Source organism: Apodemus sylvaticus, chromosome 20 (assembly GCF_947179515.1).
Source record: "Apodemus sylvaticus chromosome 20, mApoSyl1.1, whole genome shotgun sequence".
Classification (NCBI taxonomy): domain Eukaryota; kingdom Metazoa; phylum Chordata; class Mammalia; order Rodentia; family Muridae; genus Apodemus; species Apodemus sylvaticus.
This window is the reverse complement of record NC_067491.1, coordinates 4,728,810-5,287,974: the sequence shown is the minus strand read 5'-3', so window position 1 is coordinate 5,287,974 and position 559,165 is coordinate 4,728,810. Positions and strand designations below refer to the sequence as shown.

The window sequence follows — 559,165 nt, the reverse complement described above, 5'->3', positions numbered from 1 at the left end:
TGCCCTGGCTAGTTAAAACCCCTATGCAGCATGGAAGTGTCCCTGCTCTGAAGTCACCTGTGACCATGGTGTGGGGTCTGAGGGGAGTCACTATTAATGCCAGCACTCATGCCCTGGAGTCATGTTGGCAGCTCTGGGTGGGAGGTTCAGTTCCTGGTGGTGAGAATTCAGCAGAGTATGGAGACACCAATTTTTAATTTATTTTGAAGTCATGACTTTTTTTTTTTACTCTTTTTATTTTTAGAGCAAAGTATAAATAAGGTAATTGACTGCACCCTATGATTTTAAACACTGACTTTGCTGGTTGGTTAGTGAGGTTTGAGTCACAGAGTTAAGGGTTGGCCTGAGTCAGGTTTGTATGGGAAGCTGGCTTATCCTTGACTGTCTCAGCCCTTCCAGCCACCAAGGTGGAAACAACTGCTCTCCATTCAAAACTTAACAACAATAAAAAAGGCAGAAGAGTTGCATGCAAGTCCACAAACACAATTTACCTATAGGCCTCAGCTCTGCCACTCCCTCCCTGCAGACTCAGTAAGTGTCCATCTCTTACTGCAGACCCACTAAGTGACCATCCCCCAAGGAAGACCCACTAACTGAACTTCACCTTTTTGCATACTCACTAAGTGATGATAAATTCCCTGCAGAATTACCAAATGACCATCCCTTCCTGCAGACTCAGTACGTGACCATATCTTCCCTGCAGATTCACTAAGTGACTGTATTTTCCCTGTAGATTCAAGAAGTGACCCTTCCTGAAGATCCACTACATGATCATCAATTCCCTGAAGACTAAGTGTCCATACCCTTCCTGCAGACTCACTAAGTGATTATTCCTTCCCTCAGAACCACTAAATGATCATCAATGCCCAATAGTGTCACTAAATTACCATCCCTTCCTGGAGATACACTAAAAGATCATCTCTTCCAGGGAATCCATCGCTTCTTGCAGACTTACTAAGTGACCATGTCTTTCCTTCAGACCCACTAAGTGACCATTCCTTCATTTAAGGGTCACTAACTGACCATCACAGCAAAGCCCTTCTGATTTTCCACCTGTCCTTGTCCCAGGCCACTTCTCATGTCCCCTCCCTCTGTCCCACTGCCACATTCCTCCAGCAGCATGCGGAGAGTGTACCTATCAAGTCTGATTTTCATTTTTATGAACAACATTTTTGCAAAAGAGCAAGGGTAGTCACCTTGCCATGGCCTCTGAGGTCTAACGCTGCCTGCTGCTAGGTTGGTGAATCTCAAGAGCAGGCTGAGCAGGAAAAGCATGTGTAGAGGAGACAGAGAATCCTGGGCTCAGTGCAGACTTGCCCTGGGGGGGGGGGGGGACTTCCATAGATGCCTGACTCCTCGTCTTTAAGTAGAAATGTGGAGGCCAAGGAGCCACAGCAGAAACTTCTAAATAAACAATAATTTATGGATTAATGAAAATAGAAATTCCTCTACCCTTTCATCTCTCTGGTCATTCATTTTACCTATGCTATTTTCAAAGGTTTGTTTTCGGACCTTTGACCATATGTGTGTATGCCTGTGTGTTTCATGTGTGGGAGTTCCCTCAGAGTTAGGAAGGAAGATGAGTGCCACTGGTGTTCACAAGTTTTCAGCCAAACAATGTGGTTGTCAGGATTTGAATTTAAGTTCTCCATAAGAGCAGAAAACACTCTCAATGACTGACTTATTTCTCCAAAACATATATTTATATTTTTGTTTTTATTTGTTTTTTAGATGTCTCACCACATAACAGGTTTACTGTAACCTTGTAATCTCTAGCCCTACTGTCTTCATCATTACAAAAACCACACTGTAGTAATCCAACAGCATCTCTGCACATTGTAGCCTGCGAGGAGGCTGGTCAGGAGGTTAGATCAACCTAAGAACTCTCTAGAGCATCACACTGGCTCCACAGGGGAAAGGGCAGCGCTCAGGACAGATCTACAGCAGAGCCCAGGACAGATCTACAGCAGCGCCCAGGACAGATCTACAGCCCTAAGACTGGGTAGAGGCTCAAGAGCATCATGAGAAAACTAAAAATCGTGTAAGTAGCCAGAAGTGCAGTGTAAAGTGGTTCAAGGCTGCATGCCACAGCCCAGAAGGAGCCCCCTTTCCTCCTCACCCAGGTTTCTTTGTTGGGAGAAGCAGGGGTGCAGAGAGGGACTCAGAGAAACTCCAGTTGCCACAAGAAAAAGTCTCTTTAATGTGTACACGAGGACTACATTATACACAACCCAATCACGTGCCTCCAACTCAAGATATAATATAATTTCTCATTCCCCTGTTAAGACTGAGTAGGAACAGCATGTGGTCAAGTCTAGAAACAGGCTTGACAGTGGGCCTGCTTCCACCCTTTGCAGCACTGACTCTAGGCTCCACCTCTCCTCTTTTTGCATGAAGAAGAAAGGGTGGATTGGGTAGGGTACACTGCCTTTTGGAAGAAAGTGTTTCCCCTTGGGCTGAGCTGGACTCCTGATCCCAGTAAATGGCTCAGTTCCCATCTACCTCAGCAGATCAGAGCAGCCCAGAGAGCAGAGGAGCTTCCTTGTTAAATATTCACAGGGTCGGGTCTGGAATGGGATCAGCCCACCCTACCCAGTACAAGGAAGAGGAGCAGCTGGGTACTGTCATTTGGTGTGTGCAAGAATCTCAGGAGAGATTCATGGACTGAGGGAACCTCCATGAATCAGGGAGGTGTCTCTGAGACTTTCTCTTCAACTCTGTGGCTCCTGCAACACAGTCACATCCCCTTTCCTATTCTCTCTGACTTTATCCAGAAATTTTAAGGCCAGATCTAGATCCTGCTGTGTTCCAGAAGACCTTGATCCAACAAGAGTGCCCATTCCTGTCAGGGGTGATATGGAAGGGACAGTAGGAGAGAGGAAGGGGAAAAGACCATCTGGCTTAGGTCTGAACCCCAGACTAGTGGCGGTGAAGGAGTGGAGAAGGGACAGACCCACAGACACATGCACAGAAAAGATGGCATCCGGTGGCTTGTGTGAGCACTGAGGGTCCTCAGCTCCCTCCCCTGCAACCTCAGTTCCTTATCATGACCAGCAAGGGGGAGGGGCCAGCTAGTCCTGTCTGAGGGCGGCTGTCTCAGGCTGGAAACCTCCAGAAGGGGGGAGCTGCAGTTGCTAGTATTTACACACTGGTCAATCATCCACAAACACCTGAACCTGGTCCAGAGGAAGAAGACTGTGTCAATTCTGAGCCTGAGCCAGATAGAGAAAAGCTTTGTCAGATCCCATGGGTCTGAGGCCTCTACTTTGTCATGGTGGTGCCTGGTCAACAGTACACGTTCACCCAGGACTACTCTCAATCAGGGCTTCCTGTGCCTCTGTGGTGCTTTGTCTTCAGGGATGTATTTGACTCTTTGATACCAGCTTAACATAAACAAGGTGACTTTCTGCTGCAATAAGGTCATTTTTTCGCTTATTTGAAATTTATTTTTGTACAATCATATATATATATATATATATATCACATTATATATATCATATATATATATATATATCACATGTACGCACGCACACACATATATGCTCCTCCCTCTTATCCCCTGCCCCCTCCACCTAACCTCTTGTCTTCTGAACAAGTCCGTGGCCGATTTTCCTGTCCTGTGTGCCCTTGTGTCCCACTGCGTTACACAGGGCTGCCTGTATCAGCATGGGTGGGGAGTTAGTTACTTGAGCCAGGACAACTTAACAGTAACTACTGTTGAGGAATTTGCCTCCCCCTCCCCCAGCAACCATGAAATGCCTGTAGCTCCTTAGGGCAGGGCGGGGCCTTATGAGCCAACACCCCCACCCCCTCACTCCATTAATGGGACGAGCTGATAACATCACTTTTGTAGAAGACACTCTTCCTCACCCAGATCGCAGGAATCCAGCCGCCTTTATTGCTACCCGAGATTACGCTTGTCAGCAAATTCTCCCCGGTACATCACACTCTGTGCCCGCCCCCTGACCTACCTGACCATCTTTTTAGAACTCATAGCACCTTGTTGATTCTCCTATACCTAGGCCACGTTGGTGAAGAACACCAAAACGGGAGTAGCCTGCTTGTCTCCTGTGCCCACACTGAGACCCTAGACCCTCAGGCACTGAGGGTCTGAATGTGGCAGAGACTGTAAAGAGGACTGTAAAGAGAGGCAGGTGTCTCGCAACTCAGGCAGACGCGGGCACCCTTAGCCCTACCTGCTGGGTGCCCTACCCGCTGGAGAGGTGTTAGTGTGGTGTACATGCTGGACAGGCACTATCCTTCAGGAGATAGATCTAAAGAGGAGCCAGAGTGTCGGTCCACACGACTGCCCACGGAGCGCTCCACGGGGAATACGGGACGCCACTTCCCACAACAGTCAGGGGGTGGGGACGAAGAAGCACTAGAAGTTAGGGGAGAGAAAGGACAGAGTAAGCCAGGGTCTACAGCTCTGGACAATTTTAGTTTGCTATCACAGGGTCAAAAGGTGCTCAAAGAAGAGATGGGCTCCACACGACTTCTCTGTGGAAACCAGAGGCTCAGCCATACGCTTGCCCCAGCGAGATGGAAGAGAAAGGCGTGCATCACCTAGCTTTGCCTTCGAGGCTGAGTACTAGGGATCTGAGAGGAGGCGGCTCCACCCAGAGCGGGAGTTTTCATTCCTCAAGGTGGGGCCTTGCCTAGGTCCTCCTCTGCCTCCTGTTCCTCCTCCTGCTCCTCCTCTTCCTGCTCCTCCTCCTTCTGCTGTTCCTCCTCCTTCTCCTCCTTCTCTGCTCCCTCCTGTTCCTCCTCCTGCTCCTCCTCTCCTGCTCCTCCTCCTTTTGCTGTTCCTCCTCCTTCTCCTCCTCTGCTTCCTCCTGTTCCTTATCCTGCTCCTCCTCTTCCTGCTGCTCCTCCTTCTGTTGTTTCTCCTCCTCCTCTACTTCCTCCTGTTCCTCCTGCTACTCCTCTTCCTGTTCCTCCTGCTGCTGCTGCTGCTCCTCCTCCTCCCGCTGCTGCTCCTCCTCCAGGTTCTGCTCCTCCTCCTGCTGCCGCTCTCCCTCCTCCTGATGCTCCTCCTCTTCAGCGTCTTTCTGCACCTCTCTACTTCTTGTTCCTGCTCCTCCTCCTGCTGCTGCTGTTCCTCCTCCTGCTGCGCTTCCTCCTCCTTCTGCTCCTCCTCCAGATGCTGCTTCACCTTCATACCCTGCTCCAACATGTCACTGTCCTCTTCCTCCTCTGGCTCCTGTTCAGGCTCCCGCTTCCACAATAGCCACCTTGACTCTCTCTCATCGTCTTCTTTCAGTGATGAAGGAGAAGGAAGAAAATTGTCTGCAGCCAACAGGACCTAACAATTCTCATCCTTGCCCACATCTATCTAGCAGAAGACCCAAGGGCCTGGGGGCTGGACAAATGGCAGGTGTCATTGCCCCAGCGTCTCTTTGCTCCTTCACCTGAGAATTCCCCGGGCCATCTATTCAGTATCATTTCCTGCTTCTCACACCTACTGTCCTGTCCTTACTAATCCTGACAGGAATGGGGACTCTTGCTGGATCAAGGTCTTCTAGGGACACAGCAGGATCTAGATCTGGCCCTGGAATTTCTGGATAAAGTCAGAGAGAATAGGAAAGGGGATGTGACTCTGTTGCAGGAGCCACACGGCTGAAGAGAAAACTTCAGAGACACCGCCCTGATTCATGGAATTTCCTTCCATGATTCCTGAGATTCTCACACAAGCCAAACAACAGGGACTAGCCAGGGTATGACAGGTCAAGGTACGACAGGCCAGGGTAGGGTGGCCTGGTCCCATTCCAGGACTGACCCTGTGAGTGTCCGATGCTGCAGCTCCTCTGCCCTCTGGGCTGCTCTGACCTGCTGGTGTAGATGGGAACTGAGCCATCTACTGGGATCAGGAGTCCAGCTCAGCCCAGGGCGAGGCACTCTCTCCCAAAGGCAGTGTACCCCACCCAATCCAGCCTTTCTTCTTCATGCAAACGGAAGGGGCGGAGCCTAGAGTCAGTGCTGCAGAGGGTGGAAGCAGGTCCACTGTCAAGCCTGTTTCTTGATTTGACCACATGCGGCCCCTACTCAGTCTTAACTGGGAACCAGAAATGAAGGGACATTTGTGCTCTAATAGCTGAAGGCCTACACTAGTGGTTCTCAGCCTTCCTAGCGCTGCCGCCCTTTAATACAGTTCCTCATGTTGCGGGGACCCCCCAACCATAAAATTATTTTTACTGCTACTGCATAACTGTAATTTGGCTATTTTTGTAATTATATGTGTAGCTGTAATTATGAATCATAATGTAACTATCTGTGTTTTCCAGTGGTCTTAGGCTACCCCTGGGAAAGGGTCATTCACCCACAGGATGAACCCACAGGTTGTGAACCACTGGTTTAGAGGTTGGGACTTAGTAAGGCACACATCACACAGAGGGCCACAACTGCAAAGGAAATAAATAAGGTTGCTTCTTGTAGCAAAGGAAGAGGAGGAGTAAGAGGAAGGGGAGGGGAGGGAGGAGGAGCTGGAGGAGGGTTGCCACCCAGAGTCTGATGTAGAGAGTGGTGGGAACCAGTCAGTGGAGTCACAGGAGGAGGAGGAGGGGGAAAGTCAGGGTGCGATATAGAGGCATATGGAGGGTGGCAGGGACAGGTCAGTGGGGGATCATGGGAGATGAGGAAGGAGAGCAGGGCGCCACCTAGAGGGAGGAGGCCTCCATACACTCTAATCTCGGCTAGCATGTTTTCAGCCTCTGATACTAAACTCTGACTGTCTGGTTCAACACAGCTGTTCTGGCTCAAACCCCTCTCTACACTGACTGATACAATCTGGTGTCTCTGGGCTTCTTCTGAATTGCCGTTTGGCCTCAAACTATCTCTGTCAATCTGTTTCTAATCTTCTGATTCCTCATTCTCCAGCTCATTCTGTTCTGTCTCTGTCTCTCTGTCTCTCTCTCTCTGCAACCTGTCTCTGTACAACTGTCCCAGTAAAACTGCCTCCTCCTCCCTCTCTGTGCTGCCCCCCTCTCCCTCTCAACTCTACTGTGCTGCTCCCCGCGTCTCTACTGTCTTCCTGTTCTGTATTCTCTTCTTCTGTCCGGTCTGTCTCTCCATTAGGCAGCTTCCCTTTCCTCTCTTCTCATGGGAGCTGGGCGGATCCTATTCTGTCAGATCTCTCTGATTAGTCACTTTGTCTGCCACTCATTTAGACATCGCTTTCAAACATGGGTGCTTCCTTCCCACAAACTAACTTTACCTTCATTGTCTGGGATTAATGGTGAGTACTAAAAGGCATGTCTGTATTCTAGCTGGAGAGATTAGCGTGTTTTCTAAGGGCTGAGTCACACACTAACTAGAAACAGGTTCAAATATCCTGTAACACTTAAACTAGATTCGCCGATGATAACTTGATCTCCATTTTCTTTTTTTTAAGAGTATTATTATTATTATTATTATTATTATTTTATGTAACTAACCTGTTGCTGTCTTCAGACACACCAGAAAAGGGCATCAGATCTCATTAAGGATGGTTGTGAGCCACCACGTGGTTGCTGGGATTTGAACTCAGGACCTCTGGAAGAGCAGCCAGTGCTCTTAACTGCTGAGCCATCTCTCCAGCCCCTCTCATTTTCATTCTTTGGGAAGATGCTAGAACATCTGGAGAGGTGGCTCACAATAAATAGCACTTTGGGGTTGAATGCAGGACTCTGCCACTTCCTGGATATGTTTCCTGTGCTTATCCTTTACTTGAGAGAATTACCACAAACCTACAGGCGCACAGAGCAAGGTCTTGGGAAGCCAAGACAAGTCCAGGAGCCTCTCGGTCCCAGCACGGCAAACACTGAGCAGAAAATGAAAGACCCGGATCCAGACACGGCCCTGACTTCTGTTGGACAATGAAAGGCAGTCTGTGTTCTGGCTAGCGAGGCTTAACTTCCAGAGACCTTGTAGATTAATCTACAAGGGATGGACTCCGTTAGCTACACTCCCAGACACTAGACTCCTGACACCACTAGACCCTCAGCTTCATAATTCTGGGTCCATCAGTAACCGGAGCCCTCCCTCCTCCCTCCCATTCTGGCTGGACTCCATCACCACAGTTACCTGGCAACAGCCAGGTAGCACAGCCCACTATAAGAGAGACTGTTTTCCCCCTCCCCTCTCTCTTACTCTCTTGCTCTCTTGTTCTATCTCTTGTCCCTTGCTCCCCCCTCCATTCCCTTCCCCCTCTGTCCACATGGTCATGGCCAATTTCTACTTCTCTACCGGTTCTCTTTCTACTCTTCTACAATAAAGTGCTAAAGGCAATGAATTGCCTCCCAGCAGATCCAGCCACCAGACCAGACTAGACCAGACCAGACCGGACCAGACCAAGAACAGCCCAGCACGCCTTCCCCCAACCCACTTTTCCCCTTCGGCTCTGGGGCTGACCGAGCGCCCCCAGAGCCCTCACTCCATTCTCAGCTCTTCCTTGGTATCCAGTGGCATCCTTCGATGCCCGAGAGCTAGAACCTGTCGTCCCTGGCCTCCATGAGGCCTAGAGACCCGGAGACTGCTCCCTCCCCACCTCCGCAGATTGGGGTCCCATGGCTTCTTGCAGCCAGAAACCCACCCAGCGGCATGGGGGCACACGGCAGTCTCCTGCATTTCTGTCCTGCCAGAGCCAACGAGTTCTGGTGAGACTCAGTCTCCCCCCCCTCCCCTTTTCCCCATGCCGCGGGCCCTACAAGCCATCCGCCAAGGGGCTTCATGAGGGGAGCGGAGGTCAGTGGACATGAAGAGTGATATACAGAAAATTGAGATGGTCGGTTAGTGAGGCCACAGAGAAGGACCTGGGGCCTGCCAGTATCTCCCAGGCGTCTCCTGGATGCCCGTTCTGTTGCTTTATTCTCTGAACCAGGATACTTCAAAATCTTGGGAGGAAAGCAATGTCCTCTATGGTGGGAAGAGCAGTGTGCAGAGGTAACAGTCTGTGCTAGCCCCCCACCCCGGGCAGGGGAGCAGTCGCCTCTCCCCTAACTCTGCCACTCAGTGCTCCAGGCTGCTCATCTAGTTCAAAGCACAGGACACAAGTAATCTTTTCAACTTTTATTCTGAAATGAAAGGAACGCAAAGAAAGCCATGGTTTTGAGACAAATAAAAAGTTGTTGTTGTGTCGTCATTTTCTATGGTAGCCAGATTCTGTCCCACCAGCAAAACCCCCTCCTAACCACAGCCCGCTGCTGTGGCAGTAGGGCATGGAGTGCAGGTGGTGGCCCTCCCACCCGACACCATGGAGAAAAGTGATTTTGAGGTGGTTTCTTTTGATCTTCCACGATAGCACGAGTAGCCAGGTCAGTGCACATCTGTGCACGTCATGAGGAAGGGGCCAGAGGCAAAGAGGTGTTTACAACCTCTGCAGTTCTGGGGATCCTCAGAATAGGCCGTGATGTAGCCTGGAGGAGCTGCCTAATTCACAGGATATATTGCCAGCCCCTTTGGATCACTACCCCTCCGCAATTCTTTGGCTCCTTCCTCTGAACTTTACAGGTTCTGAGTAGTACCGGAAACAGAATTATTTTAACAGGTGTCGTGAACAACATACCCCGTGTCGTTATCTTCCTCCACCCGCCACAAGTCTGCACACACACGCAGATTCACAGAGCTTTCTCAGGCTTTGGAGCCATCCAGTAGACAAGGGCATCCACAAGGAAGGTGGGCAGGTAGCTCAAGGGGAGGTAGAAGAGCTTGGCATCCCAGCCAGCTGAGTATCGGGTGCGAGGGTGACAGGACGTCAGGGCATGCTCCATGCAGTCTGTCGCCACAGACAGGTCCTCTGAGCATGTCTCCCCCAATGACTTCATTGCTTTCACATCTGTGTGGAATGAGAAATTATTCAAGTAGACTCCATATCCCGACACCACTATTACGTGATCAACAGAAGAGGGCTTCTCTAGAATCCATGTCTCCTGCACTCGGAAGCCAAGCCTGAGTCTAGCCTGTCCCAGTTCCTCAGAAAGGGCCACAACCCAAACCAACAGCTTCAAGGAAGAGCCTCGCCCACTCAGCCAACAGCCTGGGTCAGAGAACGATCTGGCAGACTAGCTGGGGGTTCTCTCCTAACAGTGGGAACAAACCCAAGGTCATGGAAAGTGATGGTCTGATACCTCCATCCCTGGCTTTACCTTCATTATTAAGATAATGACAGGTTCAGCTAAAACAGAGTTCTAGAAGCCAGAACCACTTTGTGTGACCAGTTCCATAGGCTACCAAGGAAAGGGAACTAATGAAGAAAAATAGCCTGGGGCAGACTTTGTACCAGTAGCAGAAAAGCAGGGGAGTCTCCGGGTATAGGATGTGACTTTTCCTTGGTTCCTACAGGTCACTTACAGGAGTTCAGAAAATTCTTGTCATAGATCTCCTTGGCCTCGGAGGTGGCCTTATACCACAGCTTCTCTAGGCCCTGTGAGAGCCTCCCGATGTTGGAGACATTGGTCTTGAACCCGCCAGGTTCTATAATAGCCACCTTCACCCCAAAATAGGAGAGCTCCCTCCTGTAAGACAGTAGTCAAAGGTCAAAGACATCAGAGGTCTTTGGGGGAAAACAATACAACTGACAACACAAAGAACCGTAAGAGAGAAAAGTTCAGAACTTTTTGGGATCTGGGATGTGCAGCAGATGGAGTTATCACCCGTGGCAAGGACATCATCTCTGTGCTTTTGAATGTCACTCATGTCACGCAGATGAGGCTCACTGGTCTAAATCTAGATATTCCATTCTGTGATGCAGGTAGCTTGTCCGTATAGAGTACCCATGGGCTCACTACTAGACTTGCCTAAGTCAGTACCCCCTCACTCCTGGACCCTACCTTCAATGACTACTGCTTAAGGAAATCTCAGGTCAGTTCCTTTTTGGCTCCCCCAGATGTCCTCAGGGGCTACTCTGGTACCCCACATTTAGAGACCACTTTGCCTTGCAGCTAGCAGGAAATCTAACTCAGCTTGCTACAGTGGTATATGCAGAGGTACACTGTATACTGTATAATGATATATAATATATAATGTATAAGGTGAAAGGCTACAGATTGGCCTGTCATCAATATGTCATCAATATCTAAACTTTGGCCTGTTTAGAACCTTCAGATTCTCCAAAAAGCCACCCTGTGACAATCTGCCCAGTCCCATGACTGCCAGGGCTGGCCTGCCCTTTTGCTCCAGGATGACACAGCACTAAAGGCACTCTGCAAACAGTCACACTGGGCCCAGGCTGTTAATGTTTTATTACCCAGGATACCCTGTTCACATGTTTAACCCTTACCTCAGACTCCTGCTGCAGAGCCCTCCGGAAATCTGACAAACAATATGGTCACTACTGCTAATAATCTCTCAGTCTCGGTCATACTCTCCTCTCTTCTCTCCTCTTTTGCTCTCTCAGTTGTTGGGATTTTTGTTGTTGCTGCTGTTGGGTTTTTTGTTTGTTTGTTTGTTTATTAGGGCCACAAAAAAAAATCTCTTTGTCATGCCAGAGTGTGGGAATTGTGGACTCTCAACAAGAGCTTGACAAGGACCAGGCAGTGGGCTGATGCTCACACCCTCAGGGCATTCCCAACCTGAACATCAAAGAAGGTGAGGAACTGGGCTGGAGTGACGGTTCTGTGGGTAAGAGTCTCAAATGCCCTGAGTTCAAATCCCAACAACCATATGGTGGCTCACAACCATCCATAATAAGATCTGACACCCTCTTCTCCATAAATAAATCTTTAAGCTGGAGCAAGCAGGGTCGACCAGATGGAGCAAGTGGGGCCAACCAGAGTGAGCAGAGGTCCTGAGTTCAAATCCCAGCAACCACATGATGGCTCACAGCCATCAGTACAGCTATTCTGTACTCATATACATAAAATAAATAAGTCTTAAAAAAAAAAGGTGAGGAACTATATACTTTTGGCCAGGTCCAGTGACGCCTCAGGTGCTTCCATGAGGCAGGCCTCCAGAGCAGGACGAGTTTAAGTGAACTCAGGCCTCAGTCATCAGACAAGCATGGAGAGTGGTTTCCCAGTGAGTGAGTACCTCACTCCAGAGAGGAGAAGGTAAGAGAGTCTTCCAAACCAGAAAGAAAAGACTATTTGTGAGGGGCATTCAAAGGTTGTGATTAAAATAAAACAGCTCACTGAAGGGTCCCCACAGGACCTCATCACCATCTAATAATACCTGAGTGAGTCTGAGAAGGCCTCTACACCATACTTGGAGATAGAGTAACCACCACCAATAAGAGACACTCGGCCCATGGAGCTGGAGATGTTGACCACACGGCCCCTCGCCTTCCTCACTAAGGGCAGCATGTTCAAAGTCACGTCGATCAAGCCCAACAGGTTCACATCCAGGACACTTGCAAAGTCCTGTTTCTTCAGCCACTCATTGACAGCAAAGATACAGATGCCAGCGTTGTTGACCAGGCCCCAGAGTCCTGGAAAGGGTGGGAAGAAGAAAGAATCATGGGTCGAGCTTTGACTAAAACTCACATCCCACCAGGTACGGTGAGACCATTCAGACAGGCTTTGGACGGAGACTGGGGGACAAAATTAAAACAGCATATTTTCAACAGGATTGGTGTGTCCCATCCCGGAAGAAATGGCTTACAGCACAGATACTTTCTTCTTCTTTTGATTCTCACCTACTACCCGAGAACAACCCACCTCATGTTTGCTGAGAGCAAGAACGGAAGTCCAAGGCGTGTATGCCTCTGTTAATCCGGACACATGGGAAGTACATTTACATCTTAGAGATTAATAATATCCTTGCAGATGAGGAAGCGGAGGAAAACAAGGGGCGGGGGACATAAAAGGCGAAAGACAAAGCTAATATTCTGATGGAATTTGAGACACATCAACTAACGCTCCTGGCTGGGGATGATTTTGGAAAGCCGTGCTGCATTTGTTCTTTGAAGAGAGTTGGCCTTAGGCTCAGCAGCAGCACTGAATGGTTTATCAAACTTGATGCATTATGTTCTAAAAAGAAGGTGAGAAGTAGGGAGAAGGGTGTGAAAGAAGGGTGATGAAGGAACAAGAAAGGAGAAGGCGGGGCTATGGAGAAGAAGGCAGGGGGGAGAAGGCGGGGCTGGGAGAAGGCGGGGCTGGGGAGAAGGCGGGGTTGGGAGAAGGCGGGGCTGGGGAGAAGAAGGCAGGTTTGGGGAGAAGGCGGGGCTGGGGAGAAGAAGGCAGGGTTGGGGAGAAGGCAGGGTTGGGGAGAAGAAGGCAGGGTTGGGGAGAAGAAGGCAGGGTTGGGGAGAAGGCAGGGTTGGGGAGAAGGCAGGGTTGGGGAGAAGAAGGCAGGGTTGGGGAGAAGGCAGGGTTGGGGAGAAGAAGGCAGGGTTGGGGAGAAGAAGGCAGGGTTGGGGAGAAGGCGGGGTTGGGGAGAAGAAGGCAGGGTTGGGGAGAAGGCAGGGTTGGGGAGAAGAAGGCAGGGTTGGGGAGAAGGCAGGGTTGGGGAGAAGAAGGCAGGGTTGGGGAGAAGAAGGCAGGGTTGGGGAGAAGAAGGCAGGGTTGGGGAGAAGGCAGGGTTGGGGAGAAGAAGGCAGGGTTGGGGAGAAGGCAGGGTTGGGGAGAAGAAGGCAGGGTTGGGGAGAAGGCGGGGTTGGGAGAAGGCAGGGTTGGGTGGTTGTAACACAGATACTTTGTACTTGTGTATGAAATTAACAAAAATTAAATACAAAGTTTAAAAAACATATTGAGCAACTTTCCTGAGATGCTTACAAAACACAAAGACAGGACAATGGGGGGGGGGTTGGAGGGGGAGACAAAAAAGGAAGAATGTGCCAAGGATTTGGGGACGCAGCCCCAAGATACAGTCTTGAAGGTTTGTTAAGTATCATTTTTGCTGAGTAGGTTTTCATTATTTGAAGAAATGTTCTTGAGATAGTAAAATTGATCCTTTTTTTTTTTAGTGAGAAGAATTCACATATTTTAGCCCTGTATAGAATCAAAATGTTTACAGGTTTTATGTCAGGATAGTGAGAATATAGGTTAATTTTGTTTTAAATTTATGTTTTCCAGTGTTTTGAACAATAATAATATTTTCAATTTATTCTTTAGATTTCTTTTAAACCAAGGTTCTTCTTTTGCCCCCATAATAATTAATGAAGAAATAGCAACCCCCTTCCTAGTATTTAGTCCCCCAAGTCAGCCCTTAAGCTGGTCTGGCCTGCTCTGTACACAGACCAATCATGTCTCCCTTCACAGCTGACAGGTAAGAGCAGGTATGCTGCTGACTCAGGAGAGCCCCACATCCCCCACCCCCTCCCCACCCCAGCGTGGCTCCAGATGTCTTGCACACACAGCCCAGGACCAAGTCCCATCCTCTGCTCCAGGAGGTACCCTGCTCTAACCTGGCACGAGGCACCCAGCAATCTGGATTTTCTGCATAGAAAAGATGACAGAGCAGAGACAGGGATGTGAGAGGGTGAGTCCTCACCAGGGCACCTTCTTACCAAGACCAGAGCACTCGGGAGACAGAAGGTAGGGGCTGGAGAGAGAAGAGAGAGTGCTCAGGTGATGTGCTGGGTTAGTTCAGGGCCCCCGACCCCCCTCGGGAATCTGACCAGGGAACACAAAGGGGAATTCCCCCTTCAAACAGGGAGACAAAGAAACAGCACAGACAGGGCTCTCCATGGTACCTCTGCTCCCAACACGCTCCTGCACCCACTGAGTGGCTGCCACAATGCTCTCTGTCTTGGTGACATCCAGGATCACTGTCTCCAGCCTGTCAGATGTCTTGCTCCTCAGCTGCTCGGCTCCCTCCTCCGTCAGACACGCAGCCAGGACCCTCATGCCTCTCCTGTCCAGCTGTCTGGCCAGCAGGTTCCCAAAGCCCGAGTCACAGCCCGTGATGAAGACATACTTGTCCTGGAGATGGCTCACCACCTGCCTCTCCCTGAACAAGCGCAGGAGCTTCCAGAGGCCCACCAGTGCCACCAGGTACAGCCACATGGCTTGTAGAAGACAAGCAGAGAGAGATACTCTTTGTCACAGTGAGCCTGGAAGCCTCACACAGGATATGAGCCCCGAGGATGGCGGGCTACTATCATGCTCCTCTCTAACCACTATTTCTTGTTTTTCTGATATCTCAGTGCCCTTTGCCTCTCCAGAGCTTGCTGCCAAAGAAAACACCACTGACTGTTCAACAACACAGGTCTATTCCCTTGAGATCTTTGCTTCCTGGACTCATGTAGGATGCATGTGTGTGTCATTGCACACGGCCCAGGGTCCAGCCCCAGGTTCACCTTGTGTCTCTGCATCTTGCACTCCGGAACTACAAACCAAGACATTGTGAACATAATGAGCATGCATTGGTACCCTGCACTTAGACTCAGGACAACTTACAGGAGAAGACAGGGAGAGCTGGTGCCCTCCTAATACAGCAGCTCCTGGGAAGGTAGAAGGGCCAGCCCCGAACATGGAAGGCTGCCCTCAAAGAAACACAGGGTGATGGGGCTGGGACCCCAGACAGAGCATGACTTGCAGAGAAGACTGGGAGAGTGCCACGGACCACCCCAGTTGGGTATGGGGGTCACTGGGATGAGGGTCCTCGAAGGCCAGGTGGGTAAGGATTCAGCGGTGACAAACAGAAACAAACATAGAGGCAGTTTGGACCTGAGTGTATTTTGTGACTCTCAAGCAAGGGTTTTTGTTTTTATTTAACTTTATTTTTTTAAATATTATTTTAAGATTTATTTATTACTATATGTTAGCACACATGTTTTAAGATTTATTTATTATTATATGTTAGTACACTGTAGCTGTCTTCAGACACTCCAGAAGAGGGTGACTGATCTCATTGAGGATGGCTGTGAGCCACCATGTGGTTGCTGGGATTTGAACTCAGGACCCTCAGAAGAGCAGTTAGTGCTCATAACCGCTGAGCCATCTCTCCAGTCCCGAGCAAGGGTTTTTATACATAAAAAAAAAAACAAACAAACAAATATTACAACTCTTAGAAGATGTATACAGTGAAGCAATCACAAATACCATCACTATCATTTCGCACAGTAAAGCACAAAAATCTTGCAAACAACTCTGAAAAGATGTTCTCAGTGGATCACAAACAGAACAGGTAGCATCATTATTATTTGGCACAATAGAAGTCGTCCAAGTATTACAACTCTGAAAGGATGTATGCGGTGCGACAGTCATCCAAGGCTAGTGACATATTTCCAAGAGCAGGTTAATAAATCTTTAAAGTCAATTATTGTTTAACATCTAATGCCTGATTTTTAATAAATCTTTAACGTCTAAACTTAAACTATTTAATTCTTTTTATTTGAGGTTTTCTTTACCATATACCAAAGCCCACCTCCGATGACACATGTGCAGCCATAAGAAATTTTATTGTTGGGAAAGTTTTTATCTCTCATAATGCTATTATATAATTCTGTAAATTATTTATAAAGCAAAGCATTGGTTTCCCCAGAGAAACCAATCTCTTAAGCAAGACTTCTCGCTTCAGACCTTGGCCTAGGCTGCCAGGAACATGTTGTAAATAAGAAGAGGAATAAAAGAAAATAAAACAGATAAATTGTCATGAGAACTATGGCTCAATATGTTGTTCTGGGCAAGACTTCCACAACCGGTTCCAGGAGGCCTCCTACTTTTGAAATTTTTGCCTCAGTCTGTGGAACTTGTCACACAGATTCTGCCAGGGTCGGTGTGGCAGGGAAGGAGGTGACTTTCTCTGCGTTAGTTGTTACTGCTGTTTGTGCTTGTTAGCTGACTTACATGAGGATCAAATGGGAAGAACCTCACTGCTTCCATTGCATTACCTGTAGGCCATGCATCCATGGGGCCATTTTCTTGATTACTAATGGATAGAGAAGGGTCCAGTCCCCTATGTGGGAATAGGTCACCCCTGGACAGGTGACCCTGGGCCTAAAACAGCTACAGAGGCCCACAGGCAAACATCGGACAGAGCTTGGGGACTCTTATGGAAGAATTGGGGGAAGGATCAACAGGGCAACCCCAGAGCGGATAGGAACCCCACAGGAAGACTAACAGAGTCTTTGCTTCCTGGACCCTTGGGGCCTCACAGAGACTAAAACACCAACCAAAGAGCATCCTTGGGCTGGATGTAGGTCCCTACACATGTGATGGCCACCACTTCGTAACCCAGCTGGCGTGAATCAAAGTAGTCTTGTTACTCTCAAGTCCTGACAGGGACTTTATGTGCCGGGGGGGGGGGGGGGGGGGGAGGAAGAGGGAGGGGGCAATTTAGATGTAAAGTTAATTAGTTAACTGCAGAAAAAAGGTGGGTTGTAGTGATAATATGCATTTAATAAATTCCCGTACGGGGTTGCTTCCCACCTCAATGTTCCCCAATGAAAGACAGACAGACAGACAGACAGACAGACACACACACACACCTTATACTTTTTTTTTATTTTCTTCTTCTTTTTTGAGACAGGGTTTCTCTGTGTAGCCCTGGCTGTCCTGGAACTCACTCTGTAGACCAGGCTGGCCTCGAACTCACTAATCTGCCTGCCACTGCCTCCCAAGTGCTAGGGATGGGCTTCAAGGTTACTAAAGACTCCCTCTACTCAAGTCAGCTGTCCCCTCCCCTCCCCCCCCACACCTCCCACTCCCCACCCCAGCCCCGCTTCCTTCAGATTTGAGCTCATGGCTGCATCAGCTGTCTACCTCCATGCCTGGGCTCAGCATCATAGACTCTAACCCACCAGAACCTGAGCCCAATTAAATACTTCTTAAAATAAGTTATCTTGTTCATGGAGTTTGATAACACCAGTAGAAAAGTAACTCCTGTATCCGGTACACCCTGCAACTGTTCCAACCCCGAATCCTTGAGTGGCCTGCACCCTACATAGTGAACACTAGACAAAGGGAGATGGAGGGTATATCTTTCTGCAGTGAACCCCTGTCCCTTCAACAATCAATCCACTTACTGTCAAAAGCCTCTCCTCACACGTACTGCGTCTCCCACTCTTTCTGACCACAGGATGTGCACTCTCCTTGGTGTTGGGGCTTTGAGAACTCTGAAGGATTAAGGAGTTCAGGGGATTTCTGGATAAAGTCAGAGAGACTAGGAAAGTGGATGTGACTTTGTCGACAGAACCACAGGGCTGAAGAGAAAGCCTCAGAGACAGCTCCCTGATCCACGGAGGTTCCCTCAGTCCATCCTTCCCTCCTGAGATTCTCCCACAAGCCACATGACAGTGTCCAGCTGCTCCTCTTCCCTGTCCTGGGTTGGGTGGGCTGGTCCCATTCCAGGCCGGACCCTGTCAGTGTCCAACACTGCAGCTCTTGTGATCTCTGGGCTGCTCTGATCTGCTGAAGTAGATGGGAACTGAGCCATCTACTGGGGTCGGGACTCCAATTCATCCCACCCTTTCTTCTTAACGCAAAAAGAGGAGAGTTGAGGACAAGAGTCAGTGCTGCAGAGGGTGGAAGCGGACCACTGCCAAGCCTGCTTCTGACTTGACCACATGCCGCCCCTACTCAGTCTTAACTGGGAACCAGAAATGAAAGACTAGTGTGTTCTAATGGGTGAGGACTAGTGTGTTCTAATGGGTGAGGATCTAGGGTTGGCGGCATGGGAGTTTATTGGACACAGCGCAGTCTTCATGCATGACTGAGTGAGACAACCTCTTGTAGCAGCTGTAGTTCCTCTGAGTCCCTCTGAGTACACTGGCTTCTCCCAGCAAAGAAACCTGGCTGAGGAGGAAAGGGGGCTCCTCCAGGGATGTGACACGCAGCCCTGGACCACTTTACAGGGTGCTTCCTGCTAATTACACGTGGTTCAGTCTCATCATGATGCTCTTGAGACTTAGGGCTGTAGATCTGTCCTGGGTGCCGCTGTAGATCTGTCCTGGGTGCTGCTGTAGATCTGTCCTGGGTGCTGCTGTAGATCTGTCCTGGGTGCTCCCCCTTCCCCTGTGGAGCCAGTGTGATGATGCTCCAGAGAGGACTGACCAGCTCCTCACAGGCTGTAGGGTTCCCGAAGTGTGATTTGTGTGTGAAGGTGTGAGTGATTATGTGTGTGCATGAGTGTCTGCTGAGTAAATGTGTGTGAGAGTGCATGTATGTCGGAGCAACTGTGTGTGTATGTGTATGTGAACGTATTTGCTTTTAGTGTGTGAATGTATATATGTGTGTATGAAAGAGTGTGTGAATGTGTGTGCACATGTGTGTAAATGTGTCTTTCTCTCTTCCCTCCAATTTCTGCCTCTTTCTCTCTCATAATCCAGAACCTCATGTTTAGTAGTCCAGGTTTGCACTGAGTTCGCAGCGGTCCACCTGCCTCAGCTTTCAGAATTCCTCGGTTGCAGGCGTGAGCTGCCACGAACAGCTCTTGCTCTGGTTGAAAGGAGGACATGGAAAATGTTCTTGGCATGGACTGCACAGGAGACTCTTAGCGCCTTTACGTCTCTTCTTGGTCATCCTGTTCCATTACGACTCCAATGCTGGACCTAACACCCATTGTGGGTTTACTTGAATTACTTGAAGTGTTGATGGTATTCCGTTATCATCTGTAATATTAGCGTTTGTATATAATGTTCAAATAAAAAAGGTGACAGCAGGGCCTGATGACACGCCCTCATGATGCCAGCGCTGGAGACACTGAAGCAACATTGGGAAGGAAGAAACCCTGCCTGAGAGTAGTCCTGGGTGAATGTGTACTGTTGACCAGGCACCACCATGACAAGGTAGAGGCCTCAGACCCATGGGATCTGACAAAGCTTTTCTCTATCTGGCTCAGGCTCAGAATTGACACAGCCTTCTTCCTCTGGACCAGGTTCAGGTGTTTGTGGATGATTGACCAGTGTGTAAATACTAGCAACTGCAGCTCCCCCCTTCTGGAGGTTTCCAGCCTGAGACAGCCGCCCTCAGACAGGACTAGCTGGCCCCTCCCCTTGCTGGTCATGATAAGGAGCTGAGGTTGTAGGGGAGGGAGCTGAGGACCCTCAGTGCTCACACAAGCCACTGAGTGTCTGTCCCTCCCTTCTCCACTCCCTCACCTCCACTAGTCAGCTTCAAGGTGCCAAGTCTGTCATAGCAGGGAACAGTTTCCCAAACTCCATTTAATAATTTTGTTTTCTGGGAATCTGTGTTAAAAAAAAAAATCTGACTAGGTCAGTCAGCTTTTTTTGTTTTGTTTTGTTTTGTTGGGTTTTTTGGGAGTTTTTTGTTTTTGTTTGTTTGTTTGGTTGGTTGGTTTGGTTTTTTTGGATTTGATTTTCTTGAGACAGGGTTTCTCCATATAGCCCTGGCTGTCCTGGAACTCACTCTGTAGACCAGGCTGGCCTCGAACTCAGAAATCCGTCTGCCTCTGCCTCCCAGAGTGCTAGGATTAAAGGCGAGCGCCACCACCTCCCGGCTCAGCTTTTTTTTTTTTTAAAGATCTATTTATTTATTTTATGTAAGTACACTGTAGCTGTCTTCAAACACCCCAGAAGAGAGTGTCAGATCTCCTTACGGATGGTTGTGAGCCACCATGTGATTGCTGGGATTTGAACTCAGGACCTTCGGAAGAGCAGTCAGTGCTCTTAACCGCTGAGCCATCCCTCCAGCCCCCCATTCCTTCACCCTTTAGAGACTACAGCCATGCTCTGTGGCTTGTTGATTTCCAGGACCACAGTCTCCAGTATGTCTGAGGTCCTTTTCCTCCCCGCACTGCTCAGCTCCTTTCTCTATCAGAGTAGATGTTCACCCAGCATCCTCATGTAGTTGTCTGGCCAGCAGATCGCAGAGCCAGGTCCCAGCCCACGATGAAGGCTTGCTTGTTTCGGCACCAACACCTGCCTCTCCCTGTGCGAATTCCACGGGCCCACTATGGCCACCAGCTACAGCCAGAGGAGTTCAAAGAGAACAGGCATCAAACTGAATCAAAATGCGCCCGACTGCTGCTCAGACTGAAAGACTGTGGGCAGCAAGGGCTGTGGCCCGCAGGGCGCCCTGTAGGCTTTGGCCCTGGGGTCCTCAGTTTCCTCCCCAATGCCTGGCCTTCTGGGAGTTATTTCTGTTCCACCTCGGTTCTTCGAATTGTTTTCCTATTCTGATAGACAAATGTTCTCGGCTGTTTCCTGTCCTGCCCCTGAAGGAAACACAGCTCATTACTCAGCAAAACCTTCTCCATGTCTGGCACCTCCTCCGCCCACCCCAGAATCCATACATACATATTTCACAAGTTCTCCACCCTAACCGAGTTACAGGCTCCGACGAACGTCTCGGAGCTAGCGAGCGGCTTTGAACGGGGACTTTCTGAACAATGGCAGTTTCTATTAATAACCAGGACGTGGCATAAAAACACATTTGCAGCCACCTGTGCCTAGTTGGGGGGCACACCTGTAATGTGAGCCACTTCAGAGAACCAGCCTGTAGGACAGCAGGACCTTGATGCTCAATGAAGGTTGTTTCTTACTTTCTCTTCTAGAAATCTGGTGATATAGCTCATCAGTGACTTCCTAGGCTCAGTTCCCAGTTCCCTCTCCCCCTCCTTCCCCCCAAACTCAAATTTAAGAGAAAAAAAAGTCCCCTCTGAATCTAGATTTTTCTCATTAGGCTTAGACTCCTTCACAGAAAACCATCATTTTTCCCTCGAACTGCAGCGAGAGACTAAGGAGAAGGAATTGGTGACCTAGACGCAGAATAACTTCATAGAAAGAGGAAGCGGGTCTCCACACAGGAAGTCTGACTCCAAGGAAAGAGAAAGGGAAGAATTGAGACTTCCGCCATCTCAAGATGCCCTTTCCCTGTCTGTGTAGATTCAGATTGTCATAGCTACAGCCATCTTGAGTTGTAATCACCATTAAAAAAAAGCTGACTGATGGCTCAGGGGTTAAGAGCATTGACTGCTCTTCTCAAGGTCCTGAGTTCAAATCCCAGCAACCACACGGTGGCTCACAACCATCTGTAATGAGATCTGACGCCCTCTTCTGGGGTGTCTGAAGACAGCTACAGTGTACTTACATGTAATAAATAAATCTTCTCTCTGTGTGAAGGAAACAATCTCTTTACTGGCAAGATTCTTCAAAGATCTGGGAAGGTTTTTGGGGGTGGGGGGGGCAAAAATAAATAAACAAAATAAAGACAACTGCTAGCTTCCTTTCCTTACAAGCTGTTATGAGGCTGGAGGTGCGGAGTCTGGGCAGGTGGGCAGAGTTTGGGGCCCAGCTGAGAACTGAAGAGCCTTTCCTGCTGAGGAAGGAAAAGGTGTGAGGAAGTATCACTGTGGTTTTCAGACCCAGGGGCCGCACTTCCGCCCGGGACTTTCTCATTGACCCAGGTCCTGCCTTCCGTGTGGAGCAGATTTTGTTTCTTCTTCTGAATTCTCTATAATGCCTCCCTTTGCTCATGTACACCACAGGACAGAACTCTCCCTTTGGAGTACATTAGTGTTGACTGTAATGGAGCCTGGCTTCTTCAAAAAGGACATAACCAACACGCAGGGACCTTCCAGGGTGCAGGGGAAAGGGTCAGCCCAGAAGCCAAGGCATCTCTGGGAGAAGTTTCTGGCATTTGTGACTGAGCCACACACAGCAGGAAGAGAAAGAGATCTCTGTCCAGAGTTCTGTCCACTGTCATCTTCATCTTTACAGCCGTCCATCCTTCCGGCTCTGCTTGTGTCCACAAAACATGGTCATGGTCGCTTCTTAAAAATGTTCAAGTATATCGGACGACAAGATGCTTGTTTTCACTTCTTTTTTTTTAATGTTAGAATTATGACTTGGGTTCTATTTTCACCCTTTATTTGGAAAACAGGGTAACATCAAGTTTCAGATTTTTTTTTTTAAAGATTTTATTTACTTATTATATGTAAGTACACTGTAGCTGTCTTCAGACACTCCAGACGAAGGCGTCAGATCTCATTACAGATGGTTGTGAGCCACCATGTGGTTGCTGGGATTTGAACTCAGGACCTTGGGAAGAACAGTCAGTGCTCTTAACCACTGAGCCATCTCTCCAGCCCCAAGTTTTAGATTTTTTTTTAAAAGAATTAACATGGTAATAAAAGTACAGCCTGAATTTGGAGAGTAAGTGGTTTTCCAGTTTGGGGGTAGAAGGTGAAAGGTCATTTCCAAAGGAGAAGAAAACACATTCTCAGTGAGCCGCCAAAGGGTTTGTCCTCCACTCTCTGAGGGCAGGCAGTGCAGTCCAGGCTGAACATACTCGATCTTTGCCACCGCGAGTCAGAGTCTCCAGTTGTTCAAAGTAATGGTAGGTACGAGAGAGAAAGCAATGTAGCAGAGGAAGGCCTTGTCAGGCATCAGTGGGAGGAGTGGTCCTTGGTCAGGTGAAGGCTCAACAGATGCCCCAACAAAGGGAAATCGAGGGTGGGGGGAGATGGGAGTGGGTCGTGTGGAGGGGCAGATACTTAGAGGCAGGGGACGGGAGGAGGGGCTGGGGGCTTTTGGGGAGGGGGAACCAGGAAAGGCTTTAGCATTTGAAATGTTAATGAAGATTATATTCAATTAATGATGATGGTGATGATGATGATGATGAAAGACAGAAGACAATTCCAGACCGACTCACTAATTGATCTGGATGACTACGGAGTGTGCCCCATTCCTGAGTGGCAGAAATCTTCAGAGTGACCGCTGGAGCAGGGAAACTTTCATGCGTTCCCAGTTGTTCTTCAGTGCATAGAGACTGGTGAGCGTCGGTCCTGCCAGGCCACCGCGGTGCTATCCCTCGAAGACCACGACATTCCCGTTGTGGTTCCAGCTGCTACTGTGTGGCAGTCATCTTCTGCACTCCATGTTTTCTCGGTGATAGCACCAAAAGCACTCTGGAGCAAAAGCCAGGGAGCCTACAGTATTAGCCCAAAGTGCCCCTTGCCTAGTCACCACATTCAAGATCTGTACATTTCTTGGTTTGGACCAGGCCATGCTCTGGGTCTCCTTCAATCCTAGACGGAGACCGCTCATTGCCCCAAATGCAGCCCCCGTCATGCAACATCCCCCAAAGGTACAGAAAGCTAATTCAAATCTGCCTCCGGGTTTATTAACTCCAGTTGGCAAAATAAACTTGTCAGTATCCTGATGGAGATAGCGTAGATCCACATTTAAATAAGGAGACAGGGGGTTCATACCAGTCAGCGGGACGACGCTGGACAAATCAGCATTCGAGTAGCCCGCTCCGAAGAAGCCAGCTAACCTGCTAGTGAATTTGTTGCTACTTCCTCCGCCACCCTCCACGAGGTCGCAGCAAACGGCGGTGGACTTCCCACCACCACCTCAGTCCTGGGTGTTGTGCTCGGCTGTGCCCCACTCCCACCCCTGACAGCAACAGCGGGAAGACCCGAGTTTTCACTTCTGTAAACAAGGTTGGTTGCTCCAGCTGTACCGGATGTGCTTGATCCCACGTGGGCGGGAGGGATGTCAGAATGTATGCTCGCCCGGAATTGGACCAAGGTGGGAAGTATATAACCGTGTGGATTTTGCCTTTGCAAGCAGCTAAGGTAATTCATGGCCGGTCTCCGGGAAACACAGGAGTCAACCTAGACATTGTTATCGTCCTGGCCAGTATTTAATAAAATGTCCTTCAAATTTGGCTCAAAAATTATAGTACTTATTCTCACCCAGGGGGATTAACAGTTTGATGTGATACTCTTTACCTGCCTTTGTTGGCACAAAGACGCACCCGTTGCTCCCCCTCTTTAGGGGAACTTCTGCGCCTGTTTTGTGTATCAGACCCTCTAAACAAGCACGAGGGCAGCTAGTGACCTTTCTCATCCTGATGGCCCTGGATGCCCGAGAAAGCTCCCAGCATTACCAGCTCCCAGCAATTTACACAATGCTGGGCGTGGCCCCTCGAGACTCACACCCAGCTGATTTCCATCTTTCATTTGCTTCAGCAGCACTGGGGCCTGGCTGTCTGAGAGCTCTCTGCTCTGTAATCGCTCTCTGTAAGTGCTGCCCCTGATACTTTCCAAGCCTTGGCCTCGCTCTCCCTACAAGTCCAAGTCCCTTGGACCCAGGACTCTGCCCAAGCTCTTCCCATAGTTTCAATGAGTTCATTGTCCAACCTCCTCCGGTCTGGCTGCCTGTCAGTCTCAGAGAATCTCGATACTGTCTTAGCTCCTGGTTTCTCTTGCCATCATCTGTTCCGTCTGTCCTTGGCCCCATACCTTCTAATCGGTTCAACTTCTGCTCCCCTCTCCTCTTGTATATCCAGCTAAGCACAGTATCACACGGCATGTTTGTCTCTCCCTTGCTCTGCCACCTTTCCTGCCTTCAGTGTCTCCAGCTCATCGAGCCACCTAAAACATGCCTGGTCCTTGGGATTGAAGGAGAGGAACCTTGCCCGAGAGCCCTTTCCTCAGGAAGCCGATGAGCCCTCAGTACTGGGCTCTTACAATGGCCAGGTCACCAGCCGGATGGTGTAATACTGGGTTAGTTTTCAATATGGAGGTTTCTTGCTGGTAACATGAGGATCACCGGCACTCCCACCACCAAGGTTCTGGTTGGTTTGGGGTGTTTTGTTTGTTTGAGACAGGATCTCATATATCCCAGATTGGCCTCTGGCTAGATATGTAGCTGAGGATGACCTTTGAACTCCGGATCCTCCCACTTCTACCTCCCAAGCGCTGAAACAAACGCATGGAACCACACCCAACTCTTTGAGCCACTCTACTTTTTAAAAGTTGAAACTCATACCTCCAGCCTCCCTAGAGAGACTCTGAAGTCAGCACAGTGGGATCACACCCAACCTGGGAAAACCCTGTGGGTTTTTTTTTTTTTTTTTTTTTTTAATCATCTCTCATGATGGAGACTCACCATTTGCAGAAAACACAGTCATGGTGGCGCCTGCCTGAAATCACAGCACCTAGTAGAGGCTAGATGACTGTCACCTGTTTTAAGTCAACTTGGATAGTTCAGGCTAGGCCAGCCAGGGCTGTTAGGGAGACTGTTTCAACAACTAAACTAAATAAATTAAAGATCACAAACGGCTGATGAGCTGGTGTTCATTCCTACTGGAACTCAGTACTCAAAACTCAGTTTGCTTTGTATTAATGATTTTGTCTTCTTTTTTTTTTTCAGATAATAAAAATTAAATTTGTTGATATGCCTGAATGCATGGAAGATGGTTTTGATTCCTAGGCAGGAGGTAAAACTGGAGAGAGATTTTCTTAAGAGAGATCAGGTCAGATCTGAGCCTTTCTTTGCCTCCTGTGCCCCTTCCCAGAATGCACTTGAGTTCCCACAACTATAAATCTCCCCCTTTTTGGATCCCTCCCCGGAAGGTCGAGAGGAGATGGAGAGGCCAGGGCAGTGGCTCTGTCAGTGACACACTGCAGGTTGGACTTGAATTTCTTGCATCTGAACTAATTGCTGTGGCAGTGCAGCCACCTATAAAATTACAGAGTGGCTCACCCAGATGCCCATGTCTGTTGCAAGTCTCAGAAGCTCTCCTTTCCTGCGGGTTCCGGCAGGCTGCCTGCTGGGCTCCGGGGATCAGCCTATCCTACCGTCTCCCGGGTCCATCCTCAGACATCAGCTCCAATGGCGGCCCTCACAGACTTTGCTTTTATGTACCGCTGGTTCAAAAATTGCAATCTGGTTAAAAACCTCTCTGAGAAGTACGTCTTCATCACTGGCTGTGACTCCGGCTTTGGGAACCTGTTGGCCAGACAACTGGTTGATAGGGGCATGAAAGTGCTCGCTGCCTGCCTTACTGAGGAGGGGGCTCAGAAACTCCTGCAGGACACCTCCTACCAGCTGCAGGTCTTCCTCCTGGATGTCACCAAGTCGGAGAGCATCAAGGCAGCAGCCCAGTGGGTGAGGGACCAAGTGGGCGAGCAAGGTGGGGTGAGCTGTATTCTCCAACATTCTCTCCTCCCCTCCCCCTCTCCCCCTCTCTCTCCCTCTCCCCCCTCTCTCTCCCTCTCCCCCCTCTCTCTCCCTTTCCCACCTCTCTCTCTCCCTCTCTCCCTTTCTCCCCCTCCCCCTCTCCCTTCCCCTCCTCCTCCCTTCCCCTTCTCCCCCCCCCCCCCCGCCCCCTTTCTCTCTCTGGCATCCTGATGTCCAAATGGAGTTGGAAAGATGAAGTGGGAGCAGCCTGGGAGGCTCTGGTCCAATAGAATCTGGAATCCCTGCATGGTTTGGCCAGCTGACGTGAGGAAGAAACATCCTGAGGAAATTTCCTCCCTCTGAGGCAGCAGCTGGAACGTTCTAAATACCCAAATCTCTAAAGTGGTTTAGAGACTTCAGGAGTCCCACTGTTGCCTCCATGTTTCTTGGCGGGCTCAGGCTAGGGACCTTCATAAAGGGGCAAAAGGTGGAATTCTGTGGGTGGGATAGGCTGGTCTCTTCTGTACCTCATCATAGCTGTCTTCAGCAGGAGCTTGTTCCCATGGGGAAGTGAGCCTGTGCTGGGGGCTGTAGCAAGAATGTGTGGGGACTTGCATGCAGGGTGTGGACACAAGATTGCTTACGTATGAGTACAGAAACTGAGAGAAGTATTGATTCCCGAAGAGTGGAGGCTAGACCTTTGCCCAGGTCTGGCCAACAACTCTACCTCTTCGCTGATTTTCTCTTTAGCCCTACCTAGTACATAACACATTTTACTTTTAAAAAATATATGTTGTTATTGCTATGATCGGTGTGTGTGTGTGTGTGTGTGTGTGTGTGTGTGTGTGTGTGTGCCATGCATGAGGGGGTCAGATCTGGTTCTGTGGATCTGGAATCACAGAAAAAGAAAAACTGGGATGAAAACTGTGTGTGTGAACCCGAAGAGAACCTTTGGAAGTTACCATGTGAGCCCTGGGGATGGGACTCAGGTCTTCAGGCCTGTGCTGCAGGGCTGTCTGCAGAGCTGACCCTCTCTCCCTTTACCCTGTTGTCTCTGCTGAGGTAAAGCCTCCCAAGGGCAGGCTTTGTGTCTTTTTCACTCACCCCGTGTCCTAAACCGAGCACCTAGGTGCTCGCAGATATTTCCTGAATGAGTTAGTTAATGAATAATTCAGCAGGGGTGAGTCTCTACCACCTAGCCTTCCCAGCCTGTTTCCTTAACCTCCTCCTGCCTTTTGTGTTCATTACTCATTGGGTGTATCGGTCTCCTGTTGCTAATGCAACGAATTCATGCAAATGAATAGGTTAAACAACGCACATCTATTACCTCATAATTCCTGAGGAAATAAATCCAAAGTGGTTCTCAACACTCAAGGTTGCAGTAGAGCTTTGCTCATCTGGGGGGAATCTAGGACAGAACTCACATCCAACAGAGGAGAAACTGAGGCTCAGATCCTTGACACATCAGTGGTCTACACTCTAGAGAGGACCACGGACCACTAGCGCCTCCTAAAGTGGGCCGGAGAAGCACAGTATCATTCCTTAGCACATGCTTCACTCATTCCCTCTTCCAGCAAGCTTGGGGCACATTCTCTTAAAGGTTTTTCATTTCTCTAGTTCTTTGGATCCTGCGTTCTTTCTCTGCTTAGGTGTCCTGTAGTTATGTGGGTTAACCCAGTGAACTTGGGATGATGTCTCCCAGCTCAAGGTCAGATGATTGGCTGCCTTCCTTCCTCCTATAGCTCTTTCCCATACAGTCTAACAAATTCCCAGGTTCTGGGAAGGTGACATCTTTGGAGGACCATTAGTCTTCATGTGCTACCCTGCAACGTCTTCTGTGTAAGAAGCACAAGGGATGGTGTAGAGCTCTGACTAATATCTAGGTATTTTTTATAGGGAAACTAACAAAGATAATACATTCCACTTCCCCAGCACATTGTCATGGGCACTGGTGGTATGTGGCCCTCTCTGGAGCACAGACCACTGACGGGTTAGGCTCTGAGGCCCAGGAGCCTCATTTTCCCTTCTTTAAGGCAAGAAAGAGTTCCCTTAGCTGGGAAGGTTCTAAGTCCTACCAGCCTGTGATCCCCCTGAAGTCTCTCTAATTTGAAGAAGGGATAAGATGGGGAGAGGCATGGCTTAGAACTAGGGGAAAGACAGGTGAGAGTTGAAGCATGCATCCTGATCTGCCCTTAGGAGAAGAGGAGATCTCTCTAGAGTGCAGTGGCAGCAAGAGTATCTGTGTTAATCAATGGGGCTGCACCAGGGAAAGGAATGGAGAGATCAGAGGACGGGATCATGGGATCCCTGAGGAAGGAAGAAGCAGCCACTGTCTTTACCACAATCTCACCTGGTAGAATTTCACTCAGAAGCTCAATACATAAAACAAGCAAAGGGAACCTTCCCCACAGCCCCCTCCCCTAGCAGGCTTGGGGGAGTAACTGTGTTAGCGTTGTCTGATAAGGGAGCCGAGGCCAAGGGAGAGAAGGAGTCTATCCGAGGCTGGAACTAAAACCAGACCTAGAGCCTGAAGCTCTTCAACCCTGAGGTTCTGCAAGAGCTGGGGAACCACACTATTTTCCTCCAGCCCTGTCTACCTAATTTAAAGATATAACACTTTCTACAAGTAGTTATTAAATACTCTTTTGCATTTATCTATAAATATTCCTATCACTCTTTTCTCTTTAGAGTCTGAGCTCCTGGAGGTGTAAGAGCCCAACTTATTCATTCTGTGTCTCCTTTGCTTAGTAACTGGCCCAGAGCAGACACATGAATGAATGAATGAATGAATGAGTGAGTGAGTGAATAAAGTTTGCAGGATGAATGCACAGATGGACTGATTTGGTAATAGTGAACTGTAACTTGTTTCTACATAGAAGAATAGAGAAAAGGCCGGGCGGTGGTGGCACACACCTTTAACCCTAGCACTTGGGAGGCAGAGGCAGGAGGATTTCTGAGTTCGAAACCAGGTCTACAGAGTGAGTTCCAGGACAGCTAGGGCTATACAGAGAAACCCTGTCCAAAAAACAAAAAAACAAAACAACAAAAAAAAGCAAAAACAAAAACAGACAAACAAACAAACAAGACTAGAGAAAAGAATGCATGGTGAGATAATTCAAGCATGAACCGGTTCATATGAAAATGGTGTCTCTCTTGCTCCGTATCCCACATGTTCCGTGAGACTGTCTGCACAGCCTGGGTTTCAGCTGCTACAGAGCCCAGTTTAGTTGGCAGATCATAAGAATCAGGAAAGGGGGACACATTGACCTCCAGTTTGCCATAGATCCCATGGCTGTCCCAAGCCATGGCACCGTTGAGCGAATCCGCTCACTGTCCTTGTGTGCTGTCCACCTGCTCAGCCGTCCTTGGGCACTGAGCTGTCGGATAGTGGCCCCTGGAACTTTCTCAGATTTTGCTGATTCCTGTGTGATTCTGTCTACTTATCTCTCTTACCCTAGGCCTCTGGGCTCTGGTGAACAACGCTGGAGTAGGCCTGCCCAGTGGTCCCAACGAATGGTTGACCAAGGAAGACTTTGTGAAAGTCATCAACATAAACCTGGTGGGGCTGATTGATGTCACCCTGAACATGCTGCCGATGATCAAGAAAGCCCGGGGCAGGGTGGTCAACATGTCCAGCTCCGGTGGCCGTGTGGCTATCATTGGTGGCGGTTACTGTGTCTCCAAGTTTGGCGTTGAAGCCTTCTCTGATAGCATCAGGTGACTGGTCCTGGTACTAACCCAGCTGGGGATCTGGGGTTTTACTGCAGTAACAGAGGCCCGAGAGTAACAGTGTGTGGTCAGGGTAGTCCTGGGGGAAGAAGCCCAAACAGCAGCTGGTGCCTTCTCCAAGGACCAAGAGAAGAAGTGAGGAGGAAACTGTGTGGGGTGAGGACAGGAGACACTGAGTGGGTCTTCCCTTGGGCAGACCCAGAGTGAGGAAAACCCTGATAGGCCTGTAAGGGAGAGAGGAGTGGGGAGGGAGGGAAGGAAGGAGAAAAAAGGGGAGGGAAGGAGAGAGAAAGGGAAGGAAGGAGAGGGGGAAGGAGAGAGAGGGGAAGAGAGACAGAGGGGGAAGGAGAGAGGAGAGGGAAGGAAGGAGAGCGAACAAGAGAACGAGAGGGAGGAAGTGAGAGAAGGAGAGAGAGAAGGAAAGAAGGGGAGAGGGAGAGAGATAGAGGAGAAGGAGAGAGAGGGAAGGAAGGAGGGAGAGAGGGGGAAGGAGAGAAGGGGAAGGAGAGAGAGGGAGAGAGGAAGGGAGGGAGAGAACAAGGAAAAGATGGAGAGAAAAGGAGAGAGGAGGGAAAGAGGGAGAGGAAAGAGGAAGAGAGAGAGAAGAAGGAAGAGAGAGGGGAGGAGGGAGAAAGAGAAGGAGGGAGAGAGAAAGAGGGAGGGACAGACAGACTGACTGACTTTCCAAACAGAGGAAGGCCTAGAGCAGAGGTGCATCTGGAAGCCCTCAGAAGATGCAGGCCTTGTACCTATTGTGCCCTGTTCCTTGTGTCACGTGGGTGACATAGGGCTGAGCAGGACGAACCCTAGAGGAGGCCCTGGCCTAGATTCTTCACCGACTTCCTGATGTTTGTACCTAATGCAAATTGCCACCAACTACTGAATCGGTCGGGAAAGGACTGAAGCCCTAAGGAAGGCTTACTTGCATGAAGGCAATGTTGAAATTAGCTTTTATGGTAGGATGAACACTTCCAGGTTCCCGGAGAGACAGATTCTTCCAATTGCGTCTCTGATGTTTGTCGTTATGAGGCTAAACCGAACTCAACTCTTAATCTCACAGGCGTGAACTTCATTTCTTCGGGGTGAAGGTCAGTATCATCGAGCCAGGGAACTACAAGACGTCCATTCTGGGCCAAGAAGCTCTGGAGACGCGCATGAAGAAGCTGTGGGATCGGCTACCGCAGGAGACTCGGGATAGCTACGGAGAGGAGTATTATCAAACCTGTGAGTCTCCAGGCAGAAGTGGGCTGTCTGAGGAAGTAGGGTGTATGGAGGGATAGCACCTGCTGCTGGCACTTGTCCTGTAAACATCAGGTACAGGTAGATCTTGCACTGTGAAGAGAATTAGCAAAGTGGCAAAGAGCAGGTGTGCCCATCTCCGGGCCGTCCGAAGCCAGAGCCAGACTGCCTGCTTGCAGGCTGTGTTAAAACTCATAGGTATGTAGCTCAGGATGTCCCTGAACTCTGGACCTGTCTACCTCTGCTTCCCAAATGCTGTAATCACAGGGGTGTACCACCAGGCTCTGCTCCATTGGTCATCTTATGCCTCAGTTTTTCATCTCTACATAGAGCCTTTGGGATTGAGAAGATGTCCCAGTCAGTACGATGCTTATTGGGGACCTGAGTTTGTACCCTGACACTCATGTAAATGTATGACACGGTAGCACATAATTCAAATCCCAGAAAGCAGAGAAGGATCCACAGGATCTGCTGGCCAACCAGTAACCTCCAGGTCCAATAAGAACCTGCCTTTAAAAACAAAGACTTGAGGAAACCACTGGGCACGTCACTCCAGGCAGACCTCCACATGCCTTTCCCTCAGGATGCTGGGAGTGTTGCTATGCAGACATAGCTTGCTAAAGAGAATGAGCAGCGTGTGGAGCTGAGCCTAGGCGACTCCCATTCTCTCGCCAAGTCCAAGGCGGCTGTGACCTTTGGAGCCTGGAAGGTGGCAGAAGGCAATCCCAGCATGCCACGGGTGTAAGGACATATGAACCAGTGGGCGTGGTAAAGGGGCAGTGGAGGAAGAATTGCCAGTGGCAGACATATCCAAGTAGGAGAGAGCGAGCCAGTCTGAGGATGAGGTTCCCAGATGTCCCCTTGGAGCATACTGAAGCGGTGATTTCAAAAGGGGGAGGCTCCAGGAGACTTCCTTCTGTGGTATCTCCTTGTTGCAACTCCCAGGGCCTTGGGGAAGAAGTCTCCTGGGAGCCTCCTCCATAACTGCCTTTTGTGAGGGCAACTCTTGATGACAGAAACACACCGTGACACAGTTAGCTGGCGCGAGTCCTCTGGTTGCCTGCCAAGGAAGGCAGAGCTGGCTCTACGCATGCTCTTGAGGGAAGCAGTCACATGCCCAGCCATATTCCGCTGCCTCTGGGTGTCAGCAGCTTGGCTCCCTGTGGCTGAGAAGCAATTTCAGTGCTGTTTAGGTCAAATCTAAGCCATCCAGGTGCAGGTTGCAACTGTCTGCTGGAAAGTTAGTTAGACTCTCAGATTTCTCATTTGTAATGAGTTATGGTGAGAATTCAGTTCACACACACATACACATAGCCACATACACATACATACATACATACACACACACACAGAAGACACACAGAGACACACATATACATATACATATACACAGACACACACACAGACACACACACAGACATACATAAATGTACACACAGACACATACACCCAGACACACATAGAAGACATACACACAGACATACTTATACACAGACACACAGAGACATAGACACATACACACAGAGACATACATATACACAGAAACACAGAGATATACACACGCAGACATACATATAACTACACACAGACACAAACATACACACAGACACACACACATATACACACACACATACATTTGTAGCAACACCTGGTCCCTGTAAGAACAATCTAAATTCAAACTTTGTAGTTGTTGTTGTCTTCTTCCTTTAGATTGAATACAGCCTTCTTTCTGCCATTATGCTGGTAATGTAATGTACCTACACGCTCTAGGTTTTTATCTTATAAAGAGAGAACCTTAAAGCGTCATTATTCAGCCAGGTGGTGGTGGCACACACCTTTAAAGTCCATGCTCAGGGAGGCAGAGGCAGGTGGATCTCTGTGAGTTTGACACCAACATGATCTATAGTGTGAGTTTTAGGACAAAGAAACCCTCTCTCAAAAAATAACAATAGAATATTCAAAGGTGCAGGTGGTACAAGCCAGCACTCCCAGTACACAGAAGGCTAAAGAAACAGACCACCCTGAGCTACATAGTGAATTTGAGGCCACTCTGGGCTACAAAGTGAAACTTTGTCTCAAAAAAATAAACAAAAATGACCCCAAACCCAAAAGGACAGGTTTGTAAAGTATAATATTCAAAAGTGTCTGAGGTGTTGGTTTTCTGCTCCTGCGACAAATCACTGAGATGATCAACAGAAAAAGAAAAGGTTTACATGCCCTGCAGTTTTGAGCATTTTTCATCCATGATTAGTTGACCTTATTGTTGCTTTGGGCCTGCTCGCAGCAGCGCAAAAGGCTTCATCTTGTGGCTGGGAGGCAAAAGAGAGAAACGAGCGCCCGGGGCCTCTGGGTATCCACTTCAAAGGCTCCTAGAGATCTAAAGGCCTCTTACCTCCCTTCTAATAGCACTGCCTAATAGCACCAAGCTGGGGCCCAAGCCTTTAATGCGTAGGTCTTTGGAGCATACCTAAGATCCAAACTACAACAACGTCTGTCAATCTGTCAGTCAGTCATTCCATGGTAGGTCTGAAACTGCCCAGGAGTGTTAGCAACTCAGTGACACGGTTTTGTTTTGTTTTGTTTTCCCCAGAGCAGGCTCCCAATTTCTTGGCGTTAGTTTTAGCCATATCTGGGGTAGAACCATTTAAAGTGGCACACAATCACCAGAACAGGCCAGCGAGCAGAGGACTATGTCCTTACACTGATGGATCAATCCCAGGATGAACTGCAGCCACGTGGGTTAAAGGAGGATCTGAGGAGGGGCAGGCTAGTAACGGGGCTTCTTGTCTCATATTCACCCTGCTGGGAAGCCGTCAAAAGTTCCCCCTTTTAGATCCTCCTTAGCGAGTTGTTGCAGGAACAACTATTTAACAATATTGAAAAGGGAGTTCCCGCGAACTCTCCGCGGGTTCAGAACAGGCTTCCATGATCTTGCCAACCCACTAACTGCCAGGCGGTCTGCAGAGCTCATGCCAGGACTCAGGACTCCTGCCCCGTACAGTCTCACTCACTGGTCCCTCTGTCCGCCATCTCTCTGGCAGGGACCCCAAGCTCCTGTCACTTCTACGCAGTGCCCACACACCCACGATCTGCTATCTCACCACCCAATTACCCAGTAGAAGCATGACTCTTAAAGCTTAATAGTTAACCAATTAGATTTATGTATCAATAAAAATCACAATTTACAAGATGCCAATAAATAATTTTAGAGCCAATTGATAATGATAAAGCTTTATCCCAATTATTCTAACCTTTTGATAACATCAATTGACCTCCATTCCTCCCCTCTCCTCCTTCCGTATCTCTTTCTCTCTCTCTCTCCTCTGACTCCCATAGCTCTGCTCCTCCTCTCAAGCCCCCCACCCCCCACTGCCTCAATGTGATCGGACAGGGAAAATCCTGTAACAGGGAGTATGTACTTGAAGCGCAAGAGAAGAGAACAGAAAGTTGAGTGTTAGGGCCAAAGTGGGACCATCAAGCGCGGATACTTCCTAGAGAGCTGTGTCTCCTGATGGAAACTCTTTCTCAAGAACCCAAATCCAAATCCTATGTTCTCCATCACCATCTAGAAGAGCAGAGGGCTGGGCAGGAATCTGTCTCATGGGAATTCCACACAAAACTGGAGCTAACAAATATGTCAGAAAGCAGTATACGAGCCTACCACCTCTGTATCTGGACACCTCCTTCCACTCGTCCCTGAGGACCTTTGCTGCCTTCCGAGGTCCAGCCCCCATCTTCCCTCAGCCCGCATGGGCTCTCTGTCCCTAAGGGAGGGAGTGTGCAGAACTCGCTGGTGGATCGCTGGTGGGTCCAGTGCCCAGGCTTCGCTGGTGGGAGATTCATGCCAGGTGCAATGTTGGACATGTCCAAGAACCACATCACTAAAAAGACAGCCTGCCTTGTAAGAGTGAGCGTGGCTCTTTGAGGGCTTGGGGCAGCACATGTAGCTGGAGTTTTCTATGGTTTTCTCTGCAGGAAGCTCTTTAGAGGCTGGCTAAGGACTCTGGAGTGCCACTGTCCAGGCCCACCCGCTATCTCCAAGCATCCTGGCCGAGAGCTGATGGATGGTTTATTTACCGGCCTCAAGCAGGTCATGTCAGGACGGCTTTGCTACTGACTCCCAGCTTCAATGCTCTGCCAGGGAGTCCTACCCTCAAGCCTGTTTTCTCTGGGGTCCTTTCTCTTGCTGAAGTTTGAATCCCACCCCACCCGCATTCTACACACCTACCTCTGTCCCGGAGTCCGGGAGGAGGGCATGGTGAGGTGCCTGAGGTCTGTCTGCGTCTACATCATGAGCCCCAACAGGCCTGAACTACTTAACCACCCATCTGTGGCTCCACGCCTGTGTGCAGAATCACTGATTTTAATACCTTTTTCCCAGATGTTTTTGTAGACGACATAGAACTCACAGAAGAAAAATTAACAGCAATAACTAGGCATCCCACTAGCCAATAGTTTCACTTAGTTTCAATTTGTGTGTGTATGTATGTATATATGTATATGTGTGTATGTGTTTGTGTGTATTTATGTGTGTGTTTGTATGTGTGTATGTATGTGTGTGTTTGTATGTATGTATGTATGTGTGTATGTGTGTATATGTGTGCATGTGTATATATGTGTGTATGTGTGTACATGTATGTATATATATGTGTGTGTGTATATATATGCATATGTGTGTATTTGTGTGTATGTGTTTGTGTATGTGTGAATATGTGTGTATATATATATGTGTGTATATATATATGTGTGTGTATGTTGGTATATGTGTGCATGTGTGTATATATGTATGTATATATGTGTGTATGTGTTTGTATGTATGTGTGTATATGTATGTACATGTATGTGTGTATGTATATATATATATGTATTTGTGTATGTATTTGTGTGTATGTATGTGTGTATATGTATGTGTGTTTGTGAATATATATATGTGTGTGTGTGTGCATGTGTGTGTGAGAGAGACTATGCACCTCTTTCATTCTGTCCTTCTATATCATCTACTCTGCTTTTAATCACTGTTAAGGTTTGAACTGGAAATGGCTTCCGAAAGTTCACATGCCAAAGGCTGGGTCCCCAAGACAGTATTCAGAAGTGGGACCTTCTGGGAGGCATTGAATCACAAGGGCTGTGATGTTATCAATGGATCAAGCCTGCTGGGCTATAGTTCAGTGGTAGAATACCCTGCCTAGTGTAGTGTCTCTGGGATTCTGTACTCAATCCCCAGAACCACACACACATACACACACACACACACATACACACACACCACATGTGAACCAGGAAAGATTGGGGAAGACAGGTATGAAGGCTCACACTTATAATTCCAGTATTTGAAAGACTAAGGCAAGAGGATTGCTATGAGTTTTGAGGTCATCCTGGGCTATATAGTGAATTCTAGGCCAGCTTAGAATACAGAGTGAGGCTTTGTCCTCAAAACAAAACCAACCAGCCAAAGGACTAATCTACTGATGGTTCATACGTCCCCAGCCTGTGGGAGATAATGCGGACTTTATCTGGGCCCTAGCTGAAACAGTGGTGTGTCCTTAGGGACACACATTTGGGGACTGTATTTTGCCCTTGTCCCCATTCCCTCTGTCCCTCCTTCCTTCCCTCCTTCTCCACGTCTTTTCCATCCCTCGCTCCTCCTTGGACACCATGAGGAGAGCATTTTCACGCTACCCCCTGATGTTTGGCTTCATGGCAGGCCCAGAACAGCAGGACTGGGTCAAAATAACTCTCAGGGACAGAAAGGTGACAATCACCTTTGCTATTCTCTAGGGTCCATGTTATTTACAGATAACAAAGCTTATGCTCCAGGTCAGGCAATTACTAAGTGATTTATTGTAGAAGAATTGGGTGAGATTTTTTTGTTGATCATCTAATAAAACAGTGAGATTTCAGGACACAATTCTAGTGTTTAGAGAGAGAAAATGAAATATTATAATGATCAGGTAAATGGGAATTTAGTTACAGGATACTGTGAATCATGTTGGAGACATACTTTAAATGCTGAATCTCTGCTAGATAGAGACCTTGGATAGAATTCAGGGGGGAGGGAAAGCACATTGAAAAAAATAATACCAAAGGCTTTTGTTCTGTCTTCCTTTCTCCCCCAATGTTTCAGATACTGAAAGGTTGGTTAACTTGATGCACACAGCAGAGCCAAGAATCAGCGATGTCACCAACAGCATGGAGCACGCCATTGTCTCCCGGAGCCCCCGCATCCGCTACAACCCTGGCCTGGATGTCAAACTTCTCTATATCCCCCTGGCCAAGCTGCCCACCCCTGTGACAGATTTCATCCTTAGCAGATACTTGCCCAGGCCAGCAGACAGCGTTTGAGCTATGGAGCTCAAGGGGCAGCCAGTGGGGCATAGGGGAGAGGGCACAAGGACTGTGGGGATCGCGAGAGATGTTATCATCTCCTTCGTGGGCAGAGGACAGCATGCTTGCCTCACTCCTGCTGCAGGCTGACGGCTCCTCCCGTCTGCTGGGGTCTCCAGAAACCTGATGTGACCCCTGCTGATTTAGAGAGTTTCATCATAGGCCCCAAGACACCTCTCACCAAAGCAGGTACTAGTGGACCTGACCCTGGAAAGGTCAAGGAGAAGAAAGCTGGCTTCTATTGAACGACAAGCTGTCACCATCTCTGTAAAACACCCTGGGACAATCCAGCCCACAGGAGAATCTCAGCCCCCTCCCCACAGCTCTCTAAGCAGACGCTGGTTTGTGTATATATGAAATATGTAACATGGCAGCAAGAACTGCCAGAGCGTAGTCAGAGAAAGTTTAAAATAATTTTCATTTATTTTGCATTTGTTTGCATTTCTCTATCTGTAGGTGACTGGGGATCCATATAACACTCGCTTCTTTAATCATTGATGAATGAATGTTTCAAGTATTTATTGAGCACTTACTGCCTACCAGCACCAAAGCTCTGGGGGTATGTGAGGATGATGAAATCATGAACTGATTTTTTTATTATTGTTTATCTTGTGTTTTACTTTGTTACAATAGCTAGCAGCAGAGATAGGACAGTGACCAAAGGGACGAAAATCAGAAAAAGGAAATGTGAAGGACCCTGGAGTTCAATAGTTCCAAAACGCCAATGTTTATCAGGGTCCCTCAGTTACTTAAGAAGCTGGAGAGATGGCTCAAGGGTGAGGTGCATTTGTGTCTCACAGACTCTGGGCTAGATTCCCAGTATACACACAGTGTCTCACAGCCTCCGCAATTCCAGTTCCAGGGGATCTGATGCCCTTTCCTGACCTCCACAGGTACCAAGCATACATGTAATCTGTAGTGATACATGCAGGCAAAAACACACATACACATAAAATAAGATAAATCTTTAAAAAGTGAATGCATACGGAAGCTGGGCATGGTGTCTCATTCCCGTAATCCTAACACTTATGGGGCTGACACAGGAGGATTTTTGTGAGATGAGATTACAAAATGAGACACTGTCTCAAGAAACAAACCCCAGGAAACAAACAAAAATAGGAAGCCCAATGTTAGAAAATCATGATTCAGTAGACCTAAAGCAGAGCCCAGAACTATGAATTGTGTACCAAGGACCTAAATGCTCCTGTGCACCTGGGAGCCAGTGATAGTTCTGCAGGAGAAGCAACCACCAGGCTCAGAAAGAGACTATTTTGGGACATCATTTTCCCAAAGGCCAAACAAACAGATCCCTTTTCCAGCAGCAGGAGATGAACTGTTTGTAACATCTTCAAATAAGTCATAGAACTAAAATAATTCATATCTTAAAAATAGCTACAAACTTCTGGGCTATATGAGATTTTGATGAAAAAGTACTTTTTCGATCAGGTTGGTATTCTGAGTATCGAACCCAGAGCCTGAGGATTCTAGGCAGGCACTCACCACTGAGCTATCTGCCCCACCCTTAGATTTTCATTTAACTTACTCAGAAGCTCAGGCTGGCCTTGAACTTGCTATAATTTTCAATATTCCCTCAAACTCATGATTCTCCTGCCTCTGCACCCACGGTGCTATGACTACAAACATGTGCCACCTGTCCTGACAATAACAGTGATTAAATAAGTAACTAGAATGTTTAAAATGTTGCTACCTGTTTGTGCAATAAAGGTCAAATATGATTATTTAAAAATCAAAATGACTTTAATTTGTGTTTCATCAGCTTCTGACTGAGGTTGAAGATAGTTGTTTCTACAAACTCTTTGCAAATAAGGCAACTGCCAAGGTTTCTAGGAATTGTCATGAAGATACACCTGGGCCAGGAAAGGGACATGCTATATAATCCACTACAGTCTGCTAACTTCTATTCCTAGCACCAAATTCAGGCCTGGGTAATGGTGCAGACCTTTCATCACAGCTCTGAGAAGGTAGAGACAAGAGGAACTGGAGTTTTAAGTCACCTCTGTTACATGTGTTTGAGGCCAGCTTGGATCACATGAGACCCTGTTGCAAATGACACAAAAAAAATTGCACTGTAAGGAAACTGTTAGGCAATAATGTGAGATGTTCGTGTATAGACTCACCCAGACTCCTTTCCATTCCCCCACTCAAGTACACAGCTAAAGTGAGACTTTACTTAGGGAGAGATATTTGACAGAACACAGAGATTCCCTTCCTCCGCTTTTATTTTCCCCAGCTCTGAGGTTGTTAGAGAAAATATAGACTTTGGAAAATGAAGTACACATAATGTTACTTCTGGGCAAGTCCTTATCTCCATGAAGCTGTCCTTCCTCCAAAGACATGGCTGGTAAGAGAAGAGGGTTAAGGCTTCTGGGGGAGTTTCTGAAAGCACTTTGGGAAGTGCCCAGCCTAGAGAGAATCACCACTTGCTGAATGCACCTGTTCAGGTATGTGGCAGCCTGGGTAACGTCGGAAAATATTCCTATGTCCCACTCTACACTGCAGGAAGGCAGCAGGAGTGACCCAGCAGAGGAAATATGCACAGCTGCAGCCAACATCTGGGCACCTTGTGTAGGTGGGAGGGAGATTTCATTGTAGAAGCTGAGGATGTAGCTTAGTGGTAGAGCACCTGCCTAGCGTGCAAGCAATCCAGGGCTCAATCTCAAGCACTTGAGCAAGAAAAAAAAAAAAAAAAAAAAAAAAAAAAAACAGTTCAGTGTTTTGGTTTAAGAGCTAGCTACCCCTCTGTGGGGATCAGAGGATGCCTCCAATGAATGTGAAAGGTGTGGACGACGTCCCAGGTGAACATGCATAATTGATGGGGACCAATGCCTAAGAGCCGTGGGACTAGGAAAAGCCTTACTCTGGTCCACATGGATATTGAAAGCTTGTGCAAAATCTAGGGACCTCAGCTTCCCTCTCCCGAGGTTTACAGTCTGAGACTGCTCCCCTACAAAGATGTCCATCCAGACGAGCTAACAGCTAGCTCCCTGTGCTCTACAAAGTAAATGGCTTCCATTCTGGAGTTGCTACATAGTTGCAGGTGCCACTCCCGTCCAACACCAGCTTTTCTGTACTTCTGTCTCTGTCCCTTTTCTTCTTTCTCATGCCCCACACAAGTTCTCAGGACCAAGCAGTGCTGGAAAAGAGACCTATCCACCTCATAGTAGTTGAAGTATTTTTTTGAGTTTGTGAACTTTGTGACACTTGCCTGCTTCAATGTTATATTTACTTCCTCTCACGTTAGGACTATGATCTTTTTTGTAGCTATTTTTCTAGTTTTAAGTAGTCGCCTTTCTTCTTCCTGGTGGTTAGTATAACTTTTATTAATTGTTAAATCAGAATACAAAATAACAGGCTTTGTCTATTTAAAAAATTATTTCTTTTAAACATTTTTTTAGTCTAGGTATAGTGGCCCAGGCTTCATGTATTTAGTCCTAAAAAGTCAGAAGTCAGAGGCTGGTAGCTCTCTGGGAGTTCAAGGCTAGCCTGGTCTACATAGTGAATATAGAACAGACAGCTACATTGTGAGGCCCTGTCTCTGAAAAAATTAATGTTTTTATCTACTCCTTGAGAATGTCATACAATGTATTTCTACCATACTCACCTTATCCCTCGGTTCCTCCCAGATCATCCCTGTCCATCTCCCTACCCAACTTCATATTCTTTCTCTATCTTAAAACAAAGCATGAATTCAGTTTGTGTTGGCAGACTACTCGTGGGATAGGACTTGCCCTGGAGACTGGCCAATATACCAGATGTCACTCCTTGAAGGAAACTGACTCTGTCCCAGCAGTGATCAGATGCCAACAGTTCCTCAGCGAGTCACGCCCACTTCCCCTCCCCCCACATTCGTCTGGCTTGAGCTTGTGCAGGTCTTGTGCCCACTCTCACAAGCTCTGTTAGTTCATATGTGCACCTACCCTGCTCTCTAGAAAGGTTTCTCGAAGTTGTCTACACCTCTGGCTCTTAAAACTTTCTGCCTTCCCTTCCTTCCCTGAGCCTTGGAGGGCTGAGCATTTCAATGTCTTTTCTCTGTATATTGACCAGTTGTGAGTTTCTGTTAATTGTCTTCTCCTGAAGGAAGACAGGGATTGAATGATGCACTGATTTATGATCATCGCAATAAGTTCTTAAGAGATGCTTTATTGCCTTTATTCACTTAGCAGAATAGTAGTAGCAGATTTCCCCTAGGGGCCATGACCTATCTAGTCACAGATAAGTGGTCTCATTGACAGTGCCAGATATGCAGGCCTTCAAGCCCGTTTGAAAATGACATTTGTGCCACGATTTCATCAGGGGGCATATCTCACCAGGCAGGCTGTTATAACCTGTAGTGCTCAGAGATGGGTGAGATTTGGTGCTGACTCTTCTCCCCTGGTCACCTGCACAGCCCTTTCCATCACTGTGAATGCTAGCCAACAGGTACCACATAGATTTCTCCATGTTCTGTGACTCAAGTAGGTGGTGTATTCAGCAACAGGGTCTTGCCATCAGGTTCTGGAGGTGACCAATAGCATTGCCACTAGCTTGTAATGTTTGGGGAGGGGTTCTGTGGGAACCTACTGGCCAACAACTCAAAAAGTGATAACCCATACTGGATACTGGAGGTTTTATTTGGTAATGTCTAGTGTCTAGTTGAGGCATTGTCCTCTGTCTTAGGGTTTTATTGCTGTGAAGAAACACCATGACCAAGGCAACTCCTTAGAAGGACAGTATTTAATTGGGGCTGGCTTATAGGTCCAGAGGTTCAGTTCTTTAACATCAGGACGGGAGCATGGCAGCATCCAGGCAGGCATGGTGCAGGAGGAACTGAGAGTTCTACATCTTCATCTAGAGGCTGCTAGAAAAAGACTCACTTCCAGGCAGCTAGGATGAGGGTCTTAAAGCCCACACCCACAGTGACACACCCACTCCAACAAGACTGCACTTCCTAATAGTGTCACTCCCTGGGCCAAGCATATACAAACCTGTGGGTTAAGAGTGGTGGCCCACGTCTGGCCAGGGCTCTGGCCACTGGGCAAAGATGGACGCAAGGAGTTGGACTAAACACACACACACACACACACACACCACTGCTGCCGGGTGGGCATCGGGGTGTGAGAAGCCACAGGACCCTGCTCCAGGGTGTGGAAGGGCAGTCTGGGATCCCCAGGGAACCAGCAGAGCCAAGCTCATGAATCCCCGGGCCTCACAGAGGTTGAGGACACAGGCTCTCACTCCTGAACACCACAGACACCGCTGGATGTCAAGGAGGGGCTAAGAACAAGGTGGAGGCATGCGGGGCTGGATCTCACCCGGGGTCAACGGGGAGAGACGGGAAGGAGAAGCTCTGGCTGGTTCCTTCAGGGATGAGTGTCCTTAGCTTGTCTGGGGTGGCACCTTGGCTGGGCAGTGACCATGGCTGGAGGAACAGAGAGGTTTCCCTCCAGGAGATTAGATGTGTCTTTGGAGAGGAAGACCTGCTCCACTGCTCCAGCCCAGCGGGTCCAGATGAGAAGAGGCAGTCCATGGCCTTAAAGCATCTATTGTTGGCAGAGAGTTGTGATGAGTGAAAAGTAGAGGCCGGCCATGGTCATGTGGAGAGATGGAGGTGGGGGGAGGGGCACGGGGAGGGAGAGAATGGGGGGGGGAGGAGGCACAAGAGAATAAGAGAGAACAAGAGAGGGAGGAGGGGACAAACAGCCTCTTTTATAGGGGGCCAGCCTACCTGGCTATTGCCAGATAACCATGGGGAGGAGCATACCTGCTGTTGCTAGGTCACCATGGGGAGGAGCATACCTGGTTGTTGCTAGGTAACCATGGGGGTGGAGTCCAGACAGAATACTAGGAGCTTGGGGCATTGCCCTAAGTGACTGATGGCCAAAGAATTATGGAGTTTGAGGGCCTCGTATCAGGAGCCTGGTGCTTGAGAGCATGGCAAACTGGCCTTCTGTCCCTTCCAGAATTATCTGGTGGGGCTCTGGGGTTTAAACCTAGCTCTATCAGAAAACAGGCTGCCTTTCACAGTCCCACACAAACCATTACATTCTCCCCATATAAAGTAACTTCACTTAAAGGCTTTTGATTATATATAATACAATAAATATTATAAATGTATATTAAGAAGCATTTACAGCAGTAGGATTCCATATGGCTTTTTCAAAGGCCCTTAGTGCTAGTTAACCCTTCCTCAGACTTTTTACTAATTACCAATTTACTCAGTTTTTACTAATTAACTTTGTTCTTTGACATTTTCACACGTGTTTGAAGTGCATTTTACGTCATTCTCACCCGCTATCCTTACTCCTCCCTATAAGTGCTCCTCTGTGTTCCTGTCTTAAAAGTTCACTTACGTTGGGTGGCGGTGGCACACGCCTGTAATCCCAGCACTCTGGGAGGCAGAAGCAGGCAGATTTCTGAGTTCGAGGCCAGCCTGGTCTACAGAGTGAGTTCCAGGACAGCCAGGGCTACACAGAGAAACCCTGTCTTGAAAAAAACCAAAAAAAAAAAAAAAGAGTTCACTTACTCAGCATTTTCGAGACTTACTCAGCACTTTCCTCTCTTACTCAGCGCTTTCCTCTCTTACTCAGCACTTTCCTCTCTTACTCAGCGCTTTCCTCTCTTACTCAGCACTTTCCTCCCTTACTCGGCACTTTCCTCTCTTACTCAGCACTTTCCTCTCTTACTCAGCACTTTCCTCCCTTACTCGGCACTTTCCTCCCTTACTCAGCGCTTTCCTCTCTTACTCAGCACTTTCCTCCCTTACTCGGCACTTTCCTCCCTTACTCAGCGCTTTCCTCTCTTACTCGGCACTTTCCTCTCTTACTCGGCACTTTTCATCACAGCATTCTCATCACTGCACCTCCCAATCTTTTAAAGCAGGGAGTAATGTAATCTTATTTACATTTTGTATATTTAAATTAATTTATCTATTTCCCTTGATTTGTTGTGCAACATAATAGGTTTCACTGTGACATTTTCATACAAAACATTCCACACAGAAAAATAATTACATACAAACAAATATATTCATTTAAGTATACAATTTAGTGAGGATTTAGGGGGTTTGATGTTGTTTGGGTTTTTTGGGGGTTTTGTTAGTCCTGGGGATCAAATCCAGAGCCTTGCACTCATGTTCCAGCACTGAGCTACACCCCAGGACCCAAGTCTTGCAATATAAAAACACTTAGCGACAGCACCTATGGGGATGCAGGCTGATTCTGTCATTCTAGAAGATTCCCTTGTCCCCCTGGGGCACTGATCCTTCCTCCGTAGTCCTTCCACGTTTGCTTTGTGCCTGCTCACCCTCAGGAAGCAGGTCACTTTCTACACAGAGTGGATGAGTTGGAATAACCTAGGGAGATGAGCATGTCCAGAGCTAATAAGAGACATGCCACAATTAGAGAATTAAATAATAATTAGCATTTGTTGGACAGAGACTGTCTCAAGCACCAAGTTGTTTTTCACACAACCCATGTTAAAAAAAAAAAATTTTTTTTTTAAAATCTCTGCAACAAGTACCAGGGCGTTGGTCCTAACTTACAGAGGAGGAAACCAAGGCTCGGGGTTGTTAAGAGACCGGCATGTGTTTACAGAGTTGATGAGTGTAGTGAGCCCTCTAGCCCTGTGGAGACTGAAGTCCTGACACTCTACAACAGCAAGTCCTCCCAGAGTCCTCACCTCCCGCCAGGAGGGGTTAATGATCTAGCTTTGATGACAAAGAGCCTAGGCCCAGAGAGTATCATTAGCTACCCTACAAGCAGGAGCAGAGCAGACTCTGAGTTCTAGAGCACCGTTCTCTACCACACACCCTGCTTTATTTCTTCATTGTCCAACCATTTAAGGCCAGCAGGGAGTAATGGGCTCACTTCCGTTCCCACAATGCCTCCCCTCATAACTTTTCTTGAGTCCTTCTTCCAGCTCATTCCTTAGGAGCCCCTGCCCCTCCAGGGCCTTCTCTTTCCTGGGGATTATGAGGCCCCTTGGAAACCTCAGCAGATTCCCAGACTCTCCCCAACCTCAAGGTGGAAGGAAAAAGTGAGAGCCCGGGTGCCCCAAAGCGGCCGCTCCTGCCTGGCCAGCTTGTGAGAGACTTCTGCACACGGGCAGACTGCTCATTGCCTCTGCGCTCAAACACAGGGTATTCCTGGCAAACTCGCAATGGCAAGCAAAATGTTCCCTTTGGAATTTCTCATGTGGTTCAGGAGTGAAAATGGGCTGCAAATAATTTCGGAGGCAGAACTGAGACCCTAGTGACAACCTATCAGAAGGCTTTGTACATGAGGAACTGACAGCCTATCAGAGGGCTTTGTACATGCAGAGCTGACTGACAGCCTATCAGAGGGCTTTGTACATGCAGAGCTGACTGACAGCCTATCAGAGGGCTTTGTACATGAGGAACTGACTGACAGCTTATCAGAGGGCTTTGTACATGCAGAGCTAACTGACAGCTTATCAGAGGGCTATGTATGAGGCGCCGACAACCTATCAGAAGGCTTTGTACATGAGGGACTGACAACCTATCAAAGGACTTTGTACATGAGGAGCTGACTGACAGACTATCAGAAGGCTTTGTACATGCAGAGCTAACTGGCAGCCTATCAGAGGAGCTGACAACCTATCAAAAGGCTTTGTACATGAGGCGCTGACAATCCACCAGAAGACTTCGTACATGAGGAGCGGTGACAAATCTTTCTGATAGTAATTCTTTTTAATTTTGCTGGAAAGGAAAGATCTAAATTTTTTATCTTTACTTCCTTAAAATTAAAAACAATTTATTTATTGGGTATGCTTACACGCATGTGTACATGTGCACACGCACACATACTGGGGCACTCTCGGGGGCCAGAAGATAACTTCCAGGCATCAGTTTTCTCCTTCTATCATGTGGGTCTCAGATATTAAACCCAGATCTGAATGTTTGGTGGAAATGCATTTACCCACTGAGCAGCCTCACCGGCCCATTTGTGGATCTCATAGTGATGGAGAAACAGCCCAAAATGGCAGTCTAGCGCATTGGGTGTCGAGATGTTGAGGCAGGTGCCTGAGAGCCATCTCGGAGACGCTGATGATTTAATGGTGAGATGCAACCCAGCCTTTGGGACCCTGCTGGACAGACGCCTGAATGGGTAAGGCTTGGAGCTGCCGGCTGTGAGGTGGTTACTGTGAATGCCACCAAGACAATGAAAGCAAGCACTGTAGCTGTCCAGAGACCGAAGCCCAACTGAGAGAACTAGATATAATGTTGCTTTATTTTCTCCTAATCTGCATGCCCCGCCCCTGTATTCCAAACAGCCCCTCAAGGAGAAGGCACCAATGTTCCTAATAACAAAGAGGTGTCAAATAGTAATTTGGCTCCTGCCCTGGACTTAGTGTTGAACCTCGCACCTTGCACATGACGGAAAAGTTTTCTATCACCGAGCTATAACCTCTGCCCACGAGTTTTGCTCTTATTGTGTGTTAAGAGAACCGTGCTTTGGATCCAGGAAGAGATGTAATTGTATTTAGTTGTTCTCTGTGGGATGTGGCTGCGACTATGTGCTGTATATAAGTATGAGCTGTCCTGTGTTATATATTATATGCGTTACAGAGCATCATAGCTTAATCAAGCCTTCATATACAGCATCCATGTCTTATTGAAGAAATTGATTTCACACTAGATCTTTTTGGTAGTCTGCTGTTTGTTTTATGAGACAGAGTCTCACTCTGTAGCCCATGCTAGCCTGAAACTCACTGTGTAACCCAGGCTGGCCTCAACCCTAAGGCAAACCTCCTGCCTTGGCCTCCCAGGTGCTATGATTATAGGTGTGAGTTGCCACACCCAGTTAATTTGAGTGCTTTTTAATGGATCTTACCTCCCTGTTCCAGGACTTTGCTCATAACTCTGACACATGCTGTTGCAATCAGATATGAGAGTTGAAATCCAGAAACCTGCGTCAAGATTCTGTGTGCTCTTGGTCAAGTTATTAATTCCTCCTGAGACAGTGCTTTTCCCAGCGAAATAGGAATAGCAGTGTCTCCCCAGCAGGCGATGGTAGAGTGCACGTGCTACAATACATCACAGAAAAACTTTGTAAAAGAAGAGGGGAGACAGCTCAGTTTAGGCAGGTGCATAAGCCTGAATTCAGACCCTCCACGCCCACATCAAAAGCTGGATAGGGCTGCATGCCTAGGTCTGTAACCTAAACTCGGGTGGACAGGAACAGGCAGCTCTCCAGAGCTCCAGGCAATCCAGTGAGTGCCCTGGTCCAGTGAGAAACTCTATTTCAAATGAGTAATGAAAGAAGATAGTGGACATCAACCTTTGGACTCCACATGTATGTGCACGTGTGCGTACACACAGACAGAGAGAGAGACAGACAGACAGACAGAGACAGAGAGACAACGAGAGAGACAGACAGAGACAGAGAGAATGGGACTGGAACTCACAGTCCAGGATTAGCACCTTCTCTTCTGTACAATATGGAGCCAGTTTATGGGGAGAGGAAACTGTTGTCCTTTCCCACACACAACACAATTTCCCTTGCCCTTGCTAAAGTCATCTGATGCCTGGGCCAGCATCCAGCATGTTAGTCGGGTATTTAGAGAAGGAAGTAGGCTGAGAGCAGTGGTGAAGAGAGTGGAGCTCAGACATCACAGGAGGCGGGAGTGAGAGGCAATTAGGAAGGATTACATGACTAAACACTTGCAACCACTTCTGCAGAGCAAGCCACACTCGCCTGTCAAGGGAGACCTTAACATTACAGTCACGGAAGAAGACTTCCTGGGGTTAAGTCTCTCTGTCATTTATTCACTGTGACCTTGAGCAGAGTATTAACCGCTCTGCGCTTCATTTTTCTCTCACAGAAATCAAGGGTAATAACAGTATCAATTTCACGGGGTTATTATAAAGATTAAAAGAGTTAATAATGAGTAAAGTACACAGAACAGGGCATAGCCTGCAGTCGATGATGTTATACGATCAGCACTCTTACCCTGAAGTGCCGCTTGTATTATTACCTCAGGGTGGCTGAGAAGACACTGAAGAGGGTTGTGGTGGACAGGACCTCCCCTCAGTGACACAAATACCACGATGAACTAGGTCGGTCCTACTGTACCCCTTACTTCTGCCCAGCCGAAGCCCCATTCTTCATCTCTTCTCATCATTAGATCCTCTCTGTCCTGTGTCCCTCGTTCTTGCCCATCCCCCACCCCCACAGGTGTGAGATCTGGAGCTCCTGAGAATCGAGAGCTCCCTCAAGGAAGTCTGCTCTGACTAAAAACAGAGAAGTAGAGTCAAGAGAATCCACCCACCAGGGCTGAGGAGCTGATGCTGCCTGTGAAGTACTTGTTTGGACAGCAAGAGGACCCAAGTTCAAACTCCAGAACCCAAAGTTTAAAAAGCTGGGTGAACCAGGCATAGTGGCACTCACCTTTAACTCCAGTACTCAGGAGGCAGAGGCAGGTGGGTCTCTGTGAGTTCAAGGCTAGCCTGGTCTGCATGGTGATTCCTGGACAGCCAGGGCTGTGCAGAGAGACCCTGTCTTGAAAAAAAAATTAATTAAAAATCTGGGTGTGGGGCTGGAGAGATGGCCTAGCAGTTAGGAGCACTGACTGCTCTTCTGAAGGTCCTGAGTTCAAATCCCAGCAACCACATGGTGGCTCACAACCATCTGTGATGAGATCTGACGCCCTCTTTTGGTGTGTCTGAAGACAGCTACAGTGTACTTAGGGTAATAAATCAATCTTTGAGTGGGGGTAAGCGGGGCTGGAGGAAGCAGGCCAGAGCAAGCAGAGGTCCTGAATTCAATTCCCCACAACCACATGATGGCTCACAACCATCAGTGCAGTGACAGTATACTCATATACATAAAATAAATAAATTAAAAAAAAAAAACCTCTGGGTGTGATAGCTCATGCTCATGAGCCCAGTGCTGGCGAGGGGGTGACAGGTGACTACCTGGGGCTTACTGGTCAGCACACTTGATGAGCTCCAGGCCAATATAAGACACAGAAACGCTGGGTAGTGGTGGTGCACGCCTGTAATCCCAGCACTCTGGGAGGCAGGGGCAGGCGGATTTCTGAGTTCAAGGCCAGCCTGGTCTACAGAGTGAGTTCCAGGACAACCAGGGCTATACAGAGAAACCCTGTCTGGAGAAAGCCAAACCCCAAAATCAAAAAAAAAAAAAAAAAAAAGAGAGAGAGAGAGAGAGAGACAGAAACATTGTTTCAAAAGAAAGGGTAGATGGTTCCTGAGGAACAACGCTCAAAGTTGTCTTCTCCCCTCCACTCATGTTTACATGCACACACAAACATGCAGAACAGACGTGTGAGAGAGTCTGAGAGACAGGAAGGGTGACGGATGGATGGATGGACAATGGACGGACGGGCAGAGGCAGAGGCAGAGAGTCCATTATTGCAAAAAAGGTGAGAAAACACTTGAGTAGAAAACAATGTCACAGGTGAGAACTTCTAGCTACTGCCCACCTTTAACCTCCTTCTCAGACTGCCTGCCTCTCTTGCACCCCTCACTGTGAAGATCAGGTTCCATGTTTATCCATTGTCTGTTGCTAACAACAAAATCATTGTCCTACTTGGTTTGGTTTGGTTTGGGTTTGGTTTTTGTCAACTTGGCATGAGCTAGAGTTATTTAGGAAAAGGAACCTCAATTGAGAAAAAAAATCAAATTGCCTGTAGGCAGATCTGTAGGGCATTTTCTTGATTAATGATTGGTAAGGGAGGGCCCAGCTGTGTGTGGTGCTGCCCCTTGGCAGGTCATCCTGGGGTAAACAAGGAAGCCCTTGCCAAGCTCTAGCTGTAGGAGGGGGCATGGGGATCATACAAAGTAAGTAAGGAGGCGCCCATATCGTGGATCATACAAAGCAGACTGCCGGCAAATCCCCCGGTGGTAATGCATCCAAGAAACAACTGGCTACAAAAGCTGCTCACAAGAGTGCGCCCTCTACTGGAGGGGTGAAGAAACTTCATCGTTTTGTTTTTCCATGTATTTTTTTTAATTGTATATCATCTTCATTTACATTGCCATGGTAAAACCTTTCCCAATTTCCCCCTTCCCCAAAGACCCTCAACCCCTCCTCCCTCCCCCGCCTCCATGTATATGCCCCTCCACCCGACACACTCCCACCTTCCCCCCTTGGTTTCCCTTTGTTGGAGCCTCTGTTGAGCCTTTACCTGACCAAGGACCATTCCTCCCACTGATGCCCAACAAGGCTTTCCTCTGCCACATTTTTACCTGGAACCATGTGTGCCCCTTGGTTGATGGTTCAGTCCCTGGGAGTCTTGGGGCGTCTGGGTGACTGAAATCATTGTTCTTCCCATGGGGCTGTAAACCCCTTCAGCTCCTCTGGACCATCCTCCAGCTCCTCCATTGGGGACCCCATGCCAAGTCCAATAATTGGTTGCTAGCATCTGCATCTGTATTTGTAAGGCTCTGGCAGGGCCCCTCTGGAGACAACCATGGAATGCTCCTTTTGGTATACACTTCTTGTTGTTCATAGTAGTGTCCGGGTTTGGTGACTGTTTATAGGATGAATTCCCAGGTAGGGCAGTCTCTGGGTGGTCTTTACTTCAGTCTCTGCTTCACACTTTGTCTCCCTTGTTGCTCCTGTGAGCATTTTGTTCCCTTTCTCAGAGGAACCAAAGCACCCTCACTTAATCCTCCTCCTTCTTGAGCTTCCTGTGCTGGGTGAATTGTAACTTGTTTGTTTTGAGCTTTTGTGAGGGCATACCTAGTGTGATCTTTTGTGATTGGGTTGCCTCACTCAGGATGACACTTTCTAGTTCCATCCATTTGCCTAAGAATTTCATAAATTCATTGTTTTTAATAGCTGAATAGTACTCCATTGTGTAAATATACCACAGTTTCTGTATACATTCCTCTGTTGAGGGACATCTGGGTTCTTTCCGGCTTCTGGCTATTATAAATAAGGCAGCAATGAACATAGTGGAGCATGTGTCCTTATTACATGTAGGAGCATCTTCTGGGTATATGCCCAGGAGTGGTATAGCTGGGTCCTCAGGTAGTACTATGTCTAATTTTCTGAGGAATCGCCAAACTGATTTCCAGAGTGGTTTTACCAGCCTGCAGTCCCACCAACAATGGAGAAGTGTTCCTTTTTCCCACATCCTCTCCAGCATCTGCTGTCCCCTGAGTTTTTCATCTTAGTCATTCTGACTGGTATAAGGTGGAATCTCAGTGTTGTTTTGATTTGCATTCCCCTAATAACTAAGGATGCTGAACATTTCTTTAGGTGCTTTAGGGTTACAGGCCTGGTACTGTGACGCTCCGTGAAATCAGGCTGTCAGAGTCCACTGAACTTCTGATTCGCACGCTCCCCTTTCAGCGTCTGGTGCGAGAAATTGCTCGGGACTTCAAAACAGATCTGCGCTTCCATAGTGCAGCTACTGGCGCTTTGCATGAGGCAAGTGAGGCCTGTCTGGTGGGCCTTTTTGAAGATACCAACCTGTGTGTTATCCATGCCAAACGTGTAACAATTATGACAAAAAATATCCAGCTAGCATGCCACATACATGGAGAATATGCTAAGAGTCCACTATGAGGGGAAACATTTCATCCCCCCCCCAAAAAAATCCTCGTCTTCCTGTTATCAGCAGATCTGAATGTTAGATATTTTTTCCATGGCGTCCAAGGTACCTAAGTATATGATTGCAAGTAGAAACATAGAGGACAGAATCGGGCATTGGCATTTTCTCCACATTCATTTGTGAACCTGATCACTAACCAAACTAGTTTTAGTAGCAGGCCCACTTTCCAGGTAACCCAATCAATCATTCATCCATCACCCATTAGTCACTGGATGGATCAACACACTCAGGAGAGCAGAGCACGCGTCACCAAGAAGGGGTTTCCTTGTGAGTTTTTTATATAAATGCAAGATGTAAAGCATAAATGCAAGCAAAATGTGTCAGTGAACACATCTCAACAGTTCAACTCTATAACAATTATAAATAAACCGATTATAATTTTCTGGACAATGCCAGCATTTGGATTTTTTAAAAAATAAGTAAATTTCTTATTGGCAATAACTAAATGGTGTTCGTAGCATTTTTATCTTTCAGTAGATTCCACTATACTTTTCTAACTGAGTTGTTCTGCGTGCAAGTACATGTTTTTGATGTTGTCTGTCTTCTGTGTTATTCCTGTAAATTTGCTATTAAAATGCATTAAACTAAAAAAGAAAGAAAAGAAAAGAAAAAGAAGGAAAGCAAGTTGGGCAAGCCATTTAACAATCCCCCTTCATGTCTTCGACTTCAGTCTCTGCCTCCAGTATCCTCCTGTCTTGAGTTCCTGCCCTGATTTCTCCCAGTGATAGACTTAACTGGAAGTAGAAGCAGAAATAAACCCTCTCCTTCTCGAGTTGCTTTTGGTCATGGTGTTTTATCACAGCAGGAGAACCCCTAACTACGGCAATCAAAGCCTGGGTAAGTTACAAAGAAAGAAGTTTATTTTGGTTCACAGTTCCAATCCGACTGAGGTCAAAGGGTAGCATTGCTGATGGCCTCAGAGTCCTGAGGCCGTGCGGTGCCTGACATGGCAAGAGACTAACTAAACTGGTTTTAGTAGCAGGCCCACTTTCTAGGTAGGCCATTCAATCATCCATCCACTCACCCATTAGTCACTGGATGGATCAACCCATTTGTGCAAGAGCACAAGTCACCAAGAAGGGGTTTCCTTGTCTGACCTCATAGTGTTTCATAAGGGAAAATCCAACAGGAGGCTCAGGGTGGGGCAATCCACAGCAGTTTGCAGCTCAAACCTCAGAACGTTCATCACACTGGAGCCCAGACCTGCCCCATTAGAACCAAGCGCTCTCTCTCTCTCTCTCTCTCTCTCTCTATATATATATATATATATATATATATATGTATATATGTATGTATGTATATGTATATGTATATGTATGTATATATATATATATGTAATTTTGTGTCAATACATGAAGCCATTGATCCTGATCAATACACAGTAGTTCGGGACCCCCCAGGACTGGCCTTGCCTGGGCTAGAAACTGGTTCCTGATTAATCACTTCTGGTTAAGAGCAGATGGAATCTCCAAACTGACAGCATCTACCACTTAGACCATGTGGTAAGAGACTGTCCCAGAAAGACAGACAGGGATACAATGGTGTCTCCAGCCTACAGTGCAAAGTGTGAGGGTCCCACGTTGCATGTTACGGCACCAAAACAACCAACGAAAACATGTATGACAATCGTTTCTTCTTTCACTTGAAAAATAGAAAAAATTTTCTATGCATCTGCCAGAGGGCCTGATGTCTTGTCTTTTCTCTCTGCCATTCCATGGTCTAGGATGGCACCAGTCAGCTAGAAGAGGAGATGGAGGATCGGTTTCTGCTCCTGTAGGGCACTGCACGGTTTGCACAACTCACTTGCACTCTCCTGGACTGGCCGGACCTCAGTCACACCTTGAGAAAGGCTAAAGCTGGTCTGCCTTCTAGGCAGTCACGTTCTCAACTAGAAGTTGCGTTGTTACAGGGAAGAGGGTGGCAGTCTCTGCCCCAGAGAGGATACCAGGCCTTTGGGTATGTGGTCAGGAAAGATATCTTCCTCCATAACTAAATCCTTGCCGGTTCTTTGGTTTCTTTTTTTAGTAGTCTCGTTGAGGTATAATTTTTGTACCATTAAATTCTCTGAATTTGATGCAAGTGTTTAGTTTGATGATTTTAACTAAACTTGTGCAATTGGATAACTGCACCTAAATCTAAATCTACTGTGTCTAAATAAACTTCTATGTCAGGAGCATCCACTGCTGGAAAATTCATATAAACATATCCGCTATAGGTAGCCCTTTATGTCTAGCTTTTTACTTAGTATCTGGGGATTTATTTCATAGGTTTTTGATGGTTATCTTCTCTTAGCTGCTGAGCTATCTCCCGTGACATGGCAATATCACTTTGTGCTTACTTATTTGCCAGGCATGAGCATCCACCTGTTTCTAGCTTAGAACTCCTATATGTGCTGTTACTAAAACCACGATCCCAGCTTTGATCTTGGTGTAGTGACACACAGCTGTAAGCCCAACACTTGGGAAGTGGATATAAAAAGATTAGTAGTCCAAGGCTATCCTTAGCCAAATTGCAAGTTTAAGGCCATCCTGGGCTACATGAGAGCCCATATAACACACACACACACACATATTATATAGATATATAATCTATCACAGATATATATGTCTGTGTGTGTGTGTCTCTGTGTGTGTGTGTGTGTGTGCTATCTCTGTGTGAACACAGCTTTCATTTCTCTAAAGTAGGTACCCAGAAGCTACATAACTGGATCATGGAGTGTCCCTATCTTCTTAAGAAACTTTCCAGTTGAATTTTACATTCCCACTAACAACGTGTGCCGGTTCTCCCTTCTCTATGTCCTCACCAGCCCTGGGCATTGTTAATCTCTTGGATTACTGTCATCCTATGATGGTTTTAATTTGCATTTCCCTACTAATAAACAATGCTGAACACATAGCAAGCTGTGAAATCCCATTGAAGCACTGCTTTGGTTTCAGCTAAACAAATTATTATGTGTCATGTTTTCATTTCTATTCAATTCATTTCCTGATTTTATGTGTGCGTGTGTCTTTGTATGTGCCTGTGTGTCTCTCTCTATGTGTCTGTGTCTGTGTGTGTGTGTGTGTGTGTGTGCACATGCGCACATGTCTAGGTGTGTGTCTAGGTGTGTAAGTGTGTGAGTATGCCTGTATGTGTGTCTGTGTCTCTATGTGTATCTCTCTGTGCGTCCATGTGTGTATGCACTAAACATGCCTATGTGCATACACAGGTGTGCTGGCAATTTACTTTTTTTTTTTTTTAAGACAGGGTTTCTCTGTATAGCCCTGGAACTCACTCTGTAGACCAGGCTGGCCTCGAACTCAGACATCCGCCTGCCTCTGCCTCCCAAGTGCTGGGATTAAAGGTGTCACCACCACCTGGTGGCAATTTACTTTCTAAAGCAATCCATCTCTAGCTTCTGTGACCAGTAACCCATATCGGAGGTGCTCCAGTGAAGGCTCTAGATGGACCTACTGAAAATATTCTCCATGTCAAAAATTAGAAACCATTCCATACTCGATCATTCATCAGACTTACGTGGCAACATCTGGCAGGAGCCAGCAGCCTGCTCAGGGCTGGGGACGTGTGCTGACCATGCCACAGCTCTCACACTGGAGAAACTTGGGATACCAAGGAAGGACGTGGTTGAATGAGCAGTTACTCACGCGGTAAGTACCACGGAACAAAGCGAACAGGCTGTTACAGGGACTGGCGCGCAGCAGGGACAAGTAGTCTAGACTGGGATCAAAGGACTCTTGGAAGAATCACAGTCTGGACTGAGACTGAGGGGCTTCAGTACTGACCAGAAGGCTGGCAGGCTTGCCCTGCATATTAACGACGGCTATTCAAAGCCAAGAGGGTTCAGCTCGACCCCTCACCTACTCGTCCCTCCTTCCCTCAGCTTCCTCACCTCCCACCTGGTGTGGCCCTCTAGAAACAATGGCTCATCATTGGTTTGTTTTCTACAGCCCAAGCTGGCCTCAGTAACTATGTAACTCAGTAACTATGTAACTCAGTAACTTTGTAACTCAGTAACTATGTAACTATGTAACAGAGGAAGCTCCTGCCTACACTCTGGATTACAGACCTGAGCGGCCATCCCTGGCTCATTTTCAGATTTGTTTGATCCAGATGGAGTTAGACAGTTGGGCATGTGGAAACACCAGTAACACCAGACCTGATGGTGGAAGCAAGCCCTGAGATTCCTGGCAGTTTCCAAGTGTAACGTGTTAAACCAGTCGTCTGGGTTTCTCTAGATAAGCATCAAGCACCTCATAGGACTGGATTTAGATTCCTAACTTCTAGTCCCTGGTCAAACTACTGAGTAAAAAAGGCAAATTCTGTCTCTGTTTCATGTCTTGTTAATAGCGGCAGTAGTGGCAAAGAGGGGTACACTAGCCAGCAATTGTGTCTTTCCTCTAGTCTGATAAAAGGAATCTTTTTTTTTTTTAATTCAAGACCAAGTGGAAGTGATTCTTGAATGGGAGGTGCCACAGATCCTTGCTAAAATGAATGAGACTTTATAAAACATGCCAGTCCCCCCCAAACTCACTAAATATTTGAGAGCGACCTCGATAATGACTGCTTTTTCTGGCCTCTGTGTCCCGAGTACTGGAATCACAGGCATGTGCCACCATGCTTTGCTCTTGGGCAGAGTTTAGGAGTAGAGCTGGAGTTCCGGCCTCTCAGGAATCCTCTCAGGCTTACTCTAGCCTCTCTCATAGGTCTCTTTCATCCGCGTGGCTAAAGAAAGCATTCTGAGCATCCAGCAATCCACTCACAAGTACTACTGACTGAAGCAAGGCAGATTTGTCCCTAGCAAGGGGCACTTATTGACTGTGGGATATCCCACACTTCTTCCCTCCTCTGCAGAATTATGAAATAGGACTCTAATGAGTGGGATTATTTTATATGGTTTAAATTTTTTTGTCAGCTGCCAAATGACCTTAAATACTGTAAGGGTGACACCTTCCCTGCCTATTATAAAGGTCATAGCTGACATCCCTATAACAAAAGACAGGTTCACAACTATGACAATAGACAAAAAGGAGCCTGTAGATTGAAGACCCAAAAACTTACAAGCTGAATGGTGTTTTACTGCTTGGGGTCAACAGAGCAGACACAGTCACATATATGTATATGTGCCACTGAAGACAGCTGGAGGGGACCCTGCAAGGCACATTTGTTCCAATTCTTCTTGGCCCCTTCTTGCAGCATCTTAGGAGTGCAGGGTTTCATCTCTTTCTGGTCAACCCATCAGCAGGAAGGCAGAGATTTTAAGGCCAGCCCTGGAGAAAGACAAAGTTCAGGTTTTCTTTCTTTCTCTCTTTCTTTCTCTCTCTCTTTCTTTCTTTCTTTCTTTCTTTCTTTCTTGTTTGTTTGTTGTTTTGTTTTGTTTTGTTTTGTTTTTTCGAGACAGGGTTTCTCTGTGTAGTCCTGGCTGTCCTAGAACTCACTCTGTAGACTAGGCTGGCCTCGAACTCAGAAATCCACCTGCCTCTGCCTCCCAGAGTGCTGGGATTACAGGCGTGTGCCACCACCGCCCAGTCAGTATTTAAAACAAAACAAATTGGTTAAGTTTTGGATGCTATGTTTTTGTGCTTCCTATATATTCAGGTAATATTTAATTCATTCTTGGATCTCTGATGGGATTGAAGACTAGTTACAGTCTCATAATCAAACTTAAGTTGTTTAGTATTGAGGAAGATGATGGAGATTTGAAAGGATGGTTTCCAGATGGTAGTCTAAGTTAAAATCACAACATAATTCAGTTATAGAATTGTAAACTCTTTTGTTGTTGTTGTTGTTGTTGTTTTGCTTTTTGTTTTGTTTTTTTTTTAATTTTTATTTTTTTGAGACAGGGTTTCTCTGTGTAGCCCTGGCTGTCCTAGAACTCATTCTGTAGACCAGGCTGGCCTCAAACTCAGAAATCTGCCTGCCTCTGCCTCCCAGAGTGCTGGGATTATAGGCGTGCACTACCACTGCCCGGCTAAAGTTCAGGTTTTGATGACAGCCTGGAAGAAGACACACTGTCATTTTGGTGGCTTGCCTTGGGAGAGAACAAGGGATGGGAGAGACAAGAGGGTGGGAGAGGGTCAGGGAGAAACCTTGCTTTGGAGCCCTTCACTCTGGGGTGTCAGAGTCTGAACATCAGCACTCTCTAATCTGAAATCTATTCCCCTACCCCCTTAAGCCAACATTGGACCGAATTCCCCAGAACAGGCCAGTATAGTCACCCAATCGATAGCTGCATGTCTCCTTTCAGGGCACTGGGTACAGATGGCTCCATCAGGAAGACACCTCTGCAGGGCTCAAGCCACCAGATCTCCAATTTTGTTTCTAAAGACACAAAAGAAAACAAGGAGCAAAGACAAACCGTGATCTTGGTTTTTCAGACATAGACTTCTGGTAGAGAAGTTCCTATTTGGGTTCCAGCATGTTCAGCTATAATGTTTTGTGTCAAAGGATGATGTCAGAGCCATTCCTGGGAAGCAACATGAAGGACAGAAAAGCTCAAGGTTATTTCTTTTAAGTCTTCATCCTATCACCAACCAGCTTACAGGGCTTCAGAACATGACAGATTTGACATCGGTGATTCTGAGCTAGGAGAGGGAAGAAACTCACTATCGTAGTTCCTGACACTGGAGGGAAGGACAATAATTGACTCTAAATTAAAATGGCGAAGCATCTCTTTAATCCCAGCACTTAGGAGGCTGAAGCGGGTAGATCTCTCTGAGTTGGAGGCTAGCCTGGTCTACATAGGGAGCTCCAGTCCAGCCAGAGCTACATGATGAGACCTTGTCTCAAAAAGAGGCAGTGCTGATAGGGTCAGGGTTTGAGGGGGTTGAAGGGTGGGGTGTCTAGCCCAGGTAGACACAACACTTCAAAACCAATGAAGCAGAGACTAAAAACAAATGCAATATAAGTTTATTTTTAAACAATTTTTCTTTCTTCAGTCACCCCATTTGCAGAGATAATAGCAGTAAGGCTGACTAATCCACAAAATATGTTCAACCTCGGTCTGATGATTTATGACAGCCATGCAAGCAGTGACTGATTGCATGGCTGTTCAAGCTCACATTGTGTGCAGCAATTGTGATGAATGGGTTCTGAGCTACAATTAGAAACAAGAAGATACAGGGTACCAGTGCAGAATGGCTACAATTTATAACAATAATGTGTGAAAAGTGGTCACTGCAAAGAACCACTGAAGAGATAAATATAGTTAGTCTGATTCAAACGTTATACAATATAATCAGTGTGTCAAGCATGACATGATATCCTATTAATATATTCTATTTTTATGCTTTTATGGATCAATTAAAAATAAAAAGCATACTGGGGATGGTGGTATAGACCTTTAGCCCCAGCACATGGGAGACAGAGGCAGGCAGATTGCTGTGAGTTGAGAACTAGTTTGGTTTACATAGTGAGTTCCGGGACAGCCAGGGCTACATAGATAGATACTGTCTCAACTGCCTGCTGTGAAGGCCAAAGGGCCAGAGTTCAGATCCCCAGCGTTCACATAAAAGCTGGGGGACAAAGACAAGTGCAACCTCCCAGCTAGCCAATCGGTGAGCTCTCCTATTAGTGAGGATAATAAGGACGTGAGTGTCTGAGGATGACATCTGATGTGGCTTCTGGCCTCCACATGGATGTACACATATGTGCATGTGTACACACGTGTACACATACACAAATATGCATAGCATACACGATAGTGAGCTAATTAATTATAATAATGAAGCTGGGTGGTGGTGGTGCATGCTTTAATCCCAGCACTTGGGAGGCAGAGGCAGGCAGATTTCTGAGTTCAAGGCCAGCCTGGTCTACAGAGTGAGTTCCAAGACAGCCAGGGCTACACAGAGAAACCCTGTCTCAAAAAACAAAAAACAAAACAAACAGAAAAAAACAAAAACAAACAAAAAAACAAACAAAAAAAAACCCTACAAGGCCTTGACTCAAAGCACTGAGATAGATAGATAGATAGATAGATAGATAGATAGATAGATAGATGATAGAGATAGATAGATAGATAGATAGATAGATAGATGATAGAGATAGATAGATAGATAGATAGATAGATGGATAGATAGATAGATAGACAGACAATATGGATAGATCAATAGATATATAAATGATAGATAGATAGTAGATGATAGATAGATAGATAGATAGATAGATAGATAGATAGATAGATAGATGATATGGATAGATCAATAGATATATAAATGATAGATGGATAGATAAATAGATGGTAGATGATAGATAGATCAATAGATAGATGATAGGTAGATGATAGATGGGCAAATAAATAAGTGTGCAGTGTGTGCACTTTGCATGAGAATCTTGTGCCACTTTTGGATTTGATATCTTGTTTGTTTCGAGACAGGGCCTTGTGTAACCCAAGCCAACTTTGAAATCACTTTGTACCTGAGGATCAGTTTAAACGTTTGATACGCTAAGACTCAGACACATGCCACCATGCCTGGCCTTTAGATTAGACTTGTAAAAAACCTCCCCAAGCTAGGAAGCCAAAGACTGGACATTGGACTGTGCCTCTGGTTCCTGTACCATGGGATGAAAGCCTCTCTCATCAAGGGCCCCCAAATGCTGAGGTTTCTGGGCCAGCCAGAAAGTGAAGTCCTTTACTTATTGATGACCAGAGCCCTTAAGTGCACCACAGAAGCCAGGTAACATGTCAGTTTTCCAATGAGGAGCTTTTGCGGACCTGGGCATTATCTCAGTTCCTTAATGCAGGCAGTCACGCGTGGCAATGTGACATTCCAGTCACAGCTCGAGAAGCGTGAGCTCACCATTTCTATTACAAAGAGCACAGGTTCTTAATGAACGTACATATAGAACAATAAAGTGAAACAACCAGCACATATTGCCATTAAAATAAGCACATTACCAGGCACAGCAGTGCACGTCTTTAATCCCAGCACTCGGGCGGTGGGGTCTCTAGGAGTCTCCAAGCCAGCCAGAACTATACAACGAGACCCTGTCTGTAAAGAAAGGAAAAAAAAAGGGAGGATGGGGAGGAGGAAGGAAAGAAGAAGGAGGGAGGGAGGGAGAGAGAGAGAGAGAGAGAGAGAGAGAGAGAGAGAGAGAGAAAGGAAAGAAAGAAAAAGAAAAGAAAGAAAGAAAGAAAGAAAGAAAGAAAGAAAGAAAGAAAGAAAGAAAGAAAGAAAGAAAGAAAGAAAGAAAGAAAGGAGGAAAGAAGGAAAGAAGGAAAGAAGGAAATAGAAAGAAAGAAAGGGTCTGGGAAATGACTCATTGGGTAAAGCATTTGACATACAAGTGCGAGGACCTGAGTTGTATTCCCCAGAGCACACATATGCACACTAACACACACACACAAAGACTATACACACACACACTAACACACACACTAGCACACACATACATACACACTAACACACACATACATACATACTCACACACATATACACCCACATTCACACATACATACATACTAACACATACATACCTACATGCTTACACACATAAACACACATGTTCACACACACATGCATAATGCTCACAAACCTATGGACACATTCGCACATACACACACAAACACACACACTCATACACACATATAGCAAATAAAGGTTTTTTTTATTAATATATAGTTTTAGAATTTCAGAGGAAAGCCAGGCAGTGGTGGTGCATGCCTTTAATCCCAGCACTTGGGAGGCAGAAGCAGGTAAATTTCTGAGTTCAAGACCAGCCTGGTCTACAGAGTGAGTTCCAGAACAGCCTGGGCTATACAGAGAAACTCTGTCTCAAAACAAAAACAAAACAAAACAAAACAAAAAATTAAAAAAAAAGAATTTCAGAGGACTCATGTAAGGAGAAAAGTAAGTTCTTCAATTTTGCTCACAAAAATCTCAACAGGTTATAGTTGTCTGAGAAGAAAGAAAAGGTCCCATTAAATCTGAAAATATAGTGACTGAGCAATGTCATAAAAATGACCATAAAAATGGCCGTCCTGCGTCAGCTCATACCCATGCAACCATTTCTCAGTCTCCGCATGGCAGAGTAATGATTTGATGAGCTCATTTCTTCCTAAGAGTTCTGGGAAACTCTATTTGGTTATATAATTTCAGGATGAAAGAAACTTGCCTTTGGTAATATAGGTCGGGTTACTCTGTCCCTTATAACTGCTTATCAGAAGAAACTTCCAGAAAAGTAACTTATTGTGACTTAGAATTGAAGTTCTGATAAGATAACAATAATATAACATACTAACCAAAGATATGACTGACAATATGCTGGACCTAACCACCTCAGACAAGGTTTCAATACCTACAGCAGGCCACTCCTCTGGGGAGATTTCAACAAAACTCACCCCGCTGTACTCAAAGGAGGCTAAACATCATTTCTTGTTTAACAATGCCCCCCTCTTAAAGTCAACTTTTTTTTCAGTGTGGACAAAACATTTTGATATTACTTACCATGATGTTTTAAACTTTCGAAGTCTTTTCAACAGAAGAAAATAGCTGCACACATTTAAGTGTTTTTTCATAAAACACAATAAAAACTTTAATGATTGGTCTTTATGGTTCCTGATAGTAAGTCCTGTCTTATTTTTGCATACTATAAATCATATTCTTATGCTGAGTTAAGACACAGTAGTTCTTAAACAAGGATACCAAATGGCCACATAAATTATGCAAGCGGCAAAGGCAACCCATCTTTATAGTGAACTTTCACCTCATTGAAGTTGAAGCTGCTTTCTTCTGGATATTTCCACTTCAGTGTGAAGTAGATTGTTAGAATTTCATTGATGGTTTTATTACGTGGCTTTTTAAAAGAAAAATATTGGTTTTATTTCTTCCACGGTTCTCGGATCTCAGGAGAGACATACTTCTGGAAATCATATAATACAGCGCTGTCTGAATAACCAAATACTCTTTAGAAGATGAAATCTCTCAATGAACCTGTAATAGATAAGCATCTACATCCTTAGCTATATTACCAGTATATGCTGGAACCAAAGTAAGATGGTTTTCCTGTTCCCATAATCCATTCAACTGTTGCTTTAACATATTAATATTTCCATCGCTTATGATTTCTGATTTAGATGAGAGATCTGACCACCACCTTTTAAATTACTGCTTGAGGCCAGTTTAAGCCAACAATTACATATTCTTCAAACCTGCTTTGAAGTAAAGACTTTACTAGAGGAAATCTACACAGCAGCCAAGTGGGATATGTTGCTTTTCTTCCTGTAAACTATTGTTTAGAACAGGAAGGCAATGTACCACATCCCGATGGTCTTCTATCCTCACTAAATAAGCCACAAGTTCATTTATAGTACTTTCTCCAGAAAGTCTAAGCTACATTGGATCTCAAATTCCTGCTGAATAAAACCTGTCCATTGTCTCGCGGTCCTGAGGAACCTCAGAAAAGAAACCACTTTATTTTGATGATGGGTTTTCTGTCTGTGAATCCCCAGAATCACTGGTGTTGATGACAAATATCCGACCGTCAGGTGGTGTAAATTTTCGGGTAGATGACCTGCACAAGCCAGTTTGTTTTCTTTGTTTACCATGTCACAGCCCCCACTTTTAGGGGACTGCTGAGGTCCCTAACAAGGATTTGGGAAGGAATGATGAACTAACTTTCTGTGGTAGAGCACCTTGCACAATTTATCTGGGCTTTGCGCTGTGTGTCCAACTGTTCCGCTTACGTAAGCAGCCAACTGTTTTGGAGATCTCTTAACCTCCTTCATGTTCTTACTGGTGAAATTAGTTATCCTCTTTCTAGGAAGATCAATACTATCAGAGAAATTCCATTTTTTTAACATGGTGTGAGTATCAAACGCCATAATCTCTTAAGTGCTGGTGCCTCATGGAACCGCTGCGCCTGAGCCCAGCCACTGTGCTGAGGAACCGCGCCCGACAACTCAGAGCGTCCTTCAGATCCCCAGCCAGGCCGGCCCCACACGCAGTCATTCAAACCTAAAGTCGGCTTTTTAAATCTTGAGAGTTTTCTCATATATCAAAGGTTTAAAAATCTTGTTCATGCCAGGCGGTGGTGGCTCACGCCTGTAATCCCAGCACTCTGGGAGGCAGAGGCAGGCGGATTTCTGAGTTTGAGACCAGCCTGGTCTACTGAATGAGTTCCAGAACAGTCAGGGCTACACAGAGAAACCCTGTCTCAAAAATAAAACCAAATCAAAAAAAAAAAAAATCTTGTTCAAACTAAGATCATTAGGGGCTGGAGAGATGGCTCAGCAGTTAAGAACTCTTGCTAAGCCAGGCATGGTGGCATATGTCTTTAGGTGCAGCAATCGGGAGGCAGAAGCAAGTGGATCTCTGTGAGTTCGAAGCCAACCTGGTCTACAAAGAGTTCCAAAAAAGCCAAGATTATTACACAGAGAAAACTGTCTTGAAATACAATAAACAAACAAACAAACAAACCTTGCTGCTCTTTCGGAGGATCTGCGTTCAATTCTTAGCACCCACATGGTGATCCACAGGCCAGCAGACTTGATACCCTCTTCCAGCCCCCATTGGTACTAGGCACACAAGTAATACACACACACATGCAGGTAAGTAAAACACTCATTTTACATAAAATAAAAAATTGTAACTGAAAAAATGTAAGCTCATGAAACATTGGAAATAAGTCATTCATTTAATCGGAGCAAAATAAAAGAAAATAAAGGCAGTTATCAAAACAAAACAAACAGAAGAGACTCATTTTTCCACTAAGAAAGACAGTTTGAGGCATAAAATCTAATCTATTTCTTCCAGTCTGTGTTTTCTTTTTCTGTAATTCCAGGTCAGTCATCAGTCTAGAGGCGGTGGGACCCAGGAGAACGGAGCTAATAAATGGAGGTGCACCGAGTCTCATGCAGTGACTGACTTTATTCAGATTATCTGACAATTTACACCCAAGGAAAGTTCTCAAGGGTTCAGGCTGCATACAATCACAAGGAAAAGCTACATATGGAAAAAAATGTTTTTTCACAGAGGCATATAAAGATAGTTTAAACATTGACTATTGGCAGCAAACAATAAAGAGTGATCTGAAGCTAGCTCACTCCACTACACCTGTGAGGAGCATGCGAACGCATTCCAAGAACACTTCTGTGTATTGATGAAACCGAGGTCACAAGATGCTGGTTTTCTTGGAGTGTTCTCACAGCGCTCAGAATTCTCCCACGACTCCATTCCTGGACTTGTGTTCTGATAGCACAGACCCACAGAATCAATGTCCTCTTCTGACATCCACATGTACTGCATACACTCACACACATGCATACACACACATGCACACACACACAAGTGCACACACACACTCACACACATGTGCACACACGTGCACATGTGCACACACATACATGCATGCACACATGCACACATACATGCACACATACACACTCACACATGTGCACACACTCACACGCACATGTGCACCCACACATGCACACACATACACATACACTCACACAATCGAAAACAAAATTTTAATTTAAAAATATGAAGAAAAATATTTTATTATCATTTATCAAAATTATAAGTAAACAAGAAAAGTAAACTATACATTTGATGTGTTTTGGGTATTGGTTCATTAGAAAAGCTTACATATAATTTCAATTTAATTTTAGTGAGCCTGATCACACTCAAATTTTCTTTGCTGTTGTTATTGTTTTGTTTCGTTGTTTTGTTTTTCTTAGGACATGTATCCCAGAGTAAATTATATTCCGTATTACTGGTTGAGCAACACCTGGAGGCTGTCTGTCTCCAAAGGCTTGTCCAGGTGCCTGGCCTTGATCTTCTTAAACTGTCCCCACCCACTCAGAGCCCTTTTCATCAGAGAAATCATTGTAACACTCTAGCTCCGATGTTGTAAAGAGACGCCATGACCACAGCCACTCTCATGAGGGAAACCATGTCATTGGGTGTGGCTTACAGTTCTGAGGTTTGGTTTATTGTTGTCATGACAGAAAGCATAGTGACGCACAGGCAGACTCGGTGCTAGAGGAGGGGCTGAGAGTTCTACATCTGGATTTGCAGGCATCAGAGAGAGAGCAACACTGGGCCTGCCTTGAGCATCTGAAACCTCAAAGCCCAGCCCCGGTCACACATTTTCTCCAACAAGCCCACACATCCTAACAGTGCCGCTCCCTATGAGCCTATGGGGGCCATTTTCAAACCACCACACAAACGTACACTGATGTAATTCCTAAAGAAACTTATGTTATAAGTCATTAGGTTTGAATGCTAGTAATATAGATACACTTATTTATTTTCACATAAAAATTTTGAATTTCAGTTATACTGCAGATGAAAGACATCTTCAACATTTTTTCAGCGTTGACCAATATTTTTATTTTATAATTATCAATGCTCAGACTATTGAGTCATTCCAGTTGTGGCAAGGTCGCCAGTGGGCAAAAATTGCCCTAATTCATCTACAGACAAAAATACTGTCCAGGAAAGGTAACACAGTGAGGAATAGTCCACAGCTTCGCTCTGCCAAGACAGAGTAAGCTAGCCCTTCATAATTCCTGCTACGCTTAAGAGCTGTCAGACGGTTCTGAGCCAGAAGGCTGAAGACAGATGCTCCAACATTATAAGGAATATAGGGGACTGTCCAGATATCAGATGTCACTACAAACTGGTTAAGTTTTGGATGCTATGTTTTTGTGCTTCCTATATATTCAGGTAATATTTAATTCATTCTTGGATCTCTGATGAGATTGAAGACTAGTTACAGTCTCATAATCAAACTTAAGTTGTTTAGTATTGAGGAAGATGATGGAGATTTGAAAGGATGGTTTCCAGATGGTAGTCTAAGTTAAAATCACAACATAATTCAGGTATAGAATTGTAAACTCTTTTTTGTTGTTGTTGTTTTGCTTTTTTTTTATTTTTATTTTTTCGAGACAGGGTTTCTCTGTGTAGCCCTGGCTGTCCTGGAACTCACTCTGTAGACCAGGCTGGCCTCAAACTCAGAAATCCACCTGCCTCTGCCTCCCAGAGTGCTGGGCTTACAGGCGTGCGCCACCACCACCCGGCTAAAGTTCAGGTTTTGATGACAGCCTGGAAGAAGACACACTGTCATTTTGGTGGCTTGCCTTGGAAGAGAACAAGGGATGGGAGAGACAAGAGGGCGGGAGAGGGTGAGGGAGAAACCTTGCTTTGGAGCCCTTCACTCTGGGGTGTCAGTGTCTGAACATCAACACTCTCTAATCTGAAATCTATTCCCCTACCCCCTTAAGTCAACATTGGACCGAATTCCCCAAAACAGGCCACCATTGCCCAGCTGAATTGTAAACTCTTTAAGTTAGAATAGATGTTAGAGTAATGTACTGAAATTGATAAAATTGATGGACTGGACTTTATTAGTGTAAAGTAGACCTTGTAGTTATATATAGTAATAACTATGTTCATTGTGTATCTGAGAGAAAAGGCCTTTTTAATGGATGAGAAGGTGAAGTGTTGTGGATTTGGTTTATTGCTTATATTATGTTTACTGGGTCCCCAAATTACCTAGGAATTCGCACATCTGTGTGGGAGATGCTGAAGGTCCCTGCCCCCAGCTGGTTCTAACTGGTAAATTACGTTGCCATTGACCAGTAGCTAGGCAGAGAGACAGAAGTGGAACTTGAGATTTCCTGGACAAGAGAACTTTAGCTCTCCAGGGTAAGGGAGAAGAAGGATTTAGAACCGCCACATCGGGGAAGCAGGAAGACAGGGTGTGAGAGCAGAATGGGTACGTACAGCCATGTAAGAGAGGGCCCCACTTGGGACTAGGGTAGCAACAAATAGATTTTAGATTTAGTAAATAATAATTCAGGAGTATCAGAGGGAAGGCGTTAGCATCGCGGAAGGTTGGGAGTGGCCCAACTGTTGACGTGCTTAGGGTATATTTAAAAATAAATAAAGCGCCCTCTCTCTCTCTCTCTCTGTGTGTGTGTGTGTGTGTGTGTGTGTGTGTCTTTCATTCGAGAATCCAGAGCATTTTGGCGGGTGGTGAGGAACTCAAGGCAGCTGCTGGTAGAGCAGAGCAATTTGGAGTAGCGTCAGTTAACTTGTGCAACAGTAACCCTCCAGCCCGGCTGACCCAGCGAGAGGGGCGTGGCATAAATGCAAAACTTGCAACAGTCAGCAGATCGGGGAATTCAGTTCAAAAGAGTGGAGGAGATTCGACCCAAAAGGAGCCCCAACCCATTCATCCTTGGCATCTGAACCAAAGAGGGGGATCTGTGGCTCTTCTAATGGTGCCTAACTCACACGAGAACCAAGTCAAGTGGAAAGACTGGGTCAGAGATGGCCAGTCTGGGGAGAGAGATTTTAGAGTTTTCAAAGAGGCCATATTATCTTTGGCAAAATCATGTCAACAAGAAAAGGAAGTCAACAGAGGGCTGAGCATGGGGTTGGCAACACTAGAAGAAAGAAAAAGCGCATCTGTTGACGGAGGAATTTTCAGGGGCGGGCGGGGGAGGGGCGGCCGAAGCACGAATGGAACAGATAGGGTTGAAAAACATAGAAGCCAGTCTTTTAACTAAGCTGACTGCAGACTCTACTGCTCACTGAGAAATGAAATAGCCAGTTTCAAATCACGTCCTGGCTCTTTTTATTTTCCCCAAAAGTACTCTCTCGGAATGGCTGAGACCGGAAACACGTAAGAAGCTGGGCATCGTGGTACACACGTGCCTGTAATCTCACCATCTGGGAGGACGAAGGAGAATCCTGAGACTGGGCCCAGACTGGGCTGCATAGTGACACCATGTCCCCAAACAATAACAACTACAAAACCAAAATGCTTCCCCGGCGAAGGACGTGCCAAGGACGGCGCGCAGCTGCAGCCCCCTGGAGACGCACCCACCCACCGCTATCCCTACACAGCTGAGGGCGACCCCGCCCACAGTCTGTGAGCACCAGGTCTTTGAGGTCTTGCCAGGCCTGGACACTTGAGCTGACAAAGCAAACAGCCCCTTGATTATTGCAAATTCGATCTTGTTTTACTTGGCATTTCCTTAGTCAGTGGAGCGACCACATTTCATTTATTTACTGATATTTCTCTTTTGTAAAATGAATATACCAGTCTTGTGTGGTTTTCTAATTGAGCAGTGGAGTTCCCTACCCCCAAAAAGCCATTACGACTTTATTAACCAAGGCCTATAACCTTGATTCTCTCCAAACAGACTCTCTTTGGGGCTTCTTGCATAAGGCTGGACACCTCCCAGTGACTTGCGGTGGTATATAGAGATATTGCTCACAATGCCCACTAGTGACTGTACAAATACATTTTTGTAATTTAAATTTTTCTAGTTCTAGGATAAAGGCAAAAAAAAAGTTTATTTTATAAAACTTAGACCTGTATACTGGGTGCCGTTATACAATTGGAAAGCGGCAGAAAAAAATAAGTTAGTGTTTTTGGATTTTTGTTTTTTCGAGACAGGGTTTCTCTGTGTAGCCCTGGCTGTCCTGGAACTCACTCTGTAGACCAGGCTGGCCTCAAACTCAGAAATCCGCCTGCCTCTGCCTCTCAGAGTGCTGGGATTACAGGCGTGCGCCACCACCGCCCGGTCAGTATTTAAATATTGCCCTGATGAGGTGTGAATCGTACTTTGCTGTTCAGGTCTCCCACTGTTTGGCCTTCTGTATGCCAGTGAGGGCCTTGATGGAAAAGCTTGGGCTTTCTAAGTGGAGACTTTGACAGAAGGAAAGATTCATCTACAGTTCAGTTTCACCCAGATGGGAATTTAGAGGTTTTCATTTTCATTTTTTCCGTGTGCATACGTGCATGTGGCGGACCGATGTTCATGGGTGGTGTGTGCGTGACAGGCTTGTGGAGGCCCGACGGTGACGTCTTCTTGGATGACAGTTTGCTGACACCAGCTAGTGTGGCTTGCTGTCTTGCCCCAGGGATCCCTCGTCTCCAACTTCCAAGTCCTGAATTACAGGCGTCGACACCCACATGGCATTTATGTAGATTCTGGGAATGGCAGATCTGAACCCTGATGATAATGTTTGTGTGGCAAGGGCTTTATCCACTGAGCCATCTCTCCAGATCATTATTTATATACTTAGTCCCGTGTACATGTGTGAGTGTATCTGTACCACGCACAGCAAGCCTGTGCAGGTCACAGGACACTTCCTGGAATCATATTTCTCCTCCCACCATGTGGGTTCCAGCGATTGACCTCTGGTCATCAGGTTAGGCACAAGCTCCTGTTTGTGTTCTTTTGCTTAAGACAGGGTCATGAGCAACCCAGGCTAGCCAAGAACTTGCTACATGGCCAAGGCTGTCCCCAGTGCCGTCTGCATCTGCCTCTAAGTGCCGGGGTTACAGGCATGTGCCAGCATGCCCAGCTGGCACTCGGGTTGTTTTAGCATTCTTACTTATAGTTCTAGATAGATTTCCTGCCCGGTAATTGCTTTTTTTTTTTTTTCTTAATTTAACCTATTTCTGGTTATTTGTCCTAGTTGGCTTTCTTTTTATTTTAAAGAAATATTTATTTATTTTATGTATATGAATACACTGTAGCTGCCTTCAGACACACCAGAAGAGGGCGTCAAATCCCATTACAGATGCTTATGAGCCACCATGGGGTTGCTGGGAATCGAACTCTGGAAGAGCAGACAGTGCTCTCCAGCGCCCCCTAGTAGGCTTTCTATTGATGTGGGGGAAAAAATGCCTGGAGAGGAAAGGGTTTGTTTCATCTTTTTCTTACAGTATGTCATGAAGGGAAGTCAGGACAAGAACTCTAGGCAAAAACCTGAAGCAAGGTTTCTCTAGGGCCCTAGAGAAACACAGTTTCCTGGCTTACCGTTCATGCTTGCTTGCTAAGCATGCTTTATTATATAGCCGGGGAGGGGAGGGGACGCTGCCTGCCGGGGAGGGGACCACCCTGCCGTGAGCTCAGCTCTTCCACTTCAATCATTAATCAAGAAAATGCCCCCAACACACAGGCTTGCCTACAGGCCAATCCCGTGGGGGAATTTCTCAAGTGAGATTCCCTCTTCTCAACTATGTCTAACATGTGTCAAGCTGACAAAAAACAAAAACAAAAACAAAAAACAAAAACAAAAAAAAAAAAAAACATTGATACCAGGTTTGGGGTCACACTTTTGTTCACAAAGATAAAAGAAATGAAAGGATGGCATTTAAATGGGAAATAAAATATAATTTCAGCACTTCAAAGGCAGAGGCAGAAGGATCACAAGTTTGAGGTTATCCTAGGCTATGGGGGAAGTGCAAGGTCAACATGGGCTACGCATTGAAACTCTGTTTCAAAAAAGCCGAGAGCTGGGACTCTAACTGAACTAAAGCCTGTTTGTCCACCAGTTGTCTTAGTCCCGTTTCTTTTGCTGTGAGGAGGCGCCTTGACCAAGGTAACTTACAGAAGAAAGAGTTTATTGGGAATTTGCTAATGGTTTCAGAGAGTTGAGTCCATAACCACCACGGTGGCAAGCAGGCACTGGAGCAGTGGCTGAGAATTTACCTGTGCTGCTCTAAAATGTACATAATTTAATGTTCTTCAGGTCGGTCCTTCAAAGACAAGATCCTCTGTTTAGCCCAGTCTGATTTCAAACTGACAAGCCTCCTGCATCAGTTTTCCAAGTGATGGGAACTCAGATTGTACCGCCATGCTCAGCCTATAATTTAATTTTTATTATTTAGGATTATAAAATTGCAAGACACTGGTCATCTGGTAGTCATCCAGCAACTCTACTGCCCTCTAGTTTTATTCTGAAGCCATGACTAGGCTTAACTCAAGCAAAGTCAAGGCCTGCAGTCGCTTGTGACAAACATATACCAAGAATTAAACTTGATAGACTACTGGTTAGGCTGTGTCTATTTCTTTTGGAAAGTATATTACTGGCCTTGGCAGTTTCCCACTACTTCTGAAGCCGCAAGGACAAGCTCAATGGATACAATATTGGCTTGTTAATAATATTGGCCTATAATCCCAGCACTCTGGGAGGCAGAGGCAGGCGGATTTCTGAGTTCGAGGCCAGCCTGGTCTACAGAGTGAGTTCCAGGACAGCCAGGGCTATACAGAGAAATCCTGTCTCGAAAAACCAAAATCCAAAAAAACCCAAAAATAAATAAATAAATAAATAAATAAATAAAAGAATTGCATGTGGCCTGGAGAAATGACTCACTGTGTAAAGACACTTGCTACTGGCAGCCAGGCTGGACAACCTGATTCCATTACCTGAGCCCACATGGTGGAAGGAGAAATCTGACTTCCACAAGCTATGCTCTGGCCTTTACACACACACCATGGTACCCTGGTTTTCCCCCTTCCCTTTCTCCCTCTTGCTCCCGCCCTGATCACTGTAGCCATGGGTTCTTTCTCCTTACAGATGGTGTGAGCCACCATGTGGTTGCTGGGATTTGAACTCATAACCTCCGGAAGAGCAGTTGGTGCTCTTAGACCCCATCTCACCAGCCCAACAAATATAATTTTTAAGAAATCAATGCAAAGATGTCTCAAGGCAATCAACAAATGTTGCTATTGCTTCTCTGTGGTAAGTCTAAGCTGTAAGAGGGAAAGGTCAGGGCTGAGTCTCGTTCTTAGAACCTAACACTGCAGTTGGGCATAGTGCCCAGCATGGGCTAATTGAGTGTAACTGAATCTTGAGCTGCAAAAGAAATGAACTGGGTTAGGTACGGGAGGAAACATTCTGAGCTGCAGTCGTACAAGCAATTATCTTTAGGGAGTGAGGTACTTGCTGTTCTTGTCTGCATTATACTTCTGGCGTTTTCCCCAAACCACGACTCCAAGGGCTGCAGCGTGAGATTGCTTCTAGAAAACGATGAAACCCTTCTCTCTCATTCTGTTTGAAAGTGTGGTTTTTACAGACACCATGGGGCCCACACAGACAGCCTAACACCGCTGCGTGGTGCAGTCAACCAATGACAGACCGCATAGAGGGCCGTGTTCCGTAAGATGACGTCACCTCACGATGTCACGGCCATCTAAGTCCATATAATACACTACACAACTTTAGTACAAGGATGGCAGCCACTGGCACATTCTCTGAATGTGTTTCCATAACCGAGTGGCATATGTCTGTAGTTCTATACAGACACTGAGGCAGCCCCAAGCAAGACTGGCTTCCTTCCCTCTCCGTTTCCCACTCCACACGGGGCGTCTTCCAACTCACTATTTTTATTTACTGCCACATTTCCAAGCAACATATTCGTGTGGCTTGTTTTCGGTGTGGGTCTCATTTTCTATTGATTCTTCCTGTGGACTATGAGACTCCATCAGTTCCATTGATCGGCTCCTCCCCTTCCAAAGTATCAAGGGTAAACACACTGAACAGACAGATGTGAAGTGTTACAGCATAAGGATTGTGCAATCATTTCCAAGCCATTTCGATTTCCCTGGAGTTGATAACTGTTTTTATTTGCTTAGTTTTGGGTGTCCCTGTCACTTAACTTGAGCTTCCTGGCTTTGTTTATTGGTCTTCTAGAACAGAAACAATCTTAGCCATCTTGCTGGGAACCAAATCAGAAAAGAAATAATTGCGTCCTAGGATAATCTCCAAGACCTGGAGGAAATGATAGCCGGATAAATTCATGAAATTAACAGAAAGTAGAACAGTCTAATTCCTTGCCTTTACTAACGCTTTGACCTCAAAAAGTTAAAAGGAAGGGGCTGGAGATGGCTCAGCAGTTAGGAGCCTTCCATGCTGTTGCACAGGACCTGGGTTCAGTTCCCAGAAACCACATAGCAGCAAAAAAAAAAAAAGAAAGAAAGAAAAAAAAAAATTGTCTGCAGCTCCAATTCCAGGGGCTCTGATGCCCTCTTCTGGTCAGTTCAGGCACTGCATGAACAAACGTACAAACAGACATAAGAGAGTAAAGGTACGTGCTTGCACACGGATGGATCCTAAGGAGCTAAGTACAAAGGCCAAATATTATTTTGAATATCTAAGAGAGCTTAACTCTCCCTAAGGATCCTAAGGATATTTGACTAGGAGTAGAGTGTTGTTTGTGGCAGCTAAAGAAATTCCATTTTAAACTAGGTAGTCATCTTGTCTCTGATTGAAAGTTCCTGAAAAATAAGTTCCTGGTAACTCTGATTTAGTGACCCCAGACCCAAAAATGTACAGCTGTGACCATACACTTGTTATTATATGTTATATGATAGTTATGATAGTTATATGATATATGGTATATGGCATATGATATATATAATGATGTATGATATAGTGTATAATATATAACGTGATATATAGTATATGATACATAATGCATACAATATAATAATATACAATATATAATATATAATGCACAACAATTATATACATATATATAATATTATATGTATATGTGTATTGTATTATATGCATATAATATGTGTTCTGTATTATATAGTAGATGTTATGTGTTATATGTTATATGTCATATATCATATTATATATTAAATATTATAGGCATGTGTTATGTATATATATATATACATATATATATATATATATCTTCTATAAAGATATCAAAGATTGTTTTGAGTCACCTTAACCACTTAACTTGGCAGAACAGGCCAGTTTTTTCTTGTTTTCATAGATATTGGATGTCTTCTTGTGGTTTTCACCTTCAAAGTGTCTTCCCTCAACCCCCTTCTCATGGAAACTTAAATTTTGGCCCATAAATTGTTCATCTTGCTAGCAGCTAATCAATAAAACTGTTCATTATAGTTGGACTGAGTCACCAGGTGGTGGTGGCACACACCTTTGAGTTCAACACTCAGGAGGCAGAGGCAGGCAGATTTCTGAGTTCAAGGCCAGCCTGGTCTACAGAGTGAGTTCTAGGACAGCCAGGGCTACACAGAGAAACCATGTCTCGAAAAAAAAACAAATCCAAAATAAATAAATAAATAAATAAACAAACAAACAAATGAAAGACCCTGTCTCAAAAAAAAGAAAGAAAGAAAAGAAAGAAAAGAAGAAGAAAAAAAGAAAAAACAGTTAACATTATTGTCTTTCCTGTAATTACCCTTTAATGTTTTCTTTTCCCGTGACTGAGCTAAGCTGTTGCTGGGTCCACAGCTATTAGAGCCTAGCAGCTGCTACACTGTCCTTGAAGCGCCTTCAGACAGCCTGAGGCAAGTGTATTCCAGCTGATCACTCCAGACAGCTTGGTTAGGAGGCCTCCACCTAGCAGTGACTAGAACTTTAAATGACCCCGTACCCCTGTGGCTATTCTCCATCATGACAGAAGGTGGCGCACTTCCCCTGTGATTCAGCAAAAAAAAAAAAAAAAAAAAAAAGCTTATGGTTGGTCCGGTACTAGTCTAGAATCCACTGGTAAACTTACCCTGAGGCTAGTCCATATGCAAAGCCTGTAAGGGTAGAAAGGGGTGCCGGTGCAGGGCTGAGTCCACACACAAGCCTCCCACCTCCTTCCCCTGACTAAATGCAGAGTCCTTCTCAGAGCAGTTTGCCGCGATTTCCAGGTGGGTCTGGGAGGCCTCCCCCGGGAGGCCTATTTACTATTTACTACCTCCATCCAGTGTTGCAAAATGTTGCTCAGCAGTCTCCCAAATGGTCTTTGTGTTTCTGATCTTTATTGTGAGTTGAACTGGAGAGTTACAAAGGACAGACAGGACTCGGGCTTCCAGTTCGGGTGGAGGTAACAATGTTAACACTGTAGCTGAGTTACGGAGAGCCTAGGGTCTCTACACTGAAATCTCAGAACTCTAACACCAGCCTGCCCACCAAGCATAGGAAAGACGCAAGCAAGCGGGTCATCTTTGGCTATATAGCCAGTTCAAGCCAGTTTTATGAGAGTCTGCCCCATTCCCCCAAAATAACTGTAACTCTAAATTGCCACCAAAGAACTCCGGAGACAACCAAGAATAAACACTACAAGTTGCCAAACTTGGTGGCCGACTCCTATAATCCCAGCACTTGGCAGGAGGATCTGTGAGTCTGAGGTCAGCCTTTTCTACACATCGAGTTCCAAGACAGCCATAGCTAGAGTGAGACAGGGTCTTCAAAACAAAACAAAAACACTAAAAGGAGGTTAAAAAAAATATAAAGAGTGATTGAGTATTCAGAATGGGAATAGCGGGGCTGGAGAGATGGCTCAGTGGTTGAGAGCACTGACTGCTCTTCCAGAAGTCCTGAGTTCAAATCCCAGCAACCACGTGGTGGCTTACCATCCCATCCCCGTAATGGGATCCAATGCCTTCTTCTGGTGTGTCTGAAGACAGCTACTGTGTACTCATATACACAAAATAAATAAATATTATTAAAAAAGAAAGAAAGGAAGGAAGAGAGAGAGAAAGAAAGAAAGAGAGAGAGAGAAAGAAAGAAAGAAAGAAAGAAAGAAAGAAAGAAAGAAAGAAAGAAAGAAAGAAAGAGAGAAAGAGAGAGAGAGAAAGGGAAAGAAATCTTGAGACATAGACCTCTAGTACTGGGTTTGGAAGCCCACTTTGTGAGTTCCTGTGACTCAGGGCCATCAGCTTTAGGAATACTTGCTCTTTGCCATTCCAGAATTTCTGTCCAGACAGAGCAAAGAATTTCCCCTACCTGTTTGTGTTTCTCAATTATATGGTACCTTGGTGCCTTGGCAACATAATCACAGAAACTAGACTCTAGATTCATTGTTGCCTAGAGCTGACAGGAATATGGACGCTGATGGGTGCACAGTCCTTTCTGTTTGTTTTGCTTTTCAGGATTTTATTTATTTCATCTATGAGTACACTGCAGCTGTCTTCAGACACACAGAAGAGGGCATCAGATCCCATTACATGTGACCATGTGGTTGCTGGGAATTGAACTCAGGACCTCTGGAAGAGCAGTCAGTGCTCTTGACCGCTGAGCCATCTCTTCAGCAGCTTTTTTGGGATCTTAATACAGTCCAGTCCAGAGGAAGACCTCTGGTTCATTTTAGCCCCTTCATTGCCAAACCAGGGGGGAAGGAGTCCCTCAGCTGCTTTGCCTTCTTCCTGTCGGAGAGGACCAGGTAGTGAGGGAGCTGCTGCCATGAATCTCGAACTTCTCATGATCCTGTTCTTCTAGATCCCGAGAGCCTTGACGTTCCTTTTGCCTGGTTGTGAGCAGAAAGTCCTTCCTTAAGCCTGGCATAGTGGGCTATGCTTTTAATCCTAGCACTGTGGGGCAGAGGCAGTCATGAGTTCCAAGTCTACATAGACAGCTTCAGAGCATCCAGGGTTATTTAGTGAAACAGTTTCAAAACATTAGGAAGAAAGAAAAAGAAGGGGGGGAGGGAGGGAGGGAGGGAGGGAGGGAGGGAGGAAGGAAGGAAGGAAGGAAGGAAGGAAGGAAGGAAGGAAGGAAGGAAGGAAGGAAGGAAGGTCTTTCACCACCTCCCCTTGATTCGCTGAGGCATGTTGATGGGACTGTTGGCGCTGTGAGGAACAAACAGTCCAAAGAGCCTACAGCAACCCTTTAAGAGCAGATAGAATGTTCTGGAGCTAGATGGTTTAGACGGTGATGGCGGTTGCATACCCTTTCAGATTTGCTAAAACCATGGATTGCATACCTTAAAGGATGGGGCTTATGGAGTGTGAAATAAATATCAATTCTAAAAAGTAAAACTACAACAATAACAACAACAAAATAAACGGGCTGGCGATGTGACCCTGGTAAAGCATTTGTTCAGCATGAATGTAACTCTAAGCTTAATCTCCAACATCACTGAAAAAATAAAGGAGAAAAAAACCCATGATGAACTTAGCAATAATGACCCAGGCTGTGAGCCTTGCACTCGGGAGGTGGAGTCAGGACTGTGATATTGGACCAGCCTGGCCTGCACAAGGAGGCCTTGCCTTCAACAGGGAAAAAAAAAAAATAGCTGCTTGCTTTAGAAATAAAATTAAAAAAATAGTAAGACTTGGAACCCATACCTCTTAATATTATAAAATTCCAGATTTTCAAGGGGAAATGGCTTGATTTTTCACACCAATAAATATAATGAGCTAATGGATACATAGTGTCAAATACCTGCTATAATAATTCTTGGCAGTTATGTAGAGAAGAGACTGAACTATAAAACAGACATTTTCAGTACATGTGTGCATTTTAATGACAACCATAGTTCTGCTGTCTGGCAATGTTGTGAGATATCCCTCAGAGAAGACCCTCAGACACGGGTTCAAACCAACAGGAAGTCTTTATTGGCCGGCTGGTGACTGCACCGGGTGGCTGGGACCTGAGTGCAGTCCTGTGCCTTCCTCGGGGTGAGCTTTTACGCTCACTCTGCATCCTGGGTTGGTGCACCTGAGTTGTCAGGCTGAAAAGCAAAGTTAGTGCAGTTGGGGACTTTGCTAGAAATATGGACTTTGACAAATCAGGTCTTTGTTTTGGCAAGTGTCGCTGTGTATGCGCTAGGTTTCAAGGTCTTAACGACACCTCCATCATCGTGTCAGTTGGGCCAAGGTTTGGCAGCCTACTACGGTCTGGGAGTCTGTTTGTAGCAATAGTTTGACAAAGCCATTCCAAATGGAATGAGTGGGAGCCAAACCACTAGTACTCTTTCGGACTGAATCCGTGTCTCTGACCACAAGGGGGCGTGCATTCCTTCCTTCCAGGGCTCTGGAGTAAAAACTGTCCTTAGTTTTGTTAGCCGGCAATTTAACAGAGCTTAGGCAAAGGCACTTGGACAAAGAGTGAATGGAAATCTATTTCCTTACCTGAAGCACCATACATTCAATACGAAGACGTCTTTTCATTGTGGAAAACAAGAGAAAATAGGTATTAATGTCTGTCCCACCGCACCCCTGACTGGTTCAGGCTTAGGTGGTGGTAAAGCAGACCAATGGGCGTCTGGGCTTTATGCCGTGATGTCTGGGGACTCACTACTGGCCAACATGACAGGGGCTAAACTGAGAATGATATTGACCCAGGATAAGTAGAGACCGGGAAGAGGGACACTGTCCTAATGTCCTCCGTCACCTTGGGCATTTTCTTCTTTAAATGTTTTGTCTCTGAAAGTAAAGTTGTACACTGAGATGCTGAACCTCTGTCTCCATCCAGCCTCCTTCTGGGTTCTCTGCGTCTTTCCTGACTCCACTGGAATGGCCCCAGAGCTGGGAAGGAGGATTTGAATCGCTACCTCGAAACTGTGTAATGGACAATTCAGTGACACTGGGTCTCCTCCCGTGGGACTGCAAAGTGGCTTGTGCCCATGCTGCTTACTTTGTGGCTCTGGGTAGGTGGCCCTGACTGCTGACCTACACGTGTGTTCTGTGGCACACATACCCGCTCTGCCCTACCTATCCCGTACCTGAACCTACTTATTATCTGAACAAAGACTGTTGGCCTATGCCACTTTGGGCTTGATTTTTGTCAGTCCCAAACAAAGCTCGATCAAGGAGAATCTCTTTAGTCTCCACGGCCTTTCCTAGAATGGAGGGTAAACATTTAAATGTGTGTTCTTTTTCCTTTGGGAAGGTACATGTAAACTCGAAGTTATTATTTGTTACATTTGTGTGTGTGCACGAAGGGTTTGCAAACACACGTGTGTGCATGAAGATCAGAGGACCACTTTCGAGAGTCCTTGCTGAAGCAGGTCAACCTTGTTTCTACCTCTGCACTGTGTACTCTAGACCTGCAGCTGCTATTCCAGGCGAGTCTCCCCACCCCCGTGGTAGTGCTAAGGTTACAAGCTGCCCCATCAGGCTTGTTGCATGATTTCCAGGAACTGAACTCTGATTCTCAGGCTTGTTGGCCTGAGCGTTTATCCATTGAGCCACCTCCCCACCCCTGAATTTGTTTTATTAAGGTTTATGAATATAACTTCACATTATCAGAAGGTATCCATGAGGGGCAGGGGGCAGAACTCAAAGCACTGGGCACTTGGGGCCCAAAACACTTTATGATCCATCTGTATATGATAGAGTATGCAGGACAAAAGCAAAAGTAATTATAAAAAAAAGAAGTGTTAATTTAACTTTGTTTTCCCTAACTGAATGTGTGATGTATCGGTGGGCATAACGGCAGGATGAGGGACTCAGGAACACAGAGCCCACCATTTATCCAGGACAGCACAGTTGGGGACGTTTGCCCCCCTCCCCCCCCAAACAACCACCCAGAATGAGCTGCGTCTCGCCTTGTCATCTTAGGTTCTGTTCTGCTGCAGTGAAGAGATACCATGACCACGGCAACTCTTTTTTTTTTCTTTCTTTTTTATTAGGTATTTTATTTATTTACATTTCAAATGTTATCCCCTTTCCTGGTTTCCCCTCCAAAACCACCCAATCCCATACACCCTCCCCAACCCACCCACTCCCACTTCCCTGTCCTGGCATTCCCCTATACTGGGGCATCAAGCCTTCTCAGGACCAAGGGCCTCTCCTCCCTTTGATGACCAACAAGGCCACCCTCTGCTTGAGCTTCATTTGGTCTGTGAATTTTATCATGGGGCAACTCTTACAAAAGAAATCATTTAATTAAGGGCTTGCTTGCTGTTTCAGAGATTTAGTCCATTATCAAGGAAGGACACATGGTGGCGTGGAAGGACACATGGTGGCGTGGAAGGACACATGGTGACGTGGAAGGACACATGGTGACGTGGAAGGACGCATGGTGGCGTGCAGGCAGACGCTGGAACAGTAGCTAAGAATATACATCCTGATCAGTAAGCGCAGAGAGAGACGCTAGGTTTGGCAAGGACTTTTGAAACCTCAAAGCCCACCCCAGTGACACACTTCCTCCAACAAGGCCATGCCTCCTAATCTTTCTAATCTTTTCAAAGAGTAGTCACTCCCCGGAGACTAGCTTTCAGATATGTGAACCTCCAGGGGCCATCGCTATTCAAACCACCACACATGTCTTTTAAGTCATCTGCATTCATTTGGTTAAACCCACTTCTCTGAAATGTGGCTTTTCTAGTGTCAGGGAACTTGAACTTGGTTCTGGACAAGGCGTCAATCTGCAACACTTGTTCTGCAACTTGAGGCAGTTGGGCGTGAGGATATAGCAGTTATGAGCTCTGGGGCGTTACACCCTGCACACCTGTCTGCGCTTGGGGCACCCTTGAGACATCAAAAAGCCATCGGAAAACTGGTCCAGGTTCCAATGGAAAAGGAAGCTTGTCAACTTACTGGGGTGCAGAAGGAACTTTAATATATATATATATATATGACAGTGTCTATAAATTACATGCAAATACCACCTTGCTTTCTGTGAGGTGCTGGGATACCTGCAGACTCAGGTACTTTGTTTGTTTGTTTGTTTGTTTATTATATGTAAATGCACTGTAGCTGTCTTCAGACACTCCAGAAGAGAGCATCAGGTCTCATTACGGATGGTTGTGAGCCACCATGTGGTTGCTGGGATTCAAACTCAGGACCTTCAGAAGAGCAGTCAGTGCTCTTAACTGCTGAGCCATCTCTCCAGTCCCCGCAGACAGAACTTATAGTTTTATGTGTCATCTTCCTACTTTATCTTTAAAAGATTTATTTATTTATTTTATGTACATGAGTACACTGTGGCTGTGTTCAGAAACAGCAGAAGGCATCGGATCCCATTAGAGATGGTTGTGAGCCACCATGTGCTGGGATTTGAACTCAGGACCTCCGAAAAGGCAGTCAGTGCTCTTATCCACTGAACCATCTCTCCAGCCCCATGTTCCAACTTTAAACATATTTTTGAAATATTGTTTCAAGCCAGGCAGTAGTGACATATGCCTATAATCCCAGCACTCTGGGAGGCAGAGGCAGGAGGATTTCTGAGTTTGAGGTCAGCCTGGTTTACAGAGTGAGTGCCAGGACAGCCAGGGCTATGCAGAGAAAAAAACAAATCCAAAAAACAAAACAAAACAAAAAAAAAAAAAGAAAAAAGAAAAAGAAATATTGTTTCAAATTAGTAATAAAATAACTTTGGCTGGCTGGCTGGCTGGCTGGCTGTCTCTCTCTCTCTCTCTCTCTCTCTCTCTCGCTCTCGCTCTGTGTGTGTGTGTGTGTGTGTGTGTGTGCCATGGCATATATATGGAGGTCAGAGGGTGATGGTTCTCTCTCTTCACTGTGGGTCCCAGAGATTAAACTCGTGTCATCAGGATTTATTTATGCAGCAAGTGCTGTTACTTGCTGAGCCATCTGGCCTATAATCACGTGTTTACGGAAAGCATGCGGCTCATAGCGGATCCCAGCACCCAGGCAGTTGAATCATCTCCGTGTCAACGCCCGGCTGGGCTTACAGTGAGTTGAAAGCCAGTTTGAACTGCATGGAGAGATGGCTGCCTCAGCAGCAGCAATAAAGGAAACACGTTTATAACTTTAGAATCTAAATCAAAGAATTTTAAGAAAAAATATAACTTTTAAGAAATGACAGTAAAAGCTGGGCGGTGGTGGCTGAGAGCATGCCTTTCATCCCAGAACTTGGGAGGCAGAGGCAGGAGGATTTCTGAGTTCGAGGCCAGCCTGGTCTACGAAGTGAGTTCCAGGACAGCCAGGGCTACACAGAGAAACCCTGTCTCGAAAAATACCACCCCCCCCCAAAAAAAAGAAAGAAAAGAAATGACAGTAAAAACATGCCCACCCCACCCTGATCCCTGTCCAGAGTTAGAAGCCTTTTCACACTCCCACTCTTGGAAGTTCCTCCCTTTCCCTACTCAAAATGTGTTCCTCCTGGGGGTGCGAATTGTGTGTCATATGATCTTTGTCTTTCCGGTCCCTGTTAATTGAGCCAGAGATAAGACCCAAAAAGATAAGATCAAAAGACTGTCAAAGCCCACAAGTTTCTTTACCCTGACTAGTACAGCCTGGGTCCCAGAAACCTGACTGGGATGTTAAAGGAACAAAGCCAGGCACTGACGGGATCAGAAGTTCAAGACCAACCTGAGCAGAATAGTGATGGCCTGCCTTAAAATAAGCAAAGACCGAAACCTTCGTGGCTACGGTGTGATTGTGAAATGGCCCCACCCCAGTTCATGTCCTTGAATGCTTGCTGTTTGGGAGACTGCAGAAACCCTAGGCTGAGCCTTGCTGGAAGAAATGACTCACTGGGAGTGTGAGCCTTACAACTCTGCTCTGCTTCTCGGAGTCTCAACCCGCCCCGATGTGAGCATGTCCTCACTGCTGTGGGCTGCCCACCACGACGGGCTGTACTCTCTCCATCTGTAAGTCAAGCTGACATATTCCCCCATTGGCTCCAGTTTTGTTTATTTGTTTTTATAGAGAAGACTTTCAAGAAGCCCAGCTTGCTCTTGAACGCATAATATCCAGGTCTGACCTGGATCTGAACTCCGATTTTCCCTGTCTCCACCTTCTAAGAGCTGAGGTTACAAGCTTTGGACACCACACCCAGCTTTTTGTTCATTTGTTTGTTTGTTTGCTTTGCTTTGTTTTTTCCACACAGGATTTCTCTGTGTAGCTCTGACCGTCCTGGAACTCACTCTGTAGACCAGGCTGGCCTCGAACTCAGAAATCTGCCTGCCTCTGCCTCCCAAGTGCTGGGATTAAAGCGTGCGTCATCACTGCCTGGCCACACCCAGCTTTTAAATTGCTTTTGTCTGGTATATTCTGTCAGAGCCAAGAGAACAGAAACTAATACACCGAACAGCTGCCAATGAGGCAGGATGGGTGGCTCACAGGGTGGGCCTGAGAGGGTGCAGGTTAGTAACCAAAAGACGGAAGGCATGGCTGAGAGGAAAGATCCTTGGGACCTGAGCCTATCTCCCTGGCTGGATTTACACGTTGCTGTGGCTTGGAGAGTTCTTTTTAACCTTCTGTTCTTCAACCTTTCCCTGGCTTTGAACTGTAATGTCCATAATTACAGTCCTAAAGACACACCTCTACTGTGTTCCGGGAACACATAGCTCCTTTGTTTAATCTCACAATAGGAGTTAGGTTGTGCCCAGATTTCTCTCCACTTTCTGGTGCTGATTCCAGTCCTCCAACGTGAGGGTTCAGCTGCGTCTGGACTTCCAGACTCACTGCTGCTTCCTTCCTTCCTTCCACCCCCCTCTTGGCTTCAGTCCTTCTGCAGGACGGAATTCCTGGACACCAGGGAACCATCATCTGACCCCACCCCTCCTGTGCTTTCAGTATCCTGCCGACTCTGCACCTTCTACAGCCTCTCCAGGAAGCGGCTGGTCCTCCCGGATAAAAACCACAACCACCTAGTACTTCGGTGCCACACAAACTCACTGGCGGTGCTCTTAACCGCTGAGCCATCTCTCCAGTCCTCGTTTCTGTTTCTTGCTGGCTGAGAGATAGTGTTCATTTTCCTGAAAGCATCTCAAAACGGGGTGTTGAAAGGCAACAGGTGGATTCTGCTTACTTAGTGGCCTTACATCATTCACGATAGCACCCCCTCTTCTCATGCTTACATCTGAGCCGTGCAAAGTTGTAAAACCACCTCATAGAACCAAGCCCTCTGCGATGCAGCTGAGGCCCCACAGGAAGGACTACATACCCAGTACTATAAAGCTAGTCAAACCATATGGGAGTTCCAAAGCCCTAGGGCAGAGCCTCACGTGCTTGCTTTGCTAAGTAGACACGGTGTATCTGTCAGCTTACCTCCTAAATACTTGGTTATGACTACAGATCAGAACTACTGTCATGTCTGGCCAGAGAATCTTCTTTTAGCCATGAGCAGTGGTAACTGCAGATTCCTAACTGCTAAACCGGCTGAGAATAAGTGACTATCCTCAGATATAAATGTGGCCTCTCTGTTGTCCTTCACTGCCTAGTTTTATATGAACTTGACACAAACTGGAGTCATTTTGGATGGGGAATTTCATTTGAGAAAATGTTCTCACTAGATTGGCCTGTGAGCAAGCCTGTGGTACTTTTCCTTGATTAATTGATTGACTGGTTGATTGGTTGATTGATCATTGAATGATTGATGATTGACTGAATGACTGATGCAGGAAGGTCCAGCTCACTATGGGTGGCACCTTCCCTGGTGCTGGGTGCTATAAGAAAGCAGGCTGAGAGGCTCTGCCTGTGAGGTACAGTTCGTTTTCTCAATGTTGGAGATAAACTTGGAGATAGAACTTCAAGTCTGCACCTAATATTCCCACCACTTCTCTGCATCCTGTGGAGAAAATCTGAAGAGAAAAGGCATACAGGAAAGATTAAAAATAGAGAGGAGAGGATAAGAGAGGAGAGGATAAGAGAGAGGAGAAGAGAGGAGAAGAGAGATGGGAGAGGAGAGGAGAGAGGAGAGGAGAGGAGAGAGGAGAAGAGAGGACAGAGAGGAGAGGAGAGGAGAGAGGAGAAGAGAGGAGAGGAGAGGAGAGGAGAGGAGAGGAGAGGAGAGGAGAGGGGAGGAGAGGGGAGGAGAGGGGAGGAGAGGAGAGGAGAAAAAGCAGGCTGAGCAAGCCTTGAGAAACGCTCCAGGAAGCAGAGGCCTTCCATGGCCTCCTCATCAGCTCTGCCCCCAGGTTCCTACCCTGACTCTTGTCTGTGACAATGTGCTGTGGAAATGTAAGGGAAATAAACCCTTTCCAAGTTGCTGGTGGGCATAATGTTTCATCACAGCAATAGAAACCCTAACTAAGACACGCCTCACTCCAAAGCTGAAGGAAGACTGCAGAAGGACGCAGAAACCAGAGAAGTAGACTTCTGGGCTCCACTCACGCTGCTCCCACTCTCGCCCTCACAGCAGCTGTGACCCCTGCTGTGTAAGGAAGGGTTAGGGTCTCATGGCCTCACCTGTCTCCTCAGGTCCTGTGTCCATCTTCTGCCTTGAGTTCCTGCCCTGACTTCACTCCATGGTGGACTGTAAACTCTGAGAGGAAAGTGCCTCATAGACCAAATCCCATAGAGGCAATTCCTCAGCGGAGGCTCCTCCTGCCAGGTGGCTCTAATTTGAATCAACAGGCAAAACAAAACAAGTCCTGTGGTGCTAATCCTAGCATGCAGGAGGCAGACACAGGAGAATTCCTAGTTCAAGCCCAGCCTATTCTATACAGCAAGCTCTTATGTCAAAGATATACAGACACGCGCAGATTTTACTGTTAAGCTGAACCAACCAGAAAAATAATTTCCCATAGTCAACTTAGAACTATGTTGCATTTCTATATTTAGAATACCCGACAGTGTAGGAATTTGGCTTGAGCTTGAGCTACAATTTTACCTGCTGTAGATCATTTGGATAGAAGTCACACTACATTTAGTAGCTAAGGGTAGAGTAGGTGACATTAAATTAAAGGCAGCCAGGAGCTATGCCTCTAACTCTGGCAAATTCATTCTCGGGCTTGTGAAGTCTAGATGTTACTTCTCAAAGAAAGTGACTAATCCCTGATGCATGACTCTACTTAGCACCCCTTAGAAGACTTTACTACTTTTTGTACAAGTACCAAAGAAGCAAGTAGTGAATCATCTGCAAGACAAGGCCTGGGCTCCAACTTACTGGACAGACAGCTAGACAGACACTTGGGGGGGGGGGCGGAGGCCGAGATGGTGGTAGCTGCTCAGTGGAGGAAGGAAGACGTTCCTGGTGGACATATTTTAGCTATGAACATGCCAAAAGTCAGTTCATCAGACAGACTACTTTGTCTCTGATGAGCTGAGATAGTCAAATAATACTCCAGGGACTTAGATTGGGAATAAATTGGAGATGTGTTTTATAACTGAAAAATATTCATTAGGTACAGTGATTGAGTTCAATTCCCAGCAACCACATGGCGACTTATAACCATCTGTAATGGGATCGGATACCTTCTTCTGGTGTGCCTGAAGACAATGTACTCATATAAATAAAAATTAATAAAAAATAAAATAAAATTCATTTAAAAAATAAAAACACATTTTAAATAAAAGAAAAATATGCATAACCTAATAAGCCAATTAGTAATCGAGCAATGCTTACATCTGTCATTCTTCTTTAAAAAAAAAAAAACTTCTTCACAAAAATATACTTAGCCACTGCCATCCTGTGATCCTGTGATTTGAACCCCCAACCCAAGGTGCACGTGTTGGAAAGGTGTCAATGTGGGAAGGTGGGACCTAGTGAGGGCTGTTCTAGAGGATTAAAGGCTTTCTCTGGGAACTTCAGCCCTTTATATCTCCCTTTTAGACACTCGGTTGACCTTCCGTGTTCTGCTGTGCAGTGAAGAAACCCGAGACACTCACCAAAAGCCAAGCGGAGGCACTGCCATGCTTTAGCTGGCCAGTCGCCACAACCACGGACCAAAACGAGGCTCCACGCCGCATGGAAATTATTCGGTGTCGGGGATTCTGTTACAGAAACAGAAAACAGACCGGTTTCATTTTTTAAAACAAGAGGCAATTACACGGCCTCTTGTTTGATTTTGTGTTAATCAAGCTGGGAATCACTTGCATCAATAAGTGTTTCCTTAATTTGCCTGCTCATGAAGCCAGAAAACCTAATTTTAACCTAAGGATGGATATCCGTTAGACATTTTTCTGTTTAGAAAGTGTCCCAAGTTAGTCTTATGAGCAGTTAAGTGAGACTTATCTTCCGATCCCTACGCCATAGACTGAGTCTTTCTGGGTGGTCTTTCCTATCCACTACTTGTAAACACAAAGTTTTCTACAGCTCAGAGTATAAGCAAAGTCTTCGTGAACCTAACCAAAGATTTTATTGAGAAACTCCTAAGCAGACCCCTTGAAGTCCTCTGAGACATGCCTAATAGAAGCAGCTGAAGATGGGGGCTGACTGCTGGGGACACAAAAGTCCTTGTCCCCACAGATCACAAGGGAAACCAGGTGATCTGGTATCTAGGGAACCACACACTGTGCCCTTTCCCAACCCCTCCAGGGCAAGTGGGTAGCTTTATTCTACCAGATGTTTCCCATGATGCTCTGCCTTGCCTCAGATCTAAAGGCAACAGACCCAAACTAGAACCATGAGCCAAAATAAATCTTCCACCAATCTTCCTGGATGAGAGGCTGGACCCTGAAGGTCTCTTATCCCCGTTATTTTGAAGCCACCAGACAAAAGGTGATATCTAACAAAGTCACCAGAATGGAGCCCACACCTTAAGGCGCCATGGGACATCTCGCTAAACAAAAAAAAAAAAAAAAAAAAGGAAGAATTATAGGTTCTAGGAGGCAACAATCTGACAGGCTTTGGACAAGGGGCTGTGTAAAATGAGTCTCAGGCATAGACTGCAAAATGAGTCTTGGGGTCCTCTGTTTCCTGGGGAAGACCCACTGAGAAAAATGCCCGTGGTTTCTGCCATCCTTCACACTGAGAAAAATGCCCGTGGTTTCTGCCATCCTTCAGTTGCATCTTGGGGCTGGTCCCAAAGGAAGGAATCGGCTATGTCTTCCTACATAAGCTTACACGCCGCCGTAACTGAAACACTATGGCTACCGATGGCCTTAGGAGAGGCAGCGTCCGTTTTCTTCAGGGACTTGGCTCCTAGTATATCAGTCAGGCTCCCAAGGATGATGGCCCTCGGAACAGCACAAATCAGATCCGACAATTCTAAGAAAAAAAGAAAGAAAAATGAAGGGACTCAAAATGGAAGCAGGCAGGGTAGGGAGTGCGAGTCTGTCGTAGAGGAGTCAGGATCAGGAGTGGGGAGTAAGATTTTAGGAGTTTCGTGAGCTGATAATGTAGCTTGGGGCTAGGTTTCCTGCAGAGTTCGTGTGAGGCCCCGGGGCCTGGAATGGATCCCCAGCAAGTGTGTGTGAGAAAGATAAGAAATTACACCACACTTTGATTCCCTGGGCCCTATCAGAAAGACCTTCGGACGGGGAACATTCGAATTCTCCATTTAGAGTTAATATTTATTTTCTGTACAAGGCACGCCACGCACAAGCCTGTGATTACTATAAGAAATAAATTCTGATGTTCAGGGTTTTGTTTTGTTTTGTTTTGTTTTGTTGTAAAGGGGCCTCCGACCAGCATTGGCCTAGTAACGACTGAACGGAAAACACTAATAATGCTACCAGCCTATTTCCCCTCAGCGCACACTAACCTAAACTCCACGAAGTTACCCCTACGGCCGAGCTAGGAATTTAGAGCAGAAAACTACTGACAGCTGGTCTTGCCGACAAAATCATGTGACCGATAAGCTTTAAAATAAGAAGATGTAAGATGTAGGGACAAGCCCATGTCCCGTTGAGAAAAGGAATGACAGAGAAAATAATAAGCCCCGGGTAATATGCAGGGCTGTGTGCCCTTCTGGTTACATGGCGGATGTAGAAAGCAGGGAGGGGCTTGTTTGTGTTAAGACTTAAAACTGTCCTCTGTGTTCAGATATCAGCCTTTAGTGCTCAGTCATGAGGTAACAACAGTTTTGTTTCTCCTGGCTCGCTGCAGGCCGGGGATACAGCTAAATCGTAGGTTTCTCTGTAACTCAACCTGCCCGGCTTCCCGATTACCCATACCCGTCCTGTTGCCAATTTCAAAATTCAGATGGAATTAATATTACTTGCTATTTCTTGTAGGCTTCCCAACTCCAGTTACCCTGGGCCCCAGGCACGACTAAAGAAAGGAAGTGCTTTAGTCGTGGGGCTGTTTCTGTTTGGAGAGAGTGAAATTTCGTCCTCTGGGAATTTGAACAAGCAAAACCTTTTTGTGACTTTCCGTAGGAGCGCAGATCTGTAGTTCAAACTTATGCTTACGACGTGGAGACCTTTAATTGATTCCTCTTAGGCTACTTGACAAGAGACTCAGCCCCGAGAGAGAGAGAGAGAGAGAGAGAGAGAGAGAGAGAGAGAGAGAAACAAATGGTATCCTAACTATTCTTATTGCAGCCCAGATGTCTCACTCTCTACGTCTATCAAACACCCAGAAATCTTCCCAGCATCACACGAAAAACTGGGTAATGGTTTAAAAAAAAGTAAAACTATTAATTCATTGAAAATTTGTTCACTACTAATCTACCTAAGCTGGTAATTACTAAACTGCTCCATCTTATGGGTTCAGTAATTCAGTTAAAGTCACAACAAAGTCATTTGTTTTCCATCTCTCTCTCTCAAAAATATTTATTTTATGCATATGATGCTCTATCTGCATGTACACCTGTGTGCCATAAGAGGGTGTCAGATCCCATTACAGATAGTTAAGAGGATTGGGTTTGTTTGGGGTTTTTTTGGTTTTTTGGATTTGGTTTTTTTTGAGACAGGGTTTCTCTGTGTAGCCCTGGCTGTCCTGGAACTCACTCTGTAGACCAGGCTGGCCTCGAACTCAGAAACCTGCCTGCCTCTGCCTCCCAGAGTGCTGGGATTACAGGCATGTGCCACCACCACCTGGCTGAGGATTGTGTTTGTTGGGGATTAAACTCAAGACCTCTGGAAGAACAGACAGTGCTGTAACCACTGAGCCATCTCTCCAGCCCCATGATTCTGTCTTAAATCTTAAAAATACATTAGTCAGGACTGGAGAGATGCCCAGCAGTTAAGCCACCTGCTGTTCTTGCAGAGTTCAGGGCCCAGCATCCACATGGCACCTCACAGTTATCTGTCACTCCAGTTCCAGGGATCAGACACCTTTTTCTGAGCTCCATGGGTGTTATTTGGTATGTGCACACATGTGCAGACGAAACATGGATATATATAAAGTTAATAAATAATAATTTTTTAGGATACCTTAGTCTTAATGTTGATACCCTCAGCTTTGAAGAGGGGGAGAACGATTGGATGACTCTGAGGATAACAAGCCTTGTGTATCAGTTTGAAACAAACATTTCTCTTTCTGCTGCTGTTTTTGTTTCAAGACAGAGTTTCTCTGTGTAGACTAGGTTACTTTAAACTGCAGAGCTATCCCTGCCCCTGAATGTGTTACCACACCCAGCCAGACATATCTGATGAAATTGCTTACTGCAGATTGAGAGGGAATCTAAGCCACAGGCTAAGGTACAAACCGATAAACTGTGTGAACTCTAAGTTAATTATATGAACTTTGAAAGAGTTGTTTAAGGTCTCACTGTGTATGTTGACTTTTCCTGAACTAGAAAGCCATCTGCCTCTGCCTCTAGAAGCTGGAATCACAGGTCTGTGTGTCGTGCCCAGAAAAATTCAGCACTTTTTAAACTCACCTAACAGCAGTTTTCAGTCAGCGACAGTAACATACTGGTGAGAAAAGACCCCTACCGGGAGCAGAGCTAGGCAGAAGATGGCAAATGCCTAAAAGCCAAGATTATTTCCATGGGGCTGGAGAGATGGCTCAGTGGTTAAGAGCGCACACTGCTTTTGCAGATAACCTGAGTTCTGTCCTCTGCACCCATGTGAGGCAGCCCTTAACACCAGTTCTAGGGAATGCAACACTGTTTTAGAGGCAAACAGTTGTTCTTTTGTTGGTGGTGGTGGTGGTGGTGGGTTTGTTTGGGTTTTATTTGTTTTTTGTTGTTGTTGTTGTTTTTGGTTTTTTGGTTTTTTGGAGACAGGGTTTCTCTGTGTAGCCCTGGCTGTCCTGGAACTCACTCTGTAGACCAGGCTGGCCTCGAACTCAGAAATCCCCCTGCCTCTGCCTCCCAAGTGCTGGGACTAAAGGCGTGCGGCACCACAGCCCTCACCCCCACCCCACCCCCCGGTTGTTCTTATGTACACACAGACACACATATAATTAAAAATTACATTTTTTCTGTATATACAATGTCAATATCAACAGACCTACTAACAAAGGGGAAAACTTATGCAGGGTCTCCCTGGGTAAGGAACTGGAGGCAGCTGACAGCTGCTAAGAAAGAGAGAGTCAACCATCCCAGGGATGAACCCACTAAATGGTTGTCTACTACAAAGTGGTCAGCCCTGAAACCATATGAACACAAGCAACAGAATAGGCTCAACAGGTTGAATTTATACATGCATGCATGTGTATGTGTGTGTATATGTGTGATGCATGTGTGTGTATGTGTGTGTATATGTGTGATGCATGTGTGGTGTATGTGTGAGAGTGTGCGTGTGCATGTGTGTTTGTATATGTGTGATGTATGTGTGTGTGAGAGAGAAAGAGACAGAGAACAGAGAGAGGCAATAATAGTCAGGGGAGAGGCTAACAAAGTGAGAACTGGGGACATAGAAAGACGTGGAGGGAAGGGACTTGGAGGAACTAAAGGGAGAAAGAATAGGGAACAAGGAAAGAGATGTAACTGCATTTTAATGAAAATGTTTTTTAAAACTGCTTTAATAATTACATCTTTTTAAAAAAAAAGATTATTTTATGCTAAGCAAGGTGGCACAGGCCTGGCGGTGTCTCTCTGAGTTCCAGGTAAGTCAGAGTTTATCCTGGCCTGGCGGCGGTGGCACACGCCTTTAATCCTAGCACTTGGGAGGCAGAGGCAGGCAGATTTCTGAGTTCGAGGCCAGCCTGGTCTACAGAGTGAGTTCCAGGACAGCCAGGGCTACACAGAGAAACCCTGTCTTGAAAAAAGCAAATCCCAAAAAAAAAAAAAAAAAAAAAAAAAAAGAGCACTCAGTGTTCTTCCAGAGGACCCAAATTCAGTTCCCAACATCCATATCCTAGAACTCATAACTCCTGGAACTCCAGCTCCAGGAATTGCATAGCCCTGACTTAATAAAGGGCCACTACTGCTCCTGTTGGTGGCTGCACATGACACACATTCTCTCTCTCTCTCTCTCTCTCTCACACACACACACACACCCCTCTCTCTCTCTCTCTCTCTCTCTCTCTCTCTCTCTCTCTCAGACACACACACACACATTTTTTTTAATTTTTGAAAGGTACATTATTTACCTATCTCAGCAATTGTTAGTTATATGGATATAAGAAAATTGGGTCTTGAATTAATGAACTAGTTTGTGTCTTGGATATCTTTTATTTTAATCTTCCATTCTTGTTTCTTTTTAAAATTATTTATTTATTTATTTATTTATTATGTATACAGCAGGCTAGAAGAGGGCATCAGATCCCATTACAGATGGTTGTGAGCTACACTGTGTGGTTTCTGGGAATTGAACTCAGGACTCCTGGAAGAGCAGCCAGTGCTCTTAACCGCTGAGCCATCTTTCCAGCCCTTGGATATCTTTATAGGCAGTAGTATATATTTTGAGTGAGTCTATAACCCTCATTTGTAAGTAAAATACTTTTTTGTTGTTTTTGTTTTTTTTTTTTGTTTGTTTGTTTGTTTTTTCGAGACAGGGGTTCTCTGTGTAGCCCTGGCTGTCCTGGAACTCACTCTGTAGACCAGGCTGGCCTCGAACTCAGAAATCTGCCTGCCTCTGCCTCCCAAAGTGCTGGGATTACAGGCGTGCACCACCACTGACCAGCTTTAAACTTATTTTTAATGATGGTTTTAACCTACCTTTTAGCCTATCATCCACCTGTATTGGAAAAGACAGGATATGGGGGAAGTGGACCTGTTTAGAAATGGTTCTTTAGAACAACTCCCATCTGTGTTGACTGAAAATTGACAGTTCAGTTCACAGGTCATCAAGGACAGCTCAGTCCACTCCATGGATAAACCAGCAGTCCAGTTTGGTAGAGTCTGAATAACAAACACAAATCAATAGTGGTAGCACTAAATACCTAGCAGAGACAGCCAGGCCTCAGATTTGACACCAGTCAACAGGAGGGACCCAGAGGAATGCCAGAAGTTCTCAGCAGCAAGTCAACTTGGGTACAAGCTGACAGCTCTGAGTTCTGCACCAGATGGCTCTACAGATACCTCATCAAGAACAGCTCAGCCCAGTCTCTTATTTCCATAGCAAGTCAGTCATTACCCCAGCTTCCCTTTGATTATCCCTTGAAGCATTTATGACCTTAGCCCTTTGATTCTTAGAAAGAACAGCAAGTACATATTTTTTGACATAGCAAATTAATTCAGAGATATGCCTGCCTTTGTAAGCACAAACAATAAGCTAACTAGGTGCTTAGCCAGGCAGTGGTGGCGCACACCTTTAATCCCAGCACTTGGGAGGCAGAAGCAGGCAGATCGCTGGGTTCAAGGCCAGCCTGGTCTACAGAGTGAGTTCCTGGACAGCCAGGGTTATACAGAAAAACCCTGTCTATAATAATAATAATAATAATAATAATAATCTAGGTGGGATCCAGCTCTCAGGTCACTATCCCCACCATGACTAGACCTAAATTCACTCCATCCTAAATTCACTCAGATATCCACCTGCCTTTGTATCTTTCCGGCACACTGGCTCATTAGTGCAGCTGCCTTTCTTCTTTTAGGTCTGTGAAGGTCCTCATACCATTTATATTTCATCCTTATATTTTGCCTAGTTGAGAAATTATATATTCTTGAACTCATGTTTTCAGAGTTCTTTTCCACAGCCCTAAGGGCTGTCCTGAAGGTTGTAGCATTACCATTTTTCTGAGGAACACATTCTCATTTCCTGGATCCATACTGTTTCTAATTATACAAATAAGCTTCATGCCCAACAACCTCAACACTCATGAAAGCCCACACCCTGCTGGCTCTGCTCCAGGGGTGGGAAGCGACGTCGCTCCAGCTCTCCCATGGCCATGCAGGATATACCTGTCCCCATCCTAACCTGTCTCTAATTGATAACCACTCAAAAATGAAAAATTGTCTCCAAGGGAGTCTCAGTGGGGAAACAAGCCACTCTTTTTTTTTTTCACATTCAAAATACTGATTTACTTTGGTAGCAAATAGTGTCCTCTGAAGATTCTGAACGGGGACAAACTCCATCAAAGTGGGCTAATTATAATACTCAATACTTCATATGAGAATTTTTATGAGCAAAGTGTCTGTACCCACTGATAGAGAAGCAGTACTAGCATATAATGGCCCAACACAAAATGAAATGCCTGTAGGAAATGTTTATTTTAACCTTATCTAAATTTGCTCTCAGTCAATAGTCCAGTAACATTGTCTTCTCAGTCCAGTACTCCCTCTCTGTAAGGCTGTTCCAGGGAGCCAAACAGTCAGATCACGAGGGGAGAAGTCGGGAGAGGAACTGCTTTCTTTCAGGTTGAAGTAGACAATAACTTTTTGGCTTCCCTCTTTTTTTTAATATTTATTTATTTATTATACGTAAGTACACTGTAGCTGTCTTCAGATGCCAGAAGAGGGTGTCAGATCTCATTATGGATGGTTGTGAGCCACCATGTGGATGCTGGGATTTGAACTCATGACCCTTGGAAGAGCAGTCAGTGCTCTTACCCACTGAGCCATCTCTCCAGCCCCTTGGCTTCCCTCTTAATGTGCTAATAGTTGTATCTAAAAAAATATGCAATTCTTAGAAAGGTACAACTTCTGATTTCTTTATTATCTGTAACCCTTGGGAACTAATCATGTGAAACTACAAAATTAGCAAATGTCTTGAAATCTGTATATAAAACATAAATTACCTCTAATTGCAAACTCTCATTTATTAGTGTACCACTCAATCTTTAAAAAAAAGAAAGGAGGGGGGAAAAAGCTACTCTTACACCATTCTTTACAAAAAGGAGACTGCTCCTTCTAACTGCACCCGCCCACAGCCCGGTCTCAGAACACTTCACTTAACTGTCTTGGTCGTGGACATTTCCGAGATGAGATTTTATATTTCGCCCCCACAGCTTCTGGTTATCGGAAAGGCCATGCTTTCCTTTAATAAAGGAGTTCGGTCCGGCCGAGGTGGGTGTGTCCCTGCCAATGTTCTCCATCCTCGTCTTTGCTTCTGGAGGCATTTCCTTTGTCTCACTGTCTTCATCTTCATAGAAAGCGGCTGCTACTAAAAGTGTTTTTGGAGCAAGAGTTGGAACTGTCTCCTTAGGTTTACTTGCTCCAAATCTAATGGAGATGGCGGATGCGTTCCTTGCCGTCTGACTACCTATGGCAAATCCAAACTTGGACATCTTTGTAGGCTTTGCTGGGAGGTCTGCAACTTCGTCTTCAGCTGATCGCTTTTCAGCGCTGCGACTGGAACTTTCCCCTCCATTACTGGAAGAAACAGTCTTAGTTTTCACAGGTTTTTCTGCTTCTTCTCCAGGTCCTCCGGTGGCTCTGGCTCGCTGAGGCTTCTCAGGCTTCTCTCCTGCCTAACCGGCCGCCATCTTCCCCGCCGCGCCCCAAACCACTCTTAAGGATAGGCCTCCATGCCCAGCAATAGATGGCCTACACCTCAATCCAAAAAGAGGGGGATGGTGTTAAAATGTAAGAGTGAGGGGCTGGAGAGATGGATCAGAAGCTAACAGTACTGGCTGTTTGTTCAAGAGGACCTGGGTTCAATTCTCAGCACCCATGTGGCAGATCATAATCACCTGTAACTTCTTTTTCAGGGATTTGATGGTTTCTTCTGGCCTCTGGGACACCAGGGATAAATGTGGCACATAGACATGTGTATGGGCAAAATACTTATACATATAAAATGATCATTTAAAACACTGAGGAAGAAAGGGGACATGTAGTCAAGTATAAAACAACCAAACTAAACAGTTCGGAAGAAGGCTTGGCTCTAGACCAGTGACCACAGCCAGCTGTTGTCCCTTCCCAAACCACTGAGGAAAGTTTCTATTGTCCTTCATATAACCTTGTATCCAATGACGCTAACTGTAACAAACTAAACTCTAAGGATAACAGCTAACAAGAAACCTACTCCTATTTCGGAAAAGAAACTCCAACTAAGATACAAATACATCTATTTCTTGCCAGCTGCAAGAACAAGAGAGCTCAGTAGAGCTAATGGTGTTTGAGACTCTTGCAAGGTCTGATTGGAAAGCCTTCCTACTTGAAGAGTGTCTTTCGCTTTCCCTCACTTTCACACTTACCAGTAGGTCTTCGTAATAACGCTTGCTTTGGCTTTGCTCAGTCCAAGCTTGAATATTCACTGCCCTAAGGCAATGGACTCTGACCCCTATCCCAGGTCAATTTTTGGTGACTTGGATGTCTGGCACCCTCAAATCACATCGTAATCAAAACCTATACAACAATCTCCCCATTTCTCTCAAGGAACTCCATTCAAAGCCCTTTTGAAATAAAGCACAGAAGGACCTTGTAGTGGTTTAAATAAGAATGTCCCCCTAGGCTCAGATATTTGAATACTTAGAAATCAAGAAGCAGAACTATTTGAGAAGGATTGGTTTTCTTTCTTTCTTTTTTTGTTTATTTGTTTGTTTTTGTTTTTGTTTTTGTTTTTGAGACAGGGTTTCTCTGTATAGTCCTGGCTGTCCTGGAACTCACTCTGTAGACCAGGCTGGCCTCGAACTCAGAAATCCCCCTGCCTCTGCCTCCCAAGTGCTGGGATTAAAGGTGTGGGACACCACTGCCCAGCAGGATTGGTTTTCAAAGCCCATGGTATGCCCAGTCCTCTCTCTCAGCCTGCTGGTAGGATGTAGTTCTCACAGCTTTAACCTCATAGGTGCTGCCATGCTCCCCACCATGATAACAGACTAAACCTCTGAAACTGTAAGCCAGCCCCAACTAAATGCTTCCCTTTATAAAAGCTGCCTTGGACATGGGGACTCTCGATGGCAGTAATGAGTCAGGTAGCCTTTAGGATTTTTTTTTTCAGGCTTTCTACGATGTCATGAAATATAACACAGTGCTTGGTGAGGGGCTATCCTTGGCTGGAACACACCCAGGTGTACCCCTTGAGAAATTATGTCATGAAACAGATCTTGTGTGAATCAGGAGAGGAATAAGGCTTGGAGAAGTAGAGGCAGAGGAGCGGACATGCAGGCAGGCAGACAGACAAACAGATGGAAACAGAGAGGGAGAGAGGGAGGTCCTGCAATGAGGACAGAGAGAAATCTGGGGTGGGTGCACACACCTGGTGCACTTGGCGGCGGCCACAGGTCATGGCATAAGCAGCTGTTAGGTCCCGAGGGCAGCCCAAAGGAATTGCCCATACACTAACATAGGATCCTAAATTATTAAATCTCAGCTTCCTTCCACCAAACTGCAAATAAACTCCTGCCAAAGTCCTCCTCAAAGTTACACCTCTCAAAATCCATCCAGGAAGTGAGTCTAGTTAAAAACCACCTGGTCCTCCTCACCATCCCTACCGCTGCTAAGATCTCAGTTCTGGGATTCGTTTTCCAGGTTAAAGCTGCAGAGGCAACACACCCCACACTTAATCCAGGCAGGGTTCAGCTCTCTACCCTATCTCAGAGGAGGGAGACTCCAGAAGAGTCTCCCCACAGCCTGCCCCTGTAACATCCTGGGGACCTCAAACTCTTACATAAAAACAACACAACCAGATGAGATTACTGGTTCCATGGTGTCCTCCTGCCTCCAGTGCCCCATATCAGATTCCGAGGTGGATAATCCTCCCTTAAGACTCTCTGTGGTAACAAAGGCCAAGTTTTGAAATTCCTGCTCTACTGGAATTCATGTCTACGGTTAGGGGAAACTCAGATTTCACACCACTGCACCTGTAATCTGCTTTGATTGACAATTTTCCATCCTCAGCTTTCTTTTATTGGCTTCACTTTGTCTAGTTAGCCTCAATTCCAACAGTTATCTCCGATCACCCAGCGCATGCTCTCTGTCTTAACCCTCCACTTAATAATCCTGACTTCCTCTCTTCATCCGCACAGTGCCGTCCCTGCCCTGAAGAGCACAGATAGAAGTTGAACCAAATCCTTTATGTGAAAAAATATTTTTTAAGGATTTATTTATTTATTTATTTATTTATTTATTTATTTATTTATTTTATGTGTGAGTACACTGTCGCTGCACAGATGGTTGTGAGCCTTCGTGTAGTTGCTAGGGATTGAATTTATGATCTGGTAGGCCCTGTTCCCTCCAGTCAACCCCACTAACTCAGTTTCTGCTTGCTCTGGCCCAAAGATTTTATTTATTATCGTTATATTTAAGTACACTGTAGCTGTCTTTAGACACACCAGAAGAGGGTGTCAGATCTCATTGCGCATGGTTGTGAGGCAAACTTTTGGTTGCTGGGATTTGAACTCAGGACCTTTGGGAGAGCAGTCAGTGCTTTTACCCACTGAGCCATCTCCCCAGCCCAAAATATTCTTTTTTTATACATATACAATAGTCTAGAAAAAAAGTCTACTTTTCTCAAAAGAGGTCAACTAGTGAGGTGTAGATAAATGTATCAGTCCATATTCTTGTTAATTGTCCGCCTGTCTTCCCATGCAGGTAAGGATCCCTACGTTCTTTCTGTTCATCCCCACCCAACCCAGTCTCCCACAGCTCATTTAAACAAGTCTCACGGCTCTGCATTTATTCAAGATTAGGCAAAATGTTCCCCAACTTACCATCAAGTCTTGGTTTTTGTCAAAGAAACACAATTGTGTTTCTGTTAGAAGCCTGTTGCCCTCCTGCCTGCCCAGGTCTCTTCAACAGGAATGAGTTTCTTAGATTTGTTGGTATCTGCAATTACAGAAAACTCTGGAAACTGGTAAGATCTGGAACCAGCACCCGCTGAATATGGCGGGTGGCAGGACTCGGCGGGTTTATGTTTTAAACCTGGGACAAGTAACTAAGCGGCCTGTTCAACGTATGGAAGCCAACCTGGCCTCCATGTTCTCCCAGAATCCCTCAGTGTAGCATTGGACTCCATGTTCTCCCAGCATCCCTCAGTGTAGCATTGGCCTCCATGTTCTCCCAGCATCCCTCAGTGTAGCATTGGCCTCCATGTTCTCCCTGCATGCCTCAGTGTAGCATTGGCCTCCATGTTCTCCCGGCATCCCTCAGTGTAGCATTGGCCTCCATGTTCTCCCTGCATGCCTCAGTGTAGCACTGGACTCATGTTCTCCCAGCATCCCTCAGTGTAGCATTGGCCTCCATGTTCTCCCAGCATCCCTCAGTGTAGCATTGGCCTCTATGTTCTCCCTGCCTGCCTCAGTGTAACATTGGCCTCCATGTTCTCCCTGCATCCCTCAGTGTAGCACTGGCCTCCATGTTCTCCCAGCATTCCTCAGTGTAGCACTGGCCTCCATGTTCTCCCTGACATCCCTCAGTATAGCATTGGCCTCCATGTTCTCCCGGCATCCCTCAGTGTAGCATCTCTCGTGTGTGTCTGTCTCCTAACAGTATCTTCTCTGGCTCAGCTGGCCTCTCGCTCTGCTAGCCCAGTTCACCCCAACCGCCTCCTATGTCTGCTTTGCTCATCTCTTCTCTTTCCTAGCCCTATTCGATCTTTCTTCCAGCACCAACTGTCTTCTCCTCCAATCCTACTCAACCTCTCTCAGCTTCTGCTGGCTTTTTATACCCTCTCCTGTTCCCGGGAGTCTTGAGAGGCAACTGACACAGAAGGTCATAGGGTCAAGCAGTTCTAGGCTAAGTACTCCCAAAGAGTCAGTTGACCAGCCCTCCCCGGGGATCCTTTAAAGGTCCAGGCACACAAAATAAATCATACTCCACCTCAGTCCCTACCTGCTATAGGGCGTGGTTCACACCCGCTCCTCAACCCTGAACTCTCCAGCCCAGGGGCTGGGCTGCCTACCCCCAGAGGCTTTTCCCTATAGAATCCAGACATTTTGGTTCCCTCCTCTCCCTTCCTCTCCCTTCCCCTCCCCCTCTCCTCACATGGTTCATGGTCATGACCATTCTGGACTCTCCCAGATGTGTCTGCCTCTGGCTATGTCTCCCTCACATCTGCAATAAACTTTCTCCTCCACCATACCCAGGAGTACTCATGTTCTGTGGGACAGTTGACCATGCCAGGAAACTTAGAAAGGTAGAGCGGGTCTGAGACCCTGGTACCCAGGTACATGCCTAAGACGGTGCCTCCCTGCTCCCTACTAGATTCCTGACCTGGAGCACAAGTCCACTGCCCATATCGGTCACATGATCCAAAACAGTTTTCCATGCTAATGAGTTATCTAAAGGCCCTGAGAGATTAGCCAATAAGCTTCCCTTCTCAGACATTCCTCCCTACAGAAGGTATTTAATCTCTGGTCCACCCTGAGGAGTGGGTATGCACTCCATTTTCCATGATGAACAGTCAATAAATGGTATGGATAAACATGGACTGTCTCTTTCATCAAGAACCACTGTGGGGAGCATGGAGAAAACCTTCCATTACCAAGCCACTGCCTAAGTCTCCCACAGAAGGCCTCATCCTGCAGGCCCCCAATTCTGTTCCCAAGTCTTCAAAACCCAGCAGTGCCTGCATGTCCAGGAGTTTGGGAACACCTAGTCAGGGCCAACTATGATGCCTGGGAGTCAGGGAACCCCAACTTTAGCCTGCCACAGCTTAGACTGTTCTCCCAACCCCACGAGCAGTGCCTCAGCAGTTCCCCAATGGCAGCAGCCAGGATAAATGCACTCCAACATCTCTGCATGGGTGCTTCCCATGCCCCTACAGCAAGACAAAACAAGGATCTACAGTGTTCTTTTCTTTCCTTTTTCTTTTCTTCATTCATCTGGGGCTGGAACCCGGGAGAAGCTAAAATGCACTCACCAAGCTGCTGACGCTGATTTGACTTTCCTAGGTATCATTTGTTTCTGTTGGCTTTTCCACCCACCAAATTTGATTTTAGAATCAGCCTCTGTTTTTTTTTAAAGATTTATTTATTTATTATATGTAAGTACACTGTTGCTGTTTTCAGACACACCAGAAGAGGGCATCAGATCTCATTACAGATGGTTGTGAGCCACCATGTGGTTGCTGGGCTTTGAACTCAGGACCCTCAGAAGAGCAGTCAGTGCTCTTAACCCCTGAGCCATCTCTCCAGCCCAGAATCCGAATCTTTAAGCCACTTTTCCCTCCCTTACCTAACCACCCATCTCTACTCAGCTACTCGGGAAGTCCTCTCACAGCTCCGCCCTTCTTGTCTGCCTACCATGTGAGCAATCTCCCTTCTACACCCTTCGGGCACCACCACATAGGCAATTATACTTACTAAGACACTTGCAACTCTCCACTGTTCTCTCGTCTACCTGCTCCAACCACTCGTCTCTCCCCTTCTAGTGGTCAAGTGTCACCACAGAGCACTCTGCTTTGTTTACTACAAAAGCCACTTCAGTGTGCCAGGAAGCTTCCTTGCCCTACCAGGCCCCCATCATGTGGAAAGGTACGCCTCTCCTCTGAGATTTGGGACATTTCTCTCTGACTAGTCTCTCAGTCCTCTTGGGGATGCCTATCACTTTCATTTTTTTCAAAGGGTACTTTTAATAATGGTTCTTAAACACTTTGGCCTCTCTTGTAACCCATCACCCACCAGAGGCAGTGGAAAGGAAAGGATGTGGGGAAAGTGGATCTGTTTAGAAAGGTTCTATGGAGCAACTCCTGTCTGTGTTGTCTGGAAATCAGCAGTTCAGTTCACAGGTCAGCGGCGGCAGCAGCTCAGTCCGCTCTCAAACACTTCAGATACACCAGCAGTCCAGTGCAGTAGAGTCAGGATAGCAAACACGAATCAGCAGCAGTGGCACTACCTAGCAGAGACAGCCAGGCCTCAGCCTCCGCTTGAGTCAGCAGGAGGGACCCAGAGGGACGCCAAGAGAAATTCTTGCCTGTGCCTCTCTCAGGGAAGCAAAGATCAATGAAGATTTGAGACCCACAGCTGCTGTACGGCTATAAACAAGCCAAGCTCAGCCTCTATCACTGTCCATCCAGTCCTATTTATACTCTCCAAATATCACATGTCCTCCACAGGTCTTGCTCAGCACATATGTCTGTCTCAGATGACATCACTCTGCCAATCAGCCCGAGTCCACAGAAGCGGCCAGAAACTGCAGCACACTACCAGAAGTCTTTTGGTGCATTTCTCTCTATGGAGTCCCAGCAAATGCAGCTCAACCACACAATACAATACATGCATGTTGTTAGCAAGCCCTCCTTCGTCATGTGTCCTTTCATGAGCTTGCTTTAGCAGAACATCCTTTCTCCTGTGTCTGCTTCAGCTAAACATTCCTTCACGAGTCCGCCTTAGCCTTTCACCTGTGTCCCCTTCAATGAAATGTTCCTTCATGTGTTGGCCCCAGCAAATCACCATCCAACATGACTGACTCTCCAAAGAACCCTTTAAGTTTCCACCTCAGACGCCCCAGATTGAAGTTCTTGTTGCCATGACAGTTAACCCCCTCTACTGCCTCATGGCTCCTCTCAGCTCCTTCCTGGAACCTCCTCACCTCCCCCAGGAACTGCCTAAGTCCAGCAGATTCCCAGTGCCCCTGTGTCTTCTGTGATATTGGGACCCTCCCTCTGGTGAAGTGCCTCTGTGCCTCTTCACCCCTGAAGGTTGCACACTTCTGTCTCTTGGCTGCCTCACTCTCTAGGAGGGTGTCTTTTCACCTCCTTTTCTGCTTCTCTCCTTGGACTCAATTCCTCTCTTGGACTCACAGATTTTTTTTTTTAATCTCACTATCTGGCCTCAGCATAACATGATGGCCAAAGACAGTACAATCAATTCCACATTCTCGCAGATTGAAAAAGTTTCTGCCACCACACAAGCAAATGGTCCCTATCTCTCTCTAAGTTTCTACAGCTTTCCATTCTTAAATCTTTTATCTCCATGATTTCTCTGCTCTCAAGAAATCTAAGGCTATTGAGTAAACAGTCTTTATCTTAGCATTGATTTTGTAAATTCACTGGGTATGGTTAAAAAATCCATAAAATGAGCTGGGCGGTGGTGGCGCAAGCCTGTAATCCCAGCACTCTGGGAGGCAGAGGCAGGTGGATTTCTGAGTTTGAAGCCAGCCTGGTATACAGAGTGAGTTCCAGGACAGCCAGGGCTACACAGAGAAACCCTGTCTTGGAAAAAAATAAAAAATAAAAAAAAATCCATAAAATGTGTAACAAAACTTGGCTTTACACTTGTAACTAAGGATGGGTTTCTCAGATTAACAGCAGCAGACAAGGCTTCAACTGTGTTCTGAGTTCTCTTCATATCATGCTTCAGGGCTCAGTCTCCAAAACCTCCGGCTGCCAAAGACAGTTTACCTTGCTACCAGACTCTTACTAAAAAGAGATAAACTCACAAAAACCATTTCAATGTAACATTTAGTATTCATTCACTTAGTTACTGTTCCCAGTAACCAACCACCTGCTTCTGTTGGTGAATAATTGGATAGAAAAACACTGTAACATTTATGTAAGCTCTGAGGATGTAAAAAGAAAATGTTCCAGGGTCTAAGAAGGTGATTTACAGTTGGTAAATGCAAGTTATGAAGGTTGGAGGACAGGAAAGCTCCTGAGTCTCCAAGGCAACTTCAGGCTTACAGCTTCTCGTTTCAATGTTACAGTTTCTCGTTTCAATGTTACAGCTTCTTGTTTCAATGTCTGGCACCCACACATGATCTTCTGGGCTCCTCCACAAGGCTTGGGTCACTTGTCCAGCTCTGCCCTCTGTAATACTCTAGGCTCTGGTTGACTTCACTCCACTACCGCTGCTGTTCCTAGTAGTCATCCCTTGGGACTCACATCTCCCACATGCGAGGATTTCTCACTGCAACTAGGCTTCAGCAATATGGTGCCAAACCTAACTTCTCTGCATGGCCCCTTCAGCCCTGAGCTGTCAACTGCAACTAAGGTTGCACCTTCATCAGTGGCCTTCTCTGGCCTCCCACAGTGCCAACCCTCATATTCTCCACGACCCTTCATGCCTTCAAAACCAGGACCACATGGGTGACCCTTCTTACACATGACTAAGTCCAGATGCAACATGAGGTACAACCTTGGCTATCTCTGGAACACAGCTTCTTTGTGCTCTGAGAAAACACAGATTTTACCTGATAAAAACTGACGATTTTACCTCAGTGATGCTGTTCTCTTCTTAATCACTGATAATTTCTTAGCTCCAGCTAACCAGCATCAATTGTCCCAGTAATCTCTTGTATTCTTGACTCTAAAGCCAGATCACATGGCAAAGCTGCAGAGTTCTGCTGCTTATCAGAGCTGGAACATGGCTTCCTTCTTCTCTTACATTATCATCAGATTTCTGTCTTCTAACTCCTTTATTGCCTAAGCGTGGCTGTTCTGGAACCTGCTCTGTAAACTCACCTTGAACTCAGAAATCTACATGCCTCTGTTTCTTGGGATTAAAGGTATGTGTCACCATGCCTGGGCCTAAGCTTTTCATATCCACTGTTCCTGAAGATCTGGATCAAAAGTCCATGCCTGGGCCGGAGAGATGGTCAGTGGTTAAGAGCACTGACTGCTCTTCCAGAGGTCCTGAGTTCAATTCCCAGCAACCACATAGTGGCTCACAACCTTCTGTAATGGGATCCGATGCTCTCTACTGGTGTGTCTGAAGAGAGCAATAGTTTACTCACATACATAAAATAAATAAATCTTAAAAAAAAAAAATCCTGTGCCTTCCAGCCTCAAGATCTGAATCACAAGTGTGTCCTCCAATTCTGGATTGTAGTTCATTTCAGATTAAAAATCCAAATGAAAACAATAAGCAAGTCCCTATTCAATGGCAAAAGCATAAACAATAACATGCTTAGCAGGATGGGATCTTGCTTTTAGATCAACTCCCTTAATCTGTTCATCTTCTTGAACATAGGATTCAACTCCATTCTACTTCCTGGTGCCCCTTTATTCTTTGAACCATACATTTTGTATTTTTTTTTCTTTTTAAGCTTGCTACCCTTGATCAAAACAGTCTTTGTGAGACTAAACCAGAGAACAAAATCTCTGGTGGGCTTTTTTGAAAATTCCTTGTCAATAAAATTAACATAAATCTCTTTACTTTCACCTCAGTTAGATTGCAAAAAGCAGCCACTTTCTTCACCAAAATACCACGGAAACAGTCTCTAGGCCACGTACTGAAATTCTTCTCCACTGAAACCTCTAGAGCCAGGCTTCCACAGTTCACATCACCCTCAGCAACAAAGTCTTCCATATTCCTAGTAGGATGTCCCATTAAGCCCCCGTTAAAGCATTCCACTGCTTTCCAAACAAAAGCATGGTCCCAAAATCCACATTCTCCCAAACAAAAGCATGGTCAGGCCTATCACAGGACAGGTGACACCCCAGTCCTCGTACTAGTTTCTTAGGTAGGGTTTCATTGCTGTGAGGAAACTCCATGACCGAGGCAAGTCTTATAAAGGACAACATTTCATTGGCACCCACTTGGCTAGGAGGAGGTTCTTAAAACCCACCTCCACAGAGATACACTTCCTCCCACAAGGCCTCACACCCACTCCAACAAAACCACACCCACTCCAAGCAGGCCACGCCTCCTCGTAGTGCTGCACCCTGGGTCAAGCACGTTCAAGCCACCACAATTGGTGATAAGAAAATGATTTAAAGTATATAATAAAATATAATAAAATAAAGTATATAATAAAGTGAAAAATGCTTCAGATTTTTTCCCTCACTGTGCTATCAGTATACTAAGACTTCAGAAGTTCAGAGTTTTAACATCAGTCAATGCAGTTCTAATGAGCTATTAATCTAGCTCTGGTAAAGCACTGGCTGCTATTATCACAGTCACAAGCACAAGATTTTAAATTCCCTTTGGTTTGTAAGTAAATATAGACGTAAATGTACTTCTCATTGTGCTAAAAAAAAAAAAAAGTATCTGTATACACCCAGTCTCCTAGATAGAGGACAGAGTATTAATGCTTTTAGCCAAAATTATTTTTAAATATTTATTTATTTATTATATATATATGAATACATTATAGCTGTCTTCAGACACACCAGAAGAGGTTATTGGATCCAATTACAGATGGTTGTGAGCCACCATGTAGTTGCTGGGAATTGAACTCAGGACCTCTGGAAGAGCAGTCAATGCTCTTAACCACTGAGCCATCTTTCCAGCCCTTAACCAAAATTATTTTACCATAGCTTTTACTATGGCTCAAAGATGTGAGTCTACTGCCATTTTTATAATGTGGATTTCAGGACAGAAACTAGTAATACTAACATATCTAAGATGTATCTCTTTTGTAAATTTAAAAAGAATTCTTACAAGATTCAGGGAATCTATTCGGATCCACCTCTCGCAGGTCAGATGGACTGTAGAGAAGTATTGTCACTCACGGCCTGTTTCCTCATCTACCTATTCATTCCTGAGAGCGGACTCTCTTCCCCTTCCCTGGTCCTGGGACTCCCTTCCCCCAACTACGGAGACCATGGGACTAAAAATTTCAAATGTATACCTAAGAAAAAAATTCCCCCAAAGGCCTTAACTTTCTTTACCTTCTGCTCCTAACATTTATCTGCTCCAGCTCTGAACAAAACTGACCCTAGGGGCAAGGAATGGGTGGCACAGGTGAGCCAACCCTGGCATGGGTGTGTGGTGATTCTCTCTCTCTCTCTCTCTCTCTCTCTCTCTCTCTCTCTCTCTCTCTCTCTCTCTCTCCCTCTCTTTCCCTCTCTCTCTCTCATATACTTTTTGAGACAGGATAACTCTGTGCAGCCCTGGCTGTCCTGGAACTCACTCTGTAGACCACACTAGTCTCAAACTCACAGACCTGCCTGCTTCTGCCTCCCAAGGGTTGGGATTAAAGATGAGTCACACACACACACACACACACACACTTACTGTATAAATCTTAGTATTTCTTTGGTAATAATTTTAAATAACTTTGTGGGGTTTTTTGGGTTTTTTTGTTTTTGTTATTTTGGGGTTTTTTTTGTTTGTTTGTTTGTTTGTTTTGGTTTTTCAAGACAGGGTTTCTCTGTGTAGCCCTGGCTGTCCTGAACTCACTCTGTAGACTAGGCTGGCCTCAAACTCAGTAATCCGCCTGCCTCTGCCTCCCGAGTGCTGGGATTAAAGGTGTGTGCCACCACACCTGGCAACTTTGTATTTTTAATTGATTTTTAGAAAAAGTCCCTAGGGAGAAGCCCTGCCACCCACTGGTGCCCTTTAGTAGAAGAGCAAGGAGACTGACTTCTTATCAAGAAATGAAAGATTCCTAGCTCTGCTTTGAGGGTGGAAAGATGTGCCAGGAACATCAGCAGACATGGCTACCAGAACCAGCATATAGAAAATCTATAGACATAGGTTAGTCTACAAACTCAGCCCTTTGAGAGTGGAATATACAGGGTGACCAATCACCCTGTCTCAGCTTTAATCCTCGCCCCATGTCAAGACATGTGATACAGGGCTGAAGAGATGGCTCAGTGGTTAAGAACACTGATTGCTCTTCCAGAGGTCCTGAGTTCAATTCCCAACCATCTGCAATAGGGTCTGATTCCCTCTTCTGTGTAAGGAGAGCAATGGTGAATACATTGATAAAAGACACGTGATGCATACTGCGTTCCATGGGAAACAACAAGAAATACACTTGGGTTGGGAGAGGAAATGAGGGCTTAGAGTGGAGCTGGGAACGACACCCGGTTGGTGCACTGCTTGCCCAGCAAGGGTGAAGCACCGGGTCAAATCCCCAGTACTGCATAAATGCAGAGTGGTGGCTCACACCTGCAATCCTGGCACACAGGCAAGAAGCTTAGCAGCTCAAGATTGTCCTCAGCTACAAACCAGGTTTCGAGACACATAAGAGCCTCTCTCCAAAAAATAAACAGTAAAATTTAAAAGGAAAGTCTTAAGCCGGGCAGTGGTGGTACACGCCCTTAATCGCTTTCCCTCAGGAATCAGGACCTCAGCACCTGGGCCTCTTATATTTCACAGCTTAACTCTGTGCTTGCCTCGCCTTAGATCTGTTCCAAGCTCTGAGATTTGGCCTCGGCACCCACGGCAGCCTCCAGGAAGGCAGTTGCCGGGGTTGCCTGGTGGAGTCCAGGGCAGGCAGAAACAGGTCAACTCCCACAAGGAACTTACTCCAACCTTGTTGGGTTCCATAGCTGCCTGCAGCTATTACGAAGTGGGTTTCTGGAACAGAAGCTGAGGGATGGATAGGGAAGGGGCGAAAAGAAAAACGAAACAATATTCACTGATCAAAGCCGGAAACTTTAATGGCGCCAGACCTTTTAACAGTTTGGGCAAACCCTTCCCCTCAGACTCCAGGCTGAGTTCCGGTGGAAGTTGTCTAGCTTCTCTTGGAGGTCCTTGTCTCGACTTCTCCGGCAGCTGGGCAGGTCACCTGCTTAATTCAGGAATTCCTAGACCTGGAGGAACTATGAACTTAACCTTTACTTCGCGCACCCCACCCTAGGCGGAGCAGGATCCTGGCTACCTGGGAGAAGTTAACCTCAACCGTAGTCAAGTACACTCTTTACACTCCACCTAAGGATAAAAATTCCTGCTTTAACCTACTTCCCTATTATGTCCTAAAGGCAGATTCCTGCCTGAAGCCAGGGATTGTCCTTGACCAAAGTCAAACTCCGACCAAGTGCTGGACTGCCAAAATGTGGCTCTGTACACAACCTCTAACTTAGAATCATTTACACATCAAAAGAATTACGTAGAGTGCGCACTCGGTAAGTTTGGAAGCGGATTCGCTAAACAGCCACAAACTTTCCAGCAGTCAGAGTACTAGAATGCGGCAGACATTGCCGATGCCCCAAGTCTCCTTACTAGCCTGAGCTGTTGCTTACCACTTAGCAACCAGGCCATGCTAAATTCTTTTCATCTCTCCTGCCTGTCTGTCTGTCTCTTGCTCCCTTTCTTTCTGAGAGTGAAGGCGGCTCTGAAATCAGTGAGACCGAAGTAGTCACTCTCAGAATCCCTTCCCTGGCGCGATGTAAGCAAGGCCTACTTTCCACAGGCTTCAACCCAAACTAGGAGTTCAATTTCACAGAAGTTCCACCTGAGGAATTGCAGAGGATGGTAAGGGGTTTCTTACAGAAGTACCGGTAACCCCTGCATGGCTGACAGCTTCCCTGCAGCCACAAAAAAAATAAAAAATGGAATTTACCTCTCCAGCTAATCTTTCTCTGTAACAAATGTACTGTTAGTTTTAAAATAAAATGTAACATAAAAGCAAAGGTGAAGAAGGAAGTGTTCGGGAGACACTATATTTCCTCGGGTCTAGACTGCAGTTGTCTCAGTTCCGGGTAGCTTCATTATATAATCACATCCAAAGTCGTGTGGGGAACTGTCTAATTCAGTTGCCTGTGAGTCCTGGATGTACCACATAAACCCATCTTCCTCTTACCACCCACACCAGAAACTTGAAGCACATCCCAGTGAGCAAATCTTTCATGTTGGCACGAATCGAATCGTAAATGAGGACCTCTGCTTTCAAATCCAATGAATATTTATTAAGTACCTTTTCTGTTCAAAAAACAATCTCTTTTGGAGTCCCCTTGAGACCCGCTTGCAAGAGACAAATAATGACCCAATTGTAACTGCACCGCCAGACGCTGAATCACGAAGGCTGAGGAGCAGCCAGTTTTACTTCTTTTGTGACTGGTGCGTCTAAAATCATTACAACCCGTCCCAGCCTTCCCTGTGCCTTTTATACTTTTTATAACTTGAGTTGTCACCATGATACACAAAATCTAGAAAAAAAAAAAACTTTTTAAAATCAGGTCCCTAAAATTGAGGAAGACTTGGTCCTTCTTGATAACTCGTACTCCTAAGAGGAGCAAACGCTGTTCATGAGAATCCACGTCCTCAGAGCCCAGACGGCTTTGTTCTTGTAACAAAGTATATTGTTCTTCCTGATACTGAACTGTGCAGAAGTGAGAGTTTGTTTCAAACTTGATGAAACTGGTTTTAAGTAGATAAGCAGGTGAGGATGCCGTGGAGAGACCTGGGAATGTGGCTCAGGTGATCTCCTTAAAGGGACTTAGACGCGGTGTTACGAGATGGGTAGAAATGTATGAAGGGCTAGAGACGGGCCCCATCAGTAAAGAGTTTACTGAACAAACATGAAGACCTAAGTTTGGATCCCCAGAACCCACATAAAAATCAGGGTAGGGCAGTGCATACCCGTGATCCCAGCATGAGGCTGTGGAAACCCAACGAGGCCATATGCTGTGTTCCTCCAGTCAGGCTAGCTAAAGCAGTGAGCTTCGGGTCCCAAGGCCCAGTGTTAGTTTCGTTTTGTTTGTTTGTTTGTTGTTTGGGAAGCAGGTTCTCTCTACATAGCCCTGGATGTCCTAGAACTCACTATGTAGACCAGACCAGCCTCTAACTCACAGAGATCCAACTGCCTCAGTCTCCTAAGTGCTAGGACTAAAGGTGTGTGTGTCACTATTTCCAGCTTTTGCTTTAGGTTTCAATCCCAGTACACAAAAGGAGAAAACTTGCTCATCTGTCAGATTCATTACTAAGTACTTCCTACTTATGTGAATCTGTGACAGTTTTGAAGTTCCTAGGATGGATGAGGCCTAAAATTCACTCCAGAATAATCTAGGCTGAACTTCAGGTCTATGACAATGCTTGATACACACGAAAACGTAAACCAACAGCCAATGGAACAAGGAGCAAATCACTGAAGGTAACAAAGGAGTCTGGCCGTGGTTTGAAAGAAAGAACTTAAAACACAGTGACTGGAAAAGGAAAGGAACTGACCTTCAAAAGAAGGATTTGACTATTTTTGTCTAAGATCAGAACTACAATATGGAACTCTGTCAGGTTTGCTCTCTGTAATGGCATTTTTACAGGAATTCTCATACGAAGCCCACAGTGAAACAAATGGTTTGTGTGACATAATTTAATACAGTGAGATGCACCAAGATACCTAGGGCACTGCTGGTCTATAGCTGGCATCTCTCTATAAGCTATTCATAATGGTTGGCTTCTCTTCCAAAAGTGTCCCAATTCAGGTAATAATTGTACTGTCTATGTTCACTCTATATAGAGAAAATGCATGGGGTTTTCTAAGATATCTTTAACATTCCTTATAGATGATAGAGGTAGATGCTGTACTGTTACCTTCTCCTCTATTATACTGGTTGCTATAGCTTCAATGAAATACCACGACCAAAAGCAACTTGGAAGGAAAGGATTTGTTTAGTTATACTTCCACAATCACTGTTTATCACTGAAGGAAGTCAGGACAGGAACTCAAACAAAGCAGGAACCTGGAGGCAGGAGCTGATGCAGAGACCATGGAGGGGTGCTGCTTACTGGCTTGCTTCCCCTGGCTTGCTCAGCCTGCTTTCTTTTAGAATCCAGGACCACCAGCCCAGGGATGGCACCACCCACAGTGAAGCTGGGAGCTCCCCATCAATCACTATTTTAGAAAATGCCTTACAGATAGATCTTATGGAGTTATTTTCTCAATTGAGGTTCCTTCCTGACTATCGTTTGTATCTAGTTGATGTAAAGCTAGCCAGCACACTGTTAATGCCTTGAAAATGTCTGTAATGTCCCACTGTATTGAGGTGACATGCTGAAGGAAAAGGTTAGAAGTCACACACACATTAACCGTGCCATAGACAAGCCATCCACTAACTTGTTACTTAGGAAAGCAAACCCTTATGTTTGAGGTAGTGAGTCTTTTGGTTTTGGTTTTGGTTTGGGTTTGGGTTTGATTTGGTTTGGGTTTGGGTTTGGTTTGGTTTGGTTTGGTTTGGTTTGGTTTAGTTTGACACAGAGTCTCACTGCTGTTGCCCAGGCTGTCCCAGAACTGGCTGTCTAGCCTCAGCCTACGTATTCTAACATTCAGTCATGTATCATCGGGCCCATCTTAAGAAAACAGGTTTTCCTTCAAGTCAAGCCACTGCCCGAAGCAAACTGTCTCACTTGTCCAACCCTCTCTGTTCTCATCTGACTGCTGCCCCAGGAACTCTCAGGCTTCTCTCCTAAAGTATGATCCATGCTGAGTCCCCAGCACGCACGTCTTTAATCCCGACACTTGGAGGGCTAGAGGTTTCCAGGGCAGCCAAGGCTAACATAGAGACCCTGTCTCAAATACTTATATTTCCTTCTTTGGAGATTTATAATTACATTGTTTCTTCTTTCCCTTTCTCCTGTCAACCCCCCATAAGCCAATACCTCCTTGTTCTCTTAAAAAATGTTCTTCCATTTCCTTTTGTTACATGCATATATGTACACACACACACACACACACACACATGTATATACATATACATTCCTAATATAACCTGCTCAGCCTGTGACATGTCACTCTTATTGTCAGGGCTGATCATTTGGTACTGGATAGCCAGTGGGTGTGCTCTTCCCTGGGGAAGGCTGTTTCTCCCACTCTCCGGATTCCTTAGTTGCCTGTAGTTCTCTGTGTAGGGTTGAGACCGGTTGGGCCTTCCCCGTCCACGTTAGCGTATTTACTGTTGTCATGGTTCATCTCCTGTTAGGTGGCCATGTTGGTGAGACATGGTGTAGCTTCTGATATTACTAGGAGACACAGTTTTCCATCAAACTTCCTGATCCTCTGGCTCTTAAGGTCTTTCTGCTTCCCCTTCAGCAATGATCCCAGAGTCTTAATTCTTTTTTTTTGTTTATATCAATGCAGTAATTACATCCAAGGAAGTTTTAAAACGTTACTATAGCCTAGCATGGTGGTATTCACCTTTAATCCCAGCATTCAGGGGGGCAGAGGAAGGTAAATCTCTCTGAGTTTGGAGCTAACTTAGTGTATATACAGCAAGTTCCAGGACAGCCTAGGTTATATAGTGAAATTCTGTCTTTTAACAACAAACAAACAGACAAAAAGGTTACTAGAGCAGTTAAGAGCACTGGCCGCTCTTCCAGAGGTCCTGAGTTCTATTCCCAGCACCCACACGGTGGCTCACAACCTTCTGTAATTGGATCTGACGCCCTCTTCTGTGTGTCTGAAGGCAGCTATTCACATACATAAAATAAATCTAATTTTAAAAAAGTTACTCTAAATATGTCTAAACAATAAACATTATTCATATGTTTAATGCCAATGCAAATAATATCAATAAAAAATATGATAAACCTATACTAGAAACAGAAGGACAAAGGTAAAATGTAAAAACAGCTTTCATTTTCACAACATCCCATAACAGGAAATAAACAAGAATATCTAAAGTCAGTGTACTGGCTGGTTTTGTGGGTCAACTTGACACAGGCTAGAGTTATCACAGAGAACGGAGCCTCCCTTGAGGAAATGCCTCCATGAGATACAGCTGTAAGGCATTTTCTCAATTAGTGATCAAGGCGGGAGGGTCCATTGTGGGTGGTGCCATCCTGGGCTGGTGGTCCTGGGTTCTATAAGAGAGCAGGCTGAGCAAGCCAGAGGAAGCAAGCCAGTAAGAAACATCCCTCCATGGCCTCTGCATCAGCTCCTGCCTCCAGGTTCCTGCCCTGCTTGAGTTCCAGTCCTGACCTCCTTTGGTGATCAACAGCAGTGTGGAAGTGTAAGCTGAATAAACCCTTTCCTCCCCAACTTGCTTCTTGGTCATGGTGGTTTTGTGTAGGAATAGAAACCCTGACTAACACAGTTGGCAAATAAAGAAATCCACTGTCATAGCTGGGCATGTTGGCACTAGCCCAGAATCCTTCCAGTAGACAGAGACGGCTTATACACATGGTCAGACATTTGTATGCATGGAGCGCGGTGTTTGGTCAGAGCACAGCTTCCACGAATTTGTTCTCTTCCTTCCACCGTGGGTTCTGAGGGTCTAAGGCAGATCCTCAGACCTGTGTACAGGGAAGCCTTCTTACCTGCCGAGCCATCTTACTAGACCAGCTTTTGGGTATTCATTGACTTTTTAAAGTGTGTGCACATGTTATTGTGATTAAAACTTTAAAAAGCACTTCTTTTTAAATAAGGAAGAAATATGTTGATGAAAATGGTAGCTGTTAAAAAGGGGGAGAGGGGGATAAAGAAAAATTCAGCCAGGCAGTGGTGGCGCACACCTTTAATCCCAGCACTTGGGAGGCAGAGGCAGGTGGATTTCTGAGTTCAAGGCCAGCCTGGTCTAGGGTGAGTTCCAGGACAGCCAGGGCTACACAGAGAAACCCTGTCTTGAAAAAAAAACCAAATAAATAAATAAATAAATAAATAAATAAATCAGACTCAGTTGAGGACTGGAGATGGCTCAGTGGTTAAAGCACTTGCTGCTTTTTTTTTTTTTTTTTTTTTTTGCAGAGGACCAGGGTTCAAGTCCCAGCACCCACTTAGGGAAGCTCACAACTGCCTCTGTTCTATCACTTTTGACCTCCTCAGGCACCGACACTCCCATGAACATCCCCCGACAAAGACACATGCAAGCGCACATAGTTAAAAAATAAGTCTAAGGGAAAAAAAACAAGGTAAATCATTTTTACATGGCTCTGTTTAATAGGACAAGAAAGAATGATACACTGTGGAAATATTCCCAGGGCAAGGTGGTTAAGATAGTAATAGATTTTGCAGACCTGGAATGCGAACACCTTGATTAAGAGAGAGACAGGCAGATTTCTATGAGTTCGCTGCCAGCTAGGGTTATAGACTGAGACGAACCAGGGGTTTGTGGGAGTGGGGAGAAAGGAAAAGACAGTGGGATAAGTGGTTATCGGCGCCGGAGATAACTGAGTCATTTCTTCCTTCCAAGAGCCACTGATCTGGGATCCTTCAGGCTGCCTGAGCTGGCTTGCCCCTAGATAGGGCAAATAAGTAGTCTACCAGTGATGTAGGCAAATAAGATAAAGGGAGGAAGATAAACCTGGCATCCCAGCCAGCCAAGTACCGGGTGCGAGGATGCGTGGAGGTCAGAGCGTGCTCCATGCAGTCCGTGACTAGGCTCAGGTTAGTGCTACACTTCATCAACTCGCGTTTGGTGGTGCTGCAAACTGAAGAGGCAGAGGAAGGGGGGTCAGCCAGCTCTTCTCCGGATTGTTTTTAAATTATCGTAGCACGTGGTCACAGGCTTCTAACTACAGCTAACTTCCGGGAAGACCAGGCTGCCAGCACGTAGTCACAGGCTTCTAACTACAGCTAACTTCCGGGAAGACCAGGCTGCCAGCCTGTGCTTCCCAACATGATCATCGCAAGCATAAAGGTCAAACCTGTGCTTTTATTTAATTCTAAAAAACAAAAACTTTATTTTTGGCTGTTTGTTTGTTTGTTTGTTTGTTTGTTTGAGTATGGGTCTCTATATGTAATTTTGCCTGGCCTGGAACGTTCTACACAGACCAGGCTGGATTCAAATTCACAGAGATCTGTCTGCCTCTGCCTCCCAAATGCTGGGATTCAAAGTGTGTGCCACACCCTCCCTTAGTAAACTTTATTTTTTAAAAAGATTTATTTATTTATTATATGTAAGTACACTGTAGCTATATCTTCAGACACCACAGAAGAGGGCATCAGATCTCATTACAGATGGTTGTGAGCCACCATGTGGTTGTTGGGATTTAAACTCAGGACCTCTGGAAGAGCAGTTGGTGCTCTTAACCGCTGAGCCATCACTCCAGCCCCAGAAAACTTTACTTTTAAAACTCACTTTCACAGCTTGTTCACTATAAGGACACGAATCTCCTTTTTCAATTGGAAATTTTATTATTTATTTATTGAATGCCTATTTATATGTGTGTGTGCATTGCACACCACATATGTGGAGGGCAGAAGACAGCCTTGTGGGGTTGGCTCTCTCCTACACCTTTATTTGGGTCCTAGGATTGATCTCAGGTCACCAGGCTTAGATAGCAAATATCTTTCCCAGCTAAAGTATCTTGCTGGCCCTCAGTTGTAAATCTGTGCATTTTTGTTATGACTTGTATTATAAAATCTAGCCAGTTAAAGTATACAAACCCTTGATTTTTAGTGTACTTAGAGTTGTATGATCACCCTCACATTTGAACTTTAGGACATTTCCTTCAGTCCTAAATGTGGGTCAAAGGAAGGGTTCTTGCCTAGAACATGTATTGTCCTAGGAATGATCACCACATGACATTACATGCATATACACACACATACATATATGCACACACAAAGATTCATATGTAAAACACATACATACAGGCTGGAGAGATAGATCAGTGGTTAAGAGCACTGGCTGCTCTTCTAGAGGTCCTGAGTTAAATTCCCAGCAACCACATGGTGGATCACAGCCCTCAGTAATGGGATCGATACCCTCTTCTGGTGTGTCTGAAGATAGCTACAGTGTACTCACATACATAAAATAAATAAATCTTTAAAAAAGAACACATACAAATGTACACAGTTAAAACATAAACACACGAGGCTGGAGATTGCTCAGTGGTTAAGAGCACTGAGCAGTCTTCCAATGGTCCTGAGTTCAAATCCCAGCAACCACATGGTGACTCACAACTGTCTGTAATGAGCTCTGACACCTTCTTCTGGGGTGTCTGAAGAGAGCTACATTGTTCTCACATATAATAAATAAATAAATCTTTTTAAAAAACATAAACACACATATATACACAAACACACACATGTAAACACATACAAACACACATGTATTCACATAAATGCATAAGCAAATATGCATTCAAACATATAATCCCAAAGCCACTCTTTTTTCTCCAATCCAAAGAACCCAAGGCAACATCTAATGTGTTGGTGTCTATGGATTTGTGTGGGCCTTTCATATGAATATAATCATGAATTGTATTCCTTATATATGTGTTTGTGTGTAGTATGTGGCACACAACAGACAGTGTTTGTAGAGGCCTTCTGTCTTCTTTTTTCTTATGCAAACATACCCATTTTCTCTATAATCTCTATCAAAAATATCCAAAAAACAAAAAACAACAACAAACAACAACAAAAAAAAACCTGGGGTGGGGGACACTGCAGGTAAAAACACTGCATTTGTCTGCTGACCATTCCTTGAGTTAGATCCCCAGAATCCAGGCCATGGCTTTAACCCCAGTGTACTGGCTGGTTTTGTGTCAACTTGACACAGGCTGAAGTTATCACAGAGAAAGGAGACTCCCTTGAGGAAATGCCTCCATGAGATCCAGCTGTGGGGCATTTTCTCAGTTGGTGATAAAGGGGGGAGGGTCCCTTGTGGGTGGTGCCAACCCTGGGCTGGTAGTCCTGGGTTCTATAAGAAAGAAGGCTGAGCAAGTCAGGGGAAGTAAGCCAGTAAGCAATCTCCAGCCTCGTGTGTTTATGTTTTAACTGTGTACATTTGTATGTGTTCTTTTTTAAAGATTTATTTATTTTATGTATGTGAGTACACTGTAGCTACTCCATGGCCTCTGCATCAGCTCCTGCTTCCTGAACTGCTTGAGTTCCAGTCCTGACTTCCTTTGGTGATGAACAGCAATGCAGAAGTGTAAGCTCAATAAACCCTTTCCTCCCCAACTTGCTTCTTGGTCATGATGTCTGTGCAGAGCTCTAAGACACCCAGGATAGAGAAGGAGATCCTGGGACTTCCCAACCAGCCGGTCAACACCGAAATAATGAGTAGCAAGCTTGGTGAGAGACCTTGTCTCAAAAACTACAGTGGGGAGGGATCCCAGCAGAGGTAGGCAGATCTCTGTGAGTTTGAGGCCAGCTTGGTCTACAGAGCAAGTTTCGAGGACAGCCAGGGCTACACAGAGAAACCCCATCTGGGGGGGGGGGGGATCTAAGGTGGAGAGTGAGAGATGACACCCAAAGTCTACCTCTGCTCTCCACATGTGCAGGGAAATACACCCCCCAACACACACACACACACACACACACACAGAACTTACAGTCGTCAAAAAACCGCTGTCCGTAGGACTCCTTGACGTGCTCAGGGGCCGCTTCCCAGGCTATCTTGGTTCTCTCAATACTTAACTCTGGATCCGTCATTCCTGTGCTGAAGCTCCCAGGTTCAATTATGCTGACTTTCACCCCGAAATCTTTAATCTCACGCCTGAAACCAAACTATTTAAGTTACCACCTTTGATGAAAACAATCACCATTACCACCTTTGATGAAAACAATCACCATTTTAGCTCCTTCCCCACTTCTCTCTCTCTCCCTCTCTCTCTCTCTCCCTCTTTCTCTCTCTCTCTCTCTCACACACACATACACACACACACACACACACACACACACACACACACACACACGTCTTACTGCAGATTTTAAAGGACAGAGAGGTGGTACACATCTTGAATCCAAGCACTTAGGAGGCAGAGGCAAATGGATCCCTTTGAGTTCCAGGCCAGCCTGGTCTACATAGCGAATTCTGGGCCAGCCAGGGCTACACAGTGAGACACTGTCTCACAAACATAAAATAAAGAACAAAAAAAAAAAAGGAAAAAAAACAGTAATTTAAACATTCCTAGATCCAATAATGGGAACATAATTACACCAACTCCTCTAACCATTCATCTGTTCTGCTCTTTTGCTTTGTTTAGATTTTATTTTGTATGTTTTTTTGTGTGTGCATGTGTGTGCACATGTGTATGCATATAAATATGTGTATGTATGTATATGTGTACATATGTGTATGAGTATATCTGTATATTTATGTATGTGTGTGTGCTTGCATGCATGAGTGTGTGTGTGTGTGTGTGTGTGTGTGTGTGTGTGTTTGCTTATCACATCACACTTCTTGGAGGTCAGAGTTCAACTGGCAGGAGTCAGTTCTCTCCCTCCTGCATGCAGGAGTCCCAGAGACGGAACTTGGACCATCAGATTTGGTGGCACATAGCTTTGCCCTCTGATCCACCTCACCAGCTTCTTCTACAAAAGCACATGCTACTCTTTCAGAAGACCAAGGTTGGTTTCCCAGCACCCATATGGCAGCTTATAACAACCATTACTCCGGTTCCAGGGCATCTGACACAGTTTTCTGACCTGGACAAACACGCAGTACACACACCTGCATGCAGACAAACACTCACACACATAAAATAAAAATAAATAGTTTTAAAGCATTAGGTACCCGGGAGGGGAAAGGAAAAGAAGTAATAGAGGAAATAGCATTGATTATGAAGGTGCTGTGCTAAGTGCTTATATGTATGAAGGTGCTGTGCTAAGTGCTTATATGTATGAACTGAGTATAGATGAGCTCCTCACCTCAAAAATCTCACAGTGGGGCTGGAGAGATGGCTCAGCAGTCAAGAGTGCTGACCGCTCTTCCAAAAGTCCTGAGTTCAAATCCCAGCAATCACATGGTAGCTCACAACCATCTGTAATGGGATCTGATGCTCTCTTCTGGGGTGTCTGAAGACAGCTACTATGTACTTACATATAATAAATAAATAAATATTTTTTTAAAAAAATCTCACAGTGAGTAAGGTCTGCAGGCAACCAGGAAGAGGTAAGTGACACAGCCTCCCCAGGTCCTCAGGAAGTACGAGGTCCTGTCACTGACCTTGATTTCAGATTTTTGACTCTGAAGAAAAATGAAGGGATATAACCACATTGTTTTAAAACACCATAAACTTTAAACAACTTTTGGTAATGTGCTATACCCATGAGAAGCTAATGGCTACCACAAGGTCATAGTCGAGTCTCATTTCCCAAGATCAACTTCTGCTGAAGAGAGTCTGTACAGAAATATTCTGTGCCAAGTGACTTCACATGGTCTTATGCCCACAGATGATTGGATGAGAGTACTCACTTGACTGGAAGAGAGCCAGTCTTAGGTCTAGACAGTGACCCTGCCTGCTACTACCCATGACACAGGCAAATATTTAACCCCCTCTCTGCAGTCCCACAGAAGAGAGAAGACAGTATCTTAAACAAATTGGGTGTCAGAGATTGAGAGTTTACCTCATACATAAGGGCCCAGAACCACAAGAAATGATTTAATAAAAATTCTTACAGTATGGCCTGACAAATAATAGGCATATAACATCATCCCGCAGTGTGGCGTCGGTGACAAACAAGATATGTGAATTCAGGGGCTGGAGAGATGGTTCAGTGGTTAAGAGTACCAACTACTCTTCCAGACACCCCAGGCTCAATTCCCAGCAACTATATGGTGGCACACGACCATCTGTAATGGGATCTGATGCCCTCTTATGGTGTGTCTGAAGACAGCTAGAGTGTACTCACATACGTAAAACAAATAAATAGATTTAAAAAAAGAAACAGGAAAGGGCATGTGCCTTAGTGGTCAAATGATTGCCTAGTATGTATAGAACCCAGAGTTTGATCAATAGTAGCAAACACACACGAAGCTAAAGGCCTTGGGCCAGAGCACCATCCTGCCAAATCTTGACTTACAGATAAATTTGGTGGTAGTGGGGGATTGAATTTTGATCTTAGTTTCCAAGAACTGTAACAATATCCACATATAGGCTTTTTGAACCAGACAGGGTTGTAGTGTACACTTTTAATTCCAGCACTTGCGAGGCAAAGCCAACAGATTTCTTTGAGTTGAGAGGCCAGCCAGGGGGTACATAATTAGATCCTGCCTAAAAAAGTTTTGTTTTGTTTTGTTTTGATTTGATTTTTAGCTAAACAATAGCATACACCTGTAACCCCAGCCCTTGGAATGTTAGAGCAGTATGATTAGGAGTTCAAGGCCAAGCCAGGCTGTGATAGTGTTGGTGGTGGTGGCCTGTAATCCCAGCATTCTGGGAGGCGGAGGCAGGCAAATTTCTGAGTTCAAGGCCAGCCTGGTCTACAGCGTGAGTTCCAGGACAGCCAGGGCTACACAGAGAAACCCTGTCCAAATCCAAAAAACCAAAAAAGAAAGAGAGAAAGAAAGAAAGAAAGAAAGAAAGAAAGAAAGAAAGAAAGAAAGAAAGAAAGAAAGGAAGGAAGGAAGGAAGGAAGGAAGGAAGGAAGGAAGGAAGGAAGGAAGGAAGGAAGGAAGGAAGGAAGGAAGGAAGGAAGAAAGAAAGAAAAGAAAGAAAGAAAAGGAGTTCAAGGCCAGCCTCTGCTACCTGAAATTAAGGTACTTACCACCCTGTTTCAAAACAACAAAGGACTTTAGGTAGTACATTTTTGTAATTTTTGGCATGCAGACAGCCAGGTCAGGAGGAATGCCTACTCTTGAGGCCAACAAGAGCTGTATAGTGAGATTCAGTGAGACTGGCTTACAGAGTGAGACCTGTGTCAAACAACAGAATAGATGTGGGGAGCACGGAAACGAGGTGGTGCATGGGGAGCACGGAGCACAAGGTTTGCAGCAGCGACGGACGCGGCACCACCGTTACCTTAGCACATCTGAAAAGGCCTCAACGCCATACTTGGAGCAACTGTAGAACCCGCTAAACAACGCGACTCTTCCCAAAACACTGGAGACGTTGACGATCCTGCCCCGAGCCTTCTTGACCAGGAAAAGCATGCTCAGAGTCACCTGGGTCAAACCAATGAGGTTCACATGGAGGATAGACGTGTAGTCCTCTGGTCTGTACCACTCAAGGTAGGCAAATGGTTGTAGGACACCTGCGTTGTTAACCAGACCCCAGAGTCCTAAAGCGACAAAACACACGTCAATACTCAGATTTCTCATAAAAACAACTACTATGTTGACAAATTTTCCTTAATAAACAGCTAAAAATGCTAGAGAAAAGACAAAAAACAAAATTGAGACTAGATTTCTCTCCATAGGACAGGATGACCGGAAACTAATGACCCTCTTCCATCAACCTCCCAAATGCTGAGATTACGACTGTCAACTATCAGAGAGAGAGAGAGAGAGAGAGAGAGAGAGAGAGCGCTCTTAAATATAGCAGTAGAAAAAAGGGTTTGATTCTTGGTTTTTGGTTTTTTGGGGTTTGGGATTTTGGTTTTGGTTTTGGTTTGGGTTTGGGTTTTGGGTTTTGGTTTTTGGAGACAAGGTTTCTCTGTGTAGCCCTGGCTGTCCTGGAACTCACTCTGTAGACCAGGCTGTCCTCGAACTCAGAAATCCTCCTGCCTCTGCCTCCCAAGCGCTGGGATTAAGCCATGAGAGTTCTTCAAGTGACAAAGCTAGTGTTTTAAACCCTGTTTCTTGGCATATATACATTATACAACTTTGCATATTCCTGCCTAAACAAATTAAAAGTGAAACTATTTCTTTGTACCTTTGTCTCCAACACGCTCCTTCACCCACTGAGTGGCTGCCACAATGCTCTCTGTCTTGGTGACATCAAGGATCACTGTCTCCAGCCTGTCAGATGTCTTGTTCCTCAGCTGCTCGGCTCCCTCCTCCGTCAGACACGCAGCCAGGACCCTCATGCCTCTCCTGTCCAGCTGTCTGGCCAGCAGGTTCCCAAAGCCCGAGTCACAGCCCGTGATGAAGACATACTTGTCCTGGAGATGGCTCACCACCTGCCTCTCCCTGAACAAGCGCAGGAGCTTCCAGAGGCCCACCAGTGCCACCAGGTACAGCCACATTGTGAGGGAATGTCCTTGAATAGAAAAGGAATAGATTTTGTCACACACAAGAGTTTGGATATGGTTTAGTCAAAGACCACTTGTACCAGCCCGGGTCTTGAGTGCTGGTAAGAGAAACAAAAAGAAGGCAGTGAGGTTGTGACAGACCTCACTTAACAGGAGTTATATACACAGTTACACAGTGCCAGGTGTTGTGGCAAGAATGTCTAAGATTCCAGTGCCAGGAAGAGGGAAGTCAGAGAGTCAGCCTTATGTCAAGATGGTATCTAAAAAAAAAGAAGAAAAGTTACATATGCTACAAAGAAACATTCCTAGCTTTGTCTCAAAAAAGCATGGGAGAGGAGCTGGAAAGGTGGCTCAGCAGTTAAGAACAATGGTTGTTCTTCCAGTGATCCCAGATTCACACCAGCACCCACATGTCAGCTCACAACCATTTGTAACTCAATCCCATGGGATCTGACTCCCTCTTCTGGTCACTGTGGGCACTGCATCACATGGCACACATACATGCAAGCAACGCATCTATACACGTAAAGGTTAAAAAAAAAGTTTGAGGATACAATAGACAAGAAATTGTTGGTGGGGAATCAGCTAGAAGACTCAATAATTTGAGTGAAATAATACAAGCAAGCGATCTGTAAATATAGACCAGCCTGAAGGGCTATTGAAATTCATCCCATTGGCCGTGAGGTTTATCAATTGGTCCAGTGCACACTTAGCATGCATCTCAACTACCACATAGGACGTCTGAGGTTACATGAGACCCTGTCTCCAAAAGGGTAATGGAACCCATGTGACATGAAAATAGAAGCTTTTCAGGGAGACAGAGGACCAGTGAAAAGTGGTAAGAAAAGTGGGGACAAATAATGAAGTGTAACGATATGTGTGCATCAAAAGGCAAATGCTGTGCAGTAGCCCACAGGTTCTCAGGCTAACTACAAAACAATTTTAACAAGAAAAGGAGAGGTTAGTGTTCACAGTTGCCTGTCTCTGTCCAGAGCTCCTGAGAACTGCTCTCCATCTTTTGTAGTCTTTAAGTGCTGGCTACTATATAGTCACTATGAGTAAAGGTCAAGATAAGGGGAGAGGTAATGAGATAAACACCTTTAGAGGCCTTCCCACAATGCCTGCAAGACCAAAATCTACACAGTTCAGATTCCTTGATCATCATGAAGGCTTTCCCAGTGCCAGCACCTAACCTCCTTTCTCTTAATTTGTTCTCTTTTTAATTTTTTTTTCCTTAGGACAGGGTCTTGCTATATAGCCCTGGCTGGCCTAGAACTCACTATGTAGATCAGGCTGGCTTCAAACTCACAGAGAACTGCCTACCTCTGTCTCCTGAATACTAGTATTAAAGACATGCTATACCACATCTGGCTTTACCATATTCTTTCTTATAGCTTAAACTCTTTAATCCTAGCAGGCAGTTTTCAGTATACCCCAGAAGACAAGTTTTTCTGGTTTTTCTGACATTACCATGTTGCCTGGGCTGACCTTGAACACCTGAGCTCAAATGATTGTTAGCCTCCCTTGTAGCTGGCACAAAAGACTGGCCACTGTATCCAGAAATACAGCTTTTGCATTACCTCTGCATTTGCTTCAGTACATCTTTCTTTTCTCCCCAACCTTTATCCACTTAGAAAATAATATATATTATCACATATCACACATCATATTTCACATAATATGATATATTATATATCATATTTCATATAATAATTATATTATATGCTATATATTATATATTGTATATTATTTATTATGAGAGTCAGGTCAAATATCATTTTTATTCAACAAATAATTTCTCTGGTCAGACATTTAGAAACTGAGGTGCTGACATACAACCACCAACAGAACAGTCCATTTGAGCTAGGTATAGTAGCATATTGCCTATAAACCTTGCACTAGACAGGCTAAGGCAGGAGGATTACAACAAGTTCAATGATAACCAGGGCTACAAAACAAGATGCTACCCCCAAACAACCAAAAACAACAAATTAACAAACTCACAGTCTATTTTCTACTGAATTTTCAGTCTTATTGTGAAAACCGATGGGGCCCCGGTACTAGGTGTCAATAATTCCCACCCATGCTAGTGCAAGCACCCTCATGACACTCAGAAGGTCCCTCACTGGCGAGACAGCAGAGAGAGAGCTTGTTATGGAAAGGGGTTCCACGGGAGGGGAGTAAAAAGGTAAATGGAGGGGGATATGATCAAACTTCGTTATATATGCACATACTAAGGTTCTCTAGAGGAAAAGAATCGGTAGATTGATAGTATATTACAAAGGGGGTGTTTAGATCGGCTTACACAATACTCACTGTCTGTGATGACAACACACTCACTAGACAGACTCAGTGCCAATCCCTCAACAATCTCAGTCTGTCCTGGAAGGCCTCGAGGATTCCTGGAGAGCCTCAGTCTTCCTTCAGTCTATGCTGGCCAAGAGAGCAGAGTTCCAAGTTAGCAGGGGGATAGCCAACAGTCCCTCCCTCAGACTTGGGTCTGGATCTCCACCAGAAGGCGCCACTCGCTCTGGGGGAGGGGCTTCCTTCCTCCTCCACTAACCCCTTACAGACCAGCCCAGAGGCATTTTTCATGGTTTCCAGATCTGATCAGGTTGTCGACCTGAAGAATTAACTACCAAATTTCCACTCTTGATCAGCCCGACACCCCATTGGCCGCACTCATTTTGTGCCTAATTTCCAAATGAAGACAATAGTGTCATAATTCCACCTATCTTATATAGAACTAGAAATGCACTATTTGGGTTTTTGGAGTTTTTTTGTTTGTTTGTTTGTTTGTTTGTTTGTTTGTTTGTTTTTTGGTTTTTTCAAGACAGGGTTTCTCTGTATAGTCCTGGCTGTCCTGGAACTCACTCTGTAGACCAGGCTGGCCTCGAACTCAGAAATCCACCTGCCTCTGCCTCCCAAGTGCTGGGATTAAAGGCCTGCGCCATCACAGCCCGGCTTTTTTTTTTTTTTTTTAAACAAGGTTTCACTGTGTATCTCTGACTGTCCTAGAACTCATTATATAGACCAGGCTGGCTTTGAACTCACAGAGATCTGCCTATCTCTCTGCCTCCAAAGTGCTGGGATTAAATGTGTGCACCAACACACTTGGCTACTGTTCTTTTCAAAATGATATTGTCACTAGGTCTTTGAGAATTTCACACATGCATACTGTGTGTTCTAGTCACATTCATGCCTCACCCCTCCCCCAACTCCTCCCCAGAGCCTCCCCTACCTCCTGACCCTTCTCCATATACATATATATATGGAGAGAGAGAGAGATGCTCTCTGGCTGCTCTCCAAAGGACCTGGGTTTAATTCCCTGTACTCACATGGGGGTTCACAACTGTCTGTAACTCTCTCTCTCTCTCTCTCTCTCTCTCTCTCTCTCCAGCACTCCCCTTTCCAAATAACCCCTAACTAACCCCCAGATTTGAATTAATGCTGCATACACTGGAGGACAGTCCACATACCCCTAAAGAAAATTGCTCTTTCTCCCTTAACAGCCATCAACTATCAGTAGCTCTTTGACTATGGGTGGGAGCTCGTGACCCCCCATGGCTCCAGGCTGGAATGTTGACGGCTGTAGAGTCTTAGTGAGGTGCCATGCCACCGGTCAGGAACTTGATATTGATCATGTGTGAAGTTCCTCTCCCAGCCTTTGAGTGGGAACTCCTGTGTCAGCCATAATCCCCTCCACCTAGGGTGGAGTGCTCAGACCAAGGTGAAGCCATTGTACTTCAAAGACCTGTACTCTCCTGAGAAACACTAGCCACTTGTGGAGCAACTGGACTGATTCTGCTGAGAAGCTTCCAGACTTCCCCCCCCCCGCATATATATATATATACATATATATATGTATATATATATGTATATATATATATATAGAGAGAGAGAGAGAGAGAGAGAGAGAGAGTTCTTCATTAAATTTTGAAACCTTGAATAGCAGGTGTTATCTCAGTCTCTGTCTCTTTTTTGCCGCCTCCCTGCCAGGGAACCCGTTCAGTGTAACCGCGGCCACTTACAGATGCCCATGAGTCTGTGCGTGTCTCACACAGGCAACCACAGAAGTGTTAAGCTCCCGAGTGCAGTTGTCCTGTCACGTCCAGATGGCACTGTTTGGTCAGGGATTTCAACAGCTCTTGCTCCCACAACCTTTCAGCCTCCTCTTCCAAGATATTCCCTGACTCTAGGCAAGGAGGTCTCACACACATGTCTCATCTATGCCTGAGAACTCCACAGACACCTTTTTCTGTGCACTGTGACCAGTTATGAGTTTCTGGAACTGTATTATTCTTAACAAAACATAAGTGTTCACAGTAATGACACGTCTCATTTCTGCGATGGGTCGTGTGGCCTTAACTGGTGTTATAACATTCTGCATGTGTTTTCCTCTTCTTTCAGCAAGAACTCCAGCAGGTCTCAGTTCTTTACCTGAAGGGAGAATGTGTATCTTCTTTCCTGAAATGTTTATGATCCTTCCTGGATGGTGGTGTGTAGTTTCCCACTGACTTTAATTACAGGATGTGGTAACACCAAGAGATGTCCTCAAGAACCCTCTGCCCTCCAGATCTATCCACATACTTCTTCCCCAAATGCCTTTCTCTTTCTCCAATCACGCTCTTCTCACATGCCACTTAGCTCCTCCTACATGCCATTTAGCTCCTCCCACATGCCATTTGGCTCCTCCCATATGCCATTTGGCTCCTCCCACATGACCAGCCATTAAGCCATACCATTGGCCACAGCCCATTAATTGGTATATAATTGCACATTTGGCCATTTTTCCTTCAAAGCAAAATTCACAACTTAATGTACTGCCTCAAGTTCTGCCCAATCTGAAGATCTACCTTCCCTGGGTATCCTCGAGGACTGTCTCAGAAAGAAGCTGTATTACTGTAACTGTCCACTTCGGGGTGGTACTTGCATAGTGTGCAGAGTTACCCACAAACTAGGTCCTAGGCGCCTCTCATCTTCAATCAATCACAGGTCACACCCCTTGAATCCTCTTCCTCAGTCAATCAATCACAGGCCACACCCCCATGAAGCCTCTATTCCTTGATCAATCACAAGCCACACCCCCATGAATCTTCTCTTCCTCAGTCAATGAATCACAGGCCATGCCCCTTGAATCCTCTTCCCCAATCAATCAATCACAGGCCAAACCTCTATGAATCTTCTCTTCCTCAGTCAATCAATCACAGGCCACACCCCCATGAATCCTATCTTCCTCAATCAATCACAGGTCACACCCCATGAATCTTCTCTTCCTCATCAGTCAATCACAGGCCACACCCCATGAAGCCAAAGGTACATGTTTGGGGCAGGTGACATTATAATATGTGAAAGACCCATGTACATCTGGGCGACTTCTTCACGTAACTGACCTGTGCTCCGGGCCCAATCACACATATGCCACGTCCATTTGATGATGGATTGTTGCTGTTCACATCCAACTTTGCAGCTGGGTGTATCAGATCACACTCAGGTCATATTGGACAGCTCAGGTAGCGTGGTAGCAGCTGGGTGTATCAGATCACACTCAGGTCATATTGGACAGCTCAGGTAGCGTGGTAGCTGGGTGGCCCATTATCAAATATTCAATTCCTATTAAGGCCCAAGGGCAGACCAAGAAGCTGTCTCTCCAAAGGACAATAGTTGCTGGGTGTGGGGACATACAACTTTAATCCCAGCAGAACAGATACAGGACAGTTTCTGAGTTGGAGACCAACCTGTTCTACAGAACAAGTTCCAGGACAGCCAGGGCTACACAAAGAAACCCTGTCTAAAAGAAAGAAAGAAAGAAAGAAAGAAAGAAAGAAAGAAAGAAAGAAAGAAAGAAAGAAAGAAAGAAAGAAAGAAAGAAAGAAAGAAAGAAAGAAAGAAAAAAAAAGAAAGAAAGAAGGAAGGAAGGAAGGAAGGAAGGAAGGAAGGAAGGAAGGAAGGAAGGAAGGAAAGAGTGAGAGAGAGAGAGAGAAAAGGAAGGAAGGAAAGAAAAAGAGAGGGGGGAGAGAGAGAAAGCGAGAAAGAGAAAAGGGAGAAGAGTTGTCTGCATATGACAGCAGATCCTTGCTCAAAAATCCCAGTCTCGCTGCTTTGATCCAGACATGAGGGGCTGTCAAAGGCTCCAAGCAGCACCCCCATCTGCCACTGACCCCTAATATACCATCGGGTTCACTGGATAATGTGCTGAGATAGGCAAAGCGGCCTGCACCTGTTGAAAGCTTTCTCCTGTTCAGGTCCAATTCACAACTAGAGCATTTTGGGTCACTTGGTGTACCAGTCAGGGGAACGCACTGCCTACAAAATCCAAACAGGCCCCCTAAGCGTCCTGCTGCTTTCTGGGTGGTAGGAGGGGCCAGGTGTAATAACTCATCCTTTACCTTAGAAGGTCTGTCTCTGCATGCCCCACGTGACTGGACTCCTAGGACTTTTAGTAAGGTAGAAGGCCCTTGGATTTTGGTTACAAGGAGGGAGTCACAAAGTCCTGCCCCCACCTGAGGATCCCCTGGCAATCAGTGGCTGCGGAGGGAAGCAGAGTCAATGTCCTGCATGGTGTGGACCCAGGCTCCAGCGGAGAGTCCTTCATCCATGTACATACATGCAGGCAGCGCAGAGCCAGCCCAATGGGGTTTTAAAGAAGAGCACATGAACTTGGAGAGAAAACATGGCAGTGGAACCCTAGAGGAGAGAACATGACAGTGGATTTGATCAAAACGCACTATATGCACATATAAAATTCTCAAACAGCCAGGGGGGGGGGGGTGGCGCACGCCTGTAATCCCAGCACTCTGGGAGGCAGAGGCAGGCGGATTTCTGAGTTCGAGGCCAGCCTGGTCTAGAGAGTGAGGTCCAGGAGAGCCAGGGCTATACAGAGAAACCCTGTCTCGGAAAAAAAAAAAAAAAAGATTACAAGAAAATTTTCAAACAATAAGAAGAAAAAAATTTCAAAACTATAACAACGTCCTTCTTCAAGCAGACCTGGTCTCTTCTTCATTTGAAGAGTGTTGGGTCTTCAAACCAGCTCAGGTCTGGAAATTAGTGGAGGGGCCTTAATTCTCTGCTGTTATGACTTCAGGGTAGCCTTTCGTTAACTTGTTCTAGAAATTTTCTGCATGTACAGTCAGAGAGCTTTCTAGCTATTTCATTTCTGGGAACACCGTGCCCAGTGAGCCAAAGGTCTACGCAGATCATTGTAAACACTGCTTCAGGTACACTTTGCGCTATAGCAGACCTGGCCTCTCATACTGCCACATGCCCCGGGACACTCTGTGATCCATGATCAGTTAGACCCACTGCACTCGAGTCAGTGAGACGTCACAGTTCCCACAGTAAACTCTGGCACAGAGAAGAGCAATAACAAAACTCTTCAAGTAGGATGAGCTCCTTTCACCAATCCGTTATCTCACAGTCTCTACGGAGGGCAAGTCTTCTGGGTCCTCCCACACATATCATGATGCGTACATGGCCAATAGACACACACAGACACACAGACACACATACAGACACACACACAGACATATAGACACGCACAGAGACACACATACAGACACACACTGATACCACACACACACACACACACACACACACACACACACACAGAGGTAATCTGGCACAGAACAGTTAGAAAAAACAAGAAAATAGGTAACAGGCCTGCCTGCTGATCTTACATCTCACTTTACAAGCTTTCTGTCCCAACCATTCCATAAAACAGATCTAGCAAAGATCATTAATGACTCCCTACTTGCCCTAACTGATGGACACGTTCATACCTCTCTCCTCTCTTAGCTCCTGTGACATCATTCTTAGCTCTCCTGTTCATTGATTTCTCTGGCCCTTACTGACTTGTCCTCCACTGCTCTTTTTACATGAATATCTTTAACAGAACTATCCTGCTGGGCAGTGGTGATGCATGCTTTTGATCCCAGCACTTGGGAGGCAGAGGCAGGAGGATTTCTGAGTTTGAGGCCAGCCTGGTCTACAAAGTGAGTTCCAGGACAGCCAGGGCTACACAGAGAAACCCTGTCTCGAAAAAACAAACAACAAAACAAAACAAAAGAACTATCCTGTTCCTCTTTCTCTTCTCATATACACATTCTTATCTGGTGATCTCAGTCATTATCCTGACCTCGATTCGAGTGAACCCAAATCTCTGATTTCAGCCCAGATCTCTCTCCTGGTATCTAGCCTCTGATCTCCAATTGCCTGTTGTGCACCTGGGTCCATCTAACATCTGTAAACTAAGAGCCCTTGCTTTATAAGCATGCCCCGAACGAGCTACTAAAAATATCAGAGGCCAATAACGTAGACATGTTATCTGAACTCTTAGGATTTAAGTCTTTGTTTTCTGTGGGGGGTGGGGAGTGGGGTGTTTGTCTAAGTGCTGGGCTCAAACGTGAGACCTCACACATGCTAAGCACTACCACTGAGCTGCAACCCAGCCCTAGAATTCATAGAATATTAGCATACAATGAGCACCAAAATGCAGCATACATAAATACTTTGCATCGCTGCACACTGTGTGAGGGAGGATTAGGAAAAAAGCCTGACACAGTGATACCTTGAACTCAACCTGTTCGGAATGAAATCATCATGCTTTATGGCTGGCTGTCCTTCCTCTCGTACATGAATTCCCAACCTACATCTAGTCGATAAATATTGAACACACTTATCAGCACCTACGAAGGTTCAAGAAAGCTCCCTTCTACCCAGTGACCAGAGTCCACATTGCAGTCATTATTTTAATCTCTTTCCTCCTCCCCTCCCCCACATAGGCATTCTTAATACTGCCTCCTCGAGTTACCGGGCCCATCCCACCCTTCCCTCCTCAGTAATTCAGGTCATGAGTTTCCACTATCTGCTTCAAGCCTCAGCATCTAAAACTGCCTGTTGCTTGTTCCCCTCCTACCTGAGGGCCTGTGGCTCTAGAAATTTCCTAAAGCACAGTTCTGGTTATGTCATTAGAGAATGATTAAACCCAGCGGTAAAGTGCCAAGCACCACCCTAGACCCTCAGGAGGCTGTGAACACAGTGAGAAAATGGCATTGCTCCTTGCCGTCTTCAGATAATTCCAAGTTTCTATGAAAGAGTAGGTTTTGGTTCTCTGATTTGGTGTAAGTCTGATAACAAGGCCTGGTGGAAGAGGTCTGTATTCAAAGCCTAGGTAGCATTATGAATAACAAGAAAATGCATGCAAGAAGACAATGAAAGTCTAGTAGGTTAATTTGTAAGTAAACTTTAAAATTTTCAATTTTCTAGACCAAACCGTGACATATAGCTTAATGAACACTTGCAATGTTCTATAGTGGATATTACCTTCATGGATACTTTGTTTGCTTTCATGGTCATCCCTTACTTAAAGGAAATAATCTTGTGGGGTTAAGATAAAACGTTCTCGTTAAACAAATTCAGTCTTCATAAATAAGCTCTGCTACTTTTCTGTGTTTTTTTAAAAATAATACTATCAAACTTAAGCTGAAATGTGCCTTGAAACATCGAGGTTTTATGATCCTGTGTCAATAAGAACGAGTTCTCCTATCTTCTCCTCCTTATCTTACATAAGAGGAAATCAACTAGCACACAAGTACTTCAAGCCTTCAAAGAACGTGCTCGTTTCCATAGTATTTGCACTCCCCAAATTTCTCATCAAATATCGCCACGTTGGGTTGGCATTTTCATTTCATCACTCTGATGAAGCTGAAGAAAAGAGAAGGATAGATTCCATTTACCATCATGCCCCTCAGCTTGGCCCACCGGGCTTGCCCCACGCTGCCTTTTAGACTGACTTCTCAGTGGAGCTAGTTATATGGAGAGCTATCAGCAGATTCCCAAACACACCATGCCCTTTATATTTCTGTGTCTGTATTTCTGTGACAGTTTCATTATCTTAAGCCAGGCAGTGGTGGCGCACACCTTTAATCCCAGCACTTGGGAGGCAGAGGCAGGCAGATTTCTGAGTTCGAGGCCAGCCTGGTCTACAGAGTGAGTTCCAGGACAGCCAGGGCTACACAGAGAAACCCTGTCTCGAAAAAAAAAACAAAAACAAAACAAAACAAAACAAAAAATCATTATTATCTTAAGGAGCTGAGGCCATGGAAGGTTGGGACTGTGGCTGAGGGGCTAGGAGTACTTGTTGCCCTTCCAGAGGACCCAGGTTCAGATCCCAGCACACACGCAGCAGCTCACACCTGCCTGGAACTTGAGTTCCAGAGGATCTGATGACCTCTTCAGGCCTCTGTAGATATCCAAACATAAGTGGCAGACACGCAAATCCATACACATAAATTTAGCAGAAGTTTTACAATTTCTAACTGCACCTATAACATTTTATTACCCTTGTTTGTATCTGTTGTCCTTTCTGGAAACCCCTGCCTTAGGAACAGAATCCATATCACTAATTTTCTTCTCCCTAGAGCCTATCTTTGTACCCAATATTGATTGTGTTAGTATTAGCCAGAGAGACAGAATTTACAGGCTAAACAGATATATATATATGAAAGGGAATTACTGGGGGCATTGGCTCACATAATTGTAGAGGCTGAGAAGTCTCACGACAGGCTGTAATTGAGGTCTCAGTCCAAGTCCAGGTCTTCGGATCCAGGGAAGCTGATCACATAACCCTCAGAGTAAGGCCAAAGGAAGGATTCAGGGAGACACGGGTTGAGTTCTAGATTGCTGGGAGTCTATCACTCTGCCCTTGGGGACAGAATTATAGTGTTCCAGGCTTAGGAAAGAGGAACTCACCTTTCTTCTGCCCTGTTTGTTCTTTCTGGTCCCCTAGCTGATTGGACGGTGCCTGCCCACACGGAAGGCGGATCCTCCCATTCAGATTAGCAGTTCATTCACCAACACCCCCTGTATGCATTCACACCCAGAAACAATATCTTACTAGTCAATATTCTGGGTGTGCTTTTATTGAGTCTAGGTGACATACAAGTCTAAGTGTTATACATTTAGCCTGTAATTATTTGCAGACTAATAGAATAAATGAAAGTCTAACTTGACATGGTGGCCCACTCTTGAAATGTCAAGTTTAGGAACTGAAGCAGTAAGATGCAAGTCTGGGACTGACCCTAGGCAATGTAACAGATCTCCTTCCCCTCACCTCCAAAATATTAATAATTTTTAAACTATGTAATATATAAAATAAAGATTTAAAAAGTCATATTCCCAAAGTAAAGTACTCTTTTAGCTGCTAAGAACATGCAAAATAATGCTAGAAACTAAACTAAAAAGAAATCCCAAAACAATTGGTATCTCAAGTCTGCTGAGTTTGGAGAAACAGCCTGAGACTTACTAGATATCAGCTCTAAAAAAGAGTGACGCTGTCTGACAGTGTAAGGCTTGAAGGAGAAATGACTCCCAGCGGGTTAAGGGGCTGTACAGTTGGACAGCATAAGGCTGAAAGGCAAAAGATTTTACTTCTGTGGATGAAAGCTCAAAGGAAACAAAAGAAATGACAATGCTGCCACCCAGTGGCAATTGGCAGAAAAGCCTCTACCCGTGGTTTCCTTTTAAGATTTCACAGTTTCTGTGTGGAATGCAATGTGGTCTATGATCGTCCTCTTTCATTCTTTCCTTTCTAAAGATTTGTTTGTTTGTTTGCTTGCTTGCTTGCTTGCTTGGTTGATTGTTTTTTTGTTCGTTCATTCATTTTATATGAGTACACTGTCTTTTGTTTGGTTGTTTGGTTCTTGGAGATCTGACGCACTCTTCTGGTGTGTCTGAAGACAACTACAGTGTACTTACATATAATAATAAATAAATCTTTTTTTAAAAATGCAAGGAACACAGTAGCCCAGGCCTATAATCTTAGCATACAGGAAGCTGATACAAGAAGACTGGCTACACAGCCCAGGCAAGGAGTGTGCCCCAAAGACCACCAGTACAGCGCTTTAAAGTCCCTAGCGGGAGACCACCCCCAGGATGACCCTGCCAGGTTCCAAGCTTCCAGGGCAGGGTCAGCCTGAGACAAGACTCCCTCAGCCTTGGGCTGTGACACTGGGAGGAGGTTTAAGCCCGAGAGGACCACCAGTCTGGCCCTGTGCAGGCCCAACTATGCCCAAGATGACCTCTGGCCAGTGCCACACTGCACAGGTGGGCAGAGCACTCCTGAGACCACTTCTGAGATGACCCCGGACACTCAGAGACCCAGGGCATCACTAAGAGGAGCAAGTAAGTGGTGGAGAAATGGAAGAGAAGCAGAAGGGTGTGGGCACTGTGAAGACAGGCAGAACCGGAGACTCGAGGGTAGTGAGGGGCACCCTGATGTGAACAGCCAGTTATGCCACCTGGGGCCATGGCGGGGTCCTGGCCTGTGCTGCCACCAAGAACCAGGAGGGAAGGAAGGAATAAAGGAAGAAAGAAAGAAAGAAAGAAAGAAAGAAAGAAAGAAAGAAAGAAAGAAAGAAATGAAGGAACGAAGGAAGGAGAGGGGAGGAGAGAAAGAAAGGCTGGAGAGGTGTTCAGCCTTTAAGAGTACTTGCTGCTCTGGCAGAGAACTTGGGTGCAGTCCCCAGCATCACATCTATAGTTGTAATTCCTGGGGATTCAACACCCTCTTCAGGCCTCCGAGGTCCTAGGCATGCTTGCAATTCACAGACATACTTGCGAACAAAACACCCATACACATAAAGATAAATATATACAATATTAATACATTTAAATACTCCTACTTAAGTTCTGGTGTTCTATAGTATCAAACTATTACGCAGCATCCAAATATTACTTTATGTGTAAGAACGATTGCCGCATAAATCCGTTCCATCCCTAGAAACTACACAGGAAAGCAGAAGGAGAAGGCCATCTCTGCAAACCTGTCATCGAGCACCCACACGCTGTGTGCTGAGCACACACAAAAACACATAAGAATTGTTAAGGGGGCTGGAGAGCTGGCTCAGCGGTTAAGAGCATTGACTGCTCTTCCAAAGGTCCTGAGTTCAATTCCCAGCAACTACACGATGGCTCACAACCATCTATACTTGGATCTGATGCCCTCTTCTGGAGTGTCTGAAGACAGATATGATGTACTCATATAAATGAAATAAATCTTTAAAAAAAAATTAAATCTCACTGAAGGGAACTGAAATGTATCACAGTAAGAAAGGCAACCCAGGCTTATAAACACAAATGCTACATAGTGTCTCTCATGTACAGATCCTGACTTTGAATTTTTAGGTTTGTATGTTTAACTTTGTATCTCAGGAAGAAAGGATCCATGTGGGAGGGGACTAAGAGGTGAGAGGGAGTAAAGGTTTTAAATGAAGCTAAGGGCGGGTCAAACGGGAGAGGAGCAGGTGAGGGCTGAGTGGAGTCTCTTACGGAAACCCACTATTTGTAAGCTGATTTTAAGGCATGCGTGTGTATGTGTGTGGTATGTGTGTGAGTGTGTATGAGTGTATGAGCGTGTGTGCGAGTATGGAGTATATGTGTGAGTGTGTGTAAGTGTGTGTGTGTGACTGTGTGGTATGTGTGTGGGTGTATGAGTGTGTGTGTGAGTGTGGAGTATGTGTGTGAGTGTGTTTGTGTGAGTGTGTGTGTGAGTGAGTGTGTGAGTGAGTGTGTGTGTGTGTGTGTGTGTGTGTGACACATTAGAGCTTGAACATGGGTACCTTTGTGTGGACAATACTTCCCCCATAAGACATGAGCTATTAAATGAATATCTCAGTTCCAGGTGTTGGATATCTTCTTCTGAGTTACTGGTCAGATAGACTTCAGAGTCCTGAAGAGACCATGCTGATAGCCGTTGCTCATCAGAACCAGATGGTAAGACCCTGCTGCTGCTGATACGGCTGTAGGCAGGAGACCTGTGTACAACCAGCAACAAGATCTGTTAACATTGTAACAGACTCACTAATTAGACCCAGTGGGTCACAATAAACAACAAAAAGAGAAACATGAATGGGAAAGAGGTATGTTGTGAGAACCTGGGGGAATGGGAGAGAAGAGTTGGGGTGCCTACAGTCACAATACATGGTCTGGAGACTAGAGAGGTAGTTCAGTTATCAAGAGCACTGACTGCTCTTCTGGGGGACCCTGCTTCAATTCCCAGTACCCACATTGTGACTACATGATTTATAACTCCAATCCCAGGGAATCTGATACCCTCTTCTGGTCTCCTTTGGTACCAGGCCTGTAAGTGGTATACAGACACATATGCAGGCAAAATACCCATAAACATATAAGTAAATATTTTTAAAGATGCATTGTTTGCATGTATGCAATTGACAAAGAATAAGCAAAAGATATTCTATCAAAAATAAAACTGGGGTTGGAGAAATAGCTCAGCAGCTAAAAGCACTGGCTGTTCTTCCAAGACCCAGGTTCAATTCCCAGCACCCACACAGTGGCGCTCACAACCATCTGTAACTCCAGTTCCAGGGGCTCTGATATCCTCTTCTGTGAGTACTGCATGCACATAATGCACAAACATACATGCAGGAAAAATAAATCCTGAAAAAATTGAAAACGCACTATAGCCCAGAAATAGGTATAATACTGTATGTTATTTTTAAGTAAAAATAATAACTAACCTGGTGGCATACACTTATGATTTCAGCACTTGAAACAGAGGCACTGGGCAGTGGTGGCGCACACCTTTAATCCCAGCACTTGGGAGGCAAAGGCAGGTGGATCTCTGAGTTTGAGGCCTGCCTGGTCTACAGAGTGAGTTCCAGGACAGCCAGGGCTACACAGAGAAACCCTGTCAAAGAAAGAAAGAAAGAAAGAAAAAGAAAGAAAGAAAGAAAGAAAGAAAGAAAGAAAGAAAGAAAGAAAGAAAGAAAGAAAGAAAGGCAGGAGACTCTGCTTTTTTAAAAAAAAAATTGGATATTTTATTTATTTACATTTCAAATGTAAACCTTCCAGGTTTTCCCTCTGCAAAGCCCCTATCCCATTCCCCCTCCCCCTGCTTCTATGAGGGTGCTCCCCCACCCACCCACTCCGCCTCACCACCCTAGCATTCCCCCACACTGGGACATCAAGCTTTCACAGGACCAAGGGCCACCTCTCCCATTGATGGCTGGCAAGGCCATTCTCTGTTACATATGCAGCCGAAGCCTCTGTGCTCTTTGGTTGGTGGTTTAGTCCCTGGGAGCTTTGAGAGGTCTGGTTGGATGATATTGTTCTTCCTGTGGGCTTGCAAACCCTTTCAGCGCCTTCAGTCCCTCCCCTGACTCCTCCATTGAGGTCCCCGTGCTCAGTCTGAGGGTTGGCTGTGAGCATCCACCTCTGTATTGGTCAGGCTCTGGCGGAGCCTCTCAGGATACAGCTCTATCAGGCTCCTGTCAGCATGCACTTCTTGGCATCAGCAATAGTGTCTGGGTAAGGCTCTGCCTTTTAAAATTACATATTTAAAATAGTAAGACACAAAAATGTCAACGCAAAATTAAATAAACAGACAAAAGAATTCTGAGTTATCCTTGTAACCATTGTTCAGAAAATTACATTATGTTTTGTTTTGTTTTTCGAGACAGGGTTTCTCTGTGTAGCCCTGGCTGTCCTGGAACTTACTCTGTAGACCAGGCTGGTCTCGAACTCAGAAATCTGCTTGCCTCTGCCTCCCAAGTGCTGGGATTACAGGCGTGCTCCACCACTGCCTGGAGAAAACTAAGTTCTTACATATAATTTTACAAATGGTGCAAGAAATAAACCTCTATCTGACAGTTTTGCAGAAAACCAAACTGTTCTTCCCAGTGATGGTCTGGTTTAAATAACAAACCCTGAAATACGGGTTCAAAACAGCAATTCACTCTTAGCCAACAACTTCTCTAATTTTATTCCAATTTTGGTCCAACAACAGAAAGTAAAATGTGTCTCCTCACTTCTTGTTAGATGTAGCCTTCTTACACCTCTCACAAACGAACAGACTCCAATCAGAACCACTAGACACCGGCTCTTTTCCCTGGTACCCCCAAGCCCCAAGCCCCAACTCCTACTCCTGTCCCTTTTTATTATTTATTTTCTATGAAGTTCCCACATTCCTGTGAGCCTTTGTATCTGTACCAAAAGTGTAAATGTAAAATGGTGTTTGACTTAATTGCCATAGAATACTTAGACTAAATAGCCTTTGATTTTTCTCACGTGGTCTTCATTTAGAATACCGAATACAGTAACTCTATAACAATTTTCCAAACCCTCTTTATGAGATATTGTCTCTAATAATATTCATCTTTTGCACAGGACTTTTTTTTTTTTTTTTTTGTTTTTTTGTTTTGTTTTTCGAGACAAGGTTTTTCTGTGTAGCCCTGGCTGTCCTGGAACTCACTCTGTAGACCAGGCTGGCCTCGAACTCAGAAATCTTCCTGCCTCTGCCTCCCAAGTGCTGGGATTAAAGGTGTGCGCCACCACTGCCCGGCTTGCACAGGACTTTTTAAAACCCTATTATTAATAATCTAAGTCAATATGCTAATGGTCTCTCCCCGGGGACAACCCTGTTGCTAAATGGGTAAGTTTTCCTGAGCTGAGCCGGAAGATGCAGGTTAACTCCAGAAGTAGCAATCGAGTTCGCCTCACTTGAGAGACCTGCCAGAACTACAATTCCCAGCGGTCTCTGCGGCGGCGCGGGCCCATACGTGCGCAATGATGGGGTCCGGTCTTGTTCCCGCCAATTCTCGTGTAAGTCTTGTCCGGGTCCAGTTCTTTACTTCATGGAGCCATTTGATCCCGCGGAGCTGCCGGAACTACTCAAGCTTTATTATCGAAGGCTCTTTCCCTACTCCCAGTACTATCGCTGGCTCAACTATGGCGGAGGTGATGGAGGCTGGAACGGGATGGGTTGCGGGGCTGGGAGCGGTGTGTGAAGATATTCTGGGCGGGATGTCATTATATACTGTATAAAGGCCCCCAGTGCCGACCTGAGTCCCTCCTGCACTATCCCCATCCGTCCCACCACCTGTAAGGTACAAAAAGACAGGCGAACCCAATGGCCTTACTGTGTAAATGAAAGAAAGAAAGCAAGCTAGGAGTTGTGACCTGCAACCAGGTCCTAGGAAGAAGGTACCTTCTTCACCGATGACAGGCATTTCGTCCTGAAATATTTACATCTCCTGTTTATTGTTCCCTAGCAAATGTGAAATTGTTTGCCCTTCAGATTACAGGCTATCTAGAACAGAGTTAGGCACAGGGCACTCATTAAAAATATTCCAGAGAGCCTAATAACTCATACCTGTAATCCTTTCATTCTGGAGGTTGGGCATGTGGATTTTCATGGGTTCAAGGCCAGCCTGGGCTACATAGTGAGTGCTATGGCAACATAGTCTACACAATAAGACCTTGTCATTTAAAAATATATGTCTTCCCATTTGTTAAGGTTGTATTATGCCCCAAACTGAAATTAAAACTATTTTGCAGTGACAAAGAATTACTTTCAACACCGTGAATTTTCATTCACACTGAAAGATGATATTTACATACGCTACCAGTCCTTCAACAATCAGAGTGATCTGGAAAAGGAGATGCAGAAAATGAATCCATATAAGATTGATATCGGCGCGGTATATTCTCACAGGGTAAGGAATCTTTTTTTTTTTTCCGTATTTGTTTCATAAGCCAGAGGGAGTTGGTGCCCCCAAGTTTTGGAGGTAATGTTTTAGCCGGGCAGTGGTGGCGCACGCCTGTAATCCCAGCACTCTGGGAGGCAGAGGCAGGCGGATTTCTGAGTTCGAGGCCAGCCTGGTCTACAGAGTGAGTTCCAGGACAGCCAGGGCTACACAGAGAAACCCTGTTTTGGAAAAAAAAAAGAAGGTAATGTTTTAGAGTTTATTATAGTTGATGAAACACACCTTTTTTTCAAGTAAATTTTAATCTTGTTTAACACTCTACTGACTAAAAATCACGTGGCGGTTAATACCTTGCCTTCTTACTAGGTTTAGAAGAAAAGATGGGCGTTGAGCAGGACTGTAGCTCAGCAGATAAGAGTGCTTGTCTGGTATTCATGAACATTTAGATTCCCTTCCTAAGAACACATAAGCCAAGTGTAATGTGCATTATCTGTAACCCCGGCTCAAAGGAGGCAGAGACCAGTTTGAAATACATGAGACCCTGTCTTTAAAAAGGAAAAAACAAAGTCTTGCTGGGGTCCTGGCATACTCCTTTAATCCCAGAGGCAGGCAGATCTGTGAGTTGACATTTGAGACCAGCCTCATCCACAGAATGATTACCAGGACAGGCAGGGCTGCAAGAGACATGAGGGCAGCGAGTACAACTCTGATTTGGTTGGTTGGAAGCCAAAATAAAACAAATTTATGTTCAAAAGCAGTAAGTCCGAGGCTGGGGAGACAATTCCGTTGCAAAAGTGCTTGAGGACCTCAGTTGGAAATCTCCAGTACCCTTATAAAAAGCCCTCAAAGCAGGGACCAAAAAAAAAGAAAATCCCTGGAGTTTGCTGGCCAGACAGACTAGCTGAACCTGGGAGCTCCAGGATTGGGGAGAGACGAGAGGCCCTGTCTCAGTAAGTAGAGAAAATACCCAACCTCAACCTCTGGCATACACATATGCATCTGCACATGGGCACACCCACAGACACACATAAGTATAAAAGATGTTGCTAGATTGCTCAGAAAAGGAGCTGGAATGTATATTAGTCATAGAATATGTATGGTGTGGGTTGTGAGACCCTGCATTTGCCGATCAGGCTTGTGTCCTGTGAGACCTTTGATCCCTGTGGTTCCAGGGTGTAGGGAACTAATGCCATTCTAGTTCTCCTTACTGCATGAGACCTGGAAGCTCTTAGGATTTTCTGTCCATCTTTTCTCTCCCTAGCTCTAAAACTATACAACTGGGCACCATGGTATTTGCCCTTTTTTTTTTAAAGATTCATTTTATTTATATGAGTGCACTGTAGCAGTCTTCAGATACACCAGAAGAGGGCATCAGATCTTATTACAGATGGTTGTGAGCCACCATGTGGTTGCTGGGAATTGAACTCAGGACCTCTGGAAGAGCAGTCAGTGCTCTTAACCGCTGAGCCATCGCTCCAGCACTGGAATGTGCCTTTTATTGTTTGTCCTGATAGGTATCGATGGACCCTTACAATACCCCTGGTCTTCAATTGTTGGGGGAAGCTATAGTTTTTTTTCTAAATAGCCAGTCTTTTTTTTTTTTTTTAATGTTATTTCCAAGAATTTCAATGATAGTTCATTAAACTCTCTTTGCAGTCTTAACCCGTTCACACTTACACACACACCCATTTATAATCTTCCTGCTTCTTCTGCCTCCCAAGTAGCCAGAGTTGTAGTTGTGTACCAAAGTACTCCCCAATGAATGTGATGTTTTACTCAGAAGCGATTTGGCTGAGCCATATTCCAAGGGACTCTCTGAGCAGAGTTCTCCTCGATCTTTGTCAGGATAAAATCTCCACTAACAGAGACCTTAGTTTAGTTACTGACCTATCCCTAGAACCTAGAATGGTGCCCGACACATCTGGTCAGATTCTTCTTAAAGGGATCTAGTCTCCTGCCTGGGTTATCAGTGGAAGCCAACAGACGTGAGGAGAAAGGCCTGAGTCCCTGGATAAAGAGATGATGGCTCAACAGGAAAAGCATGTGGTTTGGCCCTGAGTTCAAACCTCCAGCATCCACGTCAAAGCTGCACCTATAACATGTGCATATGGGGCAGAGGCAGGAGGACACCGGGGCTTGCTGGTAATCAAGGGTAGCTTGGGCTACATGAGACCCTGTCTCAAAAGCAACAACAGAGACTAATTTGAGGAGGTAATTTTTTAATATGTTGAAGGGATCTAAAATAAGCATATATGTGTTATTTATATGTACCATAACAAGGAAAGATTTGTAAAATACCCTGTAATAGGAATTATTTGTATAGACATTTACTTATTAGAAACCTGACACAGCTTTGTCATCTCTATCAAGCAGCATATACTTAGAGTTAATTCATTATACCTTATTTTAAGTCGGTTAAAAATAAAACTATCGATTCAGATTGTATGAGATCCAAAGTATCTAAAGTGTCACGGGCGTGGTGTTGTACAGCATCTTTGACTCACTTGCCCTGTGGGTAAACATGGCAGCTCTTGCAGAAGCTGATGGAGTTCTGTATTCATAGCCCAGTCAACACAATACAGTGAGGCTGGGAGCTTTCCAGGCCCAGGAGAAAGAGCTGGTCTTTGATATCGACATGACAGACTACGACGACGTGAGGAGATGCTGTAGGTAAGCAGGCGCCTTCCTGCTGGGGTAGGTGACATCACTGGCAGTGGGTAATGATGGCTGTGTTCCAGTTCTGCAGACATATGTCCCAAGTGCTGGACTCTCATGACAATGGCCATGCGCATCATAGACCGGGCGTTGAAGGGTATGTGTCCATGTGTCCTTTGTGTCCGTGTGTCATGGTGTCAGTGCATCATGTCAGTGTGTCTGTCGTGTGTGTCAGTATGTTGTATGTGTCAGTGTGTCATATATGTCAGTGTGGTGTAGGTGTCAGTGTGTCCGTCATATGTGTCAGTATGTTGTGTCAGTGTCATGTGTTATATGGTGTGTTGTGTATGTCTTGTGCTATATGTTTCAGTGTGTCACATATATCAGTGTGTCATATGTGTCAGTGTGTCATGTGTGTTAGTGTGCTGCGTGTCAGTGGGTTGTGTGTGTCAGTGTCTGTATGTGTCTGTGTGTCATGTGTATCGGTATGTTATATGTGTCAATATGTGGGTGTCGGTGTGGTGTGTGTCAGTGTGTTGTATGCGTTAGTGTGATATGTGTGTTAGTGTGTGATGTATCGGTGTGGTGTGTGTCTCAGTGTGTCAATGTATTGTGTCAGAGTGGTGTGTCTGTCAGTGTGTTATGTGTGCCAGTGTGGTGTGTGTCTCAGTGTGTCAATGTGTTGTGCCAGTGTGGTGTGTGTCTGTCAGTGTGTTATATGTGCCAGTGTGGTATGTGTGTGTCAGTGTGTTGAATGTGTTAGTGTGTCATGCGTGTCAGTGTGTTGTATCTCAGTGTATTGGGTGTCTTAGTGTGTCAGTGTGTTATATGTGTCAGTGCCAGTGCGGTGTATATGTGTGTCAGTGTGGTGTGTGTCAGTGTGGTGTGTGTGTCAGTGTGTTATCCCCTCAGTTCTGTATCTCATTATCAGATCTCATACATTTCTAATATTTTCCCCTGAAACATAAGAGGAAAAAGAAAAGAGAAAAAAAAATAGTATTGAAAACATTGATACAGCTGTTGAACAGACTAGTGTACTTTCCCCCAGTACAGTCCACTGTGGAACAACTCTGCATGCTAGGTACTATTCTCCATAAGAGACATGAAAAGTTAACAGATCAGTCTTACCCAAGCTGGTTTTAAACTTGCTGTATTGCCAAGGATAACCTTGACCTCCTGATCCTCCTCCCTAATCAAATCACAGGACCCCTGAGCTGGGTCCCAGCTGCTGTGTGGACTGCCTCTCAGCCACCCCTAATTCTAGCTCCAAGGGATCCAATACCATCCTTCGGGTCTCTGCAGGCAACATCACATACACAGACATACACTCATATACACATAAATATTAATGAAAATAAGTCAAGGAAGAAATAAATCCTTGTTAGGAAGACGGTGGTGGGTAAGAAAGGCCAGCACTCCAGTCACAGAGAGCACTCTGTGGAGACGCGGTTCCAGAGGCTCGCCCAGCCGGCCTGTCTGGCTGAGTCAGTGACCTCCATGTGCAGTAAGAGACCTCAGAAAATATGGTGGGTGGCACCTGGCGTCAGTCAGCCTCTGAGCTCCCACAGGCATACACACCCTGATATGTCATAACCACAAAATAAAAAGTAAAACTTGAGAAACCCCACTCTGCTGGTGCTTGCGAGTAATTTCAAGGTCTGGAGTAGGAAGATCAGGAGTTCAAGGTCACCCTTTGCAGTAGAACAAGTTTAAGACCAAGCTGGTTACCTGGAAGGTGGCAGTGCACGCTTTTAATTTTGCCCTCAAGAGGCAGAGGCAGGCTGATAGACGCTGGTCTATAGGCAGCCAGGGCTACACAGAGAAACGAAAAGCCATCCTGGGTAACAAAAGACCTGTCTCAGAATGCATCACCAGTACCCACCCTGCCTGGGAAGGGGCAGGGTGAAAGATGAGAGTGCTTGTGAAAAATGTGAGAGTTGGATAAGCAAAAGCTACGGTGTAGGATTGTCCCAAAGCCTGCTGTTTCTGTCCCTCAGAGGACTTTGGATTTAAGCACCGCCTCTGGGTGTATTCAGGAAGGAGAGGTGTGCACTGTTGGGTCTGCGATGAGTCCGTTCGGAAGCTGTCCTCTGCTGTACGTTCCGGGATCGTGGAGTACTTGAGTCTTGTGAAGGTAATGGTCTGTTAATTAACAGTCTCCATGTCTTTCTCTAGTAAGTATTACCCAGAACTAAAATAAATTTATTTATTTTATGTATATGACTACCCTGTTGCTGTCTTCAGACACCCCAGAAGAGGGCATCAGATCCCATTACAGATGGCTGTGAGCCACCATGTGGTTGCTGGGAATTGAACTCAGGACCTCTGGAAGAAGAGTCAGTGCTTTTTTTTTTTTTTTTTTTTTTTTAATATTTATTTATTTACTATATGTAAGTACACTGTAGCTGTCTTCAGACACCAGAATAGGGTGTCAGATCTCTTTACTGATGGTTGTGAGCCATTATGTGGATGCTGGGATTTGAACTCATGACCTTTGGAAGAGCAGTCGGTACTCTTACCCGCTGAGCCATCTCTCCAGCCCATCAGTGCTCTTAACTACTAAGCCATCTCTCCAGCCCCCTACCCAGAACTTTTAGTAACACAGAAAATATATCTTTTTTTATAGCATTCATATCCTAGATTAAGTAAACTTTACAATGATCATTTAAAGTCATGATAGCTACTTTTAAAAGGTACTTGCACACACATACACACACACACACACATGGTTCTCAGGTAACATTGGAAGATGTTCTGGACGTAAGTACACTTGGATATGCTCACTGTAGCTGTGGTTATCAGTACACGTCCTTCCAGCGATGGGGACCATCAACAGTTCATTTCTCATGGATGGAAGGCGCCCCTCCCCCAGGCCCCACTCCATCATGTGGGGCTCCTGAGGAAGGGCGTGTCATTCTCATGAGTGCTAATATGTGGCTCTTGCTCTGGGAATAACCTCTCAGCCACACTGGGGCAAGAAACTTGAGTTACAGTCAGTGAGGCTCGTACACAAAGGAGAGCAGAAAGTGGGAGGAGGCCCTGGAAGAAGGGCTTCAGCAGGGAGGGTGGGCGGTGAAGAACTAAAATCCATTGTCTAAATATGTGAAACACAAACACTAAATAAACTATATATTTATATTTTAAATACGTGTGGCATCTCATGCCCATAATTCTAGTATTTGGGAACTGAAGCAGGAAGATGGTCTCTGGCCTCAAGGTTCAGATCAGCCTGGGCTGTAGAATGAGACCTTATCATCTCCAACAGCTGCAACTACGAAAAGATACTAAATGTTTTGTTGCTTAGTATCCTTCTTTGTAACAAAAGGAATCTTATTCAAGGAAGTTGGAGGTGTTGAGATCCTGGGCTGGAGAGACGGCTCAGTGTTTAAAAGCACTTTCTACTCTTGCAGTTCCAGGGTCTGACCCAGTCTTATGGCCTTTTTATCCCTTTTATCCACACTCTTGTCATGCACATACATATACTCAAACACATACATGTACTCAAGCACACACATACACAAAAGATAAAATAAATTATCTTTTGGATATATTTAAGATAATAAATAGATAATAAAGATAATCTAAGGTAATAAGATAATAAAACAGTATCCAAGCTTCTGTACCTCAGAATCTAGCCACTGACTTCGGTTTTATATAGCTTTAAATGGAATAATAGAATGTATTAAAGATGTTTTTTTAATAACTAATTTATGCTTTATAGTATACATAAAATTCTTTTTTGGTGGTTAATTTTTCAGGGCGGTCAAGACGTTAAAAAGAAAGTTCACCTAAATGAGAAGGTTCACCCTTTTGTCAGGTCTGTTGGGAAACCCCTGAGGCCTCCGGTGTGCCTGGCGTGCTTGTGGTCTCTTGCTGCACTGCGGTTTGCCTGGCGTGCTTGTGGTCTCTTGCTGCACTGCGGTGTGCCTGGCGTGCTTGTGGTCTCTTGCTGCACTGGCACTTGCTCCCCCCAGAGTAGTGTTTGCAGTAACAGTCACAGCTGACAGCCTCCAACTTTAGCCCTGTTCCAGTGTCGCTACTGTCATTTTCAGTAACCTTCAGGACTGTCAAGAGAAACATGACAGTACTTCCACTTAAAGATAAGTGGGTATTAGAGAACTATGTGGTTTGATTGACATCACACAAGCACACAGGTCTTGGTCTACTTAATTCTAGCACCCATGCTGTTTGTGCCTGGTTTCACCCTGTGACCTTGATAAATGCTGGAGTCATCACCTGTGTAAATGATGTAGGGACTTTGTGAGCTGCACCCGACTCCAGGGTGATGGCAAAGACAAAAGACACAAGACACAGTGTATTTGCAAACTGCAGACTCGGGGAGTGGTGTGGAGGGATTGGGGGTTGGGGGGGTTCAAGACAGGGTTTCTCTGTGCTGTCCTGGCACCCTATCTGGATTTCTACCACTGTTGCATGTCCTATGATGTTAGTAACATTATAGATTACAAGATCTAAGAAGTAATCATTTAGGCCAGGCATGGTGTGGCACACGCCTTTATTTAATTCCAATACCAGGGAGGCAGAGACAGGCAGATCTCTACAGAGGCCGGCTTGGTCTACAGAGTGAGTTCCAAGACTTACACAGTGAGACCCTGTCTCAAAGTAAGATAATTTTGTTTAAGAGCCAAGTTTCCCAAGTACTTACCAACCCTGCGACAGGTACATGCTAGGCTATTTCCATTTTAAGTGTCTAGTTTTAACTTAATTAACACAAAAAGGTGTCATTCCATTTATCTAGTTCTAGAAATTTAGGAAAAATAAGCAGTGACCTCACCTAGTAGGAGAGTGCTTGAGTATCCCGGGTCTTGCTAATGCTGTTGTTACTGTCATTCCTACAGAAAATCTATAAACATAATTAAAAAGTACTTTGAAGAATATGCCTTAGTTGACCAAGATATTCTTGAAAATAAAGAAAACTGGGATAAGATTTTAGCCCTTGTTCCTGAGAATATCCTTTCCTGGAGTTACATTGTAAGCCAGTTGTGTCGGGTCTGTGACATTATAGATGTATTTACATAGTCTCTGTGACATTATAGATATGTGTGTCTACATAGTCTCTGTGACATTATAGATGTGTGCATTTACAAAGTCTCTGTGACATTATAGATGTGTGCATTTACAAAGTCTCTGTGACATTATAGATGTGTGCATTTATAGTCTCTGTGACATTATAGATGTATGCATTTACAAAGTCTCTGTGACATTATAGATGTGTATATTTATAAAGTCTCTGACATTATAAATGTGTGCATTTATACAGTCTCTGTGACATTATACATGTGTGTGTCTATATAGTCTCTGTGACATTATACATATGTGTGTCTACAAAGTCTCTGACATTATACATGTGTACTGCCTACATAGTCTCTGACATACATGTGAACTGCCTGCATAGTCTCTTTAGATGTTTAATCTTTTGTTTTATGCAAGTATCTCCTGCATGTCTGCATTTTTTTTATCACTCGGCTACAGTAAGAAATGGGACCATTCTCTAAAATCATTTCCTCACTTTATAAATTGTTCCTAGAATTAGTGGTTAAAGAATGGGGAATCACTTTGTCTAGATTTGATGTCATAAGCACCCTCTAACTGCGTTAGCATTCTTTCTGCCGGATCACTACTATAGCTGTACAAGGGAATCTTTAATTCTGTAAGTGCTGAGCACTTGTGTCGTAGGAATCGTTAATAGTTCCTGAACGTGTGAAGCTTCAACATTCTTGTAATAATCCGTGCTAAAGACTTACTCGTTGAGGTACCCCAACTGAGCACGCTCCTTAACGAAGCACCACCAATTCATGATGAGCTGCAAAGAGGGTTTCAGAAATTCCAAAGTTCACCTCAGCGCTGGGAACACCTGAAGAAAGTGGCCAACTCACCTCAGGTACCCACCTCTGGGATCCACATTTACCAATATCAACGCATCTCCTAACTGAGTGATGACTGTGCTTTAAAGACAGTTTAAGTTCCTTCTGATCCTCATGCAGTCTCACGTCTGCTTTTAGAATATCAAGAATGAGAAGTGCAGCCCCTGGCTGGAGTGGGAGATTATGCTCCAGTACTGTTTCCCACGCCTGGATATCAACGTCAGCAAAGGGGTCAACCATTTACTGAAAAGTCCTTTTAGTGTTCATCCTAAGACAGGTACGGTGCAAACAAAGTAGGGAAAACTGAAGGAAAAACATTAGTCTTGTCTTGTGAGACAAGGTCTCAAGATGTAGCCCTGGCTGCCATGAGACTCACTGTGCAGATCAAGCCTCACCCACAGAGACCTGCCCGTCTGTGCTGGGATTAAAGGCACGTGCCACCCTGGCTGGCTCGTTACCTGTTAGCGAGGATGTCATTGGTTGTAAATACATGTGTCTGCAAAGTGAAAAGTTGAAGAGTCAACTCGTAGGCTACTATCTACCTACATTCCCTTTGTCAGTTAAGGAGCTCCTGGGGGAATTGCTACTATATAAAGGTTTTAGGGTTGGGAGGCATGAGGCTCAATCTGTAGAGCCCTTGCCTGGCATACCCAAAGCCCTGGACCTCATCGCCAGCAACCATAAAACTGTGTGATGGCACAGGCCTATAATCCCACTAATTAGGAGGAGGACACAGGAGGATCAGAAATTTAAAGTCATCGTCAGCAGTGTGGAGACTGAGGCTAGCCTCAGCTATCTGAGAGCCTTGTTATAAGAGAGGGGAGGGGGAGAGAGAGAGAGAGAGAAAGATTTTACACATTTGTGTTTCCAGCACACAGAAGGTAGAAGCAAGAGAGTTAGGAATCTGGGCGGCGGAAAGAAGGTCAGAGTCATCCTTGGCTACATAACAAGTTTTAAGCCAGCCAGGGTTCCATAGTTGTATCCTCAGCTCCTAGATACGAATTGTATGTATTTCCTCGGGCCTGGATTTATAAGATAATGCTGTCAAAGGTCATGGGTCACCTAACAACATTACCTTTAGAGAAATATCATTTATTTTATTGCCAAGCAGACATCAGTCAATTTTTATGCAAACTTGGTATACAGCTGGCTGCTGTTGGATACCATTGTCTGTGCAGTCTCATTATGGCCACATGACTGTATTTCCAAAGTATTTTGTAAAGATGTACAGTGTGGGACTGCTGAGATGGCGTAGTGGGTAAAAGGCACTGGCCACATGTACTGCTCTTCCAGAGGACCTGAGTTCAAATCCTAACAGCCATGTCACACAGCTCACAGCAGCCTATAAACCCAGCCCCAAGGGAATCTGATGCCTCTGGAATCTGTCATAGAACACACACACATATTAAACTTAAGATGTCCATTGTGGTCAAGTGTAGCAGTGCATACATATAGTCTCAGCACTCAGGAGGTTCAGAAGTTCAAGGCCAGGTCTGCCTACATAGTGAGGCCATAGTTCAAAACAACCTTAGTGTGATAGCTTATGCATCAAATCCATCCCAATACTCAGGCAGAGACAGGAAAATTGTTGAAAATTCAAAGCCAGCCTTCTCTGCATAGCAGTGCTTCAAGGACAACCAGAACTGTACAGTGGGACTCCGGCTCCCAAAACTGTATTTAAAACCCCTTATAATAGTAAAGGTTTTGGGGGGAAAAATTGCCGTGAGAGTGTGTGTGTGTGTGTGTGTGTGTGTGTGTGTGATGTTAAGGATTGAACCCAGGACCTTAAGCATGCAAGTCACTAAACTATATCCTGAGAATTTTGTCCAATTTTAACCAAAAATAATTCAGAGACACAACAACTGACAGTCATGCATTTACAATTTCTGGTTCTTAACAGGTCGGATTTCTGTGCCCATTGACTTTCAGAAAGTCGATCAGTTTGATCCATTTACTGTTCCAACTATAAGGTATGTTCCCAATCAGTGATCACTCCTTACTTGTGACTTTTTTTGAATTTTAAATAGATTACACTTGATCAGTAGACAGAGAAGTAGTGACATGCCATGATCCAGAGGCAGAGGCAGGAGGATCCCAAGCTCTAGTGTAGCTTAGTTGGATGGAGTGTATAACAGCAGGTGTTGTGGTATATACCTATAATCTCAGGCCTCAGAACGGAGGGCCGTCCTTGACTGTAACAAGTTTGAGGCCGCCCTGGAATACACGAGACCCTATTGAGCTGGCAGGTTGTTTGCTTGCATGTTGTTCAGAACCAGCAGTGCCAGGGCCTTCTACATATGCAGACTGCACCTCGACACATGGTACCTGTGCAGACAGTCGCTCTAGCTGTACCTTAGGCACATGGTACCTGTGCAGACAGTGGCTCTAGCTGTACCGCTGAGCTGTACCTCAGGCACATGGTACCTGTGCAGACAGTGGCTCTAGCTGTACCTCAGGCACATGGTACCTGTGCAGACAGTGGCTCTAGCTGTACCACTGAGCTGTACCTTAGGCACATGGTACCTGTGCAGACAGTGGCTCTAGCTGTACCGCTGAGGTGTACCTGAGGCACATGGTACCTGTGCAGACAGTGGCTCTAGCTGTACCTCAGGCACATGGTACCTGTGCAGACAGTGACTCTAGCTGTACCTCAGGCACATGGTACCTGTGCAGACAGTGACTCTAGCTGTACCTCAGGCACATGGTACCTGTGCAGACAGTGGCTCTAGCTGTACCACTGAGCTGTACCTCAGGCACATGGTACCTGTGCAGACAGTGACTCTAGCTGTACCTCAGGCACATGGTACCTGTGCAGACAGTGGCTCTAGCTGTACCTTAGGCACATGGTACCTGTGCAGACAGTGGCTTTAGCTGTACCTCAGGCACATGGTACCTGTGCAGACAGTGGCTCTAGCTGTACCACTGAGCTGTACCTCAGGTACATGGTACCTGTGCAGACAGTGGTTCTAGCTGTACCTCAGGCACATGGTACCTGTGCAGACAGTGGCTCTAGCTGTACCTCAGGCACATGGTACCTGTGCAGACAGTGGCTTTAGCTGTACCTCAGGCACATGGTACCTGTGCAGACAGTGGCTCTAGCTGTACCTCAGGCACATGGTACCTGTGCAGACAGTGGCTCTAGCTGTACCTCAGGCACATGGTACCTGTGCAGACAGTGGCTCTAGCTGTAACACTGAGCTGTGCCTCAGGCACATGGTACCTCTGCAGACAGTGGCTCTAGCTGTACCGCTGAGCTGTACCTCAGGCACATGGTACCTGTTCAGAGAGTGGCTCTAGCTGTACCACTGAGCTGTACCTCAGGCACATGGTACCTGTGCAGACAGTGGTTCTAGCTGTACCTTAGGCACATGGTACCTGTGCAGACAGTGGCTCTAGCTGTACCGCTGAGGTGTACCTCAGGCACATGGTACCTGTGCAGACAGTGGCTCTAGCTGTACCTTAGGCACATGGTACCTGTGCAGACAGTGGCTCTAGCTGTACCTCAGGCACATGGTACCTGTGCAGACAGTGGCTCTAGCTGTACCTCAGGCACATGGTACCTGTGCAGACAGTGGCTCTAGCTGTACCTCAGGCACATGGTACCTGTGCAGACAGTGGCTCTAGCTGGGGCACGTGGTTTTCACAGACTTTGAGCTCCCAATGCTAGTTTGCCCCAGGGTGTTGTGCGTCCAGGAACAGACCTCAACGTTCTCCTCTTCTGTTGCTTGCAGTGCCATCTGCCGGGAATTGGATATGGTTTCCACTAATGAGAAAGAAAAGGCGGAGAATGAAGCTGACGGCAGACCTGACAGCAGACCCAGAGTCAGAGGTAAGCTTCGGGGCTGAAGTTCTTACCTGTCTGCACTCCTCAGAAGCAGTCCTAAAACCAGCACCGTGGTGAATTCTGTTGCAGAGTGCTTTCTCTAGTTAGATATATTCCCAAGCACCTCGTCTTCTGGTTTTAGAATCATTTTAAATGGGATATTTGGGGCTGGAGAGATGGCCCAGTGGTTAAGAGCACTGACTGTTCTTCCAAAGGACCCCAGTTCAATTCTCAGTACCCACATGGCAACTCACAGCTGTCTATACCTCCAATCCTAGGGGATCCAACATCCTCACACAGACATGCATTGCAGGCAAAACCCCAATGTGCCAAAAGTAAATAAAACAAAACCAAAAAAGTTAAATGGGATATTTTTCCTAATTTCTTTCTCTGAGAATACATTACTGGTTTATATACAGGCTGATTTTGTACCCTGCAAGTTTTTTAGGATATTCTATAGAGTCTTTAAAGAATCATGTTGAGGCCAGGCAGTGGTGGCGCACACCTTCAATCCTAGCACTTGGGAGGCAGAAGCAGGTGGATTTCTGAGTTCTAAGCCAGCCTTGTCTACAAAGTGAGTTCCAGGACAGCCAGGGCTACACAGAGAAACCCTGTCTCGAAAAGACAAAAAACCCAAAACAAAACAAAAGTAATAATAATTAATAAATAAATCTTTAAAAACAAAAATAAGAGGGAAGGTGGGCGTTGTTTTCTTGTTCTTAGTCTGTCTCCATTTTTCATAACGTTGTCTATAGGTTTGTTGTATATGACCTTTATCATTTCGAGGACTGCTCCAACTATAAAGTCTCTAGAACTTTGATCATGAGGACATATCGAACTTTGTCAAATGCCTTTTCAACATCAACAGAAACACTGTGTGGTTCTGTCTTAAGTTTATTCATATGACATATTACATTTATTGATGTACATATGTTGAACCAAACTTGCCTCTCTGGCACGAAGCCTACTTGTTCACAGTGTATAATCTTAGTGTGTTCCTGATTCAGTTTGCAAGTATTTTGTTGGGAATTTTTACATCTATGCTCATCAAAAAAATTGGTCTGTAGTGTTTTGCTTGTGTGTGTGTGTGTGTGTGTGTGTGTGTGTGTGTGTGTGTGTGTGTGTGTGTGTGTGTTGTGTCCTTATTTGGTTTTGCTACCAGGATAATATTGCCTTCATAGAATGAATCTGGTGGTGTTCCTCCTTTTCTGTTTGTACAACAAACTTTTTAAAAATTGGTATGAGGTAGTCCTTGAATGTTGGATAGGTCAAGCATGGTGGCACATGCCTTTGATCCTAGTACTTGGAAGGCAGAAGCAGGAGAGCGGCTGCGAGTTCAAGGCCAGCCTGGTCTACAGAGTGAGTTCAGGACAGTTGGGACTACACAGAGAAATTCTGTTTCAAAAAAAGAAAAACAACAAACTAGAAGAGTAGGACATCAGTGGCTCTGTCCAGCTTCCATTTGTGGTGTGAATGTCTCCTGGACTTAATTTTGGTATGTGATGTGTATCTAGGAATCCTTCTATTTCTCAGTATAAGTTTTCGTAGTAATCACTACCATGGCTCAGTATTTCCGCGGAATGTGTCAGAATAACACCTTCTGTTCTCTGATACATTTATATCTCCTGTTGGGTTGACTAAAGGTTTGTCAATCTTACTTCTTCAAAGAACTAACTCTGTTTGGTTGTTCTAAACTATTCATGTTCTTTCTGTCAGCTTGCTTGTTCTAATGTTCATGTCTTATGATTTAGATTATAAGAAGACCAGTCTAGCACCATATGTGAAAGTATTCGAACAGTTTCTTGAAAACCTGGATAAATCCCGGAAAGGAGAACTCCTGAAGAAGAGTGGTAAGATGAGCCTGCCCTAGTCTTTGTAAAGCTAATCTTTGTCTAATCTAGTTAAAAAAAAAAAATACTAGCCAGGCAGTGTTGGCGCACGCCTGTAATCCCAGCACTCTGGGAGGCAGAGGCTGGCAGATTTCTGAGTTCGAGGCCAGCCTGGTCTACAGAGTGAGTTCCAAGACAGCCAGGGCTATACAGAGAAACCCTGGATTTTTTTTGTTATTGTTGTTTTACATTTATTTAGTTGTGTGTGTGTATGTGTGTGTGTGTACACATTCACCACAGAATGTCGATCTCAGAAGACAACTTGGAGGGGGGGGGCTTGTTTTTTGTTTTGTTTTGTTTTGTTTTTTCCGAGACAAGGTTTCTCTGTGTAGCCCTGGCTGTCCTGGAACCCTGTAGACCAGACTAGCCTCGAACTCAGAAATCCTTCTGCCTCTGCCTCCCAAGTGGTCAGAAGACAAGTTGTAGTGGCTATTTCTCTCCATCCACTCATGTAGGTCCTGGGACTTGAACTCAGGTCTTTAGGCTTAGCAGCAAGCACCCACACCCAATGAGCAGTCTTGCCAACCAAGGCCTCTGTATTCTCATTGTGTCCTGGATCAACCTATAATTTGGGCTTCAACAAGTGTGAATACATACCTTTATATATGGTGTGAATTAATAGAAGCTTGAAACAAAGCAGAATATGGAAATAAATGGTTTCATTTTCCTTTACTAATTCTTTCACTTGAAACATTTTTATTTTTAAAATTTTGTTTTCTATTTTGTTTTAGATTTACAAAAAGATTTCTGAAGAAAACAACTCCCATCAAGCCAACGTGAATACCTTTCACCTTCAACCATGGAACATTTAATAAATACAGTAGCATCATCGATGTGCCTTAATCCTTAGAGCAGAACTTTTGAGAAAAAATTTATGTCTAAGAGACCTGGTTTCTAGCCAGGCAGTGGTGGCGCACGCCTTTAATCCCAGCACTTGAGAGGCAGAGGCAGGCAGATTTCTGAGTTCGAGGCCAGCCTGGTCTACAGAGTGAGTTCCAGGACAGCCGGGGCTACACAGAGAAACCCTGTCTGGAAAAAAAAAACAAAAAAACAAACAAAAAAAAAGAGTGAGAGAGAGACCTGGTTTCTGAAACCAAAGAAGGCGTCAAGGGCCCTGAAAGAAACAATAAATCAAGGAAAAGGTGAACTGCAGAAGTTTGTAAAATGTATTATACGAAGACAATCCTTAGGCTTCCGATGCACAGGTCCTACCCGTTACTGTGCAGAGTCGTAAGTGAGCAGGAGCTTGCCCAGAACTTCCGTTTTAGCACTCTGGAGTCCTCCTTCACCTTCATGGTTTTATATAAATGACGTCTGGCCTCGGCCTTCAGCAGTGTAAGTTAGTCATGACTCACAGCTGCAATCCCAGCACCTAGCAGTCTGAGGCAGAAGGATTGCCACAAATTCAGGGCCAGTCTGAGCTACACCACAATCAAATCGTCAGGGTTCTTTAGAGCAACAGAGCATGTGTGTTGTCAGTGAGGGACAGCCTTGCTCATGAGAGGAAAGACCTTCCTTCCTCCATGCCCTTTATAGAGCTGCCATCAGAAGGTATGTCCAGAGTTAGGGTGCATCTTACCACCTCAAAATAGCCAAATAGATTTAGATTTGAGAGATGGGGGTCAACTCTAGACCAAGCTGGCCTCGAACCTGTGGCAGTCCAACTGTGTCAGCCTCCTGGGTGCTAGGGTTACAAGCCTCAACCACCATGTCCAGTTTTTTCCTTTCTCTTTTTCTTTTTTTAATAGATTTCTCTTTATTTATTTTTAAGATTTATTTATTTATATTTATATGAGTACACTGTAGCTGTCTTCAGACACACACCAGAAGAGTGCATTGGATCCCAATACAGATGGCTGTGAGCCACCATGTGGTTGCTGGATTTGAACTCGGGACCTTCAGAGGAGCAGTCAGTGCTCTTAAGCGGTGACACTTTCCTTCTGTTATCCTGACATATCATACACGCATTTGTATCATTACACTTCCTTCCTCATCTCTCCCTTTTTTCCCCAAACGGCCCTCCCTTTTTCTTTCATGTCAAATATTTTCTTTGTCTCTCTTGTTCCTCCTTAAAATTATTTTTAAACAAATAACTAAACCTACCAAAACTTCCAAAGATGAACAATATTAGGGCTTAATAGGATGATCTTTATCAAGCATTTTCGGTTTCACTGCCTTTCCCCTCAGCAACTGGATGAATTCATCACAAAGAAGCAGCTTAAAAATGGAATGAACTTGGGCTGGAAGAGGTGGCTCAGTGCTTAAGAGCATTGACTGCTCTTCCAGAGGACCTGGGTTCTATTCCCAGCACCCACTTGGCAGCTCACAACTGTCTGTAGCTCCAAGTCCAGGGGATCTGACACCTTCACATAGTGAAGGGGACAAAACACCCAATGCACATAAAAAAAAAAATAATAATAAAAAGGAATCATCAAAAATGTAACCAACTTAACCAAAACAAAAAAGCTATTGTAAGGGGAGAGGACATAATGGACCCCGACTTTCATCCCAGCACAGGCAGGTAGATCTCTGAGTCTGAGGCAACCTGGTCTACATGCCAAGTTCCATGCCCGCAGAGTCAAGAGTTATGTTTAGGAGACCCGGTCTCAAAAACATTTGTTTTTGTCAAAACACTTGACCTCCTTACCTCTTAAGGGAAAAATATTAAAAGCCACTTTGCAAAACTCCTTATTTAAGTTTCTGTATACTGTGGATTATTTAGTCTTCAGCTTCTAAGAGAGGGTCAATTAAAGCTTCTATAATCTAGAATTATAATTATATAATTGTATTATGCCGAGCAGTGGTGATGCATGCCTTTAATCCCAGCACTCTGGGAGGCAGAGGCAGGTGGATTTCTGAGTTCGAGGCCAGCCTGGTCTACAGAGTGAGTTCCAGGACAGCCAGGGCTACACAGAGAAACACTATCTCAAAAAAACAAACAAACAAACAAACAAACAAAAAAAAAACTATTATAATAGTTACTGGAGCTACAGAGATGATGGCTCAAAGCTGCTGGCTTTTTGGGGCACTGCACAAATGTGATTCAGAGACATGCATTCAAACAAAATACCCATACAAATAAAATATAGAATTTTTTTTGTTTGTTTTTTTGTTTTGTTTTGTTTTGAGACAGGGTTTCTCTGTATAGCCCTGGCTGTCCTGGAACTCACTCTGTAGACCAGGCTGGCCTCGAGAAAATCTTTAAAAAATAATTTCTGGGCTGGAGAGATGGCTCAGTGGTGGTGCGTATCTGTGAGTTCAAGGCCAGCCTGGTCTACAAAGCAAGCTATTATACAGAGAAACTGCCTCAAAAAAAGGGAAGAAATACTCATTGGTTTTTTTTTTGGGGGGGGGGGGCAGTGGGAAGGGGTTGTGATTAGTGACAGGATTTCTCTGTGTAGCCCTGGCTGTCCTAGAACTCTTTTTGTAGACCCGGGTTGGCCTCCAACTCAAATGTTTTTTTAAAGTAATAATTGTAAAGCTGGGCAGTGGTGGTGCACATCTGTAATCCCAGCACTCTGGGAGGCAGAGGCAGGCGGATTTCTGAGTTTGAGGCCAGCCTGGTCTACAGAGTGTGTTCCAGGACAGCCAGGGCTATACAGAGAAACCCTGTCTCAAAAAATCCAAATCCAAAAAAACAAAAACAAAAAATTGTATAGCTCTTGAACAGAACCACCCAAAAGTAATTTCCCTTTTCCTTGATTTGCCAAGACACTGATAGACACAGAAACAAGCTGTGTGTGATAGTGCACAGCTGTAATCCTAGTGCTTGGGAGGCAGAGGCAGAAGGGTTTCTAGGTCATCCTTGGCTACATAGTTCTAAGACAACCTGGCCTATACAAGACCCTATCTGAAAGGAAAAAAAGAATTGGGGCAGGAGCAAAGGACACAAAATCTGACACCAAATTGGAGTTTCAAACTTTGGTCAATGTGTAAGGAAACCCAAAGAATAAATTACAGGCTGGATAAATGATAAAGAGAAAAAACACTTGTTACACAGCATGAAAACGGTTTCCGATCTCTAGAACTGTGTAAACCCTGGATGCAGTAGCATGAATCTGTGAGTCCAACAGCTAAGGAGAAATAGACGAGAACATCCCTGAAGCAAAAGGACCCGCTGGTCTGGTCATACAGGTGAGCAAAAGACCCTGTCCCAAACAAGGCTGAAAATGAAGGCCAATATTCAAGATTGTCCTCTGACCTTCGGGTGTGTGTGTGTGTGTGTGTACATGTGTGTGTGTGCACATAATAGACCTCTTCGTAGGCTAGACTTAGCAACAGAGTTAGAAATTGTCCATGAGCCCAAGTAGCCTCAACCCTGCGGTCCTGGTTGGAGGAACTGGCATCTACTCCTCTGTTGTGTATTCCAGGAAGGCCCAGTCTGAGAAGAAGAATCAACGGATAAATCCAAGGTTGATTTAAGAAACTGGCCGTGTTGAACACAAGCTTTTAGGCCCAGCACTCAGGAGGCAAAGGCAGTCGGATCTCTGAGTTGGGAGGCCAGCCTGGTCTACATAGTGAGTTCCAGGACTGCCAGGGATACACAGAGAAACCTTGTCAAAGAAGAGGAAGAGGAGGAAATAAACAAGGAAAAGAAACTTGAGTGTGAGGAAGCACCACTCCTCTTCCCTCACTCAATTTCAGAACTGAGAATTCCAAATTAGTTACTCATGAATAGAAGTAGAGAGACCTCCAACTCTCCATACTCCTGCCCAAGTAGATGTAACTACACATGGGCCACAGAGCCTGGTTTAGGTACACTCTTTTTGTTTTGTTTTTCTTTTGTTTTTTTCGAGACAGGGTTTCTCTGTGTAGACCTGACTGTCCTGGAACTCACTTTGTAGACCAGGCTGGCCTCGAACTCAGAAATCTGCCTGCCTCTGCCTCTCAGAGTGCTGGGATTATAGGTGTGCGCCGCCACCGCCCGGCTAGCTATGCTTTTAATAGTAATAAACACTAAGTCTGGCTGGAGAGATGGTTCAGTCATTAAAACCATTGACCAGTCTTGCAGAGGTCCTGAGTTCAGTTTCCAGCAACCACATGGTGGCTTACAACCATCTGTAAGGGGATCTGATGCCCTCTTCTAGTGTGTCTGAAGACAGACACAGTGTACTCATATAAAGACAATAAATCTAAAAAAACGTTTAAAAAATAAGACTGTCAGCTGGGCGGTGGTGGCGCACTCCTGTAATCCCAGCACTCTGGGAGGCAGAGGCAGGCAGATTTCTGATTTCGAGGCCAGCCTGGTCTACAGAGTGAGTTCCAAGACAGCCAGGGCTACAGAGAAACCCTGTCTCGAAAAAACCAAATCCAGCAACAACAACAAAATAAGCTGTCATGTTCATAGATCACCTGCTGCCTTCCTAGCAACCCTACAGAGCAGTAGCAGGCATCCCCATTTTACAGACGAAGGCAATAATAGGCTAAGTAGCCTAAATGATCCACAAGAGAGTCAAAGAAGACTACAAAACAGTGTTTATAAGGATGGAGGGTTGGCCTTATTTAGCCCAGGCTGGCCTCAAACTTTAATGTAGCCTAGGATAACCTCCATGTCCCAAGTGCTGGCATTACAAGCTTCCATCATCATGCCTGATTTATGAAGTACTGGGCGGGGAACGGTGCCTTCACATATGCTGCAAACGTGTAGCAACTGAGCTAGTCCCAGATCCACATCTCTTCCTTGTCACTGGCAGACTCTCCTATATGAGGGCGATTTTTCTGGAGAATTCCCCAGACCTTGTAAAGGTCTGCTACTCCAATTATTCCTGAATTGCTTGTCCTAATTCTCATTCATTATACTCAAAGTCTCAAAACCCCTATTTTTTTTCTTTTCTTTCCGCTTTTATGAGTATGGCTGTAGCGTTGCCTGTGGATATGTCTGTGCACCCTGTGCATTCAGTGCCCCCAGAGCCCGGAAGAGGGCTTGGAATTCTCCAGGAGTTGTAGTTACAGACAGAAGTGCTGTAGACTCTGGGAATCAAACCTCTGCCTTCTGAAACTGCAGCAAGTGCAAGTAACCCTTGATTCTTATCTTCAGCCCCGATTTTGATAAGGTTAAGTTTCAAACCAGGGACAAAAGGCTGAGATGCCTAATTAGCATATCAAAGTGGACATGGCCTCCAGGCTCTCCCAGAATCCCTTAGTCCTCCCCCCTCCTCGTGACTGCGTCTGGCTGACCCACTCTGCCCTCTACCTGAACTCTCTAGCCTAAGGGCTGGTCTACTTCCCCCCCCCCCCCCCACACACACACACACACTCCGACAGAGAAGCTTCCCCGTGTAATCCAGACGTTTTGATTACCTTCTTTATGTGCCTCTGGGTTCCAGGCTGCTGCACCTGGCTCCCTCTCTCCCTCTCCTTTCCCCTCCCCCTACATGGGCGAGCTCAGTCTGGTTACGGCTTCCAGACTGAGAATCCCTCTGTCTCTGGCTATGTTCTCCTACACATCTATAAGGAACTTTCTCCTCCTCCATACCTAGGGGCAGTCATATCCTTTCCTTATTTCTTTTCCATTCTTTATGTCTACTTGGTATGTACTTGGTGGAGTCTGTTCTCTTCCACCTTTCCCAGGGCTTCAAGGATGGAACGTCGCCAGACCTGCACAAGTGCCTAAACCGGCTGAACCAGATGACCAGCCCAATCAGGGCCTTAAGGTACCTTTCAGATGTTTAACTTTCTCAATGCTTCCTAGAAAACACAGCCAACCTAATCAAGTAAGTGTTAAGTTAGCCAAATATGGTGGTGTCCAGCTGTAATCTCAACACTTTTGAGGATTACAGAAAGTTTGAGACTAGCCTGGACCTACAGAGAGCTTGCTTTAAAAACAAAGAACAATGGATGAGCTAATTCAGATTCCAAATTGTTGAGTCCTTTTGTGGATGGAGTTAAGTCAGTAACTATCTGACAAAATATTGGTTTTATAGTATATTCTACTTTCAAAGAGTATGAGCTTTTGTTTGTTTTGAGACAAGCTCTCAATATGTAGCCCAGGCTGGCTCCAAAATTGCTAGATTCAGAGGCAGGTGGGTCTCTTAAGGTCAGTCTGCTCTACAGTTAAGACCTTGTCTCAAAAACACAAAGCAAGAGCCAGGCTTAATAGGCTCGCACCACTTGCGACTTTACATGGTGCTGTGGATGGTACCCAGGGCTTCTTGCATGCTAGGCAATCACTCTACCAACCGAGCCACATTCCCAAGCTCAGGTGTGGCTTCTTAATGTATGTGCCCCTAAAGAACGGGTAAACTTCAGAATATCCGAGAAGTGACCTGGGTATCAGGCGAAGCGAGTTGTGTTTATGCTGTGTGTTTGAGGTTTTCCCTGGAGAGAACCGGGCTTTTGCTGTCCTAAAATCTATTTCCAAAATTTAAACCTAGGTCACTTCTCTCCAATGGTGCGAACGCAGGCTCTATGACGTTCACGGTTGACTTGCAACTCGTTCTCTTAAAGTGGAAACTCGGACGCCGTCTTAAACAGCTGTCGCGATTTCGCATACGGTCTTGGCGCGTCCCTCGAGGTCAAGGCCATGGCCGGGAGGCCCCTGCAGCTCCAGCCAGGCCCTCACGTCCTCTCAGGAATTCTTAGCCTTATTTAGACCGCGCCACCACGGTGCCCGGAGAACAGCTGCTCCGCTCGCCACAGGAAGTGGAGTGGAGGCCCGCGCGCCTGACCCGGAACCGCATGTTGGTCCCGCCCTCTTGGTGCCCGGCTTCCTTCTGCAACAGGCGTGGGTCACGGGCTCGCTCGCTCGCTCTCTTTCCGCCGCCATCTTGGTTCCGTGTTCTCCGCACAGTAAGTGCTGCTTGCGCCTCTACTTTCCATCCGTAGCCATCCTCGCCTGTTGCGAGCTCTGCGGCCCCGGGCATTTAGTTAAGGAGCGCTGGCGGCTCTGCGGGGCTCAGAGTTCTTAACTCGCCTCCGCGCCTGCGGACAAAATGGGGTCTGCGCTTTGGGTCCCAGCAAAAGCAGGACAGAAGGGCCACGGGTCCGGTTCGGGGATTTGGGCGTGGAAACGTGGAAACCATTGGGATGTGGCAGGAGAGGCTGGGCGCGTCTGCAGTTGGGAAGGGCGCCACGGGGATCTGGAGGAGGTTAAGGGGGCCTTGGAACGTCGTTCGTCCTGTGGCAAGGGATCGCCAGGTCTTGGGACACCCCGTATTCTTGCTCTGCGAAGTGATCGATCATTAGAGAGTCCGGGGGTCCCAGGCTCAGCGGCGTGAATGCTAGGACCGGAGGGGGCCCAAGGTAGCGCCTGAAATCTCAGGGTTAGGAGCCAGACCTTGGGACCGCTGCCCTTGTGGGATCGGAAGACTGAAAACAAGGTCCTGGCCAGTGCGAAGTCAGCACTCCGCTAAGTGAAGCGGCTCCATGAGGTCAGATCCCTTTAAGCAGACCTCTGAGGGTCGTGGCATAGTTTCACCCCGTTTCCAGTCGCTTCGGGGAGGTCGTCCGGACCCTTCTTAATGGGCCTTATGCGACTTATTTCGGACTGCTTGGCGAGGCAGGTGAATTCACCCTAGTTAATTCCGGCCCTCCGTTTTATTCCCTTCAGAAATGCCTGGTGAAGCCACAGAAACCGTCCCTGCTACAGAGCAGGAGTTGCCACAACCTCAGGCTGAGACAGGTAGGTGCCCGTAGCTCTTTTGCTGTTAGTGAAAGTTGATCCTAAAGTCATTTGGTGGGTGATACTTTCTGCCTTTTGTAGTTTACTGCTGTTTAAGGGAAAATTTTAAATGGGATTGTAACTTTAGTACACAAATCTAATTGTTATCTTGCCTGGGAAAGGGGACTCTTTAGGGGAAGAAAGTAAAAGATGTGTCTTTGAGATTTATACACGGGTTCCCTCGCCTGCTTTGTGAGTACACCAGCTGCCTGAAAAGCTTTTCTGTGGAATCTACATATAGGAAACCTGAGTACGGAAGGGGCTGGGTGGTTCTGGTCTGTTGTAGCTGGCACAGGCAGGCCAAGGAGACCTGAGCTTCGGTGAGGTTCTGGCCGGCAAGTTAGGTCGAGGTTTTAGATAGCCTTGATTGGCACCGAGCCTTTCATCACATGTCTGGATGAGCATGTCCTACCTAAGCCTCGGCCTGGGTTAGTGAACTCATAGGGGCTGATAATGCTAGCGTAGTTCTGTTCCATAAGACTGAAGTAATTGTTGGGGTTTTCCAACTGAAATGGACTGTAGGCTTGAATGCTGGCTAACACAGTTTGATAGGGAACTTACAAGAGAGATTCTGAAAAGAACATGAATGGTTTTGTTTGCTGAGTCGGCTCCATAGAACTAAATTAAGGGTATCTTAAGGATAGCCATAAGATAAAGGCTGGGCAGTAGTGCCTGCCTTTAATCTCCGCACTTGGGAGGCGTAGGCACAAATCTCTTGAATTTGAGGCCAGCCTGGTCTACAGAGTGAGTTCCAGGACAGCCAGAGCTACACAGGGCCCTGTTGAAGGGAAGAAAGGAAGAAGATATGCCCTCCACTTTTTTTGGTAGAATTTTTGTTGTTACTCATGGGAGTTTGTGTTTTCTTTTGGAATTAAAGTTACTTATATTTAAAAGCATTAAAGTCTTCCCTCCCCACCTGTCTGATTTTTAGCAGCCGAAGGGATTAATCCAGCTGCTAGACCAAAAAGGAGTAGGACCCTGAGCTGGGAAATGGGCAGCGTGGAGAAGGAATGACTTCTGCAGCTTCAGAGCTCAACAAGAGTTAAACTGTTTTACAGATGTGGAGTCTGAAAGTGGATTTAGAATATCCTGATCTAAAGCAGTCCTTAATGTTGCTGAAGATATCCTAATTAGTCTGAACTTGCACTTGTATTAAGGGGATACCTATGAAGTCTGGAATTAATTGTTCTTAGTGAAATGAATGAAAACAATCAGTATATTAGTTATAAAAGTAAGAAATATGGGCATGTTTTTAAATTCCAGTTAATATGTGTACAAGAAGTATTTGGGTTATAATTAGAAGACTTTGACTTACCAATTCTCCAGAAAGACTGGTCCAGCCACCTCTTTGTCCTGTAATCTCTGCTATATGAATTTGAGAACACGCTGGCTGAGTGGGCATTTTAATGATTCACACCCTTCTGGGTATTGTTTGCTAACTCTGATTTAGTCCAGTGTTGTCTCTTGAATGGGAGAATAGTGCTCCTTCAGACTAGACGGGGCAGCATGCTTATCTAGGTTGAGTAGGGAGCATATATTTCTAAAGTATGTCTTAATAATTTGGGTTTAGTTTCATGATATAATTCCCACCTTGTCCTCCTTTGAGCCCTAACTGAGTTAAAGAGTGAAGAGCCAAACCTGTGAAGAGATAGAGTGGTGTTGGGGTGAGCTTCAGTGTTTGGTGCCGAACATTGGGAGCGTCAGCTTTAGAACTGAGTTAGGCTAGCTGCATCCTGTAAAATGTGTCCAACATAATTGAATTCTCACTTTCCATATCCCACCCGACCCCCAGAAGTCTAAAAGTATGGCCAGAAAAGTGCTGGGTGAAGTGTGGTCACACTCCTTCAATCCAGTCAGAGAGAGAGACAACCCTGAGTTACTGGGGCTACAGTCAGACCATGTCTAAAGAAATAAAACATTGGAAATAGTGTCCGTTTTGTGAAGGAGGAGGAAATTGGTGGCTAGTGCCATAGGGTGTTAGGAGCCAAGAATTGAAAATTCAAGGCTGGTCTAAGAAATTGGTAGGACTGCCCCAAAAAGAGGGCTAAGGTTTTTTTTATTTAGATATATAATCTTAGTAGTGGAGCTCTTGCATAGTGTGTGTAAAGAAAGTCCTAGGCTTAATCAGTAACAGGGTGTGTGAGCCTGTGCTCCTCATTTAGAAATGAGCTAGTCTTGGACTGTTTGCCCCACCTTAAAATAGTTGGCTCATTTTGAAGGATATAGTCCACTTAATCACTGAAATATGCACAGGCAAAGTTGATATTGCTTGTCCCCTGTTTCTAATCCCCTGTAGTGACCGTCATTCTCAAATTTGAAACTTAATTGTTTCCTTGGGCTGCACAACTCACCTTTTCCCCCCTCCCTTTATCTCCTTTTTGTTTTGTTTTGGTTTTTATTTTATTTTATTTTTGCTTTTCTCCAGCTGTGCTTCCTATGTCTTCAGCCTTGAATGTTACTGCTGCTCTAGGGCAGCCTGGACCTCCCCCTCCTTCCTCCCTGGGCCCCCAGCAAAGCCCTCTAGTAACTGCTCTTCAGCCTTCTCCACTCCCTTCTAGTGTTGCGTCTACCCCCTTTGAAGTTCCTTTTGCCCAGCCCATAACAGCTGAAGCTGCTCTGCCCTCAGGAACCGCCCCTCCTACCCCGACTTTCCTGCCACACCTGATAGGGCCTCCCATCTCCCCAGCTGCCTTAGCCTTGGCCTCTCCCATGATAGGTCCAGCTCAGAAAGGTGCCCGCTCCTCCTCAGCTCCCTTGTCTCTGGTCGCCTTAGCGCCTCACACAGTTCCAAGGAGCTCTGTGTGTCCCCCTCACCCTCTCACCTCGCCTCCACCAGCTGCTGGAGCAGAGTCAGGGACATTGATATCTGTGACAGCTTCCATCCCTCCCTTAGAACCAAAGGCTTCTAGCAGTCAAGTCCCCTCTCAGGGAACCCCAAATCTACAAGGCACTAGCCCACGCCCTCCAGATGTGGCCGGTGCTTTCCCTTCCCGCCCTGAAACCCCCCTAGCCCCCATTCCGCCTGGTTTACTGTCGTGTCCTCAAACACTGTCCAGCACCTCCCCAGTGAAAGGTGTCCCCATTTCCTCGGCTGTGACACAGAGTCTGCTAAGCCTTAACCTAAAGGGACCTATTAGTTCCCCTGCTCAGACCCCTACAGCTGCCAGCACCCCCCCAGCACCCTCCACTTCTCTGGGCTCTCCTCTTCCGCTTCTGCAACGCAGTTCTTTGGATTCTCCTATCCGGCCTCCAGGTCAGTCAGGTCTTACAGTGAGTAGTGCCATTTCTGTAGCTCATTCTTCTATTGCAGCCTCTTACCCACCCGAGTGCTCTGTAGTTTCTACCCTTCCTTCCAGACAGGAGCTGGCTGCTGAGTCTGCGGCAGCTCCATCTGTTGACAGAGGCTCCTCTGTTCTTACTAATGAGATTTGCAGCCCTCCTGGCTCTTCAAATGTAGCTGGCACTTCATTGTCTCCTACAGCTGCTCTCATTCCCAAAGGTTCTAATGCTGCTGCTCTGCAGCCTTTGGTGACTCAAGTTCAGGCTTCTCAAAAAACTGGCTTAAAAGAAACTCCTGTTTCCTGTATTGGAGCCATCCGCCCTGCGCTGGGTAACTCTTCTACCGTTTCTGTAGCACCTACCACTCACATGTCTACTCCAGCTTCTTCAGGTCGTGTAAGTAGTGAAGACCCAGCTTCCCCTGTTACTTCACTTGTATCTGCTACTCACAAGCAGTTTCCTGCTCCTTCAGTATCAGCTACTCTAGGGGTAGCAGGGTCTCCTCTGCCAGCTGCTGAAGGCCTTAAAAATCTTCCCATCTTGGTAAATGTAGGAGCCCCTGTTTCTCCAGCCCAGGCAGGACTCCCTACCAGGAAAGACACTACTCTGCAGCCCTTGGCCCCTGTAGCACTGAAAGGGTCTCCCTCTTCTCCAAATGCATCATCTTTGGAGGCACCTTCTGAAGGCACTGTAACAAAGACTACTACTGGAGGGCCTGCCCCTGCAGTGCAGCCAGCTGTTGCTGCTACTACTACCCTGCATGCCGACTCTCCGCCTACCGTCCTCAGGGCAGATTCTTCTGTTAGTCAACCTCTCAAAAGTTCCTTTGATGCCCCAGCAATGGCTCCGTTTCTTTCAGAAGCTTGTGATTCTAAAGGGCTGGCTCCTAGAACTGCCAAAGATACCTTTCCTTCTTCCACTTCATCTCTGGTTCCTTTAGCCTCCGAAGGCTGTCCTGTGACGCCATCTATGGCTTTGTCCTCCCAGAATGCTTCTGTTTCCGTGACTACTTTGGCATTGTCCCCTGAAATTCCCAAGTCTGTACCCTTTCCTGATTCCTCATCTTCAGACACTAGTGTGTCTGCTCAGACTACGCAGCCTGTATGCAGGAAGGGCTCTGCTCTCCCAGATGTTTCTCCTGGCAATGTTTCATCTCCTCCTTGTCCACTTGAGGCTTCTTTCCTTCCAGAGGCAGGTCTGTCTTTTCAAGGCTCTAAAGGCTCACTTATGCTTTCTCCCATTCCTCCGTCCTCCAAAGGGGCCCCTCTTCCTTCAACTGTGGCTCCTCCCTCTGCTAAAGGGGCCCCTACTGTTCCAACAGAAACTTCTGTGTCCTCCAAAAAGGTCCCAGCAGAAATTCTTCTTTCCCCCCAAAAGACCCCAGAAGTTACAGCTTCCACACTGATCTCAGCAGTCCAGTCTCCTAAAGTAGACCCTGTTGTATCAGGTGTGACTCCTGCCTCTCCCAAAAAGATGCCAGCAACCCTGTCTCTCAAAAGTGTCCCAGCTGTGACTTCTCTGTCTCCTCCAAAGACTCCTGCAGCCCCATCTCCTAATGAAGCCCCCATTGCTCCTACTGAGGTTCCCACCTCCCTCAAAAATGCTCTAGCATCTGTAACCCTTAAAGAGACTTTAGCAACCTCAACCCCCAAAGGTGCCTCTACTGCCCTAGCTGTGACTTCTCCTTCCCCACAAAAAACTCCAAAATCCACATCCCCTAAGGGTATCCCAGCAATGACCTCTAAAAAGGCGACAGAAATTGCAGCCTTTAAAGAAGTCTCAACATCCCAGTTTCCCAAAGAGGTACCTCTTCTACCACAAGTGGCTCCTACTTCCCCACCAAATGACGCACTTAGTGGGGCTCTAACAAGCCCATCCCCCAAAGGTGCCCCTGCCACCCTAGCTGAGGGTCCTACTTGTCATAAAAAGTCCCCCAAAACTGCAGCCCCCAAAGAAATTCCAGCGACTCCATCTCCTGAAGGGGCCACAGCTGTACCACTGGAGATTCCTCCTTGCACTAAAAAGGCAAAGGCCCCCAAAACTGCAGCCCCCCCAAAAATTCCAGTGACTCCATCTCCTGAAGGGGTCACAGCTGTACCACTAGAGAGTCCTCCTTGCACCAAAAAGGCAAAGGCCCCCAAAACTGCAGCCCCCCCAAAAATTCCAGTGACTCCATCTCCTGAAGGGGTCACAGCTGTACCACTAGAGAGTCCTCCTTGCACTAAAAAGGCAAAGGCCCCCAAAACTGCAGCCCCTAAAGAAACTCCAGCGACTCCATCTTCTGAAGGGGCCACAGCTGTACCTCTAGAGATTCCTCCTTGCACCAAAAAGGCCCCCAAAACTGCAGCCCCCAAAGAAAGTTCAGCGACTCCATCTTCTGAAGGGGTCACAGCTGTACTGCTGGAGAGTCCTCCTTGCACCAAAAAGGCAAAGGCACCCAAAACTGCAACCTCCAAAGAAAGTTCAGCAACCTCATCTTCCAAAGGGACCTCTAAAACTACAGTTTCCAAAGAAAGTCCTTCTAAAGGGGTCGCAGATGTGCCATTAGAGATTTCTCTGCCTCTAAAGGAGACCTCCAAAAGTGCAACTCCTCCTGAAAATTCAGCCTCATCTCCTAAAAGGTCTCCCAAAACTGTTCCTCCCAAAGAAATCCCACCTGAAGGGGTCACAGCTGCCCTGGAGATTTCTCTGCCTCCAAAAGAGGTGCCCCAAAATGCAACCCCTAATGAAAAATCAGCAGCCTCATCCCAAAAGGCCCCCAAAACTGCAGGCCCCAAACAGGTTCCTGTAACCCCATCTCCCAAAGATGACTTTACTACCCTAGCTGAAAGTCCTCTCTCTCCCAAAAAGGCATCCAAAACTGCAGCCCCCAAAGAAGCTCCAGCAACCCCATCTGTGGGGGTCACAGCTTTATCAGAGGTTTCTCCCTCCCCCAAAAAGACCTCAAAAACTGTAGCCCCCAAAGAGAATTCAACCTCATCCCAAAAAAGATCTCCCAAAACTGCAACCCCCAAAGAAAATTTGACTTCATCCCCCAAAAGGTCCCCCAAAACTGCAGCCTCCAAAGAAACTCCAACCATATCCTCTGAGGGGGTTACAGCTCTGCCACTGGAGATTCCTCCTTCACCCCCAACTCCAGCCTCCAAACGGGTTCCTGTGGCCCCATCTCCCAAAGGGGCCCCTAATACCCTAGCTGAGAGTCCAGTCTCCTCTAAAAAGGCCCCTAAAACTGCAGCCCCCAAAGAAACCTCAACTGCATCCCCCCAAGAAATTCCCAAAATGACAGGTCCCAAAGAGACTCCAGCAACCCCTTCCAAAAAGACCCCCAAAACTGCAGCCACCAAAGAAACTTCAGCACCTTCTGAGGGGGTCACAGCTGTACCACTGAAGAATCCTCCATGTCCCAAAAAGGCCCCCAAAACTGCAGCCCCCAAAGAAACTCCAGCCCCATCTCCTGAAGGGGAAACCACTGCACCAGTGCAGATTCCTCCCTCCCCCAGGAAGGGTTCTAAGACAGCAGGCTCCAAAGAAACACCCACAAGCCCATCTCCTGAAGGGGTCACAGCTGTGCCACTAGAGATTCCCTTATCTTCCAAAAAGACCCCCAAAACGGCAAGTCCCAAAGAAAGGCTAGTAACCCCATCTTCCAAAAAGCTCGCCCAGACTGCAGGCCCCAAAGAAACTCCATCTGAAGGGGTCACAGCAGTACCAGTGGAGATTCCTCCTTCCCCTAAAAAGGCCCCCAAAACTGTAGATCCTAAGCAGGTTCCTCTAACCCCATCTCCTAAAGATGCCCCTACTACTCTAGCTGAAAGTCCTCCCTCTCCCAAAAAGGCACCCAGAACTGCAGCCTCACCCTCTGAAAAGGTCACCACTGCACCACCAGAGAAACCTGCCACCCCACAGAAGGCCTCAGCAACTGCAGCCTCCAAAGCTCATGTCCCTGCTGAGACACAGGAAGTTGCTGACTCCCCTAGAGAGACTCCAGTAACTCCAGCTGCACCCCCAGTCAAGAATCCTTCCTCCCATAAAAAGACCCCAAAGACTGTAGATCTCAAAGAAGCTCCAGCAACCCTCCCTCCCTCCCCCACAAAGAGCCCCAAAATTCCATCATCCAAAAAGGCACCAAGAACTTCAGCCCCTAAAGAGTCTCCAGCGAGCCCTTCCATTAAAGCTGTCACCACCTCACTGGCACAGACAGCTCCCTGTCTGCAAAAGGCCTCATCAACTACAGTCCCCAAGGAAAATTTAGCTGCCCCAGCTGTTACTCCTGTCTCCAATGAAAGCCCAGCAGCCCCAACACCTGCAAATGCTCCCACTGCCCTAGCAGTCACTGCCACTGCCCCTTCCCCAGCTCCCCCAGTCAAGAGCTCTCCATCCAAAAAGATCCCAGCTACTGCAGCTCCTCAAACAACTCCACAAGAGGCCACAACAGTCCCATCTTGTAAAAAGGCTCCAGCCACTGAGACCTCCAGTGAGACTTCAACAGCCCCAGCTCTGAAAGGGACCCCCAAGGCGATCTCAGAAACTCCAGTGTCCAAAGGAGTTCTCACACCCACAGTCAGCTCTTCCCCTCCTAAAAAGACCCCGTCCTCCAAAAGGGCCTCTGCTCCCCCAGCCACGCCTCTCTCCTCTCTCAAAGAGGCCTCTGTTCTGTTACCCATCACCACTTCTTCGGCAAAAGACTCCCATACTTCCCCAGTGTCTGATGCTTGTAGCACAGGAACCCCTCAGGCATCTGAAAAGCTCTCAGCAGAGAAAGATCCTACAGCTCTCACAGAAGTGCTTGCTGCACCTGCTCCAGGGAGTTCTTTGGTCACCACTGCTCCCATTCAGAAAGGCCCAGGAGCCAAGAGCAATTCTGCTTTGCCTCCTAAGTGCCCAGATCCCTCTACTAAGGATGCAAAGGGCCTCCTTTCTGCAGTAGCTCTAGCCCCTCAGACAGTACCTGTTGAGAAAGAGTCTTCAAAAACTACAGAAGCTCTGCCTGTTTGCCCTGCAAAAGGCAGTGATTGTCTTCCTTTCCCAAAGGGTCCCATGGAGTCTCAGGTAGCTGTTCCTCCAGCAGCATTTACCTCTGACAAAGTCCTTCCAGAAGCTGTATCTGCGCCTGTGACTCCAAAGCCTATCCCAGCAGCTTCCCTGACTCTTGCTCCCTCCCCAGTTCCCCCTCTGCCTCCTAAACAGCCATCTCTTCAGTCTGCACCTGGGTCAGTGCTGGAATCACCCTCTAAGCTCCCAGTCCCTGCTGATGAGGATGAGCTGCCGCCTCTGATTCCCCCGGAAGCAGTCTCTGGGGGAGAGCCTTTCCAGCCGATCCTCGTCAACATGCCCACCCCTAAACCTGCTGGGATCCCTGCCCCAGCCCCCTCTGCCAAGCAGCCTGTTCTGAAGAACAACAAGGGTATTTGCCTTGGTTTGCTGTGTGCATGGTGTGTTGCCCACACCCCTCTTGGGGGCTACCCACCAGTACTAACTAGGACGCGTCGCTTTGTACAGTATGTCTGCTTGAGTTTGGGCATAGTGCATAAAATGGTAACTTTAAATGTAGAAGCTCTAGGAATATGAACTAAATCTTGGTTTCTGTCATCTCAGGTAATACATTGTGCCTGTCCAGGCTAAGTAAGCTCTGAATCTAGCATCCTTATTAACCTGAGCTGATACTGAAAACCACAACCTACCTGGCCTTCGCTGTACTCTAATTCTTGTCACATCACTAACCTTGTCCCTGGGCCTGGAATTTGCTTTTGTAAAAAAATAATTAAAATGGAAAAACAAAAACAAAACAAAAACCTTGAAGCTATTCCTTTTCTTCTTAGACTTAGTAACTACCAGTTGCCCAGGGACTTCCTTTTCTTAAGAAAGTAGAGAACTGTTTTTCCTGACCTGAGAATGGTGTGGGTGTATGCTTTCCTCTCCTTCAGTAGACTTTACTGATGCTTGGCTGGTCAATTGAAGGAAAATTAAGATGTGTTGGTTGTGTTTGGGAGTGGGGGAGTCATGGGGTCTGTATCTAGGAGAGGTGAGAAGTGATGGGGCTTAACAATATGGAGGTTATCCAGTGCCTGGTTAGAACTCTTTCCAGGAGTGGTTTGAAAGGCAGGACATATATATGTGCACAACTGCCTCTGACCTTCCAACCCTATTTAAAAGGTTTTCACTTAATTGTATTTAAAGATGCCTCCTGTCTATTTCTGGGATGGGGATAAATGGAAACTCATGGATGCTTGGTGTTTGTGCCAAGAAGTAAAGACCTTAAGAGGAGACGGTTACAGAACAATTACAGCATATAAGGCAGTTCCAGCATATAAGCTGCTTAGCTGTAGCTACTGTCCCACAGCTCTGAGGAAAGGTCTTCAGTGGATTCCTGTAAGTTGGAGGCCTTGGGCTGCGTCACAGATGCCAATTAATTGATTTGCATTTAGCTTTGTAAGACCTTGCACAAAGCAGTGACAGCTAGTTCAGGCAGGCCATGATGGGGGTACCACCTCTTAAAACTCTACTGTTGAAGATAATAAAAGTTACCTGTCCCCCTCCCCCCCCCCAGGGTCAGGAACAGAGTCTGACAGTGATGAATCCGTGCCAGAGCTCGAGGAACAGGACTCCACACAGACAGCCACACAACAAGCCCAGGTGCGTGATCTCTTAATAACTTACATTGAGTCGAGAAAGTACTAGCAGACAGTCTGGAGGCCAGTTCCTGCTGGGGCAGAAGCTGAAAGTCAGCCCGGCACAGTGAGAACAGGCCTCAAGAAAAGAACATTGGTTGACGGTCTGCAACCAAGAGTCACTGGAGAGGATTTAGCTGTTTGAACTGTGAATCTTTTTTGTAAAGCAAAACCACATGCAAGCAAGTGTCCAGAGCACTGACTGTTCAGGGGGCAGGAAGATCTCTAAGTTTGAGGACAGCCAGGGCTGCACAGAGTAGTAGCCCTGTCACAAAACAAAACATGTGTCTTGTCAGCTGGCAGCCGCGGCCGAAATCGATGAAGAACCTGTCAGTAAAGCTAAGCAGAGTCGGAGTGAGAAGAAGGCGAGGAAGGTAAGATGGTGCCATGTGTGGGTCAGGGCGTGGGTGTGCGTGCGTGCGTGCGTGCGTGCGTGTGTGTGTGTGTCTGTGTGTGTGTACGCGCGTGCGCGCCTGTGTGTGTGTGTGCGCGCGCGTGCGTGCAACAGCAGGATGGTTAGGAATTAGGAGGTGGCTGCTGTGTAGCAAGTCAGAGTCAGCTTACGGTACCTGCCACACTGAGCCTTTCCTTACCCAGGAAGAGTCTGCTGTGGGTGTTAAATGTGGGACTCTTTGTTGTTTGGTTTTTGTCTTTTTAAAGCTGCTCCTAAAGTTAGGAACTTAGTTTAATGTTCGTTTCTCTTCTTCAGGCCATGTCCAAACTGGGTCTTCGACAGGTCACAGGGGTCACGAGAGTCACTATTCGGAAATCTAAAAATATCCTCTTTGTCATCACAAAGCCAGATGTCTACAAGAGCCCAGCTTCAGATACCTACATAGTGTTTGGGGAGGCCAAGGTGAGTACAATTTCAGGTGCATTGCTCCAGACCAATGTTGCTGCTGCAGAGGTTAAACCCCAATTGTGATATCAAAAAGCAAAAAAACTAAAACAAGCAAAAAAACTGTCTAGCGCTGAGTTGCCTGAGATGTACTTTCACATCCACCCGTGCCTCTATCTTCTGCCCTGTAGATTGAAGATTTGTCTCAGCAAGCACAGTTAGCGGCAGCTGAGAAATTCAAAGTTCAAGGGGAAGCTGTTTCAAACATTCAAGAAAACACCCAGACTCCAACCGTCCAAGAGGAGAGTGAAGAGGAGGAGGTAATCCAGGCTCTTAGGATTTTAATCTGTTCTGCTTCAGAACACTGTGGAAGTTAGTTATTCTTATCTTCAGAGTTATTAAGACTCTGCCCTCCCCCACTTTTAGGTTGATGAAACTGGTGTGGAAGTTAAAGACATAGAATTGGTCATGTCACAAGCAAATGTATCAAGAGCAAAGGCTGTCCGAGCCCTGAAAAACAACAGTAACGATATCGTAAATGCTATTATGGTGAGTGGCCCTTCAATTCCAAAGCCTGAACTGCCTTAGATTTTAATGACCTGAATTCTCTGTCTATAAATGCCTCTAATTATCTTTTTTTTTTCTTTTTTACAGGAATTAACAATGTAACTGACAGCAAGGACACACACACCCTCCTCTTTCCCCCCTTTTTGGTGTTTGAAAAGTGGAACTACAGCTTGGTTTAAAATTTGTACTGTTTCTATCACTAATAAAGTTGTGGCTTCTTGTTGGATGGACTCAGTAGGTGCTAGATCTTTTCCCAGAAACTATATGGACGGTGTTTTAAGACCACCTTCAAGCAGCCCCGCTCTCTCCCCCTCTCCCCTATATCATCTCCTCCTCCCCCTCCCTATCCCTCTCTTGTTTGTGTATGCAGACACTATCTGAGGAAAATCCTTTTGGTTTTTTTGGATTTTTTTTTTTTTTTTTTTTTCTCTCGAGACAGGGTTTCCCTGGCTGTCCTGGAACTCACTCTGTAGACCAGGCTGGCCTTGAACTCAGAGATCCGCCTGCCTCTGCCTCCCAGAGTGCTGGGATTACAGGTGTAAGCCACCACCACCTGGCGGGAAAATCCTTTTTAAAAACTTTATTGCCTTGCTGGACATAGTGGCCTACAATTTTTTTTGAGGGGGGGAGTGGGTTTTTTTTTTTTTTTTTTTTTTTTTTTTTTGAGACAGGGTTTCTCTGTGTAGCCCTGGCTGTCCTGGAGCTCACTCTGTAGACCAGGCTAGCCTCGAACTCAGAAATCCACCTGGCTCTGCCTCCCAGAGTGCTGGGATTACAGGCCGCAGCATGCGTGCTCCACCACCACCCAGCTAGCCTACAGCTTTATTAATTCCAGCATTTGGAAGGCAGAGGCTGAAGAACCTCTCTGAATTTGAAGTCAGCCTGGTCTGCATAGTGAGTTCCAGAACTATATCATAAAGGGACCTTGTCTGAAAAACATTTTTTCTTCTTTTTTTAAAGTCTAGGTGACACAATATCATCAGTAAACTTTTGTTGTTGAGACAGGATCTCAAGCTGTAGCTCAGAAGAACTCAAATTCATAGCTATTCTCCTGCCTCAACCTCCTCAGTTGCTGATTTTCCAGCAACTACATAGTGGTTCACTATTGTCTGCTGTGAGTTCCAGGGAATCTGATGCCCTCTAAAATTTGGGCACCAGGTACACATATCATAAGACAGATAAGTCTTTTAAAGAATGACTGCATTTGTGTGTTGGGAAGGGTGGGGGCTGCATCAGTGCCACAGTACCACAAAAGTAAAAAGAAACCTTGCGGGACCCGTTCTCATTCCACCTCGGACTGGAACTCAGGCTGTAAGTCTTGGTAGCCGACTTCCTCATCCCCTGAGCCATGGTCTCTACATATCCCTGACTGGTATGGACGTCCCTAGGTAGACCAGGCTTTCCTCAGACTCAGAAGGTCTGCTTCTCAATCACTGGATTAACGAGTGCACAACCTGTCACCATTCTTGAGACCTACAGTGTGCTAAGAAACTTTATCCACATCACGGCAAGAACTGTCTTCCTTGCTCTTGTAATGTCATGATCTGAAACCCCAGTCCCCTGTGCTGAAGGAGAGGATCATAAGTTCAAGACCAGCCTAGATCACATAAACCAACCTAGGCTACAAAGGAGGAGCCTGTCTCAAAAACTGACTATAAAAACATTTCCTTAGGCTAGTGAGCATTCTGTTGCTGTAACAAACAGCTGAGGAAAACCAGCTTAATGCCTATCATGGTGTCTGTCATGTGCCCATAATAGCACTTGAGATGTGGAGGCCAAGGATCAGATGCTTGATTCTCCTTGCCAACACGCCGAGTTTGGAACCAGCCTACAAGAGACCATGTCGGAAAAAAAAGGGTATACCAAAACAAAATTTTGTATTTTGTTTCAGAAGCTTAAAATACACAATTATGAGCATGAAGGCCAGGAGCAAGGGGACTGGCAAAACTGTTGCCTAATGGAGGACAGGACAGAAGGGGAAAGAAAGGAGGTGGTACCAGAAAGACTTAGGCTCTCAACATGTGGGCTGTTAGGAGACAATTAGGATTGATTTAAACTCGGGCTTGGTGCAAGAGGCAGGAGGATCTGATTTTGAGGCCAACCTGGACTACATATCAAGTTTCCAGGTTAGCCATGGTCTTAAGAACAAAAGGGAATGGTGGGGGGCGGGGGACTGGCTTTTTCTAGAACTAAATTAAATACCTTGACTAGGTGTATAATGCTTCCCACATCAGCCTTGAACAAATCTCCAACCTTCTCTCCATCCTCCTCCCTATGACACTTGTCTCCTAAGTGTTTGCCTGCATGCAGTGCCTGGGGAAGGTTAGAGTATCGGATCCCCTGGAACTGGAGGTGCAGATGGCTGTTAACCTATGTGCTATGGTTGCTGGCAATCTACCACGGGTCATCTCAAAGAGCAGTCTGGTCTTCCTCACTGAGCCATGGTTAGCCCCTATGGTTTCTTGAAATTTTGCTTTATACATTTTGTAGTGCTCTTCCGGGTTTATGAGGCTTGCTTCAAACTCTGTGATGTCTTCACATGTACAGCTCTCCCTCTGCATTCAGTGGTTTCTTTAATCCCTTTGTAACCGTTCTGTAACATTCCATGGTGAGTGACCTGAGTTAATATTAAGATTAAAGGAGCAGGGCAGTGATTGTGCATGCCTTTGATCCTAGCACTTTGGGAGGCTGAGAGGCAGGTGGTTTGGACCGCACCTGCCTAGTGTGCAGGGTGAATTCCAGGATAGCCAGGGTTATGTAAATACCGTGTGTTGGGGGGGGGGGGAGATGCACAGAAAAATGCCTGGCACATTGTAGCCAACTAATTCTGCATAGCTTCTGAGCGTGTTACTTAGCAAGACCCGACAATGAAGACAAAAGCTAGTTTCTGGCATAAAAGGGTGCCATCAACTTTTCGGTTATGTAAGATGTCAACTTTTAAAAGGAGAGTGGTCTGTCTAAATTTCTTGAGTGTTAATGCATGCTAATCGGGTACATGTCAGGTACCCAGCGAGGGCAGGAAAGGACACTGAATTTGCTGTATTAACATTATGAAGTGTGGCAAACATGGGTTCTCTGCAGGAGCAGCAAATGGTTTCGCCAGTTGCACCATCTCTTTAGCCCTTGCTTCTGACGCAGGCTTTCATTGCTGTCTTCAATGTTCTGCTCTCCTGCGCCCTCAGACTCAGTTCTCCCACTTCAGCCTTCAAAGTACGAGGACTGCCGGCTTAGCCACGTACCCAACAGGTTTGTAGCCCAGGCTGGCCTCCGACTCCCAGCAATCCTGCTTCAGCTTGGCCTGAGCCATCAACCTGTCGTGCTCTTTGCGATCTCTGTAAGTGTGTATTTGTGTGCATTCACCAAGTGCTAGTGCCAGATTCATATTCTGGAAGTCAGTGTTAAATACCTTCTCTGGTTCTCCAACTCATCTTTTGTTTTTAAGGTGGGTTCCCACTTTGTAGCCTTGGCTGGCCTGAAAGTCTCCATGTAGACCAGGCTGACCTCAGTAGCCTGTCTTGTGCTTCACTATGTCAGATGGGGTTTTTGTTTTTCTGAAATGGGGTTTCTCTATGTAATCTTCTAAACTCTGACATCTGACTACCTCTGCCTCCCAAGTGTTGAGATTAAAGGTGTGTGCCACTATCTCTTAGCATAGTGGTTTGAAACAGGTTATCTCACCAAACTTAAACATGAATTTGGCTAGAACAGCTGGCCAGCAAGCCCCAGAAACCCTGGTCACTGCCTCCCCAGGTACAGATAGACATGGCTTCCTTAAACTCACAGAGATGCACCTGCCTCTGCCTACCAAGAGCTAGGATTAAAGAGGCACCACCATGCCCAGTGAGTATGTATGTTCTTAAAGGTGATTATTTTAGGTATGGGTATTTTGAGAACAATTTAAAAAGTAAGAGTCAGCCAGGTGGTGGTGGCGCACGCCTGTAATCCCAGCACTCTGGGAGGCAGAGGCAGGCGGATTTCTGAGTTCAAGGCCAGCCTGGTCTACAGAGTGAGTTCCAGGACAGCCAGGGCTACACAGAGAAACCCTGTCTCGAAAGAAAGAAAAAAAAAAAAAAAAGTCAGAGTCTCTAATAACAATTATGTGTGGAATTAAGGAAAGAACCAAAAACTAGACCTGACTGGAATTCTCTACTTTCCCCAAGTCTCACATTGTACTGTGGCTTTTTGTATGCATCTCTACCTGAAGTTTTGAGAATCGGTATATGGCAAAGGGATATGCTCTCTTTTTCTAAGATTTATTCATTTTATGTATAAGAGTACACAGTTGCTCTCTTCAGAACACCAGAAGAGGGCATCAGATCCCATTACAGATGGTTATGAACCACCATGTGGTTGCTGGGAATTGAACTCAGGACCTTTGGGAGAGCAGTCAGTGTTCTTAACCGCTGAGCCATCTCTCCAGCTCCCATGCACTTAGTGCTCTTAACTGCTGGGATATGCTCTTCTTTTTATTGAACAGCCCAGGAAGTATCACATGAGGTAGGATGCTTTTCACAGATATCTTTAACATCATTTGACTTGGGATCGAATAACTGACTCCCAACTGACCAAGATACCAAACCCTATGAAGCAATATACTGTTTTAAAAAACGAAAACACCTGCCATTTGGTTTTACCAAACAAAGACTCAGGAGCCAGTTGCTGTGGTAAAAGCCTGCTAGCCCAGAGTGGCAGAGGAGGCACCAAGCCTGACCTCCCCTCCATCATCCCAGAAGGGAGAAAGGTTTCTTCAAGTTGTCTAAAATAATTTCTAACTCAGTGTCCCTTTCTGTTTATTTAGGTTGACTCCTGGTCAGCTGGTGGTCAGCTGGTGGTCAGCTGGTTACTCGCTCCTCCTTTTGGACCTATGGTTGTCTTTATTTAGCTCTTGAGTTAAAGGCTAAGCTACACACAAGGTTTTTCTAGTTCACAATCTTGGGGTTCTCAGTGTGATCAAATATCCTGCAACAATATATGAATAATGATTTCAGCTTGTGGGGATATTCATTTTACAAAGTAGCTTTAAGTCAGTTTGCTTTTTTTTTTCAGCAAATGATGACTATGACAACATATACACATCAGTTTCTCATAGGTCAGAAGATAATTATTGTAGTTATGTATTTCTTAGGTTGTAAAAGGCAAGCAAGGTTGGTTGCTGCATTGTTCTAAATGCAGGTTGAACAGGCAAAGTATAGTAGGACAGCAGTTAAGTGACCTCAAAGTATATTAAGTATGGCTGTGAGGGCCAACAAAAGTTCCATCCTCTTAGGATAATTTTATTATGCATTGCCAGAGGTAGAAGAGAGGTTTTGTTTCATTTTTTTCACTAGTTTTCATTAGTGTTTAATATAAACTTTTTAAAAAAGATTTATTTATATGTATATGAATACACTGTAGCTGTCTTCAGACACACCAGAAGAGGGCGTCAGATCCCATACAGATGGTTGTGAGCCACCATGTGGTTGTTGGGATTTGAACTCAGGACCTCTGAATGAGCAGTCAATGTTAACCGCTGAGCCATCTCTTCAGCCCATAATATAAACTTTTTTTTGTTGTTGTTGTTTTTTTGTTTTTCGAGACAGGGTTTCTCTGTGTAGCCCTGGCTGTCCTGAACTCACTTTATAGACCAGGCTGGCCTCGAACTCAGAAATCCACCTGCCTCTGCCTCCCAAGTGCTGGGATTAAAGGCGTGTGCCACCACCGCCCGGCTAATAAAGAGGCTTTTTAAAGCCTCTTCCTTACTCTAGAAATATTGTTAGGTGGTGGTGGTGATGAGCCTTTAATCCCAGCCCTCAGAGGCAGGTGTGTAGCTGTGTTCAAGGCCAGCCTAGTCTACAGAATGAGTTGCTGTCAAGGGCTAGAAATTCTTGCTAATGTGGGCCCATAGCTAGAGACCTTAGAACTTAATGCAAACCTCAGACTATGAAAAAGCTCTACCTTTCTATTACTGTCAAACTGGAGTTTCTAAACTGAGATGAGGCACAAAAGAGAATGTGACTTTTTTGTTTTGGGTTGGGTTTTTTTTTTTTTTTGGTTTTTGAGACAGGATTTCTCTGTATAGCCCTGTCTGTCCAGGAACTCACTCTGTAGACTAGGCTGGCCTCAAACTCAGAAATTGGCCTGCCTCTGCCTCCTGAGTGCTGGGATTAAAGGCATGCACCACCACTGTCCGGCAACTCTTGTGTTTTAATCTAGAGCTTGTCCCAACCAAAAACTGGATTTGTAAGTTTGCCAAACAAACTTATTAAAACTTGGGTCATATCAGCTAATGGTTGAGGTCATAGTTAAAAGGCATGAATACAGTCTAAAGTGAAATCCGTTGAAACAGCTTTAGGAAAGACAGAAGTAACTAAAGGAATAGAGGTGTTGGAGAATGGTTGATTATAAATTGCCATGCAGGGGAACTGAATCTATAAGTGTCTCATGAATGACAATTGTTTCAAAAGAATTTTTGATAAGGGAAGTCCATGGTCATTTCAGGTTGGAGTCTAAATGTTCTCTTCCAGTCTGTTCCTTTATTTTCAATTCATCTCATTTGTTCCAAGTTAATCTTTCTAGAACATTTTTCAAACTTCAATAGCATCCCATTGTCAGAGAAATCAAGTACAATTAGCCTAACGTCAACACCGCCATTGTTCTGCCTCCTTAACCCTTGTTGTGTATGGTATTGGGGAGTAAACCCAGGAGCCTTTTTGAGAGGGTCTATCTTGTAAGATGCACAGGCTAAATTTTCCCTTGCTAGTCAGCCCTGGCGGACCCTGAACATGAGATTTCTCTGGCCTCAGCTTGTGATTACAAACCTATGCTATCTGGACTGACCTTCTTACATTTTTACTTAGTCTCACATAGCCCAGTCTGGCCTCAAAATTCACAGTGGCTGAGGATGACCTTGAATGCCTGATCCACCTCCCACAGTTATGGGCACCTCCCATGTTCCTCTCCCTTTTTTTCTTTTTCTTTTTTTTTTTTTGGATTTGGTTTTTCCAAGACAGGGTTTCTCTGTATAGCCCTGGCTGTCCTGGCGAACTCAGAAATCCACCTGCCTCTGCCTCCCAGAGTGCTAGGATTATAGGCGTGTACCACCACCGCCTGGCTCCTCTCACTTCATAAGCTTAATGAGTGATTTCCCTACACTCTGGGGTCCATATGCAAGCCAGACTACTCCTTACAGACCTAATCTAGCTCACCTGCCTGCCGTCAGATTTTACCCAATATGAGAGTAATTGAGTAATTAGTACTTATATATATATTTTAAAGTTTTATTATATGTAAGTACACTGTAGCTGTCTTCAGACAGTCCAGAAGAAGGCGTCAGATCTCATCTTACAGATGGTTGTAAGCCACCATGTGGTTGCTGGAATTTGAACTCAGGACCTTCGGAAGAGCAGTCTGTGCTCTTAACCACTGAGCCATTTCTCCAGTCACCTACTTTGTATGTCGTTGGGAAGTTAGGTATAGTAAATCATGCTTGAAATCTCAGCACTTGGGAGGTAGAAGTAGGCAGGTTTTGAGTTCCAGGACAGCCAGGGCTAGAGATACCCTGTCTCAAAAAAACAAAACACAAAACCTAGAATACAACTCAGATGGTGTTTGCTTGGCGTGTGCAAATTCTATGTTCAATACCTAGTACTAAAAATAGTGTATTCCAAGCTGGGGGTGTTTGGCTCAGTAATAGAATGTTTGGCTCAGTAATAGAATGTTTGCCTAGCATGCACAAGAACCTTGGTTGGTTGTGGATTTTAGTTAAGCAGTAGAAAGCTGCTGATATTTGTATTCTGATAGTAGGAAAGTATTTTGTTTTCCATAATTAAGCTCGTATAATAACTGAAAACTTCTGCGTTACGGTAAATGACACTGCAGTCTTATTACATGCAGTAGTCTCAAGCCCAAGCTGAAGTAATTCCAGGGTACTTGTTGACATCTCGTATCATGAAGGCACTGACAGTGCAAAGTGTGTTGTGCTGTGTGCTCAGAGCAGCTGAGCTCTGTGCGAGGGCAAACTGCTTCCAGAAGCACTTTTCAGTACACAGTTGATGCTGGATTGATTTTCAGTCCTTGGGAAGCTCAGGAACCTTTCACCGTTGCCAGTGTTTTCAAAACCCTTCTTCCAGGGGTTGCCTTGGCTCCTAGAGAATAATCCTGGAACAAGGTCAAAATGGGGACGGGTGAAGGACTCAGGAGGCACTGGACTCAATCCCTAGCACTTTGACAAAGGCAGGCTAAACAAGTATTATGAACTGAAAGCTTGGCTTTCCACTCTATTTTCATTATTTATGTGCATTGGTGGTTCCCCTATATTTTTATATAAAAATAAATGAATGTATGACTTGGAATTCTGAGGGAGCTGGAGAGAATGCTTCAGTCAGAACAGTGGGTGCTCGCTCTTAGACACAGGTTCTATTTCCAGAACCTACATGGTTCACATGATCCTTAACTCATTCCAAAGGATCTCATGCCCTCTCTTTTGACCTCTGTGGGCATCAGGCATACACACACACACAGTACATATACATACATGTTGACACAGTACTTCAGGGGGTAAAATGGAAATCTGAAGCAGGGAAGTTGCCCAGACTACCTGAAAGCTGTCCCAGCTCCTTCAGCTAAGGTTACAAGCCTGTGACACTACACCAGACCAATTTTCATTTTCCTGATGGTGGTAAAGTTCTTAAAATCAGGCAAGAGTATCTGTCCTATACAGCCAACATCACCAATTAATCTGCACTGACATCAATATTAAAAAAGAAAAAAAGACTGTAATACCAGCATACAAAGACTAAAGCAGGATTACCCTAAACTTGAAGGCAGCCTGAACTACAAAAAGACAAGTTTTTGCATCTCCCTTTAGCCATATTTGAGCTAGGGTGCCCATTTTGCAAATCTGAACACAGCTTTCATTGCACAGCTCTCCTTCAAGCTATCACTCTTCCCGAACATTTTACATTTCCCTAAAACCTGTTGTCCTAATAGTGGCTCATTGTTCTACCTCCGGCCTAATCCGTCAGTTTTTGACAAGCAAAGATTGTTCTTGGTTACTAACCTCACTAAACCTTAACCCAGGGCATTGTATACAAAACCATTTAAAGGATTTTCAAAGAGATCCTTAACCTCATCTGAACTCACGCATGGAGACAAGAGATTTAGTCTAGAAACTCTTCCATCCTCTCATCCCCCAGGGCGCCAATGTCTCCAAGCAGGGGGTAAGGTGCGGCCCTAAAAGCAAACTCTCAAAAGCAGCTCCTCAGCTAAAGGAGCGGGATGGGATTCCGACACTCAGAAAAATAGGGGGTAGTACAGGCTTTTTTGACAACGAAGCCGTTTTTCCACGGATGCAACCGGCGCGGCCAGACATGGTGCCTTTGGCCTGGATGCGATCCTAGCACTCGGGCTAGTCCAACCTGGGCTTGCGTGCGGCACCCTGTCTTAAGACAAAACGACCCCTACACATGGCCTCAGGGCCCGCTTTACACGCAGCGGCGTCCCGCCGCCTTCCTGGGCGGCCCAGCCGTCTCTCGGGGAGGTCGCCCGCGCGCGTGCTCAGACAGTTGGCGGCCAACGGCTCGCTAACGCGAGAGGGGAGCCCGGGAAGACAGGCGGGAACCGGGCAGCCGGAGGGGCCAGGGGAGGAGCGGGCACGGGAAGCATCGCGAAGGAGCCAGGAGTCCCCGCCCCTTCCGTAGAGATCTCTAGAAAACCGCGCAGAGCCTGGAAGCAGCCACTGCGCACGCGCGGCGGCCAGGCCCGGGCATTTTGCTGCGTCACCAGCCGCCGCCCGGCCTCACCACCCCTCGCGCGCACGCACGCTCCTTCTCCGTCCTCGCGCCCCTTTTCCTACACTTTCCTTCTCTCCCGGGTTGAGGGAGCCGCTCTCCGCGCAGTGCATTCTGGGCATCGAGGCCGAGCCCGCCGCCGCCGCCGCCTAAGAAGAGCCAGGAGAGGCCGCGACCGGGCAGAGACCGCCGGAGTCGCCGCCGGAGAGCAGTCGACTCGCCAGCCGCTGCCAGCGAGGCCCGCCCACCCGTTCGTCTGGCCCTCTGCCCCGTTCACCATGTGAGTGCGACATCCCGCCGACGGAAGGTCGTCCCGGAGCGTAGCGAGGCCGCGCCGGGAGCCCGGCTGCCGGGAAACGGCTCCTCGCCCTCCCCCCACTCGCGGCCCTTCGCCTTTCTCCCCCGTGCTGGTGGCAGCCCTGCCGCGGGGCGGGAGGGCCTGCATCCTTGTTCCTGTTACCGTTGGAGGACATTTTTCCTCCAGATGTCCGTTTCCCCCCACCTCCAGCCCGTCCCCCGGATTCCTCGTGCCAGAAATCCCACTTTTCTCCCCTAGACGGCCTGGCTCACTCGGAACTCTGGGAACTTAAGCCTTAGGCCCTAAACTCGTGTGTGAGCTTTCCGCCATGAGGCCGCCCGGAGCGGCGGAGCCCTGCGGCTCGGTGCTGATGCTCGCACCAGGCAGGACCAGGCTGAGAGCACTCGTGGGTGCCGCCGTAAGCCGGTGCTGCCGGTAGGGCACCACGCGGCCCTCGGCGGCAGGCACTGCTAGGCAACTGGAGGGGGGCCATGCCGTCACCACAACGAAACTTCCCGTCCCCACATGTCGGGTCTCTTGAAAAGGGTGAACGTTAGCAAATCCGGCCACCTCCCAGGCAGCGAGTAGTAGTTACTATGGAGCAGGTAATTCTGCACGTGTCTAGTAACAAGATACTTGTGGATTTTTTTCTGTGTTCCTCAAACTTTGGGTGGCCTTTCGCCATGCTCTTTCCATGCGAAGGTGAAACAGGTCTGAAGTGACCATCTTATTGGCCTGAAGACCTTAATTTGTTTATATGGAGGTTACATATCCTTTTAACCTAAAAATTTTTGCCCTTATTTTTCAGAAAAACTTGCAGATAGGAGAGGATTGAATTGCGGTTATTTGAGGGTGTTGTGGGTAGGTGCTATGCAAGGCACTAAAAGTTATGGATAGTAATTGAAATAAATTTTAAAGTTTAAGGATTGTACAAGTTTTAAGTTTTAAGTACTTGCTTGAGTGGCTAAAAATCTGAATGGTTAGAAGATGCCCTAAAGCCAATTAGTGGCTGAGAAACAGATCCTAGAAGAAGACTGTAGTGCTAGAAAATGTGTAAAGAAACTTGGAGTCCTCCATAAAAACCAAGACATGTAACCGTTTTTACATTTAAGTGTTTTATTATAGTAATTTTACTCGTGTGCCCTCCTTTCCTGGAGGTAAGACTGTGGGAAAGTCTGTGGGGATACAACGTAGGTTGTCAGGTACAGCAACAAAGAGCCTCCACTTGCTCAGCCATCTCACCAGCATGGATTTACATTTTACCTTTGAGAAGTTAAGGATAGAACCTCATGTTAAGAAAAGGCTCTTGTGCTGGGCAGTGGTTAGGCATGCCTTTGATCCCAGCACTTGGGAGGCAGAGGCAGGTGGATTTCTGAGGTCAAGACCAGCCTGATCTACAGAGTGAGTTCCAGGATAACCAGGGCTACACAAACCCTGTCTCCAAAACCAAAAAAAAAAAAAAAGGAGAAAAGAAAAGGCTCTGAAAAGGTTCTCCTGCTTTACTGGGCGATATTCTGATGTCACGTTGACTTTTTATGCCGAGTTTATGTAAAACTTATTTCTCTTTTGATATTTAATTTTCCAAACTGTAGAGAAAATTAATTACTAGGTAAAACATAATCAATTTAGTAGATAAACATAGCCAAACAAAACATCTTTTCATCCAGAAGTACCAATTTAGGAGGTAGAGAGATTGTTAATAGCACTGGCTACCCTTGCAGAGGACCAGAGTTCTATTACCAGTACCAACGTTGTCTGCTGAGAGCAGAGGTGCTAGATCTGAATCTGGAGTTAGAGGCAGTTGTGAGCCACCCAACTTGGGTGCTTGGGTTTCTGCAAGAGCAGTGGCATGTGTATATTTTGCCTGCATATATGTTTGTGTATCACTTGCACAAAGAACTTCTAGATGCCAGAAGAGAAAGTTGAATCCCCTGGAGCTAGAGGGTTGTGAATCACCATGTGGGTGCTGGGGAGCAGGCCGTGCATTTAACCATTGAGCCATCTTACCAACCTCTATTGTTTGTTTGATTTTTGTTTTGGGGGTGGAGATTTGCTTGTTTGTTTGTTTGTTTGTTTGTTTTTAGAGACAAGTTCTCACTGTGGAGCTCTAGCTGCCTGGAACTTGAGCTGGAGATACACCTGCCTCTGCCTCCCTGAGTGCTAGGGATTGTTTATTGAGACAGGATCTCTGCTGCCCAAGGTAGCCTTGGGCACCACCCAATTGGGGATCACCCAATACATGAGAGGATCCCCTTCAATTCCTACTCTTTTTTTTCCCTCTACGTACACTGGGTATAGAAGCAATGTCCTTATATACCTGAAGGCAAAAAAACATGTACAATAAATAGGAACAACTCCTTAAAAGATAAAAATGTTCAATATATATCATTTTGTAAACATTAAGTCATTTATGTAACCATTGACTTAGAATTCTAAAGTGAAATTGGAAGAATGTGGTTGGTAGTGTTCAGTTTTTAATGTTTGCTGTAAACAGGCTTTTTCTTTGAGACTAGGATAGGGTCTTATTGCATAGCCCTGGCCATATAGCCTCACGTATGGTCCTGGAACTCATGTAGACCAGGGTGGACTTGAATTCAAGATCAGAATGCCTCTGCCTTCCAAGTACTGGGATTAAAAGTTAAATTCCACAATGCCTGGCCTGTTTGTTGAATTTTTCTCTCCAGAATTTCCAAAATAATTGTATTTTAAATTAGCAATAGGAGGCCGGGTGGTGGTGGCTCACTCCTCTAATCCCAGCACTTGGGAGGCAGAGGCAGCTGGATTTCTGAGTTCAAGACCAGCCTGGTCTATAGAGTGAGTTCCAGGACAGCCAGGACCACACAGAGAAACCCTGTCTCAAACAACAACAACAAAATTAGCAATAGGAGTAACCTACAATCCAGCAAATTCAGTCACTTTGTTTCTATGCCTTTTAGTTAAAGTCTAACTCAGCAGGAAAAAGGGAAAACCAGTTGCCAGGTTACAGTGGTTAGGAAATCAACATTGAACAAAGGCCATCATCAGATACTCTTTTCAAACTTGAGAACCATATACCACCACATGCTTATTGAAAGTTTGAAAAGCTGAAGATTTATTTTCTGTTTTAAAGATCTAGAAGACAAAATATCATTTGGGATCTTAAGTAGTTACTGATATTTCCTCCTTCACACCAGGTAGACAATATAAAATAGATGGGGGGGTTGGTAGTTTGGGGTTTTTAGGTAGGTCTCACTATGTATGCCAGGTTGACATGGAACTTAGAGTCAGTCCCACCACTCAAATGGTGAGATTACAAGCATGTGCCATCATGCTCAGCTTTGTCTAGATTCTCAAATGTAGAATTGTATTTAAAATCTTGCTGCCAAGGTAGACCCAAGGTTTCATTCACACAAGTGAGAGTGGTGGGGGGTGGTTGAGACAGGGTCTCACTGTGTAAACCTCACTATCCTTGAACTCAGATCCCCAGCCCTGCCTCCTGAGGGATTAAAGGTGTATACCACCTCCTCTCCTCTAACCCTCTTTTTAAAATCAGTCACAGAAACTATTGAAAACCCAGCTTTGAGAAGCTAAAACAATATAGGGTGTAATACAGCTGAATCTCTTCAAATTAATGTGTGTATTTAGATTATTTCTCTTGATCTTGAACTATGTGTGTATCATTGAATTGCTCTGTGATGTAAAATATCTTGTGACTTTCCTCCATGGTGCCCTAATGTTATCTTGGCACATAATTTGAGAAACTAAGAACTCCCATATTAGTTGGAGCATGGCCTTTAGATTGCACAGAGAATGTAGACCAGGATGACCTGAAACTTGCAGTAATGCTCCTACCTTAGATTGCACAAAGCACCACTCCTGGCTCAAGGAAGAGCTGGGATTTTCCTCTCCAGTTATATCTCTAGCACAGTACAACCTTCTAGTAAACATTTAATGATGTTCGACCTCTCTAAGGTGCTTTCTATGGCATTGATGGTTACTCTAGCAGATCTTAAAGTTGAACTATGTTTCATGTTAAAGCAGATTAAAAAGTAAAGTAGTTGGTAATGCTGGAAGATGGTCCCAGTACTTAAAAGTTGGGTATGGTGATGCCAGCTTTTAATCCCAGTGCCTGGGAGGTAGAGCCAGGCAGTTCTCTTCGGTTGGAGGCCAGAGCCTAACCTACATAGTTCCAAGAAAGCTACGTAGAGAGATCCTATCTGAAAAAGACCAAAAGCACATATCTTTTATTGAAGAAACCTGAGAGGTTTCCAAAACCCTCATGCACACAACCCTTAACAAAAAATAAAGTTGGTGGTTTTGGTTGGTTGGTTTTTAAGAAAATGTTCAAGCCAGTATCACCTGCATATAAAGGACCTTTGACATGTGAGTCTCTGGTCAGAAACCTCTTTTAGCTGGGGTTTAACACTATAGGGTCCCCCTTGAACAGACTCTACCTCTCTGCTCACCCAGTACTTGATAGAGATTGACTTTTCGCTTGGTTCCTTTTTTAACTACTGTGTGTGCATGCGAGTGTTTTCCAGTGTGTGGATTTCTGAGGGGTGCCATAGAGTGTCCAGTCCTTTGGAGCTGGCTTTATGGTCTACATGAGGCACCTTTACGTAGCTGTAGGTGCTGAGAACTGAACCCCAGTCCTTTTGTTTTTGTTAGTTGGTTTGGTTTTGGTGTTTTAGTTAGTACAGCTTTCTCTGGGTAGTTGGCAGCTGTCCTGGAACTCACTGTGTGCAGCAGGCTGGCCTCAAACTCTTATGCCTTTGTCTCCTGAGTGCTGGGATTAAAGGTGTGTGTACCGCTCCCTGACTTTATTTACGTTCTAGATATGCGAAGCCATCTCTTCACCCAGCATCCTAAATCTTATTTTCCCCCGCAATTATTTCAAGTAAAACCCAAGTATTTACTTGAAATATATAGCATAGCATATATATTTTGTTTGTTTGCTTTGGTTTTTCAGGGTGGGGTTCCTCTGAAGCCTTGGTTAGAATGCTGAGGTGTGTGCGCGCGCGTGCACCATATATATGGGACTTGATTTGTAAAGAACCTTATAGATGCAGCCGGGCGTGGTTGCACTCGTCTGTAATCCCAGCACTTGGGAGGCAGAGGCAGGCGGATTTCTGAGTTTGAGGCCGGCCTGGTCTATAGAGTGAGTTCCAGGACAGCCAGGGCTATACAGAGAAACCCTGTCTCAAAAAACCAAAAAAAAAAAAAAAAAAAAAAAAAGATGCTACTGTAAGGCAGATTTGGGGCCAGCCTAGACTGCTATGAGACCTTGTCATTAAACAGTTACTCTTTCATTTAAGAGATGCCAGCCATGTCTTCTCATTTGCATCCTCATCTCCCCTTATTATAAGGGCGCCAGTCATATTGGAGGTTTTAGGATTACACTTTGACTTACTTTCCCTTTAAGAGCCCTGTTTCCAAATAAAACTCTCATTCTGGGGTATTAGTTTTACAGACTTTAACTTAAAAGATCAGACAGAAAGCAGTTCAGCACATAACATTGATTATTTAATGTGAATCTAAAGAAATAAGTTGAATGTCTTTTCTGGTTCTCCCCACACCCCACCGCACCAGACAAGATTTCTCTGCAGACCAGGCTGCATCCATCTCCAGAGTTCTGGAATTGAAGGCTTGTGCCACCGCTGCCCAGCTAGGTTCCCATGTCTAATGAGTGAACAACAAAGGGAAAGCTTATGTTGTTAAACCATGTCACTGTAAGTGCATACTGATTGTAGATCAGTACAGCCTGGTATATATACAGTATAGCAGGTGGATCTCTAAGTTCAAGTACAGCCTGCTCTATATAGTGAGTGAGTTCTAGGACAGTATCATTAGATTATATGTCTATAAAAAAGTAGTTGGCGTGGTATCTAGTAGTTAAATAGGTGCTTGCTGCTGAGTCATGAGACCTGAGTTTGATGCTTGGAATCTGCCTTTTAGACTCCCACAAGATGTCCTCTGACTTTTAATATGTGCACACAATCAATAAATGTAATTTTAAAAAATATTAAGTAGCTAGAATTTTATGCAGATGTCTTTCCATTTCAAATAATTTGAGCAAGAAAAGAGTGCTTTTTAGTTGATTTAGAGTCCATTTAAGTTCACAACCAAGATTATTTGGGTAGGGTTTATTTTAGCTATCAATTGAGTGGATTTCATTTCCAATTTATACATTGTTTGAAAAACTTAGAAACTCTAGGTGCCTGGTCTGAAGTTTAGTCTGGGAGAGTGCATGATGTGTGTATGTGTGTGAACATATGTGTGAAGGAAAGTCTGTTTCCATCTTTGTGAGTTCTGGGAATTGAAGTCGGGTTGCCAGGCTTGGCTTGTGTGGTGAATACCTTTAGTTACCTGCTGAGCCATCTCACCAACAAAAGATTGGCTTCTTTGTTTTCTTTTAAATAGCATATCTTATATATTTTGCTTGGTTGGTAAGTTTGGTTTTTCAGGGTAGGATTTCGCTGAAGCCCTGGTTGTCTTAGAACTCACTCTGTAGACCAGGCTGGCCTGGAACTCAGAGATGTGCCTCTTTCTGTAATTAAAGGTGTGTGTGTCGGGTCTGCCTGGCTCATGGATATTTTTTTTGTATGGATGATTTTGGTTTGATGATGGTTTGTTTTCAAAGCCTACTTTTTGTCCTATAATGACACTAGAAAGATAAATGGCGTTGTGTGAGTAGGCAGGAAAGGATCAGGTATGCAAGGCCAATGTGGGCTACTTGAGAACCCTGCCTCATGCATACATACCCTCATCTCCCAAAATATAATCCCTAGTAGGAAAGTTTTTAAGTCTTCCTGAAGTTGCTTTGTTGGAGCCTTTGGAATGTAGGATAAATAAATGTAAAGTGAATTTTAAACTGTGATGGGGAGGAGAAATACATTACTATGTTAAATATGAAGTTATAAATAAATGATTCCTTCTTGAATTTATCATTTTCTCTTATAGGCAGCCTGCTTCTGCAAAGTGGTACGATCGAAGGGACTATGTATTCATTGAATTTTGTGTTGAAGACAGTAAAGATGTTAATGTAAACTTTGAAAAGTCCAAACTTACTTTCAGGTAATTTGCCTTTTGTTTTATTTAAGGTGGCTATTATTACTGTGATGGATCACCATGACCTTGCGTGGAAGTGGATTATTGGGCTTATTGATCTACTGGTAATCATCAAAGGAACATGGAGGCAGGACAGGAGGCCATGGTGGAGTGCTGCTTACTGGCTTGCCCAGCCTTCTTATAGAATCCAGGGGTGGCAGCACCGACAATGGGCTGGGCCCTTCCCTATCAATCACTAAGAAATGTATTATAGCCTTCTTCCAGCCTGATCTTTTGGGAGTATTTTCTCATTTGAGACTCCCGTCTCTAGGATTGTGTAAAATTGACATAAAACTAGCCAGCACATCTTTTTACATAAGTGTTACTTAGTATGATTGATTGGCTTTTTAATTTCTCTTTCTCTGTCTCATTTTTTTTTCAGTTGTCTTGGAGGAAGTGATAATTTTAAGCATTTAAATGAAATTGATCTTTTTCATTGTATTGATCCAAATGTGAGTATGATTGGTGCTTTTTTTTTTTTTAATTTAAATTATGAGAAACTGGGCATGCTGCTAGTTATCTTAGGGTTTTATTGCTTTGAGGAAACCATGACCATTGCAATTTTTATAAAGGGAAATTATTGGGGCTGGCTTACAGCTGGGAAGTTCAGTCGATTGTAGTTCCTTGTAGAGAGAAGCATGATGGCATATAGGCAGATAATAGTACCAGAGAGGTAACTAAAGGTTCTACACCTGGGGGACAGGAAGAGACTAGGCCTGGTGAGAGGTTCAGAGACATCAAAGGCCACCTGCAGAGTCACTTCTCACAATAGTGCCACCCTTCCCAACAATGCCAGTCCCTATGAGCCTGTGGAACCACTTTCATTCAAACTATCACAATAATAAGCATTAAATCTTACATCTATGTAGTCTAACAGTTCAGAAACTATATTGGCAACATCTCTTCCTACACATTTTTTATTGTCAATGACCAAATGACAGTACCTTTGAAATCTTTCTATCTTACATTAGAAAAGTTTTAGTGGCCAAACAGTTTGTTCTTCCAGTTTAGAAAAAATACAGGGAAAGAAACGAAAAACAATCCAGGCTTGTACCTATAAACTGAGCTTGTAGGAAGTCGAAGCAGGACAGAAAGCTTTGCCTACATAGAAAAACCATATCGGAGGAAAGAGACAAAACTTAGTGTATAGGGTCCCTCGAAACACTCAGAGTTAGTGGGCTAACTGTGGGGGGGGTCTTGGGTTCAATACTGAACTGGATGGTAATAGCCAAGTTGGTGGAGGTGCAGCTCTGTCACAGAGTACTTTCCTAGCCTGTTTCAAGGTCCTAGTGTGTGTGTGTGTGGGTGTGTCACATGAAAATGGATAAGTAGAAAGAAGGGACAGGCTGTTTTTATCATAACAGCAATGAGATAAAAGTGGTATGGTGCTTTTGTTGTAGGATTCCAAGCATAAAAGAACGGACAGATCGATTCTATGTTGTTTGCGAAAAGGAGAATCTGGCCAGTCATGGCCTAGGTTAACAAAGGAAAGGGCAAAGGTAGGTTTTCTTTTTTTTTTTTTTCTGTTTGAGTGTTTAATGTTTTAAGAATTAAAAATTGGGCTGGGCGGTGGTGGCGCACGCCTGTAATCCCAGCACTTGGGAGGCAGAGGCAGGCGGATTTCTCAGTTCAAGGCCAGCCTGGTCTACAGAGTGAGTTCCAGGACAGCCAGGGCTATACCTGTGGCGGGGGGGGGGGGGGGGGGATTAAAAATTAGGCTAGCGAGATGACTAAGAGGTTAAGAGCACTGTCTGCACTTCAGAGGTCCTGAGTTCAATTCCCATCAACGTGGTGCCTCATAACCATCTATAACAAGATCTAGTGCCCTCTTATGGCCATTTGAAGCAACTTGGGAAGGAAAGAGTTCATTTATATGGCTTATGCTTCATATTCTTAATCCATCATAGCAGAGCAAGAACCTGGAGGCAGGAGCTGATGGAGAGGCCATGGGGGGTGCTACTTGCTTCTCATGGCTTGTTCAGCCTGCTTTTGTTATAGAACCCAGGACTCTCACCCCCCCCCCATGGGCTCAGCCCTTCAATCGCTAATTAAGAAAATGCCTTACATCTAGATCTTTCTCAAATGGGTTCTCTTCTCTCAGAGGGCTGTAACCAGTGTTTTTTTGTTGTTGTTGTGTTGCTTTTTTTGTTTTTTTGGATTTTTTTGGTTTTTTCGAGACAGGGTTTCTCTGTGTAGCCCTGACTGTCCTGGAACTCACTCTGTAGACCAGGCTGGCCTCGAACTCAGAGATCCGCCTGCCTCTGCCTCTGCCTCCCAGAGTGCTGGGAGTACAGGCGTGCACCACCACTGCCCGGCTGTAACCAGTGTTGAAATGACAAAATTAGCATACTGAAATAAGTTACTTGGTTATCGTAGGGGAGCAATTCCGGTGACATTCAAGATTTGAGCAACTGAGAATAGGTTGGCAGGGTGCCTTCCTTACTTAATAGGTAAAGGTGATTACTGCAAAACCTGAAGGCCTGCATTCTGATCACAAGAACTCACCATGATAGAAGGAGAGAGTAGGGCTGGAGAGATGGCTCAGTGGTTAAGGGCACCGACTGCTCTTCCAAAGGTCATGAGTTCAAATCCCAGCAACCATATGGTGGCTCACAGCCATCTCTAACAAGATCTGAGGCCCTCTTCTGGGGTGTCTGAAGACAGCTACAGTGTACTTACATATATTAAAGAAATAAAAAAAAAATTTAAAAAAAAAGGAGAGAGTATGTTAGTATTTCTTTGAATTTGAGGCCAGCCAGGGCTTCATAGTAAGAATGGAAACAGTGGCATTGTGGTAGCTCAGTTGACAAATGCCTACTATGCACAAAACTATAGGTTGCATGCAGCCTGATAGTATAACTTAAAATCCTAATAGTTGAAGCCTTTGTAAATTGGATTAATTCCAGGTATCAGACAATACTTACTTACCAGTGGATGTTTCTGTATGAAAGGTTAATCTGAAAAGACAAATTTATTACTGTTCTTGTTTTCTTGTGGATTCTCTTTTGAGCTAATTTTATGTCCCATTAATAGTTATGAGTAACATGGAGGTGATATTTTTGTTGATCTTCAGCTTAATTGGCTTAGTGTGGACTTCAATAATTGGAAAGACTGGGAGGATGACTCAGATGAAGACATGTCTAATTTTGACCGTTTCTCTGAGGTAAGTTCTTTTTTTTTTTTTTTTTTTTTTTTTTTTTTTTTTGAGACAGGGTTTCTCTATGTAGCCCTGGCTGTCCTGGACTTACTCTGTAGACCAGGCTGGCCTCGAACTCAGAAATCCGCCTGCCTCTGCCTCCCAAGTGCTGGGATTATAGGCGTGCGCCACCACCGCCCGGCTCTGAGGTAAGTTCTTATAATGGCATTTTCTACCCTGTTCCCGTAATATATTCATTCTATATATAGTCATTTTAATCCCTTATCTCTTTTTCCATTTTAATGTGTATGGGTAGTTTTTGTCTGCATTTGTGTGTCTAAGCACCACTTGGGAACCTGGCCCCAAGATGGACAGAGTCTGAAGATGGTGTCAGAGTCCCAGGAAATGGAATTATAGGGGTTACAGACGCTATGTGATTAGTAGAAATCAAACCCTTCTTCTGCTAGGGTAACAAGCGCCCTCAACCACCCCCTTAGTTACCCTTTTTGGTTTTTCTAGACAGAAGCTCGTGTAGTCAGGACAGGTTACAGCTGCTTATGACTATATTTCTAGAGAATCTGGTAGACCTTATCATGTCTTGTCTATTCAGGCACCAGGCCTATATGTGATGGACAAACAAAACATCTAAAGAGATGGTCTTAGGGTGAAGAGTTCATTTGGAGATAGTGTTTCTATGTGTATCTGGCTGTTGTGCAACTCACTCTAGACCAAGTGGATCTCTTGAGTTCTAGGACAGCCAGGGCTACACAGAGAAACCCTAACTTGGGGGATGGGAAGGGGAACGGTTCTTTAAAGTGGTGTTCCTAACACTGCACCATCTCTTCAACTCCCCTAAAAAGAATTTAAAAAACAAAAAAAAAACCAGAATCATCATATGTTCTTAACACTGAAATGTATGCAAAATCAAGACAGGGGAGGAAAGTGTTAAGGTAGTCTATGCCTGTGATCCCAGTACTAGGAAAGCAGAGGGGAAAAGATCTCTGAGTTCAAGTCCAGCCTGGTCAACATAGTGAGTTCCAGGATAGCCAGGGATACACAGTGAGACCTTGTCTGTAAAAAATAAGAGCAAGATGAGTGAACAGAGGACCATTATGCTGTTTTGTAAATGTCAGAAATCTGTTACTCTGACCAAAGTGGGAAAATACTTGTTAGCTGTAGTGTAAGTTAAGGTGTGATGTCATTCAGTTGGTGAGTGCTTGCATGAAGCCCTAATTCATTCTCAATTCCCAGGATTTTTGTTTGTTTGTTTGTTTTTTGAGACAGGGTTTCTTTCTCTGTGTAGCTCCAGCTGCCCTGGAACTCACTCTGTAGACCAGGCTGGCCTCAAACTCAGAAATCTGCCTGCCTCTGCCTCCCAGAGTGCTGGGATTACAGGCGTGGCCACCACATATGAATTATTTTAAAGCTGATTTTTATTCTTAAATAGATGATGGATCACATGGGTGGTGATGAGGATGTAGATTTACCCGAAGTAGATGGCGCAGATGATGTAAGTATGCGTGCCCCTTTTCTGTTAACTAATAATAAAAGGCAGTTAACTTGAGATGGTCCTATATACTCACTGTTCCCCCTCAAGGGGACAGCCCTCCCTACTCTTATTCTACCCCTGTCTTGTTTCTTAACATATTAAAAGATTTTACCTACTAGGGAAATTGTATTTGTGAGCCATTAAGGATCATATTTTAACAAATCATTGCGTAAAGGTAAGAGTTAAAAGATAATTATTTAACTGGGATAGAAATGGGATTTAAAAGCACATCAGGGACTATAGTAATAAAAGGATATGAATGCATTGAGGAAGGTGTACTCTACTGCTTTAGACATTACTTCCCCCATCAATCTGTTAATATATTAACATAAATTTATATAGCTGGGAGAATTCTCAGCTTTAGTATTTAGAATTCATTGGCTTCTGTGTATTCAAGTAATTTTTCCTTTCATTGAATGCCAAGAGAGAATGACAAGATTGGGGGAGAACTTAGAGAAAGACGGATCTTCTGTTACAAGGCCATTCACTTGAGGAAAATAGGCCTTGAGTTTAGATGAATCATTAAATTCCTAGGTTCTGTGTAACTATTTTACTACTATGGTCAAAATTACGATATTTAGGATTTTTAAAGTACACTATTCTGTAAGAAGATATATGTATGGTCAACTTGGTAACTTTTTAAAATTTTCTTCTACAGGATTCACAAGACAGTGATGATGAAAGTAAGTGTTTTGGGATTTTTATTTGTTTTAATGTTTCTGCTGCAGTGGTTGTCCACACTGAGACCAACTTTCATAGCAGACACCACCTAGGTTTTCTTTTTAAGCACTAGGATAATTTAGATTAAAAGAGTGGTAGAGTACAAGTTAGGTGAAGAATGGAGGGAAACTGATTATTGCTGTGTTTTACCTGCATATGTGTCTGCACTATATGTACCTGGTGCCTGGGAGGGCAGAGAGGCTGTCTATCTTAGGAGAGGCTATGTGTAGGTGCTGGGAATTGAGCATAGGTGCTTCTCTAGCAAAGTAACTAGAGCTTTTAACTGCTGAGCTGTGTCTTGCCTCAAATAAGGCATGGACTAGAATTAGCTTATTGAGAAAGAAGAGGCCATTTCCGGGGATGGAAACGTGCTATTGAACTTAGAACCAAAAAAGTTTTGTCATATTCTTAGAAAGGGTTTATTCTTTAAGGTGTGGTTACATGTTTAGTTTGTATGCATTCACACATGATTACTAGGGATTTCTCACTTTTGTTGTGTCCATTTATGTTTGATTCTATTGTAGTTTCCTTGTAGACTTTGCTAACTGTTTCTAAAATTCTTTCAGAAATGCCAGATCTGGAGTAAGGAGTGTTGTCGTCATCGCCTGGATTTTTGAGGAAGAAAAATAACTCCTGCAAGATTTCCTAATTGAGAAAGTCCCTGAGTTGATAGCTCTAAAGGCAGATATGCTCTACTTGCCTCCTTTAACCCATTTTTCAACCTTTTTTTTTTCCCAAAGGCTTCACTAAGGGTTGATTATGTACCATTGTATGGGGCGATTTTAAGTCAGCTAAGGCAATATCCTTATGCATGAACACTTCCCAGGATTCCATGAGGCAGTTGAAATCCTAGGCAACTGCTACAGCAGCTCTGATGAATAATTGCATTTCATCTAAGTCTTTCATCATAACATAATTACTTACACATTAGGAAATCTCTCAGCTTAGGGAAACAAAGATTTTAGATCCTAGACCATGGACTTAAAGGAGGCGGAAATAAATTGGCTAATATCTTAAACTGATACCCTGCCATTTTTCCAGGATACCTTTCAGAATTATTCCACTAAAGTTTATTTTTCAAAAAAAAAAATGTACTTTACATCATTGTATGTGATCACTCGTCAGTGTTCAGGTGTATTTTAGCTAAAACTAGTGGATGCCCTAACTTAGATGGTTTTTGAAGCCTATACATTTGGTATTGTTTGGCCCTTAAGCTTTTACATCTCTTAGCATGGAGGACAAAGAAAGCTGTACATTGTTGCTTGAGAGTATGTACATTTTAGACCAGATTTGTATTTGCACTGTCAGTATGGCAAATGAGTGGAAAATGTTAATACACTATTGGATTTTTTTTTTTATTTCCTGTTTTGATTTCAGCTTATGCCCTGGCTGGAAAACCTCAATTTATGTTCATGACAGTGGGGATTTTTTTAAATGTCTACATTCTTTCTAATAAACTGTTGGAAGATTTCTTGGCTGTCCTTCTAAGTGTCTGTTTGCTGTAATTTCATGTATTTACCCCTTACTGGAATGGAGTTTGTTTTTTTGAGGGAAAATTTGGGTCCGGTCCTGTTTGAACAAAGGCTTGCTGTACTGTCACAGGAAACCCTGTAAAGTGTGTCTGTAATAGGAGGCGCTGTGGGTACTTTGCAGCAGCTGGACAAGTTTTGTGACTTGACTGAAATAAAACTGAATGTGTTGTCCTCCTGTACATTTTCACTCCTGCATATTAGCAGTGTCATCTTGTTTACAGCTTTGATCCAGATTCAGAACCACTGATTTAAGATTATGTTTCTGTGCTCTAAAACTAAGATAATGAACACACCAAACTCAATAGTTTGAAGGAGATAATAGGGAAGGCTTTTAGGAGGGAGGATTTAGGGAGTTTTGCTGTTTGGTTTTGGGGGTTGTGTGTGTACATGTTTTGTCTATATGTCCCGAGAATACTGGGGATTGAACCTGTGTCCTCTAGATGTGCAGACAATGCTCAGAACTGCTGAGCTGTTTTTCCAGCTCCCTGCTTCTGGTTTTTTGTTTTGTTTTTTCTTGAGACGGGGGTTTCTCTGTGTAGCCCTGGCTGTCCTGGAACTCACTCTGTAACCCAGGCTGGCCTTAAACTCGGAAATCCGCCTGCCTCTGCCTCCCAGGTGCTGGGAATGTGGTTGCTGGGATTTGAACTCAGGACCTCTGGAAGAACAGAGGTCTCTTAACCACTGAGCCATCTCTCCAGCCCTGTTTTCTGTTTTTTGATTTGTTCCTGCTTCCACCCCAAGTGTTAGATTGTAAATGTTGCACCAGTGTGCTCAGTTCTTGATGGTGTTTGTTCAGGTGTATTCTTGGTTCTCTTGTGTCAGGAAGAACTCTATTTCTGGGTTATAATGTCAAATTCTGTTCTAGGTAAAAATTGGGTTTCAGGGCTGGAGAGATGACTCATAAATTAAGAGTGATGATTGCTCTGCCAGAGGACCCAGATTCAGTTTTTAGCACCCAAAAGGCAGCTCACAACTATCTCTTAGCTCTGTTCTAGGTGGTCTGACTCCATATGTGCAGGCAAAACACCAATGTAATAAAATGAGAAAATTTTAAATTGGGTTTCAAGGTGATTAAGTTGTGAATGACTGTGGGAGTAGGTTCAGTAAATCTAGATCCCAACCTTAGTTAATAGTGCCCTAACAAAGCCATGGCTTTCTCCCAGCTCAGCTCATCTAGGCAGTGGGCACCTTGCATCTTAGGGATACTGATGGATTTTGAGGAAAACCATTTTCCTATAACAAAGTTACTGTGGTCCAGGCACGTGGCACAGTGAGCAACATTTCGTTCATGGGTTTAATCATGAACCCTGAAAAAATAATTGTTAGTGCCTAATATATAGGTTAAGCTTTACCATAGATAGACATTTACATACAGAGCTAATGTGGGTTAGCATACAAAGTTGCAGACATCTGCTGGGGTCCTGGAATGTGTTCCTCATGGGTGATGAAAACTATAATGGGCTGGAGAGATGGCTCAGTGGTTAAGAGCATTGACTGCTCTTCCGGAGGTCCTGAGTTCAAATCCCTGCAACCACATGGTGGCTCACAGCAATCTATGAGATCTGATGGCCTCTTCTGGGGTGTCTGAAGACAGCAACAGTGTACTTACATACATATAATAAAAAATAAATCTTTAAAAAAAACTATAATGGTATTTTGTTTTCAAGAATTATAAGGGCTGCCAGGTGCACAGAGTGAGTTCCAGGACAGCCAGGGCTACACAGAAAAACCCTGTCTCAGGGAAAAAATAAAAAAGGGAAACAACTGATTAGTCTTCATTGAGATAGCACTAATTGGCTTTCTGAACAAACTCTAAATTTCTGGCACTATTATTTCTTAGTTGATAACCACATTATCCAAGTGATATTTGGCTGTGAAATGCAAGTTTTCAGTCAGGTCTAGTTGGCTCACATTTGTATTCACAAGTGGCTGTTCTGAAGTTCATAACTGGGAGCATCAACAATTTTATGAAAATTACCAGCTGGGCAGTGGTGGCGCACACCTGGTCTACAAAGTGAGTTCCAGGACAGCCAGGGCTATACAGAGAAACCCTATCTCGAAAAAAACCAAATCCAAAAAAAGATAAAAACGTTTTATTCCCTGAATATAAGTGTCTTTACTTGCCTGTATGTCCACCACATACATGCCTGGATTCAGAGATGGCCATATCCCTTGTGTGATGGTTTGTATATGGTCAGCCCAGGAGGTGGCACTATTAGAACCTGAGGCCTTGTTCAGGTAGGCGTGTCACTGGCTTTAAGAACCTCATCCTAGCTCCCTGGAAGTCAGTATTCTGTTAAGAGCCTTCAGGTGAAAATGTAGAAGTATTCAGTTCCTCCTACCTGGATGCCGCCATGTCCCTGCCTTGATAATGGACTGAGCTTCTGAACATGTAAGCCAGCCACAATTAAATGTCTTTATAAGACTTGCCTTGGTCATGGTGTCTGTTTGCAGGAGTAAAACCCTGCCTAAGAAACCTTGGTACTGGGGACTGGAGATGGCTCAACTGTTATGCTCACAACCATGTGTAATGGGATCTGATGCACTCTTCTGGTGTGTCTGAAAACAGCTACAGTGTACTCATAAGTAAATCTTAGAAAAAAAGAAAGAGAAGAAAGAAAAAGAAGGAAAGAAAGAAAACGATACTGAAGTCACAGTTGTAAGTTTCCCTACTGGCACTGGAAACCAAACTCTGAGCCTCTGCATGAGCAGCCCGCTAGCTCCCAACCAACCACTGAGCCATCCAGCCCCCGAGCCTCTATATAAAGTAACTACCTCTAGATGGCTCAGCACTTCAGAGTACTGGTACAGGTTCAATTCCTTGCACTATATAACTAACTCCAGTCCCAGTGAATCTCACTGACATCCTTTGCTGATTTCAGAGAGGATGGACTACATGCAGACAAAACAGCCATATGCATAATTTTAAAAATACTCTGTTTAAACTGGGCGGTGGTGGCGCACGCCTGTAATCCCAGCACTCTGGGAGGCAGAGGCAGGCGGATTTCTGAGTTTGAGGCCAGCCTGGTCTACAGAGTGAGTTCCAAGACGGCCAGGGCTACACAGAAAAACCCTGTCTGGGGGGGGGGGGGGAAACAAACCAAAAACAAAAAAAACAAACAAACAAACAAAAAATCTGTTTAATGCTTAGAACAGCCCAGTGAGATTACTGGCCCCATTATTGTCCCTTTCATAAATCAACTAATACAGAAATTACTTGTCTGATAATAACTAGCAAATAATAAGATCAAGGTTCTGCCCTGGTCTGGCCTCTGTTTTCTTTATGTATTTTAGCTGAATACCTCATACTTCAGCTCCAGATATGAAGAGTCACATGCATGACAGTCTCAACTAAAGAGCTTGCTTGGGGTTGGAGCAATGACTCAGCACTTCAATCCCGCAGTTCAATGGAGGACCAGAGTTCAATCCCAGCACGGCTCACAACTGTCTGTAAATTCCAGGGGATCTGTAGTGGATAGTCCTGGTTGTCAACTATATCTGGAATGAACTACAATCCAGAATTGGAAGGTTCAAATGTGATCCTAATCTGGAGGCTGAGAGATACAAGTTTTTTACCTAGATCTTGGCATGGAGATCTTGAAGCACAGTGACTATGAATTCCAAAAGGTTAAAACAAGGAGATCTCAGAGTTCAAGGTCATCTGGGATTAAAGGCGTGGAGGGGTTGGTTGCATATGCCTTTAATCTGGGCTACACCCTCTGCTGGAGACCTACTTAAGGACAATGGAAGAAGGAAAACTCATTCCTTGTTCTTTGCCTGCTTGCCACGTGGGACTGAAGGATTGGATCCTTGGACTTCCATCCACAGCTGCTGCTCACCATTGTTGGGGAGTTGGACTACAGACTGTAAGTCATCAACAAATTCCCTAACTGTATAGAGACTGCCCATATGTTCTGTGACTCTAGAGAACCCTGACTAATACAGGATCCAACACACTCACAAAGATATATACAGGCAAAACATGCACATAAAATTTAAAAAAAAAAAAAAAAAAGCGCTTGTGAGGCAGAGGCCTGCTGAAGCCTGTGAATTTAAAACCAGCCTGGTCTATATAGCAAGTTACACAGTGAGACTCTGTCTCTACAAAGAAAAAAGGTTTTTTTTTTGTTTTGTTTTGTTTGGTTTGCTTTGGTTTGGTTTTTGTTTTTGAGACAGGGTTTCTCTGTAGCCCTGACTGTCCTGGAAAAAAAAAAAAACAGAATGTTCGCCCACTGTCATGACAGGAAGCAGGCAGGCATAGTGCTGGAAAAGTAGCTGAGAGCCTCTGAACCCACCCCTGGTGACAACTATGCCATCCCTACTTGGACAGGACCTTGGTTCCTAATCCTTCTCAAACCTCTCCGCTCTCTGGGAACTAAGCATTCAAATGCCTCAAAGTGGGGGAAGTAGAGGACTAGAGCGGCAGCTCAGGAGTTGAGAGCACTTGCTCTTGCAGGGTTCCAGCCCAGACATCTGTGTGAGGTGGCACAAAACCATCTGTAATGCTTGTTCTGGGAGACCCAATACTATCTTTTGACCTGCTAGGCCAAAACACTCAGTACCCATACACATTAAAAAACAGAAGCGGGGTAGCCGGGCGGTGGTGGACACGCCTGTAATCCCAGCACTCTGGGAGGCAGAGGCAGGCAGATTTCTGAGTTCAAGGCCAGCCTGGTCTACAGAGTGAGTTCCAGAACAGCCAGGATTACACAGAGAAACCCTGTCTTGAAAAACCAACCAATCAAACAAACAAACAAAAACAAACAAACAAAAAAACCCCCACCAAAACCAGAAAGGGTTAAAATGTAGCTCCTCAGCCAGGCGGCGAATCCAAAAAAAAAAAAAAAAGAAACCAAAAAAAAAAAATGTAGCTCCCATTTTTTTCCTTCAGGGTACCCTTGTATATTCTTGTTATTACAGCATATGTGATAGTGGACAGAGGCAGGGGAAATCTTACATTTACAGTCAACGTGGGTGCCAGAAACTGTCCCCAAAAGTGGATGTAGCTAGAGAAATCGCTCAGTGTCCAGTGCTTGTCTAACACGTGTGAAGCCCCAGAATCACAAATGCTCAATGTCCTATGCTTAGATGCAGACCATTCAACTTATTTCCCACATGGAATGAGTTCCAACCTGTTAAACTCAAATGGATTTAGACATTCTATGTGACTTGTGAAATTCTTGATATTAGTAATTTACTAATTTTGAGACAAAGTTTTGCTATGAGCCTTGAGTGGTCTGAGTTCCCTATATAGATAGAAATGGTGGGGGGCTGTCTGAATAACTGTGTGCCGCTCTGCCTGGCTCTTTGTTTGTTTTAGATGGGGGTCTCTTGTAGCCAGGATGACCTTGAGTTTATGATCTTCCTACTTTTACAAGTACTTCCATTTATTTGGAGGAAGGCAGGCACGAAGTAAGAGGAAAGTACACAGGACTTGTTTCTTCTCTCCTACCACAGGAGATCTTGGGATGGAGTTCAGATCATCAGCTTTGCTAAGGCTATTAGTGCACTGGCTGGTTTTGAGTGACAACTTGACACAGGCTGGAGTCAGAGAAGGATCTTCACTTGGGGAAGTGCCTCCATGAGATCCAGCTGTGGGGCATTTTCTCAATTAGTGATCAAGGGGGGAGGGCTCACTGTGGGTGGTGCCATCCCTGGGCTGGTAGTCCTGGGTTCTATAAGAGAGCAGACTGAGCAAGCCAGGGGAAGCAAGCCAGTAAGGAGCATCTCTCCATGGCCTCTGCATCAGCTCCTGCTTCCTGATCTGCATGAGTTCCAGTCCTGACCTCCTTTAGGGATGAAAACAGCAGTGTGGAAGTGTAAGTGGAATAAACCCTTTCCTCCGCAACTTGCTTCTGGTCATGAAGTCTGTGCAAGAATAGAAACCCTAACTAGCCGGGCCGTGGTGGCTCACGCCTGTAATCCCAGCACTCTGGGAGGCAGAGGCAGGCAGATTTCTGAGTTTGAGGCCAGTCTGGTCTACAGAGTGAGTTCCAGGACAGCCAGGGCTACACAGAGAAACCCTGTCTTGAAAAAAAAACAAATTCAAAAAAAAAAAAAAAAAAAAAAGAAAGAAAGAAAGAAAAAGAAAAGAAAGAAGAAACCCTAACTAAGACACCCAGCTTCCTGGGTCCTATTCTCACTGCTCCGGTGCTGGAATTATAGGCACCTGTCACATACCTGGTTTTATGAGGTTCAGTGCTATACTTGCAAAGTTATATCTCAAACCCCAAGTATTGACCAAACTGCCCCTGTCATCTTAATTTTTTATTTTGGAGGTGAAGGGCCATGCTAGTGGTGACCAAACCGAGGAAAGCAGAGAGGAAGATCATGGAATCTTTCTGACAGGCACTCTGACAGGAACAGTAAGCTCCAGGTTCATTGAAAAGACTCTGTCTTAAAACATAACCTGGGGTGTGGAGGCATACATCATTAATACCAAGATTTAGGATCCTGGGGCTGGTAGATCCCTGGGAGTTCGAGGCCAGTCTGGTCTATGCTGAGAGTTCCAGGGGTTATATAGAGTGGTCCTGTCTCCAAAATACCAAAATATACAAGAATTATTTATCGAAAAAACCAAAAAAAAAGATTTATTTATTATATGTAAGTATACTGTAGCTGTCTTCAGACACCGCAGAAGAGAGCATCAGGTCTCATTACGGATGGTTGTGAGCTACCATGTGGTTGCTGGGATTTGAACTCAGGACCTTTGGAAGAGCAGTCAGTGCTCTTAACTGCTGAGCCATCTCTCCAGCCCACCAAAAGATAATAGAAAATAAATAAGGTGGAGGAGGGCTGGAGAGATGTCTTAGTGGTTAAGAGCACTGGCTATATTTTAAAAGGACCCAGATTCTATTCCCAGTGCAGAGAGGAGAATCACAACTGTTTGTAACTTTAGGATTTAAATGCCCTCTTCTGGCCTCAGAGGGTAACACACATCCACATGATGCATGAAATACATGACGGCAAAACAGCCATATACATTTATATAAAGAAACAGCCATATACATTTATATAAAGAAACATCCATATGCATTTATTTAAAGAAACAGCCATATACATTTATATAAAGAAACAGCCATATGCATTTATATAAAGAAACAGCCATATGCATTTATATAAAGAAACAGCCATATGCATTTATATAAAGAAACAGCCATATGCATTTATATAAAGAAACAGCCATATACATTTTATAAAGAAACAGCCATATGCATTTATATAAAGAAACAGCCATATACATTTATATAAAGAAACAGCCATATACATTTATATAAAGAAACAGCCATATACATTTATATAAAGAAACAGCCATATACATTTATATAAAGAAACGGCCATATGCATTTATATAAAGAAACAGCCATATACATTTATATAAAGAAACAGCCATATACATTTATATAAAGAAACAGCCATATGCATTTATATAAAGAAACAGCCATATGCATTTATATAAAGAAACAGCCATATACATTTATATAAAGAAACAGCCATATACATTTATATAAAGAAACAGCCATATGCATTTATATAAAGAAACAGCCATATGCATTTATATAAAGAAACAGCCATATGCATTTATATAAACAGCCATATACATTTATATAAAGAAACAGCCATATGCATTTATATAAAGAAACAGCCATATACATTTATATAAAGAAACAGCCATATACATTTATATAAAGAAACAGCTATATACATTTATATAAAGAAACAGCCATATACATTTATATAAAGAAACAAGTTGAAGAGTGAGTGAAGACAACCCCAGAAATCAACCTCTGCATTCCAAGGTTTCTCTGGGTAGTCCTGGCTGTCCTGGAACTCTCTCTGTAGACCAGGCTGGCCTCAAACTCAGAAACCTGCTTGCCTCTGCTTCCTAAGTGCTGAGATTAAAGGCATGTGCCACCACTCCCCAGCTCAGCACCCACATTGGTCTATACCCTTATCTCATTCTCTATTGGGACAGTTTCTCACTACATATCCCTGATTTTTGATTCAAGTTGATTTGTGTGCGTGTGTGTCAGTGTTTTGCCTGCATGCATTGTTTTCGTAGCGCCCATGAGTCCAGAGAGCACATGACTGCAGTGTTTCTAGAGGCCAGGAGATGGTGTTGGATTCCTGGAATTACAGCAGTTGCCAGCTGCACAATATGCATACTGGGAACTGAATTGCTGACCTCTTTGAGAGCAGTATATGTTTTTATCCACTGAGAGTCTCACCAGACCAGCCTCTTAATTCTTTATATTATATCCTTGGATCCTATTATTCTTCTGTCCCATATTTCTTTCTTCTACTTGCTAATCATATATTGATTTTTTTCTGTTTGTTTTTTGTTTTTCTGAGACAGGGTTTCTCTGTATAGTCCTGGCTATCCTGGAACTCACTCTGTAGACCAGGCTGGCCTTGAACTCAGAAATCCACCTGCTCTGCCTCCCAAGTGCTGGGATTAAAGGTGTGCAGCACCACTGCCAGGCTCAGCCTCCACTTACATTCAAAAGTCCTTTGAGACCCGGCTCAGGGAGAACCCTATAGGGTCATTTTTTTTCACCTTATCTATAACCAAACCGAAGGAATGTGGTTTCAGGCAAACGTTCGTTTAGCATATTCTTCCTTTCTACTTTACTTTATGGATTTCTGCACACATATCATAGCCAAGGTCTATTACTTCTGACCTTCCGTTTTGTGTTTGAGACAGGGTCTCAGGGGCTAAAGTTGGCTGCTAGAACTCTTGACCCTGTACCACCTGTTCTGGAATTACAGGGTTCTGTCAGCCGGTCTGCTTAGGGCAATTTCTTTACATGATTAGGTGACTCAAAATTACCCCTCGAGAGTTACAAATAACCTTGTCTCCTCGATGCAGAACATCTGTTGAAGGATGGGTTGCTTTAATTTCTCTCGGTTGCACGGATTTAAATAATAAATAGACTCCAGGTTTTGGACCTGCTGGGCCTCCTGGAAACTTCCACCCTCACTACTGTGGAAGAAACTCCACGTTTTGGAACCACAGATGGCCCCTGACTTTCAGGGCGCCACCACTCAACCTGCGCAGCTGTCTCCTAATTCAAGGTCCAAGGACAGTCAAAGACGGCCTAGTGTACTCGTAGAACGGAACCCCGCCCCTTTATTTCAACGTAATTCCGCCAAAAACTCTTCCCTACTGACTTTCCTATGGCCCAATTAGGTTTCGAGGCTTAGAGGAAGGCTACTCCAATTAAAAAAGGGGTTTTCAGATTGGCACCAGTTTTGACCAATAGATGATGAGCCCCGAGTTTTTTACCCTATAGAAGCGTCAGTGATGATGACGAACAGCAATATCATTCAATGACTGTGCCTATAGCGGAGGCTGCCCCGCCCCAGCTGCAGGACCCTTGGTGGGGACCCGCTGCAGTGCTCAGTCTCCACCCGGACTCCGCCATGTTGAGTCTTGTGGGGCGTGTGGCCTCGGCCTCGGCCTCCGGGGCCTTGCGGGGACTCAGCCCTTCGGTGGCGCTGCCACAGGCGCAGCTTCTACTGCGAGCAGCTCCCGCCGGGGTCCATCCTGGTAAGCGCCTTCCTGGAAGAGGGAGCGAGGTTCTTCTCCCCGTGACCTTGAGCTTGGGCCTAACGTATCGGTTCTCCATAAAGATCTCGGGTCAGCGGACTACTGTCCAGCCGCGGACTGCAAGGACAGTCGCCCGTGGGAGGGAGCGTTGATCGAACCTGCAGTGCCCTATTTTGTGACGCTAAAGTGGCGGGCAGCTGCCTTGACCTTGAGGTTTTGATGGTGATACCAAACTCAAGGATAATGGCGGTTTTGTGCACGAGGTTGGGAAAGCAGTGCGGGCGGGTTCCCGATTGTAGCGTTGCTTTCACGCGGCTCCTTATCGTGCAGGAGACTTAGTCTGGGCGCAACTAGCTTTCCCTTGTGGGATAAATCGGGGATTCCGGTGACCTTAAGCTGTCCTAACACCAGCGCCTTCCAATATCTTTTTGTCTGCTAGCCAGAGACTATGCGGCGCAGGCGTCTGCGGCCCCGAAGGCAGGCGGCGCCACTGGGCGAATCGTGGCAGTCATCGGCGCCGTGGTGGACGTCCAGTTCGATGAGGGATTACCACCCATCCTGAATGCCCTGGAAGTGCAAGGCAGGGATAGCAGACTGGTTTTGGAGGTGGCCCAGCATTTAGGTAAGTAGGACGTTTTAGGTGGTGGCAAAGAGCTTGATAAGCTTAAATATCACAAGATCCGTGCCATTGCCCTTCTGTGATGACTTTACCCAAATGACTTTCGTTCTTCTGAGTTTGCTGAAGCCACACTCAGGTACTGAGAGAGGGAGGCTTGTGCGCTCTTGATTACCCTTCCTTACAAACTGTTAGGTGCTTATAACGTCTTAATGGTGTTTGACAGGGGAGAGCACGGTCAGAACTATTGCTATGGACGGCACTGAAGGCTTGGTTAGAGGCCAGAAAGTACTGGATTCAGGTGCACCAATCAAAATTCCTGTGGGTCCTGAGACCTTGGGCAGAATCATGAATGTCATTGGAGAACCTATTGATGAGAGAGGCCCCATCAAAACCAAACAGTAAGTTTCTCATTGCATTTGTGAACATAGGGACTTTTTCTTGCAGTTTTACAGAATAGGGTAATAACTGGTAGTCAAGCAAAGTATTCCTACAGTACTACTTCAATTTCTGCTGTATTCAGTTATCGAAAATAAAGATACAGAAGTTTGGATTGTTGAAAGCTTGCCACACAGAACCCCTCATTAATTATATAAAGATTGTTCAGCCGGGTGGTGGTGGCGCATGCCTGTAATCCCAAGACTTGGGGAGGCAGAGGCAGGCGGATTTCTGAGTTCAAGGCCAGCCTGGTCTACAGAGTGAGTTCCAGGACAGCCAGGGCTATACAGAGAAATCCTGTCTTGAAAAAACCAACCCCCCCCCCCAAAAAAAAAAAGCTGTGTTCATGGCTTACATTATGGATTCTCTAAAATGTACAGATTTTTTTTTAATTGGTACATAAAGAAATTTTATTATATTAAGTTCGGTAAAAGGAAAATATTGGGGCTAGAGAGATAGATGGCTTAGTGGTTAAGAGCACTGACTGCTGAGTTCAAATCCCAGCAAGCACATGGTGGCTCACAACCATCTGTAACAAGATCTGACTCCCTCTTCTGGAGTGTCTGAAGACAGCTACAGTGTACTTAGATATAATAAATAAATAAATCTTTAAAAAAAAAAGGAAAATATCAGGAAAGAAGATTAAATAAGCAAAATTCTTGATTGCAGAGAGTTAGACGTCGTATGTCAGCTTGCTTGGACCAGATTAGCCGTGACGGTTAGCGGTGACTTTCCAGCATGGTGGCTCGCTGCTGGTTGCTGATCCTTCTCTCCCTGACCGCACAGGTTCGCCCCCATCCACGCTGAGGCTCCTGAGTTCGTAGAGATGAGTGTTGAGCAGGAGATCCTGGTGACTGGGATAAAGGTTGTGGATCTGCTGGCCCCATACGCCAAGGGGGGGAAGATCGGTACGTCGGGTTTTGGTCCATATGTTCCAATTAGAGTAAAGATCAGAAACAGCATCTTTTGAATGTGCTTTGAAAGCCTTCTTTGATGATCAGCTTCTGACTTTCGTTCTTCTGAATTTGCTGAAGCCAGATGCCGTTCCTGAGAAGGAAGATGGACAGAACTGAACATTTTTTGAAGTTTAATTTGGGCATGCAGAGATCTGAAATATTTCTTCTTAACCTAGGACTCTTTGGAGGTGCTGGTGTGGGAAAGACAGTACTGATCATGGAGTTAATCAACAATGTTGCCAAAGCCCATGGTGGTTACTCTGTATTTGCTGGTGTTGGTGAGAGGACCCGTGAGGGTAATGATTTATACCATGAAATGATTGAATCTGGTGTTATCAACCTAAAAGATGCCACTTCCAAGGTGAGCTCTATTCAGAAACCTAGTGTGTTATATTTGATGTGGTGTGCCCCAAGTCATGTAAACAGAATACTTGTCTTTCCTACCACCATTTTCCAGAATACCAGTGTACATTTTTCTCTGGTTTAAGAGCTGATTTGAGGGTGTAGAATGGAAGTTGCTCACATAAGTCTTATTTTTAGTTCAGAAATTATTTTAAGTGTTTTGAATTTCCTGAAGTTTGCAAACCGAGACATTGGCATCTAGTAGGAGACTCCATTGGTGGTCTCTGTCTGACTGGGAATCCTGGGTTCCTTATTGCTCTGCCGGCTTTTCTGACTTGTGTGTGTTTACAGGTTTCGCTGGTGTATGGACAAATGAATGAACCACCTGGTGCTCGTGCCCGGGTAGCTCTGACGGGTCTGACCGTTGCTGAATACTTCAGAGACCAGGAAGGCCAAGATGTCCTGCTGTTTATTGACAACATCTTCCGCTTCACCCAGGCTGGCTCAGAGGTATGGTTTGTTGAACCAGTTGAGCGTATTAGAAGAAAGATGTAGACAGCCCAAGACCCATGTTGTTTACTTTTGTCTTTCAGGTATCTGCCTTATTGGGCAGAATCCCTTCTGCTGTGGGCTACCAGCCTACCCTAGCCACTGACATGGGTACAATGCAGGAAAGAATCACCACCACCAAGAAGGGATCTATCACCTCCGTGCAGGTAAGAAAAATTAAGTGGAGATAATAAAACCGTATTATACTTGGAGTTGGAAAGATGATTCACAGTTATGAATGCCTTTAGCTCTTTGGGTTGGCAGTCCCCATGTCAGATGGTTTACCATCTGTAACGCCAGCTCAGGAGATCTGGTGCCCTCTTAGCTTCCACAGGTACCTGCACACACAGTAAACATGTTCAGTCTGTGGTGGGAAGACAGAAAAAAACCATGTATGTGCTGGGTGAAGTGGCACTTAACTTTAATCCCATTACTTAGGAGGCAGAGGCAGGTGGATCTCTGTGAGATTGAAACCAGCCTGCCCTGTGTAGAGTTCTAAAACAACCGATGGTTCTAAGAAATAAAAGAACTCTTGCTACATCTCCATAGGGGCTTTATTTATTTATTGGAGGGGGCTGTTTGAGAAGAGTCTCATTATTTTGTAGCCTTGGAGTGTTTATTTGTTTTGCCTTGGAACTTTTTGATATATAAACCAGGCTGCCCTCTTATCTTAGAGATATATCTACCTGTCAAGGATTGGGATTAAATGCATGCATACTCCAAGGGGAATTTTAATTAGGAAGAGTTAATCAGTTAAAATAATGGTAAAATTATGTATTTCCATGCTAGATTGTAAAGGTTAAATTAGAAACAAATGCTTATTAGCTAGGCCTGTTATTACATACATAAACCTGGGATCTTAGCACCCGGGAAATATGCTGAAGGATCAGGAACTCAAGACTATTTCTATCTACATAGTGAATTCCTGGCTAACTTGACTGCATGACACTGTCTCAAACCAGAAAATGGGACATTCCTTAAGTAATTCTAAGGTAGTATGGCTGGAGAGATGGCTCAATAGTTAGAAGTGCTGTTTGTAGGCAGTTGGTGGTAGCCCACAGGAAGCAGAGGCAGGAAGATCTCACTGGTCTAGGGCAAATTCCAAGACAACCAGGGCTACATAGAAAAACCCTGTCTTGAAGAAGCAAACAACAAGTAAAGTACTTTCTGGAATTCTATTCCCAATACCTAATGGTGGCTCACAACCACCTGTAATTCCAGTTCCAGAGGACCTGATACCCTCTGGTACGTTGTATAGGTTCATTCATGCATATGGTGCACAATGAAAATACTTCGGTGGGGTTTTTGACATTCAGTTTGCTTGTGTGCAGATTTAGCTGGCCTGGTGCTCACTTTCTATTCTGCTTAGTTTCCCAACTCATAGCAGTCCTCCTGCCTCTGCGTCCTGAGAGTTGGGATTTAAGGCAGGAGCTGCTACATCTAGCTTTCATTGTTATCTTGCTTGTATGTTGTATATTCTGAGGCACACAACGAGCAAGCAACAACACATGAGCAAGATAACAGTGCTAAACAGACCTTATCAGGCATCCTCATGGTCATATTCACTGAGCTATTGCAGTGCAGGAACATTTTTTAAGAGCAAAACTTAAATAAAAGTTGGTACCATTAAAATAAAGTGTTAGCATAGTATGCTGACCCAGATAGGGAAAGGGACAGGCTTAAGCGGGAAGGAGTTGAGTTGCTGCTTATCTCCTGGGTTCTTTTTTTTTTTTTTTTTGACTTGCTTTAGGCTATCTATGTGCCCGCTGATGACCTGACTGACCCTGCCCCTGCAACTACCTTTGCCCATTTGGATGCCACCACTGTGCTGTCCCGGGCTATTGCTGAGTTGGGTATCTACCCAGCTGTGGACCCGTTGGACTCCACCTCTCGCATTATGGATCCCAACATTGTTGGCAATGAGCATTACGATGTCGCCCGAGGGGTGCAGAAAATCCTGCAGGTGAGTGTCTTTCTCTGTGGGGTCAGTGGCCATCAAACTCTAAGGAATTTGAGAACTAGTTTTTTTTTTCTAGTCATTTGTGTGAGCAAGGAAAATTGAGAATGCTGATGAGGTGTGCCCAGTTTCAGGGTAATGTACTTCACCCTTAGAATCCAGTTGTCAGCCTGGCAATAGTGGTGCACACCTTTAATCCCAACACGAGGAGGCAGAGACCAGCCTGGTCTACAGGGATAGTTCTAGGATAGCCAAGGCTACACAAAGAAACTGTCTCAAAAAAAAATCAGTTGTTCTCTAATGTAATTGAATAGGCAGAATAAAACACTCACCTTGTCTGCCGCCACCTGGAACTTCAGCAGTGTGCACGTAACTCTCCTGTCATCTTGCCTGCCTTTAGGACTACAAATCTCTCCAGGACATCATTGCCATCTTGGGTATGGATGAACTTTCTGAGGAAGATAAATTGACTGTGTCCCGGGCAAGGAAGATACAGCGCTTCTTGTCCCAGCCATTCCAGGTTGCTGAGGTCTTCACAGGTCACATGGGAAAACTGGTGCCTCTGAAGGAGACCATTAAAGGATTTCAGCAGATTTTAGCAGGTGAGGGTTGTTTTTTGTTTTTGTTTTTTTTTAAATCCTACCTATGAAGATGAGAGAAAACTAAAGTCTTCTCAATCTAACATGATAGATTGTATATATGGTCTACCTTTCTTAAAGAGGCCATCATCCTGCCTTCCATTTAACTGTCCCATGTCACTGAGTTCAAAGTGAGAATTTTAACTCAGGTGCTCTAAACTATGGGTTTTTCTGGGTAGAACCAGCTGTCCTGGTACTGTGTAGATCAAGTGTTTTGTTTGTTTGTTTTTTGTTATCTTTAAGTGCTTGTGTGTCTGAATGCATGTATATGCATACATGATCCCATGAGGGGTTAGATTCCCCCAGGAACAGCCAGTGGGGAGGTAAGAAGAGGTGTCAGGTCACTGGAGTTAGAGGTGCTAGAGCAGTAGTCAGGGTTAAGCTACCACTCCAGCCCCAAACTTATATTCTTGATCTATTACACCTTGTCTTAAATGACACATACACTGGCATGAAGGCAGAACACTGTATACATAATACATCTTTAAAAACATTTACACTTGGATGGGGGTGGTTATGATGCACACCGTTAGTGCCAGTACTCCTAAATAGATCTCTAGCAGCTTGAGCTCCAGGCCAGCCAGAAACACACCCCGACCCCCCAGAAACCCCAAAAGTAAATTTCATTTGGAAGTTTAAGAAAAGTTCCCTTGCATGAAAAGAACAGTGGGCTCAAGTGGTGAGTGCACACTTTGCAGAACGCTGTAGTGCTGACTACGCTCTTCCTCTATGTAGGTGACTATGACCATCTCCCAGAACAAGCCTTCTACATGGTGGGACCCATTGAAGAAGCTGTGGCAAAAGCTGATAAGCTGGCAGAAGAGCATGGGTCGTGAGCAGCCAGACCTTCAGCCAAACGCAGCACTGCACTGACCTCTCCATGCGGATGGATAGCTCAGTTTTCCATGTAGGCCACACAAGAAAGAGCCTTGATTGAAGATGTGATGTTCTCTCTGAAGAGTATTTAAAGTTTTCAATAAAGTACATACATACCCCTCATTTATGTCTGTTTATCTTGCTTCTGAAACAGCTTACAATTGAGCTCACGGTGAGAGGCTGCGTTTAGGAAGTCATGTACGTTAGAAACAGGATTATCAAAAAGATCGATTAATGAGATTCTATGGGCCTTGTGTTGTTTCATAATAGGCTCAGCTTTGGTTCTTAGGAAAATTTTTGTTTTTGCTTCAAGTATCAGTAAACTTTTCCTGGGGAAAACAGATGGACTTACTCAAGACTAAGTTTTTAGGAAATGTTGAATCTCGGTCACAATTGAGGGTCTTGGCTCTCATACTTCAGAAAGTTCCTAATAAATTGCCAGATATTTGGACAAGCCTACCTGTGCATGTTTGTGTTTGAGTCTGCAGGGCAAAACAAAAAACATAATGTCTGCTAAGATCCCTTATGAAATTTTGGAAGATATAATGGTGTTATGAAAAGTAATTTTTATAGTGTTGCCATTGGGCTTTTGAAAAGCAGTACTTCTTCATAAAATGTGTACCTTACTGCACACTATGCTAGGATGTATTTTGTGCCTACAACGTGTCTGAGCCCAGCTAGTGGCCTCTTGTGGAAGCATTTGAGACTACAAGAACTGCAATCTCACCATTTTGAAATCTATTAAAGGCTATTTGCAAGGAGGTACTAATGTCACTTAATGACTATTTACAAACCAGTTGAAGTTGGCCTGGGGCGGAGCCTACATCTATAAGCTCCACCTTGCAAGTGCTCCTGACAGCTGAACTCCCAATTCAACCTGAAGGGCTCTGGGAGAGAGGTTCCATCTGTCTGTGACGTCCTTGGCTCCAGTCCCTCCTGTGTCATGATCGGGACAGAAGGTGGCGCCCCTGAGTTGCCTGTTGTCGGTAGTTTGCTCTCGGAGCTTGGGTTGGGGGGAATGCTGTTGTGAGGGGACACCTCCAGATCCTGTCTGAAGTGGGCAAAAAGCTGGGGAAGACCTAAGAGTACAGGTCACCTCTTTCTGCTTTGTCACCCAAATACAGACTTGAAAACATATTTTAAAGGTCATTTGCGTCCCGGTGTTCGTGTTCTCTAACATTTATAGAGAACCTTTCTTTCTCGCTAGCTACAACTCTTTGTTTCCGTCATCCTTTACTGTCCCCTTCAGCCACAGTCCTAAAGTATTAATATAGTTCTAACCTTCCTCCATATTTCTCCTGGTCGGCCCTGTCCTCGCCTCCTCCCTCTCTCCACCCAATGAAAGCCCCGCCCTTCCCTCCTCCCTCCCACCCCTAGTCTGTCATACAGGGACATCACCCTACAGCAGTTCAGGCTGTGTGGTTCGCAGGAAGTATACATTTGGCTTTTTTGGTTTTTCGAGTTCCCAGTCCATAGTTGGGCAGGATCTAACAGTAGCCTTCAACTGAAGCGAGACCCAAGAACAGTGAGAAGCTGGGTCCGAATCCGGAGTCCTGCCCGCCTGACATGGGTAAGTATGATAGCCGCCCCTGGGAAAGGCCAGAGGGATGCCTAGCTCCCTCCCTGGCTGACTCAGCAGGGGTGGGGCCTAACCTTTGCTCTTTTGGGGGGTGAAGGAGGGGAAATGGACTGTGGGGGATTCGGGCTTAGCTGGTGAGCTGCTGAGCAGGAGATCTAGCGTTGGCAAGCTCCAGCTCTAAGGAAGAGCCTGGGGTTGTATCTTAGGTTGGGGCTTCCTTCCTCACCCTTGAACCCCCTCTCCAATGTAAGCGCAGAGATTCAAATAGTATTTTACTGTATTCGTTACTAGTCCAGTCTTAGTCTTGTAAGAGATGCTTCCCCTCCCCCTAGTTTCGCTCAGTGTTTCTTCCTCCGCCCCCCCCCCCTTTAACCCACTACCAGGTCGGGGCTGCACTGAGCAGCTGCTTCCTGTTGCCCCAGAGGTTGCTGCAAGGATGGTGGTGGTGGCGGCGGCTGGGGCCAAAGCGAGCAATGAATAAAGCCGATTCTTAGCCCTGCATCAGCCTCTACCCTGTTACGGATGCCTCCACAATATCCAGAGGGTTGACAGGACAGGGAGCGGTTTGCCTTTGTGCTTTCCTGATTCCAGATCTGTACAGCTGTAGCACCGAGAGGGCGCGGAGAAGCATGTTTACCTAGCAGGGCGCTGTGCGTGACCCCGACATGCTCGGCCTTGAGTTCCCTCTCCTGCTCCCCTAGGCCTCCTTGAATCTTGGTGGCTCCCAAGCCTCCTTTGTGAATTAAGTATTAGCTGGCGCCCCGTGCCGGCAAAGAGAACTCTTCAAGTACTCCAGTTCAGACCCACCGCGGTCCCCAACTACGTCGTAGAAGTTTCTGTCTTTTCCTGCCTCTGGGATCCTTCCTGGTTCTGGCCCCTAGGAGACGCCACCCGCTGTCCCCTCCCCCAGCGGAGCCTTCGCGACAGCCGTCCCTGAGCGCTCGTCCTCACCCGGGTGGCTCCTGCCCCTTTAAGCGCCACCTCCACCCCCCACCCCCCTCCGCCGCCGGCCTCGGGCTGGGGGAGGAGGCGCCGCCGCCGCCCGGCTCGGCCACCTGCGCCGCCGCCGCCGCCGCCGCCCGGCCCGGCCCTGCTTCAGGTGAGGCCCGGCATCCGCGTCCAGGCCCGGGGTCCAGAGCAGGGCGTCCCCGCGGCCGCATCGTCCCCTGGGATCCGGGCTCTGACCTTCCCTGCGCCGGCTGCCCTTGCTCTCGCTCGCTCTCTCCCCCGCACTGCCTCCTCGCCCGTTCCTCCCCTGTCCTCTGCGTCCGGGATCCGGAGGCTTCTCACGCCGGTCCGCCGTCCTCTCCCGGGAACCCCTCCTATTCCGGCCCCGGATCTCCCCTCCCCCGAGCCTCCCTCGCCCCGAAAGCTCTCCCGCGGTCTGGGTTTCGCCTCCTCGTCTCTGGAACTAGCGCTTTCCCACGCCTTGCTAACCCGGGAGGGAGGGGGGATAACCGCCACCCCAACCCCTCTCCGGGCCGTGCGGGGGGCGGGTTGGCGGGGGCAGACGGCGCACGCTACGGGCGCTGTCCGCCCGGCTCCGCTTACTCTCCAAGTTCGGCTAAGTCCCACCTAAAGCTTTCCCGGCGGAGTTTGGGGTCGGGCCGGAGCACCGCCCCCTGGCCTGGGTGGGAAGGGCCCTCGCCCTGCTGGAGCTGGCCCCTCCCCCGGGTCGGGCGCCGGGGGCCGCGGCGCTGCGGGAACCTTGTGATCCTCCGCTTGAGCGGCTGTTGCGGCAGAGCAGACTGGGGCTAAGTCTCTAAGGGATTTGGGGTGCTGGGTAAGGCAAAGGAAGCCCGACCTTCTCTATTTCAGAAGAAAAAACCCCCCACAAAACCCAAACAAAACCGAGATGTCCCTGTCTTATACGCCTACCGTGGAGCTGTCCATTGGGGGGATCTGGAGACTAAATCTGAAGGGGGGCGCACAGACTCACTTGGAGAAGGGGAGGGGTTATGTTCCTTTTGGCAAATTATGAGAGAACCTCACCTTGCCCAAAATACGGTTGAGATTGTCTTGTCCGAACCTGAATGCCGAAAAGGTAGCGATGGGAATTGCTTACAGGGCCGAGAGAGCAGTGGCTAATGCAGGATCCGTTCCGTCAGCGAGTGGAGGGCCTTAGAATTACCTTCCAGAGGGAGTCCTCCCTCCCTCCCTCCGCCAACTCCGGCTGAGCCCCGAGCGAGCTGCTCCTCTAGCGCCCCTGCCTCCAGAATTATGAGAATGGGTGTCAGGATTTGTCTTATACTATTCCGAGTCACAGCTAAAGGTGCTGGGAGGGGTACTGTGTGTGTGTGTGTGTGTCTGTCTGTCTGGAAGCGGTAAGGGAAGGTACAGCTAGGATGCACACCACCATCTCATGGCCCCAGCCATCTGGCTCCAGAGCGGCTGGCACAAAGACAGCTGACCCAGAGTCAGGGAGGTGCGGCAGGAACATGGAGGGTGAGAAGGCGGTGGCGGGTGTTTATCCCCACTTCATTTCTTATCCTCCTCGGGCTCGTTTCAAGGGAAGGTTCAGTCTGTTCCCCAGATACTCTTCTCACAGGTTTCTCATAAAATGACCGTTGGCCCCTTTCTCTTTGGAGTGGCTTCTTGGAGGAAGGCTTGTTGGCTAGCCAGCCACATTGTGCGGGGACTGACAAATGTTTGGGGACATGTGGAGTCAAGTCCGCCTTTTCTTGTTCAGATTTGGCTTGGGGAGGGGGGTGTCACAAGTGTTGTATGTCAAAGCACCTGGCGAAAAGTAAAAAAGCTTTGGGGCGTATTCCCAGCCCATCCTTATCCAGGGAGCAGGGAAGATCCCAGCCTAGGTGGGATAAAGCGATGGAAGCCCTTCTGTACCGGATGGGGAAAACCTATTATGCCCTGTTTGTCTCTTCTAATCCCTGGTGGTCTTCTATCCTACACTTTTCTTTACTGGCTCAGGGCTGGGTTTGGGCCTAAAAGTGGCCTAGGAGGATAGGCCTGGGGCTCGGAAGGGGTGGGGACAGTGGGGCACAGGAGTAACCGGCTCTTCCGGAGCCAGCAGTGGGTGTGTGTGGGTGTGTAGTGGTGAAGCGAAGGGGCGTGGTCACGGACGTCTGACTGGCGCAGGCTCCTCCTCTGGGTGCCCTGTCTCAAACTGGTTAGCTCCGGGTGGGAGGTAGGAAGATTCCTCTGCCCTGGAAAAGGAAGAGAAAAGAAAACAGATTGCAGCTTCTCTCTAAACCTGTCTCTTGTCTTCCTTCCCTCTCCTCACCGAGGAGGGCCAGTTCCGACCTAAGCTTTTTATTTCATTTTATTTTTTTTTTTGTGGTGGTGGGGTTACACTTTTTTATTTATTTATTTTTTTACATAAGTTTACTTCTCCTTTCTCCAGGGCATTGAGGTTAGTGGGCATTGGAAGGATGAGGTGTATCCCCCAGGCAACCTATAAATGTCCTTTTGTTTTTACCAAAGTCTCACTCTGTAGTCCTGACTAGTCTGGAACTCCATTTGAGCTCACTGGGCCATCCTGTCTAGGCCTCTTCAGTGCAGGAGTGTATTACAGGCGTAGGCTGCCATGACTGACTTTATAAACTCATTTTGACAGGGAAGAGAGATTTTATTTTTGCCTGTCTCCTCCTTCCCTTGGTAATCTACTTACCTCACTTGAGGGAGAGGAACCCTCCGCGGGCCCACATTGTTGGCTTATCTAAAAGTGATCTTCCTTTTGAAGCCTATCTGAACTATTTATAATGATGGGTGGGTTATGTCTCCCGCACTCAGAATCCCTCTTGGGGTAAGAAATCCACGTTAGACTGCTGATTTGACTCAATCATACTCTGTCCACACCCGGCTTTCCAATCTCTTGGGATCCCCCCAAGAGAAAAAGTTATTTGTTGACACCTCTAAACCAGCTGGAATCTCATCATCCTGTTTCTGTCCATCGCTCTTCCTAAGTATTCAGACTCAGTGTAGCATAGTTTAGGCAATTACTTACATTTCATTGATTTGAATGGGAATTATATAAAGCCAGAAGTCTTGAATTGGAAGAAAGGGAATGAAGTTCCCTTCTAGTTGTATTCTATTTAATGTATGACTTTGAGCAAGCCAGTGAGCTTCTCTGGGTCTTTTTTTTTTTTTTTTCCCTTAGACAGGGTTTCTCTGTGTAGCCCTGGCTGTCCTGGAACTCACTCTGTAGACCAGGCTGGCCTTGAATTCAGAAATCCGCTTGTCTCTGCCTCCCAGAGTGCTGGGATTACAGGTGTGCGCCACCACCACCCGGCACTTCTGTGGTTCTTAATTTCTTCATCTAGTAATGGAGAAATTGGAATTGAAAAAAAAAAATGAGCTGTAACTTACAACCCTGTTTCCTACCTTGGGTCCCTGCAATACACATTTAGGTGAAAGCTAAGCTATAATTCCTTTCTAGATCTCCAGTTTCCCCCAAAGAACACAGCTGTGTAGCCTTGTTAGAAAAGTTATGGGATTTTTTGTTTGTTTGTTTTTTGTGTTTTTCAAGACAGGGTTTCTCTGACTGTTCTGGAACTCACTCTGTAGACTAGGCTGGCCTCAAACTGAGAAATCCGCCTGCCTCTGCCTCCCAAGTGCTGGGATTAAAGGCGTGCACCACCCCCGCCCGGCAGTTTTGGGATATTTTGTTGATTATCTTACTACTTATCTTCTACCCTTTGGCCACACTTAGGCTAGACTAAGGTCTCGACTGTACCAGAACCAAGTCTCCTTTCCTCTTGTGCAGGAATCTTCCCAACGACCAAGGCCCTGCAGATGACACCAGGAAAGCAGTGATCCAGGCAGGACCAGTTTGTCCCTACAGGACATAGGTGAGTTGACTTATGCTTCTCTCCATCCCTTAAAATCGCTCATTAAATATCAACTTCCAGTTTTTCACTACCCTGCTGAGGAAATAAACAGCCGGCCCCTCACAGTTAGGAAAGCAGCAACTGCCTTTGGCTCTAGAAATGTGCTCTAGCCGTTCAGGTTAACCCTGGGATATGGTTCACCTCCCAGTTTAACCTGGGTGAAGCAAGACTCCAACCCTCAATGAGATGCGGGTTAAGTTGGGGACTTTGGGCGCTAGGACCCAGATCGGGATCTGAGACTACGGATCTGGGCTCTAGGACCCAGCGGCCGCGGCAGTGGTGGGCGGCGCCGTCGGCCCGGTTTCCCCGCCCCCTCCGGTTCACTCCTCCCCCGCCGGCCATGTTGGCTCCGCTCAGGCCCCGCGGTTGAACCGCGACCCCCTTCCCCCTCCCAGACCCCGTACCCTGCACCCCTCTCCCGCGGGCGTCTCCTCCCTCCTGGCGCCCGGAGCCTGGCCATGTGAACCGCCCGTCCCCCGGGGAGAAGCGAGCCCCGACCCGGCCGGACGCTGTCGCCTCAGGTTTGTGGGGTGTGCGGCCCGGGGACCTGAGGGCCGGGCCGGCGTTCTGCGGGAGTTCCTCAGGAGGCAGCCGGTGCGCCCCAGGTGACTGGGACTTCTCCCCGCCGGGATGCGCCGGGGCGCTGGGGGACCCCGGCCGGGCGCGGGTGGCGGCTGACGAGGCCCCCCTGCGGTGGCGGCGGCGGCCGAGCTCGGCTGGGGTGGAGACGCATCCACTCGCGGCGGAATCCCCGAGAGGGCTCCACCTCCCGGGGCGGCGGCGGGGTTGCCCGAGTGCAGGGGAAGGACGCGGGGCTTCCCGCGGTGGGCTACACCTGAGGCTCGTGCGGATGGGGGTTTCGGCCGCGGGGAGTCGGGGGCAGACAGTGACTCCCCGGAGAGCCTCGGGTTTCTGTTCTACCGGTCGTGGGGAGGGAGGGCCTGGCTGTCGGTTGTGCTCGCCCGGCTTGGGGCCCTGGAGTCCCGGAGAATCCCCGGCTCTTGAGATGGGGCTTGATACAGCTATACCTGGCGTCTGGGTTTGAGTGGGGCCGAAAACTGAGGGGAAGAATAAAAAGGGATTCCTTTCCAAGGAAATCCTCTCCAAAGGGGATCCCCGTTTCCGTGGAGAGACGGTGCGGTGCTCTCGCATCATCCCTTTCTTTCCCGGCGTTCCCGACTTCCAGAAGTCAATGCCAATAGCAGGCATCCTTTGTGGAGCTTACTGGAGTTAGGGACTTGTATCCTTCGGCGGAGTGGTGTTGGTGGGGGCCATAGCTTCCACCACCTCCATCTGTACACAAACTGCCCCTCCCCCAGCCTCCCGCAGGAAGTGGCCGGGAAATGGCAGCTGTGCGTTCGATGCTGCGTCTCTTGTTGTTTTGAAATGACCATTTTAATTTGATTTGGTTTCATTTTCTGAAGCCTTCTGGGCAAGCTTGGATCTGCCAAACGTTATACTTTTTTTACTGTGGCATTCATTTGTCATCTAGTAGTCAACTGTAGTTGACCCACTGGTCTTGGACCTCCTTTGTACCCTGACTCTTCTGGACCCCACTGCTGCCCCAAGGTAAAGGTCATAGAGAATCAAAGTGGTTATCGCGAGCAGTGATCACTATTCAGAAGGAGCAATGCAGATTCAGCGAAGCAAGCTGCCAAGCGTGTTTGAGGTCTTTATGGAATTTGAGTGGCTTTCTTGATCTTTGTTAATATTTTTAAGCATGACAGTTTTCTTTATTGTCGAGCATCTGAGCAAATAAGCTTGTGGAGAGAAGGGCGCTTATGAGAGAGACATGAAGGAAGTGGGCAGGGAGGTGTGTGCATGCGATTTGTATATAGGAATGGGGACTGATTATTGTTAAGGACAGTGTTAAGCTTCTTCAGTGGTGATTCCAGTCTAGTCCTAACCTCTTCGTTGACTTGGGAACCTGGAAGATCCTTTTACAGAAATAATTAGGGGAATTTGCTATCATGACTTAACTTTCATCTATAAAAGACCCTTCTTTTCTTTTCTTTCCTCCCCCACTCCCTCCGGAGACAGGGTTTCTCTGTATAGCTAGCCCTGGCTGTCCTGGAACTCACTCTGTAGACCAGGCTGGCCTTGAACTCAGAAATCCACTTGCCTTTGCCTCCCAAGTGCTGGGATCATAGGCGTGCGCCACCACCGCCCAGCATTCCTTTTCTTTTTAACATTTATGTTTACAAGGACACTGCCAGTGTCTTAAGACACACCAGAAGAGGGCATCAGACTCCTTACAGTTGGTTGCGAACCACCATGTGGTTGCTGGGAATTGAACTTAGGACTTTGAGCAAAGCAGCCAGTGCTCTTAACCACTGAGCCTTCTCTCCCGTCCTCAAAAGAACATTTCTTGAAATATAGGGTGTTTTCTTTTTCCTTTAAATTTTGTTGTTGTTGTTCTCCTTTACATGTATGGCTCTTTTTGCCTGCATGTGTGCCTGTGCACCACCGGTGTGCTAGAGCCAGCCCACAGAGGCCTGATGCAGGCTTTGGGTTGCTGCAATTGGGGTAACAGAATAGTTGTGAACTGTCATGTGAATGTTAGGACTGAACTCCTGTCCTCTGGAAGAGCAGCTCTTAACTGAGGAGCCATCTATCTCAGAATAACGTGTTTTTGTTATTTTAAACTGTTGGTATGCAGGAGCTGGGGAGGTGGTTCAGCGGATGAAAGCACTGGCTGCTTATCAGAGGACTAGGGAGGGTTCAACTCTCAGCTCCCTCGAGGCAGTTCACAACTGCCTGCAGCCCTGTCTACCAGTTCTAGGGGAGTTGACACCTTCACACAGGCATTCATAGCAAAACTCCAATGCACATAAAATAATAATGAACTGTATTAAATAATTATGGTGGGGACTGGAGAGATGGCACAGTGGTTAAGAGCACTGACTGCTCTTCTGAAGGTCCTGAGTTCAGATCCCAGCAACCACATGGTGGCTCACAACCATCTGTAATGAGACCTGATGCCCTCTTCTGGTGTGTCTGTAGACAGCTACAGTGTACTTACATACAACAATAAAAAAAACTTTAAAAAAATTATGGATGTGTATTGGGATATGTGCTTGGGTGGGTGTGCTCCTGGAGGTCAGAGGGTGCTGAACCAAAGTGGAAGATCTTTTTGTTGTTGTTTTGTTTTTGTTTTTCGAGACAGGGTTTCTTTGTGTAGCTCTGGCTGTTCTGGAACTTGCTTTAAAGATCAGACTGGCTTCAAACTTATATTCTCCTGCCTCTGCCTCCTGAGTGCTGGGATTAAAGACATGTACCACTATCGTTCGGCTGAAATATTTTTTTAAGTCAATTTTTTTTTCTTTTTTTTTTTTGGTTTTGTTTTGTTATTTTCGAGACAGGGTTTCTCTGTGTGTCCTGGAACTCACTTTGTAGACCAGGCTGGCCTCGAACTCAGAAATCCTCCCAAGTGCTGGTTTTTGGTTTGTCTACCCCCCCCCCCCCCCCAGGGCTTCTCTGTATAGCCCTGGCTGTCCTGGAACTCACTCTGTAGACCAGGCTGGCCTCGAACTCAGAAATCCTCCCAGAGTGCTGGGATTACAGGCGTGCGCCACCACCGCCCAGCAAACACTGAGAATTTAACTCAAGGTCTCACACATGTTATGCCTTACTATTTTAGTATTTAAAAGGTACATACATGTATTTGGTGTGGTTATGTTTGTCACAGGTGTGGGTAAAGATCAGAGAACAACTTTCAAGAGTCAGTTCTATCCTACCATGTAGGCTGTGGGGATCAAATTCAGGTTTGGCAGCAGTTGCCTTTAACACTGAGCCTCCTCATCAACCCTACCACATTGAATAACTTCTGTGTTTATCCTTTAGAAATTGATTTTACTTGTTGGAATTAAAAGAGGGAAAAGATATGGAAATAAGAGTTTAGTAGTTAGAAAACTTTTTTGTTTCTTTTTTGTTTTTCAAGACATGGTTTCTCTGTGTAGCTCTGGCTGTCTTGTAACTGTATAGACCAGGCTGGCTACAAACTCCTCTGCCTTGCAAGCACTGGGATTAAAGGTGTGCACCACCACCTGGTTCACCTCTTCTTTTTGTCTTTGGTCTATACACTTAAGTCACCTTTTGCTTTTTACTTATTTTTGATATTTTGATACAAGATCTCTCTGTAGCCTTGGCTGTCCTTGAACTCACAGTATCTCCCTGCCTCTGACTCCTCAGTGCTGGGATTAAAGGAGTGTACTACCATCCTATTCCCATGCTTCTATGGTTGGGGTAGCCCTGGCTGTCCTGGAACTCACTCTGCAGACTAGACTGGCCTCAAGCTCAGAGATCCACTTGCCTTGCTTCCAAAACACTGGTATTAAAGGTGTGTACCACCACCATCCTACTTGTGTTCTGGTTTTAAGCTTCTCTCTATCTGGGCTGGAGAGATGGCTCAGCGGTTAAGAGCACCAACTGCTCTTCCAGAGGTCCTGAGTTTAATTCCCAGCAACCACATGGTGGCTCACAACCCTCTGTAATGGGGTCTGGTGCTTTCTTCTGGTGTGTCTGAAGAGAGCAGTGGTGGTGTACTGATATGCATATAATCTCTCTCTTTTTAAAAAGCCTGTATCTGAAAAGAAATATTGGTTTAAATAAAGTCAGATGGGCTAACCTCAACCTCTCATTAGTCTAGAGGACTGGAGTCAGGAGCAACCAAAACAGAACCAAGCATCTTCCTGGTAGTAACTAACCTTTTTTATTCTTGTACTCTTATAGTGATGTAAAGTCATTAAATGGTGTAGTGTGTGATCTTGTCTGTGATATTGAAGTGAGACAGTAAAGTGAGTTTTTGTATTTTATGACATAGAGGGATTTTGTGGTTTTTTTCCCTCCCTCTCCCATCTTTTTTCCCCCTTATTTCTGCAATAGGCTTTCAGGTAGGTCAGGCTGGATTTGTTTTTTATTATATTTGTGAGACAGGGTTTTTCTATGTAGCCCTGGCTGTCCTGAAACTCTATGTAGAGCAGGCTGGCCTTGAAGGCGGGGAGAACTATCTCTCTGCCTCTTACCTAGTGTGTAGAGGTCCTTAGGTTCAGTCCACAGCACTGTAGGAAAGGAGAAATCAAGAGATTTGCTGGGCAGTGCCTTTAATCCTAGCACTTGGGAAGCAGAGGCAGGCCGATTTCTGAGTTCAAAGCCAGCCTGGTCTACAGAGAGAGTTCCAGGATAGCCAGGGCTGTACAGAGAAACCCTGCCTTAAAAAACCAACAAAGTGGCCGGGCGTTGGTGGCGCACGCCTGTAATCCCAGCACTCTGGGAGGCAGAGGCAGGCGGATTTCTGAGTTCGAGGCCAGCCTGGTCTACAGAGTGAGTTCCAGGACAGCCAGGGCTACACAGAGAAACCCTGTCTCGAAAAAACCAAATCCAAAAAACCAAAAAAAAAAAAAAACAACAACAAAGTGGAGGGGGCTTTGAACTCCTGTGGCCCAAGCAGGCAGTCCTTCTGCCTTGGTTTCCTATTTGGTGTTGTGCTACAAGACCTTGTACATGGTAGGGAAGGGCAAAGTGTGTGTGTGTGTGTGTGTGTGTGTGTGTGTGTGTGTATGTATACATATATATAATTAGGTTTTTTCGAGACAGGGTTTCTCTGTGTAGCCCTGGCTGTCCTGGAACTCACTCTGTAGACCAGGCTGGCCTCGAACTCAGAGATCCACCTGCCTCTGCCTCCCAGAGTGCTGGGATTAAAGGCGTGCGCCACCACTGCCTGGCACAAGTATAAAACTATCTCTTTGAAAAACTGGCTGTGAGTGGTGGCACACACCTTTAATCTCAGCATTTAAGATGCAGAGTTAGGTGGATCTTTGTGAGTTCGAGTCCAGCCTAGTCTACATATAGGTGTTCTGCCACAGCCAGGGTATATATAGAGTCTGTTTCTGAAAAAAGAAAGGAAGCAAGAAAGAAAAGAAAGGAACTTAATATATTTCTCTGAAAATAAGCTTACACTAATCTTCTAGTGGCAATAACAAAACCCTGAGCCACACATTCAGCAGTAAATCATCTGGCTCTTTCTCTACTTTAGTATTAAATTAAATATTGGAAACATGATGGTGGGACTTGAGATCCTGGTGATAGGAGAGAACCTGCCTGGACATGGCAGTTTTCTTTGAGTAGTACTTTCCTACCTCCATGTAAAATTTCACCACCTTCCTTTACCTCATTTAGAGTTCTAGTTTGAAATGGAGGTTAAAGAAAGGGCATATTGGGGCTGGAGAGGTCGCTCAGCAGTTAAGAGCACTGACTGCTCTTCCAAAGGTCCTGAGTTCAAATCCCAGCAACCACATGGTGGCTCACAACCATCGGTAATGAAATCTGACACGCCCTCTTCTGGAGTGTCTGAAGATAGCTACAGAGTACTAACATATGACAAATAAATGAATCTTTAAAAAAAGTTTAAAAAAAAAAGAAAGGGCAAGCTGGGCGGTGGTGGCGCACGCCTGTAATCCCAGCACTCTGGGAGGCAGAGGCAGGCGGATTTCTGAATTCGAGGCCAGCCTGGTCTACAGAGTGAGTTCCAGGATAGCCAGGGCTATACAGAGAAACCCTGTCTCGAAAAAACCAAATCCAAAAAAAAAAAAAGGGCATATTGAAAGAGATTGAGCCTCAGTCAGAACATGTTTTAGTTGGTTTGAATCTGAGTTCCAAGAGAAGTTTGAGTAGATTAGATAAGAGGGCAATGGATTTGGCACCTGGAACTCTAGAGAAACAAGCTGACCTTGGCAAGGAGGAGGAGTTTTCAAGGTATGAAATTTAAAGGTCACTGTCTCCAGTGTCAGGAACTGGGAGTAGAAAGCTTGGGGCTTCCCAAGATGTGTGGGGCAGAGTGGGGACGAACTTTAGTTTCTTGACCTTGATGTTGTACATTGGGTCACTTGTATCACTGTGTCCTCAATGGTTAGTTCTTACTAACCATTTAAGAGCTCAATGGTTAGCTCTTAAAGAGGACCTGGGTTCTATTTCCAGTATCACATGATGGCTCATAGCTGTCTGTAATTCTAGTACCAGGGATCTTGCTCCTCTTCTGACCTCTGAGGGCTCCTGCCTGTGTGTGGTGTACATACACATGTGCACTTAAGTGCACACATGTAGATATCGTTAGGGTTTTTTAAAATGCTTAGAAACAAGATGGCATGTCAATATGCACCTGTAATCCCACCATTTTCCAGGGTCTTACTATGTAGCCCTAGATGGCCTTGAACTAGCTAAGTAGACCAAGTTGCCCTCAAACTCAGAGATCCACGTGCTTGTGCCTTCCAAATTGAGATCAAAGGCACTTGCTACCATGCCTGTCCTTTTCTTGTACTCTTATATTGTGTCATCTGAAACTAGGAGTTAAGGTGTTTTTTGTTTTTTTTGTTTTTTTCGAAACAGGGTTTCTCTGTGTAGTCCTGGCTGTCCTAGAACTCACTCTGTAGACCAGGCTGCCTCGAACTCAGAAATCTGCCTGCCTCTGCCTCCCAAGTGCTGGGACTAAAGGTGTGTGCCACCACGCCCGACTTTTTTTTTTTTTTTTCTTTTTCTTTTCTCCTGTATTTAAGTACATTAAGTTCCTACCTTCGGACAGACCAGAAGAGGGCATCACATCCCATTACAGATGGTTGTGAGCTACTATGTGGTTACTGGGAATTGAACTCAGGACCTCTGGAAGAGCAGTCTGAGCCATCTCGCCAGCCTAGGAGTTAAGTTTTATATATTAAGTCTGGCTACATCATCTCTCTTGTAGTATCTCCCATACTATAAGTTTTAAAAACATGCCTTTTAAAGGCCAGGCTTGGTGGTACATGCCTTTAGTGCCAGCACTGGGAGGCAGAAGCAGGTGGATGGATCTCTTGAGTTTGAGGCCAGCCTGGTCTACAGGACCAGGACAGTCAGGGTTACACTGAGAAACCTATCTCAAAAAGCTTGTATGTGTGTGTCATGTATGTACCTTTTAAGCTAGGCATTGATTCTCAGGCCTTTGGTCCCAGCAGTTAGAAGGCAGAGACAAGGGTCTCTGAGTTTGAGGCCAGCCTGCTCTACAGAATAAGTTCTAGGATATCCAAAGCTATACAGAGAAACCCTGTTTGGAAAAAAAAATTTTCTGAAAAAAATTTTATATATTTTTGTGTGTTATATATCTACATAAATATATAATGCATATGCACACACACACACAAAAGATAATTATTCTATTTACTCTTTGTCTAATAAGAAAAAATTACGTGGTTGGGCATTATGGACATACCTTTAACCCCATCACTTAGGGTTTGTGGCAGGGAACATCTCTGCATCCTGGGGATTCTTATAATCACCAGGGGCTATATAATGTGATCCTGTAATAAGCTAAACATAACTTATTTTTTTCCTTCGAGACCGGGTTTCTTTGTGTAGCCCTGGCTGTCCTGGAACTCACTCTGTAGACCAGACTGGCCTCTAACTCAGAAATCCCGCCTGCGTTTGCCTCTCAAGTGCTGAAATTAAAAGTGTGCGCCACCACTGCCCAGCTTAAACCTAACATTTAATACAGGGCCTTTATATAAATTTTCTTGTTTAAACCACACAAGCTGTAGACATACATAATATTTTTTTTTCTGAATAATTTGTCTAAGGTCAAAGAAGCCAGTGTAGAGCTAAGGCTTGAACATGTAGTCTGTCCTTATGGTCACGGACTGTACAGCACATAGCAAGTATTTAGGGACGGAATGAATGAGATAGCTATGGTGAGATGGACTTAATTTGAAAAATCGGATCTGCTATTTTCTCAGAGTAATAGAATGGATAAGCTCACTAGTTTCTTTGTATATTCAACAACAAAACAAAAAATAAATTGTGACTCATCTTTGAGGGTATACTGTTCCTGGGTGATATGTGACTGCCTAAGACTGGAGGAAAAGGGGGAAGTGCAGGTCAAATGGAATTGGCTCTTCTTTCCAGGACTTCTGACGCTAGCTATTGCATGTTCTCTTTGCTTTGCATGTGGCTTAGGCTTTGGAAGTAGTCCAGCCTAAAACAAGAATTTAGTGTTATTGTTTTGTGTGTTTCACTCAGGATTATTAATCTCTTGTTACTTACTTTTGGATTCATGTTCTGAAGAATGGGCTTTCCTTGTAATGGGGACATCCTGGATGACTGCAGTCTTTTCATGGGTGCTTAGCAGGTTGAAGCCTACTGCTTACTTACGCTTGATCTTAGCCAAAAAGCTAAGAAGTGGTGTGTGTGTGTGTGTGTGTGTGTGTGCGCGCGCGTGCGCGCGCATACATACATGCATGCGTGTGTGTGCATGCGTGTGCGCGCGCGCGTGTATGCGTATGCTCGTGCATGCAAAGGAGTAATTAGCCTCTCTTTCAACCATGTGGGTTCCAGGGATTAGCTGCAAACATTTGCCTGCTGGGCAGCTTGCCAGCCCTTACTGTAATTATAGAATGAAGCTGGGATTTTCTACATGAGAGTACAGAAAACTTTTCCTGAGTTGGGCCTTGTGGCAAGTGTCTGTAATCTCGACCCTTAGAAAGCTGAGGCCCAGGTTATGGGCATATTTTCTTGTCTTGCTATGAGTTGAGGCTACTCTAGGATGCATGAGACACACTCAAGAAATAAGCAAACAAACCCATTCTCTCCACCTTGCTGCTCTCTTAAATAAAATACAAGTTGCTTTTATTGCTTTTACTAGACTTAAGGTACTGGTTGTAATGGTATTTAAACTATAAAATCTTAGAATTACTATGCAGTAATACACAAGATTTATATTTAGACTCAAAATTGTGTTCTGGAGGCTGATTGAGATGTTTGAGTAAAGTTTTCTGCTGCCAGGCCTGAGGACTGAGTTCAGTCCCTGGAACATGGTAGAAGGAGAGACCGATTTTCCCAAATTATCCTCTAACTTCTGCACACATACCATGGCAAGTATGCCAACACTCACATAAGCAGTTTGTGTGTTTGGTATATATACATTTGTGTGTGCGTGCATTGTGTGTATTTATGTAGTGTGCCTAGACTGTTCACACGTATACCTAATGATGTTTAATTTTCAGTATGTAGCATAGTTATAAACTGATTGCTTGTTTTGGAGGAGGATCTTACTATGTTCTCCAGTCTGTCCTTGAGCTTTGATCCTGTTGCCTTGGCCTCTTGAGCTGGGCTTGTAAGCATGTGTCAGTAGGTCTGCCTGATACACACACACACACACACACCTCTCTACCTACCTCTTAGAGATGTTGGCCAATGGTCATATATTTTCTTTTTTGGTTTTTTTTTCCTTTTCTTTTTCTTTTTTTTTTTTTTTGTTTTGTTTTTGTTTTGTTTTGTTTTTGTTTTTGTTTTTTCAAGACAGGGCTTCTCTGGGTAGCCCTGGCTGTCCTGGAACTTACTCTGTAGACCAGGCTGGCCTCGAACTTAGAAATCTGCCTGTCTCTGCCTCCCAGAGTGCTGGGATTATTACAGGCATGCACCACCACCGCCCGGCTGGTCATATATTTTCATAACTAACTTATTTATCCTTTTAAGCAGATAATTAAAATATTACCTAGGCCTGCTTTGTTGCTTCAATTTTAGGAACTTGATAAAGCTTTCTAATTACCCAGCATGGGTACATGCCTTCTCCATCTCAGTACTCTTGAGGCAGAGGCAGGCAGATCTCTGAGTTCAAGGCCAGCCTGGTCTGCAGAGTGAGTTACAGGACAGAGAAACCTTGTCTCAGGGAAAAGAAAAAACGAAAGTTTTCAATGTAAATGTTTATGCCCTCCAAAAGTTATTAGCATAAACCAAGGGCTTTTGGGTTTTTTGTTTGTATAAAAACAACCTCTCTGCCAGGCGGTGGTGGTGCATATGCCTGTAATCCCAGCACTCTGGGAGGCAGAGGCAGGCGGATTTCTGAGTTCGAGGCCAGCCTGGTCTACAGAGTGAGTTCCAGGACAGCCAGGGCTATATAGAGAAACCCTGTCTCGAAAAAAAAAAGTAAAAAAAAACCCAAAACCAAAAAACAATCTCTCACATGTTAGATTAATGCCCATTAGTACATCACAAATGTCTGACAGGTTGGACTTTCCCAAGAGTTCTTAGTTCTACTCTCATCTCTCTTAGACAGATCTATCAAGAGTTACGTTCATTTTCACCAAGGGCTTCATTTCCTACCATTCCTAGTGCTGAGTTTATAGTTGTTATACAATGCTTGACTTAAAGTTGGGTCTTTGCTCAGGTTAAGGGCATATTTTCTTGTCTCTCCACTTGCCTCTTCTCGTAATACCTACATTGAGGTGTATGCATGTAAAGGGAGGGAGGCGCAGTCTCTAGGTGATCACATAACCTTGTTTAACCACAGATATTTCCCTTTTCTCCTTCTTACAGAAATGGAGGCAAACGACCATTTTAACTTTACTGGCCTTCCTCCTGCACCAGCTGCCTCAGGACTGAAACCCTCTCCTTCCTCAGGGGAGGGCCTCTACACTAACGGGTCTCCCATGAACTTCCCACAGCAAGGGAAAAGTAAGTATGGAGGCCATAGACCTGGGGAGGGAATGGGCATCATCAGATCATGTTGGTAAGAGGAGACTGAGGTCTGTCTTGGGCTACCTACCCCACAACAACTCTCTGTTGGCATATAGTGACAGAATAAATCCATAGAACTTACTACTAGCCAGAGAGAACTCAAGCTTCTGAGAACAAGTTTTAGGGCCCTAAGGAAGCTTTTTTTTTTTCTGTGTTGGATCTAGATTAGAAAAGACACACTAGTGTTTTTATCTTAGCTTGCTCTTTTGTTGGTCCTGTTCCTGGCTACTGACAGAAAAGGAGGTAGCTACTGCTGCTAAAGATGAGGGTTGGGGGGTCTATACAGAGTAATACCCTCTGGAAAGTTGTTTTTAGGAATGAAGAGGGTGGGTGAAGGTCATGGTAAAGTGTCTGTAGCTTGTGCGGGAGTGTTGGAGCTGCCTCTTGTCCTTGTGCACAAGGGTAGGATGGGCAGGGCCTTCCCTAGAAATTTATCATTCCATATGAAAGTGTTGCTGTTGAGATTATTTTCTTTATCTGTTTTTATTTAGGGGTAATGGCTTTTTCTAGCCCAGGATGGCTTAGAACTGGTGACAGTCTTCCTGCCTCAGTTCGTCTATCAATTAACATTCTAAACTTGCCTGGATTTCAAATCATTTTGCTTAGAAGTCGAATTTCAAGTGCTTTCCCCTTCTTGCAGTAGAACAGTTCTGGCTTGTACTTGCTCTCCTCCTGTCATTTATAGGACACTTGCAGATAAACACAAGTCCCTCTATTTCATCGGAATTTCCACACAAAAATACCCACCTACCTGATGTAGTATTCCCCCTGACATAGTCACCTGCTCGCAGATTCTTTAGATTCTTAGTCCCTTTTATTCATTGTTGTCTTTTGCAAACTCAAAGATAGCCGTTTTTAGAGCTGGATTCTTTCTATAGCACTGGTCATGCAAAGATTTTTACCTACTGCATATTATGCCCCTCCCCCATGGGGAGGGGCTAACCCCACCAGCCTTCTGAGCTGGAATCTTGTCACTGTGGTGACTGCAAATTCTATTCTTAGCTCAGCACAAAGTGCTGGATCTGCATGTGGCAGTGAGGTGGAGGCTGTCTCTTTGGGGGCCACTGTTGGGCCAAGTAGGCACTAAGGAAAGAGGTGGGTGGGGACTGGAGAATTCAGTCAGGCCCTCCAAGGAAAGAATTCCCATTAGGAATGAGAGTGGGGAAGAATGCAATCATTGTAGGAAATCTATGTGCAGCTTTATGTAGTGAAAAGTTTGCAACAGCAATAACAGCTGCTGCCTCCAGCTCCTGTGGCACACCTAGACCACAGCCTCAGCAACAGCTACTAAGTGTACACAGGAGCATCCAGGTTTAGTGTCCCCTTGAGAGGTAGAAGATACAGGTAGCAGGGGAGTCCCCCTTGCTTGTATCTTCAGCATTATCAATTTGAAGTTTATTTGGTAGCATTAAGTGTATGTTCATAGCCAAACCTTTTCTGTTTTCTGTTTTGTTTTTTTTTCCTGCCAGGTTTGAATGGGGATGTGAATGTTAATGGCTTATCTACTGTATCTCACACTACTACTTCAGGGATTTTGAACTCTGCTCCCCACTCCTCTAGCACCTCACACCTCCATCACCCTAATGTGGCCTACGACTGTCTTTGGAACTACTCACAGTACCCATCTGCCAATCCTGGCAGCAACCTCAAGGACCCACCCCTTCTTTCTCAGTTCCCTGGGGGACAATACCCGCTCAACGGTATCCTTGGGGGCAGCCGACAACCTTCATCCCCAAGTCACAACACTAATCTTCGAGCTGGGAGCCAAGAGTTCTGGGCCAATGGTACCCAGAGTCCGATGGGGCTTAACTTCGACTCACAGGAGCTGTATGATTCTTTTCCTGACCAGAATTTTGAGGTGATGCCCAATGGACCCCCAAGTTTTTTCACCTCGCCACAGACTTCTCCAATGTTGGGGTCTAGTATCCAGACCTTTGCACCTTCCCAGGATGTAAGCAGTAACATCCATCCTGATGAGACAGGAGAAAAGGAACTGACTTCAGTTGTAGCAGAAAACGGCACTGGCTTGGTAGGCAGCCTGGAGCTGGAGGAAGAACAGCCAGGTATGACTGGTCTGTGAGCTGGGTGTGGAGGGGGGAAGTGGGGCTCTGGGAGACAGTGGCTTTTTGAAGTGAGGAAAACTTGTCTTTCCAGCTCTCTGCAGTGGAGACTGATTTGCATGTTGGTATTAGTAGAGCCAAACGGCCGGTGTTTTTGTTCAAGAGTGGGAGTGCAAATTATTCTAAGCTCAGGCAGAGCTGCTGGCCTGGAGAGGGCAGGTGGGCGCTGGGTAAGCCCGAAGTAGCCAGGCAGACTGCATCAAGAGCGGCTTCTGGGGGGGAGCCCAGGGTGTAGCCCAGTGGGCAGTATGCTGTGTGCATGCGTGCATGCATGTGTGAGTGGGGCCGTGATTTCCACTGTGGCAGATGCTGCAATCTCAGCCCTTGGGGTGGATGTAGGAGTTCAAGGTCAACCGGACACAAGACCTGGTCTCCAGAAAGGGTAGGGCAGGGCTTCCCTTTACATAGATGAAATGGATGGCTACAACATAAACAGCAGTGAAGCCACGAAGCTGTCTTAGTTGGGGCAGGAATAGGTACTGCTTGGAAGAGTTGCCTGAACACCTGACATAACCACCTGATACAGCTAAATCAAAGGCATCAATCTTGACTTCATCCATAGGAGTGACTGGCTTATGAATTTGAGAAGAAAATAATCAGAGTGCACCATTGCTTGTCTATTAAGCTCCCTTTCTTTTTTCTTTTATTTGTTTATATTAATATATGACAATCTTTCATATTATTTATTTCCCTAAAAATAGAGTCTTTGTAGTTCATATTCAGTGTAAGGGTAGCTACCCTATTTTAACTAAAGAAATATTTTCTGTGTTCCACTTGTTGGAAATATTAAGTATATGGTAGATTTCTTATCTCAGGCCTTACTCTTCCTCTTTGCATGATGTATAATTGGTTTTAGGAATATATCGGGATAGAATCAGTTCCTAGCATAGAGCTAGAAATAAAGGTTGATTGGATTGAATGAACATCTTATTTTTATAGCAAAGTTAGAGTTTTGTTTTTTTTTTAAGATTTATTTATTTGTTTTATGTGAGTACACTGTAGCTATCTTCAGACACTCCAGAAGAGGATGTCAGATCTCATTACGGATGGTTGTGAGCCACCATGTGGTTGTTGGGATTTGAACTTAGGACCTTCGGAAGAGCAGTCAGTGGCTCTTAACTGCTGAGCCATCTCTCCAGCCCCAAAGTTAGAGTTCATTAAGAGAATGTTTGATATATTTGAGTACCAATGTGGCTAGAAGAGAGCCATTTAGAAAAAAGCAGTCCATACCATGTACATATGTGGGCTTCATTAAAGAGTTGCCTGGACACTAACTATAACACCTAACGTAGCTGAAGTGAAGGCTTCAGCTTTGGCTTTCCTCTCTCCTGGGATTGCCTAGAACTGAAGATGTGTGGCTACAATGGTTCTGTCTCCTCTGTGGAGTCTTTACACCAAGAAGTCTCCGTCCTGGTCCCTGATCCCACAGTGAGCTGTCTAGATGATCCTTCACATCTTCCTGATCAACTGGAAGACACTCCAATCCTCAGTGAAGACTCTCTCGAGCCTTTTGACTCTCTGGCAACAGGTGGGCTCTTCAGGGGTTTCCCTTTGTGCTGACCTGAACCAGCCTGTTACTTGGAAAAATTAGAAAACCAAGAAATGTTTTAAGGAATCTGGGGTATTGGGCTTGTTGGCAAACCTATGGCAAGCCATAGTCTATCTATACTGCCTGGGCCACCCTTATTCAGATGCATTGGTCCACTTCCCAGGCTCTTTCTGTCTTCCAGTTAGTTGGCCAAGAGCCCTTGGCTACAATAATTCACTGAATAGGCTGTAACTACCACACAGTTGGGTTATTTGGGTTTTAACTAAATAGAGAAGTTTGCCAATTAAATATAAAAACAAGCCCTATTTATGATAAATATTAGGTTTCTACAAGGATCTATGGGGTAGATACACAGTATTTTTTTTTCCCCCAAGGCAGGGTTTCTCTGTGTAGCCCTGGCTGTCCTGGAACTCACTTTGTAGACCAGGCTGGCCTAGAACTCAGAAATCCACCCGCCTTTGCCTCTCAAATGCTGGGATTAAAGGTGTGTGCCACCACAGCCCGTTGATAACACAGTATTCTTGCCTTCATTTTCACAGTCTCCTGACTTTGCTTTAAGAGGGCTGTATGTTTCCCCTAATTTATAGTAGTGTATTGGCGGTAGGGTAGCTGACATAGCAGGGTTGTGATTTTGACATGATCCTGAACTACATAGCAAGTTTCGAGTTAGTCTGAGCTAGAGACTCTTTCTTGTTTGCTTTTCCACTTCCCAGTTCAAACACTAGAAACTAGAATATTTGGGGGGGGGGTCTTAGAAAAATCTGACTTTCTAACTTACTTAATATTCAGCTTTTAAATTTTCTTTTACCCCCATAAACAGAGCCAGTCAGTGGCGGGCTTTACGGTATGGACGACACAGAGCTGATGGGTGCAGAAGACAAGCTGCCACTGGAGGGCAACCCTGTGATCTCGGCCCTCGATTGCCCTTCTCTCAGTAATGCTAATGCCTTCAGTCTCCTGGCTGACGACAGCCAGACATCAGCCTCCATCTTTGTCAGCCCCACCTCCCCACCCGTCTTAGGGGATTCTGTCTTGCAAGGTAAGTAAAGAGAGGTAGGACACGTAAAGTTCTCACCTGCAAAAGCAGAGAATGGGCTCCATATTAGCCCTTAAACCGGGAAGTATGGGGCAGTGCCTTGCTGACAAGACTGTGAGATGTGTCTTGTGGGAATAAAAAGGAGTTTACCATAGTATGATTTGCCCTGTGTAGAACTTGAGAGACTTGAAAGTTGTCAGGGAAAAGGGCCAGAGGCCTTTCTAGCTTCAGGAAAAGCTACTGGGATAAGGAAAGAGCCAGCCCTGCTTTTTTAAAACTTAATTTTGTATGTATAAGTGTTCCTATGTCTATATATCTTTGTGCATCATGTTTCTGGTGCCCTGGGAGACCACAAGAGGGAGGGTGTCTCCAGCCAGGCCCATTGGGACTGGAGTTCCAGAAGGTTGTGAGTCACCTACTTATGTGGGTGCTGTCTTTTCTCACCAAAAGACCTTAAAATAACCATGTTTACCATAGTGCTGGTTTGATTGTATAAATTCATTTACCTGAGACATATTCTTTTATTTACACTGTCATTTGCATTATAGATAACAGCTTTGGACTTAACAGTGGCAGTGACTCTGAACAGGAAGAAATGGAGACCCAGTCTTCAAACTTCCAACGTCCCCTGACTGAGCCAGCCCCTGACCAGCCACCTAGTATTCAACTACATCCAGCAGTCTCACCAACAGCCTCCCCAGTAGCCTCCTTGACAGCATCTGCAGAAATCTCTCCAGCTGTCTCTCCAGTAGCATCCTCGCCTGTCCCTCCTGAAGTCTTTGCAGCAGTCTCTCCAGCTTCCTCACCTGCTCTCCCAACTATCTCTTTGGAAGCTTCTATGACAACTCCAGTAACTTCTTCTCAAGGTTCCCCTGAACCTGCTCCAGCAGCTGCCTTCCAGACAGTCTCCCCAGGAAGTAAAGATGTCAGCAATGCCCCTGAAGCTTGTGCTGATCGGGAAGAGATGACTGGAGACGTAGTCGCAGTCTCTGGTAGTGGTAAGTGTCCACAATCTGCTCCCACTTGTTTGGTCTCTACAAACAAAGCTCATATCACATATGGCGTCCATCCTTTCATACTAACCTGTACTAACCGGTAACTTTGTTGTTTTTTTTTTTAAATATTTTTGTTTTTTGAGACGGTCTCAGTATGTAGACTTGACTGGCCTGGAACTTAACATGTAGACCAAGCTGGCTACCAATTCAAAGAGATGTGCCTGCCTCTGCCTCCAAGTGCTCTATCTGGTAACTTTGCTTGACTTCTTATCTCGATGTCTCTGATCTTATCCTCTAGGGGATGTACTGAAGAGACGTATTGCTACCCCAGAAGAAGTTCGTCTTCCCCTCCAGCATGGGTAAATGCTCTAGATGGCTACACACATTGACCTCAAGAAGCTCATGGATGATAGGAAGAGAGCAGCTCCTCTCTTCATCTTGGTGGGAGAGGACTGGGCTGGACAGGAGTAGTCTACAGGACAGTGCAGAGAGTGTGAGACCCCTGGTACTGGAGTCACAGGCTGTTGTGGATGTTGGGATCTGAAATCAGGATTCCTGGAAGAGCAGCAAATGCTCTAAAACTGCTGGACTATTGCTCCAGACCAGTTCTCTTGGGGTCTGTCTCCCTCACATATTCTTTGTTCATTTGCTGGCTACTTGGTCTTGATCCTTTTTCAGACTAAGGCTCAAGTATCCGAAGGCACTAGATAGAACCGTAGAGAGGGACAGCAGTGAAGGGGAGAGTCTTCTTACAGTGAGCTGGGTGGTTCTGTGGCAGTGATTTCTGTTTTAATGCTCTCTGGAGAGTTAAGGTCTAGAATAGTAACTTTACTTAATGACCAACCCAGCTGTTGTCAGAGGCCTAGATTTTCTGGGCTACTTGATGCTACCAAGTCTGAGTGCAACTGCAATATTTAAGACAGAAATAAGCTGAGTTTTATAATGTACTGCTCGGATCATAGTCACTAACTAAGACCTAGCCTACTGAGTTATTTCATGACATCAGCCTCCAAGCTTACTCTTTCACTTTGTTCTGCCTGAGCCAGGGCAGTTAGGAGTTTCCAGCTGCTCATTTCAGTAGCTTTATAAGAAGGAGGGTGGGAATCTTTGTACATATTTGCTGTTTAGTGCAGTGTTTTCTCCTGAAACAGGCTTTGGCTCAAGCCCCGAGTGCCTGTTTATCAAACTTATGTGCTGTGCTGGTTGTGTGTGTAGGACTGTGTAAGACTGTCTGCATGCAGGGCTCGTGAGACAGCTGGAGAGGGAGTCTGCTCAGTGGGCTTGGCTCCTGGGTGGCATGGGAGTGGGTAGGGGTGTGACCTGGTGGCAGGGCCCATGTGCTTCTCTGGCAGGTGGCGAAGAGAAGTACGCATCAAGAAGGGCAGCCATCGGTGGCAGGGGGAGACTTGGTATTATGGCCCCTGTGGGAAGAGAATGAAGCAATTTCCAGAAGTTATCAAGGTAACAGCATTCATTGGTAGCCTTGTTTTTTTTAAGGGCTTTTTCTTGGGTCCCAGGAGAGCAGAGTAGCATTGTCTCCTCTGGGGCCTATTCTGCATGTACTTTTGCTGCCAAAGCCGTGAAATGGCTATGACTTTACTAATGCCATTCACTTTTCCTCTCAGTACCTGAGCCGAAATGTGGTGCACAGTGTCCGCCGTGAGCACTTCAGCTTCAGTCCCCGCATGCCTGTTGGAGATTTCTTTGAAGAAAGAGATACACCAGAGGTGCTGGCCTAAGGATTAAAATAGTTGGGAAAAAGTTAAAGCTTCCTTTTGTGGAATTAGGTGGCTCAAGGAGTCTGGGATACTTCAGAAGGCTTGGTGGCCCTTAGACCACTATCTCCTCACAGCTCAGTGTCGCTGTTCCTTTAGGGTGTGCAGTGGGTCCGGTTATCAGCAGAGGAGATTCCTTCCAGAATTCAAGCAATCACTGGCAAACGAGGCCGACCTCGGAACAATGAGAAGGCTAAGAGCAAGGAAGTTCCCAAAGTGAAGCGGGGCCGAGGTCGGCCTCCTAAGATCAAAATGCCTGAGCAGACGAATAAAGCAGATAGCCGGCTTCCAAAGAAACTGGAAACCCAAGGTACGGGGTATCTGTAGCTCAGATTCTGCTCTCTGCAGGAGGTGTTGCTGAATGGCTGATGCCTGGTTTTCCCAGGAAGGACTGACACCTGGACAGATGAACCTAAATCTATTCTTGCCCCATAGAAGGCATGAATAGAACCTCAGCTCTGCTGCTTTTTTTTTCTCCAGGCAATTTCTTCCTTTTGAGTTGGGTTTACTAGAAAACTAAGTTGTGGGTTTTTCCCACCTATAGAAATGGCCAAAGGAGAAGGTTGCCATTGTCTTTAAGCTCCTTGCATAGACTGAGCTTGTTCATAAAATTTCTGTGATTTTTACTGTAGAGACTTCAATTCACACCTGAATCCTAAAGATTATTGGGACACTACTTTATTGGGATAGATAAATGGGGAAATGTCTGATTTTTTTAAAATAAGCATTACTTAAAAATGCTTACACTGTGCAGAATATGAAATAGTCTTCTTAGTTCCTTTCACAGTTCTAGCTCTGCTATCTGGCTGCATCTTTTTTTCTCTCCCATATTGGGGACCAATCCTAGGACTTTGAACATTCATCTAGCAAGTCCTCTACAAATACTAAAACCCCAACCTCAGAATATTTCATTTTTTTCAAAAGGTTTTTGTATATAAATGTTTTACATGTAGGCACTCCCTGGGAACCAGCGAAGGCCGTAAGCAGGTGTCAGATCCCCTAGAACTAGAGTTGAGATTGGTTGTGAGTCGCCACATGAGCTGGGAGCTGAGTCCATGTTCTGTGCAAGAGCAGAAAGAGCTCTTCACTGCTGAGCATCTTTCCAGCCACAGGGTTTCTCTGTGTAGCCCTGGCTGTCCTGGATCTCACCCTGTAGACCAGGGTGGCCTCGAACTCAGAGATCTGCCTGCCCCTGCCTACCAAGCACTGGGATTAAAGGTGTATGCCACCTCTGCCTGGATTAATAAAACCTTTAATTGATTTATTTGCCCATAATATTTTAGAAGGTCCCTGTAAAAATGTATGATGATGTTTATGTATCAGAAATGAAAGAATAGGTACTGTTGGGTCAAAATGTCATAAGAGAATTATTTGCAGATTTACACTTTGACTCAGATCTCTGAGTAGACTGAGCTGTGAAGCTCTGACAGTGGTGAGCCAATTCTTTGACAGAGTCCATTGTCTTCTTAGAGTACACTAGCATGTCAGTGCAATAAGACATAGCACCCTCTCTCCCTGACAGTGTAGATTCCTGGTTCTTTTCTCAGCTCTCTTTGCACTAACGCCAGGCTGTGTGCACCACTCTGCATTGCTGTCCTTGCTGCAGAGCGGGGGAAAGCGACAGATTATAAAGGTATTCTGTAGTTGTAGCCTCCTTTCCACTGCACTTCCAGAGCAGTTCAGTTGGCATCAGTCTGTGGCTCCTGAGCTGGCGGTGCTGTTTGAGCACTTCGTACAATTGCCTCAGCAGATGCCTCTCTCATCTATATCTCTAAAATGTTTAATTATGTCCACTTAAAAAAAAAAAGTTATTCAAGGAGCTACATGAGAAGCCAGCTTTGTCATAGGCATGTGCTGCCATGGGTGCCAAGCATGTTTTCTACCTCACTTTCTTTCTTTTTTTGGTTTTTTGGATTTTGGTTTTTTCTGAGACAGGGTTTCTCTGTGTAGCCCTGGCTGTCCTGGAACTCACTCTGTAGACCAGGCTGACCACGAACTCAGAAATCCGCCTGCCTCTGCCTCCCAGAGTGCTGGGCTTACAGGTGTGTACCACCCGGCTCTACCTCACTTTCAATTTCCCTCCTGCCGTCACAGAAATACTGAGTGAGGAGGATAAAGCAAAAATGACTAAAAGCAAAAAGAAGATGAAGCAGAAGGGACAGCGTGGAGAGAGTCAGACTCCTGTCCAAGGGCAGGTAAGGGCATCAGTGGGCTGACTTACAACCTGCTTCATATCCGTCTCCCACATTTCCACCCACAATACAGTAGCACACGTTCACTAAGTGGAATTCCTCAAGCTAGATTTAGAATGGACTTGATCAAGAACAATATGGGTGCCTCTAGGGTGAGAATGTAGCCATTGCCAGTTCCTCATCCTCCCGTGTCACCTCTCCTCCCCAGCACCCTTTTCTGTTTTTGAATCCTAGCACAAGCAGAGGTGCTTTCAGAGTCATTTGAGGAGAAATGACTTCCCTTATGGTTTACAGGCCAGAAACAAGAGGAAGCAAGACACCAAGAACTTAAAGCAGAAGGACACTAAGAAGAAATTCAAGGTATATACACACGAATGCATGTCCCAAGCGTTGTTTCTTTTTCCAGGATACATTGTGCATGCTAGACAGACAAGCACTCTACCGCAGAGCTAAATTCTCATCTCTTAAGTCTGATTGTCAAGCACCACAGATTGTCTAAACATACCATGTCAGTGTTACAGTTACATTTTGGACTCTAGTTTGTGAGAACTAGGATCAGGCATGGCTAGACAGGTGCCCTTCGCACTTAATTGTTCCTTTCTCCCTGGATGGGCAGGCTGAGAAAGAGAAGATGAAGACAAAGCAGGAGAAGCCAAAGGAAAAGGTAAAGAGGGAAAAGAAGGAAAAAGTAAAAGTGAAGGGAAAGGAAGAGCCCAGAGCCAGGCCGTCCTGTCGAACCGCTGCACAGAGGCGGCTGGAGGAGCAGCAGAGGCAGCAGGCTATCTTGGAGGAGATGAAGAAGCCCACAGAGGATATGTGTCTGGCTGACCACCAGGTATTAAGGGTCATGGAAGGGCCAGGTCTGAGGACATTTCTGTTACCAGAAGGACCCTCTGACTATCTAGAGAGTACCTCATGGTAAGTCTAACAGGATATCTGTCTATGTGCTTTTCTCTCTCCAGCCCCTGCCCGACTTCACACGCATCCCTGGTTTAACACTGTCCAGTAGGGCTTTCTCAGACTGCTTGACCATCGTGGAGTTCCTGCACAGTTTTGGCAAAGTGCTGGGCTTTGACCTTACCAAAGACATTCCTAGTCTAGGAGTGCTGCAGGAGGGACTCTTATGTCAAGGCGACAGCTTGGACAAAGTGCAAGACCTGCTGGTGCGGCTCCTGAAGGCTGCACTCCATGATCCTGGCCTGCCTCCCTACTGTCAGGTGAGCCTTCCTGGGCCTGTGTTACAGTTTTGCTCTCTCTTTGAGAACACTTAAAAGCTTCCCCCTAAAGTAACCACAGAAGTAAGGGAAATGCAGTTGGCTTCCTGTTTGTAGCTTTTATATGCCGTTTTCTTCGCAAGGCTTCATTTGTTCATTTTCTCTTTTTCTTACTTTGCAGTTTCTCTTTGTAGTCTTTCACTTTTTTGTAGTAACTTTTTTCCTTAATTTTTAAATTTTATTTTATGTGTAGACATGTTTTGCCTGTCTGTTTGTATACCACATGTATGACTGGTTCTACACTGACCAAAAAATGATGTTGGATACCCTAAAATCAAGAGTTACAGACTGGGCTGGAGAGATGACTCAATGGTTAAGAGCACCGACTGCTCTTCTGAAGGTCCTGAGTTCAAATCCCAGCAACCACATGATGGCTATCAGCCATGCGTAATGAGAACTGATGCCCTTTTCTGGTGTGTCTGAAGACAGCTACAGTGTGCTCACATATAAGAAAATAAATCTTTAAAAAAAAAAGTTAGAGACAGCTGTGAGCTGCCATATGGATGCTGGCAATTCACGCCAGGTGCTGTGGAAGAGTAGTCACTGCTCCTAACTGCTGAGCCATGTCCCAACTTTCATTCTTTTTCTTTCTTTTCCACAAAAATTTGTTATAGCTGTCTATTGCAGTGCACACCTTTGGCCTTTGGGAGGCAGAGGCAGGCGGGCCTTTTTGAGCCTGTTCTGCATAGCAATATCCAGGCCAGCCCGAGCTACATAATAAGACCCTGGCCAAAAAAGAGGGAGGGAGAGTTAAAATTGTTTTTTGTTAAGATTTAGTTTTGGCCAGGCTGTGGTGGTGCACGCCTGTGATCCCAGCACTTGGGAGGCAGAGGCAGGTGGATTTCTGAGTTCGAGGCCAGCCTGGTCTACAGAGTGAGTTCCAGGACAGCCAGGGCTATACAGAGAAACCCTGTCTCAGAAAACCACGAAGATAGATAGATAGATAGATAGATAGATAGATAGATAGATAGATAGATAGATAGATAGATAAAAAGGATTTGGTTTTGTTTTATGTAGCTGAGTGACGAGTGTTTGTCTGCATGCACATGTGTGTCGTGTGTGCTTGGTGCCCCTGCAGGCACCCCAGAAGACAAGGTTGGATCCCCTGTAACTGCTTTGTGGATAGTTGAGAACTGCCATATAGGTGTTGAAAACCAATCTGTGTCCTTTCCAGAGAAATAGCTCTCTCCAACCCAAAATTGTTTAAAATTATGTTTATTTGTGTGTGTTTACATGTATGTATGTGTATAGTCAGAGACAACTTGTAGGGAATCAGTTGTTCTTCCATCAAGTGGGTCTGGGAATTAAAGATATTTATATCAGACTCAGTAGCAAATTTCATGACTATCCCGCGCCATCTTGCTGACCAAGTCCTTACCTGCTACAGTTTTATCTTAACCCTGAAGCTCTTCCAGGCTCCCCCAACTTGAGTTGTTTCTATTTCCCTCTCATTTCCATTTTGCTTTCTTCTAAACAGTCCCTGAAAATCTTGGGGGAGAAGGTGTCGGAGATCCCGTTGACCAGAGACAATGTGTCTGAGATCCTGCGCTGCTTCCTCATGGCATACAGAGTGGAGCCATCCTTCTGCGACAGCCTGCGTACCCAGCCTTTCCAGGCCCAGCCCCCTCAACAGAAGGCTGCGATTCTCGCCTTCCTTGTGCATGAGCTCAACGGTTCCACCATTATCATCAAGTGAGGGCTTGGGTGGGAATGGTCAGTCCTGTGTCTTATGTAGGGGAGGGACTTAGCTGTCCAGAAGTCCCCAGGTGGTGTGTGTCTGCTGCTCTTGGCTGGGATGCCGGAGTGATTCACTGTAGACTCACTGTGAGCCTTCCTTTGTCTCCATCCTGTGTGAACTAGACTGAAATCCCTACAGCTCCTTAACGCTTAATCTTTCTTTTCTTTTTGCTCTGCTACTTCCCACTCAAAAATCACCCCATGTTCCCCTGCAGTGAGATTGACAAGACTCTGGAGAATATGTCCAGCTACAGGAAAAACAAATGGATTGTTGAAGGCCGACTCCGGAGGTAGGGACAGGACAGAGTAGAGCCCAGAGGGAGGGTGAGGCATACCCAAAGCTCTGGAAGTGTAAGTTTCAAGTGTTCGCTTTTTGGCATTATATTATTCACCAGCGTCTTCCCCTAATCTATTTCTTAAGACTGAAAACTGCTCTGGCCAAGAGAACTGGGCGGCCTGAGGTTTTGATGGAAGGGGCAGAAGATGGCCTGGGACGGAGGCGCAGCTCTCGGATCATGGAGGAAACCAGTGGCATAGAAGAGGAGGAAGAGGAGGAAAGTACGGCAGCGATCCATGGTCGCAGGGGTCGAAGAGATGGAGAGGTATAGACCGAAGTCAAAGGAAAGGGGGCTAGAGGGTTTCATCTTTTTTGGATCCAGTAGCTCTCCTTTTCTCAATGTCTGCTTGTTTCTGTGCAGGTTGATGTTGTGGCATCCAGCATTCCAGAGCTAGAGCGCCATATAGAAAAACTCAGTAAGGTACCTACCGTGTTTTTAATCTCATAAAAGTCAGAGATGTGGGTTGAACAAGAATTGGTCCCCCCTTCTTCAGATTTTATCAGTTTTATAGGGAAGTTGATAAGCTTCAGTTCTCTCCTGGATACTAAAATTCATCATGCCATGATGGAAATGTTTTTTATTCCTTTTCCACTTCCTACCCAGCGTCAGCTCTTCTTTAGAAAAAAGCTGCTTCACTCATCACAGATGCTTCGGGCAGTGTCCTTGGGTCAAGACCGCTATAGACGCCATTACTGGGTATTACCATGTCTTGCTGGTATCTTTGTGGAAGGATCGGAGGGGAGCACAGGTAGGTGCAACTGTGGAAGCTTGGGGTGAAGTCCAAACAAAAGTGAGCTCTCCCTTCCTCTGCCTGTTTGTGTTGGGCTTTTCCTCTGTGACATGGTAGACTCGAGAGTCAAGCGACTCACCTACCTCTGCTGTCACACACCAGCCACAAGCTTCAGTTTCTTCATCTGTAGACTGCGTGTGGCCACAGTGGTGTAGATGTGCTTCCTAAGGAAGTGGGGACTGGGACTGGAGAGGACACAGGGTAAGAGCATGCGCTGCTCTTCAGAGGATTGCGTTAGGCCCCCAGCACCACACATCTCACAACCACCTGTATGTAACCTCAAGGGTCCAGGGCCTGGCCTCCACAGCACTGTGCACACGTACACAAGACTACAAAAAATTAAAATGGGTTTCCACTCTTAAGTGATTAACAGACCTTAGGTGTGGCTCCATGCCAGGTGCTAACACAATATTCTGTGGTTGATCCCTGACACAGAAAAGCAAATTTTAAAAAGCAAGCATGTTCTGTTTATAGATCTCATTCTTTTCCATTATACAAGAGTGTATCTTAAGCTCTGTGTTTCTCTTTACAGATACTGAAGATGAAATAAAGCAAGAAACTGAGTCCTTGATGGAAGCAGTCACTTCAACACCCCGCTCTGCCCGAGTCTCTGTAAAGAGGGAGTCAGTTGGCTCTAACACCTCTACTTCTCCGGGCCGGTCCCGAGGCCGGCCTCGAAAACCTAAGCCTGGGTCTGTGCAGCCTCAGCACCTTATGTCCACCATCGGGGAACATGATTCAGAACAAGCCCAGACTCAAGCTCACCCTGGACCTCAGCCTCAGCCTCAGGCCCCTACCCAGCCCCATCTTCAGTCCAGTAGCGGGTTCCTAGAGCCAGAAGGTTCCCCTTTCTCTCTGGGTCAGAGCCAGCATGACCTCAGCCAGTCTGCCTTCCTGTCTTGGCTGAGCCAGACTCAGAGCCACAATTCCCTACTGAGTAGCTCAGTCCTCACGCCTGATAGCAGCCCAGGAAAATTAGACTCTGCTCCATCTCAGTCCCTGGAGGAGCCAGAGCCTGATGAGGCACAATCCTGCCGTGGGCCTCAAGGTCCCTGGTTCAACTTCTCAGCCCAGATACCCTGTGATGCTGCTCCTACACCACCCCCTGCAGTTTCTGAAGACCAACCTACTCCCTCCCTCCAGCTGCCTGCCTCCTCTAAACCAGTAAGTAGCCAAATCAGTCTGCACTTTATTTTGCCCCAGGCTCCCATGTCTGGCTGTGAGACTGAAGCCTGAAGTAGGAAATATGGAAACTCCTTCGTGTCTTCTTCTTTATAGATGAACACACCTGGTGCTGCCAATCCTTGTTCCCCAGTGCAGCTCTCTTCCACCCACTTGCCTGGAGGGGCCCCTAAGAGGCTATCAGGGGACTCTGAAGAAATGCCACAGAGTCCCACAGGGCTGGGACAACTAAAGCGGAGAGGGAGACCTCCTAGCAAGTTCTTCAAGCAGGTGGAGCAGCATTACTTAACCCAGCTGACAGCCCAGCCTATCCCCCCTGGTGAGCAAGCTTGGCTAGGACAGGGCAAGCATGGAGGTAATTGCAGTTTCCATTGTGGGCAGTGTGGTTCATGCCTGGTTCCCATCCCTTGGCCCATATGCATACCCTCTGTACGCAGACATGTGCTCAGGCTGGTGGTGGATCCGAGATCCTGAGACACTGGATGTCCTGCTCAAGGCACTGCATCCCCGAGGCATCCGGGAGAAGGCTCTTCACAAACATCTCAGCAAGCACAAGGACTTTTTGCAGGAAGTTTGTTTACAGCCCTTAACTGGTAAATGAGAGGACTTGACCCAGCCTGATCAAGAGTAGCTGCTGTGCAGTCATTTATGGTCCGCGCTCTCTTCCCAGATCCCATCTTTGAGCCTAATCAGCTGCCTGCCTTGGAAGAAGGAATTATGAGCTGGTCCCCCAAAGAGAAAACTTACGAAACAGACCTGGCTGTGCTTCAGTGGGTGGAGGAGCTAGAACAACGGGTTGTCCTCTCGGATCTACAGATCCGGGTACCTGGGGTTGGCCTTGGAAAGGGAATTGTTTTGGGGAGGGAGTTGGTTTTGTTTAATTTTGGTTTTGGTTTATTTTTATGTATGTGGATGTTTTGCCTGCATGTATGTCTATATATAGTACACATGTGCAGTGTCCTCAGAAGCCAGAAGTGTCAGATCCTCTCACATTGACTTTAGAGACAGTTGTGAACCCCATGATGTGTGTTCCGAGAATTGAACCTAGATCCCTGTCTCAGCCTTCCAGTTGTTGAGATTGCAGACATAAGCCATCACACCTGGCTGGGGGAGGGTGCCAGGATAAGCCCTTGGTTCCTTCTTCCTGGGTGATCTAGCATGACATGAAATGTTTCCCTTTATAATGTGTTCTGCTTCTTTTTTCCATTGGAAGGGCTGGACATGCCCTAGCCCAGACTCCACCAGAGAAGACTTGACCTACTGTGAGCATCTGCCTGATTCCCAGGAGGATATCCCTTGGAGGGGTCGGGGCAGGGAAGGAACAGTACCTCAGCGGCAGAACACCAACCCTCTGGACCTGGCTGTGATGCGATTGGCTGTTCTGGAGCAAAATGTAGAGCGGCGGTACTTGCGGGAGCCCCTCTGGGCGGCCCATGAGGTGGTAGTGGAGAAGGCCCTACTGAGCACGCCCAATGGTGCCCCTGACAGCACCTCAACTGAGATGTGAGTGACTCCTGCTACCTGTCTCTTGGCCTGGGAGAGGTAAGACAAAAGCCTTCTGTTCCTCACACGAGGATCACTGCTTTCTCTCCAGATCCTATGAGATCACCCCTCGTGTCCGAGTCTGGCGGCAGACACTTGAGAGGTGCCGTAGTGCAGCCCAAGTGTGCTTGTGTGTGGGCCAGCTGGAAAGGTCCATCGCGTGGGAGAAGTCTGTCAACAAGGTGGTAAGTCTGGAAATACTTCCGGAGACACACCGGCAAGAGTGGGGTCGGTGATAGCAGGGGTTAAGGACTTACTCTGCCTTCTCATGTTGGTCCAGACCTGCCTGGTCTGCCGGAAGGGTGACAATGATGAGTTTCTCCTGCTTTGTGATGGGTGTGACCGAGGCTGCCACATTTATTGTCATCGGCCCAAGATGGAGGCTGTTCCAGAAGGAGACTGGTTCTGTGCTGTCTGTCTGGCCCAGGTAAGGCTTCTCCATTCTCAAACAAGACTCAGAGATGTCATCTTTCTTTAAGCAACAGTCCCACAGACGTCCCTGACCCTCAGGTGCTGCTCCTAGGGAGGAGCCTGTGACAGCATGTGTGGGTGTAGTCTTTGTTTCAATACGTTGTCTATAGTCTTTAAGCCGCAGTTATTTCCTCTATAAAATAGCAGTAATCACCATTCATTTTACCGACCTTCCCATTGATTATCTGAATGAATTCACATGCTATCTTGTATGTGAAGGTTTGAAGCCACAGTCGTGGGCAGGTAAGACTGACGAACAGGAGGGTGCGCAGTGTGGCCCAACACTGCTGCTCACCTGGGTCTCTCCTCAGCAGGTGGAGGAAGAATACACTCGGAGGCCTGGTTTTCCAAAACGAGGCCAAAAGCGGAAAAGTAGTTTTCCACTGACCTTCACAGAAGGTGACAGCCCGCGCCGGCGGCGACGGATGTTGTCAAGGAGCCGAGAAAGCCCAGCAGTGCCTCGGTACCCAGAAGACAGGCTGTCTCCCTCCAAAAGACGGCGACATTCAATGAGAAGCCACCACAGTGATCTCACATTTTGCGAGTGAGTTAGTGGACTCTAGGACTAGCTTTCTATCTCTGTGCCAGAGAGGCTGCAGGAGGAGTCAGTGTGTGCTTTCTGTACTGATAGGAGTATCCTGATGGAGATGGAGTCCCACGATGCAGCCTGGCCTTTCCTGGAGCCTGTGAACCCTCGCTTGGTGAGTGGATACCGACGTGTCATCAAGAACCCTATGGATTTTTCCACCATGCGAGAACGCCTGCTCCGTGGAGGGTAAGATGATCTCTCCCTTGGTTCACCCTTTCTTTCTCTCCGCTCACAGCCCCATCCACCCTGCCCAGGTGCACTAGCTCAGAGCTAACAGCTCACAGCCCTGTCTTCCCCTGCCCAGGTACACTAGCTCAGAAGAGTTTGCAGCTGATGCCCTGCTGGTTTTTGACAACTGCCAGACCTTCAATGAGGATGACTCTGAAGTGGGCAAGGCTGGGCACATCATGCGCCGCTTCTTTGAGAGTCGCTGGGAGGAATTTTATCAGGGAAAACAGGCCAATCTGTGAGGCAAGGAAGGTGGGAGTCACCTTATGGCATCTCCTCCAACCTTCCAAACAAAAGCCTGCCGTTCTCACCTGCTGATGGCTGCCCTGGGTGGACTCAAGTCAGGCAGTGCTGATTTTTGATTCTGCCCTTGGCAGCACCCACACCCTCTTGTTCCTAATCCCTTTTCTCCTTTCCTCCTCTTGCTCCTCAAATAAGAGATGCAGAGATGAGGTCCTTCTGGATGGAAAGCCAAAAAAGAAAGAATTTTCCTGGTTTTTTCCCCAAATTAAAATGGAGAGAGACAAAGAAGTCCTCCCTCCCCTTCCCAGTTTCCTCCCCTCCCTGTACACGCCTCAGCATCCTGGGGCTACTTAACAATAGCAATAGTTCTAGTGAATGTGTGAAACCGAGAAACACTCTGTACTGTGTGCGGACCCGCAGTGACGGCCAGTAAAGTGGACTTAACTCCCGAGTGTGTCGAGCCGACACCGGGCCCTGAACATGCTGCTTCCATGTTCAGTCCCTCCCTGCTTCTCCCCTCCTCTCGCTCATTCTTTTCTAACTCCTCCTCCCTATTTTTAAGGTTTTGTCCTACCCAGTAATGTAAAACTATCGTGTACGGGTTCTTCCTCCCCAGTCTTTCTCCCTTATGTGGAAAACAAAGTTCCCTGTCTTTCTGTCCTCATCTTCTGCCGATAGTTAACCCTCTACGGTGTTGGTTCCTCCTCCCATGCTGAGTTTCTGTGAGTCTCTAGCCTTTTCTGAAGCTCAGTGGCTGGGGAGTGGGCAGGCAGGCAGCGCCCTTCCCCTGCTTCCCAGACCTCCCTCTTGGGAACTCCTCAGGGACAACTACTGCTGAGTTTGAGTGCTCCTCCGAGATGGGGACCAGGTAGCAATTGACTGGCCTCGGAGAGAGGAGAGAGAGGTGGGTGCGTGTGTGTGTGTGTGTGTGTGTGTGTGTGTGTGTGCGCGCGCGTGTGCGCGCGCGCGCGCGCGCGCATGAGAATTGTAATTGTGATCCTGTAGTGTGATGGGACCCATTGTTCCCCACATGTGTTCACTCCTGCCTTCCCATTGTTCCACACCATCACCTTTTGTCTTTGGGAAAACACAGGAACTATTTGGGGACAAGGCTGTCTCTCCTCATGGTCATTTCTTTTCCAGCCTCTTCAAAGTGTGCAATCTTTTCAGCAGGAACTCTCTCTCTCCTCTCACTAGCTTTGAGTCTTGAGTTTTTGCTGGGAGAGGGGTAGAACTGGATCTTTACTAAACCATGAGTATCTGGGTTTGGCTGTGTTTTCCTTCATCATACCTACTTCATATCCCAGGACCCCTTTCTTCCCCAGCAGCAGAGACCCTGGAGCACAGGATGGGCAGAGAGGAGTATCTGGGTCTACCACTGCCCTGTGTGTGACTAAGCCAGGTTAGCCCGCAGCATGAGAGGACAGCTGCTAACTCCGAGCTGTAGCCATGGGCCACTGGCCCTGCTCTCCTGCTCAGCCGAGCCCCTCCCATCAGAAATTACGGGTACTTGCACTGGGGAGGTGGCTGCTAGCTGGCCTGCGCAGAGAGCTGAGGCATCCAAGCAATGTGGTGGGTGGGTGGAGGGTGCCAGGTGAGGTGTAGCATTCCTTGTACTCCAGCAGTACTGAAGGGTGGGGCAGCGCAGGTTCCTGGGCAGCCCTGACCCCTCAACCCACCCTCACCGCACTCCTGTTGCCTATTTCTAAAGTCGCCTTTTCTGTCGATGAACCTCAAAACTTAATTTTATTTGAGATTTTTTTCTTTTAAATAAGAGGTGGATTGAAGAATATTTGAATTGACTTTATATTATGCATAAATATTTATATTTTATCTAAATAACTGCGCTGTAACAAACTATGTGTTAGTCAGATGTTTGGAACTGTTTCCCCTGGCATAAAATGTACTGGAGTCATTCGTTATTGGAGGTGAGGCAGGAGGGAGAGTGGAGCCTCGGCCCTGCCTTGTGCTCCTCTCCCGGCCCACCTCTGCCCCTGGGGACCAGGCGCTCTGAAGGAGGAGGTCCCAGACTTGATTTGAAGAAATGGGGGCAGAAGGGATTGTGGGGCAGGACGTGATCAAAGGGGCCATTTCTTTCTTTTCTTTCCTCATCTTCACCGCCCCTTGAGCTAGGTGGATTTTTCTCTTGTTGACAAAGAGTATTTGGTAGGGAAAGCAGGTTAAAAATAAAGACAGCCCTCCCTTGCCCTTTGTGTCCCCTCCCCGGTGACAGCAAGAAACCAGTTTCCATGTTCCTTTTACAACAAAAGGGACTTTTTATATAACCAAATGTGGTGTTTTAGTGACTTTTTGATAATGTACAGTTTTTTGTGAATTTAAATTTATTTCTTTCTATATTTTTAGGACCAATCTCATTTTTAATAAGGTTTAAAAAAAAGGAAAAAAAATCTAGAGAAAAAAAACTCGTTTTTTGCCATGTGATGTTCCACAGGTGCAGCTGTAGAAAAGTGCTTGTCATGGAATAAAAACCACATTTGATAAAGACTCAAGATTGTGTGTTTCTCTCCTGAAGCATAGGTTGACGTCCCCAAGAGAATGAGTGTGGTAGGTTGGCCTGCTCTCTGCATCTTCTGCTGGTGTGCAGGAACACGGCGCTCCTCCCCGTCAGCTGTGGGGCAGGAGTGGGCAAGTCACCACGAACAAGACGCTAAGACAGGAGACTTTTGTGTTTTATTTAAAAAAGAGGTTCATGTTAGCAAAGAAAGCTCTTCCAAGTCACAGGAAGGAAATGGGACCAGAAGTCAGCCACGGAGAGTGAGCGAGAGGTAGTGTTGGTGCAGACATACATGGGAGAGTATAAAACTACAGGTTTCTGGGTAAAGGGGAAATGTACAAAATGCATCTTAAGTATAAATTAACTTCTCTCCAGGGTAACGAGTGCATCTAGAAGTCATTACCCGACCCACCCAGAGGGGCAGGAGCAGAGACGTCCACTCCATCCCTCTCAGACTGCACAGCACCACTCAGTTCTTACTCTAGGGCCTAGCTTGTTACACAGGGAGAGTGCAGGAAGACGAAGGCGAGTAGGTGCTTGTGTGCCTTGAGTTGTGAGACTGAGGTAGTTGAGTAATGAGGATGAGGAAGTTTGGGGATTTGCTCAGACAAGAAATGCTTATTTTGAACAATCAGAGCAGAGCTCTCGCATCACCGCCACTTGGAGACCACCTCCAGGGAGGTTCAGCAGGGTCTCCTGCAGACCCTGAATCTACTACTGGGATCTCCTGGTGCTCCAAGGCACTTGTAGAGTGGTTGGCTTGCTTGGCATTGGGAAGAATCGGTCTAACAAGCACAGATTGTATAGACGTCTAGACTCACCTTATCCTCTGAATTCAGGTCTAGAAAACGCTAGGAGAATTTGGGCCTGCCACCTACTCAACTGTATTGCTCTTGGCATCACTTGACTGGGAAGGATGGGAACAAAAACTACAAACTAAAGCCCTCAGAGCAAATAAAGCCCACTTTCATCATGGAGTTCCTCACAAGCTTGGTCCCCATCATTGTTCCCATATATCCCTAAGTAATATCAGGACCTGTCTGAAAGTCCAGTCCATCTGTAGTCTGAACCAACAAGCCTGAGAGATGTCAGTGAGAGGCCAGCTGTGGCTCTAGTGCGCTCTCTAATGGCAGTGCAGAGCGATCTGGCCGCCATGCCAACAGGGTCCGGATAGAGAGGTGGCTTACAGCTCACCCCTGCATCCTACTTCCCGTCTCCAGTCACTACCTTCCTAAGTAATGAGCTAATGAGGAAAACAGAGTGGATGGAAATCAAGCAGAAATTACACACTGCCATTAACCACTATAAAAACAAAATTACAGGTTGCCCTTGGTTCCCATGCTCATACCTGCTCAACCAGAAACACTAGAATCTAACCAGTACACTCAAAAGGTAATTTCAAATTTTAAAACTGTCAGCCATTCAAAATGCTTTAGAACTACATACAGAAAAAGAAACAAGTCTTTGCCGGGCAGTGGTGGCGCACGCCTGTAATCCCAGCACTCTGAGAGGCAGAGGCAGGCGGATTTCTGAGTTCGAGGCCAGCCTGGTCTACAGAGTGAGTTCCAGGACAGCCAGGACTACACAGAGAAACCCTGTCTCAGAAAAACCAAAAAAGGAAAAAAAAAAAGAAAGAAAGAAAGAAGTCTTTATAGACAGGGCTTCCCTAGTCCGCAGGACAGAGCTCTGGGTTTGCTGGTCTGTCACCTAGGGCTAGAGATCGCTAACTGGGTATGACCTTCCTGAGGTTGAGCACCAATGAGAAAACCGGTCATTTTGTACTTTATGCTCTCTACTGTCCTCAGCCCCTTCCTCTGGAATGCACAGCAGCAGATTCCCAATTCTGTAGCACGCGCAGCTGCCGAGCCTCTTGTTCACTGCCACCACACTTTTGTCTGCCCTTCCCCTTCACACTGGCCTCCAGACACACCTCCCCATCTCCCTTACTTCGTCTACTGGAGGTGTGCCTGTGAAGGGATGTGGTCGAACAAGTCACATCGCAGAAGGCAACAGTTAAGGACAGGCATGTTTAAAAGTCCCTCCTGACCTTTGTGGGCCAGGGAGCGGTGAGTCTTGCCTTTTTCTATCCTAGCACCCTGTTGTCCGTCCACAAGAAGGGAAATGATTCCTGATGTTCTGGTTCCCGGGGAAGGGGTCCAAACACACCAGGGCTGGGCTGGGCACTCTGCAGAGAGCTCAGTCCATTCTCAAGCATGCACAGTACACACAACAGTTCTTGCTTTCATACCTTCAAACTGTGTGCACTTGGCATGTACGTACAACAAGGATGAGCCCTGCTAAGATGGCTCCTGCTGAATTAAGTGATTCAGCTAAGTACCACTGAGCACAGCCATGTGCAGCTGGGATGAGAGGCCCTGAGAACCCAGGCAGAAAAGGTTCTCCAGGAAGCAGAGTCAGTGATGCCACTGCTGGCCAGTTACGTGAACAGGCTCCATGTTGAGGGCTGAGCTGGGGTTTAGTCTGCACCAGATAACTGCCAGGGGGTAAGGGATGGAGGAGTGGGGTTGGGGTCTACTGTCAGGTGGAGCATCCTTAGTCTGCAACAAATAGTTGCCAAGCACACATGATATTCCTCAGGCTTGGCAATCAAGGATGATGGACAGGACAGTAGGACAGATGGAGGGCAGAACTTCCTCAGCAGGGGCGGGGGCTGAGACCTGGGGTAGGATGAAGACCCTGCAGGAGGCAGAACAGGTGTCCCAGAATGCTGAAGCTGGGTGACACTTCTCAGTGGCACTCGCCACCAGATTTGGTTGAAAGTGGCTTCCAAAGGCTGCACAGTTATCACAAGTCTGCTTCCTGAAGTAAAAGTCTAATCTTTGCTAGGACAGGAGAGCAGAGGGGAAGCCATCTCCACTGTCCACACTTCTTTACCTATGCGTTGTTCTCCCTTCCCCCAATTCCACATGAAATCAAATTCATAAAATCAAAAATTGTAAAAAGGCAAAGTAGGCAGGCTCAGCTAAATGGACAAGAGAAATAAATGTGGAGAAGTTTAAAAAAAAATTACTAGGTAGGGTGGTGCACACAGAGTGGGGAGGATCTCTGTGAGTTCAAAGCCAGCATGGTCTACGTTGTCAGTCATCCAGGACTGCACTAATGAGACCCTGCCTAAAAGTGTGTGTGTGTGTGTGTGTGTGTGTGTACAAAGTGTGTGCTGAGAGCTTTGCAAAACAAAAAATTTAAGCCTGCATATTTAAAAGACAAATTGAAAATAGTCCCAGAACTGAACTTGGTGAGCAGGGCTCCTTCCCTGACTTTTCAGCACTCTGCTTGTTCATTTTAAAAGCCTTTCTAAGCAATTCCAACCCAAACCTCTTGAAGACGAGAAGCAGCTCAACTGGTGTCTCTGGGGTAAGAGAAAGATTCGCTGCAATTATATACAAAGCAAGAAACTTCTTTTGCAAAAGAAAAAAGTCTTTTTGATCTTGAATGTAGCACATTCGAAAACAACGTGATTCCTCAGGTTCCATCAGCAGTGGGGAAAATGGCCGGCGGAGGAGTGCGTGGGCTTCTTCCCCCATGGACCTGTGCGGGGATGACAGCCAGTGTTAGTGCTCCGCACAGTCTGCAGCTAGGCTTGTAACTTGCTAAACCTTCCTTCTGGGAGCATCTCCAAGAGTTCATTTCTGTTTAACAAAGATGGTGTAAAGGATCCTGAAGGAGGTATAAGCTGGAGACCAAGCTGCAAGCAGCCCTCTCCGGCTCAGCATAGCATAGCAGCATACCCCACCATAAAGGTCTTACCTCATTACTTGCTGAACTGGAAAGGATAGACCCCATGGTCTGAGGGGGGCTCCACTGCCAGTTGATTCTGCTGACCATTGTTCTCCTGTGTCACAGCCAAGGAAGGTTACTGCAGCATTCCTACACTCACCTCCCACTAAAGCCTCCCCAAGTCTGCCACCCCTCAAACGAGAGTGTGCACCCAGCATCCAGGCTGCCGGGAAGGGGGCAAAGCGGTCCAGCTGCCTGGGACATTCAGCCATTGCTCATTTTCAGAGTATAGCGGCAACTGAAGCCAGCATCCCTGTCTAAGCTGAACTGAGCAGGCTGGCTAAACGCCAGCGAAGTCACCTGCACTCCACACACCCACCAGTGAGCAGGCAGCAGTGTTGGAGAGAGAGGAGTACACAGCACAGAGATCTGCCCTTGATGTGTCCTGGCCTCACAGCAAAGAAACAAAGCTCCTACCTCAACAGAAACACTGGAAGAAGGCACAGCTGGGTACTGGGAGATGTAAGCTCCTTGCATAGCAGCAGCTGTTGGCATGAACTGGAAGGAAAACAATGGTTCTCAGTTTAAAGCCCTTGGGAGCTTTGGAGAACACAGAGACCTTTATTGTTGTAGGTGCTTCTTAAAAATGTTCCTGGGGTACCCAAAGACACCAGCTATAGACACCTTGACCTCCCTCCCTCGCTACCTTCTGTCTCTTCCTCCACACCCTCGATTTGCTGCCACCAGCTTTCCTAAACCAGTCAGACCTAAAAGAACCCTGAGCTTCATCCCTTTCAGTGTTCTGATGAGTTGTTCTAGGAAATATGCACTGGCACCTAAGCAAACCCACAGATGTTTAGACCACATTTAGTTCCATGCCTGGGAAGCAGAGGTAGGCAGAAAGGCAGGGCAGCTCTATCCCCAGTTTACAGATTTTTTTCTGTTTATCAAGGCCTTGAACTTCTTAAAGATTTACTAATTTATTTACATGAGTACACTGTAGCTGTCTTCAGACACACCAGAAGAGGCATCAGATCCCATTACAGATGGGTGTGGGCCACCATGTGGTTGCTGGGAATTGAACTTAGGACCTCTGGAAGAGCAGTCAGTGCTCTTATCCACTGAACCATCCCTCCAGCTAGGCCTTGAACTTTTTTTTTTTTAAAGATTTTATTTATTTTACGTATATGATGAGTACTCTATAGCTGTCTTCAGACACACCAGAAAAGGGCGTCAGATCTCATTAGGGATGGTTGTGAGCCACCATGTGGTTGCTGGGATTTGAACTCAGGACCTCTAGAAGAACAGTCGGTGCTCTTAACCACTGAGCCATCTCTCCAGCCCCGGGCCTTGAACTTTTAATAGTCTTCTTGCCTCAGCCTCCTGAGTACAAGGATTAGAGGCATTTACTCCAGTTCTGAGTATGACTTCGCTGACCCTGAAACCAGTGCGTCCTTCACTGCTGGTGCCAAGGAGCGTTTGCATACTTCTTATCCTGCAGGGGTTAATAACTACAGACAATCTTTTACCGTGCCCAGGCTGTTGAGTGACAGGTGACCCAGTTGCTGGGTAAGAGGTCCCATCATGGAGGCGGGCTGGAGAGAAAGGGGGTGGTCCATCCCTGGTGTCAGAACCGAGCCCTGGAGGAGCAATGAAGGGACGGGTTAGGCAGCAGCCTCCTGTAGAGACACCTGAGGCAAGGTGACAAGGATGCCAAGCAGGGCCACCAAGGTTCTGGGTTCGTTTTGTTTTGTGTGTGTGTGTGTGTGTGTGTGTTTTGACAGGTTTAACTCTGTGTAGCCCTTGTTGCCCCAGAACTCACTCTGTACACCACGGTAGCCTTGAATTCACAGATCCACCTGCTGCTGCCTCCCAAATGCTGGGTTTAAAGGCATGTGTCTCTACACCCAGACTTTTATTTGCTTTTTAAGAATAGTTTATTAACTATTAAACCACACAGGAACTAGAATACCGTCTGCTGACATTTCCAAGTCCTGAGTATTAACCCGAGCAGTAACCCAGCTCTGCCACAGGAACAGCAGCACGCTCACCTTTCCTCTGCAGGGACCTATGTCTAAGAATAACAAACCCACAGAGTCAAGGTTCTGCTGGTTTGCATAATGCACTGAGCCGAGACTCACACCCACACATCCTGCCATCACAGCCCTTAGCTTCTCTTTACATCAGATTGTCTCCTTTGCTTCTGCCCAGTTCTGATCACTCACTGAGGGCTGCATGAGGTACGACTGCTGCTGCATCCAAGATGGGTTAGGTACTTGTAGAGGAGATGTCTGAGTCACTCTCTGATATAAGCAAAAACAAATACAAATGTTAACTAATATTAACTGCCTAGGCTCAGTGACTGAGAATGTTCAGCAACCCCACACACACACTGACATGTCCCTACACCATCAGAAGACAAGCTGCTCAGCGGGCTGTGGCGGTGCACACCTTCAATCCCAGTACCCAGGAGGCAGAGGCAGGCGGATCTGTGAATTTGAAGCCAGTCTGGCCTACAGATAGAGTTCCAGACTTGCCAGGGCTACATAGTGAGACCCTGTCTCAAAAACTTTAAAAGTTAAAAAGGACATGCTAGCCAGGCAGTGGTGGTGCACGCCTTTAATCCCAGCAGAGGCAGACGGATTTCTGAGTTTGAGGCCAGCCTGATCTACAGAGTGAGTTCCAGGACAGCTGGGGCTATATACCCTGTCTCGAAAAAAAAAACAAATCCAAAAAACCAAAATAAATAAATAAATAAATAAACAAATAAACAAACAAATAAAATAAAATAAAAAGGACATGCTGTTAACAAGTACTAGCAACTTATAACTTGGGTAACCCAGTTAAAAACAGGCTAAGGGCAAATGAAATATCTCAGCAGGTAGAGGCATTTGCTACCAAGTCTGAAGACCTGAATTAGATACCCAGAACCCACAGGATAGATGGAGAGAACCTTCCACAAATTGCCTTCTGACCTTTACACACACACACACACACACACACACACACACACACACACACACACACACACACGCGCGCGCGCGTGGGGGGGGGGGGCATTGACTGGGGGGATGGGAGGCGGCTCAGCATCTAAGACCAAGTTCTGCTCTCCCAGAGGAAACACTCATAGATATAAAGTAAAACAAGACTGTTAAAAATGTTGTGAGAATAACAAAATATATTAAATATGGTTACATTTTTATCAAGGCCCCATACACATATATCTACTCCATAAGAGTGATCTACAATGAGGGTAAAAAGAGAAGCAAGATGATGGTGTGTGTGTGTGTGTGTGTGTGTGTACTTTAAACAGGGCTCACTTATATAGCCTTGGTTGTCCTGGAACCTGCTATGTAGCCCAGGCTGGCCTCAAACTTACAGAGATCCAACTGCCTCTGCCTCCCAAGTGCTGGGATTAAAGGTGTGTGCTGTGATGCCCAGCTCAAGAGGATGTCTCTAAAAGTGTTTATATATTACTTACAATGTATGCATGGGCATATATGTATATACATTACAGGAATGCATGCTATTTATATAAATGCATACATTATATAAATCACACGTTATGCTCCAACATACCATTCCTTTGTGTGTGCTATATAGAAAAGTTTTATATTCGTTCACTTAACACACACAGTAGGAAAAGCCTCACACCTTACCTGATAGGAAGACATGGGAGATGGAAGATACGGGGCTAGTGCAGACTGGGCAAGCATCCTGCTGTGGGCGATGCTGTAAGGAGCTGCGTAGAACCTGTAGGAAAGGCTTTGTTCAGTGAGAAGTCTCAGGAGACCACAGCCAACTTCACTAACTGCTATTTTTTTGGGGGGGGGAGGGATGGGTTTCGAGACAGGGTTTCTCTGTGTAGCCCTGGCTGTCCTGGAACTCATTCTATTATAGACCAGGCTGGCCTTGAACTCAGAAATCTGCCTGCCTCTGCCTCCCACGTGCTGGGATTAAAGGCATGCGCCTCCACTGCCCGGCATTACTAACTGCTATTTGTGAATCAAAATGAGACACCCTTACCCATTCTGAAGAGCTGTGGTGGGGTCATAGGTCAAGGCCATACCACCCTGTAGGAAAGAATGCAGCGTCCATATTGCCGGCCCAGAGTACCCACATGTCCCACCACAGGTCTTGCGGACTGCACTGAAGAGCCAGGGCTCAGCCACGCATCTTGCTCTCAAGCCTCCCACCTACAGGCACGGAAAAAAAGGCTGCACCATTTCCAACCTAATACTTTGTGCTTCCTCAGAGATCTTTTTTTACCATGTCTCCATTCCTTGGCCAGGCCCGTCCATTTTGCACAAATTTTCCTTGGTTCTGTCGTTTCTTTGGCCCACCATCAGCAAATTTGCAAAGCAAGGGGTCAGAAGGAGCTGGTGAGAGAAAACGCACACGGTTGATGGGCCGCGCGTGCGCGGTGCGGTGCCCACGCCTCCAGTGGCTCCCAGCCCGAGTCCCAGAGGCCTCACCTGCTACTCCAGGGGGCGTCTTTATATACTTTCCATTAAAGTGGGTGATGATGGCTTCACACTTCTCTGTGGACTCCATCCTAAGACGCACATGAGGAGTAAGGCCATCTGTCCGAGATATGTGTCCTACACATATCCAGTGAGAAAACCCAGGCTCCTGGCCCCACAAATGCTTGAGGACGTTTCTGTCATACACGTTCATTTTGAGACACCTAGCTTTCCTTTTTATTTTTATTATACACATATACATATACATATATATATGTATGTATGTATATCCACCATTGTTCTCTTCAGACACACCAGAAGAGGACATCAGATCTCATTACAGATGGTGTGAGCCATCATGTGGTTGCTGGGATTTGAACTCATGTCCTCTGAAGAACAGTCGGTGCTCTTAGCCGCTGAGCCATCTCGCCATCCCCCCCCCCCCTTTTTTTTAAGAAAGACTATCTGAATGTATATACCTCCACCTGGCCTCAAACCCTCTCTCTGAGGATGGCTTTGATCTGATTCTCCTGCCTCAGTGTTACAATTGCAGAGAAGTTGTACCATGTCTGACTGGAAATTGCCGTGCGGGCTGAGGCAGCACTTGCTGACTGAGAAGGCCCTAACGGTGCTGATGAGGTGCTTCAGTGGATTCAGTGGATGAAGCCATTTGTCAGCAGTCCCAGAGACTCGACCTCCACCCCTGGAACCCACATGCTATAAGGAGAGAGCCAAGTCCTGATAGCTATCCTCTGACCGCCACACATGCACGGTACCGCACAGACGTGTACATCTGTACATAGGAAACAAATAAATGTAAAGTTTGTTCAGTGGTTACCGAATTATTTTTTTTAAAACATTCCTAACGATGTCAGCATGGCAGGCCGCGCCTTTGATCTCAGTGTTCAAGAAGCAGAGGCTGGCGCATCTCTTAGAGTTGGCGGCCAGCCCGGGTCTTCTTACCAAGTTCCAGGCCAGTTGGGGCTACAAATGACATTTTGTCTCCAAAAAAAAAAAAAACAGAAGGAGTGAGGTGAAGTGGGAAATGGCTCAGTGGGTAAGAGAACTATCGCTCTTGGAGGACCCAGATTCTGGTGCAAGCACTCACACGATGCCTCACGACGACGTGTAATGACTCACGGGGACCTGATGCTCTCATCTGACCTCAGGAGGCAACAGGCTCACACTTGGTGCACATAAATACATGTAGGCAGAGACTCTTACACATAAAAGTAAATATTAAAAGCCAAGAACTGACTCCGGTGAGCTGTCCTCGGGCCACTACAGAAATGCTATAGCAAAGCCGGGCGGTGGTGGCGCATGCCTGTGATCCCAGCACTCTGGGAGACAGAGGCAGGTGGATTTCTGAGTTTGAGGCCAGCCTGGTCTACAGAGTGTGTTCCAGGACAGGCAGGGCTACACAGAGAAACCCTGTCTCAAAAAAAAAAAAAAAAAAAAAAAAAAAAAAAAAAAAAGAAATGCTATAGCACACTCATTCTCTGCCCATGAATTGATAAATGCCTTTTTTTTTCAAGACAGGGTTTCTCTGTGTAGCCCTGGCTGTCCTGGAACTCACTTTGCAGACGAGGCTGGCCTGGAATTAAGAGATCCACCTGCCTCTGCCTCCTGAGTGCTGGGATTAAAGGTGCATACCACCACTGCCTGTCATAAATAAACACTTTTTAAGGGTGTGAGGGCTCTTGTCCCACATGTGATACTAAGGTGTGGGCACCAGGGACAAAGGTTCTGTAAATCAGAGCACTCAGGAAAACTGACCGCATCCACGTCTATACCCCACACACAGCCTCCTTCCAAGGCACAGGCCGCTGAGCCATTCCTGCTTGTTTCTCATTTTCTGAAATGGGAATCTTGTTGTACAGCCCGTGTTAGCTCTAAACGGGAGATCCCCCTGTCTCAGTGTTGACATGCTGGGATTTCAGCAGCTCTATACTTGGGCTGGCAAGATGGCTCAGCAGTTCAAGGAGCTTGCTGCTAAGTCTAATGACATGAGTTTGATCCCTGGAACCAACGTGGTAAAAGAGGAAAACTGATTCCTAAAAGTTGTCCTCTGACTATCCACTCCTGCTATGGCACATCCACACACACACACACACACACACACACTCACGAGCTCACAAATTAACATAAAATGTAATGGAAACACAAATAAACAAAACACAGTTATTTAATCCCAGCTGCTAGTGAGCTGGCAGCCACAGACTTGTGCAAGCACACAGCATACTAAAGCTCTTCCATAAACAAGCAAGAAAACCCACCCCAAATTGTTTGACCATTTGATTAATTAATGTGCTAGATATCCTCTTAGCATAGAAGGGGGAAAGAACTACGATAACTAAGGGTTTCCATAAACTGGGAAAGCAGAGAATATCTTCCCAAAAGTGTAAGGGCTAGCTCAGCACAATGGCCCAAGTAATGGCAGCATTCAGGAGGCTGAGCAGAGATGGTCTCCAAGTCAGCCTGAGCTTCAGATCGAGAACAGATCACATCTCAAATTAAAATAAATAAATAAATAAAAATAAATGTTAAAAAGCTGAGAGCCAGGTGGTGGCGGCACACACCTTTAATGCCAGCCCTTGGGAAACAGAGGATGGCAGATCTCTCTGAGTTCGAGGCCAGCCTGGTTTACAAAGTGAGTTTCAGGACAACCAGGACGACACAGAGAAAGCCTAGTTCGGAAAGCAAACAGTGTGGGAGCCAAAAGTTGACACAAGTCTAGTTACTCTTCCTCTTGTATTACCTATGGTTGTCATTAGGTGGCGCTACGCAGCCTGAGCCTCTGCAGAACATTTTTTTTTTTTTTACTAGCCACAGACACTATTTTACTGAAGAGGCTGTTCTTTGAGACAGTGTATCATGTAGTCCAAGGGCTCCTCATTCTCTTGCCTTTATCTCCAAAATGTTAGGATCACAGGGTGGGTCAAAATAACCCACTTCATTCCCAGTCTGAGCAGGTTAAGAGACTGAGACACAAGACTCAGACCTTTAAGGTAAAACTGATTAACAACAGAATCTCCTTTCAAGTGAAACTCACTTATTTGATTTTTTTAAAAGTTATTTATTTATTTATTTATTTATTTATTGAGCTAGGGTCTCACTCTTGATTCGGCTGGTCTTGAATTCCAAGGGATCCCTTCCATCTGAGCTACAGATGAGGCCTTGATTAGTTTTGGGTTTTTTGTTTGTTTGCTTGCTTGCTTGTTTGAGAGAAGAGTTTCTCTGTGTAACAGAGCCTTGGCTGGCCTGGAACTTGATCTATAGACCAGGCTGGCTCTGAACACACTCAGCTGTAGGTGTACAGAATCAGAGGAACAGAATCTAGGTTAGCAGAGGCAGAGGGGAAAGGATGCTGAGGGATAGCTGTAAGGTGAGGTGTGGCAGAGCATGCCTCGAATCCCGGCATCTGGGAGGCAGAGGCAGGAGGATTGCAGCCAGTTCAAGTTATGTGCTAGGCCGTTAGTTCATATTACACACACACACAGTTGATTTACTACCAAGGGTTTAGACAACTTATACTGCACTTATGTATGTACTATGTATGTGCAGAAGCCATAGCACATGTGAAGGTTAGAGGCCCACCTCCTGGGTTCCAGGAATCAACCTCAGAGCATCAGGAGTCAGGCACCTGACGTGCTGAGTCACTTTGCTGACTATTAGGTATTTTTGACCATTATTTTGGTCCAGTTGGGGGAAGGGCACTTTGTGTTCATGTGTGTGTGCTTATGTGTCTATGTGTGAATCTCTGTGTGTATCTATATATGTATTAGTGTGTCTGTGTGTGCACCTGTGTATGTGTATGTGTGATTGTGTGTGTGTATCTATGTGTGTCTGTATGTGCATCTGTGTGTATGTCTATGTGTACATCTGTGTGTGCATCTGTATGTGTCTGTGTGTGCATCTGTGTGTGTCTGTGTGTGCATCTGTGTGTGCATCTGTGTGTGTCTGTGTGTGCATCTGTGTGTCTATGTGTGCATCTGTGTGCCTATGTGTACATCTGTGTGTGTGTCATCTGTGTGCATCTGTGCGTGTCTATGTGTGATTCTCTGTGTGTGTCTGTGTGATTCCGTGCGTATATGTGGTGTTTCCTAAGTTAGTTCTTGTTAGCCACTCTCAACCATGCCTTACCTTGCAAAGCCGACCCCTCTGCTGGCCCCACTGGTGTCTCGAAGGATCCGGGTGGAGATGACCTGGCCAAAGGGCTTCAGCATCCCCTCCAGCTCTCGCTCATCCATTGACAGAGGGAGGTTGGAGATGTATAGGTTTGTAGGGTCTTGCTCCTGTTGCTATGAACATGAAGGTGAAGACCGAGGCTCACATCTTACTCCCCATCCCATCCGCAGCCCGCGTGGACAGAATAACATTTGAGAAGAGAAGCATTAAGGCTCCAAACCAAGAGAATCTTCTGCTTGTAATACCCAGAACCATCACCATGCACTACACATCTAGTCCAGAAAGAAAAATGACAACATCTACCACATCTACTGCTGTACAATCCAGCAACACACGCCACCAACCCAGCTGTCTCTTTAAGAAGCAGGCAGAACAAGTTTTCCTCTTGCCCTGCAGCCTGGCCCCGAGGTTAGATTCCTTTCTCCTGACTTGTCACCTCCATAATTCAGAAGGATTTCTCTCCCTCTCTTCTGCCACAGCTAAGAGGGAAGACCTGGTCACTCGCGGACGGACGGGAAGCAGGAAGAGGGAGAAGGAAACAGAAGGGCAGGGTGCAGTGCTCAACGGTTTAGCCCCAAGGTGTTTGGGGGCCCAGGGGGGAGGCTGCACTAGGGGCAGGGTGGGGTCTCCTAGAGGGCCGAATGCTGCTCACAGGCAGCCCTGCCCAAGGCTTGAGTTTTGAATTCTCTGTCTCCTCCTCCCACGTGCTGGGATCACAAGCGTGCACACCACCTGCTCCAGAGTTGTTTTCAAGCCTATCAGTCATTGCTCTGCTGTAGTCAGTAGTTTCCAGCAACCTTAATCCCAGGGTTTTTTTTTTATAATCTCACTTTCAACTTAACATTTCTTTCCCCCTCTTTTTCCCCTAAAATTTATTTTTTACTTTACATCTATGGGTAGTTTTTTTGTTTTGTTTTGTTTTGTTTTGTTTTTTGTTTTTGCCTGCATATGTCTGTGTATGATGTGCAAATAGCGTCCAGGAAGGCCAGAAGAGGGCACTGGCTCCCCTTCCCTGATGCCTTTAAGGTACTGGGTGTGTGCTGGGCACTGACCCCAGGACCTTTGGAAGAGCAGCCAGTGTACTCTCTCCAACCCACCCACCTCTCCTTTCCTCTCCCTCTTTCTCCTCCTCCTCCTCCTCCTCCTTTCTTTCTCTTTTTTTCTGTTGAGACAAGGTCTTACTCTGCAGCCCAGGCTGGCCTAAAGCACACTCTCACTACCCTTTGCCTCCCAAGTGCTGGGATGCCCTGAGACATCACACCCAGACTCATTTCCCTTTAACTATTACAGAAAAGAATGGCTATGTTGGGGCTGGAGCGATGGCTCAGTGGTTAAGAGCACTGGCTGCTCCTTCAGAGGTCCTGAGTTCAATTCCCAGCACCTACACAGTGACATAAAACCCACTGTAACTCTAGTTCCGAAATGGCTGCCCTTATCAGCCTCTTCGGAGTAGTCAAGGTGCCTCAGCACGGTTGAAGGGGTGTCAGAAAGGCTCCCAGGGATTTGTGGGGCAGCGTGAGCATACAACATTTTCAGATCCAGGGAGACCAGAGCAGAGGTACAGTTCTCTTCCTTTCTTGCTGTAGCTTCCTTCCTTTCCCCAGCCCCACTTCACTCCCTGCCCCACGGGAGCAGCGGCAGGCCATGAGAGCATTCTTCAGAACCTGAGTTGCACAACTGGCCTCTTCAGAGAATGTTGCAAAACTATAACCATCTGTCCTAGGAAAGTGGGGCCAGGGTGACGTGCCGAGTGAGCGAGAGGCCTGGCTCTCCTGCCTGCCACACACAGCCCAGTTTTCTCTGGCAGCTCAGGTGGACCCTGGCCTGTCATGTCTGTGTCCAGTCCAGATGCTACCAGAAAGCACTGCAGAGGGTGAGAGGCAGCGAGGGCCCAAGTCCAGTTATATCAGGTGGCTCCACACTGCGAGTGCACATCAACACACACCTGCACGTGCACATACACACACACACACACACACACACCATATACATGGACACACACACACACTCGTGCATGCACACACACAACATACACACCCACACCATATACATGGACACACACACTCGTGCGTGCACACACCCAACATACATACCACACACATGCACACACACGCGTGTGCACTCACACACACATATGCACACACATACATACCACACATATACATGCACACACACACAAACACTATATATACACAAGTACACACCACACACACACATTACACACACACAAATACCACATATACACACACATGCACGCACACAGACACATCACACACATGCACACACATGCATACCACACATATACATGCACGAACACACACATGCACACATACACAAACACCATATAACACACGCACACACATGCACACACCACACACACACATCACACACACACAAATACTACATACACACACAAACACACACATGCATACACCACACACACACACATCACACACACACACAAATACCACATACACACAAACACACACATGCATACACCACACACACACACACACACACACTCTTTTGCGCATCAATCCTTGCTCATCAATTTCACTTCCCTAAGCACTCTGGCACTCTTTGGTGCTGACTCTAACCCCTGGAGAGGCAGAGGGGTGGTGGAGGGGTGGGCACTCCCCTACCTTTGCCATTTGTGCCTGCACACCGCTGGCCTTCAGTGCAGTTACAGCCTTCTGTGCTGAGGATGGACTGTCAAAGTCCACAAAGCCATAGCCTGGAATGGAAACAGCATCACGGGAGGTGGGAGGTGGGAGGTGGGAGGTGGGAGGTGGGAGGTGGGAGGTGGGAGAGGTGGGAGGTGGGAGAGGTGGGAGGTGGGAGGTGGGAGGTGGGAGGTGGGAGAGGTGGGAGGTGGGAGGTGGGAGGTGGGAGGTGGGAGAGGTAGGAGAGGTGGGAGGTGGGAGGTGGGAGGTGGGAGGTAGGAGAGGTGGGAGAGGTGGGAGGCCCAGGCTTCTCAGGAGACAGAGGCGTGATGGATCATAGAAATCATAGAGTGAGGGAAAGAGAGGGATTGAGAGTTTTCAGGGGACTGCCCATGCGAGCCCTCACCAGAGCTCAGGCGTACTCTGTGGCTAAGAATGCCCGTGGGAATGAGAATACCTTGTGGTATTCTGCCTTTCTTCTCATCAAGAACCTCGAGCTTCAGACCTGAGGTGCTAAAGCCTAGATTCCATGCACGTCTAAAGACCCTCCATGTCGTCTCCAGACAGCCCCCAGGAATGCTCGGACGGAGTAAGACAGCAGAGCAAGCAGGTGCCAGATGGAAGCTACCCGTCCTCAGAAATGTTCAAACCTCTCCACAACTATTCGGCATTGGAAAACAACACCTACTCCGCTGTTCTCCCAACTCCGTGAAAAGGTGTTTACATAGACAATGAGAAACTGCTCCCTGCACCTTCCCACCCAGGAAGACCGTTGACCCAGGGGGAGCTGAGCGCACTCACGCCACTCACGGGAACACAGGCCACGCGGCCCTCTGCCAGCACGGACCCCACGGCATTTTCAGCTCTTGTTCTCTGCTTACCAATGTGTCTGAATATCTGTTGGTCTTTAAGGCCCCAAACCTCCCAGTTCCCAGCAGGAGCCAGGGCCACAGAGAGCAGCTGGTCTCACTCTCACCTTTGCACTTGTTTGTGGTCTTGTCCAAGATGGCCTTAGTGGAGACAATCTTGCCATACCTGAGGGAAAGGAGAACAAGGTGAGGATGTGCTAGGGCACAGGGATTATGCGCTGCACGGAGAAGAGCCCTGTGTGGCGGCACACACCTTTGAACCCAGCACTCAGGAGGCAGAGGCAAAGGCAGAGGCAGAATCTGTGTGACTCAGAGGCAAACCTGGTCTACAGAGTGAGTTCCAGGACAGCCAGGACAAAGAGTAAGACATTTAGAATACTCCAAGCCCTTTCTTGAGTTTCTACTCATCATATGGAAACAAAGTAAAAACCCAAAACTAAGTCAATTTAAAATGCTACTTGTGCAGTAGTGTTGGGCGCCTTTGATCCCAGCGTTCAAGAGCAGAGGCGTAGATCTCTGTGAGTTAGAGGATAGCCTGGTCTTTAGAATGAGTTCTAGAAAAATAAGGTCTATATAGCTTTGTCTAAAAAAACCAAACAGCCAGGCAGTGGTGGCGCACACCTTTAATCCCAGCAGAGGCAGAGGCAGGTGGATTTCTGAGTTCGAGGCCAGCCTGGTCTACAGAGTGAGTTCCAGGACAGCCAGGGCTATACAGAGAAACCCTACCTTGAAAAAAACCAAAAACCAAACAAACAAACAAAACAAAACAAAAAACTACTGTGTAAATCTTTTATCCCTGCCTCAAATAAACACTTTTCATTATGGCTCATAGTTTCAGTTCATGGTTTCAGTCCAGCATGGCGGAGAGGATGAAGTACAGCTCCCAGCATAGGGAAGGGAGGGACGGGGGAGGGAAAGGGGGAGGGAAAGGGGGAGGGAGGGAGGAGGGAGGGAGGGGGGAGGGAGGGGGGGAGGGAGGGAGGGGGAGGGAGGGGGAGGGAAAGGGGGAGGGAGGGAGGGAGGAGGGAGGGAGGGGGGAGGGAGGGGGGAGGGAGGGGGGAGGGAGGGAGGGGGGGAGGGAGGGGGGAGGGGAGAGAGGAGGGAGGGAGGGGGGAGGGGAGGGGGGGAGGGAGGGAGGGGGGAGGGAGGGGGAAGGGAGGGAGGGAAGGAGAGAGGGAGAGAGGGAGGGAGAATATAAACAGCTATTTCCCCCTCTCTTCCGGCCTATATTCACGGAGGATTTCCCTGCTTCCTTTTATCGACCCTAGCGAACCCATATGTGTTCTTTAGTAATCTCAGGGGCTGGTGTGGTTGTGATTGGAAATGTCTCCATAGGTCCTGTGGCTGAGGACTGGTCCCCAGCTGCTGACATCGTTTTAAGGGGTAGAGCCTCATGGAGGGAACAGGTTACTGGGATTTTACAGCCCAGCCCTCCCTGTGCCCTTTCCTTTGCTGACATCAGTGCATCCAGCTCCTGCCACAGATCCTACCAGCCATGATGGTCTTGTCCCTGCAAACGGTAGCTAACACAGACCCTTCTTCTCTGAAACTGCTGTTTGTCGGGGATGCTGTCCTCACAAAGGGAAAAGTCATTGTGGCACTTTCGGTCTCCCTTCATCAATAAGGTCAGCTGTCACAGTGTCCTTAATATAACTCTAAGCCCACAGAGGTACCACCTGACAGAGTGGCCACAGCTCTTACAACACCAGCACATTTGTTCACCGGGGGAGGGGGTGGAGAGATGGCTCAGCGGTTAAGAGTTAAGCAGTTAAGACTGCTCTTCCGGAGGTAATGAGTTCAAATCCCAGCAACCACATGGTGGCTCACAACCATTTGTAATGAGATCTGATGCCCTCTTCTGGAGTGTCTGAAGACAGCTACAGTGTGCTCACATATAATAAATAAATAAATCTAAAAGAAAAGATACTTCTGGGGGAAAAAGACTTGGCCACGCCCACACAAAGCATGTGCCCAAAGGCTGAGCTCTGTTGGGATTCCTTGAGGAACAGAAATAACCCTTTCTTCTTCCTTCCTTTCCTTTTCTTTTTCCTTCAGTTTTTCAAGACAGGGTTTTCCTAGCTGTCCTGAAACTCACTTTGTAGGCCAGGATAGCCTCAAACTCCCAGAGATACAGCTGCCTCTGCTGGGACTAAAGGCATGCGTCACCACCACCACCAGCACCACCACCACCCACCTAGTAAAAATAATTCTTGATTCCTCTTTTCTTTTAGACAAACACCATTTATCCTATTGAAAATAATAAAAATAACTCCAAAGAGATGACTCAGCAGGTAAGAACACTGGGACCTGGGTTTGATTTTCAGTATCCACATGGTGGCTCATAACTGTCTGTGGGCACCATGCATGCATGCACACAGTGCACCAGACATACATGCTGACAAAACATCGATACACATTTAAGATAATGAGGGGCTACAGATGGTTCAGTGGTTAAGAGCACTGACTGCTCTTCTGTCCTAATTCTCAGCAACCACATAGTGGCTCACAACCATCTGTAATGGGATCCAGTGCCCTCTTCTGGTGCGTCTGAAGACAGCTACAGTGTACTCATATAAATAAATAAATCTTTGAAAAATAACAACAACAATAATAAACATGGTTCCCATGATCCCCTACTCCCAAGACTCTCCTGATCCCTGAGGCCAGCTTGATCCAAACGTCTTTGGCTCAAATCCTAATAACTCTGCTACTTTGTAGTATGACTGATCTCCGACAAGTCCTGTGATCTCCTATGTCCCAGCCTCACCGCGGCAACCTTATCCCAACATTAGAGTGCCAAGAAACAACTCCTAGTGAGTGCTCTTTGACCTGGTTTTTCCATCTCGTCACCTTTATGAATGAGTTAAATTAGTCTGTGACATGTTTTCACTCTGTACTTTATGAGATTTGTGTTTTCCAGCTTTTTGGAAAACCCTGTTAGCAGCAGGGGCCTGAACAGCTGGCAGCTCTGTAGTCACGAAGTAGTGCAGATCTTGGGTTCAGTCAGAAGCATCCTACTAGGAAAAAGCTGCTACATTGTATTCCAGAAGTGTGAAAATGTCAGTGACAGAACAGCAGCCATGAACAAAGTCAGAAATTCAAGGGCTGAAGAGAAACAGTTGGCAGAAACTAAATTTGAGATTAATACTCAAATGCCAAACAAGCATTAAAAAAAATCTATCCTCTTATTCCTAAAGAACATGGATGCCTGATTAGTTCGTTTTTCTCCCTACTCCCACCCTCCAGCTTTTTCAGTGCAGCTTCTAGGACCCAAAAGATTAGACAAAATAAACTAGGGGATGCCCTGAAGGTTGAGGAAGAAAGGAGGTGGGGACCAGTGGTCCTTGGGTCTTTTGAGGCAAGGAGTCCTAAGGGATGACTGCCGGCCAGAGGACACTCAGGCTGCTCTCCCCATCAAGGCCCCGGGGTGGAGCCTGCTGTGGCCCAGCAGCCCGACTGAGCTAGAGTTTCCACTGCAGCTGGCAACAGCTGGGTCTGTGCTGCTTCCTCCTCCACAGAAGGAGCCCCTTCGAGAGAACCAGAAGTTCCAGTCCCAGGCCACACCTCTCCTTCCGGCCCACCAGAGTTTGTAGTCCTGCAACCCAGGAAGAGATCCCTGGGACACTGGCAGGAAGTCCTTCCGGGCAGGAGAGGCCTGCCCTTCTTAGAGAGGCTGGGTCCCTCTTCCCCTCCATCAGGCTCCAGCTAACCCATTCCTTCTTCCTGGACTTCGACATTTTGTTTGACTGATTTGTTTCTTCCTTTATTTTATTTCTAAGATTGGGTTCCTCTGTGTAGCCCTGGCTGCTCAGGAACTCCATCTGTAGACCAGGCTGGCCTGGAACTCAGAGATCCACCTGTCTTCTCTGCTTCCCAAGTGCTGGGATTAAAGTTGTGCGCCACTATAGCCCCGCTGTTTGATTGATTTTTTACACAGGCACGCACGCACGCCAAGGGGTAAGTTTCCAGCATACAATTTGCATTCATAATAACCATAATCTGGTAACAAGGCAAATACTTTCAACAACAGAATGGGCGACTCTCTAAACAAACAAGAACAGATGGAGAGATGGCTCAGCAGTAAAGAGAACTCCCTGGCTGCTCTTCCAGATGACCTGGGTTCGACTCCCAGCATCCACATTAAGTGGCTCACACCTGCTTGTAACTCTAGTTCCAGAGCATCTGATGCCTTCTGACTTCAGATACATCTGGTACACATAAACTCACACAAGCACATAAACATACATAATTGTAAAGATGGATAAAAATTAAAGTAAGTAAGTAAAATAAAAAGCTGGTATACCAGGTCTGCTGGGAAATGCCTTTAACCCCAGAGGTAGACACAGGAGGATAAGGAGTTCAAGTCCAACTTAGACTACATGATACCCTGTTTAAAAAAAAAATCCTGCTGGGTGTGGTGGCGCATGCCTGTAATCCCAGCACTTGGGAGGCAGAGGCAGGATCTTTGAGTTCGAGGCCAGCCTGGTCTACAGAGTAAGTTCCAGGGCTACACAGAGAAACCCTGTCTCGAAAAACAAAAAAACAAAACAAACAAAAAAATCCATTCACCCCATGGAGATTAAGTGGATATTTCAACTGTGTAAGCGTCAGTGTTTATTGTCAATTTGACAGAATCTGAGGTCACCAGGAGACAGGCACCTAGCATGCCTTTGAGGACCTTAACCTCTGTGGTACTGAAGTCCTGTACTGGGAGCTAAACTGCCTCAAGCAGCCATTTCCCTTTCAGGATTTTATGGGACCAGCTGCCTCAAGCTCCTTCGCCTGAACTCCTCAGCCTACCAGACTGTAGGTCACGCTCTGAGCCCAAAGAAACCCCTTCTCCCTTATGATGACCTAGTTTGAAACCAGCCTAGGATCCATGAGACACTGTCTCAAAACAATAAAACCCAAAAATGCAGCATGTGAGTGTCCTGGTATGTGCCGAGATACCAGGTTGTGGGGTAGAAGCGTAATGCTATTGCAATTCACGCTAAGAGCCTGTGGCAAGAAGCCAGCGACTGGGAATCTGTGTTATCCCTGGAAGCCTCTGCACTGGGGCTGCAACTCACGGCTGGCAGAGCTTGACAAGGTCCTGGTCAGTGGTGCCTGGCTGCAGTCCTCGGATATACAGGTTGGTTTTGCTCAGCTGGTCGCTCCCGCCATTCCCGCCTCCGCCGCCGCCACCCCCACTGTTAGGAGTGCTGTTCCTTGGACTCGGGGGTGCCATCTGCTGAGCCACATATAGCTGCAAGGATACACGAAGATCAGAAGGTCAGAAAGATTGTGTGTTTATGGGGGAAACTGAGGAAGACTCCCTGGAAATAGACACAAAACATTAACAGCAATGAACTTGAAGGGGAATAAACAGTTAAAAAGGATATTAAGATAGTCCATCTCGGGCTGGAGAGATGGCTCAGTGATTAAGAGCACCGACTGCTCTTTCAAAGGTCCTGAGTTCAATTCCCAGCAACCACATGGTGGCTCACAACCATCTGTAATGGGATCCTGTGCTCTCTTCTGGTGTGTCTGAAGACAGCTACAGTGTACTCATATACACAAAATAAATAAATAATTCTTTAAAAAACAAAAAAAAAGATAGTCCATCTCACTGGTTCAGTGCATAAAGTGGTTATTACCAAATGTAATAAGCAGAGTTTGGTGCACATGGAGGTAAAGATCAGACTCCTGGGCTGGAGAGATGGCTCAGAGGTTAAGAGCACCGACTGCTCTTCCAGAGGTCCTGAGTTCAAATCCCAGCAACCATATGGTGACTCACAACCATCTGTAATGGCATCTGATGCCCTCTTCTGGTGTCAGCGACAGTGTGCTCATATACATGAAATAAATAAATGAATATTTTTAAAAAAAAGAAGAAAAAGAACAGATTCCTAGAAGTTGTCCTCTGACCACCACATGTCACTGTGCGTGCCGACACACGCACACATGTGCACACACTTGCATGCACAAATGCACACAATAAATATATAAAATATACTATACAAGCAGGGCAGTGGTGGTGCCTTTAATCCCAGCTCTAATCCCAGCCCTTGTAAGGCAAAGGGAAGTGGATTTCTGTGAGTTCGAAGCCAGCCTGGTCTACAGAGAGAGTTCCAGGAAAGCCAAGGGCACACAGAGAAACCCTGGTTTGAAAACAAACAAAATTAAATAATTTTAAAAACCATAAGAATTCCTCTACTATAAAAGAATAGAATACACAGGTATCTTACCTATCAACCAGGAATAAGAAGAATGAAATAAACCTGTTTGGGAGAAGAGTACTCTGTATTATAGCGAGATGTTTGTAATCATAAATAGGTTTGCAGAACATGATTAATTTAATGTCTGCCTCTCAAGTCTAGAACTTATGAGATCATAAAGGATAAAAATAATTTTTTAAAGATTTATTTATTATTATATATAAGTACACTGTAGCTGTCTTCAGACATACCAGGTGTCAGACCTCATTACGGATGGTTGTGAGCCACCATGTGGTTGCTAGGATTTGAACTCAAGACCTTTGGAAGAGCAGTCAGTGCTCTTAACTGCTGAGTGGTCTCTCCAGTCCAGGATAGAAATAATTTAAACACAAAAATATTCAAGCAGTAACAGAAAAGAGTCCCACATAATACTTGTAGAAAGTTGAACATTGTTGCAAACTTGGACAATAACAAGAAATGTTGGGGCTGGGGAGATGGCAGGGTTATAAAGGGCGAGTCTTCTACGCAGGAGGACCTGAGCTCAGACCCTTAGCAACCATGCAGAAAGCTGGGTGACGCACATCTGTAATTCCAGCACTAGAAAGATAGACACAGCCAGCCTAGCCAAACCCAGGCCCAGGCTCTAGGTTCAGGGAGAGACCCCATCTCAAACAAACAAATAAACAAAGGAAACAAAGCAAAACAAAACAAACAAACCCCAGGGGTCGTGTCACATGCCTTTAATACCAGTACTTTGGAGGCAGAGGCAGGAGGATCTCTGAGTCTCAGGACAGCCTGGAGCTCCAGGCCGGTCAAGGCTACACAGTAAAGAGCAAATGGTAAAAGAGTCCAAGAGAGAAAACACTGATGAGAGAGAAAGAGAGAGAGAGAGAGAGAGAGACAGAGACAGAGACAGACAGAGACAGAGACAGAGAGAAATTGCTCTCCTGGACCTCACTCTGTAGACTAGGCTGGCCTCGAACTCAGAAATTCACCTGCCTCTGCCTCCCAAGTGCTGGGATTAAAGGTGTGCACCATCACCTGGCTATAAATCTTTTCAAAAAAAGAGAAAAGGGCGACACAAACCAAGTATGTTCACCTGGTGGGTAAGAGAACAGGAGACTGCATGTGTGAGCGCCTGGGAAACTCAGTGCTTGTAGTGGAAGACGGAAGAACACCAAGGGGCTTTGGTTTGCTCGACGCCCCAAACTAACCCGCTATGACTCAAAAATCCTTTGTGCTGTTTCCTGTTTGAGATAGGATCCCATAGATCCCAGGCTAGTGTTAAATTCCTCTGGCTTCGTTTCCTCAGGGCTGAGGTTGCTTATGTGTGCAACCACACCCGGGCTACAATTCAAAGTTCAGGAAGCCACTCATCTGCCACCAAATTCATCCTCGACCTGGAGCCCGTCACTTCATTACTAACCGCTAGGGCAAGAGAACAGCCTTCCCAGATGTGAAGCCACCAGTCCGGTGCACAGGAGGCATAGGTATTTGTGAAGATGAGAGAAATCAACTTACAGGATATACGTTTATCACATTCTTAGAACCTGCAGTCTCACACATTCACCCAGTGATCTGACTTTATAATTATGACGGCAACCTGCATATGAATGACCCATACAATATGTCCTGAAGCTAGTGGCCTCTAGGTTGTATAACATAAATGAAGAATTTTTTTTTTTTTTTTTGGCTTGGGTTCCAGTCATAATACTTCCAAATAAGGGAGGGTCCACATTCTCTGTGCAGTAATGGATTCTCCACTAGTTGCTCATGAGACCCTCTGGGATATTTCAGCCATTCAGTGAACTCTTAAAGTACCCACTCCATATAAGTACTGACTAATCCTGTAAGGAATCATTAATAGAATGGGTGGGATGGCCGGGCAGTGATGGCGCACACCTGTAATCCCAGCACTCGGGAGGTAGAGGCAGGAGGATTTCTGAGTTCGAGGCCAGCCTGGTCTACAGAGTGAGTTCCAGGACAGCCAGGGCTACACAGAGAAACCCTGTCTCAAAAAACCAAATAAATAAATAAATAAATAAATAAATAAATAAATAAATAAATAAATAAATAAGTAGGGTTGGATATCTCACAATGCCTTTTAATTTATGTGGTGCTGGGAACTGAATGCAGACCTTGACTGTATGTTAAGCAAGGGCTACATCTTCAGTCTTTTTTTTTAAGATTTATTATATGTAAGTACATGGTAGCTGTTTTCAGACACACAAGAAGAGGGCATGAGATATCATTATGGATGGTTGTGAGCCACCATGTGGTTGCTGGGAATTGAACTCAGTACCTTTGAAAGAGCAATCAGTGTTCGTATCCGCTGAGCCATCTCTCCAGCCCCAATCTTCAGTCCTTTTTACTTTTTATCTTGAAGCATGAGACATGTTGCCCAGGCAAGTCTTCAACTCTCAAAATCTGACTTGGTAAACCAGTGGGTTTATTGGGGTTGCAGGCAGCAGAAGTGTGAGCGGCTACTTAGGGAAGCAGAAATGACTCAGGGACAGACATCGCCCCAGCAGAGCCTTCCAGAAGCTGGACACTTGAGGCACACAGCTCAGTGCGTTGGGGAGTGTCTTTTCCAGGCAGATGGGTTGGCCTGAGCCTCTTGAGGGCATCTCTGCTTGTTTGAGTGTCTTTGTAGTCCGTACTGCTCATATTAGCCCGTGTGAGCTATCTCAGGGTGACCTCAGACTCCTCCTGGGTCAGCCTCACTGGCCAAGTGCCCAACTATGTCTGCCCATAATGTACTGACATACTCTCCCACAAGGTGTTTTCAAGCTGGAGCTCACAATCTAGAAAACCATCAGAATGAGAAGTGTGTGACGGGGTTGGAGAGATGGCTCTGTGGTTAAGAGCACTGATTGCTCTTCTAGAGGACCCGAGTTCAATTCCCAGCACCCACATGGCAACTGACAACGGTCTGTAACTCCAGTTCCAGGGGAACCGACACCCTCACGCAGACACGCATGCAGGCAAAACATCAATGCATATGAAATAAAAACAGATGAAAGAAAGAAAGAAAAGTCTGTGCTAGTGAGGATCCAAGCAAAGTGGCTGAAAGCACATGAAGCAACAAGCAGTCCCTGGGAGAGGCTTGGAGAAGACATCTACGTTTTCCCTTGAAAGGACAAGAACAGAGTTCAGAAGAGGGTAAATGTTGGCGGCTAGTGTAGATGTTTTCTTCAGTAGGATACCCACGGGTAAAGTGCACATGCTTCTGTAGACAAACTCCCCACCCACACTCTTGTCAATGACCCTGGTGAAGCTCAGTGGGACACACAAAATTAGAAAGGGGGACAGCTGAGAGGGGAGGGACTGGCGGTGACAGACGGTGTGTGGGATGGAAGTACATCACACAGATGTACAAAATGTCACAGAGCCAGGTACAAAATGTCACAGAGCCAGGGGCCAGAACTCGGGACGCAGAGGTTGGCGGATTGCTGAGTTCAATGCTGGCTTGGTCTGCAGAGTGAGTTCCCGGACAGCCAGAACTGCCAGGCAGACAGACGACATACAGACAGAGAAACACTGTCTTAAAAAAAAAAGTTAAGGGCTGGAGAGATGGCTCAATGGTTAAAAGCACTGACTGCTCTTCCAGAGGGCCTGAGTTCAATTCCCAGCAATCACATGGTGGCTCATGATTATCCATTATGTGACCTGATGCCCTCTTCTGGTGTGTCTGAAGACAGCGACGGTATACTCATAAACATAAAAAATAAATTTAAAAAAGTAAAAATGAGTAAAAATGAAATTCTTATGTATAATTAATATATTCTCTTAGGAACAACTAAGTAAAATGCTGAATCAGGCTGGGGAGATGGTCCAGCACGTAAGGACACTCACTACACACCCCGGCAACCCGAGTTCAAACCCAAATAAAGGCAGGTGGAGAGAGCATTTGTCCTCTGATCTCCACATGCATACTGTGGCATTTGTATGCCTCTTCATGGTACATGCGTACAATTAAAACTTAAAACCTATGATAGAATACTAAGATACTAAATCCTACCTCATGATCCTTCTGCTTCAACCTCCCGAGGGCTAGGAATACACACACATGTGTCATCCAGCCCTGCTTTATCATCTTAAGTTTTTATTTATTTATCTATTTATTTACTTAGTTATTCAAGACAGGGTCGCTTGGCGGTGGTGGCACACGCCTGTAATCCCAGCACTCTGGGAGGCAGAGGCAGGTGGATTTCTGAGTTCGAGGCCAGCCTGGTCTACAGAGTGAGTTCCAGGACAGCCAGGGCTACACAGAGAAACCCTGTCTCGAAAAAACCAAAAAACCAAAAAATCAAAAAAAAAAAAATAAAAAAAAACCCAACAACCCATAGTACCCCTATTCTCACATATATTATTCTTTAATTTTATGAAATACATAATTATCAGAGTAAAAAAAAAAAATCCAGCTGTCCCATGGTCTTGTGTTCTGTTCTTATATTGCTTTTTCTGCTTTTAGGTTCTGCTTTTAATTTAGCTTTTGACAGAGGTCAGAGGGCGACCTAGGGAGCTGGTTCTTTCCTTCTGCACTGTAGATCCTGGGGATCACATGTGGTTCCCTGGCCTTGCCAGCACCTACGCCGGCTGAGCCACTCGCTGGCCCTCTGCCTTTTTTTAAAAAATTTGAGATGTTCCCACAGTACATGCCAGGCTGGCCTCAATCCTGCTGTGATGGTTTGTATATGCGTGGCTCTGGGAGTAGCACTATTATGGGTGTGGCCTTGTGGGAGTAGGTGTGACCTTGTTGAAGTAGGTGTGGCCTTGTTGGAGTAGGTGTGTCACTCTGGGCGTGGGCTATAAGACCCTCATCCTAGCTGTCTGGAAGTCAGTCTTCCACTAGCAGCCTTCAGATGAAGATGTAGAACTCTCAGCTCCTCCTGCACCATGCCTGCCTGGATGCTGCCCTGCTCCCACCTTAAGGATAATGGACTGAGCCTCTGAACCTGTGAGCCAGCCCCAATTAAATGCTGTCCTTATAAGGGGCTAGAGAGATGGTTCAGAGGTTAAGAGCACTGACTGCTCTTCCAGAGGTCCTGAGTTCAGCTTCCAGCAACCACATGGTGGCTCACAACCATCTGTAAAGGGATCTGATATCCTCTTCTGGGGTGTCTGAAGACAGCTGCCGTGTACTCATATATCTAAAATAAATAATTTTTTTTAATGTCATGGTGTCTGGTCACAGCAGTAAAACCCTAACTAAGGCACCTCCTTTAGCCTCAAATTCACAGTCGATGTTGAGTATTGTGAGGATGTAGGTGTGCATGCACACATGCTGAGTATGGGTACTAATGTGCCTTAAGTGCCTTTTCCTGTATGTGCAGGTCAGAGGACAACCTCAGGGGTGGGGCCTCACCATTCTTGAGGCGGGGTCTCTTCTTGTTCCCTGCCTCACACGCCAGGCCAGCGTGGAGCCCTGGGATTGCAAAGAGCTGGAGAGCCCAGCTGATTTGGGTTCTGGGTCCTCACACTTGCATGACAAGTGTTTTAGCTATGGAGACCCAAGGCCCAGACTCTTAATTCTGACTTTGGTCACATGGCTCCCAAGTCTATACTTGTCCCCTGCTGTCCCTCTAACCTGGAGCTGTCAATGACTTTCACCAACTACAAGCCTCTATTTATAAAATAAGGAGTCTATTTCTAAAACGTGCTTAAACCCAGTCTTGAATAAGATTTAAAAATAGGCAAAGAGCAGGAATGCTGATTTACACCTATAATCCTAACACTTGGGAGTCAAAGGCAGGAGGATCAGAAGTTCAAACTTGCCTGGCTTACATGTGACCCCATCTCAATAAATAAATAAATATTTAGAAAGTAGGTGAAAAACTTAGAATAATAAACCATTCCTTGTCTTCTGCCCGCTCCCTTTAATGGCTGGAGATTTAGTTCAGTCGCAGAGAACTTACCTGAAGAGAGCTGTGCAAGGTCCTGGGGTCAGGCTTCCGCCCTGGGGTCAGGCTTCCGTACCATCCGTGTGCCCCGCCCCCACCAAACAGGCAAGGAGTTCTGTCCTATTCATTAAAAACACCTACTAGGTTTAGGAATTGGTCCAATATTCACAAAGAAGCCAAATTAAATGAAGCCTGTTGTCATTGTTAGATTGCAAAACACTTAATTCTCTCTCTAACCCCAGAGGGACACCCTGCTTCAGTGTCTTTATTTATTTATTAACTAATTAATGTATTTTTTGATTTGGTTTTTTCGAGACAGGGTTTCTCTGTGTAGCCCTGGCTGTCCTGGAACTCACTCTGTAGACCAGGCTGGCCTCGAACTCAGAAATCCACCTGCGTCTGCCTCCCAGAGTGCTGGGATCACAGGCGTGCGCCACCACCGCCTGGCTCCAGTCAGTGTCTTTAAAGCAGCAGCACAGACAGCAGCAGCACAGACAGCAGCAGCACAGACAGCAGCAGCACAGACAGCAGCAGCACAGACAGCAGCAGCACAGACAGCAGCAGCACAGACAGCAGCAGCACAGACAGCAGCAGCACAGACAGCAGCAACACAGGCCTCTCATCCTGGGCAGGCTGAGGGGGCCTGGGCAGAGTGAGACACCAGAAGAAGAGAAGAACAGGGAGGGAGAGGAGGGAGAGACCCAGGCAGGCAGGCAGGCAGCACAACTCCCCTCTCTGAATGTGAGACCCGACAGCCAGCAAGGTGCCCACACTCAGTTTAGGCAGTGCAAATTGGAGGTTTCACAGGGGCAGATAAGTTCCCATAGAGAAAGTCTACAGGCTTTTGTTTGTGAGAAAAGTAAGTATAGAACAAGTAAAGCCCATGACTACTCTCAGGTACTTTCTCAGGAGGAGAAAGTTTATTGTAGATAAAGAGAGAGCATAGCCGGAGGCAGAGACATCTCAGAGAGTGCTGAGTGGACGGGAGCAGACTGAGCTGCCCTGTGGGAGAGGGAGGGAGATAAAGAGAAGGGGAAGAGGGGAGAATGGGTGCAGGAGCCAGGAGCCCAGAAGGTAACCAAAATGGCTGGGATATAGAGGGAGGCAGCCCAGTCCCCTGGGCTGGATAGGTCAGAGTAAGGAGAGGACCTGTACGCCAGGAGGACCCTGTAACAGGGAGGGGCTGAGGGATGCTGGGAGAACCTGGTTTAATAGAATATGTTCAATAGGTACCTCAGCCATTTGTCCCAGGGTTTGGTTTTTTTGTTTTGTTTTGTTTTGGTTTGGTTTTTTAGATTTGGTTTTCTTGAGACAGGGTTTCTCTGTGTAGCCCTGGCTGTCCTGGAACTCACTCTGTAGACCAGGCTGGCCTCGAACTCAGAAATCCACCTGCCTCTGCCTCCCAAGTGCTGGGATTACAGGCGTGCGCCACCACTTCCTGGCTCCAGGGTTTGATACTTAGTTTTATGGTATCTTGGGAGATGAATCTGTCTGGTTCAAGATTTACCATTAGAACATCCAGAGGCCTGGAGATGTAAACTGTCTGTTGTTGTTGTTGTTGTTGGGATATAGACCTCTTGTAACCCAAGCTGGTTTTAGACTCCAGACCCTCCAGCATCCTGATCTAGGATTACAGGAGTAAGCCAGCTGGTCTAAACTGATAAAGGATCTTTTTTGAAGATTTTTTTTTGTTGGGGTTTTTGTTTGTTTGTTTTTGTTTTTGTTTCTGTTTTTTGGATTTGGTTTTTTTCAACACAGGGTTTCTCTGTGTGGCCCTGGCTGTCCTGGAGCTCACTCTGTAGACCAGGCTGGCCTCAAATTCAGAAATCCACCTGCCTCTGCCTCCCAGAGTTCTGGGATTACAGGCGTGCACCACCACTGCCTGGCTTATTTTTTTCTTATTAATACTAAAATATCCACTTTCATTTCTACTCATTACTTTTTTCTTATTTTTTTTTCCCTCATGAATGAAGGAAGGAAAATGCTTCTTCTGATCAAAACCTTCAAACCTCAGCAAGTCTTAAAGGCTGGGAAAGACTCTGGTGGTTGACATGGTAGGATAAATGTTAAAGCGTAGCCTTGCCGGTGTTGCAGATCCTGTTTCTGTAAACAGAATTTTAGGCAGGAGTGCTTGGTAATCTGTACCTATAATCCTGACACTCAGACCCCAGCTTCTCCCTGGGTTGCTTTGGTCATCGTGGTTCATCACAGCTATGGCAACCTGAACTAAGACAGTGGCCAAAAATGACCTTGAACTTCTGTTCCTTCCAACTCTACCCCCTGGATGCTGAAGGGTGTTACACACATACATCACATAATCAGTTTTTTGTAGTACTGGGGGCAGAGGCACTGGAGAGACGGCTCAGCAGTTAAGAGCACTGACTGCTCTTCCGAAGGTCCTGAGTTCAAATCCCAGCAACCACACGGTGGCTCATAACCATCTATAATGAAATCTGACTCCCTCTTCTGGAGTGTCTGAAGATAGCTACAGTGTACTATAACACCTACTAGGTGTTACATATGATAACATATAGTACATATGATAAATACTTCTTTAAAAAAAGAAGTAGGGGCTGGAGAGATGGCTCAGTGGTTAAGAGCACTGACTGTTCTTACGAAAGGTCCTGAGTTCAAATCCCAGAAACCACATGGTGGCTCACAACCATCCGTAATGAGATCTGATGCCTCTTCTGGAGTGTCTGAAGACAGCTACAGTGTACTCACATATAATAAATAAATAAATTTTTAAAAAAAGAAAAAATAGACTATGTGGGAATGGGTCTTAGGGTCACACGCTGTAGCAGTGAAGCTACATCCCCAAGACACCATAAGGTCTTCATTTTCAGACAAGAAAAGAATAATTTTGTAATTTAATACGATTAATTTCTGCATAATTACTCAGCTGTCAATTATTCATCCAGCAGTAGAATGGACAATGCTTCCATATCTTATACATTTTTTTCAAAAGTATATATTCTTAACTTTAGCGGGCATTTAATTAATACAGTTAATTAAACCACAGGCTGTGGATCTAACTCCCTTGGAGCCCTCCCCTCTCAGGAGTTCTTATTTTCCTTTAGAAATCTGTGGAGATCAAGCAAACAAACAGCAACGTAGGCTCACGACTCACAGGAAAAGAAAAAGAACAGAGCCAGGCATGGTGGCACATTCACACTTGAGGGACAGAGGCAGAAAGAGTTCAAGGTCACCCTTAACCAGGCCAGCCTAAGTCATGGGAGACCCAACACAACAGATCTAGGGACAGGGCTGCGACCTATTACTTTTATCAGGCTCTTCTGAAAGGTGACTTCAAACTTTAAATAAGACTCTAAAACCAAGGGGGAGAACCTAGTTATAAAGAGAGCCAGAGAAGAGGGTCATTCCTTAATCCCAGCACTCAGGGACTGGGCTTGGCTTCCCCTAGAAGCTCCTCCCTATATAATCCAGACATTTTGGTCCCCTCTTCTCTCTCTCTCCCTAGGCTCTTTCCCTCTCTCTTCCCCCCTCCTCCATGTCTCCCTCCCCCTGGTGACTTCCCTGGACTCCTTCCTTGGGACCCCAAGAACAGCTTCCCAATAAACCTGCCTTTCTATACTTTAATCTGGCTTGAATTGGCTCATTTCCTCAGCGGAGAATAACTTATCAGTTCCCAGGTCTGTTTTGAAGCAACAATGCTCACAGTGAGATGGGTGTTGGAGGTTAGCTCACTGGCGGGCGATTGCTTAGCACACACTAGAGTTCAGTCTCTAGTGTGTACACACACAAAACAGTATAATCCGAGACAAAGAAGGGCTGCAAGGAGGGCCTACTGACCGCTGCTTTTGAGACAGGGTCTTACTACAGATCTTTGGCTGGTCTGGAATTGACCTGCCTCTACCTCCTGAGTGCAGGGTATCAAAGGTGTACACCACCACACTTTGTGCTCTTACACAAAGTAAGAGCCTTTGTGCCTTTGGTTTCCAGTGCCCACATCCAGTGGTTTACAACCTATAACCACCTATAACCTCCAGTTCCAGGAGGATCTGATGCCTCTGGTCTCTGTGGGTACCTGCGTGCCCACAATTAAAATAATTTTATAACTTATTTTTATTTTGAGCACATTGGTGTTCTGCCTGCATGTGTGAGGGGGTCAGCTCTCCTGGAACTGGAGCTACAGACAGCTGTGAGCTGCCAGGTGGGTGTCGTGAACATAACCCAGGTTTTCTGGAAGAGCAACCAGCGCTCCCAACCACTGAGCCATCTCTCCAGCTCTTAAAATTATTTTAAAGAGACAAGAATATATCCCAGACCAGAGAGATGGTGATAGAGGTGAAATCTGATCTATAGTAGTAAACAACTTGCTTATAGAAGGCGAACGTTCTACAGCTCCAATTTCTAGTTTTGGGATTTTTTTTTAAAGACAAGGTCTTGGTAATGGCCAAACTGGCCTCAAAGTTGCTATGTAGCCACTGCTGACTTTTTTTTTTACACCTCCCAAGTGATGGGATTGCAACTGTGTCCCATCATGACCAGCTATTATTTATATCACCCTGTAGCCCAGGCTAGCATGGAATTATGTATCCAAGCCCGGCCTTGACTTTGTAGCAGTCTTCTTGTTTCAGCCTCATGGGTGCTGAGAATATAGGCAAGACTAAACTTGTTAGAACCGGCTTAGTCTCTGAGGAGAGTGCAGAGATTCTGCATTCATAATCACCAAGCACAGCTAGACAGGATTAAGTGCCAAGCCCAGAACAAGTCTCCAGTTCTCTCTCTCTCTCTCTCTCTCTCTCTCTCTCTCTCTCTCTCTCTCTCTCTCTCTCTCTCTTCTCTCTCTCTCTCTTCTCTCTCTCTCTCTTCTCTCTCTCTCTCTCTCTCTCTCTCTCTCTCTCTCTCGATCTGAAAACCTAACACACCCAACAAAGATGCCCAGCACACGGCAACCCTCAGTGCTCCCTCCCGCTCCAGCCTGATTACTTTACAATCAAGCCCACTATTTCCCATGCCAAGAATGCTTCCATCTGGTCTTTCAATGCCTTCCACTTAAACAGCCCCAAACCATGAGACATAATTAGAAGAAATCCTATGAAGTCAGAAACCAAAGCAAAAAGAAGATCAAAAAAGGAACTCAGAGGAAAAAGAGCACAGGGAAGGAAACACGGGAACATGAGGAAAGAGTTGTGAGAGGTCTAAACAAAAGTAATCCCTTCTACGAAGCAAAAGCAGAATTCAGCAAGGGAATGTGCAGCAGCCTGGTACTCAGCAGAAAGGCTGGGGAGGGGGGGGGGGGTCCAGAATTCTGAGACTGGGGCTAGAGTGAGACCTTATCTCAACAGAACCAAACAAACAGGAATACACAGAAATGGTGAGGACAACACCTGTTCAAAGAAATATGATTTTAGATTTCAAAAATGTGGATACGCTAGACAGTGGTGGCGCACACCTTTAATCCCAGCACTTGGGAGGCAGAGGCAGGTGGATTTCTGAGTTTGAGGCCAGCCTGGTCTGCAGAGTGAGTTCCAGGACAGCCAGAGCTATATAGAGAAACCCCGTCTCGGAAAACAAAACAAAATAAAACATAACAAAAAAAATAAAAATATGGATGCTAGGGCTGGAAGATAGGCTAGGGGGAACCACCCAGAAAGTAGAAGAAAAATAAAATAATAAAATAAAATAAAATAAAATAAAATAAAAAATAAGCAGATAGAGCCGGGGGGTGGTGGTGGTGGTGCACACCTTTAATTGCAGCACTTGGGAGGCAGAGGCAGGTGGATTTCTGAGTTCGAGGCCAGCCTGGTCTACAGAGTGAGTTCCAGGACAGCCAGGGCTACACAGAGAAACCCTGTCTCAGAAAAAAAAAAAAAAAAAAAAAAACTCATGTTTGAGTGCTCTCATCTGCATGTACACCTGTATGCCAGAAGAGGGCATCGGATCCCACTACAGATAGTTGTGAACCACCATGTGGTTGCTGGGATTTGAACTCAGGACCTCTGGAAGAGTAGCCAGTGCTCTTAACTGCTGAGCCATATCTCTAGCCTCCCTAAGAACATAGGATCAGGGCTGGAGAGATGGCTCAGCGGGTAGGAGCACTGACTGCTCTTCCAAAGGTCATGAGTTCGAATCCCAGCATCCACATGGTGGCTCACAACCATCCATAAAGAGATCTGACACCTACAGTGTACTTACATATAATAAATAAATAAATATTTAAAAATAAACATAGGATCAGTAACCAAATTAGCAAGAGTCAGCAACACTATAAGTCAGAGGATAACAAAATAATGACTCAACTACCGATTATACATTCAAGCAGCTGTCTATGAAGCATTACACTAGGAAACTTTTTCATACTTACAAGTTAAAACAAAACAACACCCTTTTGCCCATGGTGACCCTCCACTTGTCTTAGGTTTCAACTGTTGTGACAAAACACCTTGACCAAAATGCAAGTTGAGGAGAAAAGCTTACACTTCCACATTGCTGTTCATCACCAAAGGAAGTCAGAACAGGAAACAGGGCAGGAACCTGGAGGCAGGAGCTGATGCAGAGGCCATGGAGGAGGATGCTTGCTGGCTTGCTCCCCATGGCTGGGTCAGCCTTCTTTCTTATAGAACCCAGGACCACCATCCCAGGGATGGCTCCACCCACCATGGGTTGGGCCCTCCCCTCTTGATCACTAATTGAGAAAATGCCTTACAGCTGGATCTCATGGAGGCATTTCTTCAACCGAGGCTCCTTCCTCTCTGACAACTCTAGTTTGTGTCAAGTTGACACATTAAACCAGCAAGTACAACTGACCTCTTGTAAAGTTGACCCTTCCTTTCTTATTCATCCCCGAGATTTCACATAAAAGCATAAATAACAGGCAAGCACCAATCCCTGACACTATTGATTCTTGGCAGGAGCCTAGCATAACTGTCCTCTGAGCTGACTAAAACAGATGCAGAGGCCACAGCCAAACATTGGTTGGAGCTCAGAGACTCTTCGGGAAGAGTTGGGAGAAGGATTGAGGGCCCTGAAGGGGACAGGAACACCACAGGAAAACCAACAGAGTCAACTAACCTGGACCCTTGGGGGCTCTCTCTGAGACTGAACCACCAACCAAAGAACATACACAGGCTGGACCTAGGACCCCTACATATATGCAGCAGAGATGCAGCTCAATCTTTATGTGGGTCTGGAACAACTGGTGCAGGGGCTATCCCTAAAGCTCTTGCTTGTCTGTGGAATACACTTCCCTAACTGGACAGCCTTGTCTGGCCCAGTGGAAGAGGATGTGCCTAACCCTGCAGAGACTTGATGTACCGGAAGGGAGGAAAGGTTACCCAAGGGAGTCCCCACCCTCTCAGAGGAGAAGGGGAGGGTGACATAAGGTAGGGACTAGGAGAGTGGGCAGCAATAGGTATGTAAAGGGAATAAATAAATTGAAAAAAATAATAAAATAAAATAAGTTTCAGTCTTTACAAACACATTAAAATTTAAGTTTCTTTAAAATATCCAGTCTCCTGGGTGGTAGTGGCACACACACACCTTTGATCCCAGCACTTGGGAGCCAGAGGCAGGTGGATATCTGTGAGCTCCAGGCCAGCCTGGTCTACAGAGAGTTCCAGAATAGCCAATGCTACACCGAGAGACTCTGTGTCTCAAACAAAACACAACAACAATCTAATCTCTCTAAAAATCCAAAATCTCTTTTAAAAGTTCAAAGTTTTTCAACTGTGGGCTCCTCTAAAAGTCAAAATCAAATACCTTCTTCAAGAGGGAAGAGCCAGGGTAGTCATAATCTGAACCAAGCAAAACCAAACTCAAACAATATAAATAACTTAGTGTCCAATGTCTGGGATGCACTCATGATCTTCTGGGCTTCTCCAAGGGCTTGGGTCACTTCTCCAGCTCTGCCCTCTGCAGCACACAGTGTGTCTTCCACGGTTCTCGCAGGTTCTATTCCACAGCTGCTAATGTTCTTGGGGGCCATCCTGTGGTCCTGGCATCTCCAAAATGCTGGGTCTTCTATTACAGCTGGGCTTCACGTTCATCAACAGCCTCTCATAGGCTCACTTCATGATGCCAAGCCTCGAGTTCTTTGTATGACCCCTTCAGTACTGGGGTTTTCACTGCCACTGAGGCTGCACCTTCACCAAATGACCTCTCCTGGCCTCACAGTGCTAAGCATCAGCTGCTCTCAGTAACCCCTTCATGCCTTCAAAACCAGCACCACCTGGATCATTCTTACACATTACCAAGTACAGCTGAAGCCCCCTCTGGAACACAGCTTCTCTTTGCTCTAAGGAAACACTCCCCCCCAGAATACCTCAGTGATGCCGGTCTCTTCTTAATCACTGCTAATTTCTTAGCTAATTTCTGAGCAGCATCAATTGTCCTGGTCATGCAAAGGTCTCACTTTAGTGGCGCTGGCCTCTTATTAATTGCAACTGATGCTTCAGCCCCATCTGACAAGAATGGCAGAATCTCAATTCAAAACAGCAAGTGCCACTAAGAGTCTTCAAACTTCCCCCTGAAACTCCACAAGCCAGGCTCCGCCTTCCGCACCAGTATTCTTATCCTCCAAGCTCCCCCAGATCGTCCCACTGAGGTCGCAACACTCAATGGCTTTTCTAGCCCAAAGTTCCAAAGTCCTTCTACAATTTCCCCAAAGACAAGGTCAGGTCTGTCACAGGGCACCCCACTATACTGTTAACAATTTGTCTTAACTAGGGTTTCTATTGCTGCAATGAAACATCATAACCAAAAAGTAAGTTGGAGAGGAAAGGGTTTATTCAGCTTACACTTCCATATCACCATTCATCATCAAAGGAAGTGAGGGCAGGAGCTGATGCAGGGGCCATGGAGGGATGGTGTTTACTGGCTTGCTTCTCCTGGCTTACTCAGCCTGCTTTCTTATTGAACCCAGGACCCCCAGCCCAGGGATGGCACCACCCACAAAGGCGTGCACCACTACCCCTGGCTTAAGACGTTGAATAATCACCAAAGCACCAGTTTGGACTAAAATGGAAGACAGACAGAGAGAAAGAGAGAGGGAGGACTGGGGGGGGGGGGGGAAGCTCTAAAGATCTCTGGCCTGGTAAGCCCTCGACCATATAAACACCAAACCGTGGGAGAGAAGAGGTTTCTGCACTGTTGCAAACAGATCATTTCTCACTCAAGAGGAAGAGGACATGATAGCAGGTAAGAGAGGCAAGGGTTATGACCGTTGCCCTAGGAGCCAGGAGAGATTAAAGACTCCTCCCCCAGAGCAGAATCAGGCCCAACTGTGGAAGTCTATGTGGCCTGAGACACAAGTGGAGCAGGAAATAAGATTATTTTTTCTTTTGAGACACATTTTAGCCTCGGGTGGCCTTGACCTAAGAACACAGCTGAGACTACTCTTAACTCACAGCCCTCTTGCCTGGACCTCCCCAAGTGCTTGAATTATGTATGAGTGTCACCATGAGCAAAATCTATGGGGAAGGTAAATTATCTCAAATCAAAAACAGTCCCATGCCAGGCAGTGTGATGCTTGCCTAGAACCCCAGGATCAGGAGATAAGGACAGGGGGTTACCCTCAGTTCAGGGCTAGCCTGGGCTACAGAGAGCCCCGTCTCAAACACTGCACACACAGCTGGGAGACAGCTCATCAGGTAAAGAAATTTGCCAAGCACTTGTGAATGCCACAAATCCCAGGTGGGCTTCTGAGCTACCTGTGACTCCAGGCTCCAGAAGTGACGTGGGACCCCCGGGGCCGGCTGGCGAGCCCGGCTGGCGAGCTAGAGTCTGCAAGGCTGAGCTCTGCTGTGACTGGCAGACCTTGCCTCAATAAGTGAGGTAAAGATTGCCGCCCGCCCTCAGCTTGATGCACACACCTACCTCACACAGATGCATGGGGGTTGGGGGTAAGAAAAACTATGAAAGTAGCCTCTTTTCTTTATCCTGACGGAAATGTTTGTTGCTGTGAGGGGTTAAGTTTAACAACAGACTGCCAGGGAGATGATGTCGAGGAAAACGTGGTTAGAAGCCTCACAAGTTCCGATCCCTTTATCTCCAGATATTCCCTGCCCTACGCACCTATCTCCCTTCTGCTAACTTGAAGGCACAGTCTGGGGACCTACAACTACCCTTTCTTCCTTTGTATTTATCTAACACTCAAGGCCATTAGCTTTTTTTAAAGTATAATAATATCTTTAAATATCTTGTAGAAGCCTTTTTGAAATCCACACTTTTCCATTTTGTAACTACACCCCCCTTGGTATTTTGAGGCCCTGGCTGTCCTGGAACTCTCTCTGTAGACCAGGCTGGCCTCAAACTCACAGAGATCTGTCTGCCTCTGTCCCCAAGTGCTAGGCCTGGGCCATTTTGTAACTTTATATTTACTCACAGCTCCGTCCCTCCTCCCCTCCTCCCCTCCATCCCTTCCTCTCTCCTCCCCTCCATCCCTTCCTCCCTCCATCCCTCCCTTCCTTCCTTCCTCCCTTCCTTCTTCCCTCCCTCTCTTCCTTCCCTCTTTAAGACAGAGCCTTGCTCTACTGGCCTGAAATTTGCTCTGAGAACAGGCTGGCTGACCTCAAACTCCATGTAGTTATTCTGTTTCTGTTTCTACAATGCCAGCATTCCAAGCAAATGCTGACAAGCTTGCTTCTCCTTTGTAGCTATTTTAATTCCAATGCGTGGAAATGTAACACTACATCCCAAGAAAGAAGATTGCATTTATTAGCTGACTTTAGTTTTTATTTGTCAATTTATGTTTTTAGTACTAGGGATCGAAGCCAGAGCCTTGAGTAAGCTAAGTAAGTGTTTTAACATAGACCTACAGGGCTGGAGAGATGGCTCAGTGCTTAAGAACACTGACTGCTCTTCTGAAGGTCCTGAGTTCAGATCCCAACAGCCACCCATAATGAGATCTGATGCCCTCTTCTGGGATATATGAAGACAGCTTCAGCACACTTACATATAATGAATAAATCTTAAAAACAAAAAACAAAACCTGTCTCGAAAAACAAAAAAAAAACAAAAAACAAAAAAAACCCAAAGACCTACAACCCCACTGGGGGGAGGGGGAGGAAGAGGGAGGGAGGGAGGGGAGAGAGAGAGAGAGAGAGAGAGAGAGAGAGAGAGAGAATAAGGAAACTGTGACTTCCAGCCAGATGTGGTGCCACATGAAATAATCCCAGGACTTGAGAGGTAGAGGAGGATCACGAGTTCAAAGCCAGCCTTAGAGCTACTTCATCAAGGCTGAGGCCAGCCTGAGCTACTCGAGAACTGTCTCTAAACATAAGTAAAAAAAAGAAAATTATCACTGTCACGAACTACTCATGAGAAATCTTTCCTTGGTAAGTAAAATATATGAGACAATTCAAAACAAGATAATCCTAGTTCCATCTGTGTTTTCTTTTGATTGTTTGCTGTTGTTTTTCTGAGTCAGGGTCCCACGTCGCCCAGGTTGGCTTTAGAGTCACTTTGTAGCCAGGGCTGGTCTTGTGACCCTTAGCCTCCTGCCCTGCTTGCTGGGGATCATAGGGACAGGCCACCTAACTCAGCCTAATCCTACTTGGTGGTGGTATTGGAGTTACACATTGTTTTTTATGTGTGGGTGCTTTGCCTGCAAGAATGGATGTGTACCATGTATATGCCTGGTGCCCAAGGATCCCCTGGAACCAGAAATTTGGATGTTTGTGAACTATTATATAGATGCTTGGAAATAAATCCAGGTCCTCTGGATAAGAGCACAGTGTTCTCTGTATTTTGTTTTTATTTTTTAAAATTCACTTTTATCGCTGGGTGGTGGTGGCGCACGCCTGTAATCCCAGCACTCTGGGAGGCAGAGGCAGGCAGATTTCTGAGTTCGAGGTCAGCTTGGTCTACAGAGTGAGTTCCAGGACAGCCAGGGCTATACAGAGAAACCCTGTCTCCAAAAGACCAAAATCCAAAAAACCAAAAAAAAAAAAAAAAAAGATTCACTTTTATCTGTATGAGCATTTTGCTTGCATGCAGATATTCACCTCTTGCGTTGTCTGGTTGCATCAGATCCTCTGAAACAGTATTTATAGATAATTGTGAGCCATCATGTGGGTGCTGGGAATAAAATCCAGGTCCCCTGGAAGAGGCAGCCAATGTTCTTAACCACTGAGACACCTCTCCAACCCCTGTTTGTTTCTTGTTGAGCTGTTTTAGTTTGCTTAGTTTTACAAGATTTTGTTTTGGTTGGTTGGCTTTTGGACACCAGGCTTCTCTGTGTAGCCCTGGATATCCTGGAACTCGCTCTGCAGACCAGGCTAGATGTGAACTCTGAGAGATTCTTCTGCAGCTGTTTCCCAGTGGGGGACTTAAGGGCTTGTGCTACCACATCAGGCTGTTGCTGTCTTAAGGCAGACAGAGTCTCACTATGGAGCATTTAACTCAGAGACCTACCTGCCTCTGCCTCCCAAATACTGGGATTAAAACACACAAACACAGCCAGTCTTTCTGTTTTATGGAGACAGGATTTGGGTATCGAAAGTTGTCTATGTAACCCAGGATGACCACGGACCTTCCACGTGCTGGGACTACAGGTCTGCACCACACTAGAGTATGCTATGATGGAGTTATTCCGGGATGGAGCCAGAGCTTCAGGGATGCTAGCCAAGCAGTCTGCTAGTAAGCTCCCTTTAAATTTTCAATTATATATTTATTGTGTGTGAGCATGCCACTGTGTGTGTGTGTGTGTGTGTGTGTGTGTGTGTGTGTGTGTGTAGGTCAGAGGTTAACCAATCACAGGAGACAGATCTCTCCTCCAGCCTCAAGGCAGGGTCTTATTACTTCTGCCTCTGTATCCACCAGGAGAGCTGGCCCGAGAACCTCCAGGCTGTTCAGCCATCTTGCCATAGGAGCGCTGGGGCTGCAGATTTGCACCACCTCTCCACCTCATTCAGCCTTTCTTACGTGGACTCTAGGGCCTGAACTCAGATCCTCAGGCTGCGTGGTAAGCACACACTGAGTCACCTTGCAGGTTCTTATAAGTAATTTTTTTTTCTAGAAACTAGAACTAATAACTATAAACAGCAGTAAACAATAATATAAATTTTTTCCTTATAGAAAGAAACATATATATTTCATTTCATGGCTATTTTGGCGTGGGGGAGGCTATGGTTCAAAACCAGGGCCTTATTTTTTAGCTTTATTGTTCTTATGAGACAGGGTCTTACTGTATAGCCCTGGACTGGCGTAGAGATCACTATGTAGATCAGGCTGGTCTCAAACTTGTGGCCTTTGAGGGTGAGGATTTCGGGCTTCTGCCATTTAGACCTGATTGTTTTTTGTTGTTGTTGTTTTGTTTTTTAAAGATTTACTTATTATTATATATAAGTACACTGTAGCTGTCTTCAGACACACCAGAAGAGGGCATCAGATCTCATTACAGATGGTTGTGAGCCACCATGTGGTTGCTGGGATTTGAACTCAGGACCTCTGGAAGAACAGTCAATGCTCTTAACCACTGAGCCATCTCTCCAGCTCCATTTAGACCTGTTTATGTGGTGCTGGGAGCAAGAATTCTACCAAATGAGCTACATTTCTTTTTTTTTTTTCCCCTCCCCCCCACTCCCGAGACAGGGTTTCTCTGTGTAGCCCTGGATGTCCTGGAACTCACTCTGTAGACCAGGCTGGCCTCAAACTCAGAAATCCACCTGCCTCTGCCTCCCAAGTGCTGGGACTAAAGACATGCGCCATCACCACCCGGCCTATGAGCTACATTTCTTTTCTTTTTTGTTTGAGGAATGGCCCTCATGCAACTGAACTCAAACTCACTATGTAGCTTAGGATGACCTTGAACTTCTTGTCCTCCTGCCTCAACCTCCCCATCGTTGGTTCAACAGAACATCTGATTGCAGGGCATGTCACTTGGCTTTTTGTATTACACTGAGCCATGCTGTGTAACCCTAGTTAGCCTGGGATTTGGAGCAATCTTCCAGCCTCTGCCTCCCAAGTTCTGAGATCACTGGTGTGGGCCACCACACCTACATTAACACTGTCACAGCAGGAAGGAATGCCTGGAAGAACATTGCACAGCAAATTAATGTTACTCTTTTTCCTCCAGGAGTCGGATTTGAGTAAGAAACTACAGGGCTTTGACAAATCTCCTTCTTTTTAATTTTAAAAAGTGTACATTTTAGATTTATCACTAAAAAATAAGGAAAGATCATTTTGGTGTTTCAAGACAGGGTTTCTCTGCATAGCCCTGGCTGTCCTAAAACTCACTCTGTAGACCAGGCTGTCCTAGAACTCAAAGACCCTGCGTCTGCCTCCCTTAGCTAGGATCAAAGGTGTGCGACACTTGTCCAGGCTGCTTGCTTGTTTTCCTTGAGATATGTAAACCAGGCTGGCCTCAAAGTCATAGAAGGCCATCATGCCCAGCCTGGGATCTTTAAAACGTTTAATTTTGGGTTAAAAAGTGCACAGATTGGGCTGGAGCGATGGCTCAGCAGTTAAGAGCACTGGCTACTCTTTCAGAGCATGCAGGTTGGGTTCCCATCAAGCAACTCACTACTGTCTGTAACTCCAGTTTCATGGATTTAACAGCCTTTCTAGCCTCCAAGGGCACCAGGCACATATGTGGTATGCAGACACATCTTTGGACAAAACACCCATATGCATAAAAAAAATTGCATAAATTGCTTTGCATGGTGATTCTAGCCTTTAATCCTGAGAAAATGGAGACTGAAGCAGGAAGATTGATCTGTTTGGCCGGGCGGTGGTGGCGCACACCTGTAATCCCAGCACTCTGGGAGGCAGAGGCAGGTGGATTTCTGAGTTCGAGGCCAGCCTGGTCTACAGAGTGAGTTCCAGGACAGCCAGGGCTACACAGAGAAACCCTGTCTTGATAAAACCAAATCCAAAAAACCAAAAAACCAAAAAACCAAACCAAACAAAACAACAACAACAACAACAAAAAGATTGATCTGTTTGAGCACAGCTTGGACTACACAGCTACAGAGTATGTTTCAAGCCAACCAGGGATACATAGAATGAAAAATGCACCAAACCAACCCCAACAAGCCCCTCCCCCACGCACAGATTTATATGAGAAAATACATTGAAACACTTTTCTGAAACAAGAACAAATGCACCAAACTCTATGTATCAACAGCAAGATGAAAAGCAGCACAGCAGTCTCAGTTCATACACCCTAAATTCACAAGCCCACATACACACACAGAGTCAGTCTCATGCACAGCCACAACATGCAGGATGTGCAAATATTGCTTTCTTAGATGTTTCAGAACATTGGCTTGTAAGAAGCCAAAGAATGCTTTCTCCACTTAACACTTTAATTTATTGTGTGCGTGCAGAGGTCAAAGGACAACCTGTGGGAATCTCCTACCTAACGTAGGTCCTGAGATAGGACTCAGGCTTGAAGGCATCTGAATCATCCTGACAGACCCTAAAGGCTTTTTTTAATTACTTATTTTTTTAAGTATTATATAATTAAAATATATATATATATAGTGTTATATCCATGTGTGTCTGTGAGTATACATGCCACACTCTGTGTGTGCAGATGGAAGGACACATTTCAGGAAGGGAGTGATTCTCTCCTTCAACCATGGGACAACCGGCAATCGCTATCACCCACAGGGCCATCCCACCATCCCCAAGGTCTTCTTGGCAAATACAATTAGTGACTCTGCGGCTGTTCCCACTCCCACCCTATCCACTGCCAGTATTTCCTGAACTGTTTCCCAGACCTTATAAATTATCAGGAAGAGATATGAGATTAAATTGAAATCTGCAGTCCTATCTCTTGCTCCGAGTTCTCCTACACTTATAATCTAAACATCTGGCTGTTGGCTTAGTGGCCACGTGCATGTGCAAGGCCACAAGTTCCATCCCCAGCATCAGCACCAACAAAAAACAAAAAGAAAAAAAAAAGGAATCTAAATCGTAGACATTTCCCATACTCCAAAGGGAAAGGGGAGCTGAGAAAGGTATTTTAGATGTATTCAAATACACACACACCTGAAAGAGAACATCCGTTTCCTTTTATTTTAATGGGTATCCTGAGAAACTTGGAAGGGAAAAAGAGTCAGAAAAGAGCTGTGTAGTAACAGGCTGAGCCGGGAGGATTACAAGTTTGAGGATCAGTTGGGCTACATAATAAAACCAGATGAGAAAGAGAGACAGAGAGACAGAGAGAGACAGAGATAAAGAGAGAGATGGAGATAGAAACAGAGAGAGAGAGAGAGAGAGGGGGGGGGGGGAAAGATAAGCTGCAGTGGCTCATTCATGCGTGTGATCCTGTGACCAGCCTGGGCTACAGAGTGAGTTCTAGACAAACTTGGAGTAAAGAGGGAGACCATGTCTCAAAACCCAAAAACTTAGAAAAAAAGAAGATGAAACTTTTATACAGTACTATACAGAGTTGAGGAGAATAAAGACAGGTGGAATGTTCCCTTTCAAACACACGTACATATAAAGTGACACACACACACACATATGGACATCAGTTAATACATTATACCTATTGAAACATATATATGTGTGTATGTGTATGTGTATGTGTATATGTATATGTGTACGTATATATGTGTGTTTTTATGTGTATATGTGTGTATGTGTGTATGTATATGTGTGTGTATATATGTATATGTGTGTATATGTATATGTGTGTATGTATGTGTGCATGTGTGTGTATGTGTATGTGCGTATGTGTATGTATGTGTATGTGTGTATATGTGTATGTGTGTATGTGTATATATGTGTATGTATGTATATGTATGTATGTGTGCATGTATGTGTATATGTGTATGTGTATGTATGTGTGTATGTATGTGTATGTATGTGTGTATGTGTATTTATGTGTATGTATGTGTGTATGTGTATGTATGTATATGCATGTGTATGTGTATGTGTGTGTGTATGTATATGTATGTGTGTGCATGTGTATTTGTGTGTATGTGTGTGTATATATATGTGTGTGTATGTGTGTGTATGTGTGTGTATGTATATGTGTGTGTATGTATATGTGTATGTATGTGTGTGTATGTGTGTATGTATATGTGTGTATATGTGTATGTGTGTATGTATATGTGTGTGTATGTGTGTATGTGTGTATGTATATGTGTGTGTATATGTGTATGTGTGTATGTGTGTATGTGTGTGTATGTGTGAGTATGTGTATTTGTGTGTATGTATGTGTATGTGTGTGTATGTGTGTATGTATATGTATGTGTATGTGTGTATGTATATGTATGTGTATGTGTGTATGTGTGTAATCAAAAATATGCATAGAGCTTCATCTCATCTCTTTTTTTAGGTTTTGTTTTCGTTTGTGTGTTTTTTGAGACAGGGTTTCTCTCTGTCGCTCTGGCTGTCCTGGAACTTGCCTTGCAGACCAGGCTGGTGTTGAACTAGAAATCAGACTGCTTCTGCTCCCTGTGCTAGGATTAAAGGCTTGCACCACCACCTGGATGCAGAGCTTTTTTTCTTAAGCACATAAACAGAATGAAAGCCACGTACGTCCACTGAACCCGCTGGGCTACTGCCCGGATGAGATCCTAGTGTTCGAGTCTTGGAAATGGTCTTTTCAGGTCCAAGAGGATAGGACTCTCCCCACCTCCAACATTCCATCAAACAAGCACAGATCTCTGCACCACGTGTTTTCTTAAAGAACAGCTGTAATGATCAGAGAACCCAAAGTCTCCCTGCTATGTCTCAAAGCTCCTCCTCCAACATACCACGAAATGCCAAGAAACTGCCGAGGATACTCTCCGGCAACGGTGGGCAGGCCGGTCGGTCTCTCGCCAGGCTGCTCATTCAGTCAGTCGGACCTTAACTCCGCAGGCAGCCAGGGGTTAATCATAGACTCCAGGGATCCTCGCTAAGCCCGGCTATCTGCAGGGTTCCAAGTATCCTCTCAAAAGGCATGACCCAAAGAATCACAGAGCTTTCGGCCTTAATCCCAAAGCATGTTATCTCCCCAAATTCCTCTGCCAGGATGGGTGGGGTCGGGCAGGGTCTCGAAGCACACCCTTAACACTCGACGAGCCTTGAGACTTCTCAGACTACCTGTAATCTCAGCTGTCTGGTGGGTTGGGTAAAGAGCGAAGCGAGGCGGAGGGTAAGGGTGGATGCAATTAAACCAAAATGATAAAATAATCTAGCGGGGAGTGAGCCTCGGGACACGGTCTGAGTTGTCAGGCTATCCCCGGGACCACAGGCGCAGCAGCAGACAGTCAGACTAACTTCTTTTCAGAAGATACAAACTTGCAAAGTTGGTTGTTTTCATTCCGCTGCCTCCTCCAGCCTCACAAACCTCTGCTCTAAATTTCTTTAACTCCAGAACCAGGTGCAAAAAGGCAGGAAAGACGCGGTGGAAGGAGAGGCGCTGAAGGGGGAGAGAGGAATCCAGTGCCCCTCTTAAAGGAGAATTCTAAAACCAAGGGCGCTACCGGATCCCTAGGAAAGGAAGTAGCTGGATTCCCCAAAAGCACTTTTTCCTACCTTCTTGTTGTTCTTGTTATAGCCAAAAGTCGAAATCCCAGGCCTGGAAGTCACTGATAGCAGCATTTTTTCCTTACTGTTACGGAGCTGAGAGAGAGAAAGAAGAGAGTGAAGGAAAGGGAGGGAGAAAAAGGGAGGGAGGAGGGGAGGGGAAAGGAGAGGGAGAGAGGAAGGGAGGGAAAGAGGGAGGGAAGGGAGAAGGGAGGGGGAGGAGAAAGAGGAGAAAAGGAGCAAGCAAGAGAGAGGGAGTGAGGGGGTGGGGGGGCCTGCGGGGAAGAATGAGCTAGGTCTGCTCCTTACGTCACTGAGAGAAGTTAACCCAAAGTCAGGACAAGCCGCTTCCACTGGGTCCTAATGCCCGCGGTGTTCCGTTCTGGTTTGTTTTTCATAGGCTTAGTTGAAGCTAGAAAGAAGAGTTCTTGGGTCTAATCCTTTTCAAATGTATCCCTATTTTCCCACGAACAAGTTCTGATTATTACAAAAAGACAATTACCCTATTATGAATGAAAAGACAATGGTTTTTTGTTGTTGTTTTGTTTTGATTTGCTTTCTTTCCCTAAGATCTCAGCTACAAGATTTCAAACTTGGCCTGCAAAATGACTTAGGTTGCCGGCCCTAAGTTAGGTCCCCCCCAGATGTACATGGTAGCAGGAGAGAACCAGCTACCAAAAACTGTTCTCCCAGGCCCCAGCACCCAATGTGGCATGCCCACACTTGCACATACAAAAATAAATGAAATATTTTTTAAAAGAATTCAAGCTTGATGGAAAAGAAGCCTCTTGACTCTGCCTTCCAGAGCACGCCAAGAAGACTGTGCTGAGGAACGTGAGCGAAAGCTCGGAGCTCAGACTGGTTGGTGTGTAGGGTGATCTTGATGCAGTAAGAAAGATGACAGAGGCTGCAGAGCTGGCCCAGCCATCACCAGCACTGCTGCGACTCCAGGAGAGCACAGCTGATTCCCAGCACCCACATCCGGTGACCACAGCCATCTCTACGGCCACTAGCTTCATGGGTACCAATATCCTCATACATGTGCACATGCTCGCTCCCTCTTTCATATATGCATACGCACATACACGCTTACATACACACACAATTTTTTTTTTAATTTTTATTTTTTGAGACAGGGTTCTTCTGTATAGCCTTGGATGTTCTGGAGCTCACTCTGTAGACCAGGCTAGCCTCTACCTACCCCTGCCTCCCAAGTGCTGGGATTAGAGTGCGCCACCACTGCCCGGCAGCACAAAAAACATTTTTAACATAAAAAAATGGATCTTAAAAAGATAATAATAAGGAAAAAGGAAGAGCACGGCCTAGGTAGAATGATACACTGTTTAAAGTTGTAGCTCCAGGGAGCATAACGAAGGATTACCAAAAACTTAAGGTCAGCCAAGGCCACAGACTGACCGTAGGATCTATCCACTACGGAGGTTGAGGCGAGAGGCTAGCCTAGGCTATACTTTTTTTTCAGATGATGGTTCATCAGGTAAAGGTGCTGAAAGAGCTGGATTCAATTCCTGGGACCCATGGGGTACAAGGAAGAATCTACTCCTGAAATTTGTCCTCTGACCACCATATGTGCTATAGTATATACTCCCCTACACACACACACACACACACACACACACACACGCAAACTCAAAAAATGTTTAAGTGTAATAAAAGAGGACAAAGGTATTTGTATATGTCAAAAACATATACAGATTAAGTATACAATGGAAATAATTTCAGAGCCTTTGTTCTGTTCTGCCTGGGGCGACTGTTCCAGCACAGCACGAAGGCATCATCCATAGGACAACCCCATGAACCTCAGTGCTTTATCATATTTTTTTGAATAAGTGGAAGCTTTACGTCTTATTATTATTTATTTATATATATTTATATATTATTTATATACTTATCTATTTTCGGTGGTCTGAGGAATCAAAACCGAAGACTCCAGCATGCTAAGCAAGGGTTCTCCCAGTCACTAAGCCAAGCCTTCAGCCCAAGTGGCAGCTTTCTTACTTAACTTTATGATTTATTTAATTACTTGTTTATGTAAGATAGGGTCTCACTCTGTGGTGTGTGCACTGACCTCAAACTCGATATCTCCCTGTCTCCTTAGTGATATTACCATATGCACATGAACAGTCACCCCCGTTTTGTTTGGTTGCTTTAGTCTTGGCTTCTTGTTTGACTGCGCTAGATGATCAAGCTGTCTGTCACAGAGACACAGTCCCACCCTCCCTGCGTACGCTTCATTCTTTTTTTACAAGTTAATGAATTTAATCGTTTATGAGTATCGTGTACCACATGTGTTCCTGGTGGTAAGAACTACTTCACATGTCTGAAACCACTAAAAAAATTATATTTATTTATTTGTTTCTTTGTTTTTACCACAGGGTTTCTCTGTGTAGGAACACAGATAGGAAGTCTGAAGTGGACATCAGACTCCCTAAAACTACAGACACAGATGCTTGTGAGCCACCATGCGGGTGCTGAAAATCAAGTCTGGGTCCTCCTTAATAGCTCTTAACCGTTAAATCAACTCTACAGCCCCTGTGGTACTCTCTTCCAGACAAGATCTCTCAGTCGCCCAGGCTGGCATTGATTCCCTCCTAACCCGCACGCTGCTTTCCTGAGTGATGAGTTTCCTGCACCATCTTGCCCAGCTGTTGGAGTTTTTAACCTACTATTTCTTAGTCCTTAAGACCCACAAAGCTTAAACAAGGATAAAAACTCACCACGTGTGGAATTTACAGCCCAGCTGAATGACGTCCGCAGAGTTAGGCTGTTGTCTCTGAGCTGTCAAACAGACAAATCACAACTCTTTTTAAAAAGTATGTCTCACAAAGAAGGGAAGCAAGAAGAATATAATTCAAGTGTTAAGAATCTCTCACAGCTGCCGTAATACTCACCTCCAATATGCCCTCGAAGGAGGCGTTGTAACAAGAAAAGAAAACTTAAGAGTGATACCGAGGAAGCCTACCCATCCACCTAGAACAGGGAGGGAGACTGACTGCCTTCAGAGCCCCTCCTCAGGCCTCCCACTGCCGCCACACACATTCTCCAGAAGTAAATTAACTCCGTCTTTGTCACAACAGACATTAAGCCCAGACTCTCTCTAAAACAAAGCTCTGCTCTCTGTTTTTCCTGCTGCGGCTGCTTTGCTGTGATAACAGAACAGACAGTGCGGGCATGCTGCAGAATAAATACGTGCACGGCTACCCCCAACTCCTAACTTTCATTTCCAACAGGACAGGAAGTGCCTGCTCAACTCAAGGGACACAGGAAGGGTGGGAACAGCCTCAGTGTGGGAATTGCAACTGAGAATGGAAATGGCAGCCCAATGCAATAAATAAGTAAATAACAGCATCTCTCAGGGACACGGAATCTTTCAGGAACTTCCCTTTCCCCTCTTAGAAGCTTTTATTCATAATATCCCAACTCCTTCCGGTTGTTTCCGAACAACCATAAGGATATAAGTAGTTATCTCAGTATAGCCAGTACCAGAACAGCTAGAGCTACTTAGGGAGACCTTATCTCAACAAACAAACAAACAAACAAACAAACAAACAAACACAAAGGCTGAGTGTGGTTAACTTCAGGACTCAGGAGGCAAAGGCGGGTGAATCTCTGAGTTTGAGGCCAGCCTGGTCTACAAGTTTCAGGAAACCCTGCCTGGAAAAACCAAAAAGAAAAAGAAAAAATAAAGGAAAAGAAAAGAAGCGAGCAAAAAACAAATAAAGGGAAAGGAAAGAAAAAATGAAGAAAAAAATTTTTAAATAAAATTGTTCTGTTTTTTTTGTTTTGTTTTGTTTTGTTTTTTTGTTTTTTGGATTTGGCTTTTTCGAGACAGGGGGGTCTCTGTGTAGCCCTGGCTGTCCTGGAACTCACTCTGTAGACCAGGCTGGCCTCAAACTCAGAGATCCGCCTGCCTCTGCCTCCCAGAGTGCTGGGATTACAGGCATGCGCCACCACCGCCCAGTGTTCTGTTTTATTTTGAGTCAGAGTCTCACTCTGTAGCCCAGGCTGGCCTCAAACTCAATCCTGCTAAGTTTTCCTATTGAATGATAGACAAAAGCTACTATACCCAGCTTTAATTAGCAGCTGATACATAAAAGCATAAAACACATAGTAACAATTATCAGTCAATGTTTTTACATATGTATACATTGTATAATATTTAGATTAGGTTAAAGGTCTCTCCCTTTAAACATTTATTTGTGATGAAAACATTAAAGCTTTTTTTTCTTTCCCGAGGCAAGGTGTTGTTAACATTCTAGTCTAGTCCCTAACTCACAAGCTAAGAAAACCATTTCACATTCACATGTCTGAAACCTTTAAAAAGATTATATATAAAAAGAAAAACAAAAACAAAAAAAGCTGGTTAGTGATGATGCACGCCTTTAATCCCAGCACTTGGGAGGCAAAGGCAGGTAGATTTCTGAGTAGGAGGCCAGCCTGGTCTAGAAAGTGAGTTCCAGGACAGCCAGGGCTACACAGAGAAACACTGTCTTGAAAACAAAAAACAAAAAACAAAACAAAAAAAAGAGTATGTATATATATATACATACTCTTTGTTTTTTAATAATATATATAATATATTATATATATGCTATATATATACATATATGTACTCCAGAAGAGGGCATCAGATCTCATTACAGATTGTTGTGAACCACCATGTGGTTGCTGGGATTTGAACTCAAGACCTTCAGAAGAGCAGTCAGTGCTCTCAACTGCTGAGCCATCTCTCCAGCTCCCCCCAACTACTTTTTATCTCTTTAGATGGTGTCTCAAATCCTAAGCAGGATTCCTCCTCACTGTGGACATTCTCAGTTTTATTCTGATAACTATCACCACATTACAGCTGCTTACGGACCTCCACTGATGGATCTGCCTGCTATCTTGGACCCTGACTTAAAAGACATAACTTTTTTCTTCCTTCCACCTCCCTCTTCCCAATCTCTGCCCGCCTGCCTGCCTGCCTGCCCTGTTGTTTTCCTCTCAAATTCTGATAAAAATGGTCCTGGAGAAGAGAAACAAAGAGAAACAAAGTTTTTAAAGAAAAAAAGAGTTTAAAACAGGCATGATGACACACACCTGTGATCTCAGCACTCCGGAGGTAGAAGCAGGAGGATCAGAAGTTCAAGGTTATCCTCAGCTAAGTGCAGAGTTTGAAATCAGTGTGGGCCACAGAAATGTCTCAGAAAAAGGAGGAGAGATGGCGGTTAAGACTTGATATGCATAAAAATCATCCTTCCCCCTAAATATGATACTAGCTTCTATAGTCTGCCCAGTATATTTAGGACTGCAAAAGTAAAGTGACCCAGATATACAAACTGATACAAAGTTAGGTCAAAGGCATAAACCACACTCACCGGAAACTGCAGTTCTGATGAGTACACACACACACACACACACACACACACACACGTTTACGTTGCTGGATGTCAAACCCAGATCCAACATCGAGCATCTATCTGTGAGCTTCATCCCAGTAGACTTTTATTTATTTATTTATTTTAGATTTATTTATTTATTATATGTAAGCACACTGTAACTGTCTTTAGACACCAGAGGAGTGTGTCGGATCTCATTACAGATGGTTGTGAGCCACCATATGGTGGCTGGGATTTGAACTCAGGACCTTTGGAAGAGCGGTCAGTGCTCTTAACTGCTGAGCCATCGTGCCAGGTCCAATTTTTATAATTTTTTAAAGGGAGGAGCTGGGGAAGGGAGCAGGGTTCTGGGGTTCCGCTTGGGAAGTATATGGGGGGGGGAGAATTCCAACCTCTGGTGTGTGTGCTCTGACCCCTTCCGATTTCTCCTTCTGTTACTCTCGTTTTTGTACATTTAATCAGTTTCTAATTCTTAGTCATCAGGAGCCCAGCGCTGGCATCCCTTCCTCATTGTTTCCTTTTGCTTGGTTTTCCTTGCGGGGTGCTCTCTCTGTGTTGATCAGTCTGACTCCCATCTTTAAGTCCTAATTACCCTCCAAGTAGGCAGGATTGTAGGCAGTATCACCTATGACCAGGCTAAGAGTTGTTTTGAAGAGGGGAGTAGAAATTATTTGTGATAATGGTGGTTAGGAAAAGAGAATTTATCCCACCTGATTCAGTACAGCCAAGTTTGTGATGTCTCTAGAACATGTGCTGGAAAAAAATTATTTTTACTGGGTGTGGTAGCACACACACTCCTGGCTCGGGGGAGGCAGAGGCAGGTGGATTTCTGAGTTCGAGGCCAGCTTGGTCTACAGAGTGAGTTCCAGGATAGCCAGGGCTACACAGAGAAACCCTGTCTCGAGGAAAAAAAAAAAAAAAGAATATGAGGCTAGCCTGGTCTACATAGTGAGTTCCAAGACTGCCAGGGCTAAAAGGAGAGACACTGTCTCAAACAAAAACAAATAAACAAAAACAACCACACAAAGTATTTTTTGTTGTTTTGTTTTGTTTGTTTCTTGTGGCTATGTGCCTGCCAAAACTAGAAGAGGGGCTTGGATCCCTGCAGCTGGAGTTACAAGCAGCTGTGTGACGTACGTCAGGTATGGGCGCTGGAAATCATACTCAGGTCCTCCGGAAAAGCAGCAAGCACTCTTGCCTTGTGAGTCACCCTCTCTCCAGCACATTTTCTTTTTTTTTTTAATACGCAGTCTCACAAAGTTGCCCAAACTGGCCTGGAGGTCATTTTGTGAAGAAAGTAACACTGTGGTGGGCGTGGCTTCACAGGTCTGGAATCCCAGCCCTGGGATACAGACCCAAAAGGGCTCAGAGCCTGAGAACAGTCTCCATTACGTAAGGACTCTAAGGCCAACCTGGGCTACATCACACACACACACACACACACACACACACACACACACTCCTTTACTGTGGGTAACAGCACCCATGAATGTTCCCACTACTCAGGAAGCAGAAGCATGAGCTCTTCTGGGCTACACAGCAAGATCCTGTTTCAAAACAAAACAGAACAAAAACAAATAAAAACAAAAATACACTTTTAAATAAGAATCACAAGTAAAAAATTTGGAGGTAGGTGGACTGGATCTGCCTGATGAAAGATGACTGTGATGTCACTATTGGCCCCTCCAGATCAGGGTGGAGAACAGAGACGGGTGTATTACCTGCAGATGTGCTGGACTCTAGACAGATTCAGGCCGGTTCACATGTGCTTGAAAGTAGGGAGGTTGGCCAGAGTGCTGGTGAAGGTCTCAATACACTTCTGAGGCCAGGGAACAAACCTTATGCCAAAGACACTTACCACCCCACCCCACCCTCTTATACCCCCATCTACAACTTTATAAAAAGCTCCTTGGGCTGGAGAGATGGCTCAGCCGTTAAGAGCACTGCCTGCTCTTCCAAAGGTCCTGAGTTCAAATCCCAGCAATCACATGGTGGCTCACAACCATCTGTAATGAGATCTGACACCCTCTTCTGGGGTGTCTGAAGACAGATACAGTGTACTTTTAAATAAATCTTTTAAAAAATAAAAATAAAAATAAATCTCAAAAAAGCAAATAAATAAATAAAATAAATAAAAATTAAAAAATAAGAGCCAGGCAGTGGTAGCGCACGCCTGTAATCCCAGCACTCTGGGAGGCAGAGGCAGGCAGATTTCTGAGTTCGAGGCCAGCTTGGTCTACAGAGTGAGTTCCAGGACAGCCAGGGCTACACAGAGAAACCCTGTCTCAAAAGAACCAAAATCCCAAAAAATAAAAAAAATAAAAAAAAATTAAAAAATAAAAAAAGTTCTTCTTACTCATTAACGTGTCTGCCCCAAGTACTCTGTACTGGAGGTTATCTAAAAAGTTGGATTTATCTCCTTGTAAAGAGTTATGAAAAGCAAGGTTAGAAAGAACTGGAACTCCTGAGTTCAGTTCCCAGAAATCATGTGGTGGCTCACAACCATCTGTAATGGGGTCAGACACACTCTTTTGGTGTGTGTCTGAATACAGCTACAGTGTACACATGTAAATAAAAAATAATAAATTTTTAAAAGAGACAGACAGACAGATATCAGAAGAGCGGATGTGGAAGAGTGACCTGAGAAAAGGCTTTTGCTCTGAGTCCGAGTCCAGACTGACCTCTGACTCATGTTTATCTTGTGGCTGGAGATAGGGCTCAGCAGCTAAGAGCTTGTTGCTACCACAGGGAATTGGAGTTTAGGTTACCAGCACGTATTTAAGGTGGTCAGTTAACCACCACCTGTAACTCCAGTTCCATGGGGTCTGGCGCCCTCTTGTGGTCTCTATGGGTACTGCATGAAAGTGGTGCATGTTACATGCAGCAAAACTCCCTTAGCGTCCAGACCACTGGAATCACAGGGGTATGCATCCGTGCCAGCTAGGAATCTGGATTTTTTCTGACCCTTGATTCTATCCTATTTTTTTATGATAGGCGTGTGCCGCAACATCTTGCTTCCCACCCCATCCCCCCTTTAAAGACAGGATCTTATACAGTCCTGCCAGGACTGTTCAGGATGAACCTTGAACTCTGACCCTGCCTCTGGCCCAAATGCAGGCATTCCAGGAATGAGGTACCTACCTCACACTCATTGACTTTTAACAGGTTCACACCCACCTCTTTTACATTGAATCTTGTTGTATAGTTTTTTGTGACAATGTGTCACTGTATAGCCAGGCTGGGATACGATTCAGTGCCTCACCTCAGCCTCCTCAGAACTCAGACTATTTGTGACAAAATCAGGAACTTGGGGTATCAAAGGGCTTACTGGGCTTACCCTTCCATGTCACCGGCCCTCATTAAGGTCTGAAGCCGAGGATAGATTGCTGTTCTCGGTCTTCTCTTGCCCCAGGGCCATCTGCCTAGGGATGGTGCTGCCCACAGTGGAGCCATCCAAAGAAGCCTCCAAAGACTTGCTAACAGGACAGCCTCTTCAACAAAGGTCCTCTCTCCCTCCCCAGGTGTGTCAAGTTGACCAGTGACATCAGACTTCTCCTCCTACACGGAGCTCTACCTAATTGTTTTTCAGTTCTCAAGAGCAAATCTTGCTAGACAAGAATTCCAGTGCTGCGATGCAGCCCAGCCCCAGATTGTAACCACCTGTAAAGTAGGGACTCATTTTGTCAATATTTTTGGTTTATTTCGTTTTGAGACAGGGTTTCTCTGTGTAATCCGAGCTTTTTTTTTTTTTTTTTTTTGTCAAGACAGGGTTTCTCTGTATAGTCTTGGCTGTCCTGGAACTCACTCTGTAGACCAGGCTGGTCTCGAACTCAGAAATCCGCCTGCCTCTGCCTCCCAGAGTGCTGGGATTACAGGTGTGCGCCACCACCGCCTGGCAAAGAGCATTAGATCCTAATGTAGATGGTTGTGAGCCACCATGTGGTTGCTGGGAATCGAATTCAGGACCTCTGGAAGAGTAGTCAGTGCTCTTAACCACCGAGCCTTCTCTCCAGCCTTTTTTTTAAAAAAAGATTTATTTGTTATTTATATGTAAGTACACTGTAGCTATGTTCAGACACACCAGAAGAGGGCATCGGATCCCATTACAGATGTGTGAGCCACCAGGTGGTTGCTGGGATTTGAACTCAGGACCTCTGGAAGAGCAGTCAGTGCTCTTAACTGCTGAGCCATCTCTCTTGGCTTTCTGTTGCTGTGATAAAACACCATTACCAAAGCAACAGTGGTGGGAAAGACTTTACTTCAATGTCTATGCCCCGTCACAGTTTATCATGAAGGGAAGTCAGATTCTCACATGTTGGGAAGCAGGGGTCAGGGAGAAATGCGGCTTACTGCCTTGCACACCTGCCTTCTCATACAGCCCAGGATCACCTGAGAAGGGGCAGAACCACCTACGGTGGGCTGGGCCCTCGCACGTCAGTTATTAAGAAATCCCCCCTCCCCCAACCCCAATGCCCTACAGACATGTCTGCAGGCTCTTCTGATTGAGGTATTTTCTCAAGTGAGGTTCCCTTTCCTCATCTTATGTCAAGCTTGAAAAAAAAAAACCAACAACCAGGACACTATCCAAATATAATTTAGATTCAAGAATACTTGCTGACAGAATATAATTTTCATGCTTTTTAGACTGTCTCCTTGAGAAAGCGAACCCCTTGAATACTGGGAGAAACACTGCCATCTTCTGGGCAGAGCGGGTCATGCTTCCTTTGAGAACCAGTCTAAGGCAGACGGGAAGTTGGAGGGGGAGAGGTGATTTTTTTATTTTGGGGCCTGAGTACTTGTGTGAGTCGGAGAACTACACCGTGGGGTCGTTTCTCCCCTTTCATTTTACGTGGGTTCCAGAGATCAAACTCAGGCTGCGGGGTCCAGATCTGAGCAGCAAGTGTTTTACTCACTGAGCCCTCGCGGTGGCCCCAAGGTTTGCTGCTGCTTGTTCTGAGGCTGAGTTTTGAAGTGGGGCTCACTGTGTGGTAGAGGCTGGCTTTGAACTGTTCATCCTTCAGTCTCTACCTCAAAAGACCCAAATGCACCTGGGGCTACTTCTAGAAGCAAATCTTTGCCCAGTCAGCTCCAATTAAAAGGGAAAAAATGCAACAAAGCAAAAACTCACTACTGGCCGGGCAGTGGTGGCACATGCCTTTAATCCCAGCACTTTGGGAGGCAAAGACAGGCAGATTTCTGAGTTCGAAGCCAGCCTGGTCTACAGAGTGAGTTCCAGGACAGCCAGGGCTATACAGAAAAACCCTGTCTAGAAACAAACAAACAAAGAAAACAAAAAACAATTTTAAAAACAGACTAGGTAGAGATCCATTGAGAGAGATGCCTGAGGCTCACCCTTTGTTCTCCATATATGCACAAGAGCTCTGTCTCTGTCTCTCTCTCTCACACACACACACACACACAAAACTAAGGTTGAATTGTTTATACTGAGTGTTTGAGAGTCTTAATTGAATCGGGCATGGTGTCACAGGTGTGTGTAATCTCAGCCTCAGGAGACAGGAGGCAGCAAATCTGAGACTAGCAATGTAAGTCCCCATCTCGTAAGCACTGGGCACAGTGCTTACCTAGCACGCAAGAATCCTTTGGCTCAGTCCCTAGCCTGGAGTGAAGCTGGGCAAGGTGACTTAGGTCTCTAAAGCCTGCCCTGGAGGTAGAAGCCGAAGGGCATCCCGGGATAGCAAGTTCGAGGGCACTCCAGGAGACACCCTATTTGAGAAGCAGAAAGTATGCTTTGGGGGCAAAGTCAGGAGCGGGGCAGCTAACGGCCGACATTGAATTAGAGGAAGTGCTCTGGATAAGACAGCAGATAAGCAGTATAGGGAACAGCTGACAGAAGGAAAAACAAACAGAAGGTCTGTCCAGTTTCAGACTAAACACGCCCTCCACACTGTAAGCCTGCAGCTCTAGTACAGACAGAAGCATGGCTTCCATGTTTATTTTCCCATGGTTACACTTTATGGCAAGGACTCCTTGCCACGAGGCACAGCCTCGCTTAGCTTGCACTCCTCTTCTGACTGAACTTCTCAGATGTTGGGACCCGCAAGGAGCATACTGCCACCACTCCTGGTCCAGATCTTGGTCACTTAAATTCAAAAAATAAAATTAAAGCTTTGTAGTGTAGCCTGGGCATCTCGAGAGACAGCTGCTCCTAGTACTACCTCGTAGCATAGAATACCTCTTTTAGGAGTGAGGTAGCTAATTCAGGGCTAACTCAATTGTCAATTTAGGAGGAGGCTGAGTGAAGGAGAAAGCTTGTAACCAGAGATTTCTGCCTAATTTCTGGCTCTGGGTTATCTTATGCAAATAGTCTTAACTTTGTTTTGAATAAAACATTTTTATCTTAAAAAATATATTTATCAGGATGTGTGTGTGTGGGGGGGGGGATTCAGGAGCACCATCACCTGAGTCTCCTACTACGTGGGCTCCAGAGGTTGGATCCAGGGAGCAAGCGCCTTTGCCCAATTAGATGACTCGGATCTAATTTGGTTTCCTTCCTTGAAACCAAGCCTAGTGTCTGCTTCATGCCCTACTGCTAGGGAGAGATAAATAGGTTGGCATACCATACACACTCAATAATAGCAGTTAATATAATTCCTACTAAGCCAAAGTGTGGTGACGGGGCTGTGGTCACGTGAGCAGTGAAAGCTTTCTTTCGCAGCCCAGCCCTTGCTGGCCTTGGACTCTGCCATAGATGACCTTGAACTACTGACCCGCCTGTCTGTCTCCACATCCGGGGGTGGGGGGGAGGCTCGCTGGGACCCCCGGAGAGCTGACCACCACACCTTTAATTCTCCTACATTTTGTGCATTTTCTTCACCCAGGAGAACCAGAGAGGTCAGAGAGCAAAACAGACTGCAAAACAGCCCCACACCTTTAATCCCAGCACTGAGTCCAGGAGACATGGAGAGACAGTCTTAAAAATAAGTAAAATTGGGGAGGTGGACGTGCATGTTTTGTGTTTCTTTGCCTTTTTTTTTGTCCCGTGTATGTGTGCGTGTGGTATGTGCTGCATACACCTGCAATCCTAGCATTTGAGAAGTTGAGGTAGAAACTTGGCCACGAATTCAAGGCCAACACGGGCTATATCCCACCGGCTATATCCCAACAAGGGCTATATCCCAAAGCCCTGTCTCTACACTTGATCTTAGCCAAAAGGCAGAGAAGCGATCAAAGCCCTGTCTCTAAAACAATAAAAAAAGGTTTCGAGTTCACTGGCTTACTGTAATGCGTGAACTTTAGAGAGAGACTATAAGTCCTCTGTAGTCACCAAGTGACCTAAGAACCTGGGCTCCGCGACGCCCAGCTTCGAAGCGCGGCGGGCCGTTTCTGGACGGGCTTTCTGCCCACTCACCACCATCGCGCGTCCGTGACTAGGGTGTTTGCAGGCCGCACAGCCTCTAAGTGTGCACCGGCCACCCCTGGCCTTCGAACGTGGAAGGTCACTACGTGGCTCCCGCATCCCGCTCGCTCTCATCTTTCCCCTCCCGAGTAGCGTTTTCATCTGCACCAGAGCGCGCCATCGTCCCCAGCCCTGGCGCGTTTCCACGAACTCCGACTGCGCAGAGGTAGGTCCTCTCCCCGCCAAGGCGCTGACGCGCGCGGGTGTCTTGACTGTCCCCGCCTCCCACGCCTTTCCCCGCCTCTTAGCGTTCGTCCTCCTCAGTGATTGGATGCGGTCCCTGTTCATTTTGACTCCTGACCACGCCCCTCCCCGCCCAGCCGCCTTCGGCTTCTCCTCAATCGAACCGGTGGCGTGCCTGGCTGGAGGCCGTGAAAGGGCTATGGGTGCACCTGCGGGGTCGGAGTCGCCCCCGTCCTGGCCCCTCCCCGGGCCCCAGCCCCTCCCTCCGGGCCGGTCCTCCCTCCGGCAGGCTCGGCTGGCCCCGGGACTGCTCTGGGGCTCCTAGTCTCGCCCGCCACTCTTCCGCCCCTCCCTCCTCGCCGCCGCTCGCACGTCTGGAGCGCCCGGGCCGAGCGGGCGGCGCGCCGGGGGCATGCGCTCCATGAGGGTTCTGCAGAACGCGCTGAGCCGCGCGGGCAGCCACGGTCGGCGGGGAGACTGGGGTCACCCGAGCCGGGGCCCGCTCCTGGGCGGGGGCGTCCGGTACTACCTCGGTGAGGCCGCGGCGCAGGGCAGGGGGACGCCGCGCAGCCACCAGCCGCAGCACTTGGATCAGTAAGGCTCGCGGGACAGGGGCAGGGGACAGGCTGGCTCCCACTCCCACTGTCGTGCTCGCTAGCTCCCTGGGAGTCCCCTTCCCCGGAGAGCGAGCGCATCTCATCTCATCTCTCCGCGCTCACTAGCCTGCGATGCCTTTTCCTTTAGATGTGGGGCTTTGGGTCCGCCGCGCTCGGGCGGTCAGGTGCTGTCCGCCCGGGAGGGCGTTTGGGCAGGTCGGTCTTCGAGATGATGCCTGTCCAAGGTGCGTACTTATTTGGGAACGCAGATGGGCGCGGAGTGTTGCTTGGTGCACGTGTCTGAGTGCAGGGCCGAGTGCACACCTGCCCATCCCCAGCCTCTCTTTCTTCTCTGGCCCCGGTATTTTAGGGGATATTGTGGATGTGGAACAGCTTCCTGCCCCAGGTCCAAGTGTGCCTGGCTCTGACTGTGGTGTTTCTTGTTTCTGCGTGTCGTCAGTGGGTAATGTGTGGTGTGCGTCATTGCTGATGCTCACGTATGTGCGTATGTGTCCGGAGTGTTTTTGTAGCAGAGCTTAACCGTGGAATTATCTATCGTACGTGCACTGATAGCAAGTTTCCAACTTGGTCGTGGAATGTGCTTTTTCATAAATGAGAAAATCGTGAGACAGTTTCTAAACCAGTCAGAGCTATTATGTTGCTCAGTCTCTCTGAATTGAAGAGTTTTCCCCGCTTTGGGTTCATCTTCAACCCAGGAAGGAAATCGATCCCCTCAACCCCAACACACACACTGCCCAGGAATGCTTGGTGGTTGTGTGCTTTCTCCTCACGCCCAAGATGTGTTTTCTGAGCACAGGAAATCTTGTTATCGTTAGACATCCAGCTAGACCTTGTCCTGGTAGCTCATGCCCCATTATAGCAGAATAGGAAATGGACCATTTTCGCTATCACATCTACTTAATGATACTTAGAAACATATGCACACCATCATTAAATGAGCCAGACTGACTCAGCAAACTACCTTACCACCAATACGATGGGATAAGCAAACACCATAACCCCCCTCCCCCCGTACAGTTTTTGGGGTGGGAAGTCAGAGGCATCCCTGAGTCCCCTGTACACATCACAATTTACTGCAGTAGGTGACAGAATTGTTTGTGTGGTTTTTTTTTTCAAGATAGGCTTTCTCTGTGTAGCTCTGGCTGTCCTGGAACTCACTCTGTAGCCCAGGCTGGCCTCTAACTCAGAGGTCTACCTGTCCCCACCTCCCAAGTGCTGGGATTTAAAGGCATACAGCACTCCCACCTCGCTGTGACAGAATATTTTTAGGAGACCTAGTTTTCTGTGACTGCTTGTGTCTCAGGGAACTTATTGGTGAAGGTCTTGAACCTTGGCTCCCTGGGTAGAAGGGTTAACAGGGAGAGAGGTTTCTGTGTTTGGAGAGTAAAGGAGGTGGGCAAAAAGGAAATGCATTGTAATTCTGATTATTTAAAAATATATAGTGTAGGGCTCGAGAGGTGACTCAGTCAGAGTACTTGTCACTCTGGCAGAGGACCTGGTTTGATTTCCAGCACACCGTGTGATGGCTCCCAACCATCTGTAAATCCCAGGCACTCCTGTGGGCATTCATACACAGGACTCAGGAAACAGTTAAAATAGTGTGAAAGGTGCTAGAGAGATGGCTCAGAAGTTAAGAGCACTTGATACTTTTTGTATCTTTTCTTTTCTTTTCTTTTTTCTTTTCTTTCCTTTCTTTCTTTCTTTCTTTCTTTCTTTCTTTCTTTCTTTCTTTCTTTCTTTCTTTCTTTCTTTCTTTCTTTTTTGAGACAAGGTTTCTTTTTGTAACCCTGGCTGTCCTGAAACTCCCTCAGTAGTAGACTGTCCTCAAACTGACAAATATCCTCTTGCCTCTGCTTCCCAGTGCTGAGGTGTGTCTGCAGTTGCCACCACCACCCACCACCCTGCTCCCTTTATGAATTTTTTTTTAAAACGTATGTGGATGTTTTCTGTACAAGTACCACATGCAAACCTGCTGAGGTCAGAGGAGGTGTTGAATCCAGAACCATCTGGAGATACAGATGGTTCTGAGCCACTATGTGGGTAGTAGGAATTGAACCCAGGTGCTCTTTGAGAACAACTGCTCTTAACCACTGAGCCAGCTCTTCAGCCCTTTGATACTCTTGAAGAGGGCCCATGCTCAGTTCCCAGCACCCTCTTGGTGGTTAGCGCAACTGCCCCTAACTCTAGTACTAGAGTATCTGGTTTGTTTTGACCTCTCAGGGCACTAGGCTGGGTGTGGTGGCAAACACCTTTAGTCCCACTACTCAGGAGGCAGAGGCAGGCAGATTTCTGTGAGTTTGAGGACAGCCTAAACTACATAGTAAGTTCTAGGACAGCCAGGCCTACATAGAGAGACCTTGTCTTAGAACATCAATGACTACAACAACACAACAACAACAACAAAACCCTAGATAAATCAAAGATGAGAAGTAAAATCCCAGTATTAGAGATTAGTCAATGCGGTGATATATCAGGGCAGGAGAGATGGCTCAACGATTAAGAGTACTGACTGCTCTTCCGAAGTCCTGAGTTCAAATCCCAGCAACCACATGGTGGCTCACAACCATCAGTAATGAAATCTGGTGCCTTCTCCTGGTGTGTCTGAAGACAGTTACAGTGTACTTACATATAATAAATCTTTAAAGAAAAATACTGATATATGTGTCATATATGTTATATATGTATATGCTTATGATTTAACAAATAAAATTATATTTATATTATTTGGTAAGCTATATTTTCCATTTATGAAGTTATTTTTTAGCTGATCTTTAATTAGTGTTTGTATCTGAGTCCCAGTGTGCCACATGTGCATGTGGAGGTCAGTGGACACTTTTGTGAAGCTGTCTCTCTCCTCCCACCATTATGTGGCTTCTGGGGCTTCGTGGGTCAAACTCACATTGCCACAGTTGCATAGCAAGCACTTTTTTTCCGTTAAGCCATCTTGCTTACCCTATATTCCGTTTTTTAAAGTTTTATTTTATGTTTATCTTGTGTGTATGGATATTTTGTCTGTGAACCACTCGTGTGTGCCTTGTGCCCTGGGGAGGCCAGAAGAGAATGTCAGGTCCCCTGCAGCTAGAATTAGAGACAGTTTTGATCTGGATTCTGGAAATCCAACCAGTTTTTGTGTTTATTTTTTTTAAGAGTCTCATATAGCCTAAACTGGCCTAAAATGATGTGTGTGGGACCCTGAACTCTCCTCCACTTTCTGAAGAGCTAGGATTACAGGCATCTCTCTATTTGTTTTGAGACGGGGTTCCAGTAGTAGCATTGCTTGGCCTAGAACTTCTCTGAAGACCTAGTTGGCTTGGGGTCTTTGTTGATCTTCCTACATCTGCCTCCCAAGAGCTCTGGGATTACTGGGAGAGGCTCCCAGTCTAGACCTGTCTTACAAGGCAGTGGACATCTGAGAAAATGTTACTTTTTACACCTGAATAGTTCTAGCACTGGAGATGTTGGTAGTTCAAGATGATATGTAGCTATATATCAAGTTCAAATCCAGCCTGGGCTAAATGGAGCCTTCTTAAACACTGTCTCAGCACCCAAGAGGCAGAGGCAGACAGGAGGCTGGTGATCGGCTGACTTTCTGTCGGGCAGTTTATCATGGAGTAAGGTCTTAGTTAGGCCTCATACCCCCTGTGTGAGGTGGCCATTTCTATCTTTATTCCACAGATAGGTGATATTAAGTGGCCTACCTCAGGTCATATGGCAATTGGGAGCAAAGAAGGGCTCTTCCCGGCACACTGCAGGAGAGAAGCAGGGTGGATTTGAGAGAAAATAGGAAGATGGATTTGTCCAGTGTTAGTCACCAATTCAGTGTAGATGCAGTGTGGGAACAGTCAGACTGATTCTGTGTTTCCGTCTGTACTGTGGGAAACACGAGGAAAGATGCAAACCAGGCTGGACGCGCCATGTTTCCAGTGTTTGCTGGACACGTGGAAGTGGAAGGGTTTAGAAGGCTGCTCCAGTAGGGCCGGAGAGGCAGCCAGGAGGTTAGGTGTTCTCCCAGGGGGATGGCGGGAGGGCTGAGTTCAGTTCTCAGCACTCAGGTTGGCAGCGCTCGACCACCCTCCAAAGGTCCTATACCTCTGGGCTCCTCAGCACACATACTCACACAGGCCCATCACATACAGACAATTCAGAAAGGCAAAGTAAAAGATAGTGTATCTTTAATAATCTCTCTCTCTCTTTTTTTTTTTTTTTTTTTTGGATTTGTTTTTTTCGAGACAGGGTTTCTCTGTACAGCCCTGGCTGTCCTGAACTCACTCTGTAGACCAGGCTGGCCTTGAACTCAGAAATCTGCCTGCCTCTGCCTCCCAGAGTGCTGGGATTACAGGCGTGCGCCACCACCGCCCGGCCAAGATAGTGTATCTTACTTAATAGAAGGGCACTCAAAAGAAAGGACTGAAAGGTTCAGAGTGCCTTTTCAAAGAGACCAGAGAGTAAGATTAACAACGTCTCACGCTGGAGTGAAGGTTAGGATCAGAGAATCTGCCAGGTGGCTCAAAGCCTAGGATGACACCCCATGACAGGTCCACGTTCTAGGAGGAGAAGGAGGGAGTATCCTCAGGCTCCTGCCTTCCCGTCTCTTCCCCCAAACAGTGACACCTCAAACAGTGGCATGCTGCCTCGACTTGGTGATCTGCTTTTCTACACCATTGCAGAGGGACAGGAACGTATCCCCATCCACAAGTTCACCACGGTAAGTGGCTGTCTGCCTGTTCCGAGAGCCCTGGTTCCTTAGGGTCTCTGGGACCTGTGAAGACGATGGTTGAACGGTGCACGGTCACTAAAGGCTGCCACCAAGGGATGGCAGATACAGAGGGCTAGTGGCTGCCTGGGCTAAAGAGCCAGTGTCATCCCTCCTCCAAGTCCAGAGGAGAACACCTTTCATGAGATGTGGCAAGAGACTTGCTAGCCTTCAAAGTCCCAAAGCCACTTTGTTCTACCAGTTGTAATTGGGGTGGAGTGACTTGAGTATCTATTGGGAAAGACTGAGGCATGGATTGCTGTCCTTGGCTGACCTAGCCAGACCTCTTCTTTCCCCCAAAGGCCCTGAAGGCCACTGGACTGCAGACGTCAGACCCGCGGCTCCAGGACTGCATGAGCAAGATGCAACGCATGGTCCAAGAGTCCAGCAGCGGTGGCCTCTTGGACCGAGAGCTCTTCCAAAAGTGAGAGCCCCAGAGATGAGCATTGCCCCCAGAACAGTTCTGTAGGAGGAAAGGCCTTGGGAATTAAACAGTTCAACCCTTCATTTTGTTAGCAGCTTCTAGAAGATGTTCTGCATGTCCTCATACATATATATGTCTGTATATATTAGGATTTCTCAATACTAAAGCCCATAGCTATGGTTATTCTGATTTTAATATTTTTCTCAGACTGTCTTGAGATATCTTCCCATGTCTTTAGAACATGTCATTTTAGAGGTTAGGAAATTTAAATCTAGGGAGAAAAAGTGATATGCCAAAAGTCACATAGCTGCTAGTCCAAAACCAGATGAACGCTTCAACCTTCTTTACCCACAACTTCCGCGGCCCCCATGGAAGCCCCAGCTGTGTGATTCCCAGCTGTGAGCCCCAGGTGCGTGAGCCCCAGCTGTGTCTCTCCAGCTCCTAACACACTCACTCGTATCTGGGATCCAGGTGCGTGAGCAGCAACATTGTGCTCCTGACTCAGGCATTCCGGAAGAAGTTTGTCATCCCTGATTTTGAGGAGTTCACGGGCCACGTGGATCGCATATTTGAGGATGCCAAAGAGCCCACCGGAGGCCAAGTGAGGGCCAAGGGAGCGAGGGAGGGGTGGGGGAGGGGGCCCTGGCCAGATGCACAGTGCTTCTCAGAGGCTTCTTGGGGCTGTGGATTCAGTGATGGATAAGCAGTGCCTCTGAAGTTGAGAACATGGTTTCGTTGTCGTCACGTGTGATTCTAACAGCGTGTGGCTCAGGACTTTGTGGGCATGGATGGCAGAAGCTAGGGTTTGGTGGGACAGGCCTTTAGACCCAGCTCTGGTTAGGCTAGGACAGATTCAGAAGTTTGAGGTCAGTATTGGTTACATAGGGAGACCCTGTCTTGGAGTAAAGAGATTCAGTCCAGCCTTCAGGGAGACTGACAGGGACAGAACCTGAGAACCCAGTCCTAGAATTGCCATTTTTTATTTTGTGGGCTCTACTGTTTGGATTACAGAGATGTAAGGTTGCCGGGGACTAAAGGCTTGGTTGTTTCCAGAAGCAGTATGCAAAAGGGAATCCGTTTCCCATGCAGGGGACAGATTTTAACTTTTCCCTGAGGGTTTCTGACCCCGAGTACAGATGTGTTGTTCTCCGCAGTCACCTGTCCCCCTTTTCTCTACCCATTTATGCTCAGGTTGCAGCCTACATCCCTCACCTGGCCAAGTCAAACCCAGACCTTTGGGGCGTCTCCCTGTGCACCGTGGATGGGCAGCGGTAAGATGCTGGGTGATGCCGGGCCTTGTAGCGCACGCCTTTAATCTCAGTACTGAGGAGGCAAAGGCTGGAGGATATTGTGAGTATGAGGCCAGCCTGGTATCATACTGAGTCTTAGACAGCCAGGGCTCTGCCGATAGACCCTGTCTCACAAACAAACAAATAAAGATGCTGGGTGAGAGGCAGGACCTGCAGGGCGCATGCGCTGAACAAAGCCCGCCCCTTTCCTGGTACCTGTCTGTCTCCAGGCACTCTGTGGGCCACACGAAGATCCCCTTCTGCCTGCAGTCCTGTGTCAAGCCCCTCACTTACGCCATCTCCGTGAGCACCTTAGGCACTGACTACGTGCACAAGTTTGTGGGCAAGGAACCCAGCGGTCTGCGCTATAACAAACTCTCCCTCAACGAGGAAGGTGAGCATCTCGGGGGCTCAAGTTCATACCTGCCTTCTCCTGAGCCCCGCGCCTCACTGCCTCCTTTGTGTGTCAGCCTTTGCTCTCATCCATCAGCCCCAATTAGTTTCAGAGTGGGAACAGTGTAGAGTTGGCTTTCGTTAGTGACTGGCAAGACTGAGCAGTTTGTATTTCCCCAGGAATCCCCCATAACCCCATGGTCAATGCTGGTGCCATTGTGGTCAGCTCCCTGATCAAGGTCAGTGCCCTTCTAACCTTCTGAAAGGTAATGCTCTCCAGCTCCCTGTATCCCTTCGTCCCGGTATCTGTTCAGCTCTCCAAGCAGATTGGGGGGGGGGGGGGTCCTGAATCATTTGAGAGTTAATGAGAGGTATGGGAAAATGCATCAGGAAGTCCTGTGCTATAAGCTGTGGATGACAGTGACAACTGCCACATCCCTTCCCTTGCCCCATATGCTCCCTGCCCCCTCCCAGAGTTCTATGAGCAGGACGTGACCTCTGCCTAGGACCAAGAGACAAATGCCAAAGGCAGGGGGAGGACAACACCATCAGGCATTGATTGGCCACTCCTGGGTGAGAGATATGCTGACAGAAGGGTGAATGGCCAGTCCAGGGCAGTCATTCACGTCACCTGGAGCTGTGAGTTGGCCTTGAGCAAGGGGTGTCTGACAGGCCCATCAGCTGCAGGTCTCCCAGGGCTTGAGCAAGAACTCAGGAGCAGTGTGGGCAGCGACTGCTCTGGGGCCAATCACGGCCCCTCCTGAGGAAGGTGGTGTTAGGAACCCTTCCCCCTAGAATTCAGGTGTCAGAGTCCTGGAGCATTGACTTCCATAGCTGATCCAAAGTGAGCCTGGTGTGTGTGGGTGTTTGTATGCGCACACACCGCTAAGGCGAGCATACCTCCCTGTTGTGGAGAGTCCTGTCTGCAGCCCTCTTGGGACCTGCCTCGTCTCATTTTCTTCTAAGTCAACTAAAACTCTTTAGCTCCAGAATTGGGGATGAAGAATATTTGGGTAGAACATTTGCTCTACCATGTACTTCAATCTCTGGCACTGCTAAAAAGAAATCGTTCTTTTGTTTCTTATCAATCTTTCTGGGGATCAAGATGAGGAGCAGAGAGAGCATTTGACCGGCATACCTGAGGTCTTAGTTTCAATCCTGGTAGTAGAAAGAAAAATCATGGGCTGGAGAGGTGGCTCAGCAGTTAAGAACACCAACTGCTTTTCCAGAGGTCCTGAATTCAAATCCCAGCAACCACATGGTGGCTCACAACCATCTGTAATGGGTTCTGATACCCTCTTCTGGTGTGTCAGAAAGCAGCTACTGCCGGGCGGTGGTGGCGCACGCCTGTAATCCCAGCACTTGGGAGGCAGAGACAGGTGGATTTCTGAGTTCGAGGCCAGCCTGGTCTACAGAGTGAGTTCCAGGACAGCCAGAACTACACAGAGAAACCCTGTCTCGAAAAAAAAAAAACAACAACAAAAAAAAAAAACAAAAAAAAAAAAACAGAAAGCAGCTACAGTGTGCTCATATACATAAAAACAAAAAATAAAAAATGTCAGAAGTTCAAGGCTAGCTGAGATATGGGAGACCTCTATTTAAAAGTAAATAAGTAAATCAAATGGATAGTAGTAATCATAGATAAGGTAGAACTTAGAGACAGAATTGGAGACAGAAGGGGTGAGCCTGGAGAGAGGAGAGGCAGATAGATGGGGTGAGGTTATCTGCATTCTCATTCCTTGATAATTTACATTTTGTTCCAACAGTCCTCCTGCCTCAACCGCCCGAGAGCTCTGATTATAGGTGTGCATCGCCGCACAGGCTAGTGGTCTGGGTTTCTCTACCACTAGACTACACAAACCTGCATGCAAAAAAGTCTCAGCTGCTTAAACAAGAAGGGTTCCAGGCTTATAGCATCAGCTACTCCAAGGCAGAGGAACACTCAGCCACAGTTCTTGGACTGCCTGGACAACCCAGGCCTGTCTCAGAGCAAACAAAAGGCTTTGTAAAATGTAACATTCTGGGCTGACGAGGTGGCTCAGCAGTTAAGAGCTCCAGCTGTCCTTCCAAAGGTCCTGAGTTCAAATCCCAGCAACCACATGATAGACCACAATCATCCATAACAAGATCTGATGCCCTCTTCTGGAGAGTCTGAAGACAGCTACAGTGTACTTACATATAATAAATAAATCTTAAAAACAACAGCACACGCCTGTAATCCCAGCACTCTGGGTGGCAGAGGCAGGGGGACTTCTGAGTTCGAGGCCAGCCTGGTCTACAGAGTGAGTTCCAGGACAGCCAGGGCTACACAGAGAAACCCTGTCTCGAAAAAAACAAATCCAAAAAACCAAAAACCAACCAACCAACCAAAAATAAATAAATAAAAAAATAAAAACAAAAACAAAATGTAACATTCCCAGTCACAAGGCTTGGCTACGCCCTCCAGCCCTCCTGCCCCTCCCCATCCTCCCAGGATTGGGATACTGATTACTTCCCTTTCCTTCCATGCAGATGGACTGTAACAAAGCCGAGAAGTTCGATTTTGTAAGTTCACGAGGGCAGAGGGGTTCTGAGGGCCGAATCAGCCTGGGTGTGTTTGCTAAGGGACCTTAGTATAAAGATGTCTTTCTTGCCCCCTCTTCTCTTCCAGGTGTTACAGTATCTGAACAAGATGGCTGGGAATGAATTCATGGGGTTCAGCAATGCCACGTAAGACTCTGATTAGGGAATTGGCTGAGTAGGATGAACTGTTGAGTATGTGTGTGCCTGGGGAGGAAGGCGAGGAGGGAAGGGAAACAGGAATATATATCATTGTAGGAAGAAATTTGAGGGGAAATTCTCCAATACAATAGCTTCCTCCGAGTTTCTTCGTTGACATTTATTTACTTGGAGGAATAGCGTCCCGTGTCAATTACCACGCAATGAGAAGGGCAGCTTGCTGGCTTGTGCTGAGGCCCTCAACAAGGCTCAGAGCCAAACACCTCGCCAGGTTTCCTAGACAGAGCCACCAGACGGCTCTGGGTGGGTTTTGTTTCTCTTTGTTTACATTAACTAGGTATTTGCTCAGGTTCAGAAGTTCCCACTAGTGCTCTGTGAGACTCTGAAGGCACTGCTTTCAGTCTGACACAGGCAATGGAATTCTGTATCCTAGGAAAGGTACACTCCCTCTTCCCCCCTGCCCACCCCCTTAAGCTTCAAGCACTAAATTTGGTGTTTGCTTCAGATTCCAGTCAGAGAAGGAGACTGGGGATCGGAATTACGCCATTGGCTATTACCTCAAGGAGAAGAAGGTAAGTGGGACCTTCTTCTGAGTGACCCCGAGAGTTCCACTGCCGGGTCAAGGGCAGGTGGTCGGGCTGTGTGAGCCCCTCACCCCCGCCCCTGACAGTGTGAGATTACGTCCTGAAGAGATGCTTCACCCTGTTCTTCTTTGCAGTGCTTCCCTAAGGGAGTAGACATGATGTCTGCCCTTGATCTCTATTTCCAGGTAAGCAAACACTCCCCGGGTCAAGGGAACGGGACAGGGTACCCTCCTGTTACACGGTAGACACCCCTTTCCCGTGGTTCTGTGGGAACGTGCTGAAAGATCTACCTGTCGAGAACGTTATTCTGCGTTACTGTGTTCGAGTCCACGCCGCCCTTTGACCTCTCTTGTCTCTGTAGCTGTGCTCTGTGGAGGTGACCTGCGAGTCGGGCAGCGTCATGGCGGCCACCCTGGCCAATGGCGGCATCTGCCCCATCACGGGGGAGAGTGTGCTGAGCGCTGAAGCCGTGCGCAACACCCTCAGCCTCATGCATTCCTGTGGCATGTATGACTTCTCTGGCCAGTTTGCCTTCCATGTGAGTGTTCCTGGCCCTGCTGTCTGTCTGCCATGATCCCAGTGTCAGCAGGAGGGGGTTGGGGTGAGGCTGACTCTTGTCTCCTTTATAAAACAGCTAGCCAGGCAAATAGGCTAAGAATCCTTGGGGGGAGGCTGGAGAGATGGCTGAGCGGGCAAGAGCGCTCTTCCAAAGGTCCTGAGCTCAATTCCCAGCAACCACAACCATCTGTAATGAGATCTGATGCCCTCTGGTGTGTCTGAAGATAGCTACAGTATACTTACTTATAATAATAAATAATTATAAAAAAATAAAAACCCGGGCAGTGGTGGTGCACGCCTTTAATCCCAGCACTTGGGAGGCAGAGGCAGAGGCAGAAGCAGAGGCAGAGGCAGAGGCAGAGAGGCAGAGGCAGAGGCAGATGGATTTCTGAGTTCGAGGCCAACCTGGCTTACAGAGTGAGTTCCAGGACAGCCAGGACTATACAGAGAAACTCTCTCAAAACAAAACAAAACAGAACAAATATAAATAAAAAATAAATAAAAATGTGTAAGCCTATGACATTCTTTAAAAAAGAAAAAGAATCTTTAGGGGATTTCGTCAAATGCATCACATTGCTCAGATATAGAGTCCCTTTACACAGCTGGCTCCCATCTTAGATCCAGCTCCAAGGAGAGGCTTGGCTGACTTCCCCCTCTGTTCCCCCTTGACAGGCTCTCACTGTGCAGCTGAGGTAGCCTCAGAGTCAGTGATCCTCCTGCCTCATCCTCTCAAGTACTGGAATGACAGTCACGCACTTAGCCTGGTCTTTCTTCTTCTTTGATTTGGCATTGGGGATCCAACCCACCTTGGGCAAGTGCTGTACCACAATAAACCTCATCCCCAGCCCTGGAGACTTTTCTGGTTGCTCTATCTCAAACAAAAGTACCTCCACCCTGGTCCTTTTTCCTTTTCTGTGCTTGCTGTAATTGCTTGTGTATTTATAAAGATTTGTTTTTATTATTGGAAGGGGTTTGTACAGGGTGTGGAGGTGTTGGACCACACACACACTGGAGTTACTGGTGGTTGTGGGCCTGCCAGGTCTGGTGCTTGGAATTGAACTTGGGTCCTTTGCAAAAACTTATTGAGCCAATTCTCCAGGTCCCCCCTCATTTAAAAAAAAGTATATATATATATTCCAGTGCCTGGGAGGAAGAGGCAGGACAATCTCTGGTTTGAGGAACACTGTCTCAGAAAAACTTTTATTCCTTTTTAAGTTATGTGTATGTGTGTTTTGTTCATGTCCCATGTGCATGCAGTGGAACTGACAGACAGTTGTGATCTGCCATGCAGGTATTCTGAACCAAACCCTGGTCTCCCACTGAGCCATCTCTCCCGGCCCCCAGGTCCCATTTTTAAACTTTAAAAGTGTATTTATCATGAGTGTATATGTGCATGATGGTGCATCTGTGGAGGTCAGAGGACAACTTTGTAAAGGTTTTTCTCTCCACCCACCTTTACATGGGGTCTGGGGAACAAACTCGTGTTGCTAGACTTGTACAGCTAGCACCTTCACCTGATAAGCCATCTTGAAAGCCCCTGCTTATCTTTTTGTCTGTCTTCAACCACCGGAATAGAAGGTGACTGAGAGGCCATTCCCTGGGGCTGGAGAGATAGATGGCTGTGTTTTAGAGAAAAGCTCCTGCTGCTTTTGGAGAGGACCTGGGCTCAGCTCACCCACAAGGTGCTCACAACCATCTGTAGCTTCAGCTTCACAGGATCCATTGCCCTCTTCTGGCCTCCCTGGGCAGTAGGCACACATGTGGTACACATACATACACTCCTATACATAAAGTTAAAAAGTAATTTTTCTTTTTAAAGGGAAGGTTGGAGAGCACTTCCTGGTTTGAGCACAACACCCAGCAGAATGCTGTTGGTGTCTCAGCAAGCATTCCCTAACTGTACTGATGCACACGGTAGAAGACAGTAGTAGGTAGAAGACAGTAGTCGGAGGCAGATAAATAATCTAAGAGGCTGAGGTGGGTGTGGCTTTGCCCTTGCAATCCCTTGACTCATCTACCTTGTTCCTCAGGTGGGCCTGCCAGCCAAGTCAGCTGTGTCAGGAGCCATCCTCCTGGTTGTACCCAATGTCATGGGGATGATGTGTCTGTCACCGCCCTTAGACAAGCTGGGGAACAGCCAGAGGGGCATCAATTTCTGCCAGGTGAGTTGTTCTGCATACAGCACTTAATACTGTTTGATCGAGAATGAGTCAGTGGTGAGCACTATAGTCAGAGCAACTGTGAGCTCCCGGGAAAGGCAAGGAAGGGATAAGTCGACAATTCTTCTGCTTCTCCTTCTAGAAGCTGGTGTCTCTCTTTAACTTCCACAACTACGACAACCTGCGGCACTGTGCTCGGAAGTTAGACCCACGGAGGGAGGGAGGAGAAGTTCGGGTAAGGAAGGCCCCGGGGAGCCTAAAGGATATTTTAAAAGGTATCAAACCTTCCACGACACTTCAGCAGTGGCCTTGGTAAAGAGTCCATGGAGGAGGGTCACGGGGTAGAGCTGGGTGTGGATGGATTCACAGCCACAGTTGGTCTCAGGTGGGTGCAATGTGTGTTTCAGAACAAGACCGTGGTGAACCTGTTATTTGCTGCATATAGTGGAGATGTCTCAGCCCTGCGAAGGTAATTCTATTATGACTAAGTAAATGTAATGAAATACTCCCAGTCAGACATCTTACTAGGATACAGTGTCGCAAACTGCTAAATGCTCCAGTGTACACAAGCTACATTTAAGTAAGTGTCTGCATGGTCATGTGTGTACACATGCCTCTGTTTCCCCAGTTGCACATTTTTATATGTGCCTGTGGCAGCCAGAGAACAATTTCAGGTGTCACAGCCTTTCAAGCCCCAAGGACTTACAGGGGGCTAAGCGGTTAAGAGCACTGACTGCTCTTCCAAAGGTCATGAGTTCAATTCCCAGCAACCACATAGTGGCTCACAACCATCTGTAATGTCATGCAATTCCTTTTTCTGGTGTGTCTGAAGACAGCTACAGTGTACTCATATACATGAAATAAATAAATCTTAAAAAAAATTCATCAGCCAGGCATGGTGGCATACGCCTGTAATCCCAGTACTCTGGGAGGCAGAGGCAGGCAGATTTCTGAGTTCGAGGCCAGCCTGGTCTACAGAGTGAGTTTCAGGACAGCCAGGGCTATACAGAGAAACCGTGTCTCGATAAAACCAAAATCCAAAAAAACAAAACAACAACAATAAAAAAAATTCATCAACTCATGGCAGGCACTGTGACAAGCGTAGTCCTTGGAAGTAGGGAACTTGGCCTCAAGTGGATAACTTCCACTTAACAGTGAATGCTATCGAGTGACTCTAGACTGCCGTAGGTAACCCACGCAACTTCCCACTACCCTCAGGTTTGCTCTGTCAGCCATGGATATGGAACAGAAGGACTATGATTCCCGCACGGCCTTACATGTTGCTGCAGCTGAAGGTATTTTTTTGGTTTGGGTTGTTTGTTTGTTTGTTTTTCAAGACAGGGTTTCTCTGTGTGGCCCTGGCTGTCCTGGAACCTGCTCTGTAGACCAGGCTTGATTCACACTCTGCCTCCCAAGTGCTGGGATTAACGTGTGTGCCAGCACTGCCCGGCTCAGCTGAAGGTATTCAAAGGGTTAGAGAGGAAAAGCAGAGAGGAGGGTCCTTTCTCATCTACCAAGGGTACCCCTATCACTGTGCCCACAAAGGGCGATGGCCAGTTTTGTCTACAGGCCCTTCAGCTGACAGGGACACTGTAACTAGGCGCTGGCAAGAGCAAATGTATGGACTTTTCTCCTCCCCTCTTGGTACAGACTCCCGGCTACCGAGGGTCTACCCCAAACGGTGCAGAACCCGCCTGCACCCTCTCATTTTTTCCTCCTACCCGTATTCCTAGGGCACATTGAAGTTGTCAAATTTCTGATAGAGGCTTGCAAAGTGAATCCTTTTGTCAAGGACAGGTGAGTAGGATTAGTTCCGATTCGCCCTCCGCCACTGCGCATGCGCGTGCTACAGTAGCTCTCTCTCGTGTCCTCTTTGCCTAACCGTGATCCCTGTTCCTCACAGATGGGGCAACATTCCCCTGGACGATGCGGTGCAGTTCAATCACCTGGAGGTGGTCAAACTGCTTCAGGATTACCATGACTCCTACGTGCTCTCTGAGCCGCAAGCTGAGGCGGCCGCCGAGACTCTGTCCAAGGAGAATTTAGAGAGCATGGTGTGAGCGCAGGCCAGGGCAGGCCCTGCTCCAGAAAGAAACATGAGCGGGCCACACATTTAACCCGCAGCCACCAAAAATACTGTGGCAAGCTGCTTCCATGGGGATCAACAAGGCCATTTGGTGACACCGGCCAGTGTGTTCTATGAGAATCAAAACGCCGCATTCCCTCAGTGAAAACAGCACAGGGAAAAGCCTCAGGAGACAGCTGAGCGGAGCTTGTCACAGAGACCTTAAGGTACAGCTTAAATGGCTTCCTCCACTGGAAAGCAGCCCCGGCTGGCTCTTTACCCAGGTCCCCTTTTCCTCTCTGAAGAAATCATCATTCGAACAAGCAGCTTCCTTGGAGAGCCTCTCGCTACATGCATTATGTATCTGCCACAGAGCAAGAGAAACGGGGGAGCCTAATTGCCTGCTTTAGAAGTCTGCAGAGATCTGTCCATCATAGCCAGGACATGCTGCGACTGCTGACAGCAATTTTATATATAGACAACGTATTTTGTGTTCAAATAAACTTTAATTACGTGAATTGTCTTTTTTTTTTTTTTTTTGCTAAATCTAGTTAATCTCTTTCTCCCCTTCGGACATCATCAGGTTCACCACCATCATAGCAAGCAGAATAAGACAGAGACATTGAGTCAGACAAGTCCAAACTCTATATTTCGCATACATATTCAACTGTTCCACCAGCTTTTCCTCAAACCAAAATACTGCTTTTATTAAGTACATTCTGTGGCCAAGATGGGAGATGGGAGTTGTGGGTCTGAACAGGCTCCAAAATGGGTGGTGTAAAACTGCTGTTTTTTCTCTGGAGCTTTAAAGTGGGGCAGATATGCAGAAGGAACTTATCGAGGGTAACGTTTCTGGCACCCTAGCCCTACATGTCTCCCTAGGATCTCTTTCCCTTTGTCACATAACTGGCACAATGGTTATGGCAAACTGCCTAGGTATCAGGTGTCCAGCAGACAGATGGACTCGGAGTGGGGATAGCTGCATCTGGGTTGGACTGACATCTCTAATGCTGAGGTACTTACTACTGAGGGAGCCAGAACCCAAGAATCTGAGGTGTATCAGAGAAAAGGCCAAGTCTGTGGCTGCCATTCCTCCAGCCAGAGGTAGAGATCATTTACTCTAGAGAATCTGGTGAACCCCCAAAACAAGTCACATGTGGATAAGGGAAAGAGATGTAGTGGCTGAGAGACAGGACCCCAGGGCTGAACAGTCTAAGATAGTGGCCTGAGGAGGAAATTCCCCTGATGATCTAGGAAACTGGCAAAGTTTGTCTGTACTCTGTAACAGAGTACGGACCAGGGGAAGATGGCTACAATATTGCACGAAGGATCCCAACCGAGTTGTGAGAGTTACCAGTTGCTTAAGACAAAATAAAATAGCTTTAGACACTAAGAACAGAAAGCTGACCAGAAGCATGATTCAGGGTCTTGGCCACATTAAAGACCCTTGGGTACTTCGAGTCCTGAGTGGGTTAGCAGCTCTCCATCCCAAAGAGCAAAAGCAGGTGCCACTGGGCCCCGGAAATCCGTCTGTAGTGTGTGGACCACAGAGATCTGACTCACATCCACCAGGCTCAACTTCTTCGCCTCATAGTCCAGCAGCAGCCCCACCTTCTCTGGTTGCCCAATACCCTTAATCGGGGCTTTTTCGTTGGCCAACATGCTGTGCCACTTGCGCTGGGCAAAGGAGAACACCCAGGAACGATCATCTGCACCGACGCAGCTATCCCGGGACATGTCCACATCTGCCACTCCTATCCGGAACTGCTGGGAGCGCTTCACTGTTACCTCCCAGTAGTGTCTGCCACTGGTGACCGTGGTGTCTGCGAGCACCACTGCCCACTCCCGGAAGCGCTCCAAATTCAGGGCCACCTTGGTGGGTTCCAGTCCCACCAAGCCATATTTGACACCCGTGTCACCTCTGAAGAGCGCCAGGCTGCTGTGGGCTGTTTTTTCTTCCAGTTTGAAACTGATGCCTGAGGGCAGAGCAAAAGAACAACCGGTAACCCTAGGGCTGGGTTTGATCCGAAGCAGTCCGGGCGATGACGGGACAGCGGGAAAAGTCAAATGTATACTATACTTAACTTGCTTTAGTATAGCAGCCCCGGCAGCCGCAAATCACTGACGGGGGAGCCAGAAACCGGTGCCCCAGGTTTGGAATCTTGCAAGACCAACGCAGATGGGAGAGAGGGGAAGTGAGGAGTGGGGCTCTCTGATCCCGCTCTGGGAATGACGCCTTGACTACTTTGGAGCGAGAGAGTAAAAAGAAACACGCCTACCTCTCCGGGATCCGCCGGCGGAGACCCCCCATCGTTTGGTCCCCCAGCGGTACAAGTTCCAACAACGTGCAAAGGGCAGCGCCATCTTGTGCCATAGAAGCACGGGGCACGCCCCCCGGGGGAAACCGACCAATCGTTGGTGCGCGCCCTGAGCACGTGGTGCGAGACGCGCGTGTCGTGAGAAATTGCGCTCTCGCTGATATCTAATCTGGGGAGCTAGATCAATATGTGGAGAGACGGTATTGATTATATCTCAACTCAGTAGGACCCCCTCCCCCGAGAGCCTGTGTAAACAGAGTTTCTGGTTTGTTTGGTTTTGAAACAGGGTCTCCTGTAGCCTGGGTTGGCCTGGAACTCACTACGTAGACCCGGCTGGCCTCAATCTCATAAAACCCTACCTGCCTCTGCTTCTGCCTCTGCCTCCCAAGTGCTGAAACTAACGTGTGGGGCACCAAGCCTGGAAAGATAAAAAGAAATATTTTTTAAGTAGTTTAAGGGGGGGGGGTTGGGTAGGGGGGGGAGTGGCACACACCTTTAATCGCAGCCCTCAGGAGGCAAAGGGAGAGGCAGGCAGGTAGGTTTCTATGAGTTCAAGGTCAGCTTGTTCTACATACCAAGTAACAGGACACCCAGAGCAACACACATTAAAAAAAAAAAAAAGCATAAATCTATTTCCCAGAGCCTCAGTATTCTCTTTAGACAGAATATGTCTGCATACAAGCTTACTTGTTTTCAGGTCTTTTGAGACAGAGTTACTATGTAACCTTTGCAGGCCTCAAACTCTAGATCTTGCCTCAATTTCCCAAGTGCCAGGTTATGCTTGTGTTTTTTATTATTATTGTTTGAGGCAGGGTCTATTCACAAAGATCGGTCTGCCTCAGCCCGCGGAGTGCTGGGGTTAACGACATGGCTTGTGCTCATTATTTTTTTTAATGTATAAACGGGATTGAAAGTGTCAGGGGTTAGGGTTGGGGTTGGGGTTGGGGGCGGTGTGTGGCTGCAGTGACTCATTCTGTCCACCAGGGTTCAGTCAGACTCAGCCTTTTCAGTCACGTAACTCTAGAGATGGATATCCGAGAGAAAGGAAGCACCAAGGGACGCGCGGGCATGGCAAAGAAAAGAAACTGTAGCACGGTGGGAAAGGCTCTGGCGCGTAGGCAAAGACCAAGAGGGTTGTTCATGAAGCCCTTCTCCTTTAGGAGCAAAAATGTTGAGGGGATTTCCTCTGGAGAGGTTCTGCCCTGTTCTGCTAATGCTTCGGGTTTGGATAATGAAGGGAGAACGGTTTCAGGACTGGGTTTCTCTAGGATTCCTGGTCCATCCTGGCTTGAGAGCTGAAGCACTTAAGCTTAGACTTAAGCTTCCTTATTCCCACCTCTCCTCGCCCTTTTAAGATACGGTTGTGTGTTTGTTTTCATTTGTAGTCAAGGTCTCACCAAGTTGTCCCAAGTTGGCCTTGAAGCTCACACTGTAGCAGTAGGGCAGCATTTGAACTGTGGGTCTTTCTGACAGAGCCACCTGAGTGGCAGGGAAGATAGGTACGTATCACCAGAGGATATACCTCCATTATTTTATACTCATTCAGAGAATAGCGTCATCTGTCATTTCTTATTTTGCTTTTACCATCAAATAAACTTTCCTTCATAATTAAGATGATTTATGTCTTTTTTTTAAAAAAGATTTATTTCTTTGGCTGGGCCGTGGTGGCACATGCCTTTAATCCCAGGAGTTGGGAGGCAGAGGCAGGTGGATTTCTGAGTTCAAGGCCAGCCTGGTCTTCGGAGTGAGTTCTAGGACAGCCAGGGCTACACAGAGAAATCCTGTCGGGGGTGGGGTGGGGGGAAGGGGTGTGTAAGACCCCAAAAACCGAGGGTGCCCCAGCACCCCACACCCTGGAAGGCGACACCCAAATCACTCGCGAGAAACGGTCTCGATGCAATAGCATGAGGATTTCTTTATTCCAGAATTCTGGGTTACATAACTGTGCACCACACAGGGTCAGAGGACTATGGACCCCGAGTGCCAAATTGAGACAGCTTTTATAAGTTTATGACAAAGCCTGCGAATCACAAACCAATCATTTCTTAGCATGGAGAGCCCGCGAAATGGGAGCCAATTGATTTGTACCACTCCATAGTTTTTAGGCCAATCAGTTTAAATTATCGGAGCCCCTGCTCAGTGAACCAATTAGTTATCTATAATGTCTACAGCTGTGTGAACTCCTGCTTAGGGGTAATGACGTAAGTTTACAGAAGCAAGATAAGCTTAGCCCATTTCCAGTTACCCTATGGAGCCAGGATCACCTATTCAAGGCCTTTCTGCTAGGTCTAAACAAAGGGCGGGCTCTGGAATGTGACCTTTTACCTAGTTTCTAACAAAGCAAGATAGCATTTTAAACTCCTGATTTCCTGAGGTCACCAGAGTCAGGCCGTATTTTCCATCCCTTCAGGTGTAGATTTATTTCTTTGTTTATTATAAGAACACTGTAGCTGTCTTTAGACACACCAGAAGAGGACATCAGAACTCACTACAGATGGTTGTGAGCCACCATGTAGTTGCCAGTTTTTGAACTCAGGACCTCTGGAACCATCTCTCCAGCCCTTAAGATTTATTTTATTTTAATTATGTGTATGTGTGTATGCGTGTGTGTGTGTGTGTGTGTGTGTGTGTGTGATATATACATAAGTACAGGTGTCCTTGGAAACTGAAGACAGTACCAGATCCCCTGAGCTGGAGTTGTAGGTGGTTGTGAGTCCTGGGAACTGAACTCAGGCTCAGGAACAAGCACTGAGCCGTCTCTCCAGTCCACCTGCCTTATTGTTAATAAACAATACTTAATATTTCCATGCATCCTAGTGGGCAAATGATAGAATTGGGCTTGACAAACAGAAGAGGGAAAGATTTGAGGTAGCGTGGGAGCTTAAGCACAAACTGTAGGTTAGAAACAGGACGGAGAATTTCGGGAACCATAAGTGTACTGGCTGGTTTTGTGTGTCAACTTGACATAGGCTGGAGTTATCACAGAGGAAGGAGTTTCAGTTGGGAAGTGCCTCCATGAGATACAGCTGTAAGGCGTTTTCTCAATTAGTGATCCAGGGAGGAGGACCCCTTGTGGGTGGTGCCATCCCTGGGCTGGTGGTCCTGGGTTCTATAAGAGAACAGGCTGAGCAAGCCAGGGGAAGCAAGCCAGTAAGAAACATCCCTCCATGGCCTCTGCATCAGCTCCTGCTTCCTGACCTGCTTGAGTTCCAGTCCTGACTTCCTTTAGTGATGAACTGCAACTTGGAAGTGTAAGCTCAATAAACCCTCTCCTCCCCAACTTGCTTCTTGGTCTTGGTTGTGATGTGTGTGCAGGAATAGAAACCCTGACTAAGACAGTGAGGAACACAGTGTTGTAGAGGGTTACACAGAGAGGATGGGAACACCCTTGAAAAGTTGAGACTTAATCATAAACAATCATGTATGCTCCGAGGACATCTACACCGCCCTTTCAGATATCCAGGAGCTGTTTAGGGCAATGTGGGGTTGACAAATTAGATTCTTATGCAAAGGCAAAGTTGGAAGCATCAAGCATCGTGGAGCATTAGTTGAAGGGAGGGAAATGAGAAGCAGAAAAGGCACAGAAGCAGGGTCTTACGCCTCCGGAGTTCTGAGAGAAGCCGTGGTATGACCCAGCTGTGTAAGAGGAAGATGGCTGATGAGTTGGGGCAGGAAGGAAGGTGATCTATAAGTTTCTTCCTTAGAGGACATAGAAGCATGTTGAGAGTAGAGGAAAGTAATCAAGTTTAGAGAAGCTAGGTTTGAGATGTGTATGGGACAACCACATGGAAATGTTCTATAGGTATAGGGATATAATTTAATTTATTCTTTGATAATTTCATATATGTAAATAATGTATCTTGGTCATATGCACTTCAAAATTTCCCCTCTTCTTCCCCCCTACAACCCTCAACATATCTGCCTTCCCCTCTCATTTCTCCCTCCTCCTTATCTTCTTTTATAACCCACTGAGTCTGATTGCTGCTGCCTGTTGAAATGCTAACTGTGCAGGTCTTGTGTAGGTAACTGTAGCTGCAATGAGTTCATTGGCAGCAAGACTATGTCATGTTCACAAGATGGTGTAACACTCCTTCCAGACTCCAGCTCTTATATCCTGTGTGTGTGTGTGTGTGTGTGTGTTCTGTTTTCATGCACACCAGAAGAGGGAATCAAAGCCCATTTTGGTCCTGCTGGGAATTGAACTCAGGACCTCTGGAAGAGCAGCCAGTGCTCTTAACTGCTGAGCCATCTCTTCAGCCCCAGATCTTACACTCTTTCTGCGTCCTCTTCCATGGTGTTCCCTGGTGGTGAGGTACTGAACCTGGCAAGGTTGAAGGTGGTAATATGAGTGTAAACAGAAATATTTCAATATTTCAACAAGCCCTTTTTTGCAAGACAACAGTTGTAGTATTTTCCCTGCTGGTGTCTTTTACCTCTTCAGCCATGGAGATTTTGACCTGGTTAACAAATCCAGGCATGGCTTTTCTCCTGTGAAGCAGGCCTCAATTCTACTTTAAAAGTAGTTTGTAGCCTCACCACATTCATGCCGCCATTATGCCTGTGGGTGCACCATGCCTGGAAGGTCAGGAATGTAGCATGCAGAGTCCTCCAATAGAGAACATCATCGATAGTCTCTTGCAAAGCATTTCTGGAACTATGGTATCTAGTCAGTAAGAGGACGCTTTCAGGTCAGCTCTACCTAGATTTCTTTAGGTCCTTGGGATGAAACGTTCAGCAATAGAATCTTACCAGATACTTCTAGTCAGCAACTGAAAGCAATGGCAACAGCCTGGGTTGTTTTGGGCGACTCTGGGCACTCACTAAGTGATAACTCACAGGGAGGCCATGCATTAAGATTTCCATTTAAGCTGGGCATAGTGGCGCACGCCTGTAATCCCAGCACTCTGGGAAGCAGAGGCAGGTGGATTTCTGAGTTCAAGGCCAGCCTGGTCTACAGAGTGAGTTCCAGGACAGCCAGGGCTACACAGAGAAACCCTGTCTCGAAAAACAAAACAAAACAACCAAACAACCAAACAACCAAAAAAGATTTCCATTTAATTACCCATGTCTTTGGAAAAGCATTGTCTACCAAACAACGCATCCCTTTTTAGTGGTTTTTTTGTTTTTGTTTTTTTGGGTTTGTTTTGTTTTGTTTTTGGGGATTTCTTTTTTTTCGAGACAGGGTTTCTCTGTATAGCCCTAGTTGTCCTGGAACTCACTGTGTAGATCAGGCTGGTCTCGAACTCAGAAATCTGCCTGCCTCTGCCTCTCCCAAGTGCTGGGATTACAGGCATGTGCCACCACTGCCTGGCACTTTTTATTTTTTGAGTCAAGGTTTCTTTGTATAGCCCAGGCTGTCCTGGAACTTGCTCTGTAGACCAGTGTCTGTCTGTCTGTCTCTGTATATGTGTGTATGTGTGTATGTGTGTGTGTATATATGTATGTATGTATATATATATATATATATATATATATATATATATATATATATATATATATATATATATTTCAAAGAGTGAGATGTATATAGATGAGGGCATCCAAGGAGATTAGGTAGGAAAACTACAAAGGTGCAGCCCTAGAGGGTTGCAACACATATGTGAAGCGCACACAGGGAGTATTTCTCTGACCTACAGGGAGCATAGGTGTGTCTTGTCATAGAAAGCCAAGCAGGAAGAAGATGGACTGATGATAATCTTCATTATTTCGTATCTTGACTTACATGTTGGACTTCAAAATACGGAAGGTCCTGGTCTGACCCAAGCGTTCACTGGGGCCTTTTTACTATGGCTGGGAGAGGGATGATGACCTGGGAGCTTGGTGATTGTTCTAGACTATGCCGGGAGTCAGCAGTCAGCAAAGCGTAACCAGAGAAAGCGAGAGAAGGGGGGTGGCCTCAGGCAGGAGCTAGCCAAAGGGGCTGCTGGGCTGGCTGCCGTTGTGTTGGGGCCTTTGTCCTACTGGAACTGTCCACACAATGGGGCTGTGTTACATGCTGACATGGCATTCTGAATGTGGAGCTAGGATAGAGAGTCTACGTGATGGGAACAGAAATGGATGGTCACCTGTCCCCAAGGACCATGTCTCAATTCGTGAATATTGAAATCATTGGAGAGGAGGTTTAATGCGTGATAATAAAAATTGTGTTAATGTATGGTAATTCATGAATCAATTAATTAATTTATACTTTGATTTAAGAGAGCTAACTTAATATACGCATAGTAGGTTGGAGATGTTGCTGGGTTAGTAGACTTGCTTGCCTGTCGTGCACCAAGCTATGTGTTCAATCACCTGCATGAACTGTGTATGGAAGGAAGGAAGTATTCACCTGAAATCCCAATACTCAAGAGGTGTAAATAGAGGATCACACTTCAAAATTGTTCTCAGATGCATGTTAAGTTTGGTGCCGGCCTGGATGTACTGGCTGGTTCTGTGTGTCCACTTGACACAGGCTGGAGTGATCACAGAGAAAGGAGCTTCAGTTGGGGAAGTGCCTCCATGAGATCCAGCTGTGGGGCATTTTCTCAATTAGTGATCAAGGTGGGAGGGCCACTTGTGGGTGGTGTCAACTGTGGCCTGGTAGTCTTGGATTCTATAAGAAATCAAGCTGAGGCTGGGCAGTGGTGGCACACGCCTGTAATCCCAGCACTCTGGGAGGCAGAGGCAGGCAGATTTTTTAGTTTGAGGCCAGCCTGGTCTACAGAGTGAGTTCCAGGACAGCCAGGGCTATACAGAGAAACCCTGTCTCAAAAAAAAAAACAAATAAAAAAAAAAAGAGCAAGCCAGTAAGAAACATCCCTCCGTGGCCTCTGCATCAGTTCCTGTTTCCTGACTTGCTTGAGTTCTAGTCCTGACTTCCTTTGGTGATGAACAGCAATGTGGAAGTGCAAGCTGAATAAACACTTTCCTCCCCAACTTGCTTCTTGGTCATGATGTTTGTGCAGGAATAGAAACCCTGACTAAGACACTGGGATACACGACATATTGTCTCAATGTTGTTTAGGCAAATCACATTGAATCTCCACACCCCTTATCTGCCACAAATCTACAAAAGACCTGGTTACATTTACTAAAGACAACAGACGACTAGAGGGTGCCTACAGGAGGCTGGTACGTCATGGACCAACTCAGGGGTAGCTATGACAACTACACAGACCCCACTATGAAGGAATGAAGACTAATAGCTTTGCCTGAAGAGTCCTTGAGCAGTGCATAGCTACCCTTTCCCTATTAGTATAAACAGTGCTTTTGTAACAGTCTGCGGAACTGAGACATGAACTTTCATTCTTGCACAGAGGAGTAGACTTGTGATGACCAGCCCAGCCATAGCCAGCTTTAGAAAGGTCAGTGACTATTCACCAAGGATAACTCAGGTAAATGGAGAGACAGATCTGACTACAAGATGCTTACCATTAGTGCTACAAGGCACTAATATTTCTAATAAAAGCCAAGCATAGTAGTGCATACCTTTAACCCAGCCTCTAGAGACAGAGGCAGGTGGATCTCAATGAGTTCAAGGCCGGCCTAGTGTATGGAGAAAGTTTCAGGACACCTAGGGTTTACACAGAACCTGACTTTTAAAAATGTCACGATAAAAGCCAGGCATGTTAGTGGGAAGCAGAGGTAGGAGGATCATGAGTTTGAGGCTAGCTTCAGCTACATAGCAAGTCTGAGGTAAGTGTGATCTACATAAAAAGGCCTTGTTTCAAACGGTGACTGGAGATCCGGTATGGCTCAGTGGTTAAGAGCCTCTGCTGCTCTTCCAGAGGACCTGAGTTCAGGTCCCAGCAGCCATGTCGGGCAGCTCACTACTGCCAGGCACTCCAGCTCCAGGAGATAGAGGCCTCTGCGTTCCCAGGATAACTATGCTTTCTTGCACATGAAGCCACACACACACACACACACACACACACCCCTACACACTTAAAAATAATAAAAACAGATCTTTAAAACAAATGTAAACGTCTAAGACTAAATGGAGTGGTGCCTCTGCCTAGGAGGTAGAGGGAAGTGGCTTAAGAAGTCTAGGCTCGTTCTGGCTACATAGACATCCTGTCTCAAAAAATAGATAAGAAACATGGGTCAGTGAAGACACCTGCCACCTGGTCATGCGAGTCTGACAATTGAGCAGTTTAGTTTAACCCATGGAACCCATATAAAGACGGAAGAAGAAATACATGTTACATGTGTACATGCATGTGCACGCTCAAGCTTGAAACTTCCCAATTATCTTACAAATCCTTTCTCCTCCTCCTCCTCCTCCTCCTCCTCCTCCTCCTCCTCCTCCTCTTCTTCTTCTTCTTCTTCTTCTTCTTCTTCTTCTTCTTCTTCTTCTTCTTCAGTTTCTTTGTTTTTTTTTCGAGACAGGGTTTGTCTCTGTAGCCCTGGCTGTCCTGGAATTCACTCTGTAGACCAGGCTAACCTCAAACTCAGAAATCCTCCTGCCTCTGCCTCCCAGAGTGCTGGGATTACAGGCATGCGCCACCACCACCCTGTGACTGCCCAACATTCTTCTATAGTTTCTATTGAAAGGAACACTTGAGGGGCTTGATATGTAGTGTGGTTGGTAGAATGTTTATCAACACCCATGAAGCCCTTGGTCCAAGACCCTGTACCACATAAACTGGGTGTAGTAGTTGCATATCAAGTTGGAAGTGGCATGAGCTATAGGGAGAAAAAAGGAAAGAAAAAAGAAAAGAGAACTAATTGGTGACACCCTGGAGAGAAGAGGGTACAATCTATAGTTTTCACTTTCAAAAGAGCTAGCTCCAGTGAGACAGCTCAGTGGTAAACATGTGCTGTGCAGTTGGAGAGCCTGAGTTTGCGTCCCCAGAACCCATGTGACAGCTGGGCCTGGTGGCTTGATGACCCCAGCACTCCTGTAAGGGGAGGGCAGGCACAGACAGGCATATCCATGGGTGAACCAGGAAGAGTTTGCCTCAAACAAGGTGGACTATGAGGAACAAGATACACTAGGTGGTGGTGGTGCACACTTGATCCCAGCACTCAGGAGGCAGAGGCAGTGTCTGTGAGTTTGAAACCAGCCTGGTGTACAGTGATAGTTCCAGGATAGCCAGGACTACACAGAGAAACCCCTTTGAGGGGGGGGGTAGCAGGGCTATGGTGGCGCACACCTGTAATCCCAGCACTCTGGGAGGCAGAGGCAGAGGCAGAGGCAGAGGCAGAGGCAGAGGCAGAGGCAGAGGCAGAGGCAGAGGCAGAGGCAGAGGCAGAGGCAGAGGCAGAGGCAGGTGGATTTTTGAGTTTGAGGCCAGCCTGGTCTACAGAGTGAGTTCCAGGACAGCCAGAGCTATACAGAGAAACCCTGTCTCAAAAAAAACCAAATCCAAAAAACAAAAAAACAAAAAAACAAAAAAAGGGGGGTGCCATGGCATGCACACACATGCACTCATATATAAACATATGCATGTACTCATATGTAGACATATATGAATTCGTATGTAGACACAAACATGCACGCATATGTAAACATACACATGCACTCATGTAAACACACAAATGCACTCATATATAAACATACATACATTAATATGTAGACATGAATGTGCAATCACATGTAAACATACATGCCCTCATACATAAACATGAAATACTCATATATAAACATATCCATGTAGACATATACATGTACTCATATGTAGACATATACATGTACTCATATGTAAACATATACATATACATGTATTCATATATAAACATACACATGTACTCATATGTAGACATATACATGCACTCATACATAAACATGCAGTCATATATAAACATACACATACATACACATGCAAACATGTGCACACACATGATTTAAAAATATTTTTTAAAAGATTACAGAACAGGAGGTAGTAGAGCATGTGTTTGGTTTACAAAAGGGTCTAAGTTCAACCCCCAGCATTGCCAAAATCAACAAACAACAGGCCTGTTCAATTGTCGAGAAATGATGTCCCAGCATTCGAGGTGAAGGCAGAGAGAGACAGGAGGACCTCTGTGAGTTCAAGGCTTGCCTGGTCTACACAGTGAGTTCCAGGACAGCCAGGGCTACAAAAGAAAACCCTGTCTCATAAACAAACAAATACACAAACAACCAAATAGGGCAAAAGTCTGGTTACTAGTTCTGTTTTATGGTGTTAAGGACTAAACCTGGAGCTTCTGCATGCTATGCAAGTGTGCTCTCCAAAGAGCTACACACCCAGCTCTCCCCTTCCACCTGTTGAGATTCATATGGGGAAAGAGAGTAGGGGGCAGACGGTGTGTGTGTGTGGGGGAAGAGAGTAAGGAAAGCGGGATGGGGGAGGGTGGAAAGAAAGGCGGATACCAGCAGCCAGGACAGCAAGCCTGGTCTGGCTCTACCCCTTGTCTGATGACCTGCAGAGATGGTGCGCATTTTCGTTTGGTTTAGTTCTCAGTTTTTAATATATTATTTAAAAATAAATAACGGGGAAGGTACTCTTGTGGAGGCCAGAGGACAGCTTGCTGGAGTCAGTTCTCTTCCTCCACCAGATGAACCCAGGTCAGCAGGCTTGGAAGCCAGTGTGTCCAAACACTGAGTCGTCTTGAAGGCCCAGAGGATCTTGGTAGACGCAGTCTGTGAAGACCTGAGCCCCAGTGGCAGCCACACGCCGAGCACAGTCTCTTGCCCGGTGTAGCCAGCCTTGACTTTGAGGGCTGCTGTGGCACACCTGGCACAGATGTTTGGTGGGGTCAGCCAGGCACAGACAAGTCTAGCTCTGGCTCTGCCGTACCCCTGTGCAGCACACAGGAGCCATCCTGGCCTAGTTAGTTCCTTTACACCTGCCACTGCTCCAAGTGGCTGCAGTGAGCTGCTTACCCAGGGAAGCAGCTGTCCCTGCCCTGAATAGGACAATGACATGGCTCGAATACTGAGCTAGTTGTTTGATAGGGCTCTAAGGACAAGAGAGAGAGGGAGGACTATGACTGGGCCCATCTCTCCGTAAGCCACGTTCACTGTGAAGCAGGTGTGCCCACTGTATAAGACTCAACGGTTCAGGATTTAGTGACTTGCTTCAGATCTCTCTCTCTCTTTTTTTTTAAGATTTATTTTTTTTTATGTGTATGAGTACACTGTAGCTGTACAGATGTGTGAGCCATTATGTGGTTGCTGGGAATTGAACTCAGGATCTCTGCTTGCTCCAGCCCTGTTCCCTCCAGGCAAAAGATTTATTTATTATTATATGTGAGTACACTGTAGCTGTCTTCAGACACACCAGAAGAGGGCATCAGATCCCATTATGGATGGTTGTGAGCCACCATGTGGTTTCTGGGATTCGAACTCAGGGCCTTCAGAAGAGCAGTCAGTGCTCTTGCCAGCTGAGCCATCTCTCCAGCCCCAGATCTATCTCTTACACCCCCTTAGGTGGGCTGTATTAGTCAACTGCCTGTCATTATAAGAGAAAACCTCCAGACAATTAACTTATGAAGGGGAAAATCTTTACTTCAGTGTTTCTAAAGGTTCCAGTCCAAACCTGAGTGACTCCATGGTCAGGCCTCCGGCAAGTGTGACACACGGACAGGTGAAAATGTCAGCTTTCATTGTGAGCCAGGAAGCACAGCAAGAGAGAAGGAGGAGGAAGGGGAGGAAGAGGAGAGGAAGAGGAAACCAGTGCTGGGCACCCCCCTTTGAGGGCACTCCTCCTTGACCTGTAGGCCTCACTCCAGGGCAGTTTCCTCCAGGCTCTTCCCTTGACACCACCCTGGGAAACAGGCTGTTTAGCACACTGACCACTGGAGAACAGTTTTTATTCAAGCCATTGCCTGGGCAGAGGGTAGAACTCAGGGCAGCGAGAGGAATAATATTGTGTCCTCCCACCCCTGGTCCTACAGGTGCGCAGGACTCGCCATGGAGACCGGGATGTGAGCATGTTCCCCATCCCCACGCGGCTTCCAGCCGTGACCCGGGAGCGGATGAGCTGGCCGAGTCTCCCTGAAGGCTGCAGTAGTAGCAGCAGTGTGATTTCCTGCTCATTCCAAGCAAGGACTTGGGCGAGGTCAGACTCATTTCTCAAGGAAAACACAAGATGCTCTCCCCTCCCCCCAGACAGGGTTTCTCTGTGTAGCCCTGGCTGTCCTGGGACTCACTCTAGACTGGGCTAGCCTCGTGCTTTTTTTCTTTTTAAAGTCTTAGTTAAGGCTGGGTGAAGTGGCATGCACCTAAAATCCTTAGAGCCTTTGGTAGGATTGTGAATTCAAGGCCAGCCTGGTCTATACAGTGGAGTCCTGCCTCAAAAATAAACAAACTAACTAAGGTAATAGAAACCAACTAATATGCTAATTACATCAATATATGTGAGGCTTAAGACACTTTTATGAACTCATCGCCAGTTGGGGTTTTGTTTAATTAAATTTATTTATTACTTACTGTGTGCATGCTGGGGCATGTGTGTGGAGGTCAGTGGACAACCTGAGACAATTGTTCTCTCCTTCCAGTGTGTGGGTCTGAGGACTCAAACTCAGGTCTTCAAGCTTGGTAGCAAGCCCCTTAACTCACGGAGCCACACCAGTGGCCCCTCCTCGTGTTTAAAGACACTGGCATTTAAGTAAATGAGGACCCTGTGTGAAGGGAAAGGACCTGGGGTTCAGTTGTCCACAGAGTTATCAGTAAGTTTTGTTTGTCTTTTGAGAAAAGGTTTCCTTTATAGTCCAAGAAGGTTTCAAATTCATATGTAGCCCAGGCTGGCCTCAAACTGAATGCAAGGGTTACTGTTACCATGACTGCTCTTTGTCAGTCTGGGGTCACAGAACACCCTTTGTTCATGCCCTCTCTCATTGACTTATATATAGTCCTTCCTGTTTATTTTTAAACTTCTCAAAAAAGATTTATTTTTAATTTATGTGTATTGGCTAGTTTTGTGTCAACTTGACACAAGTTAGAGTCATCATAGAGAAAGGAGCCTTCAGGTGAGGAAATGCCTCCATGAGACCCAGCTGTGGGGCATCTTCTCAGTTAGTGACCAAGGGAGGAGGGTCTCTTGTGGGTGATACCATCTCGGGACTGGTAGTCTTGGGTTCTATAAGAAAGCAAGCTAAGCAAGCCAGTAAGTAACATCCCTCCATGGCCTCTGCATCAGCTCCTGCTTCCTGACCTGCTTGAGTTCCAGTCCTGACTTTCTTTGGTGATGAACAGCAATGTGGAAGTGTAAGCTGAATAAACCCTTTCTACCCCAACTTGCTTCTTGGTCATGATGTTTTGTGCAGGAATAGAAACCCCTGACTAGCTGGGTGGTGGTGGCGCATGCCTGTAATCCCAGCACTTGGGAGGCAGAGGCAGGCAGATTTCTGAGTTCAAGGTTAGCCTCGTCTACAGAGTGAGTTCCAGGACAGCCAGGGCTATACAGAGAAACCCTGTCTCGAAAAAAACAAATCCAAAAAACCAAAAAAAGAAACCCCTGACTAGGACATTATGCATGTGAATGTTTGGCTGTATGTACACATGTATGAACATATATATGGAGGAATGCATGCATGTATGTATGTATGTGCATCACATACGCTCTTGGTCCCCACAGAGGTCACAAGACCGTGTTAGATTTCCTAGAAAAGGAGTTATAAATGGCTGTGAACCACCATGAGGGTCCTGGGAACCTAACCTGGGTCCTCCGGAAGAGCAGCAGGTGCTCATTTTATCTGCTGGGACATCTCTCCAGCAACTGCTCTTATTTCTTGAAGCGAGGTCTCACTGTGTATCCTTGGGACTCTGAATTCAAAATCCTCCTGCCTCTACCTGCCAGCGCTACAGACAAGACAGTGCCATGCTCTCCTCTTTGCGCGGCTTCATTTCGTCTGGATGTATTCTGAAAGACGTATTTTTAATTTTACTTTGGTTGAACCCAAGTCTCCTACCGGATTGGTAAACACTGCACCTCCCAGACTACATCTCATCCAGTCAGCTCCCCCACCCCCTTTTTTTTTTACATTTATAAAAAGATTATCACAGCATATACATATTTTTTTCTCTTTTAGTTTTAATGTGTATGAACATTTTGCTTGTGGGTGTGTTTGTGTGCCTGGTGCCTGTGAGGACGTCACAGAGGACATCACTTGGAACTGGAGTTATGGATGCTTTTGAGCCACCATCCGGGTGCTGGGATTGAACCCCCAACCTCTGCAAGACAATACATGCTCTTGCCTTCTGAACCTTCTCTCCAGTCCCTGGAGTTTTGATTTTGCTTTTTTTTTTTTTTTTTTTTTTTGGATTCTAATTTCTTTTTTTTTTATTCGATATAATTTATTTACATTTCAAATGATTTCCCCTTTTCTAGCACCCCCACTCCCCGATAGTCCCGTAAGCCCCCTTCTCTTCCCCTGTCCTCCCTCCCACCCCTTCCCACTTCCCCGTTCTGGTTTTGCCAAATACTGTTTCACTGAGTCTTTCCAGAACCAGGGACCACTCCTCCTTTCTTCTTGTATCTCATTTGATGTGTGGATTATGTTTTGGGTATTCCAGTTTTCTAGGTTAATAACCACTTATTAGTGAGTGCATGCCATGATTCACCTTTTGAGTCTGGGTTACCTCACTTAGTATGATATTCTCTAGCTCCATCCATTTGCCTAAGAATTTCATGAATTCATTGTTTCTAATGGCTGAATAGTACTCCATTGTGTATATATACCACATTTTTTGCATCCACTCTTCTGTTAAGGGATACCTGGGTTCTTTCCAGCATCTGGCAATTATAAATAGGGCTGCTATGAACATAGTAGAGCATGTATCCTTATTAAGCTTGATTTTGCTTTTGTTTTGCCCGTTTTGAGACAGTCTTCCTATATAGCCCTGGGCAGTCTGGTACTTTTTATGCAGTCTAGGGTAGCCATGAGCTTGCTGCTTGAGGCTTGGAGACTTGGGCACTGTCACTCTGATCTTGGTAGAGGTGGTCCTCCATGCCCTATATCCCAGGGGAAGCCTTGTGCCAGCCAAGAGACTCTCATCCTATGTGACTAACCCTGGCTCTGAGTGTGGGTGGGGAGAGCCTGGCACAGATACTGTGTGTGAAGTCCTCCCTCCCACCTTAACCTCCACAGTTCTTCCTCTTCTTCGTCAGATCTTATTATAGATGGCTGTAAGCCACCATGTAGTTGCTGGGATTTGAACTCAGGACCTTTAGAAGAGCAGTCAGGGCTCTTAACTGCTGAGCCATCTCTCAGCCCCAACCTCCATATCCCTCATTATTGAGTATCACTGATGGTATCAACCCATGTTGACTGTTGAGTAATATTCCTTTTGCTATGACTGTACCACTACATGTCATCATTTCTCTTTTCTGTTGATGAAAGCCTGGGTTATTTTGAGTTTTTTTTTTTAAAGATTTATTTATTTTATATATATGAGCACACTGTCGCTGTCTTCAGACACACCAGAGGAGGGCATCAGATCCCATTACAGATGGTTGTGAGCCACCATGTGGTTGCTGGGAATTGAACTCAGGACCTCTGGAAGAGCAGTCCAGTGCTCTTAACCACTGAACCATCTCTCCAGTCCTACTTTCATTTTTTTGGCACTGTGAACAGCTGCTCTAAACATTCCTCTACAGAGGAATTTCTCTTGAATATTTATTTTTTGAAACAAGGTGCTTTTGAAAAGAAAGAGCAATTCTTGGGTCAGAAAATAAGTATTTGATCATTTTGCATGTGGTGCTGAATTATGTATCAAAGGGTCTGTCCTAACTTACTTTCCAGCTGGCACAGTTCTGTCACTTTGTATCCTCTCGCACACCTGCCCCAGCACACGCTCCAAGGGTCTTTATTGTTACCTATGATGTGCTAACCTTGCTCATGTCTGAAGCTGTTTTCTGCAGGCAGCACAAACCCTGCATTGTCTGGGGTTGATGGAGGTGACTGGGATCTGGGTGCATCACGGGGTGAGATGCTAGGAAGGTTACAGGACCAGAAGTGAGGAGTCTTGAGGTGCTCCTGGGATGTGACAGGGTCCACGGATGTTACTGTTTCTCTTCATCAGTCCCTTTGAGTGGCCCTGGTCTCAGCAACTTCCCAGGCTGTTCTGTGGGTAAGAGGGGCCTCCACAGTCACTGCACTGTCTCCACCATCCAACCCCAAGTTGCACATCGCAGGACAGAAACACGACTCCCTAATCTGTTCCTTCTCAGTCCACACTGGAAGAGAGGCACTGGCTAAGCCATGCCTGCAGGGTCTGCTCGGGGCTTCCCATGACTGGCCAGGTGGGGTAATCTGTCTCACCACCCCATTTTTCCTTCTCTACTCATATAGCCCCCCTCTCCTAGGTCCCATGTCCCTCTCTGAAGATGAACAAAGATGAACCTCTTTCCCCAGTTCTCTTTGACCCAGATCCTTCTGTGTCTGGACTGAGGCTGAGCACTCCAGTCTTTTCTTCTTCTTCTTCTTCTTCTTCTTCTTCTTCTTCTTCTTCTTCTTCTTCTTCTTCTTCTTCTTCTTCTAACTGAATATAATCTTCATTTACATTTCAAATGGTAAATCCTTTCCTGGTTCCCCCCTCCCCCAAAGCCCCCCAACCCCTCCTCCCACCCCCTGCCTCCATGTATAAGTCCCCCCATCCCACCTCCCCCCTCCTCAATTTCCCTTTGTTGGGGCATCAATCTAGCCTTCACCTGAGCCAAGGTTGTCTCCGGAGGGGCCCTGCCAGAGCCTTACACATACAGAGGCAGATGCTATCAGCCAACCATTGGTCTGGGAGTGGGGTCCCCAATGGAGGAGTTGGAGGGTGGTCCGGAGAAGCTGAAGGGGTTTACAGCCCCATGGGAAGAACAACGATGTTGGACACCCAGAAGCCCCAGGACTCCCAGGAACTAAACCATCAACCAAGGGGTACACATGGTTCCAGCCAAAAATGTGGCAGAGGAATGCCTTGTCGGGCATCAGTGGGAGTACTCCAGTTTTGATCTTGGCTGTCCTGGAGAACAGACTGAGTTGCTTTGCCAAATGACTGTCTCTTGGCATCCACCACTTCCTGCTACCTCACATGGGTTAGGTAAAGGCACAATATGACAAGAAAGTGGAAAGGACCGCTTTTCCTTCTTCTGGGACCCCAAACACCCCACTTTCAGGTTATGCTCTCTCTCTCTCTCTCTCTCTCTCTCTCTCTCTCTCTCTCTCTCTCTCTGGTTTAAAAGGGCAGGCTGATGGTTTGGAAAGGGAGGTGCTGGCATGGGCAGGGGGTAGGGAACCCTGGGATCTGAGAAAGCCAGACACAGCAGAACTATTCTGTTCCAGAGCTGCAGGGTCCACAGATTCCAGTCCAAACCAGCCAATGGGAGAAGGTCCCCTAATCCCAGGGAACTAAAGAATTCTCTTCAGTTATTCAATTCCCCTGCTGCACCCCACTCCTTACCCCCTCCCCCACCCTTAACCCCCATAGATTCAAAGGAGCCAGAGACCCCCATGAGTGAGCCCAGCCTATATCAGAGGAAGTGAACTCAACCTTCCAAGAAATTTGAGGCATGCTCTGAAGCAGGTGTCAGCCAGGACTCTACTGGGAACCTCAGCTTTGACACAGACAGACAAACTGTTCCAGCTCTCCATCCATGGACCCCCATACTTCTGGCTCCTGGGCTCATCTCCGCCCCTCCCTCTACTGAGGAGAGAAAGTGAATCCAGCCTCTTTATCACAAGTTAGATCCAGGCCTCCACAGCTGTGAAGGGGTTAAGAGGCAGAGCCAAATACCTCAACCTGCCCCTCCCAGGGATTAAGAGTCCTCTATAAAGGGGACTGTCAACCCAGCCAGGTCCAGGGGGTTATTAGGGACCCAGGCACTGTATTCACCCCCACTGCCATGTGGGAACTTCGGTCTGCCTCCTTTTGGAGGGCCATATTTGCTGAGTTCTTTGCCACCCTCTTCTATGTCTTCTTTGGGCTGGGAGCCTCGCTACGGTGGGCCCCCGGACCCCTACATGTCCTGCAAGTGGCTTTGGCCTTTGGCCTGGCCCTGGCTACATTGGTGCAGACTGTGGGTCACATCAGTGGAGCCCATGTCAACCCTGCGGTCACCTTTGCCTTCCTGGTGGGCTCCCAGATGTCCTTGCTCCGTGCTTTCTGTTATATAGCAGCCCAGCTTCTGGGAGCCGTGGCTGGAGCGGCCGTGCTGTACAGTGTCACCCCACCAGCTGTCCGAGGAAACCTAGCGCTCAACACGGTAAGGGCTGGCAAAGGGTGTGTGTGTGGGGGGGGGGGAGACAGTGTCCTGACTGTTGGCCTCACATGCTTGCTCATGTATGCACATATACTTTCCTCTGTGTGTGTGTGTGTGTGTGTGTATGTGCCGTAAGTGCTTTGGAGGGGAAAGGAAAGCACAGAGCCAGCCCTCCATGGAGAATACAGAAAGTTGAGTTCAGAGCCCCCTCTCCTTCTAACTCTTTTGTTGTTCTTTTTCTGCTGTGAGGTGGGGGGACTCTAGTTCTGGCCTTCCTATGTAGTCAGTCCTCCTGCCTCTTCCCCCCACCAAGTGCTGCGATTTCAGGTACACCCAAACACATCCAGCTTATGCAGTGCTGGGAATGGAACCAGGGTCTCATGCATGCTAGGAGGCAAGTCACGTCAAATGAGCTGCACACCCAGCTGGCTTTTCAGGTTTTCTTTTCTTTACTTTTTCTCTCCCCCTCCTCCCGCCCCCTTAAGACACGGTTTCTCTATGTAGCCCTGGCTGTCCTGGAAACTCTGTAGACCAGGTTGACCTCAAACTCACAGAGATCTGCCTGCCTCTGCCTCCCGAAGGCTGGGATTGCAGACATGCTACCACTGCCAGGCCAGAGTCTTAGATTTATTTTACTTTATAAAAGCTCAGTTTCCCGTCCTGTGTGAGTAAATGCAATCGTTTCTATAACAAAGAAGCTCCGTTAGGATAGAAATACTGGCTTGGGGGGGGGGGTGCTGCACATTCTTCCTCTCCTGGGAACTGAACTGTAAGGAGTGCCTGCCTGAAGTGGGAACGGCATGGCAGTGCTAACGCTTGCATCTGCTTCTGTTCCCTTTGGCCAGCTGCATGCTGGGGTCAGCGTGGGCCAGGCCACCACTGTGGAGATCTTCCTGACGCTACAGTTCGTGCTGTGCATCTTTGCTACGTACGATGAGAGGCGGAATGGCCGCATGGGCTCTGTGGCCCTAGCTGTTGGCTTCTCCCTCACCCTGGGGCACCTCTTTGGGGTAAGCAAGAGAGGTGGGAAACTTCTTAGATGGATTCCAGGGACCCCAAAGTATTACCAACTTATAAGGGTTCTTTCCTTCCTACTTCACCTTTAATCTAAGCATTATACACCCTATTCAGTACCAGTTGGCACAAAGGGATAAACTTTTTTATAACTACTGCATCTAATCCTTCTTGACTTTAGGATGGGAAACTGCATGTGAATAGAATTGTTCTTCTGGGTCTGTACGTCTGTCCCTGGGTGGAGTATCAGTGCTACTCTCTACTCTGGGGATGTGTAGAGCTGGCATTAACCCATTTTCTGCTGGCTGGAGACAAGACAGTAGCTCTCACTGGCCGTGGGGGCTGTAAAGAAGAGAGGCTGGGAGGGCCTGGTGGAGTGTCTCAGTTGCAACTGTGTCTTTTGCAGATGTATTACACTGGTGCGGGGATGAACCCCGCCCGCTCCTTTGCCCCTGCCATCCTCACCCGGAACTTCAGCAACCACTGGGTAAGTGAGAGTACAGGGTAAGTCACAGAGCGCTTTTGGGTGGGGCTGGACTGCAGCCTGCATTCCATCCGTGTCCTGCCAGCATGCAGCTACAGAGGCTGGATTAGACCTCAGCATGCTTACTAACTGTGCACATTGCATTACTTTGCTAACAGGAGAAGCTCTTAGCTGGGTATGGTGATATATGCCTGTAGTGCCAGCACTTGAGCAGCTGATGCAGGAGTATTTGAACCCAGAAAGTTGGGGTCAGCATGGATGACCATAGCAAGACCTCATTTCTAAAACAAACTGACAGGGAGCTCTTATAGGGAACTTCTCTTGTTAGCTGGAGCTTTTTACTGAGAATTCACTATGAGAACTAGAGGCTATTAGATAGTCAATACATCTAAGACAAAACATCTGGTTCCAGAGGTCAGAATGTATGCACAGGGCCCAGGTAGTACCTTAGCTTTAAGACTTACTAGTCTTGGGCTGGAGAGATGGCTCGGCAGGTAAGAGCACTGACTGCTCTTCTGAAGGTCCTGAGTTCAAATCCCAGCAACCACATGGTGGCTCACAACCATCCGTAATGAAATCTGAAGCTCTTTTCTGGGCTGCTGAAGACAGCTACAGTGTACTTACATATAATAAATAAGTAAATCTTTAAAAAAAAAAGACTTACTAGTCTTATATGCGATTCTGATTAGTACCTCATTCTTTGCCTCTATCCATCAGTTATAAAATAGGGTATTATAAAAAAAGCAAATGTGAAAGTTATCTGTATAGTGGTGCTTCTGGCACAGACTCTGGCATGGAGTAACTGTGAATTAATAATGGTAATGCTTGATTGCTTGGGCATGTCAAGATAAACATGAAAATAATTTAAAAGTATCTGTGAAAATGAACAGCCATTTCCACAGCAGCATTAGTTACAAGAGCCAAGAGTAAAAGCAACCCTAATTCTCCTTGCTAGAAAGGGGAAAAATCAAACGTGGACTGTGTGTGCATGGACTATTATTCTGCCATAGAGAAACAGTAGAAATTCTGAGACGCTGTGGAATGAGCCCCTAGGACATTACACTAAGTGAAATGAACTGTCATCAAACAATAGCTCTTACATAGTTCTACTTACATGCAAGGACAGCAAATGCCTCTGAGCCATCTCTGCATCCCCAGAGTCTAGAATTTTAAAACTAACCAACCAAGAGGGCCGGTGTTCTGTTCAGGGCTAGCCCACATGCTTCAGGTGAAGAGCCCCAAATCCAGCAGCAACAAGAAAAAGCGACTTTAACTTTCACTAGATAGAGCAGGATAGGTTGGTTGTCCTGAAGCCTGAGCAAGCCTTCTCTCTCCCCGTCCGCAGGTGTACTGGGTGGGCCCGATCATCGGAGGGGGCCTGGGCAGCCTCCTCTATGACTTTCTCCTCTTCCCCCGGCTCAAGAGTGTTTCTGAGAGACTGTCTATCCTCAAGGGAGCCAGACCCAGTGACTCCAATGGACAGCCAGAGGGTACAGGGGAACCTGTCGAACTGAAGACTCAGGCCCTGTAAAAGCTCCAGGTGGAGAGAGAAGTAGGAAGCCGCTGGGTTGCGGGGAGGGCCAAGCCAGCCCTCGGATGAAGAAAGAGACTGTGGGGAGGGGCATGTACTTCTTTGTTTTTTAACTTACGTTTTTTTCTTTTTTTTTTTTTTTCCTTTTGCTGTGTGAAATCTTTCAAGCTGCATTCACGACTGGTTGGTGCAAACTTACCTTCCTCCCCGCTCCAGCTACCTTCGCCGTGTGTGCGTGACTGTTCATATGAATGTGGGTGCGTGTGGCCCTGTCTGAGTTTGCGGGCACAGAAGCTAGGGAAGAGGAAAGAGGTGTCAACATGTATGTTCCCCCACCCCCACCCCGGTGTGGCGAGCACAGGGAACCCAAGACCTGTTTCCCAGTCAAGTATATGCACCTTGATTTTTGAGTAGTCACAGGAAAGGGATTCCTCTCAGAAAGCAGACAGAAAGGAGGCAAGGCCTTCTAGGGGTTGGGAGTTCTGGTAGGAGAGGAATTCATTTTCTTTCCAGATCACTACTACTAAGTTTTGAGGGAGTTAATGGGAGACTATAGCCTACTGATCTCAGGAATGCTTGTCCCAGAGACTGGGGGGGAAGATCTGAGAAAAGTAAACATGGGGCTTGAGTTGTTCTGTAAAAACCACATAAGCCTGCCTACATCCACCTGGTGGGCTGCGTGTTCATTCAGAAGTCTTGGACCACGGACTTTACAACAGAAATAGGGGTCAGGCAAGCCTAGAGTCTAGAAAAATGAAGTGGTTTAAAAAGCCCTGCCTAATAGCCCCGGACAAACAGTACTGAAGCCCAGAATTGCTCTATGAGGCTAAAACAGGAAATCTGGTGTCTGAAGCAAATTTACAGGAGGTGAGGGGCAAGACGGGGGGGGGGGGGTATATTCATTTAGAGCGAACCGAAGTTTTCAAATGGTATCTCTGTACTTTAATCACTAGCTCCATAGTCTTTTATTTTTGTATGTCTTTTCACTTTTCTCCGACCTATCCTTTCTCCCTCATGGCCCAGATATCGATCTCCTCTATCTAAATGCTTAATTCGGAGATGACTTTTTTTTTTTGAGCCCTATCTTGTTTTTGTTGGTAAAACAGCGTCGTCTCAACTGGGGCGCAGGTGACCCTGAATGAACAAGAAATATTTATTGCAGATCTTTCTATTCTGAGCCTCCTGTATATACTTTGCAAGCTTCAAAACATATGCGTATAAGAAGACAGACAACCCCAAACTCCATCCCAAACACCAAACAACCCCAATTCGTCCCAAATAAAACACATCTTTTCTAACTAGCCATTTAAGACTTTGGAATAGTCCAATTGACTGGAAGGGGAAGAACGTCTGTAAATTCTCCCTTAATTCGATCTTGATTCTTATTATAATTCAGTAGAAAACCCATAGCGTTTTGGTTTTTACTTTAGCGCAGATGCCCGACTCATATAAAAAAGACCTTTTGGGTTTCCCTGCTTATCCACTCTTCCTCCTTTCGTCCGGAGTCCTGTGGCTCTGCCCCGCTCGCCCCGCCCAGGCCCCGCCCAGGCCCCGCCCAGGCCCCGCCCAGGCCCCGCCCAGGCCCCGCCTGCGCAGGCGCAGACTGGTCGCTCCCAGCCGAGTGGCGGGAAAGGCTGCGACCCCGCACCTCAGAGCCGCTGGCTCTGCGAGGCTTCAGAGGACTCGCGGAGAGCGGGTGAGTGTGGCGGAAGGAACCAGAGCTGACAGCGGGCATCTCCGAGGCGGTGGGGCGCCGAGCAGTGGGGCAGCGAGCGGCCGACCACCTTCCCGCCGCGCGGTTGAAGGGTGGGGGCGAGGCTCCTGGCGCGCACGCGCATTCTGACTCTGCTCCTGGGCGAGCGCGCCGAGGATCAGCCGTGTTTTCGCGGGTCTCTGCACACTCCGAGCTCGGGGTAGGGAAGGGACCGTGAGGCCAGGATTTTCGAGTTCGAAGAGCAGAGCAGAAGCCTTCCGAGGGTTGTCATGCAGTCCAGATCCGAAGACAACAGTGGCCTGGAGGTCGTCAGGCGCTGGGTTCACAAGGCTTTGGGGTCTTCATAGGCTAGATTCAGTCCTAAGGACACAACCTCTGGGGATGTTAGCTAGGACAAGAGCCATTAGTTTAACTTCTTTCCTGGAGTGTCATTTCTTTGTCTTTGATGCTGTCACTAGAACCATGTTTTGGAAAAAAACAAAACAAAAAACTGAAGCCCTTGGTTTTACATTTACTTTGAACCCCATTTTGGTCGCTTACGGTTTTGATTACTCAGGTGGGTGTGTTTGCGCCCCTGACATCTTTCTCATCCAGTTTGACTTCTAACATCTGGGAAAGGGATGTGTTTGCTTCGCGTTCATTCATACTTCAAGGTACCTGAAACTCCCTCTGCTGGAGAGTTCTTGTCACTTAAGTGCAGTGACCCCAAAATCCAGTAATTCGATTTATCCAGCCCTCCAAGCTGGTCACTCCACAGAAGCCTCAGCAGGTTGGGTTGCTTGTTGCCAGCCTGAGGATTTGAACGAAGCCCTAGGGGCCCACATGGTGGAAGGAGGGAACTGAATCCTGCACAGTGATGTCTGAATGGGAACACACACAGAGATGAGTCATGACATCTCTCAGTATTAGTTCTGGCTGGGCTGGAATTCTCTGTGTAGAGCAGGCTAGCTTCAGACTCACAGATGTTCACTAGCTTCTGCCTCCCTAGTACTGGCCACTCCCTGCTTTGTGTTCCTGATGTAGCTTTATTATCAGTGCCCAAAAAACAAAGTTTATTGAGCACACTAATATTGTAGTGTGCATGGTGCTCAATGCCAAGAGATGAGAGTAGAGTTCCTGTGAAACGTTTTTCTCTTCTATCTTCTCATAGTGAGATGTTTTGTTTTGTTTTTGTTTTTCAAGACAGGGTTTCTCTGTATAGCTCTGGCTATCCTGGAACTCACTCAGTAGACCAGGCTGGCTTCGAACTCAGAAATCCGCCTGCCTTTGCCTCCCAAGTGCTGGGATTATAGGCGTGCGCCACCATGCCCAGCAGTGAGAATTGAACCAACAGCCCACCACACCAAGCCCTGACACTATGTTCTAGTTCCCCTTCCCTGCCTTATTTAAATGTAGAAACTCCCTGAGTTTCCCAAATTGGTCTCCATTTTGAGAACAACCTGCCTTGGGCTCCTGGGGCTGGGGTTTCACATGCTCCCCCACCCCCCACCCAGTATAAGCAGTGATGGGAGTGGGACCCAGGAATCCTGCATCCTTGGCAAGCCAGCTGAACTCCACCTCCTTCTGTCTTCAGAAAAGGTGACGCACACCTTTAATCCTAACACTTGGGGGGCAGAGGCAGGAGGATTTCTGAGTTCGAGGCCAGCCTGGTCTACAGAGTGAGTTCCAGGACAGTCAGGGCTACACAGAGAAACCCTGTCTCAAAAAACCAAAAAACAAACAAAACAAAACAAAAAAACAGTCAGTAGTTAGTAGAGAAAGAGGATTGTCCCGGGTACCCTGACATAGACAGCACGGGTGCTGGAGTGAGAACAACTTGTGTAGACTGCTCAGACTTCCATCCCTGACCTGCAGGTGGTCATGGAAAAGCTCACGGAGGAATGGTGTGTGGACTGCATCTCGAAGGTCACGTAGGCTTGGAACTGTGGGAAATCACAGAAGCAGAGGAGACCTCCAAGATGGAGGGAATAAACCGTGAGGAGCTTCATAGGTTGGGACATGAATGCGTGTGTCCTAAGAGAAGGTCTAACTGCCAGAGAAAGCAAACAGCCCACGGGTCTGAGCCTTGTGGTTAGGACTGGCTACCTAGGAGAGATGAGACCAGACAGACTGAGCAAACAGGCTGTTAAGTGAATGAAGAGAAAAATAAAATGCTCTTGCCTCTGAATTAACAAAGCAAAGAAGGAAAAGGGGAGGGCGAACTTTTAAATTTTTCTGTCCCCACCATCCACCCAACCTTCCAGTCCAAGGCAGTCTTTCTTGTTTACGTTGCTGCATTGTTTATTCCCAGCACAGCAGGCCGCCCTTGGTGTGCATCCTTGGGCTCTAAACGCAGGTCTTTTAGTTTCTGTGGAAGTTTCCTTACCTACCGCACCATTTAGCTGGCCTCCTCTTTGTCTGTGGCTGTCATGACATTTGGTAGAGGAGAAAGAGAAGAAACAATTCTGTCAGATAAGGGCCGGCGGGAGGTTATGTAAGAGAGCCAGGACTTCCATTCCTAATCCCCTGTGGTTGTTTTGAATGGAGAGGCCGTGTAAAGGAAAAGTAGGTCGGAGACTAGGAGGCTCAGGAACCCCACAGCCTGACAGTCACTCCCTGGAACTGGGGGGAAGGAGCTTGCAGTAGGGATTTCAGCCCTTCATGGTCACACAGGCAGACCCAGGCATGGTGGAGCACACCTGAGTTTGAGGCCAGCCTGGTCTACATACTGACTTCTAGGACAGTCAGGAGCACGTAGAATAACTTTGCCCCAAAATGGGGGAAAACATAAATAAATACAAAGTTTCTGTTTAATTTTTGTGTGTGTGATGGTGCAAATACTGGCTGTTGACAGCGCTCTTCGACTGCAGCAGCGCTTTCGTCTTCTCTTGCCAGCTTCTTGGGCCCAGCCTTGGAAGCGACAGACAGAAAAGGCCTTTGCTCTGCTATGGATGTGTGTGGGCTTGCACATACACACTTTGCTTTTTTTTTTTTTTTTTGGTTTTTTTTTTTTTTTTTTTTTTTGACACAGCGTTTCTCTGTATAGCCCTGACTGTCCTGGAACACACTCTGTAGACCAGGCTGGCCTTGAACTCAGAGATCCGCCTACCTCTGCCCCCCAGAGTGCTGGGATTACAGGCGTGCGCCACCACCGCCCGGCACACATACACACTTAAGCAAGCACATCACACACCAGTGGTCTCCCTGGAAAAGCTGAGTGTCTTTGAGCAGAGTCGGACTGCATGTACAGAAGCTACCTCTGCTTCTGAGACCAGGCCAAAAAAAAAAAAAAAAAAAAGGCTCCTTCCAGTCCTGTCACTCAGTGAGTGTTTCACTGGTTCCTTAGACTTAGTCCTGCACAAACATCATGACCAAGCAGCAAATGGGGAGGAAAAGGTTTATTCAGCTTCCACATTGCTGTTCATCACCACAGGACGTCAGGACTGGAACTCAAGCAGGTCAGGAAGCAGGAGCTGATGCAGAGGCCATGGAGGGATGTTACCTACTGGCTTGCTTCCTCTGGCTTGCTCAGCCTGCTCTCTTATAGAACCCAGGACTACCAGCCCAGAGATGATGGCACCACCCACAAGGGGCCCTCCCACCCTTGATCACTAATTGAGAAAATGCCCCACAGCTGGATCTCATGGAAGCATTTCCTCAAGAGAGGCTTCTTTCTCTGTGATAACTCCAGCCTGTGTCAAGTTGACACACAGAACCAGCCAGTACAGTCCTCATATTCCTGGGCTTTGCAGTTCGGAAGTAGGTTGGCAGTGGGGGTGGCAGCGGGGTTGTGGGACAGCGGTCAGTGTGAAGAAGTAGACCAGTTATATAAGAAGAGCTGAGTGCCGGGAGATAGCATCAGCTTGTACATCTGGGCCTTTGGAGACTCATTATCTGTTTCCCGTAGGGGTGGAGTCAGGGCTTAAAAGCCAGGGACTGCAGCCAGGAAAGGTCTTTTTAGAGGATGCTTCCAACCTAGAACAGGGTGCGGCTGAAGATGCCCAGGGAGAAGATTGACAAATATTCCTGATCTTCCACGGGAGTGGGTAAAGATGCAGTGTTTGCGTGTATGCGTGCATGTGCACGTGTGTGTGTGTGTGTGTGTTATTAATGTCAGGTTCCAGTCACTCAGGATTCTGGGCTTGTGCTATCTGCTGCTGCGGGCACAGGGATCTGGATAATTGGGGATGTGCCCCAGAGAGGAATCTGCCACGTCTGAGGCAGAGGCAGGGAGGTTATTTCTCCTGCTTGCGGCCTTTACTTCAGGTTCTGTCGGGGCTGATTTCCACTGAAATTACAGGATGACAGGGAAAGAACTTTCTTTACAAATGTCAGTGCCTCAGAAGCTGGGGAGATCGTAGGGGGTGTCGAGTCCCACACAGCAGCCTGAGGAGACCGCTCATTTGATGAAAGTACAAGCAGCGACCTGGGTTCAAGCCCCAGCACTCATAGAGAACCAGGCTCGTGGTTTGCGATTGACCTGTGGCTTTCTCACACACAGACAGACAGACAGACACTTCTGGACTCCCAGTTCCTACATTTGTAAATACTATATAAAATCACTGCGTGGCTGGGACTGGAATTTTTTTCTTCTTTTGCAGGGAGGGGAACGTGTAGGCAGGACAACTTGCTGGAGTCAGTTCCCTCCTACCGTGTAGGTTCTGTGGTAACTCAGGTTACCAACCTCAGTGGCAAGCATCCTTACCACTGAGCTATCTCGTCAGCCCAAAGCTAGGACTTCCAACTCCTGTGGTACATCCAGACTAGGAGGGCTGCATGAGGAAACTGTAGAAGATGGAGGAGGCCGTCTGACCCCTCCCAAGGCTGCAGAGGTCTCTGAGGTGAATATCTCAGCATTGATCCCAGTTTACCTGCATGGTTGTCTTAGGTCTGAAACATGTTCGTGTGGTTTCAGGATCCGGCTGTAGTATGGGCCAGGCCTTAATTCACAAACTGGAGTTTCTTTGGTTTCTAGTCAGCTTGAAAGAAGCTCTAACAAAAAAGCCTTCCCTGGGGCCAGCAGAAGCAGCTCAGTGCTAGAACATGTGCCCACCATGCACAGGAACCTTCCTGAATTTGATTCCCGTGCATCACAGTTGATTCATTTAAAAAAAAAAGTTTTCCCTGGGAGCAGCACTTTTAGTTCTGACAGAAGTGAAGCGGTTAAGGGTCTTGCCCGGAATATTCCCTAGTGTGAGTGCAGCTTGTTAAGTTTCCTTACCACGGACATCCCTCTCCTAGTCCCACAGGCCTCCCCGTTTCCATCTGCCATCCCCACTGCCCGTTCCGCTAGTTGGGCCTCTGGTGTATGGACTTGTACATGATGAACTGCGAACTTCTAGCCACTTGTAGCGCCCTTGGGTACTTGGAAGGAGGCACTTACCACAAAGAGCCGGATTGCCTGGGTGAGTAGTCTGTCGAGGAATCAGGAGGAAAAAAAAAAAACCAAACCTCACCATATTGAGGGCTGGTGAATTCCTCCGGCTGGGGGTACAAACAGAGCGTGGGCCCGGACAGCTTCACCTGGGTTCCGGGTAAGTATTTTACCCTGTCTCTAAAGAGAGTGTGAAGGATCTGATCCGGTACCTGCGGCATGAGGACGACACCCGAGACGTGCGGCAGCAGCTGGGAGCTGCGCAGATCCTGCAGAGTGACCTCCTGCCGATCCTCACGCAGCACCGCCAGGACAAGCCTCTCTTCGATGCTGTGATCAGGTTCGCTCCTCAGCCCTCCCCCTTTTGCGTGCCTGCCAGCCTGCCTGCACGCGTGCGCAGAGTCTGTGTTGGCAAGGAAACCTAACCACGCCTCCTTCACTGTCTCCCCAGGCTGATGGTAAATTTGACTCAGCCAGCCTTGCTCTGTTTTGGCAGCGTGCCTAAGGACCCCAGCGTCCGACACCATTTTCTGCAGGTTCTAACCTACCTGCAGGCCTACAAAGAGGTGAGAAGCCTTTCTCCAGAGGTATTAGGTCGCCGTTTGCAGAGGGGGAAAGGAGTAGGTAGGAGCTACCTACGGACTGTTCCCTGTTCCACAGGCCTTTGCCAGTGAGAAGGCATTTGGAGTCCTCAGCGAGACCTTGTATGAGCTGCTGCAGCTGGTGAGTGGGTCTGCATTGCACACATCCCACGGGCCGTCAGTGCTTCCACCCGGCTGTGCCCTTAGAGATACGGTAGCCTACTCTGGGGTTTCTAGTCACCACGTTTCTTATCTTGACCCCCTTCCCACCCCCAGCTTCCTTTCTCTGCTCCCCTCTTTCTCCTTTCTTTTTAATTAAATCATTTTATATGTATGTATGTGCACCCTGTGCGTCCGGTGCCCTTGGAGGTCAGAAGAGTTGTTGGCGCCCCTAGAACGAGTTATGGATGCTATGAACTGCTGTGCACATGCCGGGAACTGAACACGGGGTCTCTGCAAGAGCAATAAGTGTTCTTCACCACTGAGCTTTGCTCCAGCCCCCACCCCCCTCTTTTTTTTTTTTTTCTTTTCTTCCAGATTGGGTCTCATGTAGCCCAGGCTAGCTTTACACTTAAGTTTACTATGTAACTAAAGCTGGCTGTGAAGTCAGGACTCTCCTGCCTCTTCCTCCCAAAGATTATAGCCACACTACTGTACTCTGGGTGGTGTCCTGTCTCATCTGTGCATGCTAAACTCTACCACTCAAGTGTGTCTCTGGCTTTTTGTTGTTGTAGTTGCTTGTTTTTGAGGCAAAGTCTCAGTACACTGCCAGAATGACCTTGAACTCACTCTGTGATTTAGGCAGGCCTTGAACTTGAAGTCCTTCTGCCTCAGTCTCCTGAGACGCTGCGGTTAGAGGCCTGTGCTACCAGGCTTGGCTCACTCTTATTTTGCTTTTTTTTTTTTTTTTTTTTTTTTTTTTTTTGAGACACTCACTTTGTAGCCCAGGCTAGCCTAGATCTAAGAAATGGTCCTTCTGCCTCTGCCTCCTGAGAGCTGGGATTAAAGAATTGTGCCACCATGTCTGCTTTTTATTTCTAGTTTTTATTTTTAGAAATTTATCTAATAGTGTGTATGTGTGTGTGTGTGTGTACATGTGCACATAGAAGCCATAAAAAAAAATGACAGGTGTTTTTCTAGACACCTGGCTTGTTGCGTGTGTGCTGGGGTCTGAATTCCAGTCATCACGATTGTGTTGAGAGCGTTGTTAAGCACTGAGCCATCTCTCCGTACCTTTTCTTTCTTTTTTTTTTTTTTAAACTTTCTTTTTCTTTCTTTCTTTCTTTCTTTTTTATTTTAAAGATTTATTTATTTATTATATGTAAGTACACTGTAGCTGTTTTCAGACACTCCAGAAGGAGTCAGATCTTGTTACGGATGGTTGTGAGCCACCATGTGGTTGCTGGGATTTGAACTCAGGACCTTCGGAAGAGCAGACAGTGCTCTTAACCACTGAGCCATCTCTCCAGCCCCCTTTTCTTTCTTTTTAGTCCCATTTCTCAGGGCTTAGTCTTACAGCCAGTCTTTTCTCCTTTTGCCCAGGGCTGGGAGGATCGGCAAGAAGAAGACAACTTGCTGATTGAACGGATCCTTCTGCTGGTCAGAAATATTCTCCACGTCCCAGCCAACCCTGAGCAGGAGAAGGTGAGGAGAGTTTGGGGGCACCCGAGTTCTTGCACTGGTTAAGGTATACCCCAGTCTCTTAGGCTTTCTGTCTTCTCCGAGTCTGGGGGCTAGCCTTAGCCACACAGTGAGGTGGGGACTCCGGGAGCTGAGTGTGTCCTCCCTTCCTCTCCGCTGCCTGCTCAGAGGATCGACGATGACGCCAGCGTCCACGACCGGCTTCTTTGGGCAATTCACCTCAGCGGCATGGACGACTTGCTCCTCTTCCTGTCCAGCTCGTCCGCTGAGCAGCAGTGGAGCCTCCACGTGCTGGAGATTGTCTCCCTCATGTTCCGAGACCAGGTGAGACCTTACCACAGTCTCCCAGTCCCCGCCACATGCTTCTGCCGCGGGGCCCGAGGAGCCCTGCTGGTGATGGGAGTTCCCTGAGGAGGGGAGGTGATGCTCACCCTGGCTGTGACCTCCATCCAAGGCCCAGCAAGTGTTGTCACTGTTTGTGCTTCCCCTTCCGAGAAGGAGTGAACTAAGGCTAGAAGATGGCTGTCCTGGCTGAGCCTTCCCTCTTTGTCCCACACCCAGAACCCTGAGCAGCTAGCCGGCGTAGGGCAGGGACGCTTGGCTCAGGAGCGAAGCACGGACGTGGCAGAACTGGAGGTGCTGCGCCAGCGGGAGATGGCGGAGAAGAGAGCTCGGGCCCTCCAGCGAGGAAACAGGTGGGTGGCAGGCTGTGATCTGACTTGCAGCGGTCCGAGGCTGGGTAATATTTTAAAACTGACTCTCACAGAGCCGCTGATGATGGAGAAGGCCTGATACTTGGGGAGACCCGAGGAGTCATTTTGGAACCCCCTTTCTTCCTTTGCCTGAAGGCACTCTCGATTCGGGGGCTCCTACATTGTCCAGGGGTTGAAATCTATTGGGGAGAGGGACGTCGTCTTTCACAAAGGCCTGCACAACGTGAGTATGCATCCGTAAGTGGCAGAAACTTTGGAGTCGCAGGGCCTGAGAGGGGTGGCCCTCTCTGGAGTTCTAGCTGCTGTGTTTCTGGCTTAGAATGTGTGTGAAAACTCAGGTATTGACCATATCGTGTCCACTGATGGCCTCGCCGCCACCAGAGGCAGACGTCCCCCTAGGCGTCTTTTCTAAGAAAATCTCGGAACCGTGGCTATAGAAAGAACTGCAAAGCGTGGGGGTAGCCAGGACTTAATCTAACGCCTCAGTCCATGTTCTCAGCTCCAGAACTACAGCTCGGATCTGGGAAAGCAGCCCCGGAGGGTGCCGAAGCGGCGACAGGCTGCCCAGGAACTGTCCGTCCATCGCCGCTCGGTCCTGAATGTGAGGCTCTTCCTCAGAGACTTCTGCTCTGAGTTCCTGGAGAACTGTTACAACCCGCTCATGGGCGCAGTCAAGGTGAGAGAGAGCTCAGGGACGACATGTAGGCAGTTAGGGGCAGAGCAGAGAGAGGCTAGCCTGAGCCACACTGTGGCCGGTGAAGGGCAGCCTGCCAAGGAGCCCAGGGAAAGCTGACCTTGGACTGGGGACCCCACAGGGAGAGGGACCCCGACAGAGTGGAGATTCTGAGGAGAGGGTTATTATTAGCAAGACTAAAAAAATAGTTCTAGGTGGGACTGGGAGATAGTTCAGCAGTTAAGAGCACTTCCTGCAGAAAGTTTGATTCTGCTGCCCAAGTTGGCTTGCTCAAAGCTGCCTGTAACTAATCAGCCCTGATTCCCTGCCCTGGCCTCCAGGGACATCCACACCCCTGTATGCAAACCCACACAGAGACATGTATGTTAATTAGAAATAAAGTGGTTGTTGGTTTTTTTAAATGAGAAAGGCTCTGGAATAGTTTCCCCAGAGTACAGAGAGGGGGATATGAACAGACCTGGGGAGAGCTGGGGGAGACTGAGCTGAGGACTCTGGAAAATACTGTGTTAGCGTCCAGGGTCCAACCCCTCATCACAGGCCACAAAGGCTGGCGGCCATCCTCGGTGGTCTCTTGATAGGATCACCTGCTTCGGGAGAGAGCTCAGCAGCACGATGAGACCTACTACATGTGGGCGATGGCTTTCTTCATGGCCTTCAACCGAGCCGCCGCCTTCCGCCCCAGCTTTGTCTCGGAGACCCTCAGTGTCCGCACCTTTCACTTTGTGGAGCAGAACCTCACCAACTACTATGAGATGATGCTGACGGACCGCAAGGAGGCCGCCTCCTGGGCACGCAGGTGAGGGGGACAGCGGTGGGGGTTACGGGGCGCCTTGTCTGAGTCCGAACACCAGAATCTTGGGTAATATTTCCCTTGCTCATGGTCGAAGTGGTGTGGGGACCTGGTGGGAGGTAGCCTTGAGGGGAGGTGTCGGCATTTACGACTGACAGAGCCTTCAGCTGCCTCCTCTCCATTTCACCCTCTGCTGTCCACTCTGGCAGGATGCACCTGGCCCTGAAGGCCTACCAGGAGCTGCTGGCCACGGTGAACGAGATGGACGCGTGCCCAGATGAGGCTGTGAGGGAGAGCAGTCGCATCATCAAAAGTGAGGCCCCGGCCTGGGCTCTGATCCCGCCTTCCATTTCTTGCTTAAGATATCTCATTCTTCCAGGTCCTAAGTCATCTCTCCGTTCCGAGCCCTCTCATTCCGTTCTTGTTCCCACCCCCAGACAACATCTTCTATATGATGGAGTACCGGGAACTATTTCTGGCACTCTTTCGAAAGTTTGATGAGAGATACCATCCACGCTCTTTCCTTCGTGACCTGGTAGAAACCACGCACCTCTTCCTCAAAATGCTGGAGCGCTTTTGTCGGAACCGTGGGAACCTGATGGTGCAGGTACAGGGCAGCCCCAGGGTGTGGGAACAGCTATAGGGGAGGGCAGAGGACAGAGGCTTGTGGCATTGCCAGTGTGGAATGGCCCATTGAGTTTACGTTCCCTTCTCAAAAGGGAAGGAAGAAGGTGGAGGGCATGCCAGCTCTGCCATGCGTGTGACTTACAGGTACACATGCACACACACACATGCACACATACACACACAGGCTCACACATACTATAGACACACAAAGTAAGTAGGTCAGGCTAGTCCTGTATCAATTACTGTTAGAATACACTCAAGCAACCCATGTCAGCCTCCAAGTCACTAACCTGAGATTGTGTTCAAAACTTGGAAGTAGAAGAAAAGCCAAAGACAAAACTCCATGGAGGGCTGGAGGGATGGCTCAGTGGTTAAGAGCACTGTTTGTACTTCCAGAGGTCCTGAGTTCAAATCCCAGAAACCATCTTGGTGGCTCACAACCATCTGTAGTGTGATCTCATGCCCTCTTCTGGCACCAAGGCGTATATGCAGATAGAGCACTCAAAATATATAAATAAATCTTTAAAAAACAAAACGAAACAACATCCAAGGAATTTCTATCTTAGAGATACAGATTCTGCTTTGCAAAACCATGTTTGTTTTTGGTATGGGGCTAGCAAGATAGATCAGTAGGTAAAGGCATTTCCTTCTGAGCCTGGCGATTGAGGGCAGCCTGGTGAGTTTCAGGATAACCAAGGCTACATGTCTCAACCCCATCCCACCCCAGAAAAGGCAATTAGGATGGACAGATGGATGGGGAATTCCTGAGGGTGATGTTTGATTAAAGGACTTCATAATCAAACACATCAAAGGCAAACTCTTACTCCAAGAGATAAACGTTTTCTGTTTGTCTGCATCAGTTCTTACCCACTGAAATGGCACCTTCCCCTGACTTGCCTGTTTGTCCTGGAGGGCAAGGAAATACAGTGTCGATTGCTTCTGCCTGTCCCCCTCTGCCTCCTCTCCACCCCACGGCTGCTCTCCGTCCTCCTCTGCCTCCTCTCCACCCCACGGCTGCTCTCCATCCTCCTCTGCCTCCTCTCCACCCCACGGCTGCTCTCCATCCCCCTCTGCCTCCTCTCCACCCCACGGCTGCTCTCCGTCCCCCTCTGCCTCCTCTCCACCCCACGGCTGCTCTCCGTCCCCCTCTGCCTCCTCTCCACCCCACGGCTGCTCTCCGTCCTCCTCTGCCTCCTCTCCACCCCACGGCTGCTCTCCGTCCTCCTCTGCCTACACTGCACTAACCTGCTGTGGCTCTGCTGCCTCTACCATACAGTGCTTTCCCCACAGAACAAAAGAAAAAAGCGAAAAAAGAAAAAGAAGGTTCAGGACCAGGGTGTTGCTTTCTCACATAGCCCTGAGGAACTGGAGGCCCTGTGGCCAGCCCTGGAAGAGCAGCTTCTGCAGTGCGCCCAGGTAGGTGGCTGGAGAATTGTACCCTTTTTAGGACAGCATTCTTGTAGACAGTCCAGGTTTCTCCCACTCTGCTCCCATGGCTGCGTCTGTCTGTAGGACCCCGAGCTCAGTGTGGACACCATTGTTCCCTTCGATGCGGCCTCAGAGGTGCCAGTGGAGGAGCAGCGCGTAGAAGCCATGGTGAAGATCCAAGACTGCCTTAGGACCGGCCAGGCCCCGCAAGCCCTGGCCCTCCTGCGGTCTGCCCGGTAAGAGTCCTGGGCTCTGAGGGAATGGGGAGGCCTTCACTGGGGTCCAGGGTCCTCAGAATTTAGAAAAGAAGAGACTTAACAGGCTGTGGATCTCTGTAAGCAATACTAACTCTTCGTAAGCTCTGATCACTGGTTGGAGTATTTTATATTTGTCAGAAAACACAGCTAACTAAAGAAAGAAAGAAATACAGTTCTACCAGCCAATGTTAACCATGGTTCACATGTTGACAAACCTTTCAGTTTCATCTGTGTAGAGATACCATGTGCCTGCCTACAGACACAGGATACGGCATTCCCCACTTGAGGGTTATTTTTATTTCTATATATACATGTAGGTAGGTTAGACTTATTTTCCATGTAGGAGAATTTTGCCTGAATATATATGTATGCACACGCACCACATGTGCCTGTTTGCCTGTGGATTTCAAATCCTTTGGAACTGGGGTTCCAGGCAGTTATGAGCTGCTATGTGAGTGATGAGATTGAGCCCGGGTCTTCTGCAAGAGCAGTGTGCCTTGTGAGAAGAATTCCCAAGGCTCCTTCTGTGCCTTGTGAGAAGAATTCCTAGCTTGTTTCGTCTCTGAGGTGACGGTTCCCACTCTTCCTTTCAGTTGACAAGGAACTAGTTTTTCCTTCTAGTCCTAACTGCAACTCCAGTTTCCTGTGATTAAAGCCTTTTCTGTCTATCTCCAGGGAAGTGTGGCCTGAAGGAAATGTGTTTGGCTCTCCAGTCATTTCCCCAGGGGAAGAAATGCAGTTGCTGAAACAGATCCTGTCCGCGCCCCTTCCCCGTGAGTCTCTGCTCTCTCCCGTCTCTTTTCCCACGCCTCGCTACGCTGCTCTACGCCAGCACAGCAGACACCCAGCAACCCTCACTCTGCACAGGGCAGCAGGAGCCGGTGGAAGGAGATGCAGAGGAGGAGGAGGAAGAGGAGGAGGAGGAGGAGTTACAGGTGGTCCAGGTGTCCGAGAAGGAGTTTAGCTTTTTGGACTACCTGAAACGGTACGGGCTGAGAGGGCTGACCTCAGGCCCCTGCGGGCATGAGCAGCCTCCGTCCGGTGCTGAGTAATTTCCCTCCGTGATTCCATGCAGCTTCGCATGCTCGACCATCGTGCGGGCCTACGCACTCCTCCTGCGGAGCTACCGGCAGAACAGTGCGCACACCAACCACTGCATCACCAAGATGCTGCACCGGCTGGCCCACGACCTGGGGATGGAAGCCTTGCTTTTCCAGCTCTCCCTGTTCTGCCTCTTCAATCAGCTGCTTAGCGACCCGGCTGCTGCAGCCTACAAAGTGAGGGGCTGCCACGAAGGGCGCCTGGCGGGCGGTGGGGGATTCAACATAACTGTCTTCAGCCACACCAGAAGAGGGCACAGATCCCATTACAGAGTGTGAGCCGCCATGTAGTTGCTGGGCATTAAACTCAGGACCTCTGGAGGAGCAGTCAGTGGTCTTATCCGCCGAGCCATCTGTCCAGCCCCCGTGGGGATTCTTAAGAGACAGGAAGGTTAAGGCTTTAGGTCAGAGATGAGGATGCAGTGGGGCTGTCAGCAGGCAGTTCTGCATGGAGGATAGAAGAGATGCGGCGAGCGAGGTAGAGGCAAGCTGCGGACAGGCAGGTCTGAATTTATTTGAGCTAAAGTGCCATGTCGTTTTTCTTTCTTACAGGAGCTAGTGACGTTTGCCAAATACATCATTGGCAAGTTCTTTGCATTGGCTGCAGTGAACCAGAAAGCGTTTGTGGAGCTGCTGTTCTGGAAGAACACCGCAGTGGTTCGGGAAATGACCCAGGGATATGGCTCCCTCGACAGTGGGTAAGCTCAGGGCTGGGGACGGGTAGGAGACGAGGACAGTGCAGTCACAGGGCCACATGCGGAACATTCCACCTAATGTTTCTTTTCCTTTCTGAGACAAGGGAGTAGCCTCATGAGGTGAGACACCTTTCCTGAGGTTACCCAGAACAGGAAGGAGACTGGGCTAAGCCTTCCGCTACCTTTAGTTTCCTTCTCTGTCACCGGCCTTCACAGAGGCGGCCCCTGGTGACAGTGGGCCAGGACCCACAGTTTCTGTGTGCTTCCCTAAAATGTGCTCAAGGTCAAGCTGTGGCAATGCCTCTGCTCCCAGCGTAGCAGACAGGCAGGCAGGCAGGTCAGAGTTAAAGAGCTACAGGACTACAAAGCAAATATAATGCCGCCCTGAGTTACAGGAGGCCTTTCTAAAATAAGATAGGCTTCACATAGCTGTTTGTTGTCCTCTGGGGTCGGTCTCTCTCTCTCTCTCTCTCTCTCTCTCTCTCTCTCTCTCTCTCACACTCACACACACGCGCACGCACACACACACACACACAGCATCTTCCCTCTGGTCTCCTCTCTCTCTCGCTGCTCTTTTTCCCATTTTTCTTAGTCCTTGGACTGTCCAGTTCTGTAAGCCAAGATCAAAAAAATCTCCTGGCCAGGCAGTGGTGGTGACACCTTTAATCCCAGCACTTGGGAGGCAGAGGCAGGCAGATTTCTGAGTTCGAGGCCAGCCTGGTCTACAGAGTGAGTTCCAGGACAGCCAGGGCTACACAGAGAAACCCTGTCTCGGAAAAAAAACAAATCCAAAAATCAAAAAAAAAAAAAAAAAAAAATCTCCTGGTTTGGGCTCTGGAGTTCTTCAGTTGAGAATAAAGTAAGAGGCTTTTCTTGGGTCTCTGCTGAGTTTCCTGCTCCGCCCTTGGTCTGGCATGACGGAGCGAGCTTTGCCTTGTCTTTGTAAACCAGTGGCCTCCTTACACCTGTTCCTCTTTCGCCGTTCAGGTCTTCCAGCCACAGAGCCCCTGCGTGGAGCCCTGAGGAAGAGGCCCAACTTCAGGAACTATACCTCGCCCACAAGGATGTGGAAGGTGTGAGGTTTGAGATCTCAAGAGGTTGCGAGGAGGGCGGTCTGCGCCCCAAACTCCTCCTCACTGCCCATTCCCTCTCCACCACAGGTCAGGATGTAGTGGAAACCATCTTGGCGCACCTGAAAGTGGTTCCTCGAACACGCAAACAGGTCATCAACCATCTGGTTCGGATGGGCCTGGCCGACAGTGTCAAGGACTTCCAGAGGTAAAGGCGTAGGCTCTGGAGGGAGCTGGGGTACAGAGACCTCACTTTGCTCCAGACCTCCCCAGGCACTAACCTTGACCCCTGTTCGAATAGGAAAGGGACCCAGATCGTCTTGTGGACAGAGGACCAGGAGCTGGAGTTACAGCGGCTCTTTGAGGAGTTCCGGGACTCCGATGGTGAGTGAGGCTCTGCGGAGGTGAGAGCCGGTCGGGCCCTCACTCCACGCCTCACTTCCCACCTTCTGTTCACTTGCTGCATTCGTGTCACTCGGGGTGAGCTGAGTTCTGGTTTCCATCCCTCCCTCAAAACACTCTCTTCAGATGTCCTTGGTCGTATCATGAAGAATATCACAGCCAAACGCTCACGGGCTCGAGTTGTGGATAAACTGTTGGCCCTGGGGTTGGTGTCTGAGCGGAGGCAGCTATACAAGAAAAGGAGAAAGAAGCCGGCGCCTTCTTGCACGGTAACCATCTTATCTTGGCTCTTGCAGCCTGGGCCTCACCCCACAAAGCACTGTAGAACTCCTCCCGCCTCAGGGTGTTCAGACCGGGCCCTCGTGGGTGCAGAAGCCAGGAGCCCCCTGAGGCCCCCAGAGGCCATTTTCTCATTCCTGTGTCTGCAATGAATCTCAGCAGAATGGAGCAGAGTCCCAGAAAGACTCTTGGCAGGACGATCCAGAAGAGGAAGAACACTTGTCAGAGGGCGAGAGTGAAGATGAGGAGAGCGAGGACGGCTTGTCAGCAGGACAGGTTCAGGGTGGCTCCTCTCTCTCTGCCAAAAACCTCGGTCAGAGCCTGCGCCAGGAAGGTAAGGACTTCGGCTGGGAGAGATGTCAGAGGTGGAGGGTTAGGAAGGGAAGGGAGCCAAGTAGAGTTTCCCCTCTTCGCCCAGGCCTCTCTGCTCCCCTCCTGTGGCTCCAGAGCTCCCTGATTCGTGCAGCAAATGACCGAGAAGAGGATGGTAAGTGTTGGGCCCTGGGCAACCTGGGCCTGGTGTGACCCAGAGCACTCCCTGTGCCACATTGTCACCATGCACCGCCGGCCCTGTCTGCACCACATCTGCAGGCTGCTCCCAGGCCATCCCTCTGGTGCCTCTGACAGAGGAAAATGAGGAAGCAATGGAGAACGAACAGTTTCAGCATCTGCTGCGCAAGCTAGGGATCCGGCCGCCCAGCTCAGGCCAGGCAAGTATGGGGGGAGGGGTGTCAGCCAGGGATCTCTGCTCCTGTCTCAGAGTATGCTCTGCCTCCCAAGATTCCAGCCTCCCCTTCCCTAAATTGTGTTCCACACTGCCTCCTGCCTGTCTGGAGCACTGATGGCTCTGTGTGCTGCAGCCTCCGGGAGGCGTGCCTGGCTCTGTGTGGCCATTCCACCCACTTTCCACCGCGCACGCGCTCGGTCTGTTCATGCATAACCACTTGATCTCCCCAGTCCTGCTGGAAGGCTGCAGCCACACATCAAGGCCCCCACACATAGACATGTGCGCACCCCAACATACAGAACCCCCCCCACACACCTTCCTGTTGACCCTCAACCAGCCTTCAAGGGTCAGCTCAGCACTTCCTCAGAGAGGCAATCTTACTTGACCCGGATCCTTTCCTGTGTTCATTGCTAACAGCTGTATTTACAGTGAATGCTACCTGGTGTGGCACTGAGGTAGATGCTGGGTCCATATTGTGAGTAGTAGGTTGACAACTCCCGTGGGTCATTCCTGAGGAGAGTCATGCTGGTTCCATGAATAGTGGCCAGAGAGGCTGGTCCTCCCCGGCAGCGGCTTCACCTGCTGTGTACCTGCAGGAAACCTTCTGGCGAATTCCAGCCAAACTGAGCTCCACCCAGCTCCGGAAAGTGGCTGCTTCTTTGAGTCAGCGAGAAAACGAGGAGGAAAGAGAAGAGGAGCCAGAGCCAAATCCAGGACAGCAGCGTCCCCGTGAGCAGAGTCCTCGTGAGCAGAGTCCTCGTGAGCAGAGTCCTCGTGAGCAGAGTCCCCGTGAGCAGAGTCCCCGTGAGCAGAGTCCTCGTGAGCAGAGTCCTCGTGAGCAGAGTCCCCGTGAGCAGCACCGAGCCGGCGCCCTGAGAGCCCTCTTGTCAGCCCGTAAGAGGAAAGCAGGCCTGGTGTCTGCAGAAGGTAAAATGCCATGGTCACCTCCTGGTGACTTACTCTGTGCCGCCGTGCGGGCGTGAGTGCCAGTTCCCTAACTGTCTTACATCACTTCAGAGGCGGCCCCTGGGGAGGAAGACTGGAAATCAGTGCCTAAGAAGCGGCAGCTGCTGGACAGCGACGAAGAGGACGACAATGAGGGGGACAGACAAGGTAGGCCTTCCTCCAGGGGAGACACGGTCATTTGCCTTACCTTCTACATGCTGAGATGTCCGTTTCCGTCTCTTACCCGCCATTCCCACAGCAGCAGTGTCAGGAACTCCAAGAATCCACAAGAAGAAACGGATTCAGATTGAGGATGACGATGAGGATGACTGAAAGCCAGACGCCTTTGACCACACGAGTGGAAGGCACAGGAGCTACTTTGCCTGGGCTGAAAGCAATCTTCTCAATCTTCTCAACGTTTTGGGTGGAGTCTTTGCAGTAAGCCAGTGTGCACAGCTGGTCTCTGGATCCGTCTGTAGCAAATAAGAGTGGTGAAACGTTGAAGGCGGCCTGGACTACTCTCTGGACTGCTCCTGGCTTCCTTCAGACGGGGAGCTCTGTGACATAGGACCTGAGTGTTCCTACCGCCCTCACAAGGCCCTGGATTCCTGCCATGGACTTCCCAGTGGTTGATCCCAGGACACATGATTGAGCCCGTTTCTGCAGTTGAGGTACAGTTGTGATGCACTGCCCTCAGGCTTGACTTGTGTTTCATATTAAACATGTAAACTTAACAGTTGCTGATCTCAGAGCGACCAGCCAGTCATCTGTTGTCTTTGGAAGAACTTTAAGAGCAAAGTTAAAAGACGTTTCCTGAACTGAGCGTGGTAGCGTAAGCTTTTGATCCCAGCATGTGGGGGATAGAGGCAGGAGGATTGCCACGAGGGAGAGGGAAGAGAGTGGCCCACACCTGGGACAGTAAATGTAATTTTTTTTTAAAAAAAAATTCAGCCTGACAATAAATGTACTTTTAAAAAGAGAGATTTTTCTTTTGTCGTCTTCTTCTCCAGTAGACACAACGGCAGTGTCACACCCTGATGCTTCATCTTGTTGGCCATGGGGTGCGTGCCTGCTGGCCACGCCAGCCCCTCAGGAGGCTTTGGTAAGATTTGAAATCCGAGGCCATTCTGGACAAGTTAGTCAAACTCTACCTTAAGGAAAACAAACAAACAGAAAACACTGAGAATAGATTATGTGTGTGTTTCTAAGTGTACACCAGGTGTGTGCGGGTGCCCACAGCGGCCAGAGGAAGGCCTGGATCCTCCTCCGGAGCTAGATACAAGCGGTTGTGAACTGCTGGATGTGGGTGCTGGGAACCGAACAAACACAGTGCTCTGGAAAAGCTGCAAGCACTCTTGGGGGGGGGGGGGGGAGCCGTCACTCCAGCCTGCAAGGCGGATCTTCCTGTCTGTGGACTGGGGAGAAGCAGAAGCTGCAAAGAGTTTAAAACAGTTATCCCTTTGTAATCCGGCTGTGCTCCCTTTTGACTGTTGCCCTCAGAGCTCAGACCTTCAGGGGAGTTATGAAACATATTATAGGGGCTGGAGAGATGGTTCAGTAGTTAAGAGTACTGACTGCATTTCCAAAGGTCCTGAGTTCAATTCCCAGCAACCACAGCCATCCACAGTGTGATCTGATGCCCTCTTCTGGTATGTCTGAAAACAGCTACACTGTGCTCAAACACATTAAATAAATAAATTACTTAATTAATTAATCTTTAAAAGGAAAGATATATATTACATAAGCACAATTGGTTAAAATCATGGACCGCTGCTTTATCAGTTGCCCCTCTTACTTTGTGAAGTCAAGGGTAGAGCAGAGAATTCTCTCTTCTCATCACATGGTTGGTTCCCCTGGCAACAATCACCAGCCTTCCTGGCATGCCTCACATCACAAATCATAAGGATTTCAGAAGAGATTGGGAAGCAGGATTAAAGCCAAATACTTATTTTATAATACCCTAGTCCTTCTCACTCAAAGGACATCACTACACTGGTCATTTCTCCAGTCTACTCTTTAGCTAGGGATGGTGGCTTACACCTGTAACCCAGTGCTTAGGAGATGGCAGCAGGATAAACAGAAATTCAAGGCCAGCCTTGACAAAGCTTGAGTAAACCCTGTCTCAAAAAAAAAAAAAAAAAAAAAGAAAAAAAAGAAAGAAAGAGAAGAGAAGAAAGGTCTACTATCCTTTAGGTTATATTAATATAGACCCTCCCTTTTCTACAAATTCTTCATAAGCTGCCTCTTAAAAGTTAGTCATGGGAGTCTGGAGGGATGGCTCAGTGGTTAAGAGCACTGGTCGCCCTTCCAGAGGACCTGGGTTCCTCTGCACACACATGGTGGTACCTCACAACCGTCTGCAACTCTGGTTCCAGGGGATTTGATGCCTTCTGGTTTTGCTGGGCACTGAATGCACACGGTATACACACATGCATGCAGTACCTATACAGATAATATGTCAGGAGCCATCTGAGACGGGCTGAGGCTAGCAAATAGATAGCCTTCCTGGACGTGGCCCACCTTTTCCCATGAACTAAGATGGGTCTGCTCTGAGATGCAAGGCTCTGAGAGACTTCATCTCAGGATTGCTTCCTGCAGTTGATACACCTTTCCAGTCATTACTAAATTAATATAACGATCCCCCGGGCACTAGCTCACCCTGCTGAGCTGATTTCCTGCAGACAAACATAATGATGAACTTTCATGAATTAATGCTGTTTCAATGAATCAATAACTTTATAGAGTTCCTGATTTAATTCAAATAATCTTAGGAAAAAAGTTTTAAGAGATGGTTGTTTTGCTAGAAAGATGTAACAAAGTTAGAATCAAGAATAGAGTGTGCCTACTCCTCATAATAGTAAGTAAAGGCTGCATAATAAGAAATACAAGGAGCTTTCATAATCACACTAAGAAGAGAAATAAGCTTGGGACAGATTTGTGATCAAGGAAAAACATCTAGGTCCAAGGATGAAGCCACACGTGTGCACTATGCTAGAGCAAGGCTGCGAGAAACCGTTGCCTTGAACGTATTAATGAGTTTACAGTCTGAAACATTGCTTTGAACTTATCTCCACCATCCTTCTTTGACTGCCTTCTTGTGTAACATTTTATCTCTGAGGTAATTTTCTAAGAACTTTTGTCTATAAAAAAACCAGGGAAAAGAAATAAAGGTGATGGTTTGGCTCGGGAGGCTCTGTGGCATCCGTGTAGCATCTTTCCTCTCCTTTTTCTCTCTGTTTCAGAGTTAACGAGCTTCCCGGCCTAGGCAGGAAAAGGAGCATTAGAAATAAATCCTCAACTGAAATCCCCAATGCTATACAGCATATGTTAATTGCCAGAGAATTATATAGTAAGTTTATAAAGTAAATAAAATTACATTTTCCAGTATTTACTGAAGCACAGAACAGTTAAAACAGAAAATGAAAAAGTCAGAGATCATTCATCAGTCTTTTGACCTGCGTCCGATGCTGTGCCCCACTTCAACCCTTCCCAGCCAGGCAGGCTCCTGGAATTAACCGAAATTTATTATTATTATTATTATTTTGGAAATGTCTGTAATATGTTTTCAGAGTCTGTATCTATTCCCTGGGTTCTGGTGACTGAACTCATATTGTCAGGCTTGTTCTGAAAAATTCTTTTACCCACGTGTCTGAGACCCTGTCTTGAAACAAAACAGGTATAGTGGCTCATCCCTATAATCCCAGCACTCTGGAGGCTAAAGCAAGATTACCTAGACTACATAGGAAGTTAGACCAGCTTGGGCTATAAAATGTACAAAAAAAAAAAAAAAAAAAATGGCAGCCAGGTGAGGTGGTAGTGGTTCACACCTTTAATCTCAGTACTTGGAGGCAGAGGCAGGAAGATCTCTGTGAGTTCAAGGCCAGCCTGGTCTACCTAGCTCCAGGACAGCCAGGACTATCTCAAACAGCAACAAAAAAGTAAATAGAGCCTGGAGAGGTGGCTCAGTGGTTAAGAGCATGTAAGACTCCCTCCAAAGGACTAGAATGCTGAGTCCTCACAACCATGTCAGGTGGCTTACAACTGCTAGTAACTCCAGCTCATCTGTGGGCCTCTAATCCCAGCACTGGAAGGCAGACGCAGGCATATCTCTTGAGTTCGAGGCCAACCTGGTCTACAGATTGACTTTCAGGACAATCAGGGCTAGACAGAGAAACCTTGTCTCGAAACAACAACAGCAACAACAAAAACCCTACCAAACAACAAACAAAAAAACAAAAGTGAAAACCCAAAAGACTGCTCTGATATAAACTTGATTTGCTGAAGGTTCTATTTTTCAAAACTTTTGATTGGTAAGTCTTTAAGCGTGATTCATGGACTGGGAATGTAGCCCAGTTGGTAATGTGTTTGCTTAACACGTGTGAATTCTCGGATTTGATTCCCAGTACCACAGCAACTACACGTGATGCAAGATTCCTGTAAATCCCAGTACTGGGGCTGTGTGGCAGAAGGATCAGAATCCAAGGTCATCCTTGGCTAGGTAGTTGAATTCCAAACCAGCTAGTGTCACTCTCAAAAGAGAACAAATTTTCCATTGCTTAGAGGATACAGAGATTCGCCTGGTTTGGCTTAGGTCTGTATAACTAGGGTGACTGGACGATGGCCTAGGTCACACAGCTGAACCACAAAGGAGGCACCTGTGTGTCCATATGGGGCAATAGCTGGTCGGACAAAGTCTAGCCCAGAAAGAGGTGGTAAATATTTGTTTTCAGGCATCAACTATAAGAAGTTAAGATCTGGAAGGTAGCCACTCCAACTAGGGGCGAGCTGAGACAGAGGACCACCTCATTTCTCTGCTGCTTTTCAAACAGGTGAGGGTAAGAGACAGCCTCTAAGAAGGGGTAAAAGTAAAAACGTCCAGGGAAATTGAAATTTCCAGTGACCAGGACTCTACCACCCAGCTCTGACCGTTCTCGGTGTCTCTTCTCCTTGAATATTTCCCCCCCTCCTCACCTGAGCTCTGCTCCCCCCAACAGGGCTGCTCTGCGGACCCACCATGATCCAGGCTGCATTGTTCCTTGGCTGTATCTTACTGTCCTCGGTGACCGCCTTTCCGCAGAAGACTCAGGAAGGCGGCCTGCCAGCTGCCACAGAAACTGAGCCTCCCTCCAGCGAGACCCCTCCTCCAACCCCCAGCATCTGCCAGAACCTCCTGTCTGTGGTGCCCTCCATAGCTCCCCAGTCTGAGTACTTGTCCCTCTTAGCGCTCAGAGTCGTCCTGGAGAACACTGGGTGCCCTGCTGAGGCCTACGCCGTGCTGCAGCTCAGTGCATCGGGAGGAAAAGACAGCACCGAAACCCCGAATCAACAGCATAGCCAGGAGGAAAGGCTTGGCAATACCGAAGTCATCCTAAGGCATCTGGTGCCAGCGCCCAGGGGGATGAAGAGGGTCCAGCGCTCCGTTGCCCTGCCTGAGGTCTGTACCTCTCAGCCGGGGTGGACATTCCACGAGATGGCTCAGCTGATGCTTGAGACGGCAGAAAGGCTCCCTTCCACTGACCTGGTGAGAGAGTTCAAGGCTTCTGCAGTCAATGCCACCCAGGAGTGTACCTTGGAGTCTTGGGAACGTGTGAATGAAGTAGCCATGAGGCTGATGAGAAGCCCAGAAATTGAAGCTGCCGAGATTCCCATAGAAGATCAAGTGTACATGTTTTCTCAACTCACAGTCTTTATGAATCGTGTTTTCGTGAACCTTCTGTGGGAATATTTTTGGACCTATTTTGGATAAAGGCCTCCTAGGCACCTTTAGTAGGTGTGCACACAGCAGCTGTCCATGGTGTATAGCAAGACTCCGGCTGCATTTTACTATCAAGATACATTATCTTCCTTTGATCCTAATGCGTGAAGACACTGATATGGCTAAAGTCTTTTAGTTTTTAAATGCTATAGGAATTGCAATTTCCCTTTTTACCTACTTAACACGTTCTAATTCCCCAGCTGAATTCTGTGCCTTGGTTGTATTCATCTTCATTTGTTTTGGGATATTAATGGAAGGAAGGTTTGTTTTGGTTTTGAGACAGGATCTGACCAGGCAACCGTTGCTGGCCTGGAACTCAGAGATCCACCTGCCTTTGCCTCCAAGTGCTGAGATTAAAAGGTGTGCACCACCATGTCTGGATTTGTCCTGGTATTTTGAGATTGTCTTGTTTCATGACTATTGCTATTGCTGTGTAGCCCAGGCTAGCCTCAAATCTCTTGCTATGTAGCCCAGGCAGATTTATGGGACTCCTACTTCAGCTTTCCAAGTGCTAGGATTATAGACCTGTGCCCTCACATCTGTTTTCATAGTGTTGGGGTTGAACCTAGGGCCTCAGGAATACTAGACAAGCAGTCTACTTCTGTTAATTCTTAAACTGATAAGACAAATAAAAAGCTGTGTCTATATTGGAATCACTGATTTGGGAGCTCTAAGGGAGTTTAATATAAATTCATAGCTCCAGCTGACCCAGAACTCAGTACAAAGTTCATGCTGGCCTTGAGATTGGAGTGGCCTTGCCTCAGGCTGAAAAGTTCTTGCCTGGCTTCAAGGCTTTCTTGACTTTGGGTTTCTGTGGCTCCTTCTGTAACCTAGAGAGGGTTGTGCGGGAACATGGAGTACATTCCAATGTCTTGAGGCCAAAGGTTTGAGCAGTGAGTGTGAATGGGCAGATACTTGTAGAGAAGCAACTATTTCCCCTGTTCATGGGGCAGGGAGCTGTGAGGGTCCACACCTCCCAGAGTTGTCTCAGCTCACACCAGCGGGACCACACAGGACTTTGGGGTTCCTGTCAGGGTATGGAAGTGGACCGGTCTAGTGATGGACAGACACCAAGTTGAGCAGTTGTCATTCCTTTTTAAATTGTTTGTTGTGTTTATATTAACAGTGTGTGTGTTACAGTGTGTGTGAGCGTGTGGGTGCGCTAGGGGCACTATCATGCCACAGCACATGAGGAGGCCAGATGTGTGTGCAAGTCAGAGGACAGCAGTCATGAGCCGCTGCTCTCGTTCCCTGTGGGTTCTGGTGATAACACGTCTGTCCCCAGGTGTGATGGGAACACTTTTCCCTACTGAGTCATCTTGCCACCCCCAACTCTCATTTCTTGGGCCCAGCTTAAAAGGAACAAAAGCCCAGGGTTGATGCTTGAGATGTTGTACCAGACTACCCTCTGAAGCCAACTGCTGCAGACCCTGCTTGCAAAGGACCACTGTAGCTGGATTTGTTGACCTCTGACCTTTCCTGACAGGAGGGACAGAGAAGGTCACAGACCTTCATCTGAATATCCAGCCCCTCCTCCCAGCCAATTACAGGTAATTCTGCCCTAATTGTACATAGCCTCACGGTTTCAGGGACAGGCTAGAAAGTATAAACTGGGAGCAATGGAAGAGTTGGGGGCAAGGTGGAGAACCAATCATTCATGCTGGGGCCACTGCTTTAGGGCCACCCATGCTCTAAGTAACCCTAATAAACTCATTTATCTCCCGGGGTCAACTTTGGTGGAATGGGAGTTTGGTTTGTCACTGGGACTTTGGGAGGACAGATGCTGCTTCAACTGAGCCCTAGGCGCTCTTCAGCCTAAGGGAAGCAGTTAGAGAGCTATTGTCCAACTGCAAGGCCTAATCCTGCTAGGCCTCAACTAAGACTCCTAGCTTGCAGCCACCGCCTCCTGTGTATTTATTGCCATTTCTTACAGACCCAAATTAAGACATGGTGTCTCCCACCACCACCACCACCTCCCCCCCTACCCCCACTTCTGGGGTTCTTAAACCGGATCCTGCTCCCAAAAGTCTTGCTCAACCACGGCCTTTTCTCTGCTCCTCCCCCACCCCAGCCTAAGTGTCACCTGCAGGCTGTGGGACAAAAGGCATGCAGGCTGTTTTCTTCAACCAGATAGGACAGCTAGCCACTTAGACTGGGCCTTTCCAGGGCCTGTCCTGGTCGCTCTCCGGCAGCTCTTAGGAAGAGTTCACGGTGGGCAAGTACGTCTTCCTCACCATACTGTGTACAGGCAGAAGCAGAGTGTTAAAAGACTCCAGCTCTTGCCCAGAGTGGGACTCTACTGTACTCACGCACAGCTCTGCACCCCACGGCTCAGATCCACTCTGTCAAACCCATGGGGAAAGGCTGAGATGAGGCCATAGACATTGAATGTCACTCTCTAACCATGTTAAAATTGTCAGATTAGGGGCTGGAGAGATGGCTCAGTGGTTAAGAGCACTCAGCGGTTAAGGTCCTGAGTTCAATTCCCAGCAACCACATTGGCACTCACAACCATCTATAATGTGAGCTGATGTCCTCTTCTGACAGCAGAAAGAGCACTCACATACATAAAATACATTAATAAATCTTTTAAAAATAATTTTTAAAAATGAAGATGAAACAATATTTTAAGACAGGATGTCGCTGGGCAGTAGTGGCGCACGCCTGTAATCTCAGCACTTGGGAGGTGGATTTCTGAGTTCGAGGCCAGCCTGGTCTACAGAGTGAGTTCCAAGACAGCCAGGGCTATACAGAGAAACCCTGTCTCAAGAAAAAACAAAACAAAACAAAAAGACAGGATGTCTACAAGGAGGCGAAAACTCCATCTGGAGGGAATGTCCTTGAGACAGAAGGTCAACAAGCCAAAGTAGCTTCAGGAAGTCCCTGAAACTGAGTAAATCCACTAGGTATCCCTTCCCAACAATAGAGCTGTGAAGACTGCTAAGAGTTACCCTCTGGTAAACTGAGGCTGTCTAAGGACTCAGGGAGGAGGAGTCAACTAGCAGAGACGCAGAGACCAGCAGAGCTGCCTAGAAGACTCTCAGAGAAGCTAAGCGGCTTGGAAGAGACTGTGGACGAAGCAGTCTGGAAGAGTCTTAGATTAGCTGAGCCACAGGGAGAGCCACCCGAGCTGTTGAGCGGCCTGCAGGCTGTGCAGTGCTCTGGGTGCAGCTTTGTGCGCTGTCACCCTTGCTGTGTGGGCTTCCATGATGCAGCTGTCTTTAAGTCACTTCTGCTCCTCTAAGTAACTACCCAGCCAAACGCATGGTTCCACCAGGTTAGGCTATCGTCAATCGTCTCTCTCGGGAGAGTAGTAGTTTGTCCCTATCTCCCCAGGAATTGTACTCACAATGGGGATTCTGGGGAGTCAGCCCAGTTGGCAAACTGCCTGCTGTGTAAGCATGAAAATCTGAGTCTGGATTTCTGTAACCACTTAAAATCTCGGGTAGGAGTGAGGTTGGAATCTGTTTTTGGTTTGGTTTTTTGCCTTTTTTTTTTAAAGATGTATTTATTATTATAAATAAGTACACTGCAGCTGTCTTCAGACACACCAGAAGAGGGTGTCAGATCCCATTACAGATGTCGTGAACCACCATACAGTTGCTGGGATTTGAACTCAGGACCTTAGGAAGAGCAGTTAGTGCTCTTAACTGCTGAGCTATCTCTCCAGCATTGAACTCATGATCCTCCTGCCTCTGCCTCCTTCAGCAAATCCTACCGGGGTGCGCCACCACAGACGCATGTGGTGCCTTTAACAATGGAGTCTTTCCATCCATTATTATATCCACCTTGTGGTTTTGTTTTGTTTTGTTTTGTTTTGTTTTGTTTTGTTTTGTTTTGTTTTGTTTTGTGAGACAGGATCCCCGTGAACCTGAAGTGCACTGATTGTCTAGATTGGCTGTCCAATGATCTCCACAAGCCTCCATCTCTATCCTTTCTCTGCATTATAGATTCTAACCTTGCTGGGCGGTGGTGGCCCACGCCTGTAATCCCAGCACTCTGGGAGGCAGAGGCAGGCAGATTTCTGAGTTCGAGGCCAGCCTGGTCTACAGAGTGAGTTCCAGGACAGCCAGGGCTACACAGAGAAACCCTGTCTTAAAAAAACCAAATCCAAAAAAAAAAAAAAAAAAAAAGCGGGATGTCCCTTTTTCCCCTCCAAAGTTCAGAGCTCATTACAGAAAGAAGGCAGACAGGGCCTGCAAGACAGACAGATGGGAAAGGCTGTGAGATCTGTCTTATGGGTACGGCTTGTCTGTGGCATTCGCTAGCTCAGAGCAGCTCTGATTGCCTGTACACGACCCACAGGAGATGGCGGACAGTGAACAATCCTAGACGGGGAAGGGCTCCCTTCTTGCCCCCTTCTCCTCTGCCGCCCCTCCCCTACCCCCTGCGTCTGATCACATCCATCCCCCTTCTCCCTCTCCCTCCCCCCACCCCCACCCCGTTCTGGTCACACTCATGCCCCCTCCCCCACCCTTTCTGGTCACATTCATCCCCCTTCCTTCCCCTCCCTCTTTCTGGTCACATTCATATCTCCTCTTTCCCTCCCCCTTTCTGGTCACATCCGTCCCTCTCTCCCCCTCCCCTTATGGTCACATTCAGTCCTCCTCTTATCCCCCCACCTCTGGTCTCGAGGGGGAAAAAAGTTTCTTTTGGGGTTTTGTTTGTTTGTTTGTTTGTTTGTTTGTTTTTAATAGAAGTTTATTAGAGCAACTGGAAAGATAGTTTAGCAGTTAAGAGCATTGGCTTCTCTTCCAGAGGACTTGGGTTTAATTCCCAGCACCCACATGGCAGCTCACAACTGTCTGTAACAGTGTGGGACTATTTATACCATGGTGCCTGTACGGAGGTCTGCGGACAATTTTGTAGAGTTGGTTCTCTCTCCCCATCTTTATGTGGGCTCCAGGGATTGAATTCAGATCCCCTGGAACTCCCTTCTTCAGGCCTCTGCGGACAGAAGCCAGAAAGTGTGGAGTGAAGATATTTATGAAGGCAAAATTCTCATAACACATAAAATAAAAAAATAATGAAGGCTGGAGAGATGGCTCAGCAGTTAAGAGCACTGACTGTTCTTCCAGAGGTCTTGAGTTCAGTTCCCAGCAACCACATGGTGGCTCACAGCCATCTGTTATGAGATCCAATACCCTCTTCTGGTGTGTCTGAAGACAGCTACAGTGAACTCATTTATATGTAGAATAAATAAATCTTTTTACTTTTTTCTTTTCTTTTCTTTTCTTTTTCCTTTTTTTTTTTTTTTTTTTTTTTTTTGGATTATTGGATTTGTTTTTCCAGACAGGGTTTCTCTGTGTAGCCCTGGCTGTCCTGGAACTCACTCTGTAGACCAGGCTGGCCTCGAACTCAGAAATCTGCCTGCCTCTGCCTCCCAGAGTGCTGAGATTACAGGCGTGCACCACCACTTCCCGGCACAAATAAATCTTTTTTTTAAAAATAGGTAAAAAGCGTGTTAGTGGAGTTATTGATGCTTCTGATATGAAAGCACCCCAATCCTTTGAAAGGTATAAAGAGAGACTCCAACTTCTGCCACCAGGGCCCAGAGTTTCTCTCTTCAGAGTCTCTGCTGAGCTATCTCTCTGGTCCTGGAGGCTGAAATCTTTTCAGAATTCCCATCATGTTGTTGTCTGTCCGTGACCTTAATAACTCCGCTAGTAAAACTTTCTCTGTGTCCCTCAAACTTCACATCTGTGACCTTTCCATGGGCAGACAGACAGACAGACAGACACCAGAATGGCAGGAGCTCTGTTGAGGGTTCAGACCCATGTGGCAGAGTCTCTTGTATCAGTCCCTTGACTTGGCATAAGCTAGAGTCATCAGAGAGGAGGGGGCCTCAAGTGAGCAGATGCCTCCAGATATCAGACTGCAGGCCAGCCTACGGGGGAATTTCATAATTAATGGTTGATGGGGAAAGGCCCAGCCATTGTGGGTAGTGCCATCCCTGGGCTGGTGGTCCTGCATCCTATAAGAAATCAGGCTGTGTAAGCCATGAGGACCAAACCAGCCCCTGCAGCAGCTCCTGCTTCCAGGTTCCTTCCCTGCCTGAGTTCCTGCCCTCGCTGATCTTGATCATGAACTGTTACACGGAAGTGTGAGTGAAATAATACCTTTCCTCCCCAGATTGCTTTCGGTCACGGTGTTTCATCACAACGATAGCAGCCCCAAGATAGTCTCAGAAAAATGGGGGAGATTTCAGGTAATTGGTGATCCAGGAGGGTAGCGAATTCCTCCGGAGAGACATGGGGGGTGAGGGACAGTTAGTTACAGGGTGAGAGGGGGTATGCTGCCGTCAGTAGTCCTCTGAATCCCCGGTCAGGCCATGTGAGGTCTGTAAACTTACTTGAGGAAGTGAGAAATCGGGGCGGGGTGTGTGTGTGTGTGTGTGTGTGCATGGTGTGGCTTGAGCTGCATATATGAGAAAGAGTTAAGTGTGGGTGCTCAGGGCAAAATCCCAGCACTGCAGAGAGTCTGGGCTGCAGAGAGTCTGCCCTCCATAGAGCCTGTTATGAAGAGGAGGAAGGGGAAGAAACATTAGCATCTTCCGTCCCAAGAGACAGGAGCCAACCCTCTGCAGGCTGAGGAATGAGCCTGAGGAGACGCCATGTGTTCTCAGTGTGACAAGAAAACATAGAACAACGGGTCCCAGGGTGTCACACGTTGTAGGCAAGGGTAGAAGCCATACAGATGATGTCTTGATTTTGTACAAACCTCAAAAAGGTGTGAGAAGTAAATCTCCACCGTGAGAACCACCCACTTTGTGGATGCCAGCTTTATATCCTTGGTGGGTTTCTTCTTCTGGCCTTGAAGCTCTATACAATCTGAAATTCTACTTCTTCATTCTAAGAAAAACTCTTACGATTAATTTTTTTCTCACTTCCTTTTTTTTTTTTTTTTACTTTTGGAAACCCAGGGTCTGTGTTGACAGCTGCTAGGGTGGTTAAAACATCTTGACACCCCTCCGTATGGCTTCTCAGTACACAGAGAAAAGATATTTAGCCATATTTCTATTTATTTATTTGTTTTTTTGTTTGTTTATCGGTTTTTCAAGACAGGGTTTCCCTGTGTAGTTCTGTCTGTCCTGGACCTCACTCTGTAGGCCAGGCTGGCCTTGAACCCAGAAATCCACCTGCCTTTGCCTCCCAAGCGCTGGCATTACAGGCGTGCACCACCATGCCTGGCTCACTCAATTTTTATTTTAAAACAGTAGCAGACTTGTCTCTCTTGGGTGCAGGTGTGCTGCAGAGAGACAAGGTCTGAGATTGATATTTGAGCATCATTTTCTTTCTTTTATTTTTTAAATTTTTGTGGGGGGTTGTTTATTTAAGTATTTACTTATTTTATGTATATGAGTACACTAGCTGGGCAGTGGTGGCGCACGCCTGTAATCAATCCCAGCACTTGGGAGGCAGAGGCAGGTGGATTTCTGAGTTTGAGGCCAGCCTGGTCTATGTAGTTCTAGGACTGCCAGGGCTATACAGAGAAACCCTGTCTTGAAAAACAAAAACAACAACAAAAATAAAATAAAATGAGTACACTATTGCTCTCTTCAGACACATCAGAAGAGGGCGTTGGATCCCATTACAGATGGTTGTGAGCCACCCTGTGGTTGCTGGGAATTGAACTCAGATCCTCTGGAAGAGCAGTCAGTGCTCCTAACCTCTGAGCCCTAAAATGTATTTTCTTATTTTATTTGTATGGGAGTTTTGTTTGCATATGTCTGTGCACCATATGTGTGCCTGAGGAGGCCAGAAGAGAGTGTCAGATACCCCGAAAGTGGAGTCATGTATAGTTGTGACCCAGGTCCTCTGGAAGAGCAGCCAATACACTTAAGCAGGGGACCATCCCCTCAGCCCCATGAAAACTATACAGACTTAAGTCCCATGTTTGGGGCCAGGTATGCACACACCTTTAATCCCAGCACTCAGGAGGCAAAGGCAGGCAGATCTCTGTGCATTAAAAGCCAGCCTGAAAAAAATCAACCAAAAAAAGACAAAAAATAAAAACAAAACAACAACAACAGCAACTAAAAAAAAACAAAACAAAACAGAAAACATGGCTGAAGAGATGTCTCCGTCTCCTTGGCTTTGCTTTTTTTTTTTTTTACTTTTCTTCTGTGAAGGCCAGTTGTGAAGGTCATCAGGACTCACTTGGGATGAGAGGAACCTCTGGCTTTTACCAGCTGTCCCATCTTTGTGAGGATTAAATCAAAGGCCTTGTCTAACTAGGGCTTCTCTCAGAAGCATGGAGGAATCCCCCCTCTGTGTTGACAGCCCTCTTTGTAGATTGGACATTGGCTAGAATTTACCAAATGGAATCTCATTTCCATAGTCTCCCTGAACAAGAGAACAGTTACAGAGCATCTGAAGAGATGTGCCACACTCCCGGAGGCCAAGTTGACCTTGCAGGGGGAAATATTCCCTCTGACCGCATCACATAGCGGATGTGCAAGGATAGCTACTGCACATTCAGAAGGACAGTTTTACCAGTCTGCTACTAGGAACTGCTGTGATATTTATATAAGGATTGAACAAAACCCAAACACTTTCCGTTTTTGTTGTTGTTTTGTTTGACTCAGAGGTTAAGAGCTTGTGTCTGCTCTTCAGAGGACCTGAGTTCAGTTCCCAGCACCCAGGGCTGGGGAGATAGGAGATAAAGAAAGGGGTTCAGAGATGCTTGTAACTCCAGCTGTAGGAAATGGTACACCCTCATCTAGCTGCCATGGGCACCCAGATGCAAATGGTAGACACTGGTACACACACACATGCACAAACACTCACACACTCTCTCACACACACAGACTTATATGCATACCCACACACACATACACACAGATACAGACACACAAACCATGTGAACTCAAACACATATGGTAGACACATACACACACACATATACACATGCACACACACATATACATACTCATTTATAGAGATACACACATATACACACTCACACATTCACACACATACACATACATACACATACACTCTCACACACACATACATACACAGACACACATACCATGGGCACCCAAACACACATGGTAGACACTCACACACACACACATAGCCACATACACACATTCACACACACATACATACACATATACACACTCTCACACATTCACACTCATACTCACATATACACACTCATACAAACACAATTCAAAACAAAATAAGTGTAAAAATAAAAATAGAGGATGGGTGTAAGTAGAACCTCTGTACTTGAAAATAATAATAACAGGGGTCTGGAGAGATGGCTCAGTGGTTAAGAGCCCTGGCTGCTCTTCCAGAGGTCCTGAGTTCAATTCCCAGCAACCACATGGTGGCTCACAACCATCTGTAATGGGATCTGATGCCCTCTTTTGGTGTGTCTGAAGAAAGCAACTGAGACAGCATTCTCACATACATAAATTAAAAATAAAATCTTAAGCCGGGCAGTGGTGGCACATGCTTTATTCCCAGCACTTGGGAGGCAGAGGCAGGAGGATTTCTGAGTTTGAGGCCAGCCTGGTCTACAGAGTGAGTTCCAGGACAGCCAGGGCTACACAGAGAAACCCTGTCTCGAAAAAACAAATAAAATAAAATAAATAAATAAATAAAATCTTTAAAAAAGAGAGAGAGCTTATTGAAAATAATAACAATAGCTAACTGAGGGCGTTGAGATGGCGGCTCAGTAGGTAAGGACATTTGCCTCCAAGCCTGGTGGCCTGAGTTCCATCCCTGGGACCCATACAGTGGACAGAGGGAAAAACTCTGGCAGCAGGTTGTCCTGTGAGCTCTGCACAGTGCCCCAGACAGACAGACAGACAGACAGACAGACAAACAAATGCAAAAAAAGAAGCCCAGACACTACACCTACCCAAAGAATTTGAAATAATACTAAGGTCAACAACAGTGCTTTCAGGGGGGCAGGTCCTCTCACTCAGAGGTGGGAGTCAAGTGAATCTATGTGTGTTGGTCTGTGTTGACACAGAAGTGTTTCTCACCCTGATCAACACCACCACAGGAGTCACTAAAGACCTGCTGACAGAGGTTTCTTTGGATTGGCAAATACCGTGCACAACAACACACCTGCCTATGTTTCTGAGCTAGCACGAAAGATGAACCAAGTTTAAGAATCAAAAGGAGGGCCAATTAGGAGCTCAGTGCTCCTACAGAGGACAGGAGTTCAGTTCCCAGGACCTGCGCAGGGGCCAACAACTTGCCTGTCGCTTTGTTCCAAGCCACACCCTCGTGGTAATCCCCCAGCCAGCCCCCCCCCCCCACCCAGTGGTGAGATTACAGGCCGGTGCTTCAGCTCCTTTATTGGTTGATTTGGAGTTGATGGAATCTTAACTCAGAATTTCGGTTGCTTCATGGTTGCAGCTGGTTGGTGGGTTATGTGCCTTCTGAAGTTTTGTGCAGGTCGTCCGGCAAACAGTTGTTTAATTAACAAATTAGAGTTTAATAAATAAGAGTATTTATAATACTCTTATAATCCTTGTAGTGGTGGTGGTGGTGGGGAGAGTTAAGCCCAGGCTGACCTTGAACTCACTATATAGCTCAGAGCAGCGTCAAACTTTCAGCCATGCTCCTGCCTCAGACTTCAGTATGGAAGAATGCAGGCACGAGCCACTAGGCCTGGCTTTCTTATAATCTTTCTAATTTCAGTTAAATAGATAATAATATCCCTGCTTTCATTCTGATTTAAGTCATTTAAGTCCCTCCCTCTCCCTCTCCTCGCTCTCCTCTCTCCTCCTCCATCTCCCTCTCCTCCTTTTTCTCCCTCCCCTTCTTCTCTCCCCCCTCCCCTCCCCCTCTTTTCTCTCCCTCCCCTCCCCCTTCTCTTCCCTTCCCCCCTTCCCCCTTCCTGGTCATGTAAATAACAATGTGTTAATTTTGTTCAACTTTTTCAAAGAACAAGCTTTTGGTTTCGATGATTTTTATCGATTGTTTTCTGCCCTCCATCTCTACCCTAGTATTACTTCCTTCCTCGTACTGCTTGTGGGTAAAATCCTTCCTGGGTATTTCATGTCTTCTTTTGTTTTGTTTTTGAGACAGGATCTCACTCGCAGTCCAGACTGGCCTCGGATTTCTGCAGAATCACTGTGGCTGGACCCTTCACGGACACACTAACATCCTTTCTTGTTCTTTCTTTTGGGAATCGTGTAATTTTTTTTTTTTAACCACAAAAGAGCCCTTAAGCTTAATTTAAAGAAAATAATCATGGGGCTGGAGCGATGGCTCAGCTTTTAAGATCCCTGAATACTCTTCCAGAGGACCCAGGTTCAATTACCAGCAACCACATGGTGGCTCACAACCGTATGTAACTCTAAAAGATTTGACACCCTCACCCAGACATATATGCAGGCAAAACACCAGTGCACACAGAATAAAAATAAATGTCATTTATTTTAAAAAAGAAAGGATATAATCATAAATTGTCGGTAAGAAACAGAAACAGTGCCTGCCTGACTGCAATGCTTGAACACAGAAGGAAGACACAGGAGGTCACCACAGCCGGGCAAGGTCACCACAGCCGGGCAAGGTCACCTTGGACTGCAGAGGAAGACCTTGTCTCTAGATGATCACAACAATGAAGAGGCAGTTGAGGAGAGGAGGAAGGGAGAGATGAAAAGGAGAGAAAAATTATAAGGATGATGGCACACCTTTAATCCGGTCTCTCTCTCCCAGGTGCTGGGACTCTGGCTGTGTGCTACCATGTGTATGTAGTGTAGGACTCAAATACAGAGTCTCAGCATGCTAAGCAAGCACTCCACCAACACTACACTGCCAGCTGTGCGTGCGTGCGTGCGTGTGTGTGTGTGTGTGTGTGTGTGTGTGTATGTGTGAGTGAGTGCGTGCGTGTGTGTGTGTGTGTGTGTGTGTGTGTGTGTGTATGTGTTTTGGTTTTTGGTGTTGATTGATTGACTGCTTTTCAAGACAGGGTTTCTCTGTGTAACAAGCTCTAGTTCTCCTGGACTTGCTTTGTAAAACAGGCTGGCCTGGAACTCACAGAGATCCTCCTGCCTCTGCTTGCGCCACCACCACCCTGCTGCCCTGGAACCTTCTAAGATGACCAGGCCTGGGGTTAAACTTGTGGTACCCCTCCCCTCTGAGTGCCATGTGTGCCACCAAGTCCAATTTTTATTTATATTTTTATACCGATGTTTAGTTTTTGTACCTTCATAAATTTGTTAGTTTTCCTCTCATTTTTTGTTTGACTAAGATTTTATTCTTAGAATATTTTAAAATAAATACTGTTCTAAGTTTTTGTTGCCAGCTTATGCCACTTTTTAAAATTATTTTTCATCATCTTAGAACCTACCATTTAAAAGCAATTCTCCCTCTCCTCTCTCCCTCCTTCCCTCTCTCCCTCCCTCCCCCTCCCCCCCCCCCCCCCGGCATGTACGTGTGCACACGCATGCAGCCTATGTCAGGGCACAGATGTGGAAGTCAGAGGGGAATGCATGGGAAGAAATGTGTTCTCCTTGCCTCTATCAGCAGGTGAGCTTCAGGGACCAAACAGGTTGTCAGGCTTGGCAACAAGTGCTCTTCCCCTTCTGAGTCATCTCAGGGGAGCAGACACTCTTACTTCTAACAGATTTAAAGAGAAACAACTTAAATAGCATGTCCGTCATGTGTACAGAGATAGCAAGGTCCTAGGTTTTTGAGTCTCGTGGCCTGAGGGATCGTGGGCTCTTCTGCAAACAGCTCTTGCTACTTTGACTTTTAGCTGTGCATCCAGGAGACTTACACCTCCAGTTTGCTCTGTAATCTCTCTCAGGGGCTAAGGGCATGTCTGGGAACACAGAGCAGTGACACTCAAAAAATGTAGGTGCCTGGTCGCTGTCCTCCAGCCTGCCAGAAGTGAGAATTATTCCAGAGAAAACTTTATCCCATAATCATAGTTTAGAACCTGTGATACTTTTATTTTTTTTTATTTTGAGTCAGAGTCTTGTGGTACAGCATGGGCTACACATAACCTTGAACTCACTATCCTCCTGCCTCAGCCTCCCAAGTGCTGAGATGTAGGCCAGCATCCTCACACCTGGCTGTGCCAGACTTAGGAAACAATAGTGTGTTCTTCCTCTAATTTGGGAACTAACATTATGAGTAAATCCAAGAAGGAGCCCGGTTCTTGGTTATGGTTAGACTCAGGGCGTGTCTGAGCATGTTTTATGTGCTCCAGGGCATGTCTGAACGTGTTTTATGTGCTTCTGTTGAGCTCAGGAAAAACGAAACACAGAAGTTGCTGAGAGTCTGACGTCAGTCCGGCTGTGTCCGTGTAGCACAGTTCAGAGGTTTCCTACCGGAGACTGCCAGCAAAACTGTTAACCTTCTCCAGAGGTTAATACTGAAAACCTTTCTCATTTCATCTATAGGTGTAGGGCAAAAACGTTAGGTCAAGGAGATATGGCAGAATGATCCGGAACCAGAGGGGGAAATACAATGTGTCAGCATGGGCACAGGTGAGAAGCACAGATCATGGTCCAGAAGATTGGGAAATATTTTTTTTTAACGATTTATTTATTATTATATCTAAGTACACTGTAGCTGTACCAGAAGATGTACCAGTAGCTCTTCAGACACACCAGAAGAGGGCATCAGATCTCTTTTATGGATGGTTGTGAGCCACCATGTGGTTGCTGGGATTTGAACTCAGGACCTTTGGAAGAGCACTCAGTGCTCTTAACCCCGGGGCCATCTCTCCAGCCCAGGGAAATATTTGTAAACACCAGACGCCTACTGTTGTAAGCCATAGCTTCCTGGCTTCTGAATGATGTGGTTGGGAGAGTGGGACTGAAGCAACATTTATTCAGAACATGAAAACACCAACGCAAATGAGATATTCACACTGCTCACATCAAACCTTCCCTCCTCAAACTAGTGAGATCTTGCATATCATTTATTCGCAATATCTATTGTTAAGCCGGGCGGTGGTGGCGCATGCCTTTAATCCCAGAACTTGGGAGGCAGAGGCAGGCGGATTTCTGAATTCGAGGCCAGCCTAGTCTACAGAGTGAGTTCCAGGGCAGCCTGGAACTACACAGAGAAACCCTGTCTCAAAACAAAACAAAACAAAACAAAACAAAACAAAACAAAACAAAACATCTATTTTTAAAATTTTTTGATAGCATATTATAATTATATCACTTCCCCTTCCCCCCTTCCAAACACCCTTCCTTGCTTTCTTTCAAATTCATAGCCTCTTTTAAAAAAATAATTATTGTTCTATACATATATGTATATGTGTATACATATATATTCCTAAATATAACCTGCTCGGTCCGTATAACCTCATTTGTACATATGTTTTCAGGGCTGTCGAGTTGGTGGCAGAAAACCCATTGGTGCTTATCCTCGAAAAAGGCGATTTCTCCTGATATCGAGATTCCTTCCTACCTGGTTCTTTATCTCCAGCTGAAGTGTCAAGAGCTTTCTCCCTTCCCCACTAGCGTGTCTTTTGGTGTCCTTGTTCAGTTCATGCTTAGGATTGTTGTGTTGGTGAGACTTTATTGGGTGCAACTTTTGACATTTCTAGGAGACCCAATCTCACAGCAAACTTGCTGACCATGTGGCCCTTAAGATCTTTCCAACTCCCCACACCCCAGCCCCCCAGCCCCACCAACTCCCCCAACCCCTTTTGCAATGTTCCCTGAGCCTTAGGAGTGTTTTGCAGATGTATCCATGGAGATTGGATTCCACAACTGTGCCTTTTAATCCACTGCAGTTTTCTGTAGTCCTTTGTTCTTCATCTGTTGCAAAATCTCCTTGATGAGGGGTGAGAACTACGGGCACCTGTCCATTTAAGGATGACTATTTAGAACATCCCTAGAGACTATGTTGTGTAGCCATGGGCTGCACATAGATTTCCCTTCCAGATCTATACCGCAGTAGCTCTATGCAATTGGCTAGATTTTCCTATTAAGCGTGACTGCCCTCTTGTTGAGTGGCCTCACAACTTTTTGTTTGTTTGTTTTTCAGAACAGGGTTTCTCTGTGTAGTCCTGGCTGTCCTGGAATTTGCTTTGTGAACCAGGTTGAGTAGGCCTCAAATTCAAAAGATCTGCATCTGCTTCCTGGGTGCTGGGACTCAAGGTGTGTGGCCACCACCAGCCAGTTCCACAACTTTTAAAAACTATGGGTGAAAGGGCCGGAGAGCTGCGTTAGCGGTTAAGAGCACTGGCTGCTCTTCCACGTGACCCAGGTTCAATTCCTAGCACCCACAGAGCAGCTTACAACCCTCTGTGACTCCAGTTCCGGGAATCCAACCCTCTTTAAGCCTCCTTGGGCACTGGGCACCTGGAGTGCACTTACTAGAAAAACACTCACACACAAAATAACAACCAACAAATCTTCACAAAAGGCAAAACAAAAATATGGGTGAAGATATGCCAGTAGATTTGAAGTCTCCAAAGACCATCTGGTGAGTATCGATATAGCCTGTCAGTCACCATGTGGCAGTCCTCAGTAGACTCTGTCCTTGTCCCAAATGAAGGCCGGGTGACCTTCATGGAGGATAAGACCAATGCCCTCACTGTTGAACCTTTCTGTCCCAGCTTATTTGCAAAGGCCCTGGCCAATGTCAACATTAGGAGCCTCGTCTGCACCATGGGGCTGATGGGTTTGCTCTAGCAGTCAGTCCAGCTGTTTTCCCCTCAGCAACCCCAAATATCTCCTCTATTCATGGGACAGAGAGCGGGACAGAACAGGAAGAGGACTGAGGAGCTACCGAAGCTACCCAGGGGCTCTTACTTCTCAATGGCTGGACTATATGGTAATCTGGGTCCCCCCTAAGTGGGTGGGCATTAAACGGGGAGGTCCCTCTGACCTAGAAATGACAGAAATTGTGTCGCATTTCCCATATCCTACCTCTTTACTAAAAAGAACATCAGCTTGGAGTAGGTGAGGGGATCCCCCGAATCTTGGGATTCTTTCAGACTCTAACCTTCGGAGACAGGGTCTGCATGTTTTGGGGTTCTCCCTTTTTCCAGGGTGCTCAGTTCCTGACATGCATAGCCCCCGACTCATTGCGATGTCAGTGACAATGCTTTGCTATCTCCTGCTGTGTCCTGTGGATGGCACTTCACCTAGAGAGCCAACGACTGTCATCTCTACGATGCTCCCTTCCTCGAAGCTGGGATACCAGATGCCGACCTCAGACCTCTTGTCCTGCCAGGTGCTGCTCCCACAGTCCCTGCCTGGTTTCTCTCAAATGCCCCCCGTCTCCAAATTCCTGGTAGGTCTGGCTCTAAGGACTGCTCTGGAAGAAGCCGGCTGCCAGGCTGATGCCCGGGCTCTGCAGCTCCAGCTTTACCGGTTAGGAGGTGTGGAGGCTACACAAGCCCTCACCCACCACCTTCAAGAGCTCCAGAATGGCGGGCACACAGACTGGAAAGTGTCCGTGGATGCCCTGTCCTCTGCTCTACAGCGCTCAGCCTGGAAGCAGCCGGGTCCAAAGCGGGCCAGGCGCTGGATTTCTAACACAGACTGTGAGAATGAGCAGGAACAGAGTGTGCACAATGTGGTTGACCAGCTACCAGGAGTAGGCACCTACTACAACCTAGGCACGGCTTTGTACTACGCCTTTAAGAACTGCTCTGACAAGGCCAAGGAACGAGGTCGAGACGGGGCCATAGACCTGGGTTATGATCTTTTGATGGCCATGGTGGGTGCGTCAGGGGGGCCGGCTGGTGCGGTGATCACTGCTGCTCTTAGGCCAGCGATGAAGATGGGGGTTCAGCGGCTGATCCAATATTATTATGATGAGAAAGAGGGGATCACCCCTCAGCCAGAGGTAACCACCCCTCAGCCAGAAACCGGGAAGGATACCACCATATATAGCAGTGACGTGGAAGAAACAACCATGCCCAATTTTGTGTCAGGAGTTGAAAGTACAAGTTCTATCTGGGTGTGGCCTTTATTAAAGAACTATGGTGTCTTGGCATACAAGAGATAGTAACAGAACAACAAATAAGTGGGAAATTCTGACAAGAGGAGTGTAAATGTCTGGATGGGTGGATAGTTTGGGATACTGTCATCACTTGCCAGTAATTTCCTTCTTGAAACTCAGTTTTACACTCTAATGGGGCAAACTTTCACCTGAACAAGTGATTATAGAAATTAAAAAGTGATATCATGAACCCACAGTATTTATCATTTATATCCTCAAAAAAACCTTATTTCCTCAGCTCTTCCCTCCCTATCCTAAAGCGTAGGGACGCAGGTCCCACCCTTTTTTAATCCTGCACCCTGGTTTCAGTTTCCTTTCCCTAGTAGGCTCGGTTCGGGTAAATCAGCTGCTAGAATTCCTGGCGAAGACCTTAGTTGGGCTCCGCCCCACTCAGGGACGGGGGCGGGCACTAATATCTCTCCACCAATCACTGAAGTCGGCGGTGTGGTTACAAGCAGCTTGTCCCTCCCAGCGCTGGGTGGGGTTGTGTCTCAGCCAATGACAGTGCCACACGGGAAGGGTGTGGCCAAGCCTCCATTCGCCCCACAGAGCCCGGAACGCCGAGAGTCCACAGCCGGGTGACCCATTCTGCCCTACGCGATCTGGGTCCGCCAGAGTCGGGGAAGGGTGGGAAACGGGTCCTTGAGCCGCTTGGAGGATTGGAAGTTGCAACGGGAGCACTGGAAGGAGCAGCACTGGACCCTCAGAAGGTACAGGCCCCGAAGGGCTGTGCGGAGCGGGACGGAGGTGCCAGCCTGTTCCCGGGAAGGGCTGCTGCCCCGGGTGCAGGTTTCTTCTCTCTGGCTGAAGTCGAACACCCTGCAGGATGCTGCACCGCTGCATAGCTCTACTTCTCAACCCGGTCAACTTCCTTTCAAAACTCCCCCGCAACCCTTGCAGCTGCTATATGTACCCGTTTGTTCCTTGTCATAAGCCAACGCTTTAACCTCTGCTCTGCGAAATCTGTTTATTTATTTGTTTGCTTCCTTATTTTTTTTTAAATGTGTGTGTATGTCGTATCTGTGTAATACATGCATGTCTGAATTAGCCAGAGTTAGATGGTTGTGAGCAGCCATATGGGGGCTGGGAATCGAACCCAGGTCCTCTGGAAGGACAGCCAGCGCTTTTAATCACGGAGCCATCTCTCCAGGTCCTTTGCATAATTTTTGGTCCTTGCCCAAATAAATAAATAAATAAATAAATAAATAAATAAATAAATAAATAAATAAGGCATCCTTAATTGTTATGTATGTGTGTATAATATATTCGTATGTATTACATATAAAGCCCTGGAAGGTGAGACTGCTTGCTTAAGGTTACACACAAAGTCTAGTTTATTTCAGAAAAGCTTATGCAGTGCAAAACTTATGTCTGAGTTGAAGCTAACTAAAGGAAGTACTGCTGGGCGGTGGTGGCGCACGCCTGTAATCCCAGCACTCTGGGAGGCAGAGGCAGGCGGATTTCTGAGTTCGAGGCCAGCCTGGTCTACAGAGTGTGCTCCAGGACAGCCAGGGCTACACAGAGAAACCATGTCTCCAAAAACCAAAAAAACAAAACAAAAACAAAACCAAAAAGAGTAAGGTTTTTATTTTTTCTTTTGATTTATTCTTCTCTCATACAATACATCCTGACCACATCTTCCCTTCCCTCTACTTCTCCCAGTGCTCCCCACCTCTCCCCAGATCCACTGCTCCTCTCCTGTCAGCAAAGAGAAGGTCTCCCAGGGGTTACACCCAAACGCTGTGTGGCACAAACCTTCAGATCAAGGCTGGCCAAGGTAACCCAGAGCAAGAAGGGTCCCAAGAACAGCCAAAGGAGTCAGAGACACTCCCCTCCCACTTTAGGGCTTCCACAAAAGCCCCCAAGCTAAACAACCATGACATATTTGCCGAGGACCCATCTCAGAGTGTTGCAGGCTCCGTGACTGCTGCTTCAGACTCTGTGAGCCCCGATGGCCCCTGCCTCGTTGATTGTGTGTTCTCCTGGTGTCCTCACCCCGTCTGCCTCCTACCATCCCTCCTCCCCCTCTTCTGCGGGGTTTTCCCCTCCCCCAACCCCAAATCAGTTAAATGGTTCCTAACGATATTCTGGTATCGGTGCCTACCGGCTTCTGTGGCAGCTGATGAGAGCAAGATAAAGAAGTATTTATGTAATGTATGTGAGCACACTGTAGCTGTCTACAGACTCACCAGAAGAGGGCGCCCGATCCCACAACAGATGGTCGTGAGCCACCATGTGGTTGCTGAGAATTGAACTGAGGACCTGGAAGAGCAGTCAGTGCTCTTAACCAGCCCCCTCCCTTTTTTCGTTTGAGGCAGGGTCTTATGTAGTCTTGGCTGACCTCAAATTCATTAGGTATCTAAGGCCGCCCCCAGTACTCATGTTTCCAAGGGCCAAGTGTTGGTAATATAGGCATATAACACAGGACTTAGCTACTAACACTTTTGTGTGTTTCAAAGTTACCACTAAAATAAAAAGTACCACCTGTTACAACTATTAAATAGTATTCCCTAGAAAAACTGCAGTGAATTATAACAACAATTACTTTTTGGAGAGAAAGCACAAAGGCCAAGATTGGGAGTAGGGCCAATGTAAACTGGTATTTTCTATATTAAAAAAAATTATTTTAGCTCTCTGCCCCTTCTTTCCTTTCTCCCTCTCTCCCTCTCTCCACATGTTCCTGGCCGGCCTCTCTTTTTTCCTCCCCTCCCTCTTTCTCTCTCTCTCTCTCTCTCCCTCTTCTCAACTCCCTTTCCCATGCCCTAAAAACTATTCTATACTAAAAATTAAAAATATTTTATAGCTGCGCAGTAGAGGCACCGCCTTTAATCCCAGCACTCGGGAGGCAGAGGCAGGTGGATCTCAGAATTTTAAGACAGCTTGATCTATAGAGCTATTTCTAGGAAAGCCAAGGCTACACAGAGAAACCCTGTTTCAAAAATAAAAAAAAAATTTTTTATGTGTATGTCTTAGATGAAGTGGAAGTTTCTGGCTGTGTCACATGTTGTGTACACTCACATGTTTTTTGGTGAGTCTGCATCACCTGTTCTGCTTAAGTTTTTTTTTTTTTTTTAAGACTTATTTATTTATTGTATGTAAGTACGCTGTAGCAGTCTTCAGACACACCAGAAGAGGGCATCAGATCTCATTATGGATGGTGTGAGCCACCATGTGGTTGTTGGGATTTGAACTCAGGACCTTCAGAAGAGCAGTCAGGGCTCTTACCCGCTGAGCCATCTCTCCAGCCCCCTACTTCACTTTATTAGGGCTTCTGTTGCTGTGAAGAGATACCATGATCTCAGCAACTCTAATAAAGGAAAATATCTAATTGGGTTTGGCCTACAGTTTCAGAGATTTTGTCCTTTATCTTCATGGTGGGTAATAGGGCAATGTCCAGGCAGACATGCTCCTGAAGGAGAGTTCTACATCTTGATCCAAAGGCAGTGGGAGACTGTGTGCCACCCTGGGCAGAACCTGAGCATATAAGACCTCAGAGCCCGCCCCCATAGAGACATACTTCCTCCAGCAAGGCCACACCTCCTAATAGTGCCGTCCCTATTGGCCGATGGGGGCCAGTTACACTCAAACTACCTCGGTTTATGAGTTTTGCCTATGTGTATTTAGGCAAATACCTGATGGCCTCAGAGGTCAGAAGAGGATACAGATAGATCCCTTGGGACTGGGGTGTAAACAGTTGTGAGTCACCAGGTGAGCACTAGGAATCAAATCTGGTCCTTTAGAACAAGTGCTCTTAAACACTGAGCCAACTCTCCAGACCCTTTTATCTATCTTTTAACCATATAATTGAAACATTTTAAATAAGAACAAAAATCATGGGGCTGGAGAGATGGCTCAGCAGTTAAGAACACTGGCAGCTCTTCCAGAGGTCCTAAGTTCAAATCCCAGCAACCACATGGTGGCTCACAACCATCTGTAATGGGATCTGATGCTCTCTTCTAGTGTGTCTGAAGACAACTACAGTGTACTCATACACACACACACACACACACCACACACACACACACACACATATGGCAGGATCACTTTGACTTCCAGTCCAGCTGGGTTACTGAGACTGTGGATTTGTTTGTGTTTGTGTGGTTTTTATTTATTTATTTATTTATTTATTTTACGATTTATTTATTTATTGCATGTACGTGAGCACACTGTTCCTGGTGTTCTTCAGACACACCAGAAGAGGGCATCAGATCCTATTACAGATGGTTGTGAGCCACCATGTGGTTGCTGGGATTTGAACTCAGGACCTGGAGAAGAGCAGTCAGAGCTCTTAACCGCTGAGCCATCTCTCCAGCCCTGTTTGTGTGTTTTATAAACCAAACAATAAATAAATAAACCATTAGACTGTAGATGATTTGGTTCAGTAAATCGTCCAGCAGAGAACGGTTGTCTTTTCCATTCAGAGCCCAAATGGCGCAGTGGGAGATGTTACAGAACCTTGACAGCCCGTTCTTGGACCAGTTACACCAGATCTACTCACAGAGTATCCTGCCAATGGATGTCAGACAGCACTTGGCCGCCTGGATTGAAGACCAGAACTGGTGAGGGAGGGCTTGGGCATTCAGTTGGCTCCTTCTGAGCACAGCGGGACCTAGAGATGTCCTGGGAGGGGTGGGAGATATCAGAGCAGCAGGTAGTTAGTTCACAGAGCCCCTGTCCCGCGGTCCTCAGGAGTGAAGCTGTGCTAGGCAATGACGATTCCAAGGCCAACATGCTGTATTTCAACATCCTGGACCAGCTGAACCAGTGGAACCACTACAGCTTAGACTCCGATTACTTGTTACTGCAGCATAACTTGCGGAAATTCAACCGGGACATTCAGGTACTTTGGAAGAGCTGGGAATAGTCATGTGGGACTGGTCTTTGAGGATAGGCTGGGCTGCAGAGTCTGGACTTGGGGTCCAGAGGAGTAAAGGACTGAATCTAGATTCGGGGACTGTGAAGGAGGAAAATTACTGGAGACACTGAAGACAGGGTCTGGATTGGCAGGCAGGTTATTAAGGTGGTTAAATGGAACCATGCCTCTGTTTTTCCCTACTTAGACCTTTCCTAATGGCCCTACCCAGTTGGCTGAGATGATCTTTAATCTTCTTCTGGAAGAGAAAAGTATTCTGAATCAGGCCCAAAGAGCTCAAGAGGTAAGGTCAATGTGACACTGACATTTGAAAGCCCCCTGGGACAGCAAGGCACCTGGAGGAGAGTTAAGACTCCTCTCAGACCAGGATCTCCCCCACACTCTGCAGTAAAATTTCAGGGATGGAGACTCTAGAGTTCAGGTGGGAGTGGCGGGATGTGGCCCACACTGATAATTCCAGCACTTGGGCCAGAGAGGCAGGTGGATCTCTGTGAATTTGAGCTCAGGTTGGTCTGCGTAGTGAGTTCCAGAACAGCCAGGGCTATACGCAGAGAAACCCTGTCTTGAAAAACAAAACAAAACCAGATGAACAACCAAACAAAAAAACAAGTCAGAGTTCAAACACGTCCAGAACCTCTTACTTCAGGTGCAGCCCAGGCCAGTCCCCGAAGCAGCAGTGGAGAGCCAGCATCTTGAGATCGAAACTCGCATCCTGGATTTACAGACTGTGGTTGAGGTTGGTGGATGTGGCAAGTGCTGGGCAGGGAGGACTCAGCTTCTCCGCCCTCAGAAGCAGCCTCACGGGGGTCCCATCTCCTTTACAGATGTTGGTGAGATCCATCAGGCAGCTGAAGGACGAGCAGGATGTCTTCACCTTCAGATACACCATTCTCAACCAGAGTAGGTCCACTCAAAGCGGGACAAGGGCAGGGGACGAGCAGTGGCCACCTACAGCCAGCCAGCAGCAGGTGGCACGGCATCAGTAGTCCTGTCATATGTAAGGCGGACAGAGGTGTCGGGTGTGGAGGGTGGACTAGAGATGTAACTGAGGGATGGTGAGCAAGCAAGACAGGGATTGCCTAGAAACTGCTTAGCAGGTTGAGTGGGCTTCTGATCCGTCCAGAGTTTGCCTGTGTCCTTCAGGTACCTGTACTTGGCCTGGTTCTTCCTTCCTCCCCATCCAGCATTTTCTGTTTCTAACTGAGACCCCCAGGGGCAGAAAAGAGCAGAAGGAACCTGCGGTCTGAGTTTTGGTCTCGCTTTTCAGAGAAGACATCGTCTTTGGATCCCCATCAGAGCCAACAGGAGCAGCTTGTGCAGGCGACAATCAACAAAGTGGACAGAATGAGAAAGGTAGGGGCAGGGCACAGAGGGGGGCAGCAGGGAACTGGGGGGGGAGGGGAGCAGCAGGGAACTGGGGGAGAGTGGGGGCAGCAGGGAACTGGGGGGCAGCAGGGAACTGGGGGGAGAGGGGAGCAGCAGGGAACTGGGGGAGAGTGGGGGCAGCAGGGAACTGGGGGGGGAGGGGAGGTGGGGTCAGGGGCAGCAGGGAACTGGGGGGGGCAGCAGGGAACTGGGGGAGGCAGCAGGGAACTGGGGGGGTGGGGAGGTGGGGTCAGGGGCAGCAGGTAACTGGGGGGGCAGCAGGGAACTGGGGGGAGGGGAGGTGGGGTCTGCGGGCAGTAGAGAACTGAGGGGTAGCAGTGGGGTGTCGGGGGCAGCAGGGAAGTGTGGGAGAGTAGGGTCAGGGGCAGCAGAAACCTGGGGGGGGGGAAGGGGTTCAGGGGGCAGTAGGGAACTAGGGTCCAGCAGAGTGGGATCTGGAGACATCAGGGAACTGAGGGGCAGCAGTGGGGGGTCGAGGGCAACAGGGAACTGTGGGAGGGGGGAGGTGGCAGCAGGAAAGGGGGGGAGGTGGCAGCAGGGAACTGGGGCAGCAGAGGGGGGTGAGGGGGACAGCTGGATGATGGGGTTGGTAAGAGGTACTTAGCCCTCATGAGTTCTCTTTCCTAGGAGGTACTGGACGTCTCCAAAGGACTGATTGGCCGATTAACCACCCTGGTCGACCTCCTGCTGCCCAAAGTGGACGAGTGGAAGGTGCAGCAGCAGAAGTCCTGCATTGGAGCCCCGCCACCCGAGCTGCAGCTGGAACAGCTGGAACAGTGGTAAGAAGAAAGACAGATAGATGATGCTTTTCCCCCCCAAACTCATGTACACGGTGCTCCTCCTATACACACAAGTCCCGTATTGACTGTCAGCACAGAAGGGGAACGGAAGGGCAGGAAGGGGAAGGGGAGTAGCAGCAGGTGACGCCCCGGTCTCTTCTGCTGTCCTCCGGCGTGACTGACCGCGCTATTTCTTTTGTCTTCTCAACTCACGGAGGCCTGAGTCCAGCCTGTGCTCTGGTGAAGGAGCAATGGAAAATAATGGGTTAATCCACAGCCACAATCTACCCTCTGTTTTGTTTGCTTTTGAGACAAGGTCTCACTATGTAGCTTTTGGATAGCCCGGAACTCACTGCGTTGACCAGGCTGGCTTTGAACTGACCAGTTCTCCAGCCTCTGTCTCCTCAGTGTTAGGATTAAAGGCATGGACTACCATGCCCACTTAATAAAATAAATCCTTAAGAAAATAAGTAGATTATTATAAAATGTACATTGAAATGACGCCATTTATTTATTTATCTATTTATCTATCTATCTATCTATCTATCTATTTATTTATTTATTTTGGTTTTCTTGAGACAGGGTTTCTCTGTGTAGCCCTGGTTGTCCTGGAACTCACTCTGTAGACCAGGCTGGCCTTGAACTCCACCTGCCTCTGCCTCCCAAGTGCTGAATTACATTGAAATGTTTCTTAATGATTTATTTTTTATTTAGTAGCTGTACAGATGGTTGGGAGCCATCATGTGGTTGTTGGGAATTGAATTCAGGACCTCTGCTCACTCTGGTCAGCCTCGTTCAGTCCGGCTCTGCTTGCTCTGGCCCAAAGATTTTTATTTATTGTTATATCTAAGTACACCGTCACTGTCTTCAGATGCACCAGAAGAGGGCATCAGATCTCATTACGCGGATGGTTGTGAGCCACCATGTGGTTTCTGGGATTTGAACTCAGGACCTTCGGAAGAGCAGTCAGTGCTCTTAACCACTGAGCCATCTCTCCAGCCCTTAATGATTTATTTTTACTTACAGTGGGGTTTTGCCTGCATGTATGATGGTACTGGATCCCCTGGAACTAAAGTTACAGACAGTTGTGAGCTACCATGTAGGTGCTGGGAACTGAACCCAGATTCTCTTACAGAGCAGCCAGTGCTCTTAACCACCGAGCCATCTCTTCTGACACCGTTTCTTTACATTTTCTACCACTGCGTGTGTCTGTATGATGGGGAGGGCACACGTGTGTGTGGCGTGTGTATGGAGCTCAGAGGAGAACTTTGTGGGGTTCTCCACTGCCATCTTTATATGGGTTCCAGGGACACAACCCAGGTGGCCAAGCTTTCCAGTCGAGTACTTTTACCCACTGTGGGATGTTTCAGGCTGCCGGCTTTACGAAAGATGGTTCTGAGTTGAATGTGGTGCTGGAGTCTAGTAATCCAAGTCCTAGAGCAGCTAACACGTGAAAACCAAAAGTTCTCACGTGTTCTGGCTAGTCTGGAGTATGTAGTTGGACCCTGTCTTGAACACACACACACACACACACACACACACACACAAAACCTGGGTGTGAGGAAATTGCTCCATCAGGAACCTGCTTGCTATGCAAGCACAGCACAGGACCCAATATCTCCAGCAGCCACTTAAAAGCTAAGCTAGGCACAATACCAGGAATGCATAACCCCACACCAGTGGGCGGAAATAGGCAGATGCCAGGGTTTGCTGGCCAGCCGCTTAAGCCAAATGGTGAGGCCCAGGTTCAGTGAGAGAGATTGTCTCAGAAGAGGTGAAGAGCAGACAGGCAGTGGTGGCGCACGCCTGTAATCCCAGCACTTAGGAGGCAGAGGCAGGCTGATCTCTGAGTTCGAGGCCAGCCTGGTCTACAGTAAGTTTCAGGATACCCAGGGCTACACAGAGAAACCCTGTCTTGGGTGGAAAAAAAAAAAAGAGGTGAAGAAGAATAGATGAAGAGACTCAGTTCTAGGCTCTATGCACACATGCACGGGTATGTGTCCCTGCACATGCGTGTGTATAAAATAAAATATCATTATGTTAGTAAAACTTGTGTATCAAAGTGGTTTTGCGTTTAATCTTTTAGAGTAAATATTGTTTTGAATACGCTGCTGTGTGCTTCCTGAATTCTGTTTGTTTGTGGCGGGGGTCTCTTGTGTCCCAAGCTGGCCTTGAACTCACTATACAGCTGAGAATGAACTAGTTTTCTTGCCTTCGCCTCCTCAGAGTTGGAAATCCCTGCCCAGGTGATACAGTGTTGGAGATCAGATCTAGGGATTTGTACTTGTCCCACCAAGTGAGCTACATCAATAACCCCTTATGTTTACTTGTTTATTTCTGAGACTGGATCACAGTAGATAACCCAGGCCAGCCTTGAACTCTCAACCCTCCTACTTCTACCTCGAGAGCTCAGTGTTCACAAGGGTGAAGTCACACCCGGGGCTCAAGTCAGTTTCCGACTCTCCTCACCCAAGCCTCTGTGGGGCCCCCGGAACCCTGAACGCGTCTCTCTCCCTGGACTCTGTCGCCCAGGTTGACGGCTGGAGCGAAGTTCTTGTTCCACCTTCGTCAGCTCCTGCAGCAGCTGAAGGAACTCAGTCACGAGCTTCGGTATGAAGGTTACATGTTTGGCCAAGGGGTGGATCTGCAGAATGCACAAGTCATGGAGTTACTTCAGCGTCTGCTCCAAAGGTCTGGTGGCCCGGGAGGCTTCTGTGGAGGAGAAACAAGGGAGGAGAAACACAGGGAGATGGTTGTTACATAACGCAGCAGCAGCTGTTATCTTCCTTCCCACCTCTTCCCTTAGGTCCTTCGTAGTGGAGACCCAGCCCTGCATGACCCAGACTCTCCATCGACCCCTCATCCTGAAGACCGGGAGCAAGTTCACAGTCCGGACAAGGTTGTGTTTGCGAGCTCCTGCCTCATTTCCCCTCCACTGCTGTTGTGCCTTTTCTGAGTGTGCAGAACCTTACTCTCGTGAAGACTTACTCCCCCCCCTTCTAGTTCACCTTCCCCCCCCCGCGCCCCCTTTTTTCCACACCTCTGGCAGTATCCAATCACCTGTCACCCGTTCCCCCCACAGACTGCTGGTGAGACTCCAGGAAGGCAACAAATCACTCAGAGCAGAAGTCTCCGTTGACAGGTGAGCTGAGGTCACTGAGGGATGTGACTAAAACAGCCAGTGGGACAGGCAGGAGGCAGAGGTACCCACTGCACGCACAGCAGGGTTCCCGGTGCTGCCTTCTGTCCATCCATCCATCCATCCCAACTCCCACACCAAGCCCGACCCGGTGCTGCCCAGACTAGTTTCTTTGTCTTTCTTCCTTCCTTCCTTTCTTTCTTTCTTTCTTTCTTTCTTTCTTTCTTTCTTTCTTTCTTTCTTTCTTTCTTTCTTTCTTTCTTTCTTTCTTTCTCTCTCTCTCTCTTTCTTCCTTCCTTCTTTCCTTCCTTCCTTCCTTCCTTCCTTCCTTCCTTCCTTCCTTCTTTCCTTTCTTCTCTCTCCCCCCCCCACCTTTCTCTCTTTCTTTCTTTCGAGACAGTGTTTCACAGTGTTTTGCTGTGCAGCCCTGGCTGTTCTGGAACTCACTCTGTAAACCAGGCTGGACTGGAACTCAGAGATCCGCCTGCCTCTGCCTCTCAAGCAGACTAGTTTCATTGTATCACAGCACCACCAGCCAGGCATGGCCAATGCATCAGACAAACACAGACAGGAACTCAAGAGATTCTGTGTCTCTTCCGCCAGGCCATGCCACGTCTACATGAGCTCAAGAAGGCGGTGTGAACCTAGGTCTGTCTGAACACTTTTACCTCCCAGTGACCCTTTTTTTTTTTCCTCTTTCTTTCCAGGAATTCAGACTTACCAGGGTAAGTGCCTGATGAGGACGTGTACATCCGTGTGACCCGCACAATCACATGTGGGAGTTCACGGGAGACAGTCCCAAATTAAACCTTGTCTCTGGCCCTCCCCAGGGGCTCGTGGACAAAGGGAGAGGGCGAAATCTGAAGTGAAGTGGAATTTTGGTTTACTGCTAAGTCGTATTTATTTTAGTTTTTCTTTTTACACTTTGCTTAGAGAGAGAGAGAGAGAGTGTGTGTGTGTGTGTGTGTGTGTGTGTGTGTGTGTATATATACATTCATAATCAAGAGGGAAAAATATGAAAGTGTGTAAGTCAGAGGACCTCTAGTGGGCTTGTTCTGTCCTTCCCTGCACCACATGGGTCCTTGGGATCAAATTCAAGTCCTCAGACTTGTCCCCAAGCTGAGTCATCCCACTGTCCCTTTTCTGCTGTTTTTAAAACTAACTCTGGGCAGGGCGGTGGTGGCGCACGCCTGTAATCAATCTCAGCACTTGGGAGACAGAGGCAGGCGGATTTCTGAGTTTGAGGCCAGCCTGGTCTACAGAGTGAGTTCCAGGACAGCAAGGGCTACACAGAGAAACCCTGTCCTGGGGAAAAAAAGGAAAAAAACAAAAAAAAAAAAACAAATCCCAAAACAACAACAACAACAAAACCAAATACAATAAAAATAAAAATAACTCTGAGCAAGCCATGGTGGAATACACCTTACGTTTCAGTACTTAGGAGCATGGGGCAAGAGAATCACTGAAAATACAAGGCCAGCCTGGGCTACACAAAGAAGTGAGAGAGAGCAAAAGAAAGAAAGATACTTTTCTCTCTCTTTTTTTTTTTCTTCTTTTTCTGTTTTTCAAGACAGGGTTTCTCTGTGTAGCCCTGGCTGTTCTGGAATTCTCTCTGTAGACCAGGCTGGCCTCAAACTCAGAAACCCACCTTTGCCTCCCAAGCGCTGGGATTAAAGGCGCGCCCGCCACCACTGCCCCGGCTGAGAGAAAGATACTAACGCTGCTCTTTATCTCCCTGTATCCTCTTCCTGGAACAGCTTCCGGAAGTTCAACATTCTGACCTCAAACCAAAAAACCTTGACTCCTGAGGAGGGCCAGAGACAAGGCTTAATTTGGGACTTCGGCTTCTTGGTAAGAAGGGCTGACAGAATCGGTGTCTAGTCTGGAGGAGCGGGAGCTGGGGCATTTCCAGGCCGTGGCCTCTGGGTTCCTTCCTTGGCATTGTTTTTTTTTTTTTATTAATTTCCAGACGCTGGTGGAGCAACGCTCTGTGGGTGCAGGAAAGGGCAACAACAAGGTAAGGCTGGTGGTCCCGGAGCAGTGAGCGAGCAGTGAGCGAGGGACTCACCAAGGGAAGCGAGTCTGATCACTGTGACCCAGCAGGGGCCGCTGGCCGTGACCGAGGAGTTACACATCATCAGCTTCATGGTGGAGTACGTGTACCAGGGTCTGACGATGAAGCTGCAGGTGAGTGAAGGGAAGGGGGGGGGTCGGAGGGTGGGGGATAGGGGGTGGGGACGAAAGGGGCCGCGGATGTCTGCAGTTACAAACATCCCGGTTCTCCACCATGACTCCTGTCTTCCTCCCAGACCGACACGCTCCCCGTGGTGATTATTTCTAACATGAGCCAACTCTCCATTGCCTGGGCATCCATTCTCTGGTTCAACATGCTCAGCTCAAATCCCATGGTAGGAGGAGGAGGGGGGGGAGGAGGAAGGGGAGGAGGAAGGGGAGGACGGGGAGGAGGAGGAGGCGGGCGGTCGAGCAGGGGCGGGGGCAGAGAGGAAGGGAGGCTTGGCCAGAAGGGCTGCTTCTGAGCCGGCTCACCCCCAACCCTGCAGAACCAGCAGTTCTTCTGCCAAGCCCCGAAAGCCCCCTGGAGTTTGCTGGGGCCTGTGCTCAGCTGGCAGTTCTCCTCTTACGTCGGCCGAGGCCTGGATTCTAAGCAGCTGGGCATGCTGAGGAACAAGCTGTTGGGTACAGTTTTCTTTCGGCCTTGGCTTGCCCCTGCCCCGAGTCCTCGGCGTGGCCTTGGCCTCCTTCAGTCATCTGTCTGTGACTCTGGTCCACAGGAAAGAACTGCAAGGATGCACTGCTGTCCTGGGGAGACTTCAGCAAGGTAGCAGCCTGCAGCCTGTGTCCCGCTAGTCCCCGGTCCAAGCACTGGCCCACCTCCACCCCTCCCCACACCAAGGGCAGCTGCGCATCCCTTCCTGCCTCTCTGTTCCCCTTTCAGCGAGAGAGCCCCCCTGGCAAGATCCCTTTCTGGACCTGGCTGGACAAAATTCTGGAGCTGGTACATGACCACCTGAAGGATCTCTGGAAAGATGGGTAAGGCCTGGCTTTGTTTTCCTCGACTGGGCTCAGGACTGAACTTCGAGCGCCTCCTGGTGGCCAAAGGGAGAGACAAGCCACAAAAACAATGCAAGGCCCCATGGGTAATTGCAGTTGTGCTCGGTATTTGTCAAGCATCCACTGTGTTGCCGAGCCTGCCGGGTGCTTCCGTTCATGCAGTCCTTACGACCACACTGAGTGCGGAGTACTTCCACCTTCAGTTCCATGAGGAGACCCAGACTTAGAAATTGGGAACTAGATCAATGGGCAGAATTGGGGAGAGGGGACAGGGCGGGGAAAGGTGTGTCAGTCTGTCTGTGTTTGTCCTGTGGCTCTGGCTGGCGGTCCTAGAACTTGCTGAGTAGACCACACTGGTCTGTCTGCCCTTGCCTGTCTGCCTCCCAAGCGCAGGAATTAAAGGCATTCGCGCCTATGCCCAGCTCTATTTTATTTCTGTGTATTTATTTTGTGTGCAAGTGTGCGTGCGTGTGGAGATCAGAGTATAGCTTACAGGGGTAGGTTCTCTCCTTCCGCCACGTGGGTCCTAGAGATTGAACTCTCAGGCTGGCCGGAGGGACCTCTAGCTGCTGAGCCATCGCCTCACCCTTCACCGGTGCTTTTCTCCAGTCTGTCCACCGAGTCCTCGAGGACCCGGACTTGGGTCTGACGGACTTTGTCTGCTCCAGGCGCATCATGGGCTTTGTGAGCCGCAGCCAGGAACACCGACTGCTGAAGAAGATGATGTCTGGCACCTTCCTGCTGCGCTTCAGTGAAACGTCTGAAGGGGGCATTACTTGCTCTTGGGTGGAGCACCAGGATGACGGTCCGTACCCTCCCGTACCATTCTTGCAATCTGCTTTCTGCCAGGCACCCCACACACACTCCCACCCTTTTGGCTTGAGGGGTGTTGTCTGTATGGGAGCCTAAAAGGGGGCGGAGCCTAAAGGGGGCGGAGCCTAAAAGGGGGCGGAGCCTTAAGGGGCGGGGCCTAAAAGGAGGCGGAGCCTAAAAGGGGGCGGAGCCTAAAAGGGGGCGGAGCCTAAAAGGGGCGGAGCCTAAAGGGGGCGGAGCCTAAAAGGGGCGGAGCCTAAAAGGGGGCGGAGCCTAAAAGGGGGCGGAGCCTAAAAGGGGGCGGAGCCTAAAAGGGGGCGGAGCCTAAAAGGGGCGGAGCCTAAAAGGGGCGGAGCCTAAAAGGGGGCGGAGCCTAAAAGGGGGCGGAGCCTAAAAGGGGCGGAGCCTAAAAGGGGGGCGGAGCCTAAAAGGGGCGGAGCCTAAAAGGGGGCGGAGCCTAAAAGGGGGCGGAGCCTAAAAGGGGGCGGAGCCTAAAAGGGGGCGGAGCCTAAAAGGGGGCGGAGCCTAAAAGGGGGCGGAGCCTAAAAGGGGGCGGAGCCTAAAAGGGGGCGGAGCCTAAAAGGGGGCGGAGCCTAAAAGGGGGCGGAGCCTAAAAGGGGGCGGAGCCTAAAAGGGGGCGGAGCCTAAAAGGGGGCGGAGGAAAGCCCGGGCTAGACTCACTTCTTGTCCACAATATGTCCTTCAGATAAAGCCCACGTCCGCTCCGTGCAGCCTTTCACCAAGGAAGTGCTGCAGTCACTCCCTCTGACGGAAATCATCCGCCACTACCAGGTTCTTGCCGAAGAGAACATCCCTGAGAACCCACTCCGCTTCCTCTATCCCAGAATCCCTCGGGACGAAGCTTTTGGGTGCTACTACCAGGAAAAAGGTTGGGGTTGTTGACATACAACCTTTCTATAATCAAAATTTTCTCGGATATTGATAGATCAGGCTCCCTCCTTTCACACACAGGGCATGTTTGTGTACAGTGCGCGCTCGTTAATAAGGAGGTAACCTTGTCAGGACCGTCTTGCGCTAGGGCGACTTTGACCTGTGTGACCAACTCATTGATCTCTCCCATCTCCTGTCTGTATCCCCACAGTTAATTTTGAAGAACAGAGGAAATATTTGAAACATAGACTCATTGTGATCTCTAACAGGTGAGACACAAACCCTTCACTGGGAATCCGTAATTCCAGTCCCTTCCCTCTTCTCCCCGCTCCCTAACTCACCAACCTCTAGTGTTTTCCCCTTCGATTGCTCCTCTCCCATGGTTTCCTGCTGCCATCTTTTCCTCTGTCTCCCTGATAGTGATGATCACAACCGTTCCTGTTCACAGGACCCTTCCTGATGACAGAGTACTAGATTGTCTGAAAAAAAATCTGTTGAGTCCTTGTGAGGACTCAGTGGAGTAGGTAACAACAATGGTGGCCATTCTTATTAGAAGCGTGTTATTTGCTGGGTACTGGATTGCCTGTTAATTCAGGTGATTGTTGTTTTTGCTGTGAACTTTCTTAGTTTGATTTATTTAATTGCAGTTGATCTGGTTTCTGCTTTTATTTTGTATGCTTTCAGGGCTACGTTATTGTCTATACCACTGTTGCAAGATTTTCCCTTTCTTTTAAGATTTATTTTATTTTAATTATACATATGTGTCTGTGTGTCTGTGTGTGTGGGGGGTGCAGAACAGGATTTTCTATCTCCAGGATCTGGAGTTACAGGCAATTGCGCGCTGTCCAGTGTAGGTGCTTGGAATTGAACTTAGGACTTCTGCAAGAGCAGAATTCTCCTCAAGGTTTGCTTTTAGAATTTTATTTTTTAAGTTGTTGTTTGGTAGATACCTTTTTTTAAAAGAAAGATTTATTTGGGGGCTGGAGAGATGGCTCAGCAGTTAAGAGCACTGACTGCTTTTTTGAAGGTCCTGAGTTCAAATCTTAGCAACCACAGGGTGGTTCACAACCATCTGTAATGAGATCTGACGCCCTCTTCTGGTGTGTCTTGAGACAACTACATTGTACTTAGGTATAATAAATAAATAAATCTTAAAAAAAAAAAAGAAAAAAGATTTATTTGTTTAATTTATATGAATACACAGTTGTTCTCAGACACAACAGAAGAGGGCATCGGATCCCATTACAGATGGTTGTGAGCCACCATATAGTTGCTAGGAATTGAACCCAGGACCTCTGGAAGAGCAGTCAGTGCTCTTAACAGCTGACCCATCTCTCCAACCCTCTTTTAGAATTTTATAATTTCAAGTTTTATGTTTAGGTCTTTGATCTCTTATGTGTAAGGTTTTTTTTTTCTTTAAGGGTTTTTGTTTGTTTCTTGGTTTTTTTCCTCAGGGCAGAGACAGGTTTCTCTGTGTATGCCTGGCTGCCTTGAACTCTCTCTGTAGACCAGGCTGGTCTCCAACCCACAGAGATCTGCCTGCCTCTGTCTCCCAAGTGCTGAGATTAAAAGTGTGCACCATGATGTGCTGCTTAAAATGTATTTTTATTATTTGTAATTGTGGCTATGTGTGTGCATGGGTACGTACTTCTGTGTGTAGGCACCTGTGGGACCAGAGTCCTCTGCTCTGAGAGGGCCGGAGCCCTGGAGTGGACTTACAGGCAGTTGTGAACCACCTTACAGGGGTGCTGGGAACTGAACATGGATCTTCTACATTTCCATTCAGCGGTATGCACCCTTCTCTCAAGCCCCCTGTGTTGATTTTAAATCGTATTTATTTCTGTATGTGAGTATGTGCGTGTGCACATGTGTATGCATGCCACAGCCCATGTATAGAGGTCACTGAACAATTTGCAAGAGTTGGTTCCTTCTTTCTACTGTGGGTCATGGGATTGGACTCAAATTGTTAGGTTTAGTAGTAGGTGCCTTTACCTGCTGAGCTATTTTTTTCTGGCTTCATGATTTTTGTATGTGGTAGAGGATACAAATCTAGTTTAATTCTTCTGTAAATGGATTTCCAGTATATTGAGGAGGCTGTACGGTGTGTGTGTGTGTGTGTGTGTGTACTTGGCACCTTCATAAAAAACTAGTTAGCTCTAGTTCATGGATTTATTTCTGGGTCTGCATTCTGTTTCCTTGGCCACATGTCTGATTTTATGTTGGTACCATGCTATTTTGGTTACTATATCTTAGTATTATTTTATTATGTGAGCTGTTGTTTTAAAACAGGGTCTCATGTACCTCAAACATACTATACAGCTATGGCTGGCTGCTTCTCCTGCCTCTGCCTCCCAAGGACTGGTATGACAGGCAGGTATCGCCATGCCTAACCTCCAGCTGTACTAAGGGTTTTTTGTGAGTGCATATAAAGTGTGTTTCTGAGGAGAGTGGCATTTGGTAGAAGTTGAATTAAATTTATAAATCATTTTGGGTGATACCTAGAATCCTCTTGCCTCTGTTTTTATTTTTTTTAAGATTTATTTATTTATTTTATACATATCAGTACACTGCCATTGCTCTCTCCAGACTTGCCAGAAGAGGGCGTCAGATCTCATTACAGATGGTTGTGAGCCACCATGTGGTTGCTAGGAATTGAACTCAGGACCTCTAGAAAAGCAGTCGGTGCTCTTAACTGCTGAGCCATTTTTCCAGCCCCCTCTTGCCTCTATTACGTGCCGTCGTTCCCACTTCTGAGGGCCAGAGAGGCAGCTCAGCAGTTAAGAGCAGCTGGCTGTTCTTGTATAGCACCTGGGTTCAGTACTTAGCACCCACAAGGTAGCTTACAACCATTCAGCATCGGGGGCTCTCTTCTGGCCTCCACATATACCAGGCATGCGTGGTATACATACGCACAAGCAAAATACTTGTACACAGAAAATAAAAAATAAAGTTCAAAAACTGTAAATGATAACCTGAGATTTACCCAATCAGTAAGTGAGAGGATTCAAATCCTAAGAAGCCTGATTTCAAGGCCAGATGCCTCTAATGCCAGTGCTTGGGAAGTAGAAGGCAGAAGTTCCAGTCTAGCCTTGGCTAGGTAGAGATTTGAAGGCTAGCCTGTGCTACATGAGACTCTGTCTCCTAAAATCTTACGATAACCCCCCCCCTTTTTTTAACCACTTTGCACCCCACCACCACAACCAAGTCAGAGAATCTCACTGTGTAGATTAGTTTCTTTTCTTTTCTTTCTTTCTTTCTTTCTTTCTTTCTTTCTTTCTTTCTTTCTTTCTTTCTTTCTTTCTTTCTTTCTTTCTTTTCTTTCTTTCTTTCTTTCTTCCTTTCTCTCTCTCTCTCTTTTTTTTTTTTTTGTTCTTTGGATTTGGTTTTTTTCGAGACAGGGTTTCTCTGTATACCCATGGCTGTCCTGGAACTCACTCTGTAGACCAGGCTAGCCTCGAACTCAGAAATCCGCCTGCCTCTGCCTCCCAGAGTTTGAGTTTCAAACTCAAAGAGATCTGCCTGCCTCATCCTCCTGAGTTCGGGATTAAAGGCGTGCACAAGTGCACCCGGCTCTCTACCACTTTCTCAGGGTAGACGCGCAACCTCTGCTTGCTCTGTGACCCTGACTTTATGTCACCCACTGAGTCTTGTCCCGCTGTCTGTCCTGGCACACCTAGACAGGACGAGCTGCAGCAGCCTCCAGAGCTCAAACAGGATCCAGAGTTGTTAGAGCTGGATGCAGAGCTCATGTCGGCGATGGAGTTAGCACAAGACCTGGAGCTGGGCTCGATGCTGCAGACAGGGCTGGACCTGGGCACAGAGCTGAAGCTAGAGCCCACACTGAATGCAGCCCCACAAATCATGCTGGAGCCAGACCCAACACATGCACTGCTGCAGTTGCCAGAGCCAGATCTGCCTCAGGACCTGCAGCAGCTGAACATGGCTGATATGGCAAGTAAGTGATCTCTCACCATTGCCAAAAGGTGAGCTTCAAGTTCCTCATTCGTTTCCTGGTGATTCCTTTTGTTAGGAAATGCAAGGGCCTCCCCAGTCCTACCCTGGTCCTCCATTTCCCCAGAGCCCCATCAGCCCCAGAGTGTACCTTTCCTGCCAAAGTCGGGATCAGAAGAACTTGGGATCAAGGCCTGATGTTTCTCTCTCTGTCCTCTAGTCTTCAGAAATAACATAAATATTGAAGACATCATGCCCAACGGTGACCCGCTCTTGGCTGGCCAGAGCACCATAGAGGAGTCTTACATGTCCTGCCCCAGCCATTTTGACGTGGATGGACCCTTGATAACTTCTGAGGACTAGGAGCTACGTTTCCGTTTTGTCCCTCCTAGCTCCCACATCAGGAAGTTGCTTCCAAAAATGAGAAATGAGGTCTGCTAAGCTGGGTTAGCCACGAACTTTGGAGTAAGAGGTAAAAGCCTAACATGGTTTCAAAGGCGCACCAAAGAGTCAGAGTAGACCCTGGCCATGGTCTCTCTAGGATCCCGAGGCTGCGTGCCACGCTGGAAGACGCAGGAGTCTTGGGGGCCGGTCAGGACATTTGGGAGGTCCTTAGCGGGTCTGAGGCAGTGGTGTCTTTCCAGGTTGGAACGACTTTAATGTTTTGATAATTGGCTAAGTTGGTGGGAAGCAACATGGGGTCTTTGTGGGGAGCTCAGACATGGATGGAATTTTGTCCTTCCTCCTCCATTGCTACGATGGGTCCTGTGGAACCCAGACCCTTGCCAGGCAACCACGGTGACACTGAGCACAGCCGAGTCCTTCAGTTCTCTCTTCCAGTTACCTCAGAGACCTGCCTGAGGTAACCTACCTTTGCTCCCGACTCCAGTTCTAAATTTCCTTCTCTTCCTGTAGAGGCTGAGAGCTGTCTGCTTCAGCCCACCATGTGAAACAGAAGAACTGCTAGCTGGGCCCTTGCCGTGCTCAATCCCCGCCCCACCCCCAATGTAATCCTGACACTCTAATGAAGATGTGAAGCTTTGCTGCTTTAGGCCATCTCTGCCTCCCCCAGCACTTGAGAGGGAACACCCCTGGAGGTTCGAGTGGTTTCTGAGCACTTGGGAATTACTCCTTATAGTATTCAGTAGAGCTCAGAGTTTGAAGAGAACTTAGCTATTTAATAAGAGGGCATCGCTTTTTTTTGGTACAGTGTTTTGTTAACATGAAAGAAAAAAAATAACTTTTTTTTCTATCCCTCAGGGGTGACCTGGGCAAGGACCAGGTTCCTTAGTGTCAGAGCCTTGAAGGTTTATGAGACATTTTTATGTCTTAGCCATTATCAGGGAGCCCAGGGGGCAGTTGCCGCCGCTTTAAGGTGTGCTTGTGGTACAACTTGTGGCAAATGAATGTGAGGACTTGTGCTATAACTGTTTTCTTATCTGCTGCATCAGAACAGTTCAGGAAGGGGTTAGTAATAACTCGGGGGGGGGGGGGGCAGTGCCACGCCCAGCAGGAGCCAACCAAGAACCGAGGAGGAAGATGCACACAGGAGCAGAAGCTCAAGGAGCCAAAACCAAAAGTGGTGAGAAAAAGGGACCCAGCCAATGGTGAAATTAAGAAATCCAGCAAAGGGGGCTGGAAAGATGGCTCAATGGGTAAGAGCACTGACTGTTCTTCCAAAGGTTATGAGTTCAAATCCCAGCATCCACATGGTGGCTCACAACCATCTCTTTATGGATATAAAGAGATCTAATGCCCTCTTCTGGTGTCTGAAGACAGCTAATAAATCTTTAAAAAAAAAGAAAGAAAGAAAGAAAGAAAGCAATCCAGCAAAGGGCTGGAGAGACGGCTCAGTGGTCAAGAGCACCAACTGCTCTTCCAGAGGTCCTGAGTTCAAATCCCAGCAACCGCAGGGTGGCTCACGACCATCTGTGATGGGATCCAATGTCCTCTTCTGGTGTGTCTGAAGACAGCAATGATGTACTCATACAAACAAGGGCACAGTGCATTGCGGGACCACGAGAATGGTACTGTGTCTTTCTGCTCCTTTGGAAGTCCCCTGGGCTCTCTGCTGGGCCGTCTCCCACTGCCCACGGCTCTCACCGCCCACGCCCACGCTCCAAATAGTTAGAGTGAACTGTTGTTCTGGAGTCCTTCGTACAACGTAATAAATTTTTGTTAAAACAACAACAAAAATATTGTGGAAGTGTCTCTTCTCTAAACTTTCGGAGTTTCTGTTCCCGAAAGCCGTTCCTCAGAGACAGAGAGGCAGGCAATGTACAGGCATTAGTCATCAACTGTGGCTTCCCTCAACCCCACTCCAGGACATTTCTGTTGTCTGTCCTTCCTTCCTTCCTTCCTGCCTTCCTGCCTTCCTTCCTTCCTTCCTCTGTTTGACACAGTGATTTATGTCCCTTGGACTGTCTAGAGAAGGGACAGGCATATAGCTTCCATTATTACTGAGTTTGGTAGCAAAGTCAAGACGTAAACCTGGACCTGCCCAGGCCGGTGCCTGTAATCCCAGCATTTGGGAGGTAGAGGCAGGATCAGGAATTTAAGGCTCAGCCTAGGTTACATATTGAGTTCCAGAACAGTCTCAGATGCAAGAGTCCATGTCTCTAAAATAAAAAATAAACATGATCCAGGCATGGTTTAATCCTAGCACTTAAGAGGCACAGGCAGGGAGATCTCTATCAGTCCGAGGCCAGCCTGGTCTACAAAGCAAGTTTCGGGACTGTTAGGGCTATTACACAGAGAAGCCCTGTCTTTAAAAAACAAACAAACAAAAAAGCCCTGACTCTGACTCCATGCCCCATGTACACCTTTCTTTTGTTTCCCCCCCCCCCCCCCAGGCAGGGTTTCTCTGTTTATCCCTGGCTGTCCTGGAACTCATTCTGTAGACCAGGCTGGCCTCAAACTCAGAAATCTGCCTGCTTCTGCCTCCTAAGTGCTGGGATTGAAGGCGTGTGCCACCACCCCCACCTGGCTCAATTCTTGTTTTGTTTTGTTTCGACAAGATTTTCTCTATGCAATCATTGATGGCCTGTGACTTATATAGAGTAGGCTAGCCTTGAATTCACAGTACTGTTTCTCTCTTTGGAACTGGCATTACAGGTATATACCACCACAGTTAGAGCTCTGGTTGATGGCTTTTGTACCCAGGATTCCACTATATGGTACAGGTTACAACAAGCTCAAGATCTACCTGCCTCAGTCACCTGAGCGCTGGGATACAGGTGTAACCCACTAGCAAAATGTATGTCCTCTGATGTCCAGGCCAAGGAAAAATGAAGGAAAGAAACAGGATATGGCAGCAAACACCTGTAATCCCAGTGCTTGGGAGAATGAGCTAGGTGGATGGCCATGAGGACTACATAGTGTGTTCTAAAATAGCTAGAGATACAAAAAGAAGCCCTGTCTCAAACAAACAAACGAAAACAACAAAACCAAACTAGCTCCTTTCACTATTTTTTGAGATCATGATATTATTACGTCATTTTCCCTTATCCTTCCTCCCTCCAAGTGCTCCCATGTGCTCCTCCTTGCTCTCTTCCAAATCCAGGACCTCTTTTTTTTTTTAAATACCCCTCCCTTTTTAATCTTCCATTCCTCCCCCCCCTCTTTTCCCTTTAGAACGGGCTTTCACTTTGCCACTCTGGCTGTCCTGGATCCACTGTGTAGACCAGGCTGCCCTTGAACTCAGAGCTGTCGCCCTAGCTTAGGACTTCAGTTTTGAGCAGGTCAAGCATTACAGGAAGATGAAGGTAATTCCCAGGGCCTGTGATTCTCCCTTAAGGATCTCTGTAAACTCCTCCAGAAGGAAGATTGCTTAGTACTCAAGTTAAAACTTTAGCCTCGGGGGCTGGAGAGATGGCTCAGCAGTTAAGAGCACTGACTGCTCTTCCAGAGGTCCTGAGTTCAAATCCCAGCAACCACATGGTGGCTCACAACCATCCTTAACAAGATCTGACGCCCTCTTCTGGAGTGTCTGAAGACAGCTACAGTGTACTTACATATAATAAATAAATAAATCTTTAAAACAACAACAACAACAAAAAAACCCTTTAGCCTCAAAAGTAAAGAAGGGCAGGAGAGATGGCTCAGCAGTTAAGAGCACTGACTCTTCTTCTGAAGGTCCCGAGTTCAAATCCCAGCAACCACATGGTGGCTCACAACTGTCTGTAATGAGATCTGATGCCCTCTTCTTGTGTGTCTGAAGACAGCGACCGTGTACTCACATATAATAAATAAATAATTCTAATAAATAAATCTTTTTTAAAAGTGAAGAAGAACGAGAAGGAAGAAAAGAGGAGGAAGGGATTGGGAGGAGAAAAGGTGTGAAGATGAGAGGTGGAAAAAAGGAGAATAGAACGCTTGTCTAACAAACCTGAGGCCTTGGGTTCAAGCCCCAGCCCTAGGAAAAAACTGAATTCTCCCTCGAATCTGTAATGAGTTGGGTTCCTGTCTTTAGTTTAGATAGATAGATAGATAGATAGATAGATAGATAGATAGAAACACACACACACACAGCCATGAAGACAAGGAAGAAAGCTACAGAGGTACTGCCTGATTCCTGACCTGGATCCCATGTAATCTCTGCTTAGCCTTCAAAGAAGCAATACTGATAGACAAAGCCTACTTGTCTTAGACTATCCTGCAGAAACTAGGTGGGGTAGCTCTGAGAAGTCAAAACATTTACCAGGCTTGGTGGCACGCCTGTGATCCTGAAGTAAGGGGATTGCTCTGAACTGGACACCATCCTGGTCCATGTATCAAGGAGTTGCAAGACTACGTAGAAATCCCCCATTTCAAAAAACAAACACCAAAAATTTAAGCCATCTGTGACACTGCACTGAGGCAGGAAAACTGCCATGAATTCTGGACAGACCGGTGTGAAACCATATTTTAAAGCCCAAGTCGGGGAAGTTGTGGAGATGGTTTAGTGGGTAAAGCCCTTGCCAGGCAAATGTGAAGACTGGAGAAATGTGGAGATTGGAACTCCATTACCTTCATAAATAAGAGATGGGGCTCGTTCCACATATAATTCCAGCCCTTGGGAGGCAGAGACAGGATCTCTGGCCCAAGCTGGCAAGGTAGATTAGTCCAGTCAATCTGCTAAGCTAGGTTCAAGTGGCCTTGGCACAAAGCTGGGAGAGGTGTCACGTGCCTGTAAACCCAGCCTTAAAGAGACAGAGGTGGGCAGATCTGTGTTGAGTTCAATGCCAGCCAAGACTACATAGTGAGACGGGGTGTGTGTGTGTGTGTGTGTGTGTACACTCAACATTAACTTCTGGTCTCTGCAATGCATGTGCACACAAAAGTGAACCTATATATACATACATGAACATCCCACATACATGTCAAAAAAGACTGAGCAGTGGAGAAACCATATCGTCAACGGGGTTCATGTTGTTACCCCTTGGCTCTACTTTTTTTAAAAAGATTTATTTATTTATTATTTGTAAGTACACTGTAGCTGTCTTCAGACCCCAGAAGAGGGAGCCAGATCTCATTACAGATGGTTGTGAGCCACCATGTGGTTGCTGGGATTTGAACTCAGGACCTCTGGAAGAGCAGTCAGTGCTCTTAACTGCTGAGCCATCTCTCCAGCACCCACTTTTTTTTTTTTTTTTTTTTTTTTTGAGACAGGGTTTCTCTGTGTAGCCCTGGCTGTCCTGAAACTCACTCTGTAGACCAGGCTGGCCTCGAACTCATAAATCTGCCTGCCTCTGCCTCCCAAGTGCTGAGATTAAAGCGTGCGCCACCACTGCCCGGCTAGCCCTACTTTTCCCATCTCTTTTCTCTCCCGACTATGCTCAGCAATTAGACCCAGAGAGCCACATAAATAAATCTTTATTGAAAAAAAATACATAATTCCTCATAAATAGAATAAATAACAATCCCCTAAACTGTTACAAGTATAAATAATATCAAAACTTCCCTTCCCACTTAATAAATATGCAGCTTTGTCACAGGTCATATTAGTAGTATTTGTCAATCCGCATTGGTCGTTCTGTTATTTCTTAGTGACTAGATTCTGTTAGAACTAAGGGACTAAGCAGGCAGTTACAGACCTTCTGTCTGGAGCACAGTGAGTCTGCACACTTCCCCAAGTCACTCGGAAAAGTAAAACATTCCCTTTTTCTTGTTTTCCTTAAAGACACTGGCCATAGCCTGGGTTGTCTCACAGCCTCTCTGACGCCACCGCCCCCTTTGCCGCGGCCATGCAGCTGCTTGTCAGCTTCCAAGGCCCAGAGCCTGGCTTTACTCCTCTTCTCCGACTCTGTCCTCTGGTGAGCTGCCTGCTTTGGGGTTTGTTGTTTTTCTTTTTAAAAATGGTGTCCTTGCCCTTCACACAAAACAAACAAAACAAGAACCACACAATTCCTAATGGGTTAATTAGCTTGTAGGTGTCTGGGTGGATAGATTGATTAATCTTATCTTTGCAGCCGTGGGAACCTGGGCACCATCCTTAAGCTATTGGCACTAAGGGCTCTCAGTCAGAGTTGCTGCTCCGTGGGCAAAGACCCGGGCAGCTATGGCCACAAAGGCCTGGAGGTTTCGAAGGATCTTGGACCGGAGAAGGGGGCGCTGCCACTGCTGGCTGGGACCCAGGCTAGGCATCTGTTGAGTCTCCCAGTGCTGCTCCTCTGGCTGAAGGACACAAGACACAGTCAGAAAGGATGCCAGACACTAAGCTCCCAGCGTCTTTTCCAGACACCGGCTAGCCCCATCTTCCGGATCCCTGGCTCGTACCTGGAGGAGCTGGCTGAGGCCCCGTAGGGAGGTGTGGAGCTGCTCCACGGGGCTATCAGGGAGTAGAGCAGGCTCGCCGGAGAAGATGTCTGAGTCCAGCAGGTGCTTATAAAACGCCAGACCTTGGCGGATCCTTCGCAAGCAGAACTGGAAAAGAAGAAAGCAATCGAGGCATACCATTCTTCCCTAGTGCCCTGCTTTTCCTTTTCCTTTCTTTAGACAGCAGTCCACTACCTTAGGCTTTGGCCTTAGACTTACTCCCCACAGCTCCGGCTGGCTTCGAGCCCACTGTGGCTCCTCAGTGTCATCTCAGGCATAGCTAAGCGGTCGCGATGAAGCTCAGATTCCTTTAGCCTCCCCTCTCCTAGATACACCAACATCGGCTTAGTGGTACCTGGCTGTTGTCCTTGAGTCCCTGCGGGTCACAACCATCTCCACACTGGATACGGGGCACATTATTTTTAGTCTCTTCATCCTCTTCTTCTCTTAGTAGATCCTGGAATGGGGGGAGTGGGAGCAGTGAGGCCAGGGGAGGGCTTTGCATTCCACTCAACCACGGGCCTGCCAATCTCCCAGAAGCCCCAGTCTTCTGTCCTCTCTCACTCCGTGATGACCTTCAACCCCGGACCACAGCTTACATTAAGCCTTGGAGGACTTGGGAAGGTTTTCTGCGAGGTTCCAGGAGCTGACACTTACCACAGGTCCCGCTGGTGCATGCGCATTCCAGGCTAGTGCACAGAGATTCCGAGAGAGCTGCTGGCACTGAGCCCAGTCGGGACTGCTACTCCTCGGCACAGCCAGGCCCCAAGTGGCCCAGGGCAACAGCCATAGCAGTCTCACCACTCTGCAGTCCGGCATCTTGTTGTCTGCTTCTCGGATCTGGCTGGCTCTGTGCTCTGCACCAGGCCTCTGGACCCTCTACCCTCCTTTCGCTCTGAGTCTTAACTCTGTAGTCCGACTTCTAAGCTGCTTCCTGATTTCTTCCTTTTGTCTCGCAGTCTCTTTTTAAGGTCCTGCACTGTAAGGCCCGCCCTTTACACTAGCAGGTGACTCAGAGCAGGTGGGATTCCCCTCTCTGCATCATCTCCCTCTTTGGAGAGCCCAGGTATGCCGCCTCAGTTCCAGGGGAAATGAGTGGTGAGGTTGTTGTGGCTAGAGGCCTAGGTTGGGACACATGTGTCATGCTCTCCAGGAACACAGATGGCTGCAGAAGGGGCAGGGAAGGAATGGACATTTAAATGAATATCTCCAGTTCCTTCCTGTGTAATCTCTCAGATGTAATTTTTTTTTTTTTGGCCTCTCAAGGCTTTATTCTTACCCAACCCCACTCGGGTTTCCTCACTTCCTCTTGCCCGAGGGAAAACCAAAACAGCACTCATTCATCTACAAATCCCATGGTGAGCTCAGATTCGAAGTTTGGTTCCCATGTGATGCCTTCTATGTAAGACTAAGGCATTTCCTTCTCTCCATGTTCTATTCACCCAGACAGCCCTGGTTTTAAAGGTGACAGTAGCCACCATCTGAGATCACCTTCTGTGATCTGAGAAGCCGTATAGGGGCAGTGAGAAATTACTGCCCCGCCCCTGCCCCGCCCCTGCCCCCCCCCACGCCCCTGTCAGGCCTCTACCTAAAGGGCATTCTCCCAGCTAAGAGCCTCTCCTTTACGTCTCAGCCTGCTTAGCCTACGGCTGTCATCGGTTCTGCAGGATTTAAAAGGTAATGATTTTTCAGGGAGTCGGAACTTAAACGTTGCAGCTCCCTGCTCCCATCCCATAGCTAGAAAGCGTAGACAGACGTTCTGGGTGGCTGAAAGTACCCGTGCTGGCCTTTCAGTCTATTGCATCCATGGGTAAAATCCACTGATGGCTGATTGATTTCATCACCGTCCATGATGTAACACCAGGGAAGCAGCTGTGAGAGTGGGGTTGGATGTGGGAGGGGACGGTGGTCTGAAGCTGGGACTCCCCCAGCCCTAGCGGAGGGTCCCCGCACAATCTGGACGTCAGAGTGAGGCCGCAGATGACCACACGGCAGGCTCTGAGAGACAAGTTCTTAATGGGGGGGGGGGTCCCTTTCACTTAGGAGTCTTGTTTGGTTTTGGAGGCAGAGGTTTCTCTGTGTACCCCTGGCTGTCCTCAAAGATATCAGACAGATTACACAGGAAGGAACTAGAGGTGATATTAAGATGTAGACCAGGTTGGCCTCCAATTCAGAGATCCCCCTGCCTCTGCCTCCTGAGTGCTGGGATTAAAGCTGTGTACCACCTCTGTCTGAACACTTTTTTTTTTCTTTGCTTTTTTGAGACAGGGTTTCTCTGTGTAGCCCTGGCTGTCCTAGAACTCACTCTGTAGACCAGGTTGGCCTCAAACTCAAGAAATCCGCCTGCCTCTGCCTCCCAAGTGCTAGGATTAAAGGCGTGTGTCACTACCGCCCGGCTGAAGACTTTTATTTAAGATTTATTTATTATTATATACAAGTACACTGTTGCTGTCTTCAGACACCCCACAAGAGGGTCATGGATCTCATCACAGATGGCTGGGAGCCACCATGTAGTTGCTGGGATTTGAACTCAGGACCTTCGGAAGAGCAGTCAGTGCTCTTAACTGCTGAACCATCTCACCAGCCCCAAGACTTTTTTTTATTATAAAATTCTTTGTGGATTTGCATTTCATCTTTGCACAGAGGCCATGCTAATTTTCCCTGTATCCTTCCAGTTTTAGTAAGGTGCTGCTGAAGCAACTTAGGACTATTTTAACTGCCCGGATGAAGCCTCTGGTTCTAATATTGTTAGGATTCTGTGATGAGTCTGCCTACCTTTTGATGAGACATTTCCAGCATCGGAGAATTAGCTCAGCTCGGGGGAGAAATGATTTGTCTGTCTACACAGGACAGATACAAATGGATACAGGGATTGGGAGGAGGATGCGTAAGGGGGTGTGCTTTACTTTGTGCAACGTCTCATATTCTTTTGCTATGTCTGATCACAGCCCTGAGAGTCCTCACAGGTAGGAGATAAAAGGTGAGGAGAAAGATAAGGAAACAACGGAGGTGGGAAGAGACTGACCGGGTGAGTCGGGTGAGTCGGAGGCACAGGGCCTCAGCCGTTTCACTTCCTGGTGCTTTAGCAGTTGAGTAGGAAGCGGGGTTGGTGGGGCGACTCCACAATGGAACCACTTGGAAGGCTGCAGCTGACCTAGAACTTCAAGAAGTGCTTGACGTCACCAGGCCCTCAACCGTTATGCAAATCGCGTTCAGAAGACACTCCTAGACAGGCCTTTCCAGACGGACTCTCAGACTCCAAATCCAGTTGAAATTCCCCCAGGTGGTTAATGACTATAGCTAATAATGATAGCTAATTTGTATCTAACTCTCACTTTGTGACGTGTCTAAGCACCTGGTCTAAGCACTTTATGAGCATTAACCTAAGTCTCGATAAATTCTATGTAGTACATGTTATATCATGGATTTACTAAGGAGAATGAGAAGCAAAGATACGTCATTTAGCTCGGCAGTGGTGGCGCATACCTTTAATTCCAACACTTGGGAGGCAGAGGCAGGCAGTTGGATCTCTGAGTTCAAGGCCAGCCTGGTCTACAGAGTGAGTTCCAGGATAGTCAGGACTACACAGAGAAACCCTGTCTCAAAAAAAAAAAAAAAAAAAAAAAAAAAAAGGGAAGAAAGAAAATAAAAGTCGTTTGGCAAAGGCTGCAGAGTTGAGAAACGGCTAGCTGCTGTGCCGAACACAAAAATCTATTCTGTGTGTGCAGGTGCATGTGTGCCTCGGGATGCCTGCGGACATCAGGACAGCTCTGTCCAGACAGCCCTCTCCTTGCACCTCAGTGTAGGTTCTAGGAATTGATCCCAGGTTGCTCGGCTTCCAACCTGGCTTTGTGCTCCTCACAAGCTGGGCAAATGTTCTCCCAGCCCCAGGGATAAAGGCATGAGCACTTCCACACCTAGTTTATCTTCACATTTCTAGTCTTCTAGCTTAGCTTTAGTAGCAAGGATTACAGACCTGTGATAGGGTCAACTCACTGCAGTTTAGTTCCTTGTTTGTTTTTTTGAGACAGTTTCTTTTAGCCCAGACTGGCTTTGGATTTCTCTGTGATGAGAATGACCTTGACTGAGCTCCTGATCCTCCTGCTGTCACTTCCCAGGTGATGGGGTGTCAGATACGCTCTCCCATACTGTGTCGTTATATTGGATACTGGGAGGAAACTCAAATGGAAGTAGATTTTGATTCATAAAGTAGATTATTGAGTGTAGTGTGGTGGCACCTTTCTGTATACCCAGTTCTGGAGCTAATAAGAAGGGAGGATTACAAGTTCAAGGCTAGTTTGGGCTCCCTAGTGAGAATTTAGCTCAACAAATCAAAAAGGAACAGATTTACTCCAAGTATCTCAAGCCCCTTAACTCCCATGGTCTGTGAGGTCTCTTTCAATTATGAGCCTTCAATATGGAGATTTCTGGGTAGGGACCATTTAGGTCTCTCAGCACCTAGGTTCTTGTGTGAAAACTTAAATCTAAGGACCTGTGAAGCCAGGGATCCTTTGAGTTAGGCGTTCTCTATTTTGGTGTAGGATTCCTTGGTGTGAGGAATACCCAAGTGCCTATGTCCCCCTGCCCACCCCATTACTGTCTTCTTTTTCTCCTCCTCCTTCTCCTTCTTCTTTTTTGGTTTTTTCCAGACAGGGTTTCTCTGTGTAGCCCTGACTGTCTTGGAACTCACTCTGTAGACCAGGCTGGCCTTGAACTCAGACATCTGCCTGCCTCTGCCTCCTAAGTGCTGGGATTAAAGGCGTGCACCACCACTGCCCGGCTGTTTTGTTTTTTAGATAGAATTTCAGGTAGTCCAGGTTAGCCTGGAATTCACCATGCTGCAGAGGATCCACAGTTGAACTCCTGATCCGTCTCGTCTGCCTCGAGGCTCTTTCATGAAGTTCTGCTTGCTTGCCTTTATTGAGAGAGAAATCACACACACACACACACACACACACACACAGAGAGAGAGAGAGAGAGAGAGAGAGAGAGAGAGAGCAATGGAGAGCTAGAGAGACAAAAAGGAAGACAGAGAGATAGAGACACTTAAATTTATTTTTTATGTATGTGTGCCACAGTATGTATGTGGAGACAACCATGTGAATTCCAGGGATGGAACTCAGATCCTCACAGTTGGTAGCAGGACCCTTACCTGCTGTGCCATCTTAAAACTTCTTTTATGCTGGGTGGTGGTGGTGCACACCTGTAATCCCAGCACTTGGGAGGCAGAGGCAGGCAGATTTCTGAGTTCAAGGCCAGCCTGGTCTACAGAGTGAGTTCCAGGACAGCCAGGGCTACACAGAGAAACCCTGTCTCGGGGAAAAAAAAAAAAGAAAGAAAGAAAGAAAAGAAAGACATTTTTATTTGGATGGAGCAGTTGGATGGGGGGAGACAGGATCTCACTGAGTAGCCTTGGCTGGCCTAGAAGTCACTACATAGACCAGGCTGTCCTCAAACTCACAGTAATCCTCCTGAGTGGTGGGATTGCCATCCCACGTAGCCTGGTTTTTGTTTGAAACAGGGTCTCATGCAACCTGACTAGCCTGGGGTTTTCTATATAGAAGAGGCTAACTTTGAACCCTAACCCTCCAGCCTATCCCTCAGGATTACTGCCATTACAAATACACCTCCACTATGCCTGGCCCATGAAATGTTTTAAACGTTTATGATTGGTGAGGACTTTCTTCCGCAGGCTCCCCACAATATGGTCTTTATGCTATATGCTGCTGAAAGGGACAGTCACCGTGTAGCCATAGCAAGCCTGGTCTGTACTCTGAAGCCTAGGCTGGCCTTGGGTTTGTAAGGGACTCCTGTCTGTGCTTTAAGAATGCAGGAATTGCAGGTACCCCAGAATCTGTTAGAATCGGTGATGCACTCACAGGAGAGGCAGAGGCAGTAGGATCTCTGAGTTGGAGGCTAATTAAGAATTCCTCAGACTGACTGACAGCTGCAGCTCAGTTGACTCAGTTTACTGTTTATCTCTCTCTGAGGGTCAATGTCCAGCTCTACCTACGGTCTAGGGGAATTTTGACAGTCTAGGAGACTTGATCCTTGGGGAAACTAGGGGACCTCTGGGGACGATACAAACATGGATGGGAATTTCAGTTGGATGCCTTTAGACATAGAGAAAAGGTGGCCACTTGGGCCACACTAGGAATCAGGCTCCCGCTTCCTTTTTCTTCCCCAGATCTAGAAGTCATAGGAAATGCCAGTGAGTTTCGGGGGCACAGGGTCAGAGGTATTGGAATGGCTCACAGGCACAGCGAGATGAAGGTCTATTCGCCGGGAAGGATGAAGGCCACGCTGGGAATACCCACCCGGCGAGTCCCAGTGCTTAGCCTCTGGCGCCCCTTGGTATAGTTCCTATTCAGGGAGCGTAAAAGCTTGGCTTCCAAGTCTAAAGTTAATTTTAACTTAACAAAGTTTAAGAGTGAAGGGATTACTTTTCATAACACCAAATAGGTCCGCGCCTGACTCAGTTTGTCCCCCGTGGCATTCCGTAACCTTGTTTTGGCGGAGCTTACGTCACACGCCTGCTCCCGGAGCTGCCTGTACCTGGCTCCTTCTGATTGGCTGAGATGAGCCCGTGGCCCCTGCTGATTGGAAGCGATGTCTGCCAATCCGCCGTCCGTCTTGCCTGGGTTAGGTTGAGCTAGAGGCGGGGGAGTAGTAGGGAAACTGGAATTTCCCGCGGAGCTGACGGCGCTTTCTCTACCCCCCTACTCGTTTGAATTCCACGCGCTCCAAAATATCCGCCATGGAGAAATCTTGGTAATGACCCATTCCCCGTAAGCATCCCAGGAACACGTCTTGACCTTTGCCCTAATCCTTCCCCTCCCGTCCCCTGCGCTGGGGGAGAATTCTGGGTAACCAGTTTCTCTGGTTCGCTCAAAGAATTCTGGGTAGCTATCCGTTTCCATTACTTCCCCCTTACCCCCGCCCCGTTTGTGGGTAACTGGCCGTTCTTGTTACCCACCCCCTGGAGAATGCTGGGTAACCACTGTAAAGGATTCTGGGAAACTGACTTGTCTTGCTCCCTTCCCTGCCCAGCCCCTTTGTCTCATGGCCAGTTCTAGGAAACAAGCGTCTCGGAGCTCTCCACCAAACTCAAGCCCCAATCATATCCGCTCCCTTCACCTTGTGGTTCAGGAGAAAGGGAAGTCAAGAATTAGATCATTTGGTGGGGGTGGCAGGGAACTTAGAAAGTGTAGAGGTGCAGAGTAAGGGACACTGTTGTGCCACGCACTGTACTGCAACATCCCCTTCCTGCATGCTTCCTTCTTTGCCCGACAGTCTCATCCCTTCTGCCTGCCTCATTGTTCTGTCCACGTAGAAGATACTTCAGTACCTAGGCCTATCCCTGACTGAGCTGCCTCTTTCCCTTGCAGGCCAGGATGTCCAGCCTAGGCTCACCGGTGCTGTCCTGCTGAAGGCTGGGTCAGGTGTCTATAGGAACCGTGGCAAGGGAGGGTGTGCCTCAGGTCTGACCAGCGGCCACTATCGTCATGAACTTTGAGGGTCTGGATCCTGGACTGGCCGAATTTTCCCCAGCTATGCATTCTACCCTGGACCCAGTCCTGGATGCCCACCTGAATCCAAGTTTGCTACAGAATGTGGAGCTGGACCCAGAGGGAGTGGCCTTGGAGGCTCTTCCCGTCCAGGAGTCAGTGCACATAATGGAAGGTGTCTACTCTGAGTTGCACAGCGTGGTGGCTGAAGTGGGAGTGCCTGTGTCTGTCTCCCACTTTGATTTACATGAGGAGATGCTGTGGGTGGGGAGCCATGGGGTAAGAACTATCGCCCTTTCTGAAGGCTGAAAGGGTGTGTTAGAAATCTTTATCTGGTCTTTGCCCAAGGACAGCTCTTTGCAGGGACTTAAAACTGAGCTGAAGTGATGAGAGTTGGCCGGGTTTCTCAAACAAGAAGGGAATGGAGAAGGAATTGGGGAATCGAAGCTCCGGGGATTAACTCCATATTTGTTCTCATAAGGCATTTCACTCTTGTCAGTTCTCCCATCACTTACTCTATAGTCCAGGCTGACCTAGAACTCACAGCAATCCTCATGCCTCGCCTCCGAAGTGCTGAGTTTGCTTGTGTGCAACCATATCTGACTATTGCTTATGCAGATGGGGTCTCCTCCAAGGATGGTCTTGAATTTCTCATCCCTCCCTCTGTCTCCTGAGTGCTGGGGATACAGACACCAAACCCATTTTCAGTGTATGATGTGCTGGGATACAAACCTAGGGCTCTGCACACAGCGGGCAAGCACTGCACTCCTACAGGTCTAATCCTGTTTTTGTTTTACGACAGGGTTTTGCTATGTAACCCAGACTGGCCTCCGACTCACAATCGTACCGTCATTCCCAGAGTGCTGAGAGTATAGGCGTATCACCAGCTGGGCTCAGCCCATGCTTTGATTAACTGCTCATCCCTTGGTTTATAGCCATCCATTCGCAATCTTTAGGGGTTTTTTGGGTTTTTTTTTTTTTTTACCCAATTTAAAATTGGGAGTGCGGTTGGGGTTTGAAACAGAGTCTCACTATGTAGTACCTTCTGATCTAGGACTTACTATGCAGCCCGGGGTGGCTTTGAACTAGGGGCAGCCTTATCTCCACCTCAAAGTGCTGGTGTTTCAGGACTGTATCACACTGGGTTTATCATTGCAGAGTGTTTTTTGTTGTTGTTTTTTTTTTTTGGTTTTGGTTTTTTGGATTTGGTTTTTTCAAGACAGGGTTTCTCTGTATAGCCCTGGCTGTCCTGGAACGCACTCTGTAGACCAGGCCTTGAACTCAGAAATCCACCTGCCTCTGTAATCCCACAAGATTACAGGCGTGCACCACCACCGCCCACCCAGCTATAATTGCAGAATGTTTAATGAATGTTTTTGGATACCTATTGGAATTATTTTGTCTTCTCTTTCTGATGTTAGTCTTAGCAGTTATCAGTGTTAACTTTCAAATGTGTATTAATATATGGTATGAAACCAAATAGTTTCTGTAAGACCTTGGTTTACTTATTTATGATTTCATGGGGATATGAATTGTTTTTCCATTAGGAGAAATGAACTTTTTCATTGATGAATTCAGTTCAGTAAGTTAGGCATGTCTCCTGCTGAGCTGGGCACAGGGAACAGAACTGAATACAACGTAGACCATAGAACAGGTGTGATTGGTCACACCCTATAACTCTGACTTGGAGGTTGAGGCAGAAGGATGGTCAGTTCTAGGCCAGCATGGATTACCATAGTAAGACCATGTTTCAAAAACCAACTGCCATCACCAAGACAAAGATCTGCCTGCCTTCATGTTCTCAGTGCTGAGATTTGAGATCTGTACTACTATGCCTAGCTTTGTACTGTAAACAAAGTGCATCGGGGAGAAGCTGAAAGGTAGGCACTTACTCATTCAACCTCTTTCCTTTGTCAGCAGAATGAAGAGCACATGAAATGAGATGGGGGTGTGAATCATTGATAAGAACTTGCCTGGAATACAAGAGGCCCTAGGATCCAACCTTAGTACCCACTACAGACCCTGGGATCCAACCTTAGTACCTCCCCACAGGCCCGGGGATCCAACCTTAGTATCCTCTTACCCCCAGGCCCTGGGATCCTTTAGTCCATATGCTGAAAGCATGGGAAAATTCAGCTTTTCCAGTGCTTGAATATTAAGGCCAGGACCTTACACACACAAGGCAAGTGCTTTACAACTGAGCTATATCCCAACCAGTAAGCCAGCTGCTAGGTACCAGAACTTGATTGTAAGGCTCAGGTTTGGAATGAGCAGTTAAAAAACAAACCGCAGCAATCCATGCTCAAGGCTGGGTATGGTAGTCCACACCTTTAATCCCAGCACTTGGAAGGCTGAGGCAAGTGGATTTCTGTGAGTTTGAAGCCAGCCTGGTCTGCAAAGTGGGTTCCAGGACAGCCAGGGCTGTCTCAAAAGTAAATAAACAAACAAATTTTTAAAAAAGAAATGGGATTAAAGGTGTTTGCATGCCTGTAATCTCAATGCTCAAGAAACCAAGGCAGATCACATAAGGTCCAGACCAGCAAGTACTATGTAGCAAGAGCCTATTAAAGTTAAAAAGGCTGGGGACCTATCTTAGCTGTGTGGCCTAGCATATGTGAGCCCTTAGGTTTGATTACTTGTACTGAGTAAATCAAAAGAAAAACTCAAGTACAAATGTAATTAAAACCTCTTGAGAGCAAATGAGGTTTAAGTATCCATAGAAGGGAAGCCATGGGTGGTGGCCACAGATTTAAACCCACTCTGGACGCAGAGGCAGGAAAGCCATGGCTGCACAGTATGACCCTCTCCACAACAGAGCAAAGAAGACATGCCCGTGAGGAGTCAGGAAGTCAAGTTCCTAGTGGACGACGTGCCTGCTGGGGGTGGGTGGGGGTGGGGGGGGCTCGCAGTCCCGGCCTTGTGTTCTGGCCTGTGACCATTGGCTCAGTATGGGTTGCTCACGTGCTGTAGAGGTTGAGATTTAAACAGACAGGACTCCAGAGGCAAATGCAGGAAGGCCTCTGAGTTTGAAGCCAACCCGGTCTTTATAGCAGATTCCAGGACAGCCAAGGAGACATAGACGTTGTCTCAAAAAGCAACAACAAAAAAGATTTAGCCATGAAGCAAGGTCTGATAGCAGCAGCACTTGGGGGCTCAGGCAGGAGGATTGTGTGGCTTTGAGGTCATCCTGGTCCACACGGCATTTGCCAAGCCACCCTGGACTATATGAGACTTTTTTTTTTTTTTAAATAAAAAAGACCAAGAACCGAACAAACACCCTAAAACTTGACCATGGAACAAGTGGCCAGTGGCCTTCTGAAGAAACAAATCTCTAATTAACCAAAGCATTACCTATCATTACGGTTATAGTGAGAATAAAATGAGGACTTATATTAGTATTCTGCACTGGGTGAACAAAATAATTTGAGGCTGGAGGAACAGCTCTGGTTGGTTAAGATTACCTGTTGTCTTCCAGAGGATCTGGGTTAGAGCCTCAGCACCCATGAGGCAGTTCACAGTTGCCTGTAACTCCAGAGGATCTGGAGCCCTCTTCCTGCCTCTCTGGAACACACACACACACACACACACACACACACAGATTTAAAAAAAAACATTAAAAAATTACTTATATAAAAACCATTTTATTTTCACTATGACCGTAATGATAGGTAATGCTTCAGTTAATAACTAATAATAATAATAATTTGCATTAATGTAAGGTAGAGTAATATTGCTTTATCACTAAGATTGACTGGTCCCTAGCCTCATGCCTCTGTTGTCTAGACAGAAAGGGAATCTGAGGCACGCTCCATCCTTGGCAAGTATCTGGCCTGCCCCTACCTCACCCAGGCTTGTGTGTTTTCCAGGGCCACGCCACGTCCTTCTTCGGTCCAGCTCTGGAGCGCTACTCATCCTTTCAGGTCAACGGCAGTGATGACATTCGGCAGATCCAGAGCCTGGAGAACGGTATCCTTTTCCTCACCAAGAACAACCTCAAGTACGTGGCCCGAGGGGGCCTCATTATATTTGACTACTTGTAAGTAGCCCTTCATTTCAGCTGGGAGAGCGGGAAAATTACAGGAGGGCCATGGGATCGGCAGCTGGCGAGACCCTGGCACGTTGGCTCTTGTCACGCAGGCTGGATGAGAGCGAGGATCTGCACAGTCTCCTCCTGACGGACAACAACACACTGCTTGTTGGCGGGCTGCAGAACCACATTCTGGAGCTCGACTTGAATACTGTCCAGGAGACTCAAAAGGTATGAACTTGGGTCATGTCCGGGAAATCCCACGTGGGACCTGAGGTCATGGTGGGCTGTGCTTGGGTTGTAGTGTGCTGAGACGTGGATGTGACTTCTTTGTCTCTCAGTCATGGGAAATGGTCTCATGGGCTTCTCTCTCCAGTATGCAGTTGAGACCCCTGGAGTCACCATCATGAGACAGACAAATCGCTTCTTCTTCTGCGGCCACACGTCTGGCAAGGTAACCAGATTCTGTCTCTCCCCACCGTAGGCGCTGTTTTAGTAGATACTGGGGTCTGCTTTCCCTGCAGGTGAGAGATGAGGGCTCTGGGATTATCTACAGCTGGGCGCCTTGGAGGCACAAGGATAAATGAGTTCTCTGGGTCGTCCCTTTCTGCTCTCGGCCTCTCTTTCTGCCTCTCTTTGCTCTGACAGCATCCTAGAACCGTGGTCTTCTTTGGCAGGGATCTCTCAGGGTTAGGTAGGTGGCAGGGTCTCTTCCCTGACACAGAGGTGGCCAATAACAGGACTTTTTTCCTTCAGGTTTCCCTGCGAGACCTCCGTAGTTTTAAAGTGGAGCATGAATTTGATGCCTTCTCAGGGAGTCTGTCAGATTTTGATGTTCATGGCAATCTGCTAGCTGCCTGTGGCTTCTCCAGCCGCCTCACCGGCCTGGCCTGTGACCGTTTCCTCAAGGTGTACGACCTGCGCATGATGCGTGCCATCACGCCGCTTCAAGTGCACGTGGATCCAGCCTTCTTGCGATTCATCCCCACGTACACTTCCCGCCTTGCTATCATCTCCCAGTCAGGTATGATGAGAGCAGCCCTGGGTAGGACAGGTCAGCCCTGGGTGGGACAGAGCAGCACTGGGTGGGACAGGTCAGCCCTGGGTGGGACAGGTCAGCCCTGGGTGGGACAGAGCAGCACTGGGTGGGACAGGTCAGCCCTGGGTGGGACAGGTCAGCACTGAGTAGGACAGGTCAGCCCTGGGTGGGACAGAGCAGCACTGGGTGGGACAGGTCAGCCCTGGGTGGGACAGGTCAGCACTGAGTAGGACAGGTCAGCCCTGGGTGGGACAGAGCAGCACTGGGTGGGACAGGTCAGCCCTGGGTGGGACAGGTGCAGCACTGGGTGGGACAGGTCAGCCCTGGGTGGGACAGGTCAGCCCTGGGTGGGACAGAGCAGCACTGGGTGGGACAGGTCAGCCCTGGGTGGGACAGGTCAGCACTGAGTAGGACAGGTCAGCCCTGGGTGGGACAGAGCAGCACTGGGTGGGACAGGTCAGCCCTGGGTGGGACAGGTCAGCACTGAGTAGGACAGGTCAGCCCTGGGTGGGACAGGTGCAGCACTGGGTGGGACAGGTCAGCCCTGGGTGGGACAGGTGCAGCACTGGGTAGGACAGGCGCAGCCCCGGGTAGGACAGGCCCATGAGCAGAGACCCCGATCAGCAAGAGTAACCGCATATACCTCTCTGTTGGAGAAAAAGTAATGGTCCACCAGGCTCCCATGGCCTCACACCTAGGCTTGCTTAGAATGGGCCTAAGGAGCACAGAAGACAGTGAAGATCACGGGCCTGGGATCCCAGCTGCTTGAAAGGTTGAAACAGGAAGATGGCGAACTCAAGTCCACAACATAATGATGCCTTATCTTAAGAAAGAAAAACAGGGCAAGTCTGGGCTGCAGCCAAATGACAGAGTGATTGTCCATAAGCTGCCATGTTCTGTACACCGGATAGTATCTCCTGTGCACCCTATCAATCTCCTGTGCACCAAAAAGTGAATAAAGACAAAAAAAAAACGGGGACTGAGAAAATGGCTCAGTATTCAAGAGTATTTTGTAGAGAACCTGAGTTTAGTTCCCAACACCTACAGTAGGAAGTCTCAGTGGATCTCATGTCCTCTTCTGGGCTCTGCAGGCACCTGCAATGGTGTGTTATCCCAACACAGAGGCACACACCTTAGCTGGGTGTGGTGGCACACACCTTTTTTTTGTTGTTGTTGTTGTTTGGGTTTTTTTTGGTTTTTGGTTTTTGGTATTTTTTGAGACAGGGTTTCTCTGTGTAGCCCTGGCTGTCACTTTGTAGACCAGGCTGGCCTCGAACTCAGAAATCCCCCTGCCTCTGCCTCCCAAGTGCTGGGATTAAAGGCGTGTACCAACACCGGCCCGGCTGGCACATACCTTTAATAGCAGCACACTGGAGGCAGAGGCAGGTGGATCTCTGAGTTCAAGGCTAGCCGTATCCACAGAGTTCAGGACAGCCTGATCTACACAGAGAGACCCGTCTTTAAGGGTCTAAGTGGAGTGACTGGAGACATCCGTTTGCTGGGAGTGAGGTGCCTGTGTCACTCCTCTGACTGTATCTCCTGACATTAGAAGAGGGTAAAGGGGTTTTCCCTTTCACTTTTCGGGGCTCACTGGTCTGTCCCTTTTCCCGTCCTAGGTCAATGCCAGTTTTGTGAACCCACAGGCCTGGCCAACCCCGCTGACATCTTCCATGTGAATCCCGTGGGACCTTTGCTAATGACGTTTGATGTGTCAGCCAGCAAGCAGGCCCTGGCCTTTGGGGATTCCGAGGGCTGTGTGCATCTCTGGACTGATTCCCCTGAGCCGTCCTTCAACCCCTACTCCCGAGAGACTGAATTTGCTCTGCCCTGTCTTGTGGACTCTTTGCCTCCTCTGGACTGGAGTCAGGATCTGTTGCCGCTTTCCCTCATTCCCGTCCCACTTACCACGGACACGTTGCTCTCTGACTGGCCTGCTGCCAACTCTGCTCCTGCTCCCAGGTTGTACCTCACTGCTGGGCTGGAGGGGTCGTGGGGGGTGTGGACGCTTTTGCGAGCCTGGCTATTATTCCACTGCTGTAGTTATTTTTGTCTACCTTAAATGCTTTCTCTTCTTCTGAACCCATGGGTTGGGAAGTGCATGGGTGGCTGTCATGGCCCCTCAAGCCTAGAACTACACTGGATTATAGGCGAGCACCACCTGTGGATGCAGAAATTCTTCGAACTATGAAGAAAGTGGGCTTCATTGGCTATGCTCCCAACCCTCGCACCAGGCTGCGGAACCAGGTGTGTTGTGTCCCTTATTAAACAGTAAAGGTTTGGGATGTGGGTGCAGAATTCAAAAACCTATGCCTGTTGTGTGTCTCATACATAGATGATAAGGTTTTAACCGTTAGGATGGTTATTTGGTTGAAGAAAAGACATTACCCCATCAGAAATTTATATGTTGTTGTTAAATGCCAAACGAACGTTCTGTGAACTCTGTGGAAGAGCTTGCCAAAGAGAAGCTGTAGGGTAGCAGTTAAGACCTGTGTAATGAAATAGGTAGACAGGCGGGCCAGGAGCATGTGGTTACGGAGGAGAAGGAAGGTGCTGAAGATAACAACTCTTAGAGGGCTCAGGAAATAAGTGGTGATAGCATAACATTACAACATTTTATGCCTGTCTTATTGTGTATTGAGTGTGTATGTGAGAGTGTATGTGCGTGAGTGTATGTGGATGCTAGCATGTGTGAATGAATGTGAGAGTGTATGAGTGTGTTTGTGAGCATATGTGGGAGTGGGAGTGTGTGAGTGTATGTGTATGTGAGTATAAGTATGAGAGCGCATGGGTGTGAGTGTATTGTGAGTGTGTACGAGTGAGTGCAGACACACATGTATCACAAGCACATGTGGAGGTCAGAGGATGACTTTTATTCATTGGTTCTCCATCCATCTTGAGATCTAGGAGTTGAATGTGGGTTTGAACTGTGCTCCAATTTTATACATGTTTACAGTGTGATCTGTGTTGATTTCCTAAGGTAAACCAAAAGCATATTTCTCAGTGTTCTTTCTTTCTTCATTGTCAGCATTTTGATGGAAGACCTTTTATATGTTTGTAATAGATAAAAATAAAGTAGATGCCAGGGTTGATTTTTCTTTTAAGATTTATTTATTTTATGTTTATGAGTACACCATAGCTCTCTTCAGACACACAAGAAGAGGGCATCAGATCCCATTACAGATCATGTGGTTGCTGGGAATTGAACTCAGGATCTCTGGAAGAGCAGTTGGTGTTCTTAACCACTGAGCCATCTCTCCAACCCGGGTTGATGTTTTTTTAAAATCATAAATCATATATAAATTAAACCTAGTTGCGTTTCATTAATCAATGTAAATATATTTCTGTAAGCATAGTTATATTGAAATAAAGTTTTAAAAATAGGAAGAATGAAAGAATAAAGTAGCGCCAGGTGAGGTGGCATACACTAGCAACCCAGTCCGGGGTGGCTGGGTGGTTTTTGGGTATATATTGAATTTGAGGCCAGCCTTGGCTACATGAGACCCTGTCTCAAAAAAACTAAAATTAAAAATAAATAAAAACAGAGTCAGGTGTGATGGCACAGACCTTTAATTCCAGTACTTATAAGGCAAAGGTAGATCTAGGCCAACCAGGGCTATGTAGTGAGACTGTGTCTCAAAACAAAACAAAATAAAAAACAGCAAAGAAAAAGAAGGGGAAACCAAAGATGTTAAACAATCTTTTTAAGGAGTTCCTTTCTCTTTTTTTTTAAAAAAAAAAAAACAAAAACAAAAACCCAAAACCCCTAGATTCCCTATCGACTAAAGGAGTCAGACCATGAATTTGACAACTTGAGCCAAGTCACGGAGTCACCGACAGGACGAGAAGAGGAGCCTCTCCACACAGTCTCTAAGAAGTACCGGAAGGTGCTGGGGACACCGAGGCGGGGTCTCGTAGGGAGTGCGGGGATGGCTATCACGTGGCATGTCACTGAATGCAGTCCACAAAGTCTTCCTCCTCAAGTCTAGACCTGGAGGCCTTCTGCTCATTCCGCTCAAACCGTCTGTGCCTTAGGTAACCATCAAATATTCCAAGCTAGGACTGGAAGACTTTGACTTCAAGCACTACAACAAGACTCTGTTTGCTGGGCTAGAGCCTCACATCCCCAACGCCTACTGTAACTGCATGATCCAGGTAAGGCCGGCTCTCCCCAGCCCGCCTGTGCTTCCTGCCTCCTCTGTGAGCACCACTGCTTCACTGGAGGCCCGCTCTGTGCCCAGCAGCTCACAGAATGCACCTCCCCAATCTTTCCCTGCCCCCCCCCCTCACCAGCTCTCCTGCTCCTCCCTCCAGGTGCTCTACTTCTTGGAGCCTGTTCGCTGTCTGATCCAGAACCACCTTTGCCAGAAGGAGTTCTGCCTGGCATGCGAGCTTGGCTTCCTCTTCCACATGCTAGACCTCTCTCGTGGCGATCCTTGTCAGGTCAGTCCCCAGACCAGGGACACTCAAAATGGCAAGGGACAGAAGGTGGATGGTTGCGAAGGGGGCATTTCCGTCAACATAACCCTCTTGCAGGGCAGTAATTTCCTCCGAGCTTTCCGGACCATCCCCGAGGCCTCAGCACTGGGTCTCATCCTCGCTGACTCAGACGAGGCTTCAGGCAAAGGCAGTCTGGCCAGGCTCATCCAGAGGTGGAACCGCTTCATCCTCACCCAGCTGCACCAGGACATGCAGGAGCTGGAAGTGCCCCAGGCTTACCGAGGTGCTGGAGGCAGGTATGGAACTGGGCAAGAATAACGCCCCCAAAGCCGGCCCCCTGGGACTCAGGGTCTTCTAACACTCGGTGTGTGTGTGTGTGTGTGTGTGTGTGTGTGTGTGTGTGTGTGTGTCCCTCACCTCTCTCAGCAGTTTCTGCTCATCAGGGGACTCCATCATCGGGCAGCTGTTCAGCTGTGAGATGGAGAACTGCAGCCTCTGCCGCTGCGGCAGCGAGACCGTGCGGGCCTCGTCCACCCTGCTGTTCACGCTCTCCTACCCTGAGGGTAGCATCTGTGGTACACCCTGCACGGGGCTGGGAGGCTCCCTCAGATAGCTTGTAATACCACAGACGGGTTTGTGGGGGTGCTGTGGGTAGAGGAGAGAGCCTGCAGTGAAGTGTCGAGTCTCTCCTCAGATAAAACCGGGAAGAACTATGAGTTTGCTCAGGTGCTGAAGCGAAGTATCTGCCTGGAGCAGAACACACAGGCCTGGTGTGACAACTGCGAGAAGTACCAGCCCACAGTGAGTAAGCTGGGGCCCCACTTCCCTGAGGACCACGCATGGTCTGGCCTGCTAGTGCTCGAACCGCCTTCCAGGGGTGTATGGGGAGTGGGAAGAACTCCACTTTTACAGATCCTGTCTAGACTTTTCACTTTTTCTATAGACGCTGCCATTTCTTGTTTCCTTCTCTCAGATTCAGACCCGCAACATCCGACATCTGCCCGATATTCTTGTCATTAATTGTGAAGTGAATAGTTCAAAAGAGGCTGATTTCTGGAGACTGCAAGCTGAGGTGGTGACTCCGACTGGAAGCAGGACCTCCCCGGACTCCTTGTCTTTATCTCTTGCTTCATTCTATATATGAATAAGTTCTTTCCTCTGTGTTCAGGTTGCCTTCAAAATAGCAGTGAAGAAGATTGGCGGGGAAATGAAGAGCAAGGAGTTTGCTTTAGCTGACCGGTGGGTGCATCTTAGAGGTGTCAGATGGTGACACTACGTGCAGATCCCTCTGTTCACTGGCTACATTTCCACTTCTTCTGTCCTAACAGGAAGGAACTGAGGAGCTCAGAGGGCTTTCTCTGTTGCTCCTCCATCGAGGAGCTGAAGAATGTCTGGCTTCCATTTTCCATCCGCATGAAGATGACCAAGAACAAAGGGCTGGATGTTTGCAACTGGACCGATGAGCATGAGGTGCAGGTGGTTGAAAAGTGGGACGAAGAGAGGGACTGAGGGAGCGAAGGTGGGCGGAAGGGGAGGCAGGGCAGGGCGTGGAGGACCTTAGAGGACTGAAGAAAGGAATAAAACACCACTTACCAGTTCTGGGGTTATCTAGAATAACTCAGTTTAGAGTTGGGAAGTCATAGATGGGCTAAAATGGAGGTACCCTACCCTGGCTCCCCATTCCCAGGACTCCCTACCCTCTGCCCTTTAACCCCATCCCCCATCCCACAACCCATCCTTAAACTTAGCTTAGCAGCCTGGGTCCCCTCACAGTGGGGTCCAGCCAGGGCAGAGGAAGAGCATGGTGTCTATGTATATGACCTGATGGCTACTGTGGTACACATCCTGGACTCACGAACAGGAGGCAGCTTGGTGGCTCACATCAAAGTCGGCGAGACCTACCACCAGCGCAAGGAGGTGAGTGACGTGACACAGAGAAGAGTATTCCTGGAGGAGGTGGCTGTGGCGCAGTCCCAGGCCTGTCCCCAAGCTCCTGGAAAGGACACAGCTAGCTACTATCACTTTGACTTTAGCCTGGCTCTTTACCTGCACAGGGTGTGACGCACCAGCAGTGGTATCTCTTCAATGACTTCCTTATTGAACCTATTGATAAGGTAAGTCAAAACATCTTCTGTCCCCCATCTCTTTCTTTTGGGGAGGTTCGGAGTGTGTGTTGCTGTGTGACTCAGGTTGTTTCTGAACTCACTCTGCAGCCTAGGGTACCCTTGACCTCGTGATCTGTCTGCCTCAGCCTCTAGAGTGCCGTGATTGCAGCAGGTGTAACTTCAGCCCATTTCCCCTCCATCAGCCTGTCTGTTAGTATCTTTATGCTCAGGCCCCTGCGAAGTGCCGGGAGGTCATGATGAATCTAGAGAAGCTTTGGGGATAAACGGCATCAGAAGACTTGAAAAAAAAAATAGCACCTGGGTCTTGACACAAGTACTTTTTCTTTTGTTAGAGAGTGAGGTGGTGTTCAGAATTAAACCCAGAGCCTTGGGCATGACAGGCAAGCACCCTGCCGTGAGCTACCCCTTAGCCCCTGTGTTCTGTCTCCTATAGTATGAAGCCGTGCAGTTTGACATGAATTGGAAAGTACCCGCTATCCTGTATTATGTCAAAAGGAATCTCAATTCCAGATACAACCTGAACAGTAAGTGGCTTGGAGTTGCCCAAAGGCTTAGGCAGTTTAAGGACTCAGGAAAGCCTGGGGGATATCTCTGTGGTTTTCAGGATCGGTAGCTGGTGCTAACTCCTCCAGGGATACTAAAGAAATTCCTGCTGATCAGATCTTAAGTTTGGAAGCTGGCTGGGGATGGTAGCTTATACCTGTAATCCCAGCACTCAAAAGGCTGTGGCAGGAGGATTGCTATGAGTTCATGACCTGGAGTACACAGTCAGTACACACCTGGGCTATAGAGTAAGAACCATTTCAGAACAACAAAACAAAAGTAATTCATTTTGTAGCTGGAAATTCCGAGGGTGGCCTGAAGGACGCTGGATAGGAGTAGCTTAGGTTAGATTTTGATTCTGAACATCCTGTCCTGTCCTCTTCCGTAGTGTCTGAAGGAGAATGGCCACCACAGATAGCTTTCTTTTCAAATGACTGATGATGATGATGATGATGATGATGATGATGATGATGATGATGATGATGATGATGATGATGATGATGATGGTGATGATGATGATGATGGTGATGTGGTGTAGAGACAGGGACAACTTGGTAACATCAGTTCTTCCCTCCCACGTGTATGTGGACTCCAGACAGCAGCTCAGATTGTTAGGCTTGTGAAGCAAGTGCTTTACCCACAGAGCCAGCTGGCTCCGGCTCCAACCACTGCCCTCAAGTGGCTCTCTCTTCTTAGGGCGGGAGCTCCTTTAGAGGTATCAGCTTGGTACCTTTAAACGATAGTTTCTTTGTAGCTTGTTTTTTTCTGGATTTCTGGTAGCTAACCTCCGAACTGAAAAACCATTTCTGTCTTTTTCTAGGTCTGTTTCTTGATAATTTTCTGATTGGATCTGTTGTGTTACCAGATACAGTCTCTTCTTAATTATTTTTATTAAAGTTTAATTGTCTCAGTGTGTGTGCATTAGTATGTGTGTCACAGCAGACTGTGGACATGAGGAGTGTGTGTGCATTAGTGTGTGTGCCACAGCAGACTGTGGACATGAGGAGTGTGTGTGCATTAGTGTGTGTGCCACAGCAGACTGTGGACATGAGGAGTCTGTGTGCATTAGTGTGTGTGCCACAGCAGACTGTGGACATGAGGAGTGTGTGTGCATTAGTGTGTGTGCCACAGCAGACTGTGGACATGAGGAGTCTGTGTGCATTAGTGTGTGTGCCACAGCAGACTGTGGACATGAGGAGTGTGTGTGCATTAGTGTGTGTGCCACAGCAGACTGTGGACATGAGGAGTGTGTGTGCATTAGTGTGTGTGCCACAGCAGACTGTGGACATGAGGACTGTGGACATGGGGGTAGGGTCCTTTCCTTCCTCCATGTGGATTCTGGGGGTCAAGCTCAGGCTGTAGACTTAGCCGTCCGGGTGTACTCCTGTCCCCAAATGCTTTGTTTATCAAGAGATCACAACATAGACAGGCAGACAGCCTCCAAGCAGCCATCCTGGGGTCTCCCCCTCATCTTGCCTCTAGCCCCCAGCTTCTCTGCCTTCCCTTTCCAGTCAAGAACCCCATCGAGGCTAGCGTGCTGCTGGCAGAGGCCTCGCTGGCACGGAAGCAACGGAAAACACATACTACCTTCATTCCACTGATGCTGAATGAGATGCCGCAGGTGGGGGACCTGGTAGGCCTGGACGCTGAGTTTGTCACTCTTAATGAGGTAACCAAAGCCAGAAGATGGGACATGGGAACAGAACTCTGAGGACATTGGGAATTGTGTCTCTCTGGTGTCCGCATTATTCCCTGTGACATAGGAAGAAGCAGAGTTACGCAGTGACGGCACCAAGTCCACCATTAAGCCCAGCCAGATGTCGGTTGCCAGGATCACCTGTGTTCGGGGCCAAGGGCCTAACGAGGGGATCCCCTTCATTGATGACTACATCTCCACGCAGGAGCAGGTGTGTGGATGTGAGGGGCGTTGAGGTCAACCCCGTGCTTACATAGAGAGCCTGAGAACCCTGGGTAGAGCAGCAGGACGAGACCACGCCTTCTCTGCCTAGTGATGTGTCTTCTCCACTCCTAGGTAGTGGATTACTTGACGCAGTACTCCGGGATAAAGCCAGGGGACCTTGATGCCAAAATCTCCTCAAAGCACCTCACGACTCTCAAGTCGACCTACTTAAAGCTTCGCTTCCTCATCGACATTGGAGTCAAGTTTGTGGGTCACGGTCTGCAGAAGGACTTCCGGGTCATCAATCTCATGGTTCGCGCAGGGCTCATTTCATGTGTGGTTGCTGTTGTTGTTGTTGTCCTTTGTTTCTTGTTTGGGGTTTTTTGTTTTTGCTTTGACACAGTGTCTCACTAAGTAGCTGTGGCTGCCCTGTAACTAGTTATGTTGAGCAGGCTAGTTTTGAACTTACAGAGGTTCACCTGCCTCCGCCTGAGTGTTAGGACTAATGGCATATATTACCATGCCTAGCACCCCGCTTCCCAATATACAGCCTTCTTCCCACCAGCTCGCTCCTACCACCTTCATTCACTCTCCATATTTTAAAAAACAAAATTACGTTTATTTGGTGTGTGTACACTCATACACACCTGCCAGTACTGAGTTGCATATGTGTTGAGGTCAAAGGTCAGCTTGTGCACGTCGACTTGGGTCCTGGGGATTGAAATAAGGTTGTCAGGCTTGGTGACAAATGCCTCTACCTGCTGAGCCACCTCGTTGGCCTCGAATTACTCTTAAGGACTGGCTCCTCAGGGTGTCTGTCTGAATTCAGAGAGGGAGGTTCCAGATCATCTGTCCCAAGGCTTCTCTTCTTCTGGTCCTTGCCAGGTGCCCAAGGACCAAGTTCTTGATACAGTCTACCTGTTCCACATGCCCCGAAAACGAATGATTTCCCTACGATTCCTTGCTTGGTACTTTCTGGGTGAGTTGCTCTACCTTGTGTGCCCTAGAATAAGAACTGCTTAAGAGTAGTAAACATTGGGAGGTGGGTGAGGGTGGGGAGAGATGGCTCAGCAGGGCTTGTTTGTTTCTTTTGGGGGGGTTGTTTCTGTTTTGACACAGTGTCTCACTTTAGCTCTGGCTGCCCTGTGGCTAGTTATGTTGAACACTGACTGCTCTCCCAGAGGTCCTGAGTTCAATTCCCAGCCACCACATGGTGGCTCACAACCATCTGTAATGGGATCTGATGCCCTCTTCTGGTGTATCTGAAGACAGTGACAGTATACTCCCATAAAACAAATAAATAAATAAACAAAATAAATCTTAAAAGAAAACATCGGGGGCAGGGAATACAGCTCAGCTTGTAGATAGAGTCCTTGTTCAGAGCCCAGCTCCACATGGAACTGGACACAGTGCGGCATGCCTGCCTAGAGTCACAACTCAGGAGACAGGGAAGAAACAGAACTCTAAGGTTAGTCTCAGTACATAATGAGTTCAAGGCCAGCCTGGGCATCAAAAGGCCTGGTTTTATTGTTTTTTTGTTTTTTTAAAGAGAGTAGAAAGCACTTTCAGCTCTGTAAGTTTGAAGCCAGCCTGGGCAGTAGAGGAGATACTATCTTAACAACAACAGCAAAAAGCTACAACAAAAGTCAGGCGGAGGTTCACGTCTTTAATCTCAGCACTTAGGCAGATGTCTGAATTTGAGGCCAGTCTGGTCTACAATCTGAGTTACAGTACAGCCAGGGTTACAGAGAAACCCTGTCTTTAAACAAACAAAAAAACCTACAAGAACAACAAAACAGAACGGGAAACATTTTGGAAAAAAGAATAGTTAGTTCTCAAGTTAGAACTGCCATTCTTTTCTGCCAGTGGTTTCAGTTAGAGCTATCACTAAGTTAAGAAGACGTTTTCTGGGTCTGACAAGTTGGCTTATTGGTTAAGAGCACCTGCTGCTCTTGCAGAGGACCCAGGATCAAGTCACAGTGCCTAAGTGATAGCTCACAACCATCTGTAACTTCAGTTCCAGGCAATCTGTCACCCTCTTCTGACCTTCACGGTTACCATGCACACCCATACATAGACCACATAAATAAATGCAGGCAAAACATTCAGTAAACATGAAATAAGAAAGGGTGTTTCTGGGAGTTTCTGGGTGCCAGGATAGAAATGGGGTACCACCTTTGTGAGTTCCTTAAAAAGGATCATGTTTACCCCAGACCTGAAGATTCAAGGTGAGACTCACGACAGCATTGAGGATGCCCGCACGGCCCTTCAGCTCTACCGCAAATATCTGGAGCTAAGCAAGAACGGCACTGAGCCCGAGTCCTTCCACAAGGTGCTCAAGGGTCTCTACGAGAAGGGCCGCAAGATGGACTGGAGGGTGCCTGAGCCCGAAAGCCAGACAAGTCCCAAGAGTAAGCCCGGGCTGAGGCGGGGAGACTGGGCTGCTGGGTTTTGATGCACATGTTGGGCTTGTACACCACCACCTCATGATTATAGCAGCACTCCTACCTGCTCGTGACACGTCCTACAGTTTACACACCACCCAGTGTTTCTAACAGAGAGACTGGTGTGTAGCCGCTTGCCCAAGTCTGAAAAATGTCCACGCCTTACCCTCCTTCCTTCATGTTCTTCCTGCATAGGGAGTGCCCTGGTGCCTTCTCTGTTCACCCTGGTCTCCGTAATTCTGTCTCCTGACAGATGCAGCTGTCTTCTCCTCAGTGCTGGCACTGTGAGCTGCCCTCCCTTTCAGTGCTCTGTCCCCAGAACTGAGAGGTGGCTTCTCAAGTCGGCTTTACCCTGTCCACTTCCAGACCTGGATCTGCTCAGGGTCTACAGACGGTGCTATTAATAGAACTGGAAAGCAGCAAAATTGTTGCGAAGGTTCTAGCTGCCAGATTCCTCCTTTACCCTCTGCAAAACAGTGGGCCAGAAACGAAGCCTAAAGTGACCCAGGGGGAGGGATTGGTGTTTGTAATCAATATCCTGGGTAACTGATATCTACACGAAAGAGCTCTAGAACAGAACTCTGAGCTCCCAGCCTGCTCGAGAACTGAGGTCCTGAACAGTCACAGGGTACAGAGATCCAGCCAGCGGCAGCATCCAGCGGCCTGAGAGGCAGCGGCTGGGTGGACCGGCTCAGTCTCAATGGACCAATCACACCAGTGTGTGGGAAGCTGAGCTACTGGCTTCATTCCTGACCACAGCTGGGAACTATTTGTCTTCCATACATTCTATCTCAAGTTTTGTTTTATTTTTTAAAAACTTTGCTTAAAACAGCATGTTTTATAAAATAAAAATATTTTTATCTCATTAGAAAACTGCTAGTGTGGGATTCTTTGGCTTCTGTCTTCTTTTCTTTGTTTTTTTTTTTTTTTAATATTTATTTATTCTATGTAAGTACACTGTAGCTGTCTTCAGACACCATAATAGGGTGTCAGATCTCTTTACGGATGGTTGTGAGCCACCATGTGGATGCTGGGATTTGAACTCATGACCTTTGGAAGAGCAGTCGGTGCTCTTACCCGCTGAGCCATCTCTCCAGCCCCCCCCCCTTTCTTTGTTTTAACTTCACCAAACAATGAGAAAATGAAAAGTGTTCAGATCCACACCTAGAAATGAAGACTCTGGAGTCCCAGAATGAATGGATCCAGGGTGAACATAATTGTTTTTCCCCTGGACGGTGTTCGGTCTTTGCTGTAGTCGCCTAACATCCTAAATACATAAATATCGACTGTAAATCTCAGTTTATCTTAGGACCTTAAGGTATGGTCAGCCTGTTATCCTAACAGCCAAGCAGCTGAGAACTACAGTTCCCAACCAACCTGCGACGGGGAGTTGAATTCAAGGCATCCTGGGCTACATAGCAAAATACTGCTTCACTCATGATAGTACCAGCGATGTGCTGGGAATTCAGAGGGAAACTGCTCTATTCACAGCCCGAGAGCTAGTAATATTAAACTTAGCACACACCCCATCCTTAGAGAACAAATTCGAGAACTCTCCAAGAATCTGACTGAAGAGATAACACCAAAAATGATTTTTCTCAATACATACCTAATAACAATTTATTATTTTGGCACAAGAAGGAAGTAACAACTAGGTTTTTAAAAAAAGAAAGAAAAAGACCTGTCAGAGTGGTGCTGCAGTGCTTCCTGGGAAATGTAGTTTTCTGTGCCGTGAAATCTTTGTGCATTGAAACCTAGGTTTCTCTCCCACTGCTACTTGCATCTGCTTGCCAGTCCTAGCCCACCTGGACCAATGCAGTATTCCCCATGCACTACTTGACCTCGGTCCTCACGGTAGGCTAGGCTACCTTTGTTCTTTGGTCACGTGAACGATTCGCCACGCAAGTCTGGGTCCTCAAGCCTTCCAAGGGGTCCTCGCTGCCTCGGAGGCGCTCCTAAAGCTGCCTGCTCGCGCGAGAGTTTGGAGGGGCGGGCTTAGGGTCAGTTTCGTGGGGGCTCGCAAGGGACCCTCAGGTCCCCGCTTAGATGCCTAGTTAAGTGCAGGGATCTGGGCCTGGCGCTCACTGGCCACCCTGAACCTGGCGAGCGCCGGAGCGCTCTGGAGAAGCCGGGACAGCCCTGTTCTTCCCAGCCAGCTGCTAGGGTTGGGAGCCACAGAAAACAAAGTGAGAGTCCGGCTGCTTTCCTGTGCCTGGGCCACGGCGGCGGCCGTGGGAACAGAGGTGGGACAGATGCGAGCGTCAGAGGCCGTGGGCGCACTGAGGTTGGGAATGGACCCGAGCGAAGCAATGGCGGAGTCCTTTCCAAAGGGGCTAGTCTGCACGGGAACTACTTCCCTTCTGGAGATGGGGATTCTGGAAACCTTGGTGCTAGGTCCACATAGGCCCAGGTTATGGAGTGTACTCGCTGGCTTCGTGGCCTGACTGATTGGTTCCTGTGCTGGCAGCCCCTTTCTGCCCGTCTTCCTCGCGTAATCGATAACCTCCATCTCAAAGCTACTGCATAGCTCTGTGAGCCCTCGGTGTCCAGTGCCGAAGTATCAATATCCAGGCCCTCACCTGTGGAGGACATAGTTTCTGGAGCTGAGTCCCGGTCCTGAGCTCTCACTTCCTGTTCCCCCCATCCCGGTTCCTCGGGTGTTTGTAATGCGGTCTTTTCCTGGATAATAGAATCAGAATCACACAGATGGCCTTGGAAGTGGCGGTCACGGGGGGTGGGGGGGAAAATGGATCGCTCTCCTCACACCTGTGCTTTATTTTCATACAAATCCAGGTGGAGCGATCCTGTTACGCTAAAGATGAAAGGCTGGGGTTGGCTGGCCCTGCTTTTGGGGGTCCTACTGGGAACTGCCTGGGCTCGAAGGAGCCAGGATCTACACTGTGGAGGTAAAAGCACAAAGACCAGTGGAGAAGTGGGAGGAAACTGGCCTTTGGGAGTCATAAGAGCCAAAGCTTGGAACAAGGATGGATAGAAACCCTTGGGTTGACCCAGTCCCCTCACCATCTCTACCCCCTGTTCTCTGACGCCAGCTTGCAGGGCTCTGGTGGATGAATTAGAGTGGGAAATTGCCCGCGTGGACCCCAAGAAAACCATTCAGATGGGATCCTTCCGAATCAATCCAGATGGCAGCCAGTCAGTTGTGGAGGTAACTTACTATCCCTCAAATAAAGTAGCTCGCCCAGGTTTAGAGCATGTGAACTTGGTCGGAAGAGAGTCGTCCGACCTGTAACGATGATAATCTTCAACCCTCAGAGGCTGAACCAGAAGGATCTTCCTGAGTTCTGATTCTGGCCTAGACCATAGAATTAGGTACTGTCTTCCAAAAAAAAAAAGAAAAAAAGAAAAGAAAAGAAAAGAAACAGCTTGGTGTGGTGGTGCATACCATTCATCCCAGCAGAGGCAGGCTGATTTTGAGTTTTAGGCCAGCCTGGTTTACAAAGAGAATTCCAGGACAGCCAGGGCTGTTACAAAGAGAAATCCTATCTCAACCCAGCCGACCAAACAAACAAATAAACAAAAACCAACCAAGGAGCCAGAATGTTGTGTATCTGATTGTGTATCTGAAGGATTGGGCTCTAAGCCAGTTATGGTATTTGCATGCCTGTAATCCTAGTACTGGGAGATACAAACAGGGTTAGTCTTTAGTTCAAGACCAGCCTGGACTACTTGAGACCCTGCCTCAGAAACAAACAACAGAGCAGTTGGGCTCTGCCTGTCTGGAAGAGCCTGGAAAGTTATAACCACATATTTCTTGGCCCCAAACTGCAATTAATTGTTTCTGCTGTAGAAGTTAGGCCTTGATTAGTTTGTTTCCCCACATCCCCAGTTCACTATAGCAGTATGGCATATATACATTCATTTAAAAAAAGAATAAGAGGGGCTGGAGAGATGGCTCAGCAGTCAAGAGCACTGACTGCTCTTCCGAAGGTCCTGAGTTCAAAGCCCAGCAACCACATGGTGGCTCACAAGCATCTGTAAGGAGATCTGATGCCCTCTTCTGGTGTATCTGAAGACAGCTACAGTGTACTTACATATAATAATAAATAAATCTTTAAAAAAAAAAAAAAGAATAAGAGGTCTTGTCCCGCTGGGAATGTATCAGTTGATATGCATGCACAGAACCCTGGGTTTGGTCCTTAGCATCCCATAAACCCAGCATACGGGTACACACACCTGTAATCCCTGCACTCAGAGTCTTCCTTGAGCTAGAGAGATGGTTCAGTGGTTAGGAGCACACACTGCTGTTACAGTGGACGTGGTCCAGGTTCTAGCACCCATGTGCCTTCTAACTCATTCTGGGGAATCTGATGTTCCCTTTTGGTGTCTGTGGTCACCAGGCATGTGTACAGGCAAGCAGACACTCATGCATAAAATAAAAATAAATCCTTTAAAAAAAGTCTTTGTATTCAAGAAATTTATATTAGCTAGGAACCTAAGTTAAAGCTATACCTAGTAAGTAATATATAAGGACATTTATTTTAATGAATTTTTTTTTTAAACTTTGTGTGGGTTGGTATTTTGCCCGAATCCATGTCTGCGTTAGGGTGGAGTCAAAAACAATTGTGAGCCTCCGTGTGTAAACCCAGTCCCCTGGAAAAGCAGCCGGTGATCCTAAACACTGAGCCATCTCTCCGGCCCTTCAAGGGGACGCTCCTATGAACCCTGTTGGTGTGCTCTCATGGAAACCTGTACCACCTCTTTACATACTTGTGTGTTTGTTTGTTTTCAAGACTGGCTCTCATTCTGAAGTCTTGTCCTGGATCTCACTATGTAGACCAGGCTGGCCTTGAACTTACAGAGATCTGCCTGCTTCTGCCTTGTGGGTACTGGAATTAAAGGTGTGCCACTACATCTGGCTTTTTATGTTATTTTAATAAATAATAAATACCTATGTCCACAAGAACAAAGAAAGTTCACAGGAAAGAAAAAACAGAGTTGACTGTAGTTAATCAAAGTGGTTTCTGCCTGTGTTTTGGAGCTAATGGTAACCGTGCATGTTTTTGTTTTTTGGGGCTTTATAATCAGGCAAAATAAGATTGTACATTTGCCCAGAGTGGAGGTTGTGAGTTATGGCTGTGGAATTTTGCTGGTTCTTGGAAGTTAATAGGGATTTTTGGGCACAGATTGGGAGTTGGAGGTGGATTTCCGTGAGTTCAAGGCCAGCCTGGTCTACATAGTTGCAGGCTAGTCAAGGCTACAAGGTGAGACCCTGTTCCAAATGATGGACAAACAAATGTGTACATTTGGAAGTAACTAGAGAAGAAGAAAGGATGGACAGACATAGCACAGAATATTATTAGGGAAGTTTTGTTTTGTTTTTTTAAGAATGAGTTGTTTGAGCTAGATTCAAAAGGAAAAGTAAGAGTTGAGATGAGTAATATCTGAGGTAGGGGAGTGACCAAAGGCTGAGTGCATTTCTAGGTACCTTATGCCCGCTCAGAGGCCCACCTCACAGAGTTGCTTGAGGAGGTGTGTGACCGAATGAAGGAGTACGGGGAACAGATCGACCCATCTACCCACCGCAAGAACTATGTACGAGTTGTGGGCCGGAACGGAGAATCCGGTGAACTAGACCTCCAGGGCATCCGAATCGATTCAGATATCAGCGGCACCCTCAAGTTTGCGGTGAGTTACGGCTGTAGCTGGTTCTGGGGAGTTCGTAGGGATTGCCAGGCACAGGTTGGGAGTTGGAGGTGGATATGGTGTTGCCTGCTTGTAACCCCAGCACACAAGGAGCAGTGGTTGGAGGATCGGCACAAGTTTGAGGCTGGCCTAGTTCCTAGTGCGTTCTCTCTAGGCCAGCTGGGGTGATATAGTAAGATAAAATCCTCTATAAAATCCCCAGCTCCCACCCCAAAACCAGGTAGCGAGCTGAGTCAGTGTATTTGCCTGGCTTGAGACCCTGAGTCAGTTCTCTGTCTTCTTGGTCGGTAGTGTGAGAGCATTGTGGAGGAATACGAGGATGAGCTTATTGAATTCTTCTCCAGAGAGGCTGACAACGTTAAAGACAAACTTTGCAGTAAGCGGACAGGTAAACACCCCCCACCTTATGTCCCATGCTCACAGCCTTGTGGCCCTGACCCTTACCACACAGAGTGTGTGGCCACACACTCAGACCTCTGATAGGTGTCCGACACAGTGGGCTTCCATTTCCCTTGGCTTAGGGTTTGGAGTGATTTCTCTCTAGTCTCCACCTAATAGTTTCCAGAATGTGTCTCTGTTACCCTAGATTTGGGAGAGGGAGTGGTGGGAGTGGTTTGCCACTTGTAAGTGTGCTCCTTGAAGAATGATGGTTGTCGGTCAGTTTGGGGTGTTTTCTGGTAGGGGTGTGTGGGTGTGGGGGGTGTGTGTGTGTGCACGCGCGCCCTTGGAAGTGGCTGTTTCCTTCACCTTATTACACATACTATTTGCAGATCTATGTGACCATACCCTGCACAGATCTCATGACGAACTATGAATCACTGGAGTAAGCAGCCTACGCCAACGTGATGGAACACCCCCAGGAGGGGACAGTGGTGGCTGGCGTTGCCTTTTATATTATGTTTTTATGGAAATGAACTGAAAAAACTCTTGAAACCAAAAGTATAAACCGTGTTGTCTTTTATGCCCAAATGTAGCCTTTGTATCAGGCCTGAAGGGGAGGGGGGTGCCACAGACAGGAAGAAAATGGGTGGGGGGTGGTTTGGGGATTGTCGTACCGTAATATCGTGCATTTAAGAGGGCCCTGGCCCATTAATTCTCTGTCATGTGGGATCCTGTTCACTTACAAACTGTAGATGAGTATTTACTCAGTGTGTACTTAATGGCGTGTTGGCAATTGTGGTACTGTGGAGAAAGAACCTAAGTTCTACAGGCTCTAGGAGGTCCCTGTACTCCTGCTCGGAAAAACATTGAAGGTGGGAACTGGTCTGGATGGAAGGAATCAAGCCGGATCTTCCTTCCTTCCTTCCTTCCTTCCTTCCTTCCTTCCTTCCTTCCTTCCTTCCTTCCTTCCTTCCTTCCCTTCTTCTTCTTTCTTTCCTCTTTCTTTCTTTCTTTCAAGATTTTTTTTAAAAGATTTATTTATTTATTATATCTAAGTATACTGTAGCTGTCTTCAGACACCAGAAGAGGGCATCGGATCTCCTTATGGATGGTTGTGAGCCACCATGTGGGTGCTGGATTTGAACTCAGGACCTTCAGGAGAACAGTTGGTGCTCTTACCTGCTGAGCCATCTCTCCAGCCCCAAGATTTATTAATGTATATGAGTACATGGTTGCTGTCTTCAGACACTCCAGAAGAGGGCATCTGATACCATTACAAATGGTTGTGAGCCACCATGTGGTTGCTGGGAATTGAACTCATGACCTTTGGAAGAGCAGTCGGTGCTCTTACCAACTGAGCCATCTCTCCAGCCCCAACAGTGGCTTTCAATATAAGAATGATAAATGTTGGAGGCTGGAGAGATGGCTCAGTTAAGTAAAGGCACTTGCTGCCAACCCTGACCTGAGTCTGATCCCCAAATTCTACTTGGGAAGAGGGAACTGACTCCCACAAGTTGTTCTCTGACCTCCATTTTGTACACAGTGACAAAAGTACTAAAAATTACAGCGTTTCAGATGGGCAATGGTGACACACACCTTTAATCTCAGGAAGCAGAGGCAGGTGGATCTCTGAATTTGAAGCCAGCCTAGTCTACCGAGAAAGTTCCAGGATGGTCAGAACTATGTAGAGAAACCCTGTCTCAACAATGACAAAACCCCCAGCATTTCAGAATCATTTTAGAAAGATATCCTGGCCCAGGCACCGTAGTATATTGCTAACAGCTGGAGGAGTATTGCAGCTTTGAAGCCAGCCTGGACTAGTTGGTGAGGCCCTGTCTCAAAAGCAAAAGAAATTGAAATTAATGTGGTTTACCTTTGCCCACTTTACAGGTGAAGAAAATCAGGACTAGAGAAACCACAAATTCTAAAGTCTGAATATAGTAGTAAAACTGGATCTATAATTTTCCTGTCAATATGATCTAAGGTGGTTACAAAGTAGCTTTTGTTTGTTTGTTTTTTGTTTTTCGAGACAGGCTTTCTCTGTGTAGTCCTGGCTGTCCTGGAACTCACTCTGTAGACCAGGCTGGCCTCGAACTCAGAAATCTGCCTGCCTCTGCCTCCCAGAGTGCTGGGATTACAGGTGTGTGCCACCACCACCCGGCCTAAAGTAGCTTTTTATTTTATGAAGTTGTTGTTTTGAGACAGGATTTTTCTGTGTAGCCCTGGCTGTCCTGGAACTCACTCTGTAGACCAGGCTAGCCTCGAACTCAGAAATCTGCCTGCCTCTGCCTCCTGGAGTGTTGGGATTTAAGGCATGTGCCACCACTGCCTAGCTGTTGTTTTTTTTTGAGACTGGGTCTTACCAGGTAGCCTTGGGTGGCCTAGAATTCAGTTCACTATAGACTATGGTACCCTCTAATCCAAAAAGATATGCCTGCTTCTGACTCCAGTACTGGGATTTAAAGCACATGCTACAGGTTTGGTCAGAACATTTTAACCCCCAGACTTATATGGAGGTTTGTTTACATATATATTTGTGTACCATGTGGCTACCTGGTACCTATGGAAGCCAAAAAGAGGGTGTTGCATCTCCTGGAACTGTGAGCCACCATGTGGGTGCTGCAAATTGAACCTAAGACCTCTGGAAGAGTAGCCAGTGCTCTTGATTGCTGAGCCACCTCCAGCCCCTGCAGCATATTTTAAAGAAAAAAGAGGATTATTTGTATATGCATACATGGGCACATATAGAAGTCAGAGGACAACTTTACGAAGCCTACTCCTTCCACCTTGACATTGTTGGGGTCCAGGAGTCACCCCACAAACCATATGAGCACTGATTTCAGTCAGACAGGGATAGTTTACCAAGCATTTGCCCCAGGACTGATTGGTCAGGGCCACATACCTGACTCGGGAGCTCACTGTGACCCTGAGCTCCTATAGAGCTTTTAAGTCTGAAATCCACAAACATCTGTGCCAAGTTATTATTCCAATCAGGATCTAGGGATGGGAGACTTCTTTAGGAACATGTCTTTGTTGTACATTTATCCTGTATCCATTGGTTGGGGCATTCAGCTGTGGTAGAAAACTTGCCTTGTCTAATATTCATGTTTTAACCTGCCAACCAGGATGTCAGTTACCCGTATACATGTCTCTTTCTGCCAAGCAGGATGTCACTTCCCAGGGAGGTCTTGGGAACTTCAATTTTACTTGACCCCTATTCAAAATAGAAGTTTTACTCCAAATGGCTTCTTACATTGGAACAGGTGTGTCTCTTACGGTGGGGTCCATCCCAGGGGCAGTTATAAAGGCAAGAAACCGTAAAAGCTCATAACTGTACAAAGCAGTTCTAACTGATCCCTATTGTGATTGTGCTAAGGCCTAGGTAACATGCTAATGGCTTATGAACTGTTACTTGTCTAGCCCGAAATTTTTCCATGAGCTTTTACTGGGAAAATTTCTCATACGCTGTACTGTTACTGCTTTAAAAGAATGTTCTCTGCTTTGGTATTCTTGGAAAGCAATCACAATAGAAGTCAGAACTGCTTTGTACAGTTAGCCAAGTAAGCATGGACCCGAACCAATTACCCCGCAGTACTTACCACACCTAGGTATGGGCTTGTCTCGTTTCCTGCCTTTATAAGCCGCCCCTGGGATGGACCCCAATGTGAAACTCACTCTGTAGACCAGGCTGGCCTCGAACTCAGAAACCTGCCTGCCTCTGCCTCCCAAGCGCTGGGATTACAGGCGTGCGCCACCATGCCCGGCTATATGAAGCTATTTTGAATAAGACTTCCGTTTTGAGTAGAGGTCAAGTAAAGTTGAAGTTCCCAGGACCTCCCTGAAAAGTGACGTCCTGCTTGGCCCAGAGAGACGTGTGTGGGCAACTGACATCCTGGTTGGCAAGTTAAGACACGAATGTTAGGCAGGGCAAGTCCTCCACCGCAGTTGAATACCCCAACCAATGGGAACAGGATACGCGTAAAACAAAGGCATGTTTCCAAGGAAATCCCCTACCCCTAAATCCTGTTTGGTGGGATAACTTGGCACAGATGTTTGTAGATTTTAGGCATAACATTGCTATAGGATCCTAACTTCACAATCAGCTCCTGAGTCTGGTCTCGGGGGTATGGCATTCAGTAAACTATCTCTGTTTGACTGAGATCTGTGCTTGGGGGATTTGAACAGCGATTCCCAGACTCCAACAATTGGTTTCCAAGAAACCAAAGTACAGAACATAACCAAATACACAATCAACTGAGGCATGAGAGAGTTTCCTAGTAACAGCACATGGAAAAGTTTCCTTGTAACATTAGTAACAGCACAAAATGGCAGGCTAGACAGGAAGCAGTCACCTAGGCCTCAACAAATATGACTATGGCTGGGCAGTGGTGGCGCACGCCTTTAGTCCCAGCATTTGGGAGGCAGAGGCAGTCGGATTTCGGAGTTCAAGGCCAGCCTGGTCTACAGAGTGAGTTCCAGGATAGCCAGGGCTACACAGAGAAAAACCCTGTCTCGAAAAAACCAAAATCCAAAAAAAATAAAAAATAAAAAATAAAAAAAACCCAAAAACCCCCAAAACCCAAAAACAAATAACAAATATGACCATGGGAACTGAGCTAAGTTTTTGTGTGTGTGTGTGTGTGTGTGTGTGTGTGTGTGTGTGTGTGTGTGTGTGATATGCATGTCCTTTTCTTTTTTACTGATTTTTTTTTAATTTCATTTGCATTGGTGTTTGGTCTTCATGTTGTCTGTGTGGGGGTGTTGAGTCCTGTGGAACTTGAGTCACAGACAGTTGTGAACTGCCATACGGGGCTGGGAATTGAACTCAGGACCCCTGGAAGAGCAGCTGGTGCTCTTAACTGCTGAGCGTCTCTCCAAACCCTCCTCTCCCCCGCCCCCCATGCTTTTTCCTCTTTTCCTTTTTTTGTTTTTGTTTTTAAAAATTTATTTAATGTATATGAGTACACTGTAGCTGTCTTCAGACACACCAGAAGAGGGCTGTGAGCCACCATGTAGTTGCTGGAAATTGAACTCAGGACCTCTGGAAGAGCAGTCAGTGCTCTTAACAACTGAGCCATCTCTCTAGCCCTCCTCCTCCTCCTCCTCCTCCTCCTTCCTCTTCTTCTAATTTATTTATTTATTACATGTAAGTACATTGTAGCTGTATTTGAACACTTCACAAAAGGGAGTCAGATCTCATTATAGATGGTTGTGAGCCACCATGTGGGTGCTAGGAATTGAACTCAGGACCTTTGGAAGAGCAGTCAGTGCTCTTAACTGCTGAGCCATCTCTCCAGCCCCTCTTTTTCTTTTTCTTTAAGACTAGTTTTCTGTTTGTTCCGGAACTCACTCTATAAACTAGGCTAATTTCAAACTCAGAGATTTGCCTGCTTCTGCCTCCCATGTGCTGGAACTAAAGGCATGCACCACCTTGACTGGCTGAACCTATATTCCTAACCTTGCAAATCAAGTTCTATTTTAAGCATCTATTTTAAAGATGCCTTTTAATTTATTTATCAGTCACATTGAAAAGTTTCAACAAACATTTCCAGAACAGTCTGGATGCAACCAGGAAAAGTGGTCCTGGCAGGAGTGATGGACCAGTAGTTTAGAACACTTTAGAGGAGGCTGGAGAGATGGCTCAGCAGTTAAGAGCACTGACCGCTTTTCTGAAGGTCCTGAGTTCAAATCCCAGCCACTACACGGTGGCTCATAACCATCCATAACAAGATCTAACCCCCTCTTCTGGGGTGTCTGAAGACAGCTATGGTGCACTTACATATAGTAAATAAATAAATCTTAAGAGAGAGAGAGAGAGAGAGAGAGAGAGAGAGAAGGAGACTTTAGAACACTTACTCTTACAGAGGTCCTGGTTGGGGTTGGTCCCCAGCACCCGCATGGTGGCTACAGGTCTCTATGACTCCAGAGGATCAGACACCTTCTTCTGACTTGCGTGGGCGCTGGACACTCACATGGCTCACAAAGTCTTTTAGAAAGAAAATGCAAGCTGGGCGGTGGTGGCGCACACCTGTAATCCCAGCACTTGGGAGGCAAAGGCAGGCGGATTTCTGAGTTTGAGGCCAGCCTGATCTACAGAGTGAGTTCCAGGACAGCCAGGGCTACACAAAGAAACCCTGTCTCGGAAAAACAAAACAAACAAACAAAAATAATAATAATAAAAATAAAAAAAGAAAAAGGAAAGAACGCAGACCAGCAGTATCACCCAGTGCCACATGCACACTTCTAGTTAATCTGCAGGCTGAGGTAGGAGGATACTTGAAATTATGGCTTAGAAACCAACCTATGCAATGAAACAAAACCCTAATAGATTTAGTAATTCAATCACGTGGGGAGGCAGAGACAGGAAGGTCTCGAGTTCAAGATCAACCTGTGAGTAAGCTCTTACCTTAAAAAACAAAACATGCTGGGCGGTGGTGGTGCATGCCTGTGATACCAGCACTCTGGGAGGCAGAGGCAGGTGGATTTCTGAGTTCGAGGCCAGCCTGGTCGATAGAGTGAGTTCTAGGACATCCAGGGCTATACAGAGAAACCCTGTCTCGAAAAAGCCAAAAAAAACCAAAACAAAACAAAAAACCCAAAAACCATTTATTTGTTTGTTTAGTATTTTTGGTTTCTTGAGACAGGGTTTCTCTGTGTAGCCCTGGCTGTCCTGGAATTCTCTCTGTAGACCAGGCTGGCCTCAAACTCGAAGGTCCACCAGCTTCTGCCCCCCAAGTCCTGGGATCAAAGGCATGAGCCACCATGCCCAGCTGACAGTATTTTTTTTTTTTTTTTTTTTTTTGGTTTCTTTCGAGACCTGTCCTGGAACTCACTCTGTAGATCAGGCTGGCCTCAAACTCAGAAATCCGCCTGCCTCTGCCTCCCAGAGTGCTGGGATTACAGGTGTGGGCCACCATGCCCGGCTCCAGCTGACAGTATTTTAAAGGAGACCAAGCTGGGCAGCCAGGGCTACACAGAGAATCTCTGTCAGGAGTGGGAGGGTGGGGGAGGGAGATCAAACCCAGGGCTTTGCCCATGCTAAGCAAGTGTACTTCCAGCTTAGAACTCTCTGCTGTTGAGAAGGAGCAGAGACAAAGTTCTTCCCTATCATTCTTGTTGTTTGAGGCAAGTTCTTGCAATAAGCTAAAGCTAACATAGTGTGTCTATATAGTGTTCTGGATTCTTTGTATCCCAGACTGATGTTTAACTCGAGGACTTAAGCTTCCTGAATGATGAAATTACAGATATATACCACCCCGAGCAGCATGATTTCATTTGATCTTTGCGACTCTGATTTTATATAAAAAATGATAATGTTTTTAATTTATGTGTTTCTGTTTTTGTGCACATGAGTACGGATGTCCATAGAAGCAGCATATCCCCCTGGAGTTGGGGTTACAGGTGGTTGTGAACTTCCTGGTGTACTGCTAGGAATGGAACTTGGGTCCTCTGAAAGAGCAGTATGTAGTCATATATATATATATATATATATATATATATATATATATATATATATATATATATATGTATATATGTACTCTGTAGCTGTCTTCAGACACACCAGAACAGGGCATCAAACCTCATTAGAGATGGTTGTGAGCTGCCATGTGGTTGCTGATATTTGAACTCAGGACTTCTGGAAAAGTAGTCAGTGCTCTTAACCACTGAGCCATCTCTCCGGCCTGCAGTATGCAGTCTTAACTGCTGTGCCATCTCTCTGGCCTGCAGTATGCAGTCTTAACCGCTGAGTCATCTCTTCAGCCCCTCGTTTATTTTTATGTTGTTTGTTTGTGATTTTTTTTTTTTTTCCTGAAGCAGGGTTTCTTTGAATAGTCCTGACAGTCCTGGTCTCTGTGGCTTTGAATTTACCAAGATCCCCCTGCCTCTGTCTTCTTGGTTCTGAGATTGTTTGTGCTACATTTCTTTAAAATTGTATACATATATGTGAGTGTTTTTACATGAATGTACATATGCCGGTGTGAGGTACACAGGGGCTAGAAGAGGGCATCAGATCTCCTAGCTGGAGTTACAAGGGGTTGGGAGACATTAGATGTTCCTGCTGGAAATGCCAGGTTCTCTGTAAGAACTGCAAGAGGTCTTAACTGCTGAGTCATTCCTTCAGCTCTTTGTAACTTTTTTTAAAAGGTTTATTTATTTTATGTATGAGTACATTGTTGCTATCTTCAGACACACCAGAAGAGGTCATCAGATCTCATCACAGATTGTGATGCCACAAGTTGGGAGCCACCATGTGGTTGCTGGGAATTGAACTCTGGACCTCTGGAAGAGCAGTCAATGCTCTATCTTTCTAGCCCTCTTTTGTAATTCTTAAAGAGATGCTATTCCTATTTTACAGTGTCTCAGTGCTAAAGAACTTACCCAGCATATGCAAGGATCTGAATTTCATTCTCAATAATGGAAAGAAGAGGGCTGGAGAGATGGCTCAGCGGTTAAGAGCACTGACTGCTCTTCCCAAGGTCCTGAGTTCAAATCCCAACAACCATATGGGTGGTTCACAACCATCCGTAATGAGATCTGATGCCCTTTTCTGGTGTGTCTGAGGACAGCTACAGTATACTTACATATAGCAATAAATAAATAAAATCTTAAAAAAAATAATGGAAAGAAGATGTTATTCCTTTGCTGGATTTTTTTCTTTCTTTTTCTTATTTTGAGTCAGGATCTCACCATGTAGTCCAAGCTGACTGAACCGGATTTCTTTATTGCTGGGTTTTCATTTGTTTGTTGTTTTTTTGAGACAGGGTTTCTCTGTGTAGCTCTGGCTGTCCTGGAACTTACTCTGTAGATCAGATTGGCCTGTGTGCCACCACACCCAGCTTTGGTTTTGACTTTTGAGATAGAGTCTTGCTTGGTATCCCTGCTGGCTTCTCAAAATCCTCCTGCCTCAGCTGCACTGCTGGAGTTACAAGTATATACCTCTACACCCAGATATAAATTATTCTTTGATTTATTTTTACTTAAAAATTTTTTAAATTAATTTATATTTTATGTGTATTAGTATTTTGCTTACATATATGTCTGTGTAAAGGTGCCAGATCCCCTGGAACTTCAGTTTGAGACAATTGTAAGGTGCCATGTAGGTGCTAGGAATTGAACCCAGGTCCTCTGGAAGAACAGCCAGTGCTCTTAACTGCTGAGCCATCTCTTCAGCTCCCCCCCTCCTTTTTTTTTTAATTTTTGAGAAAGGGTTTCCCTGTGCAGTCCTGGCTGCCCTGGAACTTGCTTGGTGCAAGAGGCTGGCCTTGAATTCAGAAATTTTCCTGCCACTGCCTCAAGAGTGCTAGGATTCAAGGCATTTTCCATACCTGGTCTCATTATTCTATTTTATAGATAAAAAAATTGAGCTCAGAGAGGTTAAGTGGGCTTTTTTTTTTTTTTTTTTTTACCCCGGCGAGACAGGGTTTCTCTGTGTAGCTCCGGCTGTCCTGGAACTCACTCTGTAGACCAGGCTGGCCTCAAACTCAGAAATCTGCCTGCCTCTGCCTCCCAAGTACTGGTATAAAAGGCGTCACCACCACCGCCCGGCAAGTGGTCTTGCTAGTCAGTGAGGAACCAAGAATCTACCTATAATCATCTTAGCTAGTGATTTTTCTGCTACACCTCACTTTAGAAAGTACAGCCTAAATGCATTCTCTAGTTTAGTTGTATAAAGCAGTATTTCTAAGATGTGTTTGCAAACCACCTGGGAGTTTGGACGCATGTGTGCTGGATTCTAACAATCACCAGTAGAGAAGCATTACATCCTCTGATCCCTTTTTCCCAGACTGTTCCTCATTTGACATCCATTTTGAGGGAAGAGAATAGCCAGTTAGGGCTGAATTGTCTAAAAGAAGTGGCCTGTTTTAGAGCTGGGTGCGGTAGTATATGCCTGCTGCCTGAGCTTTTTGGGAGGCTGAAGCAGAAGGATTGCTTGAATTTAGGAATTGGAAATCAACCTGGGCGATAGCATAAGACCCTGTTTCTCCAAAATATTTTAGGGTTGAGGTTGTAATTCACGTGTTTAATGCTTTCCTAGTGCGCATGAACCCTTGTGTTTGATACCTGCTTTCTCGTTCACAGATGGTTGTGAGCCACCATGTGGTTGCTGGGAATTGAACTCAGGACCTCTGGAAGAGCAGTCAGTGCTCTTAACCACTGAGCCATCTCTCCAGCCCTCTTTCTTCCTTCCTTCCTATCTTTCTCTTTCTTTCTTTCTCTCTCTCTCTCTCTTTTCTTTCTTTCTTTCTTTCTTTCTTTCTTTCTTTCTTTCTTCCTTCCTTCCTTTCTTTTCTTTCTTCTTCCTCCCCTCTATCTTTCTCTTTCTTTCTTTCTCTCTCTCTCTTCTTTCTTTCTTTCTTTCTTCTGAGACAGGGTTTCTCTGTGTAGCCCTGGCTGACCTGGAACTCACTCTGTAGACCAGGCTGGCCTCGAACTCAGAAATTCGCCTGCCTCTGCCTCCCAAGTGCTGGGATTACAGGTGTGCGCCACTACCGCCCTGCTTAGATTTGTTTGTTTTTTGTTTTCTTCTTCTCTTTCTTTCTTAACTTTATATTATTTATATGAGCACACTCTAGCTGTCTTCAGACACTCCAGAAGAGGGAGTCAGATCTTATTACAGATGGTTGTGAGCCACCATGTGGTTGCTGGGAATTGAACTTAGGACCTCTGGAAGAGCAGTCAGTGCTCTTAACCACTGAGCCATCTCTCCAGCCCTCTTTCTTCCTTCCTTCCTTCCTTCTTTCCTTTCTTTCTTTTCTTTTCTTTCTTCTTCCTCCCCTCTATCTTTCTCTTTCTTATCTGTATATGTTCTAGGGTGGGTGTCTCCAGTTACTTACGTATACTAGTTATGGATGTACAAAGGTTTTACAGATGGGCGAAACTGCATAGTTCTTATCTTTTAAGGTATCTTTATAGCAATACATTGTGCTGACGTCTCCAGGAGACTGTAGACAGTGATTCAAAAATCCTCTGTAGCCAGGGTGTGGTTCAGTGGGAGAATATTTGCCTCGTATGCAGGATACCTTAGAGTCCCTGTAACTAGGGAGTAGATGGTAAAGCTTGGTAGAGGCACGTGGGCTCTGGAATGAGGCCGGCTTGAGTGTGAATTCTAGCTAGCCCAGCTCTGAGCAATGGCTCTTGGCTGGACATTTTATCTGCATTTCCTTCTCTTTAAAGGTACTATTACCTATGTATTATAGACTTGTAAGGATTAATTAAGATGACTCATGTACTATAGTTAGATAGTAATTTGAGACAGCAAGCACTAAGTACATTGTAGCTTTGTTCAGCTAGGCATGGCAGTGTATGCCTGTGATCCAGGAGAGTCACAAGTTCTCCACCAACCTACACAATTTAGCGAGGTTTTTGCCTCAAAATAAATTTAATTTTTCTTTTAGACAGAGGATATATATATATATATATATCCCAAGCTGTCCTTGAACTTACTATGTAACCAAAGATGACCTTGAACTCCAGAGTTTCCTGCTTTCATCTCCCAAATGTTGGGATTATATATGCATATGCCATTCCCAGTTTCTCAACATTTTAAAACTAGGGCTTTGATGTAGCTCATGGTTTAGCATATGTGAGACTCATATAACCAAACACATGTTCCTGTACACACACAGAGAGAGAGAGCACGCATTCAAACTACTGTCTACTAAGTAAGGAAGTTTGCTTTCCTATAGGTGACAATTTTAAGAGCATTCTAGAGGCAGCGTGCGCCCACTTGTTTTTTTACCACCAGGGGGCACCGTTGTCCCTGAGCATTTTGAATCTTCCCAAGGTCACAATGAAGTCGTCTTCTCTGTGGCCCCTTCTTGTTCTCACTCAGGTATATTCGGGACCTACAGTTTACTTAGCTGTTATATTCATGGCAGCCTTAACTTTCCCATCTATGTTCAAAAAGAGGCTAGGGGTGTGGTTTGGTGTTTGAGTGTTAGTAATAGCATGTTTCAAACCACATTAATTCCCAGCAATGAGGGACAGACTGATACAGACTCAGCTTTTGGGTGAAACCACTTAACCCCCCTCATCTCTGGGTTTTCACATTGGTTTTATAACAATGAACACCAGGATTGAACAACTTCAAATACATAACATTTTGACGTTAAAATACAGAATCTGATCAAGGGGCTTAAAGCATTTACTGTCCCCACATTTTTCCTGCAGTTATTAGAACTCCAGTTACTATTATGGCCACCCAGTAATTGTCCCTTCGGCAGTCTCACCTGATGGGGACAGCCTCTTGTTACTTAAAACACTGGAGTTCAGGCCTCTGATCTGTCTAGCTAGTCTCTGTGGATAATTAACTATGGGGGAAGGAACAGGGTCAGACTATTCTGGGGTTATGAGGAAACCCCATGTGAGATGCTAAATTGGGAGCAAATATTGATCAGTGAAGCTTTGAAGTTCCCGGGGAGGTAGTCTAGGGTTATTGCTTCTCCAGGGGTGCAGCTTCTCTTGACAGAGTTCTCTCCTAAGAACTACCTGATTTCCAAGCCAGAACAACACTGCTGGGCAGGTATGAATATGTATATGAGAAAACTTGTGGAGATGGGGGTTTTCTTTCTCTTTTCCAAGTCTATGGCACACACTACATCCTCTATAAACAAGGACTATGTGAACTTGGCTCACATGGATACTGAGACCTCTGCACTTTGTTACTGCCATGTGGTAAGATAAAAGGATTGTTGTACGTTTGGGGCTTGGGGTTTATAGATAAGGTGCCCTGATCATTGGGTCAGCTTCTCTCCACCCTTAAACACAGGAAAGTACAGAAGCTCTGAGGTGTTCTACCCAAGGGCATTTAAGAGTGATGTGTAAGATCATTAAATCCGTGTGTCATTCCCTGCAATGGTTCCTGGGGGAGCAGAAACAAGAGAGAGCGCCAAGTAGAAGTGTCCTCGAGTCCTTTGGAAATACCGTGAATGGTGGGGGGGAAAGAGAGAGTGTCTAACACCTGATCTTGAGTGGAGCATTGCAACTCCTGATCCTGTGGCTAAATGTGAGGCGGGCTGGCTCTATAAGCGTTGTATGAAAAATGACAGAATTATAAGGTCCAGGACCCAAAGACTGAAAAGCTCCTTCATATTAAGGGGGCTTTTGTAAGATTTAGATTCCATATAGTTCACAAACATCTCTAAACATTCAAGTTTCTGGTTTTGCTCTTCTCCACATAATGGGGTCAGTATCTGGAATACCTAGATTTCTTCTGTTCACAAATGACCATCCAGCAACTAACTCTGGCATCATAGCAGTCTTTCTGCGTGATGTCACCTCCATGGCCATGAAGTCATTAACCAAAGACATTCTTTAAGAAAGCACGCCAAGCAGGTAGAGGAGGTGCAATGGTCAGTTGTTCTGTGTGTGTGTGCTATGACCTTCAAATGTGCTGGAGCTTTATCTTTCGCATTCTCCGGAGAATCCGAAATGTGTTAAGGGCAAAGGGAAAAGCCAAAGAAGGAAGTTAACTGAGTTCTCAGGCACATCTTTAGACACCTACAATCCCCTCCCCACCCACTCCTAATTAGCCTAATCCGTATGGTCCAATCCTCCCCGCTATAACATCTGTCAACGGCTCAGGTCCCGCCCCTCTTCCATCTCGGGCCAATGGCCGAGGCCGCGGTGGGTCCCCGGAGAGGGGCGGGCTCAAGTTTCGGCCAGGGGGCGGGGCCTCGCCGAGGACCCTGGGCTGGGCGCCTGTGCCGGTTTGTCTACCCTTCCCCTCAGCCGCCTCCTTTCAACCTTGTCGGCCGGTTGGCGCGGTCTCCATCACAGCGGCGACCGCTCCCGTTGCAGCTGCAGCTCTCTCTCCCTTCGATCCCTTCCCGCCAGGTCCCGGAGTTCGCCCGCCATGGCTCTACTCACTGCGGCAGCCCGGCTCTTGGGAGCCAAGGTGAGCTTAAAGGAGGGAGCGAGCGCGCCGTGGCGCGCGGGGTGGGGCCGAGGCGACCGCAGGGCCTCCGGCACCGGCTCTCCCTCCCACACCGGAGCGCAGCCCTCCGCGCCTTAAAGGGGCCCGGCCCTGGCGGGCCGCCAGCCCTTCCCGGAGCTCCTAGGCCATGTGCTGCGTGCCCTTCCGGCTGAGGTGAACCTGGCGGGCGCCGGCCTGCAGCCCCCGGCGACCCGGAGGCCCGCCTTCTGTCATATCAAGCATCCAAGGTGGAAGCGAGGGATGCACGGCCCTGGCTGCAGGGCCGGAGAGCAGAGGTGTGGCGAGCCCCCTGACTTAGGGAGAGAACTGTTTGGAGGAGTCGGGGGCGGGGGGATGAACAGATGTGATCACTTGGGCACTGGGGCTGATTTGGGCTCTGCTTTGTAGGGAGAGTCCTGTTTCTTTCCTCGGTGTAATTGAAGCCTTTAAGTGACCCCCGCCACCGTTTCAGTTTTGCTAGAGGACTAGAACCCCCCCACCCTGCTCCTCTTTGTCCTTGGGACTCCTGCACTTAATATATATAGGAGGAGCTTGGATAGGGTGGGGCATTTCTGTTAAACCTGCTGATTGAGTATCACATAAGGCTCCAGCATGAACCAGAGAGATTGTTCCTCCAAGCTACGGGCCAATAAATGAAGACTGGCATGAGGTAGTAACACCAAGGTCACATGACTCCATTCTACTACTACCTACCAGGAGTACTTACTCTTATTTCCTAGGGCCCTTTAATTTGTCGGTTTGCCTTTTGAATTCTGAAGTTCAAGTCCATGTAGGGATAACTCTTATATTTCACGTTATCACTGCTTTGGGCTCTGCATAACTCGGGCCTTTAACCCAGCTATGCTGAGGGAATCTCAGCTCCCTAATCCAAGCGGGGACAGTCAGGCAGATGACCTTGGCTTCTGTTTTAGTTTTAAAGGAAATAATAGGTTTTCTCATCAGTAGAAGCAGTATACACCCTGAGGAAAGAAAAGATGTAGAATGGTTTTGACTTGCTCTGTAAGGTGTATAGTTGTTCAGATGTACCACAAAACCTGTAGGATTTTTATCTTGGGGCTTTTCTGTGTCCAGCAACAAGGTGGAGACTGGTTATTTGGTAGACACTTGTCATACTTGGCTGTTGCTACTCTTGCTGCCAGGGAACTGGGTAAGGAAACCTCTTGGGAAATGAAACAAGTTCTACATGGTGTTTGGCAGAATGGTGGACCTATAATTAGATCGGTTCAGAGCTGCTAGCCCAGACCAGATAGTCTAACACAACAGTGAACTTGAAAAAGCCTTTGGGTTTACTTTTTGAGTTTATCTTGCCTTCTTAAAGCCCTAGGAAATTTCAGATGCTTTGGGGGATGATTGAGCCACATTTGTATTGTCATTCTTGTATGTTAGAAATGGAGTTGAGGATCCCAGAAACTTTATAAGTCTTTTGGACTCTGTTGGTCAAGTTGCTTGAATCTCAGTGCTGTAATTCCAACACTGGGAAGAAGGAGACAGAGGCTACATAGTAAGTTTGAGGCCATCCTGAGCTACCTGATACTCCCAAGTAAAGAGGTGAGGCTTGCTCTTGAAATCAGCACAGCCAGCCAGGCGGTGATGGCACACCTTTGCCTTTAATCCCTGAAGTAGGTGGATCTCTGTGATCTGGAGCTGGAGGCCAGCGTGGTCTACAGCGTGAGTCCAGGACAGCCAAGACTACACAGAGAAACCTTGTATCAACAAAATAAAACAACAACAAAAATAAAAAATCAGCAAAGCCCAGAAGCAGAGCATGGGGACTCTCGACTGTAAAACAAGCACTGGGAGGCTTAGACAGGAGGATCATTATTACAGATTCAAGGTCATCCTGGACTTCGCAAGTGTGAGTGATTGCTGTGGAAGCATAAGGACCTGAGTTCACATCCCTGCTTCGACCTCAAAGCCACGTTGAGTTAAGTCACCTATGGCCCTTATAGTGCTGGGGTTGGGGGAAGAGTGGAGACAGATGGGACCTCAGGGTCTCTCTTGAGCTTGAGACCAGTCTGGTCTACAGAGTGAGTTCCAGGAGCTACACAGAGAAATCCTGTCTCAAAAAGAAAAAAAGGAGCTGAAAATATGGAGATAGAGCTCATTGATAGTGTATTTGCCTTAGATGTGCAAGAACCTAGGTTTATAAACCTCAGTGTGTGCACTTGCACTGATGTAATAATGCATGGTTGTAATTCCAGGATTGAAGAAGCTAATAAGGTAGGAAGATCTCAAGTTCCAAAAGTTTCAGGCCAGCTTGGGGCTACATGAAACCTGTTAAGGGAAAAAAATAAACAATTAGAGGATTATTACTTTTTACCAAAAAGTAAAATCTGTCAAGACCTATGGATACAGAAATAGGTCTTGGCCAGGAGGTATATACCTCACGCTCATCATGCTTGAGCTCCATTTTGTCCTGTCATTCTCGTAGGTGATCTGGAATTGGATAGGAATTGGAATAGGGCCACCAAATCACCTTTAAGCTTTTGAAGTTAACATGCTTAACCAGCCCTATCTAAAAGGAATATTGTTTCAAGAATCTCACCATGTAACTCAAGTCTGGCCAAGAACTCTTTCTTAATCCCCATGTCAAGTCTGTCTCAGGTGCTGGAGTTCAAGGCTTGCACCATCCTGCCCATCCTAAAGGGAATTCTGTCAGTGAGAATTACTTCTCTAGGCTAGGATATTTGGAACTTAGAAAGGATCCGTGCAGTTTTACATTAACAGTGACTTGCAGCATGTCCACACCACTACTCCGCCCCACCCTCACACCCATTACTTATTTATTCCTCCCCCTAGACAAGGTTTTTCTGTGTAGCTCAGGCTGGCCTCAATCTCAGATATGCCTGCTCTGCCTTCTGCCCCCCAGTCAGGAATTAAAGCTGTGCACCACCATGCCCAGCTTCACTGCACATTTTTCTATAAACCCTAATCTGAAATTAATCTCAACAAAGCAGAGTCATTTTTCTCCTGTGAAGCGGGCTTAACACCCAAAACTTTTGAAGGCAAAGCTCTGATCTGTGTGGATTTCCCTTCCATGCCCAAGTCTGTTTGTTCCTGCTGGCCTTTAAATTGGTAGCACGTGACTTCATGGGCCAGTGTCAGTCAGCAAGGATGGAAGTGGGTGAGTGAGTAGAGAAGAGACCTCTGGCCTTCCTGGTTCTTAGAACCCAAGCACGCAGCATAGGACACCAGACTTGGATCTCAACTAAAGCCACAGCATAATTTCTTGTGCAACTTTAGCACTATCTTCTTAGCATCTGCCAGTTATTTCCACTGCCCAGGTTTTCTTAGGCACCATTATCTGGCATGCTTGCTGATTTGATGAGATTGTGATCCTGAAGAAACAAGATGGAATCTGACGGTTTATGTTTATATTTTTTGCACTGATATGTGTTGCTGGGATTACAGGCATGACCTACCATGCCTAGTTTTATTTATTTATTTATTTATTTATTTATTTATTTATTTTTTTTTTAGTTTTATTTATTATGTTACATGACTTAAGAAAGGATTCTTTTAAAACCTGGAGCAAAACTTGCTTTTTACAAAACCTAGCAGAAGTGAGGAAATTATTATTTTCAAGAAAGTGCTAAGGTGATATTTGGTGTTTATGTACATTTGCTGTATATGTAATAATTTCTGGCTGGGCGCATGTCACACAGCACTTAGGAATAGTCAGAGGACAGTTTATATGAGTTAATTTTTTGTACCTTCTACAAATCCAGATCATCTGGTGTGGCAGCAAGTGCCTTACCTGCTGGGCCTTCTCACCAGCCCAGGGATGATTTTCTAAGTTAAAAGTAATAAAAGCTAATGCATTAAAAAACAATGAATTGGATCTGGAGAGATGGCTTATCAGTTAAGAGCATAAACTACTCTTGAAGAAGACCTGAGTTTGGTTCCAGCACCCACCTTGGTTGGCTTTACAATTGCCTTTAGGTTCAGGGAATCTTTGTTCTCTTCTGCCTTCGTGGGCATATGCAGGCACATGGCATACTCAGGTGCAGAAATTAAAAGAAATCTCTAAAAATAAATTTTATAACCTGGGCATGTTGGCAGTTACCTTAATCCCAGCATTCTGAAGGCACATGGATCCAAACTCTTAGGAGTTTGAGGCCAGCCAAGGCTGTATAGTGAGACCCTGTCTCCCACACATAATTTTAAAATACTTAATAAAATAAATAAAATAAAGTCTTACAAAGAACAGAATGGATTTCTGCTGAAATAAAAAATTAAAACTCTATTCTTTGTTTTTGATTTGGGCAACTTAGTCCTTTTCTGAAGTATGAATGGTAATCTTTTATGGTCTTCCTCTTTGAATAATTAGTGGATTTGTAGGCAAGATATTGTGAGAATGACAGGTAGGAACCGGCAAGATGGCTCAGCAGGTAAAGGCACTTGGCTGCCAAGCCTGATGACCACTCTGGCTCCACGTGGTGGAAGACAGAGCCAATTTCTGTAATTTGTCCTCTGACCTCCACCAGAGCCTGGTGACTCATGTGTGACTGAAGCACTTAAGTAATAATGTAATATAAAATTTAAAAGGAAAATGATAGGTTTTATTATTTTGTTTTGTTTTTTTAAGACAGAGTGTAATAGCCCTGGCTGCCCTGGAACTCACTCTGTAGACCAGGCTGGCCTCAAACTTAGAGATCTGCCTGCCTCTGCCTCCCAGTGCTGGGATCAAAGGAGTACACCACCGCCCCCTGGCTTGACAGGTAGAATTATTAAGAGAATTCTTATGAGTACTAAGAGGGTCAGAGTATAAAATCTGAACTACTCTGCTTGGTCCGTAAGTGGCCTGACCAAACATTGCAGGCTAGCTTCCAACATGACCATTGTGAAACCCAGGCTGAAAATGGCTTTAGTTCTCTGACCTGATTCTGGAAACAGAGGAGTCTTTGTCCTAGGCCAGTTTACTGTTGTTGTTTGTTGGATGGTTTTTCTTTCCCTTTTTTGGTTGGTTGTTGTTCTTTTTTTAAATTTTCTTTTCGAGTTTCTCTGAGACAGGATTCCATATAACAGGCTAGTTTTAAACTGATCCTGCTTCTGCCTCCCAAGTTCTAAGGTTATAGGTGTGTACCACCAAGGCAGGCCTTCAGGTCTTAACTTATTTATTTCTGAGATTAATACACTAAGGAGGCAGGTGTTTCTATTTATTTTTGAAATAGTCTCATAATGTAGCCCTGGCTGTTCTAGAACTTAATGTGTGGACCAGGCTATTCTCAAACTTACTGTGTCTCTAGTGGTACGATTAAGGATGGGCACCACTGCACCCTGCCTGATTTAGTTCACTATGAGTATGTTTGTGTATTTTCCTTTGAGAATGGTGGTTTCAGATCCCCCACAGAGCTAAAGTTGAAGGGATTGTGATCTCTCCGGTGTTGGTGCTGGGAACTGAAGTCTGGTACTGCATCTTAAACACTTAGCCATCTCTCTAGCTCCATCCTTATTTTAGGTAGGGTCTCCTGTGTATCCCTGGCTGATTTGGAACTCACAGTATAGGGCTCAGAGTCTGCCTGCTTTTGCTTCCATAGTTCTGGGGTTAAAGACATGGGCCACCACTCTTGGTTTTTCTGTTTTGTTTTGTTTTTTTTTTTTTTGTTTGTTTGTTTTTGTTTTTTTTTTTTTTTTTTTTTGGAGACAGGGTTTCTTTGTATAGCCCTGACTGTCCTGGAACTCACTCTGTAGACCAGGCTGGCCTCACTCAGAAATTTGCCTGCCTCTGCCTCCCAGGTTGCTGGGGATTACAGGCGTGCGCCACCACCACTGGACTGAAAACTTTTTCATAGCATTACCATATATCTCATTTTTCTCTCTTAGCCCTGTAAAATAGAAGTGATATATTTTTTTTGATGTCAGCCCATTTTGAGAACCATAATCTACTTCCATCAATAATTGCAAACCCAAGCCGGGCAGTGGTGGTGTCACACACCTGTAATCCCAGCACTCTGGGAGGCAGAGGCAGGCGGATTTCTGAGTTCGAGGCCAGCCTGGTCTACAGAGTGAGTGCCAGGATAGCCAGGACTATACAGAGAAACCCTGTCTCGAAAAAACCAAAATAATAATAATAATAATAATAATTGCAAACTCACTGGTCCAGGTACCTTGTGCCTACAATCCCAGCCCTCATTGATGCCAACCTGGTCTACATAGTGGGACCTCGTCTCAGAAATGAAACAGATCAGAAGTAATTAGTCAGGTGTAAACAAGCACTCAGGAGTCAAGCAGGAGCAGCATCTGAGAGCCTGTCTCAAATAAAATGAGCAAACTGAAGGCAACTGCATATGATCCGAGGTTTGGAACCGCTCCTTAATGGCTGTGGTGCTTGCACTTCCACGCTGAAGGGAGGGAATCCTGGCTGTCAGCCATTAGTCACCACGCTGTGGCGGCAGCTCTCCCTATGAAGGAACCAGCCTGTTGAGCGAAGTGGTTGCTTGATTCACCTGACAGCTGCTGTTGAGTGAGGTGATTGCTGGTAGCCAGCAATCAGAAGCAGAAGTCCCTGGTGCCACGCCTCCAGGGCAGGGGAGGAGCTGGGAGCTAGAAGTCCTAGAGTGACTCAGAAGTTTGTAATGTGCCGGTCCTATCTGAGAATAACCTGAGTGGACTGTACAAAGCCATTCTGCAGCTCTCTGTGGCAACCATGGTTCTGAATGGAGGTGTGCCTGGCCTCCTGTCTGGAGCTGCAGACATTTAGAGGGTTGAGGGAGGAATTAGGCGCAGGTTCCAGCTTATCATGATTATATTACTGAGTCCCAGAATGTTACCCAGTAATAACCCTGTCTCAGTAACACCCCTCACAAAAATAGGAAATCTGAGGAATTATTTTCTCTTTTGTTGCCAAAGGGAATTAGTGATTCACTTTTTCCTAGTAGGGTTTAACTGACTCTTCCTGTTACAGCCAATACTCTGTTTTTCATTTTTCTTTTTTCCCCCATCTTTTGAGATAGGGTCTTGAATTGGATATAGTTTGTAACTGAGACTGAATTCCTGATCCCTCCTTCTCTATACCTTCCAGCTGGTTGTGACCATGACACCTGGCTCTTTTTTTCTTTTTTCAAATACATGGGTTCACTCTATAGCCCAGGCTAACCTAGCACTTGAGTCTTTCTTTTTTGTTTTTTTGTTTTTGTTTTTTGGATTTGGTTTTTTTCGAGACAGGGTTTCTCTGTGTAGTCCTGGCTGTCCTGGAACTCACTCTGTAGACCAGGCTGGCCTCGAACTCAGAAATCTGCCTGCCTCTGCCTCCCAGAGTGCTAGGATTACAGGCGCCACCACTGCCTGGCTCACTTGAGTCTTTCTACTTCAGCTTTTATAGTACTTGGATTACAGGCATGTCACCACCATGCTTACAAGGCCAGTGCATTTTTAAAGGAACAAGCATTATATAGACAAGTACTTATATACAAATCAGTGTCTTGCATGCTTTAAATTTTTTTCTTTTTGGTTTTTGGCTTTTGGTTTTTCCAGACAGGGTTTTTGTATGTAACAAACAGCCTTAGGTGCCCCAGCACTTGGTTTGTAGACCAGCTGACCTTGAATTGCAGAGATCTACCTGCCTCTCCTGAGTGCAGAGATTAAAGATTTTCACCACCACGCCCAGCTTTTATTTAAGATTTTTTTTTTTAAACTTTTATGTTTGTCTGCATGTGTGTCTGCACACCACCTGCATGCCTGGTTCTTGGGGAGATTAGATCCTCTGGTGCTGGAGTTACCTTGATTGTGAGCCAGCATGTGGGTGCTGGGTCCTCTGCAAGAACAAGTGTGCTTAACTACTGAGCCACCTCTCCAGCCCTCCTGCATACCTTCATACAAATGATTTCCTGTAGTTTATTTAACCTTTCTGAAAGTGGCGCGTGCTATGTATAAGTGTGTAGGTACATGTACGAGTGGAGGCCAGGTACAAGGTTGGGTGTCTTCTGTCACTGCTTGCAAATGCTTTGAGGCTGGATGCTTATCCCTTTCAGGACAGGTTGATGGGCTCTTAGGATCCTCCTTTCTCAGCCCCACAGTTTCTGAGTTATAGGTACAAGCAGCATGTCTATTATCTTACTGGGTTTTGTTTTTGTTTTTGTTTTAAGCCTATGTACTTAGAAGATACTAATTTTAGATAGAAATGCATTTAAAATAAATATGTTAAAATATTCTGAAAAGAACCTCCAGGTTATATTTATTTAATAATGAAATGACTAGTAATTTTATAAAACAGCTACACTTTAGTATTGATGTCTTGCTTTTTATGAGGGTATTGGAGACTTGGGCTTGGTCTTCATGCTTGCAGAGTAAACACTTTTGCCCACTGAGCCATTTCCCACACCCCTGGAACTGGCTTTTTATTACCATTTTAGAGATTTGAAACCTGAGACTATTATGTTAGGTCTCATAGCCAAGATAACGGAATGAAGTGGCAGACCTGCATTTAAGACTTGCTGCAATATTTCATGTAAACTGCAGATTGAAATTAAGTCTGAGACCCAAATCTGCACTTCCATTAATTCATTTACTTTTGAGACATAGTATGAGGCTGGACTCAAACTCATGCAGCTGAGGGTTATCTTATTCTGATTCTAGTGCCTCTGCCTCCTGAGTGCTGGGACTATCGGCCATATCACTACATGCATAAACTTATGGCGTCCTTTGAGAGAGCAGAGTGGGGATCCAAGGCCTTGTGCATATTAGACAAGTACTTTCTGTGTACCGTCTGTGCCCAGTACCTGTGGGAGCTGGAAGAGGGCATTAGATTTCCTAGAAGTAGAGTCACAGATGGTTGTAAGCTGCCATATGGCTGCTGGTAATCCTTGGTCCTCTGGAAGATCAGCCAGTGTTTCTATTTGCTGAGCTCTCTCTCCAGCCGTCTCTGTTTTGATTTTTGTTCTTTAGGCATGTCTCAGTCTGTAGACGTCGTGATCCTGTTGCTTCTGTGTCCCATGCGCTAGGATTAAGGTGTGCGCCATCCCATGCTGAGTATTCCTTTATCATTTTGAGTAGTTTGTTAGTCAAGGTTTTAGGGAGTCAGTAAGATGGTGTGTGTGTGTGTGTGTGTGTGTGTGTAGATAGAAATAGATATACATACATGTGTGTGCATGCTCACACAGTTATAGAGGCAAACAGGATACCTAGAATAATAGTATGTTTCTGTTCAAGTCAATACGTCTGAGAACCTGAGAAGTACCAGTGTCGATCAATGGTGTCAAAGGAAGAGGTCTGCTGTATGCTTGGAGGAAAGCTGGGAGAGACGAGAGACTGATTTACCTTTTCTGGTTTTGTTTTGGCTTTTGGTTTTTTTCCTTCTTCATGCGAGGCCCCCTGCTGGTGGGTGTAGTATACCCACATTGACAGTATACCTTCCTTCCCACTTAGTCCCTCTCAGACTTATATTCTAAATTCTTCTAGAAACACCCTTATTTTAGGTATTTTTAATACTCTCAAGTTGACACCTAAAAACAAATGTCACACATAGCTTCCAGGGTAATCTACTACCATTAAAACTCCTCTTCCCCCCCCCCCCCCCAAAAAAAAAAGCCGCACGGTGGTGGCGCACGCCTATAATCCCAGTACTCTGGGAGGCAGAGGCAGGCAGATTTCTGAGTTCAAGGCCAGCCTGGTCTACAGAGTGAGTTCCAGGACAGCCAGGGCTATACAGAGAAACCCTGTCTGGAAAAAACCAAATCCAAACCGCCCCCCCCCCAAAAAAATTCCTCTAATTTCTTTTATGTTTCTTGTAACTGAAAATTTTATGTGTATGAATGTTTTGCCTGCATGTATGCCTGTGCACCACTTGCGTGCCTGGTGCCTGAAGTGGGCATTAGGTTCCCAAGAACTAAAATCATAGAATGGCTGAGTCACCATGTGGGTGCTGGGGTTGAAACCCAGGTCTTCTGCTAGAGCAGGTAGGTAGTGCTCTTAACTGATGAGCCATCTCTTTAGCCCCTCTGTTGATCATCTTAAGTAGTTGTCCGTCAGTTGCTTCTTTGTAGATATTCTATGTGCTTTTAAAACCAGAAGGGATATTCAGGTGGGATAATCCTTTCCTACTTCTACTTTTAAGGGGCAAGACAGAACATGACAATTGTAGTTTGCATTAGTTGTAATTAGCATCTTCGTATAATCAGACATGCAACACCCTGTTGCTCCTGTCTGGTTCTTTGGAAAATAAAATAAACTGTGAGAGTTAGAAATGCTGTTGTGAAAGGATTGGACAGGTTAATTGAATAAGAAGACTTTAATGATGCAGACATCCTAGCAGCAGCAGCAATTGCCAGTGGGGCCACTCAGACATATTGACAATTAAATGTGGATGCACTAGACACTTTAACAACTGTTGCCCAGAAACTCAGCTGTGTGAAGGACAGGATAGTTCTTAAAGGAACACTAGTGACACTGGGTATGAGAAGCAGAATTTCTGGCCAGCATTTCAACTTTATGCTAAAATGTCCTAAAAGGTGAAAATGGAGTGAGAGATTGAGTCACTGCCACTCCTTGATAGAAAGGCGTTAATAAGGATTCTGTTTTCATCTCTTTGCAGAACTCATCCTGCCTTGTCCTTGCTGCCCGGCATGCCAGTGCTTCTTCCGCGGTAAGATCTGGCAAGGACTGACCTCAGGATAGAGTGCTTGGCAACTAATTACCTTATTATCCTAAATCTGATGGGATTAGCCAATAATTATTATTGTTGTGATTATTATAACACTGTTTAAAGAAATTTATTCAGTGACATATACTGTGGAAATAGCAAATGCTCCCTCCCCCTTTTGCTTTTGTAATGCTGAGCATTAAAGCCAAGGCCTCAAGCGTGCTTGGGAAGCAGTTTTCTACTAAATCATACTCATAACCCCTGAATGAAGTAAAATTTATAGTTAAAGTGTTTGTTTGTTTGTTTGTTTGTTTGTTTGTTTGTTTTAATTCCTGGTACAAGATCCTGTTATGTGGCCCTTGTGTTAGATTCAGGGTGGCTTCACTAATCCTGCTGCATCAGCCTCCTGAGTGCTAGGATTATAGGCGTGCGCCCCCCATTTCTGACTTTTTAGTCATTAAGTGAGCATCATTGTCCATATCCAGAACATTTTCATCTCTGCAAAATGAAACTCCCCATTCCCTCCTGCCCATACCTGGCAGACTGACAAATGCTAACAAGCATTCTGCACATACCTTCTCCACAACAGGAAACCTTGTAGATTTTTCTTATATATCACGTTTAACTCTTCTTTTTCTGTTTCTAGAATTTGAAAGATGTCCTGAGCAATCTGATACCTAAGGAGCAGGCAAGAATTAAGACCTTCAGACAGCAACATGGGAACACAGTGGTGGGCCAAATTACTGTGGACATGGTAAGGGCTCTGGTGACTTAGATGAGGAAAACAGCTCTGTAATGTGTGCCATGAAGGTACCATTTTCTTTACTGGTGGTTCAAAAGTATTCTGTTCTGTACAATGAAATGTTGGGGTTTATGGTATTCATTAGACAGTACTTCTGTAAATTTAATAATTAAGCCTCTCCTCACTCACCTCTGACAAAGGTGAATGAAGTTCAGTTCACAGCTCTTTAACTGAATGTCTTCTGATTGATGCTGTGTCAGCCATCCAGTCAGACTGTACCCAGTACATCCTCTAGCTTTAGGGTAGCTTCCTCAGCCTGAAGAGTTGGGGCCACTTAGCTACCAGTGTCTAATCATTGCCTCCTTCCTTCCCTCCCTCTGCCCATGACAGATCTAATTCCATCTAATTTAGCGATAAGTGTGGAGGAAGTCAAGAATGGTCAGGAGGGAAAATAAAAATACCGTTAAGAAAAGGAAGCAAACTCAGGCAGACACATGAAGAAGACAGTGATAACTTGGCACACACTCGTCCCAGCACTGGCGGTCTGTAACTGGCTGCTTCAGTTCTAGAAATTCAACACCAGAAACTGCCTGCAAAGTGTGTGTAGCCTTGCAAGAAAGAGAGTAAACATTTTTTCTGGGCTCTGTGACACTCCACCCAGCTCTAGTCTGAGTCTCTGACCATTGGTTACAACTTCCTTCCTTCAGATGTATGGCGGCATGAGAGGCATGAAGGGACTTGTGTATGAGACATCGGTTCTTGATCCTGATGAGGTAAGACTACACTGTTCGCCAGTGACGGTCAGGGCTTCTGGCCATACAGACAGGTTTGGAAACTGGACAGCACAGTGCCGACGAGGTGTGACTAGGAGCTGGAGAACAAGTTTTCTCCCAGTGCATCAGGGTAAGGGTAGGAGAGCAAAGGCAGAAGTGAGTGTGTGAAGAGGGCATGTTTGCAAGTACTGGGCTTGTTTGGGTTTGGTTCTCTTTTGATGGTTTGGTTTTGTTTGGTTTGGTTTTTGAGATAGGTCTCACTCTGTAGCTTTGGCTGACCTAGAACCGACTGTGTACCCCAAACTGGCCTTGAACTCATGGCAGTCTGGTGCAAGCATGACTTTTTTTTTTTTTTAATTAAAAAAAAAACAAAACAAGGGGGCTGGAGAGATGGCTCAGCGGTTAAGAGCACTGACTGCTCTTCCAGAGGTCCTGAGTTCAATTCCCAGCAACCACATGGTGGCTCACAACCATCTGTAATGGGGTCCAGTGCCCTCTTCTGGGGTGTCTGAAGAGAGCAATGGTGGTGTACTCATATGCATAAAATAAAGAAAATAAAAAAATAAATCTTTAAAAAAAACAAAACAAAACAAAACTGCACACCTTTAATGGTAGCACTCAGGAGACAAAGATAGGCAGATCTCTTAGTTTTGAGAGCAGCCTGGTCTACAGAGTAAGCTCCAGGACAGTCAGGGCTATACAGAGAAACCCTGTCTTGAAAAACAAATAAAACATTTATGGGACCAGAGAGAGGTGGCTTAGCTTTAAGAACACATACTACTCTTGTTGGTGGATACCAAGTTTGGCTCTCACACTCAACATCATTTGCCTCACAAACACTTGTTGCTCCTCTGTGGAGATCTGATGGTGCATGAGTCTGCACTCACCTGTACACCCACATACAGACTCACCCCCTACCCCCACACACACAATGGAAAGTAACATGAATAACCAGGTGTGGTGGTGTGCATCTCTTTGAGTTCAAGGCTACCCTGGTCTACATAGTACAGGAGTACATTGATGTACTCTATCTCAAATAATTAAAATAAAATAAAATTTAAGCAAATGAATATTTAAAAAACACACAGTGTTTTGTTTGTTTGTTGAGACGGGTTTCTTTATGTAGCGCTATCCTTTGAATTCACTCTGCCTCTGCCTCCTGAGTGCTGGGATTAAAGATGTGCAGCACCACACCCAGCCCCATAAATATATATTTTAAGTAAAATGCTTTGTGTGTACATTCCTGCATGTGCCCAGGTACAAATGCCACACTGTCAGTCTGAAGACAACTTGTGGGAGTCAGTGCTTCACACCACTGATCCCAAGGGTCAAACTCAGGCCATCAGGCTCAGTGCAAGTGTGTTCATCCACTGAAGTGTCTGGTATAATTGTATGACTGACAGATTAAATACATTTGTTTGTAATTCTCTCTTCTTTCTCAAGGGCATCCGTTTCCGAGGCTATAGTATCCCTGAATGCCAGAAACTGCTGCCTAAGGCTAAGGGTGGGGAAGAACCCCTGCCCGAGGGCTTATTTTGGCTGCTGGTAACTGGACAGATGCCCACAGAGGAACAGGTACAGCTAAGAACATTGGCTCTTCCCCTTCCCTTTCCTTACTTTTCTCTAGCCAAAATGTACTCACCTGCCCATAGCTAGAGTTTGTAAGAGTGTGCTTTGCGAAGTTTCAGCAGCATCTGACTGATTCTAAGTGGACTGTACTGAACCCTGCTGGATTATCTTTACTCAGATATTACTGTTTTAGTTTTCTGAGCATGTTTCTTTTTCACAGGTATCTTGGCTCTCACAAGAATGGGCAAAAAGGGCAGCTCTGCCTTCTCATGTGGTCACCATGCTGGACAATTTTCCGACCAATCTGCACCCCATGTCTCAGCTCAGTGCAGCTATCACCGCCCTCAACAGTGAAAGCAACTTCGCCCGGGCATATGCAGAGGGAATGAACCGAACTAAGTACTGGGAGGTAGGAAATTTGAGTGGGATGAACTGTTACAGACTAGGATCAGAGAGCACACTCTTACCATGAGTGAGGTCCCAAGTTCAGTCCCCAAAACTAAGAGTTCACTCTAAGATAGTGAATTGAAAGTGATTCTTGTTTTCGTTGAAGTCATAAAGAAAATAGAGCATGGGCATCACCTTTTTCCCCCTCTCCTATTTATTTGAGCGCTTACACAGCATGTTAAGGTCAGAAGACAGTTTATAGGAATTTTCTCCTCAAATGATGTGGGTACCAGGGATCAAACCCAGTGTGTTAGGTGCCATTATCCAGTGAGCTATTTTACCAGCCCAAATAAGGAGAGCTCTTATGAAGCCTTAGGTGTGGGTAAATGACAGCTAATCAACCACAGCCTAGGAGGACTAATGCTAGCCACTTTGTGTAAACAACCCCAAGATACTGTCAGCGCTCCAGCAGCCTGCTAACAGGGCACCAAAACAAGCTTTATTTGCTGAAAATGAAAAGTGACGACACTCGTTGGAGTGCTGTTACTGTATGTGGAAAGGCCATGGTGTGCTGTCCCAGTGTACAGGTAGCACACACTACCACAGTCCTTGTCCAGCTCCACCGACCACAGAAGTGCAAATTATGTAGCTAGGTTTACAAGAAGACACCTGTTTTTGTATGTGTGGAGTTTATGTAGAGGTCAGGGGGTCAACGTCAGATGTCTTTATTCTTTCTGCTTTACCTACTTTATTTTTTGAGACAGATCTTTCACTGAAACGAGCTCATTAAATTGACTAGCCTGCCTGGCCAGGAAACCAGGGGTCCCCAGGCCCGGCCTTCCTGCCGCTGGGGTTACAGACGCTGTTGCTGAGCGTGGGCTCTCACCTGGGGCTGGAGGAATCAGGGAGGGGTGCTTGTGAAGTCCTGCCGTGTGCAGCCCAGGAGCTGAATTCAGGTCCTTAGACTTCGTAACAAGTACCTTACCTTAACCTGCTGTTGAGATAATTGTTATAGCTGGGCAGTGGTAGCACACACCTTTAATTCCTTGAGAGGCAGAGGCAGGTGGATTTCTGAGTTTGAAGACAGCCAGGGCTACACAAAGAAACCTGTCTTGGAAAACAGAACAAATAATAATTGTTATTTACTGTGTAGGTTGCAGTAATAGGAAAGATTGCCATGGAGTCATTGATTCAACTGTACGTTTCATCCTTTGGGGGTGGATTATCTTATGTGTAAGAATGTTTTACCTGCATGTATATATGTATGTGTGCCACGTATATGACCCTTGAAGAGGTCAGAAGAGGGCTTCAGATCACTTGGATCTGGAGTTACAGATGGTTGAGAACTATCTATCATGTGGGGGCTGGGAACTGAACCCAGGTCCTCTGCAAGAACCGCTAGTGCTCTTAGCTGCTGAAGTATATTTCTCAGAGTTAATATACCAGCAGCCATTTTTAGCTTCAGCAGCCATTTTTAGTTTCTTTGTAATGGCCAAATTCACTGCAGCTAAAGCCCTGGGTATTTTGATATCTGAGACCTCTAGCTATCATTTGTCCTATGATATTGGTGTGATGCTCTTGAGGTCCAGTATCAGTTGTGTTTCTTCATCTCTGTAGCCCCTAAAATTCACCTTTTAGAAATAGACTAGTCAGCTGGGCGGTGGTGGCACATGCCTTTAATCCCAGCACTCTGGGAGGCAGAGGCAGGCGGATTTCTGAGTTCCAGGCGGATATCTGAGGCCAGCCTGGTCTACAGAGTGAGCGCCAGGACAGCCAGGGTTATATAGAGAAACCCTGTCTCAGAAAAAAAACCCAAATACAAAAAAACAAAAGTCTGTGAATTGTAAATGTGTGTGTTTTCATTGCTGAGCATTTGGTATTTGATAAACAGTGTGCTCTTCTTGGGCATGTTTTTCAATGTTTGTTTATTTATTTACATATGTGGGTGTTTTATCTGCATGTATGTCTGTGCTCCACATACACACCAGAAGAGGGCATTAATCCTCTAAATCTTGAGTTAACAGACTATTTAAGCAACATGTTCGGTGCTGGGAACTGAACCTAGATCCTATGTAAAAACAAGTGCTCTTGCCGGGCGGTGGTGGCGCACGCCTGTAATCCCAGCACTCTGGGAGGCAGAGGCAGGCGGATTTATGAGTTCGAGGCCAGCCTTGTCTACAGAGTGAGTACCAGGACAGCCAGGGCTATACAGAGAAACCCTGTCTCAAAAAAACCAAATCAAAAAAAAAAAAAAAAAAACCAAAAAAACAAGTGTTCTTAACCACTGAGCCATCTCTCTAGCCCCATATTTTATTCAAAAAAAAAATTAAGTGTCAGGTATTGAGTCTGGTTTCCTACATGCCACACATTTTTCTACCAAAGTATACATGTATCAAAACCTTGACTCTCTAGCATAATAACATACCTAAAACATTGAAGCTTTTGCTAGTCAATAATTGCTCAGTACTTTGATGTGGACACTAAAATGTAGAATTAACTTTAAAACATTATTATAAAGGAATAAAGAACTAGTTTTAGACAGTGGGCTGGTGTGATGACTCAGCATATAAAGGCATCTGCAGTCCTGGAAACCTAACTTCAGTCCCCGTGGAAGGAGGGAGAACCTCTGTGTGCCAGGCTGTTTGTAACTCCCCTTGTATGCATGTAAAAGTGCCGTCTTAGCACGGGTTTAGTAGTACCAAAGTTGTAACAACCTGGAGAAGACTATAACTGAGCACACCAGGGTCCAGATTTTAGTTTAGTAACTAAGGTCTGGGAACCTCAGTTCTTCATCTATGAGTGGCCATTATGTATTTGGTGGGATGGAAACAAATGGGGAATTGTGTGTTAATACACGGCAGATATTATAAACCTGGATTATAGTGGTTTACTCAGTATATGCTAATTGTTATTACATACCTCAAGATATACTTAGTATGTAACCACTCAGCATACAGCTGTCAACGCAAAGGGTGGTCAGCATCACAGCCTAATGCTTTGTGGGTAACTCCTTTTTTTCTCCACCTTTCTTTTCTCTCAGCTCATCTATGAAGATTGTATGGACCTGATTGCCAAGCTACCGTGTGTTGCTGCAAAGATCTACCGGAATCTGTACCGTGAGGGCAGCAGTATTGGGGCCATTGACTCTAAGCTGGACTGGTCCCACAATTTTACCAACATGTTAGGCTACACAGACCCTCAGTTCACTGAGCTCATGCGTTTGTACCTCACCATCCACAGGTGAGCTCTAGTTGGCCCCATGGATGGAGAATACTATTATTTTCCAGTGCCTGGATTGATGGGAAACTTTGTGTTTTGTTTTTATTTTTGTTTCCTTTTTTTTTAAAAAGATTTGTTGTTGTTGTTGTTGTTGTTGTTATATGTAAGTACACTGTAGCTGTCTTCAGACACTCCAGAAGAGGGTGTCAGTTCTTGTTACTGATTGGTTGTGAGCCACCATGTGGTTGCCAGGAATTGAACTCAGGATCTTCAGAAGGGCAGTAGGTGCTCTTAACTGCTGAGCCATCTCTCTCCAGCCCCTTTATTTTTCTTTCTTGAGACAGGATCTGTCTATGTAGTCCTGGCTGTCCTGGAACTCACTTAGTAGACCACGCTGGCCTCAGACTCATAAAGAACTGCCTGCCTCTGCCTCCCAAGTACTAGGATTAAAGGCATATGCCCATGTATAACCTCCCATTATGCCCAGCAGTGGGAGCTAGGAATTGGGGTGTGTTTCCAAAAAAACCAAAGTTATTATCTGGGAACAGATGGTCTGTAGCAAATGGGAAGAAACATCTTGTAAGGGTTGAAACTAGGCAAGAAATAAGAAAAAAGGCTGAAAAGCCTAGAGAAATTGCCTCAGGTAAGGGAGTTCAACTTCTCAAGAGCGCCCTCTTCTGGTCATCATTTCTAAGCTGGGATGGGTAGCTGAGAATGTGTGTGAGCTGTGTATTTGATACCCTTATCAGTGGAAGGTAGGGGTGGGGAGTGGTTATCCACTGCCTGGGCTCTAGGGTTTTGTGAGCCCATGAGGCCAAGATGACAAAAGAAATGTCTTTGTCGTAATCCGCCCTTCTCTTTCTCCCTTTGGCTCTGCCTTCCATCCCCACAGTGACCATGAGGGTGGTAACGTAAGTGCCCACACAAGCCATTTGGTGGGCAGCGCCCTTTCAGACCCTTACCTGTCCTTTGCAGCAGCCATGAATGGGCTGGCGGGGCCTCTACATGGACTGGCAAATCAGGTGAGACTGGCCTTCCTATTTCTCTGTGTTTGGCCCATGCCCTGTCTCTCACCTGGACATGCTCTCCTGGGCCTGCGTATTCACACCTCTCTTCACCCACCCTTGAACCTAACATGCAGGAGGTGCTCGTCTGGCTCACACAGCTACAGAAGGAAGTTGGCAAGGACGTGTCAGATGAGAAGTTACGAGACTACATCTGGAACACACTCAACTCAGGACGGGTAAGCAACCAGCAAAGAGACTAAGACCCAAACACTGCAGTTTGGAAGAAAATTCCAGACCATTGAGACATTGTCTCAAGGAAAAAATACAGAAAAGAATAAGAGCAGTCCCTGCATTAGCCAAGAAGGGGCGGGCTTTTTCTGTTGTTTCTCCTTGTGTTTTCCTTGTGAATTTAGTTTTCTTTTTATTTCTTGTTATTATTTTATTTCTTCTTCTTATTATTATTTCTTGTTATTATTTTATTTGTTGTTGTTGTTGTTATTATTTTTTTTTTAAAGATATTTATTTATTTATCATATGTAAGTACACTGTAGCTGTCTTCAGACACCAGAAGAGGACGTCAGATCTCTTTACGGATGGTTGTGAGCCACCATGTGGGTGCTGGGATTTGAACTCATGACCTTTGGAAGAGCAGTCGGTGCTCTTAACCTGCTGAGCCATCTCTCCAGCCCTGTTGTTATTATTATTATGTGTTTTCCTTGTGAATTTAGTTTTCTTTTTATTTCTTGAACCCGGCGTCGTACGGCTAGGCGAGCGTCTGACCAGTGAGCTGCGTTTCCAGCCCTTCATTTATTCTCAGACAGGTCTCACTGAGCTACCAGGGTGACTTTGATTTACAGTCCTTCTTGAGTACCAGGACCAAATCACCCTCAGAACGAAGCCAAGAGCCTTCTGCCTGAACATGCCAACTGTGTTGTTTTTTTCCTGTTCTGTACAGGTTGTCCCAGGATATGGTCATGCAGTGCTGAGGAAGACTGACCCACGATACTCCTGTCAGCGAGAGTTTGCTCTGAAGCATCTGCCTAAGGATCCCATGTTTAAGCTGGTTGCTCAGCTCTACAAGATTGTGCCCAATATCCTCTTAGAGCAGGGGAAGGCCAAGAACCCGTGGCCCAACGTGGACGCCCACAGTGGGGTGCTGCTCCAGGTGAGTCCTCTTCTCCCCACTTTGTCTCTCCCCCGTGTCACCATTGTTGTCGGCCAGGCACAAGATCAGCTCCTTAATCAGAGCAGAGGCATGGACCCCAAAGCTTCACATGTGGCCCCTGTTTGAGACAGGTCTCACTTGACTGGCTTAAAACTCTTATGTAGACCAGTCTGGTCTTGAACTCAGATTCTGTCCCCAAGGGTTGGGGATGAAGGCATACACGTAGCACCAGGCCTGGCCCAGGCCTAACGTCTTTGTAGTTAGTTGATGGTGAATGTGTTCGTGTGTTTGTTGCATATACGTGCACAAGGATTCCAGGGGTGCTGTCAAGTGCCTTCCTCTGTTGCTTTCCACCTTATTTTTGGAGATGTGGGTCTCTTATTGGACCTGGAGCTCAGTGGTGACACGCTCAAGTGGTCCTCTTGTCCCCAGGATTTTGGGCATATGCCACAACCCTGACTTACGTGCATGTTGGGGATCTGAACTCAGGCCCCCAGCCTGGTGAACATTCTACCAACTGAGCTGTTTCCTCGGCCTCTGACCTTAAATAGATGAATTTCAGGTCTACTGCACCAGGCCCCACCAGAGCAAGGGCTCTTCTGTGCCCCTCCTCATGGAGCCCTTTGATACAGTCGCGGTGGCAGGGACTGCGGTCGAGCCCTTGACTGATGTGTGACTGCTTTAATTTTTCTGGTGTTCTTTTTATTTAAGGCTAACTGGGCTAAGACTGAAGGAGGGTGGCAGGGGAGGGAATCCTCTTACTGTGGACTTGCATGTGCCACTGTCTCACAGGCTTCTCTTGTACCCTCACAGTACTACGGCATGACGGAGATGAACTACTACACAGTCCTGTTTGGAGTGTCGAGGGCACTGGGTGTGCTGGCCCAGCTCATCTGGAGCAGAGCCTTAGGCTTCCCTCTGGAAAGGCCCAAGTCCATGAGCACGGATGGTCTGATGAAGTTTGTGGACTCTAAGTCAGGGTAAATGGGAGATTGGGGGAAACTGACTATAAGACAATGAGGAAGCTTAAGAATAAAGTATAATTTTTTTGTTTCAGGGGCCTTTAAGACTTAAGATTAAACTGTATCTGAGGCACTGAAAATACATTTGAGGTTAAAAATATAAATTAAGACTTGAAAGACAAAGTGACCCCTTCTCCCCTCACCGGCTCACCTCCCCTCCTGGTGTGAGTTGCCCGCCAGCTGTAAGATGACCGGGACTGATGCATGTGGTCAGGGCTAGCTCTGACTACCCACCATCTCTAGAGCAAGAGTCTGGCTCCTCTCTTCTTTAGGTCAAAGCAGGTTATGGAAAAGCTTCAGTCACTCAGTGAAGCTTTTGTGTCTGCTCTGCTGCTCCTAAATCATTTAGGCCAGGGACAGGTCCCCTTTATGTCCATAGAAATCATGTTGGATGTCAGCTGTGTCAAACGCTAGGGCCTTTTCCATGTACACAAGCATCTCCTACCTAGCAGCAAGATGTACTGGTTAGCTGGAGACGCTTTGGCAACTTTTTATGCTATCAGATGACCATAAATGGCATGGTATTTATTGTGACTGGCACCCAACATTTGAATTATTTCTCCTTTTAATTATACCATTAAAGTTAAGGTCTGGGAGTGTTCTGTTTCCTTCCAGGCTTTCTGTACCTGCTGTGCCTCAAGCTGAGGATGTTCTGGGTCTCCCTGTCCTGACCTCTGCTAGGGTCCTCTCTTAGCAGGTCTATCCGATCTGTGGTCTTCCCGGTCATTTGGCTTTATCAGTACTTAATGTGAACGAGGTCTTTTACTTCCATGGAACATAAGCCACTATCTTCTGACCTTGATCTCTCCTGTTAACATGCTCTGGCACAGAACAAGGGCTCAGGAATGACCAGCCCCTTTGGGGTCTGGTCCCAGGGGTTCTAGCCTTTCTTTTTGAGCAGCAATTACACGTGGTTCCCATTGAATATTAGATGGACCTAGGGCTGGGGGCATTCAAAACAGTAAGCCGCCTTCTTTCTCATCCCGTGTCAAGGAGATGGTCCTTTATTTATCAGTGTCTTTTGCTCTTCCCATAAGTAAGAGCTCATAGCACGACACTTATTTTAGCAGCCCCATTTGCACAGATTTTCAGTGACTCAGAATGCTCTACTGCCTTTTCTTTGAGAAAGGGTTGAGATACACTCCTGTTGTCCCCTGTCCTTATCCCAAAGCTCCTGCCTATGTTTATATGGAACCCAACTCTAGCACCACCACACTGTTGAGATGGACACACTGTAAACCCCTGGGTAACTGTTAAAGTCATGATGCAGACTTCAGGTTGTTCTGTATAAAATGAAAAATAATAAATGTTTTTATTAACAATGTTTGAGCTTGCTCTTACGTTAGGCCTGAAAGACTCAGATGAGGAAGGGGGTCTGGTGAGCAAGGCCTGAAGCAGGGGGTGATGAATGATTCTGAGCATTCCTCTGCAGGCAAGCTGGACATTCAGAGGGAAGCGGATTCCAAAGACACGGAGTCTCTCCCCAAGGTTAAGAAGGCTTTACCTTTAACCCTCTTCCCTCCTAATTTGGGTAGACTATAACAGAGACCTCACACGTGCATGCCTGACTAGGCCAGGAGCTGGTCTAGCCCAGTGGGTAAAAGGAACAAGAAGTCTACCAAGGACAAATGTAGGACTCCTAACTCTAAGCCTGGAGGGACACTAGAGGGTGCTTATAGTTAGTGTGTCTCCTTGCCTGCCACCCTCTTAAAGGAGGTTCCCAAATAAGGGTGGTCCTAGGGGGCATTAGATACATGGGACAGCTAAGACCATATGAATCTGCCCTGAAACTCCTGCTACAGATGACTTTCTGGAAATGTCTATAAATAGGCAAGAGGGAAGGTAGTAGGTCCTGGCATGCAGGATGTGCTACTATAGTTAGCAGGGACACCATGTCCAAGAGGCTGTCTTACACCTTTACTCCCACAGGAAAGGAAGCTATGACTCTCTTCTGCTTATTTTGTTATCCCCCACGCCACCCCAAGAAACAATGCCCTACTCCCCCCAAAAAATGACAAATTCACACTGTCACCATTTATTGAAGTTTTATAAAAACTCAGGCCACATGGAAGAAAAGAAGTGCATCCCAACAATATGGACAATACTGATGAGTGATTTCTCCTCCTTTGCTGTGTGGCACTGTGGTAAAGCAGCTCCTCACTTTCTACCTGTCAGACAGCACGGACATGTTCCTAAACTGAGGCGGCTGCCTTTTCTCCTGAGAAATCTTAGCAGGATAAAAGGTACTTGCCAGCCAGTATCTCTGTGTGAGGAAGTTACTACTGTATTCCCTTGACTGACTAGTAAGGTTTCTAGACCAGGCCCAGAAACAGCGACAACCCTGGTTTTTATGTGTTGTGCAGTGGCCATGGTCACATGAGGCTTTCAGAATGCACCAGGCCCTTCCCTGTCCATCTGTCTCACTGCTGTGTCTACTATCTCTCCTGTGCCCAGACGCACAGCACGCAGCCCAGTTTAGGAAGAATCGAGAGCTGAAGCCTAGACCTCTCTCAGAGCAAGATCCAAACCAAATAAATAAAACCGGGCAGGAGGAGGGGCTAGGGGCAAGCGAGCAAGTCCCTGCCTCAGGTCTGGTGCACTTCGTGGAACATCAGTTCACGGGGGATGGCTGTTTCTGGACCAAACTTGGTTGCCGCCCGGCGCTCAAAGGCAGCAACGTTCTGTTTTACAACCTCATCAAAAAACATGGTCGCCAGCTGGGAGTGCAGCAGAGAACGAAATTCAAAGGAAATCTGGAAACACAAAAGACAGAAGCTTCAAGACCATGGCGGATGGCTCCTGGCCAAATCAAGGATACTGGTCTGTGGTGGGCGTCGTTTTCTCCTCTTCCCCGCCAGACATCACTTAGAACTCCAGCTGAGAACTGAGCAAGATGTAGATCTAATACGGACTCAGACCTCTGGGTACCTGATGACTTGAAGTGTTTAGTATTCAGTTCTAACCCCAGGCCCAGGCCGGTGTCACAAAACCTGACTCACCGAGAAGTCCACAGTGCAGGTTCGAGGGTAGGCGGGAATACCAGGGCTAAATCGCCAAATAGTCTCTAAGTGGTTGAAGAGCTTGCCGTCAGTGCAAACAGCCTGGAATAAAATATATTCCATTGGTTAACTCTTATCATTAATGAAGAGGGGTAGTGCTAGAGCAACATTCTCAACCCTTTTGCGGTTCATTGAATGACCCTTTCACAGGTCACCTAAAACCATTGGAAAGTTATATTTTGAGTTCTGAAATAGCAACAGAAATAGTTTCATGGCTGGAAGTCACCACAGCATGAGGAACTGCATTAAAGCATTAAGAAGGTCAAGAACCACTGAACCAGAGGGCTTAGCTCTGGAACTACTTACACAGCATATGAGATAGCCTAGGTTGGCCCAGCCTGACTCAAAATAATTAAAAGTGGTTTTCTTCCCTTTAATGTTATATTTGGTATTTTTTAAAAAAAAGCCTTTAGCACATAGACATCAAGTAATTACAGGAAAAGCCAAAGAAGTCTTCGACTATGAAACTAACTGCTAAAGAACATAAAACTTCACGGGGACTCCCTCCCAGGAAGGCCTCACCTTGACCATGTGTGGTTTGACCATGGAGACTGCAGAGGTATAACGTTCCAAGACAGGTGGAAACCCAACCTCCAACTGGGCTTTCAGGTGACCCTTCCGGCTGGACACTACCGTCGACTTCTTACACCACGGCACAAACTCTCGGTACTCCTGGACATTGGACACCACCTCAAACATCTCCTGCATCGAATACCTAGAGCAAGAGGAATTGGAGGCCAAGGAACTGCCAGCGGGTCACGGCTTCCCTGCCGTCAGCCTTGAAACGAGACCTTTGCCCATTAACCAAGGAACACAAGACAAACCCGGATGATGTATTTTACAGTTAGAATGAGAGCTTCCCTACCCCCCACCTGACAAGGTCTCATGTAGCCCAGGCTAGCTTTAAACTCCTGACGTGACCTTGAACTTCTGAAGTTCTTGCCTCTACTTCCTAAGAGCTGAGATTACAGATGTGCACAGCACACATGGTTTGTGTTGTGTCAGGGATCACACTCAGCCTTGTGCATGCTGAGCAACCTTGTGTCTGTCACAGCCAACCGAGACACAGCATCAGACCACGATGCTTTTATATTATTTTATCCCAGTAAAGACCGTACATGACAGGCTGTCAGTTTTATTGGTAGTCAAATCTCATTTTTTTTTCCCGTTTCATGTGGAACACGCGCAGATCAGAGAACACCTTGCTGCGGTCAGCTCTGTGTGGGTTTGAGGAATCTCCTCAGGCTGGCAGGTGCCTTTGCATGCTGAGCCACTGGAGTTTAAAAGTCTTGTATGAGCTGGGCGATGGTGGTGCACACTTTTAATCCCAGCACTTGGGAGGCAGAGGCAGGTGGATTTCTGAGTTCGAGGACAGCCAGGGCTACACAGAGAAACCCTGTCTCGAAAAAGAAAACCAAAAAATAAAATAAAATAAATAAGTAAAAAATAAAAAAGTCTTGTATGGCCCAAGCTGAGCTTAAACACACTGTGGGGCCCAAGTGGGCTTCAAATTCCTGATTTCCTGCCTCAGCATCGTGAGCGCTAGGAACACACCTCTACAACTTGCTAACATTGTGGCCTTAGGTAAACTGTCCCTGTGCCTCCATGTTGCTTTTAACACTGTGGAGCTAATAATCCATGGTTTGTGTGCTCATGAGGCCTGAATGAGGCAGTCTGGGTAAAACGCCTCTGTGTGGACTGGAGACGGAGCTCAAGCATCAGCGGTGCTTGCTTGTTCAGTCCAGGACCCAGCACCGTATACTCAGGTGGTGCTAGAGCACCGGCTGCTCTCACAGAGGACCCAGGTTTGATTCCCAGCACCCTCATGGGGGAGCTCACGGTAGTTTACAACCTCTGTAATTTCAGCTCCAGGAGGATCTAGTCTCCAAGGACACGGACAGTCATGTGCGTGCACACATCCCACATAGTTATACGCATTTAAAAATAAGTCTTTAAAAAAATTAAAAATAGCCGGGTGGTGGTGGCGCACGCCTGTAATCCAAGCACTCTGGGAGGCAGAGGCAGGCGGATTTCTGAGTTTGAGGCCAGCCTGGTCTACAGAGTGAGTTCCAAGACAGCCAGGGCTATACAGAGAAACCCTGTCTCGGAAAAAAACAAAATCCAAAAAATAAAAAATAAAAATAAGCTGGGCAGTTGTGGCGCATGCCTTTAATCCCAGCACTTGGGAGGCAGAGGCAGGCGGATTTGAGTTCGAGGCTAGCCTGGTCTACAGAGTGAGTTCCAGGACAGCCAGGGCTATATAGAGAAACCCTGTCTCAAAAGACCAACAAATAAATAAATAAATAAATAGGTGCTGCAGTATTCACCTGTAACTCAACAATTGGAATTGTTTACCTATTCAGCCTAGCAGCATGTATGTAACAAGTGCTTAGAGAACCTACTCGGTTGTACTCGGAGTACATGGTTTGTTGGTTTTTTGTTTTGGGTTTTTTTTTTTTTGTCAGAAAAATAATACCCTATTGTCTTTTTTATTTTTTAAATAGGTTACTCCAAGCATGGTATCCACACACCTTTAATCCCAGTACTAGAGAAGCAGGTGTATTTCTGAACTCAAGGACAGCCCAGGCTACACAAAGAAACCCCATCTTGGCAAACACCAAAACCAATCACTGTCATTTACTATGTAGGTGACAATCATAGGAAAGATTGCTAAACATTGAGTTCCAAGACAGCCAAGGCTACACAGAAAGATCCTGACTTGGAGTGTTTTACCTCTATTTGTGTATGGGAGCATGTGTGCCACGGTTTGTACTGAAAGTCAGAAAACAAACCCCAGCAATTGTCTTCCCCTTCCACCATGCAGACCCAGGGGTTAGACTCGGGTCGTGAGCCTTGGCTGCAGCAGGTACCCTAACCTCAAGTGCCATTTCACCACCACCATCTCCTTTCTAGATAAAGTCTGGTTGTATAGCCTGCAGTGCAAGGTTAGTGGGCTGAAACTGATAGAGATCCTCCTGCCTAGGGTTGCTAAAGCTGTAAGCTTCTACTACCACCAAATTTTTCAAACTTAATGTGTATGTTTCAGGGGAGGGGATATACACATGAGTGCAGGTGCCCATAGAATCCAGAACAGGACACATCCTCTGGAGCTGGAATCACAGGCTGCCCAGTGTAAGTGCTAGGAACTGAACTCAGCAGTGCAGGCTCCTAAACCATTAAGCCATTACTCCAACCTCCTGCCCCCAATATTTTTATACTTAAATTTTTAGGTTTTTTTCATTTTAGGTTTTATGTGCATGAGTATTTTGCCTCCATGTTTATCAGTGCATCAAACATGCTGGTGCTTGACGTGGTAAACCTCCACATGGGGCGGGAAAACAATCCGGACCCTTTGCAGCAACAACTGCTCTTTATCATCGAGCCAGCTCCCCAATTCCTCTAGTTTAAATTTTTGAAAGCATTTTTGCTATAGCTGGACATGGTGGTACATGCCTTTAATCTCAGCACTTGGGAGACAGGCCAGCCAAGCCTAAATAATGAGACCTTGTAACAAAACAAAACAAAAAGCCTAATATATTGGTAGTGGTAGAGCCTTTTTAGTCCCAGTGCTTAGGAGGCAGAAGCAGGCAGATGGCTTGAGCTTGAGCCCAGCCTTGTCTACATAGTTTCAAGGTAGATGAGCAGAGGTAGATAGTGAGACCCTGTCTCAGTAACAAAAGGCTGTGGCTTAATTAAGTCCTATAATAAGAGTTCTTTCTTAGCATGTACAAGGAAGGCCCTAGGTTCAATCCTCAGTACTGTAGAAAGATAGCAACATGGTGGCACATGTTTATAATCCCAGCTGTAAGTGGGGCAAGATATAAATTCAAAGTCTTGACTGTATATCAAGCCCAAGGCCAACCTAGGCTACTTTTTTTCCCCAGACAGGGTTTCTCTGTGTAGCCCTGGCTGTCCTGGAACTCACTCTGTAGACCAGGCTGGCCTTAAACTCAGAAATTCGCCTGCCTCTCCCTCCCAAGTGCTGGGATTAAAGGCGTGCGCCACCACCGCCCGACTCAACCTAGGCTACTTGAGAGTCTGTCTTGAAATGTGTGGCACACACGCGAGTACAATACGTATGAATGATACAGGCTCTGGCTATGTAGTCCAGGGAACCCACCCAACTACCTAGTCGGTCTGATACCTTTCTATGATGTAACACAATTCTAGACTAATGCATGTGCAGAGCAACAAAGGTGGGAGATTTAGGTTGAAAAGCTGGCAGCAAAAACGTTGCTTATTTATTTATACATGGTTATTTATTTGGAGGGGGGAAAAGGAGTGCTCACCCCATGATCCTACGCTCCGAGTAAGCCTTTCGCTTGTTGGTGAAGGGGGCAGCAAAGCCCATGAAGGAACGACTAGGAGGTAGGCCAGCCTCGGCTGCCACGACCTGGGCAGCGCGAGGCAAGAAGAGGTTACAGGAAATCAGAAACCTAGCGCCAAAAGGAAAGGAGAGGCAGCGTCACGATTCTTTTTTTGTATTCAACCAGTTCCAGGTGAAGGGGAAGAGGGATGCATCACGGAGGAAGGTCGTTCGGGCAAGTTTTTCTCCCCCTAGCACCTGCTGCAGCTAGCTGGGCTGGCTGGCTAGGCAGTCACGAGTGCGAAAGGTCGAGGGCGGCTGAGGACAGGGCCAGGGGTGGGGATGGGAAAAGGAAGGGCATGTCCGAAGTGCCAGCTGCCTTCGGGGCAACACTACTGCTGCAAGCATCTCTGACTCCAGGGTCAGGCCAGGCACATCAAAACCAGAACGCCCGCGGGGGCCAAGAAGTGGCTGGCACGCACCCGCCCCGAGCATCTAACTCGTACACGTATCCCCTGAGCTCCATTCGAGCTCCCTGGGCACCACCAATGCCAGCCCTTCTCCGGCCTGCCACCCTCCACCGCTCGACTTCGGGGTGCCGGGCGACCCCCTCCGGTCCTGCGCGGACGTCTGAGCCTGCCTCTCACCTCATTGGCCGCGGCGGCCGCGGAGGGCCCGGGGGCGGGGTCGGGACGGAGCGCGCGCCCCGGCAGAGCGAGAAGCCGCAGCAGCTCCGGGCGGCCGCGCGCGTCGGGGCCGGGAGCCTCCGCGCGCCCGCAGAAGCCATGCGCGCGGCCCTGCCTGGCTCTCCGGGCGGCGGCGAGCTGCAGGGGAGGCCGAACAGGAAGGGCGGCGCGGGCTCCGGCTGCCTTCGCCCCGCTCCGGCCCGCGCGCCGGGTAGGCTGTCACTGAAGCGGTGACCGCAGCTCCCGATCCCCTCACGTCACGCCGTTGCCAGGGATCGGGAGAGGGAGTGCGAGGAAGGAAGGGGCTACGCTGCCTGTCGGGAGATGTAGTTTCTTTGACACCTCTGGCGAGAAAGAAAGGGCGCTGGGTGCGTAGCTGAGGAGCTGCGGAGATGGCTGGGGGAGCGAGGTCGCCTGGCACAAACTACTTGGCGAGTCCGTGGTCACAGGACCTGATACGTAGGCGCAGAGACGACGTCGTGGGCGTGTCGACGGCAGATGGCTGTGGATGTCAGTAGAAACGCTACTCAGAGCCCTTTAGAGGGAGAGGCTGTGTTCATCCTAGTGGCCTTCTCAGTGTCTGCTGCCGATTTACATCTTTGGAAAAGGATATTAACGTTGCAAGTTCTGGGCTGACTTGCATAATCTCTTCTCGATCTACACGCCCTTCTCCTTTCTCCCCCCCCCCCCTGTCGTTATTCGAAACAAGACAATTTAGACCTTGAGTTTGCAGTCCTCCTTCATGTATGTCCCTAGGAACATAATTTCCTCCCTAATATTTATGGAAATAAGTCTGAGGCAGAAGCAGGAGGGTTGCCCTGAGTTCCAGGCCAGCCTGGGCTACATACCCCGTTTTAGAGTAACCAGATCTTCACATGAAGCAAGCCAAACAAACATAAGACACGGTTGGTTTGTTCTTTGAGACGCCCTCACTATGTAAGCTTGGTTGCCCTGGAACTCTTAGAGATCCTCCTGCCTCTTAGCTTCTGAGATTACAGACATGCACCCCAGGAGGGGAGGGCTTTGGGGTGTCGTGATCTTGCTCTGTAACCCGCGCTGGCCTTGAACTCATATGCGTCTGCCTGCCACAGCTTCCCAATGACTGGAATTACAGGAGTGAGCCACCACTAGCCAAATTTTGCTTTTAGAGAAAAGCACCATCATTGGAAAAATGTGTACGCAGTGGAAGATGAAATAGCACAGGCAGAAAACCCAACAGTGAATATCGCTTCCCAGGATTCAAGGAGAAAACAACTGCTCTCAGGAAAAGTATGACCAAAGGAAAAGGAGAAAAGAAAAACAACTACAAATTAGAAAGAGATTAGCCTAGATGGGTAGAAGAGCAAGCAGAACTCCCGTGTGAGCCGGAATTATTTAAGGTCATCAGGACTGTCACGGAGCCAAGCCCTTTCCCTCAGCTGGGTTAAAAAGCTCCCCACATTCACAGATCTTTGCCTGACAATGCTACTGTGCTGGCCGGAAGAAGACAGGCACTGAAAGCTACATTGTGATAAAAGGCGAATGATTTAAACAAATAAGGTCATAGACTCAGAGCGAAGATGAGGCTAGCCAGATGGTTCCAATGGGTAACGGTGCTTGTCACCTAGTCTGAAATGGATTCAACTCCCAGGACCCCCATGGAGAGAACCAGCTCCGCTGGGCTAAACACACACACACACACACACACACACACACAGAGACTTTAATAAAAAGTTGGGGTTTAACGACTGAATGGATGTTTTGTCTCTTCCGTTTTGCGTTCTTCCACCCCTCTGAGGGGCGTGAAACCTCCAGATGCAGAATGATTTCTTTTCTTCGTCTAACACTTTCCTTCCAAGTCCTTCAGGAAGAGCCTGCTGTGTCCTCATTCCCACCTCCCTTCCTGTCCTTCCAGTTCAAGGGTGCTGCTCCTTCTGCGTATGACCTTGAAGGACAGCATACTCCTTCCAGCTTCTTTCTTGGGTCTGAACCCACCTCCTCTGACGTCTGAGACAGCTGCTAGGAGTGAGGTGTGAGGCTCGGCGAAAGAGGGAAGTTAACTGGGATCCAGACTGAACTGTGACCTCATTAACACCGCCTTAGCAGAGTTAACTGCCCCAGAATCCCTAAGGTCCGGGAGTCCTACAAAACCAATGTGCGTGCTGTTCTCCAACTAATTAAATAGCTAATTACTCCCATTTAATCCTTTCTTAGTTCATTCCCCTTACCTCTTGTGGTTCTCCTGACATTTTACACCAATGACTTCTTGTAAGTACTAACTTTAAAACGCCTCCAGGAAGGCTCTCCTGATTGAACCCATATCAGTACTGCTCTGAACCCTGGACTTCATGAAAACAAGCATACATCTTATATTTTCTCTTTGTTTTATGTGTTATATTTTCCTGGGTTGCAAACATTTCAAAAAGAGACACTTGTCATAACTTTTTCTTTTAAAACACAAACGGCTGGGCAGCAGTGGCATATGCCTTTAATCCCAGCACTTGGGAGGCAGAGGCAGGCAGATTTCTGAGTTCGAGGCCAGCCAGGGCTACACAGAGAAACCCTGTCTCAAAAAAAAAAAAAAAAAAAAAAAAAAAAAAAAAAAAAAAAAAAGAACCAAAACCAAAACCAGCAACATTTTGTTTGGGAGCTGGAGAGATGGCTCAGCAGTTAAGAGCACCAACTGCTCTTCCAGAGTTCCTGAGTTCAATTCTCAACAACCACATGGTGGCTCATGAGCATCTATAATGGAATCTGATGATCTCTTCTGGCATGCAGACATACATGCAGGTAGAGCACTCATACATTAAAAACTAAAATAAAGCCTTTTGTTTGGTTTTGAGATAGGGTCTCATATACCCCAGGCTTTCCTCAAACTCATAGTTTAACTAACCAAGGCTAGCCTTGAACTCCTCATATCCCTTCTCCTGAGTGCTGAGGTGACTGACTGGCACTGCCATACTTGGCTATAACTTGTTTGTTTTGAGTCAGGATCTTTCTACATAGTCCTGGCTACCCTGGAACTTCCTACGTAGTCCAGGGTAGCATCAGACCTGTAGAGATCTGCCTCCCAAGTGCTGGGGCTAAGGGTATTTGCCGCCACACACAGTTAAGCTAAAACTTCTAAGTTTCTACCTACCGACCAGTTAGTATGGTAAAGTATATATACCGTTTTTGTTTTGTTTTGTTTTGTTTTGTTTTGTTTTTGCTTGTTTGTTTTTTGAGACAGGGTTTCTCTGTACAGTAGCCCTGGCTGTCCTGGAACTCACTCTCTAGATCAGGCTGGCCTCGAACTCAGAAATCCGCCTGCCTCTGCCTCCCAAGTGCTGGGATTAAAGCCACCACTGCCCAGCTAGGTCCTTTGTTTTCATGTTGGCAAGTAACTATGTGTGCCGAATTTTTTTGGCCTGAATGATATTTCCATTATGGAGTTGGTTGTGCTAAGGTCTGAATATCCTTTTATATTAGAAGAATTTTAAAAAGTCTATTTAATCCCAGCATACTGGAACTTGAACCCAGGTCCTCTGGAAAAGCTGGCAGTACTCTCAAATACTGAGCCTCCATACCCAGCAATTTCTGATTTTTAAGGCCAGGTCTTAGTAGTCTATGCTGACCTGCATGTCAAGGCTGTCCTTGAACTCCTGACCATTTCTTCTCTACCTCCTAAGGGCTTGGATTACAGTGTTACCATCCCCAGCAAGCTCCACAAATATCCGTTCAGAAGTTGAATTCAGGACTGTCCTCATAGCGGGCCTTGTCAACAGTTCCATCCCTCTCCACCCATTCCCCCCTCAGAACTCCAGATGTGTGTTTCTAAACCATGGCTTCTTTCTTCCCTGGGAACCCTCTTTCCTGCTCTACATAATACTAGAAAACAACCTCTAGTTCTTCCTCTTCCTCTGCTCAGAGACTCAGTCTGGCGCTCTCTCTGGCTCATCTCCACTCCTGAGCCAGGCCTCAGCACATGACTCCAGCTCAACCCCTGCCTCCGAATCCTCAGGTTACTAAGAGCTATTTTGAGCAGTAGAGAGAGTGCTCCCCTCCTCCTCTTGGGTCATATCCTAGCTTAGCCCGTCATACCCAATGGCCAAGCAGACATCCATGTGACCCTCAGTTGTGTTCCGTTTCTATCTCCTCTCCCCTCTTCCTTCTCCTCCTCCTCCTCCTTTCCCTCCTCCTCCTCCTTTCCCTCTTCTTCCTCCTCCTTTCCCCCTCCTCCTCCTTCTCTTTCTTCTTTCCCTCCTCCTCTTCCTCGTCCTCAGATATAAAGTGCCAGTTCCTGACCCTGATTTCCTAGTCTTAGAAAACCAACAAACAGTAATAACAAAAACCAATACTTGTGTGTGAGGCACTTTTATTTTTTTCAATTTACTATGGATCAAACCCAAGGCTTCAAACAGTCTCATTTTTTAAAAAAAGGTTTACATTTATTTATTTACTTATTGTGTGTACATATAAGCATTCGAATGCACATATGGGTGCCACAGCGTTCATGGTTAAAGAGGGTCTGCTGTTCCGCTGCACAGGTTTCAGGTATTAAGCTTAGGTCATCTGCACCATTTTAACATTTAGCTACATCCTTATCCTCAGTCCTCTTTTCCTTTTGTCAAGATATGTTTTTTTTTTTTTTTTAAATTATCATTATTTTTTGTTTGGCTGGTTGGTTGGTTTTTCCAGACAGGGTTTCTCTGTGTAACCCTGACTGTCCCAGAATTTACGTGGTAAACCACAGTGGCCTTGAATTCACAGAGATCCTCCTGCCTCTGCTTCTTGAGTGCTGGGATTAAAGGCCGACGTGCTCCACCAACACCAGCTCTGTTTTATTTTTGTTTATGTGTAGGTGAGTGTTTTGGGGGAGTTGGAGCACATGAGTGCAGGTGACTGAGGTGGCCGGAAGAGGGCACCAAATTCCGTGGAATTACAGGCGGTGCTTAGCCACCCAGCCTGGACCCTGGGAAACAACTGCACACGAGTGCTCTTTCCCGATAAGCTGTCTTTCCAGCTGCCCCTCAGCTCTCATTTGACTTTTTGAGTTGTTCAGACTGACCCTGAACTCAGTCTACGGCTCGGTCAGGCCTTAAACTTGAGCTCCCCTGCCTCAACCTCCTGAATGGTTGGGATAGCAGGTGTGTATCTCCACATCCGGTTGGTCTCCCACAGTGCAGAAGGTTGAAGCTTCACCTTCATGTATGCTAGGCTCTAGAAACCTAGCCTCTTATATTTTTAATATTATATATAAATATATAAAATATATAATGTTTTATATTATATATTTAATATTTTAATATTGCATAATACTTAATATTGTATATTTTAATATTATATAATAAAACATAGGATATTATATATTTTAAAATTATTTAAAATAATTTTATTTATTTAAATTAATATTTAAAAATAATTTTTAAAATATTTATTTTTATTCCTTGCGTTTGAATGTTTCTGTGCATGTGTGTATATGCCTGGAAAGGTCAGAAGACGTTGGATCTCCAAAAAACGGAAGTTACAGACAATCTGTATTCCCTACATACTGGGAACCAAACTCTGTATAAATAGCAAGCACTTTTAACTGCTGAGCTATTTTTTCCAGCCTTCCTCCCAAATTTATTATTATTTTATTATTATATATTATTATTGTTGTGCTGTTGTTTGGCGGTGGGATTTGAGACAGTGTTGCTATGTAGCCCAGGATGACCTTGAACTCACCGTACCAGCCTTGGGAATGCTGGGAATACAGGCTTACACACTATCCCTGGATCTTCTGGGTTCTGTCTTGGGAAGGGAGCATTGTCAATAGTTGTAAGAGAGTATTTGCTTATTTTATTTATTTACTTATTTATCTATACTTACTTATAGACAGTACTGTTTAGTTTTCACTGTTAACTTGACACCTGAAAGTAATCTGAAAAGAGGGAACTTCAATCGAAGAACTGTCTAAGGTTGCCTGTGCCTTTAATCCCAGCACTAGGGAGGCAGAGGTAGGAGTATCCCTTGGGTTTAGAAGCCAGCTTGGTTTTATATAGTGAGTTCCAGGACAGCAGGCTACATAGTGAGACCCTGTCTTAAAAAAAAAAAAAAAAAGGGGGCCTTTACCGGTGAGCATATCTGCATGTGGCATTTTTATTTCTTTTCAATTTAACTTGTAAACTTGTAAACTACTTTTATTATCTTGCGTGTATGAATGTTTTACCCACCAAAATCTCTGGAATTGGAGTTACAATAGCTATATTGCTAAGTGGATGTTGGGAATTAAACTTGGGCCCTTTGGAAGGGTGGCCTTTAAGTAGCTGAACCTCCTACCCAGCCCCAACACTTTCTCGTTGGCTAATTGATGCAGGAGGTTCCAGCCCACTGTGGGTGGTACTATCCCTAGGCAGGCGGTGCTAAATTAGATCTGGGTTCTGCTTTCAAGTTATGAGTCTGAGTTTCTGCCCTACGTTTTCTCAAAATGGGCTGTGTCCTGGAAATGGAAAAGAAATAAACCCTTTTCTTCTCTAGTTTGGTTTTGGTCATTGTTGTCACAGCAACACAAAGGAAGGTAGGATAGACTGGGGCTCATTAGGTGGCCAGGACAGTTCTTGAACACACAAATCTTCCTGCCTCAGGTTCCCAGTGCAGGAATCTTATACATGATTCATGCCGGGCTCTAAAGCATATTTTAAAAATTGTACCCATCTATCAATCTCTGCTTTTCTTTTTCCCTCGGCCAATTGTCCCTGATTGGCTGCCTCTTTTGACCTCTCCAATGGGTGAGGGGCAGTGCCTCTCTACTGCCTTTTTACCGGGAGAAAACAGTTATTACCCTAACCTGGCAGGGGTAATTATGGAGTTGCTGTCGGGCTTAGAGGCCTTCTCCAGAGCTGCCAAGCGTCCTGCTCTTCGCGGAGGCTTCCTGAAGCAGGAGTCTTTCTTGGGATTTCTCTGCAGCTTAGCAGTCCTGCTATTTTTCTTTCTACCCAGCGGAGACTGGTTCTGGGGCCATCTATAAGCCTCGGGTCGCCACACTCCGAGTTTCCACTCTCTCTGGGGGACTTGGGGGTGTGAGTACGGTCGGGAGGCGTCCGCTCTACCGGAGCATTGTAGGCTGGGTGAGCTCTCGCCGGCTGTTTGCTCCTGAGCTCGGGAGGCATTGGGGGAGCGAGACCCGACTTCGGGCCATGGGCCTGCGGGAGCCCCCTCGGGCCGCCCGGCTGCAGCGGAGGGCACAGCGCGGTCCGCTGGCGGAGCTGAGGAGCCCGCGCGCGGGGCAGGGCGAGCCGCCCCGGCCGTCCTAGCGCTGGGCGAGGACGCCGAGGCCTGGGCAGCCTGTGTGGACAGCGAGCACCCCGAGGCCCGGCCAAGGCTCGCCGCCAGGGAGCGCTGCGGGCTCCCGCTCGCCCGCCCCCCGGTAGGCGGGGCCGCCCTCTCCCCGCAGCCGCCGCCGCAGCCGCCGCCTGGGCCGCCCCGTGTCCCCGGTGGAGCCGCCGCCGCCGCCGCCGCCGCCGCTGCCGCCGCCGCCGCCGCCGCCGCGAGCTCGATGCGGACGGAGCCTGGGCCGGGCCATGGGGATCCTCAGCATCACGGATCAGGTCAGCCCTCCCGCCCTCCCCCACTTCCTCTCTCCAGGCCCCGGCGCCGCCGCCACGCGAGCCCGGGGATGTGCGGCCTAGGCTGGGCCCGAGCCCGGGGTTCCCGCGGCTCCCGCCGCCCCCCACGCCGTGCTCCACTCCGCGGAGTGGGTGTCCTTGGGGGCCTGGGGACCGGTGGAGGCACCGGGGGAATCCGCTGCAGCCAGGACCCCTGTAGCGGAGCCCCTTCAGCGACGCCCCCCTCCAACCTGTGTGCTCCCCCACCTCCCGGTAACGCTGTGGCTCGGGCCCGCTCCCTGAAAGCTGGTTCTCCCTGCAGCCGCCCCTGGTCCAGGCCATCTTTAGCCGAGATGTGGAGGAAGTGCGTTCCCTCCTCTCGCAGAAAGAGAACATCAATGTACTGGTGAGTCGGGAGCAGGGATGATGGCGAGCCGGAATCCGGGCTCTGGTGTTCGGGACCCCTCCCCACAAGTGGGGCGGCTCCGTTTCTCCTCTGCTCTGATGAAACTGCAGCTCTTTCTACCCAGAAATGCGAGCCTGCTCCGCATTTAAGGTTGGTCAGGCATGGAGCACCGACCATGGGTTCTGGGGATGCCCAGAAAAAAACGGTGTTCTCTTCTCAACCATCGGGGTCTGCAGCGCCCCCACCCCTCCTAGAAGGAGTAGGTTTCTCGGTCGGTAGCCCTGGCTCCACCCTCCCAGGATGCTGGCTTTTGAAGCCCGGTATTGGGATTTAAGACCCTGCAAAACCTAGAGGAAGGGAAGGGCTTGGAGTTCTCGTACTTGAACTGGCGTTCAGGATAATTTTTCTCTACAGCTGCTTCTCTTTTCTGCCTTTCCAGGACCAAGAGAGGCGAACCCCATTGCATGCTGCTGCCTACGTAGGCGATGTCCCCATCCTCCAGTTGCTACTGATGTCAGGTGAAAAGTGGGGAGCTGGGAGGTGAGGCACCTAGGGAGGGGAGAAGTCTCTTTAGATCCAAGGATTGATTGCTGGTGCTTGGTCCAAGAATGCCTTTCTGTCCGTTTCAGGTTCCCACTCTGATTATTGGTTTCCTTCCCTCCCCCTCCTCAAATCCCAACAAAATAGGAAATTGTGTCCACACAGGTGCTAATGTCAACGCTAAGGACACACTGTGGCTGACCCCTCTCCATCGTGCCGCTGCCTCCCGAAACGAGGTACAGACCCTACCTCATTTCACCCTTTCAAAAAGGATAGGCTGAGGGCTAGAGGAACTCAGTTCTCTGCCCTACAGACTCCTTTGGCCCACACAGGGAGGAGACCAGAGTTTGGCTTCTCCCTCCTGTCCCTAGAACTGGCTGGTGAAGGGGGGGCTGAGTGCTGCCAGCTGATGTGACGTCAGGGAGAGCTTAACACTGGGCTGGCAGACTGCGGGGGCCCTGCTGCCAGGCCTGAGTGACTCATCCCTCCCTGGGGGCCACCTTAAGTCTGATCCCCCTCTGGGCACTGAGATTTCTCTCCTTGTGATGGGGTGGGGGTGGGGGTGGGGGTAGCGAGATTCTCCTGTCCTTGCCCCTCCAGCAACATTTAAGTTGACTGGACTGCCTAAGGGCCCAAACTCACATGGAATCCTGTGCTCTGGTGTTGTCAACCCTGAAGAGGAAGGGAAGGCCTCTTTGATCTTCTATCAGTTCCTTGGCTCCAGCCTCCAGGGGGAGAAAGCTTGAGGCCAGTGGGAATGGTGTGAGACGAGTTTAACAGGAACATTGGATTTTGGAGAGGATCCAGTTATGTTTGTTTACTGGGGCTATAGATATGATTTTGGTGTCTCTGGAAGGGCTAAGGGGAAGGGTGTTTTTGCCATTGATAGAGCAGGAACACTTGTTTTTCCCAGAAGTAAACTTGGGATGTGTGTATTTGCCTAGGTTGGGTGTGAGTGGAGATTTTTCCGGAGCTGGGTTGGAGGGTGATAGGCTGGAGGAGAGATCCAAAGAGGTTTAAGCTCCAACGACCTGGGGTTTGGAGAGGCTAGGTGTGTAGAGGAAATGAAGAGAGACTGTGCGTGATAGGAAGATGGACTGCCACACCAGCCCCTTCCTGATGTTCTCTTGTGTCACTTCCTGCCCCTTTTGTCTTCTTTTGTTCCTTGCTTCTCCACAGAAGGTGCTGGGCCTGCTGCTGGCACACTCGGCAGATGTGAATGCCCGGGACAAGCTGTGGCAGACACCGCTGCATGTGGCTGCTGCCAACCGGGCCACCAAGTGTGCCGAGGCCCTGGCACCCCTGTTGAGCAGCCTCAATGTGGCTGACAGGAGTGGGCGCAGTGCTCTACACCACGCAGTACACAGTGGGCATCTCGAGGTGAGGAGCATTCCAGTCTAGGTGCAGCCTTCCCGCTCGCTTTCTCCTCATGCCTTCCAGATGTGCTGGGCAGGCGTTGCTCCAGGAGTTAGTTAGACACTCGGGTTCCTGCACCAGAAGAATTATCGCATAGGATGGGAGATGGAGGGTTTCGTGGGGGGTGGTTGTTTGTTTTTGAGATAGGGTCTTACTATGCGTGTTTGGCTGGCCTGGAGCTTGCTGTGTAGACAGACTAGGCCAGTGTTGAACTTGAACTCACTGCGATCCACCTGCCTCTGTCTTCTGAGTGCTCAGGTTAAAGGCACATATGCTAGCATCAGCATTTGTATATTGAAGTTTTCTATTGAACGGGTGTGTGTTACAGGTGCTTGGTAAAGGCTGTGGCATTGAGCTACCCTTTGTAGGCATCTGATTTATTTTTTGTTTTTTTTTTTTTTTTGGATTTTGGTTTTTTCAAGACAGGGTTTCTCTGTGTAGCCCTGGCTGTCCTGAACTCACTTTGTAGACCAGGCTGGCCTCAAACTCAGAAATCCACCTGCCTCTGCCTCCCAGAGTGCTGGGATTTCAGGCGTGCGCCACCACCGCCCGTTGTTGAGCTACCCTTTGAACCCATAGATCGAAAGTCTTTTGTCCTAGTGTTGGCAGTGGTAGGCAAGTGATAGACTTGTATCACCTGTATCTCCAGCCCTCCTTCCACATTTTACCTTGAAATAGCCTTGAACTTACTCTGTAGACCAATCAATCCTGACAGTCGTCCTGCCCAAGCGACAGTGTTCTAGACTCAAGATGCTGAGAGCTGGCAAGCACATGAAGAAGCCCTTGAATTTTATCCAGTGGCATCTTGTTACTGTCTGATCCCACAGTTCTGGTCCTCCAGATGTTCTGCTCAAAAACAGAGGCACCAGCTGTCAGCTGTCACCCCCAACACTGCAGACACAAAGGGAGAAGATTTCGAGTGTATCTCCCTTTGCAGGAGGTCAGAGGCCTCTGTACTTTGGTAGGTTGAGGGCATGAACCTGTCCCGTGTCTTTTACATCCTCATACAGACAGTGAACCTGCTCCTGAATAAGGGAGCCAGCCTGAATGTCTGCGATAAAAAGGAGCGGCAGCCACTGCACTGGGCAGCTTTTCTAGGTGAGAGACTCTGTAGGAAAAGGAGTAATTTGACTGTTGGTATCCCCAGGGCAGGGATAGGGAGTTTCAGCCTTTGGGGGGAGGAGCCTGGGGCCTTTGGGGGGAGGAGCCTGGGGCCTTTGGGGGAGGAGCCTGGGGCCTTTTGGGGGAGGAGCCTGAGGCCTTTGGGTTTACCTTCCACCTGATTGCTTCTCTCCTTCCTTCCCTCCCTTCTTCCTTTCTTTCCTCCCTCCCTCCTTCCCTCCCTCCCTCTCACCTTCCTTCCTTCCTCCTTTCTTTTTTTCTTCATAGGGCATTTAGAGGTCCTGAAACTGCTGGTGGCACGTGGAGCAGACCTCAGCTGTAAAGACCGAAAGGGCTATGGGCTGCTGCACACGGCTGCAGCCAGTGGCCAGATTGAAGTGGTGAAGTACTTGCTTCGGATGGGGGCTGAGGTCAGAGCAGTACACACTGGGTCTAGGGGCTCAGGACAGGGAGTTGGAAGGAAGTCAAAGTCTGTTATAGAGGTTGGGAATGCAGGGGCTGTCGATGTGCTTTCTGGAGGCTAGAAGGGAGTGGGGAAAGGGTCTGCATAAGGCTTACATTACATAGCAGTGCGGTCAGTGTTGTGGATTAGAAGCCTGCCAGGGCTGAGTCGGTCAGTTCCTGGGACTCTTAGGCTAGCTGGCTGCTTCCAACTTTGTTTAAACTGACGATCTTTATCCTCACTCCTGGAAATTCAGATTGATGAACCCAACGCTTTTGGAAACACAGCTTTGCACATCGCTTGCTACCTGGGCCAGGATGCTGTGGCTATTGAACTTGTGAACGCAGGGGCCAATGTCAACCAGCCAAATGACAAGGGTTTCACACCACTGCACGTGGCAGCTGTCTCTACCAATGGCGCACTCTGTTTGGAGCTGTTAGTCAACAATGGGGCTGACGTCAACTACCAGGTACCCGAGAGGATGACATGCACACTAGCACACTAACAGGTCGAGATAGCCTTCCTGAGGAAATTACCCACTGGTCTTGTGGGTAATTAGGTCTTATCAAGGACTTGAGAATGTGGCTAAGGTGTCCATATAACATTTCCATCCTCATTGATGTGTTCCTGAAAGGCACTTTACACATATGTATGTAAAGCATGTACACATGCATACATGTATGTAGAGATAGCGCTTTACATTTAATAACTACTGCTGTGTTCCCACAGAGTAAAGAAGGGAAAAGTCCCCTGCACATGGCCGCCATCCACGGACGTTTCACACGTTCTCAGATCCTCATCCAGAATGGTAAGGACTCAGAAACACCACGCTTTCTTCCTCTAAGGGACTCACACCTAGAGGCCTCCTTCCTCCCTGCCCCTCTTGCCACTCAGAACGGGCATTTGGAACTCTGCCTTTCCCAGTCTAAGGCTTCCCAACAATGCATGCAGAATGCTTACATCAATTCGACATGTGCTAGCACTGGAGTGATCGCTAACTGGTGCAGATGGACTTAAACCTGAGACATGCCTGGGTTGTGTGTGTTTCCTTGCCTCAGGTAGCGAGATTGATTGTGCGGACAAATTTGGGAACACACCCCTACATGTGGCTGCGCGCTACGGACACGAGCTGCTCATCAGCACTCTCATGACCAATGGCGCAGATACTGCCCGGTGAGTTAGGACCTTTGACCCCACTTCTGGACCACATCAGGGCTGCCCATGCATGCTGCTCACACATCAAACACAGAGGTGCAGAGATGCTTGTTAAAGGCACATCTGGCGCCCCCCTTAACCCTAACTCCTAGGGTGGAGGTGGCCACAGAAACGAGCTCTGTAACTGCGTCCTCCTCCTCCCAGGCGCGGCATCCACGACATGTTCCCCTTGCACCTAGCTGTTCTCTTTGGGTTCTCTGACTGTTGCCGGAAGCTTCTTTCCTCAGGTACTTGCCGATGGGCTCGGGGATGGGGTGGAGTCGCAGGGATCCTGGGTGCAATGTGGCTGGTGTGCCCCTGCAGGTCAGCTGTACAGCATCGTGTCTTCACTCAGCAACGAGCACGTGCTTTCCGCTGGGTTTGACATCAACACACCTGACAGCCTTGGCCGCACCTGTCTTCATGCTGCTGCTTCTGGAGGGTGCGTTTCTTCCTCGGCCTTGAGACCTGAGCCAGGGTGTGGGTCCCCACCGTCCACCTGGCTCCTTTCCCTTGAACTATGAAAATAATCACTGTCAGAGTGTTCCGTTCTGTCCTCTCAGCCCCTCTCTCTCTGGATTGGTGGCCATGCTTCAAGGCTTTCACACCAACCTCTTGTCTCTTTAGGAATGTTGAATGTCTTAATTTGCTGTTGAGCAGTGGAGCTGACCTGAGAAGGAGAGACAAATTTGGAAGGTAGATTACTACGCTGGGGTGCAGGGAACTAAGGCTGGTGGGAGGAGGGGCATGAGCAAGGGGAATGGTGTGTGTACTTGTTGACTGCACACCTGGTGTTCATATCTGCCCTTCACTCTTTGACCTGTCCCTCAACATGCTCTCCAGGACCCCACTGCACTATGCAGCTGCCAACGGCAGCTACCAGTGCGCAGTGACACTGGTGACAGCCGGGGCCGGCGTCAATGAGGCCGACTGTAAGGGCTGTTCTCCCCTTCACTATGCTGCTGCCTCTGACACCTACCGGAGGTGAGGCTCCTTCCTACCTTAGTTCTTCTCACCCCTCACACCTCCCTGAGCTGCCCTAACCTCTTTTCCTCCGTTCTGCCAGAGCGGAAGCCCACACTGCTTCCAGCCATGATGCTGAAGAGGATGAGCTACTGAAGGAATCCCGTAGGAAGGAGGCCTTCTTGTGAGTACTAAAGAGAGGCTGCTGGGACGCGCCTTCCCCACAGGACCACCCGGCCCTCTGTCCTTCCACCTATCCTGAGTTAGCACTGCCACGCTGCCTCGTCAGGTAGCCTGCAGTGTGGGGAATGTGTAGGGAAGGACAAATAGGAGAGGCGGCGCCTCTCCTCAGGGAGCAGGGAGCTTCCTAGAAGGCTGGGAAAGCCACACACACACACACACACACACACACACACACACACACACGGGCTGCTTTAACTGAGCGCTTATTTTTCACGTTCCAGGTGTTCTAGGAGCTGAGGTGCTCCTCTTAGCTGGTACTAAGGAGAAAAGATGAATTAAGCCGGGTATAGTGGTGCAAACTTTGATTTTAGCACTCAGGAGGAAGAGTTTGAGGCCAGTCTGGTCTACACAATGAGTTACAGATCAGCTAGGGTTAAACATCAGACCCTTTCTCTCTAACAAAACAAAACAGCAGATGAATTTACTCTAGGGCTTTGGTGGTAGGGGTTTCACTGTAGAGTACAGTGTTAACACTGTTCACAACATCAAGACATGACAGCTAAATGTCTTCAGAAATGTTTGCCTAAAGAGCAAACCACTTGCCGGGTGGTGGTGCTGCACGCCTGTAATCCCAGCACTTGGGAGGCAGAAGCAGGCAGATTTCTGAGTTCGAGGCCAGCCTGGTCTACAGAGTGAGTTCCAGGACAGCCAGGGCTGCACAGAGAAACCCCGGGGGAGTGGGGGGGCAAACCACTGATAAGACTGCTATGACTGAAATTGTGTTTCAGTAAACTTTATTAAACAATCTGAAACAGCCAGGCCTGATGGTACACACCTTCAATCCCAACACTTGAGAGGCAGAGGCAGAAGGATCTTCTCTGTGAGTTCTAGGACATCAAGGACTACAGAGTGAATTCCTGTCTCAAAAAATCTGAAGCACCAGCTGAGTATGGTTGTGGTACACATCTGTAAGCCCAGCCCTTAGTAGATGGGGATAAGTATCAAAGGATAGGAGAAATCAGGATTCAAGAACACCTTGTTTGTAGAATTTGAGGCCAGCCTGAACTACCTGAGACCCCCATTTTTATAAAAGCACCTAGTTTTGTTGATTTCTGCCTGTAGCCTCTAGCACTTGGGAATCTGAAGCAGAAGGATTGAATTCCAGTACATCTCATGCTATGTGGGTAAGATTCTGTTACAAACAGCAAAAAATTCACCTAAAAATAAAGTAAGAACACTCCCCCACCCCCCCCCACCCCCACCTCCTATCTGCAGCGTTTACAAGGTCGGGACAGGAAGCTCTAGGCCTGGACTCCACAGCAAGAGCGTATCTCAAATATATCAAGATGAATTACAATTAATCCTTTTCCTTCTTAAAACCAATCATCAGGTCTTCAGATTGCTCAGCAGGGAGGGTCCCTTGCTCTGCTGAGCCTCATGACCCAGGTGATGGAAGGAGAGGCCTGACTGCTGAGCGCGCGCGCACACACATACACACACACACACACACACACACACACACACACAGTAGATTTAAGTTTAACAAGCAACCCCCAGTCATTCATTGGGAGAATAACTAAGAACCTTCCCACTCACGTAGTGAGAGGTAGGGAAAGAGGGGCCTGAGCGTGAGACATATGCAGACTCTTCTATCTTCGTGGTCTTTCTGTAAATCTTATACTTCAGAAATTTATTTTCAAAAGAGCTGATCATCATGGCACACACTTTTGATCCTAGTATTTGGGAGGCAGAGGCAGAGGCAGATGATCTCTGGTCAAAGCCAGCTTGGTCTATATAGGTACTTCCATAACAGCCACAGCTAGATAATGAGATCCTGCATTTAAAGAAAGAAAAAAAAGTAGTGGTCATGGTGTCACAGGCCTTTCATCCTCAGTAGACAGAGTCAGGAATTGGAACTCATTCTTTGTTACAATGTGAGTTTACAGCCAGCCTGGGCTACAAGAGACTGTCAAAAAGCAAAAGAGAAAGCCAGGAAAAGTGGTATCCCTTAATCTTAGCACTCGGGATGCAGAGGCACATGCATCTTTATAAGATTGGGGTTAGCCTGGTCTACATAGCGAGGGCCAGGGCTACACAGACCCAAAGAAAGGGGGGGGGGAGGCTCAGCTCTGTGACTTTAGAAAGGTTCTTTATCCCCTCTCCTTCAGTTTTCTCAATGCTAGTAGGGATCAAGCTACATCTAGTTCTGAGAATAATTAGAGTTAAATGGGCACATATGAAATGTTTAGCACATAGCATTCGGTGCGTGGTAAATCTCATGGGATCCTGTACTGTGACAAGGGACACAAAGAGCGCTGGGGTGTTGAGAAGAGCACCGCAGGGCGGATGGTTAGGAGGGCCCTGGAGAGTGTGCAACTGGAGAGTCGGACTTCTCCAGCCATGAGGGGAGAAGCAGGCCTGCTGGGTGGGAGTGAGAGTATCCACACACCAGCAAGGCCTGGTGCCAAGCTTTCTAGAAGAGGGTCCCGGGGATAGAGGATGGTGTTGGAGATGGTTGCCCACGTGTGGCCAGAGCTAGGGTTCGAGAGTAGAATTTCGATATCCTACAGGGTAGAAGGTGGCCTGCCGGCCTCCCTTGTCCCTGTCCTCTGCCCCTCCCAAAGCTGTACCTTTGCTGGGCTGGGCCTATCCCAGCCTCACAGTCTGTCCCTGACTCCCCAGCTGTCTGGAGTTCTTATTGGATAATGGTGCAGACCCCTCCCTGCGGGACAGGCAGGGCTACACAGCCGTGCACTATGCAGCCGCCTATGGCAACAGACAAAACCTCGAACTGGTATGTATGGGGGCCCTGGCCTGGGGGATAGGTCTGGAGGCAGGATCACAACCTTCGGGTTTGTGATCACAAAATCGGGTGGGTGCAGTCGAACTGAGAGATTAAGGGATTACTGTGAGTGTGGCAGGGGCCCTGTTAGATGTTCAGAATCTCAACACGTGCTTTCCTGTTCAATGCAGCTCTTAGAGATGTCCTTTAACTGCCTGGAAGATGTGGAGAGTACAGTTCCAGTCAGCCCTTTGCACTTAGCTGTGAGTTCCACATCGTTTCCTCTTCCTTCCTGTTGGAATTGACACTGGTGCTGTGACCCTGTCTTGTTTTTTGAGTATGACTGTGAGTACATACAGCGGTGTGTGTGCGTGTGAAGATCCGAGGGCAGCCTCGTGGAGCTGATCCCTCCTGCCTGGATGTGGGTTCCGGGATGGCGCTCTCAGTGCATCTGACTTTACCCACTGAGCCAACTTGCCAGCCCTGTTTCCACATTCTTGTTGAGATAGGCAGGTTGTCTGGAAGGAGCCCAAGGAACTCGTGGGACCTAGAGCTTTCCCTTGGGTCCCAACAGCAGAGTAGGAGGAGGACTGTCCTTAGCTGTGTGTGTTTCTCGGTTGCCCGCAGGCCTACAACGGTCACTGTGAAGCCCTGAAGACGCTGGCTGAGACGCTGGTGAACCTGGATGTGAGGGACCACAAGGGCCGGACCGCGCTCTTCCTGGCCACTGAGCGAGGCTCCACTGAGTGTGTGGAGGTACTGACGGCCCATGGCGCCTCTGCCCTCATCAAGGAGCGCAAACGCAAGTGGACACCCTTACATGCTGCTGGTCAGTGGGCCCTTTATCACCAAACTCCAATCCTCGAGCAGATCTAACCTGCCTCTGCCCTCCTGACAAAGGTTCCCTTTCTCTCAGCTGCCTCTGGCCACACCGATTCCCTGCACTTGCTGATTGACAGTGGGGAGCGAGCAGACATCACAGATGTCATGGATGCCTATGGACAGTGAGTGTGGCCCGGATTGGAAGATGTTTTCCCCTCCTCAGACCCTCAACCTTTCTCTACTTGGTCCTTGCCAAGCAGCTAAGAAGTGGCGAACCTCACCCCTTGTCCCGCTTGTCCGTAGAACCCCACTGATGCTGGCCATTATGAATGGTCACGTGGACTGTGTACATCTGCTGCTAGAGAAAGGATCCACGGCCGATGCTGCTGACCTCCGGGGCCGCACTGCCCTCCACCGCGGGGTGAGGAGGCTGCTGGGCATGAGGTTGCTCACAGGCAGGTCTTGGGGTAGAAGCGTAGGACCCACCAGTGGCAGGCTATCAAAGAGTGTCTAGCATTTTGTCTCTGGGTCTCACTGGGCCGACACTTGCTCCTCCCCTCCTTCCTGACGACACTCGTTTCCTCTCTCACTCAGCTCATCCCTTCAAGACTGTGTTTTCTACCTACATACATGTTCTGTTGCTACTATCCTGAAAGGGCTGGTCTCTTGTTCTTATTTTCTTTTCCTTCCTTCCTTCCTTCCTTCCTTCCTTCCTTCCTTCCTTCCTTCCTTCCTTCCTTCCTTCCTTCCTTCCTTCCTTCCTTCCTCCCCTCTGTCTCTTTCTTTTTATAGCTAGGCTCTCACTACAGAGTCCTGGCAGGCTCTGAACTATCTAGATCAAGCTGGTTTTAAACTCCCTAGTTTACAAGTGCAAGGATTAAAGGTGTGCTGAACCACTATTCCCAGCAGGCCTCACTATATCACCCAGGCTGGGCCTCCACTCAGGCTCAGGTGATCCTCCAGCCTCAGTCGCCTGAGTAGCCAAGGCTACTGGTGTGCTTGGCTTTCAAAACCACAGGACCCTTTGATGCCTTGTTCCTTGCTCTCTGGTGTTTTGTTCCAAGAATCTCAGGATTGACTGTGGCTATTAAGACTGCTGGTCCCTGACACTAGAATTATTGTAGAGATAAGGATGAATTCCCGCAAGTAGTTCTTCTCCTAGGCTAGCCCCAGCAGGTAGGCACCGGAAAAGATGGATTCTTACCATTTTCACCTCTGTGTGCCCTGCAGGCAGTGACTGGCTGTGAGGACTGCCTGGCTGCCCTGCTGGACCACGATGCATTTGTACTGTGCCGAGACTTTAAGGGCCGCACGCCCATTCACCTGGCCTCAGCCTGTGGCCATACTGCAGTGCTGAGGACCCTGCTGCAGGCTGCCCTTTCCACAGACCCCCTAGATGCTGGTGTCGATTACAGCGGATACTCGCCCATGCACTGGGCCTCCTACACTGGTACTAATGGGGCCTTTGACAGGCACAGGGAGGAATGCTGCAGGAGGGGATCTGGAAGTGGATTGGGGGGCCAAAGACCAATCAGAACAGGCGGGTTGCTGGTATTTGTATTTGTCGCCCTCACCACACTCTCTTCCTCATGCCCAGGACATGAAGATTGTCTGGAGTTGTTACTTGAACACAGCCCGTTCTCATACTTGGAGGGAAACCCCTTCACTCCTTTGCACTGTGCAGTGTAAGCATCGTCTGAGTCGGCCCACTCGCCGTGTGCTGGCCTGGGCTGAGGGTGGGCAGTCCCTCTAGTTTCCTGCTTCTGACGATCCCTCCTCCCCTACTCCAGAATTAATAACCAAGACAGCACCACAGAGATGCTGCTGGGGGCTCTGGGTGCCAAGATTGTGAACAGCCGAGACGCCAAAGGACGGTGAGTGGCAAACCCTCTGGCTTTGGCTTCTGCCCACGCAGAAGAGCATCCCTGACTCATTCTACTCTGGCCCCCCAGGACCCCCCTTCACGCCGCTGCCTTCGCAGACAATGTCTCTGGGCTCCGGATGCTGTTGCAGCACCAGGCCGAAGTGAATGCCACTGACCACACTGGCCGTACTGCACTCATGACAGCTGCTGAGAATGGACAGACTGCTGCTGTGGGTGCGTCGGGTCCACCACGGCAGAAGGGTGGTGAGTGGCATGGCTGCCGGTCTGCAGGAGAACGTCAGTCTTTGTGGTATCTCCTTTGTAGAATTTCTGCTGTACCGGGGGAAGGCAGACCTGACTGTGCTGGATGAGAGCAAGAACACTGCCCTCCACTTGGCGTGTAGCAAGGTACCGCGTGGCCTGGGGTGCCTGTGGAGGCTAGGGCCTGGCAGTGCGTGATTCACGGCGCAGCACTGACCATAACAGAAGCCAAGCTCACCAGGCTACTGACTGCTGAACCAACCGTGCCTCTGCTCACCTCCCTCCCGGTTCCCACCCTGTTGCCTGTTAGGCTTCTGTTCCAAGTCTCTTTTCTGTTCCTTTTCCTCAGGGCCATGAGAAATGTGCCCTCATGATCCTGGCAGAAACCCAAGACCTTGGCCTTATCAATGCTACCAACAGTGCGCTGCAGATGTGAGTGCCCGGGGAAGGGGGCTCCTGGCTGGGGGAGGCAGGTGGGTGACGGAAGCAACCTGCCGCCAAGGGCTCTCTAGAGCTCACAGTATTTGTTCAGTGTCCTTGTCACCCACCTTGGGGTGGCAGGACAGCCTGGCACCCTACTCAGCGTGCCTTCTTTCCTTTTCTCTTCTAAGGCCTCTCCACATTGCTGCCCGGAATGGTCTGGCTTCTGTGGTGCAGGCCCTGCTGAGTCGTGGGGCCACAGTGCTAGCTGTGGATGAAGAAGGTAGGTGGGGACTTTCTCCAAGAGGGTGACCTTGTTGTAAATGAGATTTTCCTCCCAGGGGAGCGAGTGAGAGCAGGGACACATCACCAGTGTCTGGGTCTCCCAGGGGCATCTGATGGAACCAGATGGATCTGGCAGGGTCAGGCCGTCCTCCCACGCACCCCGTATGCTGCCCTTTGCCCTGGGCCCTTGCCACCTGGTTTTCTGGCTACTGTGGGCGTTTGCCTCCCTTGACTTCTTTCCACAGCTAGAGAGCTCAGGGCCTAGAAGGGCAGGTGGGGGCTGGAATACAGGACCCTGAGCCTCAGTTCTCCCCGCTTGGCCCCACAGGTCACACCCCAGCACTGGCCTGCGCTCCCAACAAAGATGTGGCAGACTGCCTGGCCTTGATCCTTTCCACCATGAAGCCTTTCCCGCCCAAGGACGCTGTCAGTCCTTTCAGCTTCAGCCTGCTCAAGAACTGCGGCATCGCAGCCGCCAAGACGGTGGGTGGCTGTGGCGCCCTGCCTCACGGGGCCTCCTGTCCCTACAGCCAGGAGCGGCATGGCGCCATTGGGTTAGATGGCTGCTACTCAGAGTAGCCCCCTCCAGTGTCCCTCTCCCTGCCGGTGGCTTGATATCTTATTCTATTTATTTAGAAAAAAAGTCTAAACATTTAGGGCACTTTAAAGGAGAACACGACTGGGTGGGGGGGCAGAGGGGAGGAAGCACTGGGGAGCAGTTGCTTGACCTTTCCCGTACCATCCTGGCCTGGCAGAGGTCAGGGACCTACAGGGAGCACCCTAGGCTCTTGGTACCCCCAGGGCAATCCCTTCTGCCAAGTGTCCCAAAATGATTGCTAAATGCCTGGCTCCCCCTTTGACTCCATCTCTGTTTCCTGTTTGCTGCCAGCTCCCCCTGACTCTTCCCTCCGACTCTCCTCTGTGTCCCCTCTCCCCTCACCTCTGCTGCCAGGCAGACCCGTCTCTTCTTCCATACCCATCACTGCCTCCCTGCTTGGCCCCCATCCCTGCAGCAGTGAGAAGCCTTAATTTCTGGTACTGTGTGAGCACTCTGGGGGTGTCCCCCCTTCCCCTTCAGGGGCAGCTAGAGGATGGGGGGAGGGTATTTAGCACTGGGGCCTAGAGCTTCCCCCCCATATCCTATCACCCCTAAAATTCAAATGCAAACACTTGAAGCAGCAACTACTGAACCTGGCCCAGAACTTGCGCTCTCCCCCTCCCGGCTCCTCATGTGCAAACCAAGGGCTGCCTCCGCCCCACAGCCTGCTCCTGCCTCCCACTTCTGGCCTGGCCCTAACCACGCACTTTAACCTTGCTTATTTCTTTTAACTTCTTTTGGGGGAGGGGAGCCTGTGGCCATCCCCTCCCTGGCTCTCTTCTCCTTGAACTTTTGAGGCTTGTCATGAATTTTTAAGTAAGCATTTTATTCTTTAGGGGAAGAAACAAATTGATATCCTGCCCATTTCAAAACTACAGCCCTAGTATATGTCCTGTGTTTCAGGCATGTGTTTGCATGTGATTGGAGGTAGGGACCACGTTCTTCCTCCTGTGTCCCCCCAACCCCAGAGTTTTCCCTGCCCCGTGTCTGTCTCTACCTTCTGTCATGTCCGAGAGTACCCACTGCCCCAGTCACTCCTGATATGAAGCCAAAGATGGTGGGAAGGGCAGGGGCAGTGTGGGGACCTCTTGTTAGGGAAGCAGGCCTTCCTCCGTGGGAGGTGGGAGCACTGGTCAAGGGAGCAGCAGACAGACACTGCGGCTCAGGTCGGTCCCCGCCCTCCCAGCACAGGAGAGAGATGGCTGAGTAGACGCTGCACTGAGAAAGTTCTGGGACATAGCCAAGAAGCCAGACTGGGCTGGAATGGGAGGGCGGTGTTCTCTTCAAATGTAGCATTGCATCTGGCCCTGGTCCCTTCAGATGCCCTGTCCATCTCCTTGGTGAGCCTCTGCACGGTTGAACCCAATCCCATAACCCAGTGTCCCTTCCTCACACGCAATACCTCAGCCAGGGGCCACGACACAGAACTTGAATAGAGGCCCTGCCTCCACCCCAGCGCAACCTTGCCCAGCTTGGCTGCCGGCAGCTGCCCCTGAGAACTGAGAACTGGATGGGCCTCGTTTACACAGCACAGGGGTCTCCCCTGGGATCCTCCACCTCCTTCCCACCCACGATTGCGTCACCCACATTCTTACCCATTTTTCAGTTGTGTCCCTTGAATGTCTCGCCCCACTTGCCAGGGGTGAGCTGAGGGGAGAGGGGCCGTCCCAGGGAGCCCTTCCTCCCGACAGATAGCCTGCACCATACCTCATGCTGGTCCCAGAAGCCTGGGGTGTTTGCCTGAATCTTTCCTTTTCATGGTCCCTGCTTAGCTTTCTGTCTTGCTGTCCCCAACCCTCAGATCCTAAACCATTTCAAGGCTTCCAAATGACCATTATTGGTGAGAAGGATTGTGCAGCTTTTAGTTTTTATTTTTTGTTTTCAAAGCCAAAGGGCCTTGCAATGCCCCTCTTGCCCACACCCCTTCATGCCCTCTCCTTCCCTATACGACAATCAATGTGACCTCTCTTAAGGGCTGCCGCCCCCACCCCCACCCTGCTGGTTCTGCAAAGCTTGTCCCCTAACTTCAATTCTCTCCTAAAATCTTCCCATTTCACACCCGCCCCCCTCATCTTGGTGCTGGGAATGAGGTGGTGGGGGATGGGGAGCAGGGAAGCTTTCCCAGGACGACTGGGGTATTGGTCGGTCGTGTTCTCCTTTATCAATGCTTGGTGAGGACAGAGGAGAGTCTGAGGGTTGTCAGGAGCCCCGTTGGTTTTGCTAGATGAGATTTCTGGTGGCTGTCTGTTCCCTGCTGTCCTGGGCGCACTGTCAGCGATGCTGGGAAGATGGCAGGGGTCCTCTGTCCCTCCTCATGTGGCTGTGAGGAGGCCTGGAGGACAAGCAGCCTCCTCTCCTTATGCCAAAGGAAATCCCGCACCCCACCCTGGGCTTCCCAGCCCCTAGTGTTTTTTGAAGCATTTTGACCATTCTCATGGCCACTGCATATTTATTTTAATGTTAAGATTTTTTTTTAAAAAAACAAACCTCTTTGACTTAAACGGGTGTGGAGAAGTTAAGCAGGCAGAATCCCCCCAATCTTAGGGGTTGGGTGGGGAGGGAGCCTCTCCTTCCCTCTCCCTCTCCTCCCCTCCCCTCCCCACCGCAGCTCTAAAGCACTTGCTTCAAGTAATAAGCACTTTTGTGAAAAGGCCTATTTACGTGAGGACCCTGGGGACAGCCCTAGGTCCCAGCAAAGGAGACAGAGCGAGGGCTACATAGGAGACAGGGAAACAGACATGGGAATCAGAGGGCGACACGAAAAGAGCCAGTTTTTAGTTTCTGATTTTGGGGGGATGTTTCTGATTGGGCGGTGGCTTTGGTAGGTTTGTGTACTTCTGAAAAACAAATGGCACAAACTGTGGGTCCCAGAGTGACCAGCAGATCCGGTCACTGCCACTGTCCAACTGAGACTCCGAGACTGACGGGCGACCTCCCCCACCCGTGGCCCCCCGAGCCATAGGACTGCTGAAAACCACTGAATGTACAGCCCAGGTTGGGGTGGGAGCTGCCCCTGGGGGAGGGGGCTTCTCCTTTTGTTTGGTGCTGTGGGGGGTGGGAAGCATGAGACTGAGGGACTGCCACCCCACGTAGACACGTGTTCTTGGGGTGGAGGGGCTGAGGAGGGCGGCCTCCCTTTAACCCCAGCCATGGCCCTCCCCCTTCCTCACCCCTATCCGTTCTGACTGTAAGTCCAGCTCACCTTTGCCTTCAATATGTAACCAAAGGAAAACTCAACACTGTCTCCACCGCCGTCTGCCCACCCGAGCTCCTTCTTCCTCCCTGGATCAGAAGGGGAGAAGAGGCTGGGGGTGGGGATGGTGGGGCCTGAGTGAATGGTTCTACAACTGTACCCCCAAAACCCTCTCTGTGGTCTTGGAAGGGGTCCCGAGAGGCAGGGTGAGGCCAGGCTGCCGGGCTGGGAGTATGCACACCGTGTGCATTATGCACATGAGTGGTTCTTTGTTGAAGACTCCAGTAACTGCTCCAGCAGGGAGGCCCCTTCCTCCTTCCCTCTCAGCCGTTTCTCACCCTCTCCCCACACCTGATGTTCATTCCCTGCTTCCCCTTCCCACCGCAAAGGAAAATAGCCTTACAGACCCCAGCCCAGAAACCCTACTCCAGGGACAAGCCAGTATGGCCCCACCCTGCCCGCCAGGTTTGAACCCTAACCTTCTGAGGAAGGGCGGGAAGCAGAGCAGCCTCCCTGCTGTGGTGGCTCTGGCCCTCTGGGCCTCAACCTAGCTTGGGCAAGGACAGAGGTGAGGAATCTTTGAGGACCAAGCCCTGTGGTCTGGGAAGAGGGAGGTAGAGAAAGAAGGGTCTGACTTGGGGACTCCCTCCTCCCAGCCCAACCCCTACAGAGAAGCGACCAAATTCCCAGAGATAGGAGGGAGTTGGGGTGAGGAGGGTCTGCTCCTTGAATTACTTGAAGGTACTGACTCCGAGGCTGCTGTTGCCCATGGTGGTGTGAGGGACACTGTCACTGCATTTGGGAGGGCCGAGGACGGCAGGGGACGAGAGGATCTGCCCTTGGCCCTCGCCCACTCCTGCTGGGCCCTCTCCCAGGCCCTCCTGTCCCCACCCGCACTCTGGGCGCCCTCCAGTTGCACTAAAGTAGCTGTTGTGCCAGTCTTACCTGCCAGGTGCCAGGTGCCAGGGTGGGGCCTCTGCTTCCAGTCCTTCCTCCCGCCCGCTCTGCTCCGTCCTGGACAATCTTGTTCACTTGTATCCTGGGTAGCTCAGCTGTGTGTGTGTGTGTTTGGGGTGGGGGTGGGTTTGGCTGGAGTGGGTCTGGCGGGGTTTGGGAAGGGCTAGGAGGAAGATGGAGGACGGTATCTCCTATCCCCTTCCCCAACTCCAAGCCACAGAAGCCTGGGAGGGAGGGTGCCTACTCTCGCTGCCGTGTGTCTTGCAGATGTGCCAAAATAGGGGTGGGGGGGGAGGGTGCCTGGCAGAGCAGCCCCAGGGTGGCTCTCAAAGCAATACAGTTCTCCTGCTGGGGAACAGCAAGACAGGGGAGAGGGTTGGGTGGGGACCTGGGGTTCCCCATGTACAGCTGTGTATATTCAGGGGTGTTCTCTGTCTGGTACCCGCTGTGGGCATCTATGTGTGTGTGAACCCCTTCCCCGTGCCCTGCATGACCTGTGATGCTGCAGACACCACCATCCTGTGTGCAGGTGTGTTGGGGGGCACGGAGGGGCGTGTCCCTGTCCCGTTGCACCCTCCACCCTGTGACCCATGTACTCGGTTGTAGGAAGTAAAGAGAACTGAGCACAATTCACTGGATTCTAGTTGAATCTTTCTCTAAGCAATTTCCTCATTCCTGCCCCTCTCCCTGTCCTGGATCCACTGTGGTGCTAGTGTTGGGGTCGGGTGTTTAATGCTGGTGGCAGCACTGAAGCCCAGGTACCTGCATCCCCAGGGTGCTGAGGGCAGCAGAAAAAATGGGGACCTTGGTGCATTTGCCCTGCCCCTCTCCCCCACCTGGGCTAAAGCACAATGCTATCCCTGAAGACTGATGCACCCCACATCCTCCAGGCCCCCATGCTTGTCCTCCCCAGACCTGCTTTGAGCCCTCCCACCACACCCCGGTTTTCTATGCTGTTTTGGTGCAAGTACAACTGTCGTAGTCATGGCTTTGGGATGGGTTCTGTTTATTAAAATCCTATTGCTCCTACTGGCCCTGTGTCCCGCCTCCATTCCTGGGGGGAGGGAAGGAAGAGCAGCCTGGAGCCTTTGCCACTGCCCACATCAGCCGTCAGGAACCAGGGGCAGTAGCTCTTCCTCCAACAGGGCTATAGCAACCATGAGGCTGCCCCCCAGCAGCAGCCCCAGCCCCTGCAGAAGCACATGGAACACAGGCGGGGGCTCAGGAGGACGGAGCAGGGTTGGCAGCTGCAAGGAAGACAGACTGTCAGGATTCTGCTCTGACCTATGACCTCCTTATCTATTTACCTACTTTTGAGGCAAGACCTCACTGTCTGGCCCTGCTAGCCTGCAATACTTTGTAGACGAGGCTAACCTCGAACTCACTGCCTCCTGAGTGATGGGATTAGCAGTACACACCACCAGACCGCATGCAATGCCCCCCTTGACACAAGAGAAAGGCTGTCAAGCAGGATCAGCAGCCCGCCCCCCCCCCCACACCTTTGGGTACTTTTTTCTAATGGGGCTGTGGGCCAAGAGGTAGAGATGGACAGACTGTATCGTCCCTCTCCACACCACCTGTCCACTGTCCTTAAACTGTCTGTTCTACCCACATCTCACCATATCCACAAGGGCCACATAGAGGAAGACCCCTGCTGTGATCCCAAACACCCAGGGTGTGAGGGGGACAGGGCCCAGGCTGAGCCCCACCCCCAGGGCTGCACCCCCCAGTCCCAGGGCTCCAGAAACGAGGCTCAGCAGCAGCAGCTTCCGAAAGGACAGCCCTTCCTGAAGCAGCATGGCAAAGTCACCTGTGCGGGAAGAACGGAGGAAAGGAGGGGTAGGTCAAGGAGAGGTAGGTCAGAGTTGCCCCTCTGTTTTGTCACCTGCCAACCTCCCAGTTCTCAGAGACCTCCCTCTCTGGAGCCCACCTACCCCACTTGTGCCATCCCTACCCAGTTCATGGGGCAGCTCATGGCAGAAGACAGCTAGGGTAGTGCTGAGACCGCTGGAGAAGCCGTCAGAGAAGGCAGCACCTGCAGCAGCAGAGTCAAAGGGTCGCTTGAAGAGGGTTAGAGGCTGCCGTCTGAGCTCCCTCCGGATCTTAGCTCTCCCACCTTCCTGGGAGCTCTCCTATCCCTGCTGGCTCAGAGCCCTGCCCCCCACCGCTGTGTCTGTGGCCTCAAACCTAATGCAAGCCCATCAGTGAGGTTGTGCAGGCAATCTCCCAGGAGGACCATCCATGCAATACTGCCACCCCGGCGCTCATGACTGTGGCCTTGGTGTCCAGGAGGGGCCAGAGATGGTGGGGACCGGCTGTTCTCCCTTTGGCCCTGAACCTCCGGTTCTGCAGCAAGAAGGACCAGGTTACGTGTTAGTGATTGTCAGTGGGAGCTACAGGCTGACGGTGAGCTCATTTTCCCCCGCTAGTTACCTGAAGCTGCTTGTAGGGGTCGAAGGATCATCCCGCTGCCATCCTCTGGGTCAGGGTTTGGGTCTTCGAGGTTCCTTTTGTTCCTGCAGCATCTCTGAAATGGGAGGGTATCCCTCCTGGTGGAGGAGGTGGCAGGGCCAGGGGCTAAGGGGAGGACCAGCCCAGCAGCTGGGAAGATGAACAGCTGCTTCCGCGCTAGCACCTGGTCAGTGTTTTCTGACCTGCACCCCTTTCCCAGGTTGGCATCTCTCTCTGTTTAATGTTGATATGAACTGCAGAGAACAAGCCATTTGGCCACAAGTCCCAGGCCTACGCCAAGGCCCATTCCCACTCAGAGGTGGGCAGGTCCTATGTAATTGGCCAAGTGGCCAAGGACCAGAAGCACATGCTGCCCCTCCCTCCTGGCTTGGCCTGGACTCTGGGTTTGGCAGGAGAAATAAAGGGTTTCACTCACTGGCCTGAGCCCTCTGTGCCGCACAAGTCCTAGCGTGTTCTCTAGCATGAAGAGCAGGAAGATGCCACCAAGCACCGACAGCCCCGGACCCAGATCCTCCTCTGCCTGCTCACTAGCTCCTGTGTGCCGCCCTCCTTGCGCCTGTCAGAAAGTAGATCAGGGCAGGCCATGGAAATCCCTACAACCCAAGAGCATCCTTCCTCTCAGCAAGCTTTTTACGCATGCATCCTAGTAGAAGACACTGACACTGTGGCTGAAGCCCAGGGGCAAGGGGTCAGGATGTGGGAGCTGACAGAGGCACAAGGTCTATGGCTAAAAGCACACAGCTCCATGGCCAGTTACCACTGGGTCAGGCTGGGAAGATGGAGGCTTACATGTGGCAGTAGGTGTAGCAGGGCGTCCCCGCAGAGCGTGCCCACGGCCAGGGCCCCCAGGAAGCCCAGCACAGGCCGCAACAGACGAGGTCCCAGGAGCCGCAGCAGCAGCAGGGAGAGGGGAGCAGGGAGGCTGAGGAACAGGACTGCCAGGCCACTGTGAAGCAGGGCTGGGAAGAATTGGGCCTGAGGTTAGGTCAGGGCTGGTCCAGAGGCACGACGTGGACACAGATAGACTCAAGGGAGGCTGGACCCCAATAAGCCCCCTTCCTTAGCAAGGGACCGACTCCCTACCAGGATGCAGGTACCACCTCACTCCTCATCCACTGACCAGACAGTACATCCCCTGGAGGTGCTGGAGCCGGGGTTTTGATGCAAACACGGCTATCAATCTGATAAAGCAGGGCTGGACACAGCAGAGCAAACTGGCGAGGGGTCAGGGGAGCAACGGGGCTCAGTCCAAAATTGACCAGCAGCTGGGAACCATTCAGACACTGCAGATCGAGCAGAGGGCCATGATGTATTAGGGGGTCACTGTGAACTACAGCCCAAGTCTCGACATCTGTTCCTCCATAGAGTCCCGGGTCTCTCTCAGGGTCCCCTTGGCGTATACTGGCACGTGCATCAGAGACGGGACAAAGAACTTAATGTGTGATAATCACTGGTGAATATTCAATCCATTGTAAGTATTCGACATACATTTCTTATGCCCTAAGAATTTCCTTGTGTTAGTGATGAACTACTTTGGTGGCTAGACAAGAAACCTGACACGCCGTCGTCTATCTTTAGCCAACAACCCACACGGGCTGATCTAGCCCAGGCTGGGGTGCTTTTTTGATGGGGCATGCCAACTGATCTCAGGGTCCGACAGCATTGTCTGCCACCATGTATATGTAGAAGGAACAAGTGGACTGTTTTAGATGGACATACCATCATCTCCAGGACACTTTTCCACATAACCATTCCCACAATCTCCCCTGAGATACACCCCTTGGGATTGTGTGTTTGCTAAGTGACACCCCTGGGTTTGGTCAGCCTGTGTTAAGGAAGGGAACATCTTACACTATTAGAATAACATATCCGAATACTGAGTAGCTATTCAGTTACTGACTCCTCACATACTTCAAGCCCCCGTAAGAGCCAAATACTGTAGGCCACCTACTCCGGTGGCTCCTTCTCCCTGTCTTGAGACTCAGACTTACATCCTCATTCAGATGGTCAGCCAACGAATGGTCCAGCAGCAGAAGCCTCTGGAAGAGGTCTAGGCCGGACTCGTGCAGGTCAGGGGCCTTTGAGTCCTCCTGGTCGCCCCAGCCTGAGGGGCCCAGAGGCATTCCAGCCCACACATCTACACTCAGCTCCAGTTCTTGCAGCCTGTAGTAGACGGATTAGCAAGTCAGACTCACTCAAGTTCCCCGACACCTGCCCTGACCCATCACCTGGGAGGTTTTGGGAAGGAGAGACAACCACAGTCAGTCCTGGCAAGGTCTGAGGGCTGGCATTCATAGGAGAGCTATGGGCTAAAACGGGTAGCTGTGGGCTTGGCAGGCATCGCCTGAAGCCTGGAGGCTGAGTACCGAGAGCAAGGACTTTCCTGATCTGGAGGGAATTCAAGGCAGTAGAGTTGAGCAGTTGGTGCTAGAGGACTTGTAACTCTGGGGAATCATCCCCAAACACTGGGCCGCTGGAGCCTAAGCAGACACTGAGTGGAACCAGGAGATGCCACAGTTGGTGTTTGGGAGAGAGATTAATACCTGTGTGTGAAATTGTCGCCACTTGTGGGTGCAGCCCGCCCGGTTGGAGGCTCATGGTGTCCCAGACGGAGCCCCTGAACTCGGCCTAGTCCTAGGCTGTGGAGAAGCCTAGCCAGGCCCCCTGCAGTCAGTGTCCCGTTCTCTCCATAGAGGCCAAACAGCTGGGCCAGGTAGTGGTTCTGTTCCTGTTCGGCTGGGCCCAGGTTTGGGGCCGAGTCTCCTACCCAGCCCAAGGCCACCCCCACGCACAGGCCAGCCAACAGGTGATGCACTGGGGGCCCCATCGCTAGGGCTATGGGTTAGAGGCTCTGGTTCTGACTTCTATTTCTTTTGGGACATCCTGAGGACCGTACCCTAGAACAAGGAGGTGGGGGGTGTCAGGGCTTCTGCTCCTCAGCCCAGAGCTGGGGAGATGCGCTAACACGTACCACCACTTGCTCCGAGTCTGTCTGCAGCCTCTGCCCCTCCCTTCTGCCTTATGGAGCAGCCTCCTGACCCCAGAGCTCTCCTTACATCTGGTCCAGAGACCCAGCTAATATCTAGGGAGCCCCAAGACCCACCTCTCAGCCTTTTCCACCTCCCTACTCCCCCTCCATATAAAGGGCCTCACCCCTACTGGCAGTGTGAGAGCTGTCACCTCAGGTCCCTGGAAGGCCTCACTGTGGACCTTAAGAGATCTGAGTCAGGGAGCTCAGCCTTCAGATGCAGTGGAAGCCACGTCACATAGAGGGCTGAAATGGATAGGTTTCCCCTTAGCCCACCTGCTTTGGGGCGGAGTCAGGGGTGGGGCAAGTGTGGGAAGGTTCATATAGGAGTTAATGGTTCACTGGCCCCTGGGATGGGGGGGTCAAAAGTCAGTCTCTGCTGGGCCCTGACTGGGGAGGGGCCACCCTCTGCCCTGAGGAAGCCACATGGTTAAGAACTTGTGCTCAGTTTTTTCCTCTTAAATATTTTATAATCCATAACCCATTCAGCGCCACCCAAGCCTTTTTCCTGAACGTACCCCTCCCCCATGTACCTTACATCTGGTACTGAACTGCATCTGTTTCCAACCCCATCCCCATATTCCCTGAAGAGTCGAGCCAAGGTGTCCCTAAACTGGGAGTTAGAGGGAGAGGCAGGTGAGTGGCAATCATAGATGCATTCAGGAAAGGGACTTCTTGGCAATGCCCACCCTGGGAAGCATGAGAGCTGGTTCCCGGCTCCGGGAGCATTAACTATCAGCTCCCCCAGCTCTGCAGTCAATGAACAAGGAGGAGGAAGCCCTGCTGAGGAAAAGCCAGAACAGGGACCCCCTCTGACATCTGACCTGGCTTACAATCAGGGGTGGGGGGTGGGTGGGAGGGTCATAGTGAGTGGTCCAGGGGGTTGGGGTTAGTATTACCTGACAGCAGGACAGGAGACACAAAAGACACCCAGAGGAAGGGGGACCCAGCCTTCTTGTGGCAGGCAGGCTGGACAAGGGTCACCTGCAGGGAGGGGGTAGGGGAGGGACACTACCTTAAAGGGGCAGGCTTGCTTTGCCTGGGCACTACAATTCCGTAAGTACACACCTGCTAACCTCTTTCCTATGAGAGAACCAGAGAGTCCAGAACGAGTGGGAACATTTATTAGGAAGGAGGGATTTCAGTTAGACCCTCATATCCCACACAAAAACCAGACTGTCTTTTTCCAAAGGAGGGCAGGCAGCGGACCCTGGATCCCAGGGGACAGACAGCATCAGCAGGACAAGGGTGGAGGGGGCGAGAGTTTGAGGTGGGTAAGGCCACTGCTTACCACCCCTCCAGGGAAATTTAGTGGCTAAAACACAGCAACTTCACCCTCCAATCCCAAAGCCAGCAGCCTAACAGAAGACTGTCTTGTTCTCTGGAAGAGATGCCGGGGTCATGGCTGTGGTGGGAGGGAGGAGAAGATTCATCTCTCGCTATCTCTTGCTGCTTCTGCGGGTTTCTTTGCCGTTGCTGACAGGGTTGCTGGAGGGACCAGGAGGGCCAGAAGGCGTGTGGTTGGGTTGGCTTCGAGTGATTCGGGTGCTGGGGGGGTGTGAGGGGGTGTGAGAGGGATGGGGACCACCAACAGGACCCGGCTGGGTGCTCAGTCCATTCCCATTCTGGCTCTCGGAAGCTGGTTGTGGGAGAAGAAACAGAGGTAGGTAGTTAAGGTAAGAAAGGGTCTGTCCTCAAAGCCCACTTTCATGCCCCAGAGAGTGGGTATCTTTCCCAAGCACAACTGCATGCATGCTGACCAGGTACACAAAGACTATGGGTTGTGAGTAAGAATGGGACCCTAGGCAGCACTGACAATTCTGACTGTCTACTTGACCCAACCTAGAATCTCCTAGGGAGAGTCAGTGAGGAGCTGTCTACATCGGCTGGCCAGTGGGGATGTTTGAAGGAATTGTAATTAGCTACATTTTGCAGGAAGGCCCAGCCCAACTGTGGATGCCCTATTCCCTGGGCAGGTGGTCCTGAAGAGAGTACAAAACACTATGGGCTACAAGTATGAATGCAACCCCTCGATAATTTCAGAAGTTGTCCCATGAACTGTATATATGTTATATTTATATTTTAATATATATTATGTAAATATATTTATCTTACGTATCTTTGTACTACTGGAAATCAGACCCAGAATTAGTTCAAGGCTCAAGGATCTCTAAAAAAAAATGTTCTATGGCCCAAGATGATTATAAAGCTGGAGAAACACAGAGAAGGGCCTTAAGTCTCTGTTTAAACAGAAAGGGGCAGGGTAATCATAGGTGGGAAGTTAGTGCCTGGGTTAGGTACCCAGAACTACAATAAAATACACCCGGGATTGAACCCTTCTGCCACCGAACGACTTAGCTACCATCACCCCCCAACTGTGTATATTTTGTATTTACTCTGTATATGTGTGCGCGTGCGCATGTATACAATCTTCAGGAGTAGGTCATTGCCTTCCACTGTGTGGATGTTCTGGGACTAAACTCAGGTTGTCAGGCTTGATGTCAAATACTGGTTCCTGCTGGAGCACCTTGCCAATCCCCACACCCGTATATTTTGAATATATGCTAGCAGTGCTCCCCCCTCCCCACTGCAGCATATGGTAATCCTTACTCCTACAGAGACTCTCTGCAGGCGCTGAGAGGCAGGGGCTGTGTTTTATTCCTTGACATATACACACAGTAGGTACTCTATTGATGCCTAGAAGACAGAGACAGGGTTGTCTGTGGTGTACAAAGGCATTGCAGACCATCAGTGAGGTAGAAACTACAGGTTACCTGTTCTCAAACCATATCACTACTCAATTCTCTATACTAAAATATCTGTAGCCTAGACTGAAAGGAAAAGCCCTTTCCTCAGTCAGTTTATTTCCTCATAAAGCAAATATGTACATTGCAACGTTAAGATTCTGTGCTATATATTAAAAAAAAACCAGACAACTTTTGGGGTCTAGGGAGAGGGCTCAGCAGTAAGGAGCACTGGGTACTCTTGCAGAGGATCTAGGCTCAGTTCCCAGCACCCACATAGCAGTTCAAACATCTGTGACATCAGTTCTGTGGGACCCAGAATCCTCTTTTAGCCTTCATGGGTTCCCGGGAAGCACATGGTACAAAGACATGCATATAAGCAAGACACCCACACACTTTAACTTTGTGTGGTGTGGTGCGGTGCCACACACCTTTAATGCCTGCACTCAGTACACAGAGGCAGGTGAGTTCCAGGCCAGCCTGGTCTACAGAGCAAGGACAGCCAGGGCTACACAGAGAAACCCTGTCTCAAAAAAAGAAAAAAAAAAAAAAAGGACCCAGGGAATGGTCTTGTGTGGTGATTAGGTCTAACTGTCACCTTGGCATGGCCTAGAATCACCTGGGAGGAGGCAGGAAGGACTGTCCAAGTTGGTTGGCCTGTGGGCGTGTCTATGGGGATTGTAATTGGTTATGTGGGAAGACACAGCACACTGTGTGACATCACTCTAAGAGTAGAGAAACTGAGCCGAGCACAGCAAGCATGCATTCATTTTCTCTGCTCCTGACCATGCACGTGATGTGACCATGCACGTGACCATGCATGTGACGTGACCAGCTCTGTCTGCTGGGGTGGACTGCATGTAACCCAGAACTGTGAGCTAGATGAACCCTTCCTCCCACACACTGCTTGCTGTCAATAACTTAAGGCAACAACAATGTAACCACAACACCCTCACAGGGGGTGGCAAGATGGCTCTGCAGACAAGGGGCTTGCTGCCAAGCCTTCTGGCTTGAATTCGATCCCTACAACCCCTATGGTGGAGGGACTGTCACCCACAGACTGTCACTGTCTTGACTTCCACATGCCCACTGTGGCACATGGAAGCTCGCTCCCAAATTAAATAAATATAGAGAAAATATACACACAGCAAAAGGATTTACAAAGCCAAAAAAAGAAAAAGAAAAAAAGAAAAGAAAAGAAAACCAAACCAAAAAACCAAAACACCTCTCATTTCTCTCAGCAGGTGACAAAGGGAGTAGTAACACTTGGCAAATGAGTTTTAGGAGCACATGGTCTAAGGTCCCCCTTTCCTTTGTTTCCTGTTTCTCTGTGTAGCCCCGACTGCTCTGGAACTTGCTCAGTAGATCAGGCTAGCCTCGAACTCAAAATCCGCCTGCCTCTGCCTCCCAAGTGCTGGGACTAAAGGTGCACTTCTTTTTTGCTTTGTTTTTTGAGTCAGGGCCTTGCCTACTCAAGGAGACCAGGCTGGCCTACAGCTCATTCTCTGGATCCCAGAAGTCCTCAGACCTGGCACTAACCCTTGTTGTCTCTGCTGCCTGAGTGCTAGACAGCAACCATGCCTGGCTCTGGATTGTACCTTATTAGAAATACTTTTGTAGCCAGACATGATGGCAACACACAATGGTCTAGCACTTGGGAGGTGTAGGTAGGAGCAGCAGGGATGCTGGGCCAGGTTTGGCTACTTAGTTTTTAGGCCAACTTAACGTGAGACTGTCTCTTAAAACAAAGTAAATAAACTAAAAATACAGTCATGGAAAAGTATTATTCTATTTTATTCTCTCTTTTTCTTCTTCTATTGTTTGTTTTTATCCTGGGGACTGAACCCAAGGCCTTAGCCTCTAAGCTACGTTCAGGTCCGACCGGACGGTCACATCTACCTGTCTACCTTGCCTCTCTTTCTCTCTCTTCCCTTCCTTTCCCTTCCTGCTTTCTCTCCCCCCCTTCCTGTGTTTTCTCTCTCTCTCTCTCTCCCCCCCCCCTGCTTTCTCTCTTCTCTTCTTTCTTTGAGGCAGGGTCTTCCTGACTGGCTTGATACTTCAGGCCAGGCACCTGAATGAAGTGAGCCTCCCACCTCAGCCTGTAGAGCGGGAGGATTATAAGCGTGAAGGATCACACGCAGCATTAAGTCATTTTCCTTCTTTCTTTCTTTTTTCACACTTATTTTTATTTTATGTGTAAGAGTATTTTGCCTGTATGTGTATGTATGTATGTATGTATGTATGGGCACCACATTGACTGAATGAAGAGGGCATATGAGGGCAAAAAGGACCCTGGATCCCCTGGAACTGGAGTCACAGATTGGCATGAGCTGCCGCGAGGGTGGTGAGAACCAAGCAAGGGCTACAAGAGCAGCCCACTGTTTGTAGCTGCCAAGCCATCTCTCCATGCCTTAAGTCATCTACAACTGAGAACATATGCTACCTTTTATGTTGGAATTAAATGGTATCCATTTTGATTACAATATTAGAGGTTCTCCACAAAGCCAGAAGCAGTAGGAGATCTATGCAGTCACAGACCATCTATGAGGGACTGTCTCCACTGGAGGTCCTGTGCATACCTCTTATGGGAACTGTAATTAACATAGTCATGTATGAAGGCCCAGAGCACCGTGGGTGGCTCATTTTGTTTCTTGTTTTGAGACAGGGTCTATCTGTGCAGTCCTGACTGTCCTGGAACACACTAAATACACACTAGGCTGGCCTCAGACTCACAGAGAGCCACTTGTCAATGGCTCCTAAGTGCTGGGATTAAAGGTGTGGCTGTCACACTGGGGTTGGGCGGTACATTCTGAGTGGAGAACCTGGGAAGAACACAACCATACAGGCTGCAGGCAAGCATGCACTCGTTCTCTCTGCCGGTGACCGTGGAGATAATGTGACCAGTGGTTTCAGTCAGCAGTGGACAGAGGCCCCGCAGATTACTAGGAAGGGTGGAGGTTCAGTGGTTAGAAGCACTGGTTGCTCTTCCGGGCGATCCATCTCTGGCTCCCAGCACCTACACTGCAGTAACAACCATCTGTAACTCCAAGTCCGGAGGGTCTGCCACCCTGTCCTGGCTTCCTTGGGCACTTTATGCATGTTATACATGTGGACAAAACACACCGTACTGGCTTTGTGTGTCAACTTGACACAGGCTGCAGTTGTCACAGAGAAAGGAGTCTCCATGAGATCCAGGTGTGGAGCATTTTCTCAATTACTGATCAGGGGTGGAAGGACCCCTTGTGGGTGGTGCCATCCCTAGGCTGTTAGTTCTTGGGTTCTATAAGAGACCTTCCTTGAGCAAGCCAGGGGAAGCAAGCCAGTAAGTAACATCCCTCCATGATCTCTGCATCAGCTCCAGGTTCCAACCCTGGAACCAAAGGATGTTCCAGACTTCCTTTGGTAATGAACAGCAATACAGAAGTGTAAGCTGAATAAACCCTTTCCTCCACAACTTGATTCTTGGTCATGATGTTTTGTGCAGGAATAGAAACCCTGACTAAGACACATATATATAAGGTAGAAACAGATAAAATCTAAGAGAGAGAGAGAGAGAGAGAGAGAGAGAGAGAGAGAGAGAGAGAGAGAGAGACTACAATAAATGCAGAAACTTCCCTCGGTCTACTGACTCTGTAGCCACAGCAGTTACAATGTAATGCAACACTAATTGGTTTTTCCAGACAGGGTTTCTCTGTATAGCCCTGGCTATCCTGGAACTCACTCTGTAGACCAGGCTGGCCTCTAACTCAGAAATCCGCCTGCCTCTGCCTCCCAAAGTGCTGGGATTAAAGGCATGCGCCACCACTGCCCAGCCTGTTTGCTCTTTTTGTTGTTGTTGTTTTTTTTGTTTTTTGTTTTTTCGAGACAGGGTTTCTCTGTGTGGTCCTGGCTGTCCTGGAACTCACTCTGTAGACCAGGCTGGCCTTGAACTCAGAAATCCACCTGCCTCCCAAGTGCTGGGACTACAGGCGTGCGCCACCATGCCTGGCTGCCTGTTTGCTCTTAACAGTCATTTGACACGTGTAGAAACGACTCTCCTTTGTTTCTTGACTGGTGGTAAGGAAAGGAAAGAGTACCTAAGGTCTTCAAGTCTTTTCACCACTGAGACTTGCAGAAGGTATAAAAAAATGAAGGAGAACTGGGTGGAGGGGAACATCCTGAGAGAGGAGGCACTTGGAAAGGGGATGAGGAAAACACATCTTTCCTGGCTGGGGAGAACGGGGGACTTGAAGGGGACAGTGGAAGGAAAGAAATGGATTCCTACCTGGAGAGGCAGCAGGGGGTCCTGTGGTAGCTTGTGGGGCAGTAGGGCTGCTGTCATTCTGCACCTGAAGGCACAGATGATAAACTCAGACCCACCTCAACCTCATGCTGCCCAGGCTGATCTGCTGTCCTCTAACGCCAGGCCCAGGACTCACCGATTTGTTGGGCGCCTGCTGTGTGTTATATTCTGGATTGGGCTCGCTGAAATTAGGAACTTCCGAATAAACCATACAGAATCTGCAAAGAAGGAAGAGATGGCTCAGTGGGTAAAAGCCCTGACTGTGCCCGGGCGGTGGTCGTGCACACCTTTAATCCCAGCACTTGGGAGGCAGAGGCAGGCGGATTTTTGAGTTTGAGGACAGCCTGGGTCTACAGAGTGAGTTCTAGGCCAGCCATGGCTACAGAGAAACCCTGTCTCAAAAAAAAAAACCCAAAACAAACAAACAAACAAAAAAACAAACAAACAAAAAAACAGCACTGACTGCTCTTCGAGGTCATGAGTTCAAATCCCAGCACCCACGTGGCTCACAACCATCCGAAAAGAGATCTGATGCCCTCTTCTGGTCTCTGAAGACAGCTACAGTGTACTTACAACAATAAATAAATCTTAAAAAAAAAAAAAGAAAGAAAGAAGCAGGAGCTTTGGACCCGTCCATTGGGCCACAGACAAGACCGGCCAGGAGATGTGGATGGCGCAGGCTGTGTCGCTTCCTTGTAAACCCTAACTTTCCCACATTGGGCTCCTATTGCAGAGACCACTTACTCTCCAATCTTCTGCAGATCGCCCCCACGGCCAGTGTATAGTGTCAGACAACCTTTGAACACTGAAGCATACCTGTGGGGTGGAATAGGATTCAGTCTTCAGAAAAGTTGTAGGGACTTTTAACCACGCCCTAGCGCTGTTGCCGCCTTACCCTTTGGTGAGTCGGATAATATCCCCAGGTTGGATTAGGTTGCCCACGTCGTCCCATACTGAGATGTTGATGCTGCCCGTTTTGTCTGCCACTTTACAGGTCCGAACCTCGTGCCCGTCCTTTGTCTTGGTCACCCGGCCTTTAAGGGAAGAAATATATGAGAGAGGAAATAAAGTCATACAAGTCACGGTGACAGTGAGAGCCTGGGTACTGGCTGAGCGAGGTAAAGGAATAGAAGCAAAGCCCACATCCCTCCCTGATGGTGGGTTATGCGTGGGTGTATGGGGAGGTAGTGGAGGATCCAGCACCATGGAGAGAGTTCTGAGTGGGGGGGGGGAGGCCCGCGTGGCATTAGTCCACTTAGTTTTACCTATTTTATACCTGTCAGCAGCTCCCTATGCCAGCGGTCTAAGAGATTAGAACGAGCAGGGAAGCGGAGCCTCCTCCCTGTCCGGGCGAGTTAAGAACGCAAGCGGGGGTCCGTGTGCTCCCACTCTCCATGCTCCTCCCCTTTGCTCCCACGAGCCCACTGCGCATGCATAGCCACCTGTCTCCAGCACAATGAAGATAAGGTTGAGATTCTTGAGCCCGGGCTTGATATCCTTCACGAAGGTCTCGGTCGTCATGCTTCCCGAGCCGCGGCACCCGCTGGAAGCGGAAATGGGAGATGAAGGTTCGAGGCTTGGAGCCTTTCCCCCCATGCTCCCGCTTGGCCTACCCACCACAGCAGGCGAGAATCTGGCAGCCTCGGTCCCCCCACCCCCTAACCCATCTGGGAGGTTAGAAACGAACTTCCTTGGGGGGCCTCGTACTTCAAGATCAGAACTTATAGATCTCTGGGTAGGATGCTTAGGGGCTGGAAGGCCCTCTGTCAGGATGCTTTCAGTCTCACGCTCCGAAGCCGGGAGGCTGAAGGGGACCCGGAGGGAACCCAGTGCAGCTCCAGGGAACACGATCTCACTCGGCAGACCTTCCTGAACCCTCATCCCCGCAACCCAGAACTCGGCCCATCCCCTCCCCCACTCAGCCCACCACCCACCCAGCCAGCAGGCCGGACTGTGCACACCGCCGAGCCACCCGCAGGGGGAGCCAGGGGGCTGGCTGCCACCGGATGCTGCGGAGAGGAGCCCGGGAGCGCGTACATTCCCGGAAACGTCCTGTCCTCCTCCAGCCAATAGGGTCCAATCTGCCGCCCGAAGCGCCCCACCTCCGGCCACCGCCCATCCAATCAGCCTCCGAGATCCACTCGCCGCAAAGGGGGCGGTCTTAGGTCTTAAAGGAGCCTCGCAGAGTATTAGTTCCGTAGGGGAAAAAGACGGACGGACCACCAGGGGGCGCCTCAGATGCCGCTCTTCCCTTCCGCTGCGAGAATGCACTTCGGGCTCTTACAACACTGTTGTTTTCTCTTCAACTGGTGTCACAATGGAGAAAAGGGTCCAAGGGCTTTGGAATGCAGCGGGCAAACGTTTTAATTCCAGCCTGTTTCTTCAGCTTCTTTTCTCGGCAATTCTTAAACATATAACTCTATTTTACACTTGAAAGTGGAAAGTTAGGTAAAGCCACTACCTCGGACATGGCAGGAACTTACACAGCATCTTTAATACACTAAACGATATAGGGCTCTGGGACGAGCGGCATTCTCGCCACAGAAAGATAATAGGTAGACTCAGCGTTGAACCCGGAACGTAAAAAGCAAGTCTTAGGCCAGGTGGGCTCAGGGAAAGGCAAGAGGCAGGCGGATCTCTGAATTTAAGGACAGGCAGGGCAACACAGAGAAACCCTGACTGGGGGAGGGACGGGAGAGGAAGCAAGCCGGCTTGGGGTTCACAAAGGCACATCCGATTCCTATTTCCTTATTTTATTGGCTCTCGGAGCCACCTAGACCTTTCCTCGGGTACTTGTTAGATTGTTTCCAAATGAAGCATCTAGCTCTGTATTCTGGTGAATAAGCTAGTTACATTTGTACTGATGTGAACCCCCCCTTTCTTTTCTTTCTTTTTCTTTTTGTTTTTTTTTCGAGACAGGGTTTCTCTGTGTAGCCCTGGCTGTCCTGGAACTCACTTTGTAGACCAGGCTGGCCTCGAACTCAGAAATCGTTCTGCCTCTGCCTCCCAAGTGCTGGGGTTAAAGGCGTGCGCCACCACCGGCTGAATTGCCCCTTTTAAAAAGAGAATAGAATAAATACTATTTGGCACCAGACTGGCCTAAGAGGTAATGTAATTGCATTCCTTGTCTTGCTTAACCGCTTACCCATCGCAGAGCGGCTTTAAACTCCACCAGGCCTCTCCTCGGGTTCTCTCCCACCCACATTCCCCCCAACCACGGCGTTGCAGCTTTAGGGAATGAATTCCGTTAATATTTCGGGGCACTCTTGAGTTTTTGAAGAGCCATCATGGATACTGCAAGAGTGTACGGCTGGGAGGCGGACGACCCCTAGAGCCCCCTAGATCAAAGCTTGGCGGTGAGACACTCCTCCCTCTCCACCCTGCGGCCTCCTAAGTTAACAGCAGTATCCATCCCCATGACTGTGAGTCACAGGTCGGGAGGCTCCGGGATGCTGACCACAGTTCTGGAAACTGAAGGGCTGGGAGGACAGCACGCCATGCTGTGTCCCCAGCGCTGCCATCAGGTCTGGCACCCGAGTTGTGCACCATGCAGTGCACCATCCGGCACGAAGTGACTCTGCAGAGCGGAACACCCAGGGTCGCCCCAGATCTTCACGCCTGAAGACCATAGAGCCCTCCCTCCCAAAAGGCTACACAGTCCGTCCTTAAGAACTTCCGGCCCAGAGCGGAGGCCTAGCTAGCCCCCGCCTCTCGTAGGCCGCTTGCTAGGAGCGTCCAGTCGCCACTGAGTTAAACAGAGAGGCGGGGCCTGGTGACGAGCTTCCGCCCCGTTGCGTAGCAGCAGTGGGCGTGGTTAAGGGCTAGTCCGAGACAGCGAGGAGTGGTCGGAACCTTCTTCCCCATCCTTGTCTTCCCTTTCCCCGTAGGGGAAAGGCAGAGACCGGGCACCCAGGGTGCTACGCGGCCGCCGTGGCCTCATCTGCAGCCAGGCCCCGCGTCCGGACAAGCCAGGCCGCGTCCCGGGCGGTGCGTAATGCGCCTGAGCGAGCTTCTAACCCAGCGGGGGGAGAGGGGGCGAGGTCCCCGTGGATTGGCGCCTGGGTCCGAGGTGCTGGGGGTCGGGAGGAAGGGTGGAGAGGAGGAGGAAAATGGAGGAAGGGAGCTCCGCTGGGAGGAGTCGGGAGGTGAGCTAGTTAGGGGCTCTGGAGCTCGGGAAGGTCCCCTGGAGTAGGGGAAGCCTTGGGAAGTGCGGGAGTGGCCTTGGGCCGGTCTGAGGACCTGGGAGGAGCAGACTGCTGGGGCAGAGGGACGACATGGAGTTTAAATGGCAATGATTGACAGGCCTGGAGGCGAAGAAGGGAACGTTCTGGGGGCTAGCCTTGGCAGGGACCGCGGAACCCAAACCTCCGCCCTCCAAGCGCCATAGCTTGGCTTCTTTCCCATGCCTTGTCTTTGGCAGCCTTGTCTTTCTCTTTTATTCCTTCGCCGCTCCCCTCCCCTCCCACCCCTCCGTGGAGGACTCTTACATTCCTTACATCTTTGCCCCAGAATGATTTGCAGCCCCGCTCTCTGACACGCACGATCCATCCCCTCGTTTTTAATACCCTGGAAAGTCCACCTCAACCCAGGAGGCAGGGCATTTGTAGGGTAGAGCAGGGGTAGGGTCGGGTGGGGGGCAGGAAAAGACCTGAAAAATCAGGATGAGGATGTTTTGGATTGGCACAATAACTTCATTTCAACTAGTAGCAAATGTGGTTACCACGGCCACTGTTCTTGGGAGACTGACCTATGAGAATCTTGGCAGGTACTTCTTATACAATAGTTTTAACTAATAACAGGGTTGCTGGCTGCTAGTATTCTCCCAAGAAAGAATGGGATTGGATAGTGCTAAGGGAGGGTGAGGGGTGCAATAGTATCTTTATGTAGGTCTTCAGTACACCATGTGGCAAGGGCCTATGCCCCAGTGATTGGAAGGAAGCAACAAGCATTTTCAAACGTTTCCTCTGGTTCTCACTGTGAGTTTATTTTGCCATTCTGTTGCAACAACTAACAAGAGCAGTCTTACACATGCTTTCAGAGCTTTTATCTCATTTGATTTGCAGGACAATAGGTTAGAAAAGGCAAGTATCATCTTCTCTATGTGACAGCTGGTTACATGGCTGTCAGTGGATGGCAGAGGTAGGACTGGAATTCAAGAACTCTCTCTTCTGATTCAGTGCTTGGCTGACAACACCTGGTCCATTTTCTTAAGGGTTAATTTTCCAAGTACAGGAAGTTTTTTGGTTTCTGTGTTTGGAACCTGTCCCTAGGAGACCAAGCATAGCCAATATAGCACCTGATCCTGGGAGCTTTATTTATTTATTTATTTTGAAGTACAGGTGCATGTGCCAGATTGTTGGGAAATGGGGGGGGGGGGGGTGTTCAAAGGAAGGAAGCATTCCTCCTTCTGTGTTATGTGGGGTAGGGAGGAACATCAACTCTCTCCTCTCTGGACTCCAGTGAAGAGAAATGTCAGCTTTTACACCTTTCTGGTTCGCTGAGAACACACGCTGAACAAGGTGTAGTTATTAGTGCAGTGGACTAGGAAGGGACATGTGTACCAGAATCGGGAGCCCAAGCAGCCTTCATGTTCTGCATGAAAGATCATCATCAGGCACTCTCTCCTAACTTAGCCCTATTATATCCTACATATCCTACGTTAGCACTATTGATACACACAGGATAACAAGCCAGGGAGTTTAATTAGTTGTCCTGTATATCATTGACTCTGGTTCTCAGGGCCCTGGAATGGCCCCTAGTCCCATCTGTGCAGGCCTGAGCCTGGTCAGCCCAGTTTTACTTCTTTTCTAGTCTGCAGATTGCCCACCTGGAACAATACTGTCTCTACTTTTCCCCTCCTTCCCAATTGTTTGAGAAAGGCTCCTGCCCGGTAGGCTCACCTGATCTTGAGTTCACAGTGATCTTCCAGCCTCCTGGGTGTTGGGATTGCAGGTATGAGCTACCGGACCTGACCTTGTTCTTTCTGTTTACGAGTCAACCCGCTTTCTCAGTCCCCACCTCTTCTCTCCTTCTTTGAAAGCCTTATTCCCTTCAGACCTATAGCAACATTACCGTGTGAAAAAAAAAAATGGAAACCTGGATGTTTTGGGGTTTTTCTTAATTTATCGAGACAGGCTCTGAGTACTCCAGGCTCACATCCTTGCGGGGAATAATATGAAGTACTGCTTTCTCACGGTCTTCTGACTTTTTCCAGTCCCTGGTACTGTAGATATGTACTCTCAACTACGGAGCTAAGGACTGAGTCCCAGTGCCTTGTAAGCTCTCTACTTCCAAGCTGCATCTTCGGGCCAGCTTTGGGTTTGTTGGAGACAAAGTTTGGAACTTGCTACTTAGCCCAAGCTGGCCTTGAACTCAAAATCTCTTAACCTGAGTGTTGGGATTGCAGGCATGGACTGTCCTCCATGGTCTCTAGAATTGTTTTTACTTATATCAATGAAATCACCTCAGAAACATTAAAGGATAATACAGGGTGAGCACCATGGATCTGTATCCTGTAGAGCCACCGATTTGGAATTGTTGGCATTGCTTGTAGTTACATGTTCTGAATAAAGTAGTATATATACAGGGGCTGGAGAGGTGGCTCAGTGCTTAAAAGCAGTGACTGACCTTTCAGAGAACTGGGACTCAATTCCAAACACCCACAAAGCAGTTCACAACTGTCTGTAACTCCAGTCAGTACCAGGGAATCCACTTCTGGCCTCTGGCACCAGGCACAAATGTGCTGCTCAGACATATATAAAGGCAGTACACCTATATATGTATGTATGTATGTATGTATGTATGTATGTGTATTTCCCAATATATATATTGAGAAAATAATTTTGAGAAATTAGTGTGTTATGTATATATTATGCATGTGCACATTTTATTTTATTTTATTTTTTTTCCCCGAGACAGGGTTTCTCTGTGTAGCCCTGGCTGTCCTGGGACTCACTCTGTAGACCAGGCTGGCACATTTTATTATTTTAAAACAGAATCTCATGTACCCCTTTGATCCTCTTGCTCTACTTCTGGGGCACTAAGATTATAGATGGGTGTCACTACCCCCTACTTTGTGTGGTGACAGAATTAAGTTCAGGACGCTGTGAATACCGGGCAAGCACTCTGTCACTGAGATGCAGCCTCAGTTCTCCTTTTCCATTTTCTATGTTTTGTTTTGTTTTGTTTGGATTTGGTTTTTTTTCTCTGTGTAGCCCTGGCTGTCCTGGAACTCACTCTGTAGACCAGGCTGGCCTCCAACTCAGAAATCCACCTGCCTCTGCCTCCCAAGTGCTGGGATTACAGGCGTGCGCCACCGTAGCCCGGCCTCCATGTTTTCAAACAAGTGTTGGCTCCAGTGGCCTCCCTCTCCTTGGCCTCAGCTGTGTGTGACTCTACTCGACCCAGTGCCTCCCGTTTGCAGGGTAGGCCAGAAGCCTGCAGTCCTGGAAGGAGCTTCTCCTCCTCTGCCTGGATGCCCCACCCAAGTCTGTCCAGTCCCATGCTGAGTGGAGACAGGTGCCCTGCCTTACCTTTTCTCTCCCTGCTCCTATTAATAGAGCGTTCCTGATTGTGACATCACACCCACCCCTGGGCCATGAAACTTGTCACTAAGAAGAAAGACTCAGTTGGAGAATAGCCAACAAGATGGGATTCTCGGAGCATCTCCTGAGTGGCACGGAGCGGAGGCATCAGGGGGTTGGAACCTTGTAAACAGGGAACCTGCCCCCCCACTTAGAAGGTAAGGGGCCTTGGTCTGGGATCTCCTTCCACCTCTTTCCCCCGTCAGGGTTCTTTCTGACCTGGAAAATCTGGTGCCCCAAAGCTTTCTAAAATGGATGCATGCTGTCCTGTTTGTTTCTATCTTGTTGGTAGTACTTGTTTGCTTCTTTTTCAAGACAGGGTTTCTCTGTGTAGCCCTGGCTGTCCTGAAACTCACTCTGCAGACCAGGCTGGCCTCCAACTCACAGAGATCCGTCTGCCTCTGCTTCCTGAGTGCTGGACTCAAAGGCATGCACTACCACCACCCAGTTCTTAAAGAACTGTATGCCCTCTGAATTGTTCTTTAGTAATTTGAGTTTAGAGCCAAAAGGTGGTACAGTGAGTCAGAGCTCTTGCAGTGCGAGCACGAGGGCCTGGCTGCAGCGCCTGTCAACCATGTGCGAGCCTGTGAACCAAGCGTGGCGGCTTCGTATGTAAGGATTAGTGCAAGGGAACATCAGTCTCTTTCTTCATGATGTATTCGTTAGAAGACTGGAAGATACAGGAACATGCAGGCACATGGGAGGTCTTTCACCAGCTATTCCTTACCTAGTTAGGTTCCTACGAGCTGCCTCTCCTTAGGCGGGGTGGATTTTAGAGCCATCAGTCTGTGTGTTTGGTCTTTTTGCAGTAATCGAGGCTGGTCTAGTCAAGGGTATGGAGAAAAGAGACCACCTCATTTACCACTGACTGACTCACCCTTATTCATTCCTCAAGAATGGTGGCGCATGCCCATTTACCTTTTCGTGCCCGTGAATTATAAATCATGATCTTAAATGGCTGCTCTAATGCTTTGGTTAGTGTGTGTGTGTGTGTGTGTGTGTGTGTGTTCAATGAATGTGCATGCTTTCCATATCTGTGCATTTAGAAGGAAGAGCCCCTAAATGGTTGGGCATGATGGCCTACACCTTTAATCCAAGTACTTAAGAGACAGAGGCGAGTGAATTTCTGAGACTTCAAGGGTACCTGATTCACTCAGCCTCCGTGATGCTGGTCTCTTCTTAATCACTGCTGAATTCTCAGCTCCAGCTGACCAGCATCAATTGTCCCAGTAAACCAAAGGTTCTACCTTAATGGTTCTGGTTTTGGTTAATCCCAGCTGATGCTTCAGCTCTGGCTCACCAGAACCACAGATACTCAACTCAAAGAATGCAAAGGCCCTGATAAAGTCTTAACTCCCGAACTTCCCTCTGCAACTTCACAAGCCAGACTGGCCTCAAATAACATTTTAATTTTTTTATTTTTTGGTTTTTTTGAGTCAGGGTTTCTCTGTGTCGCCCTGGCTGTCCTGGAACTCACTCTGTAGACCAGGATGGCCTCGAACTCAGAAATCCGCCTACCTCTGCCTCCCAAGTGCTGGGATTACAGGCGTACACCACCATGCCTGGCAGATAACATTTTAAAAACATAGATTACATGTGATTCCTATGCCCCCAAAATAAATAGCATGGGGTGTCCTCTGAGAGTACACAGACCTCCCTGCCCACTACGGGAACTGAGCACTTGGAGTGACTAAGGCCCTGGCAGGTAGAGTTCATAGCACCCTGCAGAATTGTAGAGGTGGGGTCTTGAGTGTCGATCAGTGGTAAGACACTAGCCTGGCATGCTCACGGTCTTAGGTCTAAAACCCAGCAGCAAAGTTAGGTATATTGGTGCACATCTTTAATCCCAGGCAGAGGTAGGTGGGTCTTCTCTGACTTTGAGGTTAGCTTGGTCTATGTAAGAAGTTCCAGGACAGCCAGGGTGACGTAATTAAGAGGCATTAGCTAAAGCAAACCAAAAAACCTAGCAGAAGCATAGGCATGTTTATTTCTTTTTTAAAGATAATCTGCTGGCTAGCTTTATGTCAACTTAACACAGCTAGAGTGATCAGAGAGGATCCTCAGTTGAGAAGGTGTCTGCCTGCGATCAGGATGCAGGCAAATGAGTAGGCATTTTCTCAATTAGTGACTGATGGGGCAGGGCCCCGCCCACTGTGGGTGGGGCCATCCTGAGCTGGTGGTCCTGGGTTCTATAAGAAAGCAGGCTGAGCAAGCCAGGGGAAGCAAGGCAGTAAGCAGCACCCCTCCATGGCCTCTGCATCAGCTCCTGCCTTCAGGCTCCTGCCCTGTGTGAGTTCCTGTCCTGACTTCCTTTGGAGATGAACAGCAATAATGGAAGTGTAAGCTGAATAAACCCTTTCCTCCGCAACCTGCTTCAAGTCATGGTGTTTCATTGCAGCAATAGTACCTGTAACCAAGGCAGAAATAGGTAGCAGGATTATGGGGTATATGACCATGGTTTTGGAGGATCAGAGTTTTGTGAACTGTTCTGTGGGGACTTAGAAGATAAGCATGTAATTGGAACTTTAAAAGCAAGTTCCAGGACAGCCAAAGCTATTAAACAGAGAAACTGTCTCAGAAAAACAAAACAAAAGAGCTTTTCCTCCCCCTCCCCTTTAATTTCTTCCCTTTCTGCATGTTTGTATGCTAGGGACTGAACCCAGAGCTTTACGTAGACGAGGTAAGAGGCCCACCATCCGAGCTCGCAGTGATTTTAAAATGGAACACAGAGCCAGGAACTGGCAGTAAAGTCAAGTTTAGGGTTTTGTTTTTTGTTTTGTTTTGTTTTTTTTTAGTATAGAATAGAGTTTATTTAGGGCATGGGGAGGGCAGTTAAGGGGGTAGCAAAGGCAGAGAGAGCGGAGAGAGATGAGGTGTAAGGTGCGACATCACTGCCCAGCTTGTTTTATGTATTTTTTAAGATAGGTTCTCTATATAGAACAGGCTGGCCTCAAACTTACAGAGATCCCCCAGCTTCTGCATCTTAAGTGCTGGTGGTAAAGGTATGAGCCATCATGCTTGTTTTGTGGGGGAGGGAGCCTCAATGTATAGACTGACCGTCCCAGAATTTGTTATGTAGCCTAAGTTAGCTTAAACTTGGAACTTCCTGTTCATACCTTTCAAGTGCTCGTATAATGAACCATCATTTGTGTCGCCACTTAAAACAAAAAGAGGGCATAGGGAGATGGCCCAGTGTTTAAACCACTCAGCGTATAATTGGTGGTTGTGAGAACTGGACTTTGGCCAAGGAAGACTCTTGATGTCAACTTTGAGCCTCTTCTGCACACACAGGTACATTTGTACTCCTTATGCACACATGCAAACACACATAGACACAACAAGTACATATACACATGGGGGAGAAAAGACAGAAAAGATAATAGGTAAGTAAATAGATCTTGCAAATATGTAACATTTGACCTAAAAAATAATTCTAATACTTAGATTTCTCTTAAATTATATTGGCTTATTATTACACTAAAACATTTGTGTGTGCGCGCGCATGCATGCGCACCCACTCACACCCGCTCTTGGGCGTGTACTCACATGCACATGTGTGAAATCAGAGGACAAGGATTAGTTTTCTCTCTTCACAATGTTGGTTCCAAGGATAAACTCCAGACTGGAGGCTTAGCATCAGACACCTTCTCCCTGAGCCCCCCACAGCCCTGTACATGCTGCTTATAAAGATGGGCCTGTGGTACATGTGCTATTTTTATCTTTGCATTTTTCATGCTGAGAGGCACCAGGGCACAGCGTTTAACAGGTCGGGCTGTGGAGCGTCCACCTGGCTTTGATTGGATCTGGCTCAGTGCTAGTTTGTCGTGTGATTTTGACAAGCTTTCTAAGTTTGTGCCTCTGTTACTCAGCAGGAAGATGTGAGTAACTGAGTAACAACAGCTGTTGTGGGCTTCGTCATGGGAGTGCTTAAAATGTGACGGACACATCGTAAAGCTCAGTAATCAAAAATGGGATGCGCTGGCCTCAGCACCCATCAGTGTAAATAAAACATGACCATTCTGTGTTTGATCTCTGAGACCCTTCCCCTCCCTCCAAAAACCACCCCAAACTCCATGCCTCAATCAATGTTGGGAAGGAAGGAAAACAAACAGTGTTTAACATTTAATTTATTATTATAATGTTCATATATGAAATACATGTAAAGTACATATGAAATACACATTAAAGTTCTAGCCTGTGCAGTGGTGGCGCACACCTTTAATCCTAGTACTTGGGAGGCAGAGACAGGCGGATTTCTGAGTTTGAGGCCAGCCTGGTCTACAGAGTGAGTTCCAGGGCGGCCAGGGCTACACAGAGAAACCCTGTCTCAAAAAACAAACAAACAAACAAACGAAATTAGTTCTATGTGTGTGGCTTTCATAGTGCCAGTGGAAGTAGGAGATGGACATGCGGCCCTGAAGCTGGAGCAGTGGCTGGTTGTCACCAGGATGCATGCTGGGGCAGAATCGAGTCCTCTACAAGAGCAGCTTGTAGCGGCTCGGCCATCTCTGCAGCACCCCCTCCACACACACACACACACCAGTACAACGTTGTAAATGTATTCTAATTAATCTTCTTACTTGTGTGTGTGTCAGTGTATATGCACAGGTCACCCATTTCCCATGGGTGCCGGACCCATGGGTGTGGGGTCCGGGAGCTGAGCGCAGCTGTGAGTTGTCTGCTGATGGTCCTGGGAGTTGAACTCTGGACCGCTACAAGGGCTGAATGAGGTGCTGAGCTACATCTCCAGCTCCAATTAATTTATTTATTATTTTTGTTTATTTGTTTTTAGGTAGGCTGTCACTATGTAACCCTAGCTGGTCTGAAATGCACTATGTAGATCAGACTGTCTCAAATTCACAGAGATCTGCCTCTTGAGTGCTGGAATTAAAGGCATGCAGCCTTTTCCTTTTTAATTTTTTATTTAATGTGCATTGGTGTTTTGCTTACATGTGTGTCTGTGTGAGGGTGTCAGATCTTGGAGTTATAGACAGGCGTGAGCTGCCATGTGGGTGTTGAGATTTGACCTTAGGTCCTCTACAAGAACAGGCAGGATCCCTTTCCTATCCCCCAACACCTTTTGTTTGTTTGTTTTGTTTTGTTTTGTTTAAGTGTTTAAGACTGCATCTCACATAGTCCAGGCAGGCTTCATACTCTGTGCACTGAGAATGACCTTAAAGATTCTAAACTTTCTGTCTTCATTACCCAGGGGTCAGGATACAGGTGTGTCCTGCTATGCCTGGTTTATGTGGTATTGGGGATCAAACATGATGCATACCAGTCAGACACTGTCAACTGAGCTATATCTCTAGCCTTGAATACTTTATATGTTTTGAAGCAGGGTCTGGTTCTATACCACTTCAGCCGTAAAATTAGAAGTCTTAGGGCTGAAGAAATGGCTTGGTCTATAAAGGTACCTACTACCAAGCCAGACTACCTGAGATCAGTCCCAGCACCCACAGAGTGGAAGGAAAGGACCATCTTCTACAAGTTGTTTTATGCCCCCCACACTCAAGCTATACATGCATGTGCCTATAGACACACGTTCACACACACACAAAATAAATAAAATGTAATAAAAATACTAATCTTCCAAACGTTGGTCTGGGAGATGGTACAGTTAGTAAAGGCCCCGTCAGATAAGCATGAGGACATGAGTTCGGATCTCCGGCACCCATGTCAAAGCCAGGTGTAAACACTGGACTTGTGGCTATTGCCCTAGGGTCAGACAAGTGGATCCCAAGAGATCTCTGGCCAGTCATTCTAGCCTGTCTGTGAATGCAGGCTCACTGAGAGAACTCCTTGTAAAACACGAGGGCTAATGAGATGGCTCAGTGGTTAAGAGCTGGATTGGTTTCTCAGCACACACTCTGTGGCTTACAGCTCTCTCTAAGGCCAGTTCCAGGAGATCTAGCACCTGGCCTCAGTAGGTACTGCATGCATGAGGTGCTCAGACATCCATGCAGTTAACATACCAGCACACATAATGACAAAATTAATTTAACAATACAAGGACAAAAATGGTCAGAAAGATTCTGATGTAGACCTCTGGCCTTTACACACACACACACACACACACACACTAACATAAAGAAAAAATGAAACACTTCACAAATCCTTGCACAGGACTATGCTAATCTTCTTATAGTGATCTCTCGGCTATCCTGATCTGTTTTGTGTGTGGGGTGTTTTGCCTGAGCGTGTGTTTGTGTGCCATGTATGAGTCTGGGACTCAAGGAGGACAGAAGAGAGCCTCTCTCTGATCTCCTGTATTATTTGCCCTGAGAAAGATTTGTTTGCATGCTAAGAAAGAAGTTACCAGAGCCTTAACTGCAGCCCAGTATGTTTCAGGAGGAAAGTTGGCAGCCAGGTAAACTTCCAGTCATAAGGGATTGCCAAAATACATCACAGTCAAGGTTAAGAACCTTGGACTGTTGCTCAGTTGCATAAAACCACAGGTTCAAGCCCCAGCACTTCATAAAGTAGTCCTGCTGGCACATTATCCTAATTAGGGAGGGAAAGGCAGAAGACTAGAGGTTACATGGTTTGTTTGCCTTTATACACTTAAATATTTTCATTATAATCTAACAAGATCTTCAGCTTTCCACTTAAAAAAAATCCAATTGTCAGAATCATTTACTAGAGCAGGGGAGAAGGCTCAGTAGGTAAAAAGCACACCCTCAAGTCCTGTGGCCTGAGTTCAATTCCTAGGACACACACAATGGAAGGCAAGAACCAACTCCTGAATGTACATGGGTTTTAATAAACTATTTATTATTAATATGGTTGGGCCAACTCCCCAGTAACCAAGGTAGAGTCCTATAGATATTTAATCAACTCTTGCACAATTACTGGGAGATCACCCTAATCTATTATACTCGCTAGACTGTTAATTTCCAGCTGTGCTTCCCAAATACTGGCTGTTTGAATCTCTCCTGGGTTACTTCTCCATCAGTCTGTCCCCGCAGGGCTTGGGGGCAGGGATTCACTCAGGCACGTGCTCCTGGTCCCTGGAATCTAATGGAGACCTGTTGTTCTCCTCTGTCCCCTCCTCCACTCTCCTTCCTGCGTCCCTTCCTGTGACCCCAGCCCAGTAACTGAAACTCTGCCTCTTCTGTTCTTCCCAGTAATTGGCTGTAGCTAGTTTAAGTAAATTGGGGAACAAGGTTTACAGAGCATTACTTGGTGTGTGTGAGGATCTGCAACCAGATCTTGGGGGCCAGTATTTAGCATTTGAACACATAGCAGCACCAGACCAGCCCCGATCTTCAGATGCACTACACACACACACACACATACACAGATACACCACACCAATAATGAATAAATACATTTTAAAAATTAAAAACAACAAAACCAGAAAACTAGCTGGTCATGGTGACATTTTCTATACCCCTAGAACATGGGGAAGCAGAAGCAAGAGAATGAGACATTAAAGGTGTCACCCAGCGAACCAGTTCAAGGCCATCCCGCGTGTTATAAGACCCTGTCTTAAAAACAGCAAAATACAAAACCTAGGAAATCGATCAGGCCTGTTTGTTTTTTTTGTTCTTTTTCTTCTCTCCCCTTCTCTCCCTCCCTTCTCCCTCCCTCCCTCTCTCCCCTTCCTTCCTTCCTTCCTTCCTTCCTTCCTTCCTTCCTTCCTTCCTTCCTTCCTTCCTTCCTTCCTTCCTTCCTTCCTTCCTTCCTTCAACTCAGAGATCTGCCTGCCTCTGCTTCCTTAGTTCTTGGATTCAAGGACATACCATGCCTGGCTCATGTCAACTTCTTGTATAGAATACTTGAGGTATATGCATACTCTCTTTGTAGGGTCATTCATTACCAAGGAAACAGTAGTAATCCTGCAGTAGAGAAGTTGAGCACCCAGCCTTGAGTTCAGGGTCACCGGTGTCAGTCCAGATTAACAGATCTACTCTTGGTTTGATGCTCTGAGTTCACACACCACTTCCTGACGTTTTACCAAAACAACTGTATTTTAGTCATAAGCTATCAGACAGACCTAAACTGAGGGGTATTCTCATTTAACTGGCCAAATTTGTTTTTTTGAGACAGGGTTTCTCTGTGTAGACCTGGTTGTCCTGGAATTTGCTATGTAGATCAGGCTGGACTCAAACTTGTAGCTCTGCCTGCCTCTGCCTGCCTCTGCCTTCATTCATTGTGCTAGAACTAAATCTGCATTCCTGGATGTGTTCTGCCTGTGCGTGTTCTGTGTACCATGTGTGAGGCACCGTGCTCAGCTAAAATATACCCATATTTTATATGGTTCTTATATGTTTTTGTAGAGAAACTTATAAATGTGATAAAATGTTAACAATTTGAGAATTGAGGCTGGAGAGGTGGAGCTAGCTACTCTTCCAGCACTCAAAAGGTGACTCAAAATCATCTGTAACTCCAGTTCCAAAGGATCCAACGCCCTCTCTGACTTCTGTGGGCATCAGGCACGCACATATATGTGGTGCACATACATACGAGTAGGCAAAACACCCATCCACATAAATATAAATATTTAAATAAATTTTATTATTTAACTATGTAATCATTAAAATTAAATAAATATTAAATATTAAAAATATTTGAAAAATCTAGAGGAAGAGTATAAATCCAGATCATCAATAGTGTACGAGACAGCCACCTACAAAAACAAGTTTATGGATTCAAATTACTGTGTTACTGAGGTTGAGAAATTTGTTAGAGGTATTGGTTTGGGACATTTTTCTAAGGCATCCATGTTCCTTGTGTTGACTCCCCAGTGAGTTCAGAGAAGCTAAGATTTACCAGGCGTCTTGATGTATAGCTGGTACTCAGGAGGTATTTACTGTGTGTTTCGTAGGTTAGGGGCTGTGTTTGCTCTTTTCTGAGACGGGCTTTCAGCGTAGTCTGGAACTTACTATATAGCGCAGGCTGGCCTTAATCTTGTGGCTAACCACCTCCCTCAGCCTGCCTAGTATTGGGAATGAAGGCATTTGTCCATATGCTAGCTAGAGTGGTTTTTTTTCAATGTCAGGTGTTGAGTCTAGGCCTTACACATTCTAGGCAAGAGGTCTGCCACTGAGTTACACCCCCAATCTGCAGCTAGACTTTATTTTAAAACTAAACTATTATTTTCAGTGTGTGTGTGTGTGTGTGTTTGGCTGGGCCGCAGTCACACAGGCCTTTGATCCCAGTACTTGGGAGGCAGAGACAGGTGGATTTTTTGAGTTTGAAGCTAGGCTGGTCTACAAAGTGAGTTTCAGGATAGCCAGGATTGTTATACAGAGAAACCCTCTCTTGAAATATAAAACACAAAGCCGGGCGGCGGTGAAACCCTGTCTCGAGAAAAAAAAAAACAAATCCAAAAAACCAAAAAAGAAAAAGAAAAGAAAAGAAAAAGAAAAAAAAACACTTTTGCGTTTGTGATGCCGAGGCCTTAAACAGTCACCTGTGTGCCTGTCAAGTGCTACTACTGAGTGGAGCATGAGCCCTGATGCGTGTGCATGCATGTGAGCATGTGTGTGTGTGTGTGTGTGTGTGTGTGTGTGTGTGTGCATGCATGTGAGCGTGTGTGTGTGTGTGTGCATGCATGTGAGTGTGTGTGTGTGTGCGTGCGTGCATGTGTGTGTGTGCATGCATGTGAGCGTGTGTGTGTGTGTGTGTGTGTGTGTGTGTGCATGCATGTGAGCATGTCTGCGTGTGCATGCATGTGAGCATGTGTGTGTGTGCATGCATGTAAGCATGTCTGCGTGTGCATGCGTATGAGCATGTGTGCAGAGACCATTGTTGCCTTGTTTTTGAGGCAGGATCTCTCCCTGAGCTTGATGCTCCTAGGTTGGTAAGGCTGGCTGGCAGGAAGCCCCGAGCAGGGACCCCCACCTCTGCCTCCCCAGCATGGTCCCCATTCTTAAGGCACTTTTCCTACTGTGCCATCTCTCCAGCCTCTTGTTTTGTCCTTTGACAGGAGACTCTCTGTGTAACCTGTAGCTTGGAACTGTGTGGAGCAGGCTGACCCTCAGCTTGCTGGGCTCCGCCTGCCTCTGCTTCCTGGGTGCTGAGATTACACGTGTGCACACTGCTCATAATTCACCCTTCCTACAGACTGCCTGGGTGATGCTGAGATATTATTTTTGTTCTATATAAACTTTTTAAAAGTTCAGGAGAGTGCAAACTACCAAAACATAGTGGTCTACTTTTCTTCTACTGTGATAAAATGCCATGACCAGAGATGACTTCAGAAAGGGATTATTTTTGTCCAACGTTTTAGAGGGCGAGAGTCCATGATGTTGGGGGAAGGTGTGGGCACGTTGACAGGAGCAGGAGCAGGAGCAGGGCTGGTTACAGCTTTTATCCTCATAAAGAGAAGACAGTGGGGGTGGGGAACAGGAAATGGGGTTGGATTTTAACACCCCCAATGAACACCATCAGCTGGGGAATCAAGTGTTCAGTGCCTGAACCTGTGGCACATCACTCATCCAACCTCTGCAGACCTTCATGTCTGTCCTCTGTGGCACAGGTGCTCCCATCCTACACACAGAAATAATAATTCAGAAAGATAAAATTGCGTGGATAGATTCTAAATTCCTGAGAACTAACGGGCCCTCTTCAAGAGTACCACATGTCTGTGGGTTGGCTGTTGCAATATCAAGAACTCCTGGAGAGAAGAGGTCCTAGACGCTGTTCACTGACTTGTGGGTCTCACCTGTGGCAGGGCATGGCAGCAATAGGGTTCTGTGGCCCTTGTTCTCCTAAGTCTGTGTCCCCGTCACAGCCACCTAGTCAGGTTCACCATCTACCTCCTGGGTACAGGTTTCTTTTTGGCTCCAGTCCCTGTTTGAGACAGAGTCTCACTTTGGAGCTCTGGCTCTTCCTTTGCTTTTGCTTTTATGTGAGATGGGGTCTCGCTGTCTATCTCTGGCTATCCTACAGGTCACTATATAGACCAGGCTGGGACTCACAGGGATTAAAGGCATGGGCCACCATACCTGGTGTTTGTTCCTTTGATTTTGGTTCTGAAGATTGAACCCAAGGGCTCATACACTATAAGTAAGCACTCTACCACGGAGCTGTATCTTCAGTCACACATTGGTCTTAGAAATGTTATCAGCTCACTGTTAAACTGTTCAGTGATATCCCATGGCCTCTGTGACAAATTCTAAATTCTTGGTGGCCAGGCCCATGCTTGCCTGTTCAGACTTTGTCTTTATCCTCGCAGGCCAGCCTTTGAGTCCCCCTGGGCCAGATGCTCTGTCCCAGGCCGCCACCTAACTAGTTCTTACTGCCCTGAGGGACACATTTCTGGAAAACTTCTCAGAACCACTGTTCTTTCAGCCTGGATCAGGAGTCCTCTCCTTAGAAACCTCCGTTGAAACTTAGAGTGCGTTGTAATTTGTGTGTGTGCGTGCTTATGTAATGTCTGCTCTCAAGCGGTTGTATTCCTCACATAACTAGGTTCTTAACCAAGAACGATCTGTTGGATAAGTGCATGGGTTTTGGCAGAATTCATGCTTTGACACATAGACTTGACCTTTTCTGAAGTGACCTCTTTTACTTGCAACTCCTTTCAGGACCTGGGTTTCAGTGATGAGACATGGGGTATGATGTAACCCGTTTCCAGGGGGACGTTGACGAGGACCTTATCTGTCCTATTTGCAGTGGAGTCCTGGAGGAGCCGGTACAGGTGAGTGGGCTCAGGGCAGGTGTGTGGGGTCAGTGGCAGTAGAACTACCAGAAAGTGTTCTTGAGGAGTGGGCTCTGGGGAAACTCCCACTCTGAACCCCAGTATAGACCTTTGGTGCCAAGGAGAAGGGTGACGTTCTGGAGTCTATCCAGAGTTGGTTCAGATCCGGAGGTCACGGAGATGTATGTAGTGGTTGGCGCTCAGCTGCTTGTCCCTTCCCACAGTGGTTTGGTAGTGGCTTTTCTACAGGAACTCCAAGGTCTGTGCTCTGACTGACCTTCTAGATGTGCTGGTTCGGTTCTTACTTGAACAGTGTGATGCTTTGTGTAGTGGGCAGTGTCCCTAGGACCCCTCAGACCTGCCTGTAGTCTACTGTAACAGACGAGGACTCGGCGTTCTTCCTGGGATCTGTTGAAAAGATCTGATGTAGCCATGCACTTTGCACTTTGATATGACAGCTGCCGGGCCAGTGGTCATTTCCTCTACTGGTTAGAGCAGGCCCGGAGTCACTTGTGCTCTGGGAATGCTAGGCAAGCTATAAGGTGAATCGCTGACTGTGACGTTCATGGGACAGCATCCTACATGAGCCTTACTACCCTCATTTGCAAATACCAATCAGTCCATTGACACTTGGCCAGTTGAGGCAATACAATTTCCAAACCAGGACACCAGTTACAGCCATCTCATGTGCTCCTTTTAGATGGGGTGCCTTTGAGACGTTGATTCTTTATCTCCAGTTTTCAGCCATCAAAAGGAACAGAGATTTGAGCAGAATAAAGTTCAGACTCCACTCCAGAGGCTGTCACTCTGGGGACTTTTCTACCTTTGTACCTATTGTTGTCAAAGGCATCTTAGATGGGTGTGGAGTGAGTCTGGTGGTGTGGAGAGGTCACCGGGTAGGTCCTACTCCCTCGGGCCATGGCAGGGTATTGTCTGCTTTCTGGCACTGTCTTTTAAGGCGAGTCACTTGTAGAGAGATGAATGATTGTTAATAAGCCCACGTCAAAAGCCACCCATCTCCAGCCTTTACTTCCTCAGGGAGAAGGCAGGCAGGCGGCCTTCATGATTGTTGGTGTCATCCAAAGGGCCTGTGCGCCCTTGTCCTACCACTGTTTGCTTACTTAGGAATGGATGATAGATTGAAATGATTAAGAAATCAAGCTGCAGCTGGACAGATGGCTCATGGTTAAGGGTACTTGCCGATGTCCCAAGAACCCCGTAGCAGGTTAACTCATAGCAACCACATCTATGCTACGCTGCTCTCAGTGACGCCAGCTTTAAGGAGATCCAAAACCCCAGGCACCTATGCCTGTATGCATGTACCCCATACAGGAGCTCGCACCTTTACATAATTAAAAATAATACATATTTTAAGGTGAAGGGAGAAACTCATTTTTTCTTTGTAGTGGTTATCAGTCAGAGATAGCGTCTAGGTTAGGGGTGGGCTCATGTCCATCCTTTCCCCATGAAATTCTGGGACCCCTTCTGGTTGGGACCTGTGCTTCCTGCCAGAGTCTCTGTGAGTTCATGTTGTTACTTGTACATTGGTATCTTCCATCCCTGCTTGCTCTTACAGGTTTCCTATCTCCTCTTCTGCAGGACTCCCTAAGCACTGAGTAGAAGGGTTTGATGACAATGTCCCTTTTAGGACCAAGGGCTCTGAGGGCTCCAAGGCCTCATTTTCTGCACATTGTTCAATTGTGGGTCTCAACATACATTGTATTTTTCTAGTAAAAATAAAAAGGGGGGTGGTGGGTACAGAGAGATAGTACAGTGGTTAAGATCATTAACTTAGAGGATCAGGGTTTGAGTCCCAGCCTCTGCAGGCAGCTCTGTAACTCTGGTTCCAGGGCCCTCTGCTGCCCTCTCGTGGTATCAGACGTGTATAGACAGAAATAAAATATGTTGGCAAAAACACCTATCAGAGAAAATTAAAATGAATTTTAAAAAATCAGGCTGGTAGCCGGGCAGTGGTGGCGCACGCCTTTAATCCCAGCATTCTAGAAGGCAGAGGCAGGCGGATTTCTGAGTTCGAGGCCAGCCTGGTCTACAGAGTGAGTTCCAGGACAGCCAGGGCTATACAAGAGAAACCCTGTCTCAAAAAAAACAAATCCAAAAAATGGAAAAAAAATCAGGCTGGTTATGATGCTCATAAAGTTAGATGTGCCAACGAGGCAGAAGCAGGAGGATCTCAAGTTCAAGGTCAACCTGAACTCACCTTTGTGTGCTGGTGAAGTGACTGGATTGGTCAAAGCTCTAGTTGAGCAAGCCTGTGACTTCAGTTCAATCCCTGCATTCCACAGTGGAAAGAAGTCCCTGGAACCGGCCTGCCCCCCCCCATACACACACATAATAACTTTGAAAGTGAATCACAATAGTATAAACAGATAGACTGAAAACACTCCCGTCAGCTCCCCAGGGAGCCTTAGCTCTGCTTTGTGGCAGGCGGGGCTTTGCCGTGCAGCCCAGGAGGTCTCAGATTGTTTTTCTAAAATTTATGTATATTTGTGTGTGTGTGTGTGAGAGAGAGAGAGAGAGAGAGAGGGAGGGAGGGGGAGGGGGGAGGGAGAGAATATGCCAAGTGTGTAGTAGGTTCCTGGGGAGGTTCAAAAGAACTCTTGGATCCTCTGAAACTGAAGTTAGAGGTGGTTATGAGCTGCCGTGTGTGTGTGTGTCCCCGCGCGCGCGCGTGCGCGCGCAAGCGCGCACATGCGCACTCATGAATACACACACAATCCATGGAAGTATGGAACCCTAACCTTAACCCCTTCCCCTAACCCTAGTATGGACCTCAGCAGTTTGCAGCAGTCGGTTCTCTTCTTTTACCATGCAGATCCAAGGATCAGACTCACCTCAGGTTTGGTGGCAAGCACTTTTACTTGGGGGTCCCCTCTCCAGCTCCATTTGTTTTCTGAGGCGGCTCTTGCCATCTAGGGCAGACTAGGTGTTTACAAGACTTCCTCCTCAGCCCGAGCTGGGGACCGTCACCTGCAGCCCTGTGGTCTCTTACCTCTGTTGTGTTGGTGAGGCTCTGCCGTGCCTCGCTCCCTCAGTCCCTCAGCTGTGTCTGAGTCATTCTTGAAGCCCTGTGTACAGAACACCCCATCTACAGAGGGATCTGCTGCGGTCGCCCTGGCCTGCAGACCGCACCTTCCCCTGGACTTACGTGACAGTTGTCGTGTATGCGATCCTGTTGGCTGTGACTGAAAGACAGCTTTGTGTGTCATCTCCATTGTCCTGGAGTGTCCTGTGTGTTTCACGGTTACGAACCTTTTGCTTATTTATCTTGTCTCTCAACTCATTTCTACTCTGGAGCACAGGAAGCAAGTCTTAGCCTGACCTGAAAACTCTGCCCCAGAAAAGATGTGTCATTCATTGTGAGCCCTGGACCTCGGCTCCTAAATCTGCTTGCGGCTTCACTGGCCTCACAATTGCTGGACCCAGGCTCTCAGCTCTTGCTAATTCCCTTGTGTCCCTTTTGCCCCTACTGTCCCTTCTAGGCGCCTCATTGTGAGCATGCCTTCTGCAACGCCTGCATCACCCAATGGTTCTCTCAGCAGCAGACGTGTCCGGTAGACCGTAGCGTTGTCACGGTTGCCCACCTGCGCCCAGTACCTCGGATCATGCGGAACATGTTGTCAAAGCTTCAGATTGCCTGTGACAACGCTGTGTTTGGCTGCAGTGCTGTTGTCAGGCTTGACAACCTCATGTCCCACCTCAGTGACTGTGAGCACAACCCGAAGCGGCCTGTGACCTGTGAGCAGGGCTGTGGGTGAGCTTCCTCCTTCCACTCCATTCAGACGAGGGCCTTCCTGGCTGCACACCCGCAGGCCAGGAGCACCCCTGACCTTCTTGGCTCCCTGCCCACAGAGTCCACTTCCCACCCACGGTCATTTCGCTCTCTTGTTAAAAGAAAGAGGACAGCAGTCCAGTAACTCTGGTAGCACTGAAGATGGAGGCGCTTTATTTTCTCTCCAGGCCAGTAGACCCTGTCGGGCCGCCTATACCTGTCTCGCGCCTCTCCTGTTCCCTTGTACCCTATTTCCTGTCTGTGTGAGGTGGGAGGTATTAAATTAAGTGCTGATACGTTGAGCAGCGATGGAGGACTCCTGGTAAAGGACTGTGTGCAGGTAGACTGCGGCAGAGTAGCCTGAGGGAGACAACAAGCTCCCTCTTACTTCAGGATGGCTCCTAAGATCTGGGCTGGCTCTTAAGGCACGAGAGGAGAATCCGTGGAAGGGCACTGGGCATGTGTTGCCAGCTCAGGGGGAGAGTGCTTTCCTAGGCTTCACAGCTGGTTCTGTCGTGAGCACCATGGGAGCCAGCATGGTGATCACACCATGATCCCAGCTCTGACTGGAAGGCGGGAGAAGGAGATCAGAAACTCAAAGGCATCCTTAGCACAAGTTGGAGGACAGTCTGGGCTAAGTGAGACCTTGTCTCCAGGTGTTTACTGGTGCCCCACACACCCACACACCCACACACCCAGTGTTGTCTTGTGGGTAAAAGTTTCATATAAGGGCAAGGAGCATGCTTGGAAAAAGAAAGCGAAGAAGGGAAGGCCTGGACAGAGTGTTAGGTGCAGACCACTCACTCGGCAGTTGTCTGTCAGAGAACAACTGTTCTCTGCCTGTAATGTCCCGTTGCACAGCCTGTTCTGCTCTTGTCTCGTTCTGAACTGCAGCCTGGAAATGCCCAAAGATGAACTGCCAAACCACAACTGCATTAAGCACCTGCGCTCCGTGGTCCAGCAGCAGCAGACACGCATCGCAGAGCTGGAGAAGACATCTGCTGAGCACAAGCACCAGCTGGCAGAACAGGTGGGGCCCAGAAAATGAGGGGGACATGTTGGCCTCGGTAAATAACCTCCTGCCCATCCCAGATACCACCATAAACACCACAGCCGATGTCCTGCTCTGTCTGCCCTCACTTCCCTTCATCCCATTCAACCATTCAATCATCTGACATGTAGAGTGCCTTCTTCATGAAGCCATTTTGCTCTGTCTTTCCCCTGTCTTCCTGAAGAAGCTTATAGTATACCGTTCCTCAGATCTCCCAAGCACCCTCCTCCTCAGACCCGCTATTTGGCTTGAGTGTCCTCTCTGGTTCTCTTCCGCCCAACAGAAGCGAGATATTCAGCTGCTGAAGGCGTATATGCGAGCCATCCGCAGCGTCAACCCCAACCTTCAGAACCTGGAGGAGACGATCGAGTACAACGAGATCCTTGAGTGAGTCAGGGAGGGCAGGCCAGAGACAAGAGCAGACCTCAGCTCCAGCACAGGCTTGTTCACTGGCGTGGGTGGGGGTCCTGCCTGAGGATGGACCACCGTGTACCAGTATATACGAAGAGCTTTGGGGTACTCGCGATCAAGTGGGGGAGCTTAGCACTCAGAGGAGAAGGGATGGAATGTATGTCCAGGAAAGCCTCTAAAATCCAGCACAGTGAACGAGGGGAGCATAAGACCCTTTCCATTTGGAGGCGTGTATACTTGGTAACGCAGATTGTGAGTGTGGAGGTAGAAAGGAAGAGAGAGGCCCGAGGCCATGGTGGAGAAGACATTGCTTCACTCAGGACAGTCTGGTGGTTGCTGCATGGTACCCACCATGCGTGTGTTGGGATTTCAAAGAATAACAGGCTAGGCTCTGGGATTGAGTATGGTGAGGGAGGTGCCGTGAGCAGCACCCAGCTAGAGAAGGATTTGGGTCTTTTGGACCAGTGCTGGGGGGTGAGAGGCGACAGACAGACAGAGACAGGTGGCCTGCAGGGCAGAGGTCATTTCTAAGGAGAAAAAGCCAAAGCAGAGAAAGGCAGATGGTAGAATGATCACCCCAACCCCTCCACACAGGTGGGTGAACTCCTTACAGCCGGCAAGAGTGACCCGCTGGGGAGGGATGATCTCCACTCCTGACGCTGTGCTCCAAGCTGTAATCAAGCGCTCCCTCGTGGAAAGTGGCTGCCCAGCCTCGATTGTCAATGAGCTGATTGAAAATGCCCATGAACGCAGCTGGCCCCAGGGTCTGGCCACACTAGAGACAAGACAGATGAACCGGCGCTACTATGAGAACTACGTGGCCAAGCGCATCCCTGGCAAGCAGGCTGTGGTGGTGATGGCCTGTGAGAACCAGCACATGGGTGACGACATGGTGCAGGAGCCAGGGCTCGTCATGATATTTGCGCATGGTGTGGAGGAGATATAAGAGCGTAACTGGCTATCAGGAAGAGGTAGAGTTGGAAAAACCCATTGCTCCAGCAGCTGAGCCCTGACTTCTTCCACAACCCTTATGCCATGGCTTGTACCTGAGCCACATACTCCCTGCTTCTGGCACGAAGGACTCGGGGCGCTTAGCTCAGCCTTCCAGCGGAGAACCCGAATTCCTGCCTTTTGCGATATTCTTCCCCCCACAATGTCTGTAAATGTTCAGTCAGGGTGGAGAAATCCCCACTTCTGTATTTTCCTGACTAAGATCCCTGGTTCCCAAATATTTTCAGAAAGCACAAAGAAATTTGTTTTCCCTAGAGGATCAGGGTGGAGTGAGGCATTTCTAATTGTTCCTCTCTTCCAAAACCAGGGCATCCCAGCAGGCAGGCTTGCTGACTCTGGGCAGCTGAGAGCAGCTCTGAGGAGCCAGCATCCAGCAGAAGGGCTAAGGGTGTGGCCAGGACCTGGTCCTCACTCACAGCCCTTGGGGAAGACCCTTGTACTGAGCGCATCCCTGTCCAGGCCCCTGTGGAGGTGCAGGCCTTGCTGGGTGTGCAGGGTGGGTTGCTGAAATGTCGTTGACCTCTTTCCTACATGTTTCATAATTAGGGAAGGGAAGGAAGGGGCAGGCGAGAGAGCACTGGTGTTCGTACCTCAGCAGGAAGCTGCCGTCTGGCTCTGCTGATCCAGGACGGGCACTGCCTCTGGAGGCGTGTCTGTGTTGCCTCGGTAGGCCCCTCTTCAGCCCTGTGATTGCAGTTAGCTTGATTTCCTTTGGTGTTGTTTGTTCATATCTCTGAGTCACAAATCCCATCTGTTACCCAGTTTGTTTTCATAGGATGGCCTGGCTGTGTTTGTCCTCAGACCCAGCCCAGCCACATTGTTGGCAATTTAATTTATTTACTTTTTTTTTTTTTTTTTAAAGAAAGGAGAAAAGAAAAAAAAAATCAACAAAACTTAAAACCTTTCTTTTGCCCTTTCTGTTGCTGTTCCTATTGTGGGATTTGGGGTAGGGTGGAGCTGGGTAAGGTCTGTTTTGTATGTTTCCCTTTCAGCGTGATCTTTGGTCTGACACCTGGTCTGACCCTCCCCTTCATCACCCTGACTGAGCAGGAGCTCTGGCTGTGGTAGTCCAGTATCAATGCCTGTGCGCATGAAGAAATGTGTTCCCTGCCCCTTTAGGTCTCCTTGTAAATCCCTAGAGTTAATTGTCACATGCATTTTGAAGGTGACTCCTCCATGTTTCCTGAGGAAACTTCCTGTTTATCTGAGTTCTAACCTTCACCAGCCAAATGGGATACAAATGAGCTATGTCTCCAAAACCAGGCTGAGTACACTGCCTAACTCAAGCCCACCTAAGGACTTTGTGTCATTGCTGGGTCCCCTCTGGTGGCTGGTAGAGTGTGCAAGGAGAAATAGCAGTGTGATTATGTTAAAAGCACAGATGGGAGTGTGATTAGAGGGGTCAGAGGGCTCCCCTTCACCACACACTAGCATCTCTCTGGGAGTTCCATTCCAGGCTAGCCTGCTGTTGGTCTCGGTAGTTGAGTCGTGGCTCCTCTTGGACGAGGATAGAAGGATTAAACTTGAGGACCATAAAAAAAAAAGTTTGGTGTTCAGCTCCAGGGCATTGTGCTCAGGAATTTGAAAAAGGCTGCTCTACTTGGTCGGGTGACTGTGTCCTGTTCCTCCTCGCCCTGCCCACACATCCCGTCCTTACCTGAGATGATGAGGAGGCTGAGGCTTCTGTGCCCTGCACACTGGTGCGTGCAGCTCTCCCGTTGTGCTGTGTGCTGTCCATGATGTTCACTGCACTAATAAATCTCTCACTCAACTCTAAATTCTTAATCCCCCCTTATGAAGGATTTGTCCTTGCTTGTTAATGCACTTCCACGACCTCTGCTTTGAGAGTGTCTGTCAGGGAACCATACCCTCCACAGTTCTGTGTCCTGTTCTGCTGCTCTAGGAAGCCTAACTGTATTCTCCCCAGAGTGTCCCTTTAGCTGAATTCTGTTTTCCCAAATGCTCCTGCATTTGGAGGACACTACAGAAGACTTCAGCACCTCTTCCCAGCAAGTGGGGAAGCTTCTGCCCCCTAGGGTCTCCTGACATTAATGTAGGGAGGAAACCTGAAATAGCTCTCTTGCTGTCTTCAGACCTTGATAAGACTTTCCTGGCCTAGGGAGATGGCTCTGGAGGTAAGAGCTCTAACTGCACGTGAGGATGTGAGTTTAGATTCCCAGCCCTGCATAAAAAAACAGCATGGTCAAGAGATGGCTCCCTCGTTGTGTAGGGCGGAGGTAGAATGCTCACCAGAGCTTGCTGGTCGCTGTCCGAACTCCGACAGTGTCTCACAAAATAACGCAGCCAGATGTGGTGGAATATGCCTTTAATCCTAGCACTGGGAGCCAGCAGGTTTAAAGGACTGTGGCATAGTACTAAAACAGGACACCAACATCCTCTCCAAACACCTCGAAAGCATTAGTATGCACACACATGTCCAACATGCTTACACATTTTTGTTGAACATTTTTTGTTACTACTTATTCCTGCTGTGAGAATCCACCCTTGTGTGTGTGTGTTTTAAGATATTTATGTATATTAATGTTTTGCCTATATTTCTCTGCACCACATGCATGTCCATTGCCCACAGAGACCAGAAAAGGGCATTGGATCTTCTAGAACTGGAGTCACAGAAGATTGTGATGTTGAAACTAGGTGCAGTAGAAGAGCAGCCGGTGCTCTTAACCACTGAGCACCTCTCCGGCCCCCAACTGTACATTGACTTTGTTGGCCCTTTATCATGTACCTAATGTAAATCTAATGGAGCTCTCTGACACTTAAATTGGGGGAAAGGACCTTGTCTCTGAGTCTTCCCTGTCACACACAGTGACTGATTGCACAGTGGCGCCATCTGCTGTGCTGCACACTGTAGTTCTGTCACTCTGGAGGTTGTTGAGTCAGAGGCCATTTGTTCTTCATGGGTTCTAGACCAGCCTGGGCTTCATACCGAGACATAGAGGGGCTGGGGTGGGTATGAGAATGGTTGGCAGTCACAGTGTAGAGCACTGGGAAGTGGGACACAAGCCTGTCAGGAATGCTGGGACTCTCTTTTTCCCCTTGAATCAGTTTTTGTTTTTAATTTTATGTGTTTTAAGTATTTTGCCTGTATATGTGTTTGTGTACCACATACATGCCTGGTGTCTGGCTGGTCCAACAATGGCTGTCTACCAATGGAAAGTCCAAGAACCAGTACTTGTTCAGCCCATGAGACTGGATGTCTCAGCTGGTCTTCAGTGTGTGCTGGGATCCTGCAGGCATAGGTTCTAATGGCAGTGAAGGGATGACTTGCTGGCAAGATCAAGCAGGCAGAGAGCTTGCTTCCTTCCTTTCCTTCCCTCCCCTCCCCTCCCCTCCCCTGTCCTTATACACGCCACCTGCTGGATATGTGGCTAGATTGAAAGAGGGTTTTCCCACTTCAAATGATTTAAGAAAAAAAGAAAAATCCCTCACAGGTGTGTCTGGGCTCTTAATTCCAGATATTAGTCAAGTTGACAACCAAGATTAACCATTGTAAGTCAGCTCAATACACAGTCATGTTTCACTTAATTTCCAAATGAAAACAATAACCACCAGCTCAAAACAATAACACAACAGACCTTTTTGTTTTGTTTTGTTTTGTTTTTTGAGACAGGGTTTCTCTGTGTAGCCTGGCTGTCTTGGAACTCACTACAGTACTGGGATTACAGGTGTGTGCCACCATGCCTGGCAGACAGAACTATTTTTCACACAACTGCAAACACATAAATTGTAGAGTAGGTATAGTGTGTCTTGGGGGACATTACTCGTGGTAACTCAGATAGAACCACCGGTCTTCTCTCCGTTGATACTACAGTATGTGATAAAATGAGCGTGTGAAATGACACAGAGAAACCCTGTCTGGAAAAGCACATTTAAAAACAAAGAAATAAAAAAAAACCCAAAGAAATAGAAAACACACCAGTATCTGTACAAACACATTTGTCTTAGTTAAAGGTTACCACCACTAATGATGCAACACCATGATTAAAGC

The 559,165-nt window shown here is 47.1% G+C and overlaps 26 protein-coding genes, 1 long non-coding RNA gene, 4 other non-coding genes and 3 pseudogenes across 68 annotated transcripts; 21 read left to right on the top strand and 13 right to left on the bottom strand.

The window, feature by feature from the left end:
- Positions 1–9,030: 9,030 nt before the first annotated feature.
- LOC127670517 (retinol dehydrogenase 7) lies at positions 9,031–14,997 on the bottom strand. 2 transcript variants are annotated; one of them, XM_052165046.1, is made up of 4 exons: positions 14,606–14,995; positions 12,145–12,400; positions 10,327–10,490; positions 9,031–9,811 (listed from the first exon to the last, which is right to left on the bottom strand). In XM_052165046.1, exons 1-4 carry the CDS (start codon positions 14,916–14,918, stop codon positions 9,594–9,596), a joined length of 951 nt encoding a protein of 316 aa, XP_052021006.1. In that variant the 5' UTR covers positions 14,919–14,995; the 3' UTR covers positions 9,031–9,593. The 2 variants fall into 2 exon arrangements, with proteins under 2 accessions (XP_052021006.1, XP_052021007.1); XM_052165047.1 differs by lacking the exon at positions 10,327–10,490 and having other exon boundaries at positions 14,606–14,997.
- An 8,524-nt stretch (positions 14,998–23,521) lies between these two features.
- LOC127671296 (mitochondrial import inner membrane translocase subunit Tim23-like) lies at positions 23,522–25,135 on the bottom strand (annotated as a pseudogene).
- Positions 25,136–26,440: 1,305 nt separating this feature from the next.
- On the top strand, positions 26,441–38,038 carry Sdr9c7 (short chain dehydrogenase/reductase family 9C member 7). Its single transcript, XM_052165539.1, has 4 exons — positions 26,441–26,741; positions 30,187–30,445; positions 31,518–31,681; positions 37,821–38,038. The coding sequence occupies exons 1-4, from the start codon at positions 26,441–26,443 to the stop codon at positions 38,036–38,038; spliced, it is 942 nt and encodes a 313-aa protein (XP_052021499.1).
- A 2,818-nt stretch (positions 38,039–40,856) lies between these two features.
- Positions 40,857–52,635, top strand: LOC127671294 (histone H3.3A-like). The gene is made up of 3 exons (XM_052166019.1): positions 40,857–40,896; positions 50,913–51,049; positions 52,336–52,635. Exons 1-3 carry the CDS (start codon positions 40,857–40,859, stop codon positions 52,633–52,635), a joined length of 477 nt encoding a protein of 158 aa, XP_052021979.1.
- Positions 52,636–63,600: 10,965 nt separating this feature from the next.
- Positions 63,601–64,499, bottom strand: LOC127670379 (KATNB1-like protein 1; annotated as a pseudogene).
- A 31,454-nt stretch (positions 64,500–95,953) lies between these two features.
- LOC127670869 (PEST proteolytic signal-containing nuclear protein-like) lies at positions 95,954–96,516 on the bottom strand (annotated as a pseudogene).
- Positions 96,517–115,726: 19,210 nt separating this feature from the next.
- LOC127670943 (17-beta-hydroxysteroid dehydrogenase type 6) lies at positions 115,727–123,382 on the bottom strand. The gene is made up of 4 exons (XM_052165542.1): positions 123,061–123,382; positions 122,209–122,467; positions 118,798–118,961; positions 115,727–115,944 (listed from the first exon to the last, which is right to left on the bottom strand). Exons 1-4 carry the CDS (start codon positions 123,371–123,373, stop codon positions 115,727–115,729), a joined length of 954 nt encoding a protein of 317 aa, XP_052021502.1. The 5' UTR covers positions 123,374–123,382.
- Positions 123,383–139,959: 16,577 nt separating this feature from the next.
- Prim1 (DNA primase subunit 1) lies at positions 139,960–155,963 on the top strand. Its single transcript, XM_052165408.1, has 13 exons — positions 139,960–140,134; positions 140,735–140,892; positions 143,447–143,553; positions 143,622–143,695; positions 145,536–145,672; positions 147,297–147,355; positions 148,395–148,504; positions 149,346–149,437; positions 149,559–149,697; positions 151,321–151,390; positions 153,152–153,249; positions 154,995–155,093; positions 155,864–155,963. The coding sequence occupies exons 1-13, from the start codon at positions 140,032–140,034 to the stop codon at positions 155,881–155,883; spliced, it is 1,266 nt and encodes a 421-aa protein (XP_052021368.1). The 5' UTR covers positions 139,960–140,031; the 3' UTR covers positions 155,884–155,963.
- A 6,843-nt stretch (positions 155,964–162,806) lies between these two features.
- On the top strand, positions 162,807–175,373 carry Naca (nascent polypeptide associated complex subunit alpha). 2 transcript variants are annotated; one of them, XM_052165245.1, is made up of 11 exons: positions 162,807–162,920; positions 163,681–163,752; positions 166,217–169,095; positions 169,504–171,390; positions 171,457–172,474; positions 173,618–173,703; positions 174,035–174,112; positions 174,448–174,594; positions 174,768–174,896; positions 175,003–175,125; positions 175,231–175,373. In XM_052165245.1, exons 2-11 carry the CDS (start codon positions 163,683–163,685, stop codon positions 175,243–175,245), a joined length of 6,432 nt encoding a protein of 2,143 aa, XP_052021205.1. In that variant the 5' UTR covers positions 162,807–162,920; positions 163,681–163,682; the 3' UTR covers positions 175,246–175,373. The 2 variants fall into 2 exon arrangements, with proteins under 2 accessions (XP_052021205.1, XP_052021204.1); XM_052165244.1 differs by lacking the exons at positions 166,217–169,095; positions 169,504–171,390; positions 171,457–172,474 and having other exon boundaries at positions 162,819–162,920.
- An 8,950-nt stretch (positions 175,374–184,323) lies between these two features.
- Ptges3 (prostaglandin E synthase 3) lies at positions 184,324–199,170 on the top strand. Its single transcript, XM_052166018.1, has 9 exons — positions 184,324–184,340; positions 184,615–185,190; positions 192,148–192,261; positions 192,677–192,746; positions 193,695–193,793; positions 195,368–195,457; positions 196,878–196,940; positions 197,638–197,662; positions 198,266–199,170. Exons 1-9 carry the CDS (start codon positions 184,324–184,326, stop codon positions 198,283–198,285), a joined length of 1,074 nt encoding a protein of 357 aa, XP_052021978.1. The 3' UTR covers positions 198,286–199,170.
- Positions 199,171–208,625: 9,455 nt separating this feature from the next.
- Atp5f1b (ATP synthase F1 subunit beta) lies at positions 208,626–215,276 on the top strand. Its single transcript, XM_052164930.1, has 10 exons — positions 208,626–208,781; positions 209,221–209,403; positions 209,624–209,798; positions 210,622–210,743; positions 210,968–211,152; positions 211,485–211,643; positions 211,727–211,849; positions 213,433–213,645; positions 214,040–214,241; positions 215,013–215,276. The coding sequence occupies exons 1-10, from the start codon at positions 208,655–208,657 to the stop codon at positions 215,111–215,113; spliced, it is 1,590 nt and encodes a 529-aa protein (XP_052020890.1). The 5' UTR covers positions 208,626–208,654; the 3' UTR covers positions 215,114–215,276.
- On the top strand, positions 209,474–209,549 carry LOC127671389 (small nucleolar RNA SNORD59). Its single transcript, XR_007974748.1, has one exon. It is a non-coding gene; the product is annotated as a small nucleolar RNA SNORD59 (small nucleolar RNA).
- LOC127671388 (small nucleolar RNA SNORD59) lies at positions 210,820–210,891 on the top strand. Its single transcript, XR_007974747.1, has one exon. It is a non-coding gene; the product is annotated as a small nucleolar RNA SNORD59 (small nucleolar RNA).
- Positions 215,277–216,527: 1,251 nt separating the features above from the next.
- On the top strand, positions 216,528–253,680 carry Baz2a (bromodomain adjacent to zinc finger domain 2A). 8 transcript variants are annotated; one of them, XM_052164905.1, is made up of 30 exons: positions 216,528–216,723; positions 221,456–221,540; positions 232,914–233,051; positions 234,584–235,177; positions 236,577–236,762; positions 237,604–237,822; positions 238,368–238,817; positions 239,113–239,173; positions 240,167–240,275; positions 240,440–240,541; positions 240,689–240,899; positions 242,684–242,784; positions 243,016–243,141; positions 243,398–243,616; positions 243,744–243,998; positions 245,533–245,747; positions 246,008–246,082; positions 246,214–246,394; positions 246,491–246,550; positions 246,734–246,878; positions 247,453–248,084; positions 248,199–248,457; positions 248,540–248,695; positions 248,773–248,924; positions 249,316–249,605; positions 249,697–249,829; positions 249,925–250,071; positions 250,430–250,659; positions 250,747–250,890; positions 251,009–253,680. In XM_052164905.1, exons 3-30 carry the CDS (start codon positions 232,916–232,918, stop codon positions 251,172–251,174), a joined length of 5,754 nt encoding a protein of 1,917 aa, XP_052020865.1. In that variant the 5' UTR covers positions 216,528–216,723; positions 221,456–221,540; positions 232,914–232,915; the 3' UTR covers positions 251,175–253,680. The 8 variants fall into 8 exon arrangements, with proteins under 8 accessions (XP_052020865.1, XP_052020868.1, XP_052020867.1 ...); XM_052164908.1 differs by having other exon boundaries at positions 216,529–216,723; positions 243,076–243,141; positions 248,199–248,421; positions 250,427–250,659; XM_052164907.1 differs by having other exon boundaries at positions 216,529–216,723; positions 243,076–243,141; positions 250,427–250,659.
- Positions 253,681–253,847: 167 nt separating this feature from the next.
- Positions 253,848–303,395, bottom strand: Rbms2 (RNA binding motif single stranded interacting protein 2). 5 transcript variants are annotated; one of them, XM_052164934.1, is made up of 17 exons: positions 303,056–303,395; positions 302,882–302,942; positions 300,456–300,558; positions 300,156–300,242; positions 274,681–274,856; positions 269,719–269,777; positions 268,722–268,813; positions 266,035–266,192; positions 261,904–261,983; positions 261,698–261,807; positions 261,455–261,501; positions 261,088–261,181; positions 259,654–259,731; positions 258,958–259,068; positions 257,906–257,986; positions 257,459–257,543; positions 253,848–257,340 (listed from the first exon to the last, which is right to left on the bottom strand). In XM_052164934.1, exons 4-16 carry the CDS (start codon positions 300,219–300,221, stop codon positions 257,463–257,465), a joined length of 1,233 nt encoding a protein of 410 aa, XP_052020894.1. In that variant the 5' UTR covers positions 300,222–300,242; positions 300,456–300,558; positions 302,882–302,942; positions 303,056–303,395; the 3' UTR covers positions 253,848–257,340; positions 257,459–257,462. The 5 variants fall into 5 exon arrangements, with proteins under 5 accessions (XP_052020894.1, XP_052020892.1, XP_052020893.1 ...); XM_052164932.1 differs by having other exon boundaries at positions 253,848–257,239; XM_052164933.1 differs by lacking the exon at positions 300,456–300,558 and having other exon boundaries at positions 253,848–257,239.
- Positions 253,848–469,642, bottom strand: LOC127670470 (uncharacterized). Its single transcript, XR_007974583.1, has 2 exons — positions 469,567–469,642; positions 253,848–255,178 (listed from the first exon to the last, which is right to left on the bottom strand). It is a non-coding gene; the product is annotated as an uncharacterized LOC127670470 (long non-coding RNA).
- On the top strand, positions 313,301–329,220 carry Gls2 (glutaminase 2). Of its 3 annotated transcripts, none has more exons than XM_052164927.1 (18): positions 313,301–313,736; positions 318,365–318,464; positions 318,815–318,936; positions 319,408–319,537; positions 320,128–320,207; positions 320,456–320,619; positions 320,799–320,857; positions 323,130–323,162; positions 323,269–323,327; positions 323,842–323,908; positions 324,055–324,105; positions 324,282–324,458; positions 326,509–326,640; positions 326,780–326,872; positions 327,045–327,106; positions 327,856–327,932; positions 328,371–328,434; positions 328,541–329,220. In XM_052164927.1, exons 1-18 carry the CDS (start codon positions 313,555–313,557, stop codon positions 328,695–328,697), a joined length of 1,809 nt encoding a protein of 602 aa, XP_052020887.1. In that variant the 5' UTR covers positions 313,301–313,554; the 3' UTR covers positions 328,698–329,220. The 3 variants fall into 3 exon arrangements, with proteins under 3 accessions (XP_052020887.1, XP_052020889.1, XP_052020888.1); XM_052164928.1 differs by lacking the exon at positions 313,301–313,736 and adding an exon at positions 313,743–313,983; XM_052164929.1 differs by lacking the exon at positions 324,282–324,458.
- On the bottom strand, positions 329,189–331,095 carry Spryd4 (SPRY domain containing 4). Its single transcript, XM_052164944.1, has 2 exons — positions 330,982–331,095; positions 329,189–330,678 (listed from the first exon to the last, which is right to left on the bottom strand). Exons 1-2 carry the CDS (start codon positions 331,064–331,066, stop codon positions 330,140–330,142), a joined length of 624 nt encoding a protein of 207 aa, XP_052020904.1. The 5' UTR covers positions 331,067–331,095; the 3' UTR covers positions 329,189–330,139.
- Positions 348,819–352,204, top strand: Mip (major intrinsic protein of lens fiber). Its single transcript, XM_052164941.1, has 4 exons — positions 348,819–349,178; positions 350,021–350,185; positions 350,596–350,676; positions 352,019–352,204. Exons 1-4 carry the CDS (start codon positions 348,819–348,821, stop codon positions 352,202–352,204), a joined length of 792 nt encoding a protein of 263 aa, XP_052020901.1.
- Positions 353,797–372,199, top strand: Timeless (timeless circadian regulator). Of its 5 annotated transcripts, XM_052164921.1 has the most exons (30): positions 353,797–353,900; positions 358,499–358,738; positions 359,139–359,302; positions 359,458–359,611; positions 359,723–359,837; positions 359,932–359,994; positions 361,395–361,496; positions 361,662–361,817; positions 362,055–362,188; positions 362,342–362,429; positions 362,706–362,882; positions 363,479–363,696; positions 363,900–364,003; positions 364,128–364,297; positions 365,608–365,733; positions 365,830–365,981; positions 366,678–366,775; positions 366,870–366,987; positions 367,078–367,279; positions 367,655–367,800; positions 368,785–368,870; positions 368,958–369,075; positions 369,169–369,251; positions 369,396–369,538; positions 369,708–369,882; positions 369,967–370,035; positions 370,140–370,258; positions 370,872–371,202; positions 371,293–371,388; positions 371,480–372,199. In XM_052164921.1, exons 3-30 carry the CDS (start codon positions 359,206–359,208, stop codon positions 371,551–371,553), a joined length of 3,714 nt encoding a protein of 1,237 aa, XP_052020881.1. In that variant the 5' UTR covers positions 353,797–353,900; positions 358,499–358,738; positions 359,139–359,205; the 3' UTR covers positions 371,554–372,199. The 5 variants fall into 5 exon arrangements, with proteins under 5 accessions (XP_052020881.1, XP_052020884.1, XP_052020882.1 ...); XM_052164924.1 differs by lacking the exon at positions 358,499–358,738 and having other exon boundaries at positions 369,711–369,882; positions 371,483–372,199; XM_052164922.1 differs by lacking the exon at positions 358,499–358,738 and having other exon boundaries at positions 369,711–369,882.
- Positions 376,223–377,498, top strand: LOC127670466 (uncharacterized). Its single transcript, XM_052164943.1, has one exon. It carries the CDS (start codon positions 376,235–376,237, stop codon positions 376,964–376,966), a length of 732 nt encoding a protein of 243 aa, XP_052020903.1. The 5' UTR covers positions 376,223–376,234; the 3' UTR covers positions 376,967–377,498.
- On the top strand, positions 392,540–394,041 carry Apof (apolipoprotein F). The gene is made up of 2 exons (XM_052164937.1): positions 392,540–392,748; positions 392,966–394,041. The coding sequence occupies exons 1-2, from the start codon at positions 392,658–392,660 to the stop codon at positions 393,928–393,930; spliced, it is 1,056 nt and encodes a 351-aa protein (XP_052020897.1). The 5' UTR covers positions 392,540–392,657; the 3' UTR covers positions 393,931–394,041.
- On the top strand, positions 394,455–415,024 carry Stat2 (signal transducer and activator of transcription 2). 2 transcript variants are annotated; one of them, XM_052164926.1, is made up of 24 exons: positions 394,455–394,634; positions 398,346–398,483; positions 398,614–398,764; positions 398,985–399,080; positions 399,444–399,533; positions 399,622–399,697; positions 400,065–400,150; positions 400,811–400,962; positions 403,495–403,653; positions 403,769–403,861; positions 404,045–404,104; positions 404,809–404,826; positions 405,859–405,952; positions 406,071–406,118; positions 406,205–406,288; positions 406,411–406,509; positions 406,663–406,798; positions 406,894–406,940; positions 407,058–407,152; positions 407,842–407,978; positions 408,693–408,875; positions 409,089–409,146; positions 412,555–412,832; positions 413,049–415,024. In XM_052164926.1, exons 2-24 carry the CDS (start codon positions 398,353–398,355, stop codon positions 413,189–413,191), a joined length of 2,514 nt encoding a protein of 837 aa, XP_052020886.1. In that variant the 5' UTR covers positions 394,455–394,634; positions 398,346–398,352; the 3' UTR covers positions 413,192–415,024. The 2 variants fall into 2 exon arrangements, with proteins under 2 accessions (XP_052020886.1, XP_052020885.1); XM_052164925.1 differs by having other exon boundaries at positions 406,202–406,288.
- Il23a (interleukin 23 subunit alpha) lies at positions 418,682–423,197 on the bottom strand. 2 transcript variants are annotated; one of them, XM_052164945.1, is made up of 5 exons: positions 422,649–423,197; positions 420,281–420,788; positions 419,979–420,080; positions 419,585–419,731; positions 418,682–419,482 (listed from the first exon to the last, which is right to left on the bottom strand). In XM_052164945.1, exons 2-5 carry the CDS (start codon positions 420,440–420,442, stop codon positions 419,315–419,317), a joined length of 579 nt encoding a protein of 192 aa, XP_052020905.1. In that variant the 5' UTR covers positions 420,443–420,788; positions 422,649–423,197; the 3' UTR covers positions 418,682–419,314. The 2 variants fall into 2 exon arrangements, with proteins under 2 accessions (XP_052020905.1, XP_052020907.1); XM_052164947.1 differs by lacking the exon at positions 422,649–423,197 and having other exon boundaries at positions 420,281–421,121.
- On the bottom strand, positions 422,222–422,325 carry LOC127671377 (U6 spliceosomal RNA). The gene has a single exon (XR_007974738.1). It is a non-coding gene; the product is annotated as a U6 spliceosomal RNA (small nuclear RNA).
- Positions 426,259–444,520, top strand: Pan2 (poly(A) specific ribonuclease subunit PAN2). 10 transcript variants are annotated; one of them, XM_052164910.1, is made up of 26 exons: positions 426,259–426,394; positions 427,012–427,410; positions 430,998–431,167; positions 431,269–431,389; positions 431,535–431,612; positions 431,915–432,182; positions 433,814–434,156; positions 434,345–434,441; positions 435,965–436,081; positions 436,230–436,349; positions 436,509–436,637; positions 436,731–436,930; positions 437,064–437,209; positions 437,329–437,435; positions 437,608–437,706; positions 437,803–437,873; positions 437,963–438,110; positions 438,408–438,551; positions 438,689–438,748; positions 439,194–439,284; positions 440,815–440,972; positions 441,067–441,210; positions 441,336–441,515; positions 442,089–442,182; positions 443,417–443,614; positions 443,843–444,520. In XM_052164910.1, the coding sequence occupies exons 2-26, from the start codon at positions 427,129–427,131 to the stop codon at positions 444,049–444,051; spliced, it is 3,774 nt and encodes a 1,257-aa protein (XP_052020870.1). In that variant the 5' UTR covers positions 426,259–426,394; positions 427,012–427,128; the 3' UTR covers positions 444,052–444,520. The 10 variants fall into 10 exon arrangements, with proteins under 10 accessions (XP_052020870.1, XP_052020872.1, XP_052020871.1 ...); XM_052164912.1 differs by having other exon boundaries at positions 437,061–437,197; XM_052164911.1 differs by having other exon boundaries at positions 437,061–437,209; positions 437,963–438,104.
- Positions 445,429–450,272, top strand: Cnpy2 (canopy FGF signaling regulator 2). Of its 3 annotated transcripts, none has more exons than XM_052164950.1 (6): positions 445,429–445,501; positions 446,441–446,553; positions 446,698–446,813; positions 449,090–449,293; positions 449,603–449,699; positions 450,082–450,272. In XM_052164950.1, exons 2-6 carry the CDS (start codon positions 446,466–446,468, stop codon positions 450,123–450,125), a joined length of 549 nt encoding a protein of 182 aa, XP_052020910.1. In that variant the 5' UTR covers positions 445,429–445,501; positions 446,441–446,465; the 3' UTR covers positions 450,126–450,272. The 3 variants fall into 3 exon arrangements, with proteins under 3 accessions (XP_052020910.1, XP_052020909.1, XP_052020908.1); XM_052164949.1 differs by lacking the exon at positions 445,429–445,501 and adding an exon at positions 445,654–445,833; XM_052164948.1 differs by lacking the exon at positions 445,429–445,501 and adding an exon at positions 445,654–445,890.
- On the top strand, positions 463,364–485,415 carry Cs (citrate synthase). Its single transcript, XM_052164931.1, has 11 exons — positions 463,364–463,589; positions 474,160–474,210; positions 474,854–474,961; positions 475,657–475,722; positions 477,166–477,297; positions 477,512–477,700; positions 480,719–480,918; positions 481,790–481,919; positions 482,039–482,140; positions 482,860–483,069; positions 483,883–485,415. The coding sequence occupies exons 1-11, from the start codon at positions 463,548–463,550 to the stop codon at positions 484,051–484,053; spliced, it is 1,401 nt and encodes a 466-aa protein (XP_052020891.1). The 5' UTR covers positions 463,364–463,547; the 3' UTR covers positions 484,054–485,415.
- On the top strand, positions 473,643–473,776 carry LOC127671387 (U8 small nucleolar RNA). Its single transcript, XR_007974746.1, has one exon. It is a non-coding gene; the product is annotated as a U8 small nucleolar RNA (small nucleolar RNA).
- A 695-nt stretch (positions 485,416–486,110) lies between the features above and the next one.
- Coq10a (coenzyme Q10A) lies at positions 486,111–492,606 on the bottom strand. 3 transcript variants are annotated; one of them, XM_052164940.1, is made up of 5 exons: positions 492,104–492,606; positions 491,440–491,586; positions 487,673–487,895; positions 487,091–487,192; positions 486,111–486,844 (listed from the first exon to the last, which is right to left on the bottom strand). In XM_052164940.1, the coding sequence occupies exons 1-5, from the start codon at positions 492,241–492,243 to the stop codon at positions 486,677–486,679; spliced, it is 780 nt and encodes a 259-aa protein (XP_052020900.1). In that variant the 5' UTR covers positions 492,244–492,606; the 3' UTR covers positions 486,111–486,676. The 3 variants fall into 3 exon arrangements, with proteins under 3 accessions (XP_052020900.1, XP_052020898.1, XP_052020899.1); XM_052164938.1 differs by having other exon boundaries at positions 487,673–487,865; positions 492,104–492,605; XM_052164939.1 differs by lacking the exon at positions 491,440–491,586 and having other exon boundaries at positions 487,673–487,865; positions 492,104–492,605.
- Positions 492,607–499,506: 6,900 nt separating this feature from the next.
- Positions 499,507–516,146, top strand: Ankrd52 (ankyrin repeat domain 52). The gene is made up of 28 exons (XM_052165397.1): positions 499,507–499,689; positions 500,009–500,092; positions 500,532–500,610; positions 500,798–500,868; positions 501,812–502,012; positions 503,059–503,146; positions 503,438–503,580; positions 503,869–504,081; positions 504,342–504,420; positions 504,671–504,785; positions 504,972–505,054; positions 505,131–505,248; positions 505,434–505,502; positions 505,650–505,790; positions 505,873–505,953; positions 508,635–508,746; positions 508,926–508,997; positions 509,362–509,563; positions 509,651–509,738; positions 509,860–509,977; positions 510,787–511,006; positions 511,154–511,241; positions 511,347–511,430; positions 511,509–511,654; positions 511,746–511,828; positions 512,031–512,113; positions 512,293–512,384; positions 512,715–516,146. Exons 1-28 carry the CDS (start codon positions 499,663–499,665, stop codon positions 512,963–512,965), a joined length of 3,231 nt encoding a protein of 1,076 aa, XP_052021357.1. The 5' UTR covers positions 499,507–499,662; the 3' UTR covers positions 512,966–516,146.
- A 1,412-nt stretch (positions 516,147–517,558) lies between these two features.
- Slc39a5 (solute carrier family 39 member 5) lies at positions 517,559–523,644 on the bottom strand. 2 transcript variants are annotated; one of them, XM_052165398.1, is made up of 13 exons: positions 523,534–523,644; positions 523,168–523,247; positions 522,760–522,880; positions 522,150–522,503; positions 521,598–521,769; positions 520,727–520,889; positions 520,396–520,565; positions 520,022–520,162; positions 519,568–519,661; positions 519,322–519,480; positions 519,089–519,169; positions 518,754–518,944; positions 517,559–518,381 (listed from the first exon to the last, which is right to left on the bottom strand). In XM_052165398.1, the coding sequence occupies exons 4-13, from the start codon at positions 522,431–522,433 to the stop codon at positions 518,238–518,240; spliced, it is 1,599 nt and encodes a 532-aa protein (XP_052021358.1). In that variant the 5' UTR covers positions 522,434–522,503; positions 522,760–522,880; positions 523,168–523,247; positions 523,534–523,644; the 3' UTR covers positions 517,559–518,237. The 2 variants fall into 2 exon arrangements, with proteins under 2 accessions (XP_052021358.1, XP_052021359.1); XM_052165399.1 differs by lacking the exon at positions 523,534–523,644 and having other exon boundaries at positions 523,168–523,340.
- A 97-nt stretch (positions 523,645–523,741) lies between these two features.
- On the bottom strand, positions 523,742–532,337 carry Nabp2 (nucleic acid binding protein 2). 3 transcript variants are annotated; one of them, XM_052165402.1, is made up of 7 exons: positions 531,595–532,337; positions 531,103–531,203; positions 530,556–530,694; positions 530,405–530,476; positions 529,797–529,878; positions 529,643–529,706; positions 523,742–524,273 (listed from the first exon to the last, which is right to left on the bottom strand). In XM_052165402.1, the coding sequence occupies exons 1-7, from the start codon at positions 531,777–531,779 to the stop codon at positions 524,074–524,076; spliced, it is 843 nt and encodes a 280-aa protein (XP_052021362.1). In that variant the 5' UTR covers positions 531,780–532,337; the 3' UTR covers positions 523,742–524,073. The 3 variants fall into 3 exon arrangements, with proteins under 3 accessions (XP_052021362.1, XP_052021361.1, XP_052021363.1); XM_052165401.1 differs by lacking the exon at positions 531,595–532,337 and adding an exon at positions 531,348–531,571; XM_052165403.1 differs by lacking the exon at positions 531,595–532,337 and adding an exon at positions 531,368–531,466.
- A 1,123-nt stretch (positions 532,338–533,460) lies between these two features.
- Rnf41 (ring finger protein 41) lies at positions 533,461–556,011 on the top strand. The gene is made up of 7 exons (XM_052165400.1): positions 533,461–533,647; positions 537,220–537,401; positions 548,781–548,893; positions 552,394–552,665; positions 553,578–553,713; positions 554,018–554,121; positions 554,740–556,011. Exons 3-7 carry the CDS (start codon positions 548,804–548,806, stop codon positions 555,089–555,091), a joined length of 954 nt encoding a protein of 317 aa, XP_052021360.1. The 5' UTR covers positions 533,461–533,647; positions 537,220–537,401; positions 548,781–548,803; the 3' UTR covers positions 555,092–556,011.
- Positions 556,012–559,165: the final 3,154 nt, after the last annotated feature.

What these genes read in the sequence shown, in the direction of transcription:
- LOC127670517 (XM_052165046.1), bottom strand. Translation starts at nt 14,918, where the DNA reads ATGTGGCTGTACCTGGTGGCACTGGTGGGCCTCTGGAAGCTCCTGCGC. An exon ending in GGAGCGTGTTGGGAGCAGAG is followed by an intron (nt 12,401 to 14,605) that starts GTACCATGGAGA and finishes CACCCTTTCCAG; the next exon opens with GACTCTGGGGCCTGGTCAAC. An exon ending in GCCTTCTCAGACTCACTCAG is followed by an intron (nt 10,491 to 12,144) that starts GTATTATTAGAT and finishes ACTGTCTTACAG; the next exon opens with GAGGGAGCTCTCCTATTTTG.
- Sdr9c7 (XM_052165539.1), top strand. Translation starts at nt 26,441, where the DNA reads ATGGCGGCCCTCACAGACTTTGCTTTTATGTACCGCTGGTTCAAAAAT. An exon ending in GCCTTCTCTGATAGCATCAG is followed by an intron (nt 30,446 to 31,517) that starts GTGACTGGTCCT and finishes TTAATCTCACAG; the next exon opens with GCGTGAACTTCATTTCTTCG. An exon ending in AGAGGAGTATTATCAAACCT is followed by an intron (nt 31,682 to 37,820) that starts GTGAGTCTCCAG and finishes CCAATGTTTCAG; the next exon opens with ATACTGAAAGGTTGGTTAAC.
- LOC127671294 (XM_052166019.1), top strand. Translation starts at nt 40,857, where the DNA reads ATGCCTCCAATGAATGTGAAAGGTGTGGACGACGTCCCAG. An exon ending in AGGTGTGGACGACGTCCCAG is followed by an intron (nt 40,897 to 50,912) that starts GTGAACATGCAT and finishes GTAAGTAAGGAG; the next exon opens with GCGCCCATATCGTGGATCAT. An exon ending in TGAAGAAACTTCATCGTTTT is followed by an intron (nt 51,050 to 52,335) that starts GTTTTTCCATGT and finishes TAGGTGCTTTAG; the next exon opens with GGTTACAGGCCTGGTACTGT.
- LOC127670943 (XM_052165542.1), bottom strand. Translation starts at nt 123,373, where the DNA reads ATGTGGCTGTACCTGGTGGCACTGGTGGGCCTCTGGAAGCTCCTGCGC. An exon ending in GGAGCGTGTTGGAGACAAAG is followed by an intron (nt 122,468 to 123,060) that starts GTACAAAGAAAT and finishes TTGTCGCTTTAG; the next exon opens with GACTCTGGGGTCTGGTTAAC. An exon ending in GCCTTTTCAGATGTGCTAAG is followed by an intron (nt 118,962 to 122,208) that starts GTAACGGTGGTG and finishes GTTTGGTTTCAG; the next exon opens with GCGTGAGATTAAAGATTTCG.
- Prim1 (XM_052165408.1), top strand. Translation starts at nt 140,032, where the DNA reads ATGGAGCCATTTGATCCCGCGGAGCTGCCGGAACTACTCAAGCTTTAT. An exon ending in GCGCGGTATATTCTCACAGG is followed by an intron (nt 140,893 to 143,446) that starts GTAAGGAATCTT and finishes CTGTATTCATAG; the next exon opens with CCCAGTCAACACAATACAGT. An exon ending in AAGGTTCACCCTTTTGTCAG is followed by an intron (nt 147,356 to 148,394) that starts GTCTGTTGGGAA and finishes TCATTCCTACAG; the next exon opens with AAAATCTATAAACATAATTA.
- Naca (XM_052165245.1), top strand. Translation starts at nt 163,683, where the DNA reads ATGCCTGGTGAAGCCACAGAAACCGTCCCTGCTACAGAGCAGGAGTTG. An exon ending in ACAACCTCAGGCTGAGACAG is followed by an intron (nt 163,753 to 166,216) that starts GTAGGTGCCCGT and finishes GCTTTTCTCCAG; the next exon opens with CTGTGCTTCCTATGTCTTCA. An exon ending in CACCTGCAAATGCTCCCACT is followed by an intron (nt 171,391 to 171,456) that starts GCCCTAGCAGTC and finishes CCATCCAAAAAG; the next exon opens with ATCCCAGCTACTGCAGCTCC.
- Ptges3 (XM_052166018.1), top strand. An exon ending in TAACAAAGGAAAGGGCAAAG is followed by an intron (nt 193,794 to 195,367) that starts GTAGGTTTTCTT and finishes GTTGATCTTCAG; the next exon opens with CTTAATTGGCTTAGTGTGGA. An exon ending in ATTTTGACCGTTTCTCTGAG is followed by an intron (nt 195,458 to 196,877) that starts GTAAGTTCTTTT and finishes ATTCTTAAATAG; the next exon opens with ATGATGGATCACATGGGTGG.
- Atp5f1b (XM_052164930.1), top strand. Translation starts at nt 208,655, where the DNA reads ATGTTGAGTCTTGTGGGGCGTGTGGCCTCGGCCTCGGCCTCCGGGGCC. An exon ending in TCACCCAGGCTGGCTCAGAG is followed by an intron (nt 211,644 to 211,726) that starts GTATGGTTTGTT and finishes TTTGTCTTTCAG; the next exon opens with GTATCTGCCTTATTGGGCAG. An exon ending in GATCTATCACCTCCGTGCAG is followed by an intron (nt 211,850 to 213,432) that starts GTAAGAAAAATT and finishes GACTTGCTTTAG; the next exon opens with GCTATCTATGTGCCCGCTGA.
- Baz2a (XM_052164901.1), top strand. Translation starts at nt 232,916, where the DNA reads ATGGAGGCAAACGACCATTTTAACTTTACTGGCCTTCCTCCTGCACCA. An exon ending in GACAGCACCTCAACTGAGAT is followed by an intron (nt 249,606 to 249,696) that starts GTGAGTGACTCC and finishes CTTTCTCTCCAG; the next exon opens with ATCCTATGAGATCACCCCTC. An exon ending in GAACGCCTGCTCCGTGGAGG is followed by an intron (nt 250,891 to 251,008) that starts GTAAGATGATCT and finishes TCCCCTGCCCAG; the next exon opens with GTACACTAGCTCAGAAGAGT.
- Rbms2 (XM_052164934.1), bottom strand. Translation starts at nt 300,221, where the DNA reads ATGCTGCTATCAGTGACTTCCAGGCCTGGGATTTCGACTTTTGGCTAT. An exon ending in GACCACAAACAAGTGCAAAG is followed by an intron (nt 268,814 to 269,718) that starts GTGAGAGTGAGA and finishes TTTCCATTCCAG; the next exon opens with GCTATGGCTTTGTGGACTTT. An exon ending in CGTACCTCATGCAGCCCTCA is followed by an intron (nt 259,069 to 259,653) that starts GTGAGTGATCAG and finishes TTGCTCCTCCAG; the next exon opens with GGCTCGGTTCTGACACCAGG.
- Gls2 (XM_052164927.1), top strand. Translation starts at nt 313,555, where the DNA reads ATGCGCTCCATGAGGGTTCTGCAGAACGCGCTGAGCCGCGCGGGCAGC. An exon ending in AAGAGCCCACCGGAGGCCAA is followed by an intron (nt 319,538 to 320,127) that starts GTGAGGGCCAAG and finishes ATTTATGCTCAG; the next exon opens with GTTGCAGCCTACATCCCTCA. An exon ending in ACATGTTGCTGCAGCTGAAG is followed by an intron (nt 327,933 to 328,370) that starts GTATTTTTTTGG and finishes CCGTATTCCTAG; the next exon opens with GGCACATTGAAGTTGTCAAA.
- Spryd4 (XM_052164944.1), bottom strand. Translation starts at nt 331,066, where the DNA reads ATGGCGCTGCCCTTTGCACGTTGTTGGAACTTGTACCGCTGGGGGACC. An exon ending in CGCCGGCGGATCCCGGAGAG is followed by an intron (nt 330,679 to 330,981) that starts GTAGGCGTGTTT and finishes CTCTGCCCTCAG; the next exon opens with GCATCAGTTTCAAACTGGAA.
- Mip (XM_052164941.1), top strand. Translation starts at nt 348,819, where the DNA reads ATGTGGGAACTTCGGTCTGCCTCCTTTTGGAGGGCCATATTTGCTGAG. An exon ending in GAAACCTAGCGCTCAACACG is followed by an intron (nt 349,179 to 350,020) that starts GTAAGGGCTGGC and finishes CCCTTTGGCCAG; the next exon opens with CTGCATGCTGGGGTCAGCGT. An exon ending in CCCTGGGGCACCTCTTTGGG is followed by an intron (nt 350,186 to 350,595) that starts GTAAGCAAGAGA and finishes TGTCTTTTGCAG; the next exon opens with ATGTATTACACTGGTGCGGG.
- Timeless (XM_052164919.1), top strand. Translation starts at nt 359,206, where the DNA reads ATGGACTTGTACATGATGAACTGCGAACTTCTAGCCACTTGTAGCGCC. An exon ending in TTCACAAAGGCCTGCACAAC is followed by an intron (nt 362,430 to 362,705) that starts GTGAGTATGCAT and finishes CCATGTTCTCAG; the next exon opens with CTCCAGAACTACAGCTCGGA. An exon ending in CAATGAGGGGGACAGACAAG is followed by an intron (nt 371,389 to 371,479) that starts GTAGGCCTTCCT and finishes CCATTCCCACAG; the next exon opens with CAGCAGTGTCAGGAACTCCA.
- LOC127670466 (XM_052164943.1), top strand. Translation starts at nt 376,235, where the DNA reads ATGATCCAGGCTGCATTGTTCCTTGGCTGTATCTTACTGTCCTCGGTG.
- Apof (XM_052164937.1), top strand. Translation starts at nt 392,658, where the DNA reads ATGGGACAGAGAGCGGGACAGAACAGGAAGAGGACTGAGGAGCTACCG. An exon ending in CTCAATGGCTGGACTATATG is followed by an intron (nt 392,749 to 392,965) that starts GTAATCTGGGTC and finishes CCCTTTTTCCAG; the next exon opens with GGTGCTCAGTTCCTGACATG.
- Stat2 (XM_052164925.1), top strand. Translation starts at nt 398,353, where the DNA reads ATGGCGCAGTGGGAGATGTTACAGAACCTTGACAGCCCGTTCTTGGAC. An exon ending in AGGCCCAAAGAGCTCAAGAG is followed by an intron (nt 399,081 to 399,443) that starts GTAAGGTCAATG and finishes CTCTTACTTCAG; the next exon opens with GTGCAGCCCAGGCCAGTCCC. An exon ending in GGTGGAGCACCAGGATGACG is followed by an intron (nt 407,979 to 408,692) that starts GTCCGTACCCTC and finishes TATGTCCTTCAG; the next exon opens with ATAAAGCCCACGTCCGCTCC.
- Il23a (XM_052164945.1), bottom strand. Translation starts at nt 420,442, where the DNA reads ATGCCGGACTGCAGAGTGGTGAGACTGCTATGGCTGTTGCCCTGGGCC. An exon ending in GACTCAAGGACAACAGCCAG is followed by an intron (nt 419,732 to 419,978) that starts GTACCACTAAGC and finishes CTTCTTTTCCAG; the next exon opens with TTCTGCTTGCGAAGGATCCG. An exon ending in GCCTCAGCCAGCTCCTCCAG is followed by an intron (nt 419,483 to 419,584) that starts GTACGAGCCAGG and finishes TGTGTCCTTCAG; the next exon opens with CCAGAGGAGCAGCACTGGGA.
- Pan2 (XM_052164909.1), top strand. Translation starts at nt 427,129, where the DNA reads ATGAACTTTGAGGGTCTGGATCCTGGACTGGCCGAATTTTCCCCAGCT. An exon ending in CTCATTATATTTGACTACTT is followed by an intron (nt 431,168 to 431,268) that starts GTAAGTAGCCCT and finishes CTTGTCACGCAG; the next exon opens with GCTGGATGAGAGCGAGGATC. An exon ending in TACCGAGGTGCTGGAGGCAG is followed by an intron (nt 436,931 to 437,060) that starts GTATGGAACTGG and finishes CACCTCTCTCAG; the next exon opens with CAGTTTCTGCTCATCAGGGG.
- Cnpy2 (XM_052164950.1), top strand. Translation starts at nt 446,466, where the DNA reads ATGAAAGGCTGGGGTTGGCTGGCCCTGCTTTTGGGGGTCCTACTGGGA. An exon ending in CCAGGATCTACACTGTGGAG is followed by an intron (nt 446,554 to 446,697) that starts GTAAAAGCACAA and finishes CTCTGACGCCAG; the next exon opens with CTTGCAGGGCTCTGGTGGAT. An exon ending in GCAGCCAGTCAGTTGTGGAG is followed by an intron (nt 446,814 to 449,089) that starts GTAACTTACTAT and finishes GTGCATTTCTAG; the next exon opens with GTACCTTATGCCCGCTCAGA.
- Cs (XM_052164931.1), top strand. Translation starts at nt 463,548, where the DNA reads ATGGCTCTACTCACTGCGGCAGCCCGGCTCTTGGGAGCCAAG. An exon ending in TTGTACCTCACCATCCACAG is followed by an intron (nt 480,919 to 481,789) that starts GTGAGCTCTAGT and finishes CCATCCCCACAG; the next exon opens with TGACCATGAGGGTGGTAACG. An exon ending in ACACACTCAACTCAGGACGG is followed by an intron (nt 482,141 to 482,859) that starts GTAAGCAACCAG and finishes TGTTCTGTACAG; the next exon opens with GTTGTCCCAGGATATGGTCA.
- Coq10a (XM_052164940.1), bottom strand. Translation starts at nt 492,243, where the DNA reads ATGGCTTCTGCGGGCGCGCGGAGGCTCCCGGCCCCGACGCGCGCGGCC. An exon ending in CGGCCGCCGCGGCCAATGAG is followed by an intron (nt 491,587 to 492,103) that starts GTGAGAGGCAGG and finishes TTTTGGCGCTAG; the next exon opens with GTTTCTGATTTCCTGTAACC. An exon ending in CCTGCACTGTGGACTTCTCG is followed by an intron (nt 486,845 to 487,090) that starts GTGAGTCAGGTT and finishes TTGTGTTTCCAG; the next exon opens with ATTTCCTTTGAATTTCGTTC.
- Ankrd52 (XM_052165397.1), top strand. Translation starts at nt 499,663, where the DNA reads ATGGGGATCCTCAGCATCACGGATCAG. An exon ending in CCGCTGCCTCCCGAAACGAG is followed by an intron (nt 500,869 to 501,811) that starts GTACAGACCCTA and finishes GCTTCTCCACAG; the next exon opens with AAGGTGCTGGGCCTGCTGCT. An exon ending in CCGGAAGCTTCTTTCCTCAG is followed by an intron (nt 505,055 to 505,130) that starts GTACTTGCCGAT and finishes GTGCCCCTGCAG; the next exon opens with GTCAGCTGTACAGCATCGTG.
- Slc39a5 (XM_052165398.1), bottom strand. Translation starts at nt 522,433, where the DNA reads ATGGGGCCCCCAGTGCATCACCTGTTGGCTGGCCTGTGCGTGGGGGTG. An exon ending in CTGACCATCTGAATGAGGAT is followed by an intron (nt 520,890 to 521,597) that starts GTAAGTCTGAGT and finishes CTCGATCTGCAG; the next exon opens with TGTCTGAATGGTTCCCAGCT. An exon ending in ACCCCTACAAGCAGCTTCAG is followed by an intron (nt 519,481 to 519,567) that starts GTAACTAGCGGG and finishes TTCTTGCTGCAG; the next exon opens with AACCGGAGGTTCAGGGCCAA.
- Nabp2 (XM_052165401.1), bottom strand. Translation starts at nt 531,541, where the DNA reads ATGAGGGTTCAGGAAGGTCTGCCGAGTGAGATCGTGTTCCCTGGAGCT. An exon ending in CTTCATTGTGCTGGAGACAG is followed by an intron (nt 530,695 to 531,102) that starts GTGGCTATGCAT and finishes CTTCCCTTAAAG; the next exon opens with GCCGGGTGACCAAGACAAAG. An exon ending in ACCCCCTGCTGCCTCTCCAG is followed by an intron (nt 524,274 to 529,642) that starts GTAGGAATCCAT and finishes TCCCACAACCAG; the next exon opens with CTTCCGAGAGCCAGAATGGG.
- Rnf41 (XM_052165400.1), top strand. Translation starts at nt 548,804, where the DNA reads ATGGGGTATGATGTAACCCGTTTCCAGGGGGACGTTGACGAGGACCTT. An exon ending in TCCTGGAGGAGCCGGTACAG is followed by an intron (nt 548,894 to 552,393) that starts GTGAGTGGGCTC and finishes TGTCCCTTCTAG; the next exon opens with GCGCCTCATTGTGAGCATGC. An exon ending in ACCTGTGAGCAGGGCTGTGG is followed by an intron (nt 552,666 to 553,577) that starts GTGAGCTTCCTC and finishes TCTGAACTGCAG; the next exon opens with CCTGGAAATGCCCAAAGATG.